This window comes from Astyanax mexicanus, chromosome 22 (genome assembly GCF_023375975.1).
Source record: "Astyanax mexicanus isolate ESR-SI-001 chromosome 22, AstMex3_surface, whole genome shotgun sequence".
Taxonomy (NCBI): Eukaryota; Metazoa; Chordata; class Actinopteri; order Characiformes; family Acestrorhamphidae; genus Astyanax; species Astyanax mexicanus.
The window spans coordinates 1,221,159-1,709,322 of NC_064429.1; the positions used below are offsets into that span (position 1 = coordinate 1,221,159).

At 38.9% G+C, this 488,164-nt stretch overlaps 13 protein-coding genes across 23 annotated transcripts; 6 read left to right on the forward strand and 7 right to left on the reverse strand.

Moving 5' to 3' along the window:
* The first annotated feature begins 22,614 nt into the window (after positions 1–22,614).
* inpp5jb (inositol polyphosphate-5-phosphatase Jb) lies at positions 22,615–72,382 on the forward strand. 2 transcript variants are annotated; one of them, XM_049470475.1, is made up of 13 exons: positions 22,615–22,926; positions 49,580–50,108; positions 54,291–54,398; positions 57,264–57,372; positions 61,272–61,388; positions 63,498–63,673; positions 63,892–64,003; positions 64,638–64,747; positions 66,083–66,284; positions 66,381–66,518; positions 67,560–67,643; positions 67,737–67,841; positions 68,450–72,382. In XM_049470475.1, the coding sequence occupies exons 2-13, from the start codon at positions 49,585–49,587 to the stop codon at positions 68,756–68,758; spliced, it is 2,094 nt and encodes a 697-aa protein (XP_049326432.1). In that variant the 5' UTR covers positions 22,615–22,926; positions 49,580–49,584; the 3' UTR covers positions 68,759–72,382. The 2 variants fall into 2 exon arrangements, with proteins under 2 accessions (XP_049326432.1, XP_049326431.1); XM_049470474.1 differs by having other exon boundaries at positions 49,583–50,108.
* An 8,015-nt stretch (positions 72,383–80,397) lies between these two features.
* mat2ab (methionine adenosyltransferase II, alpha b) lies at positions 80,398–85,904 on the forward strand. Its single transcript, XM_007236173.4, has 9 exons — positions 80,398–80,606; positions 82,390–82,467; positions 82,568–82,690; positions 82,859–82,971; positions 83,059–83,202; positions 83,499–83,717; positions 83,861–84,043; positions 84,170–84,303; positions 84,986–85,904. The coding sequence occupies exons 1-9, from the start codon at positions 80,501–80,503 to the stop codon at positions 85,086–85,088; spliced, it is 1,203 nt and encodes a 400-aa protein (XP_007236235.3). The 5' UTR covers positions 80,398–80,500; the 3' UTR covers positions 85,089–85,904.
* Positions 85,905–97,389: 11,485 nt separating this feature from the next.
* Positions 97,390–107,514, reverse strand: c22h2orf68 (chromosome 22 C2orf68 homolog). The gene is made up of 4 exons (XM_049470704.1): positions 107,311–107,514; positions 105,228–105,343; positions 102,857–103,002; positions 97,390–98,864 (listed from the first exon to the last, which is right to left on the reverse strand). Exons 1-4 carry the CDS (start codon positions 107,418–107,420, stop codon positions 98,742–98,744), a joined length of 495 nt encoding a protein of 164 aa, XP_049326661.1. The 5' UTR covers positions 107,421–107,514; the 3' UTR covers positions 97,390–98,741.
* Positions 107,515–108,541: 1,027 nt separating this feature from the next.
* Positions 108,542–118,497, forward strand: usp39 (ubiquitin specific peptidase 39). The gene is made up of 13 exons (XM_049470459.1): positions 108,542–108,700; positions 109,255–109,318; positions 109,422–109,516; positions 109,839–109,975; positions 110,849–111,001; positions 111,674–111,899; positions 112,067–112,141; positions 112,291–112,358; positions 113,359–113,547; positions 115,072–115,214; positions 115,724–115,859; positions 115,978–116,064; positions 117,812–118,497. The coding sequence occupies exons 1-13, from the start codon at positions 108,652–108,654 to the stop codon at positions 117,860–117,862; spliced, it is 1,473 nt and encodes a 490-aa protein (XP_049326416.1). The 5' UTR covers positions 108,542–108,651; the 3' UTR covers positions 117,863–118,497.
* Positions 118,498–118,762: 265 nt separating this feature from the next.
* sftpbb (surfactant protein Bb) lies at positions 118,763–129,517 on the reverse strand. Its single transcript, XM_007236175.4, has 10 exons — positions 129,361–129,517; positions 127,059–127,117; positions 124,878–124,952; positions 123,273–123,398; positions 123,018–123,158; positions 121,062–121,142; positions 120,464–120,647; positions 120,217–120,359; positions 119,536–119,616; positions 118,763–118,995 (listed from the first exon to the last, which is right to left on the reverse strand). The coding sequence occupies exons 1-10, from the start codon at positions 129,413–129,415 to the stop codon at positions 118,969–118,971; spliced, it is 972 nt and encodes a 323-aa protein (XP_007236237.1). The 5' UTR covers positions 129,416–129,517; the 3' UTR covers positions 118,763–118,968.
* Positions 129,518–134,829: 5,312 nt separating this feature from the next.
* On the forward strand, positions 134,830–139,024 carry spaw (southpaw). Its single transcript, XM_007236194.4, has 3 exons — positions 134,830–135,260; positions 137,063–137,877; positions 138,606–139,024. Exons 1-3 carry the CDS (start codon positions 134,972–134,974, stop codon positions 138,756–138,758), a joined length of 1,257 nt encoding a protein of 418 aa, XP_007236256.4. The 5' UTR covers positions 134,830–134,971; the 3' UTR covers positions 138,759–139,024.
* Positions 139,025–142,479: 3,455 nt separating this feature from the next.
* Positions 142,480–288,179, reverse strand: ank1a (ankyrin 1, erythrocytic a). Of its 7 annotated transcripts, none has more exons than XM_049470732.1 (45): positions 287,910–288,179; positions 226,587–226,679; positions 203,756–203,857; positions 199,739–199,837; positions 197,672–197,770; positions 197,438–197,536; positions 196,001–196,186; positions 195,524–195,622; positions 195,354–195,452; positions 194,450–194,548; positions 194,143–194,340; positions 193,944–194,042; positions 193,453–193,551; positions 192,527–192,625; positions 191,706–191,903; positions 191,215–191,313; positions 188,960–189,058; positions 187,869–188,066; positions 184,640–184,738; positions 184,262–184,360; positions 184,078–184,176; positions 183,848–183,940; positions 183,557–183,629; positions 183,374–183,394; positions 178,385–178,481; positions 178,075–178,153; positions 177,442–177,557; positions 177,114–177,338; positions 176,873–177,027; positions 175,621–175,832; positions 173,976–174,180; positions 172,984–173,080; positions 171,600–171,828; positions 168,354–168,482; positions 168,133–168,252; positions 167,927–168,011; positions 167,474–167,548; positions 167,095–167,226; positions 165,105–165,260; positions 158,167–158,830; positions 156,765–157,104; positions 151,880–151,963; positions 150,325–150,465; positions 148,857–148,936; positions 142,480–147,561 (listed from the first exon to the last, which is right to left on the reverse strand). In XM_049470732.1, the coding sequence occupies exons 1-44, from the start codon at positions 288,033–288,035 to the stop codon at positions 148,862–148,864; spliced, it is 6,090 nt and encodes a 2,029-aa protein (XP_049326689.1). In that variant the 5' UTR covers positions 288,036–288,179; the 3' UTR covers positions 142,480–147,561; positions 148,857–148,861. The 7 variants fall into 7 exon arrangements, with proteins under 7 accessions (XP_049326689.1, XP_049326690.1, XP_049326691.1 ...); XM_049470733.1 differs by having other exon boundaries at positions 158,167–158,239; positions 287,910–288,177; XM_049470734.1 differs by lacking the exon at positions 226,587–226,679 and having other exon boundaries at positions 287,910–288,178.
* A 40,402-nt stretch (positions 288,180–328,581) lies between these two features.
* ebf2 (EBF transcription factor 2) lies at positions 328,582–360,774 on the reverse strand. 3 transcript variants are annotated; one of them, XM_022666432.2, is made up of 16 exons: positions 360,205–360,774; positions 358,806–358,962; positions 357,334–357,391; positions 356,037–356,092; positions 355,869–355,942; positions 354,350–354,418; positions 336,408–336,489; positions 334,197–334,338; positions 333,077–333,207; positions 332,587–332,713; positions 332,366–332,454; positions 332,205–332,270; positions 331,620–331,797; positions 331,247–331,429; positions 330,727–330,894; positions 328,582–330,294 (listed from the first exon to the last, which is right to left on the reverse strand). In XM_022666432.2, exons 1-16 carry the CDS (start codon positions 360,330–360,332, stop codon positions 330,263–330,265), a joined length of 1,740 nt encoding a protein of 579 aa, XP_022522153.1. In that variant the 5' UTR covers positions 360,333–360,774; the 3' UTR covers positions 328,582–330,262. The 3 variants fall into 3 exon arrangements, with proteins under 3 accessions (XP_022522153.1, XP_022522152.1, XP_022522151.1); XM_022666431.2 differs by having other exon boundaries at positions 331,250–331,429; positions 357,334–357,397; positions 360,205–360,773; XM_022666430.2 differs by having other exon boundaries at positions 357,334–357,397; positions 360,205–360,771.
* A 37,129-nt stretch (positions 360,775–397,903) lies between these two features.
* Positions 397,904–424,001, reverse strand: dguok (deoxyguanosine kinase). The gene is made up of 8 exons (XM_022666435.2): positions 423,873–424,001; positions 423,592–423,755; positions 423,392–423,501; positions 402,533–402,729; positions 402,054–402,201; positions 400,286–400,401; positions 399,984–400,083; positions 397,904–398,659 (listed from the first exon to the last, which is right to left on the reverse strand). Exons 2-8 carry the CDS (start codon positions 423,722–423,724, stop codon positions 398,633–398,635), a joined length of 831 nt encoding a protein of 276 aa, XP_022522156.1. The 5' UTR covers positions 423,725–423,755; positions 423,873–424,001; the 3' UTR covers positions 397,904–398,632.
* Positions 424,002–428,754: 4,753 nt separating this feature from the next.
* mob1a (MOB kinase activator 1A) lies at positions 428,755–434,626 on the reverse strand. Its single transcript, XM_007239683.4, has 6 exons — positions 434,397–434,626; positions 432,889–433,055; positions 432,572–432,665; positions 432,118–432,251; positions 430,937–431,100; positions 428,755–430,807 (listed from the first exon to the last, which is right to left on the reverse strand). The coding sequence occupies exons 1-6, from the start codon at positions 434,408–434,410 to the stop codon at positions 430,730–430,732; spliced, it is 651 nt and encodes a 216-aa protein (XP_007239745.1). The 5' UTR covers positions 434,411–434,626; the 3' UTR covers positions 428,755–430,729.
* Positions 434,627–435,404: 778 nt separating this feature from the next.
* Positions 435,405–459,244, forward strand: mthfd2 (methylenetetrahydrofolate dehydrogenase (NADP+ dependent) 2, methenyltetrahydrofolate cyclohydrolase). The gene is made up of 8 exons (XM_022666429.2): positions 435,405–435,650; positions 452,238–452,422; positions 453,023–453,145; positions 453,842–453,994; positions 454,144–454,251; positions 455,608–455,700; positions 456,946–457,071; positions 458,271–459,244. The coding sequence occupies exons 1-8, from the start codon at positions 435,571–435,573 to the stop codon at positions 458,414–458,416; spliced, it is 1,014 nt and encodes a 337-aa protein (XP_022522150.1). The 5' UTR covers positions 435,405–435,570; the 3' UTR covers positions 458,417–459,244.
* A 13,095-nt stretch (positions 459,245–472,339) lies between these two features.
* Positions 472,340–479,610, reverse strand: LOC111196661 (uncharacterized). 2 transcript variants are annotated; one of them, XM_049470772.1, is made up of 9 exons: positions 479,527–479,610; positions 478,307–478,396; positions 477,672–477,796; positions 476,993–477,439; positions 476,344–476,575; positions 476,006–476,265; positions 475,757–475,904; positions 475,301–475,410; positions 472,340–473,259 (listed from the first exon to the last, which is right to left on the reverse strand). In XM_049470772.1, the coding sequence occupies exons 2-9, from the start codon at positions 478,353–478,355 to the stop codon at positions 472,948–472,950; spliced, it is 1,683 nt and encodes a 560-aa protein (XP_049326729.1). In that variant the 5' UTR covers positions 478,356–478,396; positions 479,527–479,610; the 3' UTR covers positions 472,340–472,947. The 2 variants fall into 2 exon arrangements, with proteins under 2 accessions (XP_049326729.1, XP_049326728.1); XM_049470771.1 differs by lacking the exon at positions 479,527–479,610 and adding an exon at positions 478,783–478,958.
* LOC111197139 (uncharacterized) lies at positions 478,980–483,240 on the forward strand. The gene is made up of 3 exons (XM_049470770.1): positions 478,980–479,681; positions 480,111–480,212; positions 480,551–483,240. Exons 1-3 carry the CDS (start codon positions 479,151–479,153, stop codon positions 482,693–482,695), a joined length of 2,778 nt encoding a protein of 925 aa, XP_049326727.1. The 5' UTR covers positions 478,980–479,150; the 3' UTR covers positions 482,696–483,240.
* The last annotated feature ends 4,924 nt before the right edge of the window (positions 483,241–488,164 follow it).

A 488,164-nucleotide genomic window follows, 5' to 3' on the forward strand; every position in this document is an offset into this window, starting at 1 on the left:
TTCAGAAACCACCTATTTCCAGATTCAGAAATCACCCCCTCCCAGCTTCAAAAATCACCTACTTCCAGATTCAGAAATCACCAACTCCCAGCTTCAGAAGTCACCAACTTCCAGCTTCAGAAATCACCAACATCCAGCTTCAGAAACCACATACTTCCAGATTCAGAAATTATCCACTTCCAGCTTCAGAAACCACATACTTCCAGATTCAGAAATCACCAACTCCCAGCTTCAGAAACCACCTACTTCCAGATTCAAAAATCATCCACTTCCAGCTTCAGAAATCACCAACTTCCAGCTTCAGAAGTCACCAACTCCCAGCTTCAGAAACCACCTACTTCCAGCTTCAGAAACCACCAACTTCCAGCTTCAGAAATCACCCCCTCCCAGCTTCAGAAATCACCAACTTCCATCTTCAGAATCATCCACTTCCAGCTTCAGAAATCACCAACTTCCAGCTTCAGAAACCACCTACTTCCAGCTTCAGAAATCACCAACTTCCAGCTTCAGAAGTCACCAACTCCCAGCTTCAGAAATCACCAACTTCTACCTTCAGAAACCACCTACTTCCAGATTCAGAAATCACCCCCTCCCAGCTTCAGAAATCCCCTACTTCCAGATTCAGAAATCATCCACTTCCAGCTTTAGAAATCACCAACTCCTAGCTTCAGAAGTCACCAACTCCCAGCTTCAGAAATCACCAACTTCCAGCTTCAGAAATCACCAACTCCCAGCTTCAGAAGTCACCAACTTCCAGCTTCAGAAATCACCAACATTCAGCTTCAGAAACCACATACTTCCAGATTCAGAAATTATCCACTTCCAGCTTCAGAAATCACCAACTTCCAGCTTCAGAAATCACCAACTTCCAGCTTCAGAAATCACCAACTTCCAGCTTCAGAAGTCACCAACTCCCAGCTTCAGAAATCACCAACTTCTACCTTCAGAAACCACCTACTTCCAGATTCAGAAATCACCCCCTCCCAGCTTCAGAAATCCCCTACTTCCAGATTCAGAAATCATCCACTTCCAGCTTTAGAAATCACCAACTCCTAGCTTCAGAAGCCACCAACTCCCAGCTTCAGAAATCACCAACTTCCAGCTTCAGAAATCACCAACTCCCAGCTTCAGAAGTCACCAACTTCCAGCTTCAGAAATCACCAACATCCAGCTTCAGAAACCACATACTTCCAGATTCAGACATTATCCACTTCCAGCTTCAGAAATCACCAACTTCCAGCTTCAGAAACCACATACTTCCAGATTCAGAAATCACCAACTTCCAGCTTCAGAAGTCACCAACTCCCAGCTTCAGAAGTCACCACCTTCCAGCTTCAGAAATCACCAACTTCCAGCTTCAGAAACCACCTACTTCCAGCTTCAGAAATCACCAACTTCCAGCTTCAGAAGTCACCAACTTCAAGCTTCAGAAATCAACAACTTCCAGCTTCAGAAATCGCCAACTTCTACCTTCAGAAACCACCTACTTCCAGATTCAGAAATCATCCACTCCCAGCTCCAGAAATCACCAACTTCCAGCTTCAGAAATCACCCCCTCCCAGCTTCAGAAATCACTAACTTCTACCTTCAGAAACCACCTAATTCCAGATTCAGAAATCACCCCCTCCCAGCTTCAGAAATCACCTACTTCCAGATTCAGAAATCACCAACTCCCAGCTTCAGAAGTCACCAACTTCCAGCTTCAGAAATCACCAACATCCAGCTTCAGAAACCACATACTTCCAGATTCAGAAATTATCCACTTCCAGCTTCAGAAACCACATACTTCCAGATTCAGAAATCACCAACTTCCAGCTTCAGAAACCACCTACTTCCAGCTTCAGAAATCACCAACTTCCAGCTTCAGAAGTCACCTACTTCCAGCTTCAGAAATCACTAACTTCCAGCTTCAGAAATCAACAACTTCCAGCTTCAGAAACCACATACTTCCAGATTCAGAAATCACCAACTTCCAGCTTCAGAAGTCACCAACTCCCAGCTTCAGAAGTCACCACCTTCCAGCTTCAGAAATCACCAACTTCCAGCTTCAGAAACCACCTACTTCCAGCTTCAGAAATCACCAACTTCCAGCTTCAGAAGTCACCAACTTCAAGCTTCAGAAATCAACAACTTCCAGCTTCAGAAATCGCCAACTTCTACCTTCAGAAACCACCTACTTCCAGATTCAGAAATCATCCACTCCCAGCTCCAGAAATCACCAACTTCCAGCTTCAGAAATCACCCCCTCCCAGCTTCAGAAATCACTAACTTCTACCTTCAGAAACCACCTACTTCCAGATTCAGAAATCACCCCCTCCCAGCTTCAGAAATCACCTACTTCCAGATTCAGAAATCACCAACTCCCAGCTTCAGAAGTCACCAACTTCCAGCTTCAGAAATCACCAACATCCAGCTTCAGAAACCACATACTTCCAGATTCAGAAATTATCCACTTCCAGCTTCAGAAACCACATACTTCCAGATTCAGAAATCACCAACTTCCAGCTTCAGAAATCACCAACTTCCTGCTTCAGAAATCACCAACTTCTACCTTCAGAAACCACCTACTTCCAGATTCAGAAATCATCCACTCCCAGCTCCAGAAATCACCAACTTCCAGCTTCAGAAATCACCCCCTCCCAGCTTCAGAAATCACCTACTTCCAGCTTCAGAAATCACCAACTTCTACCTTCAGAAACCACCTACTTCCAGATTCAGAAATCACCCCCTCCCAGCTTCAGAAATCACCTACTTCCAGATTCAGAAATCACCAACTCCCAGCTTCAGAAGTCACCAACTTCCAGCTTCAGAAATCACCAACATCCAGCTTCAGAAACCATATACTTCCAGATTCAGAAATTATCCACTTCCAGCTTCAGAAACCACATACTTCCAGATTCAGAAATCACCAACTTCCAGCTTCAGAAATCACCAACTTCCTGCTTCAGAAATCACCAACTTCTACCTTCAGAAACCACCTACTTCCAGATTCAGAAATCATCCACTCCCAGCTCCAGAAATCACCAACTTCCAGCTTCAGAAATCACCCCCTCCCAGCTTCAGAAATCACCTACTTCCAGCTTCAGAAATCACCAACTTCTACCTTCAGAAACCACCTACTTCCAGATTCAGAAATCACCCCCTCCCAGCTTCAGAAATCACCCACTTCCAGATTCAGAAATCACCCCCTCCCAGCTTCAGAAATCACCCACTTCCAGATTCAGAAATCACCAACTCCCAGTTTCAGAAGTCACCAACTTCCAGCTTCAGAAATCACCAACATCCAGCTTCAGAAACCACATAATTCCAGATTCAGAAATTATCCACTTCCAGCTTCAGAAACCACATACTTCCAGATTCAGAAATCACCAACTTCCAGCTTCAGAAATCACCAACTTCCTGCTTCAGAAATCACCAACTTCTACCTTCAGAAACCACCAACTTCTACCTTCAGAAACCACCTACTTCCAGCTTCAGAAATCACCAACTCCCAGCTTCAGAAGTCACCAACTTCCAGCTTCAGAAACCACCTACTTCCAGCTTCAGAAATCACCAACTTCCAGCTTCAGAAATCACCAACTTCTACCTTCAGAAACCACCTACTTCCAGATTCAGAAATCACCCCCTCCCAGCTTCAGAAATCCCCTACTTCCAGATTCAGAAATCATCCACTTCCAGCTTTAGAAATCACCAACTCCTAGCTTCAGAAATCACCAACTTCCAGCTTCAGAAATCACCAACTCCCAGCTTCAGAAGTCACCAACTTCCAGCTTCAGAAATCACCAACATCCAGCTTCAGAAACCACATACTTCCAGATTCAGAAATTATCCACTTCCAGCTTCAGAAATCACCAACTTCCAGCTTCAGAAATCACCAACTTCCAGCTTCAGAAATCACCAACTTCCAGCTTCAGAAGTCACCAACTCCCAGCTTCAGAAATCACCAACTTCTACCTTCAGAAACCACCTACTTCCAGATTCAGAAATCACCCCCTCCCAGCTTCAGAAATCCCCTACTTCCAGATTCAGAAATCATCCACTTCCAGCTTTAGAAATCACCAACTCCTAGCTTCAGAAGTCACCAACTCCCAGCTTCAGAAATCACCAACTCCCAGCTTCAGAAATCACCAACTTCCAGCTTCAGAAATCACCAACTCCCAGCTTCAGAAGTCACCAACTTCCAGCTTCAGAAACCACATACTTCCAGATTCAGACATTATCCACTTCCAGCTTCAGAAATCACCAACTTCCAGCTTCAGAAACCACATACTTCCAGATTCAGAAATCACCAACTTCCAGCTTCAGAAGTCACCAACTCCCAGCTTCAGAAGTCACCACCTTCCAGCTTCAGAAATCACCAACTTCCAGCTTCAGAAACCACCTACTTCCAGCTTCAGAAATCACCAACTTCCAGCTTCAGAAGTCACCAACTTCAAGCTTCAGAAATCAACAACTTCCAGCTTCAGAAATCGCCAACTTCTACCTTCAGAAACCACCTACTTCCAGATTCAGAAATCATCCACTCCCAGCTCCAGAAATCACCAACTTCCAGCTTCAGAAATCACCCCCTCCCAGCTTCAGAAATCACTAACTTCTACCTTCAGAAACCACCTAATTCCAGATTCAGAAATCACCCCCTCCCAGCTTCAGAAATCACCTACTTCCAGATTCAGAAATCACCAACTCCCAGCTTCAGAAGTCACCAACTTCCAGCTTCAGAAATCACCAACATCCAGCTTCAGAAACCACATACTTCCAGATTCAGAAATTATCCACTTTCAGCTTCAGAAACCACATACTTCCAGATTCAGAAATCACCAACTTCCAGCTTCAGAAACCACCTACTTCCAGCTTCAGAAATCACTAACTTCCAGCTTCAGAAGTCACCTACTTCCAGCTTCAGAAATCACTAACTTCCAGCTTCAGAAATCAACAACTTCCAGCTTCAGAAACCACATACTTCCAGATTCAGAAATCACCAACTTCCAGCTTCAGAAGTCACCAACTCCCAGCTTCAGAAGTCACCACCTTCCAGCTTCAGAAATCACCAACTTCCAGCTTCAGAAGTCACCAACTTCAAGCTTCAGAAATCAACAACTTCCAGCTTCAGAAATCGCCAACTTCTACCTTCAGAAACCACCTACTTCCAGATTCAGAAATCATCCACTCCCAGCTCCAGAAATCACCAACTTCCAGCTTCAGAAATCACCCCATCCCAGCTTCAGAAATCACTAACTTCTACCTTCAGAAACCACCTACTTCCAGATTCAGAAATCACCCCCTCCCAGCTTCAGAAATCACCTACTTCCAGATTCAGAAATCACCAACTCCCAGCTTCAGAAGTCACCAACTTCCAGCTTCAGAAATCACCAACATCCAGCTTCAGAAACCACATACTTCCAGATTCAGAAATTATCCACTTCCAGCTTCAGAAACCACATACTTCCAGATTCAGAAATCACCAACTTCCAGCTTCAGAAATCACCAACTTCCTGCTTCAGAAATCACCAACTTCTACCTTCAGAAACCACCTACTTCCAGATTCAGAAATCATCCACTCCCAGCTCCAGAAATCACCAACTTCCAGCTTCAGAAATCACCCCCTCCCAGCTTCAGAAATCACCTACTTCCAGCTTCAGAAATCACCAATTTCTACCTTCAGAAACCACCTACTTCCAGATTCAGAAATCACCCCCTCCCAGCTTCAGAAATCACCTACTTCCAGATTCAGAAATCACCAACTCCCAGCTTCAGAAGTCACCAACTTCCAGCTTCAGAAATCACCAACATCCAGCTTCAGAAACCACATACTTCCAGATTCAGAAATTATCCACTTCCAGCTTCAGAAACCACATACTTCCAGATTCAGAAATCACCAACTTCCAGCTTCAGAAATCACCAACTTCCTGCTTCAGAAATCACCAACTTCTACCTTCAGAAACCACCTACTTCCAGATTCAGAAATCATCCACTCCCAGCTCCAGAAATCACCAACTTCCAGCTTCAGAAATCACCCCCTCCCAGCTTCAGAAATCACCTACTTCCAGCTTCAGAAATCACCAACTTCTACCTTCAGAAACCACCTACTTCCAGATTCAGAAATCACCCCCTCCCAGTTTCAGAAGTCACCAACTTCCAGCTTCAGAAATCACCAACATCCAGCTTCAGAAACCACATAATTCCAGATTCAGAAATTATCCACTTCCAGCTTCAGAAACCACATACTTCCAGATTCAGAAATCACCAACTTCCAGCTTCAGAAATCACCAACTCCCAGCTTCAGAAGTCACCAACTTCCAGCTTCAGAAATCACCAACATCCAGCTTCAGAAACCACATACTTCCAGATTCAGAAATTATCCACTTCCAGCTTCAGAAACCACATACTTCCAGATTCAGAAATCACCAACATCCAGCTTCAGAAACCACATACTTCCAGATTCAGAAATTATCCACTTCCAGCTTCAGAAACCACATACTTCCAGATTCAGAAATCACCAACTTCCAGCTTCAGAAATCACCAACTTCCTGCTTCAGAAATCACCAACTTCTACCTTCAGAAACCACCTACTTCCAGATTCAGAAATCATCCACTCCCAGCTCCAGAAATCACCAACTTCCAGCTTCAGAAATCACCCCTCCCAGCTTCAGAAATCACCTACTTCCAGCTTCAGAAATCACCAACTTCTACCTTCAGAAACCACCTACTTCCAGATTCAGAAATCACCCCCTCCCAGCTTCAGAAATCACCTACTTCCAGATTCAGAAATCACCAACTCCCAGCTTCAGAAGTCACCAACTTCCAGCTTCAGAAATCACCAACATCCAGCTTCAGAAACCACATACTTCCAGATTCAGAAATTATCCACTTCCAGCTTCAGAAACCACATACTTCCAGATTCAGAAATCACCAACTTCCAGCTTCAGAAATCAACAACTTCCTGCTTCAGAAATCACCAACTTCTACCTTCAGAAACCACCTACTTCCAGATTCAGAAATCATCCACTCCCAGCTCCAGAAATCACCAACTTCCAGCTTCAGAAATCACCCCCTCCCAGCTTCAGAAATCACCTACTTCCAGATTCAGAAATCATTCACTTCCAGCTTTAGAAATCACCAACTCCCAGCTTCAGAAATCACCAACTCCCAGCTTCAGAAACCACATACTTCCAGATTCAGAAATCATCCACTTCCAGCTTCAGAAATCACCAACTCCCTGCTTCAGAAACCACATACTTCCAGATTCAGAAATCATCCACTTCCAGCTTCAGAAGTCACCAACTTCCAGCTTCAGAAATCACCAACTTCCAGCTTCAGAAGTCACCTACTTCCAGCTTCAGAAATCACCAACTTCAAGCTTCAGAAGTCACCAACTCCCAGCTTCAGAAATCACCAACTTCCAGCTTCAGAAATCACCAACTTCTACCTTCAGAAACCACCTACTTCCAGATTCAGAAATCACCCCCTCCCAGCTTCAGAAATCACCTACTTCCAGATTCAGAAATCACCAACTCCCAGCTTCAGAAGACACCAACTTCCAGCTTCAGAAATCAACAACATCCAGCTTCAGAAACCACATACTTCCAGATTCAGAAATCATCCACTCCCAGCTCCAGAAATCACCAACTTCCAGCTTCAGAAATCACCCCCTCCCAGCTTCAGAAATCACCCCCTCCCAGCTTCAGAAATCACCTACTTCCAGATTCAGAAATCATCCACTTCCAGCTTCAGAAATCACCAACTCCCAGCTTCAGAAACCACATACTTCCAGATTCAGAAATCACCATCTCACGTCTTGGCCTCGTCTCGTGTCTCTGTGTGTCTTCCCCACGTGACCTGTGCTCCCCTGTGTCTCCCGTCTCAGTACTTTTCCACCTGTGTCTCATTTGTAGCTCCGCCCCTTCCCCAGGTGTTTCGAATTATAGTGTGTTTCCTGTTTCTTTAAATAGCCCTCCTCTGCCACTTTGTCTCGGTCGGTCTTTGCACCTTCCCCTGTTGTTTCGTCTCTCTCTGTGTTTCATAGTTTCTCAGTGTTTCATAGCCTCTGTTCTTCACGTCGTAGTTTCTATGGTTATCACTTGTTCATGTTTCTAGTTTCTTGTTTATTTCCGTCTTCCTTGGCTCCTTGTAGATACCCCTGCTTTGTGTTTATTAGTTTATTCCCTTGTATATATTTCCCTAGCCCTGTTAGTTTATTTCTAGTATATCTTGTTTGTTTCGGTTTATGTTATTTTGTTTCACTGTTTATTTTGGTTATTGGTTTATTATCTTTGTTACGCATTTTCTTGTTTCTTTGTTTATTTGTTATTTATTTATTAAATCATTCATTTTTCCCTTACCTGCCTGGGTATTCCGTGACATACCAACTTCCAGCTTCAGAAGTCACCAACTCCAAGCTTCAGAAATCACCAACTCCCAGCTTCAGAAGTCACCAACTTCCAGCTTCAGAAATCACCAACTTCCAGCTTCAGAAACCACATACTTCCAGATTCAGAAATCACCCCCTCCCAGCTTCAGAAATCACCTACTTCCAGATTCAGAAATCATCCACTTCCAGCTTTAGAAATCACCAACTCCCAGCTTCAGAAGTCACCAACTTCCAGCTTCAGAAGTCACCAACTCCAAGCTTCAGAAATCACCAACTCCCAGCTTCAGAAGTCACCAACTTCCAGCGTCAGAAATCACCAACTTCCAGCTTCAGAAACCACATACTTCCAGATTCAGAAATCACCCCCTCCCAGCTTCAGAAATCACCTACTTCCAGATTCAGAAATCATCCACTTCCAGCTTTAGAAATCACCAACTCCCAGCTTCAGAAGTCACCAACTTCCAGCTTCAGAAACCACATACTTCCAGATTCAGAAATCACCAACTTCCAGCTTCAGAAATCACCAACTTCCTGCTTCAGAAATCACCAACTTCTACCTTCAGAAACCACCTACTTCCAGATTCAGAAATCATCCACTCCCAGCTCCAGAAATCACCAACTTCCAGCTTCAGAAATCACCCCCTCCCAGCTTCAGAAATCACCTACTTCCAGCTTCAGAAATCACCAACTTCTACCTTCAGAAACCACCTACTTCCAGATTCAGAAATCACCCCCTCCCAGCTTCAGAAATCACCTACTTCCAGATTCAGAAATCACCAACTCCCAGCTTCAGAAGTCACCAACTTCCAGCTTCAGAAATCACCAACATCCAGCTTCAGAAACCACATACTTCCAGATTCAGAAATTATCCACTTCCAGCTTCAGAAACCACATACTTCCAGATTCAGAAATCACCAACTTCCAGCTTCAGAAATCACCAACTTCCTGCTTCAGAAATCACCAACTTCTACCTTCAGAAACCACCTACTTCCAGATTCAGAAATCATCCACTCCCAGCTCCAGAAATCACCAACTTCCAGCTTCAGAAATCACCCCCTCCCAGCTTCAGAAATCACCTACTTCCAGATTCAGAAATCATCCACTTCCAGCTTTAGAAATCACCAACTCCCAGCTTCAGAAGTCACCAACTTCCAGCTTCAGAAATCACCAACTCCCAGCTTCAGAAGTCACCAACTTCCAGCTTCAGAAATCACCAACATCCAGCTTCAGAAACCACATACTTCCAGATTCAGAAATTATCCACTTCCAGCTTCAGAAACCACATACTTCCAGATTCAGAAATCACCAACTTCCAGCTTCAGAAATCACCAACTTCCAGCTTCAGAAATCACCAACTCCCAGCTTCAGAAGTCACCAACTTCCAGCTTCAGAAGTCACCAACTTACTTACTTCCAACATACTTCCAGATTCAGAAATCATCCACTCCCAGCTCCAGAAATCACCAACTTCCAGCTTCAGAAATCACCCCCTCCCAGCTTCAGAAATCACCCCCTCCCAGCTTCAGAAATCACCTACTTCCAGATTCAGAAATCATCCACTTCCAGCTTCAGAAATCACCAACTCCCAGCTTCAGAAACCACATACTTCCAGATTCAGAAAACACCATCTCACGTCTTGGCCTCGTCTCGTGTCTCTGTGTGTCTTCCCCACGTGACCTGTGCTCCCCTGTGTCTCCCGTCTCAGTACTTTTCCACCTGTGTCTCATTTGTAGCTCCACCCCTTCCCCAGGTGTTTCGAATTATAGTGTGTTTCCTGTTTCTTTAAATAGCCCTCCTCTGCCACTTTGTCTCGGTCGGTCTTTGCACCTTCCCCTGTTGTTTCGTCTCTCTCTGTGTTTCATAGTTTCTCAGTGTTTCATAGCCTCTGTTCTTCACGTCGTAGTTTCTATGGTTATCACTTGTTCATGTTTCTAGTTTCTTGTTTATTTCCGTCTTCCTTGGCTCCTTGTAGATACCCCTGCTTTGTGTTTATTAGTTTATTCCCTTGTATATATTTCCCTAGCCCTGTTAGTTTATTTCTAGTATATCTTGTTTGTTTCGATTTATGTTATTTTGTTTCACTGTTTATTTTGGTTATTGGTTTATTATCTTTGTTACGCATTTTCTTGTTTCTTTGTTTATTTGTTATTTATTTATTAAATCATTCATTTTTCCCTTACCTGCCTGGGTATTCCGTGACATACCAACTTCCAGCTTCAGAAGTCACCAACTCCAAGCTTCAGAAATCACCAACTCCCAGCTTCAGAAGTCACCAACTTCCAGCGTCAGAAATCACCAACTTCCAGCTTCAGAAACCACATACTTCCAGATTCAGAAATCACCCCCTCCCAGCTTCAGAAATCACCTACTTCCAGATTCAGAAATCATCCACTTCCAGCTTTAGAAATCACCAACTCCCAGCTTCAGAAGTCACCAACTCCCAGCTTCAGAAATCACCAACTTCCAGCTTCAGAAATCACCAACTCCCAGCTTCAGAAGTCACCAACTTCCAGCTTCAGAAATCACCAACATCCAGCTTAAGAAACCACATACTTCCAGATTCAGAAATTATCCACTTCCAGCTTCAGAAATCACCAACTTCCAGCTTCAGAAATCACCAACTTCCAGCTTCAGAAATCACCAACTTCCAGCTTCAGAAATCACCAACTTCCAGCTTCAGAAACCACATACTTCCAGATTCAGAAATCACCAACTTCCAGCTTCAGAAATCACCAACTTCCTGCTTCAGAAATCACCAACTTCTACCTTCAGAAACCACCTACTTCCAGATTCAGAAATCATCCACTCCCAGCTCCAGAAATCACCAACTTCCAGCTTCAGAAATCACCCCCTCCCAGCTTCAGAAATCACCTACTTCCAGCTTCAGAAATCACCAACTTCTACCTTCAGAAACCACCTACTTCCAGATTCAGAAATCACCCCCTCCCAGCTTCAGAAATCACCTACTTCCAGATTCAGAAATCACCAACTCCCAGCTTCAGAAGTCACCAACTTCCAGCTTCAGAAATCACCAACATCCAGCTTCAGAAACCACATACTTCCAGATTCAGAAATTATCCACTTCCAGCTTCAGAAACCACATACTTCCAGATTCAGAAATCACCAACTTCCTGCTTCAGAAATCACCAACTTCTACCTTCAGAAACCACCTACTTCCAGATTCAGAAATCATCCACTCCCAGCTCCAGAAATCACCAACTTCCAGCTTCAGAAATCACCCCCTCCCAGCTTCAGAAATCACCTACTTCCAGCTTCAGAAATCACCAACTTCTACCTTCAGAAACCACCTACTTCCAGATTCAGAAATCACCCCCTCCCAGCTTCAGAAATCACCTACTTCCAGATTCAGAAATCACCAACTCCCAGCTTCAGAAATCACCAACTCCCAGCTTCAGAAACCACATACTTCCAGCTTCAGAAATCACCAACTTCCAGCTTCAGAAGTCACCAACTTCCTGCTTCAGAAATCACCAACTTCAAGCTTCAGAAGTCACCAACTCCCAGCTTCAGAAATCACCAACTTCCTGCTTCAGAAATCACCAACTTCCAGCTTCAGAAGTCACCAACTTCCTGCTTCAGAAATCACCAACTTCAAGCTTCAGAAGTCACCAACTCCCAGCTTCAGAAATCACCAACTTCCTGCTTCAGAAATCACCAACTCCCAGCTTCAGAAACCACATACTTCCAGCTTCAGAAATCACCAACTTCCAGCTTCAGAAGTCACCTACTTCCAGCTTCAGAAATCACCAACTTCAAGCTTCAGAAGTCACCAACTCCCAGCTTCAGAAATCACCAACTTCCTGCTTCAGAAATCACCAACTTCTACCTTCAGAAACCACCTACTTCCAGATTCAGAAATCATCCACTCCCAGCTCCAGAAATCACCAACTTCCAGCTTCAGAAATCACCCCCTCCCAGCTTCAGAAATCCCCTACTTCCAGATTCAGAAATCATTCACTTCCAGCTTTAGAAATCACCAACTTCCAGCTTCAGAAATCACCCCCTCCCAGCTTCAGAAATCACCTACTTCCAGATTCAGAAATCATTCACTTCCAGCTTCAGAAATTACCAACTCCCAGCTTCAGAAACCACATACTTCCAGATTCAGAAATCATCGACTTCCAGCTTCAGAAGTCACCAACTTCCAGCTTCAGAAACCACCTACTGCCAGCTTCAGAAATCACCAACTTCCAGCTTCAGAAGTCACCTACTTCCAGCTTCAGAAATCACCAACTTCAAGCTTCAGAAGTCACCAACTCCCAGCTTCAGAAATCACCAACTTCCAGCTTCAGAAATCACCAACTTCTACCTTCAGAAACCAACTACTTCCAGATTCAGAAATCACCCCCTCCCAGCTTCAGAAATCACCTACTTCCAGATTCAGAAATCACCAACTCCCAGCTTCAGAAGACACCAACTTCCAGCTTCAGAAATCAACAACATCCAGCTTCAGAAACCACATACTTCCAGATTCAGAAATTATCCACTTCCAGCTTCAGAAACCACATACTTCCAGATTCAGAAATCACCAACTTCCAGCTTCAGAAGTCACCAACTCCCAGCTTCAGAAATCACCAACTTCCAGCTTCAGAAATCACCAACTCCCAGCTTCAGAAGTCACCAACTTCCAGCTTCAGAAGTCACCAACTTACTTACTTCCAACATACTTCCAGATTCAGAAATCATCCACTCCCAGCTCCAGAAATCACCAACTTCCAGCTTCAGAAATCACCCCCTCCCAGCTTCAGAAATCACCCCCTCCCAGCTTCAGAAATCACCTACTTCCAGATTCAGAAATCATCCACTTCCAGCTTCAGAAATCACCAACTCCCAGCTTCAGAAACCACATACTTCCAGATTCAGAAATCACCATCTCACGTCTTGGCCTCGTCTCGTGTCTCTGTGTGTCTTCCCCACGTGACCTGTGCTCCCCTGTGTCTCCCGTCTCAGTACTTTTCCACCTGTGTCTCATTTGTAGCTCCGCCCCTTCCCCAGGTGTTTCGAATTATAGTGTGTTTCCTGTTTCTTTAAATAGCCCTCCTCTGCCACTTTGTCTCGGTCGGTCTTTGCACCTTCCCCTGTTGTTTTGTCTCTCTCTGTGTTTCATAGTTTCTCAGTGTTTCATAGCCTCTGTTCTTCACGTCGTAGTTTCTATGGTTATCACTTGTTCATGTTTCTAGTTTCTTGTTTATTTCCGTCTTCCTTGGCTCCTTGTAGATACCCCTGCTTTGTGTTTATTAGTTTATTCCCTTGTATATATTTCCCTAGCCCTGTTAGTTTATTTCTAGTATATCTTGTTTGTTTCGGTTTATGTTATTTTGTTTCACTGTTTATTTTGGTTATTGGTTTATTATCTTTGTTACGCATTTTCTTGTTTCTTTGTTTATTTGTTATTTATTTATTAAATCATTCATTTTTCCCTTACCTGCCTGGGTATTCCGTGACATACCAACTTCCAGCTTCAGAAGTCACCAACTCCAAGCTTCAGAAATCACCAACTCCCAGCTTCAGAAGTCACCAACTTCCAGCTTCAGAAATCACCAACATCCAGCTTCAGAAACCACATACTTCCAGATTCAGAAATTATCCACTTCCAGCTTCAGAAATCACCAACTTCCAGCTTCAGAAATCACCAACTTCCAGCTTCAGAAATCACCAACTTCCAGCTTCAGAAACCACATACTTCCAGATTCAGAAATCATCCACTTCCAGCTTCAGAAATCACCAACTTCCAGCTTCAGAAATCACCAACTCCCAGCTTCAGAAATCACCCACTTCCAGCTTCAGAAATCACCAACTTCCAGCTTCAGAAATCACCAACTTCCAGCTTCAGAAATCACCAACTCCCAGCTTCAGAAATCACCAACTCCCAGCTTTAGAAGTCACCAACTTCCAGCTTCAGAAGTCACCAACTCCCAGCTTCAGAAATCACCCACTTCCAGCTTCAGAAATCACCAACTTCCAGCTTCAGAAATCACCAACTTCCAGCTTCAGAAATCACCAACTCCCAGCTTTAGAAGTCACCAACTTCCAGCTTCAGAATTCACCAACTTCCAGCTTCAGAAATCACCAACTCCCAGCTTCAGATATCACCAACTCCCAGCTTCAGAAATCACCAACTCCCAGCTTTAGAAGTCACCAACTTCCAGCTTCAGAATTCACCAACTTCCAGCTTCAGAAATCACCAACTCCCAGCTTCAGATATCACCAACTCCCAGCTTCAGAAATCACCAACTCCCAGCTTCAGAATTCACCAACTTCCAGCTTCAGAAACCACCAACTCCCAGCTTCAGAATTCACCAACTTCCAGCTTCAGAAATCACCAACTTCCAGCTTCAGAAATCACCAACTCCCAGCTTCAGATATCACCAACTCCCAGCTTCAGAAATCACCAACTCCCAGCTTCAGAAATCACCAACTCCCAGCTTCAGAAATCACCAACTCCCAGCTTCAGAAATCACCCACTTCCAGCTTCAGAAATCACCTACTTCCAGATTCAGAAATCACCAACTCCCAGCTTCAGAAATCACCCACTTCCAGCTTCAGAAATCACCAACTCCCAGCTTCAGAAATCACCAACTCCCAGCTTCAGAAATCACCAACTCCCAGCTTCAGATATCACCAACTCCCAGCTTCAGAAATCACCCACTTCCAGCTTCAGAAATCACCTACTTCCAGATTCAGAAATCACCAACTCCCAGCTTCAGAAATCACCCACTTCCAGCTTCAGAAATCACCCCCTCCCAGCTTCAGAAATCACCTACTTCCAGATTCAGAAACCACCAACTCCCAGCTTCAGAAATCACCTACTTTCAGCTTCAGAAATCACCAACTTTCAGCTTCAGAAATCATCAACCCACACCCCCTCCCCTCCCCAGTTGAAAGATCAGTGTAATACATTAATGTTTGAGCTAAGATGCTTTTGGGAAACTCAACCCAGAAGGAAGAATACTGCTGTAAAATAAAAGACTGACTAAAAACACAAGGTTTTGACTTAACAGTTGATTGAAAATGATTATGGTGATGCTTGCAGTTTGTGTACCCTGTAGAATTTTCTACATTTAAACTTAATCAGGTTTTTCATATATAGTCCTAAAAGTAGGTCAACCAAATAAAACAAATAAGAAAAATGAAGGTACTAATTTGTTTATTAAATTTTGATAAAGATTCATTGTCCAATTAGTGCTACACAAGTGGAACAATATTCCATTCTCTAAACTCAAGCAGGTTCTTACCAACATTTGGGCCACTCTCTTAAAACATCTCCCTTTTCTTGTTTTTTTCAGATCTCATCTTAACCTACAATTTTTTACATTTTTTAAAAATAAAACTCCAAGCTGAAAAAGTATATTATATAAAACTATAATCTTCCTTTGAAACCTCTCCTGTAGACATCGGTTAGATTTGATGAGCCTTTGTAAATGTGTTTTAGCTGATTTAGCTGTATTACTAAATGCCATGACACAAAAATCTTTATTCATTAATTTGTCCGTTTTGAGTTTATTCTCTAAAATATAAATTTTGGAACATGCAGATATGTCTGTCTTGCCTCTTTCCCACAGCAAAAGTTAGATGAAAAAATCCAGAATCTGCATGCTATTCACTGCCACAGTATGTACCTCATTAATTTTCCAAAGAGGTCTGCTAGATCCCCTGCTATTCAGGAAGACTCATGCGGTGTCAGGGATGGGCTAGTTCCTTAGTTACTGCTGATAATCTCAGAATGAAACTGGACATTTCAATCACTTCTGCTCACAGTATGAAACATTTCACACACTCTGCAATGTGGACAAAAAATCTGAAACGGTCTATTGAGCTATTTAATTCAGCACAATTATTTCACACATCATTAATTAGTTTACCTCTTTTAACTAAAAGGGGCTTTGGACATCTATTTCACACAGCTTAAACGTGAGTTTTATTGTGGGGACTGAAAATTATGGTCAATAATTAAGCAATAACCCAAGTTAATTTAGTTCTCTAAATCCAAGTTAAGGTGGGTCCAAACATGTCATATTCACAATGTTGTTGTTTTTCTAAACCACGGAATTGTCCATAGCTTTGCTCTTATATTGATGAATCTCACTGTCTTGGCAAACTGAACAAAATTAAACAAAAATAAATAAAATAAGAATGTCAGAATATTATTATAAGGAGTTATAATGTTATAATAAAGTTATAATATTATTCAAAGGAGTTATAAGGAGTAATTTCAAAATGATTGGTAAATGAAGCACAATGTTTAGATCTGTTGCCAGTCTCAGTTCAGATTTTGGGTAATTTTTCTCTTAACCAGCTGTTTTTTGTCTGTTGTTTCTTGATCTGATATGTTACTTGTTGTGTGGTTTGTCCTGTGTTACCCTGTATCTGTTTTGATGATCTAACTAAATATTTTTTAGCCCTCTTTATCTGAATTTTTTTTTTTAGAATAAAATCATTCAATGAATAGCCTATTCATAGCACCACATTATGGAATAAATTCAATACAGTAGTAAATTAATGAGAAGAAAATCCTGCTGGCTGCTGCTGGGGTTTTGTACGTGAGTCTATAATATATACAGTCAATGGTTATAACCCAATACCTGGTTGTCTCCTCCATTAGTGCTTATGAACCTCAGCAGGAAAAAAAACAAAATGTAATTATCCTTGCCACAGTGTAAAGCTTTATTTTAGAAAAGTATAAACAATGTGCAATGTATTTTTTCTGTGTTTCCTTGTGCTGATGTTAAAAATGCTGTTTATTGTCTAATATTTCTGCTGTTGTATAAATTCAGAACTATTTTTGAACTCAGAGGCCTCACACATCCTCACAGTCATGACTTATAAGACTTGTTCCTGAATTGCAGTTGTGTCGCCATATCTCTTCAGCTGCAGCAGGAGAGCAGGGTCCAGGGTTATGTGCATCAGAGTGTGAAATGTTGCCTTGAGAGGACGCTAGTCCTCGCTGACCACTGGCTATTTCAAGGTTACATAATAATCAACCAAACAAGTGAAATGTAATATTACATACACACACACACATTTCTGAGTTACTTGTGAACACAGTGTAGGGTTGGACACTGAGAACTTTCCTTATCTTAAGGGGAATCTGCTGAACTGAATGTTATTGTTTAGTGTGTTCAAGTCCTGCTTTCATTTCATTGGTAAAGTTTCTGTTCAGCATTTACTTAGCATCAGTCAGCTTTACACATTTACCACATTTCCTTTTTTTACAGAGCCAGACAATAGTGTCAAATGCCAACTATGCTCTTTGCACTAATGAAACCATTCTTCCCGTTCTTAAGACAGTCTTAGATTATCAGACTAACCAGACTAACCAGAACCTCTTAGTGATGTACTGAACAATAGCAAAGGCTTTATGAATCTTCTGCAGGGCATGTTTCCCAGGGAAAAAAACACTGAAACTGGAAGATGAAGTGTCTGATTTAAGCTGCAGGATAATAACTCTACTTATTTTTTCATACATATTGTAATCACTTATTATGATGTATTAACATCATATTCAGTTGCACAGCATTATGTTGCACATCCACTTTGCACATTTTGCATTTTGCAGTTAACTCTAATTTCTATATTGCACACTACTATTAAATTCTTAATTAGTGTATATTTCAGTACCACACTCCTGACTTTTGTCAGGACCCTATATTTTACATATTTTATCTATTTGTCTAATTGTTTCATGTGTAGGAGGGACAGACTTTAAACATAAAAGTTGTCAGCAAGGCCATACTAATTTCTTATCACGAAAATATATATTATTAGGATTTCTTAATAAAAAAAATTGAAGACATGATATGTGCACAATTACTTACACAATAGACTTAATATTTTAAGTCAATTGTTTGGTATAATGGTATTACGTATAGCATTACACATTAGGCAACCCTAAACTACTTTAATGAATACTCTTTAATGATTTTTCTGAATGCAGAAAAAAACAGAGTTAACTGCAAATGATTGTATTAATGATGGCATATCAGAAAATGAAATCAGTCAAAATATGAATTTATCTATTTAATTATCGAATTAATTGCTCTGTGTTCAGTTCTGGCCCAGGAACAGATCCTCTCTAGTGGCCTTGTTCACTATGTATCATATAATGGAATCATGGGAAAATCCTGGGTCAAATTCCAAATTAAGTCGCTTTCCACTTTTAGTATTTTCAATTAGACCAGATTATGTAGAATGCAGTTCTAACATTGTGTGCCAACAGGTTTACCCTCTTATCTGCTGAAAAGATACTTAAAATAAAGTAAAACACATGTCATCTGTGTGTTAGATCGTGTGTCTGATCTGAGTCTAAATGTCTGTACTTCTTCCTCTTAGGAACTCCTAAATTTCATTTACAGTTTTTTAAAAGGAAGGCAGTGGGGCTGGGTTTGTTGGGAGCTCAGCTTCCCTAAACCTGTGATCCTATAATCGCCTCTGGGGAAAATCTAACTGTCTACACAGAACTGTATTCCCACAGTCTGACACTGCCCTTATTGTACTGTCTGAACATCATCATGTGGGCTGGATGTCATTCAAAGGTCATGCCGAGGTAAATTTTAAAGGACCAATATGCTTTTTGTCCCCAGACAAAAATCCACAGCTTCATATTTAGCTACACTTCCCTCCTCCTGTCTCCTGCTGCTGCTGCATCTGTTAGCACTGTGGCTGAGGCTGCCTGTTAGCATTGCAGCTAACCTGGTTCAACTTTCCTAAGCCCGGCTACTGTGTACAGTACAGAGTCTGTTAGTACAGAGGCTCTAAATCTGCCTGCTATCTGTTATCATGTTGGTTAACCTGCTTCACCCTTGCTGAGCCCAGCTTCTGATTCTGTTAGCACTGTGGCTTTAATCCTGCTGGCCGACTGTTAGCATTGAAAATAAACTACCTTTTTGTTCTTAATATAGATGTTAAAACATCATTAAATTGACAAAGAAGGGGTATAAAAACACAAAGAAAGCAGAGGACAGTATGGCATGATTTGATCCATTATCTAGGAATGTTAGAAGTGGATTAGTTACAGACTGAGATATCTGTGTGAGACAGCTTCTTTGTTCCCACACCACTATTTAGAATATGTTCTCAGTAATAGTATTATTCGATATTTAAATGCATTAAATTTCAGAAAGTATTATAATTTACCTTTAAATTATTTGTCTGTTGCTCCTATCCAGAGCAACTATGTAAATAATTTTTAATAGTTCTACACAGGTAGGTTATTATAGTAGTGTAGTAGTAGTGATTTGCCCAGGTACACTTACTGGTGTGCTTGCATGGCTATAGAATTTAACCCCAGTCAGCTCAGTGAACAGGTACAGAAGTCTCAGCAAAATATTAAGTTAGAGATACCACAATGTTTTTCCAGGCAAGTTTTTTTTAAATTATTATGTTTAACACAATTCAAAATCATGTCAAAAATCAAAAATACATATAGTTAAAACTATACATGTAGTTTTATCCGATTTCCGTTATAATTTTTTTGTCAGTGAGTCTATATGCTTTAGTTTTAGTCACTAGCAGTCACTTCCCAGACTTACCACTTCCCAAATGAAACATGCTGATACTGGGAATTACTAGTCACAGTTGCCATACGATCTCGGCAGGGCATTGTTGCCAGACGCGTGCCCAAAGTGTGTAAACCCCCGCTTGTCACACACACATGGCCACGCAAATCCATAATCTGTGCCTATACAAACTTTTACATCAACAATAAACAGATTGAATGAGCAGGTCACTTTCCTCTGCTGAGAAGTGTTGGACACATCCAGGAAGCTGTCTTTTGATGGTTCTAGCCACACCAGGTGTATTTTTCCTGTTGTTACATTAGCCTAAATCAAGCTGCGCTGTGTACAGTTGGCAACTCACCTACAGATATGTAAAATAGAGCCTCATGAGATAAAAATCAAGCATGTCTGTTATGTTACATAAATTGTCAGGTGAGGGTAGAAGTACTTTAGGGATGAGCTTCTGAGTAAAAGTGAATAACACAGTCTTATGACAATTTGAATATAAATGAGCTGCTGCCCTTTAGAGCACTCGAGCAGCAATGATTCAGTTTGCTATCTGCACAGTGAGTGACTAGAGAAATGTCTCCCAATCCAAGACAGTCACACTTATTCAATGTTTGAAAACGCTGCACTGGTGTTTTGACTGTAAAATAATTAAAACATAAAAACGTAGGCCGTATCAGTTCATTACCAATTTCCTATTGCATCAAATGCCAACTGTTGCACATGATTTCACAAGATATTGCTAAATATATTATGAGCCAACCATGAGTTCCCCTCAAGTCTAAATTACCAGTGTGTATTTTGTCATTTCTGTAAATTTAGCCTATTAATAAACAAAACTAAACGGGTGGCTGGATGTTTTGGTGAAATTGGCTGGATGTTTTGGTGAGATTGGCAGGATGTTTTGGTGAGATTGGCAGGTTGTTTTGGTGAGGTTGGCTGGATGTTTTGGTGAGGTTGGCTGGATGTTTTGGTGAGGTTGGCAGGATGTTTTGGTGAGGTTGGCTGGATGTTTTGGTGAGGTTGGCTGGATGTTTTGGTGAGGTTGGCAGGATGTTTTGTTGAGGTTGGCTGAATCTTTTGGTGAAGTTGGCTGGATGTTTTGGTGAGGTTGGCTGGATGTTTTAGTGAGGTTAGCAGGATGTTTTGGTGAGGTTGGCAGGATGTTTTGGTGAGGTTGGCTGGATGTTTTAGTGTGATTGGCAGGTTGTTTTGGTGAGGTTGGCAGGATGTTTTGGTGAGGTTGGCTGGATGTTTTAGTGAGGTTAGCAGGATGTTTTGGTGAGGTTGGCTAGATGTATTGTGAGATTGGCAGGATGTTTGGGTGAGGTTGGCACTATGCTTTAGGAAGGTTGGCTGAATATTTTGGTGAGGTTGGCAGGATGTTTTAGTGAGATTAGCAGGATGTATTGGTGAGGTTGGCTGAATGTTTTGGTGAAGTTGGCTGGATGTTTTAGTGTGATTGGCAGGTTGTTTTGATGAGGTTAGCAGGATGTTTTGGTGAGATTGGCAAGGTGTTTTAGTGAAGTTGGCTGGATGTTTTGGTGAGGTTGGCTGGATGTTTTAGTAAGATTGGCAGGATGTTTTGGTGAGGCTGGCAGGATGTTTTGATGAGGTTAGCAGGATGTTTTGGTGAGATTGGCAAGGTGTTTTGGTGAAGTTGACTGGATGTTTTGGTAAGGTTGGCTAAATGTTTTGGTGAGGATGACTGAATGTTTTGGTAACGTTGGCTGAAAGTTTTGGTGAAGTTGGCTGGGTGTTTTGGTGAGATTGGCAGGATGTTTTAGTGAGGTTGGCTGAATGTTTTGGTGAAGTTGGCCGGATGTTTGGTAAGGTTGGCAGAATATTTTGGTCAAGGATGTTTTGGTGAGGTTGGCTAAATGTTTTGGTGAGGTTGGCTGGATGTTTTAGTGTGGTTGGCTAGATGAATTGGGGAGGTTTAAATAATCACCACCTCAATGGAAGTAAAGCTGAGACTTCATGTATTTGGAACAAGTTTTACTGTTAATGTTAATCTAACAGTAGATTTCTGTTTTTATGTTTTTTTAATAGTTATTGCTGGCAGCAGTGCTGAAAAATATGTAGCTGGTTGATAAGCTTAGATTTTGACCAGCATCATGTTTGTTTATATTTGAATTTGTTGATTCAACCAGCACGACCCACATCACCAACCTATTAAAACAGCACGATCAGCATCACCACGGTGCTGGAGCAGCTAGACTGCTTGAATAGCATGACTATTAAGACAAGACCCAACTGGTTGACCACAATGATCAGCACCATCACCAGGGTAATAAACCAGCATGACCAGCAGAATGACTAAGACAGTCGACCAGCATGATCAAAATCATCACCAAGCATCACCAAACTGGTTGACCAGCAAAACCAAAAATTCAAATGCAACCAATTTTATGATCAAAGACGAGCTTGGACACTCTGAAAGCAGACACCACTAAAAAACAGTCTTGAGCTGGGTTTTCAGCGGGGTGTTGGGGTTCTGGTTCTGCTGGGTGCAGCGCGGCGCAGCGAGGCTGATCAGCTATAGAATTATTCTATATATTATATCAGAGAATAGAGCTGAGTGATGATTGCTCGGTTGAAGGTGAGCGGGCTGTGGGTAGATGTTAGGAGCTGCTGTGTGGAGCGCGCTGTTTGATGGGGGGGGGGGGGGGGGGATTTGTAGATGAGCACGTGACCCAGCAGCAGCGAGTCTGCGCTGAGCGCGGCGGTGACGGAGGCCGGGGGCTGGAGCTCAGTGTTGACATCGCGGAGGAAGAAGCGCTGCGGAGGAGCCGCGGTACTGCTGCTGCTGCTGCTGCTGCTGCTGAAGGACAGAGACGGTCCTGAGTCCGGTCCAGCGCGGGGAGAGAGAGAGAGATACAGCAGTGGAGGAGCTGAAGAGCAGAGGATGGGGTCTTCTCTCCTGTAGGATCTTCACTGCTCCTCCACTCCAGGCTGCTGAAGAGGAACAGCGCTGTAAAATTCCGCGGATTTCCAGATACGAGGATCCTTCTCCGCCTTCACACCGCGGAAATCGGTAAGAACCAGGTTCAGCAGAATGCCTCACTTAATTACCGTTTACCGGGCGATACAGCCGCCTACAGCCCAGTGCTCTCCTAACACTGGATACACTGGACTCAGTCAGACCTGCCATTACAGCTTTCCTCACCTTCAGATTCAGGATTTAATGTCATATTGAAGCTCGACAAGCACATCACACACACCAGGACTGGACGATATAATAACATTTATATCACAATATATATGGTAATGCATACAGTGTACTTTCGATATAGATATAAATAGTATAAAATCCCGTGCATGTGCTTTACTTAATCACACAGCGACAGAGCTGAGTGATATGATAAAATACTATATCATGATATTTAAAGACATTTTCACGATACACAGACAAAAATCTGCTATTCAAATCCTCTCTCATGTACAAGAACACTAAATTACATCAGTTCTTGCTGCTCATCATGCAGTTACACAGGATTTATACAGTTCGGTCATTTTTCTTAAAGATGATATCCTCAATATGCTTAGAAAAACATATTGTATTCATCACAATGCATCACAAGTATCGTTATATTGCCCAGCTCTAAAACAAATATATACAGACCAAAAATAAGTACTAAGCTAGGCACATTCATTTCACAGTTCACATAGTAGCTCATATACTCATATTTAAATAATCATAAAAAACCGTTGGTGCACAAAACTAACATGGGTATTATGACAAAATATAGATCAAAATATAGAATAATTTTTTAATCAATGAGAAAAGTGCACACCTGAAAGCCTACTAAAATGCATCACTACAATAACCTTAATTAAACCCAAATTTAATCATATAAATGTCAACGTTTTTCAAGAAGAGACAGTTTAGAAAGTGTACACAGCTAAGGTATTTTTTTTTGGCAAAGGGGTAACCTTCATTGGTATGAATCTGATCTAAGTATCTTCTAAAATCAAATAGTTCCATAATTCCCACAGTGAAGTAATGATACATTTGAAGTGATTATTGAATGTTGCAAAATTATTTTTTTTTTGCAGGACCTTCAATCCATCTGGAATGTCATTAACAACTAAGAAAATAACTAAGGAAATTTGCTAGCAATATAGTCAAGAATACTATTACCATAGTCTCCCATTAAATAATATCAAATAATCAAACACGTTTTAAACCCAGCCTTTTAGGAATGTTAATTTAAAACGATGTAACAGGTGTATTAGTGGGGTATGTTTATATACTAATTTGTAATTGAATAAAAAACCTGCTTATTAAATTAAACAGTAACATCATATAAAATGGCCCTCATTGGTCTTTACTGTACAATAACAGAACAAACATCAAAGCAAACTGAAATTTCATTGCTTGGAGCAAGATATTTGATAAGTGAATATTATATGGACCAATATTCTACTATTCGCTTTATTTTTAAAAGTGAAAAGTGCTACTTTAATTATAATTATAAGCAGTAAGCTTATAGTAACTGAGATAATCACTTAACTGTACAATTGTATTGGGCAGAAAAGCGTCTTAGATATATCACAATATTTCATACACTGAGAAAAAAAGCTGCAACAGCAGACTATAACGAATTCCAGTGTCAGTCGAGAACAGAAAGCTGAGGCTGCAGTATGCACACACAGAACTGGAAAAATTGCAGCAGGGTTGAAAAATCTTCATTTCTGCTGAGGCACACTGACAATAGGGTAAGAATTAAGGGCAAACAGCATAAATCCATTGTGGTGGTGTAATGTATATCAGTGTAAAGAATGTTTTTGGCACTTTTGGCTTCTTAATGACAATCATTCATTGCTTGAAAGCCACAATCTATATCATGAACAAAATTTACCCATCTTTTAATATCTTCTTCCAGCATGATAATAACACTAAACAAAAAAAGCAAACTGTTTTCACTGGAAAGACTACAGTGTTCTTCCCAGTCACAGAAAATAAACCTAATAGAACAGCAGAAAAACAGAATTTGGGGATGTTCTAGAAAGAGAGTTTCAGTGTGATAGTCCTCTTAAATAATCTGCAGAAACTGTGTGATGCAGTCATGTCAGCATTAACCAGAATCTCAAAGCAATGTTCCAACATCATGTGGAATTCATCCCTTGTAGAATTAAAGATGGAATTAGTAAAATTGGGCGTGAGGGAATTAGTTATTATTTAATTATTAAAATATATGCGTGAGTGTACACCATTGTACCTGAGGGGCTGATGCATTTGGGCTGGGCACTGTTGTATTATTTTGGATTAAGTGTTGTCTGGGGGTGAATGTTGCATATTGTGGTGTAGCTGGACTGATCACACTTGCTGTGTGCTGCTACTATGTTTGATAAGAGGGCTCTCTGTGCAGTAGCCAACTTGAGTGAGACAATTATGCATTTACATAAGTGCTTTCTCGATTCCTCAGGTGCAGCCAGAGGCCAGTGTATTGTAGACAGTTCCTACAGTCTAATGTCTACCTTTGCAATCCTGTAAAAAGACATGCCAGACAGCCTGTGTCTGCATGTGACAAAAGAATTCAACGAGGCCTAGTCATACTCTAAAAACAGGGACAAGGAAAACTCCTGAAGGTCATCTTGTAGGATTTAAGCATGTGTGTGTGTGTGTGTGTGTGTGTGTGTGTGGTAAGCCACTTTATCAGAGCGCAGTGTTCATATGTATGTGTGGCATGTTCTGAGAGCTTGAGTCTTACTCTCTGTATGCTGCAAGACAGCTGTCTAGCTAATGCTCAAAAAGCCTTCAAAACAAAATCACATGCCAGTTTGTATTATGTTTTGGTGAATGCTTTTTAAAATTCTCACTGGACATCCGGTAGTGCACTGTCTTTGGCCAATAATATTTTAGAAAACTTGCTACACTTTCTTTTTAACTGAATTTGGCTTTTATTTATATCACTTATCACAGTAGATCTGCAAATGCTAATTTAATCTAATTTATGTGGTCTTTTTTTTACTGTTGTACAGTAAATCAACTTTATGAATCAAGTTTTAGGTTTTCTGATCTGCTGCCAAAGTCAAATAGTAATATAGATCAGCATGTTAAATCAGCACATTCTGTTCCCTATGATGTTCTTGTTAGGGATGTCTTGATCTAATCCAGTTGATCAGTACTAAAAGTGATCCTAGCATTTTTAATACTGACATTTCTACGAACACATTGTGCTACTCTCCTGTGACATCCTCTGTTCATAAAAAAAGAAAACTACTTCAGACAGTGAGTGCTTATTTGTGGTGAACAAAATTGTATTTGACACGTTGACTCTCCATTCCTCCTTAAACAGGGCAACATTACTGTAGCTGTGTCCCAAAGTGTAGAGCATGCTAGGTGGGCTGCATTTCTCAGCTGCTTTGTCACTGGCTGTTGTAAATAAATTTAAGGATCCTTCGTAAACAGTCTAGGAATGCGGGCAAGTGATTTGAAGTGATTTAAAAGACGCAACTAAAGTATCCCTCGCTGCCCTTACTTACCCACAATTTACTCTGCACCTTCAAAATGAGGGGGATAAAGAAAAACTAAACCACCAAAAATTGTCGTAATGGCAGGAAATTACAACTCTGATGCAAAGTGAAAAAAAGAAGATGCACACAAGTTTTGCATGTGGCCTGCATCACAGAGCCTCATTAGACTATTTCAAATGTGTGAACAACAGGTGTCTGAGAAGAAGTCTTTATAGGATAGTCCTACCTCGACTCCAGCCATTCTGTACATTTTAAAAGTACAGAAAAGTAATTTTAGCTTAACTCTTAGCTCTTTAGCTCTTATTGTCTTATTGAGCAGTATTGTAAATGTGTGTAGCACCCACTCCCACCCTGTTCTTATTCTTGAATTACACCTGGTGAGAAACAAAACTATTGTGGTAATGTTCTGCTCTAGCAGCTGGAGAACTGTACTTCTTTCTGTGGTTCTAAACCAGCACTGGACAGAACTAAGCTCATGCAAGCTTATTTGTGAATGATTTTTCTCAAGCGTTTTAAAAGAGAGTGAAGCTGAATCAGGTCAGGTAGGTCAGTCAGACTGGGTTATAAGATGTTAAACTCAAAGTAACATGTAATAAAACATTTGAGAAAGAAATGCTGTAAAAAAATGAATATGTTTAGAATGTCTCATGAAAATAAAGTTCACTTAAAATAAAGGTGATTTTTTTCCAATGCTTGTAAACCTTAATTAACAGCACATTGTACCTAGATGAATGGTGGGTCTGTATTATTTATAAAAACATTCAGGCCAAAATCCGTAGTTGGAACGGATTAGGGCCCGAGTTCTTGTTGGATACGCTGTGTTTTCCCCTTTACAGTTAGGTCAATAAATATTTGGACTATGGCTTTCTGTACTTTATGTACTTTATCTTTAGGATGTGGGCTCTGCATAGCACCATACTGGATTTGAAATGAAAAAAACTGAGATGTAATTTAACTGTAGACTTTTAGTTTTTATTTAAGGGGTTAAACCAAAATATCCACTAAAACATTTAGAAACAATAGACCACAAAATCTCGTCATTTCAGGGGCTTAAAAGTAATTGGACAAATTAACTTTTCCAATAATAAAATGTTCATTTTTTATATTTAATTGAGAATCCTTTGCAGGCAATGACTGCCTAAAATCTGTAACCCAAGAACATCAACAAACACTGGTTTTCCTCTTATGCTCCTTAAAGCTTTGCCAGGCCTTTACTGTAGTGTCTTCAGTTGTTGCTTCCTTGTAGCAGCCATGACATTGCTGGTTTGTGAGGTTCAGATCTGCTTATTGACTCGGCTACTGCAGAATATTCCATTGTTTATGTTATAACTTAACAAGAATGTGAATTCTCAGCTGTGTCAGGAAACTGTGAAAATATCTACACTATCCACACTGATCTGATTTAGCTTAGATTTATCTCATTTTCTGGCTTTGTAAACTCAGCGTCTCTGCTGAAGCAAATAAGCAGTGCATGGTTGAAGACGTAATGATAAGCAGAAATAGTTCTCATTAGCTTTGCAGCCCTGTGAGCGAGGGTCGATAAGATTTCATTAGAAGTCAATCAAGCTGAATTTGTCAGTTTGAATGTCAAAGTCTATTCTTTTCTTTTTTACATTCTTCTAAGAAATATAAGAAATGAAATATTGGAAACGCATTACTGAATGAGTTGATTGTGAGGTGTGGATGAACAGTGAGTGTTTTGAATAAGGTCAATGACTCAAATGGCCAGAGGCCAAATCTGCCACTGATACAACCCCTGGCAAAAAGTATGGAATCACCAGTCTTGGATGAGCACTCCTTCAGACATTTCATTCTGTAAAACAAACTCTGATCAAAAACATGATACAATAATAAGGTCATTCCAAAGTGCAACTTGTTGGCTTTCAGGAACACTCAAAGAAATGAAGAAAAAACATTGTGGAAGTCAGTGAATGTTACTTTTATTGACCAACCACAGGGAAAAAAATATGGAATCACTCAATTCTGAGGAAAAAAGTATGGAGTCACTCAAATTGAAGGTAGAAAATAAGGACACACCCAGTCAATTTCCTTTCCCTAAATGGACACCTGCCTCAGATTAGATCTGCTCGTTAGTCTGCAGTTAAAAACACCTGCAGTCATGACACCTTGGAGGGCTGCTGGACGAATTAGAGTGGCAAGAACCATGGCTCCAACAAGAGAAATGTCTCTTGAAACAAAAGAGAGGATTGTGAAACTTCTTGAAGAAGGTAACTCTTCACGCATGGTTGCTAAAGATGTGGGCTGTTCACAGTCAGCTGTATCCAAGATATGGACCAAATACAAACAGCATGGAATGGTTGTTAAAGCCAAGCGTACTGGTAGACCGAGAAAGACATCAAAGCGTCAAGACAAGCAACTTAAGGCCATTTGTCTTGAAAACCGAAAAAGTACAACTAAACAGATGAAGCATAAATGGGAAGAAGCTGGAGCCAATGTATGTGACCGAACCGTAAGAAATCGCCTAAAGGAAATGGGATTTCAATACAGGAAAGCTAAAAGAAAACCATCATTGACACCTAAACATAAAAGAACAAGACTGCAGTGGGCTAAGGAGAGGCAATCATGGACTGTGGATGACTGGATGAAAGTTATCTTCAGTGATGAGTCAAGAATCTGCATTGGACAAGGACCAAGGACAAGGACCAGGATGCTGGAACTTTTGTTTGGTGCCGTTCCAGTGAGATTTATGAAGAGGCCTGCCTGAAGAAAACAACCAAATTTCCACAGTCCTTGATGATATGGGGCTGCATGTCAGGCAAAGGCACTGGGGAGATGACTGTGGTTAATTCTTCTATCAATGCACAAGTTTACATTGACATTTTGGACAGTTTTCTCATCCCTTCAATTGAACAGATGTTTGGAGATAATGAAATAATTTTCCAAGATGACAATGCATTGTGCCATAGGGCAAAAACAGTGAAGGCATTCCTTGGAGAAAGACACATTCAGTCGATGTCATGGCCTGCAAATAGTCCAGATCTCAACCCAATTGAAAACCTGTGGTGGAAATTGAAAAAAATGGTCCACAAGAAGGCTCCGACCTGCAAAGCTGATCTGGCAACTGCTATCAAAGAGAGTTGGCACCAAATTGATGCAGAATACTGTTTGTCACTCATCAAGTCCATGCCTCAGAGACTGAAAGCCGTTATAAAAGCCAAAGGTGGTGCAACTAAATACTAGTGATGTATTTTGAATCATCTTTTGTTTATCTGTTTTTCATGATTCCATACTTTTTTCCTCAGAATTGAGTGATTCCATATTTTTTCCCCTGTGGTTGGTCAATAAAAGTAACATTCACTGACTTCCACAATGTTTTTTCTTCATTTCTTTGAGTGTTCCTGAAAGCCAACAAGTTGCACTTTGGAATGACCTTATTATTGTATCATGTTTTTGATCAGAACTTGTTTTACAGAATGAAATGTCTGAAGGAGTGCTCATCCAAGACTGGTGATTCCATACTTTTTGCCAGGGGTTGTATCATTCAGAATTCTGGTCTGTGACTAGATTAAGCTGTGTCAGTTCTGATAAGTGATAGTTGTAGTAACAGCTCAATTTATAATAACCACATCACTACAGCCTGAACTTAATGCATACCTTTATATACAGTAGGGTTTACATCACTCTGAGCAGAGATACGAGTTGCCGCTGTGTTTCATGGTCTAGTCTGTGTTTATTTTTGTCTCTCTCCCCGGCCTGGTCATTTGTTCCCCTTAGTCCTCTGCTCTCTGTGCTCTGGAGTAAGATGTGCAGTTAATAGATGCACCCAACTGTGTGGCTGACAGTAGCCATCATGAGTGAGGCGACATAATGCTGCAGACAGCCAGAGCAGAGGCCTGGCAGATAGACACAGAACAGCACATACCATCAGTAAAGCTGTGAACCTGGGGAAGAAGAATACAGAGACAGCAACTGAGACCAGGAAGAGGTTTTGAGTTGAGAAAGAAACAAGGAATAACTGGATATTTGTTTAATTTGTGTTTTATATGTATGTAGTAAAGAAGGTTTTTGGAGCAGATTGTGCTTTGTTTGTGATCACAATTTTATTGTGTTTTACATGTGACGGTTACAAACATTGTTAGATATGTCTGCAGGTAGAGCTGGGCATGGAAATGTTGTATTTTATTATATTATTGTAATAGATTTTGTTATTGTGGTACACAATATGCTTTTCTGACCATTCCATGAATATTGTCAGTTCTCAAAGGCTACTAATGACGTAACCATTCTTTACAGAGAGTGTAATAATTTTGATTTGAATAGATTTTTTTGTTTTATAGGAAAGTATTTTAATAACAGTTTTTAAACCCCCAAGGATTCTAAATTTGAAATGTATTGTAATGTAATGCAATGTTCATATACAATAAAACACAAACATTTCCCCCTTAAACTGCTCAAAAGACCACAGCAAAAAACTTACTCCAGAATCACCTCTTTTAAACCAATAACATCAAAGCTTATAAAAAAGGGAAAATGATTGCAGTTTCCAAAACAACCACAAGGCCCAATAATATTAACTTAATTTACATAGAATTAAAACAGAGCATAACAGTCAGTCACACCCATACCTTAGAATATTTAAACCATGCTGAATGATTCACATAACACCAAAGTTTAGCATATTTATTGAGTGTTCTGAGGTTCTTTAAAGGTGCAAAATGTTAATATGAAGTTGTGAAAAGGTGTTTTAAGCAGAGAATGAAGTTAGAGTTGGCAAAAACTCAAATGTGGAAGTATTCAGGTAAAAGTGACTGTCCATATTTTCGGGATAACAGCTGTTTTTAGCAGGATTAAAGCTGGTAAGTCACATTGCTAACAGATAGATAGAAATACATAGATACTTTATTGAGCTAGTGCTCATTTTTGTCTGCTAAAGAAATGTGTGAAATTACATGGATTGTTTTTAAATATAATAATGTAATATTTTTAGCTTATCGCTCAGGCCTTCTGATAGTAAACAATAATTGTTGGTTCTGCTTTGTTAAGCTGACCAGTAATTATGCCAGACAAACTGATGTTTTGAAAGCTAGATATTCAAAAATTAGAATTTCATAGGTGAGCATTGTGAGGTAATCCCTGTAGTAAATCCCTGTAGTATCCTCTTTTGCAGAGTCAGGGAAAAGTGAAAAGTTGAGTCATCATTTAAGAGACAGAAACGAGGCGACAGTGGATTACTGATATGGAATAATTTAGCTGAAATATCTAACCTAGCAGAGTGAGCTTTGAGTGCATTGTTGTGTGTGGATGTGAAAACTTGCAGAGCAACAAAGATGCGTCACTGCGTCAAACCACTCAACACCAATATCGGCTTATCTCTTCTGCACAACCAAAAGATGCAATGGTGACGAGCGTCAGGCATGTCTGAAAATGCTGCGCTTCAGGTATTAAGAGTGTGCTCAAAAGGAGAATATATTTTAGGCTATATTTTTAGGTGTAGGTTCTCAGGCTCCTGAAGATTTTTAAATCTTAGTCACTGTTTAAAATACTGTAAAACAGCTTTTGTTCCTACCTTACAGAGTTACCTAGCATGGGAGACATACTTTTGAATGATGGTCTGAGCACTGGAGGCTCAGTGTTTCCACCAAGAATAATGTGTTTGGTAGCTTGTATGCTTTTAGTCTGTCTAGTTTTGCTTTTACATTGCAGTTTAATAAACATAATAAAGACGTTGCATCACCTTCATGGGCTGGGTTTCCATATGTTTGACATTAATTGGTTTGTAGAAGGGTGTGTGTTGGATGGCAGTATGTTTTTAATTTGGTCAGGGGCCTGTTTAGGTGTTATGCTGAATTCTGCCTTCCAGCCAGTATCTAATTTCTTCCAGTACACAGACATCACACAGCAGAATGAGTTTAACTTTGTTTCTGTTTATAAATTTAGGTTAAAGTACAGTTACAGTAGATGCATACTGCTGTGTGACACACCTGCACGAAAAGGTTCTTTGCCTTCTTCTGTTGTTTAATTGGACAATATAACCTGCCTCAATTTCATGCAATTGGTCCAAAAAAATATGAATACAAACAAAAAGTGACAAAAAACAGAGACAATAAAGCAGACCATAGTTCAGTTGATCTGGACTGAGACCATCCCTGTTGTTCGAAGCAAGTTTTGGTCATTTTTGATCATGGTTTGTGCTACTTGTCAGACCTGTTATTTTGATTCAGACTAAACAGAAATATCAAGAGTCCATTCACTCTGTTAGACCATAAGCTGCTCAGTTTTATAGATGTAAGGACTGAAGCTCTTACGTTTGTTAGTTGTCCTATAGTTACTTTATACTAGGATGACTATCATGCACAGGGATACTAGAATCAGACAGGCCTTTACAGTAGATTTGACTGATATTTTATTTAGCAGTATTGATGTGTATGTTGTACTTCTGAAGAGATGAATCTTTAGGTACTGATGAACTGCTGTGTGTGTAAATTATACACGGATTGTTGTGCTTTTTCATGCTGGTGATATGTACTGACCACCTAAAGAGTGCACGCATGTGTGGCTCCCACACATTTGCACCAAATAATGCAAGCTAAATTTAGTCCTATGTAGATGACAGGCTTGGAGTTGGGATTGTGAAGGGTCATTTGCTTCCCCCTTATCTGTGTGGACAGCTGCTCCTGGCTCGGCCAGGGCTGCAGAACCAAATGTGAAGATATTATGTGTTAGAGGAGTGAAGTGATTTTCAGTAATGTAAAACAAATGTGAAGACAGCTGCCTTACAAGAGGACACAGACATAGATAGACAGTGACAAAGGACAATTATTTTGTAGAGGTTTTATCCCAGAAATGGCTTTTTTATAACAACCAATTTAATTGTCATTAAATTCTATTCTACCAATTTAAGGAAATAGGACCCTGTCTTACACCCTGTGGAATGTGCCTAGTGATGCTCAGTGCTATCTTACACCCTGAGAACAGTCTATTGTCACGCCTTTGCCTGCGTCATTTTAAACGCAGCGGATGCTGTTGTGTGTGGTGGTCTGGAAGTGAGGTGTGTTGGTCTTGTTGCTGTCTTGGTGGGGAAAACATAGGTACACCCTTTTAACCCTGACAACAGTCAACATTCAGACCTTCATTGCTATCTCAACACACCTTCTTGTTACACACATACAAGGATGCCCAGAAGCACTAACCCAAATTACATCAACAATACAAAGAATACTAAATAAAATGACCTCCTTACAAACCTTCACAGTGTGAATGAACAGATCAGTTTCTTCTATTGAGAAGTGCAGTTGAGTTACACTCAAAACACCTCCATGATTATTTAAAAGAATAAAAAACATGCCTTTTGTTCATTTTGAGCAGAACAAGGCTCGAAATGCATCCTAATGATACCAAAGACACAGTGACAGGCTGCATTGTGTGCAATTCACACACCGCCTATAGATCACTAAAATAGGACCTATAGTTTATGCTTATATTTATTCACACTGATTTTTGTCATTCTTAACCCAAACATGAACCCATCTCAATTGAGTTAGTCTGGCGATAAAGCTGCCCTACCTTTACTTTCTCAGTCTCCAACAGCATGTTCATGTAAGGGCACATAACAGTCCTGTCTAAAAATAAAATCCACATTTTACCGAACTGCTGCCATGTGTATTTAATCTGTTTTCCAATAATAAAACATAATTGCTTAATAAATGGCCAATCATTATTTCAGTATTGGCAGTAAACCATTAACAGTAAGTGACAGGGTTGAAAAAAGGGTGGCTGATTGGCTGTTGATTGATATATTTCGCCTGTAACACTTATATGTTCATACATGAGCTGAAATGCTGTGTTTGCTGCTACATTTTTAAGCACAAAAGTAATATGAATAAATAATGTTTGCATATTTATAAACAAGGATTAAGGGCCCTATCTTACACCCTGCGCAAGGCGCGTCACAATGCTTATTGCAATCTTACACCCAGTGTTTTTTCATGCTGTATTGCTAAAATAGGGCCATACCTCTTTTATCATTTGTACTTTTACCAGTAATGAAACTACATCATTAGTGATATGTAAATGCAACTGTCACACAAAAAACCCAGCAGGATATTTTAATGTGTAAGCTTTGTGGTAAGATGCAGATACACTATATTGCCAGCAGTATTCGATTGACTTGCATTGTGTTTGGTAACGTAAGGCTTCGATGGAGCTGTTCAGCCATGGAAATGCAATTCAATGAAGCTGTCTACACTCTACTGTTCATGAGATAACCTGAAGCCACATGAAGTTTGAAGGTGTGTATTGATGTAGTGACTCTGCAGAAAGTTGGTGAACTCTGTGCACTATGCTCCACAGCACTATGCTCTTGACTCTGTTATTTTACACTGAAGGAGCACAGAGTCGCTGTTGTTCCTTCTTCCACTGTGTTATAATATCACTGTTGACTGTGGAATATTTAGTAGTGAGGAAATTTCAGGACTGGACTTGTACTGGTGTCTCACTGTTCTGAAATCATGTGCAATATCAATAACATCAGATTAACCAATATGTATTTAAATTTAATTTTGACCTATTTTGATTAGTTATTATAACACATATTACAAGTGCCAACTTCCACCAACCTGACTTTGGTGTGAATAAGATTTCACATTAAACTGATTTTAATGAATGATTTTAGAAATCAATCAAAATCATGAAATGTAACACTAACTTAGAATAGCATAAACCAGCCACAATCAAAATCATCAGCAAATTAAGGTACGTATTCCAGAAGCTTAACACAAACAGTTTAGGTACACTGGAAAAATGAACTCTTACTATAATTTACTGATATTGTTTGTGTACTCATAGTTATATGAGTACACTATCATAGTTATCATAGAATATCATAGTTTATCTGTGGCTGTGTTTTATCAAACAGTACATCTTCTTTTATTAGAATGTGTTTTTTGTTTATGTAGAATTTGTTAGTCCTTTTTGACACATGAACAAGTGAAGTATTAGTTATCAGTATGCATGAGCTCATTATCATGTACATTTTGATTAGCAATTAATAGGCTCATTTGTAAAAAAAAAAAAAATACAGCATTGGTAAAGAGAGAGCGTTATGCTGAAAATTGCAACTTCATGAGCAGGACTTTTTTGTTAGGCAAAACATCACATCAGTACTGCCAACTTTATAAATCACAGAATATCATTTATATAATCTGTTTCATTTTTTTCCACTATATTACATTTTATTAGCTGATATTGTCTGTTAGTAAAATCTGAATCTTTATAAAACATAATGCTGCTTTCAGCCTGATACTAGCCTAGACTGCCCTACATTTATAAGTGCTCTGAATTGGTCAACAAGTGTGAAAGGAATTAAAGCACACAGTGAAAACTGAAAAATGGAGAAGAAAGAACAGAACAGAAAGAGAATATTTCTTATTTGAACTCTTTATCTGCACAGACCTGGCTGGCTCTGTTCTTCTTCACGGTTTGTCATTTTCCCCTACAATTGGAACACTGGCTTGATAAGCTGTGTTTAAACTGATAAGACTGTTACTCCCAGCCTGGCTGACTTGATAAGCCAAATTTAGCAGCCTGATGTCCACAAGAGATGGGAGATGTGCCGTCCGAAATATTAAACAAGTGTTTCTGTGGGATTTCTGCTTTTAGTTTTGCTTTTACAGGTGTGCTGTTTTACCCATAGAAATATAAGGGTTTAAGTGACCAGTGCCAGCACTTAGAGTGAGTGGCAGAAATAAGGAATCTTACAAGGATGTTCTTTATTATTTTAGTCAATTCAGTCTTTGATTTTTGTATACAGCTTTTCTTTTAGGTTATCTGCTTTTCGGCTTTTATTATTATTTATTATTATTTATGTTGTCCAAAATGGCAGATTAGGGATATTATGTACTGGTAACAGTTAACTGTTTTACCATCTAAATTAATGGCTGATGTGATAACAGATGGATGGTGCTGTGCTGGTTAGATTAGTAGGATCTGGTGTTTGATAACAGGTGGATGGTGCTGTGCTGGTTAGATTAGTAGGTGCTGGGGTTTGATAACAGATGGATGGAGCTGTGCTGGTTAGATTTGTAGGTTCTGGGGTTTGATAACAGATGGATGGTGCTGTGCTGGTTAGATTAGTAGGTGCTGGGGTTTGATAACAGATGGATGGTGCTGTGCTGGTTAGATTAGTAGGTTCTGGGGTTTGATAACAGATGGATGGTGCTCTGCTGGTTAGATTAGTAGGTTCTGGGGTTTGATAACAGATGGATGGTGCTCTGCTGGTTAGATTTGTAGGTTCTGGGGTTTGATAACAGATGGATGGTGCTCTGCTGGTTAGATTAGTAGGTTGTGGGGTTTGATAACAGATGGATGGTGCTCTGCTGGTTAGATTTGTAGGTTCTGGGGTTTGATAACAGATGGATGGTGCTCTGCTGGTTAGATTTGTAGGTTCTGGGGTTTGATAACAGATGGATGGTGCTCTGCTGGTTAGATTAGTAGGTTGTGGGGTTTAATAACAGATGGATGGTGCTGTGCTGGTTAGATTAGTAGGTTCTGGGGTTTGATAACAGATGGATGGCGCTGTGCTGGTTAGATTAGTAGGTTCTGGGGTTTGATAACAGATGGATGGTGCTGTGCTGGTTAGATTAGTAGGTTCTGGGGTTTGATAACAGATGGATGGTGCTGTGCTGGTTAGATTAGTAGGATCTGGGGTTTGATAACAGATGGATGGTGCTGTGCTGGTTAGATTAGTAGGTTCTGGGGTTTGATAACAGATGGATAGTGCTCTGCTGGTTAGATTAGTAGGTTCTGGGGTTTGATAACAGATGGATGGTGCTGTGCTGGTTAGATTAGTAGGTTCTGGGGTTTGATAACAGATGGATGGTGCTGTGCTGGTTAGATTAGTAGGTTCTGGGGTTTGATAACAGATGGATAGTGCTCTGCTGGTTAGATTAGTAGGTTCTGGGGTTTGATAACAGATGGATGGTGCTGTGCTGGTTAGATTAGTAGGTTCTGGGGTTTGATAACAGATGGATGGTGCTGTGCTGGTTAGATTTGTAGGTTCTGGGGTTTGATAACAGATGGATGGTGCTGTGCTGGTTAGATTAGTAGGTTCTGGGGTTTGATAACAGATTGATAGTGCTCTGCTGGTTAGATTAGTAGGTTCTGGGGTTTGATAACAGATGGATGGTGCTGTGCTGGTTAGATTAGTATGTTCTGGGGTTTGATAACAGATGGATGGTGCTGTGCTGGTTAGATTTGTAGGTGCTGGGGTTTGATAACAGATGGATGGTGCTGTGCTGGTTAGATTAGTAGGTTCTGGGGTTTGATAACAGATGGATAGTGCTCTGCTGGTTAGATTAGTAGGTTCTGGGGTTTGATAACAGATGGATGGTGCTGTGCTGGTTAGATTAGTAGGTTCTGGGGTTTGATAACAGATGGATAGTGCTCTGCTGGTTAGATTAGTAGGGTCTGGGGTTTGATAACAGATGGATGGTGCTGTGCTGGTTAGATTAGTAGGTTCTGGGGTTTGATAACAGATGGATAGTGCTCTGCTGGTTAGATTAGTAGGTTCTGGGGTTTGATAACAGATGGATGGTGCTGTGCTGGTTAGATTAGTAGGTTCTGGGGTTTGATAACAGATGGATGGTGCTGTGCTGGTTAGATTTGTAGGTTCTGGGGTTTGATAACAGATGGATAGTGCTCTGCTGGTTAGATTAGTAGGTTCTGGGGTTTGATAACAGATGGATAGTGCTCTGCTGGTTAGATTTGTAGGTGCTGGGGTTTGATAACAGATGGATGGAGCTGTGCTGGTTAGATTAGTAGGTTCTGGGGTTTGATAACAGATGGATAGTGCTCTGCTGGTTAGATTTGTAGGTTCTGGTGTTTGATAACAGATGGATGGTGCTGTGCTGGTTAGATTAGTAGGTTCTGGGGTTTGATAACAGATGGATGGTGCTGTGCTGGTTAGATTAGTAGGTTCTGGGGTTTGATAACAGATTGATAGTGCTCTGCTGGTTAGATTAGTAGGTTCTGGGGTTTGATAACAGATGGATGGTGCTGTGCTGGTTAGATTAGTATGTTCTGGGGTTTGATAACAGATGGATGGTGCTGTGCTGGTTAGATTAGTAGGTTCTGGGGTTTGATAACAGATGGATGGTGCTGTGCTGGTTAGATTAGTAGGTGCTGGGGTTTGATAACAGATGGATGGTGCTGTGCTGGTTAGATTAGTAGGTGCTGGGGTTTGATAACAGATGGATAGTGCTCTGCTGGTTAGATTTGTAGGTGCTGGGGTTTGATAACAGATGGATGGTGCTGTGCTGGTTAGATTAGTAGGTGCTGGGGTTTGATAACAGATGGATGGTGCTGTGCTGGTTAGATTAGTAGGTTCTGGGGTTTGATAACAGATGGATGGTGCTCTGCTGGTTAGATTAGTAGGTTCTGGGGTTTGATAACAGATGGATGGTGCTCTGCTGGTTAGATTAGTAGGTTCTGGGGTTTAATAACAGATGGATGGTGCTGTGCTGGTTAGATTAGTAGGTTCTGGGGTTTGATAACAGATGGATGGCGCTGTGCTGGTTAGATTAGTAGGTTCTGGGGTTTGATAACAGATGGATGGTGCTGTGCTGGTTAGATTAGTAGGTTCTGGGGTTTGATAACAGATGGATGGTGCTGTGCTGGTTAGATTAGTAGGATCTGGGGTTTGATAACAGATGGATGGTGCTGTGCTGGTTAGATTAGTAGGTTCTGGGGTTTGATAACAGATGGATAGTGCTCTGCTGGTTAGATTAGTAGGTTCTGGGGTTTGATAACAGATGGATGGTGCTGTGCTGGTTAGATTAGTAGGTTCTGGGGTTTGATAACAGATGGATGGTGCTGTGCTGGTTAGATTAGTAGGTTCTGGGGTTTGATAACAGATGGATAGTGCTCTGCTGGTTAGATTAGTAGGTTCTGGGGTTTGATAACAGATGGATGGTGCTGTGCTGGTTAGATTAGTAGGTTCTGGGGTTTGATAACAGATGGATGGTGCTGTGCTGGTTAGATTTGTAGGTTCTGGGGTTTGATAACAGATGGATGGTGCTGTGCTGGTTAGATTAGTAGGATCTGGGGTTTGATAACAGATGGATGGTGCTGTGCTGGTTAGATTAGTAGGTTCTGGGGTTTGATAACAGATGGATAGTGCTCTGCTGGTTAGATTAGTAGGTTCTGGGGTTTGATAACAGATGGATGGTGCTGTGCTGGTTAGATTAGTAGGTTCTGGGGTTTGATAACAGATGGATGGTGCTGTGCTGGTTAGATTAGTAGGTTCTGGGGTTTGATAACAGATGGATAGTGCTCTGCTGGTTAGATTAGTAGGTTCTGGGGTTTGATAACAGATGGATGGTGCTGTGCTGGTTAGATTAGTAGGTTCTGGGGTTTGATAACAGATGGATGGTGCTGTGCTGGTTAGATTTGTAGGTTCTGGGGTTTGATAACAGATGGATGGTGCTGTGCTGGTTAGATTAGTAGGTTCTGGGGTTTGATAACAGATTGATAGTGCTCTGCTGGTTAGATTAGTAGGTTCTGGGGTTTGATAACAGATGGATGGTGCTGTGCTGGTTAGATTAGTATGTTCTGGGGTTTGATAACAGATGGATGGTGCTGTGCTGGTTAGATGTGTAGGTGCTGGGGTTTGATAACAGATGGATGGTGCTGTGCTGGTTAGATTAGTAGGTTCTGGGGTTTGATAACAGATGGATAGTGCTCTGCTGGTTAGATTAGTAGGTTCTGGGGTTTGATAACAGATGGATGGTGCTGTGCTGGTTAGATTAGTAGGTTCTGGGGTTTGATAACAGATGGATAGTGCTCTGCTGGTTAGATTAGTAGGATCTGGGGTTTGATAACAGATGGATGGTGCTGTGCTGGTTAGATTAGTAGGTTCTGGGGTTTGATAACAGATGGATAGTGCTCTGCTGGTTAGATTAGTAGGTTCTGGGGTTTGATAACAGATGGATGGTGCTGTGCTGGTTAGATTAGTAGGTTCTGGGGTTTGATAACAGATGGATGGTGCTGTGCTGGTTAGATTTGTAGGTTCTGGGGTTTGATAACAGATGGATAGTGCTCTGCTGGTTAGATTAGTAGGTTCTGGGGTTTGATAACAGATGGATAGTGCTCTGCTGGTTAGATTTGTAGGTGCTGGGGTTTGATAACAGATGGATGGAGCTGTGCTGGTTAGATTAGTAGGTTCTGGGGTTTGATAACAGATGGATAGTGCTCTGCTGGTTAGATTTGTAGGTTCTGGTGTTTGATAACAGATGGATGGTGCTGTGCTGGTTAGATTAGTAGGTTCTGGGGTTTGATAACAGATGGATGGTGCTGTGCTGGTTAGATTAGTAGGTTCTGGGGTTTGATAACAGATTGATAGTGCTCTGCTGGTTAGATTAGTAGGTTCTGGGGTTTGATAACAGATGGATGGTGCTGTGCTGGTTAGATTAGTATGTTCTGGGGTTTGATAACAGATGGATGGTGCTGTGCTGGTTAGATTAGTAGGTTCTGGGGTTTGATAACAGATGGATGGTGCTGTGCTGGTTAGATTAGTAGGTGCTGGGGTTTGATAACAGATGGATGGTGCTGTGCTGGTTAGATTAGTAGGTTCTGGGGTTTGATAACAGATGGATAGTGCTCTGCTGGTTAGATTTGTAGGTGCTGGGGTTTGATAACAGATGGATGGCGCTGTGCTGGTTAGATTAGTAGGTTCTGGGGTTTGATAACAGATGGATGGTGCTGTGCTGGTTAGATTAGTAGGTTCTGGGGTTTGATAACAGATGGATGGTGCTGTGCTGGTTAGATTAGTATGCTCTGGGGTTTGATAACAGATGGATGGTGCTGTGCTGGTTAGATTAGTATGTTCTGGGTAGGGCTGGACCCGAATATTCGGGTATTCGGATATTCGTTCGTTGAGTAGGTATTCGGTTTTTAATTTTGGTATTCGGATATTCGTTTTTTTTTCTCCTTTCCAGAGTTCCACCTCACTCTAACCACTTCTGTTTTCGCGGGTCCCGTCAGAATATCTTGCGCGCGGGACAGAACTGAACTGTTATTGGCTGGAGCGGGAGTTTAATCCAGACGATGCGGGAGCAAATTAATAAATAGTTAAGAAAACTGTAATAATTGTAAAAAAAAAAAAAACCTAAAGAAAACTCTCAACGCGCAGGATGGACCGACACACACACGCACACACCGATGGTGTTTGGACTGGGGTAAGGAACGGGACCGCACTATTCAGCGCTGCTGTTTTAATAAATATATAAGTAAATTTGAAGCATTAAATGTAGTTTATTTAATTTATATTAGGAACGTGGGGCGGGAGCGGCAGAAATGTGTATGTGGCGGGCGGGCGCGGGATTAAAAGAAGCAATTTTTTTGCGGCGCGGTAACGAGACAGAAACGCGGGAGCGTGGAAGAGTGGGTTTAAAAATCAGTCTCGCGCAGACCTCTATTATACATGATAAAAAAAAATGCAGGCTCTTCGAAACTGATTTATATAATAAAACGTAAGGGGTAATGTGGCAACAGTAGGGGCTAAATCGGTTACAAAAGCCTGGCCTACAAAAATGATGTCTGAACGAATTTCCTCTTATCTAATATAATTTAAAATGGTTTAAAAATATAAAATAATTTCTAAGCAAACGAAATATTTAATATTGAGCTTATAGCCCAAGTGCAAAAATACAAAATCAGTAATACGGCTATGCCCTGCACAATGCTTAAACCGAAATAGACCAAGTACAATAACGTCATTAACAATGCCTTTCCTCTACTCTAATATAATTTAACATGGTTTAAAATATAAAATAATTTCTAAACAAACAAAATATTTAATATTGAGCTTATAGCCCAAGTGCAAAAATACAAAATCAGTAATATGCCCTGCACAATCCTTTAACCGAAATAGACCAAGTACAGTTTACAATGACTGTCCTCTAATATAATTAACAATGTTTAAGAATATAAAATACTTCCTGAACAAACGTTTCTTTTGTTTGTTTTTTTAAGCAAATAGCCTAAGTGTGAAAACACAAACAGCAATTTACTGGGCTGGCTTGCGTAGTGGAGAAACCGTGCAGCAGCAGCCTCCTAGCCTGCTTACGCAGCGGATAAGCCGCGTGTGGGGCAGCAGAAATTCCGGGATGAAAACACAAAGAAATCTGGGCTAAAAACACAGAAAAAATATGGGGGATAAAAACACCAAAAATCCGGGGTGAATATGTCTCGTCGGTCAGAGCAAATTGAACATTTTTCAGTGGATTAAAGGGGCCGTGATTTGCTTTTTTTTTTTTTTTTTTTTTTTTTACCTCTTTTTTTAAAAACGAATATTCGAATATTCGCTTCGAATCAGTGCCGAATATCCCGAGCTCAAAAAACGCTATTCGGGCCAGCCCTAGTTCTGGGGTTTGATAACACATGGATGGCGCTGTGCTGGTTAGATTAGTAGGTGCTGGGGTTTGATAACAGATGGATGGTGCTGTGCTGGTTAGATTAGTAGGTGCTGGGGTTTGATAACAGATGGATGGAGCTGTGCTGGTTAGATTAGTATGTTCTGTGGTTTGATAACAGATGGATGGTGCTGTGCTGGTTAGATTAGTATGTTCTGGGGTTTGATAACAGATGGATGGAGCTGTGCTGGTTAGATTAGTAGGTTCTGGGGTTTGATAACAGATGGATGGTGCTGTGCTGGTTAGATTAGTAGGTTCTGGGGTTTGATAACAGATGGATGGTGCTGTGCTGGTTAGATTAGTAGGTTCTGGGGTTTGATAACAGATGGATGGTGCTGTGCTGGTTAGATTAGTATGTTCTGGGGTTTGATAACACATGGATGGCGCTGTGCTGGTTAGATTAGTAGGTGCTGGGGTTTGATAACAGATGGATGGTGCTGTGCTGGTTAGATTAGTAGGTTCTGGGGGTTGATAACAGATGGACGGTGCTGTGCTGGTTAGATTAGTAGGCTCTGGGGTTTGATAACAGATGGCTGGTGCTGTGCTGGTTAGATTAGTAGGTTCTGGGGTTTGATAACAGATGGATGGTGCTGTGCTGGTTAGATTAGTAGGTTCTGGGGTTTGATAACAGATGGATGGTGCTGTGCTGGTTAGATTAGTAGGTTCTGGGGTTTGATAACAGATGGATGGTGCTGTGCTGGTTAGATTAGTAGGTTCTGGGGTTTGATAACAGATGCATGGTGCTGTGCTGGTTAGATTAGTAGGTTCTGGGGTTTGATAACAGATGGATGGCGCTGTGCTGGTTAGATTAGTAGGATCTGGGGTTTGATAACAGATGGATGGAGCTGTGCTGGTTAGATTAGTAGGTGCTGGGGTTTGATAACAGATGGATGGTGCTGTGCTGGTTAGATTAGTAAGTTCTGGGGTTTGATAACAGATGTTTGGTGCTGTGCTGGTTAGATTAGTAGGTTCTGGGGTTTGATAACAGATGGATGGTGCTGTGCTGGTTAGATTAGTATGTTCTGGGGTTTGATAACAGATGGATGGTGCTGTGCTGGTTAGATTAGTAGGTTCTGGGGTTTGATAACAGATGGATGGCGCTGTGCTGGTTAGATTACTAGGATCAGGGGTTTGATAACAGATGGATGGAGCTGTGCTGGTTAGATTAGTCGGTGCTGGGGTTTGATAACAGATGGATGGTGCTGTGCTGGTTAGATTAGTAGGTTCTGGGGTTTGATAACAGATGGATGGTGCTGTGCTGGTTAGATTAGTAGGTTCTGAGGTTTGATAACAGATGGATGGTGCTGTGCTGGTTAGATTAGTAGGTTCTGGGGTTTGATAACAGATGGATGGTGCTGTGCTGGTTAGATTAGTAGGTGCTGGGGTTTGATAACAGATGGATGGTGCTGTGCTGGTTAGATTAGTAGGTTCTGGGGTTTGATAACAGATGGATGGTGCTGTGCTGGTTAGATTAGTAGGTTCTGAGGTTTGATAACAGATGGATGGTGCTGTGCTGGTTAGATTAGTAGGTTCTGGGGTTTGATAACAGATGGATGGTGCTGTGCTGGTTAGATTAGTAGGTGCTGGGGTTTTATAACAGATGGATGGTGCTGTGCTGGTTAGATTAGTAGGTTCTGGGGTTTGATAACACATGGATGGCGCTGTGCTGGTTAGATTAGTATGTTCTGGGGTTTGATAACACATGGACGGTGCTGTGCTGGTTAGATTAGTAGGTGCTGGGGTTTGATAACAGATGGATGGTGCTGTGCTGGTTAGATGAGTAGGTGCTGGGGTTTGATAACAGATGGATGGTGCTGTGCTGGTTAGATTAGTAGGTTCTGGGGTTTGATAACACATGGATGGCGCTGTGCTGGTTAGATTAGTAGGTGCTGGGGATTGATAACAGATGGATGGTGCTGTGCTGGTTAGATTAGTAGGTTCTGGGGTTTGATAACAGATGGATGGCGCTGTGCTGGTTAGATTAGTATGTTCTGGGGTTTGATAACACATGGATGGCGCTGTGCTGGTTAGATTAGTAGGTGCTGGGGTTTGATAACAGATGGATGGTGCTGTGCTGGTTAGATTAGTAGGTTCTGGGGTTTGATAACACATGGATGGCGCTGTGCTGGTTAGATTAGTAGGTGCTGGGGTTTGATAACAGATGGATGGTGCTCTGCTGGTTAGATTAGTAGGTTCTGGGGTTTGATAACAGATGGATGGTGCTGTGCTGGTTAGATTAGTATGTTCTGGGGTTTGATAACACATGGATGGCGCTGTGCTGGTTAGATTAGTAGGTGCTGGGGTTTGATAACAGATGGATGGCGCTGTGCTGGTTAGATTAGTAGGTTCTGGGGTTTGATAACAGATGGATGGTGCTGTGCTGGTTAGATTAGTAGGTTCTGGGGTTTGATAACAGATGGATGGTGCTGTGCTGGTTAGATTAGTAGGTTCTGGGGTTTGATAACAGATGGATGGTGCTGTGCTGGTTAGATTAGTAGGTGCTGGGGTTTGATAACAGATGGATGGTGCTGTGCTGGTTAGATTAGTATGTTCTGGGGTTTGATAACACATGGATGGCGCTGTGCTGGTTAGATTAGTAGGTTCTGGGGTTTGATAACAGATGGATGGAGCTGTGCTGGTTAGATTAGTAGGTTCTGGGGTTTGATAACAGATGGATGGTGCTGTGCTGGTTAGATTAGTATGTTCTGTGGTTTGATAACAGATGGATGGTGCTGTGCTGGTTAGATTAGTATGTTCTGGGGTTTGATAACACACGGACGGTGCTGTGCTGGTTAGATTAGTAGGTTCTGGGGTTTGATAACAGATGGATGGTGCTGTGCTGGTTAGATTAGTAGGTTCTGGGGTTTGATAACAGATGGATGGTGCTGTGCTGGTTAGATTAGTAGGTTCTGGGGTTTGATAACAGATGGATGGAGCTGTGCTGGTTAGATTAGTAGGTTCTGGGGTTTGATAACAGATGGATGGTGCTGTGCTGGTTAGATTAGTATGTTCTGTGGTTTGATAACACATGGATGGCGCTGTGCTGGTTAGATTAGTAGGTGCTGGGGTTTGATAACAGATGGATGGCGCTGTGCTGGTTAGATTAGTAGGTTCTGGGGTTTGATAACAGATGGATGGTGCTGTGCTGGTTAGATTAGTAGGTTCTGGGGTTTGATAACAGATGGATGGTGCTGTGCTGGTTAGATTAGTAGGTTCTGGGGTTTGATAACAGATGGATGGTGCTGTGCTGGTTAGATTAGTAGGTGCTGGGGTTTGATAACAGATGGATGGTGCTGTGCTGGTTAGATTAGTATGTTCTGGGGTTTGATAACACATGGATGGCGCTGTGCTGGTTAGATTAGTAGGTTCTGGGGTTTGATAACAGATGGATGGTGCTGTGCTGGTTAGATTAGTATGTTCTGTGGTTTGATAACAGATGGATGGTGCTGTGCTGGTTAGATTAGTAGGTTCTGGGGTTTGATAACAGATGGATGGTGCTGTGCTGGTTAGATTAGTAGGTTCTGGGGTTTGATAACAGATGGATGGTGCTGTGCTGGTTAGATTAGTAGGTTCTGGGGTTTGATAACAGATGGATGGAGCTGTGCTGGTTAGATTAGTAGGTTCTGGGGTTTGATAACAGATGGATGGTGCTGTGCTGGTTAGATTAGTATGTTCTGTGGTTTGATAACAGATGGATGGTGCTGTGCTGGTTAGATTAGTATGTTCTGGGGTTTGATAACACACGGACGGTGCTGTGCTGGTTAGATTAGTAGGTGCTGGGGTTTGATAACAGATGGATGGTGCTGTGCTGGTTAGATTAGTATGTTCTGGGGTTTGATAACACACGGACGGTGCTGTGCTGGTTAGATTAGTAGGTGCTGGGGTTTGATAGCAGATGGATGGTGCTGTGCTGGTTAGATTAGTAGGTGCTGGGGTTTGATAACAGATGGATGGTGCTGTGCTGGTTAGATTAGTAGGTTCTGGGGTTTTATAACAGATGGATGGTGCTGTGCTGGTTAGATTAGTAGGTTCTGGGGTTTGATAACAGATGGATGGAGCTGTGCTGGTTAGATTAGTAGGTTCTGGGGTTTGATAACAGATGGATGGTGCTGTGCTGGTTAGATTAGTATGTTCTGGGGTTTGATAACACATGGACAGTGCTGTGCTGGTTAGATTAGTAGGTGCTGGGGTTTTATAACAGATGGATGGTGCTGTGCTGGTTAGATTAGTAGGTTCTGGGGTTTGATAACAGATGGATGGAGCTGTGCTGGTTAGATTAGTAGGTTCTGGGGTTTGATAACAGATGGATGGAGCTGTGCTGGTTAGATTAGTAGGTACTGGGGTTTGATAACAGATGGATGGTGCTGTGCTGGTTAGATTAGTAGGTTCTGGGGTTTGATAACAGATGGATGGTGCTGTGCTGGTTAGATTAGTAGGTTCTGGGGTTTGATAACAGATGGATGGAGCTGTGCTGGTTAGATTTGTAGGTTCTGGGGTTTGATAACAGATGGATAGTGGTCTGCTGGTTAGATTAGTAGGTTCTGGGGTTTGATAACAGATGGATGGTGCTGTGCTGGTTAGATTAGTAGGTTCTGGGGTTTGATAACAGGTGGATAGTGCTGTGCTGGTTAGATTAGTAGGTTCTGGGGTTTGATAACAAATGGATGGTGCTGTGCTGGTTAGATTAGTAGGTCCTGGGGTTTGATGGTTTGATGGTTATTTTAGTTATTAATGTCAGAACACTGGAATGCAGCTCAAAATTTCCTAACAGACAAACTCAGCAGTAAGAATTGGAGCGTGTTAGCTGGTATGGTACATTTTTCTAAGATTAATTGATGGCTTATGTTTGATATCAGAATGATGTTACTATGCTGGTTAGATGTAGGAAGTTCTACTTTTTGATATATTTTTGATATATTTATAATCTCTGTATATTACACTGCTCTTCAGTTTGGTTGGATCAGGAGTGTTGGTCACTGATTTTTAAAATGTTCTAATTCTTGGTAATTTTGTGTGTAAATCTCGTTTATTGCATGCTTATATCTGAATTTTATTTTGTCCCACAATTCTGCAATTCTGTGTTTTTCACATTGTGGAAATCATAAGACCCTTTGTGTATCAGAGTGCTGCTGTGTACAATGTCAGGAGTGAGGGAGAGAGCTGTCAGCAGCCAGCAAACAGCTGATAAACAGAAGGTTTATGGTTGTTTTGTTATTTAACTTAAGACTCCTTATAATTTATTATGCTTAGTATGAGTTTAGTTTTCCAGCTAAAACATATTAGCTGTACAGGGCAAGCTAATGTAGCTACTATTAGCTACTTGATTTAATTTAGCCTTAGCATTTGTTTGTTTCCCAAGACTGTCAGCCATTCTTTGTGCAAATTTCGCTTATCCTTGACTTTAATAGTCCTACTTATGTAAGTTCATGACTAAAATTGCACTACAGAGGTAGCTAAATGTGTACCTAGAATAGTGCTGCTGAGGTGGCTAAGCTAGCTAACCCTAGCTAAATGTATGACTAAAAACATGTATAATAAATACCTGTTGAAAGCTGTGTTTGGTAGTCACCCTTCGGTCAAAAGTTTAATTTTATTTGTTTGTGACAAAAGTTAAATTTAAGAAATACATGTGTGTCTCTTGGTTTTAGCTTGTCATTGATCCTTTGAATTTGCATGTTCTACCTTGTCCCTCTCTCAGTGGTCTTGATAAACAGTTAGAAATGCTAAAGTGACACACATGTGCGTACGCATTTGCATCACATTTTGCCTATTCAAACATCCTGGAAGGACACTGTGTCCTCTGAATATGAGTAGCTAAATGTAGTGTGGAGAACCACAGCTGGTACTCTGAGAGCAGTAAGACAGGACTGAAGACACTTGCTGTTGTTCTGTCATTCTCTAAGACTCCTTAAGGGGTTTCCAGCCATTGGGGACACGGTGAGTCAATTAGATAAAAAACATGAGAAAATACCTCCTAGAGATTTTGACATTCACCACTTAGAGGGGAATAGACATAGTTGTGATGACTCACAGTAAACCCAGCTGTGTTGACTGAAAACTTTGGAAGCAGTAAACAGTATTTTGTTGCATAGAGGCTTCAAAACACTATTTGTTGTTTCAGTACTGATTCAGTACTTACACAGAGACATTGTAAATACATGCTAAAATCTTAATATATTTGCTGAGATGCGACTAATGACAGTCTAAATACACTGTTTGTTAGCATATATAGCCTAGCATCTCCCATTCTGAACTAAAGCAGCAAACTTTGTATGTTAACGTCTTGACTTGGCAGGTAATAAATAATACATTTGGTTAATCAATAAAAGTGATCAATAATGTTAATTCATTTTTTTGTCAAGCAAAAAATCCCCTAATCATTTCAGATTATAAGAGTTATATATATATATATTATATTATATATAGACCATCATTTTGTTGATTTATTACATAGACTAAGATGACACATAATGTTAGATTGCAAAGTGCCTTAGATTTCTTTTAAATGGGGTGACAGGAATGGATATTTGCAACAAAAAACTATTCTGACCATAAAAAGCAATTGATTTAATATATGTGTGTGTGTGTCTCTGCATCTGTCTTCATCTAAACCCTTACTTATTTTAAACTAAACAGCCATATTCCTTTAAAAAATAAATACCTGAATGGGTGGAATATGCAGTTATTTTTAATACAGGCTGACTTTAATATCAACTGTTTTTTTTCAGTGACATCCCCTAGAGCTGATGATAAGCATACAGTAAATGTGTTTTTCCTCAGCAGGAATGGAGCAACAAAGCCAAACCCAGCCTGATATTCCTGCATCATCAGCAGAACAAGCTGCTCTCAAAGACGACCCTGCTGCTGTTTCTGCCTCAGAGAATTCTGTCTCTACACCCAACACACCTCCAACAGCTCCAGCCAGGCCGCGGAGGCCACAGAGGACTCCTCGAGTGGAAGGATCCATTGATGTGACCGAGCCCAAACCTCCAGAGTCTCCAAAACCAAGCCAGGAGAAACCCGGGTCACCTGCTCCGAGTGCTTCAAGTGCTCCCAGCAAACCGAGCCGGCCCTCCGGTCCAGCACACCCGGACCACGCTGGCACATCTCACGGCCCGCCCTTTTTGGCTGGACACAAAGTAGGTGGGCATGGCGTTGGGGCCAGAAGCCACATCTCAATGAGAGCAGCCTCGCTTCCTCAAGCTCCGTCCTACAAACCGCCGTCCCTGGACTCCGGTCCTCACCCTCACAGGGCGCTCTCTGTGGCCGGAACAGCTGATACTGAGCCTCAGATTGTGGAAGATTTCAGGTAATTTCATGTAATATGATCTCACTCCTATTATTATTACTATTACTGGCTACAACCCTACAACATGAAACCAAAGAACACTCCAAACAGCAGTTACTGTAGGGTATCAGTCAGACGAAAACAGAAAGATCATAGTCACTAGAAGGCTTGTAAAGATAAAATAAATATGAAATATACACTGCCTGGCCAAAAAAAAGTCACCACCAAAATAAAGATTACACAAACTTCTAAATCTTGTGACCTCTGCAATGTCACAAGATTTATTTTTCAATCCAGTGTTTTATTCATTTTTCATCAAGATCTTGCATTGAGAATGGTAGAGTCTGACCTCAGAATGCCAGAATCAGAATCAGAATTGCCCTTATTGTCACATGGTCACAAGTACCAGCGAAATTAGCCATCAACCCATCCATACAATAACATACAAGGGGGAAACAGGACAGGACAGGAAGACAGGGTAAGCCACAGAGTGTGAGCACACGCAGCCATCATTTCTTCAGTTAAAGGAATATAAGGGGAAAGAAGAGGGGAAAACACATACCCCTAGAACAGGGGTGTCAAAACTTTTTTTGTTGGGGGCCAGAAGGAGAAATATATTTGAAGTCACGGCCACAGACTCTGTAATAAAACAAATAATGAAATATACCACTTTAAATAATACATTTTCCTGATTACTTTAATTGACACACCATTTTACTTGACTTGCTATCTTTATCTATCTTTGACAGTGTTGTGTAAACTAAGATTTTTCAAACTGATGTTTAATTTTATGATGTCTCTTAATATTAAACTCCTTAATTACAGCAACTTTTAGACTCTTTGGCCCGTTTTTCCGCTCTACAACTGAGCACTCTCTCCGCTTTTAGACTCTTTGGCCCTTTTTCTGAGGTACAACTTCACTCTCTCCGCTTTTAGACTTTTAGACTTTTAGACTCTTTGGCCCTTTTTCTGAGGTACAACTTCACTCTCTCCTCTTTTAGACTTTTAGACTCTTTGGCCCGTTTCTGACACCTAGCGTTCAAACTTTAAATCTCACATTATAAATACCTGCTTAACAGCGGGCCAACTTTCATTCTGTTTCTACAATAACTCGCGGGCCGCTAAAAAAAAGGCCGTCGTTTGGACACCCCTGCCCTAGACTGTGTCCTAAAGAGGAACTTTAAAAAACCTCTGCACATGAGCACATACAATACACACATTTTGGGATGTTCTCCAGCACATCCCAAAGATTCTCAATGGCGTAAAGGTCTGGACTCTGTGGTGAATAATCCATGTGTGGAAATGATGATCTCAGGCTCCCTGATGATCTTTTTTTTTAGCCAGGCAGTGTAAATAATGCTGTAAAATATAGGTAAATTCTGAAGGAGTATCTGACTGAGGACTGAAATTATTATTTAATATGATCTATATATATTTTATTTTACATGTTACATGTTTAAGGCTAGTACCTGAACACACAGTGCTGAAGCATTAACAGAGTTAGAGGTTCTAAGTGTCAGTTTTGATTATGTTTTGATTGATAGCCTAGCCTTAGTAACATGTAAGGATTTGGGGGCCTTGTTTTGAAAATCAGCCATTTTAAAAGTTCACGGTCTCTTTTATGGAATAATAATAATTACAGAAGACACAAGTGTAGCCCTTATATTATAATACATATTGATTAATATTATCCAATATGGTTTCTATCTGTACCTATAGAAACCTATCATTAAATAATTATTTGCATTAAATATAAATATATAAATGAATTAGATCATATTTCTATTGTTATGTCACATTTTCTTTCCCTCTATTTAACAAGTTTTGTTAAGAGCTATACAGTCATATGAAAAAGTTTGTGCACCCCTATTAATCTTAATCATTTTTAGGTCTAAATATTTCAGTTTGATATATCTAATAACTGATGGACACAGTAATATTTCAGGATTGAAATGAGGTTTATTGTACTAACAGAAAATGTGCAATATGCATTAAACCAAAATTTAACTGGTGCAAAAGTATGGGCACCCTTATCATTTTATTGATTTGAATACTCCTAACTACTTTTTACTGACTTACTGAAGCACAAAATTGGTTTGGTAACCTCACTGAGCTTTGAACTTCATAGCCAGGTGTATCCAATCATGAGAAAAGGTATTTAAGGTGGCCAATTGCAAGTTGTTCTCCTATTTGAATCTCCTCTGAAGAGTGGCATCATGGGCTCATCAAAACAACTCTCAAATGATCTAAAAACAAAGATTGTTCAACATAGTTGTTCAGGGGAAGGATACAAAAAGGACAATCCACAGACCACCTCCAAAGAGCTGCAGCATCATCTTGCTGCAGATGGTGTCACTGTGCATCGGTCAACAAAGTGATGCAAAAGAAGCCATTTCTGCAAGCCCGCCACAAACAGAGTCGCCTGAGGTGTGCTTTTGCACTCTGTTTGTGGCGTGCTTGCAGAAATGTCTTCTTTCACATCACTCTCCCATACAGCTTCTCCTTGTGTAAAGTGCGCTGTATTGTTGAGCGATGCACAGTGACACCATCTGCAGCAAGATGATGCTGCAGCTCTTTGGAGGTGGTCTGTGGATTGTCCTTTTTGTATCCTTCCCCTGAACAACTATGTTGAACAATCTTTGTTTTTAGATCATTTGAGAGTTGTTTTGATGAGCCCATGATGCCACTCTTCAGAGGAGATTCAAATAGAAGAACAACTTGCAATTGTCCACCTTAAATACCTTTTCTCATGATTGGATACACCTGGCTATGAAGTTCAAAGCTCAATGAGGTTACCAAACCAATTTTGTGCTTCAGAATTTTGTGCTTAAAAATAATTAAGATTAATAGGGGTGCCCAAACTTTTTCATATGACTGTATATAGAAAGTTATCCATTTTAGAGGAAAAAAAAAACACACAACCATGAAAATATTCGGCTAAACATTGAGACATTTCTTTGAGTCCCCATGTTTCTGCATAGAATTATAGCTTATACTCACGTACCCTTGAATAACTATTGTTTAAATGTATGCATTAGTCCAAATGTACAGCGGAAAAGATTACACCTAATTATAGGCTGTACACTACAATTGAATTAATTGCACATGTGCATACTTGGGTTGGTACTTAGAACAATATAGATTTTAAGTGAGGATAAAACAGTCAAATGCTGATTTTGAGCCAAACCAAGACACTTGCATACAGGAGGTTTGCTGTGTTCGAGAGTAAAATCGATTGTTACAAGCGTGAAAATTAGAAGAGTGCCAGTGTGTCAGTTTACCAATATTGTCTAACCAATAAATGTTAACAGTGTTGCCTGCTTTTTATAATTGTATAGTTTTTTTTAATCATCAGGGAGTTTCAAGCATTGTGGCAAAAATCTTTATTTAATTAATTGTACTAAATCTTCTCTTTCGCCCAAGTTTGATCAAGAGCCCTGCAATAGCCATCATCAATTAGGAATTGTATTATGCCTCGCTGGTTGTGTACAACTACTAAATAACATTTAGCTAATTTAGTAACAAATGAACGGAGTGATATCAGGGCTTTTGTCTAGATTGATGTAGGAATTAATTCCTTAAATCAGAAGATGGGAGACATTACAGCCATTAGATCACATTAGTAATCATAAGTAACCATATGTTCGTTCAGAACCCTGTTAAACTGCTAGTTACCTTTTACACAGTGGTAAGCTTGGCACTTCTTTTTTTAAGGCACAGCATCTCAATCTGTAGAACAAGCTGCCTTCTGTAAACCAAGCCGTGTCTCAGAGGAGCTATTAGCCCTGCTGCTAATGGGAGATATTTATGGATGCTCCTCTGCCTCCTCTCAGCTCTTTTCTCCTCTCTCCGCCTCTCTTTCATGTGTGTGCATCTCTTTTCAACCCTTTGTTTCCTGCTCTCCAGAGGAGTCTCTAAGGATGCAAGGCCTTCTCGTACTGTTGATTAATCATTATGTTAAATGGCTGAGAGTGTGCGGTAGTAAAATAATGGAACAAAACTACTGGCTTTTAAAAGGGAACCTTAATCATCTCAACAGGGTTAGCTGAAAGGATGCACTGATGGAATTTTATAAGAGAGAGTGCTGTAGATGATATACGCACCCTTGCATACACAGATGCACAGAGACTGCACTGTTTATTGTCTCCTGTCACATTAAACAGCTTATTGCTGGTTTTGAATTGCATCCCACTTCGTCAACAGAGTACATATTATCACATGGAATGTGGGCTCAGCTGTGCCTCCAGATGACATCACTTCCTTGTTGGGACTGAACGTAGGCGATGGAAATACAGACATGTACATCGTAGGGTAAGTGTCTTCTCTCTCCACGTTTTGACCTGAGAAGTTAACAGCTGTACATATAGCACAGTCACCTTTTGTCACCACAAAATTAAATGTATTTTATTGAGGTTTATTTTTCTCCATTCATCTTCCCATCAACTCTGACCAACTTCCTTGTGTTCCTTCCTTGGGATTGTGTGTTCAGTGTTACTTAACTGCCACACATAGCTCTTTGCATTTAGGCCAAAATGTTCAAATTTGGTCTCATCTGACCACAGCATCTTCTTTGTTGCATTTTCTTCAACGTGCAAACGGCACTACTTATACCTGTTTTCTTATGGTTTTCTTCTTGCCACTATTTCAATAATGGCAGATTTGTGAGTGCACGGCTAGCTGTCCTGTGGACAGGTTCTCCCACCTGAGTGGTGGATTTCTGCAGCTCATCTAGAGTGACCATGGGCCTCCTGGCTGCTTCTCTGCCCAGCTCTCTTCTTAATTGATCTGTCAGTTTGGGTGGACAGCCATGTTTCGGTAGGTTTGCAGTTGTTTTTTTTTTTTTGTTGTTGTTTTTTTTACCAATTTCGGATGATGGATTGAACAGTGGTCATTAGGATGCTTAAAGTTTGGGGTGTGTTTTTATAACCTAACCCTGCTTTTAACTTTTCCACAACTTTATATCTGACCTGTCTGGTGAGTTTCTTGGTCATGATGCTCTTTGTTCACTTCACAGAACAGGTTATATTTATATATAATTATAATTATACTGAGACTAAATTGCACACAGCTATACAATTAATTTAGGAGTTTCAGAGTAAATGGGGCTGCATTCTTTTTTACACATCACACTTTTCATATTTTCATTTGATTAAAATGATGAAAATCATGTATCATTTTTGTTCTTCTTCCCAATTATGTGTGTAACCATTTGTCTATCACAAAAGTTTTTGGTTGTCAGGTGACAAAATGTGAAAAGTTCAGGGGATATGATTACTTTTGCAAGCCTCTGTACAATATAAAAAGTGCTTAAACGTGATGTATTAAATTTACTGGATATCCTTACCATAAAAACAAACCAATTGGGTTGTAAATGCCAATACAATTGCACAGTATTTGGCTTTATTTGAAAATATAAAGTAAAATAATCTCGTTGCGGACCAATAGGAGAGTACCCCCAAATATGATGTGTGTTTTATTAGTTTTAGGCTGTTTATACAACCTTTTGGTAATGTGACATTTGAGATTTCTCTACACAGTTCCTGTTTCTAATCTAAACCACACACACAAAAGAGCAATGCATTAAGTGAGGTTCTGTTTCCAGCTTTACCAGCATCACAGGAGCAAGTCAAGCTTCACAGAATTCAGGAACAAAGTTAAAAAAAAATCATGGATTCAAACCAAAGAAGTAGTTGTTTGTATCCATGATATTCTTCAGCTTCGTCTTTAAGTATTTATTTCTCTGTGAGACTGCAGCCATGCTGTCCTCTGGAGGCATTCAGGCATTTTTAAAAGAATGTTTGTATTGTCTTCTAATTTAGTTTGAACCAAGAATTTACCCGGAATATTTATGAGGTATGTTACCTCACTATGTTACCACTGAAACTGCTGTATGCTTCTTCTAAATTTTTTATCTTTTCATTACTGCCTTTTTTCCTATTTAATCACATAATAGTCTGATCTAGCTGTTTAGTATTGGATCTGTAATTATACATAATGTATATCTATTTTTTTCCCTTTTCTCTTACTAATTTTAAATGCCAGTTACCCCACCCATTCATTAGAACACCCTTTTTCATAGGAGAGTAAAGATAAGCACATGCTGCCTCCAACACGTGTAGTCATCACAGGGTATCTAGTGCACTCAGAGAAAAGCGCAGCAACCCAGCTGTAATCCATTAGCTAACAGACGTCTGTGCTGATCAGAATTAACTTGGGAGTGATTCGCGCCATCCACCCACCCAGAGAGAGCATGATCAATTATGCTCTCTGACTTCAGCTGCTGAGGGCAAGCAGCATAAAGTTGGATTCAAACCAACAATCATTGGATCATAGTGGATGCATCAAATTTAAATACCACACTGTAAAGTGATCCAAAATAAACTGAGATTCAGTGCGATCACATGGCTGTAAAGCTGCTTTTGTCACATATGTTGTAAAAAACACTATACAGATCCATTTGATTTGATTTGCTTTGTTTTGAGTTTGCACACTACCAGGCACATGACATTTCTATGTCAAATATAATAAAAATGATCAGACTCAACTTCTGATTGGACATGAATCAATCAATCAATCAATCAACCTTTATTTTAACTCGGATGTACATTGAGGGCAGCCCTCATTTTCAATGTAGCCGAGCATCTGTCTGAAGGTGGTTAGATATTAAAAGTTTAAAATGATTGAGTGACTCCAGTGAGCTGAGTTTTAGAGTGTCCTGTAGTGAGTTCCAGCTCACTGCTGTTCTGTAGCTAAAAGCAGATTTTCCCAGTTCACTAAAAACTTTTGGAACCTGGCAGCTGATCCAACCACTTGAGCGAGTCTGATAATTACTGTTTTTTACATGAATAAGTCCTGATAATGTCTATTAAAGATAAAGTGCTGTATCTGGTGTAAACGAGCATAGGTTGTTATACAGTATCTGTGTGTTCTTTCATGTTATACTGTCTATAAAGTGCTTCTGTTACATAATCTATGTATGTAAACAGTCTTGCATCAGCAGATGACTCATGCTGTGTTCAGAATGTGGCTTGGTCACACAATCCTGTGTGAATCCTTCATGTTTAGTTCACACACAGCAAGGTTTGCATGCCTTGTCTACAGCATTGCTGTTAGTTCACTTGTCTTTTTCAATAAGCCTCTTTTGCTCCCCTGTTCCTTTTTGCCTTCTTCTGACAGCTTACAGGAAGTGAACTCTATGATCAACAAACGACTCAAAGATGTTCTCTTCACGGACCAGTGGAGCGAGGTCTTCATGGATACGCTCAGCCGCTTTGGATACGTGTTGGTCAGTATTTCAGTATATTTCTGATGCTTTGCAGTTTTTAGAGTCTTGTATGACTGTATCTAAATGCTAAAAATTATAATCAGAAACTAGAAATAAAACTGTGCCTAATAAAAGTTGCATTTTAGGCCAAAACAAATCCCCATGCTGTTAAAACTGTCATTATTTCCAATAATGACGCACAGTGACATCATAATTTACTTAGAAAAAATATATATATAAAATAATTCACCACAGATTGCTGTAAAAATGCTCCCCCTTCTGTCCTATAAAATGTCTCTCAGAGGCTACTGTGTGTATTGGACCACATGATATAAGATCGCATCTTTGGACTAAGAGAAACAGGATGGTTGTTTTAATGAAATGTTCCCAATCTTGGTGGTCAGTCATCCAGACACCATTGCTTTCATTTGGAGTGATGTCATGATAGAGAAACCTGACCTGTGACAGACTAAATCATATTCTAAACCATATTGTCTTTGGCAAAGAATCCAGGTTCCTGTTTGGTATCTGACGATGGTTGAATTTGAGTATGGAAGCCTTGTGCTGAGTACTTCAATCCTGCCTTTGTTTTGCACTCTCTCAACTGTTGGTGATGATCTGGGGAGCCATCGCATACGACAGTAGCGATACGATGGACACTAACTGCTCAGTGATGTGGGCAGAACATGCTTTAACCACATTGCAGGGGTTTTAACTAACATTTTTAGCAGCATATATCCATCCATCCATCCATCCATCCATCCATCCATCCATCTACAGGCACAGCTTCAATATTGGTGGTTAAAGGTGCTGCAGGATGTCATACGGATACCTGTATGCCTCCATACCCATCAGTATCTTGTATCCAGGCTTGAGGCGCCCAAAAGGAGCCTTTTTATATCATTAACAAATCCTTTCAGTCTAATAATGTATTCAGTCACATATACCATAACTCTTTCTTGGTGCATTTGTTCTTGTCAATGTGTGTTTTACACAGTTTTACAAGTTTAAAAAACACTTTTTGATTCTTTTAATTAATTGATCACTTTGTATTATTGTTTTGGGGCAGGTAATTTTCCAAATCAATGCAAAATATATTTTTTTGTTTAAAAAGGAAATCACAATAAACTATTCATTTTGTAATTCATTTCCAGCTTGAATTTAAAACCTGGGGAGACAAAAGTCTCCTAGCTGAAGAATCAGCCAAAAATGAAGATACTTGTTCCACAATTAGACCAAATCTCATAGGCAGGAAAAAGTAGGTTTGAGCGATCCTTGGGGAGGCAGGCAATTTGAGATCAGCACGCTGATCCACACATGATGCAACACACACCATTACTGAAATGCTCACCCCCTACCCTACACGCACTTACACACACAAATTACCCTGGGCTGGCATCATCACTTTTCTATTGTGGATTGCTAATATTGTTTGACAGCCTTCAGTATTAATCCTAGTCTTTATTCAGCAGCTGTATGTGCACAGCAGTACACTGAGTGCATACGTGTGTGTGTGTGTGTGTGTGTGTGTGTGTGTACGAGTCGGCACGCGTACATTTATGAATGTGAGTGCACACACATACACACACCACCATACACACACACACTTACAAAGTCCAGTTTAGGGCTCGGCAGGGCGTATTACGCAACATGATGATGATGATGCACAGTCATTGATTCTCTCTTTCTCTTGCTCTCTCTCTCTCTCTCTCTCTCTCTCTTTCTTTCTACTACTATAGGGCATTTCAAGCAATTTCAAGCAAAGAAAGAAGTGTGTGTGTGTGTGTGAGTGTGTGTGTGTGTAAGAGGGAGCAATTTGCCTTTTAGAGAGACTATGTCTTTGCCCCTGGGATTGTGGGATTGTGTGTGTATCTATATGTGTGTGTGTGTGTGTGTGTGTGTGTGCATGCACGTGCTTCATGCTAAGTAGTTTGCAATGCCGTCATGCCTGCAAGCAGAATACAAATGTGAGAGGAATTAATGGGAAGAAATTCTAAATATCTTCTGTTTTTAGCATGTAAATGTTTAGAGAGGGAGAGAGAGAGAGAGAGGGATGGACAGAATAAAAGTGCAGCTCTTCAGTGTTCATGAGTATTCTAGAATTAGGCAGCATTTGCATAAACAGGCCTTTGAAAAGTAGGCTGCATATATTTGCTTATGTAAAACCACCCTTGAATGAAAGTGATTTTAATGCTCCAGGCAATATACAGTAGTAGACACAAGTGAACATTATATTTACAACCCAAACCACTGGGATAATATGAAATATACTGTATAACTGTAAAAAAAGAATAAAAAGTGTTTTTACACTTGACTTTTTGTAATTTGTCTTTTATTTGATTGCAGACAGTATGTGCAGCATGTGTTTTTGCATTGTCCTGTTGAAAAATGCATGCACATCCCTTGAAAAGATGTTGTGAAGGCAGCTGCCATCCCAGAAATGAAAATTACCGTTACCAAGAAAAGGTTGATAAGGTTGATACTAATGGAATACTAATAGAGACCTTTTCTCACACAATTGTTACAAACTGAAGATCCTCAGCCCACCTTTACTCTTTAAAACTCGGACTTGTGTAGTTACTGCTCTTGTTCTAAATCATAATTATAATGTCCTCTTAAATGACCAGTTTAAAATCACATTATTATGTAGTTTTTTATCTTAAAACTAGCTCAATAATGCCCTTTACCAAAGTTTTTGTGAATGTGTTGCAGGACTGAAATGCAGGAATGGATGTATTAAATTGATTGAAGATGAGCAGACAGATCACAAACAAATCTGTCTGCAATCAAATAAAAGTCAAAGTAAATATAAGAAACAGTGTGTGTAGCATGCACACCTTTACCTGCCCTTGTTTAAAGAAGTTTCAAGTGTTTTGTTGACATTTAAAGTGAAATTTTAAGAGTCATTCTAAGCATTTGCAGCATTTGTTTAATTCTGGAGTGCAATTTTTAGAGTAATGCAGACTCTGGAGTGGTGGTGCACTGTGCAGTGATAGTTACAACTTTTAAAGTAATAACTCATGTGGATGAGAGAATTTAGAACAGTCCTCACTGTCACAGTCCCCTGACCAAAGCATTATAGACAATCTGTGGATAGATTTCAGAAGATGTTAAGAGGTGGAAAATAATGGTTTCCTCACAAAATATTGATACTTCAGGGGTGTAGTCACTTCTGTTGCCGGTGGTTTAAACATGACTATATATTGAGTTATTTTGAGGGAAGAATAATGTACACTGTTATATAAGCTGCACACAGACCATATTTCATTCATATGTGTCATTTTGTCAGATTTTGCCATAAAAATATATATTTAAATATCTGCAGAAATGTAACAGATGAACTCACTTTTGTGATACACTGTAAAATTGTTCAGAAAAGTGCAGTTAACTGGAAAACTACAAATACATGAAAGATATGTCATCATTTGATAAATAGGAGTGTGTTTAAATCCTAAAGCTCTTCTAAAGGAAGGCATGTATTTCAAGTTCTAATCAGTCTTTCATTAAAATAAATCAGAACTGAACAAGTTCTGTTAGAGGGCACACAAGCATTCAAACAACTTTTTTTCCTATTAATTTGTTTCTTATTTATGCACAGTTATTATTCCTGATTAAGTGTGTTGCTTCTGGAAGATAAGGCAGAGAGAGTGCAGACATGGTCTTTCTGTGGACTTTATTTGCTAATTCCTTATATTTAATTTCAGTAACTTCAGTAGAATTTGCATATGCAACACATTATCTCAACCAATAAACAAGCCAAACAAACCATGTCACATAAACCTTCAGACTCAAGCAAGCGTAATTAGCAGATATCAATTATTCAGCACATTATGCAAAATCATGCATTATGGAAGAAACCCATGACTAGGTTTAACCGCTTGTGTTTTATTTATTTGGGTTTATTTTCCCTCTGTTTACAGGTTACGTCTCAGAGAATGCAGGGGGTGCTACTGCTGATCTTTGCCAAGTATTACCACCTGCCTTTTATCAGAGGAGTACAGACAGAGAACACCCGCACTGGGTTGGGTGGAATCTGGGTAAGTCCTCTTTGATTATTTTTTCAAAAATAATGAAATTAAAAAAGATTTTAAATTCTAACACGGCAGAAATGTGTACTCTATCAAAGAACTGAAGTTTCTTTATCTGGTACAACATGGCCATGATACTACTGAAAGGTTCATTTCATGTGTTCATTTTTTCAACTTTTGTAAACATAAGCACATAGTCAATGCCAAATAATTGTCTTTTGGTTAAAAGTCATCTCACAATTATTTTAGCTGCTTTAACCGCTGTTCACTTAAAACTTAAGACTGTTAAATTGCATGATGACAAAATAACAAGTGAACACATACAGTGTGCCCCTTTTGACCACAAATGTATGAGTTGTGAAGAATTTTGTACATCCAGTGCTAAGCCAATAATTAGAAAATAATTTGTAATACACGTAGTAGGTCCAGAGGCATGTCCTGCAGTGTACTATTGAATTATTTTTTTAACTGAAAAGTAAAACATTGTTAAAACAATCAAAGTTGAAGTGAATGCTTTTCATAATTCGCTCCCTGGATCACAGTTAAATTGCCTGTAGCACTGACAGCACGGCACAGCTCTGATTTGAAATACTGTCACCGATAGTTTTTCTTCAACAAACCGATGGCTTTTTTGTTCAGCACTCATGTAGAGAACATCTGAAATATTCATTATGTGCTGAGCAGCTTGCTCTAATGATCTACCTTTCCATTTAAAAAAATAACGAAATAGTCAATAATGTGGTTTTGGAAATGATACATGCATTCAGATACTATAGCAAGAGTACTTGCAGCAATGTCTGGTTTAAGTGCTGTACATAATGATTTATAACTGATTTTAATTAATATGGCACTTAGAACAGATATTTGTGCATTATATATTTATGAAAATTATACCAGCATTTCTGACTTACACTGTTGTGAAACATTATTCCAAATTGATAGTAACTCAGTCCAAGGAATAGTTGGAATGGAATAAACCTTATATGTGTAAATATAAAAATTATATTAATGAGACAGTATAACAGTACAATTACAGGTTCTGGGGAAAAACTGTACAAATGATGGAAAGGCTCACAGGTTCCGAAGGGGAAATGAAAACCGCTATGCTTTTTTTTACATACCAGCATATTGTGTAGAACAGCACTGCTAAATCAGCAGATACAGCTCGCCAGTTAGCAAAACAAGTTAACGCACTGAAGTCACTGTAGCTCAGCCCCGTGGAGTCAAACGCTCCGTCCTGTCTGGAGAGAAATGAGAACACACTGCTGTTTCTTGCAATATGATTGTCTTTGTTCAAGTAAAATAGAAAAAAACAACAGCAAATACCAATTATTTACTCAGAAAGAGAGAAATGGAATTATTGAGTGCAGAATCATTTATTCAGCACAAGTGATAAAACTCTGATATGAGGTGAGAAAAAATCAAGAGCAATAACACAGTAATACAGTAAATTGAATATAATATAACTGGAGAAAGAAGCGAATATTGGCTGATTTTAATACTGCAATGCCCTGTGTAATAGAGCTTTTGAGTAATATCTCTTTTGGATTCTTAAATATTAAGTATTTAGTTTTTTTTTTAGAATGTTAATGAAACTATTTAAAATATTTAGTTTTGTAAAGGAAGCTGTGTTAAAGGTCTCTTTTTAAAATCTATCGTTTACATTCTTCAGCTGTTTTTCTGCAAGTGAAGCTAATGAAAGAATCTAAAAATTTGAAAGAATGAAAGAATTTAATAAATCAAACTAGAATAACTACTTTTACTCTAGTAGTATTTACTTCTATCATCAGTGAACTTGCGCATGCTCCAGTGTGATGAAAGTATTGGTTTATGAATATATGACTCAGTACTAATGCTTGTGATATGAAGTAGAGATGCACCAAATTATTGGCAACCAAAATTATTCACCAGAATAAGTGGAAAACACAATCAATTGAAAATATTCAGTGTTCAATAAATATTTTTACATTAAAGATTTGTTATCAAATTTCTTTGAAAAGCAAGACACAAATACAGTTAGACTATGCCATAACAGGACTTTCATTTTAGTGCATCTCTACCACACCTTCCATCCCACCCACTCTCCCTAATCAGCACTTGTGATGCTCTCTCTGGCAGGGCAATAAGGGCGGTGTGAGTGCTCGCATGAATGTGTTTGGCCACTCGATCTGTTTCTTAAACTGCCACCTGCCTGCACACATGGAGAACTCAGATCAGCGCATGGAAGATTTTGAGAGCATTCTGCAGCAGCAGCAGTTTGAAGGCCAGGCTGCGATGGGAGTCCTGGATCATGAGTGAGTTACACATGCAGATACACACAAACACCTCTTCCACGATTACCCTGTGGCTCTATTATGTAAATGTGTATCTTTATATAGGCTATAATGGTAAATTTGATCTGGCTGATTAGTTTTAATAAACAATAGCAGCAATATTCTTCTGCATTGTTTGATGTTACAATAGTTTTATAAGGCTTCAGAAGATAAAATTGTCTACATTTTGTTATTTACAGTGTTGTTTTCTGGTTTGGAGACCTCAATTTTCGCATTGAAGACTTGGAGATGCAAGTAATCAAAACAGCTATTGACAATAACAAACTCCCTCTGCTATGGGAAAAAGACCAGGTAAGAAATATTCAGTTAAAATAAGGAAATAACTGAAGTACCGTATTTTAAAGAGTGTAAGGTGCACCGTATTTTAAGTGAACTCTCAGTAAAAAAGTTTCAGTAACTGAAACTCCTGTATAACGCTGTACTTCAACGGAATGATTTTAATGCTCCTTAATATCTGACTGGTAAAAATTCAATCATAAGGTGCACCGTATTATAAGGCGCCTTATAGTGTGGAAAATATGGTAATTGAGTACAGAAAAGCATAAGTATTGGGCTTGTTGTATATAGTCGATATATAATCTATTATGTCTCTTGTGTTTTTCCAACCTCTGGAGGACTGGCTATTTTTCAATGTTAGATTTGTTGTTAGGACATAAACTAAACAATATTGACAGAGCAATGCATATTAAAGCATATATAGTACTCTGTTTTATTGAATGTTGGTCTAATTTATGAATCTTTATTTATCTATTAATAGTAATAAAAAAAAAACAGTCCCTATGAAACCCATTTTTAGTATTAATTCTGAAACTTCTATTTTGTCAGTTGCTGTCAGTGCTTACTGTAGATTGTTGCGTAAATGAAAGTAATTTGCATGAACCAGTATTTGTTTACACATTTATTGGTCTTTTCTCCTTGTTCGCAGCTGAACTTGGCCAAAGACAGTGAAACCGTACTGGAAGGCTTTGAGGAAGGGCCACTCAAATTCCCTCCAACCTACAAGTTTGATGTGGGGACAGACACATATGACACCAGGTACGGCTAATAAATGAAGGTGTCTGAAGCCGCAGTTGTTGTGCATTAAAGTGACCCTAACCTTCATAAATGCTGTCCTTACTGAGACTTTAATCCTAGCCTCTCAAACTGGTCACAAACACTCAGTGACATAGAGTGAGCACACATGCATGGAGTGGTGGGCGGCCATGGCGACTAGGGATCTCATCTGACACCTTGCTCAAGGCTCATCGTGATGCTCAGTGCTATCCTACACCCTGCCAACAGTCTATATTTATGCCTTTACTTTATGCCCAAAACACTCCAATGATTAATTAAGAGAACTAGTACATGCCTTTTGTGCATTTCGAGGCACGTAAAGTGTCCTTTTCCCGCTGCTGTGATAGCATAGACACAAAGCTGCACGTTGATGCCTAGCCTAAAGAAAAAATGCTAAAAGATACTGCTATTTTTTATTTTTTTATTTTTATTCTCATTTTTTTGTTGCATTTTTTAAATGATTAGTGTGCAGTCAACTACATATGTGAGTAGTGTGTAGGCCTAAAATTAAATGTTAATTCATGTTTTTTGTTTAATATGTTTGATAATATAGTGTATTAAAATCAGCAGTGTGTACTGCAGGTATATACTGAAAGCTGTATGCTAGTCACACTCTCTGATTTATATTCTGTTGCTAAGCATCTACTTTCCTCTTCTCCACAAAAAGGCAAAATCAAACTATTTTTATTTTCCTTTCCTAGTGAGTCTGACGAAAACTGCATAGCAACACATAATTATCCTCCTAGCAACACCATAGCAACTACATAGCATCACCTTAGCAATGAAATCATACTTTAGAAACCAATGTTTTAATATTTTTGCTTTAAAGTTAAAAATAATTTGTAAAAAATCTGTTGATGTATCGAAACAAATATAAAACAAAAACATATTATATCTTAATACTCTCATACATTTTGATGAACAGTGTCGTTGTGCTTACATGCATTCAATAATCTGATCTCAGTGGGTCAATGTATATAAAAAGCCTTTTTTAAGAATGGTGTGCGTCTATGGGACAATTGGCTGGTTGCAATACAGATATCCTATAGATTACCTGACTTTTGTGAATCCAGAGTTTTCTTATTGCCCATTATTGTTTACCCAAGTACATGTAAACACATGTGAACACATTGACACAATTAGATTTCTTCAGTTATCAAATGATAAAGTAAATAGAAACACAATCACTGTTAGATCTTAGTAGTTTATAGTTTAGTGCTGTACTGTTAGAACCTAGTAGAATAGATTTATTTGCGCTGGTTTGTAAAAGGGCTTGTTGCCCTTTTTATGCAATTCTGTTTTTATATTTTTTTCTAGTGGAAAAAAACGTAAGCCAGCATGGACCGACCGCATTCTTTGGCGTTTAAGGCCAATGGCACCGCCAAGCAACAACATGTCCAAGCGCAGCTCAGTGTCAGGACTGACCAGTGGCACCCGGGTGACCCAGCACTTTTACCGTAGCCACATGGAGTACACCGTCAGTGACCACAAGCCTGTTTCCTCTATTTTCACCCTGCAGGTGCACACACATTACACATTTATTTGGAAAGCTCTTTTTGTCAGAACATTTGCATTTTTAGGTCTTTAATATGAAATGCTGCAATTATCTTTACAGTTTCCATATAAGGTGGATGTTCCATTGGTAACAATTATTGTCGAAGATGAATGGAGAGAAATAGCCGACGCTGTGGCCAAATTCAAGATAACACCCAACTACGCCCGAAGTTCATGGGACTGGATTGGACTTTACAAGGTACGTTCTCTATTTTTATATTGTAGGCGTTACTGTGCGTTTTCTTAACATCAGATTGTTTAAGTCTGAATCCTCCAAAGGCGTAGTAGTGGGGACCTTTAAGGGGAACACATTTGCTAAATTGAATCAAAGCAAAGACTTATTATTATTATTATTATTATTATTATTGACATGTCAGTTCTGTTTTATACTTACATTTTCTCCACTCTTTTTGGGTTCTGTGATTTTGTCTATTGAAAGCACTTCTTACGGTGGGTCCTATGCCAATAGAATCCTCTCTGAAATGTTTTACATTACAGGGATAAAAGTATTGAGACACCTACACGCTACACCTACACATGTAGAAGCTATTAAAATCTCACCATTCTAACTTAACAGACATTAATATGGAATTGGAACCCTATGCAGCTCTAACAGCAGCTTTGGTGCTTTGCAGTTATACATTCAGTAGAGACTTGGTTAAAGATTTATTTTATTTTTATATTCAATTCAATTCATTTTTATTTATACAGCGCTTTTTACAACAGAAGTTCAAAGCAGCTTTACAGAGAAAAACAGGCCCACGACTCTTATGAGCAGCACCACAGAGATGCCGACAACAGAGCCAAAGAAAAAACTCCTGAGCGCTCACACCATGCTCTGTATCTTTGTAACTACCTGACTAAGTTTCTGTGTGTTTTTTTAACCCTTTCAATTTTTTAATAATACCACTCACAGCTTATGGTTGAATATCTGGAAAGGAAGAACTTTCAGCAGCTCACTTGTTGCAGTGATGCCAGTCTATTAGAGTATCCCACTGGAGTTTAGTTAGCTCTTTAGCTCCACCCATTATTTCACTAATGTTTGTAAAAGCAAAAAAAGACTTAATTTTATACATCTGTGGAAATGGGCCATAAATAAAACACCTGAATACCGACTTCTGTCCCTGGTTTGAATGGACGATTTTTATAGGGGTTTACTGATAACAAAGGGAAATGCTATCTTAATAATGTAGACAGAACAAATGAATACTGTCCTTTAATGATGGGGTTGTTTTTTTAGGTTGGATTTAAACATCATAAAGACTACGTGGGCTACACCTGGGCCAAACAGGAGGAGTCAGATTTCCTAAGACAGGAACACCAAGTAAAAGATATATTTTTCCTGAGGATATCATAATGAAAATCATACATTTAGTAATATTTGATTGAGTTATATATATTTCTTTCACCCCTCTAGGTTACCTTTTCAGAGGAGGAGTTGCCAAAGGAGCCTGGGGACTTTATCCTGGGTTATTACAGCAACAATATGAGCTCTATAGTGGGTGTTACAGAGCCATTCCAGGTAACTGTCCATAATCTGATTGAGGCTACTAACCTGAGCTCTTTTAAGCTCCTTTAAGGTCAGTTTATGACATTAATGTGTGTACCCTATGCGTAACTGTGTACCTTATGCTATAGCCTAGCTCTAGTCTGACTAGAAATGTAACTACACAGTGTGGTGACTGTCCACAACAGCTGTGTTTTTTTTCCCCTGAATTTCGTCCCCAGAATATTGTATTCCTATCTTTCGCATTTACTCCTTGTCTGCAAAATACTGCATCGGCAGTGAAATCGCAGAGTGATGTAGACAGACTAACGCACAAGTATAAACGCTCACACTAGCGGAGGAAAAGTCCTTATAGGCAAGTCTGTTCACTCTGTGGCCATCTTTGAAACATTGTCTGACAGTTATCTCTGGTCATTCGAGACAGCTGATAAAAACCTTATGAACAGATTTCTGCATCAAGTGGAACTTGTCCCTGATCCTCCCCTCTGATAGGCTGTTTACGCTGAAGTGTAGTAGTCAAAGCTCATTTTATAAGATTTGGTTTACTGTAAATGTTTTTTGCATTACGATTTGATAGAACAGTCTTTATCTAATTTGTTGTGTTTAATTTACTCCTTTCCAAGATTCAACTGCCCTCCACCAGTCTATCTGGTCTCAGTCCATCTGACAGCTCAGACTTCACCTCTGAGGATGAGGTCAGACAGGCTGACTCACGGGACTCCAGTCCTGTACGAGGCAAGCGCAGCAGCAGCAGTAGCCGGAGCCCCACTCCCACCGGAGGGGAGGCGGGACGTTCCAGCAAACCCCGCTGCAGAGACGCCTCGCCGCATTCCACCTCCACCGCAAAAGACGACAGCAACGCCAAACCCAGCGACTCCTCCCATACCCGAGATGACGAAGCTAACTCAGGGAAGAACACCAGCATGCCCTAGACGAGCACATGGTTCAGAATGATGAATATAAATTAAAAGAAGGGGATAACAGGATTCTCTCGGGGGGGGGTTGTGACGTCTTTGTGCATTTGCTGTAGTGTGAAGTCGTTCATTATGTGGAGCCGTTGTCTTACATGTTGCAGTGTTGCAGGGCAGAGAAAGGCCTTTAGAGAATAGCCCCTCTGCAGCTCTACAGAGAGAGGGGTGAGTGCCTGTTTTGCAGTAACCTGAAGTCACACCATATGCACATTCTTCACATCTCAGCAAGTTCACAATAATTCTGGGACCTTCTCAGTAAGCAGTAGAAAAGCAAGAGGTACACAAGCACATGCGAGATTCAAAATATTATATTGTGATTTAATCTATTTGTATTTTTGATGCTCTAAAAGCATTTATAGTTGCAGACAAATTAAAGTCTTTGCCAAGATTCAGAAAAACTGCCAGTTGCCAATTTGCCAATTTGGAAAACAACCAACTAGACTACTGACTACTGCAAAAGCGTGATCGGTGCTTTTGTTTCAGCGAGTGTTTGCTTTTGCAGAAGGGTATTAGGACATGAACAGGGCAGTGTTCTTGTATTTAAAGCATGGTCAGTGCATTCTACCAGTGTGCAGGTTAGCTATATGATTTGGGATGTAGATTTGTTTCATTTCTGTCAGGTCCATCCACTGCATAAATATACATGCTCCTTTACATTTCCTTACATCTAATATATAATTAAATAAGGCTGTAATTGAACAAAGTAATATTAATATTTAAAATATGAAGTAGATTTTTGTCATATACTGTCAGATTTTCGATCGTTTATTCTTGTCGTAAAAATTTTACCATAATATCAGTTTCCTGCAAGGTTACTGCTGTGCTGTGTTACAGTGTTGTTGTTACAGTCCTTTTTAACCTGCCTGAAAACCTCAAAGTCTCACTCTTTCCCTTTTCTTGATCTTTCCAGGCAGCCAGAAATGTTCTGGCATACACCACCAGTGATGCACCCCACAGTGTTTCACTCCTTATTAGCAGTTTGACTGTAGTTCAGCTTGATATAAAGGTAAAAAAAAGAAGCTAAGCTAAAGGGAGCCTCTGGGTGGCATCTGAATAAGAAAAAAAAAGAGGGTAGGAGGAAAGAGGGAGGCGTAAGCCGATGAACAGGATCGTCCACTTGATAAACGTGTTAACAGTGTACATTTTTCACAAAGCCGAAGTTCAGCCTCTCCATATCAGAGGCGTAGAGAGCGTTCTGTAAAAGTTTTTGTGGTTCTCGATCTGTACTTTTAGTCTGTATCACTACTGTAACTGTGGTAGGAATACTAGGATGTTCTCTGTCGTCTGGAGTTTTCTAGGATTTGTTCTCTGTGGTGAAGATCTCTCCTCTTCTCCCTCCTTCTCCTGCCTTGCCGGTTCTGTTGATTAGTAATCACAGTGCTGTCTCCAGTAGCAATATGTCGGAGTAGTAGCCAGTGAGTCTCCAGTGCACCATTTAGAGCGTTTCGTACCATGTCTACTTAGCTGTGTGACACAGTGTGTTATCTCACTGTTCTGTGATGGTGAGAGAGAGTGTGTTTGTGTATTTGATCGTGTACATGTGTTTGCATGGCCATATGTCATGATACGGTGATATATTGTGCTGTCAAACTCCTTTTAACACTGCAGCGAGGTGAGAAAAAAGCTGGTTTTACCATTGATTAAGGGCCAATACAATCAACAGGATTAAGGTGCTGTTTTATGTAGTTTTATTTATTTTTTGCCTTTTCAATGTTACTATCAAATGGAAATGCAACATAAGAAAAATCATTTGTAAGATCTAAACCTTTACCGAGGTCATTTTGCTTATCTTGCTAAAGTATGGGCAGCTCAAATTCAAAATTTGCTGGAATCAAATATGGATTCACAAATGTTTTATGTATTTTGTTGAATAACGCAGCAAATCACAGGTGTTTAGCACAATCCTCAGTCTAACAGTTCCACTGAGACTGTCTTTTCAAATGACCTTAACAAGCTTAGTTCCAACGTCCATTTTAGATAGGATGTTGTTGATAGGATGCTGATTAAGGACAACTCAGGACGTCTGCAATTTTTTTGCAACTCTTACGGCACAGGATTCTGTTCCACAAAAGGGCACACAGCAGAAACAGGCATGCTTACTTTCTTACTCCTTTGTTAGTCTAAAGAAATCTTTCAAATACTGGAAACTAAAGAGCCCTAAATCACATCTCAGTAGAAGATTTGAGAGCATTTATACAGACTGCAGGTCCTAATACGTGTTTTTTAGTTGGTCGGGACTTCTTGGTTCTAGTTTAGACAAAATTACTGGTTAAATAGACATAGCAAAAAATGTAATATTACAGCCCATCTAAAGTTTGTGTATAGAATGTCTTGGTGACAATTTATATATGTATAGTCTTATCTTGTGTAAAATAGTTCTTTGATTTTATATTTGGAGTGTCTTCTGAAATGGACCCATTTTGATCTCAGTGTAGACAGTGGCCTGTTTTTGTTTTCTGAATTTCAAATTCAGATTTACTGAGATTTTGTGTCTTGTGATAAAACAGCAAACCATTCTCATGGCCATCCACAGACCAGGGAGAACTGATAGTCAGAGACTAGCATATAGCTGTTATATTGGTTTGTTTTGAGTAGGGTTGGGAATTGAGTTTAATACAGAGAAGAAATGGTGTTTTATTCAAAAACGTGCATTATGGTATTTTTTAGGATTATGGTACGGTTCTGTGGTATATCATGGTATTTTTTTTTTTGGCATGGCTGGGACTTTATATAGGTTTGTAGCTTATTCATGTATCAAGAGACATACATATAGAATACAGAGAATATAATACATTTAAATTTTATTATGTAAATAATGAAGGCTTTAAAAACTGCATGGTTTGCTTGGCCCCACAAAGTAATACTATATATACTTACTATGTGCACACTGCACAATAGTTAAAAACAGTATATAATATATGCAAAAATAATCTGTAACCTTGCTGTCCTCTAAAACAAAGTGTTTACAGAATTACAGAAATCAATTCTAAGTCCCGTTACAAGAAAATGGGGAACCAAGGCCAGTTCAGAAACCTCTGCCTTTAATATAATGGTATATTGAGTTTGCGTTTTAGTGCTTTATACAATGTTCAGTGGAAAGAACATAATATTCATGCATATTGGTAAGGAATGTTATTGTTGAAATAATGTAGAGATTATTAATGGAAATTATGTGTATATGAAATTGATGTAAAGTATAGATGACAATCAATGCCAAAAAATAGAGGATATTGTATGTATATTATGTGTACTGATTTATTTTTTCATTGCAGTAGATCTACTGTATTTAAAGTGTCATTCTGCTGGCCAGTGTCTTGAAAGCATTATAAAGAGAAAGTTTCAACTTTTATTGTTCACTTTAAAATTTTACTTTTGCATTTTCTTAAAACGGATTCAAAGCATGTCTTTTTTGTTTTTAGTTTATTTCCAATTGATCTAATTTCAGTTGTATGCTTTATTGTAGTTTAAAATTTTAAATATTTATTTAATCAACTTACTGAGAGTGTCTTGGGAAGGGAGCCATCTGGCCACTGTTATTGTCCAAACACTGTTGTCCTAAAGAAAATAAATTCCTGTGAAATTGGACTAGTAGTCTTCTGCTCTTTGTATTTTTTGTATTAAACATGTTTACAGCTTGACCTCAGTTCCACATAATCTCCACAGGAACGTTTGGATTTTACATAGTTGCATATTAAAAAGAAGTCCTACTGGATGTTGGTTGAGTTGGCCAAAATCAATTAACATTAGTTAACAAGTTAACATTATAATGAGCATGTTTGCAGCATACAGTACATATCAATGTACTGCTGAAAATCAGCATACATTCTTCTGTTTATAAAACTGTATTTAAAATACACAGTCCAGTCAGAATATTATGACTACCTTCTTGTCTCTACATATGTTGACATTTTAATAGCTCCACTGATCATGTAGTCCTGTACCTATTTCTCTGTACACTTTTTAATCCTCATTTCACGGAGTGCTTGAGGGGGACCACCACAGAGCAGCTTTTGTTATTTGGGTGGTGGATCATTATTCTCAGCACTGCAGTGATTAGCACTGATTAGCATGGTGGTGGTGTATGAGGTGTTAGTGTGTGTTGTGCTGATGATATGAGTGGATCAGATACAGTGCAGCAGTGCTGCTGGAGTTTTTAAACACTGTGTTTAATCACTCACTGTCTGCTCTTTTTAAACCCCTCAGTGTCGGAAATATCCGGCCAACAGCATCAATCCTGTGAGCACTAATGAAGGACTAAAAGATGACCATCATTGTAATCTGTTCAGCAACAGATTCAGAGCTTAAGTCTCTGACTTGACTGTATCTACAGGGTGGAGCAGATGTAGGTAGGAGTGGAGGACAGTGAGTGAAGAACACAGTGTTTAAAAACTCCAGCAGCTCTAAAAAATGTTCCTAAGTTTAAAACTCAGTATCAGCTGTACCCTGATTGGTGTGCAGCTTTGTGCTTGTATTGTTTTTACACGTTAGATTTTTATGAACCAACAATAACCAACATATTCTGCATAATGTAGTGAAAGTGAGAAGTGAGATATTTAAATTACATTTGCTTCTTTACTGTCCACCACTGGAAACTAGCCTTCATGCTCCTCTTGGTTAACCCAACTCTCCCACTGAAAGCACCGCCCAGTATTTTTAATGTGAAATCTATTTCAGTTTGGTTATCTAACGTCTTCTTATCTGCCTCGTCCTGGTCAGGATTAAGGTGGGTCCGGAAGGTAAACCTTTTAGACAGGATGCCAGTCCACCATGTGCACTCTTAGGGGTTAATGTAGCACAGCCAATTCACCTACCACATTTTTTGGAGAATGGAAGGAACACAGAGTCACTGGAAAAGGTTTACTCTAAGTATGTCTAGATTTGTCTCATATGTTTTATTCAAAGATCTGAAACAATTAAGTATTACAAATATGCAAAAACAGAAGAATTCACAGTGGATACAAGAATGTTGAACATAGTCCTCACTACAATCACCAGTGAAATGAAATGAAAAGATAATGCACCACAATGCTCATTTTCAAAGAACCTTTTAGCATGCTCTGTACAATTACTCACCAAAAACTTACAGACTGGGAGGAGAAAATGAACTGATCTCCCAAATCAGTGTTTTTAAGTGACACACACACACCTCAGCGAGGTGCTCAGAACGGCGGGGGACTACATCAAGAGACACACACTAAAAGCCCCACAGTCTTCTTAAAAGATGATTTACAATCTGTAATTAGACCCCAAAAGAGAGGTGCATGTAAGATGGCCCAATACTCTTGGAGAAGATACCCCTCCTCTCAAGGACTTTCCACTGGGGAGAACGTCTGAGTACCTCATAGAGGCATATCTAACATCCCCACAGCAATCTTTCGTCAAGGAGTACAATGAAGGCCTTTTCGTAGGGCAGACCCAGATTCTGATCAGACTAGACTGATAATCAATTACATATCTGCTAAAACAGAACTACAGAATGCAGCAATCCATGGTAAGTTATGAATTTGTCAATAAAGTTATCTGACATGTTGAATATTGTACTGTAGAACGTATTCTTTTTTTAATTATTATTCAGTTCAATTCAGTTTTATGTGCTGTTATGTTCCAGGATCATTCCTTATTAATGTGTTTTGTTGGTATAATTGTTAATGTTTAAATTCAGATTCATGCTACACAGATATTTCTAAATGCATGAGGCACGTGTGATGAATCACCACCACTGGTGCCCACTAGAGGGACACAACATAAAACAGAACTTTAGAGCCAGTCGTGGGAACCATGAGCATTACACACAAGCACATTTTTCCTTATTATAACACACGTGCTTCAAATGATAAAATGCTTGATGTTAACAGATAAGAGGAGTATAATCTGTAAAATCTGTAAAACCATTCATTTGACTCATAAAAGTCTAATTTCAAAACAAAATGTGGGCCTTATTACTGTTTGAATTAATTACATTAATATTTAACACTGTTCAATAGATTCATATTTGGTTATTGATTTATTTTTTATTTTTGTTTTATTTTTTACTCACCAAGTACCTGCTCACTAGAGAATATGGCCGAAGTATGTTTAATCACAGAATATTTTTTTAATTTTAGTATAATATAATTCTGATATCAATATGTACGGTAAGATTTAAAAGCTATGAATGAACACGTCTGAACATACAAACTTAAAAAAAAAATCCTGAAAGCATCATTATAAACAACATCAGTGACATAAGCTGTAAATAATGTATATTAAGATATAAAAAAATTACCTTTATCAAAACATTATCAAATAACTTTTATAACAAAGGTAATGTAAATATAAATAGCACTTTGTAAATGAGGATAGTAATGATCCGGCAGTGTCTGACTAGAACTGCCTGTGCAAACAGACAAGCAAGTTTTCTTTAGCTTTCATGTGATAAAAAAAGTCATTAAATATGGTACTATTTACTGTCCTGTTTTTTTCTGGCTTGTCAGCACACATACATAGATATTCATTTAACCGTAATCCACTGGATACCAACTTCAGTGTTTTTGAATATGCATAGACTTTCCAAGGTCACCAGATCTCCTCTCACCAATACTGTCAAATGCAACTAAAAAATAACTGGACTCTCATAATTCCAATGTATAAATTATTTATCTTTATACACACCACTACCATGAGACTTTAAAGAGAAAAAAAACAACATGATTACAAACAGTAGGATAGAAGTACAGGTTGTGGAGACCCTCTGCTCTGCATGAAATAGTATTTATCCTGCTCCCAAAAAACCTGCCTTAACATATCGGCTCTGTAGCTTTCTCTTATCACCCTAAAGTGGATGTGCGTTAAAGCAGGAACATTTAAAAATAGAGGACAGGGTCTCCACAACCAGAGATAGCCTAAACTATAAATATAAAATATAAAAGCTATGAAAAATAGTTTTAAAAGTTACTTTGATAAAAAATAGTCTGTGTGTTTTACACATGGCAAGGCAAATGTAACAGGCACAGTGCAGACCGTAGATAAGGCACGTACTGATGAGGTTTAAGATCTGAGTGCTGAAATTTTTGCTGACAGCTATTTGCTATGTGTTGCCAAGTTCCTGGCGTAATACAAGCAAGGTCTTAATGATCTTTCATCCTGCATATTGTGTAATCATGTGCACGTCATGTAATAAAATTCATTACAATCATTATGACGAGGGCAGATGACTTATCTTTCTGTGGACCGAAGCCCGCTGTCTATGTTTATATTATATTTAGAGCGTATTATAGAAGTGGGACTCCTACATATCTGAAAAACACTGTGTTATATAACCGTGTGTAATTATGTAATAACGACTGTTGGGAGGATTTATAATAAAAACATCCGCTGTCCAGTCTTCCATTATCACCCTGAGAAAGACGTGGTGTGTTTTTGTGTGTGGCCATGTGTACATTTGCTCTGGTGCCGTTCTGATGCAATACTTGGCTGGAGTTGGGAGGTGTGGTGCCATTGTGTTGGCGACTCATTCTCCAAATGTGCTGGCTCACCATGATGCTGTAGAAGACTTTATATTAATGCTGAGCAATCCAATTTTGGTCAAGTCTTTTTTTTTTTTGGTGTGTAATATTGGCTAACTACCCTGCTTTCTGATTTTCAGCAGTCATTCTTTTTCATGAAAAGCATTTCTGTCTTCTCCTATATTTAAAGTCATGCTTTGTTTTTTTAATTTGGGTTGCCTTTATCTAAGGTGTTAAACATTATCCAAAAGACTGCCTGAACCAGCAAATTAGACCTATTTTTATGGTATGCAGATGCAGCATTCTGCCAGCAAATATCGATATTTTTGCATAGAAATAAAAGTTGCCACAAAAATAATGTTAGATTACTATTTCCTCCTGCTGATTGAAGAGCTATTCTGTTTCTACTGACATGGCTGGCCCACTAGCCTATTGACCTGCTGCTTTCACACTAGTGATAATAATTCTTGAACATAGTTCTGGTAACATCAGAACTAATTAATTAACTTTTCATGAACCAATATAATATAGTCCTGCTGTTTAAAAGCAATGAGATAATTACAATAAGCAGTGAGAACTTTCATATCATAACAGTTTATACTTGTTTTTCAAGCTTGATAAAATAAGTTTTATGAATGTCTGACCTTTTTTGTGTGTATATGTGTATATATGGAAATGCTGATGTATATCAGGCATTTATTCAGCTTTACAGCACATCAAGCACCAGAGGGGATCCATGACCTTCCCCTTTGCTAGCGTCATAATCCTACACGAGTAAAGGCCTGATCTGAAAGAAGCCAAAGTCGACTGAACGACAGTCATTAAGTGCTTTGTGTGTATGCAGGCCACTGACAACATTGCTGCTATGTCCTATCTACAACTGCAGCGTCAGTCCATTTACAGATGCTTTATCAGAGCAAACTGAGGTCTAACAGGACGGAAAAAGGGCTATAATTTCCTTGTCTCTGCTATCTTGATTATTAGAGGTCACGCTAAAGCCAGACTCTACCTGAGTCCAAAGCACTTGGGAAAATAGATAAAGAGCACAGTCGCAGAAGAAAGCTCCGGGGCTACAAATGCTATTTCTTACGTAACTCTATTCAGGTTTACACAGAGAGTTCCATCCAGGCTGATTCACTGTAACTATCCATTTTGATTTAATCAGAAGCATGGACAGTTCTTTTAGCAAAGAACAGATCATACCTGAAATGGATACAGGTACACTAGGTACAGAAATGGTTGCAGGGCTTAACAGGTTACACTGCCTGCTCTGAGGCCAAATACACCATTAGACTGGAAATGAATTAGCAGGAACAGTAACGGTAGGTCTGTGCACTGGAAAGAGCTTCACAAAATGATACGTATCATCATCATACAGGAGTTAAGGTTTAATGTATATAGCAATATATTTCAATACTGTAAGCATATATATATATATACTTGTATACTTTATTGCAATCGTTTAAATTTTAATTCAATTTAATTAAGTTCAAATTGAACAAAAACTCATTTATTATCATTGAAAAAATCTAAGTAAAAGAAGAGTTACATTTTTATGCAATCATAGCAGAATCTTATGAACCATTTAAACAAACCATTGTCCATCTTGACATCGTATACTGTGTTTATGAAAATCAGTAGAGTACTGAAAAAACAAAATATTTCAATACTTTGATATATTGATATTTACATGCACCCCAAAAGAACTGAGCTATTTTGTGTCCAGCATGCATTAGAAAAATGTTACTTTATATTTACTTGATTGAAACTTGTTTCAACCACTATATATTACATAAACACAGCATTATACAGAGATTACTATATTTTCTTATTTAAGTAGTCTTGTATAAATAAAAAAGAGAAGATGTGTGATGGTTAAACCTGTGCTTTGGTTAGTCAATGACAACAAATGGTGCTTAAATGTCTGTGGTGTGAACTTATAGGATGATTTTGAAAACATGAGCTTGACTTGTTCACTTGTTCACAACAATGGGTCCACAACAGTTTACCATACTGTATTTGTTTAATGTTAACAGACTGTGTGATATGGTGGGTCCCCACACCAATCACCAACTATCCTGAAAGACAATTTTTAATATTCAATTAGGCAGGTTACCCCTGCTACTTACCGGCTTCCTTATGGAGTGGCAGCGCGCGGGTCACCCAGCTTTTATACCCTTAATGGGGTGGGAAGAAACCTTTGGTGCCGGGGGGGTTCCAGATTACCTGTGGGGGAAAAAGCAAAATTGTTAATTAAATGTGTATATATATGTGTGTATTATACTTACCTGTCCTATAAGTCCTAGTATGTCGTATGAGTGAAGATAACCGGTTATGTGTATATTTGTTATATGTGTAATTGTTGGTAGCTGTCTCACCCATGTACTCTTTTGGTTTAGCCCGGGGGGTATTTAAGGGGTATAGGGTGAGCATTACGGGAGGAGAGGTAGATTGAGTTCTCTGAGACGGACATGTTTGCTGGAGCTAAAAATCTTAAGAACTCTATTAAGGACTGGGTTAGCGTTCTTACCCTTAAGTCTTAACTAGTGGTAGCATTATCCACTTATCTCTGCCTACTCCTACAAATAAGTGTATATAGTGTATTGTATTCTTTTTTGTTTTTTTTTTGTTAATAAACGTAAGTCAGCTGGACAGTTTACAACTGCCCAAAGCGCCTCCTTTTGCCTTTACGTCGCTATTCAACAGCGGTACCTCCTGACCACACCACCCACACTACCACAGACTGCTAAAGCTGTTACCAATCATTAATGTTGGTATGAAAGAACAATCATCTGTATCAGTAACTAATTGTAAAAAGAGGCAAAAACACTTAACACTAACCTTTTACCTCTTTTTTTTAAATTAATGTAGCCTCCAGTTCCCCTTGTACACAAGCACTGGGGGTTGTGTATGGTGAAGTGGGGGATTGCTAGTGTTCTAGGGTGCTCCAAATATACTAGATTTTAAAAAGTGTAATGACAAATAACGAAATTACACAACAAAAGACAACACTAACAATTAGTCACAATAGTATCCTAATTTAATTTTATCCACAAATTTTATATATTTTTTTCTGTAATTAGCTGTGTTCTTTATGGCTGTAATTCTAAGTAATAAAAAGTCTAGCTCAGCATATCAATAAATTAATTGTGACTATTAAAAATGTTAATTAAAGTTTTGCTGATTGCAGTTTTGACTAGTAGCAATGTGTATTTTGGATGTGTGTATTTTTTGATAGTATAATTTCAGATATAATTTCTACAGTTTGTGGTTTGACTACTACTACTATTGTTATTATTATTATTATTCTTTTATTTTATAGATTTTAAGCTACAGTTTTACAAGAACAAATTGGAGCGTACATATCTGTCATGTTTAATGGTAAAAATAATTATAGACCTAAGCAACTGGAGTTGTTACTAGTAAAACTGCAGTATCATGCTCGCTTATCTTTAATTACTAGTTAATCAATGATAACTTGTGAGTAATGAAAATTGCATTAAGGGCATGGAATCCCGGCAGTATGTCCAGTCAGAATGAATTAAGGCATCTTCAGGTTTAAAATTACTACTAATATAAGTTAACCCTTATGTTGTGTTTGTGTTTCCGGGTTAGTTTGACCTGGTGCATGTTTAATTATCCAAAAGATGTTGGATAACTTATTTCTAGAGCACATTCTAGTTTTTTATTTATTTATTTATTTTTTTTACAAAATTATTTAAAAAATAAACAAATAAGATCTAAGAATTTATTTAGGTAACAGGACAGAGTGTTGAGTTTCAGCTCCTCAATTTTACAGGGGGTGGTTGCAAATATGTGAGATAAACCATTTTCATATTATATGTGGATTACACTAATTAAAGCAAGCAGAAGAAGTTTCATACTGAAAAAATACTTTTTAACTATTTTTCCTAGATCTTCAAACTTCAAAATGGTTCAATTTGACCCGTAATATAATAGGAGGGTTAATATTAAAATGTATTAGAATAAACAGACTGGTGGTAACCCTAGTGGCAAGATGATTCAGGAATGTCATTACCCTCCTAAACCCGTCCTCCTCCACACTAAATCCCCGCCCCTCTCAGAAGCCCCGCCCCCTCCACAGGCGGCGGGAAGCGGGGTATAAAGGGGTGGCGTGAGCAGATCCCTGAGAACCGGCCCGGCGCGCGAGTCTTACTGAGGAGAAGAGCCGCAGACCGCGGGAAACAGAGCCGCAGACATGATGAACGGAGAGATGAACGGACAGATGAACGGCTTCCACAACGCGCTGATCGACGAGGACTGCTTCCTCTTCACCTCCGAGTCCGTTGGAGAGGGACACCCAGGTACAGACCCCCCTCCGCTCCGCGCACAACCACGTGCCCCTCTAGCGGCACGTGTACAGTAACTAGCCTAGGAGGGTAATCCAGGTCCAGACAGTAAAAATCCAACCCAGGGTTTTGTACCAACTGCCTGTGCGGCTCTGATGAATAAACTAACTGCAGCAGAGTTGGTAGAAAACCCTGGGTCGGATTTTTACTTTCTGGACTTTGGTTACCCACCTCTAGCCTACAGTAATGAGACATGCGGAGTGTAACTAGCCCCGATAATTTAGCCCAAACTGGAGAAATAATCCGGCGGGTTTAATCCCGTCGTTAGTGTAGTTGTGTAATAATAGAATTATGTAGAGCCTGTATTCGGTCCGTGTCTCACGTTCAGCAGAGGTTTATAGCTGTAAACCCCTGTTTCACTGCGGCTAACAGCAGGGCCTGCAGTCTGGTAGTAGTGAAGGGCATGACCAGCCTTCTTCCTCACATCATCAGCACTGACTGTTCAGTTTATACTGAGATTTCTTCATACAATTACAGTGACACAAACTCTAACTCAGATTTTACTAGTAAAAACTACAATTCAACATCTCTGTAATGCAGTTTTTACTGATATCAACTGTAAGATATTTAATAAAAGTATCAGATCTACTGATTACCATAATAAAGTCTTTCTAATTAAATAATTCCCAGAAAAAAATAGCTTAATGTCATTTTGACTAGTGGTATGTTACCAGTGATTTACAGCTCTGAATCGTTTTTTATTTTGCTATTTATAGGTATATATTTGAGTAAAATGAACATTTCGCCCAAATTCCAAATATAAATATTGTCATTGCATTTATTTGCAGATAATGAGAAATGGCTGAAATAACACAAAAATGCAGAGCTTTCAGACCTCAAAAAAATGCAATGAAAACAAGTTCATATTAATGAAGTTTTAAGAGTTCAGAAATCAGTATTTGGTGTAATAATCCTGGTTTTTATCACAGTCCACCAGTCTTACACACTGCTTTTGGATAACTTTATGCCACTACTGGTGCAAAAACTCAAGCAGTTCAGCATGATTGATGGCTTGTGATCATCCATCTTCCTCTTGATTATATTGCGGAGGTTTTTAATTCGGTAAAATCATAGAAACTTATCATTTTTAAGTGATCTCTTTTTTCAGCGCTGTATATGGGATTTCACTGTTTCTGGAACAGTTACTGATCGCTGTAATGTAATAATCCCCACTGATATTCTCACTAGTGAAACGTTTGCACATCTATAAATGATTTATAACACCATTTCAGGATATCTCAAATTTCAAGTTTTCACTAGTTATAACCCGGCATTTGGATATGTTGTAGATTGTAGTTGTAGATATCCATTTTAGATAAATCCGTAATTTAGTAATACAATTAGATAAAACTATATTAACATTACAATATTATTGATATCTGAGACTACAGGTTTACTAGTTAGAATTACAATATAAAAACAATTATTTATTACATATCTGTAACAGAAGTTTTTTCTATTAAAATGTAATTATATTTATAAATATAAATCGCTGGTAGCATTACATTACATAAATTACATTATGGATATGCTGTCCGAGTAATATGACAAGTCCCACTTTATAGACCTGTAGATATGATATCACTAAAAGTATGTCATACTTGATATTGGAAATGTAAGTTTCTACATTCATTAGTATTGTTTACTGGTAATAGTCATATAAAGCCATTAAAAATGTAAGTTCTCATTCTAGGTGTTGTTAGCTAAAGATTGACATCTACTCTTGTTTTGTTTACAGACAAGATTTGTGACCAAATTAGTGATGCTGTGCTCGATGCTCATCTTAAGCAAGACCCGGATGCCAAAGTAGCATGTGGTAAATAAAATTGATCAAATGTGACTTGAAACTGTTCTCTGTTCTTTGGTGTGTTTTTATTGTAAGCACTCCTTTTCCCCTCATATTGTTTTTCCTCCAGAAACAGTAGCTAAGACTGGAATGATCCTCCTGGCTGGAGAAGTGACCTCTCGTGCCACTGTGGACTACCAGAAGGTCGTCCGTGACACTATTAGGCACATTGGATATGATGATTCCACAAAAGGTGGGTGTTTTAGTACCCAGTAATACACAAGTACAGTGCACTTTGTTCTTTATTACAGTCATCAATCAAAAATGATTTCATAATTTGGTCAGTACATGCTGTGACCAACAGTTAAAGGATAAGATTAAAACCATTCCATTAAATGATTTATGGATTTTTAACCCATAGGCTTTGATTACAAGACCTGCAACGTGCTGGTAGCTTTGGAGCAGCAGTCTCCAGACATTGCCCAAGGGGTGCACCTGGACCGTAACGAGGAGGACGTTGGTGCAGGGGACCAGGTCAGTTCTTGCTGTAAATCACTACTGAAGCATGCAGCTCAGAATATGTAGGTTTCTTATGGTCTTGAATGCTGTGCTGTTCCTCAGGGTCTGATGTTTGGCTATGCCACCGATGAGACAGAAGAGTGCATGCCCCTCACCATCGTCCTCGCCCACAAGCTCAATGCCAAGATGGCTGAATTGCGCCGCAATGGTGTTCTGCCCTGGCTACGACCAGACTCCAAGACGCAGGTAAGCTCAGTTCAAGCTAACAGTTCTAACAGTAACTTTCTGCTGGTGTTTTAAATGGTGATGTATTAGTAATCCTGCATGATTCCTACCACACCTAGTAAGAATAAATAAATTAAGGACCAAAAGACTGAGGAACACCTGAATTTGAATCTTCCACACAGAATCTTGTGCTTAAAGCAGTGATATGTTCTGCTTTAAACAGCATTAATGAAGGGAAATAATTGTGTGGACAGTGCATACTTTCTGGACTCCCTCATAAACAACATATTAACCTTCCTTTCTGCTGATCCATTCAGGTGACAGTGCAGTACAGACAAGACCGTGGAGCAATGCTGCCAGTGCGTGTGCACACCATAGTCGTCTCAGTCCAGCACGATGAGGACATTTGCCTGGATGAAATGCGAGATGCTCTGAAAGAGAAAGTGGTCAAAGCTGTCGTCCCCTGTGTCTACCTGGATGATGACACTATCTACCATCTGCAGCCAAGTGGCCGTTTTGTAATTGGGGGTCCTCAGGTACGTTTAATTATTTATTACATAAGTTTAGGCATCCATTTTTTAAACATTAACCCTAGGATCTATTTCATTTAACATTTTTAGGAATTAAGTATTATTTGTATAAATGGCACAAAAAAAGGAAAAATCCTTTCTGCTTGCAGGGCGATGCTGGATTAACAGGTCGTAAAATTATTGTCGACACCTATGGAGGCTGGGGAGCCCATGGTGGAGGAGCTTTCTCTGGGAAAGACTACACCAAAGTGGACCGCTCCGCCGCCTATGCTGCCCGCTGGGTGGCCAAATCCCTGGTCAAAGCAGAGCTGTGCAGACGCGTACTCGTGCAGGTATGTAGTTTTATATATGTAGTCAGTGTGCAGTAATGAACAGTTATCGTTTACTGTGGTTGTTGAATGAGTTGGCATATATGTAAAGGCTTTTCTTGATGCATAACCTGAGCTTTATTTAAACAGGTATCCTATGCTATTGGAGTGGCTCATCCTCTGTCCATCTCAATCTTTCACTACGGCACATCCCAGAAGAGTGAGAGGGAACTGCTAGACATTGTTAGAAAAAACTTTGACCTTCGTCCAGGAGTTATAGTGAGGTAAAAAACCCACCACACAACATGCAACCTGAAATATCCATGTTCCTCAGCTGCTTGCAGATCTCAACATTGTAGCTGAATCCTTCTATATAGTGCACATTTTTGAGTTCATATAATCTACAAAGTTTAAGACAGGAACAGGAGTTTAGCTGCTTCCCTTGTCTGGGTGCATTTCCTCAACCTTGATTGCTGAGATGTTTATTTTTTTGTGTCTCTAATACAACATAATACCATATCTGATTGGCTCCACATCTGATTGGTTTGAATATAATTACATTGATCTAATTATGAATTAATTTATAAAATGAACAGAATCTACACTTCATTTTATATATTCCAATACTAAATCAGTATCCTACCGGTAAGTTGTATAACTATTAATTGATTAATGGTGTAGTAATGAAACCTATTAATCAGTGGTAATTAACTATTGGTGTGCTGGTTATTGGTCCATGGTTAAATGTTCTTTTGTGTGCTATTTGACACACAGCCTGTGAATGGCTTGCTAGTTAGTCACGGTCATTAGATTGGCTTTCTGCTTCGGCTCTTCAGAGAACAGGTAAGAAGCCCTTTCCTTGCTGCTGGCTGGCTTTGATTTGTGCTCTAGATCTGTCTGTTCAGTGGTTGTGCTCATTGCTCTAGTACTTGACGGTTGCTAAATCCACTGACCTGTGTGTTCTAGGGACCTGCAGCTGAGGAAGCCCATTTATCAGAGGACGGCCGCCTACGGCCACTTTGGCCGCGACTCCTTCTCTTGGGAGATTCCTAAAAAGCTTCAGTACTAAACTTTTTCCCCTAGGCCTGCTGACGTAGCCTACAGAGAAGTCTGCATGGTACGAAGGGAGGAAAAGTTCACCCAGACTTACTTGTGCAGTCCATATCCTATTATCTTTCAACCTTTAACAGGGGCAAGAATTTGGCTTGAAATAAGCAGAAAAGCCAATCTACAAGACTTAAATGTAACAGGTGAACTGTAGCTTTTAATCAGTGAACTGTCAGTTATGCATTTCGTAATGACATGATGCATGCACTCATTCAACTGGACTAAACCATTAATGAAACTAATAATGAAATCACTGCTTTCCTGGCCAGCTCTTTAGGGTTGGAATCCATATCAGTATATGAATACTGTTTCAGCATTATTTATTTGTGCTTATACACTTTATATATATATATATATATATTTAAAGAGGCTGTACTTTGTAGAGCAGCTATATGTGAAGACAGCGTTTTAGTTTGTAACTAAGTTTCCAGTGGTCTTTGGTGGTTCCAAAGTGTACTACAGAAAAACTTTGGATTTCAGCCACACTGAGGCCACTGGCTGCTGTAAGAGGTATGTAGTGCCATATTTGGGTTCTTGGTGCTCATTCTCTCAATGACATCCACTTTCTTTACAACTTCTGATCTTGCCTCTTACTTGGAAAGATTGCAAATTTGGCTGGTGTGGTACAGAGAAACCAGCTTTGTTTACATGCAATCATGCTCTCTTTCTCTCTAGCTCGTTCTCCTTCTCTCTCTCTCTCTCTCTCTCTCTCTCTCTTTAGTAAGTTTTATTTCATTTTTACTTTTTTAACAATAAAATGTATTTTTATTCTTACAAATTGTCAGTTTATTATTCATTTTAACATTTAGTACATAAACATTTTTTAAAATACAACAGAGTACAAGTACAATAAAAAAATGACAAAGGTGTTAATCTCATCTTTCCACAATATATATTGAAGACAAGTGGGTTTAAAACTGTTGCAGATTGGCATAAAAATGATTTTAACAGTGTACACTGCTGTAAATGTAGGGACGCATTTCAATACTCAAAAAAAAACTTCAGCAGCAGTTAATAAGAAATGTTGGTTTTCTGCACACAGTTAAACAGATGTGTCCTAATTAAACCAATCGAGGACATATCTCTCATGAACAAAATGTTGTGCACACGTTATGCCCCCCAAAAAGAATGCATTTCTTGATGTGGCACAGTTTTATTTAAACTCTGGGAGACAAAGTCCAAAATCACATTCATTTATGTAATAAAAATGATCAATGGCATGCTTAATCTGGAATCCAGTGTTACCGATTTCACTGTTCGTGTTATGACAGAATTTAGGCCTGTGTGGATGTTGCTTTCAGATCATCAAACTAATTTAAATATTAGACAAAGACAACACAAGCAAACACAAACAATGCAGTTTTTAAATGGAGGAAAAAAAAGTGTTTGCCCCCCGTTAATATGTAATTATACTGTAGTTATTATACCAGAGTTCATTTTCTCTAGCCACACCCAGGCCTGATTACTGCCTCACCTGTTCTCAATCACAAAACCACTCCAAATATTTTATAAAATCTAAAACTCTCCATTTTTGCGTGGTCTCTTATTTTTATATTATGTGTTCTGAGATGCTATAGTCAATACAATCCCTGAACTGCGGCCCAGACCTGCCTACAATAACTACATTCATACTGCACACCTAGGAGTACCTTGCTTTCTTCTGATATAGGAAAGAACTGTGCCAATATCAGCAATGAGGGATCTGCTGAAATTAGACACTGAAAATGAGAGAACTGCACATCAGTGAGGCGGTAGAAGCTCTAGACCTGACGTTACTTTTGAGAGACTCTTTGCTGTCTCTTGTTTAGTTATTGTTTCTGACTACTGTTGATTTTTAGATGATAAGAGTTTAACAGGTCACAGAACAATTATGAGCAGCACCACAGAGATGCTAATTATTAAATCCTTAGGAGGAACCAAGACTCAGTCAGAGGAACCCACCCCCCTCGGGTTGACACGTTCAGTACAAACAAATAACAGAACAAAACAACAGTACAGAGAAATAATGTGAGCTATAGGTAATTTAACAGGTACTAAGTTATGACTCAGCGGGCAGTGGAGAGCCAGGCTGGACAACATCAGGAACGGGGTATCTCGATACTGGTAACTGAGATAGATAGAGAACACAGGAAGGCAGAGAGATGGAATTAGTTTTAACTGGATTTATGTAAAACAAAAGATATAAAACATTATCAGTGTGTGATTATAATGACTGCGGCAGATCTGAATAAAACAGCCTAACTAAAGGCAGAGAGCCAGAAGGTAACATAGACACGGAGGCTCCCTGAAACACATGGAATTTGACTGGAAGCCAGTGCAGGGTTGATAGGACTGGGTTTATTTAAGTTACTGCAGGAACATCCTGACAGCGCATTACAATAATCTAGCCTTGAGGTAATGAAGGCATGTTTTTAGCTGCTGAACCAGGTGTAATGTCGGACAGATTTACCATTAAATCTGATCATTTATTTCTAGCAGCTTTGGGGCCTAATAGGAGAACTTCTGTTTTATCACTATTTAATAGGAGGAAGTTGTGCAACATCCATGATTTTACATCTTCTACACAATCCTCAATTTTCTTTAATCTCACTCTGTCGTCAGGTTTGGCTGACTGCATCAAGTGTGCAGGTTGTGCTGTTTGAAGAGGAGATAATTTTCTCTAGTTCTAGCTGTGGAAGTGGGTTAAAGACTTCCAACCTAACTTCAGTAACAGGGTTTTGTTCTAGATCAGCCAGACCAGATGACAGAGAGGATGTAATATTTATCTGTTTAATTTTATCCTGAAAGTTTTCAATTTTACTCTCGAAGAAGACCATAAAATCGTTGCTGGTGTGAATGGCTGGAATCTGAGGTTCAGTACCTGCCTGTTTTTTAGTCAGTTTGGAAATAACACTAAAGAGAACTCTAGGATTATTTTTATTAATCTCGATCTGTGAGGTCAGATATGCTGAGCGGGTTTTAATTAGTTCTTTTCTATATTTAACAAGACTGTCTTTCCACGCAGAGTGAAACACTTCCAGTTTAGTTGATCGATATTTACGTTCTAAATTTGGTACTAACTGCTTTAAGGTACGAGTTTGATCATTGTACCACGGTGCGAGCTTTTTCTGTCTCTCTATTTTGTGTTTAAGGGGTGCTACAACATCTAAGGTAGAGCGAAAGGTATTTTATAAACCTTCAGTTAGTTTGTCTAGTTCTACTGGGTCTATAGGAGAGTACATTAGAGTTGATGAATCAGGAAGCTTATCGGTAAATTGTTGGGCTGTAAAAGGCGTTAATGAACGTTTCATAGAGTAGCTAGTGGGATGTACGTATATTATGACTGAGATGTAGTTTAAATGTTCTGAAATTGCGGAGGTTTGAGAACGAATATTCAGGTTATCTATGCTCACACCCAGGGTCAAAACTAAATCCAGAGTATGATTACAGTAATGAGTAGGTCCTGTTATATTTTGAATAATACCAACTGAGTCTAAAATCGATGTGAATGCCTTTTTTAATGGATCATCCAATTTTTTGAAATGAATGTTGAAGTCTCCAACTATAATCACTTTATCACTACTTACTGCTAAATCTGTGACAAAATCACTAAATTCTTTTAAAAATTCTAAATAGGGCCCTGGTGCTCTGTAGATATTAATTAAGGAAAATGCATTCTTTTTGTAACTGGATTAATTATACTGGTGTAAAGAAGCTCAAAAGAAGAAAAAAATATCGTAGAGGCGATCACAAATTACCAAAACGTGCTTTACTTCTGCAGTGGAGCTGTGAGGCTTAGTAAACTTAATCACCACTTATCATCATATGAACTTCATGACCAAATTATCACATATTTCTCTCATAATCAGTAGTGATGTCAAGCAATTTCAAACAGACACTACCAGAAATCAACTACACAGAGAGGGACATTTCACAAAACATATATTAAAGAAAATAATCTTTAATAGTATGACTGGATTGATTTAAGCCTGTGATCTGATTTTTGACAGCACATAAATGTGAACTTTGCAAGGAGCCATATTTAGGAGTACAGTTCCACACTGTCACTGTACCACCCAGACACCAAAATAATCCACGAGATCAAATATCTACTGAACTGAGTCTCTGACATTCATTTCTGAACCTCAGGGGCGTTACAGAGGGACACTCCCACCACACACCTATCAGTTACATGTATTTTTAACTTGCATCATACAGTCATGTGTACAGTAGCAAGTGGGAACACGCGGTTGGTTATGTAACAGTTCCATAGCACATAATTAACCCTTTAATCCCCGGAGTTTATTCTTCAGCTGAATAACTCAAAATGATCTAATTTGACGTGCTGTTTTAAAGAAACCTAATAAAACAGAAGATTCACAGTAGTTGTGGCAGGAAACAGAGGTAAAATATTTTGAAATATATATTTTTGTAACCCATTCACGATGTAGGGCATTGTAAAGCCAAAATAGTTTCCAAAGACAAAATATATATTTTTCTTAATTTCACCATCAATAGCATTACATTTAAAACACCCCCTGGGTTCCATTAAATCTTCTGTGAAGAAGTGTATGTAGGTAACTAAGATACCAAATAACACTGAGAATGATTTCATTTACATCTCAATAACTAACTAAATAATACATTAATAGTGGACCAGTGTAAGTCCCTTAACATAGAAAATTCCCTCTATATTCCATAAATAAAAGGGGGTTTAAGACGTTTGCGTTTGCTGTCCAACCCAGACAATGTTGTGGTTTCTGAAACCCTTTAGTAATCCCACTGTGAAACACAGCATTTGCTGGCCTTGACAATCAGCACCAGCCGGGCTGTTCACACACTGCTGAATGTTGCATCATGAACAGGGCTACGGATGTGTAGAACCCAAAGAAGGTAAAATGAACTGGAAGCTCTATTTGATTAATTATTATAGTAGAACAAACTCACATACTGAATGTGCACAAAAACACAGAATAAATAGAATACCAATTAAAAGTAAAAGTTGAAGTATGATTTTTGAGTTACAGATGAACCTGACGCTGATGTTGTTTGTAAATAATGGTTTATCCTGCAGCATTGTCTGCAAAATCAAAGAAATTAAATTATAGTCTCAGCTTTTTACTTAAACAACTACTACTAATATACTGAGTTTATATTTTTAAACCATTTCTGTTTATGTGGGATGGTTTTAAGTTATTTTCTGGAATTAAGAGACTGGTGGTAAAGTCATACAGTCAATACAGTTTTCTCGTAATATAGTTTACCTGGAATATTCAGCTCAGTCTGTCCCTCACAGGACTGATTCCCACAGTCTAGCACATTTACAGCAGCAGCCTGAGATTAGCTGCCTGATTAAAAGCTGTGTGATAAAAACAGTTAAATGGTAAAGTAATACGACTGTATATCTCTGAAAACATAGAGCATACAATAACAATGTTTTTTCTAAAGTACTAAATTTCTTTCCAAGGAAGAACAAGCAGCTTCAGTTTTGTTGATTTTTAGTTTACTGTATAATTCAAACAAACTATCTCTTACAGTTTATTATTAATATTTCTTCATGAATAAATCAATAAAAAGTCTCCAAAATGACTTTATTTGCCTTGTTTTGGAGATACATGTTTTGTATTGGACAGAGATGTTAAACTTTATTATTGCCGCCTCTTACTCCAGACCTACTCTCCAGTTTTATACAGTTGTGCTCAAAATAATAGCAGTGTCTTTTAAAAAATGAGTAAATGTCAAAATTCTTCTAACAAATTGTACTTTAATGAACATAAATGCATTGGGGACATAGCACATTCTATTCCAAAGCAGGACAATTGGGAAAAGTAATTAAAACTCAAATAATAATAATGATATTTCACAGAAAGTCAGAAATGTAATGTTCAAAAAAATAGCAGCGTTGACATATTTTCTTGGAAACTCAAAAATGTACTGCACAAACTAATAAATTCTTGATAAGTCAACTTGGCTGAGTTTCCTAAACTAATATTTTGTTGCAAAACCACGGTTTCTGATAACTGCTTCACATCTGTGGTGCATGGAGTCAACCAATTTCTGGCAACGGTCAACAGGTATTGCAGCCCAGGCCAATTGTACTATATTCCACAATTCCCCTGCATTTCTTGGTTTTGCCTCATGCACTGCATTTTTTATGTCAGCCCACAAGTTTTCTATGGGATTAAGGTCCGGGGATTGTGCTGGCCACTCCATCAGTTGAATCATGTTCATCTGGAACCATGCTTTTGCTCGCTTGCTGGTATGTTTTGGGTCATTATCTTGTTGAAAGGTCCACCTCAAAGGCATTTCCTCTTCAGCATATGGCAGCATGACTTCTTCCAATATCCTGATGTACTCAAATTGATCCATGATCCCTGGTATGCGATAAATAGGACCAACACTGTAGTAGGAGAAACATCCCCATATCATGATGCTTCCACCACCATGCTTAACCGTCTTCACTGAGTACTGTGACTTGTATTCTGTGTTTGCAGGACGTCTGACGTACTGTCTGTGACCCTTGGACCCAAAAAGAAGAACCTTGCTTTCATCAGTCCACAAAATGTTACGCCATTTCTTCTCAGGCCACTCAATGTGTTCTTTAGCAAATTCCAACCGCTTCTGCACATGTCTTTTATTTAACAGTGGGACTTTGCGGGGGCTTCTTGCTGGTAGGTTGATTTCACCAAGACGTCTTCTGATTGTACCAGTACTCACAGTCAACTGCAGGTCTTCCTTGATCCTCTTGGAGCTGATCATTGGCTGAGCCTTTACCAGTTTGGCTATTCTCCTATCCATTCGAGGAGTTGTTTTTCTTTTTCTTCTGCGTTTTTCTGTTTTTTCTTCCCATTTCAAAGCATTGGAGATCATTTTATCTGAACAGCCAATCACTTTCTGTACTTCTTTATAGGTTTTCCCCTCTTTTATTAGTTTCTTGATTAAAAAACGCTCGTCTTTAGAACAGTGTCTTGAACGACCCATTTTTCTTGTTTTTTCAGTACAAATGCACAGCCAGCATGTTAGTTGCCTTGCTCCTTAAATAAGGATCACCTGTTAACACCCTTTTTTCCCAGAATGCCCTCCCTAATTGACGGCCTCCCAAATTGAACTCACCACTGCTGTTTATTTGAACACACCCCTTTCAGTTAATCATTCAATTTCACAGAATCTGCAGTATGCATGGGTGGCCTGTTGGGTTTGTTAGTTTTCTATGTCCTTATTATACCCTCCAAAAACTTACTTGTGGTGTAGAGGTTGAAATTTTAACAAAAACGGTGATTTATCTCGCTGCTCTTGAGGCACTGCTATTATTTTGAGCACTACTGTATAAAGTAAATTTGCATTAACTGTAAGTCTGTCTGGGTGTGTTTAAGCAGATGATAAGTTCAGAGAAAATATGCAGTGTGCTGTTCTTAAAGATTATTCTAATCAACTAGACTAACCATCCTGAACATCTGCAGACACATGACCTTCTAACGTACCAGAGACACAACAAATCACACTAATGTACATTTCAGATTGCTACCTGCTTCTGTCTCATCTTTTCTGTCTCTGTTTCAAAAGACAGGATCAAATATTCCTTTAAGACTATTTGAAAGCTCTATACTACTTCTACTTAAAAGATAATTCCATGCTAACATAGGCATCATCAAAATCTGCCAGGTTGAGAGGAAGAAACGTGAGAGCAATGACTGGATGGATACACAGTAGAAAAATGTATAAATAAATATAAATGAGCCTTATGTTACATAGATACAGAGCCCCTAAGGTGACATCATGTTAAAAATATGTAACGGCATAATGCTTGGCCACAACTTATTAAGGTGTGGGAACGAGATCCTAATGCATGGCCAAGACTTATCAAGAAATGAGATATTTAAGTTGTTGCCAGAGAATAATAAAACTTGCTTTTATTGTAAATTAATGCCCATAGTAAAAAAAAAAACGAAATATTACAGCAAATCTCCAATCCAGGATAATCTTTAGTAAGAAAATAAAGAGAGAATTGGTTTATTTTTAATCTCAAAATTAATTATGGTGATATTTTGGAGTCTCTTGTAGTAAGCCACGGCATAATTCTGAGTAAAAGACACTTAATTCTCATACTACAAGCTGATTGGCTCTGATGCAGACAGTATGCAGACCCGTTTACCTCCTCAGACAGTGATATTTTGCACAGCCCCTGAGAGTTGCTTGCTTTGTAGCTGTGAAACAAAAGGAATTTTTGGTCACACCTTAATGGCAACGATTTAATTAACTTGTACCCACGCCTTAATTAGTCATGGCCATGCCTTTATTATCTTGTTCTCATACATTTGGATCTAATTTGCCTTAATTATCTCGTTCCTATGCATCAGGTTGTCATTCCCACACCTTAATAAGTCGTGGCCATGCCTTAGGATCTTATTCCCTTATTATTATCCATCATTTTTTAAACATTATAGTACCTTAGGGTCTTTGTACATAGAAGTACTTTTAATGTATTAAATTTAATTACTCACCAGATATTAATGTTAGAACTATTGCTAGATAATTCAATAGAATTATCAAGAAATGTTTTAATAATGCTGTAACATAATGCAATAACACATTTCCATTATTATTTAAAATACAGTATTTTTTAACATCTGTTCATAGCATTGGCACTGTCCTCAGTTCAGTGCATTTAGGCTCAGTAGAAAGGGCAGAACATGTAGCCTACTGTACTCTGACAACGTCAGGTCGTGATCACATACACCACAGGCTCTGGCTTTATTCAGTTCATATCGCTGCTGTCCAATCAAAAACAAGTGTCTCCATTGTTGTCGATTTTTAGATTACTACATAATTTCAACAAAAAAAAAAATGTCCCATTACACTGAGTCAAAATGTCTTAATGAACAAACCAAAAGAATTTATCCAAAATGACCTGAAATAAACTAATTGATTACATTGACTTCCATTGAAAGTTTAGAAGGTTTAATCTTTTCTGTAAAGTTGCTGTTTCAGAGATAATAGTTTTTCATTGGACAGTGCTTATGTCAATACTGGAATTATAAAAATATATCATGATGTAAATTAGCATAGCAGAAGAACAGGGATCACAGAAGCCACAGGTTGATTGCAAAAACCCAAAACTGCAACTCGGCCTTCATATGAAAATGAAAAATGACACAAATCTGAAAAAGATTTTGTTGTGATACCAGCAAGACTGTTATTCCAATATTGTTTTATAAACAAACATTATTTTTTGATGTTTTTTTAGTGGTGGTAATAATAAAAAAAATAAAAATATTGCAAATAAAAAGTATTTCATATCTCTCAATATTCTGAGAAGGATCATGATAATCCATATTTCAGTATAAGTAATCTAATAGTAATCTACTCGAAAGTACACACCACTAATACATCACCAGGCCCTGTAAAAAGTTAAGTTTTGGCAGTTGTTTAATTTGCGTTAAAAAGTAAGGTGTTAATTGATCCAGATTAATCACGTGTGTTAATCCAGGAATGCTGACTGCACTAGTATTTTATCAAGTTTTTCTCTGATCAAGAACATTTGCATGAGGTGCAGAGTGTACAGTGTGGCACTGCTGCTTGATCTAACTGTAACACAGACAGAACCGTATCTGACCCTGACCTTTGATTGATTTATTTCTCTAAAAGCCGTGCTCAGCACCAGCGGTTAGTGTGGCTTTTACTTGGGGAGGTGTGGCCCATAGCAGAATGCTTGAGGAGAGCATGAGTTCTATAGGTGTAGGTACTGTAGAATTGTTAGTTATATAACAGTATAATGTTAAAGGTTTAAAATATGAACAATAAAATACCTTATATTCATTTTTAATGTGCAATCCCCTGTGATAATCTCTGTGTGTTGTTTATTAAACGGATACCTGCTTCTGTAACAGGATGACAATTCAGTGTTTTGGATTCACAATGTTCTTACCCCTCTGACCTGTATGCTAATGAAGGCATGGAGAAGAACTGCCTCAGAGAAAGCCTGGAGGACCACTGTGCACATGGTAGGCTGTGTGACTGCCAGATTTCAGATTAAGGGTTTCAGCCATCCAATCAGCATGCTCAGATGCTATGTGGGTGGAGCCACTGTGCATGGGAATATGGGAATTTGATCTTTGGGTTGCTCCCACAGGGAAGATCACTTGAGGAGGGGATGGGATACTGAGGGTGAGCTGGGAATTCATTCACAGATTAAGAATTGCGGTCTGTTTTACAGAAGCCTGAAACTAATGTACAATAATAGACTGGTGGCCTCACACAGCTGTATTTTTCATTTTTCCGAAATTCTTGGGACACAGTATTTATCTATATAACTAAACTAAAATCACAGTGCTTACATATATTTGCTGTAGAATATCTAAACCTTTTTAACACAGTATAAATACTCAGTTGGGTGTGGAATAAAAACACATGATTTATCCAGTTCTTCTAAATGGAAATGTTGGCTCAACTCTCACCTTGTGTTTTCTTAAATCTATCAGACCTGATCTGACTCAGGTTCATTCACAGGTCTTTCAGCCAGGTGAGCTGCACTAGGGAAATGAATTACATAACCCTAAAAGCATAACACACCCAGAAATGGGTCAAAGCACCACATAACCAAATACAACAGTGTCTGACTCATTAAGACCAGTAAATGCTGCCCCCTGGTGTATGACCTTCATACTGTTCCTATTGCTACATTGCTATTATTTTTAACCACATAAATAACGCGGATACATTCATTGAAACAGAATTAAATCAAGTTTATGAGAATGTATTGTGTTTGCTTTAAAAAACAAACTATCCCGAAAACAATCAAGTAATTTAAATGAAAAAGTCTGTTCTTGTTACAGTCACTGAATCTATGTCTCAGTTTAGTTTAGTTTAGTCTGTTACCATTTGGAAAGGGCATGTCTGGCTCAGGAGACTTTATTAATATTTGATTATTAGTTTGGTTATTATCTCCTTTAAATAATGCTTAAAGAGCCACTAAACCCTAAACCATATTTGTTTCCATTATTAGCTGAATTGTGTTCCTTTGAAGTAATGAAACACAGCAGTCCTGCTTAAAATTTGTAGAAACATTTCCTAACCTAAAAAAGGCTTTTATTGTGGTAATTTTTTCGCCTCTGCAGGGTCCACACAGGTTCAACTTCTGCTATAGACGTGGATGATGTGTCCGTGTACTTTGGTGTACATCATCACAATCAATCAGTAATACTGCCCCTGAGAGCTGATTGGCCCTAAACCCATACATCAACCAGTGCCCCACCCAAACTACCCTCCCATTTTTTTTTCAAATGATGCACCCATCATGCCTAGATCTTACTGTACAAGCCTGTGGGGACAGCGCTATGATCTGGGGTTTCTGCACTTGGTTTGCAGGTCTAGGTTCAGTAGCAGTATGTGCCGAAGAAATTAGGTCAGCTGACTACCTGAATATACTGAATACAGACCAGATTATTCCAAATATTATAGTGTGTGACCTTTTTTTGGCCAGGCAGTGTATGTCCAGCACCATGGTATGAGAAACACCCCCATATCTTGATTATTGTCTGACATACAGTATGCAACACCTACACCCAAAAATAACTATTCAGGCGTCAATAGTCTACTAAATGTTGTTACATTCCTCTTTGGTCCAGTGTTCCTTGAAAAATCTGAATTTACTTTTTTTTTTAACAACAGGATGGTGCAGGAAGCTTTTGCGGGTAACTTGGCTTCACTTATTTATCCTCTAATTGTTTCAGTACTAACTATTGCCTCATCTTATTTAAAATTTCTAAAGCTGTTATCATTGGTAATCATTTGGCCGTTCTTCGATCCTTCCCCACTTCCTTACACATCTTTATGGTTTTGGGTGCCATTTCATAGCATTTCAGATCATTTTAGCTGAGCAGACTATAATTTGCTGCACTTCTCTTTAATCATTTTTTTTATAAGTTTTTAATCAAAGTAAGTTCTTTATCAGAAGGAAATGACCTACAACCAACTATTCCCCCCATCCTGTCTTAAATAGGGGTAATAAATTGACAACTTTTATTCCACGGAATCAATGACTACACCAATTAAACTCTTTACTGCTATTATCCTGATCAGACTAATGTGTGGCATGCATTTCCTTAATTTCCCTCTATATCTCTATTACACCAGTTCTACCAAACAACAGTGATTAATCAGGTTAATGATGTGGGCTGATACTTTCTCTTCTTCACAAAGAGCATTACCACACATGCTCTCACCAAGCTGCATCATGTCGCATGAAGCGGCCATTCATTAAAACATGTCAACTGATGTTTTTAATCTAGAGTCTTAGAGTAATCTTTAATCTCAGAGTAACAGTAACATACAATCACAAGCAGTTTTTTTGGCATACTTTACTTTATCCCTAATCACAGAGAACATGGTTACAAAAATAAAATTTTCTTCAACTGAAAGAAGGCATGACAAGAACAAAACTAAACATCCAGAAATACGAGACCATCATTAACAATAAATAGACCTTTAACAAGATCTGAGATGTAACCTGTCTTATAAAAATAACAAAATATAATGATATATTTAGTGAAAGAGATGTATGTCAGTTACGGGACAAGACAACCAATTAATCAGTCTTCAATCAGCCTGAACCATTTGTGTTATTCTGATATTAGCACATTAAAGGAATATATATATATATTTTTTTAACATATTTTTAATCTTTACTGCATTTAAGCTAAAAAAAAAAAAAAAAAAAAAAAAAGCAAAACATAGCTGATCACCAATCACTAGCTCAAAACTAAAGAAACAAACTTTGACATTACCTGATTGGTTGAAACTTGTGAAGATTCCACTTTCCACAGTAATATTACTTTTAAGGTGAAAAATCAGTGTGTGTTTATTGACCCATAGTTACTATGATTTAAAAGACATTTAAATGGTTTCTTTTTGCATCTGATCCAGAGCTAAACATTATAAAGACTTCGTAACACTTTACTGTAGAGGTCCATAATATAGGCTAAATGACTCCCACATAAGCCTTTTATACAGCAAATAACTTATATAAACAAATATAAAAGCAGTACAACCAGTGCCTGTTGTCATAAATTTAGTTTATATATTATAATATTGGTGAATAAATTCCAGAACATTTGGACATTTGAAGCTTGTTTGAAGGAACCTTTATAAATGTTTATGTAAGTTTATATTAGTTAGGAAAAGCTGTACTGGTCATGTTTCCTAATGTCTGGTGCCCTACAGTAAAGCGTTACCAGGCTGGCATGTCCGCTGTCCAATAAACTGTACAAAACGATGAAACCTTTTCACATCAGCAGTCTCTGCATAAGAACACGCTCTCCTTCCAGACGCATTCTGCAGGCAGCTGGTTGAGATGTGACCGCTGACCTGAGTGCTAATGATAATTCAGACAGTCACTGACTGTTTTGAGAGTGTTTGCATCACGTCACTTGTACCATACTAGCAACAGATTACAACTCATCTCATGTAAGATATGGGATTATCTCTACATTACAGATGGAGGTGTCCATCTTCATTGTACAACATCCTTGTTTCCTCTGCCTCACACCGTTAGCTGAAGTCAGGCTCAGTGGTGTGAATGCTTCTCAGACTTCAACAGTCCTAATTTCCATCTATCCACCATGGCTTCCCCTTCGAAACCTCAGCGTTTGTCACGGCGCTTATCCATTTCTTGTCTGATTCGTGCCAACAGTGCTGCCCTCATGGCAGCATCCAGCACGTTCTTTTCCTCCACCCTTTCAACCACGTTTTCTGGCTCATCCTCCTGAAAAAGAACAGGTCAATACAAATTAATTAACAGGAAAAGGATGAAAAGGTTGATGGTGGTGAATAATTCTTTGTCTGGCTAAAGGCACTTTGAAAATTTAAAAAACATTTCTTCACCGTATTTAGAACTTGATGGCAGCAACACATCTTAAAATGTTGGGATTGGGCAACTACAGGCTGGAAAAATAAATGGTGCTAAAAAAAACTGCTTAAATAGGAACTATATACAACTAATTCACAGGACTGGATCCAAATCAGCAAAACACTGCACCTGTTAGAGCCAATATTTACATTTTGGTAAATTATTTGTTTCTATTAAAGGACCAATATGTAACTAATTTTCGGTGGTAAATGATAAAATAATCAGGATGTATCATCAGATTTTAAGGAAACATGTTGAGTGAAAGTACTGGCAGCTCTTGTCAGCAGGGCTTCAGCAGTACGTTCCTATTTTAAGTTTTCACTCCGTCCTGGAGTTTTGTGTCAGTTTTGTCCTCTGTCTCCTCCTGCTGCTCGTTCCCCAACACTTACCCCACCCCTGAGGTTGCCAGTACTCACACTAAACTACAGCAATCGATGCTGCAGCAAAGGAGCTAACTAGCAGGGCTGCTTCAGTTAAACCTCAGCTGCTACACAGAAAAAAAGCCTCAGCATGTCTCAAAACAGATCAGTGACCAAAGCAGGAACATAACAAGAGTAAATACTAGCAGTGAGTTTGAACAGTGGAGACTTAGATCTTAAAAAGACTACAAGACCCAGAGCTGCTACTTTTCTCCTGAACAGGTAAGCTAACTGGTTAGCTAATTCAGTCAGGTACTTTATCACCACCACTAGAATGACTTACTAGGGACTGGTGTTTAAAGTCATTTAAAAATTGAATGTTCACATTCATATTAGTGATATGTGTGCAGCTGCCTGGGATAAAAAGGCAGAGGGTCTCTGAGAGAGAGAGAGACCGTTAGATTAGCAAGGCTAGCTACAGTGATCTGAATGCGCTGGATAACACAGTCGTGCTACACATCCTAACGTGAACTGAGCTCAATAACAACGGAGGAGCAGCCGTGTCACATCTGATTAATACCTCGGCAGTGATGAGTACTCCAAAATATACTCCAGAAACCGATAGTTATATAGTGACTCAGTTTAGCTCTCAATGTGTTTATATATTGAGTGATTTGTTACGGCCAAAGCAATTTATAGTAAACTTTACTTATGGTCATTCCTAGCTATTTAGTTGTTTATTTATATGTCTGTCGTGCAACATACAGTCAATATAACACTAGATACAAGTTTTAGAAGAGTCCCTTTCCATTATCTGTCTCTCCTACCAGCTCTGGGGTGTTCACTGGATTGTGTAGATTCAACCTGGCTTAACTTGGCAACCCGAGGTAGCATCGTGGCTGGGAAGGGGTGGGCGGAGCAGACTACATGTGTGATGTTTTGAAATTGGACCGCTCCAGCTATTTCACACGCTTGCTCTCTTTTTCTACAGAATGAACCTTTAAATGTGTAAAGTGTATTAATAAATACACTTCATATAAATGTTTAATTTAATGTACTAGCTGAAAGTTGAGTTATGCCAAGCTCAAACTACACATCATTTTTGTCCCTCACGATGTTCAGAACGTCAGATTAAGCAGTTATCTTCGTTTTGTGTCATTCTCGGGGGACTGGCAACACTCAAACAGAAGCCCTTTGCATGATGGTGCTTAGAAATAAAAAAAGAGGAAAAAGTTCCTGGGTGACCCAAATGGACATCACATGTTTTGTGGGACTGTTACTCCAGAGAGAACTTAAGGTATGGTAAAGATGTAGCTACTTAGGTTGCGGTGCCTGTAAACAGAATATTTCATGGATGAAGTAGATTATTAGATGATTATTAGATTATTCTTCTGTTTCTCTGGTCCAGTAAACTGCAGGAGCACCGTCCCGCTTTCTTTTCACCATGTTTACATCTGTGCGCCTCAGAACGCTCTGTCTTCCTATTGGTCAGTGTCAGGGAGCAGGTCGCGGAGCAGCATGTCAAACTAGACGTTAACATACAAAAAATTCTAACATGCTAGTCTTTCCGTCAGACGCTCCGACGGCGTCGCTCACTTCAAATTACTGATCTTTGACTGTGTCACACTAGACGGACATTTGACGCTCGCGACACTGAAATTCAGATCCGACGCACGCAATTTGTTGGCGCCAACAAAATCGGGTCAAAATCATGTAGTCTGATCCGGGCATTAGATACGCAATGTACTAATGGATGACTGAAAGACCATAAAAATGTTGAACTATATTGGAAGGTTGAAGACTTTGACCTAAAAACCATGACTAACGCTGGCTCCCACAAACCACTGACACACCCTAATTTCAGTGAAGGGCAAGAAAAAAGAGCTGTCTAAAGATGTCAGGGACAAAATTGTTGACATACACAAGGTTGGAACGGACTACAAAGCCATAAGTAAGAAGCTGGATGAGAAGGTGACAACTGTTGGTGAAATTATTTGGAAGTGAAAGAAGTACAACATTTCCGTCAGTCGACCGAGGCCTGGAGCTCCATGCAAGATATTACCTTGTGGAGTCTCATTGATCATGAGAAAGGTTAAAAATCAGCCAATAACTACACGGGAGGAGCTGATAATGATCTCAAGGCAGCTGGGACCACAGTCTCCAAAAAAACATTGATAATACACTGAGACGTAATGGTTTAAAATCCTGCAGTGCACGCAAGGTTCCTCTACACAAGAAGGCTCACGTCCAAGCCCGCCTCAACTTCGCCAATGAACATATTAAACTAGAAGAAATGTCTGACTGCTGTGTTTGCCAACAAGGGTTTTGCTACCAAGTATTAAATGATGTTTTACTAAGGGGTCAAATAATTATTTCCTTCAATGAAATTCTAATTAAATTTTATTTCTCATTTCATATCATTTTCTTAGTTTTTCTTTTAATATTTAATGTGTCCTTGTTAAAATAAAGCTGGAATAAAATTATGAGACGTTTCATTTATTTTTTGTATGAACATGTTAAAGTCAGTGGGAGATCAAATACTTATTTCCTTCACTTTAGTGCAAAGTTGGTGAGCCGGATAACTTGATTTGTGATAAACTGCGATGGTGTACTTTTGTTACTGTAGATGTCCAACATCTGTGGCCTAGTATTACCAACCTGGCTACAGTTGCCATTCCATCTTAAAACAGAAGGAGTTTCCATTTTGCCAACATTTATGCACCAATCAAATACAAAATTATATAACTTTGCAGATAATAAATAATTAGTCTAAATTGACATTATTACCAAAGCCTAGCACTGACACAAACCAACTACAGAAAATTCTGGGTCCAAGCTCTTCGGAAGAGCCACCTATCAGCTCGCCCAGTTGGAATACTTGAAATGAATTTCAAAGCACTGAACAGTGAATTAAGATACATGGATAGATACACAAAAGTACCATTTTAGAAAGAAGGAAGAAGATGTGCATCACCACCCTGGTGCAGTACTGCCATTGCCTAAAAACTGAAATTTATATTATTTACTTTATTTAAAAAAACGATTTATGCAACAGGGCGGCACGGTGGCGCAGTGGGTAGCACTTCCGCCTCACAGCAAGACGGCCTGGGTTCGATTCCCGGCTGGGGCGACCCTGGTCTTTCTGTGTGGAGTTTGCACGTTCTCCCCGTGTCTGCGTGGGTTTCCTCCGGGTTCTCCGGTTTCCTCCCACAGGCCAAAGACGGCACGTTCAGGCTAATTGGAACTTGATTGAAATTGCCCCTTAGGTGTGAGTGTGTGAGTGAATGTGTCTGTGTGTCTGTCTGTGTCTGTCTGCCCTGCGATGGATTGGCGGCCTGTCCAGGGTGTATCCTGCCTTCCGCCCGATGCCTGCTGGGATAGGCTCCAGCCCCCCCCCGCGACCCTTCACGGATAAAGCGGTTGACAATGAGATGAGATGAGATGAGATTTATGCAACAGACGTTTGACAGATCTGGAGGTTCTGCGTACCTTGTAGACTATAAATGAGGTTACATGGCCACTATCAGCTTGATAGTCAAGCCAGAACAGCTCACTGCCTGTGCTCTCCTGCTCTGTGCTGGAACTGCTCTCATTCCATTCCTCTGCTTCTACACCAGCCCCCGGCTCAGAGCCATCTGAAAGAGAGCGTTCACAAACACACAATATTACAGACAACCTCTTTAAAACAACGTTTCTGTGCAATGGTATAATTACATTCTTGGAGATAGGACAAAAAAACATACATTAAAAAAATAAAAGTACAATACAACTACAATACTGCAATATAAATGAATAAATTAAACATTATATTTTGTGTATATTTTAAAGTTTTATACATTCAGTAGAAACAAATCTAATAATCTAAAAATGTGTCTATTCTTTTTTGTCTATCTTTAGTGTAAAATAACATTAGTGTATTAAAATTAAATACACTGCTCAAAAAAAATAAAGGGAACACTCAAATAACACATCCTAGATCTGAATGAATGAAATATTCTCATTGAATACTTTGTTCTGTACAAAGTTGAATGTGCTGACAACAAAATCACACAAAAATCATCAATGGAAATCAAATTTATTAACCAATGGAGGCCTGGATTTGGAGCCACACACAAAATTAAAGTGAAAAAACACACTACAGGCTGATCCAACTTTAATGTAATGTCCTTAAAACAAGTCAAAATGAGGCTCAGTATTGTGTGTGGCCTCCACGTGCCTGTATGACCTCCCTACAACGCCTGGGCATGCTCCTGATGAGGTGGCGGATGGTCTCCTGAGGGATCTCCTCCCAGACCTGGACTAAAGCATCCGCCATCTCCTGGACAGTCTGTGGTGCAACGTGACGTTGGTGGATGGAGCGAGACATGATGTCCCAGATGTGCTCAATCGGATTCAGGTCTGGGGAACGGGCGGGCCAGTCCATAGCTTCAATGCCTTCATCTTGCAGGAACTGCTGACACACTCCAGCCACATGAGGTCTAGCATTGTCCTGCATTAGGAGGAACCCAGGGCCAACCGCACCAGCATACGGTCTCACAGGGGGTCTGAGGATCTCATCTCGGTACCTAATGGCAGTCAGGCTACCTCTGGTGAGCACATGGAGGGCTGTGCGGCCCTCCAAAGAAATGCCACCCCACACCATTACTGACCCACTGCCAAACCGGTCATGCTGAAGGATGTTGCAGGCAGCAGACCGCTCTCCATGGCGTCTCCAGACTCTGTCACGTCTGTCATGTGCTCAGTGTGAACCTGCTTTCATCTGTGAAGAGCACAAGGCGCCAGTGGCGAATTTGCCAATCCTGGTGTTCTCTGGCAAATGCCAAGCGTCCTGTGTTGGGCTGTGAGCACAACCCCCATCTGTGGATGTCGGGCCCTCATACCATCCTCATGGAGTCGGTTTCTAACCGTTTGTGCAGACACATGCACATTTGTGGCCTGCTGGAGGTCATTTTGCAGGGCTCTGGCAGTGCTCCTCCTGTTCCTTCTTGCACAAAGGCGGAGGTAGCGGTCCTGCTGCTGGGTTGTTGCCCTCCTACGGCCTCCTCCACGTCTCCTGGTGTACTGGCCTGTCCCCTGGTAGCGCCTCCAGCCTCTGGACACTACGCTGACAGAAACAGCAAACCTTCTTGCCACAGCTCGCATTGATGTGCCATCCTGGATGAGCTGCACTACCTGAGCCACTTGTGTGGGTTGTAGAGTCCGTCTCATGCTACCACGAGTGTGAAAGCACCACCAACATTCAAAACTGACCAAAACATCAGCCAGACAGCATAGGTTCTGAGAAGTGGTCTGTGGTCCCCACCTGCAGAACCACTCCTTTATTGAGTATGTCTTGCTAATTGCCAATAATTTCCACCTGTTGTCTATTCCATTTGCACAACAGCAGGTGAAATTGATTGTCAATCAGTGTTGCTTCCTAAGTGGACAGTTTAATTTCACAGAAGTTTGATTTACTTGGAGTTATATTGTGTTTGAGTGTTCCCTTTATTTTTTTGAGCAGTGTATAACAAAAATAAAAATCTGCAGCAAAATGAACGTGCAGAATATTAAGTGCATACTATTATATATCAATATTATATATATTTTTAATATATGCAAACATAAACAAATAAAACAAATAAAAGTAAATACTCTAATTAAGAAGCAGTGTTCACAGTTCTGTTTAATAACCTCTTTTTCTGTTTCAGATAAATCCAGTTTCCAGTTTTATAAGACACACTTAATAATAAATCTGATAATAAATAATTATCAGATACCGGAATTTTCATGACAAACCGCACACGCTCCTAACAATGTATCTGAACCAAAATAAAAAGAGAGAAATGATGCATCAGTAAACGCTTAGGGGTTGAGCTCTTACTCCGGAGGCGGGGGTGGTAGACCTCTCGGTCGGGTCTCCGGGGGCGACGCGGGGCGGTGGTGTGTCTGCGCTTCTGTTGCTCTTTAGCCTGTTTCACCTCCTTATCATAATCATCCCTTTAAAAACACACAAACATTACAACCTGTAAGTGAGGCAGTGTTGAGGTGAGGCAGTGTTAGTGAGTCAGTGTTAGTGAGTCAGTGTTAGTGAGTCAGTGTTACAGTGAGGCAGTCTTAGGGTGAGGCAGTCTTAGGGTGAGGCAGTGTTAGGGTGAGGCAGTGTTAGGGTGAGGCAGTGTTAGGGTGAGGCAGTGTAGGGTGAGGCAGTGTAGGGTGAGGCAGTGTAGGGTGAGGCAGTGTAGGGTGAGGCAATTGTTGGGGTGAGGCAATTGTTGGGGTGAGGCAATTGTTGGGGTGAGGCAATTGTTGGGGTGAGGCAATTGTTGGGGTGAGGCAATTGTTGGGTGAGTCATTGTTAGGGTGAGGCAGTGTTAGTGAGTCATTGTTAGTGTGAGGCAGTGTTGGGGTGAGGCAGTGAAGGGTGAAGCAGTGAAGGGTGAAGCAGTGTTGGGTGAAGCAGTGTTGGGTGAAGCAGTGTTGGGTGAGGCAGTGTTGGGTGAGGCAGTGTTGGGTGAGGCAGTGTAGGGTGAGGCAGTGTAGGGTGAGGCAGTGTAGGGTGAGTCATTGTTAGGGTGAGGCAGTGTTAGGGTGAGGCAGTGTTAGGGTGAGGCAGTGTTAGGGTGAGGCAGTGTTAGGGTGAGGCAGTGTTAGGGTGAGGCATTGTTAGGGTGAGGCATTGTTAGGGTGAGGCAGCGTTGGGTGAGGCAGCGTTGGGTGAGGCAGCGTTGGGTGAGTCATTGTTAGGGTGAGGCAGTGTTGGGTGAGGCAGTGTAGGGTGAGGCAGCGTTGGGTGAGGCAGCGTTGGGTGAGGCAGCGTTGGGTGAGTCATTGTTAGGGTGAGGCAGTGTTGGGGTGAGGCAGTGTAGGGTGAGGCAGTGTAGGGTGAGGCAGTGTAGGGTGAGGCAGTGTTGGGGTGAGGCAGTGTAGGGTGAGGCAGTGTTGGGGTGAGGCAGTGTTTGGGTGAGGCAGTGTAGGGTGAGGCAGTGTAGGGTGAGGCAGTGTTGGGTGAGGCAGTGTTGGGTGAGGCAGTGTTGGGGTGAGGCAGTGTTGGGGTGAGGCAGTGTTGGGGTGAGGCAGTGTTGGGGTGAGGCAGTGTAGGGTGAGGCAGTGTAGGGTGAGGCAGTGTAGGGTGAGGCAGTGTAGGGTGAGTCATTGTTAGGGTGAGGCAGTGTAGGGTGAGGCAGTGTAGGGTGAGGCAGTGTTGGGTGAGGCAGTGTAGGGTGAGGCAGTGTAGGGTGAGGCAGTGTTGGGGTGAGGCAGTGTTGGGGTGAGGCAGTGTTAGTATCAGCAGCTGTTTAAAGCTCTCAGTACAGGATCCTACGGTGGCCGAGAAAGCCCAGCGCAGTGCAAATTGAAAAGCGCTGCAAAAGCACAAAACACATCAATCAAAATTACAACACAGGCGCAGCAAATAGAAAAACGCGCTGCAAATAGAACCACAACACAACGGAAGTGAGTCACAACACAACGGAATTTTCCCGGGAGACCTTAAAAGATGCTGTACCAGCTGTATACAAAGGACAGTAAGTGGCAAACAAGCTTCTGAAAAGTAAGTTATGTTTATTACCTGTGATTACCACGGTTGTGTGCATATTATTAAAAGTTCTGCTTCACAAAACGCCTTGTTTGCCACTTATTGTCCTTTGTACACATAGTGAAGTCCGAGACGTTACTGAAGACGCAGCTTAGCTGGTACAGTATCTTTTAAGGTCCCCCGGGAAAATTCCGTTGTGTTGTGACTCACTTCCGTTGTGTTGTGGTTCTATTTGCAGCGCGTTTTTCTAGTTGCAGCGCGTGTTTCTAGTTGCTGCGCCTGTGTTGTAATTTTGATGGATGTGTTTTGTGCTTTTGCAGCGCTTTTCAAGTTGCACTGCGTTGGGCTTTCTCGGCCACCGTAAGGATCAGTAGCGGCGGCTCGCTGCGCTGCGCTAGCGGACTGTTAGCCTGGCAGCTCCGACTCTTACCTCGCGATCTGATTCCTCCGGATGTGATGCAGGAACCCGTGGCTCATGTCTAAGCGGCCCCCGGGTTTATATTTGAGAGCTTCCCCCTCAGCATCCTGCAGAACCTCCATAATTTAAAGATTAAGCGGAGAACACGCGCGCATTCCCCCCACACACAGACCTCTCACTGCCTGCATCCTCTTCTTCCTGTAGCGCTGAGGCGGACTGAGCTCTGTTCAGCGCTGCTGCCGCCTACTGTTCAACAGCCCCCCCCCCCCCCCCCGCATACTCAGCGCCCTCTAACTATATCTATATATATATATCTATATATATATATATATATATATATATATATATATATATATATATATATATATATATATATATATATATATATGAATTATTCATTATATATAAATTATTAAAACAATGTTATATTAAACAAACACTATAGTATAGTAACCTGAGGGCTAGATTGCGCAGGTGGTGCGCATTAGTCTTAGTCTTTTTCTGCTATAAGGCTGATAACAAAACTCATTTACTAAATAATAACAGTGAAGGAGGCGTCTTACCCTCTGCGTTCATTTTTTATCTCGCCTAATCTGAAAACAATGTGAATGAACCTTCCAGATCTCGAATCATATAAATAGACACTTTAGGACTTGTGGAAAGAATTACCTCAAAAGACTAATTTATCATTTTTAGAACAGTAGAACAGCAACAACATAACAGCAGCACAGTGTGAGCAACAGGTCAAGAGAAACACAAGCGTTTGAACATTACAAAGAATAAGTTAAGGGGTGCATAAAGGATGCAAAAAAGTATGTGGGTGATGGTTTTAACATTTAAAATGAACATTGGAATGCAATCCAATGGTTCAGTTTAAAATGTGAAACTCATATATTATATAGATGTATTACACATCCATAAGTGTTTATTATTATTTTTTTTATTGTTGATGATTATGGCTTACTGCCAATGAAACACCCAAAATCAGTGTTTCATAAAATTTAATATTACATAAAACCAATTGGTACTATATGACAATATTGCTTTTAAGAAAATATTTATAGTATTCACATGGGAGAAAAGTTATGTTATTTTTGAATAAAAGGCTGTGCGGTAAAAGATACGTATTTGTATATATTGGATTTTGCTGCCCACTTTTTAAATAAATCAGTTTTAACTGTATCAGAATCAGGATTATTTTTACAGTGCTGATCGGTGGGTTGTTTCCGGTGGGGTGTGAGAGTAGTTCCGGCGGGGCGCGCGGGGGCTGCTGGGAGTTTGTGTTTAGTTTGAGCAGTCCGTGCTCTGACCCCTCATAGGATTTAAACTCCGCGGGCTTAATTAAACAGCGCTATGGCTGGAGTGAAGCGGGAGCGGGATGCTGAGGATGAGGAGGAGGAAGGTAAAGTAGAGGAACCTCTAAAGGCAGAACCGCTTTACTTTACAAACAGTAGCAGCAGAACACACCGCCTAGCTGAGCTAACCGCTAACCGGCAGGCTAACCAGCAGTGCACGCGCCTCCTGCACACCTTCTGAGCGGCTTTAATCTAATTCAGTTTTTTTATTAAAACCAACATCAGTGAGACTGATATTACAGGATTTTCCTTTTACTGTTAAATCCAGAATTACAGATAATCCACCAACATCTTCATTTAGCTATAAAGCTAGTTCTCTAGCTAACATAGCTAATTAGCTAGCTAACTAGTTGGTCACCAAAGCATGTAAACAAGTGGCTGTTACTTTTCTACTGATCCTAAACTAAAGCATGTAACCTAGGTTAGCTAGCGTTAGTCAACTAACTAACTAGCCTTTCACCAGCATATGTGTGTAAAACATCTGAATATCTGAAGCTTTGCTGGGGACATGGTGGGGGTGGTGGTGGACATTGTGGTGGGGTGGTGGTGTTTGTGGGAGTAATTTTTTTTCATAAGAATTTTATCAATGCCTGATTTTCAGAGGTCCGGGGGAAAGTTCCAGACAGAAGGAGCCGCCACTGTCCATACCTTGACACAATCAACAGGTTGGGATAGAGGATGTATTAATTGGCATAAATTGTGTTAATTTCTATATGAAGTAAAAGGAGGGTACGGTTCTAAGCAATTTCGTTTTTCTTTATTATTTAGGAGCGTTTTGGATTTTGACTTCGAAAAGCTGTGCTCAATCTCTCTCTCTCACATAAATGTTTATGCCTGTCTGATCTGTGGAAAGTATTTCCAAGGTAAGTCATTTTTTTTTTGAGACAATGAAGTTTTTGTTATGGAGCGTAAAATACAGAACGTTTTGTTGTTAATCTTTGTAAATTTAGTGTGAAATGAGTGTTTGGCCCATTTCAGTTTTAATTCTTCATCTTGCCATGTCTGAGGTGGATGGTTTGGCTGCTGGTTTATAGAAAAGCCTACAAGGCACAGTGGTCAAAACAGCAGCATCTAACTCTTTAACGCAAGTGTCAATTAAAGCCACTTGCAGTGGTCCAAAACTCGGATCATTAGATGTAAAATAGTGTGTGTGTGTGTGTGTGTGTGTGTGTGTGTGTGTTATAGGGAGGGGCCTGAAGTCCCATGCATACACCCACAGTGTTCAGTTCACACATCATGTCTTTCTAAATCTGCATACACTGAAGTTCTACTGTCTACCAGACAATTACGAGATCATTGATTCATCGCTGGAGGACATCACAGTGAGTTGAGATTAAGGGTGCTTTCACATCTACCTTGTTTGGTTCTGAACATTGGACTATTCAGTTTGGACAGAAGCAAAATAGCAGATGCTTCAAAGCCTACTCCAACAGACCAGTATTTGCTTTGACAAAAAGAGGTTTGGATCAACTAAACATAAACCTGAATCTGGTTCAGGCAGCAACAGAAGAAGGAAAAAAACACCTGAAATCTGACTCCCCTTCACGTGTGGGTGCGTCATACAGCAGTATGGGCACAAGAGTTTATGCTGGTGATTCCTGTATCTGTAGACTAACCTTTATTTATAGACAGAAATAAAAGGAAGCTGAAGGAAATCTGTGATAATTTTGCTGTGTGACACACCTTCATGTGAAAGAGTCAAATTGATTATTTCTCTTTTTGATATCACACTGACACACTCTAGCAAGCCTTACCACCTAATTACTTCTTTAAAAAAAAAAACCTACATATATTAACCATTAACAATCTGGAAATCCGAGATATACATATATAGTTCGATACATTAATCTGTTGCAAGGTTGCAAAAAAGTAGTAAATTATTTTTCTTTATTTAATTTTTTAAAGCTGTCTTCAAAAGAGGAGTCCCATTAACTAAAATTCTAGTTCATGTGACTCCTCTTTTGAAGACAGCTTTAAAATATTAAATAAAGAAAAATAATTACTGATTTTGTCAATTGTAAGAAATGTAAGCTTAAAGATGGAATTATGCTTAATGACCATGTTAGCGTAGAGGGCGTGTATCGCATACCTGTACTGTGGCTTTTTTGGCATAATTTTCTCAGTAATTGTTATTTTTGTTTAGTTTATTTCTGTATATTTCTATCAGAATATTAATGAAGTGTTTCTGTCTTCAGTATGTTCTGAAGCCAACGTTTACCAAACAGCACATCTCCAGTTTGGACAAGCAGGGCAAACTGTACAGGGCTTACGATGGCACAACTTACCTGCCTGGCATTGTGGGACTCAACAACATCAAGGCTAATGACTACGCCAACGTAGTTCTACAGGTATTACCTTCCAATATTCAGTCTTGTTAGCACATCTGAGATGAAGGGTGCCGATCGTTCATTAACATAAATGTTTATTTATTATAATGAAGGTCAAATGTTCAGGTAGTTTTTACTATCAAACACTACTGTAATGTACTGTAGAAGATACCACATGTCTTGGCCCAGTAATGATCAGTTACTTTGCTAGATGTGATTTGAGTACAGTGTCCTCTGGAAGCATTGACAAATGAAGGACAGGAAGGACTTGTTTGTTTACACTGAAAACATTTAGATTTGAGCCTTTTTTGCTTGCATTGCAGTATATTGATTGTCTGAAATATCTATTGCAATGTTACGAAATACATAAATACATTCTATTTCATCAGAAGAAAATTCATTCAACTTTTGTCATATTACTATTGCACATAGATATGTTTATGCAATAAGTTATGTTTTGCACATAAAATCTGCCTCTGGTAGGCACGCCATGGAACGTTAGGTCAGTGCACATTTTCCTTTGTATCAAACTGACAGACACTCACAGTTTCAGACAGTTTCACTAGACTCCTAAAATCATTCTGCTGATTCGATCATGAATTCCATCATCAATAAAGATGTTTGATGCTGATCCAGAAGCAGCCAGAAAAGGAAGTTACTCTGTTTACGTCATACTCCTGTTTTTCCTCAAAGGCCCTGTCCAATGTGCCGCCCCTGCGAAACTACTTTTTAGAGGAGGAGAACTATCATGGAATCCGCCGGCCGCCTGGTGACATCATGTTTCTTCTAGTGCAGCGCTTTGGGGAGCTCATGCGCAAGCTGTGGAACCCACGTAACTTCAAAGCTCATGTTTCTCCACATGAAATGCTGCAGGCGGTCGTGCTGTGCAGCAAGAAAACTTTCCAAATCACCAAGCAAGGTACAGTACAGACAGACTGATATTTAGTACAGGTGTGTGACCCCAAGCTTTTAAGTGATAATGAATAAGAGATGAAGAAAAAATTATGAATAAATTAGTGGAGAAGTTTCATATTTTATGTAGTGCAATTATTTTGAACTACATGTCCTACTTGGTTTGCCCTGTAGGAGATGCTGTGGACTTTCTTTCATGGTTCCTAAATGCATTGCATGGAGCCTTAGGTGGAACTAAGAAAAAGTCATGTAAGTTTCAGATTCTGTTTATTTGCTGTTTTGTGCGTTCCTTTACATTTACACATTAAATATAAAAAAAAGTGTATTTATGCAACAATGAATGCAAACATTGAATGTTTTCTTATTGTTTTATATGCTGTACTATTTGGTACTTGCAGCTATTGTTACAAAAGCGTTCCAGGGATCGATGCGCATTTTCTCAAAGAAGCTTCCTCACCCAGATTTGGTATGTCGCAAATGAGCATTTTATATTTAAATAATTTGACTTTTGAGCAGTAAAGGGTTCTTTTGATAAGAAACTCAAATTTGCCATAAAATGCGATCTGAGCTTCATCTAAGTCAAGGGTATTATTAGATATGTGCCTAAAAAAATATTTTGATTTTCCTTTATAAATCATTGGTTGTTCAGATCAGCAATTTCAGTTAAAATAAAATTAAGTTTATAGGAATTTTCAGGTGAATAAATTTGTGCACCCTGACAGAAAAATTACATCAATTAGGAATCCTCTTTTTGTAGAAATAACAGCCTCTAAACGTTTCCTATAGCTTCCAATGAGAGTCTGGCTTTTAGCTAAAGGGTTTTTTGGATCATTGTTCTTTACAAAACATCTCCTGATCAGTCAGGTTTGATTGTTTCTGATCATGAACAGCCCCCTTTAAATCTCACCACAGATTTTCAATAATATTCAGGTCTGAGGACTGAGAACCATGCACAGTGACCCCATCTGTAGCATGATGATGATGTAGGTGTTTGGAGCTGGTCTGTAGGATGACTGTCTGTTCTCACCATTCTTCTCCTCTGATTATCTGAGATTTTTCTTGTTCTGCCACTTCAGGTCTTAACTAGAACTGTGTCTGTTATCTTCCATTTCCTCACTCTGTTTCTTCAAAGAAAAAAAAATCATTGAAAAAATGTCAGGGGTGCCCAAATTCTTTTTCACCACTTTATATACTGTTGATACCCATGATACCCCATAACGGAATATCAAACTAAATATACTGATTCATACTATGTATTGTGAAAGTGGCTTTTAAATGTTGTTGTCTTTTGTTATATATGCCAGCTTTACAGAACAACAAAATCATTAACCTGTTGTGTAATGGTTCACTGAATACTTTATTTTTTTGGTTTCTAGATATTTTGTTTCTGGAATGTAAACATAATCAGCCTAACTAGTCCACACTAACATCTAGTGCACTGCTTGAATCTGTCCTCTACACTGCAGCCTGCTGAGGAGAAAGAGGCTCTGCTGCAGAAGGAAGAGTATCAGGAAAAGATGTTGGAGTCCACCTTTCTGTACCTCACCCTCGACCTCCCTACAGCACCTCTGTACAAAGATGAGAAGGAGCAGCTGATCATCCCTCAGGTCCCTCTCTTCAACATCCTGGGAAAGTTTAATGGCAACACAGAGAAGGTACCAGCTATGATCTCTTGGGGTGTTTTCTTTCCTGCACTTAGGACTGATTCTTGTTTGGGAGATGGGTTTATTATTGTTGATTTGTTTTTAGGCACAAGAACTCCATTAGAGCCATGAACTGATCTCGTGCTTCACTTTTCTGCACCTTTTATTATTATTTTGCTTAAATACAAACACTCAAGCGGTGGGAACTGGTGGAGTTTTTTTTATTCAGGCCAGTGTGATGTGGACTTTCTTTGCCAGTACACACTCCCACCACACACAGCTAAGCTTATTACAGTACCCTCTCTATAGCCCCTTAAAAAAACATCTTTCCCACTTGACCAAACGTTTCTAAATTACAGAGATAGTGTTCTCAGGTCTGTTAGAAAAGGCTAGTGTGAAAATCCTAACCCTTACAGCCAGTTTACACTTGGCATTAACATACATCACTTAAGCCCCATTTAAAAGGTGATCAGAGACTAATATGATCATGTTATTACAGTAGTGTGATCACAAAAGTGTCTCAGTGTGTCCTTACAGTAAAGCATAGTACACATTAACTGCGCTACTGATGAACCATACATTATAAACACAAGACCACACCATCCTCACAGGTTAGCTGAGCAGACAGTAACAAGACTGAATAAAGGTGATGCATGTGACTGGTGCTCAAACAAAACTAGGTGTCTCCTCCTGGGCTGAGAACTGGCATACTCTTAGTAACTGATGCGGATATAATTTTAAAAAATAGGCGCTCACAGGAGATGCAAGGTGTGAACGACTGTTTTGGCAATCGTTAGTGATCAGATTACTCAGAACATGTTTATGCCAGGTGTGAACAGGGCCATCATGTTCCAGCCGTGAATTATAAAATGGGAATTCCATGTTTTTCCCAATTCTGCATTAGATGTGAACATTCAGTCAGTAGGTTAATATAACATACACTCTACTGACACTTGCCGAGTCAGTGGGGTGGCCATAGGTAAAATATGTCCCAAGCTTGTAATGTGTCTAAAACACCAATTTGGTTGTAAATATTTGTGCCTGAAATGTGAAATCTGATATTTTTTGATTTCATGATTTTTTTTTTTTTTTTTTTTTTCTTTTGCAAGTATTGTCCCACCGGTCGGATTGGGTGTAGCTTGTCCCTGAATAGCACAGTCCCACCAGAGGGATTTGACAGTTCAGTGTAGAATATTCAATTTCTGTTCAGTTTTAATCTTATTAATCTACCTGATGATAGTCTTGCCTTTGTTTGTTTTGAGATTAGATTCAGATCAGAAACCTCCTGCCTTTTTGAAGGTCTTAAATCCATCTCACATTGTGTCCCTGCTGTTTTAAACAAACATGTACATAAATGAGTCTGCAATGCACAGCTGATATTAAAGCAATCTAACAGACTTATGTAGACCAAAAAGCCGTTAACTTTACCAACAAGGTGTGAATGTCCTCATGTATTCAAACATTCAGTTTCCATGTGATGAGAGAGGAAATGATTTTTGCTCATGTGGAACCTTGTTCTCTCATTTTCTGCCACAGGAGTACAAAACATACAAAGAAAACTTCCTCAAAAGGTTCCAGTTAACCAAACTTCCTCCGTACCTCATCTTCTGCATCAAACGATTCACCAAGAACAACTTCTTTGTTGAAAAGAACCCCACCATTGTGAACTTTCCTATTACGTGAGTGTCCTTTTAATTGATTATCATGTGGGTGGGGATTACTATAGGTCAATCAAACCATCCAAAGAGTTGGGTAACACTTTATTTTTTCAAAGGCTGCACTGAATATTTGGCAAGAAAAATTTAATATGAAAGACAAAATACTTTATGAGCAATGACTATACCCCATTCCTTCTTCCCAGGCAGCTCTGGTCAAGTGAATTCATCATTTATATATCATTGCTGAAGAAAATTCATTATGAGAATAGAGTACTAAAGTAAATGTGTTTAGAATAGCAGTGCTGAGGTAAAAGCATGTTTAGAAGGGCAGCTGTGAGTTTTGTCAGTGCAGTTCCCCTTTTATTCCTAAGAATTTTTGTGTTTATCTCTCAGTAAAATCATGTACTATAAACTATATTTGATCGTGATCTATGTGTTTGTCTGTTTCTGTAACCGTACATGTATGTGCTTTTACTTGTTTTATTATTTAATAGTGTTATTAAACTCTTACTTTATGTCAACCTTTGCAGGAATGTTGACCTACGTGAATATCTCACAGAAGAAGCCCAGGCTACAGAGAAGAGCACAACCTATGACCTGGTGGCCAATGTGGTGCATGATGGAAAACCTACAGAAGGAGCATACAGAATTCATGTCCTGCACCATGTGAGTGATTTGTTAATCTCTTGATCACAAGGTCCATGCTAATAACTGGTGTGAGTTTTGGATGCAGCAGATGTTGAGTGGCTTTTGATACAGCTGTGTTTGTTTACATGTTTTATAGGGAACAGGGAAGTGGTATGAACTTCAGGACCTGCAGGTGATTGACATTTTGCCGCAGATGATCACACTGTCAGAGGCCTATATACAGGTTAGTCTCAACATGATTCTGATACATTCAGAAACTGTAAAGGGTGTCTATAGGTCCTCACGCTTGAAAGAATCAGCCTGGAACTGCTTGGGGGGTGTTATATAGCTACAGTATTTATATATTTAAACAGGACTATAGTTACTGCTTACCTCGTATCACTTGCTGAATAAACGATTCTGGACTCAGGACCTTTTCTGGGCTCGTCTGTGGGATAAAGTGCTGTTCTCAGGCAGGATGGTGCGAGGGACGAGTGTTTAGGCTCCATAGCGCTAAGCTACTGGCAACTCCAGTGTGTTAACTTGTTATGCTAACTGGCTAGTGTTAGCTAGCGAGCGGTCCCAGTGTGTTCCTTGGCGGTGATGTTCCGCACAGGGCTCTGCAGCCCCTCTAGCGGTATCTAAGTTCCCCTACGGTGTACTTAGTGCTGGGTGGTATACCAGTTTATTCAGGGGGAATTTAAACCGGTATGCTTTTCTCTCACACCGCTAGAGGCGCTGCGGAGCTCCGTGCGGAACAGAACCTTCAAAGAAGAACCCGCCTCGTGAGCTTGGTCTAACTCCGTCCTGCCTGGAAAGAACACTGTTTATGAGTGTTTTTCCCCAGTAAAATGGAGCAGTAACTATAGCCATTTTAAATATATTAATACTGTAGCTTAAAGGATTATTTGAATATATTTTTGACTAATGACTCTAATGGCTTCAGGAATAACATATAGTAAATTTATATTAAACTTGTGTCTGAATTGTGCATTAGAGCATTTGAGATATATCTCTTTGAATACTTAAACAGTAAGTATTTTATGTCCATTTATAGTGTTTATGGAACTATTCAAAATTTTAAGACATTAATTTTGTAATAAAAAAACCCAACTATTTTTAGATAATGGCAGCATTCTGCCTTGTAGAACTTCACATTTGTTTTACTAATTTTTATGAAGCTTCAAGGTTATTGTGTAAATTTTTTTTTTTATATTTGCAGTTTTTATGCATGCACTAAATATTCTGCAGTACCAAGTACCTTCATTTTTTGTGTGGACATTTTGGTTTGGTGTCCATTCTTACACAAAATACAGTACGTGTGCAAAAACAAAAAACAAAACCACATTTCAGTGTGAGTTCCGCCCAGACACTTTAACTGTAAGACGTTAGCAAGTTAGAAACATGCCACACTAAACCTGCCTGTTACTGACTGGCATTTTGTTGTTGTGATGGGGTTTTCTTTTATTTATATATATATATATATATATAAATATTTGGCATCATTTCACACAGTCCACTGTTTTAAGCCATCCATACAAATTGAACTTTAAATGTCACTTAATCAGATTGAAAAAGAAATAAATAATTTAAAACACATTTAATGTAATGGCACCAAACCCTTTTGACTTTACAGTTCACATTTGTTAACCAAGTGATTGTGGCTGTAATGGCACAACCATAAATACTGTGAACAGCCATTCAGCCTGTAGCAGTTAAGCCAGTTGTTGGAATAATGAAGAATTCCACTGCAGACAGTCTGTAGCAGAGTTAATAGAGTGGATGTGGAGAAGAATTAAACTGTCATTTCTGGGCCTGTTAGAAAGAAAATGGAAAAAACTAAATAAAAAAAAAGTTTTTTTTGGAATTCTCATATATTTCAGTTCCGACTACTTTATGAAAGAATCACTATGTGGAACCCACTGAGGAGAGATGTCATTTTATTTATTGTAATTTGGTAAAGATGAAATGACTGCACTGTTGTTTTTTAGATCTGGAAGAGGAAAGAAACTGACGATGGAAACAGCCACACTGGGGCGTGATTAATGTTTAAAGTTTAGCGTGTTTTCAGACTCGGAGCAGAATGTGTATACCAGAACATTGGACCACTTTCCAGACCAGACTTAAAGACCTTTTCACACAATGTCTGATTTTTACAGTCTGAACAAAATCACATCAAGTTAAAAAAAAGTGTATAAATTGAGGTTGAAAGCCTGTTAAACCTGTTGTTGGATGTTCAAACTTGTTCAGCAGTAGAGCTCTGTTCAGGCTCAGGGTTAAAGACCAAACAATTGAAAAGATTCATCTCACAGTAGCAGAAGTTAAACGCTTACTTGAAGATCAGTACACTGGCTATAAAAACGTGCTGTAGAGAAAATATATTCCAAGTTAGCAGAGGAACTGAAAGGATGGACATTAATGAAAGCTGTTGTGCAGCACCCATGTTTACTGAGCTCAGAAGGCAAAAACTTAGTTTGAGTTGGTGTGAATGTTTCACTATGTTAAATACTGCATATTTTTTTACGTCCTGAAAATTTGTGCTTTGTGTGAAAGGGCCTTAAGTCTGTCAAAGTTCATTCTAACCTTCATGCTGTTTTTTTTCTTTTCAAAATGTATGTGACTATTGTGGAATTTTAATAGCAAAAAACTCTCTTGTTTATTAAACATTTTAAGAACCGTTTAAGTGTGGACAATGTTTCAGTAGAGACTGATCTGTTAGTATGTCAATTCTTTTATTTACATTTCACCAAAATTACATTACAGGCTGATGTTTTACTAGTGATAAGAAAATCAAAGCATTTAGCTTCATGTTGGGCTTCTGCTTCAAGTTATGTTAATTTGTCCCAAATTGAGCAGCTTTCACAGTCTGTTTTGAAAATGTAAAGCACAGGTGTATGAAAATATAATTATGAATACAAGTTTCTAATAAAACACATGATTGCTTTGGAGGGTCTTTAATCAGAGTTTAATTAAAAAATCAGTCAATTTTTTTTTAATATATAAAAAAAGTAATTGTGATTATGATTGGCATGATAAAGTTTTCATACATCTTAATACACTGTTTCAATGTTAACCAGATTGCAAATTGAAAAAAAAAATGAAACAAAAACAAATTGCTCAGTGCTCTGTTCCTTCAGGTTCCATCTTCTTATTCTTGTCCCACACAGAAGAACTTCTAAATTAAAAGAAGACATGACTATATTAAAATTTAAAGAAAAACTGAATGCAATATAAGGTCATATTCAAATCTTTATATTTAATATACTGCAAAATAAATGGTTTACATACTATTATTATAATGAAAATCATTTTACAGCAATGCACACTGATTAATAGGTTTAATATTATTCTTCTATTTGGTCTTTTGGGACATCTTTTGGACAAAAGATTAGTTTACCACAAGTTAATTTTCTTTTTCTGTAAAACAGTATACAGTAACTATATTTGGGAAAAAAATCATTCCAATCCCATGTAACTTTTTAATATAAATCGTGTTTATCAGTCATGGTGAAAAACAGGAACAGCTCATTTGTTTCCTTTTCTCATTTTTAGTTTATTTTAAAAAGTAGCTTTTGGTTAACACCTCTTGCAAAACAGAAGCATAAGTGTACAGACTTGGCTTCCTGTTATCTATCGAATGGAGAATTTTAATGTTACACCTCTAGCATTGTATGAGAATCAGTAAAAAGTGAAGATTTGGGTTGATTTTGGTTACCTGGCATGTGCTTACAGCTGCTTCTTGTTTGCTCAGAATCCTCGTGAGTGTCACTCCGTGGCGCTGAACGAATAACTCGCACTGGGAAAACATGAAGCGTTAAACTGGTCAAAAGTCAGAGTCAACATCATGAAAACTAATTAAACTACACATGCACAAGAGGATATTTTTCTGTAATTCTAGACCACTGCACTACTTCTAGTTGCTGAATATTCTTGAAAAATGTAAGCAGTATATTATCCTCATAGCTAACACAGCAGACAACAAATGCTTTGGTTGATCATATGTTGGGTTGTGGGAATTTGTGTATTTTTAAATAAATATATATATATATTTATTATAATTTTTTCTTCAATTTGGAAGACCTGTTCATATGAACTCATTTTATCACTAGATGAAGACTAGCATGTGTCCTCTTTTACACAAGTTAATTCACATGTGCTGACCAACACAACTTTACACTAGGAGTGATGAGGGGAAAGCATGGCCAACTGTACTCTCTCAGACTCCGGCCGCTGATGGCATGCAGTTTGACCCGGGATTTGAACCGTTAATCCCTGGATCATAAATGTCAGCTCTGACCACTGAACCATTTTAAGCCTCCTGTATCTATTCATTTGGACTGTAATGAGTAACTGGTTTAGGTTCTAAAAGACACAGTGGCAGTGTTGAGACTGTTACCCCTGGAAGAGCGTTGGGGTGGAGGAAGCACGTCTTCCAGAGTGCAGAGGACGTCTGAAGCTCAGTAGCATTCTGGCCTATGCGGATCTGAGTCAGGATCACCAGGGTTCTACAGAACTGGCAGTCAGAAGGCATGTAAGGCACTGCAAAAGGAAAAGTAGTGTATGGATGAGTTTTACACAGCAGAGCATTGAGAATCTTCGTTAAGATCTATCTGAAGAGTATATAGATGCACTGCTCTACTTACCCATATCAGACCTCTCCTGCATGAGACACAAGTGCAGCAGAGCACAGATGGTATGTGGCGTGGCGGAGGTGAGCAGGAAGTCCAGGATCTGCTTGCCGTATGTTTCCAGGAAGCTGTTGCACTGGTCTTTGTAGTGATCAGGTAAGTGGTTGCAGATAGTCTCCAGGGCCTTCACTATGCTTTCCTGTGACGGAGTTCAGATAATCACATTTCAGTATAACTGCATTTTTAGTGGTATTGACTACTGTCAGTGTTCTCACATACTACAGTGCTGCAGAGAGATCCCACATATTAAATTGTTTTTCAGTTCAGTCTAATTAAGGCATTTTTGCACCGTGACTGAATTATGGCCTAAAATGTGCCCAATTCCATGGGTTCACTGGTGGGTTTGGATATTAAAGAAAAGAGCCATATTCTATACACACACATGTATTTTAACTGTAACTGATATGATCAATACATGCAAATGATTCTGATGGCCACCCAGTATTTTGCATATTATCAAAACTGTTGTTTCTTTGCATACATTTGACTTTTCAAAACCGAAATGTAGGTGTTATGTCTTTGAGCTTGAGTTTTTGAGATGTGCATATCTTACTTCAGTTCTCTCCTTTGGCAGCATGTTTTCCAGTTTTCTGATGATAAACAGACAGAATGTGCACTGAGGAGTGATCTGTACCTGTGATTGCAGAAAAAATGGGATTAAATCTTAAAAAGGGAAAGTCAAAGCAGCATTATCCAAATGCTTATCTAAAGAAACACAAAATAAGCACAAGGGGTGTATTTTTATGTTAATTTGTTAGACCTAAGTTAATTTGTTAGACTGACTTATTAAAAAACATTATTTTGCAATCAATCAAGCAGTATAAAATGATGCTGATTTCAGGCACAGTTCATTTAAGAGAACTCAAGATTCCAATCTGAAAGAAGCTCTAGGAAGTGATAGGTGTTCAGGATGGATTGTGTATTAGGGATGCACCTACCTGCTCAAATGCTTGACAAATAAAAATACCAAACAGTTTAAACTGAACAATGACTCATTATTTTTTAGTCTTATTTCATTGCGTTCTCTAATAGAGAGACAGGGGGCCTCCCCCGGCCCCTGGCAGTGCTCAGAACACTGCTTTACACAGTGCAGGAAGTAAAAGACATCTTGTTCATTTATTTTTTTCAATAAAGCTTCTTGCTACATCTTCAGAGACTGACTGTTTCTCAGCTGAAGTATACCAGGAGCACGGGGCCAGGATAGTACTGTTAACTGAGCAGTAGCATTTGTATGTTTGCCTTTCTGTGTAAATTTCACTCTCCTGTGACTTGAGTTACTCTGCTGAGCTCCATCTACACTGCTTATCCAAAAAAAGTCTCCACCTAAATTTAAGTAAGTAAATGACCTGGGGTTACTGCAGTTGGTCTGCAGGTTTAGGTTCAGCAACAGTATGTGCTGAAAGAATGAGGTCAGCTGACTCTACCTGAATATACTGAATATAGAGCAGATTATTCCATCAATGTTTTTTTTCTTCCCTGATGAACACAGAGCATATTCCAAGATAACAATATCAGGATTGATGGTGCTGGAATAGTGAAAGAGTTCAGGGTTCAGGGAGCATGAGATCTTTATTTTCACACATGGATTGAGAGAGAGTTCACCACAGAGTCCAGATCTTAACCTCATTGAGAATCTTTGGGATGAGCTGGATGGAGAAGAGCTGCTTTGTGCAGCGGTTGGTCAGACTCTACCATCATCAATGCTGCTGCAAGATCTTGCTGACAAATTAACTCTGGATTGAAATAAATCTTGTGACATTGCAGAAGCTTATTGGAAGAATGCCACAGTGAATGTGAGCTGCAATCAAAGCTAAAGGCGCTCCAACCAAATACTAGATTGTGTGACCTTTTTTTTGACCAGGCAGTGTATGATTAAAATTGAACTCCTGAAGTAAATGTGTGACTAGAATGCCACTGCTGCAGTAAAATCATGATTAGAATAACACTACTGTGGTAATGGTATTTGTGTTGTCTGTCTGATCGGTCCTTTTTTCTTAAAAGGTGTGTTCAATAATATTTTTGTAATTGCATCTTCTTTGAAAAATAAGTTTAGGCTATTTAATTGAGTTAAAGTTAAAATTTTGCTTTTCAACAAATTCGCCCAAAACATTTCTTGGTTTGGGTTTTGGTTTTCAACTATAAAAAAATGGGTGCCTCTCTCTTGTTTAGAGCAGTGGTTCCCAATTGTTGTAAACCCACTGTCATACACATGCATGTTTCCCTTGATTAACATTTTCACTCAAACACAGTAATGATTTGTTCATAAGTTATTTATTTGCCTCATTTAATGGACCTGATTGAATTGATTTAGCTAAGACTGAAACATGAACACAGGTGGACGGATAAATAAATAAATTCTACCTCAAAATTTGTTCTTGGTCATTTTTTGCTCTAGTTCTGCTTAAACTGGATCACCTGATCCAAGGAATCAGAACTGTTTAATTTTAAGTGTGTGAGGTTTGTGGTGGAACACAGGACAGTCCTGGTAAACAGGAATACGCTAGCATACCTCAGGACTAGTCTGTGTTGAGGGCTGCGCTTGGATAAAGCCATCTGCCTCCAGGCTGACGTGAAGCATCTCTGGTGCTTTGCTTTCTGGCTGGACAGTACACAGTCCAAGCACCTTGCAAATGTCACCTTCCCTATGCACCTGTTTCCCAAAACAGACTGTATTAGATGTTGCAATGACAAAAACAACATATAAATGTAATGTATAAAATACTAGTTATAATACTGTTCTATAATATGTGTTTATACAACTTACAGTGAATGAAAGCAAAGCTTTTATGACAACTGGCAGGTAAAGTTCCACTTTTTTCATACATTCATTTGCAGCTTTTGCCCCCGGAAGACGACGACAAAGCTCATTTAGAGACTCTTTGATCAGTTCCTAAAAAAAAAGAAAGTTCTATTAGACTATAGCTGTGATTCAGGTTCAAGAATCTACCTGAGACCTATTGTTCTGCACATTTTAGTGTTTTTACTGCTCCAAGCAGTAAACCTCAACTAAACCTACAGAGCGGTGGCCCTTCAGGACCATGGTCAGAGTACATGACTGACAGGACAACATGAAGGAGATTAGAGAGGCAGTAAGACCTGATGGACCCAAGGTAAATAAAACAAATCACATAGACCCATATTTTGCCCACAGTAGAACATAGAACACATATCAGATGCTGAAAGTAAAACAGTTTACATTTTAGGAAAAACATTAACTTCTTTTTTAAAAAGCTGGTCAGGGGCATGTATTTCCCTCTTCTTTTAACAGCAGCCTGTAAAACGACTGGGAAGAGAGGAGATCAGTAGTGACCAGTTGAGGTTTAAGGGAGGAGTGTTGTCCTATTTCTGTCTGATTCGTATGGCTCTTTTTGGCAGATTTTTGGTTTTAGGAACATTGGTGAAAGGCAATAGGTTATGATGGATGCAGTGAATGGGTTAGCGCTGTCCTGCTGAAAATATTTAAGGCATTACCTGAATGGAGCATATGTTGTTCTAAAACCTTTACGCGGTATATTGTTCACCATTTATAGTGCCATAGGCACAGGCTTTTGAACTGTGCTCTGATAACAAGCTGGATGGCTGCAGGGTCGGCACCTTTTTTGCCTCTGCCCCATCTTTAATATACAGTGCCTCCATACATTTCTGAATGACTTAATATTTTTCATGAAATAGTTAAATGTTTCTAGAAGTGTTCTAATGTGATTAAAATATGGGTCTATTAGATTTGCAAATCATTGCATTCTGTTTTGTATTTTACATTTTTCTCAGTTTTGCTGGAAGTTGTATAAACAGTTTACTACATGTACCAGCAGTTTGTATATTTATTAGTATGCTGATATATAAAATGACATCTAAATAGCTTGATGTAGGGCTTCCACTGAGTGTTATTTTACTGATTTGGGTTTGCAGGTCAAATAAAGCAATGGAGGACTGTGTTTTTGTGTTTTGTTTGTGTTTTGTTTTTTACCATTATCATACACTTCCTACAAATCCAAGTAAATCACAGTACTGACTATTGTTTGCTACAATTCTGTTTACATGCACTCTGTATGCATCATTCGCCTATATATGATCTAATTTAGGACTTTAGTCTGACAGACAAGCTGTAGCATCCAAAAAGTTCTCCCAGGCTTATAACCACTGCTCTGTTCTGAACAACATGTGAAAGTAACACCACAATTGTTCCACTTCCCTAAAGCTTCAAATATATTCAACTGTAGCTTTCAGTTCTGCAAACTACAACTTTAGTCTTCTGCAGTGTAGTGTTATTTACGCATGAAATAGTGCTGCTCCCTCTCTATTAAATATGTTTTTGTGGGTTCAATTAGAGTTCAATTAAAACACACACACACACATCATTTATACTCACCTGTGTGTTTGGTTTGGAGAGCATGTCTAAAAACAGCTCCATGATCTGGGTACATTCAGCGCACATGTTTTTAGTCTAAAGAGAGGAGGTAATTATTAGTTAGTTGAAACAAAGTCTGGAATTAACATTAAACATTATTAAATGTGCTGGAAAGAAAGGGGGAATGGTGCTTTCTGTTTGACTTCCATTTCAATAATGCAGGAGCAGCTAGAGTTAGGATTTTTACAGAAGGATTCTTATTGGTTCAGGCTAATGTGCTTGACTGGCCTTGGAACTTAAATACCAGTCTGCCACAAGAGGGCAATACTAAGCTGTAGGATACTGGAGTAAACTAACATTGGAGTATTTAGTTGTCTGCTACGTACAGTATATTGTAATAAATGTCACTAGAAAACGATCCAACATGATATAATATAAATAATAAACTCTGTTTATCCAAGACTGGAATACATTAAATGAAACTGGGCAGATCTAATGTGCCTCTAAAGTGTCAGAAATGAGAACAGTGCTATTTGTTATTATGTTAAAACAATATATAAGCAGTCATAGGGAACACAAGATTAGGTTACCCACTGCATACACTAAACACAATCATAATTAGGCTAAGGAAGCATCTCATCATGTTTTTGCACTGTAATATCACAATATTCTGATGCAGTGTTACACTCTTACACTGAGCTGCTGCGTGGGTCGATGAGAACGTGGAAGCTTGAACATACTGCTTTACCTCAATGTCTAACCCACCAGCAGCAGCATGTGACTGAAGGAATGTTTAAAATAACTTTCACAACCCCTTTCATGATAAGGCAAATAATGCAGAACTGTTGCCACACCTTACCAGCATCGTTTTCAGCTCCTCATTTTTAACTGACACTGGTTGCTTGTTTTTTCAACATTTTTTTTTCATCAGTTTATATATCTTGTATAGGTAAATAAGTAGTGCTGCTCATGCAAAAGAAGAAGTGAAACCCTTTAGCTTTCCACTCTCTAAGAGCTAAGATCATTTTAGTATGCGTTTAGTCATGTGTTAAAAATCGGTTCCTTTTTTCTTAAAATGTATTTACAGCTGCTTATAAAAACAAATTAAATACCACTGAACCTCATTTGGGGTGTTGGATTTGGAATAAACTACTCAGTAGCCAAGTATAAGATATAGTAGACATTACAGTACAGTATTTATCATGTAGTGAAAAATGAGTGTAAAACTGATAGAAATGCAGCAATGCACTGAACTTATGTACTTGGTTCATGATTTGACATATTGCCTATTTTTGAAAAAAATCTTCTGATTTTTAAAAGCGTTGACTGTATTGGGGTTGGGAAGTATAGCGAATTACCAGGGATGGGGATTTGCGTAAGATGCAGATAGTCCAGAGTTTATGAATTCTGAATTATTTTAAAACTGATACAATATAAAGTCACAGATCAATGCTAACCATACACTAGATAACTCTGAAAAGACCCTGAAAAGACTTTTACCACACTAAAGTCTGAAACCCTCTCACATCTAAAGACGAATCACTGTTTACTCACAGGCTCAGATTTTGCAAAGAGTGGGGATCTTGCAGGGTCACTATTTTACAAAGACTGAAACTAGATTCTTTCTGAGATTTTTTTATTTTTTATTATTATTATAAATTGGAAGACGTCAAAGTGACACTCTAGCTCACTCACAGCTCCACCTTACACTGAACGATCGAGATGTAACTCAACTCTAGCAAGACTCTCGTGATTTTATCCTGACTGTGAAATCACTTGAAAATCGTTTGGTGTAAAATCGGTGAACTTTTACCGCATTCTTTTAATCGGTCATGACAGCTAAATATTAAATGGCTGGCTGGTGAAGTTACAAATGTTTCCAATTACTAATACATATTAATCAAGCACACCACAGCACACACTCAGGTCTGTCTGCCTGAACTTATAAACAGCTGCTGGATGGACACAAAGCTGAAAGTGTGAACTGTTGATCAGAGCTGGCTGTTAAAAATTGTGTTTAAACAATACTGCTGACGTAGACTTATAATGAAATTTTGGAACACAACAGGTTTGGCCTATGTACAGATCCACACTGTATCGCTGTGTTTTAGGGGTGATTAAATCATTTCCCCTTGTTTTAGGTTATTTTAAATATCTCAGTTATTTCTCTGTCAAACAGCAGAAACAACACAAACCAGTTACCATTGAAAGGCTGGAAGTTTTCAGCGGTGGAGAGTACGGCTCTATGATCCTTGAGTTTCCTGTAAAGAAAAAGACACATTATGTGAAGTGAGTGTTAGAGCATTAGAGCTTTTTATTAATTTTAGTTTGTATTAAAATAATGTTATACATGAACAGATATATTGAGGGGCAGGGAACTCTCAAAGAGCATGAGGACAAACACTAAGAAGAACCAAAACTTGAAAGAGGAACCCAGGCACTCCTGAACAGCCTTATTAGTTGTGGTATACAGGTGATACAGGTGCAGTGCCAGTTAAGAAACTGAGATTAAACAGAAGCACTTGGATCAAACAACAGCAACCTCTATGAGATTAGCCTATAAACAGTGCAATATACCTGTCAGAAAATGATTCAGGAACAAAACAGGTGAACTTACAAGTCATATCAACATACATCAGAAAATATATCTCTAAAACACAGAAGCCTATTTATAAGGTTGGACGTTAACAGTATAGACACACTTAGACCCAGTTCTGTTACTCATTTGTTTCAGAGGGTTTGAATTTCTCCCACAAAGACTTGGAACAAAACAGGGAAAAAAACAGGAATTTTAGCTAGCCAGTTACTGAGACATACTACTTGTTATTTTTATGCTTTTTATGAAAAAGGGACATTCTGCACTGAAAGTACAAGTAAACCAATATGGTTATCCTATTTTTTTATAACAAAGAACACACTTTATTTGTGGATTTCCTTCTATGATATGGAAATAATTAACACAATTTAAAACAAATATGTGGAAGTCCACCTTAAATACCTTAAACAACAGAATTTCTTATTTCTTGCAGCAGCTTGAGTAGATTATCTTGCAAAAGCAAGTTTAATATTTAATGATCCTTTGACCTTTTTAAATTTTAAAATCCATTTGAGAAACCATTTTAGGAGCCATATATATATAGTCCCCAGTCTCAGTCCTGGAGGCTCACTGTCCAGCACATTTTAGGGTTTTTCCAGTATTTCTGACTCCACTCTTTACCTGTTCAATTCTTAGTAAATGGAAGTTTGTATGTAAACACAGGGAAATAAATGTGCAGGATAATGGGCCTATAAGGCCAGTTAGTGGTCATTGTATTAAAACAGAGTTGCTTAAAAATCCAACCCACCAACATCATATTTCTTGTGCAGTATGATTGTCTTGTTATGTAACTGCTGTAAACCAGCTGGCACACAGCTAACCTTCAACGCTTTAATGTTAAATGTTTCTGCAAACGTTGAAATTTTATTGTTGAATTACTGGGATATGTTCATGTTAGTTTTACTGTGTTTTTGATATTAGATGTTGAATCAGATTGGTAGTGGTGGAATCTCTTTATACTCAGATTTACTGCAGTGATGTAAGTTTATTGTTAACACACTGTTAATCATAGCATTTTCTAGTTTCAGCTACTTGTAGTAATTAAAACTTTTTGTTTGTAGTTTCTACTTCTCAGAGATACAAAAATAGTAAATTATTTCATAATGTCATATAGTTTTTCCCCTCTTTCATACAATTTTGAGCATTCCAAATGTGAGCTGTGGTTTATTAAAGGTTGAACGTGCTGTGTTGAAACAATGTTGCCATATTAACGTTCAGTCACTTTTTAAAATCAACATTGAATCCAGCGTTGATTCAAACATGATATCAACATTGATTCAACGTTGAAATACAAACTGGAAATGTTGCCCTGAGGGTAAGTAAATACATGAAAACAAAATAACCACAAACATGTCTACTAACAATAAAACAGGGCAACACCATGTCGTAAAGAGTTATGATTATTTTTATGTCACTGATATATATATATATATATATATATATATATATATATATATATATAATGCATTTACACATAAATAATTGAAAACCACAGTCCTCCTAGCTAAGTAAAACCAATAGATAATATTGAGATCAGCATATAAGGTTATGATCACACACATTATATATATATAAGTGGATAATGTAATTGTTGTGACAGGCCTAACTATAAGGCTTAGACTGTAAAACAACTGTAAATTGGATCAACCTAAGCATCCGATTCATTAAGGCGCACATTTAAAAACCTATTCAGCTGTAATAAAAAAGCCTAAATAAAATAATATAGCCGTATTAATGAATATAATATATTATTCTCTCTATAAATGCTGCAGTGTTTACAGGGCGCGCTCTGTTTCGTTATTGGAGTCACGTGCAGGCATCAGTAGCGCCTTCACGGAAACGCTGCCGGACTTTGTCCCCGATTACAGAGTAACGGCGGACACGGCGGGGTCCGCGCGCTCAGCTTACCTGAGGGCAGGAGAGTCGCTACCGCGAGCAGACAGAGCGCAGCTCCCGCAGACATGCTGTCAGTCCCGCTCACCGCAGTGCTTCTGAGATCAGTCCGCGCTCAGAGCTGCACTGCAGTTACACACCCTGATTACTGACACCACTGACCCAGGAGGAGCAGGGGGCGGGGCACTGCCGCTTTCAGCCAATCGGATTGCGGCCTCAAGTACTTCTGTGAGTAAGCCCCGCCTACCGCAGTGGGATTGGATGTTAAAAAAATTACCTAAGATTTTTTAATTAAAAACAAAAACTGTATCATGAAACCCTTTATATAGCTTAAGGAGCCTTAGTGTATTAAAAATACATATTTTACAGGACATATCAGTTACATGCCTGCTGTGTATATTTATGTAAAATCCCATTTGTAAAAAAGAATTGGGTGAATCTCCCAATAGCAAATAATAAACCAACTAACCAAAGACTTAAAGAAAAGGAACGTTTGATTGACCCCGCCCCTGAAACAATGTGAACCTCAAATATCCATTTATATTTTTCTTTCAACACAAAATAAAACATAATGGGCCCTATTTTAGCGAATTATAGGTGAGCTGTCAACCGTGCACCTTGCAGCTTGATTTAATGTCCTTGCTCTATAACAATGCCTTGCAAAAGGCATGTACTAATTCTCTTAATTAATCAGTGGTGTGTTTTAGACAGAACATAAAATAAATCAATCAGTGCGTCACTTGCCATTCCCTTTAAGAGCCAGGTTTGCTCTTATTTTGGCGGATTGGTATTTTAACAGCAGGCTACTTCTGCGCTTCTCAGCAGAGGAAACTGACCCGCGTCACGCTGTGCGCGTGCATGAGCAGGTCATTTACGGAAACGGCAATCTTATTATATTCAGTATTCTTATTCTTCAGTAAAGTTGAGTTTGTACACTGCTCATGTCCTTGGCTGTGTCTAGAAACCCCAAAACTGCCTCCTTTTTCCTACTGATCCTCCTTCTCTTCAGTGTGACCTGGAAACTGATTTTGTGACACCATTTTGCCGCCTGTTCGAATACTGGAGGAGACAAAAGAAGCTGCTTTAGATCCTCCTTAAAGAGGCTTCCAATGGAGGATACACCACAGTATCCTACCAAGAAAAAGTTTTTGGAGTTGGAGATTTTGGAGTGACATCACTGTGGCCACGCCCACAAAGCACCTGGGCACACATTTTTTTATCAAATTAATTCCTTATTAATTTTTTTTTTATTGTGTATGCGCAGAAATAATAAAACCTTTAAAAAAGACTGTAGTCAAGGTTCAAATCAGTCCGTGGCGCACATGTGTTTTCCATTACCAAGACAACAATATGATTTGTAAGATAGGGCCCAATGTAATTTATGTGCCACCTTTTATGTTTTTGTACATTAAATAAAATAAGTACATGTTAAGTAAAACAAGCAGTAATTGTGTGTGTTGTGTGTGTGAGTGTGTGTGTGTGTGTGTGTGTGTGTGTGTGTGTGTGTGTTTATTTACTCACTGACAAAATATGATGCACCCGGCTTGCTACAAAAATCGGTTATGTCTCAGGGAGAGTTTTGCCACAAGAGGGCATAACAAGAAACATGAACTGCTATGAACTGGAAGTGTGTCATCTTTAGTGGTGAAGGTTCTGTTTGGGACCCAATGGCAGTAAGTTTTGAGTATGGAGTCCTTGTGGTAAGAGTTTCAAATCTGCCTTTGCTGTAGTGCCACAACTGCTGGTGTAATGATCTGGAGAGTCACTGGAAGAAACAGCCACCACAATAGTGACTAAAATAGTGATATTTGCAGGACATCCTGCAGCCACATGTGTTGCCTGACATTCTACATCAGGATAATGCTCACCCCCACGCAGGAAGTTTTTCCCAGGAAATATCCACCAGATTGCAACAATTGTTTGGTCTGCCTGGTTGCCATATTTATTGCCAATTTAGCAATTATGCGACCAGCTGGGACACCAGCTTTAGCAACCTCTGATCATCCACATGCTCATCTGCAGAAAAAGTTGCTACAGGATGCCATACAAAACCGTATTTTGCACTCATCAATCTAAGCAAAACATTGTATGTATATATTTTTGTTTAGCATGTGGTCAGGAAGCATGTGCTAAACGAATAGGAAATGGTAGGAGATGGCATAATGCCCTGTATCTCTTTTAGTAACAGAGCAAAAATGCAATAAATTAGATATTTATTTGTATAGTGCATTTTTCAATTAATATTCTTGCAAAACAGCTTTACAAAAATGCAGTGAACCACAAATCATGAAACACAAAACCTCAGTTGAGCAAGCCAGAGGTGAGAGTGACAAACTCATTCAAAGCTGGAGAAAGAAGTCTTTTGAGGAATTAAGACTAACGAGCAAGGTCATATTTTCCTCTGGTAGTTTTAAAGTTTTATGTTGCACTGTGGTCACTCTTGCACTTTATGTTGTTCTTCTGCTTGTTGTTTCATGTTGCACCATGGTTCCGGAGGAACGTAATTTAACTACACTGTGTACCTGTACTCAGATGTAATGACAATAAAAGCCTCTTGACTTGACTTGACTTGGTAAAAAAATGCTTATTTTACTATAGGTCATTGATTTAAACGTTAGATTTAAATGATTAATTATTGAAACATTATTGTGATAGTCAGAACAATGAAAAAATGAGAGCAGCAGTTAAAGTCCAAATCAACATTGTCTGTGATGGAGGGTGGCAACTGCCTGAGGCAGGTAGCCGTATAAGCATGCAGTGAAAGACTCTTACTACTGGTCTTTTTACAGTGTCAGGTTGTAGGGGGATGCACAGTCTCGCAAAAAGGGGGAATGCCGCGAATGCGCTGCACTAGAGGGGGCGCCAAATCAATGCCGTAAAGTTATTTCTAGTCGGTATTTTCTGAAAGAGTTGTTTGTTCATGTATGATAATACACAGGGGCGTGGCCTGGCCTGGGCTTCCAGCCGCCCCGAATGATTTCGCTCAGATCAGCTGCATTATTAGTGAGGAGACAGGCCGCTGTCCGCTGTGAATGGAAAATCTCTTGACGCAATTCACGGAGCCAGTTCAAGGATAAACTTCCGCCTCTCAGGACAAACAGCCAATCAGCTTTCTGGTTTTGCAGAACAGGGTGGGCTAGTAGGGAAGCCCCCGCCCCAGCCCCCCTAGCACCTTGCTAGGGAGGATTTTTCAGGGTTTTTGAGCGGTTTTTTTGCTCCTGGTTTCAGCGCTTGTGTTAAAACATATCTGCATATGCCGCGATTTTTCTAAAAGAAAGGTAACTGAACTAACCATGTACACTGTGATGATATGTTTCTGATTGCTGGTTAAAAAGACTCATCTCTGAATCAAAACACACAGATCCTGATCATGAAATGTACCTGATCAGCCAATAACTATTTTATTTTCAAATGAATACTATGTTTTTATTAATGTAGGATTGCAGAATTACTGTAAGATATAATTAACGAAAATGTATTTAGCTAACCAGTTAGCTATAAGCTGGATGTTGTGGATAGCCAGAATTTAGTGCTATACTTAGTTTAAATTTGTTTGTAACCCTGGTCTCTGCCCTGAAATTGTATGTTTTCCACCAGATCCAACTGATCAGCTAATAAACTAATATAGTTAACATTACATACTCAGACAACGCCCCTGATAATACACATAAAAAAAAACAAAAGCAAGCATTAATCAGGCATGTTTTTTTTTCCGTCGTGGCGCACCTGCAGGACAGGTGCAGTATTTACAATATAACGGATCATAACAAGTAAGTAAATAGATGGTGAATCATAAAACTAATAAGTTATAGAACAGGGGTGCCAACGCTGTTTTTATATTACATAACTGATATTCTGCATCTAGAAATTTTAGGGCGGGCGCCGATAGTATGTTTTCATACACTTCAAAAAGTATGTAGTTGCACCCCTGGGTGGGCAGTCCTTAACTCTGTAGCTTTGTAGTGTACAGACAATGTGAACAGATTATCTGAGTGTGGGCTAATATATGCAGCAGCACTGACTATAACTAATAGAACATAACATAGATACATATATAACATAGACATAAAAGCATCTTAATTTTCTAAAAACTTAAAAATGTCAGAATAGCAATCGGTGATCCTAATAATTATGATGGTTAATAGGAGATAATAATAGAACACTTATACAATCTTTAGAAAAAAAGTATTTTTTGTAAAACATAACTTACTTTAAAAAATAAGAAATGTAACCAAAAAATAAATGAAACAAAAAAAAATCCCAAACTAAGAATCAAAAGTAAATGCAGTAAATAGCAAAACAAATACAAAATAGGCTGTCCTCACACCTGGCCCACCCCTAGTACAGATTTTAACTGGAATCCTGTGCAGTGCTGATAGAATTGGGCTGCATTTTGAACTAACCTAAGTTTACTTATGCTGCCAATCTTTTAAAGGTATAAAAAAACCTTGTTCTACTTGTATTGTATTTTGGAATAAATTATTATGGCCAACTTTTGAACCAGGTCTAACATTTCACAGCACACAGTTTCCTTTAATAATGCTGTATCATAGGCTTTTGCTGATATGCAGAGTTGTGTAAAGTCTTTGTAATAGTGAAATTAATGTTATGTTTTCTAATTATTTTTGCAGCATGTATAATGTAAATAATAACCATCCTTAAATAGATCCTTGCTGGATTCTATATCTCACTTTTGTATAATTGGAAGATTCATCATTTATCAGATGACCTAATAACTTTCAGCTATAGATAGGATAAAAACATCTTAGGGTTATTTGTGTGATTTCTACCTTGCTTCTAGTATATGAATATGTTAACAAAATAAAACGAAAACAAACAGATTAATGTGGTAGTAGAAGTTCTAATGAGTGCATTCATCCGATGCACACATATATGAACCCATAATGCCATAATAAAGTGTTAGAGCACCACCCCTAACATCATCTAACATCCTGACCCCACGCACTCACAGCAATGGTCCAAAATATCATATAAGGTTATTTTATTTATTTCAGTAGAGAGTTACCCCAGCAAAAGCAGAATGCAACCTTTCACCTTACCTGATTTCGAAAAACCCATGAATAATTTAATGTCCATATCGTGTTCTTGTCCTATATGTTTTAACATACTAAGCCTATTTATTGTTTATTTTCATACAAACTGACCCGACCTGTAAAGCCATGCGATAATTATGAAATCTACCCAGAAAATAAGCTCTAGCTGGTTCTGCTGTGCCTCAAAATATCTTAGTGATCGTACGAGTTTGTTGCAATATTTGAGGCGTTTTGTCTTTGGGTGGCCTGGAATGAAAGGAAGTGCATGTTGTACAATGGCAATAGGAGCTTCGCGCCTTGTGCATATAAAAGCCAGGCGGTTTCGAGAGACACTGAACTTGACAGCTCTGCTCTGGTTCGTCCTCAGATGTGCCTGAAGGATCAGAGGGATTCTTCAGGGTCTGCAGGATGACAGGGGTCATCAAAGGCCAGCTGGATGCTTTAAAAGCCCTGTCCACGGCCCGGGCTACACTGCAGACCAACTGAGCGCAACCGAGAGCGGCTACGTGCGCGTTTATAGAAAGCTGGGACGCTTGAATATATATATCTACAGTCCAGCTCTGAGAAAAGTGATGCTGCTTGTAAGGATGGGCTCGGCGGCACTGCTGTGCGCTCTGCTATTGACTCTGGCGGATCGTGTCTGCATGGGGATGCAGCACAAGATAAGACCACCCGCATGGTTCCCTAAAGCTACAGGTGAAGGCTATAACGCTGCAGTTCACCAGTCCAGCAGGTACCCACTGTACATGATGCAGCTCTACCGAGACTACAAGTCTGTGGACGCGGGAAGGAGCAGCACCCTAAGAGATGCCAGACCAACTCTCCATCAGTCCGACTCCGTGCTCAGCCTAGTCGCTAAAGGTAGGAACGAGACTCATTACGCTAATATTTATTAATAAAGAAGGCCGAGTATGTGCTACAGTTTGATAGGTTGATTGATTATCTTATTAGCGTGTTTGTTTATTTTAGTTTAGGCTAAACAGAGGCCCAGCAGTTTATTAGGAAAAGCATATTAGGAAAAAGTGTCATCATCAATGAAATATGTTTTATATTTACATATGTGTGAGACGGGTTTAATTATTCTAGAAGAATAATATAAGTTAAAATAGTCAAAACATTATAATAACACCCCTCTTAACAAAGAACGTCCCCGTAATTTTAGATTTTGGTTCGCCTACGATTATTTTTGAGGACCCATTTCATAACGTTATGGAGACGTTCTAGTTTCGTTACAAAGTTTAATGAAAATTATCAAAAGTTATCAAGTTTGTTAAAGGACGCCTTCAGTTTTATTTCGCATGTATTTAAACTAAGGTCATAGAATGTTTTCTGAGTGAATGTAATTATCCACTTAAAAAAGAAAAGTATAGGACGAACTGTTTTTACCATGCAAATTCACTTAAAGATTTAAATTAACTTAAATTTACGGGAATGTTTGGGAAACGGTTATAGAGATAATCTTTTAACCAAGAATATAGAATATAGTAAATCTAACAAATTGAAATAAAGCAAACGATAAACTTCCTTCCACAGACTTAAGGTCAGCTAAATATTTAACACGTTTCAACATCAAGCATACTTGTCTACCATGTTCGAAAGTGAAAATGAACACATGAACAGTGTTAGATGTTCAGGCTGGTGCCCTGACACAGGAGTCACTGGCAGGCCGTATCATTCAGTCTTCATTATCGGACGCGTGTTATCGCCTGCTGTCTGATCCTCCCCTTTTACAACTCAACAGTGTCAGTGCTTATTCGACTTTAAAGAGTTTCTCCGTTTTATGTGCGCGAGTGTGTGTATTAGCCCATCAGACGTCTGTTACAATGGGAGGTTCAATACACATCCCCCTCTTTTTCCACTTTCTCCACAGAGGCCTTGGTCTGTTGACATTTGGCTTTACTCTGGCAAAACCTGTAGAGCATTAAGTGAATGTTTATTGCATGATCTCGGTTTCTGTGACCACCCTCATTCACCTTAATGGTTTAATAGACCTGCCCAAGCTCCGCCCACTAATGTCTTCGGTCAGCTACTGCTCCACCACCTTATACAAGTAAATCCCATTACTGTGAAATTATAGCATTCGTTTGTGTAATATTCATCAAAGATATGTTTGTGGAAATGTATTCAGGGACTTTAAGTTGCAATCATTGTTGGAACAAATTTACAACTACATACGTACAACTTCCCTTAAATTGTAGAGAGGTAATGCCAATAGAATAGGGTGCATTGAAACAAATAAACATGCGTTTGCAAAGGGATAAAGGAACCGTTATCAGATTGTGGAGCAGTCATATAGAAACTGTGGGTATTTCAATGATAATGCTCCATCCAATAGTTTTGGCATTAACTTGTGTGGTGATCACGGCATTGTCGCTAAACACACTCAAATACTAATAGCAATGCTGTTTTTTTCACATTTCAGTTTACATTATGTGTAATTTTATTGCATGGACATGTACTTTTAAAATATGCGCAGTTATTACAAATTTATTTCATTCATTGTTTAAAAATTAATTTAAAGCCCATTATATAGCACCTAGTTCATCCATCTGTGGAAACAGCTGTAAATAATCTAATTTACATCAGTTTGAATTACTATTTTATCAAGTTGATTGTACACAGTTGTGAATAAGACTAATTTGTTTGTTTGTTTTATTCACCAGACTGTCATCAGGTTGGGGAGAGATGGGCTGTCACTTTTGACATGTCCTCTCTTTTGTCCAGTGAAGACATTCAGCTCTGTGAGCTTCGCATCCGCCTCCCCGCCTTCTCCTCAACCAAACGGGCTGTTGTTGATCTCTACCACTCCAGGGAAGATGCCTGCGAGCCGGGAGACGAGTCCTGCCCTGAGCGGCGCCTCTTTCTAGGCAGCATCAAACCGTCGGTGGGCGCTGCTGTCTCCTCTTCATCCTGGCGGGTTTTTAACGTGACCGCTCTGCTCACGCACTGGCTGCGCAGAGGAGGCGGGGAGGACCGCTCTCTGCCCAGAGAGATTTTATCACACAGACAAGATAAAGACACTACAGAGGGCAGTGGAGAATACGCCGCCGATCCTTTACCTGCAAGGATGCGCAAAATACGTCATCCCACAGCAAACAGGATCATGGTAGTAGTGTTTTCGAAGAGCACGCGGGCTCGCGATCACCTGCGCGCCCCGACTCTCATCCGCACAGTGGAGCTCTCCAAATACGTGCTCCTGCAGCGCGCCGGTGACGTCACCCCGAACCGTCGGCACAAGCGGAACCGCATAGATATGGATCACTATCGGCCGATGCATGGTGAGGGCGTGGCCAATTCCTCTGCAGAGTCTGCGCAGAGACCGCTGTGCAGAAAAGTGGACATGTGGGTGGATTTTGACCAGATCGGTTGGAATGAATGGATCGTGCACCCAAAACGCTACAACGCGTTCCGCTGCGAGGGGGCGTGTCCCATTCCGCTGGACGAATCTTTCAAACCCACCAATCACGCCTACATGCAGGTAAGGCACCTGTAGGCTTTCAAGTAACGACGGATGAGTTTAGTTTTGGTCTGTTAGTAGTTCCTGATTCATTTATCTGCCTATATAATATGCTTATCAAGGACACACGTTAATGTGCAGAACATGTGATCTCTACGACTAAAATCTGATTTGTAAAAACAAAATTTAGTGTAATCTAGTGGGTGTTCTGTGGAATTTCTGTTTTGGAACAATGTATATGTCAGGTGTGGGTTTCATAAAAGCTCCTTAGCACAAATATCCTTTTATTAATTATTTACTATATGACAAAAAAGAAATCTGGATGTCTTCTAGGATAAGTCATTATAGGATAGTCATTATACCTATAAAAATCACAATTACCTTAAACAACTTAAACTTAATTACAGGGAACTTGAACTTAATTTTTTACTACTAATCACAGGTGTCATTTTAGTCTAAATAAGCTTTCCATGCTTACAGATTTCTACACGAATATATTCTAAAAACGAATTCCTGATCCTCTTATACTAAATAAATGCTCGTTATTAAAAGGATACAAAAGATTTTACTACTGAATTAAAAGATAAAACAGCTTTCCATTCTGGGGACAATTTAACGGCATGCCGCGCTTATCTGATAGTTTTGGATAGTAAGTGTCTGTATTTGTATCTTGATGACTGTTATATGCTGAAATGTAAAAAATATTCCCATATCATTTAAATGATGTGACTTTTGATGTTTTGTAACAGAGTCTGCTGAAGCTCTATCACCCGGAGAGGGTCACCTGTCCGTCCTGCGTACCCACCCGTCTCAGCTCGCTCTCTATGCTATATTATGAGGGGGATGATGTGGTTCTGCGCCACCATGAGGACATGGTTGTAGAGGAGTGTGGCTGTCACTGAGAGGAGCGGGAGACTTGTGTTAGTCCCTCTAAACCCCCGCCCGACCCCGGATGCTCTTGCTTTTCTCATGTTACTATTCCTGCTATCATCATCATCATGTCGCACGTTTTAAGAAACGATTACCTTTATGTTAAGCGATAATTTTCTCCGACCAGATATATTTAATATTTAAATATAACCTATAATTTTAAACGTTTATTTTACTGAATTTTCAATAATTTGTAATTTTTGTACAAAATGTATATATTATGTTCAATACAAATATGTATTTTAAATACAAAATGTGTATATTGTAATACATTAAATGTTTTAAAGCATGTTATGTTATATTAAAGAAATTGTATATTTTGTATGGTTTGTTTAAAAAAATAAAGATAGAAGATATTTTTTGGTGATTTTATTCTGATGGGTAGTTATAATTACAGTTTCTAAAACGACGTGAATTTCTGTCTGTTAATGTCAGCCATTTAAAAAAATATTTTCAAATGGCGAAGGAAAACACAGTACCATTGCAAAGTATAAGCGCATTCCTCAGAAAACATTATAACTACAAACAAGTTTCAGACACAAGTTCTCCGTAGCTGTATAACTGGCTGACGTTGTTTGCCATTACAAAGAGTAGAAACAAAATCGACAAATGTCGTAAACTAAAACGCAAAAAGGACTGTCCCACACAAGCAGTATTAGGGTTTTATCAGGTATCCATGAGACATTATTAATAAGTCTTTGCACGGCGTGTCTCTCTGTTTCAATGTTTATATGCGTTACATTAAAATTTCAATTTGAATCTTTTTAAAAATATATATTCTTTGTTCTCCTGGTTCAGCACGTTTCTCTTATACAGTAGTTCAGTCTGGTTTGTTTTCAACATTTGTCTATTTATTTAAAATGTGATGACCCAAACAAATTTCAATATTTTTAAGTTTGCCAATGGTTATAGAAAAATGATCAGGCTTCTTGGGCCATTCTATTTCTATTTCAGAAAGACGTTCTTTTTCTTTTTACTAATCTCATTTTGAGCAATTACTTTTAGTGTAAATGAAGACAGGCTGCAGACAAAATGACTGAGCATTTTAAGACCAAAGAAGTCTGAGGAGCCATTAGTTAATTGGTGTAAGTGTGTGGGTAGGTGTGTGTTTAGCGGAGGGGCAGTTCTGGGGTGTTATAGCATTTGAAGAATGGGTGGCATTGCAGGTGTGCAAGTCGTCACATTGAAGAAAGGGGTAACTACAGCAGTTGGGTGGTCTGGGGTTTGGTTGTTGTTGACGGAGACAAACAGAAGCCACTTTGTAAATTGTACACACCACATGTGGCGCTAAATCCTGCTAATTAGGTCAAATCTACTTAATAACATCCTCATCTCTATTGCTATTACGTTTTTTTTTATTCCTAACACACTAAAATCATATACGAAGCACAATTATTTTAACTGACAAACAGAGGATATAAGCTCTTCTCAAGCCTCCAAAACTCTAAACAAATTTTTTGTTTTACACCGTTTTGCAATTCAAAACAGCACTTTATAAACACATTGAAACACACTAAAATCTAATATAAAGTCACAGAACACTGTACATACACACACAAGTTGCAGTCACAAATCAGTGTAAGATATGCACAGCAGATATTATTAACAGACAGATTAACAGTTTTACTGTTGGCTCTGTCACCCAGATATTTAGACTGTAAATATATGTGCTTTGCATATCTTGCATTGATTTGTGACTGCAGCTTGTGTGTATCCCTGTGTATCTGCAAATAGAATAGAATTTTCTACAAATTGAATTATTTTAGTATTGTGGTTGTATAAGGTTGTATAAGGTTGATTACAGATGAGAGAACTTTTCATTATGCACAACAGCGTGTAGTTGGTTAGACAGAAATTTGGTAATATGAAAGAAGTGTGTGTTGTTTAGTGCAAAAGTTTGATAATGATAAGGCTATATGTATGTTTTATTTGCAGTGCTTTATGTGGATTTATGTGGTGTTTTGCAATTTGGGATTGTGGTTGTGTAAATTGTATTAGTCATAGTTTACAAAATTTTGTTTCAGCAATTGACAAAAACTCTAAATGCAGTGTTGGTGTGGAGTGCTATGATTCCAGAGAACACAGTTCCACTGCTCCCATATCAGTATTACATTACATTACATTACATTACATTTGGCAGACGCTTTTGTCCAAAGCGACTTACAATAATAAAGTACAAAAGTAATAGAAGTTAAAGGTGAAAACATCCTTAGACAGGGCTTAAAGGAGGTCAAAGGACAATAATGGGATAGATGAGTGAAGGAGGGGAAGAAGGAAATGACGTTAGAAGTAGTTAGTGTGTTAGGAGAGTAAGAGCTCTGTCTTCAGGAGTTTATTAAAGATAGTGAGAGATTCTCCTGATCTGGTAGTAGAAGGTAGTTAGTTAGAGGTGTTAGGAGAGTAAGTGCTCTTTGAAGAGCTCTGTCTTCAGGAGTTTATTAAAGATAGTGAGAGATTCTCCTGATCTGGTAGTAGAAGGTAGTTAGTTAGAGGTGTTAGGAGAGTAAGTGCTCTTTGAAGAGCTCTGTCTTCAGGAGTTTATTAAAGATAGTGAGAGATTCTCCTGATCTGGTAGTAGAAGGTAGTTAGTTAGAGGTGTTAGGAGAGTAAGTGCTCTTTGAAGAGCTCTGTCTTCAGGAGTTTATTAAAGATAGTGAGAGATTCTCCTGATCTGGTAGTAGAAGGTAGTTTGTTAGAGGTGTTAGGAGAGTAAGTGCTCTGTCTTCAGGAGTTTATTAAAGGTAGTGAGAGATTCTCCTGATCTGGTAGTAGAAGGTAGTTAGTTAGAGGTGTTAGGAGAGTAAGTGCTCTTTGAAGAGCTCTGTGTTCAGGAGTCTATTAAAGATAGTGAGAGATTCTCCTGATCTGGTAGTGGAAGGTAGTTTGTTCCACCATTGGGGAACTCTGTATGAGAACAGTCTGGATTGCTTTGTGTGAATGTTTGGCAAAGCGAGGCGACGTTCATTAAGCAGTATGGTTGGTCCTTGCTCCTGCTGGGATAAAAAACTCCTAGTAAAAGCTCAGAGCATCTCACGCAGCCCACAGACAAGTGTGTCTATACTGACATTAAGCAGGGCACCAACAGGTTAATGTTCATGTTTTTGGGTCTTCTTCTGTGAGTAAAACTTCTCTACAGTCACTAGAAATGCTATGTGTGCATGAGCTCATCACCAGCTTGGAGTGGGTGAATAGATTAGATAGAATGAAATAGATGCATTAGATTGTGTGTCCTCAAACATTTGAAAATATAATTTATGCAGTGTAATTTTACACTTCTTAAGTGATTTAACTGTATGCTGTTTAAGTGTGAGGAGATCATATTTTCAAAACCCTGCAAGGATTTAGCCCATTGTTAATGTTATGATGACAGTCTTAATGCTTGGACATTTCAGACAGAAGGTTTCATTTGTGATTCTCTAAAGTAAGGTTAATGTTTTAAACAATGGTAAAATATGCTCTGATTGGTTGTTTTCAAGTAAAGCCAGCAGCAAGACAAGCATAATATTTAGGCCTGAAGTTGAAAGTCAGATATCTTTACTATAAACCTAAATACCTTAATTAAAATATGTACATTAAACTACCTGTAGTTTCTAAACCAAACTGTAAATTATTTAAATTATATTTAAGTAATAAGTGTTTTATATGCAGAGTGTGTCAGCAATGTATCAAAAAATAGAAATAACAACTTGAGGCTGTTGTGTGAGTATTCATTTCTTTATTAATCCTGTAAATGTTTATATTTTTCAGCTGGTGTACAGGGTAAGATCATCTATACATATATCTCAGGTCAGATCATGTCTGATCCAGAACTGTGTATAGGTTCATTCAGTTTCATTATTTTCCCCTCTCCATAGCAAAAAATAAATACATAAATAAAACAATATCAATTGAAGAACCCTCAAGCCCTCTTTTACCTTCCAGGTTGCAGGCATACCCCAGAAGTTTCAGTTGCTAAGATGCTATAGGTACATCCATAACAGAAATCTAATCCCCAGTAGTAGGTAATAAATCCCCATTAGCAATTGCAAAGCATTCTAATTAAATATATATGGATATATTTTTATATATATTTCTCTTTATATATTAAAAACATTTTTTCTGTGCATGTGCGCAGATTGCATTCCTTTTCATAAATAATACACTATTGCATTACTGGTTTCAATCCATTCTCTAGAAGTTAGGAGTATAAGTATCTGTCTAGTTTTTGCAACATTTAATCATTTTGCATGTAATCTGATTAATCACTGCTTTGACATCAATCAACCCACTGTGCGTTTTTTTTGGAACCCCCAGTCTCTTTACACTGACTTTATTTAACCATCACTTAACGCTTTGGGCCTCAGATTTAGGAAGAAGACATGTAGGGCTAGAAGGAGGACCGACTTTGAATGATGTCCAGATCCCCAAGTCTTTTCCCAACATTCATCAACATAAACATGTTCATTTCTGTTCGCAGCAGAAATAGCAATAATTGAACAAATTAATCAGTAAAAGTAGAGCACATGAGCATAAATGATGTTGTTATTAAGCAAACAACAGTTGCATTTGGTGACCTAGAAGAGTTTTGGTCGTCATCATTATAGTTTTACTGTTGTGCCGATTTGACATTTTAACAGCATCTACCACAGTAGTGTTCTGTGTCCAGTAAAGCCCAATTTTGCAAAAAGACAATATAAATAATCTCAGAAAACGGCAGCGATAATTGTACACATTGCTGGATCAGGGCCATGTTCTTTAACATAAAAAGGAAAAAATACTCAAAGATCAAAAATCATAGTTCAAAGAGTACAAGGCGTAAATGTTGTTTTAGAGCATATAATGAAAATATCACTAACATACTTTCAGAATTGAGAAAAGATTGTTTTTGATAAAATAAATGTGCACAATTTAGAGCAGTCATTTTATAAATGGGATTTTTATTTGTTGTCAGGAATTTGTGCCTTATTGTAGGTTTGGTATTTTGGTGTTCAGAATACACTTTACATATCTGATGGATTTATACTGAGCTACTGAAGATACTCTTCGTTTTTTCCTATTATTGGGTTTCATTTAATACATGGTGGAATATTTATCTGGAAATTTGTTGTGTCTAAGAAGTCCTACATTATTTTTTTCATGAAATTGCTTCTTTTGATCCTCTTGCTCGTCACTGACCTTCCCCTCACTATAATGCATTTATTACTCCCAAAACTTAACTTTACTATTGATAATGTCAGTGTTGTTTTAGGGAGGGTTTGTGATGCGTAGGAAGTTTTGTGGTAAATAGACTATAAATTTTACGCAGACATATAGGCTCACACTCTTCCAACTCTATATAATTATAACTCTAAAAATGATAAATTTGCCAATTCAGTTTCAGCGTACATCTAAGGCGTAAGGTACAGTGCTATAGGCAAAGTATAGGTAATATGTTCTGACATCATGTCTCTTTGTGGGTAATGCTACATTTTCAAGTACCACACAATTCTGGGTTATTTGCATAATTCTGATATGTGTCTTATGTTAAATTTCTGGACGCTGTTTCGGCACTAGGGTTTGATGGAGTATGATGTGGTAATGAGTAAGGACAATTGATTTAGGGGTTTACAGTAAAATATCGTTCTTTGGAAACCTCTTAATTTTGACACTAAACTTTATGAGCTTTATAGCGAACCCTTAACATTAATAACTAATATCTTTGTGGATGACTGGATCCTGCATTTAATGCTTGTTTTGAGCTTTTTTTTCACAAGTATTTAGGTTTTTCCAGGTAAAATAGCTAATCTAGGATAAGATCCCTTTCTTATTTACTGACATGTCTTTAATAGAATTATCAGGACCTTTTAGATAATGATGCTAAAAAACAAGATGGTTAGCTAATTTATAATGAATCATAGGATAGTCCTACCAAACCTCTGATCGTCTGTTTAAAAAATCTTAAACAAATGTAATGTCTTTTATTAGCTGTAAATGTCTGTGCTAAATGTCTGTGGTTGGCCAAAAATAGCTGAATGCTAACATAGTGTTAGAATTCCCGTTGAGATGCTAACAGAAATCAGCAGATTTTTGATCTCAGTTTCTTGCAGCATGTCCACATCTATAGCCCAAATTAAAGGCATAGCTTTAAAAGTCACAACGTGACCAGTAGGTAGAATCACATTCAGTTCTGAGAAGCTTCATGAATACTGTTTCTGATTGGGTTCTCCAGTCGCTAAAGCCAGTTATCAGAACTGAGCAGCACAGGAATATGGACTGTTTGAAAATAAGCATATGTGATATTGTACTTACATCATGTCTTTATTGTTGAAATGATCACCCTTTAGAGGTGAAACTTTACTAGCTACAGTCTACTGGATTACTTCATGCCTCAAAGGGCCTGTACAATTCATGTAGTTTCTATAGTTTCTATAAAAACAATATATGCATGTAATTCATCCCACCATGCAAATCTTCAAATTTGTACTATATTTCTATGATTCTAAATCATATAAATCATATTAAATATTGCATTTACTGAGTGACTGAAGCAATTTTGAAGTGATTCATAAGTAACTGATAAAATAAATGTGTGTTTTTGGCTGAATGATTCTCTGATGTAAAGGAAGCTGATATGAAATAACCCCACTGTGTTTTCAGAGGGTGGAGAAGTGAAAAGACTATTGCTACATTTAAAATGACACATTAAGTGCTGAGCTAGTAAGAACTATCTCATTACGGGAGCGATGTGAGGTCTGTATATTGGTAAATTTAGCTGGGACAGTGCTACAGTCTAGTCACAGTGTTTAGTGGCTAAGTGTCTTTGCCTAACTCTGGAAAGAAAAGAAATGGCACTGAAAGGACTGAGTTACATTACACACATCAACTTGTACACGAACCTGTTAGATTTTGTCACAAGATACACTTCACTTTGTTGATTTGCTACTAAACATACCGTAAATTCCCAGTGAGAACTGGCATGCTTGATATTTATCTACGCCTCACTGCTGCAAAATCAGTGGGTCTTTAATATTCCCCCTGTACCATGTTTCATTTTGTTTTATCTGTGTTTATCTGTTTAAAAAAGTGAAATAACATACAATGTATAATTACCTAAAGTATGAAACTGGTACATGGAGAGACAGACACTGGATCGTCTCATTTCAAGTCTGATGTTTCCATATAGTTTTCAATCGTTTTGTACACTTCCCCTCTGCTACTTATTCATGTTCTAACACAAAACAGTAATATAGCAGTCACAATCAGACTCAATATAATGTCCCTTCGTGCACACGGGTAACCATAAGGTGAACAGATCTTTATCAAAACACCTGTGAACTGATGTGTGAGTTCTTATCCAATCTGGTGCAATTCACATTACTCCCTTTGCTGGGAGAGTAACTCATGTCACGTCTGCATATTGCCAGTGTTAAATATAAAAATATGAAATATGAAAGATGAAAGAAGAGCCTAAAAACAGCCTCCTGTATCTATTCATATTGCCTTCAGCTTATAGGACACAGCATCTTTTGTAGGACAACAAAACCTGAGCTACTGATCTGGTTTACAATGGAAGACTTGGTTGCTACATATGCACCGGACAGGAGTGTTCATTTGCTTGAAACGTTGAGTGTGTGTGCATGTACGTATACACACATATGTGAGTGTTTGTGCGTGTGTTCATTCATGCCCAGAGGTCAGCTGGTGAATCTAGGCCATTTGCAATGATAATAAAGAATTCCTTCACAAATCTCATAACATATCCAGTATGGATCTTCAAGAAAGGCAACAGAAGCAGTAATAGTAAGCAGCGGTCCATCCAAAAATAAATATCTATAACAATAATAATTAAGCAATCCCCTCTACTCTTTATCCTCGGGGCGGGACAGCAATGGGAAATTAAACAGGGCGAAAACATTCAGAGAGAAAAAACAACAGAGAGACCTCATGTGCACCGCATGGACATTTAAAACACACGAGCAGGACATTATTCCCAAAATCTGACAACTAACTCTGATTCTGACATTATTATTACAGCATAATAGTATATGCTTATAAACCAAACAGGAAGATGGGAAGAGAAGGTATCAGGATATCAGCAGCATCCTCATCGCATTTCATTAGGATTCATTTAGTTTTAGTTTTTTTTGCTTTAACATAAACCACACCCACAGACACAACGAACATTCATGTAGTATTAGAGTGCATATACTGCAGTATGTACAGTACCAAGTGCTAGAGTGTGATAATATTCACAGGTTGAGCGTTCTAGATTAGAATGAGCTACAACACATTTGTATTGGAAGACTCGAATTGGTAAGAGCTGGAGGGAGAGCGGCTGCTCGCTCGGACTGTGTGTGTGTGTGTGTGTGTGTGTGTGTGTGTGTGTTAGCTTTTGCATATCCTCTGTAAACCTCGGTTCTTTCTGAAATGCAACATTCTGGGCTGACATCCTGCTCCTGCTGGCCCCACACTGCGGGAGGGGGGTTACTCCCGTCCCCTTCACGCCCTCGCTCCGTTGCTGTCTGTGGTGTAGGTAAAGGCAGGCCATGCGACAGCACTCTCGCATGCTGATACAGAAGATTACAGGAAGCACTTTTTGGATGCTTTTTTTTTCTAGGTTTAGTTTTGGTTTTATATGAAATCATGCCTCTAGCCTAGTGTTTATTTTAGATTTGTTTTAAAAAGAAGTCATAAAATCCGTCTCTCCATACTGCTGTCCACTGTCTGCTTTCCAACTCGCTCAGGTTTCCGCTTTCCTTTGGTGCCTGTGGCTCATCATGTGTCTATGAGAGAAGGTTTAGGTGTGGGAGACAAGTCCTAGAATAAAGAGAGAAACAACACGATGTTCAGATGTGGAGGAAGAATAAACAAATCGACAGAGAATGCAAAAATCTGGTAGATCCTTAGTTAAAAAAGTAAAGTTTTAGATTTTGTATTATTAACACACTTCTATATTCAGATTATTTATTGGATGTAGGATTTATTACATGTGACATGATTTTTCAACCTTGTTGAGTATCCATAGCGTGGAGGTCAAAGAGCAATACTTACTATTCAAAACCATCTGCCAACAAACAAGTGTCTTCTGTAATTTATATGTGATGCTGATGATGATAAAATAAGAGGAAATCTTTGTTTTGATGAACAAACACAATTAATAGGTTCTGGAAAAATCTTAAGAATTCCCAAAACTACCATAAAATAATATTCCCAACAACCAGGACACAGATTCTTTAATATTACAGTAATATTATTGCTTTTAGAGGCATGAAACTCTTATGATGTTCCATTCACCACCACCAGTCTGACTCAAGAATATTTAAATATAATTTAATATAAAAAAAAACATGCTGGTAATCACATATTTTTCTTGGTCATTTTGCAATCATCAAATGATGTCATAAGCGTATGCTTTTATTACCTCAGATTAATTACTTTTGTATGAACAGCAGTGTTAGAACAGAACAGCTAGAAAAGGCCATCAATAATCTTTGCTATTTTTTGTATTTGTTGTTTAATTTGTATTAAAAAACAAACAATAAATCAGTATATATCAGTCAGTATATACACGGATGAAGCCTAACATTATGACCACCTCCTTGTTTGAGCTCCACTGAGCATATAGGACACTTTGTAGTTCTATAATTACAGGCTGTAGTCCTGTATCGGTTTCTCTGTAAACGTTATTATTATCCCCCTCCTTTCAGCCTGTTCTACAATACTCAGAACCTACAGGAGAGAAAAGCACCACAGAGCAGATAATAGTACTATTTGGGTGGTGGGTCATTATTCTCAGCACTGCAGTGATTAGCACTGATTAGCATGGTGGCGGTGTATGAAGTGTTAGTGTGTGGTGGTACGAGTGGATCGAATGCAGCAGCAGTGCTGCTGGAGTTTTTAAACACTGTGTCCTGAGCATTAAAGAACAGGAGGAATGGAGGGTAATAAAATATGGAGAAAAACAGATAGAAACTGCATAATCAGTGCAGAAAGAAGTTGGTGGTAATAATATCATGCTTGATCAGTGTAAAGCACGATTCAAATTCAAACAGCTCTTTAATCCCCGTGGGTAGCAGGATTAAATCAGCACACAGCGGGCCTTTAGCCTATACCTTGCTCACTGCTTTACTCTCCGCAGAGTGGCACATTTCACTATCTGAGCCCCACCCTTCTTCACATCCACAACCTCCGACTACAGCAGCCAGCAGCGAGGAGGAGGAGGTGTGGGGAGGAGCAGCAGATGGAACAGTCCAGAAGTGAGGGAGGGGGCAGGGAATAAGGGGGGATAAAGGTGGAATAGATAGGAGGGTGAAGGAGGGTAAGAGGTGGAAAGAAAGAGAAAGGGAAAGAAAGAAAGAGAGAGAATAGTGTCAGGAAAAGGTGAGACACAAAAGCAAAAGAGTGATATAATGACACAAAAGGCAGGTGGGGGTGAGTGAGGGAGAGAAATAGAGGAGTTGCAGTCCGGCGTTAGATGAATGGGATGTGGAGGAGAGGGAGAGACAGAAGGGAGAAGCATCAGAAATGCCTGCGTGTAAAAGAGAGGAGTACTGCACGCAGAAGGACAACCACATTCACATTTTAGACCAGAGAGAGTTTTAATGGAATAGAGTGCATACAGGGAAAGATCACCACAGTAAAAGACTAAATCATGAACAAGAGGGTTTAACAAAAGTTAACGAGGACTAACTGAACACAGACAAGAAGGAACCAGTAAAGCCTGACAACCCAAACCACTGTACAGTCTCACAAAGCCAATCAGAACAGCTCAATCGTTTATAAACACCATAAAGTGACCATAATCTGAAAACAGTGCCTCTTAGGGCTGGGCGATATGGTGAAAATTCTGCATCATGATATTTAAAGAAAAATCACAATGCACAATATTTTATCATCACATTTTCACATGCAGACAAAATACTACAGTTGATTAAATACAGTGATTTTTATTCAAAATACCCTGTACTGTATCCAATTACTAATTCTGCTCAAATGTGCAGTTCTTTAAACATTGATGAAATCCACAATATACTCAAAGACGTGTATCATTTATCACGATATGATAAAATATTGTCATATCACCCAGCTCAAGTAGTTCTATGCTATCATTATCTCAAAGTCTCTGTTCTTTGTAGAGCAGTATTAATGGGCAGTTTTGAGTGTGATACCTGCATTGCACCTATTGCAATCGTACCAACACACAACATAAGAGCAACAAAATCCCGATCAAATGGCTGAATTTGGTTCCTCCTTTGGGGAAAGAATGAAACTGAGGCAATGTAAAGATGAAGAAAGGTGCATGCTGGTCAAAAAAAAACATGATGCACTAGTGGAGGTTGGGAAGATCCAGGTAATCAAATTCACCATAATAAACTGCTTTAGAGCTTAAATAAAATCTACAGTTTAGTCATTTTAACACATTGGCGTACACTCCGGATAATCTCTGTTAATCTGCTAACACCACCCATATCCACAGCATGTACTGCACTCACTGCACTTCCACTAGTGAGAGCTACAGTACAAGGCACTCAAGCTTAGATCAATCTGCACGACCCAGATCCGGCGTGCTCAGAGACCCACCATGCTTTCTCGCCCCAGGACAGCGTAGCTCACGAACTGCTCAGAGTCATCCAGATCATCCAGTTCCTGCGGCAGTCCCTCAATAATGAGCTCCTGACCCCCCTCCTCATCCTTTCCCCTCCGAACCACCTTCCTCACGATCTACAGCAGAGGATGGCCAGGCCATGGGGTCAGAGATGAGACAGAGGGAGCAAATGAGAAGAATGGAGAATTAAAATAAAGTAGAATGATGTGAAAAACACAAGAAACGAATGTGAGAGAATAATAAAGTTTAGACACGTTGAGTGGGATGCTTGATGTAACAGAAATTAGATAAAAGATGTGCAGCGAGAAATGAGAGCATAAAGGGGCGATAAAAATATGATGGAATGGTCGACAAGTGAATGTGAGCACCTCTGCTTTCCCATTTCACCAACTTTTTCACCAAACGTCTGAGTTCTTTTGTGTTGCTCTCAGCCTCTACATTTCTCAGTTTTATTTCTGAGATGTATTAAGCTGAAAAGCTCACAGAATATAGGCTATTGGACGTACAATCCGTTGGGACGCTTTGTAAAATGTAAATATGTGCAAATGAAATCAGAATGCAATGATTTACATATCTCTTTGACCCATTTTTAATCCAGCATGTCTTAGATATTGAAAGTGAGACATTTTACCATTTCAGGAAAAACATTAACTCATTTAAAACTTGATGGCAGCAATGTCTAAATACTTAAATATTTCTATTTAAGTATAGACAATGCTAAACCACATGCTGCTTTCACGCTACAGATCAGAATTCCTGCAATTTAGACCTTTAACCACACTGTAAAATATAACATTACTCATTTCAGTACTCCATAATAGCCATTTCATAATAGCCTAATGATTTAGAAATAGAATAGAAATAGAACTTGGGCATCATGAAGCTAAAAATCTGTCCAAAACTCCAGCAATCCAGTCTCCTCACTTCACAGATGTTTACAGACTGGAGCTGCTACACAGTGGTATCTCTTTTTTGAGCTCTAAATGAGTTAATGTTTTTCAGGAAATGGCAAAACGTTTCATTTTCAACATCCAATATGTGTTTCAAATATGGGTCTATGTATATGTTTGATTTGCAAATAATTGCATTATGTTTCATGTTTACTTACACTTATTTACACAGACTCCAAACTTGGAATTAAAGTTATGCAGGTTATGTCAGATTGCTGAATGACAACATTGCTGCCAGCATAGCTTCATGACTGTTTTTGCAATCTTTAATCTTTGCAAAATATCTTTGATGCTTCAGTTGCAAAGAGAAAGAGGCAAATACACCAAAACAGACATACATGACAATTGCATTGTAAATTACGTCACATAATAAAGTGTAGAGTAAGGTAGCATTTAATGCACTTTCACAGTGCATCAGTATGCTATGAAACCATCACCTCATCACTAGAGATCAAAATGATTATTGCTGCAGTAATCATTTTTCCTGAGTCTGAGGGCAGTTATCTGATTTGACCAGATAATGAGTGGTCAGGTGACTTGGCTGCAAGCAACAAGCAGTACAAAGCATGAGGAAGCTGACCTTTTTGGTGACGATGTTGCCATGCTCATCTGTAAACTGCTCCTCCCTCACTTGCTCTCCAGGAAGATCCTTGGCCTCATCGCCCTATGTAATATATGACAATGTAAAGGCAGTGTACAAAGCCTAAAGATAGGAAACGCTTTTGGAAGCAAGAACAAAAAAGACAGAAAAGCTGCTGAAACATTAGCAAGCAAACCCAGCTTAGCTGAATGACATGCAGAAGGCTGTTAAAAACACTGATAAGAGCAGCTTATTAATATATTAATCATCATTAATGTTTGTCTGTTTAACCAGTTCATAAACAGCTGGTAGATGACATCACAGCTATTTAAAGATACAGAACAGTCAGAAATGCCTAAATCGTTAACAACTGGGAGAAAAACAAGAGTTTAAGAGTTTAAAATCTTCCTAAAACCGTTTTTATATCCGAGAGACAGCTGTATAGAGGAAACAGCTGTATAGAGGAAAAGTATCAGGAAAATGCTGCAGGAAAATGAAATCTATATGTGCAGACACTTACTTGACCTATGTTCTAGGTATGGTTGAGATATTTATTAAAAGTGAGTTTACATCCTTTCCACCTACAACACTTTTGCAAATCACCCAAAACATTTTGGTGACATCGGTTGACATCTGCATAAAAATGGACTAACCATAAGCCTCTCTAAATGGGTTACAAAAAATTCAATGTTTAGTAAAAATGTAGAGGTAATTAAGATCATGATGTTTATTTTATAAGTAAGTCTTAAGAAATAAAGTGAGTTGAGATGTTGTTACATGCCTAATCAAATGGAGTCTGATGTTTCCTAGCTAAATTATTTTGGTTAGCAGAGCACTCTCTGAACTCTACAATTAGCATTCTAAGAAAGTTTAATCTGTCTAATTCTCTGGATATTCGTATGGAATATTTTAAACATTCTGTTAACACTGCTGCAATGTAACGTGTGTCAATGTTTAAATTTTTTTTTGTTTTGGGGAAACATTTATCTAGTTAGGAAGTTAATGAGAGAAATGTTGTAATATAAAATTGTTACGCCAAACAAAAAAAAATATGTCACATGTTTTTAAAACGTTCCTGGGATATTATTTCTGCAACGGTATAGGCTAACCTTCCTGAAACATTTTTAAAAAATAGCTTTTATTTTTAAAAATTAATAGCTGTTCCATAAAACTAGTTGACGGTTACCTTTATATGTTTTTGCCAACCAGACTGATATCCTAGTGGGTTGGGTGTTATTAATTAGCTGAAACATTAGCTATAATTTGACTAGCTTAAATATTTATCTGCACTAGCTTGTGCTAAAATTACTTAGCATTTATTTAGCTTTAGCTTTCCTATTTTCTGATTTACATTTTATATGACTGTGCAGGGACAGTGACTGTACTGTGTACTGTGACTAGTTCATGTTAATGACATTAGTTTGGATGTCTTGGATGGCTGGTAATTACCAGTGTTCAGTCAAAGAGGAACTATTCGTTATCTAAGAAGCTACATAACCAGTGTCTGATTTACTTTAAGGATATTTTCTCATCTTCAATGAAAGTAAAGCAAAACATGACATGTTACATGTGTTAAACTATACGTATACATATTTTATTAGGTTTTGAAATAGGACTAAATACTGTATGACTGTAAACAGTGTTCCCTGCTGTTTGTTATTGGTAAACACACTTGAAAAGTTGCCTTCCTTTAATTTTAATCTCAATGTCAAAGTAAAAAAAAAATGATATTTCCCTTTAACATGAAGTATTATACTGTAGACACATGCTTCGATACATTAGCAAAATGAACATATGTTCCCTGGAAAAAAGTTACTTGTATTTCAGGTTTTTAAATCTTTAAACTTTTTTACATACACAGATTAAAAGATTAAAACAGAATGTACAGAACAAAAACCTTATCAGTTTTACCAAAATATAATGTTGACCCCACTCACAGGTACAGTAGGTACAGTAAGAGTACACCAATCTACTCAAAAGTCCTTGTGATCTGTAGACATTCCATATTTAGCACTCTACATATTGTACCCTTTCAGGCACAAACTAAACATTTCTTACAGTTTTGTCTTACAAGTTTTTCTTGCTTGGGTGCCGTACAGATGGGTTTATGTCCACTGGGCTGGTCAAAACATCAGTGTTAGCAGGACCAGACCAATCTCTGCAGAACAACTACAGTTTTCCTGGGTGCTACATTTAAAATGTCCCCAGAAAACAGTCAACTATTTCCTCTATAAACACTGCAAAGTGAGAAAAAAGTAGATTTCCTACAGTGACCACCATGCCTCTAAGGGTCCAAAGGATTTTCAGCCAAATACACTACTGTCCATTAGGTCAATGTCATGTGTTACCACCCTGTCTGGACCCCACCACATTTTATAATCCATGTTAGCTTTTTTGTGTGAAGTATTCCCTTAAAAAGACTATATGAAAACAGTCCATCACTAACACTGTCCTCTACTTCATTTATTTGACACCCCACCCTCCCCCACACTAAAACAGGGGTACCTTCAGAATAACTCTGCGTCGAACTACACGGGTAGTGACGTTTTCCTCTTCGTCTGGCACGCTCTCGTCCTCCCCCAGCTCCCGATCCAGTTGCGCATGAATGTAAGTGAGTGCGGATCTCACAGAGCCACTAGCAATGTGCAGCACATTCTGGCAGCTGATCACCAGAAACGCCAACACAACAAAACTGAACAGCAACTCTGTGACTAGGGCCCACATTGTGCCTCACTCTCACACACTCACTCTCAGGCGCAATCACACATGCAGCTCTTCAAGTCCCTAGGTTTTACACAGCTCCACCAACAGATTAGACTCAAGAGATGGCACAGTCTTCCTCGAACTTTTCCGATTTCTCATTCCAGATCCTGAGAGCAGTGCAGGAGTATGAGCTGTCCTCAGTTAGGCTCCATTCCCCCTCTCCCACCCAGTGCTCCTGCTGTCCTGTTGGCTTTTCTGAGCTCAGCTGGGTGTGGGAAGTCGAGGACCAAATGTCACAAAACACATGTCGCCGTGGTTGGCTCTCTCTCTCTCTTACTCTGTCTGTCTCTCTCTTTCTCGTTGGTTGCTTCCAAATAGACCCCCTCTCTCTCCCAGCCTGCTGTCGCCCATGTGATCCTCAAGCTTTAAATACTTTTGGCTGGACCATGGCTCTGAAGTGAGTGGACGACGCAAGCTGAAATAATATATCAAATATCAAATCTCTTTCTGACACCAGATTTAGTGGTGTACCGTACTGTACATGACTGAAACAAAAAGAACCATGCCAGTACCGAAGAAGAACATTGGCTATTTGATACAAATGAGTCATAGAAACTTTGAAACTGTAATGGAGATCATTCTAAATGCAATCCACAGTCCTCTCTGCCTCAATGTGCAAAACTAAACACAAGCGTGCCTAAACTGTTTACACAATTACACAGTGTTAAATACAATTATTTCTACTGTCATGTATCATTAGGCTACTTATCCACTAAGGCCTAGGGTCATTGTAGTCTGTACTCTTACTGCCCACGCATTCTCCTCCAAATATAACTCATACAGTCCCTCCCCCCACAGCAAAACCCAGCAGCAGCAGCAGCCTGGGCACCCGCCCGGGATAGAGAGGGAGAGAGACAGGTGCTATATCTGGCACCAGCTGCTACTTATGTCCTTCTTGGGTTGTGTGAATGTGTGTGTGTGTGTGTGTTTGTGAATGTTTGCAGGTACTGATCAGCTACAAACACTGTGTGTGTAATGTGGAGCAGTTTTAGCCTGATATCAGTGAAAGTAAAGGTTTTTGAATGTACCATGGAGGAATTGTTCAACAAAACGATCAGCACTAAACTGAGAGACAGTTGTGGTCTGAAGGTTAGAGAAGCTGCCTTTAATCCCCTAACACAACAGGTCTGAAGTGCCCTTGAGCAAGGCGCCTAAACCCCACTGCTCTCTGAAACTCATCTTAAGATCAATCAACTCAAACACATAAAATATATTATAATACAATTTGTATTTGCTAATTTCCCCCTGGAAGTAGCACTCATGTCTTTGTGTGCTGCATCGCAGGCAAAACCCACTTAAAGAAGCACCTAAAGAAGTGACTAACACTTAGGCTGGGTTTGTGAGTGAGTTCAAATAGCACTTTAGTTACAAAGGTTTTGGGAAACGCAAAGAATTTTGCTTTTGGGAAATTCCTAATGTTAATGAGTGGTTTGTAGTTTTCTTTTAGTAAGAATATAAATATACAGCTTTGGAAAAAGAGACCCCTTGATGAGTTTCTTTGATTTTATCAAATTGAAAACATTTTGAATATAATCAAGAGGAAGATGGATGATCACAAACCATCAAACCAAACTGAACTGCTTGAATTTTGTGCACCAGGAGTAAAGCAGCATAAAGTTATCCAAAATCAGTGTGTAAGACTGGTGGAGGAGAACATGATGCCAAGATGCATGAAAACTGTGTTTTAAACCCAAGGTTATTCCACCAAATATTGATTTCTGAACTCCTAAAACTTTATGAATATGAACTTGTTTTCTTTGCATTATTTGAGGTCTGAAAGTCCTAGATATGTTTGGTTATTTTATACATTTTAATTTTTCTGTAAATAAATGATCTAAATGAGAATATTTTTATTTGGAATTTGGGAGAAATGTTGTCTGTAGTTTATAGAATAAAACAACAATGTTCATTTTACTCAAACATAAACCTATAAATAGCAAAATCAGAGAAACTGATTCAGAAACTGAAGTGGTCTCTTAATTATTTCCAGAGCTGTGTGCAACAAAATATGCATTTGTAAAAATGAAGGCCTGCACCATTATAGCTTATCATCTACACTGGTGCATTATTATTCACACAGTGAATGTGTTTAACCTTTCTTCAATCAATGCCAGGTTCTTACCTGTCCTCTAAGACGCATCTCCTCCCATCCTCGGAGTTCAGGTACTCTATGGGGGAAGCCTAAGCCCTTCTCGAAAGGCTGGGTTCCTCGAAAGTGCCCCCTCAGGATCTCAGAGTGCCCCATATCACGCACCGGCTGGAGCAAGGCTTCCTGGGACAAATGGGATTGACTTGGATCTCCATCCACTGCTGCCCGCACTGATGACATCATGGACTCCATAGCCTGCCTGGGACTGGGGGACTGAGAGCTTCCTACCCAGTTCTGAATGGGATCTTGCACAGAGTGCCATCCTGGACCAGACTGATCCTGAAGGTAGGAGAGGAAAGATCCTCCACTTGACCTAAAAATGGAAATTAATAGAAGAAATAGATAATAGTGAATGTTTGAAATTTAAATGAATAATTTAAGCTTTTCTATTTTTGTAACCTTTGAATAAATAATTGGTAGCATTTTAAGGTGCAGTAAGTAACTATCAATAGGTAAATATAATGTAACAATTAAAAATTACATAGTATATGTACAGCAGCTCTACAATGCAACAGTTATTTAGACTTAAGAAGGCAATTACTGTATGTAATACTTAGGCCCAATATTTTGTTTGACATAATATTTTAATGTACAATACACACACAACACTTAACATTCTGTCATTTCTGTCAAATCAACATTATATAAGGTGTTGCACACTATGTCTGGCCATGCTCTAACACGTGTAGTTGTCCCCAGAACTTATTAATGAACTGTATAATAACTGTATAATAATTTTATACAATAATACATTTTATAGTCCTTAGACCAGCCTACTGTATAAAGTAGAACCTGCAGTTTACTAAAGCAGTTTAGCACTATACTTTCTCTAGCACTTTGTCTTCCTACAAATCCACAAATTGAAATAGTGAAATACATAAAATTGTAAAAAAAATTATAATTATAAATTATAAAAACTTTAATTTACTTTTTTTTTATCAAGTTGACAGAACAAATAAATAAAGATCTGAGTAATGAAACATTTAGGTCAGGGTAGAGTAGGGTACTCTATTGCACAGCATGGTGCTTTCACTCAGTCTATGCCATAGACAATGTGTAGTGCATGTGTGTCTGCATGTGTGACTCAATGCAGATGTATAAACCATCCTTTAGCAGCTTCACAGGTAGTTAGTAAAAAAGTAGTTAGTAGTTAAATTGTACTGCAACATATTTACTTATTACTATGTACTTACTGCATCATAAAAGTGCTAAAAACAATGAAGGATTGTGAGTTTACAGCTAAGATGTAGCCTATTTTCTGGAGAAAATAAAACATATAAAACAACAGAATCCAGCTGTCTACATTTACACGATATTATAGCACAAAATGAACAGAAATTGAAAGGCTCAAAAAGTCATAACCTTGTCAGCTTACCTGTCACCATTGCGATCAGCCACTCGGCTAAGCCCAGGTGACTCACTCATTCGAGCATAAACCCTCTGCTGCCCTGAAATGAGAGACAAGCCTTCCTCTAAGCCTGTGCCATCTCCTCCTCCTCCCAACCCACCATTGGCTCCTCCAGAACCGCTACCGCCTGCGTCAACCGCAGGCCTCTCGGCCTTCTCGTCCGTCTCCAACCCTTGACCTCTGTCCAGCCCATTGATGTTGACCCCTCCGCTCGTACTGGGGGTGGCAGCAGTGCTGTGCTCTGCTGAGTCTGCCCCGATGGACTGGTCCTCCAGGAGCTCAATGGAGCCACTCAACCCCCCCGTGCCCGCCAAACCCCTGGGTGTGCGTCCTCCGCCCGGCGTCACGCACCCCGGCCTCCCCAGGCTTCCGTAGAGCAGGCCCTCAGAGTCGTCCGCGTTGCTGCACTCCAGCGAGGAGTCCTCTACGGCCACCAGCGAGGGGCTGTTGCCCGAGGGCCACACCTGCACCTCGGACATCTCCATGAGCGTGTCCTCCTCCGTAGTGGCGATGGGGGCGCACTCCATGCTCGACACTTCCTGCCAGTAGGGCTCGTGGCCCAGCGGCGAGGGCAGGCTGTACTGCATGGAGGCCGGCGAGAGCAGCTCCTCCTGCACCACCAGCCCATAACCTGGAGCGACACAGAGAGAGGCACACTGACACCACAGGCCCCCCCGCCGCACCCCAACCCCCCACCACCACCCGTTCCATCTCCTCCTTATGGCCCCGGGAGGGATGTGCTCTGGACAGGGAAAGGGAAGGGGTCACAAGGTAGGACGAGGTGAGGACGACCTGGGGTCATGGGAGGGAGGGGAGGGGAGGAGGGGGGAGGAAAGGTTCTTGCAAGCCAGAGCAGCCGCAGCGGTAGTGCAGGCAGCGGGGGCAGTGGCGAATACACAACACGGGGGTCTGTAGAGTACTGGCACTGCGCCGCTGGCTGACCCTTACAGGTAGAAGGACATACTAGCGCCCCACCAGTGTAAAAAAAGAGATATAGCTCTTCTGTTACCAACCAGGAAACAAAGACATCCCTACTGACCTTTCACCTCTCACCACCCACTCACACACGTCTGTGCAAATGCTTTCATGCTTCCATTCTCAGACTCATATCATTTTTTGTTAATATCAGGCTGGAGAGCATGCATGCAGGCAATCATATACTTACACTCAGACCCTCATTTTTCCACTCAGTGCTTTAATACCGGGCACATACAGCACACCTGTTGACCATTACTGTCATCTTTATTCTTTTCTTTTTGCCTGATTTTTCTTTCAGGGAAATTTTGAAAAATGTTGCCAACCGTAAAAATGACTGCAAATAAACGGCAAAATCCTCAGTGTTGTCCATTTTCACTCCTCCCCACCTCCACCAATGAATGGATGAAATAATAACAGAAATCATTCTACAAACTGTAAGATTTAACCCTCTTCTTTTATCATCCAATTAACCAATTTTACCATTTTTATCACTGGGGTCAATTTGACCCAGCATTTAAAACTTTCAGAAAATGATTATAATTTAACATCTGATCAAAGTTTATGCATCAGGTAATTCATGTGTCATTGTTGAACTGTCAGTATTAGTAAGTCTTACATTTCTACAATGGTGTATGATGTTGGGATTGCTCCTAAAGCAGATGGAAGTTTTTTGAAGATTATAAAATTGCATGTCATCACCACAAATGTGTGTATAATAAAAATATATATAAGCATCTGCTATGTTAGCATCCTCGAGACATGGCAAAATCCTCATTTCTGGATTCAAATGAAAGTAAGAGTGACTTCTTGATTATTAAGCACATTAAATACTAAACGACCGCTGAAGCTTTCCTCAGCTCCTGCAGACAAGTGCAGGAGGAGGCGTTTTGTGTATTGTGTGAAACAACACTTCTGCTGATTAAAGCAATGGACCTTTTCGGCTATATCCCTCGACCTGTTTTACAGCCCTGTGATGATAAGGCTTTTCCCTCTACACACCAGAAGGTTTCGTTTACCACATGGCCCTGGAATGTGAGTTCAGTGGAAGGATAGGCTTTTCTTTATGGTTGAATGTCTTGTCACTGTTGCTGTTATTTCACAGTATTGTGTACACTGCAAAACTCTTTGTATCAAAATCATTCTATGACAATCTGGCAGTGATGAAAAAGATTTTTTTACATATTTTACAATTCACAACATGTTTAAATAGTAGATTACTACTAAATTCATAAAAATGTTACATGTCTTTAATACGATTTCAAAGAAATTAGCCAAAACTACTATCAGAAATTTGTAATACATTTTTGGCTAAAACTGATAATTGATAGTAATGAAGGTAAATGTATGGTCAGAAAAAGAACGAATACATTCACATTCTTTCCAGAGCATTTCTGCTTTCCCAATCACTTAGACACACACACACATGTCGCTGCTAAAGTGTTTTCTTTGGTGCAATCATTTTATTTTGGATTTGGTTTGTGCTGCTGTGTATCCACAGTCAGATCATGAGTGTAACACAATATGTCACCAGCTTGGAATACGCTGAGTGTGCAAGGGATATTAGAGACACCAGCTGGTCACAACTCAGCTTCAAAAGATGTGACACCACTGATACCAGCACTGAAGAAAGGGCAAAGGGTGCAGTGTGCTTTTCTGTGTTCCAAAGTGTTCGTGTTGTTTTCTCTAAGCTCAGTGAGCCTCAGTCAGAAAAGTCCTGACAGAAAGTCTGGATCCGATTAGAGCTGCAACCAATGCTTATGTTGGTAGTCGACTAATCTGATGATTATTTTTCCGATTCAATCCCAGCTTCCTGTGAGCATGGCTCCTGTACCAATGCACAGTTCACCTCACCTGCTCAGGTCTGCACACCTGTGAATGTCATCCTTTTGTCAAATCTCTGCATTTATATAACATTAAAAGTTCCCATAGCAAATTAAAATAATTACTGATGAAACTTGAATATATAACTTATGATAGCTTAATCAAATGTATTGGTGTCTACATGTAAATCACTGAGTGATTGTGTGGATACATTGTGTGTTTGTATACATGTATGCAAGGGGTGTAACAAAAAAAGTGATTATTGCTAAAAATACTGTACCTGTATCAGATTTGTTCTGTACATGGGTGTGGCCTAAGCCTGGGGTTTCTATTCATGCAGCATTTCACTTTTCTTGCATGTTTAGAATGTATTATCTGTTGATTCTCAATAGTCTCGATATATTTGGTTACATCTCTGATGAATGCTGTATGTAGGGCCGAGGTGCTATGCTGTCTGGTGGGATGCATGCATACATATATAGAGGAACACACACACACACACACACACATAAAAAACAACAAAATTCATATGTAAATGCACTGAAAAGCATTAAGGAACGAACAACACACTGGCAAAAGGGATTTGACATAAATAACAGAACAGACACTAAAACAAAAACACATCAGCTAATGAATCAGTTGTGAATAAACCTATTAAAGTTCTATTTCAAAGAATAGAAAAACACATGGACATCATGACGACTCTGACTAGCAATGCATCAATCATAGACAAGAGGCAGATATGATGAAAGCAGCTTTAACAACATTCAGTTTAAGGTGATACAAAGACCAAAAAGCTTTAAAGAAATGAACAACACCTTTTTTCACCCGAACAAAGTAACAGGAGCTCTGCTAAGGCTTTTAGTGTTTACTCATACCATGCTGGGCAAGCTCAGCCTCACATGCAAGACATACAGAGTGCAGGATTGCAGATTATTTGAAGGGTATTTTCATGTGAATTTTGTGACCTGCACGCACACAAAGTAGACACAAAGACAAAGTCTTGACTGTGATAGAACACTGTTATAAATGCTTATGTACGGGACTTTACTGTACTGATTTAACTGTTTGCATTCTCTGTCTGGCCCTGGCCTTAGTCCATCTACCACCTACACTATAAGGGTGCCTTTTAAAAATAAAGGTGCTGTAAATGATTATTAGAGCTATATGCCAACCGTTCATGAACCTTTTAAGAGTATACAATAATACTCATAATCACAACGCAATGCTGCCGGGCCTCATAAACTATATGATGTCAACAATTATTAACATGTTTATATTATCTCATGTGGGCTTTAGCTGGGCTTACATGGACTAGACGGGTTCCAGGTAAGTATAGGATCTGAGGGGTTTTATGTGCATGTTTACAGGGACCCCTACTGCCTTCCCAACTTGGCCCTATCATTACAGCTCACCTTAATCTCAAACAATCTGCTCAGTTTGAATAGAAGTGAATAATTGTGACTTGCGGTCTGTTTTAAACAGCTTTCCATCTGAAGAAAGGAAAAGACATATAATAAAACTAGATATGACTGGGCTCCCTCTGTGTTCTTTTATATTATTCAATACGTGTCTGTTAGGACCAAGCAAGATAGGACCCATGTTTAACTCCTCATGGTCCCGTCACTGACCCTAATGGGGCCCCTCAACTGACATTCATTTGGAACCCATGGAACCCATTAGGGGTTCATTTGGAACCCTCATTTAAGAATGTGGCAGAGTGTAGCTAACAAACTGTGCAGTGATAGATGGGCTACAGTCAATCAAACTACAATTAGTGCACCTTCATAGCAGAATATATTTATATATACACACTATGTCTGCATACATTCTTTACATAAGCATTTATTGAGATGCTGGATGCTGTAAATGTGGCATTAGTTCAAAACCCTTCAAGCAAAATGATAAACAAGACCACTGATCATCATTCATGCTCTACTGTCTTCCTCATGCACATTCAGTATAAGTGAAAAGTCACAACAGCAGCAGGCCTCATGTGCATGCATACAGGCATCAGGGTAGAAGGACAGGAGAGATCAGGGGATTGTGAAGGTGGAAGGAGACAGAAGAGAAAGACAGAAGGAAAGAGGAAAGGGAAAAGAGAGACAGAAGGGGAATAGAAGACAAAGACAGAAGGTGACAGGGTGAGTCAGAAACACCTCCCTCCTGCAGGGGGTGCTGAAAACACAGCTAGTGAGGAGGGAATTGATCGTTTATCACAAAAAAGATCAGTCAGAAAGGTGGCGTGTTTTTGTGGGGGGGGAAAGGAAGAGGGTCTAAAGATAAAGAGATGAGGGCCAGAGGTCAACATGATGTCTGTATGAGGTCAAAGGTTGGAGAGGTGTGGAGGAGGAGGAGTAGGAGGAGGAGGAAGAGGCTGGGCTGTAGAAGACATGTTCAGAGAACACAGAGACAGGGGTCAAAGGGAAGAGGGGTGGCACTTCGTCTAGACTGGTAGTAAACATTTAATTGGTGCGTCGTTAAATTGGGAACGGTTCGTCTTCTTAAAGCAACATCTTTTGTTGATTTCTGGTAAACGCAATCAGTTCATAGGTGTAAACTATTGACATATTGATTTTTTTGGTATAATTCTAAACTTGGCTGTTATGTGAAGCGTTCAGCAAAGTTTATCTAGAAATTACAAAGCAGAAACATGATAAAACACTCCTTGAAATGCACTCATCTGACCTCTCTGAGAATGGCCTGGGTGTGGTCTTAATATTATAAAGCGTGACTGAGAACATTTTGTTTATGTTTCAGTGGTGGTGCACACACCGTGAGAGAGAGAAACTTAGCTTTTTACTCTACTCACTGTTATGAAGCACTGCAGTTGAGCAATCAGCTGCTAAACTTAACCATAAAGCAGAAGAGAAGACTGCACGTGAGGCAGCTGCTCTCGCGACTTAAACTTTAACTCTCCAGGTTTAGGTTTAGGTTTAGTTCGGCAGGTTGAGCGTGGGGCCATGTCAGCATACTGATGCGTAATGGGTGTGCTAAAGTAAACCTGACCCACTCTTAGGAATGCCCTTTCTACACTGAGAGGAACGTGATACTCATAAAACATAACAGACTTTTATTAAGTAAAACTTTTATAGTGTAAAACTAAGTACTTGTCAGATGTTATAAGTACGTTTATCTTTGTCTGGGCATTGTGTAAATCTTCCCCTGTTTATAAATGCATCAGGAGGCATTTTAAAGAGAAGGACAATACTGTTTTTGTCAATAATGTCAAATGGTCCCATATTTTCCCAAATACACATATGTAAATCATCACAGACATATTTAGGATCTGAAGTTTGATTCTTCAGTTTTGCACTGGAGCTACGAGTCTAATGTAGTTAACATATAATTAAGGCTTATACTTCAACAGTAAGCATGATGTAAGCAGATATGAGGGGTATAAGCTTCTATTAAGTGACTACATTATTCAACTTTAGATTTCAACACCTTCACTGATGACCTACATCTGCTAAAATCTGCTAATGGGAAAACTGGGTTATTATTAAACTTCAGATTATTTCTGCTGAATAGACACCTCTCTGGCGAGAATGTGTAAATACACAGAGCGTGTGAAAGAGCACTTTTAATGCATATTATTGTAAATAAACTGCTGGTGAAATTCTGTTTTTAGTATATTGTTTTATTCTTTTTTTATGTATATAAAATACTGTAGAAATGTAGAAATCAGTTAGATCCAGCAAACCTTTTAGAATGAATATATTAGACTTTGCTCGCATGATCTTGACAGGAATTTGACACAATTAATTACAACATTTTGTCCCCTCCCCACTCAGGAACACTACTGCTGATCGGGAACACTGCATTAAGGTAAACAAAGGTCATACACTCATACTGACAATGGAAGTTGATCAGCATCCAACTGGTGAGCAGTCTATAGGGATGTCTTTGGTCCTAGTCCTGGCTACAGTAGATGTAATTAACAGTGAAAGTACTCAGCCAGGTTATAAGGCATCAGCAGTTACAACAGAGGGAACACAGCAGCTGTTAGCTAGAGGAGAACAGAAGCCTAGACTTGGGGGAAAGGACTCACAGAGGACAGGGGAACAGGGCATTATGGAGGGACAAGGGACTGAAGAATCTCTCACCATTTGTCATGCCAGGAGACAGGTGGTCTCGCTCATTGTGTCTACGGCTTGAAGTTTCATGGCCTCCTTGCTGACCTGCCTGCTGCCCCTGTCCTTCCAGCATGTTCACAATGTCCATCCTATCAATGCTCTTCAAAGCCATGTACAGGCTTTCCACTGCAGCAGTTAAAAGAGAGTACAGAAACACAGAGAGCACAGACAGAGGGACAGAACAGCAGGACAGACAAGATACAAACAATCAAAATCAAAACAACTGTAACAAAACAGGAAATGAACGATTCTATATTAAACTTTATTAAAGTTTGGTGGAAATAGTGATTAATCAGAATTGTTTACAGCAGTCATTATAGGTACCAGATTGCTCTAACAGCTGCCTCACCAAAATCACACTTATGTTGACCAGAAAAACAGTTTTTTGACATTTGTACATGTCTGGAGATTATCATGCATAATTATGTTGTTGTTTCTGCACTCATTATGCAAATTTTAAGCTCCACCGAGCATATAATAGTATGCTCTGTGGTTAATAGCTGCTCTGTGTTTAATATATATATATATATATATATATATATATACACACACACACACACACAGGTATTTAGTATATTATTATTTAACTTCCAATACTGACAGTATAATATAGGGACAGTAAAGAAGTAATCTCTGTATAGAGTGATCTCTGTAGCTCCAAAGAGTGAGCCCTAGGAACACAGAATAAAGGTAACTTGCTCTTACAGCCTGCAACACTGAAGCCTGACAATCAACACGTATATTATTTTAATGCACGCCCAGGATAGGGTAGCTTTGGGCAACAGACAAGACAAAGATGGTGAGTAAGGTAGAGGCCACACCCAATATGCAAATAAATGGTGCCAGGAGCCTTATGGGAAAGCGGTATGAACCAACACTGTAGAAAGAGCACTGACATGTGTAGTGAGTTGGTTCAAATCACATTTTTTCATTGGCTCAACAAACATCTTTAAGTTTTCAGGTTGAAGTTCTCTGAACTCATGTTATTGAGTGGTTCTGGCCGGTAGGTTCACTCACCTTGGTAATATTAGTTCTCCTGACTAAAACACACAATTACTTTTTAGAGTGTAAGTGTCTTTACAAGTGTCTTTTTAAAAACACCACATCAAATCAAACACGTTTCTTTAAACCTCCTAATGATTATTTAGCAAAGCAACAAACTGTTAAAAACACTATTTTCCAGTTAGGCCAACTAGTCCATTACAAACCATGACACTTGTGGCATCTGTTGTTTTTCTGTTAGTGTTGTACTGCAATTATGGGGCTAAAATAGCTATAGCTATAGTTATATCATAGTACAATATACCACCTAATAACTTTGTGCCTGAATACTCACACACTTGTATAAAAACACTATAAATTGTAATCTCAAATATAAGAAATGAGTAAGTTGCAGTAGCTTCAAAAGCGCTGATACACATTTCAGCTGTTTTTCAGTCTCAGATCAGATTATTAGCAGCTCATATTAACACGTTTGGAGCAAAAGCTTTCAATATCTATTCTACATTATCCCCATATCCCAATAGCCCAAAACCCTGAACTCTAAACATGTCTGAGAGACTGGATAACTGCATGGGGTTAAGAGGATGTGGTATGCCATCTTAACCCTTTAATGTTTTGCTTAAATTTTTTGGTAGAACACATTTTGTGTCACTGTATGTTATTGAAGAAAGTGCTAACAGAGCCTCATTGTACCATCTCTACCAATCAGCAGAGGAGTTTAAACTAAAAAAGTCCAGTAGAGGTATAACATAAGATAGTTTTAATAGGTTTTGATACAGGGTATTTATTAATATTAATGTATATGTGATAACTGTGGTCTTTTAATTAACAAAAACCTGAATTATTATTGGGCCAAAAAAACAATACAAATACAAAAAGAAAAAAAAATCTGTTGTTCTTTTTGTTGGTGAGGATTTGAAAGGGTTAATGTAATTTTTACAGTTGGTGGGGAACTTACTCTTGGCCCTCTTTCCCTCTCGGCTAGCCCACAGGTTGAGCAGCACCGAGCTTTGCTCCAGGAGTGAATTGGGATTTTCCACGCGAATCTTGTTAATGTCATCCACACTGAACTGAAGTTCTCGAGCTAGCTCTGTGTAGGGATTGGAGACAACACTGTATGAAACCTTTACTTTCACACTCATATTATGATCCTCTTCATATAATTATTTATATGTATTAACAGGTACATTTCTTCTATATATGCGTACGTATGTTCTAAAACGAAAAATGAAAAGAAATGTTTTAGTCAAAATGATTTTTATCTACCTCTTTGTCTTAACAAGACATACCTGGATAAACATTAATGCAAACAGACTCACACACACTTCTTCACTCACCTGCCCAGCTCAGTCCCAGCTGTTCAGCTATTAAAGCCATCTTTAACTCTGTCCGCTCCATGGCGCTCATTGTTGCTGTGAAATTTAAACCATCCTTGTCTCAGTCTTTTCAAACTTTCCGATGATAAACTCAAATTCATTTCTTAAAGCTCAATCAATTAACGGCAATATTATATAGGAATGGACATAAAGCATTTAACCAATGAGTTACCAGGTACTCCGACATCGCTAGCTCACTTAATTAGTGCTAACAAGTTAAACAGCAACCCTGCAGTGTCACAGTCTTTAAACCTTGCTGTTACACAGTTCAGCTTCTATGATGATGTTGTAGTCCATAAATCATGAAATGAAGTTTATAGGATTTACAGAAAGTGTGCAATATTTCTTTAAACTGAATTGGACACACTGTAGATGTAAGCTTTGTATCAGAGGTATATGTAGGATGGCTCTTACCCATGCTTGGTTCATTGAGAGCACTGTATCTCTCTCTTAGGGCCAAAGGGGTCAGTGTCCTCCTTCTGTCTTCACCCCCTACGATCTGATATAGGATGTGAAGAACGATGTTTATAGCAAGTATTCAAGCAAGTGCACGTCCTGTATCTTATAGCTGATAGGGTGATGAAAGTGTACAGAACTATGGGCTGATTCGGTTGGATTACCTTTATGCACGGTGGCATAGTGATATTAAGGTTGCAGAGTACTTGCTGGCTATCCTCATACTTGGTGGATTTACGCAAAAAGGACAAGAAACCGGATGGGTCTTTACTGCTGTCTCTTACCTGCATAAGAGACAAAACATATCAGCAACTGTAGTCAGGGCCTTCACAGAATTAAAAGTTACCTGTGTAAAGTTACTGTTAATGTATTGAATTGCATGTACCTTCACAGAGACAGGAAGTCTGTTGTCTCTAAAGGCCTGAAAGCTAAAACAGCGGGGCTGCTGAGTGGCCTTCCGCATGGGAACCAGATTACCAGAACACTCCAGATGTAAAGGCATGCCCTCCATCACCTGAGAGCAAAGTGACATCATGCCATTAAAATTAAATACAGTCTAACAAAATCATCTTTATCTTTATTACAATTCTCAAGATTTTTCCAAATGCTCATCATCTTATTTCTTTGCATATTTTGTATTGTAAACACAATTTTAGAAATACTCAGCATGTTACTGCATTGCCAGTTAAATCAATTAGTATTAGGACAGTGACCTTTTTGCCATTTTGCCTCTGTATAAGCCCACAGCAGATTTGTAAGGAAGCAATGTGACAGAAGTGACTGATAATTGAAATTGCCTTAATCATTTTACAATTACATTCATTTTACATTTCCAAGGCTCAAATGTGGATTAGACATTCGACTGATACGCAATTGCATTCAGTAGCTTATTATTATGAGGCGGGATGATCACTGTAAAAGTCTTAGCAAGGACACCTTAATGAATGTAATTACCAAAGATTTCATCCAATATAAAGCCACTGGAAACACTTAAGAATGAAAAATTCAAACTAGACTATTGAAAATATGACTGCTGATAGAAGTTGGACAATGTCGGAAGTTATCACTCATAGAACTATATTTTCTGCATAAATTCCATTAAATTTCTGCAAAACTGATGGGATGGTGCTTCACAGCACAGATAGATAATCACCCAAATCATACAGTAAAAATAAATCTGATAAAAAATAGATGTTGAGATGAGTCAGTCACCTGTACAGTGTATCACACAATTTCTGCAGATATTTAAGTATATTTTTTCATGGAAAAACACTGACTAAATGACACTTTGAAACAATGAAAAGTAGTCTGTGTGAAGCTTATATAACAGTGTACATTTACACTTCCCTCAAAATGTCTAAAACACCTGCAACAAAGTGAGTACACCCCTTAGTGAAAGTTCTTGAAGTGTCAATATTTTGTGTGGCCACCATTATTTTCCATCACTGCCTTAACTCTCCTGGGCATGGAGTTTACCAGAGCTTCTCAGGTTCCACTGGAATGCTTTTCCACTCCTCCATGACGACATCACAGAGCTGGCGGATATTCAAAACTTGGCGCTTCTTCACCTTCCGCTTGAGGATGCCCCAAAGATGTGCTTATTGGGTTTAGATCTGGAGAGGTGCTTGGCCAGTCCATCACCTTTTCCCTCAGCCTCTTCAATAAAGCATTGCTCGTCTTAGAGGTGTGTTTGGGGTCATTATCATGCTGGAACTCTGCCCTGCGACCCAGTTTCCAGAGGGAGTGGTTCATGCTCTGCTTCAGTATTTCACAGTACATATTGGAGTTCATGTCTCCCTCAATGAAATTTAACTCCTCAACACCTGCTGCACTCATGCAGACCCAGATCATGGCATTACCATCACCATGCTTGACTGTAGGCATGACACACTTATCTTTGTACTGCTCATCGGATTGCCACTATACAATGTCTTCAGCAAACTGTTTGCGGGCTTTCTTATGTACAGACTACAGAAGAGGCCCTCCTTCTGGGGTGACAGACATGCAGACCGATTTGATGTAGTGTGCGGCCAATGGTCTCAGCACTGACAGGCTGACCCCCCACCTCTTTAATCTCTGCAGCAATGCTGACAGCACTCCTGCACCTATCTTTTAATGACAGCATTTGGATGTGAGGCTGAGCACATGCACTCAGCTTTCTTGGACAACCAACGCGAGGTTTGTTCTGAGTGAACACTGGATAATCTTGGGTAATCCTGGATAATCTGGATAATGTAGCGCAATTCCTCTTTTAAGATCTTTAGAGAGTTTTTTGCCATGAGGTGCCATGTTGGAACTTTCAGTGACCAGTGTGAGAGCTGTACTACAAAACTGAACACACCTGCTCCCTATGCACACCTGAGACCTAGTAACACTAACAAATCACATGATATTTTGGAGGAAAAATGACAAGCAGTGCTCAATTTGCACATTTAGAGGTGTAGTCTTTTAGTGGTGTACTCACTTTTGTTGTGTTAAGACATTAACAGCCGTTATTGAGTTATTTTAAGGGAATAATAAACTTAATAAACATAATAAACACTGTTATGTAAGCTGCACAAAGATTTTGCAATATTAACCTGCAGAAGAATGATAGGAGGAGATGAAAATGAAAACAAGAAACAATGATCTTATGTCTAAAACATATCACATTACTTTTAAAACCTGATTCAGCCACTGCTATTGTATAGACATGTATGAATATGAAACTCAAGGGATGGGAGAAAATCAGCTATGTAGCCTTAAGAAAACCAGTGACGATTTCCTTATGCTTTATTATTCCTGCTTATTATCAATACTTATACAGTCTATAGAAATTATGACCAGGAGAATTCACAGTGTTATAAAAGCAAAGGGGGCACTTCCCGGCATTAGTCACTTCTTCTCTGATAAAGGACGACATTAGTGACCTGAGAGGTTCTGTGCCAGTGCTTACAAATACAGACCCAGACTAGGACTGGCTCAGTAGACAGGATGGTTATTTGGATTGATTGAATTTAATACAGCTACAGGTAAAATGTTAAAATAGAGCACAGAGAAAACATAACTACTGGTTTAAAAAAACATAAAAAGTTAGCTAACATGGAAAAAAATAAAGGTAATGTAAATAATTAAATGCTTAAATAAAAGACTGGCACTGATGTTGAGGCAAAAGGAAAAAATGTATTAGAAAATAAATAATGCAGATGAAACAATTATCTAATGGGTACCTAATACACTGACAACACAGTAAATATGCAGTTACATATGCATTTCAGGTCGGTACTAAATTTGTAAACACTGTGTCAGTTTCTCTGACAGTGATTAAACCTAATCCTATCAAATCAAATCAAATAAAAGAAAAAAAGCTTTACAGAAATAGGTATTATATATTCTAATATATTCAATGGAAATCATTCAAATTGCTGTGTAGTTATGTTATTAATATAAGTCCCCGTGCACAGTAAATTCACCAGTGTTAAATCAACACTTTTAGTGTTAAATTAACACTGTTAGTGTTATAAATCAACACTGAGAGTGTTGATTTTACACTAACAGTGTTGATTTAACACTGGTGAATTTACTGTGTGTGAGAAACTGCACAGTTTAAGACATCTGATTAACAATAAGACACTGTATTAAAGTCTCTGACCTCGATGTCTCGGCTGCGGGCCACTTCAGTGAAGTTCTCGTGCTGCTCGAGGGTCTTGTCCATCTTGTCGTCAGTCATACAGTAGCAGCGTAATCTGCCTTCCCGCACCTCATTCATCTTGGCAAACACCACAAATTTGGCCATGTATGGCACTGCTGACAGCTCACGATACAGCAGGTTGGCGAATGAAACTGCTTCAGCGGTTCGAGGACAGTCTGCCAGCCAGAAACTGTGGAAAGACAACAAGCAACGTGAGAATAAGCTGTGAAAAGTGTTAACAGTACTTTTCCAGAGATGTGCTGAACAGTGGACAGTATGACATCAATGTAATTGGTTACTGTACTTTAGTAGGTATTGTATCATTGTTTTATATTTACTTTGAGGTATTTCCATTTTGAGTATAATTTTACTTTACACAAACAATTTTCCTTTAAAATAGTTACATTTTTTAGGGGCAGGGTCAAAGAGGTGGTATGAGTAACCACTGTGCGGTGACTGTTTCACTGAATTTTTAGTTTTTTGGTATCATTTACTTGCCCTGTATAAGTTTTTACGCTAGATAAGAAAACCCTCGCTAAAAAAAAACACTTTCATTTCTTTAATGGGAGCAAACTGGGAGATTTCTCTTTTTATTTTGATTTATATGCTCAAAAACATCCTAATCATATCTGAAAACCACTTGGCTGGTCGATTTATCAGTGTTAGCAGGGCCAGATACAATATTTTATTGTTAGCATAATGTTATGCTCTAGGCAACCACAATTTTAATTCCCTTTTATAGGTGTGTTATCAAATGCATTTTTTTTAGCTTTATTAATATTTTAAAATTAATATATTTGTTTATTTATTTCTAATGTTTATCCCATTTTCTCTCATTACTCATTAAGACTCCCCCTATTACAAGTGATGCCCCACCAACAGCAGGGTGAACACTAGCTTAATATTTATAACATGTTATTTACAATCACAAACCATCCTGCATCGTCTGTTCAGCTCCACCAAAAAACAGGCAAACCCAGCTTTGCAGAAAAACTACAGTTCTTACATCACTTCCTGTATGCAAATTTTAAACTGTCTCCAGAAAACAGATTCTCATGTACAGATTCTTTCTTTAAACTGGAATTACAGGAAGGTTTCAAACAGTGGCATCAAAGGGTTAAACAAGAGTCTTGTCATAAAAATGATAATATGGCCCATACATAAATTAATAATGGTATTTTGCAGTACTTGTGTTTTTTACTGAAGTGAAGGTCTAAAGGGAGGAGTTTTACGTTTACTGCAGTAATTTTCCACCTTCACTATCTCTACTATCTCTCAAATATGTGCTTTGTGTATTTCATCCTCTACTGGTGCAGAGAGATTTGAACCCCTGTTATGTACTTACCGTGCAGAAACATTGGTGGTGAAGTTGGCACAGTCATGGGCATAAATAAGCTTGGTGGTGCCAGTTATATCTTCCCACTGGGCTGGGGCAGTACCGCCTAAGACAGGAGCAGATGGGGCTGAAGTTAAGGGATGTAGTAAAGTGAAGCAATATGACAACACATTCTGTCATATTCTATATTCAGTAGGGTTAACTAAAACCCCATACAGTGGCATGCACAAGTGTAGACAGCATGCTCAAAGCTACTGTGAACAGTTAAGTATGAAGTAAGAAAATGAACTCCATGAAGCAACAGCGCTCTCAGATAACTTAATTACATTACGATATGGTTATGACCAATAGCAGTCATCCGAATCCAACAGCAGCTTACTAGCACTCGAAAATAACTGACATCCATCTAAAGCGTATAAGACCTTCATTAAAGAGTCATCAGAAAACAGCCTTTCCTCTGTCCTATAAAATAAGTGTTTGACATTTCCATGTGAAATAATCTACAAAAAAGTTACCTCACATAAAATGTGTCATCTTCAATTTTATGCCTTTAAGAAACAGAATCTTCTTTTACAAACATTGTGAATCGGTTTTAAACTGTGAATTAATTCTCCTTAGTAGGTTTATAATTACGTAGATTTAGTAAAATGTTATTAAAAAGGAATAAAAAGCAGTTGTAATTTAAAAGTTGAGCAATAGTAGCTCAATCAATTAGCTGTGCCTCAATAATATTTTTTATTATTTTAATTTGTTGACTTTATTTCGTGTGGAACGTATAAATATACAATTTACTTTTTCTTCAAAATGGGAAAATCTTCATTATAATCACAGCATCATCTTTACCATCATGCATATTTCAAAGTATGCATAAATTAAAATGAAAATAAATTAAAAGTATGCATCATTAAAATGATAACAGTATAATTTGTGATTTAGATTTTTTCAGCATGCTTCTGATTAAACGAGCAGAACTAGGAGCTCCTCTCAGGACACTCTTGTACCGATGACGCTGCACAGCAGGCGGAGGCTGGTGGTGTCCCCCTCGCCAGCGTCTCGTGGGCTTTCTCTCCAGGACGGAGGCAGTGGGATGCGCAGGCCGATGGGCCGGTGGAACTTGCGGCGCCTCGGCTCCACAGTCACCACGGGGCTGAAGGTGGCCTGGTTACCCAGCAGCTTGGCCACTAGCTCATCAGGGACTGGCTGGGCCTGGGCACCAGGAATGGAGGCAAAGGGGTGAGGGTGTAGCAGCATGGCATGTTGGAGGTGTGAAATAAATACAAATAGAGAAAAATATTGGGGGAAAAAGAAATGAATGAGAAAACGCAGAATAAAGCAGAAAGACAGAAATGTGGCATTTACCGAAGGAAGACAGACAAGGAATTAGTGTGAAATATATGCAGCAAAAGAAAGGGAGAAAATGTTAAAGGAGAAGACAGGATGAAGCAGAGGGACAAAAGAGAAGACATCAATATGTTAATGTTATCAGTAATGATGGCAAATTGAGATCAACACAGAATAGCAAGCAAGACGCATAATCTGGTCAGACAGGAATATTTATTATTGTAAAATAAAAGTGTTACAAAAAGCTTTCATTAAATCAAAGTATCGGTATTCAAAAGTATTTTATTCAAAACAAATACATTCTGAAAGTGTTAAGACCCTGTTTTATTATAAAGCTTTTAAATTGAGAATATATATGTTATTATTGTATATATTTACAAAGAACAATATAAATCTTGCATTTTATTTCAAACTCTATTTCATTTCATTAAGTATTTGTTGAATAGAATGTTCAGCAGGTGTTAAAGATTAAGAAAACATATCTCTAAAAAAGTGCTCAGAGAATATAATGCTAGAATAAAGTAATCTAAACTTTGGTATGAGCCTGTGGTTACAGTAGCATAAGAACACAACCCAGTGCAGGCTTATAGGTCACAAACAATGACTGCAAATATGTTAATGTCAATCTCTTTTACAGCACAGCATTTATGTTTTGAAGCATCAGTCATTTCAAAAGCTCAGTTCTAGTTATAATAAAGGCCCATTGTTCATCATACAGCCTGGTTCAGTCTCCCTGCACTTACTCTTACTTTCACCAACTTCCCACAAATCCTACAAATCACATTAACATTCACACACATATCCTCTCTACCAGTCCAGCACAGTTCAGCATGGGAAACTCATTCAAGTATTAATTCAATATGCATCATTTTCTTCTTCAATTTTAAGCCAAAATCCAGAAACTGCATTCTTTACAGGCCTCAAACAGAATTTGCATGGATTTTATCATTAATTAGCAGAAAATTAAACAATTAAAAGGTTGAAAGCCATTTCTTCCAGTTGTTTTGACCTCCTCTTCTAACTAACCCAGTTAACTTTCTTCCTCAAAATTCAGCGAGCACACCAGAAACACCAGTGTAACCCCTGCACAAAACCAGCCTGATGACACTCACAATGGGGTTCCTTCAGTTTCACAGGGATAAAGGTTAATCTGATATTAAATGATATTTAATCAACTCAAGTATGATTTTATTTGCACGGAATGACAGGAAGCAACTGCAGCGGCAGCTTAAATTCTCAGGCAGGAACTGCAAATCAAGGCGACCTTCGTCCTCCCTCTTCCTCCTTCTCATCCTCCCAGCTCACCTGCAGTCCCAGACGAACACGCTTGGTGACGGCCGTCTCAGGAAAGCTGGCCTGAACCGTGGGCAGAAGTTTGCTGGTCAGGTGACCCCCGTCTGGGCCAATCAGTTCACTCTCTTGCTGGATGCGCGAGACCACAGCGAAGTAGAGGGGAAAGTCAGTGGAGATGATGCGTCTGATTCTCTTCTTCCCGAGCTCCTCCTGACTCTCTAAGTCTGAATAAGAGAGCGTTCAATAACAAGTTAAAACATGATCTGGCGCTCTGGTTTATGACACAATTATGCAAACTGTGGAAACTGGGTTTCTGACTGTTATTTGGTATTGATTGAGTGCAGTTTCTCTACTGAAACCAAAGAGTGAAAATAAGAAATGCACAACCAGAGGTGTTTATCCAAAAAATGGTAAAAATAATGCTTTAATGAAAAGTGAAAATAAAGAACAATTTATACCGATCAATGACTATTGCAGTATCTACGACAGTATTATTTTCAGCAGCAACAGCAAATTCATGATAACTATAGCACTACTGAGGTAAATTTATGATGTGTAGGGCACTAATGAAGTAAATCTATGATTAGTATAGTACTACTGAGGTAACTTTAGTCATAATATAGAAAATCTATGATTAGAATGACTAAATTTTTGTTGAGTACAACTGCTGAATTCATGATTAGCATAGGACTACTGAGATAAATTTATGATTTGCATGTCTACTGAGGAAAATCCATGATTAATATAGCACTACTGAGGTAAAATTATGATTATTAAGGCACTACTAAAGTAAACTGATTAAAATAGCACTAGTAATGTAAATTAGTGACTAAAATAGCACTACTAGGGTATTATTAAAAAGCACGACTGAGGTGAATGTATTGTTTGTAATGGTTTGTCTGTTGGTTGGTTAAAAGGGAAATGTTCAATAAATATTTTTCCATTGTGGTTAATTAATCTTTAATGTTTTTTTTATGGTGAGGAAAGAAGTGATAAAAATGATGGAAGTCTGTTATAAAGCATGTTATTTATATGATATATCCTTTTTATTTCTGTGCATCCCTAGTAAAAATGAATCATGCTGCATGAATAATTTGAGGGTAATTTCAGTTTATTTATTTTGTGTACTTTATAAAATGATACATAAAAACTAATTTAATCAGTGAATCAATAACAAAAAGTTTGGAATCTTTCTGTTTTACATCAAGGTAATGTAAAAGACTGGATAAGCTGATTTAAATGAGCATCATACATAAGCACATACCTTCATCCATGCCATTCAGAATGGTCTCCAACACCTCATCTCCGTAGCGATTGCGATGCTCTTTCCAAACAGAACCATTTTCACTCCTTAACACCACCAGCTCTCTGTCTCCCCGGCCCAGTGCGGCGAAATGAGGGATTTCCACAATCACTGGCCTGATGAGAAAGCAAACACCAAGAGTTTCTTTAAGATTTTATAAGTTTAGTTTAAAGAGTTACTTACAATCAGATGCAGTACATACCCCAAGAACTGCATTCCAGCAGGACCCAGGGAGATGATTCGGCTCGCCAGGCCCTCACCCTCCACCAGAGGGGGTGGAGTGGAGAGTTTCTGGGGCTTGACCAGGCGGCACGTGATGCGCGTGGGGGCGGCACAGGTCCGGGGTGGGATGATAACCCGCAGACCGTTGTGTCGGCTGCCTCTCATGGAGCCGCCTCTAGCGTCCACCATAAAACTAACCAAGAAACTGCAGAGATAAGAGAAATCAGCTCATTACTGTGATCCCCGGTATGAATCTGAGGTATGACTTTAATTTATTTACAGTTCTGAATCGTCCGCTCTTCACTTACCCAGTGTGGATGGGGCTGGCCACTGGGCTGACGTTATCAGACGTCTCTGTGGCTGGACTGCTGGGAATCAGAGAGTCTTCATCGTACTCTTTGGGCATGGGGATGGGTGTGTACTGCTGTATGGGTGAATGAGAAGAAAAAAGGGACAATAAGACAACAATAGAGAGTGCACCACACTATCCCGTACTTCTAACACTCACTCCAAGGCTTATTATTATATTATTCTACAGGTCAGTTGATTGAGGCTATTCTTCAGTTATAGAAGTGTGCAATGACACTTTCAATCCACTAGTAGACCAATGTCCAGTTAAGTGGTCAAGTAAACACTGGTGGTTAAGGCTTGCATGTCTTAATATAGTGTATATGTCCAGAATTCCATTCCATAATGTACATTTTAAATTAAATGCAACTAATACACTATATAAATAGCCACAGTCACCACGTTACCATGGATTACATATCTTTACCATGGGAAATAATTTCTGTTGGTTAATTTTACACTTCAGCAAATGTTTCAATAATATGCAATAATCTTATTTTAGGTTTTTTATGCATATGTAGTCGACATACTTAAAATATATTCTGTTATATATATATATATATATATATATATATATATATATATATAATTACCTGCTCCATTTCTTGCTCTTTCAGCATGACCGTTTCAGGGGAGACACAAGGGATCCTCGGAAGAGCGGGTGAATAGTTTCTGTTGAGGAAAGCAGAAACAACCAGTAAGTAAACTATGATCAATTATTTCAAATGGGATTACTAACTTTTCCCCAAGGCTTTCCAGCTTGACTGATATTCAAGACCACTGTCCTGAAGTCCTGTGATTTCAGCATAGGTAACTCTGCTGTAATTCTTATCCTCTGCTGTATTATCTCTCCCCACATTACATTTTCATATCCAATAACTTTACTGCAGCCCTCTCTCATACTCTAGCACTGGCTTGTAGGAAAGGAAATCCTCATCATGGTCCTTCATGTCGTCCATCTTCAAGTACCTGGCACCTTCTGTCCCCAGAAGCTCCTCGCCTGCCGCAGGGGGAGGGAGGGAGGAAAAGAAAGGAGAGAAAACACAGTTAGAGAAGTGGAGTGATACAGGGGAGATGAGAGAAATGAAGTGTATCATCACCAGCACTGCTAAACTGGATTAGCTTTAAAAAAAAGGAGATTCAGTAATGTAATCTATGGGAATTGGGCTAAATCATACTGTATAAAGCATGTGTTTAACATCTCCAAATTATCAAATTCATTTTAATTACTCCAAATTAATGACACATGGCACATCTTTGCGAAATCATATACACTGGAAATTCATACTGGGTTAGAATATATATATATATATGAGAATAAAATATATATTATCATGTTAATATAATTGCAGTATATCTACAAAACTAATCCAGCTTTAACAGGGATTTAGACATGTACATGGAGGTGAGAATGAAACACACAGGGATTTGTAGACAGTGAGAACACAAATACAAATTCACAACACACTGACTACATACACCGTTATAAATACATTAATGAAAGCATTAAAATCTTCTCACAACTGTTAGCTGATGCTTATGTACCATATATATCTAAATTGCCCCGTTTAGAAGATATTGATATGATAGAGAAGTTGTGATAGACTCAATTCCACTAAAATGATTTGAACTCCAATAATTAAGTTCTGCCCACGTGTCATAAATGAGGCCTTAATGCAGGACAACAGTGAAATGTTTTGTGAAGCTATTATCTCAAACTATTATCCTGACAGTGAATGTTCCACCTCATGCACACAGTTCACTCCGCAGTAATGTTGCAATGCTGATAGCACAGAATCTCATCATACAGCAAACTGCTCACATTCCTCCACAATAACAGTGTTTTCAGGGTTTACCCTGTTTTTGTTACAGTCTTAGGCTCAAATAAGTTTTTTTATTAGTGGTGTTAATGACCAGATTAATTATGACACTATTCCATAGTTAACTGCGATGTAAACAATCACACTTGCTTTCTTAAGACACAAGTTTTATAGTGGATATTGAAATGTAAATAAAAGAATGAATGCAAGAAATGTAAAATGCAAATATATGAATAATACTGGTGTTAATTAAAATACTAGTCTATACGTATGTTTGAGTGGAGATAAAGCCAACGTGGGGCGCTGGAATAAAGAATGTATGATAATTTGGACAGAGGACACTTTTTTCCTTTATTATAAACATCTCAGCTTGGTTGTAAGGATTTCTGAATTTAAGCTTAATTTGCTGAATATAAAAGAGCACTTTTACACCTGTAGTTGGTTTCTTTGGTCCAGATCAGTTGAATTTGATGAGTTTGTTTATTAGAAGCGTTTTCTCCCTCTATTTGGTTTAGTTTCACACAGCCACACAGCACCAATACACCACACAAGCACATCGTATCCTCTGATTGGTCAGAGCTGTCTGGCACAGGAGCAAGAAAGTAAATAAAGCTATAAGATTCTGTGTATCTGTGCAGTGTAAAGCTGCTTTAACACTGAAAATTTGCAGATGTCTGCGCATCTGTGAGCAGTGAACGCTGCACATGCCGCGCTCTTATATGTAAACAGTATGGAGCAGCAGAGACAGTGTTTGTATATAGCAGTATATTATCTTGCTAATACCAGTACATCAGATTAAACTGCACCTTATCAGAAATTAAAAAGAAGTATATATATATAATAGCTGAGTTGGATCGAGACCAGAGCCTGTTTTTACTACAAGTGACCCGCCTGAGAAAAAAAAAATGCACGTTGGGCGGGGTGTGCAAATTGGGGGCAAATTTTGTGGCATAATTAACTTGTGTTGAAAAAAAATAATAATGCATTACTGATTCTAAATTAATTGCATGTGTTAACACTAATTTTTATACTTTTTTTCTTTAGCACGACAGGCTTTGTTGTTGGATTAATGTTAAAATCCAGTTTCTCCAGAACCACAATGCAACATAAAACAACAAAGCAAGACAACATAAAGTAAAAAGTGTGCAACAGACAAGAGATGCAGCAGAGACTAATGCTTAAGGCTGGCTATGACAGAAGCAGGAAGGCCTAGAACAAACCTAAACATGGCATCATTACTGCAATTGCTAAGTAGCCAGTTTAACATATTGATAGTTAGCATTAACAAACCTTTACTTTTGTACCTGCCACATTTTATGTATAATTTACCCACCATTATTTTTCATTTAAGCAAAAACTAAATCTGAAATATTTTCCCTGTAGAGACTATATGACCTAATCAGAAAAATGTTTCTGTAAGCTGCTGTATTCAACTATCAGCAATGAACAGAATGAATCATTTACATTACATTTACATTTTCGGTATTTAGCAGACGCCCTTATCCAGAGCGACTTACAACAGTGCTTCAAAGTTACTTAAGATATCCAAAGCTAGTTTGTAGACTAGGATCAAGAGATACGCAGAGCTTAATCATGTTAAGAACCCTAGGAACCTTTTTTTTATTTTATTTTATTTTTTATTTATTATTAGTTTAGGAACTCTTTGAAAAGATGTGTCTTCAGTCGACGTTTGAAGACCGTGAGTGACTCTGCTGTTCTGACATCCAGTGGAAGTTCATTCCACCACCTTGGTGCAGCACAGAGAAGAGTCTGGATGTCTTTTTTCTGTGTGTTTTGAGTGATGGAGGTTCGAGCCGAGCCGTACTGGAAGCTCTAAGAGCTCTTGGTGCAGATCTGGCTTTGACCATCGCCATCAGGTATGAAGGTGCTGGTCCGTTTTTTGCCTTGTAGGCCAGCGTCAGGGTTTTGAATCGGATGCGGGCGGCAACAGGAAGCCAGTGGAGGGAACGCAGTCGTGCTGCCGCGTTCTGAATTAATTGTAGTGGTTTGGTGGCTCGCAGTGGAAGACCAGCGTTCAGGTGATGGTAAAAAGTGAAAACTACAGGTAAAGGCTGAAGAGTTATTGTGTCACACAACAGCACAAATGTAGTGAAAAAGATTCCAATATAAAACATTTATTTTAAGTTTAATTACATAAGAGCCACTTTTAAAAATAAGCCGCACACAGTGTACTGTATCTGACTGCGCAGTGTCAGTGTGTCTGGAAGATCAGCCATGTAGATACACATGCAAATACACTCTTTACCATGAATAAAACAGCAGCAATCTCCACAGCAGTCCAAACGGGAACTCCATCTACTGATGTAATTCACTCAAATGATCTAACAAACTGGCACATGTAACATTTGATTTTGCAGACGGCTGCAAACCATGCTGCACACTTACCTGAGCTCAACCCAAGCTAGTTACATACAATCCATTGCTGTTTGTGCAAAGCAAATCCATGACGAAGCTTAACTTCTGCCTGGTAATAACTGTGCTTCACGTAAACAGGCTTTTTGTTGAGTGCTGGAGCCGGGAGCATGGCAGCGCATGTGTCCTGACCACTTAATACAGGGAAAAGTCTGTTCAACATTAGTTGATGATGCCTTCTAAATTTAGACCAGCGGTGACAAGTTGTCGGTTAACTACACCAGAGACTAAATATATCATGACTGATTACACCATACAGCTCAGTTTACACATCACACACCGTTTTCACGCTCCAGGTTACTAGGTCTGTTTATTGTGGACCTGGATGACTGATCAGCCGTGAAGAGTCAAAGACTAATTCATGAAAAATTCAAACTGAAGAAAAACTGAGACATGAATTTCAACAAAACTATATACTTACATTTTCATTCATGGTCATGACACCATTTCTAAAATCTGCTATACACTGCCTGCCCCCCCAAAAAACTGGATTTAAGTAATTAAATGATGGAGGTTGTTTCTGCAGTTGGTCTGCAGGTTTGGGTTCAGCAACAGTATGTGCTGAAAGAATGAGGTCAGCTGACTCTACCTGAATATACTGAATATAGAGCAGATTATTCCAGCAATGGATTATTTCTTCCCTGATGAACACGGAGCATATTCCAAGATAACAATGTTAGGATTGATGGGGCTGGAATAGTGAAAGAGTTCAGGGTTCAGGGAGCATGAGATCATCATTTTCACACATGGATTGAGAGAGAGTTCACCACCAGATCTTAACCTCACTGAGAATCTTTGAGATGTGCTGGAGAAGGATTTGTGCAGTGGTCAGACTCTATCAGCATCTACCAATAAAATATTAGGTGTGACCTTTTTTGGTGGGACTTTATTTTTTAGCCAGGCAGTGTATTTATGCACTTCATCTTTTCTAACACATCGAGCCACAACATGAACACACATCAGCTAGAAGATGTCTGGACGCCATCTCGCTGGTATTAAACCATCTGTTTTTTTAGGCATACACAGACAGAGAACTCTAACAATACTGAGCTTAAATCCAGCTTCCTTTATCAGATTTCTTAATGTTATTTTTAGACATTACTCTAATACAAGAGGCTAAAGTATGCTGTTTACACCTAATGTCTCTGTGAATACTGTTACTGTTGTAATCAGATTATAAACAGATTTTTCTGTGCACGTACTCATGCCCTGTGTTTTGTCGTGTTAATACATGTTTATACAAGACCATTACAATTAATCTTCTGTAATATCAGCATGATAAGACCCAAAATCACCAACAGAAAAAACATGGTCTATTTCAGAAAGGCTTAAATGGTGACTAACGGCAAAACAGTGCTGGTATATCTAGAGCATTACTGGGGAAGAGAGCAGATTAGTGACAGAGAAGGTTAGATCAGTAGTAGAGGTCAGGTAAAGGGGAAAGGTTAGACACATACAAGGAAAGAGGCGTTATTGACGTGACTATTAATGGACACATGCTGGTGGTACACCCATCACCACTGTCACAAGAGTGAGAATGTGAGTGAGAACAAGTTTGTTATGTCAGACTTAGTGCTCAAAATGGCATAACAGTTAATGGATACTGCACACAGAGGATAGAGAGGATAGACAGTCATACCTAGGGTTAGCTGTGCAACTCCTAGGAAAAGCAAGAGGAGCATTTTAAGAATTTACATTCTTTAAAAACTGCCCTACAGTTAGCTTTTCTTGTCCTTAAATAATACTTGGTAATAGAAAACTGGAAATAAAATCATGAAATGATGATTTTGAATGAAATTGAATTAATGAAAAGCACATCTACCTTCATCCTCAGAAACATCCAGAATCTCATCCACTGTCTCAGGGAAACTCATCCGATGTTTTTCAGTGGTGGTCTAACAAGCAGATATTGAAACAAACAGTGTCAAACAGAACATGCACATTTCACTCTGAGGAAAACTCATTTTCTTACAGCAATATTTCAGAATGAACTGAAATTTCAAGAGTAGAACTGTTAACACAAGTCTATTTATTCATTCAGAGGTGTCTGAAAACTACTAGTGAACATTACTGTAACTGTGTGACTAAATGAAGCATCTTTACTGTGACTCACCATGGTAACTGTTTCCTCTGTTACCAGCTTGAGGACATCGATAACTGAGATGTATCCAAGCCTCTTAGCAATGGCCAGAGCAGAGGTTCCATTCTAGGGGAGAAAATGGTGCCATTCCTTAATATAAATCTCAAAAGTACATTTAGTAAATCCGATTCTGTGGTTATTTTTACTTTACAGGGCTAATCTTTTTAAGTTAATTTATTATGATAAAAAGTTTCAGTTCTCACAGTAGTAATTTCGTTGGGTTGTGCGCCGTGTTTCAGAAGCAGCGTGACGATGTCAGTGTGGCCCTGCTGAGCCGCCTGGTGAAGAGGTGTATATCCCGCCTATGTGTGAAAGAAAGTTAATACTCAACATCCCATTAAAATGATAACAGACAATAAAACACAGATGCTTCATATTTCTGCTTACCCTTGTCTTGCCGTTAACATTGGCCTGCTGCTGTAAAAGGAACTTGACCATTTTAATGTTGCCATAATGACAGGCCACGTGAAGCGGAGTGTAGCCCATCTGAAAGCAGGTGAGATTACAGCATATTAAACATTGTTGGGGTTGAACATGTTTTAGTGTTCATGCTCTAACATTATCGGTTTATGCACAGTGCTACTTGATTACAGTTTATTTACGAGTTATAAACCTTTATAACGTTAAAATGTGATCTGGCAAACTTCTATAACTGCTGCATGAAAAGGAACTGGATCCCACTTGTATAGATTTATCCTCCTGCCAGACCACTGAATCAAATTATAGGCTGCCAAAGTCCTTGGCATCGCTGGTATGAAATCTTACCCGAGTGGCAGCATACACAGATGCACCTTGCTTCACCAGAATGTCAGCAATGCCCACGTGACCCTCCTGCGCAACAAGGTGAAGTGGGGTCAGGCCACTCTGAGGGGAGAATACAGAAATATAGAATTATTTGTCTTTAATCATTGATCCAGACATTGACCACGAGACTGCTTGAATGTTTGTAACTGAGGCGAGTTTTAGAGAGAAGGGAGGTTAAAGTGCAGGGTTTATACAGCGATGAGGAGAAGAAGATCATGGTGTAGTCCATTTCCCACAATTCAGTTAGCATAACCTTGCACATACTTGCCAAACTAATGTAATTTAAATATGCCACAAAGCTTAAATCAAGGTTTTAGTTCATTAACAACAGCGACCAAAGTCAACAAGTTCTACTGTTTGGGCCTCTTTTCCACTGTAGTCTAAATGGTGCTGAATGCTGCAATATGTGGGCAAAGTGGGCATCTAACTTTTTGCATTGATGGCATCCAGCTGTTTTTTTTATATATATTTTTTTTTCCTACATTGTAAATTAATAGTGAAGTCATCCAGACTATGAAGGAACACATAAGGAATGTAGTTATCTTCAGATTTCCTCTGTTTTGGATTGACTGACCTTTAGTTCTTAAAGTATTTTATTTCTTTACCTGCAAAGAAACCAGATCTATGAAAAATTTCAATCTGGATTTAGGCCTTATCATAGCACTGAGACAGCTTTAGTTAGAATAACAAACGATCTACTTACAGCTGCCGACCAAGGCTGTGTTTCCCTACTGGTACTTCTGGATCTGAGCGCAGCCTTTGATACAATAGATCATACTCTCCTTTTAGAAAGACTAGAGAACATGGTCGGTGTAACCGGAACTGCCTTAGCATGGTTTAAATCATACTTAACCGATCGCTATCAGTTTGTGAGGATAAATGATATGTCTTCCAGTTATACCAAGGTAAGATATGGAATTCCACAAGGCTCTATATTAGGACCGTTATTATTTACATTATATATGCTCCCACTGGGCAAAGTTATTAGAAAACACAATGTGAATTTTCATTGTTATGCGGATGACACGCAGCTCTTCATATCAGCCAAACCTGATGACAGAGTGAGATTAAAGAAAATCGAGGATTGTGTAGAAGATGTAAAATCATGGATGTCGCACAACTTCCTCCTATTAAATAGTGATAAAACAGAAGTTCTCCTATTAGGCCCCAAAGCTGCTAGAAATAAATTATCAGACTTAATGCTAAATCTGGCTGACTTCTCAGCCACCCCTGGTTCAGCAGCTAAAAACCTTGGAGTTATCATAGATTCAGATCTAGCATTTGATAAACACATATCTAATGTTACTAGAACAGCTTTTCTACACCTCCGTAACATCGCCAAGCTAAGAAATGCCCTGTCACTGCATGACGCAGAAAAATTAGTACATGCCTTTATTACCTCAAGGCTAGATTATTGTAATGCGCTACTGTCTGGATAGTCCTGCAGTAACTTAAATAAACTTCAGCTAGTTCAAAATGCTGCAGCCAGGGTCCTTACTAAAACTAGAAAATTTGACCATATTAGTCCAGTCCTGTCAGCACTGCACTGGATTCCAGTAAAATTCCACATAGACTATAAAATTCTCCTGTTAACGTATAAAGCCCTACACGGACTCGCTCCTGAGTATTTACAAGACCTCATCTCCTGTTATGAACCACCGCGATTACTCAGATCTCAGGGTGCTGGTTTATTAGTAGTGCCTAAAATTCAGAGGAGCTCTGCAGGAGGAAGAGCTTTCTCTTATAAAGCGCCTCAACTCTGGAATAATCTCCCCGAATATGTTCGGGACTCAGACACAGTCTCAATCTTTAAGTCTAGACTAAAAACTTACTTGTTTAGTTTAGCTTTTGGTAATTAATGTTTTTCCCTTTAGATAAGGCTGCAGATTCAGGGGTTCATGGACAGAGGGAATTGTGGGTAAACTGAGATGCTGGTGCTGCTGTTCTCCCACTGCACACGGTCACTCAGGTTTGTGGACGGTGGAGTGGGTGGATGCTGGTGTTTCAGGGTGCCTCCATGTCTATGTTACCTTCTGGCTCTCTGCCTTTAGTTAGGCTGTTTTATTCAGTTCTGCCGGAGTCATTAGCCACACTCTGATAATGTTTTATATTCTCTGTTTTACATAAATCCAGTCAAAACTAATTCCATCTCTCTGCTTTCCTCCGAGTTACTGACTGCCCACCTGTCTGACCCGATACCGATGTTGGACCCTCAGGCTCTCACGTCTCCTGTCCGGCCAGACTGATGGAAGTTTCTGAAGTCAGCTCTTCTCCACCACCACCACAGATCAGCTGCTCATCATCCATCTCACTCTCCACTACTGATTACATCCAAGCCATTAGTGGCGCTATTACACTCCTGAATATATAAAACCTATATGGATGTATAAAAGACTTTTTAAATTTCTATTTAAAAGCCGTTTGACCAGTGGTAGGATGGTCCCCCCTTTAATGTGAGTCTTGGTCCTCCCAAGGTTTCTTCCTCCTCCTGCAGCTCTGAGGGAGTTTTTCACTGGGGGTTCTGTATTCTGTATTTTCTATGTGTAATGTTTTGCCTGATTCTTTGTCCTGTAATCATGTTTCTGTAAAGCTGCTTTGTGCCAACACCTGTTGTAAAAAGCGCTATACAAATAAATTTGATTTGATTTGATTTGACTTTGTTGAGTAGAGCTCAGTAGATCCTGCCATAATATGAATTAGAAAATTACTCAAATATTCACTATTCACTGTATACCAACTCTACCTCTTCACTAATTTACAACTGATGCTCTCAAACACATTAAGAGACAAGAAATTCAAGTAATTAACTCTTGATGAGTTCAGCACAGCTGTTAACTGAAAGCCTGAATTCCAGGAGACTCTACCTCATAAAACTGACTGATAAAATGTGCGAAATGAAGCTTTAGCATTTCCTGTCACAGTCAATCAATAATACCACCCTCCTGCTGGGTCTCACTGCAGAGGCACACTGCTGCTGCTGCAGCTCGGCCAATCAGCTCTCCCTCCTGCCTCGCTTCTAAACCCATACATCATCCAGTGCTCCTCCCAAACTACCCCTCCCATTTTTTCTTTTTTCAAATTGGAGCGGAGGGTGGAGTCAGTTAAAATCAGAGGGTTTAATCATAAATGGCTTTATGTGAATCTATTAGATATACTTTCATTTTTAGAAAAGCAGAGGAACTCTACTTGCCTTGTTTCCCAGGTTGACATTGGCCTGTTTGGAAATGAGCAGGGAGACCATGTCTGCTCGACCCTCCTGAGCAGCTAAGTGCAGGGGCGTGACCCCTTGCAGTGACTCAGCGTTGGCTGAGGCGCCGTACTGCAGCAGGCTACTGGCAACCTCCACCTGGTTCTGCTTTGAAGCAATATGGAGAGGTGTGTATCCGTTCTAGAGAGAACCAGATCATCACCAGTGTCAATATACTTTTACAGCTTTACAAGAATCCAGTAATAGGACAAGGATATGGTAAAAAAAAAAGGAATACATTTTTGTTCAAGTTAAATTTCACTATAGAAATTGATTAATTGATGCATCGCTTTGTCATTATATGAAGGCAATTAATCTAAGGTAAGATAATAAGGCAAAAATGTCATTTACACATTTTTTCTTTACTTCAAATATAGAAGTAAAGAATATTTAAGTAACAGTGGCTGATGTTTGCTTTGGAGTTATGGGGTAAATGAAATTAATGTAGACATTTATAAGTATCCACGACTTAACACAAAACACTGGCTTTACACCAATGCCTGAAACTAACTCAAGTAATAAAATAAAAAAATGTATATATTTATGTGGTTTCAGATAGTTATGGTCTGTTAAATAACTGTAATCTGATGAAGCTTATGCTTCCTTTTTTTAGAACTGTCACTGATGCCGCATCACTGGGTAGCTGGAGAAAAGCGCAGCGACCCAGCTCTGATACATCAGCGAACAGATGCCTGTGCTGACCAACATCATAAATAGCTTACCTAGAGGGAGCAGGACAAATTGTGCTCTCTCACACTGTCAATGGCATGCAGCATTATCCAGGAATCAAACCAGCATTCGAGGATTCATTATCTATTACTTTTAGTTAGCTCTTATTAAATCTCACTCACTCACAGTATTATTAAATCAATTAAATATATAATCTTATACACTAATGTAAAGATTCCTTTAACCAAGCTACAGAACTATATTATCATTTTATCACTTTCTCTAACCTTTTTAAAGAGTGTATTTCATTCATTTACTAAACCCTGCTAACTAGGTGGTTCACCCCTGTAAAGTGAGCTACTCACTCTTGCTGCACTGTGTGGTGATCCTCCCTTGCTAACCAATAAGTTAACCACATCCAGGTTGTTATGATGGACAGCAACATGCAGTGGTGTTAGCCCATTCTAAAAGAGAAAAACAAAAAGTAAAGGTCAATTCAGAACATTTGTTAATATATTGATACTGATATGTCTGAAAGTGTTGTTTTTTATGGGAGTGCAGCATTGGGCTATGGAGCTGGTAAGCTGTATTAAGTGGAGAGTCATGGAGTTAAATACAGTTAAATACATTTGGAATGAGCTGGAGTAGGATTTATGAAGTAACTTTATCTAACTAATTCACTTCTGTATGAATGACCTTAAATCATAAGTCTGGAAAAGGAAAGAAAATGCAAATATAATGCATTGGTTAATATATATCCTACATTTCAGGCCGGCAACACATTACAAAAACATTGGGATAGTAAAGCATTTACCACTTTCACATCTTTATTTAGTATTTGTATCTCATTTAAAAGGCCAACATTGCCCAAGATTTGGCATGTTAAACGCAGGAAGGAATGTATATTAACAAATTAAATAAAGCTTCCATTCAAACCGTTAATTATCTTGAGTTTATACTGCAATAAAATAAAAGTCAAAATAATCATTTTCCAAACTGTCCAAGCCTTTAAAAAAAAATATATATATATATATTTTAATAAAAAATAATGTATTTACAACAATTCAGTAACTAGCCAATGTACACTGCTCAAAAAAATAAAGGGAACACTCAAATAACACAATAAAACTCCAAGTAAATCAAACTTCTGTGAAATTAAACTGTCCACTTAGGAAGCAACACTGATTGACAATCAATTTCACCTGCTGTTGTGCAAATGGAATAGACAACAGGTGGAAATTATTGGCAATTAGCAAGACACACTCAATAAAGGAGTGGTTCTGCAGGTGGGGACCACAGACCACTTCTCAGAACCTATGCTGTCTGGCTGATGTTTTGGTCAGTTTTGAATGTTGGTGGTGCTTTCACACTCGTGGTAGCATGAGACGGACTCTACAACCCACACAAGTGGCTCAGGTAGTGCAGCTCATCCAGGATGGCACATCAATGCGAGCTGTGGCAAGAAGGTTTGCTGTGTCTGTCAGCGTAGTGTCCAGAGGCTGGAGGCGCTACCAGGAGACAGGCCAGTACACCAGGAGACGTGGAGGAGGCCGTAGGAGGGCAACAACCCAGCAGCAGGACCGCTACCTCCGCCTTTGTGCAAGAAGGAACAGGAGGAGCACTGCCAGAGCCCTGCAAAATGACCTCCAGCAGGCCACAAATGTGCATGTGTCTGCACAAACGGTTAGAAACCGACTCCATGAGGATGGTATGAGGGCCCGACGTCCACAGATGGGGGTTGTGCTCACAGCCCAACACCGTGCAGGACGCTTGGCATTTGCCAGAGAACACCAGGATTGGCAAATTCGCCACTGGCGCCTTGTGCTCTTCACAGATGAAAGCAGGTTCACACTGAGCACATGACAGACGTGACAGAGTCTGGAGACGCCGTGGAGAGCGGTCTGCTGCCTGCAACATCCTTCAGCATGACCGGTTTGGCAGTGGGTCAGTAATGGTGTGGGGTGGCATTTCTTTGGAGGGCCGCACAGCCCTCCATGTGCTCACCAGAGGTAGCCTGACTGCCATTAGGTGAAGGCATTGAAGCTATGGACTGGCCCGCCCGTTCCCCAGACCTGAATCCGATTGAGCACATCTGGGACATCATGTCTCGCTCCATCCACCAACGTCACGTTGCACCACAGACTGTCCAGGAGTTGGCGGATGCTTTAGTCCAGGTCTGGGAGGAGATCCCTCAGGAGACCATCCGCCACCTCATCAGGAGCATGCCCAGGCGTTGTAGGGAGGTCATACAGGCACGTGGAGGCCACACACAATACTGAGCCTCATTTTGACTTGTTTTAAGGACATTACATTAAAGTTGGATCAGCCTGTAGTGTGTTTTTTCACTTTAATTTTGTGTGTGGCTCCAAATCCAGGCCTCCATTGGTTAATAAATTTGATTTCCATTGATGATTTTTGTGTGATTTTGTTGTCAGCACATTCAACTTTGTACAGAACAAAGTATTCAATGAGAATATTTCATTCATTCAGATCTAGGATGTGTTATTTGAGTGTTCCCTTTATTTTTTTGAGCAGTGTATATCAGAATAAATATATTTACAAAACATTTAAAGCCCTTGCCCAGTAATATTTCTTTATTTCTATGCATGTGAATACACACCTTTCCTGCTGCATTAGGGTTTGCCCCTCTCTCAAGAAGCAGCTCTGCCACATCCACCTTCCCATATTTTGCTGCTACATGGAGGGGAGTGAAGCCTTTCTGCAAAGTTTAAATGCAAAATATTCAACATAAACAAATGAAATGTTCAGGCATTAAATGTACAGTTCAGCTGCCCATTATTTTTGCATCGTATACAATGGCGATAAGATTCTATTAATTCTTTAAAATAGCATTCTATTTGTACATAGTAACATATGGAAACTGTCATATCACAATCTTTATTAAATTCTGCTTTTATTTAATCATAAATGGACCAGTTAAAATGGTCCAGAATGATGTGGAATAAAAGCTTATATATGAATTAAAGTTTAATCTCTTGTTATGTCTTGTTATGACAGAGACAGTGTCTTTCTGTGTTGTTATTTGAACAATTTTACTTGCGTAACTGAGTTGTGAGTATAAAAGGAGACAGACTGAAGGCTGAACTGCACCTTGGTCATCTTGGTCTGCTGGGCGTTCATATCGAGCAGGATACGGACAGTCTGAGTGTGTCCCTCCCGGGCAGCAATGTGCAGTGGGGTGTGTCCAGCCGTGGTGGTGGAGTTGGGATTGGCCTTGTGCTCCAGCAGCAGCTTCACCAGCTCTTTGTGACCCATGCGGGCAGCGCAGTGTAACGATGTCTGGTCATCCTTACAGACACATGCAGTCATTAATCAACTTGTCTAACTTCTTCACTACGTGGCATAGACCTCCATATCTAGCAGTATTCATTACTGATCTCACTCTCCTACTAAAACAGACAAATCTAAGTTGCAATATAGACTCAATATCTTATTTTTATTACTTATTTGCACCAGCTATTTAGAACTGAAATGATAAGAAAGAAGGAGGACTAGTATCTGTTCATAATCTCTTCACAAACTGTCAGTTTACCTGCTGAAAGGTACACGTTGTACAGGGCTAAGATAGTAACATTAGCTGAGCTAATTTAGCTTTAGCAGTTGTTTATTTATCAAAAGACTGTTTGTCTTTCTCTGTGTAAATTTCACTTGTGACTTGAGTAGCACTGCTCTGGTACATGATTAGAATAGGACTGCTGAGGTAGATTTATGATAAAATAGCACTGCTGCATCATTGCTAAAGAAAATTCATTAATTGTAACATAAGCTAGCCTATCTTTAGCATTATTTTATAAAATGGTAAAAGAAAAAAGTGGCAAGTGCCACAAAATAAAAACCATGAATGTCTGATTAAGCCAAAAATATTTTACCTGAAAGTAAACACCACCTGTGTGGGTGGCAGACATATTTACCTTGGCTTTGGCATCTACTGGAGCTGCATTTTGTAGGAGAAACTCTGCAACTTCACAGTGACCTGCTCGAGATGCCATGTGCAGAGGTGTTTCCACTTTCTATAAACATACAGACAAAACTGTGAACAACATATATTTATCCCTGAAACAGCATCTTAACATGATTATGGATTTTTGTCATTTGGCTCCTAAATTAGGACAATCAAAGTCTCTTCACCTGAAACTGTATAATGAATAGATGCATTATCCTTTTATAGCAAAGCCCCATGCCAGTGTATACTGACGGCTACAGTGTTTTTACTCTTATTGTGAGAGTGATTCTGTGTAATGCTTCCCTCAGTGGAGTGTCCTACACCATCTATTCACTGCTTGTGGGACATTCTCAATGCATTTTCATTGCACTGCTCCATCCATCATCCGAATGGACAAGCATCCGAAAGGTGGCCTCACACTCTGGCTTATACATGGGCATGTCCCTGATCGTACACTCCATAACTGCTCTTAGTGAAAAACTTACTCTAATTTTCACAAGTCAGGGTACAGAATAAAAATCCTTCTGTGTTTGATGTAGCAGCAGCCTCAATGGAATTAAAGAGGTGTCTGTAGGGATTATGTGAAGCTCGCTGATAGCTCCTGTGATGCTGGCACAGATGAAACTGAAACTTCATGTAAAGCAAAGCATACATGCACTTCAGTTTAGGAGCGTGAACTGTTCAAACGAATGTCAGATATGGGTCATATTAAAAAAATAATGTGTGAAAAGCTTTAAAAACATTATCAGCCTAAGACTGGTATATGAGGCAACGTGAGGTTAGATTTTGTGACGATACAGTGGACTATTATCAGAGCTTTTAATAACATCATCTGATAAACACATACTATAATACTCTGGATGTGTTTTACCACAGAGTGTGATTTGGACTCACCACATTTGATGCATTTGGGGAAGCTCCCTTCTGCAGCAAGATCTTCACTATGTTGAGATGACCCATAAAGGAGGCGACATGAAGTGGGGTGAGCCCTGACTACAAACATTCACAGAAAATGCCTGGTTAAATACTGAAGAAAAGTATTTTAGTTTGTTATATATGTAAGTGTACCTCAAGCCCAATAGTACTACAGCTCTTTTTTATGGATCAATAGGTGCCTGCTGGTACACCTAATGACTAGTGTTGCCTTTGCGGATGATGAAAGTAATGAAACCAGCAATCCAAGCAACAGTTTATATAATAAACAATATTAAATTCATTTGGATTAAAGAAATGTTATCTTATCAGTGATGTTGTTGGATAAAGTGGATAAAACAAAATACATTTACCTCACTGTACAACCGTAATTTCTTACTATAGAAATGCAACAGTGAATATGTCAATGTTGTATTTCTAATGAGAATTCCTCATGTTCTGTTTTTTTTTACCTCTGTTACAGCTTCCAGGGATGCTGAGTGTTTTAGGAGGAGGTCCATCACTCGGAGGTGATTCTTCTTACAGGCTATGTGTAGAGGAGTGAAGCCATTCTAAATGTACCAACAGAGAGGGTTAGATCAGTAAAGCATGTACAGTCTGACAGAACAAATCCTCCATATTTGCAGTGTAAGCAGGTGCAGGTAAACTGACCAGGGCTCGGGTGTTGGGTTTGGCTCCTTTGTCCAGCAGCACTTTGGCCATGCGGTGGTGCCCACAGTGTGCTGCTACATGTAGTGGGGTCAGGTGGTCCAGTGTGATGTCATCAATCTCTGCATTATACTGCAAGAGCTGTCGCACACAGTCCATGTGATCCCCCTGAGCCGCCATGTGGATCGGGGAGAGACCGTTCTGTAAAGCGGGATAGACAGTAAATGGAGAGTAAACATACACAAAGTCACGCCTCACAGTAAAGATACAGGTTTTTAAAAAGGTAAAAGAATAGGATCTGTGTGTTTACTTTAGTCTTGGCTTGGATGGGAGCTCCTTGGTCCAGCAGGATCTCGATAATCCTGACATGCCCATTTCTGGCAGCACAGTGAAGTGGGGTCAGCTCATCCTACAAGCATAATTCATTTAGAATCCAAATACATTTACAGTAACAGTAAATACACAATTACAGTATTCCCTCCCAAGACCTGCAATTTATTTTTTCCAATATACTGGACATAATTCTGGGACCTATATGTCAAGGACTTTTGTTGGTCAGTTTGAATTTTAATGAATAATTTCCAACGAGGCCTTAATTGTGAGAGCCTGAGACCAATAACCAATGTCTGTGTAAGTGGAAATATGATTTAAGAAAATGTAATTTTTTTTAACCTGTATTTTTATTGTCTTTTAACATACAAAAATCAAACAAACAAAAAAAACAACAGAGAAGGCAGATCAGGCATTTGACAAGGGTCTTCAAATGGACATTTAAATGCTGTACATATATTTTTATTTAGTAGACAAATAAATAAAGGCAATCATGTGAAGACACAAAACACATGGAGGTCTAAAATGCAAATTTCAATTTATGAATCAATGAATCTCCAGTATGTTTCAAATCTTTTAGTCTTAATGAAAAGGTCATTTTCTCCATGACATAAATCTCCTGAACAATTTCAACCCAATCACTAAGAGGTTATTGCGTTTTTACTACCCGCTAATAGTATTTGTAACAAATACCTATCTTGGTTTCTAAATTCAGCTGGTACAAAACAAATTACATTTTCAATGTTTTTTTTTATGAATATGAATATATATATAAATACAATATATATTCTGACAAACAAAACAAAAAGGATATGAAACATTCTTAAAATAAGCTATATATTATCAGACAGTCACCACTTTTTACACATATATTTATTGTATACCTTAGTCTTAGCATCAATTGTTGCTCCTCGGTCCAGCAGAAGTCTAACCATGATCACGTTCCCCCTCCTGGAGGCGATGTGGAGAGGTGTGATCCCGTTCTGAAACACAGACACCTTTCAGCACTGAGCAAAAACAGACGGGAGTACAGGGGAGAGTTAACGGAAGATACCTTGGGGGTGAAGTTCACATTAGCTCCTCTGTTCAGCAGCAGCTGGGCCACATTTAGGTTCTCATAGTGTGCTGCTATATGGAGCGGCGTGAAGCCCGTCTGCAAAGAGTCACAGCAGATTAAAGAGAGTTATAAAACTGCTGTTATAAATGGAACAAGAACAAACGTTCTTTAAAGTGATATGTGATGCATTAGTAGACAGGAAGAGTGGAAAGCTATAAGAATTAGCCAAGGACACTTAGATATACAAACACTACATAATGAAAATAACTTGGCCAGACTTAGATGCTACATTCAATATATTGATACTGTACACAATGTATGGCAATATTTATATTCACTTTTTTTTACAGAAATGCCAGTTTAAACTATGAGATCTAAACTATCCTTTGATCAGACTTGAAACAAAAAAAATAACTGAATGAATATCTGCATGTAAACTATTCGATTTAAATCAATATTGTGTTTTACACGTACCTTGCTGAGTACATCAGGGTTGGGATCGTTTTGTAGAAGCACGGCGGCAGTGCGGGTGTCATCGTTGCGTGCTGCTATGTGCAGCGCAGGGAGGCGGACCTTTCCTTTGGTACCGTAGTTAATGAGCAAGGCAACTACGTTCTCATGACCCTGCTGAAGAGCCACGGCTAGTGGGGTAAAGCCGTCCTGAGAGAGAGTAAAAGATACCACAGATAACCATATAACCCATCTCTTTATTCATTTGACCCACACTATTGCCACAGAATCTCTGAGCTACAGTACATTGTGTTCTGTTATTATTGTCATATTTGATTTACCACTGTTAATTAAAGTACTATATCAGGGAGGGTTCATCAGCAATGCCAGCTAATCATATTCATAAAATAATAGGTGTGTAGATAGGTGTGTAGATGCAGGTGATGTAAGCAAGGCGGTGCGTTATCTCTGTGTCTCCATGTTTTCCAAGTTAACTTTTGCTGTTCTATTGGTAAAATACTGTCCTTCCAGACTGTCATGGACTAACATCAAATGCCAGATCACGTTTGGAGTGCTATCGTACACCCTGTGCAAGGGGGCGTTGCAATGCTCATTGCTAACTTACACCCTGTCGACAGTCTTTTTTCACGCCTGCGCTGTTAAAATAGAGCCAGAGTTTACGGATATATTCACACCGATGGGCGTGGTGGACTGGAAGTGATGTGTGTTCAGGTGGGTCAGTGTCCTCTGCTGAAACGTGAAAAAGCACCACGCTGTTAAGATACCAACGCACCAAAGATAGAGCGCACCTGACAACTGGCACACTATTTGGTTCATTTTAGATTACTCACAAAACACACCCGTAATTAATTAATTAGTTCATGTCTTTTTTGGGTTTCGAGTCACGCAAGCCGTATTTTTTGTGCCATCAGGATACCAAAGACACACCAACACACCCTAATTCCAGCTATAGACCCCGTGGTCATTATTTTAAGCAGTGTAAAAGCACACTCTCGTGTACTATTCCAACAGGACAATGCTTGTCTGAACACTGCTGCCATCTAAAGAGCTTTTCTTGAAGACACAGATGCATCGCCAGATCTGTCCATGAATGAAAATGCCTGGGATGCTATTAAACACACTATCAATCCTATCAACACTTCAACAGCCCTACCGTGAAATCTGCAGGAATTGCATGAGAATATTGGAGCTGCATGGGATGAATTATCACAGGACTTCATTAGGAACCTCTACAGTTCCATGCTGTTACTCATATGTTACACATTATATCTGTATGTGTATCTCAACAAATATTGCCCAAATCAGTTATTAATAATTTATTGTTCCTGGTAATCTTCATCTTCTTTCTGAACAGCATTTGAATCCAACACTTTCTTTTGGGTGTAAATGTGTTTCTGAGGATCAGTGTACTTTAAACGGGTCACCAGCAGACGGCTTTACCTCGGTTGGAATGCTCTGATTAGCTCCGTTCTCTAAGAGGAACTTCACGACCTCTAAGTGATTCTCTTGTGCTGCCATGTAGAGGGGGGTGAAGCCCTTCTGTTATAGACAAACACATAAAGAAATAAAGAGAATTGAAGGTTATGCACAACGAAGAAAACTATTATCAGTTATTCAGCACTGAAAACATAGTAATGTGGATAAATGTTAAAACTGGCTGTGTGTGACTCTAACCTGGGACTGAGCATTGACATTAGCTCCATAGTTAACCAGCTCAGTGACCACTTGCTCTTGTCCGGCCAGTGCAGCAATGTGGAGGGCAGTGTTGCCTTTCTACAGAGGAACAGAGACAGAGCCATCTCAAAAACCAGAAAACACAGTAATTCATTATAATTATATATTACAATATGGAATTCTTCAGTAAGGGTATTATGACAATATTTACATCATCTGTCACTAAATGACACTTATTACAGGGCACACTACATGACTTGGTAAAAAAAAATTCTGACATTTGTAGGTATGACAAATGTGGCGTGGTAGAAATAATATATATATTAGGAAATATATTGTGATCTACACCGCATTCCAAATTATTATGCAAATTGGATTAATTAAAGAAAGATGTTCCACATTATTATGCAGGCCACAGGTTTTAAGCAACATGGGAAAGAAAAAGAATCTCTCTCTTTAGATATTTCAAGAAAACTGAAGCGTGATCATCGTAGTGTGAAGAGATTTGTGTCTGATTCAGAGCACAGACGGGTTTGTGCAGATAAAGGTAAAATGAGGAAGGTTTCTGCCAGGCAAGTTCATCAGATTAAGAGAGCAGCTGCAAAAATGCCATTACAAACCAGCAAACAGGTATTTGAAGCTGCTGGTGCTGCTGGAGTCTCGTGAACCTCAGGCTGTAGGATCCTTCAAAGACTTGCTGTGGTGAATAAAGCTACTATTCAGCCCCTAACCAGAGCTCACAAGCAGAAACAGCTGCAGTGAACCCAGACATACACAAAGACTCATTTCCAAACAGTCTTGTTTACTGATGAGTGTCGAGCAGCTCTGAATGGTCCAGATGGATGGAGTAGTGGATGGTTGGATGGCCACCATGTTCCAACAAGGCTGCGACGTCAGCATGGAGGGGGCGGAGTCATGTTTTGTGCCGGACTCATGGGGAGAGAGCTGGTAGCCCCTTTAGGGTTCCTGAAGCAAAGTATATAGAGTTTCTGACCACTTTCTTCAATGGTACAAAAAAAGAACCTTCCGAAGATAAATCGTCTTCATGCAGGACAATGCACCATCTCATGCTGCAGAGAACACCTCTGTGTGATTGGCTGCTAGGGGCAGAAAAGGAGAGAAACTCATGATGTGGCTCCATCTTCCCCTGACCTCCTGAACCCTAAAGAGAACCTTTGGAGTATCATCAAGCTAAAGATCTATGAGGGTGGAGGCAGTTCACATCAGAACAGCAGCTCTGGGAGGCGATTCTGACATCATGCAAAGAAATTCAAGCAGAAACTCTTCAAAAACTCACAAGTTCAATAGATGCAAACGTTCTGAAGGAGATATTGAAGAAAAGAAGGGTTCCTATGTTAACATGTAACTTGGCCTGTTAGGATGTTTTTGATTGAAATAACCTTTGTGGACCTCCTAATGCTGCAAATTCAACAATTGAGCATTTTTAATGTTTTGAAACTCTGCTGTGCATAATAATTTTTTTTTTTTGAAGAATATACTGTTATCATCGGGAGGTTTGTTCAATAAAATTTAATTTATAGTCTAACGGGAGATGATTTTATTATAATGATTGTCTTTTGTATCGACCATTTAGGAAAATCAGGAAAATTATAATTTGCATAATAATTTGGAACGCAGTGTAAATGTTTGGCCCTTTCTTTAAGACGACCAATCCCGTATCACTTACAGACATCAGACCTGTGTGAAGGTGATAAGATATGTATCAAAATGCAGGGATTACAAGCCAGTATGTCATGTTACTGTAAGCAAGGCAACATATTGTGATTGTTTAAACTGAATTTTAGAAAATCTCTATCCACATCATTATGTATTTAAAATCATAACGACATAAAATGAGCCACTATCTGACACCAATGTATTATATAACTGTTATAACAGTTGAAAAGCAATACTGTGTTTTTGAAAAGTGATAGAGTATTGCAAAAAATATATATTTCAATATATCAGTATTTTCTTTCAAACCGATTAGTCATCAGGTACAAGGGTTGTAATAAATATCATTTACAGTAAACGTGCGATTTGTGGCCCCAGTCGAAGCTTCTCTACCTTTGTAGTGGTCTCAAGTACGATGCCATTGTGCAGTAGTTCCAGCACCATTTTAACATGGCCTTCTTTGGAGGCCAGATGTAGCCCATTGAGTCCATTCTGTGAAGAGGAGAAAGAACAGAGAGGACCTCACACTGGAGGTTCTGTTACGTGTGCTCAGGTTTCCTAGAACACTAGACGACTCCCGGGACTCTGCTGCAATTTTCTGTGACAACAACGCTTTAGAGAAAAGCAGCCTCGGGTTCTCCACTGCACAGCTCTGCCAGATCATGTGACATGTCAAAAATGACAGTGATGTTGAGAGAGTGATGGTGATGGCACTAGGATGAAATGGGGATGGCAGGTCGGTGGTCTCTCCGCTGGGAAGAATACAAGCCGTGTGGGATAGGTCTAACCTCACACAGCCTTCCTTCATCCACACAGGACATGTGAGGTTGGACCTTTCTCACATCGCTAATATTATCCCCCTCTCTGAGTCTGGAGACCACTCACCCCATCAAAAACAATGTTAGAAAAGACTGAAGGAAAAAACACAAAAAGAAAGAAGACCAGAAGAAAAGAAAGGATGAGGAGATGGAAGAGAGACATGGATTATCCACCACAGACACTGAACGGAATGGTCATACAGGCTCAAAAACACAGCAAACAATGTTTTCAACCCAAATATATATTTATTCTGGCATTACCAGCAAAATATTACTTCATGAAACTGCCTTTAGCACATGTTATGCTTGACTAGAAAACTCAAGTTTGGGTGCGTTTAAGGGCTAAAAGATTGCGAAGAGGTTCAACTTTACCTTAACTTTACTTTAAATTCATTTTTAACACTTTAAACCCCCTAATGTTGAAGTTATTAAGAAAAAAGTGATCATATCTTTTTATTCTGTTGCTATTGAGAAAGTTTTATAATCGACTATGTTGTATATTACACATGAAAAAATTGCTCCCAGACTGTAGAACTGAGCATGAGGAAATCCATAAAATCAGTAAAATCCATGATAAATGTACAATTTATGTTACTGAAAAATATAGCGTGTGATGTGTGCTATATTGGCCTGCCGTAACACTAAACTCACTAAACACTAATCTCATTATCTTTAGTGACACAGTAGGCTGCGGTGCACACCCCTGACTTTCAGCAGCTGTAGTGGATACATGAAACCAGTAGGGGTCTCTAGAGAGCAGGAGTTATTTTGGTAGAACACAATGACTATTTTAACAACATTAGATCATGTTATCAAACCTACGATTATTACCATCATCATTCCTTTCTGTTAATAACTACCTCTAATTTCATACTTTGACTGTATTTCATTAGATTCTATATATTATGTGTAAATCTGTTTTTTGTTGATATACTGTTCATACATGTTCTGTGAGTTTATTATAATTAGTCTTCAATAATTGGGCAACTCTCATTGTACCTGCAGTTCTGAGTGGTTGCACAGCTGATTGTTTGATAGACTAATAATCCAATAACTGGTGCTGCATTGAGCACATGTGCTGCTATAATCTGTGAGCTGCATACTGATGCAGTCTACTGTAAATGCTGCATAGTGGAGCACATGGCATATCACTTAATCTTCCGCATGATTCATATTCATAATGCTGAAGTGACCAGTTAATCAAAGAACATTACTGCAGGTGAAATCTTGATAACCAGCATTGTTTTGAATTTACTGTCATATTATTATTTCATTAAAGATAAATAATGATCTCTTAGTGTTTATCAGGATATTGCTGCTATGTTAATGGGTTTAGTGGTCCAGGCTGCGTTCAGAGAGCCGTGTGGGCTGTCAGTCATGGAGCTGTCAGGCTGTGCAGCTCACTGTACAGCTTAAGCACGTGATTAATGACTTTACTGTACATTTTCAGCCCAGCTTCTAAGCTCTTCAGATTTGTGCTGACCCACCAAAGAGACTTACACGTTACAGTAAAGAAGAGGCACACACACACACACACACACACACACACACACACACACACATCTTCCCTTGGACAATGTAAGCACACAATGCCCCACCAGTTCCTATATAACTGTCTGAAGTCAATTTAATTGTTGTTTAATTAATTAGTCAGTCTTATCAGCTCTATTAGAAATTGTTATAATGAATAGCACTTCTCCGCTATTGCAAAGTCTACTGTACATTAAGGTGCATTGTGCACATCTCCAGCATTGCATCCCTCTCTCTCTCACACTCACACACACACACCCTCGTTTCCCCTGGCACGTCTCAGTGATGGTGCATATCTGGACAGCAGTGATAAAACATACCCTCACAGCCTCACACCCACTCTTCATGTTATCACACTCCAGTTTCAAGGGGCTCCTGATGATGCAAAAGGGGGGAAACTCCCTGTTCAGCAGCTGACTGCTTACACCAGAGGAATCAGCGTGTTCATACCAAAAAGCTTAAGGCTAAGGGCTAATGCTCAGACTTATTGCAGAGAGTTTTCGGTACTGTATTTGGCCGAGAGCCACAGACATTGACAGGAAAGGGCCATCAGTCCAACTAGTTTGGGGCCATGAACCAACTTGAAGTGACATCACAGAATAGGAATTATAATAGAAAATATGAATATGGCTACATGGAAACATACAGGGCTATGGGCGATGAAGGGTCAGACATAGAATACGTTTCTTTATGGCCATTATACAGACCAATTATTATTAACAATTATATAATTATATTCTAACAATACCAGAGTAAAGCAGTATAAAACTCTAGTGTAACTGTCAAGATTTAGCCAAGTTGCCGTACAATACATCAGACAATTCCATCCCATAAGCCTCTGTATGTGTGGTGTCTGTATAGTGTATATACAGTATAGTGTTCAAGGCTAAGATTAGCACTAACTGAACAAATGGTTTTAATGCTGAACACGATCAGCACTCGGCCACTGCACTGCAGGATCTGCCCACAAGTGCTTGTTTATTAAAAACGCACCGATCTTTAAACCGCAGATATCGTCTGCTGTAAGTCTGACTCCACCTCAAACAGCCTGTGAGAGGAACAGCGGTGTGAGTTTCCTCCGGAGCTCCAGAGCAGTAGAGAAAGATGGCTGAGTGAAAGTGAGTGTGACTCAGATGACTCAGACCTGGCCAGCGCTGGATATCCCATTTGCAAAACGGAGCTTGAATATCAGAGAGGCTTTATGTCTTGGCAGTAACAGTCATATCCATTCACATGCCTGTGACTCAGCGCTGATTTACGCCGCTGCATTCCTCAGGTCTTTAATTCACTGGTTTCAGGATCAGGATTTCAGTATTCCACTACCGCACTCTCAGCCGTGCAGCACACTGAAATATTTAGCAGCAGGTAGAGTGAGAATGTGCAGCACTATGGAGACATATCTGGAGCTGAGGAATATTATAAACCTGAGAAACCAGTGACTGGTGGGAAGTATTATACATCTGAGAACTAAATATCATAATACATGTGAACTGCAATAATACTGAAAGTTGAGTTGTGTTTTTTTTATACGAATAAGAAATATAATTATACAGCTCAAAAAAAACGTAAGAGACCACATGAAAATGATGAGTTTCTTTGATTTTACCAAATTAAAAACCTCTGGAATATAATCAAGAGGAAGATGGATGATCACAAACCATCAAACCACCAAACTGAACTGCTTGAATTTTTGCACCAGGAGTAAAGCAGCATAAAGTTATCCAAAAGCAGTGTGTAAGACTGGTGGAGGAGAACATGATGCCAAGATGCATGAAAACTGTGACTAAAAAACAGGGTTAATCCACCAATATAAGATCTGCATCTTTCTTGTTATTTCAGCCATTTAGAATAAACCAACAATGTTCATTTTACTCAAACATAAACCTATAAACAGCAAAATCTCAGAAACTGATTCAGAAACTGAAGTGCTCTCTTAATTATTTGTAAGCTGTATGTTATCATTATTATGATGAGGAAATTATGAATATCATAGGAATCATATAGAACATTAAATAAACCCAATTCAAACACCCAATCAGTAGGATGGCTGTGTGGCTCTCACCTGATTGGCTGTGTTGATGTCTATGCCATTTTTGATGTGGTCCAGAGCCTTGTCCAGGTTACCTGACCGGGCAGCACGTAGGAAACTGGTGGCAGCATCAGCCTGAGACACAAATAAAGACATACAGACAGGCAGCGGGAGAGAGAGTGAGATTACTTACATATCTAATGTGATAATTAAGGGATCACATTCTACTCTCTCTCTCTCTCTCTCTCTCTCTTTCTCTCACACACACACACAGATAATTTATATGGACAATCCATATACAGAAATTTGACATATTCTGTGGTAGAACATTTAAAATGTGGTGTCCCAATACATAACATCTAGTGTTCACAAAAAATACAACAAATCAAAAAATAAGACATAAAAATAACCAAACAAAAAGAAACAAACAAACAGTAACCAAAATGAATAATAAATTAGAATAGAACACCGCAGTTAAGACATGTGATCATCTCCATTTATCACATCAGGACGGCGTGTTAAACATGACAGCGGTGCACCAACACAACACAGGATGCTTTCAGAACGACTTGATGCTTTTCTGAAAGACTATGGCGAAGACACCACACAGAAAATCACATAAATTAAAGATGTTACAGCCAGTAAACAAACAATACCACACTGGAAAGGTCTGGGTGCTACTTACAGTATCTCCAGCGTATCCCACACTGACTCGTAGCAACAGCATAGTTTTTGGTAAACGTGATTATAACACATAATGCATTTCAGATGATCACTATAAGTTAAGCAAGTATATATATATACATTATTTGAACCAATCAAAGTTTTTTTTTTAAATCAGGCACAATAATAATGGTATCACACCACACTCTGCATTCTGAAAGAAAAAGGACATTAGTAGGTGGAACTGTGGGCTCAGCTGGTCAGGACCTGTTTAAATGGGTCATTGGTACAAAAAACACCTTGGAAGTTAAACTGCACAGAAAAACATTATATAAAATAACAGAATGTGTACATGTTAATTTCCCTAATACAGATATATCAATTTACTGTTTTTCCCATTTCATTCACATGATCACCTGTCTTGTGTGGATCCAATGGACAATATTAAAAAGTCAATCCACCTTCTAAAGGAGAAAGTCCACCAGTGTTTCACTGTTGACATGTAAAGAGTCATTCAGAGTGATTTGTTTTTTTTTTCTAATGAAACTAGGGATGCATTCAATATTTAGCAACCCGAGTTAATCAACTAAAAACAGCAAGTAAAAAATACAAATAATTTATAGCAAACAATGTTGTGCCTAATTTCATTGTGTTGTGTATCATTTTTACATTTAGAAAAGCATGCCAAAATACATTTAGGATATTTTATTAATGATCTTTAGCCACTTGTTTAGTTTTGTTTGATTTCTGTTATAAATGATCATTTCAATGAATCCCTATTCAAAACCTATTCAAATCAATTTTTGAACATGTCTCAGGCATCAGGCAATAACGTGTCTAATATCTGTCTGTTTCCCATCCCCACTACAGTTTAAAACTAAACCACCAAAGCACTCTGAATGGCCTTGTATAATCCTAAAGCATTAAACTGAGCAGAAATATTAAACATTTAACTTCTGTTTTTTTTTAAATCTCTCTCTACAGTTTGACATCAGCGGGTGAATAGGAACATAAGCAGGCCTGCACCAGAGCCAGACCCAGCAAAAAGAGAGAGAGAGAGAGGGAGAGAGAGAGAGAGGGAGAGAGAGAGATAGGGGGAGAGAGAGAGAGAATAGGGTGAGAGAGTGGATTAAAGAGGAGCCTGAAGCAGCAAATCTTGTGGAGAGGTTTCCCTCGGACAGATTTAAGGACTTCTGTAGGCTTGAGGAAGTGAACGTTTGCCATGCACTCCCTACAGCAACAAACACCGCACACACACACACACACACTTACATTCTACAGATCAAAGAGAAGAGCTAAGACCCTGGCTTTGTGTGTGTGTGGGGGCTCTTGTCACCAGCACTGTGTGCTCTATTGGAATATGCATGAATGTGCAGAATAATGGGCGTGAGCACTGTATCAGCGGCAGATCAGCTGCCCTGCTCTGGAGATCCTGTCTGAAGCCCCTGAGCCCTCAGACCTCAGGATTATGTAAATACGAATTAATCTCGATACAAACCAGCCTGATTATTTTAGCTTATTTCAATTTCACACCACGACCATTTCTAATTATGCAATTGTACTCTCACCTGCCCTTTTCTAACCTGGATTAGTGAAATCTGGAGTCTCTAAGGCCTGATCTGAGTGTGATATATAGACTCCAACAAGTAAAGCTGTGTTTACTACAAGTAGGTCACTCACGATAATTTTTTTTTTTGGTTGATATTTTGTCCCAATATACAATATTATTGTAATTTTATTGTATTATTGTAGATTTAATGAAAATCTGGTTACTTCTAAAGAGCAGTGAAAGATCACACAGTGGAACTGAAATAGACATAAAACCACAGTTTTCAGGTTCATGTGTAAGGTACACTGATCCTAAATTGATCCAATCTACAACTATACAGTAGTGTAGAGAACAAACTGCATCCGGATAGTGAATATTCACATTCACACTTAACAAGGCCAATACAGATAACTTCACTTTAACACAGCTGAAGAGCACCAGTCCACTGTGTTCAGTAAACTGTAAAACCACTTCTAATGTTTTACACCCCATTGCATTTTCTGTTCCACCCACTTTTTACACTTTTATACTGGAAAAACCTTCAGCTGCTTCAGAGACTAATATTTTAGGCAATTAGTACATTTATAAACAATTTTTACACATTTATTCACTCTTTCTCTGTATAATGTCTGAAATAGTTGCTGCTATACACATAATATAATGCTGCAACATGTATTTTAAGCAATTAGAGATTTAAAAAGATAAAACATGATGACAATACACAAGCACACTTAGCATGTGCACACACACAAACGGCAACGAAGCAAGATCTTGCATAGTGACACTTAATGATTGCTAACTGCTAGACCATGTAGAAAAAGAACAAATATAAAAAAATAAACTACAAAATCAAATTCTCCGTAAGCAATTAACCAAATAACTATGGACGAATTAGACTTGATTTATTACAGTATACAAAACCCATCATCTTAAATGTCTTAAAAGTCCAACAGTTTGAAGTTAAACACAGAATAACATGTTTTGCATGGGTTTTAAGGCATGTTGGGTTTATTTACGTCAGGGTGAGGGTGTGTGGCTGCAGAAGATAAGGCTGCATCGACTCTCTAGTAGACCACACCTTCTTGTGCATACAATTTCTGCACATATCCAGTGCACTAGGAGAGTCTCCTAAAGATTTAAAGTCAATTCAGAATCGTTCATCTTATTATTTCTAAATTAACATATTCCTCAAATTTTAAAAGCTGAACTTCATGCCATTTTGTTTGATTACTTTTGAGGGATATATATAAAAAACAATAATATTACTATTACTACTACTATAATAATAATAATAATAATAATAATAATAATAATAATAATAATAATGCCTTTAACAATATACCAGCCTCAATACTAAAATAAATCTAACTCAGACACCCCCCACCCCAACCTTTCAGGGCTAGACCACCATAAAACTCACTCAGTTTGCTCATAGCTACTAATATAAAATGCATTACTATCAAGGTGGACTAGATTGTTAAAAACAATTGGATCTAGACAGTGAAAATCTATGCTATGAAATACTACACTTGAAAAGTGAATATGTGTCTTATAAAAAAATATATATATATATATATACATATACATATACATATATAAACACCCTGAGTGGTAAGACTGGTTTCTGTGTATAAGATCATGACTTTTTAATGCTCTAAAAATAAAACAGATTTAAGGAAATTCTGTTAATCTTTGCCTCTCGTCTTAACCTTCTTACTAAGTGCTCTCACAATCCTCCTCTACAGAGCATATTACTCTACTAATCCCTCGTACTCTGGCATGTTCACTCCTTCCTCTCTCTCTTTCTTTTCCCCCTTTCTCTCTCTCTCTCTCTCTCTCTGTCACTCTCTCTCTCCCCTCCCATCTCTCAGTGCACCAGTGCTGCGGCAGACAGGATGACATCATCACCGAGGAGGTACACTGCAGTGTGTGTGTGTGTGTGGTGAGAGTGTGTGTATCTGTGTAAGTGTGAGCGCTGTGGTCTGTGTGTGTCTGAGGGCATGCCTGTGTGAAATGTGCATAGAGTTTATACCTGCGTAGATAGATAGATAAATAGATGGATAGATAGATAGATAGATAGATAGATAGATAGATAGATAGATAGATAGATAGATAGATAGATAGATAGATAGATAGATAGATAGATAGATAGATAGATAGATAGATAAAAGAACATAAGGTTCTTAAACACGTTCTGTTATATCTAAATGGAAAGCACATAAGACACATAAGACACATAAGACACATATCTGTTCCTGTTTGTGAAAATAGCATGGATCCATATACATCTATTCGGACTGAATGAATTAATACTGGAACTCCAGCACTCTTGCCCTGGTCTCAGTGTATCAGTACTGTAGACAGTCTCTGGGGTTCTCTTGCATGAACCTGGAGTGCATCTATGTATTTTGTACTAACTGCAATAAAAATGAATTCTCAGCCCCTCCCTCTCCTGCAGGCCTGTCTCCGAGTCCACTCTTCCCCACTCATTTCCATCTCCTCTCTCACTGGGTGGAGCTCTGCAGAGCAGACCTGTCTACTTAAATCCACTATACCGTTTGCAACATGTACGCAAGACCCTGCAAATGTGCAACAACAAAGAGCAAGCAGCGCGCTTACTAGAAGATCTGCGAGGAAACTAGTCTCGATATTTAATCTTTAGCCTTTAGACCATTTTTAGAGTGTCTGTAGTGTCTGGGAAGGCTGCAGCACCACCCTGCAGATGCTGCTATCTTATTTGTGTGTGGCGGCAGATTGCTTACATCTCTCAGCTAGTCAGTTTAGTTACAGACAAGCTAATACAAAAACTGTATTTAAAGTTTTTTTTATTTATATAAAGAGTCCTCAGTAAGAAACAATGCATCACTTAAAATTACATTTAACATAATCTTGAAAGAAATCTTACAAACTGTCTGTCCGAATATAAGTACATAATAAATGAACCATTAATACCCTAATAATAATTATCTTAATAATAGTAATTAGTAGTAGTATATTTTTAGCTCTATTCCATAAATCACTTCACACTTGAGGACTGTTTTTGGTTGAAGCTTACAAATATGTGTAACTTTATACAACAAACATTTACATTTTAATTCATTTTTTAAGGTTTATGTTCTGATTTTACCAAAGTGTTATCTCAAGTGTTTTATGTGTGTAGTTTTAACCCTCCTGTTATGTTCATTTGTCAGGAACAGCAATGGTGTTCCTTACCTCTAACATCTAATGGTTCAATTAGGATAATTCACTTGTTTTTTATTTTAAAAAAAACAAGTTCAGTTGTTTCACTACTTTATTACATATAAAACTCAATAGTTTTAGATAACATGGAAACATAACAGAAATTTTGTTTTAGTTTTTGCAGGGGGTGGTTGCACATATGTGAGTTAAACCATTTTCATATTATATGTGGATTACAGTAATTAAAGCAAGCAGAAGAAGTTTCATACTGAAAAAAATACTTGTAACTATTTTTTTTACTTTAAAAGGGCTCAATGTGGTTTGTGACATAACAGGAGGGTAAAACTAGGGTTTTAAAAACACATTTTTGTTTAAGATAAATAAATCCTTCGCATGTGTAAGAATATTAAATGATTGTCCAAAAAAAAAAAATGAATGATGGAATAATTCAGTTTATTTAAGGGAGAATATATGATCAGAATTTCTACAGGCCTTGCTAACTGACCTGGATCAATTTAGTCTCCTTATACTCTTTACCCTTATCATGGTGAGAATCATTCTGCATTTATAAAGGAGCTTCAGAGCTTCAGTCTCTTTCCACAGCAACCCAGAAGCATTTAAAGCACAAATATGCTAACCTGTGTAATGTGTGCTGTTCACAGGCCACAGACAGCTACACTTCTTTTGTGCTTATTTAGTATACACTGCACTTAACAAAAGCCCATTTACCTCACTTCACTTAATTAAAAAACTGTCTTTGTAAAAGTGTAATTATAAAGGAAACGCTATATTCCATAACCTAAATCAAATATAATCGTATAATAATCAAAGTAAAACAGAATTTCTCTAAAATGACAACTTAGCATAGTGTATAGTATGTATTTGGAAGTTTGCACAGTATCGTACATAGGAAAACACCCAGAGATTAAATTCAATTATGAATGAATGTTTCTTTTCCTATATTAGATTATTCTTTTTTTTGATTCTCTAAAGCATTGTTGTAAATATAACATTCTGAACGTTAAAAATGCCTTCAAATGACGTGTTCTAGGCAGATTAAAGGTAAATATGTCAATATCCTATAACAATAAAAAAAAGTGATGTGAATGCACAGCGGTGCACATGTTGAATTGAAGATGTTATAGTTGTAAAATCTGTTGTAATAAGTTGTAACAGCTGTATGTTTGGCCTGAGCTGTTAGTTGTCTGCCAGATGAACTAATGCTTATTAAACATAAACCAAACAAGTTGTAACTTAGTTCAAACGGAAAAAAGGAAACATTCTACTCACTCCCCAAGTAACCATCTTGGACGGCATGCCTGTTCACCTGCCTCCTGCACCTCTCGATTTCTGGCTCTTGGCTTCTTTCTTACACCGTTGCTGTGATACACTGACTATTTGGGTGCAGGAGACTGGGTACTGGGCTGATGGTCCCCCCAGTACACACACACACACACACACACACACACACACACACACACACTTGAGTAAGCAGCACTTGTAAGGGGGTAGGTGGGTGGGGCTGAGGGTGATGAGGCCAAGGAGTTTATCTCCAGTGGAATGCTGTGGGTATCAACACAAACACATTTTTCGCCCAAATTGTGATAACGGCTAGCGTCGCCTTCTTTCCATTCTCATCTCGATCCTTTTCTTGCTCTCTCACTCTTTCTCACTGTCTCTCCTCCTTTTTTCTCTCGCTCTGGAGCCTATTCCCTAGTGTCTCCCAAAATCTCCACAGCCCTTCTATATGCATTCTGACAAGCAAAGGACCTGCTTTGAATGCCGTGGAGAAAGTGTCTGTGGGAAAAAAGAGAAAGTAGTTTGTGTGTGTGTGTGTGCTCTTTCTGAGGGTTCTGCACGCTTTCAGTCTGCACTGGGACTTACAGTGACAAAGCTCACAGCGGGGAGGGTTTTGGAGGGGGCTTCAGTCATACCAAGCCTGATGACAATGGCCCAGACGAGGATAGGGAGGGAGGGTGTGTTTCAGCAGTGTGTGTGTGTGTGTGTGAGGGGGGGGGCCCAGCCTCTTTTAATAAAAGCTCCAGCACTCCCCGCCTGAAAAGGCCCCTCACTCTCTCCTCTCCAGGCCAACGCTGGGAAAAGCACATCCCTGCCAAAGGCATGTGCCCAAATAAACGTGCTTTAGATGAGAGGAGAAGGAACGCAGTGGAGGAGTGCGGATCAGTCAGGCCGGATTGTGGGAAGAATGAAAGTGTATCCATGAAGAAATCAAACAGAGAGAGACATTTCAGGCGGCGAGCGTCAGAAGCAGTCATGATGAATGAAGGTCATGGAATGACAGTAAAAAGTCTTTGGGAATGGCCATTGCTTTTAACTGTGGAGACACAGCCAATCATAAACCACCTCAACCGGAATCTTGCATTTCCCTTTGGATATGTTTTAATATTGATAGAAATCATCTTCAATCATTTTTTAGTGTATAACTGACAATCTGCCTTTCAAATTTGACACATTTTAGTCTTTTTTAAATAAATACAGTAGGTATAAGTGCAATGCTTTGTGTGAATACTTAAATAATAAACATGTGCTATATTTCGGCCACTTAACACCCTTTATTTATTAGTCAGAAACAGAGCTGTGAGTTTCCTCCCCAGTCTGAAACACTGTGGATGTGCACATTCTTTACCAGCAGAAAAGTGTAGCTGATGCTCTTTCTGAAACATGCCAAGCCTCATTCTGCTACATGCTTTTGAGACTCCAGACATGCTGCATTACCGCCCAATGTTTTGGTCCAAAGTGCCAAAAGGGGGCGGAGGTGTAATGTGCCACTATTCTGGTGAAGAATGTAGGCTAAGAGACAAAAACACACAACAGCTAGTAAGCTAGCCTGCATGTGTTTTTTAAATCACTTGTACAAAGCTCGAGAAGAGTTCAAAAATGAATACATAAATGTCATGACAATCATGACTTTCCTAATTATTTAAATCAGTTCAGAGTCAAAACGCACCACAAATTTGATTAAATATATCTTACCAAGCTACATCTTAATACAAAGCCATTGACTTTACCATTAACAGTATTTTTTTCTCACGTTAACACTGAACTAACAGAAGTGTTCCTGTCAGAATTTTGATTGGATATCTGACGGTTAATTATTTCAATTTTCTGTCACAGAGGTTTAAAAACACTCCAGAAATGCAACCGGTTCTAGTCAATCATGAGTTGGTGGTGGATCAGTGATACAGGGATACTGATAGCAGGGAGTCTAAATTCCAGCTGTGTTTAATGGTGAATGTGGTTGTCTTTGTCCTTGATCACAACAGGAGTTCAAGGAATCCTTGGTCTTGAAACCTGACCTTGGTTTTTCTTCATTGGAACACTAATTTAATAAGTCACGATTTGTATATATGTTTCTTTGATCAAGCATGTATAAGTTTGCCAGTTCAAAAATAAATCCTATTACCATCACATTCATTTTCATTATGGATGTATTTAAACCTCTAAACTCTAAGCTGCAGATTTCTTGTGAATAAGTAACACTGCATTGCCTTTAAATTTTCCAACACCATTAATTCACACCAGCGCTCAACACTTCTGTGTGTACAGAACTGTTCATCCGATTTGTAATATTGGTAACAGTGGTATGGTTGTCCTTTATAAATCATTGGATGTTCGATCAGCAATTTTAGTTATATAAATATATGATATAGTTATATATATAATATATCATATAGCAGATGAACACAGTGGTTTTTGAGAAGTTTAAAGGATTTTACAGAAAGTGTGCAGTAATTCTTTAAACTAAATTAAGCAGGTGCATAAATTTGGGCACCCTAACAAAAAAAAAATACATCAATATTTAGTACATCCTCCTTTTGCAGAAATAACAACCTCTAAACGCTTCCTACAGCTTCCAATGAGAGTCAGGCTTCTGGGTGAAGGTATTTTGGATCATTCTTCCTTACAGAACATTTTCAGTTCAGTCAGGTTTGATGGTTTCTGTTCATCTGCTATATTACATATTTAACTGAAATTGCTGATCCAAACAACCAATGATTTATAAAGGAAAATCAGGGGTGCCCAAATATTGTTATACCACTGTAATGACATTATGATAATCACATATCAATAAGTAATAAGTTCATATGCTTGAATGCATTATCTATTATTCTATACATCTTAACAAATATGAGTAATACAAATAAGAATATGTGAAAATACATGAATTATACAATAATTATTTTTTGGTTATCAGGTCTCATGAATATGGTAAGTCCTAGCCTCTTCAATTACTGTCTGACAATAAAGACAGTCCAGCTGTAACAGGGAGGAGAAATCAGAACTGGTATAACATTCAGTATATTTATTAATAGATTAACAAATAAAACACTGATGTATTGACCCTTAGGTCTTCCTCAGCGAGCTCACAGTGTGCCAGAATGAAACCAACATGTTTTATCTGTGAGTCTAGTAATTATACTGGATACTTTACAATTTTCACCTTACAGTAATCCCCAAATCTTCAGCCCCTAAATCTGTTCGGTAATAATTATAAATACAGTGTATCACAAAGGTGAGTCCCCCCCCCCCCCCTTACATTTCTGCAGATATTAAAATATATATTTTCATGGGACAACATTGATAAAATGACACTTTGACAGAATGAAATATCTTCTCTCAAAATAACTCAATATACAGCCTTGTCTAAACAACCGGCAACAAAAGTGAGACTACACCCCTTAGTGAAAGTTCTTGAAGTGTCAATATTTTGTGTGGCCACCATTATTTTCCATCACTGCCTTAACTCTCCTGGGCATGGAGTTTACCAGAGCTTCTCAGGTTCCACTGGAATGCTTTTCCACTCCTCCATGACGACATGAGACTTTGCGCTCCTTCAACTTCCAGTTTCCAGAGGGAGGGGTTCATGCTCTGCTTCAGTATTTCACAGTACATATTGGAGTTCATGTCTCCCTCAATGAAATTTAACTCCTCAACACCTGCTGCACTCATGCAGACCCAGATCATGGCATTACCATCACCGTGCTTGACTGTAGGCATGACACACTTATCTTTGTACTCCTCACCTTATGGGCCCCACACATGCTAGAGACCATCTGAACCAAACAAATGTATCTTTGTCTCATCAGACAATAGGACATGGTTACAGTAATCCAAGTCCTTTGTCTTCAGCAAACTGTTATATTGTGTACAGACTTTAGAAGAGGCCTCCTTCTGGGATGATAGTAATGCAGACCCATTTGATGTAGTGTGTGGCGTATGGTCTGTAGCAATTCTGACAGCACTCCTACACCTATCTTTTAAAGACGTGAGGCTGAGCACATGCACGCCGCTTCTTTGGACGACAAACGCGAGGTCTGTTCTGAGTGAACCCTGCTCTTTTAAAACGCTGGATAATCTTGGGCACTGTGCTGCAGCTCAGTTTCTGGGTGTTGCCAATCTTCTTGTAGCCTTGGTCATCTTTATGTAGCGCAATTCCTCTTTTAAGATCTTTAGAGAGTCCTTTGCCATGAGGTGCCATGTTGGAACGTTCAGTGAGCAGTATGAGAGAGTGTGAGAGCTGTACATGACACTTTGGAGGGAAAATGACAAGCAGTGCTCAATTTGGACCTTTAGGGGTGTAGTTTCTAAGGGGTGTAGTCTCACTTTTGTTGCCAGGGGTTTGGACACTAATGGCTGTATACTGAGTTATTCTGAGGAAAGACACGGTTATATAAGATGCAAATAGACTAGTTTTCAATGTGTCAAAGTGTCATTAAGTCAGTGTTTTCCCATAAAAAAATATACTTGCAGAAATGTGAGGGGTGTACTCACTTTTGTGACACATTGTATATGTGCAAAATGTTATTACGTAACTATAAATTTACTTTGATATTTGAGATCAGAAAGGTTCATCTTCCTACAAATATAATAATATTGCTAAAGACAATATTGAAGACTAGCTATTAGCCATTCCCAGTGATTGAATAAATATTGTCTGTAAAGCACAGTACAGAGTATTTCATATATCCACTGTACTGAAGTATGGATTCACAGTGCAGGGTAGTATGGAGTATGCAGTACAGTTGTAGTATCTGCAGTATCTACAGCACACTGTTGTCCACTGCATGATTCTCAGCCTTTAAAAACAAGAGCTTACTTATCATGCAGCAGATAACTGGTATTTTAGAGCGCCTCCTGGTGGCTGTTCTGTGTAGTGCAGTATATGCAGCAGTACAGCAGTGGTGTGGGCCAGCCACGTGAGGTCTGCTGCAACAGTGACACCCGCCATCACCCCTCCTTCCCTCTAATCAAATTCCAGCCATAGGGAAGTTTCTGGCAAATAAGCAACCATAGAGACGGTCTGGGGTGTTATTCTCCCTCTACACTCTTATCTTTATGCAAATGGCCTTGGATGAAAGGGAAGAGAGCAAATGTGCTAATCTGATATATCTGTTTTCTCACTTACTACAGACCCTTTTGCTGTAATGACCTGCTGCAACTAGGATGCACAGTCAGGCACCAGCTTCTCACAGCACTCTGTCAAATAACAGAATCTTAACCTATTCCTCATGACCATACAGCGTCCAGTTTCTGGGGCTTTTGGTCGTAGATGTGTATGGAGACCCTCAGTGCTTAGTAAATTATTTTAAGCACACCTGATTAAACTAATAAAGCTCTTGAGACAACAGCTGATTTGGTTTTTTTATGAGGGAATTAATTGTAAGACAGTGGAAGTCATTAAAAGTGAAATTTAATGGATTTAATGCACCATCATTCTTAATCACCCTAAATAACTTTATTTATGTCTCAGTGATTGGATTAGGTTCCTTTTAAATGACTGGTAAAACTGCACATAAAGTTCCAGTGGAGCAGTGGTGGCTCAGTGGTTAGAGCATCAGGCTGTAGGTTTGATACCCAGGCCTGGAATGGTCCTGCTACTGCTGCTTTCTTTGAGCAAGGAGCTGCAGTGATGGCTGTCCACTACTCCACTGTCAGGTCTTGTCTTTGTCTAGAGCAAATATAGATTCCTTAATCTGTTCATTTCAGGGTGGATTTATACAGCTTCTGGGAAGCACAACAGGCAACAGACTTCTCATGGTGACACCCATAAGGAAATGCAAATAATGTGTTTATAATTTTCTCCATTATCTCTTATATAGGGTTTATTAGGTTTGCTAGATTTGGTAAAGGAGTAAAAATGCAATATAATATTTTAGTGCTTTAGGTTTTAAAAATGTATCAGTATTTTAATATGTGATAATGCTAACAAAATGTAATGGGTATTTAGCCCGCTTTTACAGAGATATGTAGATTATCATAAAGCATTTCTGTTTTCTTCTGTCATTCTTCTTCTCTGCCTTTCTGATATTTTTCTTGTCCTGCCACTTCTGGGCTTAACAAGAACTGTCCCTGTGCTCTTCCATTTCCTTACTATGTTCCTCACAGTGGAAACTGACAGGTTAAATCTCTGAGACAACTTTTTGTATCCTTCCCCTGAACAACTATGTTGAACAATCTTTGTTTTTAGATCATTTGAGAGTTGTTTTGATGAGCCCATGATGCCGCTCTTCAGAGGAGATTCAAATAGGAGAACAACTTGTCCACCTTAAATACCTTTTCTCATGATTGGATACACCTGGCTATGAAGTTCAAAGCTCAATGAGGTTACCAAACCAATGTTGTGCTTCAGTAAGTCAGTAAAAAGTAGTTAGGAGTATTCAAATCAATAAAATGATAAGGGTGCCCATACTTTTGCACCGGTCAAATTTTGGTTTAATGCATATTGCACATTTTCTGTTAGTACAATAAACCTCATTTCAATCCTGAAATATTACTGTGTCCATCAGTTATTAGATATATCAAACTGAAATATTTAGACCTAAAAATGATTAAGATTAATAGGGGTGCACAAACTTTTTCATATGACTGTATTATACGGAACAATATTAACAAAACACTGCAATGAGAACTAGACATGCTAATCTAACTGCCCTTCTGATTTACAGTCTCAGTTTCCCAGATGGGGATTAATCCTATTCATAATCTACATTTTCCTTTCAATGGAAAATGCTGCGTAGTCTTAAATGCTGCGTAGACTAAGCTTAATCCCTATTTGGGAAACAGCCCCAATGTTTGCTATTGAGAATCAAGAGAGATTAATTTTGTAAATTTGTGAAAGGTCACACTGTTATTTTATACAGGTTGTTGTTTTTTATCATGTAATTAAACTTTATGTTAGCATGGCAGCAAATTCACTGAGTCATTTCCAAATGTAATTTTCCAGTTGAATTAGCTGCTACAGCATAGTTCATCTTGGCTAAAGCATTTAAAACTCTGCAACACACAACCCAGTAACACTCTGAATACTGCCTGCGCCACAGTTTATCATTTAGTTAAATGGGGGTTTGGTATGCTGAATAATACTAATGGCTGTCAGATTAATATGGCACAGCTTTAACGTTACTGTGAAAAGTTTATAGTGTAAAAGATTACCTGCTGATCCATCTGAAGCATAAAGATAAATATGACACTACATGCTCAGTAATCAGTAAGAGTCCACTTATCTCAGTGATTTGGGATTGGGATAATTGGGACATTTTGGTTTGGTCTATCCTTTCTTAGAAATGCAGTAACTCAGTGATGTTTTTAGGCTGTCTTGTCTCTTTTGAGATTTATCCACAGATTGTCGGTTAAAGACAGTAAGGGCCTTGATAAATCCTTCAGCTTGCCTCTCTCTTTGTAGACCACTGTGGATTAAGATCATTACCCTGCTGTAGTGGACATCAATACCTTCATCTTCATTTTTTTTACTGATGGTCTGATGTAGGCTTCAGGAATTGTTGACAACCAGTGAAAGGTTTAACATCTCATTAATGCAGGTATTAAACCGTTTAAAAGATGTTGTTTCCATTATATGCATTTATCATAAGATTCTTCCTACTTTCTCTAAACATATTGTGGTGTGTCTCTTAACGAATTCTTACAAAAGTCAAATTTATCTTCACTGTTCCCTTTAACTGGCCCTTTTAATATTACAAATTGCAGAAACAGCTACCTTAAAAAACTCCTTATAGCCTTCTTCTGATTTGTCTGAATCAAATATTTTCATTTTGAGAGTGCTATGCAGTTGTTACCTTTACTAACAATGACTAAAAATTGTTGACCTAACAAGCTATTTAAATTGTGAAAGTTAGTGGCCTCTGATTAGTCCAGCAGACTAACACAGACTAGCTATGATGTGAGAATTGTTGTTTACCATCCTGGGTCATGCTGTTTGGTATCAGCAACCGGAGTCTGAGAGAGCACAATTGGCCTTGCTGTCTTTGGGTGGGCAGACTGAGCTGTTTCCAACATCACTTCTTTTGTAATGTTAGTCGGCAGTTTAAAGAGGTGGAGGTCTGACTTCACATGTACACAGAGAAGATATATGCTAATTAACAGCTCCCTAGTGCATTCCAAAACCATTACTAGTGATAGAGAGATTAGGGGGAATAAGATTAAATACAAATTAAATACAAATTCAATACAAGTTGTTGCACTTTTATATTCATCTTCTACCTTCTTAATTACACTATACACTGTATACACATATTTTGCTCATGTAGATATTAAGGCTCTTTTTAATACATAGCGCCTTTTTCAGAGCTATTGTTTGGCTCTGCAAATGTCCCTTGCAGTAAACAATTGATTTCAATTGAAAAAGGCAAACTGTACATAATTTTATTACACCGCCTGAATAATTCTTATTAAAATGCACAGAGATATGGAACAGCTGAACTGTATTCCCTGAAGGGATGAAGAAGTATCACATATCTTTGGGATGAGCTGGAGTGTACTGACCATCCAATATCAGAAAGTGATCCCACTAATGCTCCTGTGGCTGAATACAGTCAAATCCTCACAGCTCACACTCCAACATTTAACTGAAATCCTCCCCAGAGGAGCAGAGGCTGTAACTGCAGCAGAGAGAACCACACATGCTTCACACCCTCAGTAAACATCACTACTGTGGTGGAAATATTCTTCATTTGTCATGTTCTTCTATATTCTCCTGAAGGCCGGTGGTGAGGTGGGGGTGGATGCGTGCTGTTCTTCAGTTGTTAAAAGGGTGGGGGAGGGTGGGGGGTTGCCGTTGTTCACCGACGTGTGTTTCAGAACTTTCGAATTGGAAACACTCTGGCTGAAACTCGCTGAGGTGCGTGTGTCACATGCTCAAAGCGTGAGACTTGAGAACACTGTTCAAACAAATGATGTTGCAGCAATGTTACCAGAACGTTTACAAATAATAAATTAAATACAAATAAATAAATAAATAAATGATTTTAAAACTATCCAGGAAACTTGACAGATTGAACATTGTAAGAATGATAAATAGAAAGTTCAGGAAACGCTCTACTGGCCAAAAAGTGTTAGCTAGGCCTGACAAGATTTTAATGAGGCTTCTGTTGTGGGGGCGTGGCCAACCACTGCAGCTTTCACATTCTAAGTGGCAGCAATGGAGGCAAGCAATCAATAATTGCAATCTTCAAAACAATTAAATTATTATTCTTTAAATGTACAATAAACTCTTTAGATTTATTTCAACCACAATACTTTGATTTTTAAATTAAAATCTATTTAATGTTAAACTATGAAACACCTGGAGTCTCCTGCTGGGATCAGGTTTGTAAACTGGTATAAACATGTTCTGTTTAATCATTTTGTGCAACAATCTTCCCTACATATTTAATTCATAAAAACACGTTTGCCTTATTTTTCTACATGAAAGCCTGTGGAGCTCACTATGCACCAGACGTCTGTAGAGTATAAAACTAGTTATATGATAATAAGATAGACAGTGTCTATATATGTAAAACTGCTGAGAACTGAAGTTTCTAGTTGTAAGCAGAGCTCTATCTGCACAGCCTTATATCATCCACCTGCACAGAGTGAAGAGTCAGTAGTGGAGGGGAAGTATCTGAGGCTGCTGTATTAATGCAGTAATAACACATTTGGATGATACATTATTAACAGCACTCATTATTTAACACTGTGACACATTGACCTTCTTTCATTCTTTGAAACATTTGTGCAGAAGCTTCTCACACTTCATAGGTTGATATGCTGGAATCCAAATTTAATCTAACTTTAAAATGTATTGGGTTTGATGCCTTTTTTTGACACCGTACTCTGACAAAAAATCATTTAAAAAATGTGTAAAACGTATCATCACTGCTTTCTCAAATAGCTTTAGGGCTCTTTGCTAATTTCATATGATCCTCATGATATGAATGTAATTTTATTTTGAACTTGCACTTCAAAATTCAGCTATTTGTATTTATATTATTATGTAATATATTATATCTATATTATTTATAATTATTCAACATATTAATTCCCACTCACACTTACTGAAAAAGATATATATAAGATATAAGACTGATAAAGATAAGATACACCCGGAAGAACCGCGATATTTCGGTGCGCGTGCTAACAGAGAAACGAACGCTCTGCCGCTGTACACGGTGACAGTATATATTAACTGGACCAAGCCATCCCGCTTGTTTCAACGGAGCCAGGTGAGGCCAATCGTGTCACTTCCTGGTCGGCTTCTCGTGGGGCGTTAACTGGGAAAGTGAGAGATTGCGCAGGCGCCAGCATGACGCGAATCTTCCGCGTGCCGTTCAAACAACCGAACTGTTTATAGGAGCTGCACAGAAATATTCACTCCACAGTGAGAAAACTTTTATTGAATGAACAGCAGATATAGACTAGAATTACTGATAACCAATATTAGTCCATGGATTTACTGAAGAATAGTCATAGTTTGTCTGTATAACAAGCATTTAGAAACTCTGTAATGATAATAATAAATGTGTAATATAAACTATAGTTCTATCTATACATTATAATTCTCATGGCCTATCTTACTTCTATTTACTACTATCTTACTATCTACAATGTATTATCACTGTTAGTATTATATTTGCATAATAGGAGGTTACTTTGACCCTGTTCGACAGCAATCGGCTCTGTACCTTTAAATTATAACGAGCAACTTCTCCAAACATTACAGCACGGTATTTTGGGGCGTATTTTTCACGTCATTGTTACCATAGTTGTATAAAAACGTTATTTTCTAAAGCAATGAACAGATTATTAATCTTTTGGATCAAATGACAGAAAATCTGTTCTTTGTAAAAAAAGAACATGGGCCGAGTCATAATTGAAAACGGCTTGGAAATACATTTATTATTGGTTCAAAAACACCCCGAAATGAATGGAAGTGAATGGACAGCTTCGCTCAAATGGTCTTCTCATCCGTCAGCAGCACGTTTTGGAAGGGAAAAGCTGGGGGCCTGAATGCAGCCCCGCAGTCAAGCAACTCGGCCACATGGCCATGGGGAGGGGCTGCTGAGCGCGTGCTGCTGAAGTCACGTGAAGATCCTCACTCTCAGCACAGAGTTAGAGTAGCATCCCTAGTAGTTAGTCATATTTAGTAGCTAACAATAAATATGTCTCCTTTTTTATATTTTATATACATTGTCTAAAATACCAAAAAATAGTTTCCACCTGGATTTAAGTTAGCTAATGATGTGTGGTTGATGCTGCAGTTGGTCTGCAGGTCTAGGTTCAGCAACAGTATGTGCTGAAAGAATGAGGTCAGCTGACTACCTGAATATACTGAATATAGACCAGATTATTCCATCAATGGATTTTTTCTTCCCAGATACGGGCATAATCCAAGATAACAATATCAGGATTGATGGTGCTGGAATAGTGAAAGAGTTCAGGGAGCATGAGATCATCATTTTCACACATGGATTCCAGATCTTAACCTCATTGAGAATCTTTGGGATGTTCTGGATGGAGAAGAGCTGCTTTGTGCAGTGGTCAGACTCTACCATCATCAATGCTGCTGCAAGATCTTGGTGAAAAATGAATGCAACACTGGACTGAAATAAATCTTGTGACATTGCAGAAGCTTATTGAAAGAATGCCACAGTAAATGTGAGCTGCAATCAAAGCTAAAGGCGCTCCAACCAAATACTAGATTGTGTGACCTTTTTTTTTGAGGCAACTTTTTTGGGGGGCAGGCAGTGTATTAAATAAATGCCCAAGGGAATATAGTCCTTATCGATAAGACTACACACTGATGGTGAGTTAGTGGTGGGGAACACACCCAATAGGTTTATTAAGTTTTCTTACTTTTATGTTTTTAGGGCAATCAGTTTCCCAAATTCTAATAGGATATACAAGCACAGGATTAGGGCCAGATTTAGCACTGGCTCTGGTACAGATCTTGAGCTGGCCCAGACATAATGAGGGTTTTTTATTTGGACCAGTTTGAATAAGTTTTAGTGCAGATCAGTGGATCAGTTCCAGTATTGGGCTGTTGTGCAAAAAGACTGATATGGGGACAGCCTTCTTGGATTCTAAACTCAGGGTTGGTGAGGCTTTCCCAGCTTTCCCTTGAGGAAATCTGAGCTGTAGGAGCGTTTAAAGAACAAACCAATCTCAAACAGAAAGCAGCAAAAGTCTACATTCTACTTGTAGAAGAAGAAGAGAAAGATTGTAAAGAGAGCAGAGCAGATTATGGACATACTTTCATTTCCTCAGGCAGAGACCTACACCTACTCCACTGCTCCTCACTCTGTACCTGATGAGGGATTCTGCCTCAACCCAATGCACCCAAATGACTAAATAGAAGAGTCTTTTCAAACTCTCCATGTCCTGATTGACTCAAAACAAAGAACACGATGAGGGACCCGGCTGAGTGCACTGGGACAGGCCTAAATTAAAGATAAAACACTTTAGTGAGAGGATATTTTATTTCTTATGTCTAGATCAAAAATATGATAGACCAAATTTTTATTTTATCCCATTTTCTCCCCAATTTACAAGGCCTCTGATATGTGTGAAGTCAGACTCCTCCTTTTTTTGAACTGCTACTGATGCTGCATTGCCGAGTAGCATCACAGCATGCTCGAGGAAAGCGCAGCGACTCGGTTCTGATACATCAGCTCACAGACGCCTTGTGCTGATTAATATCACCCTTTGGAGAGATGAGGGGAGAGAGACTACCCAACTACCCACCCAGAGAGAGCAAGGCCAATTGTGCTCTCTCAGGGCTCTGGCAGCTGATGGCAAGCTACATGAATGGGATTCTAACCAGCGATCTCCTGATCATAGTGGCAGTGCTTTAGTCCGCTGGACCACTTGAGCCTAAATTTAATCAACCAAGACAAGATGTTCAGGTTTCAAAATGTGTTCCTTTAGCTGGAGTGTAATTTCTATTGTACTGCTTTAAAAAAGTGTTACCTTTGTATTTTTTTAAACATGAATTTACAAAAAAAAACTGTAATATTAAATAAAAACAGATTTATAAAAAGTCAAGTCATGCCAATAAAAGCAAATTCTGTTTTTTGTAATAAGCTTCCTGAGAGTTAATATCAACTCATTTGGAGTGGATATGTGTGACCATTGAATACACTCTATAACAGAGTAAAGTAACTCTTTTCTGGGCCTTTTAACTCAGGAGTTTAGGAGTTAAATCTGAACTGTTGTGGGAGTTAAAATACTTACCCCATCTAGAGTAAAATACAGCTCTCAGCTGGAGTGCATTTTACCATAAACTCCTTCACAGTGTTAACAATTATTGCAAAAAATATAAACATTGTAAGATTTTAAAACCTGGAATATTTAGGAGTGAAAATGACAACAAAAAAGCAAACAACAATTATATTAAATATAATGAAACATGGAAGGAGCCCTGGTGGACAAGACTTCACACTGATGGTGAGCTGGGATTGGGGGTCACGCCCATTAGAGAGTTCAGTCACGCTCTGCAACACCTTGGAATAAACTCTGAAATAAACTCTACACAACTTGTAGTTTAACTCAAGTTGAATTTAACACTTTCACACATTTTTGTTAAACTTCAGATTTCTAAACTCCAGAAATTTGCTGTGTAGATCTGCTACTTTATATATATATGTAACCACTTATTGTACATTATATATTTTTATTCATTTGACGTTACTTACAGAATTGTCTTTGGTAAATTCCTGCTTTAAAGTCAAATACTGTCCATGTAAACATCAGGGAGTACACATTTTCTATACGACAACCAGTTTAACATATTTACACAATGTCTCAGTCTTCACACAGCTGCTTTAAAGTTTAATATATCTAATATATATGTGGTTTCTGCTGCAGCACCATGCTGTTGTCTACACAGTCAAATCCCTCAGTGATAAACAGTCCACAGAGTTGGTGTTATTATTCCGAGTTAAAATTCAACTCTGTCTAACAGGCTCCACATCTTGAATCTGCCTTACTCTCAGCATGCTCTGCAGTTAGCATTGTTCTTTCTTTGGGGATATTATGTATGTGTGTGTCTTATATGTGTTTGTAAGTAAATGGGATTTAGTTGTGGTGGTTTCCTTGATGGTATTGGATTGGATGGTAAATAAGTGTCTTATGGTGTTATTTTCTGCTTTTTTGACCGTTTTTGATAGTCTCTCTTGTTCTAAACAAAGCTGATAAAGGATAAAAGGCAATTTATTCTGTGGTATAGCTCACATTTTATTATGTTTTATAGATACTCTGGTATATAGTTTCGGGTGAAGTTTAGAAAATATACAAAAGTAAATTCAAACGACCTAAAAAGACTTGCTTTACACTGTGGGGTAAAAAGTGTTAACACTGATAAGAGTTACACAGAGTTAATATATGACTCCATATGGTGTTGTTAAAATTGTTGGACCATATGTTTTCTAAGACAGGGTTTAATTCAGCTCTTTAAGAGTTAATTTAATGGTCTACCTTTTATTGTGAACTGTATCTCTACATTTACATTTACAATGGCTGTGAGGCAGGTGTGTGAGGAATTTAGCAGGCATTCAGTTTTGCAGTGTGAAGATCAAACAACAAAATGCATCATTCCGTCAGTCTGCAATAAACAGAATTGTTCTGAGTGTTTTGAAATAGGGCATAGTGCACTGTAACTTAACAACTCTGATTTCCAGCATTCAATGATAATGATGCTTATTAATGAGTCTGCACTGTGCCCCCTGTGTTTAATATATAACAGTATATAATGGTAAAGTAGTGTTAGATCTCTTTGGGGTACTATATTTCTTTACAGTCAATGGATGATCTCTGAACTGCAAATGAATACAAAGAATAAGGTCATTTTTAAAACAGTAGCATCAGGTATAAGCATCAGGTAACTTTCTGTAATTTAGTTTTTTTTTTATCAATGCCTTGTATGTCTTGTTCCAAACATTACAAATATTTTTGATTTAGTAAATTCCTCAGCATTTCATTTCTAACCACTCAGAATGATTTTGTTTGTATCTTGCCCATTTAATTATGCCAGGAAGAAATCAGTGCATTTTCTGTTAACCTCGCAGCATCAGTGTAAAAGTAAAGAAGCAAACTTTATACAGCAAACATTCCTCGGCTGATCGACTACACAGAAACAGAGTGTAGTCTGAGTTTCTGTGTTAAACTATATATTCATACCTGTTTCATAAAGTCCCACTAAATTCTTAGATTATTTAGCTGATTAGAAGATCCTCATAGGAAGATTCCACACTTACCAGAGCTGTTCACTGACAGAACACAACAAATTCACTCACAGGAGAAAGACTAAAGATCAACACCAGAACACAACAGACACACACACACACACAGTATGGAATGAAAACCCACAAACACAACTAAACACCAAGGTGGAACATCTAAATCAACTGAACCCCACACACTCAGATTCAGCTCACTCTAAGCACAAACACAACATGGATGAATATGGTGAGTGGATGAACAACAACACACATCAGTGCATGCAGTGATGTTTAGAATCAAATGTACTCGCACAAAACAGTATGAGTGAGCGGTACATTACAATGTGTCAGCGTAATCAGAGAAGAGTAGATTTTAATTATGAAGAACCCACAGGAAAAATAGGAATTGCTCTATAGATTCTTAATGTTCTTTATGTTATGCTAGTTAAGTCATCCCTTTAGTGTTAAAGTAAGGAATCTAAAGGTTATGTTTAATATTTTGCCCGTGGACTCTTTTTTTAAATGCTGTGTGAGTACACTTCTCTTAAAATCCAAAATAAAAACACACTCACGTCACGAAAACCAAAACTGAAACCGTAACAAAATCAGACAACTGAGTTTGTTTCCGAAAAATACCACCAAGTGAAACTGACGAGAAAATGACACGAAAATTAAAGTGTCTGGCTTAAAAACCACGACCACATCTACGGTTAGTAAGATCAGCCAGCCCGCTAGCACAACAGCAACACTGAACTGTTAAAGAAAACCACGGCTACATACAGAACTGTACAAAAAAAGCAACAGAAAAGGTGCAGATGAAAAAAAACAAAATAAAAAATCCACTAACAACCACAAAAAGCGTATCTAGAGACAGATACACAATGGGCATAGATATATGTGTATATAGAGAAATATACAGAGAAAAAGGAGAAAAATAGATGTACGTGTTGCAGATATTTACTGTTTCATCAAAGTGCCACACTCCCTGGCCATCCGGCAGCTCAGAGCTCACACTATTGTCCTGATCGATTAGCCAGCGGTGAACGGCATGGGCCTAAAAAGGACACACGACATAAAAACAGGAGGGCCGTTAAGTCTTAAAAGGTTAGAGGGACAAAAGAGAGGGAAAGAAGGGAGAAGGCCTGTCTGAATGATTCAAATTTAGTATTCCAGCTTACTTCCTACTTTAGAGATCAGGTCTGTGAGAAAGGCTGGCACAACAGTCATTTCTGATACTGCTGAACATGTTTCCTATACTAAAACAGTACTGTGCATTAATGTCTGGCTGTAAGAGGTGATCTAATGAAGAACTGACCCATCCATGCTCCACACATTAATTTATTTTCACATTTTAGTTTATTAGTAATTAGTAATATAATGGTAATCGTATATAACACTCTCAACCCGCAATTCTCATATCAGCCAGTAGCACCTCTAGGTTTCCTGTTGCTACCCATTCTACCTATCGTGGGATTCCAGCTCAGTCATTGTTTCTTTGAAAATCAAGGGTGAGTTTATTCTGCTTTTGTTGGAGTACCTGCTTTTTGTGTAAGTATTTATCTTTATTCAGATCAAGATGCTGAACACACCCCACCTCACCACCAACTCACTTAACTTCCCAACTCCACGCAAAAGTTCTCCATGGAACACGGTTCCACTGCTCCATAGATCAATACTGGGGGATTTGCTCATATAATATAGCTGCACTGTAAAAAATACTGTGGAATCCACAGTAGTACACTGTGTTCCTGCACAATTAACTACTGTAAATACTTTTACAGTATTATACTCTGAATGCAGCCAAAACCACAGTAGTAATTAACTTGAAAATGATAAAATCACAATAATAATCCTACTACTGTAGAAAATTACAGTAATACACTGTAATAATCCAATAATGTACAATCAAAAGGGGGCAGTAGCCATTTGAATCCATTTTGGATTTAACCCACCAACAACCTGAAGAAGAAGAAGAAGAAGTTTGAAAAGTGGAGCAGCACTGAATCCACCATTCCATGTCAGTATCATATAGCACAATGCTGTCGCTTGACTAAATTGTCGCTTGACTAAAGCTTTGACTTGCCCTGAGAGCCTCTTATTAACATGATGTGCTTAATAAACCAGTTTGGTGATTCTGTATATTAACTTTCATTTTCATTTCTGTTTGGTTTCTTGTCAGAATGAATCCTGACTCCAGCAAGTGCAGTGAAAGTTCAAGACAATCCAGAAAACTGGAAGAACTGTAAAGCGGAAGACAACAGATATGAACCCATGTGTCATTTCTTTCACAAGTACTGCAGAGTTTGACCTGCAAAACAATTAGATTGTTTTTACAGTAACTTACTGTTAAGTTTCTGCCGGTTAGTTACTGTGATTTTATTTCACAGTAAGTTACTTGTCAATGAGCTGAGCTGAGTCAAGTTAAACTGAACTGAGCTAAGATGAGTTAAGTTGAGTTAAACTGAGTTAAGTTAAGTAGAGTACAGTAGAGTTGAGTTAAGTTGGGTTGAGTTGAACTGTGTTGAGCTGAGCTGAGTTGAGCTAAGCTGAGTAGAGCTGAGTTGAGTTGGGAGGAACTGAACTGAGTTGAGTTGAGTTGGACTGAGCTGTGTTGTGCTGAACTGATCTGAGTTATTCTTTGTTGTGCTGAGTTGAATTGTGCAGTAAAATGTATCATTAGGGTAAAAAAAACTGCCCCATATTCCACAAAGCACACAGTGTGTGGTAAGCGTGGACAGGTCAATATAAAGATTCAGGTGCAATAGCTAACCCCCAGCACCCCAACCCTAACCCCACACATCTGCGCTCATTCACATTACATTTACATCAGTCATATCCTGTGAGTTTGTAGTGAGGAAGAGAGCATGGAACCTACAGGAAAAGAGGAGGGAAAAGCAGAGAGAGAAGGAAGAGAAGCATTAACATGAGAAACAGGGTCACAGTGAAAGTGAAAGAGAAGAACTGCAGCAGAGAAAAAGGAACAAAGAAGGGAGAGAGCATCGCTTTCTTATTCCAGCCACTGTCGTCCTCCTCCTTCACGCTGCAATTGAGATGAAAGGTTAGTCTTTAGGTGGTTGACAGAAACATGTTTTGGACATCGCTGTCCGGCGAGAGTGTGAAGAGACTGCGTGAGTCGAGCTCTGGAGACTAATGTGATCAATAACAAATCCCAGCTCCTTTCAGATATCAACTCACTGAGCAATGAACTGTGCCAGACTGATCTAGCCCACTCAGTGTGCACAGTCTTTACAATTACTGAATTAGAAATACCACATTTACTAGCAAACAAGAAACAATCCGAATCAAATGTCTCCTTTAAAGCATAAACAGAAATACTACAATGAGGTTAAAAACATGAAAACAGTGTGCTCTCATACACACAAAACAACCATTCAATAAATAACCAGTGCAAAAAAGAATTGTTTTATTAGAAATGTATGTAGTAAATGAATCACAAATGAAAAAATATAATCGACTGACTGTTCATGTTCAGCAAATGAATAAATGCTAAAGCAAACAATGGAAAGAAACCCCTCATTCACTTTACATTGAATGCATCATTTTATGAACAGAATTACATTGAAATATGCCTGAAAACAACAATCCTGAACGTGACACCTCTGCTAGTAAAACACATTTTTTTAAATCGATGTTCAGAAATCTTGGTTCATGTAATAAATGTACCAGGGTGTGAAGCACAGAAGTCCCAGTAGTTACTGAATATTCAATAATAAGTCTTTGTGAGTGTTAAGGGGTTAAACAATCCAGTAAAACCACAGTCATTACATATATTTTATATCTTAGATATAAAAATAAGAATGCTAAAAAATTTGCATAGAGTGCAACAGCAAAACATAAATGAATAAATACATAAATAATAAAATACAAAACAAAAAAAACACACCAGACTGTGCCCAACACTATCAGACAGCACTGTCCTCAGGAACCCTCAGTATGACTCAACTACTAATATTAATGACACAATAGAGTGGCCTGTGCTGCTGACTGCATATACAAACACACAGAACAATAACGGTCAACCAGGACAACAGGACATCTGCTCTTTCTGTTGTGTGCACAGTATTAAAAGCAAAACGACAAGAAAGGATGACAGAGAAGGAGAAAGAGAAAAAGAGAGAGAGAGGGAGTATGTTTTGTCTGTGTGTGTGAGAGAGAGAGAGAGAGAAAGCTGCAGAGAGACAGATTGTGTCCCGCTGTGGTGTTTGGGATGATTTGTAAAGCGTGTCAGATTTTGAATATAACTGGATTACAGATTAGCCAGGCAGAAGCTGTGGGTGAAAGAAGCAGGGGGTCACTAGGCGTGTGTTTGTGTGTGTACGTGTGTGGGGGGGGGGTAAGGGACTACACGCAGGTGCTGATCCATCGGCGGAAAGAAAGGCTTGATTACTTTTCCGTTTGTGTGGAAAATGTATAACAGAACACAAATATCTGCAACAGGCGCTGGAGCTCGATACGCAAGACTGGAGCCTCCCACACCAGAGCCTGCATAGCCTGCAGAAAAACCCAGCCTGCAGAAAAAAGGCCTATTTTCTATAATTACTCTTGGTAACTGAATCAACACTCTTGTCAAGGAGTCTTTAGCACTGCTTTTCTAACCACTGATAACCTCAACAAAGGTGTTAACATGAAAGGCGCCGTATCTCGCCCCTCGCGTTTTCTTTGCCGTCCCCTGAGAAGTCTGCAGCTCGGCTTTGAAGAACGACCACTGCAGTGCAGGCAGCTGGAGAAAAGAAAGGAGCGTACTCAGGATTCCCATTAAGAGTCCAGTTTATTAGCTACACCTGACTTGTGCTGAGGTACGGACTGTTCTCAACACAGAAAGCATCCAAAAAGTTACACACCAAGACAGTTGGTTGTATAGTTGGTCACTATACAACTGTTTTTATGTCAAATACAACCTACCAAATATAAGAAGACACTGACAATTTAAGTAATTTAAACTGAAAGATGTATGGGGATTGCTTTTGATGGACAGGAGTAAAAATATGAACACGTGGCTGCTGTCGACTCAATGCCTCATTCAATTTGTCCCTGGATACAGTTTAACAGTTTAAGTCCTTTGAATTCTACATTTAATAACATCTCAGTACGTCCCCAGCTTGCAGACACTTCTAGCCAACACCAACACAATCAAATATACCCGCCATCAACACTTCTACATCCTCAGCATTGATTAAAAAAACTCTTTTTCTAATAAAATTGGCTCTGCATGCAAGTTGTAAATATGTCCCTGTAAAATCACAGTAAAATACTGGCTACCAGTTGCAATACTTTCACAGTAAAACACAGAAATAACAGCTTTATATTATGAAATCACAACGACAATACTCAAGTCTATAATAACATTATAATAAATTACTGCACTGTACTAATTCACTGTAAATCAACCGTAAAATACTGCCATTTATTTGGATAAATAACTTACTTGCTAACAGGGATATCTTCTGCTGGACTGTTGTTGTTTTTTTTATTACTTAGTCACTGTCTAACCATACACTCGGAAATTTAACTTGTGCTTTTGTTTAGCAACTAACAAACCAGCCAGGTTTCCCTCTGCCAGCCTGTTTACACATTATATGGGAACAACATTTCAGCACAGTGTTATTGCACTGCACACTTCACCGCAAAGAAAGCAATAACTTGCTCTTATAGTCCACAACACTACAACTAGATCTTCAACCAATACAAGAATGTTAATGCTAAATGCTAGAGGTGCTTGCATTATGCATGTGGTAGGCACGCTGTGGCATGCTGACTCCCATTGGTTTCAATTGTTTCTCCAGTGGCAGAAAGTGCAGAAAATAGTGTATTTTCACGCCACGGATGAGAGACTGCAAAGCACCTCACGTGCAGTATGCATGCACCTGAACGGAAGATAGCCCAGGTGACAAGATTACACATTAATGGTGAATGAGAGTTAAGAGGGACACACCCCTTATGCACTGTTTTGATATGATTGTGAGGTCAGGGGCCAATAAGAGAAGGTTAATGCTGCAGACCAGAGACCTCGAGACATGAAATCATGTTTTGCATCAACCAATTAAATTCTTGCTCTCATTTTGCATTGACCAACTGCAGAGAAGAATGACCTATCCATCAATTTTGCATCAGCCAATCTCAATGTTGTTAGATTATTTAACACGTAAATTTGACCCAGGTTCTTTTACCCGGTAGTTGTGATCGAGGACATTTAAGGCATTACTGCGTACATGAGAACTATGCAACGTCTTTTTTCAAATTCTTCAAACCACTAGCTGATGCACAAAATGACAGAGAGCTACTTCACACTTTTGATCGGTCAATGCAAGAAATGATTGACAATTAAGCTCTGTTGTACAATTGGCTGATGCATAAAATGATTGACAGTAATCCCTTCCATTCACCACACCCATTGGTTCTCTGGCCTGCAGTTACATGTACTACAATAAGAAAGATGTAGATTTTGTGTAATGTATTAAGAAATGTCAGAATTATTTTAGTGGGTCTTGTCTGTTCAATTTAAGTAACAACCCCATCCTGCACTCCTGCACACAACAAAGGTAAATAGTCATATCCTATAATGCTGTGCTGCAATATTATACTTCAGTGATAAAGTAATTTGATGCTTTATTACATACCTTGGTGTAGGGTAAATTTACAGTAAAACGCTGAATAAGCAGTAAACTAAAATAAAATAAAAAAGCTCTAGTCTGCCACACCTAAACCACACTATACCATATGTTAGCGTTAGCATGTGCTAAATGGCAAAACATGAGCAGTTCATGCTTAACTGTGATAGAAGAAGCACAACATTCATTTTTTCAAAGTACTTACAGGTGCATCTCAAAAATTTGAACATATTTGAAAAGTTACTTTATTTCAAAAAATCAAATTGTGAAACACAATGCTTTTTTGTTCGTGTTGACGTTAAAAACCCGATGTGAACTTGCAATTATGCAAGAGTTCGCTATCAGCCAAACACGAGCACCCACATCTAAGACTGACAGTTCCTCCTTCTTCTACCAGGCAGTCAGACTCCTCAACACAAAGAGACAGAGCTGACCCCCCCCCCACCCCCACCTCACACCCAACACACTCACACAGAACCGAACTAACCCCCCCCCCCACCACCCTTTACACACACAAGACTTTACTACACACACACACTCAGCACACAAAGAGCTCTATACACAATAGCTCTATTCCTATCAGCAAAATTTGCGGCTTCATTCTATAGAACTATAAACTCTCTACCTCAGTAACTGCTGTAATCATGTACTATATGTATCTTCACTACAATTTTCATTGTACTAAATCGGTACTGCACTGTCCTGTCTGTTAAACTGTCTCTTCTTTTGTATTTATTGTAGTGTTATAGTTTTATGTTGCACTTTTGCACTTTTTTGTTTGTTGTTCTATGTTGCACCATGGTTCCGGAGGAACATAATTTCACTACACTGTGTTCCTGTACTCAGATATAATGACAATAAAAGACTCTTGACTCTTGATTTGAGATGACATGGATCTCCACACCACCGATGAATTCTGCTGGCTAATCCTGCTGTGTACTTTCTGAAGCTCTCAACCCACAGACTGAAATGGCATTTTTTCTCTTGGTCTCGTGGGTGGGGCTCTGGTGGTGCCAGAGTGGTTCTGTGCAGATTTTTTTTGTGACATTGCAATGAGGGAGCATCCAAACAGCTCACAGAAGCATATGATTCCTGACACCTTTCTCAACTCTTTCAGCTGATTCACAGAAAATGATGGATGCATTTTTTTCTTTGGAAATGAAAATGCTGTACTTAATATGGGGCAGTTGCTTAAATTGGAACTATTTTAAATAAGCCATAATACCAATAAACCAGAGTTAGAAAAAGTACCGTATTTTTCGGACTATAAGGCGCACCGTATTATAAGACGTACTATCAAAGAACGCCTATTTTCTGCTATTTTTCCATACATAGGGCGCATCGCATTATAAGGCGCGTTAAGTGACACTAGAAAGGGTGCCTATATCAAAGTGAACAGGGGTGGCGCCATGTTTCCCTTCCCCCACCGGGGGTGGTCGCTTGCCGGTGGAGCGTCTCAGTATACAAATCTAGCTATTTCAAAGTCAAACGAGTGCTGGATATTAATCTACACAGATTCCTCTCCTGAAAACTGTTTATTTGGGTGAGTAACGTGCTTCAGTTTATTTACAGTAAGCTTAGATTTCCAGATGTCCACTAAGGCTTGCTGCACCAGCGTTAGCATAGCTATCCGCTAGCACGCTAGCTAGTCCCCTAAACTAGTAAAGTTAACCCAAACTTAAACGACAGTGTTACACTGAGTAATCCTGCGTGTTCTGGTAAGACAGTGAGATATTAGCTAGCGATTCGTCCCCCGTAGCTTGTTTTAACACGCTAAACAAGCAGATTACAGGCTGATAAAACTCACCTCTGAGAGAGTTAGCACTTAGCATCTAGCTAATGCTAGCCAGGCAAAGCAGCACAGACTTACAGGCCGATAACTCACCTCTGAACGGTGAACGCTTAGCGATTAGCATCTAACTCTAATAATACTGCTCCAGCAGTATTAAAAGTACTAAATTTAGAAAATACTGATCTCTGAACAGTGAAAAAGCTAGCTAGCTAAGCGGTTAGCATCTAGCTAATGCTATTGCTGCTCTGCACGGAGTGTGTGTTTACTGCTCCTTACACCTGACGGGTAAAATTTAGATAATACTGATCTCTGAACAGTGAATAAGCTAGCTAATGCTATTTGCTGCTCCAGCCTCGGAGCTGCACGGCTCTGGACTCTGTATAGCACTGAAACTCTGTATAACGCTGCACGAAGTGTGTGTTTACTGCTCCTTACAACCTGACGAGTAAAATTTAGATAATACTGATCTCAGTGAATAAGCTAGCTAGCTTAGCGGTTAGCATCTAGCTAATGCTATTGCTGCTCAGCCTCGGAGCTGCACGGCTCTGGACTCTGTATAGCACTGAAACTCTGTATAACGCTGCACGGAGTGTGTGTTTACTGCTCCTTACAACCTGACGAGTAAAATCCATACAAAAGGCGCACCGTATTATAAGACGCACTGTCAATTTTTGTGAAAATTAAAAGTTTTTAAGTGCGCCTTATAGTCCGAAAAATACGGTACTGAAAAATTTTAATTAAGTAAAAGTACCATTCCTTTGCTTAAATTCTACTCAAGTAAAAGTAAAAGTACCCATCTAAAATTCTACTCGAGTAAAAGTAAAAGTACTCAATTTAAAATGTACTTTGAGTAAAAGTTACATAGTTACTTTATTTGATGTAAAAAAGTACAACAAATCATAAATTAATGAAGTATTATTCCACATAATAATTTAGACCTTTCAGACAGTATTTGTTCAGACCACCCCATAAAACATTTTCAAGAACAAGTGGTATAGGTTTCTATCATCCATTTTGTTTTTTACTGTTAAAAGTTTATGGTAATATATGTGACTATAAACTGTATTTTTATAGTTTTACAGTTAAAACTATATTATTATTTTTTAACTTGCCATTGCTCTGCTTTAACTGCTATTAATATGTTTTTTTTAACATTCAAGCAGACTGTTTAATGTTCCCAATAAAAACTATCATTAAAAACATGAAAATATACAAAGAGAATGTTGGTCGGCGCATGCGCAGTGTAAAGAAGCACATATCGATGGGTAGCATAACTCGACAGAACACCGGTTCCCCCGAGCCACGTACACAGACCTCAGGCTACACAGCTGATTTACACGTCTCTCCCGCTAACCGTAATAAACACTGCTAGGAAAAGTTTAGCTGCGCTGCCATGGAGAACAAAACTCAACGCAAACTATGTGTGATAAAATCAGCAGTACATAAACACAGCGAACGTTATGAGGCATTTCTCTCACCACCAAGACTTTCAGAAAGGTAAACTCTGTTTGTGGACGCAGGTTAAGCTCGTAACATAGCGCAGCTCCATTAGCTAGGTTAACTAGCTAACTAGTGTTGCCACCTTTAAGAATTTAAAATAAGAGACACCAACCACCGCTCCTCTGGGCCATGTCCACCACAGGCCCAACACCTGTGGGGCGGGGCACCCGCAGCAGTGGTATATTTTAATTTGTGCTGGTGTTTTTATTGAAGGGGAAATTAAAAAAAAAAATTCATCAAACTTAAAGCTTGAAATGCTTTATTAGCTTTGAACACTTTCTTTTATAAAGTGCAGTTAATTAAATCTTAATTGAAATATGTTTGTGTGCAACAACAAACATAATATAAACTAGAAAAGGCAAAGTTCGTGAACAAACTTTAAGTTGGCTTGTCAAATAGTTACTAAGTTGTGTAGTGTGTGTGTGGTGTGGAGTGTGTGGGGTGTGGAGTGGGTTGTGGAGTGTGTGTGGTGTGGAGTGTTTGGAATGTGGTGTGGTGTATGTGTGGGGTGAGTTTTGTGTATCAGGTGTGGAGTATGTGTGGTGTGGAGTGTGTGTGGTGTGGTGTGTAGAGTGTGGTGTGTGTGGAGTGTGTGGAGTGCATGGGGTGTGGAGTGTGTAAAGGGTGGGGGGGGTGTGGTTTGGAGTGAGGTGTGTGTGGAGTGTGTGGTGTGTGTGTGTGGTGTGGGGTGTGTAGTGTGTATGGGGTCTGGAGCGTGTGTGTGGTGTGGGCTTTAGAGTGTGTGGTGTGAGGAGTGTATGTGGTGTGCGCAGTGTGTGTGGTGTGTCCACATGGTTGCTAAGTGGTTGCTTGGCAGTTGCTAACATTTTCAAGGTGGTTGCTAAGGTGTTGCTAAGTGGTTGCTAGGCTGTTGCAATAATTTCTAAAGTGGTTGCTAAGTGGTTGCTAGGCAGATAATAACATATTCCAGTTGCTAACATATTCCACATGGTTGCTAAGTGGTTGTGGTGTGGGCTGTAGAGAGTGTGTGGCGTGGAATGTGTGGGGTGGGGTAAGGAATGTGTGTGGTGTGGAGTGTGTGTGGTGTGTGTGTGGTGTGTAGAGTGTGTGATGTGATGTTGGGGTTGTGTGGGGTGGGGTGTGGAGTGTGTGTGGTGTGTAGAGTGTGTGGTGTAGGGTGTGTGTGGGTTGGGGTGTGGAGTGTGTGTGGTGTGGTGTATGTGTGGTGGAGTGTGGGTGTGGTGTGGTGAGTGTGGGGTGTGTGTCATATATGGAGTGTGTGTTGTGTGGAGGGTGTGGGGTGTGGACTGTGTGTGTGGTGTGGAGTGTAGACTGTGTGTGGGGTGTGGTGAGGAGTGTGTGTGGTGTGTAGAGTGTGTGATGTGATGTTGGGGTTGTGTGGGGTGGGGTGTGGAGTGTGTGTGGTGTGTAGAGTGTGTGGTGTAGGGTGTGTGTGGGGTGGGGTGTGGAGTGTTTGTGGTGTGGAGTATGTGTGGTGGACTGTGGGTGTGGTGAGTGTGGGGTGTGTGTGTCAGATGTGGAGTGTGTGTGGTGTGGAGTGTGTGGGGTGTGGATTGTGTGTGGTGTGGACTGTGTGTGGATTGTGGACTGTGTTTGGGGTGTGGACTGTGTATGGAGTGTGGACTTTGTGTGGGGTTTGGACTGTGTGGAGTGTGGTCTGTGTGTGGGGTGTGGAGTGTGGAGGGTGTGGTGTTGGGTGTGGAGTGTGTAGTGTGGGTTGTTGTGTGTGTGTGTGGAGTGGGGTGTGTGTGGAATGTGTGTGAATGTGTGGTCTGTGGAGTGTGTGTGGTGTGGTATGTGTGGCGTGTGGAGGGTGTGTGGTGTGTGTAGTGTGGACTGTGTGTGGGGTGTGTAGTGTGTTGTGTGGAGTGTTTGTGGGTTGTGGACTGTGTGTGGTGTGTGGAATGTGTGTGGAGTGTGTTGTGGTGTGGGGTGTGGACTCTGTGGAGTGTGTGGGGTGTGGACTCTGTGGAGTGTGTGGGGTGTGGAGTGTGGACTGTGTGTGGGATGTGGAGTGTGGACTGTGTGTGGTGTGGAGTGTGTGGGCTGTGGGTTTTGGTGTATGTGGTGTGTGGATGTCGTGTAGGGTGTGTGTGGGTTGGGGTGTGGAGTGTGTGTGGTGTATGTGTGGTGGAGTGTGGGTGTGGTGTGGTGAGTGTGGGGTGTGTGTCATATATGGAGTGTGTGTTGTGTGGAGGGTGTGGGGTGTGGACTGTGTGTGTGGTGTGGAGTGTAGACTGTGTGTGGGGTGTGGTGTGGAGTGTGTGTGGTGTGTAGAGTGTGTGATGTGATGTTGGGGTTGTGTGGGGTGGGGTGTGGAGTGTGTGTGGTGTGTAGAGTGTGTGGTGTAGGGTGTGTGTGGGGTGGGGTGTGGAGTGTTTGTGGTGTGGAGTATGTGTGGTGGAGTGTGGGTGTGGTGTGGGGTGTGTGTGTCAGATGTGGAGTGTGTGTGGTGTGGAGTGTGTGGGGTGTGGATTGTGTGTGGTGTGGACTGTGTGTGGATTGTGGACTGTGTTTGGGGTGTGGACTGTGTATGGAGTGTGGACTTTGTGTGGGGTTTGGACTGTGTGGAGTGTGGTCTGTGTGTGGGGTGTGGAGTGTGGAGGGTGTGGTGTTGGGTGTCGAGTGTGCAGTGTGGGTTGTTGTGTGTGTGTGTGTGGAGTGGAGTGTGTGTGGAATGTGTGTGGATGTGTCGTCTGTGGAGTGTGTGTGGTGTGGTATGTGTGGCGTGTGGAGGGTGTGTGGTGTGTGTAGTGTGGACTGTGTGTGGGGTGTGTAGTGTGTGGTGTGGAGTGTTTGTGGGTTGTGGACTGTGTGTGGTGTGTGGAATGTGTGTGGAGTGTGTTGTGGTGTGGGGTGTGGACTCTGTGGAGTGTGTGGGGTGTGGAGTGTGGACTGTGTGTGGGATGTGGAGTGTGGACTGTGTGTGGTGTGGAGTGTGTGGGCTGTGGGTTTTGGTGTGTGTGGTGTGTGGATGTTGTGTAGGGTGTGTGTGGGTTGGGGTGTGGAGTGTGTGTGGTGTGGTGTATGTGTGGTGGAGTGTGGGTGTGGTGTGGTGAGTGTGGGGTGTGTGTCATATATGGAGTGTGTGTTGTGTGGAGGGTGTGGGGTGTAGACTGTGTGTGTGGTCTGGAGTGTAGACTGTGTGTGTGGTGTGGAGTGTGTGTGGTGTGAAGGGTGTGTTGTGTGTAGAGGGTGTGGTGTGGTGTAGGGTGTGTGTGGGGTGGAGTGTGTGGTGTATGTGTGGTGGAGTGTGGGTGTGTGTGTCAGATGTGGAGTGTGTGTTGTGGGGAGTGTGTGGGGCGTGGAGTGTGGGGTGTGGAATGTATGTGGTGTGTGGACTGTGTGTGGAGTGTGCACTGTGTGTGGGATGTGGACTGTGCGTGGAGTGTGGACTGTGTGTGGGGTGTGGACTGTGTGGGGTGTGTGGAGTGTGGACTGTGTGTGAGGTGTAAAGTGTGTGGTGTGGAGTGTAGACTGTGTGTGGGGTGTGGTGTGGACTGTGTGTGGGGTGTGGTGTGGAGTGTGTGGGCTGTGGGGTGTGTGGGGTGTGGAGTGTGTAATGTGGTTTGTGGTGTGTGTGGTGTGGAGTGTGTGTGGTGTGTGGTCTGTGGAGAGTGTGTGGTGTGCGGTATGTGTGGTGTGTGGAGGGAGTGTGTGGTGTGGAGTGTGGACTGTGTGTGGAGTGTGTTGTGGGGTGTGTAGTGTGGGTTGTGGTGTTTGTGTGGTTTGGAGTGTGAGTGGTGTGTGGAGTGTGTGTGGTGTGTGGAGAGTGTGTGGTGTGGAGTGCGTGTAGAGTGTGTGTGGTGTGGAGTGTGGACTGTGTGTTTGGTTTGGAGTGTGTGTAGAGTGTGTGTGGTGTGGAGTGTGTGGTGTGGAGTGTGTGTGATGTGGAGTGTGTGTGATGTGGATTGTGTGTGGTGTGGAGTGTATGTAGTGTGGGGAGTGGACTGTGTGTTGTGTGGGGTGTGAGGTGGAGTGTGTGTGGTGTGGGGTATGTGTGATGTGGAGTGTGTGTGGTATGTGTGGTTTGAAGTGTGTGTGGTGTGGTGTATGTGTGGTGTGTGTGTGTGTGTGTGGTGTGGGGTATGTGTGATGTGGAGTGTATGTGGTGTGGGGTATGTGTAATGTGGAGTGTGTGTGGTGTGGGGTGTGAAGTGTGTGGTGTGGGGTATGTGTGGTTTGAAGTGTGTGTGGTGTGGTATATGTGTGTGGACTCTGTGGATTGTGTGGGGTGTGGAGTGTGGACTGTGTGTGGGATGTGGAGTGTGGACTGTGTGTGGTGTGGAGTGTGTGGGCTGTGGGTTTTGGTGTGTGTGGTGTGTGGATGTTGTGTAGGGTGTGTGTGGGTTGGGGTGTGGAGTGTGTGTGGTGTGGTGTATGTGTGGTGGAGTGTGGGTGTGGTGTGGTGAGTGAATGTACACACATACATTTTTAGAACTCCAATTAAGTCTGTTTTGCATAAACAACACTCAACTATTTTGAGTTAGTTGAACATTTGTGGGAACATATATACATTCAAACTGAGATCTTTAAGTTGAACCAACTTATAATAACTGAGTTTATTATTTTGCCATTAACAGCTTCTTTTCCATTGGCTTATGTCACAATTTATTTGCATACTGGTTGTGAGCCTGATTTTCTGACATAAGCCATCAGTGTGTAGTGATTACCCTTAGGCTACCCTAGGTAAACATAGCGTATACATTATAGTTGCCTGCATATCCTTAATGTTCTAGTTTGTAAAAAAGGTTTTCTTTTTTTCTGAGCTGTTATTTGTCTTGTACTGTCTGCATTTTCTTTCTCTGTCTAGTCTTTTATACATATTTTAGCAATTCATAAACTCAATTAGCTCAGTTTCAATCAACATTGCTTAAAATATTTGAGGCAACAAATGACTACTAATGGATTAAGTAAATGTAACTTATCCAGTGTAGGTTGTAATGTATGAGCAGGTGAGGTTAAATAGTGTTTGAGAAGTTGAGTCTGGAGGACAGAGGCCACTGTGCTAGCTGGGCCAGAGAGAGTTGTTGCTTTTCACTATTAATCCATTGCTCATCCATCATCATGCGCAATATTGCAACTCCAGCACTGAGGTTTGGGATTGCCAGTGGCACAGTGCCTGTAATCTCTAGAGACACAAAAGCATCTCTCTCTCTCTCTCTCTCTCTCTCTCTCTCTCTCTCTCTCTCTTTTTCTCTCTCTCTTTTTCTCTCTCTCTCTCTCTCTCTCTCCCTCTCTCTCTGGCACAGTGGCAGAGGCGATTCATTCAGGAGATATTTTTAAAATGTAGTTCCCCACACAAGGAGAGCACACGAGCCTGTATTATCTGAGCTGCAAAAAAAAAAGGTTACAAGATTACATAATCAGACGCTCCTCCTGTAGAAACTGGAGGTCAGAAATAAGTGAAGTACTCCTTTAATGCTGATGTGTTTGTCTTTGGAGTTAGATAAAAGTTACAGCTAAAAATAACCCTAAAGTTTGGTCTAGACTACAACAAGGTCTCCACTCTCCAGAATTATCTGCAGGGACCTTTAAAGAAAGAGAAACATGGTCAGCAGCACCTGGGTCTGCAGAGGACAGTAGCAGTACATTTGCTCCTGAACCTCCCTGCACCACTTCAATGACTCCCTCCTTAACATTTCTCTCTCTTGCTCCCTCTCTCTCTCCCTCTTTCAATGTTTAGCTAGCATCTTGCACAGTTACACAGTCACTACTGTGTTCAGACAAAACTTAACATTTCAACAACCTCTCTTCTCAATACAAGATAACTAAGAAAAGGTCAAGCTGAGGTCATCGCTTCATGAAGACAAACAAATCCAGCTCTGAAGTGGTGGTGCACTTTTCTATTGTGCAGCAACATTCTCACAAATATGGCCTTCATAAAGTGACAAACTTTCCTTCACCACAAAATTCAGCACCAGACGTTTTAAAGGTCTCATTCCATCGTTTTTTCATTCCTGTTAAAATGTCTAGTTGTGGTCTCTAGTATGAATAAATGCCACGTAAGCCGTTTTTGTGAAAAAAAAAGTGCTCTGGTGTTTCTATTTAGCCCTGCTTTAGATCACTAAATTGCAGGTCTCTGAAGAAACGCAGGTTTTGGCTCTTTCTCATCAATATTAATAATATCAATAATAATATCTGACAAGGTAGATAATTATTTAACTGTTGTAAAACTGATTCTAAACTGGAGGAGTTAACATTTGAATTCAACATGTGTACAGGAATGTGTCTGTTAACTTCATTGCAACAACCTGGTAACCATCAGCTGCCTCAAGTTTTTCCATAAGAAAAGAATGAAACATCTGACATATTCAAATCAAGCTTTAAGGGGACACTAAACCCCTTGATTTTAGCCACAATCAGCTCAAATTTAAAAATGCAAAAAAATGGGAGTGGTAGTTTGGGAGGGGCACTGGGTGATGTATGGGTTTAGAGGCAGAGCAGGAGGGAGAGCTGATTGGCTGAACTGCAGCAGCAGCAGTGTGCCTCTGATAACGGTGAGATGCAGATGGTTGGAGGTCAGCAAGGGGGCGGTATTATTAATTGATTGATCTGCATATTGTGATAGATCTGCGTACAAAAGTTTTTAAAGGTTAGGTAATGTTTATAACATTAGTATGTTTCAATACTTCAAATAAACACACTTCAGCTATAGGTTTTAGTGGCTTTTTATCAGGGGATTGGCAATGCACACCACACACACACACACACACACACACCAATGTTTATCAAACACCATTTTTTTACACCAGCATTTTACAAGCTGAAAGATTCAGAAAACTACATGCAGACTGTTGCACAAATATAACCTGGATTATGTCATTTCTCCACTTCACTAAAGTTCCACAGTGCAATAGCTGGTGTGATTTTTAGTGGAGCGTTAAAATGATTCTGAAGTTATTTTAAGGTAAATATTCTATATATTGTTGCTGTAAGGTAGATAATAAGGACCCAGTGATTAAAGACTGGTTTTTAAGAGATAAACTGAGAGATAAATAAAAAAATAAAATTCTGAGGAGTGCAGTGCCTCTGCAGATCAAGCATTGATAAATATTCATTAGCAGTAACTGCCAGCACCCTGCAAACCACTGCATCAGCAAGCAGCAAAGAGGCTCTGACAACTCACAGGTGGACATTATAGGTTGAGTAGAGAAAGAAAGTGAGAGAAAAAGAGAACTATAAGAGAAGGGAAAAAGACATTTTAAAGTCATTATATCAATAAAACATGCAAAATTGATTTTATAGGTTTTATTGTAACTGATGCAACAAAAAAGCCAATGGTTTTCTGCATTTGTTGGATTTATTTTCCACAATATGCCCAACAGCTTAATCTGACCTCATCTTTTATTTAGTGTTCCATGTGCCTCCGACACGGTCACCACAAACCAACTTAAACAGCCACCACCCTGTACCACACATATCACACAACCACTACAGCTAAACCAATAAAAATGAGCTAAATACTGACTGTTAGAGACAGCTAACCCCATCAGCTTTTAAAGAATAATGTTGTTTAAGTTGCCACCAACCCACGACAACCAACTACCAAAAGTAGTAAAGGATTTACTCTCGGTATATAAGACAATCATCCAAACCTTGTCATGGTTGACTTTCCCTCCCTTCACAACCTGTGGCCAAACAATGACTGAACACTGCTGCTGAGCATGCTCACATTACACTGTAAAAGTTGTTTGAACTCAAATAAATTAATCCTGTTTCACAGAAAATTAGATCTTTCTAAACATTAATCAACTATTGAGTTAGCTGAACATTTCTGGGCACATACACATATTCTGCTGCCATTGGCCACCTCTTTTCTACTGGCTTTAAACACAGTCAGACTGTGCACAGTTGCCTGGTTATTCTGTGTTATAAGTTAACTTTACTTATTTTTAAGTTTTGTTTATTTAATGTTTACTATTACTGTCTAATGAACATAAAATACAGTTTTATTTACTTAGTCTAGTTGAGTTGTATTGACTTTAAACAGCATAGTAACTCTATATTGTCAGCAATGTCTATTACTAATGATCATATAAATACTGATTCCTGGCATCCTTTGTTTGCAAAATAGGTGTTTATCTCCAACACTAATTCACCATCAGTGTGTAGATTTCTCGATAAGACTGGCTGCTGATAGTGAGTTAGGGTGCAAGACACACACATTGTGGGAACAAGTCATGACAGGGACCAACAAACTGATTCATGAGTTAATATAGCGCTACATTAAGTAAACTCTACTAAGATACAGCAGCTATAAGATATACTTCAATTAGTGAGTGTTACACAGTTGTGAATTAGCATGTACTCTGAGTAATTTACCAGACTCAGACGTTTCTGAATTTGAAGAGCAAGTTCAAGACATTGTGCAAAAAGAGGTATAAATGAAACAGCGAACCATCATAAAAAATCAAAGTAAATTTAAAAACGTGAATCTCAGTCCCAAATTGCATGAAGTGCACTTTTTACATGGGGATGATGTTCTGGGATCTAATTCCCTTTAGAAATACATAACCATGCCCTTTTCCCTCAGTGTATAAATGCTCCTTATGCTGAGGGATTTTAGGCTCAGAGAGGAAGCTCAAGTTTAGTTGTGATTTTACTGATACTTTTATTACACATTTTGTCACCTTACAACCACAAATGAGATTTTAAGTGATAATCAAACACAAAGTAATGCATCATTGTAAAAGCCCCCTTTACTCTAAAACCCCAGTGCAATAAAACTGCTCTCAGAAGTCACTGAATTAGTTAATCCAGCTGTCCAGTATGAATACAGCTGTTCTGTGAAGGCCTCAGTGGTTTGTTAGAGAACACTAGTGAGCAAACAGCATCATGAAGACCAAGACATACCACGACATACGTCATCAAGATGGCGCCGAGCATGGCTGCCGTGTTGCGAGCTCCCACTTATTTTAGCAGTTTTTCTTTGTTTTTGTGTTTGCTTGTTACTCTTTTTGCACTGAATGTTACTGGCATCGTCACATATGACCGACAAACACTCCTGGGAATCAGATCGTCGATCACTCACCGCAAACCGGACTTTGAGTTCCACAACGCTGATCCTTTGTTCCCTAACATCGGAGAGGCTCCATTCACCTGGGTCGCCCGGCCACGCACGCGACGCAGACGCCGGAAAAGAGGCAAGCGAGCCGGTGTGCTCGTCAGGCTGAGACGCCGCGCTCACCGTCCGCCTCTTCCCACCTTGTTGCTGGCTAATGTGCAGTCCTTGGACAACAAGCTGTGCGAGCTCCACGCACGGATCGCTTTCCAGCGGGAGATGCGTGACTGCAGCGTGATCTGCCTCACAGAGACCTGGCTATCCGCGGACATACCCGACCACGCCATAGAACCCGCGGGGTTCTCTCTGCACCGCGCCGACAGATCCAAAGAGCTCTCTGGGAAAAGTAAGGGAGGTGGTGTATGTTTCCTGATCAACAATGCTTGGTGTGATCGGAGGAATGTACATTTCATCGAGTCTTTCTGCTCGCCGGAGCTGGAATATCTGATCATCTCCTGCCGGCCGGTGTGGCTACCTCGTGAGATTACAGGACTGTGTTTAGCGGCAGTGTACATACACCCGCGTGCGGACGCGGAATTCGCACTCGGGAAGCTACACGAGACCATCAACAAGCAGATGACCGCGCGCCCGGAGGCTGCACTCATTGTTGCAGGGGACTTTAACCGGACAAACTTTAAAACTTTTTGTCCAGCACTGTTTCAGCACATTACATGCTTCACGCAGAAAACCCAGACGCTTGATCACTGCTACTCTAACATCCGAGGAGCCTACAAAGCCCTCCCCCGACCCCCGTTCGGCAAATCAGATCACTCCTCCATCCTGCTTCTGCCCACCTACAGGCAGAGGCTGAAACGAGAACCGCCCACCACCAAGGAGGTACGCCGCTGGTCTGACCAATCGGAAGCTATGCTTCAGGACTGTTTTGATCACGTGGACTGGGAGATGTTCCGTGATTCGTCAAGCAGCATCGACGAGTACGCAGACACAGTCACCGCCTTCATTCGCAAGTGCGTGGATGACGTAGTGCCCCTCAGATCAGTGCGCGTCTTCCCCAATCAGAAGCCCTGGCTGAACGGTGACGTCCGTTCCGCTCTCAGCGCACGCAGCGCCGCTTTCAGATCTGGAAATACGGAGGAGTACAAACGAGCCAGCTACGCTCTCCGTAGGACCATAAAAGCGGCCAAACGTGGGTACAGAGAGAAAGTGGAAGCACAGTTCAACACAGCCAACACCCAGAGCTTGTGGCAGGGTCTGAACATTATCACTGACTACAAGAGAAGCTCTCACACTCTGACCAGCACCAACGCTGAGCTGCCAGAGGAGCTGAACCGCTTCTACACTCGATTCGAGGCAGATCACGCTGCGCTCCCAGAGTGCGCCCCGCCCACCGCTGCGCTCCCAGAGTGTGCCCCGCCCACCGCTGCGCTCCCAGAGTGCGCCCCGCCCACCGCTGATCCCATCCCACCCTCCGTCTCTGAAGCTGACGTGCGCAGAGCTTTTCAGCGGATAAATCCACGCAAGTCAGCTGGTCCGGATGGCATTCCCGGGAGAGTGCTTAAAGCCTGCTATAGAGAACTGGCAGCAGTCTACACGGACATTTATAATACATCACTCTCTCTCTCTGTTGTGCCAGCTTGCTTTAAACTGGCCACCATTGTGCCAGTTCCAAAGACTGCCCACACCACCTGTCTGAATGACTGGCGACCTGTTGCCCTAACCTCCATCATAAGCAAATGCTTTGAGAGGCTGGTTAGGGATATCATCTGTTCCTCACTGCCTGCCACCCTGGACCCACTGCAGTTTGCATACAGGCAGAACAGATCCACTGACGATGCGATCGCCCTGACCCTGCACACTGCCCTCTCTCACCTGGACAAGAAGGACACGTATGTGAGAATGCTGTTTGTGGACTACAGTTCAGCATTCAACACCATCGTTCCCTCGAGGCTCGACATCAAGCTCCGGGATCTGGGTCTGAACAGCACACTGTGCAGCTGGATCCTGAACTTCCTGTCAGACCGACAGCAGGTGGTGAGGATGGGCAACATCACATCCTCCTCACTGACCCTCAACATCGGAGCGCCCCAGGGCTGTGTGCTCAGCCCGCTCCTGTACTCCCTGTACACCCACGACTGCACAGCCAGACACAGCTCCAATGTCATCATCAAATTTGCTGACGACACAACAATTGTTGGCCTGATCTCAAACAACGACGAATCGGCCTACAGAGAGGAGGTTAACATCCTGGAAAACTGGTGCCAGGAGAATAACCTCTCTCTAAACGTCAGCAAGACCAAGGAGCTGATCGTGGACTTCAGGAAGCAGGAGAAAGCATACTCGTCGATCTCCATCAACGGGACTGCGGTGGAGAGGGTCAGCAGCTTCAAGTTTCTGGGTGTTCACATCAGCGAGGATCTGACATGGACAGAACACACCACACGGGTGGTGAAGAAGGCACAACAACGCCTGTACTTCCTCAGACGGCTGAGGAGGTTTGGTCTGAACCCCAGCATCCTCAGGACTTTCTACACCTGCACTGTGGAAAGCATTCTGACGGGCAGCATCACCACCTGGTATGGGAACTGTACTGCTCTGGAGCGGAAATCCCTGCAGAGGGTTGTGCGCACAGCGCAGTACATCACTGGGGTTCAGCTCCCAAACCTTTTGGATTTATACACCAACCGCTGCCTGAGGAAATCCAAAAAGATCATGAAGGACCCGTTCCATCCAAGCCATTCCCTGTTCTCACAGCTGCCGAGTGGAAGGAGGCTCAGAAGCTTGAAGACCAGAACCAGCCGGTTCCGAGACAGCTTCTTCCCCCAAGCAACCAGGCTGTGGAATAGCCAGTAGAACGGTGTTCTGCCCAACCCACCCCACTGACACCCATACAAACTCTGCACCCTGCACTTTACTTTACACTGCATCTATCAGACTTTTCCATATTATACAGCATTCTGCCCCCTGCACTCCCCACTCAACTCATTCCTTACCTGCACTTACTCATAGCTATACTGTGACATACTGACTACTTCCACACTATCCATATCTACATCTGTGCATATCTGTTCTGTGCAATATTTGTCTATAGTGTAAGTTATCATGTTTATTGTAATTAAGTGTATTGTAAATAGTGTTTATACTGTAAGTTATCTGTATGTCCTATTTTTATATATTTTATATTATTTTATTACTCTCTTGTAAATATTATTCTTTGCACATTGGTGGGAATCTGCACCCAAGTTTTTCACTCACATGTACACCTGTACTCTGTGACGTGACAATAAAAATCTTGAATCTTGAATCTTGAATCTTGAACTCACCAGAGATGTCAGAGATAAAGCTCTGAGCATCCCAATGAGCACTGTACAATCCATTATCCAGAAATAAAAAAAGTATTCTACACCTGCAAACCTACCAAGTCATGGCCATTCAGCCAAACTGACAGATCAAGTAAGTAGAGCACTGGTCAGAGAAGCAGCCAAGAGGCCCATGGTCACTCTGGAGGAGCTGCAGAAATCCACCACTCAGGTAGGAGAATCTTTATACAGGACAACTATCATAAGTTATGCACTCCACAAATCCGGCCTTTGTCAAGAATAAATCCATTGGTAAAAGAAACATATGAATTGCAGTTGCAGCAAACATGTGGTAGAAGGTTATGTGTTCAGATGAGACCAATGTTGAACTCCCTGGCATAAATGCAAAGCGTGGAGAAAAAGTAACACTGCTCATCACCCTGAACACACCATTTCCACTGTGAAACATGGTGGCGGCAGCATCATGCTGTAGAGATGTTTCTCTTCAGCAGGGACAGGGAAGCTGGTCAGAGTTAATGAGAAGATGGATGGAGCTAAATACAGGGGAATCCTGAAAGAAAACCTGTTGAAGGCAACAAAAGACTTTAGACAAACCCCAAAGCACTTACAGTTGTAATTGCAGTGAATGGTGGCTCTACTAAGTATTGATATAAGGGGGCTGAATACTAAATGTCACACTTTTCAGATTTTTATTTGATAAAACTTTTGAAAACCGGGTATAATTTTCATTCCACTTCACACCTAAGCAATCCTTTGTGTTTGTCTATCACTTAAAATATCAATAAAATACATTTAAGTTTGTGGTTTTAAGGTTACAAAATGTGGAAATATTTAAGGGATATGAATACTTTTGCAAGCTTCTGTATGTTGCCAAGATATTAAAATTATATTCATATAACACTGAGCATAGTTTTAGGTTCGTAGGACCTCCTTGTTAATAATATCTCTAGAAAATACAATTTGAATAAATTGAAATAAATTGGGGTAAGAATAGCACTCACTTGGCAGCATGCACAATGTTTAAATCTCTTCAGTGCACATTACAGTGATATGCACTTAACCTTTTGACAGAACAGTTATTATGCATTTAACAATTAATTACTCAAATAGGCAGTTTTGTATCATGCCCCTAATTTCCCTGCCAACCAAAGTGTGTTTTTACTGCAGTAGATAATCCTGGGATCTTAGAGCCTACACCATCAAGACCTAACACTAGACCGTGTTTTATCTAAAGTAGCCTTGGGGTAATGTCTACACACTGATGGTAAGTGTCAGAGACTGGAAGGACACACCCAGTATGGAAACAGACAGTGCCAATAGCCAATAGAAAAGAAGCGGTCAATTGCAACATATTAAACTCAGTTATTATGAGTTGATTCAACTCTATGATCTCTGTTTAAATGTACACTACCACTCAAAAGTTAAGGATCACTTGCAAATTTCCCTCTTTTTAAAAGAAAAACATTTTTTTTCATGCAATTCACAAGCAATAATGTCCATTTCACAACTCATTTAAGTGTATCAGATGATTTTTTAAGAGTAAAAATGTTTGTATTAAAGCCTATTTTTGTTTAAAGGCTTATTTTGCATATAGTCCTATTATTAACAATTCTCAGTCCTCTGCCTGAATCTCCTGGTATGGCCGCAAATCCAAGTTAAGGATGTTATTGGACTACTTGGTTGTTAGAACTTCATGGCCATACCTCACACTGGCCAATTGGAAGATTGGAAAAAGGTGTAGTGGACAGATGAGTCCATGTTTGAGGTCTTTGGATCAAACAGAAGAACATTTGTGAGGGCCAATGAAAAGATGCATGACCAACGCTTAATGCCATCTGTCAAGCATGGTGGAGGTAGCGTGACGGTCTGGGGATGCTTTGGAGGTGGTAAAATAGGAGATTTATACAGAGTGGAAGGGCTATGAACACTAACGAGCAGTTGACTGTATGGTACGGAGGAAGACTGCATCAAGGCCAATACATCACACCAGATTACCTCCAAAAGTTGTCAGCTAGAATGCCTTGAGTCTGCCAAGCAAATTGTGTAGTACACAGTCATCATTTTCATTAAAATCAATATTTTTTACTCTGACAATGTCTGCATGTCCGGTTTATTTGCTTTATTTCATAATCTTAAGTGTGTTTCCATTGAAACCAAGAAAATTTCACTGTGATCCCAAACTTTTGAGCGGTAGTGTATATCCAATACTTAAATAAACAGTGACATCAAAGTTAAGTTGAATTAATATCGACTCTTAATATAGAGGATGCAGTAATTAAAACAATCTTACATTAGTAGTTTTTTCTCTAAATCATTATTTCACATAAATTAGCTATAGAGTAAACAGTACTGAGAGCACAGCCAACACAGGGTTACTGCATCAGCTCAGAAAATGATGCTTTTTCTTACAGCCTACAACACAGAGACCAAGCATTTAATCATGAAATACAGTACGAGCTACAAGCTTAGGTAAGCCTGGGGGGGATGACTACACACTGATGGTGAGTGTCAGAAACTGGATGACACACCCAGTATGCAAAGAGGTTGTGCCAGAAGCCAATGGAAAAGAAGCTGCCAACGGCAACAGAATAAACTCAGAGATCAAACAACTGATTGGTTTACAGTGTGTGGCCAGAAATGTTCACCTAACTCACAATAGTTCAGCAATGTTTAGAATTTAGAATTTAGAGTTATGCGTTCACAGTATGGGGAATAAAGTCTTTAAGCTAATTAGCTAATTCACACTGTTTAACTCACGCTATCCGAATTATACTTCAGTCAATGTATTTTAGTAGATTTAGTTAAAATAATGTAGTATCATATTAAAGCATAGTTTCCTATTGCATAATGGGTGTGTGTCCCGCCACTAGCTCACCATTAGTCTTGCAGTCATGCAGTCTTGGTCACCAGGGTGACTTCATGCCGGATATGAGTTTTCTTTTGTTTGTTTTTTTCCTTCTTGCTCATGTACTGAATAGTTGCTGTTGGCCTTATATTGTGATAGTACTATCTTGATGACTAATACACCTGTTTTATTGGCTTTTGGAACAATCTCTTTTCATATTGGGAGTGTCTCCTCTTTACTCACCATCAGTGTGTAGTCTTTCCCCACACTCTCTTAACTTATGTGTTCACTCATGCAACCAAATGTTTATGTAGCACTGTCATCCAAAAGTGATCCAAATGAACATGTCAGTGGTGCATGGTACAGACTGGATGCAAGAAAACAGACGGAGGTGGTGGGTAGTCATGAGAGGAAGTTCCTCAGTCAATTGATGGGGTTTATCAATGACAGACAGAGACAACCTCAGCCCCGCCCAACTCCCTTTATTCTGCCAGACTATTTTTATCTGTAACCACAGCATTAGCATAATTAGCATAAACTGGCCAAAGAATAGACAGTCACAAAGGAACAAATGTGGCATTTGTAACCGATCTTCATTGTCTTTTAATTTTTTTTAGAAGCGAGTGCATTGTGAATGTGAGAGATTCATAAATTCTTATTCAGACCAGTTCTTTTGTGCCAGAATCAGGGCCATTAGCCTGATGCGCACACACCCATGCATGCACACACACGAGACATACAAGGATTTTCTGATGATGTGTGTGTGGCTCCACACTGCAGCTATTTTGGTGTGCTGCAGTCAGCTAAACTGCATGCAGCGTTCATCTGTGTGCTCACACACACAACACCCAATCCTCCTGCACACAGTGCAGAGCAGAAGAAATGGATATTACTGACTTTGAGTAGCAATTTTTCCTAAAATAAGCCAATAATAATTTAAAACTTCTAACCAAACAGTATATAGCCCTTAATACAGAACTTCTTAGGCCCTTCTGTTAAATCAACAAATACATGAGCTGCCAATTTAAATACAGCACGCCTAAATCTATTAAAGTGCATTTCCATCATATGTCTATGCTAAAATATAACCTATAGCTGCTGTCAGGGTCTACCTAACAACAATTTAGACCAACCTGGGGGAATGACTACACATTAAAGGTGAGTAAAGAGGTGTGGTGAGGATGAAAACATACGCAATATCAAGGCTGCATTTTCAATGTGTATTGAGAACTAGCCATGTGAAAATGGAGCATATACATAGTACATAGCAGGGAATGTGGCCAAACTATCTTCCATCATTATCATATGGATAAATAATCACCCTGTAATTTAAGATACTTATTTATTTCTACACTAAATAATGGTAATAAACTATCCTGAACAGAATTGTTTAGAATTGACATGCACTGCCTATATTCTAGTATTTGGAGACAGGTAAGAAATGTGTCTGCACTGCTGATGGGAAATGGCTCCCTCTTTCTTGTTCAAGGGCTCCCTCTATTTTCCATGTTAGAGCAATGACAAAGGGAGCTGTCCACAGTCCTGAAAGCCAGATCAGTTCAGGCTGTAAATCCCACCCACAAAACACTGCAGTAACCAAATAAACCCACAGTATTCATAAAACTCATAACAGATATTATACAGTCTACAGAGACCCAACTGGCAACTGAGGGACTATTTAACAGACAATGATCTCTCACAATCTCAGCAAGTCAAAATGCATTACCAGTTTACTTCAGTAAGCCAACTGATCTCTACTCCTACTGATCTGTACATCATCAGTGCAACAGTGGAAAGACTGCACAGCTGTTAAAGAGCCACTAAACCCAAAATCCTATTTTTTATTATTAGCTAAAATGTTTTCCTTTAACCTAATAAAACCAGTCCTGCTTAAAACTTTTATAAACATTTCCTGACCTTTAAAAAACACTTTTATTGTGGTAATTTCTGCCTCTGCATCGCCCTCTCAGGTTCAAATGTGCTGTAGGCGAGGATGATATGTCCGTGTACTTTGGTACACAGACAAATCACAATATCAGTCAGTCAATAACAACCACTTTCTGATGTCCAACCATCTGTGTCTCACGGCTATCAGAGGCACACTGCTGCTGCTGCTGCAGCTCAGCCAATCAGCTCTCCCTCCTGCTTCACCTTAAAACCCATAAATCACCCAAAAACTATGGGCAAAGAAAGGCCATGTTACTCTGTATTATAAATAAAAACACTGAATAAGCAAAGATCATTCATACTGAATAACTAATAAATGAAATATTAAAAATATATAATAATAATCCCTAGAAAACACATTGATGATGAGTAAGGGTTGGAGTCGAGCCCATTATGCAGATGAATGGTGTCAGAAGCCGATAGAACATATGGGTTAAAAGATCAACTCCTAAAATAGTGTAACTTTAACTGTGTCCTAAACTCGATTTGATGTTCACACAAACACTCAAAATGTGTTGATTGAACTAACGGAGATTTGTTGTTGGCTGCATGATATGGGTAACCCTAAACTCTTTGGGTTGTCAGGTGATTTTTCTAAAACATCTAAGAGATTCAGCATTATTTTATATATTATATAAAATTCATTTTAGAATGACTATGGCTTGACAGCATTTTAAAGCAATACAGGTTTAATCCAATGATAACCGTAACATCCCAAAACCTCACTGGAGTTCCAAACTCCTGACCATACTCTGCAGATATCATGTGATGTGACCCTTTAAGTAGGAAGTGCTGAGTAAGTTTAAGTACAGGACAGGAAGTACTCTGTCAGTGAGTTCAGCTGACCCTGTGAATTAATTATAAAGAACACAGCATAAATGTGCAGTACCTGGTTCCTCTCCTCTCTTTCTGAAGCAAATTCTCTGAAATATTTATGTCAGTCAAGTCCCAGCCTGTGCATCCTCAGGGACCCATTCTGATTCAGCTGACCACATTAGCAGCGCTTGCCTAATGATTCATACTTTACTGTACATTTGCACAGCAATAATGTGAGGCTTTACAGCTGTATCAAGGTTCATGTGCCTTACCTGTCTAAACCTGTGCTCACATCTTCTTCTCACAGCTTCTTTTTAAATCTGAAGTTTTTGCTGTTTTCAACTAGCTAGAAAAAAACACCTGCAATGGTTTTGATTTGAGATATATATATATATATATATATATTTTTTTTTTTTTTTTTTTGAGACAAACTAAAACAGTCACACAGCAAATTCTTCTTTTTGGAATAAACTGCCTTTCTGGCAGTATATGTGTGAGCATCAAATAGACTCTAGATCAGAGTTAAAAAAAACACTATTAATCCAGCTAAACTTAAACTATTGTTAAAACACTTACCATATTTTTTGCACTATAAGGTGCACCAGAACCTAAGGCGCATTATTTTTAAAGTCATTCGCGTGCTGGATGTAAATCTACACAGATTTCTCTCCTGAGAACTGTTTATTTGGGTGAGTAAAGCGCTTTAATTTTTTTTACAGTAAGCTTAGATTCCCGAATTTATTCAGCTCTAAGGCTAGCCAGACAGCGCTACACTGAAGAACTCTGAGTGCTCCAGTAAGCCAGGGTGATATTAGTTAGTGGTTTGTCCCACATAGCTTGTTTTACCATGGTAAATGAGAATAATACAATTCAATATACTCACGTCTGAACGGCAAAAGAGCTAACTAGCCCTTAGTTTGGTTAGCAGGTAATGCTAACGCTGCTTCAACAGTTCTAGCCAGGGTTAGCAGAAGGCTTCAGTCCGATATACTCAACTCTAAAGAGCAAAAGAGCTAACTAGCCTTTAGTGCAGTTAGCAGATAATGGTTATGCTGCTCTAGCAGTGCTAGCTGGGGTTAGCAGAAGACTACAGTCCAATATACTAACCTCTGAACAACAAAAGAGCTACCTAGCATTTAGCACAGTTAGCAGGTCCTGCTAATGCTGCTCCAGCAGTGCCTGCAGCAGGCTACAGTCTGACAAACTCGCCTCTGAATGGTGAAAAAGTTAGTGCTTAGCACAGTTAGCAGGTAATGCTAATACTGCTCCAGTCAAACAAACAAACAAAAACCTACCCCTACCCCCAAGGGAAGATAACTGCCCCCAATGGGCAAGACTACACACTGATGGTCAGTGAGAGCTGGTAGACATGCCCATTAAGTAAATAATAATGTCAGGAACCAATAGGAACAAGGCTATTTTTGTGTGATGTACTAGAGAATGTAAAATGGACTTCACCACGTTCTCCAACACCTTGAACAAATAAATAAAATCAGAAATGCTACCCCACCAAAGACTATCTCTGAACTCAAGCTATAGGCTAACTTAAAGAATAAACTGTGCAAATCCAGAAATGTTCTGTGCAGCTTTACATTCATTTAAAAGTTCATTTTGTGAATATTTGATCTAAATAATGCTTAAAGTAAAAATGGAAGTATCATAATAGTACAGTTATAGTAATATGGAATTATCTGTGTCTTTCTGACACACTTGCTGACTGAATAGGCTTTTTGGCTACAGTATTGTACACAGAAATCTGTGTAGATTAACATCCAGTGCTAGTTTGATTTGTCTGACTCATCTGAAATGTTTTTTTAAGAATTACACTCAGCCCCACAGTGGTGAGACCTGCAAATTAGAATGAAAACAAGGTAACACCCCCTTTTCCTTACTAGTGTCGTATAAAATGCACTTTATAATTCAGTGTGCCATATGTATGAAAATATCTGGAAATATATGTTTATTGACAGTGTGCCTTATAATCCAGTGCAGAAAATATGGTAATGTTCCTTATGCACTGTATTTACTTGCACATATTTAGATGTTTGCAGTAATAGTTTCAAATTTAAACTAAATAATTATGAAGTATTTACAGGTGTTTTAGAAGTACCTAAACTCACATGTCAGTAAAGTATAATAAAAAGCATTGGTACAACATACAACATTTGTTCCACTTGTTTTTGAGTCCACTAGTTTGCATGCTTTCTTAAAGTAAGGCTAACTAATTAGCTTGTACTTATAGGTGTACCTACACATACAAAAAATATTGAAAGTAGACAACATTTCCCTTTAATGGAATTACATTTGCTACATAAGGGAAGTAAAACATGCTGAACCTTTCGCACAGGTTCACAAGCAAACCTGGATGGATAAATAATTAAATAAATAAACAGCTAAACGGTAAAGGATACTTATAAAAATAGCTGCAACAGACTGGACAGCATTTGGCACAAATGGAGCATGAAAGACTCATGGGCAGCTTTCAGAACTTTGCCATGCAGTCTGTCATAGATGTGTCTATAACCTCTATCCCTAAAAAACTTTAAAGCTTTCCAATTTATGAAATTTTCAAGCTAAAGGAATGCAGTGCTGTGCTCTGAACACAGTTCCTTTCACTGTGGCGTGGTTAAATGTCTTTCTCCTGCAATCCTGATATAGACTAAAGCTAATCGACTTCTAGACACACTAACCATACACTACACGACTTCTAGACACACTAACCATACACTACACGACTTCTAGACACACTAACCATACACTACACGACTTCTAGACACACTAACCAAACACTACACGACTTCTAGACACACTAACCATACACTACACGACTTCTAGACACACTAACCATACACTACACGACTTCTAGACACACTAACCATACACTACACGACTTCTAGACACACTAACCATACACTACACGACTTCTAAATACACTAACCAAACACTACACGACTTCTAGACACACTAACCATACACTACACGACTTCTAAATACACTAACCAAACACTACACGACTTCTAGACACACTAACCATACACTACACGACTTCTAGACACACTAACCATACACTACACGACTTCTAGACACACTAATAATATGGTTAGTGTAGTGTATGGTTGGTGTATTTAGAAGTTGTGTAGTGTATGGTTAGTGTAGTGTATGGTTAGTGTATTTAGAAGTCGTGTAGAGTATGGTTAGTGTATTTAGAAGTCGTGTAGTGTATGGTTAGTGTATTTAGAAGTCGTGTAGTGTATGGTTAGTGTATTTAGAAGTCGTGTAGTGTATGGTTAGTGTATTTAGAAGTTGTGTAGTGTATGGTTAGTGTATCTAGAAGTCGTGTAGTGTATGGTTAGTGTATTTAGAAGTCATGTAGTGCATGGTTAGTGTATCTAGAAGTCGTGTAGAGTATGGTTGGTGTATCTAGAAGTCGTGTAGAGTATGGTTAGTGTATTTAGAAGTCGTGTAGTGTATGGTTAGTGTATCTAGAAGTTGTGTAGTGTATGGTTAGTGTATCTAGAAGTTGTGTAGTGTATGGTTAGTGTAGTGTATGGTTAGTGTATTTAGAAGTCGTGTAGTGTATGGTTGGTGTATCTAGAAGTCGTGTAGAGTATGGTTAGTGTATTTAGAAGTCGTGTAGTGTATGGTTAGTGTATCTAGAAGTTGTGTAGTGTATGGTTAGTGTATCTAGAAGTCGTGTAGAGTATGGTTAGTGTATTTAGAAGTCGTGTAGTGTATGGTTAGTGTATCTAGAAGTTGTGTAGTGTATGGTTAGTGTATCTAGAAGTTGTGTAGTGTATGGTTAGTGTATCTAGAAGTTGTGTAGTGTATGGTTAGTGTATCTAGAAGTCGTGTAGTGTATGGTTAGTGTATCTAGAAGTCGTGTAGTGTATGGTTAGTGTATTTAGAAGTCATGTAGTGCATGGTTAGTGTATCTAGAAGTCGTGTAGAGTATGGTTAGTGTATTTAGAAGTCGTGTAGTGTATGGTTAGTGTATCTAGAAGTTGTGTAGTGTATGGTTAGTGTATCTAGAAGTCGTGTAGTGTATGGTTAGTGTATCTAGAAGTCGTGTAGTGTATGGTTAGTGTATTTAGAAGTCGTGTAGTGTATGGTTAGTGTATTTAGAAGTTGTGTAGTGTATGGTTATTGTATCTAGAAGTTGTGTAGTGTATGGTTAGTGTATTTAGAAGTCGTGTAGTGTATGGTTAGTGTATCTAGAAGTTGTGTAGTGTATGGTTAGTGTATTTAGAAGTCGTGTAGTGTATGGTTAGTGTATCTAGAAGTTGTGTAGTGTATGGTTAGTGTATTTAGAAGTCGTGTAGTGTATGGTTAGTGTATCTAGAAGTTGTGTAGTGTATGGTTAGTGTATTTAGAAGTTGTGTAGTGTATGGTTGGTGTATTTAGAAGTCGTGTAGTGTATGGTTAGTGTATTTAGAAGTCGTGTAGTGTATGGTTGGTGTATTTAGAAGTTGTGTAGTGTATGGTTGGTGTATTTAGAAGTCGTGTAATGTATGGTTAGTGTATCTAGAAGTTGTGTAGTGTATGGTTAGTGTATTTAGAAGTTGTGTAGTGTATGGTTGGTGTATTTAGAAGTCGTGTAGTGTATGGTTAGTGTACCTAGAAGTTGTGTAGTGTATGGTTAGTGTATTTAGAAGTCGTGTAGTGTATGGTTGGTGTATTTAGAAGTCGTGTAGTGTATGGTTAGTGTATTTAGAAGTCGTGTAGTGTATGGTTAGTGTATTTAGAAGTCGTGTAGTGTATGGTTAGTGTATTTAGAAGTCGTGTAGTGTATGGTTGGTGTATTTAGAAGTCGTGTAGTGTATGGTTGGTGTATTTAGAAGTCGTGTAGTGTATGGTTAGTGTATTTAGAAGTCGTGTAGTGTATGGTTGGTGTATTTAGAAGTCGTGTAGTGTATAGTTGGTGTATTTAGAAGTCGTGTAGTGTATGGTTAGTGTGTCTAGAAGTCGTGTAGTGTATGGTTGGTGTATTTAGAAGTCGTGTAGTGTATGGTTAGTGTATTTAGAAGTCGTGTAGTGTATGGTTGGTGTATTTAGAAGTCGTGTAGTGTATGGTTAGTGTGTCTAGAAGTTGTGTAGTGTATGGTTGGCGTATCTAGAAGTCGTGTAGTGTATGGTTGGTGTATTTAGAAGTTGTGTAGTGTATGGTTGGTGTATTTAGAAGTCGTGTAGTGTATGGTTAGTGTGTCTAGAAGTTGTGTAGTGTATGGTTGGTGTATTTAGAAGTCGTGTAGTGTATGGTTGGCGTATCTAGAAGTCGTGTAGTGTATGGTTGGTGTATTTAGAAGTTGTGTAGTGTATGGTTGGTGTATTTAGAAGTCGTGTAGTGTATGGTTAGTGTGTCTAGAAGTTGTGTAGTGTATGGTTGGTGTATTTAGAAGTCGTGTAGTGTATGGTTAGTGTGTCTAGAAGTTGTGTAGTGTATGGTTAGTGTATTTAGAAGTTGTGTAGTGTATGGTTGGTGTATTTAGAAGTCGTGTAGTGTATGGTTAGTGTATTTAGAAGTCGTGTAGTGTATGGTTGGTGTATTTAGAAGTTGTGTAGTGTATGGTTGGTGTATTTAGAAGTCGTGTAATGTATGGTTAGTGTATCTAGAAGTTGTGTAGTGTATGGTTAGTGTATTTAGAAGTTGTGTAGTGTATGGTTGGTGTATTTAGAAGTCGTGTAGTGTATGGTTAGTGTACCTAGAAGTTGTGTAGTGTATGGTTAGTGTATTTAGAAGTCGTGTAGTGTATGGTTGGTGTATTTAGAAGTCGTGTAGTGTATGGTTAGTGTATTTAGAAGTCGTGTAGTGTATGGTTAGTGTATTTAGAAGTCGTGTAGTGTATGGTTAGTGTATTTAGAAGTCGTGTAGTGTATGGTTGGTGTATTTAGAAGTCGTGTAGTGTATGGTTGGTGTATTTAGAAGTCGTGTAGTGTATGGTTAGTGTATTTAGAAGTCGTGTAGTGTATGGTTGGTGTATTTAGAAGTCGTGTAGTGTATAGTTGGTGTATTTAGAAGTCGTGTAGTGTATGGTTAGTGTGTCTAGAAGTCGTGTAGTGTATGGTTGGTGTATTTAGAAGTCGTGTAGTGTATGGTTAGTGTATTTAGAAGTCGTGTAGTGTATGGTTGGTGTATTTAGAAGTCGTGTAGTGTATGGTTAGTGTGTCTAGAAGTTGTGTAGTGTATGGTTGGCGTATCTAGAAGTCGTGTAGTGTATGGTTGGTGTATTTAGAAGTTGTGTAGTGTATGGTTGGTGTATTTAGAAGTCGTGTAGTGTATGGTTAGTGTGTCTAGAAGTTGTGTAGTGTATGGTTGGTGTATTTAGAAGTCGTGTAGTGTATGGTTAGTGTGTCTAGAAGTCGTGTAGTGTATGGTTGGTGTATTTAGAAGTCGTGTAGTGTATGGTTAGTGTATTTAGAAGTCATGTAGTGTATGGTTAGTGTATTTAGAAGTCGTGTAGTATATGGTTAGTGTGTCTAGAAGTTGTGTAGTGTATGGTTGGCGTATCTAGAAGTCGTGTAGTGTATGGTTGGTGTATTTAGAAGTCGTGTAGTGTATGGTTAGTGTGTCTAGAAGTTGTGTAGTGTATGGTTGGTGTATTTAGAAGTCGTGTAGTGTATGGTTAGTGTGTCTAGAAGTTGTGTAGTGTATGGTTGGTGTATTTAGAAGTCGTGTAGTGTATGGTTAGTGTGTCTAGAAGTTGTGTAGTGTATGGTTGGTGTATTTAGAAGTCGTGTAGTGTATGGTTAGTGTGTCTAGAAGTTGTGTAGTGTATGGTTGGCGTATCTAGAAGTCGTGTAGTGTATGGTTGGTGTGTCTAGAAGTCGTCTAGTGTGTCTGCGACAGTGAAATCATTTGAAAATCGTTTGGTGTAAGGTCAGCATAAGCAGATAAGCAGAAACAGAAGATGATAATGAAATCCTGCAGATGTTTCAGAAGCACTGAACTCATTCACTCTGATATTCATGAAACCAGTTTTTGTTTTGTGACAGGGTGCATTCAACATCTAGTAGTTAGATATTTAGTAAATTGTGGAGATATAGTAACACAGATGGTCAACAATATTCCAATTATTATGTAACATACAAGCAATAAGTGGTCTTAATGGATCCAAAAAGTGCCAAAAAATGATTTCAAATGAATAACCTGTGTCTCTCTCAACAACTACAGTCAACTACAGCCTCAGCTTTCTGTTCTTGGTTGATGGAAGTGTGATCCTGTAAGGCTGCAGTTGTTGTAATCTGTCAACCTCAAGATAGGATGCGTTGCTGCAGTGTTATTTGCGGTTGTATTTCTTTGACCTCTCATTAACAAAGTTTTTCTGTCTGTGGAAATGCTGCTTACTGGATGCTTTTCTTTAAATAGTAGGAAACTCCAGAGACTGTAGTGCATAAAAATGTCCAATCAGCAGTTACAGAAATACACTTCATCCTCCTGGGATCCTCCTTAATATATGTTTTTTACATTTTCAGAATAGTGTTGAAAAGAAATGTTACAGTAAAAAAGGAGGAGGGGAGGGGTGGTCTCTGACATCTTTACCTGTCAGGAACAGCAAGGGTCCAGATGCTATAAGACCTAAATCAATGACTGGGCCTATGCCAGACTTTCACCTCAAATCAAAGACTTTTTATTTAAATGTCTTTTCTGAAACAATGTGTAAATTGGAGTCTTTAGCAGTTTAATTTCCAACCCAAGTAGAGAAGTGTGACTGGGAGATGGTGGTGGGCTGGTTCAGAGGCCACAACCCACACAGAGTTCAGAGATGTATTACACAGTTCACATAAGAACATACTGACTGAAAAACGTCCTTTTTTCATGCTTGTCTCTAGAGTCTTCTGTTAGAATCAATCTGAACACTGTTGATGTGCTCTGAAATATTTTTATATGCCTGCTTCACAATTCTGAATAAAATTCTCTCTGCCTCACTTCGCCTTTTGCTTCCTAAAGTATGAAAACTGTGGAAATGGAAGGTAGGAGCTAGATGCTTTTAAGTTACAGTAAATTGAAAGGTGACAGTACTTTAATTATTATTATATACTTTATAATATTGGTACATGACATGACATTAATTAAGGGATTCATTAAGGATGAACTCATCAGTAAGTAAGGATGAATTAAGCAGGAACAAACATTTTAATAACTGCAAGGTTAAATTCCTGTTTTTTTGTTAGTTTATTATTTTTTTGTTCGTTGAGGCACAAGCTCTTACTCTGGTTTTACTTCTATTCTAATGGGAATGCTACAGAAACTCATAGATATATTTGGCAGTATTTCATCAGTAATAAAGAGGGAACTGCTCATGACTTTACTTTAGGGTCCACAAACATGAAATATTACTCATGAAGTATCAGTAATAAATGCTTAACATATAATGCATTTACAATCACTTTCAGTCATGTTTATATAACTTATTAATTATTACAAATACACTGGGAAAATAACATAATACACTCATATATAAAAACAAGTTAAAGGATGTGCTATTTTACCTTTTACCAATGTAACAGCCTCAGATGTTTTGTTGCTTTTATAAATAAATAGGACATAACAATAAAACAATAAAGAGTATTAAACTCTCTGTCACACGGAGCTCTTTTGATACCGGCACCAGGCGCCGATACACCACTAACACTAACAGTTAATGCCATACATACTTTTCATGTTGAGCTACTGCTAATTTCCAGCTAACCAACTCTGTGGGTGCACACACATTGTTTGTAGCAATAGTTTAACAAAAGTACCACAATATAGTAGAATAATCACACACACACAGGTTTTCAATGTTTTTAATAACTTATCTTAGCGTGGTGAGGGGGAGCCACGTTCGTTTGTTTGTTTGTCTGTCTTTTCTCTCCTGCAGCACTTCCAGGTGACCAAAGGACCAGAACTCTGGAAGCCAGCTGGCTTTGTAGTGCCTGCCTCGTTATGATCCATGATCTCATCCAATTGCTGTTAATTAAGAGTAAATTAAGGGTTGTGAAGAGACTAGGGTTTTGTAATGTGAACGGATGTGTTGTATGTAATATGTGTAACAATTTGACTATTTGTAAATCTTGCCATTGTTTTGTAAATTGGGAGATTAATGGGGTTTTGTAGGTCTGCAGCTGTTTAGGGTTAATTGTAGGGGAGGGGCTAGTTGGTATTTAAGCCCTTAGAATGGGGGGTTGGGGGGCCATTTTGCAACGGCAGTTTGGGTTGTAGTTCTGAGCTGTGCAGTTTGTTTTTCAGACTGGGAAGTTTGTACTTTATGTTAGTTATATGTTTGTTTTCCTTTTGTTAGTTTCATTGGCCTATATTATTTGTAGCACTTTGAAATTTCAACTTTATTTTTGTTAATTTTTGTTTTGCTCATTTGCTCACTTTTGGCACACTCGGACTGTAAATAAACACCTTCCTTGCTTGGAGTTGCAACTTTTGGCTGTGTCATCATTTTGTCACGGAACCCACGTGACACTCTCCTACCAACTAATCTTCTTGAAATTAGCAGTAAGTCATCTACAGGTATGTACCTACTGTAGTAATAGAAGTGGCAGCATTCTGGAGAAGATGACAGGATGGACATGCAGGTGTCTGTGTTGTATACTCAAAAATATTAGTGTATTTTTGTATGTATGATTTTAAATGTTATCATTCTATAAAATATGAAAGGATGAAACCATAACAAAAACATTAAAAAACAAAGCATGTGCATTAAGAAGACAGATGTTTTACAGAATTATATGAGGAAGGGAATGTGGGATGTCAAATGGAAACCACATGCTTAATTAGCATATTAATTACTAGATTATTCATATAGTGTACAAAGCCTTCATTACCCTCAAATTCACTCATTCATACACACATTAGTTAATGGTGAGGAATTTAACCTTGCAGTTATTAATATGTTTGTTCCTGCTTAATTCATCCTTACTTACTGATGAGTTCATCCTTAATGAATCCCTAATTAATGTCATGTACCCTTATTATAAAGTGTTACCAGCTATGGTTTATTTAGCACTTACAAAGATGTAATGTGAGCATGCTCAGTAATAATATTTATTCTCCTGCTCCAGACAGGACTGTGGAGCTGAGGAGCTGAGAGAGAGCACAAGAATCATTTCTTTTTTTCAGTTAAATGTGGTGCTCTTTAGGGTAATGAGTAAATGCCCTCAAAATATTCCTATTGGCTCCTGATGTTTCCACCATCAATGTGTCATTCACCAGTGGATGCCATTTGTTAGGATTGATTGTGTAATGGTCTTATTTATGAACTTGTTTGGTTTCTGTGCTGCAGAGAGTATTTATTCATTCCTTGCTGATAAGACATATACAATTGTTTCAGCGCCGCTCTGCACCTTGTTTTCTAAATTATAAAACATGGGTAAAACAGAATGTGGTATGAAAGGGTTAAAATTAGAACACACTGGGTCTAATAATTAATTTTCTTTCTCAAAAGAAGTTTCTTAACTAAGTATTTTTAACCATTTTAAACCACTTCTTTTGTTAAAATTGTTCTTCGTAGTAGGAACAGAATGTACTGTCTTCCATTTTTAACCAGTTTCCATACTTTAGAAAGCACAGAGCTGAGTAAGGATGATTTTATTCAAAAAGGGTTGGGAATCATAGAGCATCTCACAATCAAAATATTATCATGATACATCACCCATGATACTGTGCTTCTGCAATACGCAATTAATCACACAGCAGTTCTGTACAATACTTCACAGCATCTGTGTTACTGAAGAGGATAAAATACTCCTAAATAACCAAATACTAGGAATTCTGGATTTATTGGTTTCATACAGTATAATGACCAATATTCATCACTACAGGTTTACATAAAGATTTTAATCAAGGTAGACCGGTTTTAATAAAGGTAGACTGGTGTTAATAAAGGTAGACTGGTTAAAATAAAGATAGACTGGTGTTAATAAAGGTAGACTGGTGTTAATAAAGGTAGACTGGTTTTAATAAAGGTAGACTGGTGTTAATAAAGGTAGAGTGGGTTTAATAAAGAAAGACTGGTTTTAATAAAGGTAGACTGGTTTAAATAAAGGTAGACTGGTGTTAATAAAGGTAGACTGGTGTTAATAAAGGTAGACTGGGTTTATTATGGGTAGACTGGTTTAAATAAAGGTAGACTGGTGTTAATAAAGGTAGACTGGTTAAAATAAAGATAGACTGGTGTTAATAAAGGTAGACTGGTTTTAATAAAGGTAGACTGGTGTTAATAAAGGTAGACTGCGTTTAATAAAGGTAGACTGGTTTTAATAAAGGTAAACTGGTGTTAATAAAGGTAGACTGGTGTTAATAAAGGTAGACTGGTTTAACTAAAGGTAGACTGGTGTTAATAAAGGTAGACTGGTGTTAATAAAGGTAGACTGGTTTTAATAAAGGTTAACTGGTGTTAATAAAGGTAGACTGGTGTTAATAAAGGTAGACTGGTTTAAATAAAGGTAGACTGGTGTTAATAAAGGTAGACTGGTATTAATAAAGGTAGACTGGTTTAAATAAAGGTAGACTGGTGTTTATAAAGGTAGACTGGTTTTTAATAAAGGTAGACTGGTTTTAATAAAGGTAGACTGGGTTTAATATAGGTATACTGGTTTAAATAAAGGTAGACTGGTTTTTAATAAAGGTAGACTGGTTTTAATAAAGGTAGACCGGTTTAAATAAAGGTAGACCGGTTTTAATCAAGGTAGACCGGTTTTAATAAAAGTAGACTGGTTTAAATAAAGGTAGACTGGTTTTAATAAAGGTAGACTGGTTAAAATAAAGGCAGACTGGTTTTAATAAAGGTAGACTGGTTTTAATAAAGGTAAACTGGTGTTAATAAAGGTAGACTGGTTTTAATAAAGGCAGACTGGTTTTAATAAAGGTAGACTGGTTTTAATAAAGGTAAACTGGTGTTAATAAAGGTAGACTGGTGTTAATAAAGGTAGACTGGTGTTAATATAGGTAGACTGGTGTTAATAAAGGTAGACTGGTGTTAATAAAGGTAGACTGGTGTTAATAAAGGTAGACTGGTGTTAATATAGGTAGACTGGTGTTAATAAAGGTAGACTGGTGTTAATATAGGTAGACTGGTGTTAATAAAGGTAGACTGGTTTTAATAAAGGTAGACTGGTGTTAATTGTGTTAATAAAGGTAGACTGGTGTTAATAAAGGTAGACTGGTTTTAATAAAGGTAGACTGGTGTTAATAAAGGTAGACTGGTGTTAATATAGGTAGACTGGTGTTAATAAAGGTAGACTGGTGTTAATATAGGTAGACTGGTGTTAATAAAGGTAGACTGGTTTTAATAAAGGTAGACTGGTGTTAATTGTGTTAATAAAGGTAGACTGGTGTTAATAAAGGTAGACTGGTTTTAATAAAGGTAGACTGGTTTTAATAAAGGTAGACTGGTGTTAATAAAGGTAGACTGGTGTTAATAAAGGTAGACTGGTTTTTAATAAAGGTAGAGTAGTTTTAATAAAGGTAGACCGGTTTAAATAAAGGTAGACCGGTTTTAATAAAGGTAGACTGGTTTTAATAAAGGTAGACTGGTGTTAATAAAGGTAGACTGGTTTTAATAAAGGTAGACCGGGTTTAATATAGGTAGACTGGTTTAAATAAAGGAAGACTGGTTTTAATAAAGGTAGACTGGTTTTAATAAAGGTAGACTGGTTTTAATAAAGGTAGACTGGGTTTCATATAGGTAGACTGGTTTAAATAAAGGTAGACTGGTTTTAATAAAGGGTGGACTGGTTTAAATAAAGGTAGACTGGTTTAAATAAAGGTAGACTGGTGTTAATAAAGGTGGACTGGTGTTAATAAAGGTAGACTGGTTTAAATAAAGGTAGACTGGTGTTAATAAAGGTAGACTGGTTTTTAATAAAGGTAGACTGGTGTTAATAAAGGTAGACTGGTTTTTAATAAAGGTAGACTGGTTTAAATAAAGGTAGACCGGTTTTAATAAAGGTAGACTCGTTTTAATAAAGGTAGACTGGTGTTAATAAAGGTAGACTGGTTTTAATAAAGGTAGACTGGGTTTAATATAGGTAGACTGGTTTAAATAAAGGTAGACTGGTGTTAATAAAGGTAGACTGGTTTTTAATAAAGGTAGACTGGTGTTAATAAAGGTAGACTGGTTTTTAATAAAGGTAGACTGGCTTAAATAAAGGTAGACCGGTTTTAATAAAGGTAGACTCGTTTTAATAAAGGTAGACTGGTGTTAATAAAGGTAGACTGGTTTTAATAAAGGTAGACTGGGTTTAATATAGGTAGACTGGTTTAAATAAAGGTAGACTGGTGTTAATAAAGGTAGACTGGTTTTAATAAAGGTAGACAGGTTTTAATAAAGGTAGACTGGTTTTCATATAGGTAGACTGGTTTAAATAAAGGTAGACTGGTTTTAATAAAGGGTGGATCGGTTTAAATAAAGGTAGACTGGTTTAAATAAAGGTAGACTGGTTTTAATAAACGCAGAATGGTTTTAATAAAGGTAGACTGGTTTTAATAAAGGTAAACTGGTTTTAATATAGGTGGACTGGTTTAAATAAAGGTAGACTGGTTTTAATAAAGGTAGACTGGTGTTAATAAAGGTAGACTGGTGTTAATAAAGGTAGACTGGTTTAAATAAAGGTAGACTGGTGTAAATAAAGGTAGACTGGTTTTTAATAAAGGTAGACTGGTTTTAATAAAGGTAGACTGGTGTTAATAAAGGTAGATTGATTTAAATAAAGGTAAACTGGTTTAAATAAAGGTAGACTGGTGTTAATAAAGGTAGACTGGGTTTAATAAAGAAAGACTGGTTTTAATAAAGGTAGACTGGTTTTAATAAAGATAGACTGGGTTTAATAAAAGCAGACTGGTTTTAATAAAGGTAGACTGGTTTTAATAAAGGTAAACTGGGTTTAATATAGGTGGACTGGTTTTAATAAAGGTAGACTGGTTTTAATAAAGGCAGACTGGTTTTAATAAAGGCAGACTGGTTTTAATAAAGGTATACTGGTTTTAATAAAGGTAGACTGGGTTTAATATAGGTAGACTGGTTTAAATAAAGGTAGACTGGTTTTAATAAAGGTAGACTGGTTTTAATAAAAGTAGACTGGTTTTAATAAAGGTAGACTGGTGTTAATAAAGGTAGACTGGTTTAAATAAAGGTAGACTGGTGTTAATAAAGGTAGACTGGTTTTAATAAAGGTAGACTGGGTTTAATATAGGTAGACTGGTTTTAATAAAGGTAGACTGTTTTTAATAAAGGTAGATTGGTTTAAATACAGATAGACTGGGTATTATTAACGGTAGACTGGTTTTAGTAAAGGTAGACTGGTGTTAATAAAGGTAGATTGATTTAAATAAAGGTAAACTGGTTTAAATAAAGGTAGACTGGTGTTAATAAAGGTAGATTGATTTAAATAAAGGTAAACTGGTTTAAATAAAGGTAGACTGGTGTTAATAAAATTAGACTGGTTTTTAATAAAGGTAAACTGGTTTAAATAAAGGTAGACTGGTTTAAATAAAGATAGACTGGGTTTAATAAAAGTAGACTGGTTTTAATAAAGGTAGACTGGTTTTAATAAAGATAGACTGGGTTTAATAAAAGTAGACTGGTTTTAATAAAGGTAGACTGGTTTTAATAAAGATAGACTGGTTTTAATAAAGGTAGACTGGTTTAAATAAAGATAGATTGGGTTTAATAAAAGTAGACTGGTTTTAATAAAGGTACACTGGTGTTAATAAAGGTAGATTGATTTAAATAAAGGTAAACTGGTTTAAATAAAGGTAGACTGGTGTTAATAAAGGTAGACTGGTTTTAATAAAGGTAGACTGGTTTAAATAAAGATAGACTGGGTTTAATAAAAGTAGACTGGTTTTAATAAAGGTAGACTGGTTTAATAAAAGTAGACTGGTTTAAATAAAGGTAGACTGGTTTAAATAAAGATAGACTGGGTTTAATAAAAGTAGACTGGTTTAATAAAGATAGACTGGGTTTAATAAAAGTAGACTGGTTTAATAAAGATAGACTGGGTTTAATAAAAGTAGACTGGTTTTAATAAAGGTAGACTGGTTTTAATAAAGGTAGACTGGTTTAATAAAGATAGACTGGGTTTAATAAAAGTAGACTGGTTTAATAAAGATAGACTGGGTTTAATAAAAGTAGACTGGTTTAATAAAGATAGACTGGGTTTAATAAAAGTAGACTGGTTTTAATAAAGGTAGACTGGTTTAATAAAGGTAGACTGGTTTAAATAAAGATAGACTGGGTTTAATAAAAGTAGACTGGTTTTAAAAAGGTAGACTGGTTTAATAAAGGTAGACTGGTTTAAATAAAGATAGACTGGGTTTAATAAAAGTAGACTGGTTTTAATAAAGGTAGACTGGTTTAATAAAGATAGACTGGGTTTAATAAAAGTAGACTGGTTTAATAAAGATAGACTGGGTTTAATAAAAGTAGACTGGTTTAATAAAGATAGACTGGGTTTAATAAAAGTAGACTGGTTTAATAAAGATAGACTGGGTTTAATAAAAGTAGACTGGTGTTAATAAAGATAGACTGGGTTTAATAAAAGTAGACTGGTTTTAATAAAGGTAGACTGGTTTAATAAAAGTAGACTGGTTTTAATAAAGGTAGACTGGTTTAATAAAGATAGACTGGGTTTAATAAAAATAGACTGGTTTTAATAAAGGTAGACTGGTTTAATAAAGATAGACTGGGTTTAATAAAAGTAGACTGGTTTTAATAATAAGTGTTTCTTATTTCCATTTGTTTGTTCTTTTTTTGGTTAACTGAACAAAATTAACAAATTATAAACAACAAAACACACACTGACTGTAGCTCATGGGGTCATGTGGTCATACACACCTGAGGATGATGAATGTAAGTTAGCACTGGCTCAGCTGGAGCATTAATCCTGGTGAGCACTGTGCATTAATACATATCTTCCTGATGTATTACTGAAGATCAAAAGGTTACTCATACCCCTTACTTTCTGCTGACATAATCCTGCAGACCCCTCTGGAATGCAGTGCTGAGCTTTACACACACACACACACACACACACACACATATGTGCGGCTAAAAATACATTGTGTGACATTGAGATAAATCTGAGGGAAAATAAGCTGTGTGTAATGCCATGATTCTCAGAAGCAGACAGCTATGTGTGTGTGTGTGTGTGTGTGTGTGGGTTGGGTGGTTTTGGGTGGTTTGTGACCTTGTGTTTAACAGTATTATTGATGCTGCTGGAGTTTTAAAACACTCATAACTGCCCACCAACAAACAACCCAACCAACAGCATCCTGTAGATCCCATTACCAGTAATAAAAGACTAAAGGAAACAAAACACAAACTCTGCAGCTAACTGAGCAGGTGAGTGTGTAATAGAGTGGAGGACAGTGTGTGAACACAGTGTTTAAAAGCTCCAGCAGCACTGTTGTATCTAAAGCTTCATACCACATCACCACCAGGCCAGTGTAGATAGCAGCTGATCTGTGGGGTAATATATCCAGGGAGCTCCTGACTCCTGTCTGTATTTAGAACTAAAGTTTTCTATATGATCAGTGGAGCTGGAAAAATGGCAGTGCAATGGACAATGAGTTGGTTATAATGTTTGGGTGTGAGTGTGTATTGGTTATATAATAGTTTAGAAGAACTATAACTTGTCATTTTTGCTATGTTGTAGTTTTGTATAGTCATAGTTACAGTATTTACTGTAAGAAACCACTGCGTTTTCTAATTTTAATTTTCTAACTCTAATTCTAAGATTTCTAAAGAATAAAGTTTTATGGGGACATTTCAAAAGTAGTATACAGGAAGTGATAAGAAATGTAGTTTTTTTTTTTTTTTTTTTTGCAAATATGGTTGACTTGGACATTTTAAGTGTATTTATATTTTATTGTACATCTTTTTTATAATAATTTAAGCACATGAACAAACTGTCCAGAGTGCACAGTGACTATCAAAAGAAAACACTTCAGAAATGACCTTTAACCCTGCACCAATCACACTTCCAGATCGACTTTAGTTTAATGATTGGTGATGTTTTTATATCAGAATATTTCAACAACAAAAAAAAACATGTCTGACAGGGTAAAAGGTGGTACATCACCTTTAATCTGGAACATGCAGGTACTGCTCTATCAAACACTGCATTATTTAATAGTGATGAACTTTACTAACAGACTGAAGACAGAAGCCAACTTTCCCCTGATGTCAGTCTCTCCTGCATTAGCCTCTGCTGCAGACTCACGAGAAATAATGATGACTAAATCAAATATATAGATCACTTTCTGTTTCAGGATCATTACTTCACCACACAGGCCTGTCAGAATGCTCTTCCTCCCCCTCTCTCTCTTCTTTCACACCAAATGAGTAAAGAAATCTATAACTGCATGAATAATGGAAGATGCTACACAAGAGTGCAGATCAGTTTTTGATCACTGATTCGGATAGGGGTAAATGGGGAAAGGGGGTTTTGTGTGTGTGTGTGTGTGTGTGTACATTCGCATACAATATGTGTGTTTATCCAACTAGTATTTCCGGTTTATTACAAATTTTACATTTAATTTCTTAAATGAAACAAATGCTTCTTATTATCAATCCTATCGAAGCATAAAGGAAAACATCAGACAGACACTATAGTGTGTTTTATTATTAGTACTAATATTCTGCAGTACATTAATGTGTATCATATTTTCTATTGTGTATGTTTAGTGTGTAGTAGAACAAAAACTGCTGCTTGGTAAATCTTCTATTGCTAATAACTCTCGATGCTCTTTAAAAAGCACTGAACCATTTGGAGGAGAGTGGAGGAGGGAAAACAGTGAAGAAGACCAGCTCAGACAGAGATAAAGTAGATCACATTTCAGCAACTCAGCAGAACACTGAACCATAAAGATGCAGCAGCAGCGAAGTGTGTGCATGATGGGGGTAGTGCGTGAAGTATGAAGAAAATCATGTTCTTTACCATATGCTGAGTCTCTAAAAGGGGGCCATGAATTGAAGCCCACTGCAGACAAACATACCCCAAAGGTTTGTACACTGTCACTGGCCAGTTACTATGATGCTATGCACTAGACCATACCATCTACATTGTAGACTGGAGACAATCTCAGGATTGGTAGATCACTTCATTTCACTTCACACACAATGTACAGTTTCTGCTCAGCTCAACAACTAAAACATCCAACTGTAGAAAACATCCAGCAGTGTTGTGTTTGGGAAACGTGTACAGCGAAAACTTAATTAAAGACTGAATGAAAAGATCTGGAATAAAACATTTACAGCTCTGGAAAAAATAAGAGAACACTTGATGAATGTGTATAATACATTCTGTGATACATAAACAGCTATAATTCATTTAAAGGTTCTTCTTGTTCAAATCTTTTAGAAAAGGTGTCCTTAATGGAACCAAAAATGTTTAATAAAAGTAAAATGTTTTTTTCTATAGCATCATATTTATTATTTTAGAAAAGATGTACAATTTGGACACAGACCATGTCTCTGCTGACCAAGTACATTTAGAATTAAAATAAGAGGTTAGGTTCTTTACCAATTTTTTTTTTATTATGACTATAAATAGGTAAACTGTTATTAAGCACCCAACTACCCAACTACCCAACATCTACTATCTATATAGCAGCAGTGAAATCAGAGGTTGATCTCAGCTGATACCGCATACTTACAGCTCACAGAAGTGTTTGGCGAGTGAAACCAATTGCAACACAAAATAAGAAACCCTCAAATGGCTACGCATTAGCTTCATGGTAGGTAAATCCAATGATTCTGACAACGACCAAAATAAAGCTTAAGAGCAACTACGAGTGAGCCAGTGGAGTCCTACGTGCCCCACTGCAAACACACGTCCTCACAGTTTCTGAATGTCCATAACATCAGTCACCACAGTATATTGTTGTAGTTTATTGTCAGAATTCTGTATGGATATATGCTACACTGTGCTCTATATAAGTTAAAGGTTAAACGGAATGAAAGCGAGGGTAGAGGTCGAGAGAGGGGGGAAGCAGGAAGTGAAAGATCGCTTTGATGGAAGAGGCTGTGATACGCAGTATGGATTACCTATGGCAGTAGAAAAGCCTGAGTCTGCATTCTTTCAGTCAGTCTGGGGATGCAAATCATACAAAAGCCAATCAATGCTTTCTCTCCCCCACCCTGCCTTCCTCTGTTCAAAATCACAGTATAGCATGAACCCTGAAACCCTGAAACACCCTGAAGCATTCTCATGTGTGCATACAGACCTGAACCTGAAGATCCAAAGCATTTACCCAGAAGTATTACGTACAAACAATCTTCTACAGTAAAAATTCATACTTTAGTCTGTCAGTAATAGACTGCAACCAAATAAACATCATTATGAAGTATAAATAATATTACTTGACTCATTTCATAATATTCTAATGATGTACCGTATTTTAGGGTGCACTTAAAATATTAGAATTTTCCCAAAAATCCCCCAAAGAGGTGAGTATTATTAGCCTGAAGTCTGCTTCTAACCCCAGCTAGCACTGCTGGAGCAGCATTAGAATCAGCCAGCTGTGAGACCTGCTGAATTAGAAGGGAAACATGGTGACACCTCTGTTCCTAAAAAAAAGTGCCGCTTAAAATGTGCCTTATAATCTGGTGCACCTTATGTATAAAATAAACAAGTAAAGCTGTAATTTTGTATGAAAGACTTCTGCAAACTTTTACTTCCTTTATCTTAGTAAATTTTACATTATAGCACATTATAGTATCATTTATTCGCATAATAGTTGTGTCCTCGGCCACTAATTCATTATCAGTGTGCAGCCTTGCCCACCATGTCTACTACCTTTTAAACTTTGCAGTGGTTGAATGCCTGCCTATTGTGTTGCTGATCATATGCACTAGGTACTGAATCCTTTACTATGTTTTCACTTCATGCTGACTTAGAACTGCAATACAAGAAATCTGAGCTGATTAATAATTTCATATAATGGCAAAAAGAGAGAAAACACTACCCGTGCCCAAACAAGCAATAGCTGTATAGTATGCAAATCTGTTTGCAATCATTTTACATATTTCTTTTTTTTTATGGACTACCCAAGAGACAGCAGCCCATAGTAACAAGACTACATGCTAACGGGGAGTTAGTGGTGGAAGGGCAAATAATGTCAGAAAGCAATATTCATATTAACTCATGGTAATAATGTTTTTTCTAATAGGTAAAATGAACATTCTGAATTTTACAATGTAAAACTTTGTGCTTCCCCTTCTTCTTAAATGACTTTCTTTCAGATATCTTTTAGATCACACAATACTGCTGATTTTTAGGTGCACTCTCATGCTCCATAACTTATGTTGTATGACCTCCCAAAGGTGTTCTATTACATTTAGAGCCGGTGACTGGGAAGGCAAGTGAATGAACCCTGAATGCATGCTGCATTATCATGCTGGTCATAGCCATTAGAAAATGGGTAAATTGTGTGAAAGATGCACAGACAGCAACTATACTCAAATTGTCGATAGCATTCGAGAGATGATTGATTGGTAACATGTAATTTTTTAAATGTACATTTTTAACAACAAATTCCAATACATCACAAGTCTACTACAGAAATAAGCATTGTTCAAATGATTTAAAATTAAATTACTTTCTGAATTACACCAATAAATATGATTTTTTTTTAAAAAGCCATGTCATTTATTCATCTATCGCAATGATTTTAGGCCGCATGCCACCAATCACATATTTAAGCTTTCAAGTACCCCCTAGAAGCCTTTTCACATGAACACACGAACAGACGTATGGAAAAGTTTGGGCATACCTGATCATTTTCATGATTTTCCTTTTTAAATCATTCGTTGTTTGGATCTGCATTTTCAGTTAAATATATAATATAACAGATGAACATGATATTTGAGAAATGAAATGAAGTTTATAGGATTTCCAGAAACTGCATAATTCTTTAAACTAAATTAGGCAGTTGCATACATTTGGCCACCCTTGTTGTTGTTGTTGTTGTTGTTTTTTTTTTTTATAAGTTTAGCATTAATTATTGCAACACAAAATTTGTTGCAAACACTTCACTGCTCCCCAGAGTAAAATCTGGTGGTGGTGCATCATGCTGTGGGGCTGTGTGTTCAGTGCAGGTACTGGAATCTTGTTAAATGGATTTCAGTCAATATCAGCAGATTATTGAGAACAATGTAGAAGAATCAGTGAGAAAGTTGAAGTTAAAGCGCCGGGGCTGGATCCTTCAACAAGACAACGACCCTAAACACTAAACTCTAAAGCTTTCATGCAGAGGAACAAGTACAACGTTCTGGAATGATCATCTCAGTCCCCAGACCTGAATATAATTAAAATCTGTGGTGTGATTTAAAGATCAGAAACCATCAAACCTGACTGAACTGAGTTTTATGAAGAATGATCCAAGATACCTTCAACCAGGAGCCAGACTCTCATTGGAAGCTATAGGAAGCGTTTAGAGTCTGTGATTTCTGTAAAAGGAGGATCTACTACATACTGATGTATTTTTTTGTTGGGGCCCAAATTTATGCACCCGCTTAATTTAGTTTAAAGAACTATTCCACACTTTCTGTAAATCCTATAAACTTCATTTCACTTACAATATCATTTCACAATATGATCCGTCTGCTATATGATACATTTAACTGAAATTACCAATCCGAACAACCAAGAAAATAATGAAAATGATCAGGGTTGCCCAAACTTTTTCATACCACTGTACCAAACACATGCTTATACATATCTTGTTTTTCACCTGTTTTGTCTACTTTTGCAGTCTATAAGTTATTATAAATATTATAAATTGATTATTGATTTAGGTTAATACAGTATTCCCTCTGAGAATCTTAGATGGATTAAAAGGAAAACAACAAGAGTACCAAGCAGTTAACTGCAGTATTAAAAAAACTTATTTATCTATTATCTGTAGTGCAGAAACTTGGTGAACTGTTGGTTAGTGTTGGGTTGTGGTTGTGGCGTTCCACAGGGTTTTACTCTAGGGCCAATGAAACTGATGTTAGTCATTATAAAACTGTAGTTCTGAGAGTGTAGGACTGAAGTGAAGCTTACATACAGTCCTTAATATTTTAAAGCAAGCAGAATGTTTTTCTAAAGTCATCTACTGTGCTGCCTTGGAATGCTTTAAATACCACCAGTGGTACCTGTACCACAGTTTGCCAACCACAGCTCTATAGCATCTCCCTGTATTTATGTGCTGCACTGCTGCCACATGATTGGTTTATTAGATATTTGCATACATATGTAAAAGTAAATGTGTTCCTAATATTATGGTGCATGTGACATCTAGAACTGAACTGAATCTAGAACCCTCAGACAGTGTTTAACATACAAAAGATATCTGACGGTCCACGTAGCTCCATGACCACAGAGCGTTAGCTATAGCGTAATGCTATATTCAGTGTAATGCACACTGGGCATTGTGATTTTGAGTGCACGCAAGGAAGACAGGAAGGCTAATGATAGCTGTTGCTGTACCAGCTGTTGACTCTTTAGCCTGAGTGAGTCAGCTGACAACCTCCTGCCAGCCTGCCAGAGCAAGGGCACTGGGGCACAGGCCCAAGCCTGTACCATGCAGCTCTTCCTGCAGCCCAAATATAATACAGAGGAATCACTGTTAAATATCACTTTCTGATTCATCAAAATTTCACCTGCAAAGTAATACAGTGATGCAGTCTGAGATAGAGACACAAATCTCTCACACACGCACACACACTGACGGAAAACGAAACAGATATTCATCAAGTTGCATCTCCTCTCCAGTTCCAGCAGGATTCCCCTCTGTGAGGCAGCAGTGTGTCTGACGTAACTGTGCGCCTAGCGTTGATCAAAAGCAGTGTGAGGTGCTGAGCTATCACCAGGACCATCTGGAGCCCGAGCAGTTCCCACTCTTACAAACGGACACAGTAGATTTGCAGGGATGGAACTGGTTCGGTTACCTTGGTAAGAGAGGTGAGCAAACAAGAAAGAGATAGAGCCTCAGCTGCTGATTTTAGCAACAATACAGAGAATATTCAATGAGAGATTATTTACTAAACTTTATTATAATCATTTAGAATTTGCTACATTTGCAGATTTTACAGAAATAGATACTTGATTTAGCATCTAACCAATCGCTGAATGTTTTCCTGAGCATCTTGAGTAATCAACCGTACTTTGGTGTCTATTCACATACTCCAAAAGAAATACAGGCTAATCTTCCAGCAAGCCACATAAAGCATTCACCAATATGAATAAGACCCAAACAGCCAAACAACACCATCAATAAGAGCTGAACACACATTGCATGGTTGTCACCTGAGCTAATAAATAAGCTCATTAAAAAAAAAAGAAAATAAGACTTCTAAACTAAGGGGTGGTGATTGGCGTATGGAAGACTGTAATACGCAGTTTGGCAGGTTCAGTACAGTTTGTTCAGTTTAGTGGCTCATCCTGATGGGGACAGATCAGTTTCAGTGCAGACACAGCGGATGCTGTAGAAAATGCTGTGTTTGCCTAAAAGGGATCTATTACACTGCATCATGCACTACACCACATTTACAGCAGACCCCTCTTGCACTTTACTGTAATTTATAAACACAGTGCATTCTGGTAGATATCATACACTGTAAACAAATCCTGTATATGTTTTTATAGTAAATTTAAAACGATTTAACAAATACCATTATAAAGCTGTAGAACGCAATGCATATTGGGATGCCTTATGAAACACCCGCTACCCGAATATGTAACAGTGATATCTGAGAGAAATGGATAACTTGATTTACAACATTTCTCAGGAATGTATTGCTTTGTATTGAGATTAAACACGAGAAAAATCTACCACCTGCAGAAGCTTCCTACATTTTACCCATTAATATACTAGAAACGTATATTAAACTCCTAATAGTGTGTGGTTAACCATCATTTTACAGTCCTTCCCTGGGATTTAGAAATCTCAGATGTTGGAATAATATTGTATTTTTTTTGTGCTAAAAGAAATCTGAAATACTCTGTAATTAATTTAAGGCATATATAATCGTATAGTACTATGCTGTAATCTTTCTCCACAGTGAACTACTGTAATTTGAACTTTTTACAGTGTAGAGAGTAGTGTGCCACCTATAACATCTGTTTTTCAGTCTCTTTTAATTGGCTTTCTTTTTTTCATCTACAACTTTTCTACAGATGTTTATTTTAACATCTCACCCCTATTTCCCTAAGGGGAAAATGCATTATGATTCCTGAATTTAAATGCTTTGAATTTCTGCACCCTATAACCACTGCTATAAACAATTTGGAGGAATGACACAAAATGACTTATGTGATGCTCTCAGGATGTTCAGGATGTGTCAGTTAGGAACTTCTCTTCACATCTTTTAAGGCTCTGTGACACATTCCTCACCGTGGGCTCTTTTGGATTAAGTCAGGGTTACTCTACGCAACTTTTGCACTGGATTTTGTGCTGGTTACATCTAGTTTTTATCAGCTGGAATCGACAGTTTAGGAAGTTAGGGAGAGAATCAAGTACTGTGTGAGGAGACTTCCATTAATGGTTTAGACCAGACATCATAGTTAAGGATCTGTTTAAGGATACTTTTGGTGAATAAATGTGTTTTTTAGCTGACACTTTACAAAGTAGTGAGAGAGCACCATCTACGCACCCAGAGACAGCATGATCAATTCTGCTCTCTCTCAGACTCTGGCTGTTAATGACGCATTTATTAGGCAGCCTTAAATCATGCAGTAGCTATGTTCTGGCTGTAGAACACATCCAGATAACCTTTACAAACCACTGTTCTGTTTCATTTCTATTAGCACATCCTAGGTAACGATTTTTTTTTTGCTGATAAATCTGTCGAATTTACTTTCACACGTTATTTAGCACATGGGATTTAGCTTCTATTCTGTCATTTCATTAGTGAGAAACACACATTTATTTGGTATTTTTAATTTCCTGCATGCAACCTCTCTTTCTGTTTCCCCACATTTCTGCGACCTTAAGCTGCATTTGCTATAAAAATGATTGATGGCTGAATCCCACAGCCAGTCTCAGCTTTAATACTTGGCTCTGCTTATTTCCTATGATGTTTTGCTGCAGCACAGAATCAGGAGGACAGGAAAGGTTGCAGGCAGTGAAGTCTTCCACAGGACCAGCTGAATCGCCCACATCACCAACGACCCCTCTCCAGATCATAATGTCTGCATGCGTACTAATAAACAAGACCTACATGAAGATCATGTCAAACATTTTCACAGATTGTATAGTGTCCTGATGAAGTCTGGATATTTAATTTAAAGAGGGTCCTCTTTCAGTGGCCCTAAAAATGCTTTACGTATGTTTGCTCTAAATTTATACCAAAATCTGACCAGAGAAATGGAGAATAATTCCCATGTAGCATTAAAGCAATGAAATGTTTTTTTTTTTTTTCAGTTCCAGTGAGTGTAAGATGTCTGGAAGTAGATAGATTTACACTGAAGCAAATATAACTGTACATTTTGGAGTAGAGTACTGAACTAGCCTCTTATAAACAGTTAAAATAGATGTTGGGTGGAGTCAAACCTATGGGTATCTGTTACCATGGCAACTGTAAGAAATCCTCTTCTTAATTTGCTGGAGTTAAACAATGCTGCATTAAGCAGCTCTAATATAAAGATTTGACTTCAGTTTATAATCTCTAATCATGCTCGCAAGCTGACCTCACTCAAAAATATGCTAATCCTCCCTCTCCTTCAATACAAATAAACAGACCCCGCCAGATGAGACTACTGGGTTAAATCTGTTCCTCTGTGGATGGGGTAAATTGGAATAGACTAATGTAAGTGGGACATTAACAAGACTCAGCATTCTCCTGAAAAAAATGACTGATCTAGAAACAGAATAAAATTTCTATGCTTTAAGAGAGGTCCTAAACAATCAATAACAAAATCACATTAATCATTAATCTATCATATAACAAAACCTTAACAGAAGAGCTGAGGGCATTTACTTCATTGTGTTCTTAGACAGCATGAAGCCACTCTTTACAGCAAAAAAAATCATGTTTTACATAAAATGTCCAAACATTACTCTACTATTTTGAGTTAGCTAAACATTTGTGGGCACATTTACATTCAAACATATAATAACAGAGTTTAGTGTTGCATTTGGCAGCTTCTTTTCCATTGGCTTTTGGCACAATCTATTTGCATACTGGGTGTGTCCCCCAGTTTCTGACACTCACCATCAGTGTGTAGTGATTCCCCCCTGGCTACCTTAGTAAAACTTGTAAATCATATATTCTGATCATTATCATGATTTTTTTGTGCTATTTTGGGTTACCTGACCTGAAAGTTGTTATTAACAAGCATTGTTATAAAAGTCATGTAGCTATGTGATTGCATGTAGCAACAACATAGCTACCACATGGAATATTATAACAACTAGCACACAACCTTTTAGCAACACCACTTAGGAGCAACACAGCAACTAACGTGGGTACTATAGCACAACCTATTAGCCGTTCAGCAACTTAAATAGCAACCATAAGTGACATCATAGCAACCAGTTAGCAATACCAGAGCAACTACATGAGATTCCATGATAACCACCTGGCAACCACTTAGCAACACTGTAGCTGCTACATTAGCTATGCAACTACTCTGTGTTTTCTTCATAAAATGCATTTTTAAGATATTTTTCATCATTATTATGGTTGAACAATGCAAAGTAAACCAATGTTAATATCGAAAAATACACCAGCAGATGGGTTGAAACACCTACACCTCTAGTAGTCAGACTTTTGGCATGTCAGTGTACACTGTTATCCGATTTATATTCGTCTTGCTTTTCTTCTGTTTTTTTCCTGTATTTTTTGTAGCAGTTTCGTCTCATAGGAATAAATTGAGTGCAAAGATTGCGGCACAATGTACAAATGTAAAAATGATACAAATACACAGTTGAATATAACACCCAGCAACCAACGTTAGGGACCACAACAACCATTTGGCAACAATATAGCAATATACCACCTGAGACACAACCAAAAACATGGCAACTGCCTTAAATGCCACAGTAATCATCTTTCCACACTATTGCAACATGTAGAATCCACTTAACAACCAACTGAGATACCAAAGCGACCATTTAGCAGCATCATAGCAACCGCTTTGCAACATCATTAGTGCAGCCACAGAATAAAATCATTGTTAAATGATAAGGTCTAGAGATTCCTAAAATTTGAGGAAAGATGTTTTTTTCTTAAATGATAGAATTAGGATTTAAGAGCTCACAATACTTTTACACAATTTATCTTTCAAATAATTATCTTAATCTTACTCTCTCTCTCTCTTCCACACACATTCACATTCACTCAACTAAATGTTCTGAATTGCAAAGTTCAAGTGAGCCCTATAGCAGGCTATAAAAATGAGTGAGTTTTATGGGCCGTGTTCTGCTGAGTCATTCATACACAGGGGTCCCTCAGGGCCACAGACAGAGTGACAGAGTAACAATATCAGAAAATAAAACAGCAGCCTACTGCACACCTGACTGACAGATGAGCAGAGACAGCCATGAATAGCTGCACCAGTGAGGTGGAAATGAATCTAACTTCATTAAGCCAGACCCAGTCTAAACAGAAAACGAATGGATGGCCTGATGCTGACTCTGCACCTCCGGTTCAAAAATAATTGTGAAAAAATTAAGAGCTAATCATTTATCATTGCTTTAATTAAACATATTTAAACTTAAACTTATTTGTGATCTCCCAATCTTTTAAATAACCAATTATGAAACATTTGACACTGTAACAAGTGAATTAGCTAAAAAGGGTAAAACAGTAGTTGATTATTAGAGGGTTACACTGTAAAAAACAAAACTTGTTTTTCCTTAATAAGATTTTAAGGAAATTGTGAATTGCACTGTAATCTATAGCAAACAAATTCCTTCAACTAACATTACTAAGTACTGCTCAAAGAAAAAAAGGGACCGCTAAAATAACATCCTAGATCTCAACTAATAAAATATTCCAGTTAAATATCTTTATTTATTACATAGTGGATTGCGTATTATCATATAGTGGTCTGGATTTGGAATCATAGTCAAAGTGGTCTGACAAAATGCAAAAGTGACCAAAACATGAGCTAGAAAGGATGAGAAAGGGTCTGTGGTCTCCACCTGCAGAACCACATATTTATAGGGGTTGTCTTGCTAATTGCCTCTCATTTCTACCTGTTGTCTGTTCCATTTGCACAACAGCAGGAAAATTGATTCACAATCAGTGTTGCTTCCTAACTGAACAGGTTGATTTCATAGAAGTGCGGTTGACTTAGTGTTCCCTTTATTGTTTAGAGCAGTGTATGTTGTTAATAGTTGGTGTAGCTAAATATTTGTTTTGGCAAAATTTACAAATTTTAGTTGAACCCTAGTTTTGGCCAAGCCAACTACTCTGCACATGCTCAGTTTGACTCTTTAGTTAAACAGGGTTTACTGAGCAATTCTGCAGGGGTTTTCACCTGCTCAAGCATATTGGGCATGTCTCTCACTCACCATCAGTGTGTAGTCATTCTCCACAGGCTGCCTTCCCTGTGTTGAAGGCTAAAAGAGCAAGTTTCTATGTTTTGTGTTGCTCTTAAGTTGTATGTGATGATGGCTGGGTCCAGCTGGTCAAAAAGTCTCAGTTGCTAACTTAAATTGGCAAAAAATCTAGTGTTTTAGTTGATCTTAAAAGATGGTCAGCAGAATATAGAACTTTTCATATAACCTAAACGAGGCCAACTAACAACGCAAAGTACATTTTAAGATGACTATCTGTTAAATTATTATCTGATTTCTAGTTGGCACAACTGCCTAAAAGTTTGAGCTAGCCTCAAAACTCAAAAACCTAGTGCAGTAAGGTGCCTTGAAATTTTGAGTTTTCTCAACCTTTTCTCATTTTTACAGTGTAGAAATGCAGTAAACATGCTCTCTACCTACTAATGATGCCCACAGGAAGAGACATTTAACAGCAGGTTCTAATTCTACTCAAATGAATAAAATGATTAAGTGTTCAGCCACACTTCATCAACCACAAAATACATTTCTAAATTATTATTCTTTATTTTATTTAAGGAAAGCTACAAAATTGAATTGTTACTGATTCAACACATTCTGAAAAAACTTCAGCTTTTACAAATCCCACGAGACCAGGTAAATGTGCCAGGCCTAGACATTAAAACTCATCCCAGGATTTTGTTCCAACTGCCTAGATGGTTTAACTACAGCTAAATCAGGGCCATCCAAGCAGCTGGAACAAAATCCTGGGATGAATTTTAATGTCTGGACCTGGATTATCCAGCTCTTTTTCTACAATTAAAACAAAGCAAAAACTATTAACTATTATTATTAAAATAACGCTGTGACCTTTTTTCAAGATGCCTCTCATGCCGTAAAAATCTCAACCCTACTCAGAATCTGTATCAGAAAGCAATTTTAGACATAAAAACAAAAATGTGGTGCATGTTATAGTAGGGCCTCAAATGAGCACATGTTTAAACTGAATTTAAGTTCTGCAGAGTGGACAAAAACAGGAAATAAATTTTCTTTTTACCATTTCATTATGGGTGTTGAATAAGTGTTCCTGATGAAAACTATTCAATAAGAAACATTAGGGGCCTTGGCATACAGTTAAACTCATTACAAAAAAAATGTAATGATTATTGTCCAATTTGGTCTGTGCCTTTGCTTGCCTTTGTAAATGAGACACAAGTAATGAATCATTAGATTTAATCCTAAAATGCTCCTATAGAATACGTCAACATGTACAATGTATGCTTATGTGTTAGTGCTGTGAAAAAGCATTGCTTGTCACTGGACAGAAGTCTTCATTTAAACATTATGACAGCAGCTCTTTACTACTGGTAACTGAGGGATAATAAACTTCTTAAAGAAAATTATTTTTTTTCAATACTGAAACAAAAAAGCTTTTGTAACGCCAGACAGAGTGGAGCGACGCTTGCAGAGTAAAATGAACAAACAGGTTTATTTACAGGCTGAAAACCAGATGGTACAGATGTTAGAGCCAAACAAACAATAATCTCACCAGAAACCAGAGCCGTAGTCGTATTAACAGTCCGTGTTCGAAACCAAAAGACAACCAAGCATTAAATCCAAAAGGGGCAAAACAAGAGACATAAACCGATAAACCAGAAAAGAGAGTCGTAACGAGAAGGCAATAGAAGAACACATGAGAAACGCTTAGTATGCAACCAAAGTCGACAATACCTCGCGAAGATAGAATACATAATGCAGCCTTAAATACAAAATACATTATGAGCATAACCCGGAACTTCCTCAGATCACAGGTGAATCTGAGCGTCGGAGCGTAACGTGATTGGGCGAAGGAGAGCGACTGACGGTGACGTCAAAAATCATAGGATTCTGGGAAACGGAGTCCGGTAGTGTGGAAGGAGACTCAGGCTGCGTAACAGCTTTATTAATAATCCCTCTAAATTTCCTGTGTGTCTGGCCCAAGAAACCAAAATGATCACTGACAAGAAGTGATGAAGGGGGAACAACAACACTTCAATCATGTTTCAATTTCTGTTGTTTTTACAGTCCATTTTTTGTGTTTTGTGAAAAAAAAATTCTGATGAGGCAATCAGTAAAAACGATTTCTTTATGTATGTGTAAATAAATAATGGAAAGATTTATGTCAAAGCCAAAAAGAAATATGTTTCTGTGAATGTTTTATATTTTTTTTTGTAGAGAAATATACTCAGACATGAAAAGAGCTGTTCCTGTTTGAAGGGACATCCATGGCAAACATGACTGTGTGCATTGGTATTAAATACTGTTCAGCATGTTCCCGAGTGGCACAACTGTCTAAGCGCTGGCCTCATTTAATCTTAACATGTTATACAGCAAGGCTGTAAGTGTCTCGCTTCTAGGTTACAGATTATAATTAGGCCCTGGTAACAGAGCCACCACAGTAACATCCTTCAGTGACAGTAAAATACCTTTGCATGAAAACTACTGCTTTCACTCAGTGCTGCAGATTTTAGCTCTATTTTACGCTGTAACAGTGCAAACAGTGCATGCATTTATCATATATAACAACTTAGACTCTTCAGCTCTTGTTCAACCTAAGATAAGCTAAGCAGCTAAAAAGCAAAGAAGAGTTTATGTACAATTAGAAATGACATTATTTACTAGATTAAATCCATTTTAAGGACAATTTTAAAAGAATAGTATCACATTTTTTATTTTAAAAAAGTATATAAATGGTTCCTTTATATACGTATCTACTATATCTCTCTTTAAAGGGTCCTGTGGAATAATTATTTGAGTTTTTCAGTTTTATTTAAAATGAGCACTGTCTTATAGTAATGTCCCCTACCTGTCTTCTTTTTGGACAAATGTGACTTTTGCTGGGTAAACTGAGATGGAAGGTGCAATTGACTGCTATGCAAATTTAAATCTATCAATGAAATAATGCTAATGGCTCCAGTGTAGTGCTACTTATTAGCGCTGAATTAGCCAAAACTGTAGATTATATCTAAGAAAATGGGGACAATAACTAATAACCACAAATTCTTGAACTAATTTACATTTACCCAGTGTATTTCCAGTACAACTACATTCAGCACAAAGTAACAATGATATGAACTTATTTTAGAGACAACAGCAGTAGAGGAAAATAGACAGTGAATGGGTTTTGCTCAAGGGAGACACAAAGCCATAACTCCTCATCTAACAGTATATAAATCATGCTCTTAAGAAGACAGGAAGTGATAAAGAGAAGCAAGCTGCTGTCTCAGCACCCGACCAATAGGAACAAAGAAAGAACAGGGCCTGCGCTGGCTTAATGCTGTATTTAACTATATCTGTACATTCTGTATTTAAATAGCCATGCAACCCCTGAAAATATATTAAAAAACATACTTTAATGACAAGTTTATAGAAGTAAGCAATTTCAGAAGTAAGTGATTTATATGAAGTCAAACTACATAGAATCTGTAAGTAAGTTCTATTCTCACAATTTCTAATATTACAGTGTTAAACATTGTTTGCTGTGAATTCTCACAAATGTACAGTTGCGAGGAGGTGGACAAAAGCATTAACCAAGTCATTATCATGTTTATTAGAACATAAAGTCTGAGATATTTTTATTTAGAACATCACTACACCTCTAAATGTTTGAATGTATTCAGACTGTACCCACTGCTGACAAAGGTGTGCAAATATGCACACACAGCTTGTCTAGTACCTGTAGAGGAGTTCTTCCAACAGAATGCAACTCTCCTGAACTGATAAATATGAACATATTGGCACCATGCTAACTGCCTTCCCAAGACAGTAGAGACAGTTCCTTCAACTAAAGCAGGACAAACTTTTTTTTACAACCCTTGACTTTAAAAGAAACAATAATCGAGCAGGTGTCCTAATATGTTATTATTATAATATATGTGTAACATAGGTCATGGAATACAAAGGTGTCAGTAAAAACCTTTAAATATCATTAAAAAAGTATATATAATATAAAAAAAATATTTTAGATACTTTTTATCTAGATTAGATGCTTTAATTACCTGTGTAAATTATTAAAAGTAAAAAATCAGTCATGGAGACAATTTGAAATAAACACAGATATATTTATATTTAGTCTGGGCTAATTATAATAGTTTCATCTCGCCTTAATTATCTACGTGTGTCATGGCTTCTATACGTGTAAAGCATGTTAAGAAATATAATAAAAAACTTTTCTTTAACTTGAGTCTATACATGGTACCCATGTTTACCTGTAACATTTAGAATCTCAACACGGGCAAACCAGTGCACAAAAATATAAAATGCAAAGCCCAGTAATTAATAACTGGCTAAATAAAATATGTGTGTTTTACTGAAATTAAATATAGAATAAAAAAAATTAAGATGCATGGCGCAGTAAAAAACGTGTAGTTAATACATCATCTAAAATACTGAGACCACCATATGCTAGATCTAGTGTAGCATTCACCACAGTTAATCCACCAAAAACAGCACTAACTGTCACTGGGGAAGTAGCACCTGGGGTATATCTTCAATACTTTTAGTTAAGGAACATATCTGTACTGTTTCTTTCTAACTGTATATCCTTCTAACCTCATTTTAAAGGACACAGTTAAAGCTGAAGGATCATGTTGTACCTTTGAGGGAACATTTGCACTGTTTGTACTTTGATGACAAAAATGAACAAAAAAAATCCCTGTACAGTACCCTTTTACTGACAATACAGACAGACAGACAATTAGATAGATAGATAGATAGATAGATAGATAGATAGATAGATAGATAGATAGATAGATAGATAGATAGATAGATAGATAGATTAGCAGTCCATCAAATGGCTAGTCAGACAGTCCATGGAGACTGATAGATCTGCAGATCAGATAGATCTGCTATCAGTTAGGCAGACACACTGGAAAACATGATAATGCAACACATGAAGGACATATCTGTAAACTTATGAATGCTAAAACAAAAGCAGCACAACATTTCAGTCTCTTGGTTTGTCTTACACATATTCAGAATTCAGATCATCAACACACCCCTGAAATCTGCTGTGCTTGGTTTTACCCAACAAATGCAGCAGAATCAGAGTAACTGGGAGAAGGGGCAAGGGGAGGTAAAAAGATGGAAAGAAAGATACAGAGAGAGATGTTTAGATAAAATATTGAGATAGAGAGAGATATAGAGAGAGATATTTAGATAAAAGATTGAAATACAGAGACAGATATAGAAAGTGATATTTAGATAAAATAAAGACACAGAAAGAGATATAAATAGAGATATTTGGATAAAAGATTGAGATACAGAGATATAGAGAGGAATACTCAGATAAAAGAGAGAGATACACAACAAGAGAGAGAGATACAAAGAGAAATACAGAAAGAGGGAGAGATACACTAAGAGAGATCAGTGGATATCCCACTGCATACACACACACACACACACACACACACACACTGCCACCCTGCTGTAATAGAACACTCTGCAGTGTTTTCCAGGGGAGCAGGGGGATCACCCCTCTACAGAAGCATGCTGAATATGAGCAGCGGCACAAACCATGCAAGAATACAATATATGATCTCATTAATCAGATTTAATTCATATTCATATATTTAGAGGGGATCTAAACTAATTGCCTTATATATGCCCTGGCTCGTGACCTACGCTTTTGAACACTCTGAGACTGTGATACCGCTCTGTGAGCTGAACAGTGATGCTCGCAGCGCTATGCTAAATACTGCATGCTGCACTTTTTCTCCGGGCGCCTCACGTGCGCTAGAGTGTGTTATTGCAGCAGGTGCGATTTTTCTCCCGCGCGCCGCCGCCGCTGTCCCAACCAGCACCTTGACTTCATGCAGAGCAGTGGGGGTGGAGGGGCTCTGTCTCTCCCCTCATTTACCTACCGCTCTTCCCTTCATACCCCCCCCCCCCCTCCACCACTCCCCCCTACCCCGTACCTTGCGTTTCTTGTCCCGCGAGCGGCTCCTCTTCCTCGACTTCTCCTCCTCCTTCTCCTTCCTTTCCTGCTCCGCGAGAGCCTCTAAATCCTTGTTTTTGCGCAGGTGTTTCGCGGCTTGTGCCATGGCGCCGCTTCGGCCAGCTCGCGGCTGCTCGCGCTGCTACAGGGAGGCTCGCGGTGCAGTGCTGCTGCTGCTCTAATGCTGGTGAAGGTTTCAGCTACCGGAGAGCCTGCGCAGCTTTTACGCAGCGCCGGAATGAGCCTGCTCACCGTCTCCCTCCCCTCCTTCCTCTCTCTCCCGCTCTCTCTCTCTCTCTGTGCTCCCTCGCTGTGCTCTCTCTCTCTCTCTCTCTGTTCTCTCTCTCTCTCTCTCTCTCTCTCTCTGTGCTCTCTCCCTCTCTCTCTTTGTGCTCCCACTCTCTCTCTCTCTCTGTGCTCTCTTTCTCTCTCCCTCTCTCTCTGTGCCCTTTCTCTCTCTCTGCCTCTCTGTGCTCTTTCTCTCTCTCTGTGCTCTCTTTCTCTCTGTGCTCTCTCTCTTAATACTAATAATAATTTACAATACAATGAAAGAAGAATGTGGATACTTTATAAATGTGTAATAATAAGCAATAAATCATTAACATTAAATATTAGTTATAATTTATATTGTGTGGTTAAGTCCACGCTGGTTGTCCCTCATGTTGTGACAGTCTGTAACATATCTCTCTCTCTCTGTGTGCTCTCTCTAGCAAATCAATTCAATTCAATTCAAGGTGATTTATTGGCATGACAAATAGTGCTACATTTGTGCTGCCAAAGCCTGAGTTACACAGTTTTAACAGTAAAGTAAAAGTGGAAGAGTAGTAAACTGATTAACAATTTCAGAACAGAACAGAACAGATTCTACATTTTAAAACAATGCAAATTATTTATAAAATATAAAATAAAAATAAAATAATAATAAAAAAAGCATAATATAATTCATGTAGGTAATGAAACAAATTACCCAAAATTGTTTGTGTCTCTCTGTGCTCTCTCTCTCTCTCTCTCTCTCTGCTCCCTTTCTCTTTCTCTCTCTCTCTCTCTCAATTCAATTCAAATCAAATTGGCTTTATTAGCACGACTGTTTTAAAAAAAACAATGTTGCCAAAGCACACAAATATCAAAACCGAACCTATAGTGAAACATATATTACATAAACATCAATTAATTAAAAAAAAAAATATATATAGTGATTATAATGATCAAGTATAATAATATTAACAGTTGTTTATTAGGGGAGTTACTCACTGTCCTTCAGGCGGTGACAAGTTGCCATATATTTGGCAGCGAGAGGTGCTGTTTTTCCTTCACCAAGAAATATTTTTGCTAATTCACATTCGCTCAGGGTTTTTAGGGTTGGGTGGGTATTTTTTGGGTGAAATTATTTCTAATAAGGTTATATTTTGTACAGTGCAGGAGGAAGTGCAGTTCTGTCTCGACCTCACCGCTCTCACAGTGACCACACACTCGTTCCTCTCTGGGCTGCAGGACTGTTTATACCTGCCGGTCTCTACGGCCAGGCTGTGGTCACTGAGCCGGTACTTGGTCAGGATCTGTCTCTGCTGTGGATCTCTGACGGTGTAGAGATACTCTGCTAATTCATACGGTCTGTTTAGGGCCCGATAGCATTGTGATTTGGACTGGGTTCTGGTGTGGTTGTCCCAGTGTTGTAGATAGTCTGATTTGGTCTGTTTGATGATTGGGTGGACTCTGATTGGACTTTGGTCAGCAGTGCTGGACTGAGGCTGTGGTGTGTTAGGGGTCAGTGGGTTAGTTAATCTCAGAACCAGCTGACAGAGGGGACTGGGTTTAGGGCTGAGCTCTTGGGTTTTTAGTGCTTTATACTGCAGGGTTTTCTCATTACTACATTTCAAATGGTTCCAAAATTTTAAAGCTTTTTTTTTAATTGCTATGATAAGTGGAAATTGGCCTAATTCTGCCCTGCATGCGTTTGTTGGTGTTTTTCTTTGAACTTTTAGTATATTCCTGCAGAATTCAGCATGCAGGGTCTCTGTGGGATGCTTGTCCCATCTAGTATAGTCGAGTTTACTGAGTGGTCCCCAAACCTCACTTTCTCTCTCTGTGCTCTCTCTCTCTTTCTGTTTCAGAGATTAAGTTCTGAGATTAAGAGTGTACAAGAGAACAGAATAGAACACATTCTCTATTTTAAAACAATGCGAACAAGAACAACATAATAATTATCATTTAATGAAATTATAAGCTCTGAACAGTTGAACCAGTGACTCGATTTTAAAGTCTTCATTTTCACCCTGGAATTTCATGCAAAGAGGCAGAGTGCATTTAGGCCACGCCCACAGCGTGGAGAAAACCAGTTTTTTCCACTGACTAGTATTGCACAGTTTTTTTTACAATACAAACAGGCCAGAAGCTGCTGTGTGGCAGGATTCCCAAAAATAAGATAAAATAACCTGACAAAAAGAGATAAGAAGGCCGGATTGTGTGTCTTTGCTAAAGCTGATTATCAACAGACTCACCAGAGCTCCTGAGACACAGGAACCATATGAGAACCAGCGATCCATGGCCTGATGTGAAAAGCGGACATTTTGTGTCCGGAAGGGTCTAAAAGTTAGCAAATTCTTTCTCTATATTTATTAAAATGGTATCCAATTCCCAGATGTAATACTAGTTTACTAGTTTATTAAACTTTTTGTTTTAGATTCCTGTCCCATATGTCATGTCCCTACCCTCCCTTTACTGTTTAATCAATAATTGCAGGAGTGAGTACTAATTACTTGTCTGCATCCTAATTATTGTTAGTCTCTCAAAATTAAGTGTTGCTACTTCACACACTGAGAGTGCAAATTAATGCTCTCAGGAACCAATAAGGAAGGTTGGACATTTGTCCAACTTGGAAGTTTGTAAATGTACTAAAATAACTCTAGAAATTCAATCAACACATATTTCAAATTAAAACAACCTCTTTTCAGACTACACACTATCTTCCCTAAATGAAGGCAGCTCCCATCCTCATCCTCACTTCCAATTCAGCACACATTATTTTTAGTCTTTTGAAATGTTATCCTGCTCTCAGTGTGTGTCAATACACAAATCAACAGGTAGCGAACAAGTTAAGAAATGACAGAAGCTGGAGTAAAGTTGACTGTCTTTACTGTTGTCTTGTCTTCATTCATAACGTTTTTTTGTAAAACTGAAACATACAAAGAAAATGCTTAATCAGACACTGTTTATGTTATATGAAAATAAATACAAACATTTCCCTCCCACAGTGCTAAATAATCTGTAGCAAGATAATAGAAAGAAAATAAACTTACAAGCAATGATGTCCAAGGCACAAACAAAGCTGAAACCTAACAGCTGAGACCACAGCAAAACACTGCTCTTTTACAGCAAACAAAAAGGCTGACCTACCAAAATCACCTGACCCTTTATAACCAAAGTCATCAGAGTTTACAAAAAAGGGAAAATGACTGTAGTTTTTAAAACAACCACAAGAGGGAGCCAATGACCACAACACTGACTAAATTTACATAGAAATTTTAACAGAGCACAACAAATGTTACTCAACTTCAGCTCATTCTGCGTAACTGATGGAGTTAAATTAGTGCCAAAACTACGCAAATAAAGAAAATGTATTCTGTAAATATGATACTACTTGCAAACAAACACAACACGTTTTACAACTACAAAACTCGACTATCTAACACACACGGTGTGTTTTACAAACACAAAACCTGATGGTTGTAAATATATACGTAAGTTTCAAATAAATACACAGCTGTTTTACATTACATTACATTGCTCTTTATAAACAATGATAACACATTTTACAAATGCAAAAAGCAATAAATAACAAGTAAAACATGATTTTCTATCATTATCGTGTCATGATTCGCGAACACGCACAGCTCATTTGTAAATCACGTGACTTTTGGCACACTTTCAGCCGTCGCAAACTCGTGTTGAGATTTTCTCACAAATACACCCCAACTCTACAAATGCATCGCCCCAGAACAGCAGGTGGCGCTGTGGGACACTTTACAAGAGGGGGCTTCGCGGCAAAGCAAGCTCTGATGTCCAGCGCCCCCCAGAGCTTTAATTTACCCTGATTAGAGTGTTTAATACATCTATAATAATCACAACTAGGCCTGGACAATATTTCAATATCGGTATTTATCGCGATAAGAAATGTTTCAATAACGGTGATATCATTTTTGTGATTTATCGATATGTATTATTTACAGACAGGCGTTTTTTAGCGGCGTCAGTTCACTGCAGCCCTGAACATAGCCGGGCTACGTCAGTGTGTGATGACGCAATCATACAGGCACGTAGCCAGCTAGGCTAGGCTAGGCTAGGCTAGGCTAGACCTGGGTCGCCTCCTCTCCACACCGCACCTAAAATCCGCCCGCGATGAAGCGAAACCGACCCTAACCGAGCGGATCTCCGCTCCGCACCTAAAACCTCCCACAATGAAACGAAACCGACTCTAACCCGCTCGTTTTCATCGCAGGACATTTTAGATGAAGATTGAGCGGATAGTTGAGGGAGGCAGGTCTATCAAAGGTCTGATAAACTTCAGACTTCAGCTTGCTCCAAATTGTTCTGGAGAGTGGAGCCGACCAGCAACAGTAATACATCCGTTCCTCCACCTCAAGCAGTTTCACTACACACAATATCTTCCTTATTCTGGCTAAAACACTTTTGTAGTTTATGTTGTATCTAAGTTATTTATAGTTTATATAGGTTTGTTTATTTGACAGGGATATCATGTTCCCTTTATACATATGAAGGCTTTTTCTATTCCCTATTCTGGTTGAAGCACTTTTGTTTTGATCTGTTTAATATGTTTACAAAAGAATAAGAAGCTCTGCCTCTGTTGTAATGTAAAGTTATTTATATTGGTAATTTGTATATAGGTTATAGGTTTATGTTTGACAGGGATGTCATGTTTTTATTTTGATACATGCAAATAAAAGTGAGCATTGATTTATTCTGATCATTTTTTATTTATAAAGTATTATACAGTTTTTTGTGAGAGGAGGCTTTAAAGACTTCAATTTAAAATTTCAGACATTAGTGTACATTGCAGGGATTCTTAGCAGTTTTTCTGAGGCCTTCAAAGTATTTATATCGATATCGAAATTATATCGTATCGACCGAAATTAAGGAATATATCGTGATATAAATTTTGGCCATATCATCCAGCACTAATCACAACCCTACCATTTTATACCCGATTTATACACGGTTTGGTTTGTTACAAACAGCAGAGATGTAATTATGATATAGGACGCTGTTACACATTACAAATATGAGCTTTCATGCTGAAATACTTTGTATTATGTTCTTTAACAAAAAAGAAAAAAATATTAATTAGTGTTTAAATTACCCAGCTCTTTTACAATAACCACACCTTTTTGAATAGAGCTGAATAACGTTATTAAAAACGAATTCTGTGTGGATATAAACATTGTACAATATAAGCAGAGGTTACACTAGCTGCTGCATTTAAATAATGGAGGTAGAATTACAGTATATTAGAAAAAAACGTGATTGAAAGTTGTCTGTTTTGCCATTGAAACCTATGGGGATGGGTGGAGTTACACAGCTTTCTGCAGCCGAACAGCAGGGGGCGCCCGACCTGTGGTGGCTTCACTTTTAAGAGACGATGCCCTGTCCAGCTATACACATGGTTTATGGTGTAAATAATCCAAAATTGGACCTGTTGGTTAATATATTGCTTATTCTGGCCAAATCTTTTATACATAAGTGTAAATTTATTAAAAAAAAAAAACCATCTTTACATGCTACTATAATGAAATTCAACTGTACACAAAGTCCCTAAAATTGATGAAAGATCTACACGAACTACTGACAAATAACCCCACTAAGGAAGTAACCTATTTGTATTCATTTTATTATTATTATATATTTGTTGTCCTATATATTTTTATTTTTTTATTTTTTATATATATTTTTTTATTATTATTTTTTTTAAGCCAGTTTGATATTGAATGTTTGCTCTGGAAGATTGTTTCTACAGTTTATGATTTACAAGTCAATGTTCTATTGATGTAATAGGTGTCTTAAGGCACATTACTGTTTCATGACTTTATAATGGTAATGCCTTACAGTGGTGTACATTTGAAGTTTTCTCTCTCTCTCTCTCTCTCTCTCTCTCTCTCTCTCTGTCTCTCTCTATGCAGGCTTTCTTTCTGATGCTGTCTCGTTACTCCTGTCCTTCAGACCTCTTTGGTGGGGTGTGCGTAGCTGTAGTTAAATGAGTGGGCAGGGACGTGCACAGGAATCTTGAAGGGCTCTAACCTGAAGAAAGTTTCCCAACACACAATGAGCAGGCTTATTCTATTTGTGTGAATAACATGAAATGTTTAATATTAATACAGACATGTAGAAAAAAAAATAAAGACAAGCTGTAACCTAGATATAACTATTAATATCCTAATAATAATAGAATAATAATAAATAATATAATAATATGTCAATTAGGCATATTTGTAGCAGTAAGGTATTTTAATGTTCTTCCCTGACTCTAATTAATTTAAGTTATATACCTGATTTGATATTTTTCCGTACAATCCCTGCTAAAGTTTTAGGTGAAGGAGACCTAAAGAAGGTCAGTGCATGTTTCTGGAAAAACAAAAAAGTGGGCGTGATATCCTCCATCGGCACAACCCTAGTTGAAATATGAAATCATATTTGCCTATATTATTTTTTCCCCTCCCTTTGGAAGGGCAATATCAGCCAAGGACGGCAAAAGGGCAGTTGCCCAAGCACATTGGGCCATAGAGTCTGGACGTCACTGTGAGTGGGTGTAATATTGCAGTAGTGAATTTACATTTTTTTTTTTACATTACATTACATTACATTACATTTGGCAGACGCTTTTGTCCAAAGCGACAATATTGAAGTGCAAATAATAGAAGAGGTTAAGTACAAAAATAATAGAAGTTAAAAATAAAGCATCTATAGATAGGGCCTTAAGGAGGTCAGAGGGAAATAATGGGATAGAGGAGTAGAGAAGAGGAAGAAGGAGATGAGGTTAGAATTAGTTAGTTAGTTAGAGGTGTTAGGAGAGTAAGTGCTCTTTGAAGAGCTCTGTCTTCAGGAGTTTATTAAAGATAGTGAGAGATTCTCCTGATCTGGTAGTAGAAGGTAGTTAGTTAGAGGTGTTAGGAGAGTAAGTGCTCTTTGAAGAGCTCTGTCTTCAGGAGTTTATTAAAGATAGTGAGAGATTCTCCTGATCTGGTAGTAGAAGGTAGTTAGTTAGAGGTGTTAGGAGAGTAAGTGCTCTTTGAAGAGCTCTGTCTTCAGGAGTTTCTTAAAGATAGTGAGAGATTCTCCTGATCTGGTAGTGGAAGGTAGTTTGTTAGAGGTGTTAGGAGAGTAAGTGCTCTTTGAAGAGCTCTGTCTTCAGGAGTTTATTAAAGATAGCGAGAGATTCTCCTGATCTGGTAGTGGAAGGTAGTTTGTTCCACCATTGGGGAACTCTGTATGAGAACAGTCTGGATTGCTTTGTGTGAGTGTTTGGTAAAGCGAGGCGACGTTCATTGGAGGAGCGCAGCGGCCGGGAGGTAGCGTAAGCCTTCAGGAGCGAGTGCAGGTAGGAAGTAGCCTGTACTGTCATCACCTTGTAGGCGATTGTAAGAGTTTTGAATTTGATGCATCAACTGGTAGCCAGTGGAGCTCAATGAACAGCGGGGTGACATGTGCCCGTTTTGGCTGGTTGAAGACCAGACGTGTTGCTGCGTTCTGAATCATCTGGAGTGGTTTTACTACACAGGCCGGGAGGCCAGTTAGCAGGGCATTGCAGTAGTCGAGGCGTGAGATGACGACTGCTTGCACCAGGAGTTGGGTGGCCTGTTGCATCAGAAACGGTCGAATTTTTCGGATGTTGTAAAGCGCAAAGCGGCAGGACCGAGCAACTGAGGCCACATGGTGCGTGAAGAGAAGCTGGTCATCAACCAGAACACCCAGGTTCCTAGCAACCTTTGTCGGTGAGAGAGAGAGAGAGTCGATGGTTATGGCAAAGTTGTGTTGAATAGAAGGTTTTGCTGGTATGACCGGAAGTTCAGTCTTTGAGAGGTTTAGTTGGTTTAGTTGAATCTGTGCTCAGTGAGGAGAGAGAGAATCTGTTGTGGAGGTCAGTTCACACAGGGTGATGCAGGAGCAGTGAGTAGTTTTCTGATCAAAGGAAGGCAGACGGGTCCTGCCTCAGTGATATCTGTTGTACTGCTGCATCTGTCCTCCACCCAGGACTCTCTCTCTCTCTCTTTCTCTCTCTCTCACTTCTCTCCCAGATTCAGTGATCAGGATTCATGAAGTCTGAGTGCAGAGTGTAGTTATGGGAGCACTGCTTCCTGTGGACAGTAGAGTGCAGTAACTGTGCTGTGTTTAGGGGGTTTTGTTTGTATGTATGTGTATGTGTGTGTGTGTGTGTGTGTGTGTGTGTGTGTGTGTTTGTGTGTGTGTTCAGAACCCTTTACAATAGAGTGTTTCTTTAAGACACTGGTTGGAACGAGAAAGTTAAAGAAGGAGATTCAACTATGCTATTTAGGGTATTTTCTACAGTCACTAAGTTAGTTAGTAACTAGGTTAACTAGCAGGCTAGATAACACATGGGGTTTTAATACAAAGGTGATTAGCTAGCTACCTTCCATGTTGTGCACATAACCTTCAATCCAGTTGCTGTAGTTTTTTAGTAAAACAGCCGGGGAATCTTCTCTTTTTCGACTGCTTTTACCGTTAATTCAGGGAGGTGTGTGAGGTTAATTTCGCTGCCCTGGAGTTTCTGGTTTAAGAGCGTACCCCCCAGCCTTGCTTTTATTCTAACATGGGAGTGGAGTTAATAAGGTGCATTGACTCCTGGCTTAATTTATTTGTATAATAATTGTGTCCCCCAACCCTCATCTATATTTTATGTACTGGTTGACTGCACAGCCACAGTATTGTATCCTGTATGAGCAAGTTACCATCTTCCTAATTTTAAAATAAGTTTTCATGGTGGGATACCATGTGATGGTAGTATCAGATGGCAGTAGAGAAGCTATTTTCTCCTCTATTACAAAACAAAAACACAAGCTAAATGTCCCAGAACAAAAGTATTACTGAATGAGTATTAAGAAACATCACTTATAGATAATGAGATACCTACATAATATCTGCCTAAATGAATCACTTATGAATCACTGATAAAATGTGAAAGCACTAATGGACATTGTTTTAAACAGAAGACTATTGTACTATGTTGGCCACACCTCCATAACTGAGACCACAATGGAAAAAACAGGATGTCCAGGAGGATTCAAACAGATTTGGTGCTTAACCACAGCTATGTTACTAGAGTAGCTCAAAGTAACTGAAGTCTCTGGAGAACATGTACAATGTCTTGAACAAGTAATCAAACCTTTTGAAATCTTCTCACGTTACACCCACTAACTTGTATTTTATTGGGATTTTGTGTGAGAGACCATGCTTCTAATAGGTTTATCCCCCGGATTGTCCTGTATTTAGCTCCATCTAACTTTTTACGTATAATATACATTAGCATTGTAAAAAGGTTTGTGGGTGTACATATTCTAGGCACTGTAAACTGTGTTTAAAATAAAACTTTAATACCGAAACAGTGTCTTATGTAACACTATATTTTTCATGTATTCTCATTGACTCCTTGTTATTTCATGTTTGTTCTCTGGTTACTGTGCTGTATATTAAATGCGTAGTAGTGAATAGTGCATAGATTAATCAAAGAACTATTTTAAAGACAATGTCAGAGAAGCATAATGTGATGCTGTTTGTTCATTATATGATAACATATCCTTGTTTTGCTTATCACTGTATCTGGCCTGCCCCACTCTGAAACTCTCTCATCAGCTTTTCTCTGCATGGAGTTCTTTTCAGGGCATCCAAGAGAGAGGAAGCTTCTTTTGTCTTGCAGTTTGCTGTGCGAGAAGCAAATAGAACCTGCACCTTCTTCTGTCTTACTGCTACATTCATCCCCAGGGTTCTATCTGTCTCTGTGTGTTACAGTCTCCTTCCTCTGCAATGCTGCTGATGCAGGCAAAAAAAAACAATAACATCTCTCTTTCTCTCTCTCTCTCTCGATCTATCTCACTGTTTTAGAAACAGAGAATAAGGGAGATAGCAGAAATAAAAAACTAAAGGGGTCTAAATGATGAATGAATAAGAACCAGAGTGAGTGCATCCAGATACAGAAGAAGGCAGAGACTGATGTGTGAATGTACTTGATCCACCATGTTATTGTATGTTATTGCAGCGTGGTGAGTATTAAGGCATGCTATTAAAATGAAATAATGATTAAAATGTATTAAATTGACTTAGCCCAGAAGAAATAAAATCAAAATTATTTGTAAAGCTCTTTTTACAACAGGTGTTGGCACAAAGCAGCTTTACAGAAACATGATCACAGGACAAAGAATCAGGCAAAACATTAAACATAGAAAATACAGAATACAGAACCCCCAGTGAAAAACTCCCTCAGAGCTGCAGGAGGAGGAAGAAACCTTGGGAGGACCAAGACGCACATTTAAGACTCACATCCTACCACTGATCAAACAGCTTTTACATTAAAATTTATTTAAAAAAAGTATTTTATACATCCACATAGGTTTTATATATTCAGGAGTATAGCAGCACCACTAATGGCTTGGATGTTATCAGTAGTGGAGAGTGAGATGGATGATGAGCAGCTGATCTGTGGTGGTGGATGGAGAAGAGCTGATTTCAGAAACTTCCATCAGTCTGGCCGGACAGGAGACGCGAGAGCCTGAGGGTCCAACATCGGTATCGGGTCAGACAGGTGGGCAGTCAGTAACTCGTAGGAGCAGAGAGATGGAATTAGTTTTTACTGAATTTATGTAAAACAGAGAATATTAAAACATTATCAGAGTGTGGCAAATGACTCCGGCAGAACTGAATAAAACAGCCTAACTAAAGGCAGAGAGCCAGAAGGTAACATAGACATGGAGGCTCCCTGAAACACCGGCATCCACCCACTCCACCATCCACAAACCTGAGTGACCTTGTGCAGTGGGAGAATGACAGCATCAGCATCTCAGTTTACCCACAATTCCCTCTGTCCATGAACCCCTGGATCTGCAGCCTTATCTAAAGGAAAACATTAATTACCAAAAGCTAAACTAAACAAGTCAGTTTTTAGTCTAGACTTAAAGATTGAAGGAAAGGTTATTCCAGAGTTAGGGAGCTTTATAAGAGAAAGCTCTTCCTCCTGCAGAGCTCCTCTGAATTTTAGGAACTACTAATAAACCAGCAGCCTTTGATCTAAGTAATCGCAGTGGTTCATAATAGGAGATAGGAGGTCCTGTAAATACTCAGGAGCGAGCCCGTGTAGGGTTTTATACGTTGTGATGTGAGGAGGCGGGGGAGTTGTGGGTCTGCCCCACGCCGGAGCGCAAAGCCATGCCTGTCTCAGCTGGGACAGGCATATAAACCGAGCCTCAGCCCTCACTCAAGGGGAGGAACAAACACTAAGTTATCTCTACAGACTCTAGAGCCCAATTGTGCCGAATTATGCTTTGAGTTGTTTTTGGGTGTGGTGGAGGGCATTTTCTGAGCCGAATAAAAGGTATGATTTGAGTTCATTTACTCCCCGTGTCTATGTTATCTGTATGCTTCCTCCTTCCGGGTCACAGTGGTCACGCCCCTAACCCCAGAGGCTTACCACAGTGGTGGAGAATGCGGAAAACGCCCCATTTGGGCGGGGTCCAGTGACCCGGTAGGAAGGAAGCTGCGGAGCGCAGCATGACACAGGGTGGTATTGGGCTCAAATCGTGCCTTTGTTTTTGTTTTGCCTTTTTTTTTCCTAAACAAACAAACAAAAAAAAATCCTCTCGGGAGGAAAACGGGGAGGCCCGCCCCCGGCTACTCACCGCCGCTCTGGTGTGACGCCGGGGATTTCCCCTTCGCCTCCCTACTCCTCGAGCCAGAGCCCACCCCCAGCTACTCTCCACTGCTCTGCAGCGGTGACGCGGGGGATTTCCCCTTCACTTCTCTACTCCCGGAGTGTCTCCACCAGCGCTGGGAGGACGCCAGCGAGAGGCGGCTGCAGCAGCAGTGGACGCTGCGCCCCGAACTCGGCTGGTGTGAGTGGTGTCCGAAGCCCAAACCCTGAGAGGCGGACTGCTCTCACACCGGCCCGGACTTCTGCTGCTGCTGCGTCTTCTCGGAGGAGGAGGACGAGCTCTGCGCCTCTCCGCCCAGGCCAAGGTCCGACTCCGCCCGCCTCTCCTGCAAAACTCTTCGGCGGCCGAGTCAGAGTCGTGGAGGGGGGAGAACGGCCCCGACAAGAGCAGGGCTGATAGGACTGGAATAATATGCTAAAATTTTCTAGTTTTAGTAAGGACCCTGGCTGCAGCATTTTGAACTAGCTGAAGTTCTGCACTTCTGTGTTATATGTATTTGTATGGCAAACTTTGTATATGACAGGACTTAATGCGCACTTCCTCAATGCAGCAACTCAAGCAGAATACTGCATACCACTCTAGGATGTCTGGGTAAAAAGCTGTGTGAATATTCATTGATCTTCTTTGACTGAATAAAATTATTCCATGCATATGCCCTCTAGTGATGCTCTATAGATCAATGTTTCACTATCAGTATCCACACTCTGGCTAACTACATCATCTTAAAAAAGGAGGTGCAAACAGAAGGAAGTGGCGGATTGTAATGCTATTCAGAAGAAAAATAAAGTTTACCAGAAGCAATAAACGATTCATATGGCATTTCTTTTTTAGCTACACATACAGAAGTAGTAGTGTAAGGCATGGAGTTGTACAGGGGTTGGACAATGAAACTGAAACACCTGGATTTAGAGCACAATAATTTATTGTGGTGACGGACAGTTCTGGTGGAAACAGGAGAGTTGAGGTGCACATTGAATTCTGCGTGATTTGATCAGCCGTGGTTTTATGTTTTTTGGATACAATCCGGGTTAGCACCCGAACATCCCTTTCAGACAGCTTCCTCTTACAGCGTCCACAGTTAATCCTGTTGGATGTTGTCGGTCCTTCTTGGTGGTATGCTGACATTACCCTGGATACCGTGGCTCTTGATGCATCACAAAGACTTGCTGTCTTGGTCACAGATGCTCCAGCAAGACGTGCACCAACAATTTGTCCTCTTTTGAACTCTGGTTTGTCCCCCATTATGTTGTGTGCATCGTAATATTTAGAGCAGAACTGTGCTCTTACCCTGCTAATTGAACCTTCACACTCTGCTTTTACTGGTGCAATGTGCAATTAATGAAGATTGAACACCAGGCTCCTCCAATTTAGCCATGAAACCTAAAATCCCACACTAAAATTACAGGTGTTTCAGTTTCATTGTCCAACTCCTGTAGCATTTTAATTGTGTTCTGTGATAATCCATCACATGCAAACTGAATATTTTGCAACAGAGTACATATTCACTAGCATCCCACACATTGTCAATCGGGTATACTGTAGGTCTAATAATTTAGCTGTCCATGGCAAGCAATCTTTGTCTTTAGGGAAAGCTCTGGGAGCAGCATTGTTCTGTTGGAACAGTGCACAATATGTGCCTTTAGAAAAGTTATGTCCACTGTTTGCAGGAAATTTGGGTTGTAACACTGTAACATTGGGTTGTCAAAGGGCCTGTAATGAAGGTCAAATATGATCTGGCATTATACAACATTGCATCACACCATGAAACTAGGCCATCTAGACATGTGACGCATGACATCAAACATTCATGGTGACACTAACCACAAAATAGCATTGCTGTATGTTTCATAATCTTATTTTTTATTTGATGTTGCAGAATACACCTGTTTTTCCTGTATAGGTCTTTTTATAACAGATATTGTCCCACAGTAGCTTCATGAAGATCTGCATAGGGACCCCTAATGAGCACTGCACTGAAAGTTTACAGTATAAACACCATAAGAACTGTAAGGAAGACTCAGTGAATGCTATCCACTAATCATTAACTCTGGATAATAGAGTACATTTTTATAATTCTTAGGACCAATTAACACTGTGACACTAACATTCCTGAGTCATTAATCCGTTAAAAAACTTGTAGTTAATACTGCTTAGCTAAAAACAATAGTCAGTCAAAAGCAGCCAGAAAAAGTTTTGAGCAAGGACTGGCACCTAAAATTGCACAGAATACTTCAGTTTAAACAATTATACGCTATGTTCAGTAAGCTTACAAGTGCAGTGTGTGACGTGAATAGGATTATTGGCCTTGATTCATTCAGCTGAATATAGTGGCAGATTTGGAACCTGAACAATCATTCAGTGCTAATTAATCTTCTCTCCACCAGGTAAAGAGTGCCCTGGAGGATCATTCTCATTATCTCAGCTAATTCAGTCCTGCACACTATGAGAAAAGGACCAAATGAGCTTTGCCTTTGAAGAAGTATTTTTGGAATAAATACTCTATTAACTGTCACATTTCTTCATAAGGTCACCAAAACACATTTACTTACTCAGGGAGTGCAAATATTTACACATGGTCAAATTACATTTATTGCAGATATTTAAAAAATAAAAACATCTCATCAAACATTACAAATAAATCTCCATTTATTAATGTTATTTCATCATTTAAAATGCAGTGGAAGTCAGCTCTGGACTGCTGGAATGTTTAAAGTCATGATGGACAATCCTTGTCCAGTACCCAACCCTGAATGAAATAATGGTTTATTCTGCAGTAACATAAAAACCATTGGCACAGCAAAAATAAAATTAATGAAGCTAAAGTCCAAAGTTTACCAGTTCCATATTCAGTTGACAGATAATAAATGTGCTGCAAAGTGATTGTAATATTACTGTTATTTCTGTCTTTTCACTACACTCTCTTTACTCTGGTTTAACTGTGTTGCTTTCCAGTTATGTAATAGTTACAAAATAAGAAGTTTATTCAGAAACCTGGAGAATTGTTCAGCGCTGTCAGTTAACTAGTTTCAAAAAGATGCTTAAAAACTTTTTATTCGTTTTACAGAACTGAAGCTCAGTTCAGTTAGTTTTTTACACAAACCAAAGCCTTTAAAGACTCCGATTGCTTTGAAAGGTAGACCGGGTGGAAAAGTGGTGGGGTACATGCCCATTATGCAAATAAATAATGCCACTATCCAATAGGTATGGGTGCTACATTATTTAAGTAAAATCTACTAATATACAGCAACTAAAATATACTAGAGTAAGTGAATTACATTTTGCAGTCTTTTAAAGACCTGACAGGTTTTTTTAGTTGTATACTTTAAAATATTAAACAACTCATACTACTCCCTAAACATTACTATTAATTATTTATTGCTGAAATGTTGTGACTGAACATGCAAGAGAATGTTTTAATGAAGCAGCCATGAAATTATGATCAGCTTCCCCAGTGAATAAGAAAGACACTTACATCACAATTCTTTAGTACTTTGTCTACATTTTAAATTGCACATGCTGTTAGCGCCATCTGCTGTTCCCTAGTATTTTGAGTAATGTAATGTTTGATTCATTTCTGAATAATTAAACTGTGGTTGGAAGTGCTCCTCAATGCTTATGACTATAGAAGCATTGCAGTGATTTTCTAATAAGGTATAATCTGCCTTTTAACATGTATACTCTATACCTCACTTACACATTGTAAAGTACACTGGCATTTATTTAGATTACAGATACACTTTTATGTGTGAGTTAAGTTTAGAGGTAAATTTAGCCAATCAACACAACATATCAAACTAAATTTACATAAAGAAACATTGATGAAGTTACATTATTGTCTATTCTGAACTACATTGATGTGATGTATAGATTTGCATTTGCAAATAACCCTTATCTTTATCCCCTGTGGTTGGAGGCTCTTTGGTTGGTCACTTCAGCTACAGTGCAGCAGGAAGCTGGAATTTATTACAGTAATCGCTAAAGATCAGCCAGCTGCTGTCCCTCAATCTTTTCAAACAACCTACAAACAAATTAAAACAAATGCTTAACTATAACCCCTGACTGCACTGGTTTAAGTCACCTTAATTCATTTTTAACTTATATTGTATAACTTATGTTTGTATTACTGCACATTTTGTATAATATTATTATACAGTTATAGTATTGTACTATAGTAGCAATATTATTAACTATTTTTGCCAATTTCTCCATTACAGATTCAATTATTTTTTATTTGTTGGTTTAATTTGAATTTATTAATGATTTAAAATGAATAACTAATAAAAAAAGTTTTATATATTTTATGTTTCATTACTTATTATCGCACCTGTTCTTAATGTATATAATTAATTCCGCTGTTGCTGCTGTTCTGCTGAATAAAGACAGTTGGCCTAGAATAAAAAACTAACATGTAATTTCCTCTTTTGGCCAGTAGATGGATTACTTTCAGCAGTAAACAGCTCGTTTATGGTCTGGCTTGGTTTAAGAAGAGAGTACACTACCATGAATTCAATTTCAGCAAACACGAGATTCCTCTAAGTAACATCCAAGTAAAGTTGGAAAATAAAAACGCAATCAGTGCCTGGTTATCTTTAAGAAATTTTCAGAATTTTAATCTTCAAGAATTTTCAGCTTGCAGATTGAAAGGACAGTTCAGTGGACCTGTGGATCTGGAATACCAGCAAAAACATATAATTTGCAGGATGTTGATAAAACAAGCCATCATTGGCGTAGGAACCGGGGGGATGGGTGGGACATGTCCCACCCAATATTAGAAACAGGTGGATTTGTCCCCCCCAAAAATGATATCAGTTCGCTCAGGTCAGCTGTACTATTAATGAGGAGACCGACCGGACCAATCACGGAGCCGGTTCAGGTATTAAGTCCCGCCTCTCAGCACAAACAGCCAATCAGCTTGCACAAACTGCAGCTGTGTGAGTGAGTTAGCTTAACTTTGGAATTAGATAGATTGGAAGTCAACGTTAAAGAAAAAATAAACTATATACGTAATGTTCAACTTGCCCTGTACCTGATCAGCTAATCACTGTTTCATATTTAAACTGTCTTTATTAATTTAGGATTACAGGACTTACTGTGAGCAATAATGAACAAAAATTCATTTAGTTAACTAGTTATCTAGAAGCCAGATGTAGTGGATAGTCAGAATTTAGTACAGTACTTTATGTTTGTAGTTTAAAGCAGTTTCTTAACCCTGATCACTGCCCCAAAATTGTGTTTTCCACCTGATCCAGCTGATCAGCTAATAAACAGTCATTTACTGAGTTTACTGAGTTTAATCATGTATATCCAGCAGTGCATTAGACACATCATACCACCACTTACTTTATTAAATGTCTTTAAAGCAGAGAAAGCTCTAGAATATGTAGAACAGTGTTAATATGCAGTAGAATATGTAAGAACAGGGTTCACAGTAAGGCCACATGTCCTGACGTTTATAATTAAAATCTTTATGAAACGTAAAGTTACATTCTTTTACATAAAAGGACACCAATCTTTAGAAGAGCTCTTAATAGAAAAATAAAAGTGTAGGATTTTTTTTAAAGAGTGGAGAAAATGTAAATATACAACAGAATTGACATGCCAATACATGATTATAATAATAATAATAATAATAATAATAATAATAATAATAATAATAATAATAATAATAATAATAACCAAATCTGTTATATTATTTTAAATATTAGGTGATAACTGATTATTTTTGTCAGATGTATATGTATATGCATAATTTTTTCTTACAACAGTAAATGTAATGTGAAGTAACATGTTTAGGTTGTAAAATCACCTTGTTAACTAATAAAAAACAAAATACAGAAAAATATATATTATTTGTGATTAAAAGTAATTTCCACAAATGTTGTTCTAAGAAACTATAGGGTGGGCTTGGGTTCATATTGGCAAATGTGTCCCCCCCAATATCAAACCTGCTCCTACGCCCTTGCAAGCCATTGAAAACCAACATATGACTGTCAGGAACCTGCAGCAGCTGACCATGTAGCAGAGTGAAGAGGGAGGTGCACTGTTCCACTGTGCTGTTAGCTCATATATATATAATGTCAATAAAAGGGATGATCTGAGGAAGCCTAAGGCCTCCATGCACAATGCTAAACATCAAGTACAGGGTTATAAAAACGGCTCCAGCACTGCGCAGTGAGGGAGCAGTGGAACTACATTCTCTGAAGTAATAGAGAGGTTTTAAGTGCATTTGGGCATACTGGTGTATACTTTAAAAACAACACTGTAAGTAACAGTAACTTGCTGACAGCAATTAACTACTAAGATAATGTAGTATTTTACAGAATTTCAGTTCCTATAAAATGTGTTTGTTTATATTTTTTATTATAGTAATAATAACAGTACAGTAATTATTTTCACAATAATAGGCTGCTCTATTTTTACCAGATCAAATATTAGACTAATTTAAATGCCACTACTGCATTTTTTTAATATTGCAAATTACTAACAGTTAATTATTGAATTCTGTAAAATGTAAACACTGTGTTTAGCTAGCTAGCATGTATCTAGGTAGCTAGCCAGCAACATACTCAATTATCCAGTAATATTACTTCTACACCAAGCGGATAAGGTTATCAACTAAAATGTCAACAGATAAAAAAATATTTACAGAAATTTAATGTACACATTGTTTGTTTTAATAGTGCACATTATATAAGAGATTTTACCGCACAGTTGAAGGAGGACACCATCTTCCTAGCGAGGTAAACAGAACTTTATTTGACCAACTCTTGGGCTCACAACTACATCCATATAAGCACGCTTAGATATCACAACAACCGTTCTAGTGTGTTGCTCTGCAGAAGGAAGGGATGCACAAGATAGTGCGTAAGTATTGTATTAAACACTATTGTAAATACATTATGTTACACATTACACTGTAAAAAATCTACACTCACCAACTTAAAACTTTCTAGGAAATGTAAGTTCTGTGAGATGCATATTTCTGCCGATAACCCTAGAATTTTGATCCAATTAAAGAAAATAGTCAATGAATATTATTTGTAAACCAAAAAAAGTTGGTCCAACTACATATTTTGTATTGTTAGCTACATTTGTTTAGTTCAGCTAATTATTAAGCAGTATTAAAGTTGACCAATTTTATGCTGCATCAATTAAGAGGAGTTATATAACTTTATTTTGGGAGTTTGATCCACGCCCTTACTCCTCCCACTCTCTGACCTATATAAACCGTCACTTCCTCTCTACCTGCATGTCAAACAACCTCGCATCCACCTCCTCCCCATCTTCCTCCTCCACTTATTTCTCCCTTTCTCTTCCTGTTTCTCTTTGGCTTCAGTACGCTTTTCCAAGGAGGCTGCCCTGAACTCCTGCCCAATCATCTGAGTTCGCCCCCTTCTCTTTTTCTTCTCTTTCAGTCAAGGGCGTGGGGAAATACTAGCAAAATGTAAACTATACTGAATGTAATTAAACACTGAAACACTGATTTTTATAGTTAACAGGGATAAATCATCTACTACACTGTAAAAATGAAAAAGTTGACAACTCAAAATTTCAAGGCAACTTACTGCAATAAATTTGTGAGGCCAACTTTTAAGTTAAAAAAAAAAAGAAAACAGACAGTTAAGCCAACTAAAAACCTTTAGTTCAGATAAGTTTAGTTCGTCGTCTCTATCATTCAGTATAAGGTTTCTGCAGTATAAATTTTGTCAGTCGGGTTTGCGTCCTGGCATTATAAAATCACCCGTGTTTAATATTATCGCAAGTCTTGAGAGTCGGCTCACGCAAATACTGACGTGAACAATTTCAACAACCAATAGGAGAGCTACGGTAAGCCGCAAGGCGAGAATATTTTACAGTTTGCACTTAATAGGTCTTATATGCTTCTTACTTTAATATGTACTGTATTTTAAACACATATAGCACTTTAAAGTCATTATAATTAAACTTATTTTATTTTGCACAGTTATTGATTTGTGCAGTTATTTTTGATAAAAACAAGTTTAATAAATACACATTTTGCAAGAAAGTTCTTATTGCATTAAGGCAACTGTACAGCTGTGAAACTGTGATTCTTTGATATAGGTTGTAGTAAAAAGGGGGGGGGGAGCTTATAGGCAGAGTTGAACATAAAATGTATTTGATAAAAAAAATATCAAGAACTAACAGAGTGGCAAAAAAAATAAACTGTTGATGGGGACAAAAGTTGAGTCTCTGATAAATCACAGTATTGATATACACATTATTTGTAATTTAATATGTAATATGTATTGTATGTAAACTCCACCAGAAGCATGATGTTAAAGAATCTCAGAAAGAATCTAGTTGCAGTCTTGCAGTTAGTGATCCCCAGTCTTAGCAAAATCTTAGCCTGCGACTAAAAAGTCTCGTCTTTAGATGTGAGAGGGTGTCAGACTTTAGTCTGTTTAAAGTCTTTTCAGAGTCTTTTCAAAATCATGTAGTGTACAGTATAACTTGTGTCATCCACATGTTTTACATAAATCAAATTACATAATTAGCAAAAAAACTTTTTTTTTTCATGTCAATTACGTAAGTTTGAAGTAATGCAAATAAGACAAGCTAGACCCAGCCAGCATAAAAGATACAGACTAAAAACCACTAGCTTTACGTTAGCATGCTAAGGTGACCGACTACTATCTAAAAGACTGGCTTCAGACTGACTGTCTTTCTCTGCATTTCAGGTACTCATCATTTAACTTATTATAACTTTCTATGTCTATGTACAGTTATGGAAGATCTAAAGTTTCTGTCTGCATGATTATAAAAAAAAACTATTATTAGTTGGAAAAAAATACCAAAGACAAAAATCCTGGTCAAAATGACCCTACTCTGATTCACAGGAGAAATATGTTTACTGTAGAATTCACCCTGCACTAATGAATGAATAAAACATGCTGTATAAAGGTTTTACAGCCATGTTCATTGTGCATTAATACTGTGAAAACTACAGAACATGGTTACATTGCTGACACTAAAACTAATCATCAAACATCAGGTCCTACATCAGAAACTGCTTAAATGACTAAATGCAAAAAAAAATCAAACAAAGTTCCAACAGAAGGCCCTCCAAGAGTGTAGATAATGTTACAAGAGAGGGAGGAGTATCATCAGTATCACTGTACTTATTTACGGGTAAAGTATGTCCATGTTATATCAGTACAGCAGGGGGCAGCAAACAGTCGAGACTGATTTTTCATATGTTCAAAAGGTGCTGCAAAAGGGCTACTTTAAATGTCAAAAACAAACAAACAATTTTTTTATGTCATACACTTCAACCCCCTCACTAATAAAAACCTCTATAATCTAGAATTTTAAAAATGTTTTTGGACGTCTCTTCCAGTTACTGTGTCCTGCTACTTGAAATTACACTGAACAATTATCTTGTTCAAATCAAGATTTTTTAAGGTTTTTGTTCAGTCAACTTGATTAAAATAGTTATTAAAACTTTTGTATTTTGGATACAACAGATGTGAAACAGATGTGCACATTTAGTCAAGTTTAGACAAGTTTGTCAATATAATTCTTCTATATTTTTTTGGAGAAGGTAAACATTAAGCTATTTTCAGAATGCCTAATGCCAGGGCTGAGCTAAAGGTATTCAGCCCCCAGTATTGAGCTGTGTGGTCAGGGAGGTGGAGTAATGATTAAACATCCTGATTTCACAAATTCTCATGTCAATAAGAGCAATCAAATCCTCACAGCAATGCTTCAGAATCTAGCAGAGAGCCTTCCTGAACAGTAGAGATGGTTACTCCAACAAACTCAGGATACACTCTTATTTAATATCTACAGTTTCAGAAGTTACATATACTTTACTACTGACAGAGTTCTTGGATGTTTACAAGACTGTGGCACTTTGGCACAGAAACCAAGAATAATAATGATCAAAGTAAATTGAATGCAAATATGGTGAATTCCATCAGAGATAAACAGAATGAAGGAGTGTTAGATTGATGAACCTCCACCATGTAAGCACATACAAATCCTCATAAACACACACACACATCAACAGAGGCAGCAGGTGCTCCTTCTTGGGCTTTAATTACATGATCTCTGATTCATCTAATTGATATGCTAATGAGGATGTAATTAATGCATGAGAGAAAACATCCGCACCCCTATTAATTAATGGATTTATTTGATCATATATGTCCTGCATATTAAATTACAGACAACACTCAGAAGTGGGGTAGATATTTTTGTAGATGGGTTTAAACAGTGTTTGGGGCTTTATTTTAGTTGGTTTATTAACAGAAAGGAAGTAATTGCAAGCTTCAACATGTTTTTGATCATGTGCTTCCTCCAAGTCCTGAATAATGTGTGGCCAGCTTGCCTTTCAGAAACTGAAATATGGATAGAATACAGACACAGTCCATGAAGAGAATCATTTAGCCATGTAGCGGTGTACAAATCTCACACAAATAAAGCATGTCTATTTGGAACAAACGTTTTTTGTTAGATAAACCAGCCGTTAATTTATCATTTAGCATACTTTATGTTTTGCTTGCCGATTGCTTTGGAACTTTTTCTGGGTTCTGGTTTTGTGGCTGACTGCTGGATACCCTGGGCTTTGCTTTTTGAACATGTTTCTCCACACTTTTTTCTCCACACTGACTTTAGACTACCTATGACCAATGAGCGCCAACCCATGCAATGAGTTCAAGCTTCCACAACGCTCTTAGATTGAAGACATTTCCCAAGCATTCACTGCTTTGTTGTGAGATTAAACTCCTAGCAAAAACACATCTACCACATGCAGAAGCATACCTGTCAAGTTTTAGATTTAAAAATAAGGGATATTTTCCTCTGTCCGCTTAAAGCCGTCCCACCAGCCCAACGAAGGTTCAGTATTCCTTACATTTTAAGACAGGTTTACATAAAATCTAAAATAACCACATGTGAACCACTTACACACTACAATTAGATTATCAGAATCTGAAATGTTGTGGACATTCCTACATATGTCATTCTTTTAATACAGCCAAATTACCCTTTTTTTAGATATTTAAAATATTTCATGTATTTTTGGCATAAATGCACTCTTTTATATGATGTATTTTTTTAATTTATTTAATGGATTTAAAATTTAACAAAGGGTGCACAAATTCTGCAAAATGACTGTAGGTGACCTAAAAATAGTATCATGAGCTTTTACTAAAAGGACACGGACCACATATATTCCATCAGTAAAAATTAGTCCTAATGGGTCTACACAATTAATCATTTTTAATTAATACTTCTTCCTTTTGATCACTCCACCCCTGATCAGTTCAGTTCATTTCGGTCCTCTCCACGTTTCTAGTTAAACTGAGTCACAAGCTGTAATTTTTTTTATTTTAAAGGTTTAATCTGTGTGTTTTATTTCGGAGACGAGTATTTTTAAACAGCTGTCAGAAATATCTCATCACAGTTTACATGATTAGCCAACCGTTACCTTTCTTTTAGAAAAATCTCTGAATATCCAGATCTGTTTTATATGGAAGCCCATTTCCGCCACCTGAAGAAAAAAAAAACGTCCTCAACTAAGTCATAATTATGAGATAGAAAAGTCATAATTATGGGATAGTAAGTCATAATTATGGGATAGTAAGTCATAATTATGAGATAAAAAAGTCATAATTATGAGATAGTAAGTCATATATATGAGATAAAAAGTCATCTCATAATTATGACTTTCTATCTCATAATTATGACTTAGTATCTCATAATTATGACTTTGTATCTCATAATTATGACTTAGTTGAGGACGTTTTTTTTCTTCAGGTGGCGGAAATGGGCTTCCATAGTTTTAACATCAGCAGCTCCGACTAGCTGCCTGAACTCACAGCGACAAGGGGCTTCACCACACTGACTCTCCTATGCAAGCTGATTGGCTGTTTCTCCTGAAAGGCGGGACTTTCTCCTTGAACAGGCTCCACGATTGGTTAAGAGACACAGCGCGGTCAGTGCCCTGTCTCCTCAATAATATATATTTTTTAATCTTAATATAATACGGGAAATTTACGGGAAAATACTAATACGGGAGGACGGCGGGTAAAATACGGTAGTTTCCCGGCCAAAACGGGAGACTTGACAGGTATGCAGAAGATTTCTAAATGTTTCCCAGCTATAAACTTTAAATTGTGCTTTCACTTTGTCTACATAGAGTTTAATATTAGTATGTTTTACAACATCTTTTCCTACTTTCTATCCTTAATTTGCTTAATTTGCTCACAATCAGTATGAAGCCTTGCCTAGCAGGGATACCTTTCCATTTGTTTCCAGTTTTGTTTGATATGATACTTGACTGCCTGGCTGCAGTGTTATAGACCATATGATCAAGGCTGCTAATTAACAGTGAAGATCTTCTGTGATCTCTGCAGTATTAGTTAGACCTACAATCCTTTTCTTCTATCCCCCTCATGAAAACTTGACATGACTTTTTATACATACAGCTAATAGGATGCTTCTCCACACCTTAGAATTATAAAAACTTCATCATTGAAAATGAGTGAGCCTAAGCTGTTCATAACTAACACCAAGAGTTAGAACTCATTTAAAATGTGTATCATGCATGAAAGCAACAAGTAAAGTATACAGAATTAGGGCCCTGTATTGCATGTGCTTTTACTTTTGTCTTTGTGCTCGTCCTTGTAATCTAATTACAATGGAATTACTGCAGCAAACTCTGCAATATTAATTCTTATAGTGTCTTGCGGATTTAGAGACCTCTCAGGAGAGAATACAAAATAGTACTTTTAAAACATGCATTGTGGTGTGGTCCTTTTTAAGAGCAAATTAATCTCTTCGGTTCTGTTTCTGAGATTCTTGGAGTTTATGATGTTTGTATAAACGAGCTCTCCATGTTCACAGGAGCTTGTGTATCAGCATCATTATCAGCACTGCAGCTGCTCATTTAAAATATGTTGTCCCCTCCACAATTAAATGTATTATTGCTTTCAATTTAACACATTTTAAGGAATGCTGCTTTAAATGTAATATTACACAAACTTACAGCACATTTGACACATATATTCAGCAGGATGTTTCTCTACACTCTTGGAAGAGAGATCTCAATCTTGGTCTTATTTCTCCTACAGAACTCTGCAGACCCTTTTAAGTACTTTTATCTAACTGTAACTTGGACATCACTTTTTTGTGGCTAATAATGGTTTACATTTTGAATTGCAAAGCAGTGTTTTATGTTTTTAGTGGACAGAAGTTAATGGCCAGTTTACACCTACATCCTAAGCAGTTTTTCTGAGTACTTCTTAATGATGTTTTAAATAGTACACAGTAACTTTACCAGTGTTAAATCAACACCCTTTAGTGTTGAATTAACACCATGGCTGATGCTTGTCAACACGCACATTGTTAATTTAACACTGGTAAAATTACTGTGTGCATTGAAAGAAGGCTGGATTTAAGTGATGTGTCCTAATGTTTTATTCTTGTTTGATATTTTTAAGGATTCTTTTATTTTCATTGGTGCAAATCTGGTCTTTATGTTGACAAACAGTAAAATCAAACTCGTGACTAAAAACTATACAATGCAAGCATTGTGCTGCTTTAAAAAAAGGGCCTGTTTATATGATAGGCCATTTCTAGATATTAAATTAAAATCAAAATCAAATCAGATTTAGAATGTATGAAAATACAGTTTATTAAACACAGAAGTGAACTAAGTACAAGTCTACATTCCATTAGTAAATAAAAACATTACATTAGAGAGGGTAACGTATATGATTTTACTTTGACCAACCGTAGCAATGGGTTAGTCCACAATAACTGTGATCACAAGTAAAGTAAACATATCATAATCAAAATATGCATTTTCTTTTACTCTGGTGCTTTGTTTGTCAATTATTTATATATGTACACACAACCTCAAATCAGAAACTGCTGGGAAAGAATGGGAAAAAAACAGTACTTCCTACATTTACTTCTCACTACATTTAAAAATGTTTTTGTGTACTCTTCGTGACAGACCCTGGCTTTTGGGATGTGTTCTTTAAAATAGTCCTTTTTAATTTTTCATCACGAGTCCATTTGATCAAAAAGCATCAGGATTACTGATTTGTCTGATCACAATACATGTTTTAATTGGGTTTACTGGATCCATTATCCCAGATGCCTCTAAGCCCTAATAAGTTGATGGCCCTTCTGGACATGGTTAACAAAAGGCTTCTGTTTTGCACAGTAAAGTTTGGAGTGGGATTGTAAGTGCTTGATAAAGGTTTGTAAAGTAATCTCTTGGCCATATGGTTCTATCAGCTATTGTGGAATGAGTTTTTGAGAGAGGAATCAGAGATCACAGGTCTTCAGATTAGGCTTGTGCCCTTACCCTCGGGCTCGGGCACTGACACTACTGTCAATTCCTTAAATCTTGGAACATTTTTTAAGACTCGTTTTTCAAACGTTTACTGGCAAACTGCCCAAAATCTCAGTGCTCTGTGAAAACTGCTTTTGTACCAAAGCATGTTTACAACCAGACACCTAAAATTAGAACTAAAAAATCTTTATCTGAGTAAAAACACTAAAAAAGATTATTAAATCAGTATTATAAGAATTAATTCCTTATTTTTTATTTGCTTTTATTTGTTTGTTAATCTGCTTAAATCGTTTAACTATGTCTAACAAGCATCAATATTTGCCAAGGGATACTGTCATTAAAACATAGTTTAGAATTAAGTTAAATTTTCTTGTAAAACTCTGCAACAATACAAACATAAGAAATTCCAGATATTTAAACAATATTAAATAGTATATATGTATATGGGTGGTTGACATATTTGGCAAAAAAATGTTCTCAAAAAATCTCAAAATTAAGTCACAGAAATCAATTGGTTATATATATATATATATATATATATTATTGTGATAATGTAATAATGTAAGTCAATTAATCCTGAGTCCTTATAGTTACTATATAAAATTATAACATTGTTCACATGCAAATATGTTACCTTTTGCGTTATTTTTCATTATCTACACACATAGGAAGACGTTTAATTGAATTCTTCTAGTATACTTCAAATTATTTTGGAAATATCTTTTTATAAAAGTGCCAAAATTCTTGTAACCTTTGCTTTTTTTTTATTTAGAATGTCACACCATATGACATGGTGCCACGCCATATGACGAATCACACAACACCACACAACAATCTGTAGGCAAAAATCTGTATTAGCTGCATTTAGCAAACAAACAAACTTGGTTTGGAAAGTGACTGAAATCATTTTCAGTTACAGCAGAATTAAAAATTGTTGAAGCACAAGTAATTTCTGCTCAACGTAGTAAAGAACGTTTATAAGACATGAACTAATCCACTTACTGTATTCATTAGATGTTGCTTTTTTATGTTAATCTGTTGAATGTTAGCTACAGGAATTAATAATCTTTAGTAAATCATTAAACTTTTTTATGCTTAATGCATCATTTCTTTAGAAAACGAGAATAAGCAAAACAATGATTGATCAAAAAGCTGTTGAGGTATTCTTAAAACAGTGTGCCAGTAAACATTGTAACACATTTGGCTTCTACTTAAAGAAACAAACAGAAGAACCACGTGTTTATAATATTTACCTTTCCTGGTTTTGTGCTGAAACTGGATGTTCAGGTGAGCTAGAGTGAACTGCAACTGGGTCAGACTCAGAATCAACTGAATCTGAGTTAGTAAATCTGCATGAATAAGTGTTGCTGTATAAATATTACATTTGTAAATAATATACTATAAAAATGTGTTAAACAAATTAAAATCTTAATTATTAGCTATAGCATGTATCTAAGAGCATTATTTATGTATTTAAATGCAGTTTATATCATATAGTGTGATAAAATAGTCATATGGTATGACAAGAAAACCCTGTCACCCCGTATGACATTATGTCACACCATATGATGTTTCATGTACTTAGCATGAAATTTAGCAATGCGTCTTTATATATAAAATGTTAATCCCACAAATGCTCGATAAGATCATAAAAACAGCACTTTCTGAATAATATTATCACAGACATGTTTTTCTGTAATTTACATATATTTGACACACTGGACCAAAATAAAGCCACATCATGTCAACCACTCGTTTTGTATTTTTGCAGGGATTATTTTTGTAGCAGTGATAAACACTGTAAAGCAAAGGATGATGTCAGTGCCTGTGTTGCCTTATAGGGAGGCTCTGGGAAAATGTGCTGAATTAGCTTTTAGACAGAATTAATTGTGGCTCTAGCAGTACTCCTGAAACCAGATACTACCTTCTAGGTTTTAAGAAGCAGACATAGACTCTATATCAGGTGTGCTCATTCCTGATATCACCCTGGAGATTTCAGATCTAGCACACCTAGAGTGTTCTCATGTCCCTGAAGGCCTAAATTACCTGGATCAGGTGTGTGAGATTCTGCCAGGTGGTATATTTCAAGGACCAGAAATGAATGCTCTATATGAATTCTTCTATACTGATTCTATTTTAGTCTATGCTTGTCGTGCTAAACCTATAGTAGAATCAGATTTATTAATGAATTAATTTATTTATTATTTTAAGCTAATTTATTTCTCATTTCATCCCATTTAGTAAGAGTGATGTCTATCACTAGTAATGCCCCCAACAGTGTAGTGAATACACCTGTATGGAATAAGAAATGCAATATATTGCTGTTATAACATAAATAAAGCAACATGTGCTTCATATTTTAAATTAGCTGATGCTTTTATATTGTATTTGCTAACAAAATAAGCTAATAGGCAGTTTTAAAGACCATTTATAGACATATTTAAACACTGAATGAAAGATAATTTGATAGGTGTAATTGTTGCAAAGTAAACATGTGGAGTGTGGAGAAATATAGTCATCCAGTGTTAAATGATAAATTGATATGCTGTACAATATGTGAAAGATGGTTTTATGATGTTCCTCTCTGGCTGCGGATCAGTTTTGTGTCAGTTTTGTGTCAAGTAATCATTTCATAAGATTTGTTCATTTCTAAATGAGCCTTTAGGATATTGATCATAAACATGTGTCAAATATGTGACTATCAGACTCCCCCACCCCAAAACACACACACACACACACACAGTGTACATATGACACAATGAGCAGAGCTAATAACATTACATGAAGCCAGGCGCTATTAAGTTGGTTAAGTGAGAAAGCCCTTGCATAACGTATCACAGACTGGAGGCTAGTCAGTAGCTACAGAGTGATTGATGGCCTAACAGAAGCCAGGTCAATTAGCTGGTGGCTTTTCCTCCATTCGTACGGTTGGGAGGCTGGGGGGGGGGGGGGGGGGGGGACCCGCTGCTGCAGCTGTCAAACAGTATGCCTTTAATTTATCACCCAGCCAGTCGCCTCCTCACCTTAGCATAGACTTCACTTCCAAATGAGATGCTGTTCACAAATGTAAAGCTGTAACTGTACATTGCTGTAGATAGAGATTAAACACTGAGACGTTTAAGTGTTTTATTGCTTTATAAACATCAGCGTAGGATAAACATTTTCAGTGTTAGCATTATTAAGATTTTCCACCAAAGACTGAGCGGTTAAAATTTTTTAACATAATGAAAAATATTAGTCTCAGAATTGTGGTAAAGGATAATACATCACTTCTAACTTATTAATTCAGCTACTTTTATCGTCACCCATTGCTGACACAGATGTGAAATTGCACACATCTTGTCTATCCCCTGTAGAGTAAAGTATAAAGTACTGCCAATAGAATAGGACCATCTGGAGCAGATAAACATGAACCAATTAGCCACATGCCTAATGGCAGGCGTGGGCTATAGAGTTATTAAGCTCATCACTACTGAGCTGTGAAGCAGTGGACCTGTGTGTTCACACTCTCACAGTGTTCTCTGGAAGAATGATGATGATCCACCCAATACTTTAAGGATCAGTTGGGGTGGTGACCACCCAACACCCTGACCCCACTAATACTCTTCTTACTGAATGACTTCTATTAAACAAAAGCAGGATAAACTCTTTTTAATACCATTGATTTCAGGAGAAACTGTGAATGAACCGGTCTCCCAGTACCTTTACCCATATGTTACAAAAATACAACAAGTCAGATTCAAGCAAGGTTGAAAAGCAAGCAGTATATCTCAAAATTGATCTTCAAAGTAACAAACAAATAAGAGAAAACATTTTTTAACTTTTTTGAAGCAGTAAACGAAAATTAAAATCACAGTTACATGTTAAAAAATGTAAAATGAATTTTAATGTTAAAGACCAGCAAGATCATGAAAAATAAATCATTATATACAACATAATTCATATTCATTAGTAGGTAGGTTACATGATAAAACCTGCTGAGATGATTTTATTTTACTGGAGGTTCCTCTGTGTTTACTGAGCTGGGTAAAATTGCTTTTAGTTATAGTGCAGCAGTGAGCTAAAACTTGACTCGCTCATTTCTCCTAGGGTTTTTACATTTTAATTTCTAATCATTTTACTTCTATTTGCAATTAGTTTTAGTTTAACAGCTTTTTATAATTTATTTTCTTAACCTTTTCCTTTTATCTCTATGTATTTATATATTATTACTAATACATTATATATATATATATATATATATATATATATATATAGAGAGAGAGAGAGAGAGAGAATATATAGTATTCTCTTTCTTTTTATTTTTTTATTGTTTTCATATTATTTTCATTTACATTGTTGCTGCTCATTATTTTATAATATTATTTTACAATATGTTGTTCTTTTTTATTTTCCTGTGGCTCTCAGCTGAGCTAAAATATGATTATTATTTAACTTTGCAAATTTGATTTGCAGTAAGTGAGTTACTATATTTTTTACAACATATTTACCAACACATAAAAAAAAACTGACAAAAAAAAACATGAAAACAATTTTCAGACCTCTATGCCATGTTTGACTTTTGAATAATGTCTGCTAGATGATTAGTGTCACCTAAAACTGAGTAAGTTATCTGTTTAACTGTCTTTAACTGTTATTCACAGAGTCTGGCTTACAGATCAGCTCTGACAGTCTGATTCAGGCACTTATTTAAAAAAATCACATTTTTAAACCATGTTATTAGTGAAGAAGATGAGACAGATTCAGTAACATCTGGATTAAATAAGGTCATCATGGTTTTCTCCACACAAAAAAACAACTTCTTAAACAATGCGACCCCTTTCAGAATTGATCAGGGTTTATCTGGTACAGGGGTTCTTCAAGAGCTAGTAAGTGCAGTTCAGTAAACCATCTAAATGCCTAGTTGGTGGATAAATGGTAAACTGGCTCTTTAGAACATCATATAAGTGTTGTAAAGGAGCTGCAGTAAGGGCTTTCATTGTTATGACACAGCAATTTTGCCACTGGTAAATAATCATTTACAAATGTAACAATCCTATTAATAGTGTTGATTTCCCTGTGTTTGGTAGAAAGGTGCACAGAAGCATGTTTATGATGTTTCCTTTTTGGACAATAATGGCAGGAAATGTTGCTTCAAATGAATTAAGTTCAAACGTAATGCTAATTCATTTAAATAAAGTAAACAACACCCAGAATAATCTCCACACTGTGTACTGGTCAAAGGAAAAGAAAAACATTTAAAATCTTATTTAAAAATCTCTCTCTCTCTCTTTCTCTCTCTCACTCTCTAACATTTTTGTTTTGTTTTGGGAAATGTCCCATGAGACTGCTCCCTGTCAGTTCCATCTGCCACCCCACTCTACTGACACCCAGGGGAGTGGGGAAGGGTGTGTGAGTCTCCAGGAGCTAGAATGGACCACAATAAAGGACTTAGTGATTGGACCGAAAGTGTGGCCAAAGGGCTTGAGCTCACAAATAAATATATTCCCCCCCAAGGCATTACCTCAAAACCCTTACTGAAATTCTTAGAGCTTTACAAATGCATACAGTCAAACACACACACATACACACACACAGGCTCCACTGGCCGTATTAACTAAGAAGACATGTAGGTAATTGAGGTTATTAACTCACATATCCCTAGAGAAACAGGAGCTGCCTGTTTCCCTTTACTCTATCTGTGTATCTCTTATTTATTCTAAAATTGCACCCTGCATATTGCAGAATGTGACAAACATCCTACAGTATTTTATTAATGCAAACGTTTATTGGGTCAGGAAATAAGTCCTTGTGCTTCTGAACTGAAATCTGGCAGTGTTCAAATGACACCACAGATCACTCTGCCAAATAAACATCAACAAAATCACGCCTTGGAATCATTTAGAAAAGCAACATATGGCTGCTGCACCTCCAGGCAGAAGGATGTATTAGACTGATGAGTGCCGAGGCGCTGACAACAAAGCCGAATTTAACTTGTCAAATTAGTAGAAAGAGGAAGAGGGGGAGGGAGAGAGAGAGAGAGAGAGGGAGAGAGAGAGATGACAGAGAGGGAAGAGGAAAATTGAGTCAGAGGCAACAGCTTGGATTTTCATGGCAAATGCCACTTGAAGGTGACAAAAGAAGTCAGACTCTGTTAGCAGTGGCTCTTTTTATTTTACATGCTGTGTAAAATATTTTGTTATAAAGATTTTAAAACAACTTTGTTTTACGATATATTATTTTTTTCCCCTCCCTCGGAAGGGCAATATCAGCCAAGGATGTCAAAAGGGCAGTTGCCCAAGCACATTGGGCCATAACATCTGCACGTCACGTTTATTAGGTGTGTCCTACAGCTGGTTAGTTGTACAGACACCAGAAACATTAACACTGTTAATGTTAAATTTACAATGTGCATGATATTTTTAACTCTTTCCATGACAGTGATGATTTAACACTGTTAAATCTGCTGTATACTCACAGATTGGGTTTAATTAGGTTACTATTTATCTGTATTGAGGCATATATTTGTGTTTTTTGAATAAAGGGTATTAGAAAAGAGAAAAGAAAGCTTTTGTTAAAATAAATGTCATTACAGTCCAGTTAAAGTTGTTGTGGGTATCTGATTGCCTTAACCAACAATTAATTAGTATTAGTAAGTTGGATGTGGGATGATCACCACCTCACTCCGTCCCTAACTCATCCCATAAGTAATGGATGGAGCACCATCGTACTAGAGAACATAGTTTTTCCACTGCTCCACAGCACAATGCTGGGGGCTTTATACCTTCCAGCCCACACCTGGTAATGGTTTAATGTTTATCTAATCCAGAGAGTCTTATTCTATTGGCAACATTTTTCTACATGGACTAGATAAGCTGTGTGTGTGTGTGTTTATTTGCACATCTGTGTCAGCAATAGCTGCAAAATAAAGTAGAGGAATGGGCTCATGAAAAGGACTACCCTTTCACACACTCCAAGACAGAGCATTACATTCATAATATCTTATTTACTGATCTACACAAATGACATCAAATCATCATCTTTTTCACCTGCTGTACGAAATATTTACAAGATATTTGTGGATTAAAGCACATGTGTCAAACACAAGGCCCGCGGGCCAAATGTGGCCCGCCACGTCTTTTTATGTGGCCCGCGAGAGCTTGTAAGATCTTAGTGTCTATAATAAATAAGTCAGAAGCGTTCTTTGACCAAAAATACATTTCCCACAATGCTTGTCGATTGTATTACCCGCAAAGTTACGGCTTACTGCCACTACACGGCAGTGTAGTCATTGATGTGGAAACCCTGCCGGAGGGAAGGTGTAACTTCGCGGGTGGAATTGAGACATATAAATGTTTATCCCATAATGTCCAGAAAAAGAGAAGTTGATGCAGACGGACGGCTGTGCTTCAAGGCGAAAGACCGGTATGCCTTTTGTGTTACGAAGAGTGTTACTGACCAAAATAAACGCTTTTTAGGAGAGATATAAGTTCTGTGTAAACATTTATAAGACAATAGCTGACAAAATCTGTTTTAATGACGTTAATAAACATCACTGTGACAGCGCTAGTCACAGTTTCACCTCAGCAAAGGACGAGGAGGTGAATCACTTATCTAACCAGCCTGTACTGATTTCTGCTCCAATAACCCTTTCAATAACCTCCAATAGCCTTTAATAGTCTTCAGTAGCCTTCAACAGTCTAACCTTGCAGCCGTGGTGTGTCCACTAAACTCCGTAGTTATAAACATCCTGAGGTTAGCAGCGCGATAACTGACCTGTTTATAATGTAATCCCAGCAGTGACTCATGCTCTAAACGGCTGCTGTTAGCTGATTGGGCTGAAAGATGAACTGTAGAGAGCTGTATTATTCGGTTACAAAAATCTTTCATACACAGAAGAACTTAAAAATTGTAAAAACGCTCCAGACTGGCTGAGCTGAGCCCTGTAGCCCGTGGCTGGGCTGTAGCTCTGACTCAGTAAAGACTGCGGACTTGTGGTGCTGCTGCTGCAGCTCCCACTAGTGGTTGGATGAGGAACTGCTAAATCTGAGGAAATGCTATGTTCTTAACAGCTCACAATTTTTGATTTTATATTTATTAAGCCTTATTTCAGTTAATAATTTCTAAGTTAATATAACTTGATGTCATTTCTATTCACTTGAATAGTTTGGTTCTTGATTGATGGAGTTTTTGGATTTCATGACATGACAAATTAAAAGGATTTATGTTAATAGAGCAACAAGCAAACATTTTTTCCATGCAACTGTAATATTTGATTGAATAAATAATATATTGAGAGTTATTTAACATTAAGGAGTAATTACATTCATTTACATATATTACATTTGGTTACATTTTATTACATTTATAAGTTACATCTGGCCCTCAGAGGACAGCCAATATGCCAATGTGGCCCTCGGCCAAAATGAGTTTGACACCCCTGGATTAAAGGATCTAGAATCTTATCTACGCTTCTTCAGGTTAAAGGTTTTAGTAGTGGGAGTGAAAGAGACGCCCTCAGCTTGAGCGAAATGGATACAGAGGATCCGCTCAAGCGTACCAGAGACTACGTCCTAAGCCAAAACAGTGAATCTCTGTCTGTTACTAACATTCCTAACACGAAGATTCCCCAGCGCATCAGGGCACAGATTCTTCTGGAGCACCCTCCATCCAAGAACAGTACAATGCCCTGCCTGCCCATCATCCAGATGCCTTATCCAGCATTGTTCCTCAAGGCCCTGCACATCAGCAAGTTCAATACACAGATACCCACGTGCAAGCTACCATGCTAACAAATCTTCAGACTTCCAACCACACAGCTCCCAGCCCAGGTATGGCTAGAACTTTAAGTCTGCTCCTAGGTTGAATGCCTGTGCAGCCCCTTTTCAACCAATGTGTGTTAGCCAGAACCCCACAAACAACGTGATCAGCACTACTCAGCAAGCAATTCTCTTTATAAAATCAGAGAGAACAGACATGTCAGAGTTTGCAAGGTTCATGATTCGTTGTGAGCTGGACTAACAAGCTATGATGACCAACCTGAAAACTACAGAGGCTGGAAATGTGCCTTCAGATCCACAACTAGTGATCTCGGCATTACTGCAACTGAAGAACTAGACTTGCTAATCCGGTGGCTTGGACCACAGTCTTCAGAATGGGTAAAAAGACTTAGATCTGTCCACAACAACAATCCAGCAGCAGGCCTCACAGCTGCTTGGGATAGACTGGTGAAAACTTATGGCAGTCCTGAAGCTATAGAGAATGCTCCGTTCAAACGGTTGCAAGGTTTTCCGAAAATATCAGCTAAAGAAATCAGACACTCTATTAACTGGCGAAATCAGACACTCGCCTACCTGGTCTCAGATATCTAGACACTATTCGTGGGATAAACCGAATAGTTTCCAAGCTGCCATACAATATTCAGGAAAAGTGGACTTCAGTTTGGTCAAAATACAAAAGAGAGAATCCAGTCCCCTTTCATCCATTTTCTTACTTCTGTGAGTTTATCAGTAACATTGAAGAATCCAAGAACGACCCAAGATTCTCTTATGGTGAACACAGCTGTCCTGGTTTGCCCCCTACTAAGTATGACAGCCCACAGTCTAACTAAAGAGACCGCAGAGGTCCAGTGTCAGTAAAAAAGACTGGCATTCATCCTCCACCTACGTCAGCTCCAGGAGAAACCAGCTGCAAGAACAACCAAGGTGAAAAGATTGAAAACTCTAATCGCATGTGTTCTATTCACAAGAAGCCACATCCTCTCGAGAAGCGCATCGCTTCAGGAAGAAACCACTCCAAGAACGCAAGGAGCTTCAAAAATGTTGCACTTTTACAGAACATGTCAATAAAAACTGTAAAATCACTACTTAGTGCATAGAGTGTTAAAGTGAGGACCACGTACAAGCTCTTCATCCATCCCAGCCTAGTGCTATGCCAGCAAAGGGTTCCTCTACCCTAACAAGGCAAGGCGGGGAGAACACAGATCAAACCACAAGTACTACTGCAATATCTTCTTCATGTACAGAAGTCTGCGGAGAAGACTATAGCCAATGAAATACCAGCCCCTGACAAAAACGCAGAGATCCTACTTCTGCTGGGTAGAGACATTCTCAGAGTACACAAGATACGCCAGCAAATGAATGGACCGCATGATGCACCATTTGCACAGCTCCTTGATTTAGGATGGGTTATCATAGGCAACGTCTGTATAGACAGGATGAAAAGGCCTACCAAAGTTTCATCATTTAAGACACACATCTTACCAAATGGTCGCAGCACTTATTTTCAGCCATATACACATCACTACCGGGTGAAAGAGAAGCTAAGCAACAGTAACTGGCTATCTAACCACCAAGATGACACAAACACTTTCCTGCCCTGTGATGACACTCTTGGATTAACAGTATTTAATACAACCAGTGATGACAACAAGCTGGCACCTGCAAGAGAAGATCAAGAGTTTCTCAAACTCATGGACAAGGAATTCATTCAAGATGATTCCAACAGCTGGGTAGGGTCTTAACCCTTCCGCTCTCCAAGAACAAAACTACCAAACAATCTGCAGCAAGCAACTGGTAGATTTTCTTCTCTAACACATTCTCTGAAGAGGAAACCGGAAATGGAGAAGCACTTCATTAGTTTCATGCAGAAGATATTTGAAAGAGAACCTGCATCACCCTCGCAAACCTGATCAAATCAGGGTTGTGTTTGATTCTAGCGCTCAGTACAAAGGAGTATCCCTTAACAACCTGCTCCTCACTGGTCCTAACCTAAACAACAGCCTCATAGGAGTCCTAATATGCTTCAGACAAGAACCTGTTGCAGTGATAGCCGACATCCAGCAAATGTTCTCAGGTTTCTATAGCACAAGGACAACAATGTCAACAACAAGGTCATAGAATACCGGATCAAGGTGCATGTGTTTGGCAACAGCTAATCTTCCGCTGTAGCAATGTGTGGGCTGAGAAAGACAGCTCATGAAGGTGAGAAAGAGTATGGATCTGACGCTTGTCAATTTGTTAAGAATTTCTACGTAGATGATCTTAAGTCCTTATCTACAAGTGAAGCGGTGATTGATCTCCTCACCAGGACAAAAGAAATGTTGTCTGTAGCTAACTTATCATCCGGTGCATCCAAGAAAAGGTGTATCATCAGGAGATAGACAGCATCTCAAAGGACATCAGTCTATCCAAGAACAGTACACTTTACAAACTAAACCAGGTAATCGGTCAGGACAAATTACTGAGAGTGCGTGTCCGCATACAGAAATCTGACTTGTGCAGTAAGGAGCAGAACCCTGTCATCATTCCAGGTAGACATCATATTGCTATTCTGCTGATCCAACATCATCACGAGAAAGTACAGCACCAAGGCAGACAGTTTACTGAAGGTGCTACCTGGTCAGCCGGTTTATGGATAGTTGGAATGAATAGATTCATCTCCCCTGTGCTCCATAAATGTGTCAAGTGTCACAAGTTAAGGGGAAGACACCAACCGCAGCAAATGGCAAACCTTCCATCAGACCGTTTAAGTACTGATTCACCTTCTGCTTATGTTGGGGTGGATGTCTTTGGCCCGTGGTCAGTTGTTCCTCGTAGAACTCGTAGTGGAGCTGCCAACAGCAAGCGGTGGGCTGTGCTGTTCACTTGTCTCAGCAGTAATTGAATCTATGGATTAATCTTTTTTATCAATGCCCTAGGTATGTGACTATAAATATTTTACATTTAAAAAATTGTTTTAGAAATCGGGTCATAAAACATCTGAATGGTTAAATTATAGTTTGAACAGAGCTGTAGACGTAAAAACACAGCTTTTAAATATGCTGGTTTTATCTCCAGTACTAACCCAGCACACCTACTGTAGCTACATTCTATAAATGAGCTCAAAAACACACATTTATACACTGTCCTGTAAAGCATGCTCTCATGATGTACTTAAAGACTTCATGTGTTAAAGTAAGAAACTTTACACAGACTTCTGGGTTAATTGCGTCACTTATTGTTATATTTTCGCTACATCTTTTTCCTTTCTGACCTGTTCCTGCTGTCAGGACTCGCTATATGTTTTTCCACTGTGGGACTAAACACATGATCTGATCTTAATGAGTGAGTTAATCTGTACCAGTAACATTAACTTTACAAACAGCAGTGGTGGGTTTTAGTACACAGCAAAGTTAAACACACCATGAAACAACATTAGCATTAAAACGCTGATCTCTGCATGGAGATCTGAGTGACTCTTGTCTGCAGAAGCTGAAAGATTAGTGGTGTTTTTACCAATGATGGTCGCCCAGCATGGTTTTCATACATTGTCTTGTTTTTTCGCGATGTTAAAGGAGAAATATATTGCCCTTCCTTGTTCTCACTGCTGCTGACACTGTTCAGTTAACTTCCAGTCGAGCCACGCAAATAACGACAATTTAGGTGAGTCTGTCCTACCGGGTTTGTATCTGACCGCTGCAAAAGAGACAGGGACTGATTGGTTGACTACCCCGCTTGTCCCGCCTTTCCACCTCCGCTAAAGTAGTAGTGATTGGATCTCTTCCTAACTGGTCCCTATTTTTCACAAAACTAAATCAGTTCTGATTGTATTTCCTCCCTGCCAAACATTTTCATCTCATTTTTATTTGTTGATGAAAATGTCAGTTAATTTAGTCTTAAATTATTTTTTAATGCTGTTTTTATTTAGTTATGGTCTCGTTTTTGTCTTGAAAAAAGCTTTGTTGATGAAAACTATGACGAAAATTATTCATCAACAAAATTAACACTGCACTTGTAGACTTTTTGTCAAGTTTTGACTTAGTGTTCATTGTTGTTAATTGTAGATGTTTATTTTCTTGTTTTCGCAAGGTATTATTTAATGATTGTTGTGAAATTTAAAGGTTTCAGATGGGGAGTGTCATGTTACACTATCTGTTTTATTTTCTGATCTGCATCTGTGAAACTGTGTTTGTCCCTTCTATCTCCCTGTATCCCTTCTTAGTAGCACCTCCCTTCTTCATTGTAATGGATTCTCCATTTGAGTCTGTTCAGCTCTCTGCAAATCATCATCTTTTTCACCTGCTGTACGAAATATTTACAAGATTTTTGTGGATTAAAGCATCTAGAATCTTATCTACACTTCTTTAGTTGAGTTGAACACTGTCTGGTAGATTTCTTGATGTGAGTACTGGTGTGAACTCAAACTTCAGGGACAGTTTCATAGCCTCACACTTACAGTCAGAATAGATATAGGGAATTGTGCTAAACTGTTAGCTAAGCTAATCATGGTCATATGTGCCAATAGTCACACTCTGGGCAGGTGCATACATTGATTTGAATACTTTTAGGATTAATTATGGGAACACAAAATTAGTTTGGTAAGCTCACTGACTCTTGAACTGCATTTACAGGTGAAGTTTCCACTGTAAGGAACAGAGTGAGAAAATGGAAGATCACAGACACAGTTTTAGTTAAGAGCTGAAGTGGCAGAACAAGAAAAATCTCAGATAATCAGAGGAGAAGAATGATGAGAACAGACATAGTCATCCTACAGAGCAGCTCCAAACACCTACATCATCATCATGCTACAGATGGGGCCGCTGTGCATCATTCAGCTATTCAGAACACTTTACACAAGGAAAGGCTGTATGGAAGAGTAATGCAGATGAAAATAAAATTGAGTTACTTGGAGGGTGGTTATTTATGCATGGAGGAAAAATAAAAGCATTTCAAGACAAAAACTTGCTCCCCACAGTGGTTTCATCATGCTGTGGGGCTGTGTGTTCAGTGCAGGTACTGGGAATATGTTAAAGTTGAGGGTCTCATGGATTCCAGTCAATATCAGCAGAATCAGTGAGAAAGTTGAAGTTAAAGCGCCGGGGCTGGATACTTCAACAAGACAACGACCCTAAACACTGAACTCTAAAGCTTTCATGCAGAGGAACAAGTACAACATTCTGGAATGATCATCTCAGTCCCCAGACCTGAATATAGTTAAAATCTGTGGTGTGATTTAAAGCGTGCTGTTCATGATCAGAAACCATCAAACCTGACTGAACTGGAGATGATTTATAAAGAAGAATCCTATCAACTCCTATAAATGTCATTTCACCTCTTAAATATCACTGTGTCCATCTGCTATATGATATATTTAACTAAAATTACTGGGCCAAACAACCAATGATTTATAAAGAAAATCATGAAAATTATCAGGTGTGCCTGTTTATATTGCTTGTTGACTATGAACCCAAAACAGAACCCATTCCATCAGAGTTAATAACTGTCTATATGTCTTTCAAGCTTCATTATTTGTTATCATTACTTCTAAGCATGTCTATACTTGAAAAAGGAAGCTAAATACAAAATTAAACCTGGTTCATCTAAACTTTTAAATAGCATTTTCAGTAAATTAGTGAGTCATTTAATTTTACATTTTTATTGGCTTTGTTGAAATCATGATAAGGAATCATAAATCAATAATTACTTATTGTTGAAGCATAATCATTTACTGCATAGTTACAGAGTAGTTGTGCAGGGAGAAAGTGTAACATTGCTGAGGAACATTTCTGGGGTACAATGACTGAAACAGTTTCATGTACATACAGTGGTGACCAAAATTAGAGAACAATACATACACTATTTAAAAGACTTCGGCAGTACGTCAGCAGTTCCTCACACTGCTCTGGTTTTGTTTGTCTTTTATGGATGAACAGTATATTTCAGGCTTTGTTCGTGAATTAGTATACAGTAAATCCTCAATATTTTACAACTTCTCCTAGTCTTAATCTGAACAACCTGCTGTCCCTGGGTTTTAGTATCTGTAATGATCCTTTTACTGATGATAAAGTGGTAAAAAAAAGTGCCAGAAAAATATATTTGTCAGATGACGAAGCACCCATAATTATGAAGTATATCAAAAGCACAGCAATTTTTAAAATTAAACATTTTTGTTCTTATTTTGTAATATAGAATATATTTATAGTATGCAATATGATTCAGCTGCCTTGCTTCTTGTCATGTTAGGATAACTTTGAATTAGAATTTGAAGTTGTTCTCTAATTTCGATCTCTACTGTATCACAGTTCATTTCCTACTGAATGTACTACATTAGGAGCTTGCATGCTTACTGTATATAAGGCTCATAACTCCAAAAAGACAAACAAGAAATGTTTTCTTGTTTGTCTTTTTGGAGTAGCAGTACACAATGCCACGCTGTAAATTGTTTAAAAAAATACTCACTACATTTCTTTTCTCTCACAAAAAGAACTCATAATTTATCCAGGTAACATTTGGGGTTTAAAAATGACACACAAACAACATTTATTATAAAATTGTAACATAGCAACAAATACAACATAGTAGAGGTTCAAAACAGTTACAAATAGAATAAAAAAAACTTGCTTATATTATTACTTAACCTAAAAATAATAACTTATATAGCATTTTTTATTAAATAAGTCAATATATGAGGTCATCAGTTCACAACCGTGGGAGGTACAAAGTATAAGTTCCCTTATTTCTGAGCTACAAAATAAAATACATTTTTCCATGTTTATAAATGGAATGTTCAGTATGGCATTGCAATAAGTCTTTGTGAACAAGGTTTCTGGCTTCTGAAAACCCTTGAAAAAGCTTTGGACAGTCCTCTCAGAGATCTGCTAGCACCCTGCTTACTGGAATGTGCTGAGAGTCCATTTAGCTCATGACTCAGAATCTGTTCAAGCATAAAAAACAGTCTTGACTGAATGGCTGATAAAGCCTCTCTGGACTAAGAGGAAGTTATGAATAAAATGTAGAAGGTGTCCTTTCTTCTGTATGTCTTTAAAAGGACAACATTTCGCCCAGGTTGTCCTCTTGTCACATTCACATCACCACATTCTTCTCCTTATCTCTAATGATGGACAGATCCCACTGCTTGCCATCATTTTCACTTTACAATATTCAGTCTCTGGAGCTTCTTGTCCACTTGCAGTTTCTTTATTTGGAATGTTGATGAGTGTGTTACAGGAGTCGTTAGAAGGCTGAGACTTCACTAGTCTCAGCATATCCACTCAACATCAGCTGATTGTGAAGGTCTTGTTGGCTGGTGAGGCCTTGTTTTCTACATGGGTGGGACTACAAGACCGGCCATTGCTAAAAAAGAAGATAGAAACCTTTATTATTAAAAAGTCAACATAAAGAGGTTCACAGCATTTCATCTGGATTATACACAATACAAACCAATACATACACTGCCTGGCCAAAAAAGTCTCCACCTGGATTTAAGTAAGTAAATGATGTGGGTTTGATGCTGCAGTTGGTCAGGTCTAGATTCAGCAACAGTATAAGTCCAGATCTTAACCCCATTGAGAATCTTTGGGATGTGCTGGATAAGGATTGCGCAGAGGTCAGACTCACTAGAATAATAAATCTTGTGACGTTGCAGAAGCTTATTGAAACAATGCCACAGTGAATGTGTGCAGCAATCAAAACTAAAGGCGATCCAACCAAGCGTTTTTTGGGCAGGCAGTGTATTTAGCATGTATTTAGGCAGTCTTCAAAAGATTCAACAGCACAGCTAGTTACCTCTGAAGCTGTTGCCTCCTGAGGTTGGGCAGGCAGGTGAGGGTGAACCCTGTGGCCTTAGGACAGGAGCAAATGCACTCTTCTGTTTAGCAGTGGAAGGAAAAGATGAGAAGGGCAGGAGAGAGGAAGAAGAGCTGGAGCCGGGAATAGTAGGACTGGATGGCATAACTGGAAAGCAGAAAAGCGGAGTGGAAAGATTAAGATTTTTTTCTCTGAAGGTCATATAATATATACACAATATTATTTGTAAAATGACATGAGAGAGGGTATTAAATAGATCAGATTATACAACAATTGCCAAGAGAGTGAAAGTTATTATTATTACCCTGTTAAATGCTGGTATTAAAACAGAATTTACAGTAACAGGAGCCATTTAGCATCAATGCTCGCTTTGCAAACAGTAAACAGTTCAGTTTCCAGTTGAATCATGTTAACTGCCCCCCATAAGCTTTCATTTGCTTCATGTTAGCCATATAAAAAGTTTAAAAAGTGAATTACAAAGCAAGCAAAGAACACTCACTACCATAAGGAGAGCTGTTTGGGGAAACACTGCTAAAGCCAGGGGAGCCGGGTACGCCCAGACTGCTCATGGGAACAGCTCCATATCCTCCACTCATGCCTCCTCCAGACCCATAGCTGGACTGCTGAGGGGTGGAGGCAGATGGGTATCCACGTGGAGACAAACTGGAGTTACGCATGTAACCTTTGCAGGAATAGATAGATTATGTAAGTACACAGGAATATTAAAATAAGGCTTTTTAAGTTAGTGTGCATCACAACACTCTTGTTCATCTGTGATTCCATTTTATAAAATTGTATCATTTTGAATGGCTTATTTGTAACTGTGGTATTGTCCACATTACTACGGGTGAGTGTTGGTGGGATTCACTCACTTTGGCCACTGGTTTGTCCTGGTTCTCCAATGCTGACCCCCAGCTGGGAGGGGTAGGAGCTTAGTCCCATGACACTGCCATGCACCGGGGAGCTGGGCAGAGCTTGCAGCTGGCTGTGGGGCCGTGGCACGCTGTACAAGGCTTCTGCAATATCCGCCGCCCTCTTCAGCAACATGTCCTACAGAAAAAAGGCCCCAAGAAAGTTCAGCAACATGTCTTCACAGTGGGTCAAAGGTTTTAATTAGTTTATATTGAAGGTGATGATTACAATAATTTACCCCACTAGCTAACAAACTGCATGCCTAAATCATGACAATCATTTTCCTCACACTACACTTATGTTTGAGTTACATGATGAAACTTTGTGTGTTTTCAGCAGTGGTGTGCAGTAAGGCCCTTCTAACCCTGGGGTGACAATAGGTGGGGGGGGGGGGTTGCAGAAGGGGTACCCACTATATTAACTGCACGCCACTGGTTTTCAGTTACTGTATGACCTGATCTAAAGAAAGATATACTAAACAACCCAATGAGAGACGCATTTCCAACATTCTGAATGACTTTTTTGTAGCTCTCTGTTAAGATTACCTGGTTACTGTGGGTGTTTCCATAAACTGCTTCAACTAGGTCTGCTGCTCGTTTCAGCAACATCTCCTAAACAAAAAAACAAAAACAGAATTTAAAATCTGCACATGCTAAAGTGTGTGGGTGTAATGTATATGTTCTGGTAGCATGGCAGGAGTTCTGACCTTTGCCAATCTTTCAGGATCTCCAGGATGTCTTGGAATGACCTTTTGAAGCCTCTGGAAGCCATAGTCTATGGTTGGTTCATTCAGTGCTGAGGGTAAATTAAAAGTTAGTTGACTTCAAGTGTGAAATTATACATTTCAGAAACACTGCCTCAAACATTTCTCCACATAAAATCATCATAAGAAATAAAGAATATTTCTCTAAGTATTTGTGTATATACCTGTATAAATGAATCGTCCCGGGGCTCCTTTACAGAACTGTTTTGATTTGTAGGACAGTGTGACTTCTACAACTCCTGGAATGTGTCTTGGGGGTGTCTGAACTCGAATAGCATGAGGAGTGATTAACTGTTAAAGGAAAGATATTATTAGATATAATTAGCATCTAAAAACAGCTGGACAAAAACACTGAAAATTGTTTAGTTGGCTCTACATGAAATGAGTATATCACATCAACATAATTATGTCGTAATTAAAGTAATATATAATTAATAAAATGCTTTATTTGGCAGTTCTGAGATTCCTGCAAAGTTTGGGGATTTTCCTGCTCGAGTGCACCTAATTCAGCTCACCCGTTAAAAGCCAGGTTTTTAATACTCTGAACCCACTGTACTGATGATACAGTACTGACTAAAATGTTAAACCTGCACCTGCAATAAAATAGAAGCTGCATGTATATAGTTCTAAAAGTGTTCTTATATCAGTACTAACCTCACTCCACACCAGCATGCTTCCAAACACCACCTGCAGACCATCAAAGAAATTCTCCCCAATAATGATCACCATAGCGCCCCCTGTGGTCCAGCCTTCACTGGGGCTAATAGCTTTGATGCATGGAGTCGCTGTTTACACAGAAAAGGACACAGAGAAAAAGTACATTGTTTAATATGTGCACATTTAAACTAACATCAACCAATTTAATCTTATAGCACTGGAACTTAGCATGAGATATTCTGGTTTGATTTCTATTATCAATGAACATCTATTTTCTGTCTATTTTCATACATAAGGAACACCAGATTAAAAAGCGCATTTTAAGTGACAATACATTTTTTTTTTTCAGAGTCAAACGAGTGCTGGATGTTAATCTACACAAATTTCTCTCCTGAAAACTGTAAATTGCTTCCATTAATTCAAAGTAAGCCAATATTTTGGAAATCTAGCAGTTAGCAGCGCTTACCGCTAGTAACCGCCACTCGACAGCGATACACTGAGAACCTTGAGAGTTTCGGTAATCCAGGGCACTATCAGCTAGTGGTTCGTCCCACGTAGCTTGTTTTAACACAGTAAACAAGCAGACTACAGTGTGATATACTACCCTCTGAACAATAAAAGTGCTGGTGCTGCGGTTAGTAGCTAATGATGCTCCAGCAGTGCTTGCCAGGGTTAGCACCAGGGTACAGGCTGATACTAGTCACCTCTGAACGGTAAAAGAGCTAGCTAGCCCTTAGCAGCTAATGCTTATACTGCTCCAGCCTCTGTGCTGAAACTTCACTGAAACATGTGTGTAACTCTGTACTTCAGCAGAGTGGCTTTACTGCTCCTTAATAGCTGACTGGTAAAATTCATACATAAGAAAAACCAGATTATAAGGCTCACTGTCGATTTTTGGGAAAATTAAAGGATGTTAAGTGTGTCTTACAGTATGAAAAATATGGTAAACTTTCCTCTGATATACTCATTTTAAAGTCCTGTTCTGCTTTATTCATCATTCTGGATGTTTTTGTTAGAGACCCCTATATGATCTGTGATCTAAAACCTTTGAAGGAACTCTAAATATAAATGTGATAGTGAAGGAAGTTGTATGAAATGCTGGTTGAGTTAATCTCACCATATTCCATGGGGTTCTCCAGGGTCTCGCCTGGCTCCAGTCTTCGTGCTCGGCGGCCATGCTTGGAGTTGTTGTGGACAAACATGTTATCGGACACAGCAAGAACATGACCTTCTACGCTAACAGTGCTAGAGAGGACCACCTGAGGGAGAAAGAAAGAAGGATTTAAGAGTGGAAAAAGCATTATTAATCACCCACTGATATACGGTTCTCCTCTACATGTGTCGTGTTTTTATATTTTGTTCCTTTCTGTAATTTGTCTACTCATTTATTCCACTCTCAGTATTTATTCTTCAGTAGGATTCTCTCTGTCTGTCCTCTCTCTCTCTCTCTGTTCTGAAATATATATATCAGTAAGCAGGTCTTTGTGAAAAGAAAGTGGATGTAAGGAAGAAAAATTACAGATACAAGATGGGAATGTTTACATAAAGTAATAGAAACAGTGTGCTAGTGGTATTGATGAAATTCAGACTCATGATACATTAGGACAGCCTCTATGAGAGTATCATGTCATCACTGTAAGTGATGATATTTCATTTTGCATAATAAATACATCAAGCTAATCAATTTTTTTTTACCGTTTTTGTTTCAGAGATAAAACAATCTATTTGCATAATAGGTGTCCCCCCCCCCCCCCCCCCCAGTTTTTGACACTCCATCAGTGTGTAGTCATTGCCCCAGGCTACCTTAGGTAAACTTGTCAATTACACATATTATTAAATCCTATACTGTCTGGCATGTAGGCTGTAAGAGCAAGATGTGTGCTATAATGTTCACTCTATAGTATGTGCTTTCTCATTCTAATTTTCTTTGGTTTTTTCAAATGTATATTTTTTTAGATTAAAACAAAAAGAAGACTAAATACAAATCTATCTTGTTCACCTCTAGAATAAAGTAGTAGAATTATTGTTAAGTAAGTGAAACTTAAATTACTCATTAAAACCTACTTATTTGTATAAGTTTTATTTTATTTGTATAATATTTGTATAATATTTTATTTGTATAATAAAATATTTGTATAACATACAAAATTGAGTAACTGTAAATAATTTTGTTTATGTAATCAGTTTCATCATTTTTTTTTAGTTAATTGAATTTATTAGGTTTTACAGTGCACTAAAGCTACTGTGTATCTCTGCATGCTGGATATATAATGTGAAAGAAAGGTCAAAGTGAGAGTGAGGAAAAACGAGGAGAGGGATGAGAGAGGAGGTCAAAAAGGAGCTGAAGCAGAGGGATGCCGGGCAGATGTTTGACACAGCTAGCTGCTAATGGGTGGCAAAGTGGGAGCGCACTATATGTTCGCTGAATAAATAACTGTAAATTCAGCAGCAGGCTTCTGTGCACGGATGGTTAGAGGTGTGGGAGCTGCATGGAAGTCGTTTCTCAGCGTGTGTCAGAAAGAAAAGAGTTAAAACAAACATGGAGGAAGGGGAGAAGAAGGGAAAGAAGCTGGGGAGGGCAAGAGGAAGAAATGTCAGATCTCAAGGGGGGGGGGGCTCCGGTAGTGAAAGACGGGCAGGAGGAAGTGAGGCGGGAGGGTCCCTGGTGAGCACTTCCTGGGTCACAGAACCTGACCTTCCCCATCTGGAGCCAATCACTCAAATCTTGACAACTTCCTGAAACACCTCGGCTGATTTCCTGCGATCTCTGCTTCTCCCAGTCCACTCCCTCCTCCCTTCTCTCCGCTTCTTCTCTATTTTTTTTATCCATTCTTTACACTGTGAGCTATACAGATGCCCTTTTCCATAAGTGTGAGAATACTTACTTTGGGTCAGCTGCTTGTTAGTAGAGCTATGTGTTGTTTGGGGATCAGGTACTAGCGTAACAGACTGTCTGTGTCACGACAGCGAGTAGACCAGTACACCAAACCAGATATATCCAGTCAGCAGGTCATCAAAGCCTCTGACCATATTTCATCAATTAAAAAGCAGCAGATCTTTTTATTCTCTCTCAAAGTGTAGTATTAAATAAGTGTGGACAGCCGTGTACATGGCTTATGAATTAGTTATTCAATTATGTAGGCAGACTTATAAAAGGAAAATCACAAAAAAAAAATACCATGTTGGGAATGACTGATTAGACAGTGGCCTCATCTCATATGTGACTACATTTCAAATAAAGAGATTCGTTTTTAACAGTGCATGTGCTTTGTGTTCACAGCTCCCCTAACCGTGCTTTCATATACAAACACTCCACTTTGTTTTGTACCTGGAATCTTCTCATGTCTCTTGGGTTCCCTGCAGTCTTCAGACAATTTTGGTTACACTTGAGGAAGAACTTCAAGAAAAATCTGTGGGGATCAGAAGACAAAGGCAAATCACTTTTTTGTTTGTTTGTTTGTTTAAGATCTGGTCAGTAGAAAAGCTTCAACGAAAGCTTGTCAGTGGCTGCATAACTGTTTTATAGTCCATGGATTTATCATCAAATATTTTTATAATTGTGATGATAAAAAAGGAGATTTCATGCAATGCTGCTAAAAGTCCAACACTGAGATGTGACTGAACTAGATATGAAAAAATGCTCAAAACAGCAGTGCAGGCCCAGCGGACATCAATATCCCACAATGCAATGCCTCAATGTCCCATGGGGCAAGGCAGTGAGTCTGTGGCAGACAGAAAGCGAGAAAGGGAGGCATGCATATCTACAGCATATCATATTCATTTTGAAATGTTCTATAATGATTGTGTGCGACAATGTGTTCTTAGGTGTGAATTTGTGTGTGTGTGTGTGTGTGTGTGTGTGTGTGTGTGTGTGTGTGTGTGTGTGTTCATGTGTGAATTTGTGTGTGCTCCACTGAGGAAGACAGAGGTTGCACTTGGGGGAGATGTATGGGATGGAATTGTGAGATGGAGAGAAGGGAGGTAGATGAGGAGGAAGATGGGAAGAGCTGGGGAGACTTCAAATCCCAGGAGTGTATCGTCCAGCAATATGGGACCGCTGCTATGGCAACCCAGCTCTGGCGCAATCCCCAGTGTAAAGGAAGGAGGGACAGAAGAGTGAAAACGCCACTGAAAACTAATATTTCCTCAGAAGAGAGAGAGACAGTGACAGACACAGAGAGAGAGAGATAGAGTACAGCATTTACTCAGTTTTTCTAATCTAAATTCAAAAATCAAAATCGAAAGCCTTAACACTTATTTTTAGTTTCAGGCATTACAGATTTACTATTTATCTAATTTGATAATTATGATAACAAACTAAGATGATGCAAAATGGTTGTAATAAAATATTTTATTACTTTTCCCTATTCTCAGATAGAGTTACTGAATATAGAGTAATGAGCTCATGTTGTGACAACACTGATGGTGGTTCATAAGCATGTTCCTGCAGGACCTCCTACCCTGCACATTTTAGTGGTTTCCTGCTTTAACACCCTGCCTTGAGCTCAGGAAGGGATTGTTAATTAGATGATTAGCTGGATCAGGCAGGAGGTTATGAAACCACTGCTGCAGGAGAACGTTTGTATGTTTGTACCACAGGGAACACAAAGCACTAGCACACACATTAGCACAGGTTCTCAAATATTTTTAACCACATAGAGCCTAGGAAGAATCTAAAACTACCACTGTGAGATACTGGTGTGGACCTTGCTCACTTTTCCAAACTGCAAATTATGGTTTCTGGTCAATACTGATCTATCTCAGAAAGCTTAAGGACAGGTAAATACCAGGAGTAAGAAGACATTGTAGTGAACCACAGCTTCTACAGGGCATTCCCTTGAAGCATAGTAATTCAATCAAGTATTCAGCCAAGAAATTCTAATGCAGAAACTTTTGAGAATCGAGCTCCACGGGGTCCTGCTGTAGGGCCTATAAATCTAACAGTAATAATTATTGAACTGAGAAAAATGTAAAGAACTTAAGTATGGGCTTGTATATAGGGATTTATTGTGTTAAACACTAAGAAAAAACGAACTTTTAAAAATTACAAATTAAAACTTAGATATATCCTTAATACTTTTGTGCATTCTGTAAACTTTATAAGTTAATTTGCTGTACCACCTTTGAATGCCTTATATACCGCAGTTGGAGCACAACTGTACTACTACTAAACATGGGGGACCAGCAATAATAACAAATTAAAGCAAGATTTTGTGGCTGTCTGTTATTCCTCTCCATCATGAACAGCACTGACAGCACTCAAGACCTGACTAAAAATGAACGATTAGTTCCAAAACCAGAATCACATGCTTCTTAGTATGAGCTATTTAAAAGCAAAGAACAATCAATATTGTTGTTGGCAGAGAGTGGTTATAATTTATCTTTTAGAGCTAAAAACCCTTGCTCTTTCAACTTCGCTGCTCTCTCTCTCTCCAACACACACACCTTCCCAAGACATCCACAACAGGCCACTTGTCATTGACAGCAGTGCATTAACTTATTTATGACTTTAATAACAATTTAATGGATTAAATTGATTAACATGCATTTTTTCTAAGATTCTAAAAGTGGCTTTGTAGGGTTATAATGCATAGTACAGTAGAGTACCTCAGTACCTCAGGAAACCACACCCTCCACAGGCCTAGTCTTTAACATGTAATATGAACTTGAACACACTGCTAGTGTTTTACTTTTTAATTTCTTGCCAATTAGTTTAGCTTTAAACTTACAATCATCAAAACCCCTGTTCTCCTATAAAGCTACCATTTTAAAGTGATGTTTTAATACCACTGTAAGCTATAGGTCAGTGATTCCTATCCCTGGCCCTGTACTGCATACAATGCAGGTAAATAATGGATAACGTTGTTCGGAAATTCGGTGCTTAGTTGTTTGCATCCAAAGAGCACATGGACCATTATTTGAGCCACAGCACCTTCCAGTTTTATTTCTCAAAGCACCTAAAACTACATAGAGAAACCTGTAAAAACTGCCTGTGTATGAATATAGTGCTTGACTATATGGGTGGATGTAAGTGTAGTATATATCTCGTAGAAATATTAGATTATTATAATTTGCTAATATTGAAATAAAACCATAACCAAACTAATTAAAGATGTATTAACATACCGAGTACATTTTAAATCTCTTTATGTGTACTCCCATTTTGTATTTTATTATAAATTAAAGGGTGCTCAGTGTTTTGGTATGCATAAATAAATGCATCGACCACATAATTGTGTTTAAGAAAAGAAGTGGAATATTGCGGCTCCCAGAATCCTGGCGTTCGTCCGCAGATCAAAATGAATAAAACTGGGCTCCAGTGCAGCACAGAACTTCCTGAGTCAAAGCACCAGTCAGAAGTAGCTGCCTGCAGTTTCACACAACTTTAGTGACTCAAACTGTCTATCCCAGTTCCTCTCTCCTATCCTCTACATGGCATCTCATCCTGCAGTGCTCACCCTCCACGCACTTGGTCAACTTTTCACCCCTTAAAGAGTCAGCAGCGCACAGCTGCGAACAGCCAAAATTAAAGCTCGATGGCCGTGCACACATTAGCATGCATTAGTCATTTCCCCCTCCCTACCCACTTAGCATGCAAATCTCCCAGCCTCAACGCCTCACGCCTTCTGCCACGCAGCCATTCGCTGCATTATAATTAGAGCCATCTTGCATAATTAATTAGGACTCCTGGACACCCCCTCCCTTATTGCCACACAACACAACCCATCTCGATTGTGCTGTGGGGGAAAGTTTAATATCAACAACGTTTGTTTTGTGTTGTTGTGATATTTGAGTTAACAGACGGGGATTAGAGACAGTAATGATAGAGAGTTGATAGGTGTCAGAAAGAAAGTGTGTGTGAATTACTAACTGCCACTGACTAACTTGGATTGCAGCTAATTAGGTTTTAATTTGTTGTCAGGGAACTAAATGGATTTAAACAGTATTCCTCAATAGTTATCCCTTTATGACACTGATCAAACCGCTGAGTTATAAAAATCAGATACAGGCCTTTTCAGACTTTCATTTTGAATAAAGGCACAATGTTGCAGACCTGAATTTACTGGCCCCATTCTGAGCTGCAGATGTCATTTGGCACTTGGGTGTATTAATCTATAATGTCAGGCAACCGTTGATTCCCTTTGCACCTCTAGGAACGATTGTTAGAAAACAAAAGTCTTAAGCCAAGGGATCAGTTTCCACAGTTGCTCAGAGGGAGTCTCTAGCCAGGCCTCTGAAAGGGCTTTATCTGCATCTGCTTCACTTCTCAAGACTGAACACGAGCCTCTCAGCATGGGGTTGCCTTCTAAGGGTGACAACTTGCTTAACTTTGAAAAAAAAATGGCCCCAGTGGTCCCCTGAAAACAGGGCAACATGCAAAATTGCAACATATGGGACAGGATCAACTGCCAGCACTGGCACCTAATGGCCAGTGTTTCAGGAGAACACAGTGTGCAGTCTGTTCATAAGTGGAAAAATACAGGGATTTTCTGTAAACAAATAATGCTTTGAATTCATTTAATTTAAGTGTGCAAGTTCTTTCCACGTGTTTAAAATATATTATCTCAGATACTGTCTTTGCCAAAAGAAGATAGCTGAAGCTAAGAGGCAAATGACTAGGCAAAATAACTGCTTCTTATACATACTTTGCAAATGGGCCATTTTAAAATCTTAGGCACATTAACTTTACTTTACACACTTTACTATAAGTTATATAATTATTTTAAAACTCCTACTCAATTTGCACAGCACTATGTTGGCCTTGCATTCTTTCTTTAGGTAATTTTATTTTATTTGTGAATGTAATTAAAGCATTTTACTATTAGTTGTAATGTGAATGTGACAAAAAAAACTTTAAATAGATTTAATCAAATGCATGTGCTGATTTAGTACTTTCTAAAATGATGTATACTATTCACATTAATGCAGTTAATGCATTGCAGTTTTCATTGTGTGAAGGATGGAGTGATGAGCATTCTTAAGGCACCCTGGGAAATTCCCTGATTCATTTTTTATAAAAATGAACATGGTTTGAAGGAAATTTGTATAGCATGATTTCATCTGTTGAACAGGCAAGCCTTTGTGAAACAGATTTTTGGTAATGTTCAAAAGGAAAAGAAAAGTAGGTAAATATCACTAAATATGCACCTTTTTTGGTGGAACTTTATAATATGATTTAATTTGACAGACAATTTTTTAAAATAATAATAAAATATAATTTATCAAATCAATACAGAATGTGCCTCACTACAGAAACTTAGAGAACAACTGCAGTGAAAATATTGCATGGGAGTAATCTTTACAAAATTATATTTTGATGCACCGCAAATCAAATAAACTGAAAATACGATTAAAAACGTAAAAAAGGAACTAAATAGAACTGGTGATATCACAAAAAGCAAACAGAGAGAGGGAGAAAGAGAGAGAGAGATTCGGGGTCATCACTCATCAGAATACCTTTCCTATACCCCCCCCCCCCCCCCCACCCCCCATACAAAAACAAAACAGTGTCATGACATGGAGGGAGAGGGGGAAAGGAAAATTAGGAAACCAGATGTGCGGCATTAAAACATATTGACATGCTGAAAAGCTTCCCCGACAGCACTGATACACTGGGAACTGTAAGCCGCGCGCACACACACATACACACACACACACACAATGTATGGAAATGTGAACATGTGTGTGGGTCTAAAGCAGAATGTGTAATGAACTATAAGGTAATGTGTTTTAAGCATTGCAGCAGTTTACAGCCTGACAGTTCTTCTGCTTCTCTTTTTGTTTGTGTGTATATCAGACCTACCACACTATACCCTAAACTACACCCCCACAGTGGAGAAACATAAATGTTTAACATGTATGATCATTTATTTTGTGTATGTTTAGCACACTGTCTAAATAATTCTGAATGAATAGAGCAAAAAAAATGATGCAAATGTATTTAAAGTAAATGTATTTGCACTTGCAATGAGAATAACAAGGCTGTAATTTATCTTAATGAATTACACTAATATTTTGTGGAGAAAGTGGGGACGGTGTAGATTATGTTTCAGTCATTACATTGTGTTTGTAGTTAAGTTATATCAATTAAAATGTGACGAGATGTTATGATGGACTGAATATGCTGAAGAGTTACTGCCTTGCTTCTGTCTATTAAGAATGTAACTCTACAAACTCATGGTATCAGTTATTGTGTAACTTATATATGATATCAATAAGACAGGACTAACTCTGGGTTTCTGGCATTATTAACATGCTGTATTTATGATTTATTATTTGAGTTTGCACATGCATCAAGTACTCTGTACAGCACATTCTGTCTCTTTAAGGTTTATGGATGAGTGCAGAGAGAAGGATGACTTTCTCTCTTTCCCCAGACAGAGGAGAGTCATAGGTGAGTGGTGTGTGCTCCGGGTGGTTTGGGGAGCAGTACTGGGGGGTGCAGTAATAAATATTCTTAGCTCCCAGTGTCCCCTGGCAGACTGGGGCTAGACTGGTCATGGGGGTTAACACCCCGCACAACTGACCTCTGACCCCGCTAACAGGGCATACGAAGCAGGGTGGCTAAAGTGATACCCCCGATGCCACATACCATCCCGGGACCTTTCACACCCGGCTCCGCCAGCAATCCAAATGAAAACAACCGCCAGTCTTTTCCTAGGACTCTCACCTTTCCAGCCCCCAGTCCGTCTCCTAAGCCCTGTAAGAACCTTAATGAAAGTTCTTGTGGGCCAAACAAGCACAGGGAATGACAAACGAGTCCCGGCTAACCTCGGTTTAGTGTTACCTTGCTCTCTCTGGAGCAATTTGTTTATAGTATTTGCTATTCTCATCCATTATCCATGTGACTGGAGAAAATGTATAAATGAAACTTACAGAGTTTTTCAGTATTACCCATTAACAATTTGTTAAAAAGGTCTTTCCAAAATGTCCAAATTTAAATTGTTTACACCATTTATCAATTTTACAGGGCAATAAAATCACAATATAGTCTACACTGTAAATAATAAAGATGGCAAAAGGCGTTTCCTAAAGCAATGCCATAAAAGACACATAGAGAACCTGTAAATGAGATGAAAGTTTGGTAAAAGCTTTTTCTAGAACTATCCATGCCAGGAATCATTTAGAAACATACAGTTAGATACATTACTTTGACAACAACAGATTCTTTGAATAAATTGCACTAAACTGTTCACTCAAATTTTAGCTAGACAGATATAGTGGCTTGCAAAAGTATTCACGCTCCTTGACCTTTTTCACATTTTGTCACCTTACAACCACAAACATATGTATGTCAATAAATGTATTTTATTGAGATTTTAAGTGATCGACCAACATGAAGTATCACATAATTGTAAAGTGGAACGAAAATGATACATAGATTAAAAAAAATAATATCAATTAAAAATCTGAAAAGTGTGATGTGCAAAAGTATCAGTACTTTGTAAAGCCACCTTTATTGCAAGTACAGCTGTAAGTCTTTTGGGGTATATCTCTACCAGCCTTGCACATCTAGAGACTGAGATTTTTGCCCATTCTTCTTTACAAACCAGATCAAGCTCAGCCAGGTTGGATGGAGAGCATCTGTGAGGAGCTGTTTTTTTATGTCTGGCCACAAAAGCTCAGTGGGATTTTGGTCTGGACTGCCCTTTATTTAAACCATTCCACTGAAGCTCTGGCTGTATGTTTAGAGTCATTGTCATCTTTTCATTATCTCTGACCACTTCCCTGCTGAAAAAAAGAATATCTACAACATGATGCTGCCACCACCATGTTTAAATTTTGGGATGATGTGTTCAGGATGATGAGCAGTGTTACTTTTTCTGACACACAAAGCACTTTGTATTTAGCTGAACTTTTGTCTCATCTGACCACAGCACTTTCTTCCACATGTTTGCTGTACAAAAAGCACTTCTTATGTCTTTCTTTCACAATGGGTTTCCTTTTGTCACTCTTTCATAAAGGCCAGATTTGTGGACTGCACGACTTATAGTGGTCCTGTATACAGATGCTCCCACCTGAGCTGTGAATTTCTGCAGCTCCTTCGGAGTGACCGTGGGCCTCCTGGCTGCTTCTTTGACCAGTGCTCTACTTGTACAATCTGTCAGTTTGGGTGGATGGCCATGTCTTGGTAGGTTTGCAGGTGTAGAATACTTTTTCCATTTTTTAATGATTGATTGAACAGTGGTCATTAGGATGCTTAAAGTTTGGGATATGTTTTTATAACCTAACCGCTTTAAACTGTCTGGTGAGTTCCTTGGTCTTCATGATGCTGTTTGTTCACTAGTGTTCTCTTAAGGACCACTGAGGTGTTCACAGAACAGCTGTATTTATACTGAGACTAAATTACACAGAGCTGCACTCTATTAACTTATTTAATGACTTCTAAATGCAATTGACTGCACTGGATTTTATTTAGGGTGTTCAGAGTAAAGGGGGCTGAATACTTTTGCACATCACACTTTTCAGATAATTTAAAACAATGATTTAATTTCATTTCACTTCAAGTATGTGATACTTTGTGTTGGTTTATCACATAAAGCTTTATAAAATACATTTAAGTTTGTGGTTGTAAGGTGACAAAATGTCAAAAAGTATAAGGGGTATGAATACTTTTGCAAGCCACTGTACATATATAGATAGATAGAAAGAATAATCATCATGCATGGCGTTGCATGGACAATTTTGTTTATTTAAGTATTTATGTATTTGTGTATCCTTATTCGTTTAATATTTTTCACAGAACTGTCCAAAATAAGAACTATTTAAGAACCTTTTTTATTTTCTGTTATCTGTATCTATTTTTATGTAATAGTGCTCCTAATTTTTACACAAACATAAGACCACCTATCATTGAAGATTCATTAAAACTTGATTTATATTCTTACTGCTGACCAAAATCTGCATTAACACTGCATCAAGAGTTTAAGAGAAGAAACTCAAACGTATGTCAGAGTGAACAAGACACATCTGAATACACCTTCAGCTCTGTGGGGGAACAAAGCCTGGACTATCTGTGAGAATCAGTGAGCGGCAGGCAGGAGAAAAGAGAGAGGAGAGATGTCTGCTTAATTAGCCAGTAATGATAGGATCTGACAAACAACATCTGTTTCCAGATAGAGAAGGGGAGGGGGAGGGGGATGCGAGAGGAGAGAGAGACACCAGGATGCCAATAGTCACTAAACTGAAAGTGTCAAAGCGAGAATAGCTTGACGGAACGTATATGAGGAAGAAGAGGGCAAAGAGGGAAAGGAGGAGGAGGCCATGCCAGGATGGAAAACAAGAAGATACATGAAGAAAGAATAAATCAGATCTAGTTATCCGCTACAGTGTTTCCAGTCTGGGGCTGTTTAGTTTTTTTTTTATGTTACTTAAATGTCATTTCATAATTAATTATGTAGCAGTTATATATGGATTCATTACAAGTACATTTTAAATTTGTGTTTATAACTCTAAATATATCTATCTATCTATCTATCTATCTATCTATCTATCTGTCTATCTATCTATCTATCTGTCTATCTATCTATCTATCTATCTATCTATCTATCTATCTATCTATCTATCTATCTATCTATCTATCTATCTATCTATCTATCAACCCTTCTTCTACTTAGAAACAAAAAAGTACGAGTGGCAGCATGCCTTTATCACTAGCTGTAATGGTAACTTTAAAGTATTTAAGAATAAAGGATAGACAGACACAGACAGAAGAGGAAAGATAGATGTATAGAAGCTGGGGGTGAAGAGAAAGAAGGATGTGAGGGAATGTGTGAAGATATGGGGTATGGAATCACTCAAAGGTCTGGGGTGCTGTAATTTACTGTCCGTAGCTAATCCATAGCAAATGTACGGAGCCGAAGACAGGAGTGAAGAAGGGAAGAGAGTAGAGGTATGGAGTCAGGGGGTGGGGGGTGGGGGGGTAGGAAGGAGTGAAACAGAGAGACTGGCAGAGCTCACAGCAGGCCTGCTGAGAAGCTGTCAGCAAGCCCATCAACTCTGCCCTCCATCCTGACGGATTCATCACACACACACACACACACACACACACACCATTTTACCTAACCGTTTAATCTCACACCAGGTATGCACTAAGCTGTGATATGATGTGACATAATTTGGACCAAAGCACAACCGACCGCTGGCTAATAGAGTGTTAATACCTGTATTTTGTTAGCAGTGTCACATATGAAAGATTTAGCCATACTGTAAGATTATATGCATTATTTCCATAAAAATGTTTTGTGCATTTTGCACTGGCAACTATGATCTTTCAATTGCATAAAACATAAAACCTCATATCCCTGTCTTATCTTTATACAGTAAATGTGTGTTAAATCCACAATGATTGTGTTAAATTAACACTGTGAGAGTTAAAACATGACACTCAGCATTAATTTAACAAAATCTGTGCTGGTTAACCGTGTGGGCTTCTACTTTTTCCACAATTAAGTCATTTTCAATTTCCACCCATTAATTAGTTTGTGTTTCCTCTGAATCATATGATGTAAGCAAACTGCACCTTTTTTAAGTGCTGCTACAATACATGAAAAGATTAGAGGAAAACATTAACTGTCAGTTATGTTACCTAAGCTATTAGCCTCCCACAGTGAGGTTAAAGAAGAAAAGCTATCCTAACCACCCAGACAGAGATTGAGATCAATACATAGATATGCTAATTTTCCTTCTTACATTTAATACGCTTAACATTTGCAGCAGTGTTTGACTCAGTTGAATTAGGGCAACAGTGCCAGCTCTCTCACAGTGCGATGCATCAATGCAACTGCAATGCAAAAAAAAAAAAAGGGAAAAGATTTAACGTGTAACTGATTAAACCTTCCCCTGGATCAAATCTCTAGATTGCTGTCAAGCAGACACACAAACAAACAAACCAATGGGGCCGGCCTAGCACCAGGGAGCACCATTAAATCATTAGTGAAATTTTAGACAGCTTAGCATTGCTCCCCACATAAACACAGGTTCAGAAACACACAAACTGAGCTAATACTGGCAGCTCCAGTTTCTAAACAGGATCCAGCGTGCTATTATATCAACATTTCTAATGCAAATAAACAAAAACCCCACAGATTCTGACTGCTGTGCATTGTTAGTATACTATCAAACCTTACAAACCATACAACTTTTAATCTTTTTGGTAACATTTTATAATAAGGGTACATTAATTAACAATTCATACCACAGAATATATCAACTAATTGACACCAATTTTTAATCACTGTAGTTTTTGAATCAGTCTTAAGTTAATAAAGCCTCCAAAGTAAACACTGTTCTAATCTGTTTGTCTCACAGATGTGTGTGGAATTAAGGAGCCCTACAGGGAGGCTGCAAATTTACTATTTACTTTAACTCACCATAAACTCTGCATTATTCTAATGACTGATTGACATCAGGGATGTGATGCACCCTGTACTGTCACTGCAACCGCTTTATCTATACATGCAGTCTAATCTTTAAGTGTGAACATTGTAAAATGTCAAAATATGATTTTCCCTGTTCTCTATAATTAAATCATATAAAAAGCATGTTCTCACAAATAAAAGCTAAACATATTTTAAAAAACAAAAAAGAAAATCTGCAATCATGAAATACAGCCAGAGGAACTCTAAGGAGAACCGATAGTAATAGATTTTTTTACCTTTAATAATAGGTAGCCAAACTTTAAACTCTCTAAAAACATAACCATATTTTAATACTATATTGAACATATTTTAATATTGTTCTTTTTTTAAGTTTAGAGAAAAAACTCAAAAAATCAAGCTTGTTATTTATTACTGTTTATGTAAACATGAACATCTGTACTTTAATAGCACAGTGTTGTCCAAAATAAATTATAAATAATTAAACAACTTCACTGCTCTCTCATTCTCACTGTTATATTCTCATGGGAGCAAATGTCCTTTGTACACGTATGTGTGTGTGTGTGTGTGTGTGTGTTGTGCATCTGTATGTTTTGGTGTGTGAGTGGGGACTGTGTGTGGGTTCTATAGTTCCAGTCCAATTCTTAATTTCACACCAGTAAAAAAGACAACAAAAGACAACTTACAAACAATGATTTATGTGCGAAATGTGGCAGAAGATGTTTACATCTGTTTCGGGAGTGGTTTAAATTTAACACACATTTTATCACAAGCTGTAAAGGGCATTCTGATACCTTAGATTCTGCCACTAGGAATTATTCAGAGCAGCTAAAGCTGGGATGCGACTATTAAGCTTCTTCAGAACCTACTGCAGTCACCCACAGTCACCATATAATTCATTTCCAATTTTACCCCATTTTCTACCCAGTTTAGAAGGCCAATTACTCAATTGCAATTCTGCTACTCCATCACTACTAATGCCCCCAACGATAGATTGAGAACAAGTATGCACCTCCTACGACATTTGTGAAGTCAGTCACCACCTCTATTCCAACTGCCATTGATGATCAATATGCTACACAAGGAAAATTACGGATCTCCAGCTCTCCATCTAACAGATGCCTAGGCTGACCAGCATCACACTGGGAGTTGTATGGGGAGGAAAAACCATCAACAAATCGACCCTGAGAGAGTTAGAACAATTGTGCTCTCTCTTTGACTCCAGCTGCTGATAGCAAAGCAGCATGGTCTGGGGTTCAAACCAGTGATCCTCAGATCATAGTGACAGTGACTTTGTCTAATGAACCACTTTCCCACACAGTTAATCACAGTTCATTTATGCATTTTGAAATCATAAATGAAATCATCATTTAAACAGTGTTTTTTTATATTTACTCAGGTTATCTTTGTCTGATATTAAAGTTTGTTTAATATTCTGAAAAATGTAAGTATGACAAAAATGCAAAAATCAAAAGAAATCTGTAATACTTTTCTCACGCCACTGTATGTTACAACTAGAATTTACTAAATTTATTTCAAGAGAGATCCAAATCTCTTGTCTGATAAATCCCAGTGAATGCTTTGGTAGTTATTTGCCTAATGCTACAGACACACTACAGTACACTGCCACCACGATTCCTGCCACAAGAAAAAAGCAAAGAAGCTAGACACATTCAGAGTTCTAGATGAAAGCAGTGAAGCACAGTAAGCTTTACTATATCACACACATGCCTGCAAGATGCACAAATGGAGGGCAACATGAAGCTACCTCAGAACCTTTAACAGAAATGTTTCTCCCAGGGTCATCTGAGAGGTCTTCCTGCTAACGGAACCAAAGCTCTTTGGGACCCAGGTGAAGATGTGTTTGAGGAACATAAGAGCTGTACAGTATGTTACAACTGGAACTAAATAAAAAACAAAGCTCTAATACAGCAATATTAGTGCTAAAGTTACCTGAAGGGGCATAATGCCTCTTTAACTTCTGGTGTTTTCCCAACTGCTTTCAAACAAGCACATGTGACACCATTGCTTAAAAAGCCTTCTCTCAACCCCGCCCAGGTTGATAACTACAGACCGGTCTCACTACTACCCTTTTTCTCTAAAACACTAGAAAGAGCAGCTTTAAATCAGGTCTCTGGCTTCCTCTCCCAGAATGACCTCCTGGACCAGAACCAATCAGGATTCAAAAAAGGACACTCTACCGAGATGGCTCTGTTGTCTGTGACTGAAGCGTTGAAAACTGCTAGAGCTGCAGGTCAGTCCTCAGTGCTCATTCTGCTGGACCTCTCGGCCGCCTTCGACACGGTCAACCACGACTTCCTCCTAACTATACTTTCAAACATGGGGATCTCAGACAATGTGCTGTCATGGTTTAGATCATACCTCACTGGGCGCTCGTTCAAGGTGTCATGGCAAGGACAGCTGTCCTCAGCCCACTCCCTATCCACTGGGGTTCCCCAGGGTTCTGTACTGGGTCCCCTTCTCTTCTCAAAAATCAACTGCCTCTCTTGGTCAGGTTATCCACTCACATGGCTTTTCCTACCATTGCTTTGCTGATGACACCCAGCTATACCTGTCATTCTCACCTGAAGATCACTCAATCTCTGCACGGATATCGCAGTGTCTCTCTGACATATCCTCTTGGATGAAGGAGCATCACCTTCAATTAAATCTCTCAAAGACTGAACTTCTGGTCATACCAGCAAAACCATCTTTTCAACACAACTTCTCTATAAGCATCGACTCTCTCTCTCTCACCGACAAAGGTTGCTAGGAACCTGGGTGTTCTGGTTGATGACCAACTCTCCTTCACGCACCATGTGGCCTCGGTTGCTCGATCCTGCCGCTTCACGATTTATAACATCAGGAAAATTAGACCGTTTCTGACGCAACAGGCCACCCAACTCCTGGTACAAGCAGTCGTCATCTCACGCCTCGACTACTGCAATGCCCTGCTAACTGGCCTCCCGGCCTGCGTAGTAAAACCACTACAGATGATCCAGAATGCAGCAGCACGTCTGGTCTTCAACCAACCAAAACGGGCACATTTCACCCCACTGCTCACTGAGCTCCACTGGCTACCAGTTGATGCTCGCATCAAATTCAAAACTCGCCTACAAGGTGATGACAGAACAGCTCCTTCCTACCTGCACTCACTACTGAAGTCTTACGCTACCTCCCGGCCGCTGCGCTCCTCCAATGAACGTCGCCTCGCTTTACCAAACACTCACACAAAGCAATCCAGACTGTTCTCATACAGAGTTCCGCAATGGTGGAACAAACTACCTTCCATTACCAGATCAGGAGAATCTCTCACTATCTTTAAGAAACTCCTGAAGACTGAGCTCTTCAAAGAGCTCTTACTCTCCTAACACCTCTAACTAACTACCTTCTACTACCAGATCAGGAGAATCTCTCACTATCTTTAATAAACTCCTGAAGACTGAGCTCTTCAAAGAGCACTTACTCTCCTAACACCTCTAACACACTAACTACTTCTAACCCCATTTCCTTCTTCCCCTCCTTCACTTCTCTATCCCTTTATTTCCCTTCGACCTCCTTTAAGCCCTGTCTAAAAATGGGTTATCTTAATTCCTATTACTTTTGTACTTCATTATTGTAAGTCGCTTTGGACACAAGCGTTCGCCAAATGTAATGTAATGTAATGCATAATATTTAATATACAACATGCCTTTAATGGCAATAAAATTCTAAAGCTAATTTTAATTACTATAGTTTGGAAAGAGTTGTAAAACTTTTGAACAGGAACAAAAACACTGCACCCTCCAATTGTACAACACAGAGTAAATTTTACCAGTGTCAAATGTTATACATACACAATTATTAATACCATTATGGGTAAAACTTTACAATAAGGGTCACAGTACTTACAACAGTAATAAATACTGTTACGTGGTTCATTAATGTCTGACACTAGTTCGACGTTACTGAATGTTAATGCCTAAGAATGTTGTAAATAATAATTAATTGGATATTGAACTAGTTAAGAAAATTGTAAGGTAATTATGTTATAATGTGTTTACTAGTGTTGACCTTCTGTCATAAATACAGTTTGTTTATGTACCTGTATTGTAAACTGTTTCTAATTATTTATATAGCACAATTTCTGAAGGTTTAAAGCTTTTAGTCATTAGTTTTCCATTACGAACTCACATCTTTCTAAATAATGTCTGTGTTTCAGCTGGGTGTCTTCAGAGCTCAAGTAAAGCAGGCAAACCAGCCTGTGAGCCCTTCCCTCAGAACCTTGTGAAACCATCTGTGGTTTAGCATTTGGGGGAAGGGGTGGGGAGTTATTGATGAGGCTGGGGTACTCCTATCGATTCTTGTGTTTTGTTGGAGCACTACCTTGTTAAGGGAGACCCCGCCGGAAAGCGCAATCAATTAGAGAGATATTGCAGTGCATTGATCTCTCTCATCCTCCCTCTACTCAAGCTTTGCCATGGCTACCCCTTCGTTTTCTACACGTCCATATATTGATCACGGTGTGGCACTGACCTGCTAATCCTCAAGCCCACACAACTGTACCTCAACTGCTCACTAGAGATCATTGGAAGAGATGACCAAACAACTGCTGAGCATTTGCAGTTAGCTTTATTGGTATGCAGCAGTAAAAGCCAAAGTAAAGTAGGCAATTACTTATTTATTCCTTTATTTCTGTCATTTTATTACCCTGTGAAACCTAAGAATGACTTTTGTCAGACTTGGTTCCATTCAAAGTGTTTGAATTGTAACCTAGGCTGATCAAATAAATCATTTGTTCAACTAAATATACCAGTTTAGAGTGTAACAGACAATGAGCCAACACCTACATTTAAGAAAATGGGATGCTTATGCCATGTGTTGCTCATTAGTATAACATATCTTCATACTAAGCAGTTCTCCACTGAACTGAAGACTAGATCCTGATCCAGCAGAGAATTAGTGATCAATCACTGATCAATAAATTGGTAGATTGATTATACAGATCTATCAGTCAATTATCATTTCCATGGGACAAATGCAGGCTAAGATGTGCTTGACTTAAGGGTGTCCTCTATTGACAGGACTGATCAACAAACCAATGAGAAAATATAAAGAGCCTCATGAAGTAGTGAAAGGCTCCATCAGCAGCTGGCTAGGAGCACCTATAAAACCAACATGTTCATGGATGCCTGCACTTGAAATGTGGCACATACACTGTGCAAGCTCTATGTAACATCAATCAGACCTAAGCATTAACAAAAGTAGAAACTCATAAACTTGATAAGCACATTAAAGTTCAGAAAATCTACAGAAAATGTAACTTAGTGTTTTGGCCTGATGACAATTTGAATTTAAGCTCCAATTTAGCGCAAGCCTGAGCAGTGGTAAGCAGTGATTGCAGCATCCATTAGATCAGCTGTGTGGGTCATAAAGTGGCAAAAGGCATGCCGCTTCAGGGATCAGATGGGATCTCTTCTCTCTCCTTTCACTAATAACTGGATTAGTAGAGAAAGGAGTGAATAGCAGATTGTGAAGAGGGGGAGGAGAGTAAAATACAAGGCAGGCCCCAAACAATATGGAGGCAGATTAAAAAAGAGGGGGGCTGTGGGTGGACACATTGGGGATTCCAATTCCCGTGAGCATTTGAGAGGTGATGAGGCTGACTAATTATGACAATATTAGTTGGGGAAAAGGTGGGAAGGCGGGGGCGCTGAGAGAGACTGTGTCTCAGTCTATATCATATATTCTAGTGTGTGCTGCTCTAATAGCAATATGACCTCCAATTAATCAATGTTAATGTTTCCAGGACCTAAACACTATGCAGGCAAAAACAATAAACTTACTATGTAAACAAGGCTTCATAAACACAGAAGCACTTTAGTTTAAACATTAAACATTAACCTGCATTTGAAGCACAATACGTGTTCAGTAACACTTGAGACTGTATATCAATACTTACCTGGAAGTCCTAAAAAATTGGTTTATTTAATGATGCCACAAAGCATAGATTAACCTAATGTAACTAAAAAGGCACTTCCCCTGAGAAGAGAAGGGATATCAGGCAACACATCAGTTCAACAAGTCACTCAAGTGCAGCCTAGCTACAGTAAAAGGCTGTGAGGACCAAAATAGCCAGCAGAAACCTTCATTTTATGGAGCCCCTGAGTCAAGTTTTTTTTTTTTTTTTAAGAAGTGAGAGGATGGAGGGAAGACAGAGTGAAAGAAGAGGGAAGGGTCAGACAGAGGGAGAGAGAGGGAGAGACAGTCACACCGTAAAAGAGAAAAACAGCTGTCGAGCTCAGGAATTCTGGGAAAATCCAAAAGACAACAGGCCATTTTTTTCCATTTTGAGAAAGCTTGAGCAGATCCTCTGAGACGCACTGTAAACAGCATCGACTCAGGAAAAGAGAGAGAGAGAGAGATTGAGACAAAGAGAAATTACTTGTGAACTTGTTAGACTGACTCTTCTTTTGCGATAGATGGAGGGGCCAGTGTGTAAGAAGTCATATATAAGCACTGGGGATTAGCAGTAAAATCTTTTGGGACTTAGATTAATAAGACAGAAAGAAAAGAACAGAGATGGAAAAACAGCACACAGTCAGTGTTGGTACACATACAAAATATGTATGTTGGTCTATTTGCAAAATAGCAACTAACAAAGACCAGAAATAATGGCTCTGAGATAATAAGAAATAAATAAGTCAGAGCAAGTTCAGGAGAGAAAGGGGTTTAGTTAGTTAAGTTTTTTCAGGTGTTGTAGGTATGTTATACTCTAAATGCAGCACAAGTGAATTTGCTTTCTGCATGAATCCCAACAGAGCTGCTGTGTGATGACTGATGGACAAGGATCTTTGGATCAATAGCTCCAAGGACAACATTTTAGGTGTGTTGTGGTCTGTTGTGATCCTACCTGTCGATGATAACAGGATCTGATGGCGTCTCATTGCGATTGCCACAACTCTTTTTCTCACAGCAGCGGCTGTGTGTGGACAAGAAACATAGAGCAACTTTAAGTATAAGACATATAGGTAAAGCATGACACAAAATAAAAATGCACTTTTCTGGCTTTCATATTGAAATCGTACTTAGGGTATGTTTTCAGCCAATAATCAAATATATTTCACAGATCATTTTGGGGGGCAAAAGTAATACATGACTTAAACACAAATACACATAATACATCATTTATTTCAGTGCCTTATACTGACACACTGCTTTACTTAATAACTGTACACTATAAAACAAAACACATTTATATAAGCACTACACACACACACACACACACACACACACAGACACATACATACACAACAGACAACACACACGACAGCATCAAGCCTCTCTTGTCTGTGGACACCCCACACTCCTCCGTCCAGCCCTGTGCTCCGCCCCTACTGCATAACAAAAGTGCCCCCCACCCCTGGCCATCTGCCCCTCTGCTGTCCCATCGAACCCCCCTCCCCCCCAAACTCCCCCTCTCTCAGACTGAGCCACTCCCCAGCTGTGCCGTTTGCCCTCAACACCCCCCACCTTCCCCCGGCCCGGCTCTGTTATTAGCCAGCTGTGAACCCCACTCGGGCATCTGCTGGCCGCACAATGGAGGCGAAGCCGATTTTGACTCCCCTTCTGCCCTCCCCTATCGTGTCCCTGGGCCTGAGGTCACCGCACCGCACGCCCCTATGCCTCCCCCACCCAGTCTGTCTGCTGTGATGGTGGTGTGCTTGCTGTCTATCTGTCTCAGAGTCCCAGTCTCAGAGTCTTCGATCACGCAGGTGTCTCTGTTTGCCCTAATGCTTAGATAGTGGGTTTAAGGATGGGTTAAGGGCTGATTCATATATTGCCACTGATACCAATCATAAGGGACAAAACAATGTGTTAAGCAATATTTTACAAAATACTCAAGAAAGTGTTCAGTATTTTTTCAGTTCTTAATCTAGAAATGGGTGCTTTATTTGTCAAGTTTTGAAGTTATGCTGTCCACATGATACATTACATGGACAAAAGTTGGGGATCACACCCCTTAAATACTAATTTCAGGTGTTTCTTTCAGTCCCATTGCCACAGGTGTATCATGTCGGCTGCCTGTACAAACACTGGAGAAAGAATGGGTGGAGCTAAATGGCACCACTGCAACAAGTCAGCAGGTGAAATTTCTCATTGAAAAGTGGAAGCTTTTAGCAGCTGCAGTAACTTAGCTGCAAAGTCGGGATCAACTCCATTTGCATGCCTATAGTTTCAGAATGGGTTGTCATAAAATATCCTGTTGGTGTAATGTGTGGCTGTCTAAATATTAATATAGTATATATCAGCTGGGGTTGGGATGTAGTTTGTCTCCTTCACTTTCTGTGTTTTAGTGTACATTACTGCAGAACATTTTCTTTTATTGACTTAATGATGGCAGTATGTGTTGATGTAGCAGTGTGTTTTACCTGCACATGACTTCATGGGTAAGCAGGACACGGCACATCTCAGGATTCTTGTTTTGTCCCTCATATGATATGGGCTGAAACAAACATAGAAAAGATAAATAGTTGTAATATGTAGTTCACATAACACACTATCTAAGAATTTGTCTAAAATTTGTCCTTAAAATGTACCTGTTTAGTGACAGAGTCAACAAGACGGGCATAAAGGTCTTGTTCTGTCCTCACACCTGTCAACAGACACACACGTTTGAATTCAGAACACCATTTTAATATGAATTTATTAATTTATATACAACTATCTAAGCAAATCACAGAAAGGGCATTTCATTTAGATATGTAGATATAACCACTGTATGGTTATATTTCTCTGTGATGATAATCCATGTGGATGTGTAGTGCATTTCTACATGGACAACATAGAAAACACTTTTACATGGTGTTGCTTTCTTAAATAAAGATAAGTAATTAAAGTAAAATAAAGATTCTCTAATTCTCATTATTTGTGACAATAGAAATGCAATGATCAGTATAACCCTTTCCATTGAAGCTGAAGTTTAGACTACTCTCAGATTTTATCCACTATTTATAGGCTTTTGCACAGACTGGAGTAACAGGAGCTCGAGTCAACACTTTCCTTAATAAAAACAAATGAGAATGTCCACTAATTCTAAGTAAGAGTTACAATATATGTGCATTTCTGAATAATACCTACTTTATTGGTGTTTTATTTTCCTCACAAATTAACTTTATTAATGTATTCATCATCTACCTAAAGTTAAAACATTGGGGGCCACAGTATAGCTAGAGGGGGAGTATCTGGAGAGAGGAAGTGTATGTGTGGGTGTGTGTATGAGTGTGTAAATGTGTGTGTATTAGTGTATCTCACTGTGGGCATCTTTCATCTACTCTCCCATGGGTTCTGTAGTGATGGCACAGAAGAGGAAGTGAGGACCCATGGGAGCTCACATCTTCATATGCCTCTTGTTTTTGTTGTGTATTGCCACTGGGAGGTTCACGCATCACAGAGACTCATTTGCCCGTACAGCAAGCAAATAAGAACAAGTTTCAAAAAACAACTGAAAAATACTATGATGAGCTATAGCTGCTGTAAAATCAACTCATGCTAGCAGTGGAAAACTGACTGTTTTAGGATGCCTCTAAAAAGTGATATTCCAGGAAAATGGTGGATACTTCACATTGTTAAAATAATGGGTTCTAAATAATGTTTAGAATGTAAAATATTATTTTTGGGAAGGAAGAACTTTTATTTTGCATGGAACCTTTACATTACAAATTCTTTACACATTATACGGTTCTTCAAACTCACTTTTATAAAGTTTGTCATCTTTAAGACTGTGCAGGAGCTATATATAACTATAGGAAACTTTGTTCATATTCAGACTTTACAGTTGACCAAAATATTTTAGATGAGTTAAAGGTGTAAGAAGAAAAAGAGCAACAGACATACCATTACTGTATAGAAGCTGGAGCTTGTAGTGGGTACCGTTGTTGGTTTTTTCTCCCGTCTGCTCCTTGGAATAAAAATAAAAACAGACAGACACAAAACAATGCATTTTCTGGTGAAATAAAAGTTCTGCAACATAAAAGAAAAAGTTTATGTAATTTTATTTTTTTTACAGGATGCACTACTTACTAACCATCCTGGCTATCATGGCTAACCATAAAATGTTTGTTCAAAGTTATGATTTAGATAAAAAACCAACAAGAACTAAGCTCTCAGAAATTGCCCAATAAAGGCAATTTCTTGGCAATTCATTACTAGGTCTTTAAACCTTTGAGTCCAGAACATTTGAATCAAAGAAACAATGATAGAAAATAGCTTAAACAAGTATGCATTAGTTCACATCAGCAGCAGCTGATAGCTGATATACATTTACACCAACATTTTAATTTAAAAATAATGGTAAATACAACAAACACAAAAAATCAAATATATTGTAGCTCAGTGGATAAGTGCTTAGGTTTGCAGATGTGCGTGTGTTTGTGGTTCTTTGAAAAAGAGGGGGAAGAGGCAGAGATGGGGCACTACCAAAAACTTAAAAGAAATGAGACATGGTTGCCCTTAAAAGAGAAACTCCAGTCTTACTTGAGGCCTATAAACCAACCCCCTTTTCAGTTTCTCCTGCTTTTCCAACTTCTCTCTTGTTAACTGGCCTCCAGAGAATGCACTGAGGCCCAATACCCCAAGGAGGGATGAAGAGAGAGAGCGAGAGAAAGAAAGATGCAAAGAGAGAAGCCTCTATCATATCACTGCCCCACTCTTTACAGCAGAATTAAAACAATATAGCCACAATTTGCAAAACATGTTTAAACAGGGAGTGTGTGCTGGTGCAATCAACTATAGCATGCAGTAGCCTTATTTTTCCTCATTTAAATAAAACATGTAAACTTGTCCTTTACATCAAAACAAAGTCAGTACCCATAAAACCTACAGGATTATAAAATACCACCTGTCTTAAAATTAAATGATTGTAATCAATGTATTAATTACATGTTTCTAGAACCCACTACTGACATGCTGGTGTACTTTATCTATCCTTTGTGGTTATGCTGATTCCATTCAGAACCACAAGCTTTTACCCTTAGCCCGAGTTTAACCACAAAACACAACCATAACTCACTTACATTAATAACTCTCTTTTTCTTTTTCTTTCTCTTTTGATTTCACAATACTTTACTTTAAGGGACAATACAAATATATGGATCATTTTAATAATACCATTAATAATTCCACTAAATAATTTATTTTGAAAAGTTTTTAAAACAGAACAAAAAGAGAACATGATCGTGGCAAGCATATATTTGACTTATTATTAAATATACCTCTTTCTTTTCTTTTAAATGATTTGGTATTAAATAAAAATATATTATTATTAAATATGGAAAATATGCACTGCTGTGCATTATGTGTAAACATACCTTCTCATGCTCCACAAAGTCAACAAAGGCTGTTCTCTCTATTTCCACTGGCTGTCCGTGCCGGTCGTAGAGGGCCAACACAAAATGGAAGAAGTTGGACTTGCGCAGGTTGGAGGGGGGCTGTTTCTCAAAGTGGGCACGGGACAGGGCTACTCCACTGTGGACAGAAGAATTCAGAGAGTTAGATTAATTTAAATGTGAAACGTAACGGCAAATATGTTCGGCTACATTGTAAATGAGGGCCACCCTCAATGTACTCCGAGTTTAAATAAAGGTTGATTGAAATATACAGCATTAATTTCACTCACATTTATTTTTGCCAACTTGTATTTATTCTTCTTCCTCTTAATAACAATAATAATAATAATAATAATAATAATAATAATAATAATAATAATAATAATAATAATATGTGAGATATGAGCTTGTGAACAGATGTTAAAATTCTTAGAATTATTATTAAAAGGAATTATGGTTGATTTTTGACTCGGTGTGTGGTTTTCATAATTGTACCATTTATATATATATACGTATAACGAACTAGACCAGTCACTCTATACTGGCGTGATAAATTCTCGAACACATTTATTATATTTATTTTATATACAAAATAAGTAACGAACTATTTAAAAAAAAATACAAATGAAGTATTTTTTAATATTTCGAATACATATATTTAAATTTATTGACTTCTCCTTTTAATCATGATGAATTCTAAAACAAATAAATTATTTTTATAATAATAATAATAATAATAATTATTATTATTATTATTATTATTATTATTATTATTATTATTATTATTATTATTATTATTATTATTATTATTGGTGTGGCATTGCTTGTTTTGGTCACTGTAAACCTTAAAGCCAGGTAAAATTAGAAAAACTTTATTTATGAGTTGTAAAACAATGTTTGTCCATTATTGAGTTGTGGTGGAACAGCTCAGTTTGGGCTTTATTATGATTAACAGGACTACTGTCAGGGCAGTAAGGACCGTCCAGCCGCCTCTATGGGATTTTAGGGTCACGGCCAGCCAAACTCCAGACCTGTTGATGCTCGTTTTGCTAAGAGAGGAAGCTCCGGGCTTAGTGCATTTAGGAACTGATCTCCGTTACAAAAAACGACTAAAGTGGTAGAAGTCATGCGTCAGTAACCATCTCTTATATTGTTTTTTTTTACATGCAATAACAGCGCTAAATTATGTTTATAATTATGCTATCGTTTTGTGAGGAGACGTGATGCATCATTTCTCGTGTAAAGCATGGAGCAGACAGTTTATCACAATGTTCCGCTGTGAGGGAACAGGACAGCTGTTCAGCTTAGTCGTGACTGATAAATTCTGCAAGATTAGATGACTTGCTTTAATTGAAATCATGCCAGGTGTACCAGGTCTTACCTCTGTGCTGCTACGTTTGCATCCACAACACCGACATTCCGCACCCACGACCGGACCGAATCCATCTCTTCCCCAAAACTTCTCTCTTTTACACAGGCAACTTCTCCGGGTTCCTGCGCTCCGAACATTTAGGCAAAATCACGCCTTGAAGACAAGATCCGCTCACCTGCGCGAAAACGGCCACACGAGGAACACGAAATATTCCAAAAGCGTCCAGCGATCAGACTCTTCGCGACAAGTAGCAATGGTGATGGAGTTATTAATCGATTTTAATCTATGGCTCTTGATAATTTCGAAGCATTGAATATCTTCCCTAGCTGTTCATCAGGGCAGGTTCATCCGGCTTTGGGACGCAAGCATTTCTTAAAGGAAAGTTAGAAAGTGCGCTTAAAAAGGGAGAAATATAAACACTACACAACAAGCTCCTATAATAAATAAGAAAGCTACTCGCTCTGCATCCATTCACAAGAAGCCTCCAGAGTGAGTGCTCACAGCGCTGATTACATAGTCCCACACTGAAAGGTGAGGATGCAGGGAGTCACAAAGCGTTTGCAAACGAGTAGGGGGTCTTCCCACCCGTATTGCGACAAGTCCCTCCCACAGAGTTTGGATTTGCCGCGCACGCTGTGCTGTGATTGGCTACTAATTCATACTAACGCAGAGTTCAGCGTTCCAAAGTTTGCCGATGCATTATTTGTTTAACACCAGTATTCTGTCTAGCCACGCCCCTCTGAGAAAAAAATTGTGTGAATTCATATTCGAAGCTAAAACATAAGTATGAAATGCTATCCAATCCTGGCGCAGAAGGCGGAGCTTGACGGAATATGGGTGGGGAAACAACAATTGGATTGATAAAGTAATGATGCTGCAAGACATCTGTGAAACATGAATGAGCTGCGCGAAAAAAGAAGAACTGGACAATGTTTGTATATACAGTTTCGATTAGCATTGTTTTTCTTTCAATGGACATAATCCTGCTTTTAGAAGGGCATTAAACAGAAATTCAGAGCCTGCACATTATATTATATTAAACTCAAAAGCCGCATGGTTGTAGCAAAAGACAACAGTTCCAGCAAACATGGTATCATGGCATTATGTTGTGTCAACCTTTTATTTAAATAAACAACGATGTTAAAAAAAATAGATAAAAGTATTTAGAATGTTGTGTCTGCTGGGTACCACTTTTAACAAACAAAAATAGTTTAGGTGATAGAGACAAATATTAAGATTATAATATTGCAAGAGAACGAAGGACGAATTTCTTGACCATTTGGTGTGAAATAATCTTTCATGTTTTCTACTCAAGTCTATTATGTCAAGTCTTGCACGGAATTAAAAATATTTTATTTTTTCTATTTTGTAACGATTGTGAAATGTTAGGAAATCAATGCGCCTCAATTCGCAATTGATGCTGGATCTGTGTGATCGAGCATGGCTTTATTCTAAAGCCCGATGTCTGACAGACTGACAGCTGCAGGCGTGCGCGCAGCAGGCAGGCAAAACAATAAGATTTCTCCAAACTTTTTTGCATTTCCGCTTTTTTCTCCTTTCGTTGTGAAAAGGGGAGGCCTTTCCATCTTCTCTTGCTCCTGGCTAGGGTCATTGTCTGTGCGTGGGGCTCAAACGTCTAAACAATGAGTGTGCCCCCCCCTACACGCACACATACACGCACACCTCCACCCGGCTTCCACCAGCCATCTGCCAGCGCGCCACGGACTCAGCTGTTCGCCCAATTATGCAGACTGTCGCGGAATCCATATACACACACGCGCGCACGCACACACACACTGGCCCACGAACGTATTAGGTAACTCCCACACTGCTCTTACCAGAGCATAGGCCGGCATATTTTTCTGCTATGCAATCATAAGTGCGGTTTAAAACTGACTTTCAGTTCAAATGATTGTATCTGTTTATTTTTTACCATCATTAATTTAACATGCACACACGTCTCTTCCTGTCATTGTTGAGGTGTTTTTTGTAAATCGCTTTACTACATCATCTACATCATCTTCAACCCGTTTAAAAAACACACATTTGAAAATAGAGCTCCCATTTTAGTTTTAGAAATAAAACTTGATATTATATGAACTCATATTTCCTGTATGTTTAAAGTATATTATAACTTTAATTGTGCAACGTGCAGGCCCTATGCTTGTATTATAATATAATTTTTTAGCAACAGGTGTCTGGCTGAGAACGAAAAAAAAAAAAAAAACGAAGATAACTGGCTGTGGAATGTTATTCATTCATTTAACTATTATTCGGCTTATTTTCCACTTAATCTTTTACCAGGGCCGCGGTAGGCTCAGACCCTACCCAGAATTATTTGACGCATGGAAAAAAATAAATAAATGTAAAGTATGGAAAATGTAAACAAAATATTTAAAAGTACTATTAATTCAGGGCAGCGATATTTTTTATGCGTTTTCAGATCATATTGGTATTATTTGTTCATCTTACATTTTGGGTTGTCATCGTAATCATTTCTGTTTAAATGTTCCACATATTCTCTACTGGGGACAGTTTAGGACAGCAGACAGGCCAGTTTTTGTATTTGTGCCTTTGGAAGGAATTCCTTTTTCATATCTTCTGGAAAAGATTCCAGGACGTGCCTGAAATGGTGTATGAAAAGCAGCATGTGTTGCTCTAAAATCGTAATATATTTTTTGCATTAATAATGTGCAAACAATCCATAACAACCGACTTGTTGCTGATAACAGTCTGGGCGGGTGTTTTCCATAAAAAAACCCTCTCGATGCCTCCGAGTTTAAAGAATCCATCTCATTTTCTGGACATAAGGCTTCTGTTTACAGAAAGGTTTTAAGTGGTAAAATGTAAGCCCATATTGTAGTGCTAGATGTAAAAAGTAATTATATCAGTGCGTCTGAGGAATAGATCACGCGCTGTACTGCTTAGGTTTTTGTCTACTCTATACGCACAGAACTTTCGATCAAACTCTTAAATTGTTTAATGATATTATGCACTGTAAAAAGGGAATATATCCCTTAATTTAATAATGTCCTCATGCATTGATTTTGACGGACTGGATGTTCTCTTACTATCTTTGTTTTTCAAAGTCTCAGACTTTTGTGTATTTCTCCTTATACCAAATAACGAATCATATCATATCCTTATCTAGTTTTTCTCATTACTACCTCTAACGTGCCCCGTCACAACTTTGTGAAATGTGTTGCAGGCCTGACATGCAGAGAGAAAGTATACTAAACACATTATATGAAGTAAAACATGCAACATTCCAAATTCTTTATGATTTAGGGTTGTAAATTATATAATAAAGAAAATGTAATATAATATACCATGTACCATGGTAAAAAAAAATAATCCACAATACATGGCATTAAAACTCTCTTGCTGGCTACAGAGGATGATGCAAATTTAAATGCTCTATTTACTGCTGTCTTTGAAATAACTTCTCTCCAAGTCCAACTAAGCCCACTGCCGTCCAGCCTCTGGATGAGGGCAAAAGGCCATGCTCTGTTAGAGCAGAAGAACAAAGACCTATCGTGTGCCACCGCACATTGCTCCTCCCTGCACTTGTTCCCTTAGGGAATTCAGAGCAAACGATGCTGATTGAGGGTGTGTGTGTGTGTGTGTGTGTGGGGGGGGGGGGCGAAGGGTTATTCTTTTATAAGCTGCTAAACTCCGCCTTAAACGATTTGATTGGCTAGAATTATCGCGTCTGCTGTGGTAGGAATAGCTAATCGATCATTTTCCGAAAAGTAAGCGCTTTTGAGTAAGAACTTTAGCGGAGGGGGCGGGGCTGATCAGAGTGCGGGTGGAAATAAAAAAACACGCTTAACGCACCTCAGGTGAAGCGACCAATAGACACAACAGATGCTGCCCACGCCAAATCATCGCCCTGGAAAAAATATATAAAAATATACTATCGTTTGTGTAAGCTGCGAGAACATATTATGAACCAACGTTTAATTGAATGTGGTACATTTTCCACTGTTACCAGAGTGTTGGTGATAAATGTCTTATACAAAACATAAGCAACACGAGCAAGCAGAACATTGGTACCTTTAGCCACAGTATCATACAACCGCAATGCATTAGACATGTAGACAGAGAGAGAGAGAGGGATGCAAGAGACAGAGAGAAAGATGCAGCACGTGGAGAGAGAGATGTAACGCTGTTTCCCTGGTTTCTTGCGTGCTGCGCCCTCTACTGCTTGCTCTATGAAAAAATAAAACCTTAGTTTATCGTTATGTTTAATCTTAAAACCGTGTCTAAGTCTTAATATTATTACGACCAAAAACACATTAAAATTAATTATTTATTCTGACATATAGAAAGACATATAACGAACATTTAAAATCCATAATTTGTACTTCTTATTTTTATGTTAATGATATTTTCAGAAACGAATATTGTACTGTAAAACCGACATATATATTATCACTTACCCCTTGTAGGAATAAACAAGAGCCATATTGGCAAGAAATGTAAGTCATGCCAAAAACATAGATAGTGCCATTACATTAAGGTGAGCATGTATAGGGCTTTATATGTTAGTAGTAGTAGCATTTTAAAATCAATGAAAACGTTGACTGAAAGCCAATGCACCAGATACCACTGTTGAGAGTACATCCCTCACCCCTTAGAGAGAGTATAAAAACACAGCTAACAGACACCTCTAACTTCACAACAATGCAAATTTAAGTCATGCAACATATTTGTGTGGCCCCTAGTGGTGAGTGGTTTATTTTTTGTAACAGTGTGTACTATTTGCACCCAGGTATAAGGAACAGTGTGTACTATCTGCACTCTGGTGTTAGTAACAGTGTGTACTATCTGCACTCTGGTGTTAGTAACAGTGTGTACTATCTGCACTCTAGTGTAACAGTGTGTACTATCTGCACTCTGGTGTTAGTAACAGTGTGTACTATCTGCACTCTGGTGTTAGTAACAGTGTGTACTATCTGCACTCTGGTGTTAGTAACAGTGTGTACTATCTGCACTCTGGTGTTAGTAACAGTGTGTACTATCTGCACTCTGGTGTAACAGTGTGTACTATCTGCACTCTGGTGTTAGTAACAGTGTGTACTATCTGCACTCTGGTGTGAGTAACAGTGTGTACTATCTGCACTCTGGTGTTAGTAACAGTGTGTACTATCTGCACTCTGGTGTGAGTAACAGTGTGTACTATCTGCACTCTGGTGTTAGTAACAGTGTGTACTATCTGCACTCTGGTGTTAGTAACAGTGTGTACTATCTGCACTCTGGTGTTAGTAACAGTGTGTACTATCTGCACTCTGGTGTTAGTAACAGTGTGTACTATCTGCACTCTGGTGTAACAGTGTGTACTATCTGCACTCTGGTGTTAGTAACAGTGTGTACTATCTGCACTCTGGTGTGAGTAACAGTGTGTACTATCTGCACTCTGGTGTTAGTAACAGTGTGTAATATCTGCACTCTGGTGTAAGTAACAGTGTGTACTATCTGCAGGGGCGTAGCAGCAAATTCTGGGCCCTGTACACCCTCTATGTTAATGGGCCCCTATCCATGCCAGTAAACAAAGGAAAGTGAGCGAAAAAAAAATCAGGATTTTCATGGGCCCCTCTCCCTACTCGGGCCCTGGGTAGTCAGGTCCACTTTTCCCCCCACTACCACGCCCATGACTATCTGCACTCTGGTGTTAGTAACAGTGTGTAATATCTGCACTCTGGTGTAAGTAACAGTGTGTAATATCTGCACTCTGGTGTGAGTAACAGTGTGTACTATCTGCACTCTGGTGTTAGTAACAGTGTGTAATATCTGCACTCTGGTGTAAGTAACAGTGTGTAATATCTGCACTCTGGTGTGAGTAACAGTGTGTACTATCTGCACTCTGGTGTTAGTAACAGTGTGTACTATCTGCACTCTGGTGTAACAGTGTGTACTATCTGCACTCTGGTGTTAGTAACAGTGTGTACTATCTGCACTCTGGTGTTAGTAACAGTGTGTACTATCTGCACTCTGGTGTTAGTAACAGTGTGTACTATCTGCACTCTGGTGTTAGTAACAGTGTGTACTATCTGCACTCTGGTGTTAGTAACAGTGTGTACTATCTGCACTCTGGTGTTAGTAACAGTGTGTACTATCTGCACTCTGGTGTTAGTAACAGTGTGTACTATCTGCACTCTGGTGTTAGTAACAGTGTGTACTATCTGCACTCTGGTGTGAGTAACAGTGTGTACTATCTGCACTCTGGTGTGAGTAACAGTGTGTACTATCTGCACTCTGGTGTTAGTAACAGTGTGTACTATCTGCACTCTGGTGTAACAGTGTGTACTATCTGCACTCTGGTGTTAGTAACAGTGTGTACTATCTGCACTCTGGTGTTAGTAACAGTGTGTACTATCTGCACTCTGGTGTTAGTAACAGTGTGTACTATCTGCACTCTGGTGTAACAGTGTGTACTATCTGCACTCTGGTGTTAGTAACAGTGTGTACTATCTGCACTCTGGTGTGAGTAACAGTGTGTACTATCTGCACTCTGGTGTAACAGTGTGTACTATCTGCACTCTGGTGTAACAGTGTGTACTATCTGCACTCTGGTGTTAGTAACAGTGTGTACTATCTGCACTCTGGTGTTAGTAACAGTGTGTAATATCTGCACTCTGGTGTTAGTAACAGTGTGTACTATCTGCACTCTGGTGTTAGTAACAATGTGTACTATCTGCACTCTGGTGTGAGTAACAGTGTGTACTATCTGCACTCTGGTGTTAGTAACAGTGTGTACTATCTGCACTCTGGTGTAACAGTGTGTACTATCTGCACTCTGGTGTGAGTAACAGTGTGTACTATCAGCACTCTGATGTAACAGTGTGTACTATCTGCACGCTGGTGTTAGTAACAGTGTGTACTATCTGCACTCTGGTGTAACAGTGTGTACTATCTGCACTCTGGTGTTAGTAACAGTGTGTACTATCTGCACTCTGGTGTGAGTAACAGTGTGTACTATCTGCACTCTGGTGTGAGTAACAGTGTGTACTATCTGCACTCTGGTGTGAGTAACAGTGTGTACTATCTGCACTCTGGTGTGAGTAACAGTGTGTACTATCTGCACTCTGGTGTAACAGTGTGTACTATCTGCACTCTGGTGTAACAGTGTGTACTATCTGCACTCTGGTGTGAGTAACAGTGTGTACTATCTGCACTCTGGTGTTAGTAACAGTGTGTAATATCTGCACTCTGGTGTTAGTAACAGTGTGTACTATCTGCACTCTGGTGTTAGTAACAGTGTGTACTATCTGCACTCTGGTGTTAGTAACAGTGTGTACTATCAGTGTGTAACAGTGTGTACTATCTGCACTCTGGTGTGAGTAACAGTGTGTACTATCTGCACTCTGCTGTTAGTAACAGTGTGTACTATCTGCACTCTGGTGTAACAGTGTGTACTATCTGAACTCTGGTGTTCGTAACAGTGTGTACTATCTGCACTCTGCTGTTAGTAATAGTGTGTACTATCTGCACTCTGGTGTTAGTAACAGTGTGTACTATCTGCACTCTGGTGTAACAGTGTGTACTATCTGCACTCTGGTGTTAGTAACAGTGTGTACTATCTGCACTCTGGTGTGAGTAACAGTGTGTACTATCTGCACTCTGGTGTAACAGTGTGTACTATCTGCACTCTGGTGTTAGTAACAGTGTGTAATATCTGCACTCTGGTGTAACAGTGTGTACTATCTGCACTCTGGTGTTAGTAACAGTGTGTACTATCTGCACTCTGGTGTTAGTAACAGTGTGTAATATCTGCACTCTGGTGTTAGTAACAGTGTGTACTATCTGCACTCTGGTGTTAGTAACAATGTGTACTATCTGCACTCTGGTGTGAGTAACAGTGTGTACTATCTGCACTCTGGTGTTAGTAACAGTGTGTACTATCTGCACTCTGGTGTTAGTAACAGTGTGTACTATCTGCACTCTGGTGTGAGTAACAGTGTGTACTATCAGCACTCTGATGTAACAGTGTGTACTATCTGCACGCTGGTGTTAGTAACAGTGTGTACTATCTGCACTCTGGTGTAACAGTGTGTACTATCTGCACTCTGGTGTTAGTAACAGTGTGTACTATCTGCACTCTGGTGTGAGTAACAGTGTGTACTATCTGCACCCTGGTGTGAGTAACAGTGTGTACTATCTGCACTCTGGTGTGAGAAACAGTGTGTACTATCTGCACTCTGGTGTGAGTAACAGTGTGTACTATCTGCACTCTGGTGTGAGTAACAGTGTGTACTATCTGCACTCTGGTGTAACAGTGTGTACTATCTGCACTCTGGTGTTAGTAACAGTGTGTACTATCTGCACTCTGGTGTAACAGTGTGTACTATCTGCACTCTGGTGTTAGTAACAGTGTGTACTATCTGCACTCTGGTGTAACAGTGTGTACTATCTGCACTCTGGTGTTAGTAACAGTGTGTACTATCTGCACTCTGGTGTAACAGTGTGTACTATCTGCACTCTGGTGTTAGTAACAGTGTGTACTATCTGCACTCTGGTGTTCGTAACAGTGTGTACTATCTGCACTCTGGTGTGAGTAACAGTGTGTACTATCTGCACTCTGGTGTTAGTAACAGTGTGTACTATCTGCACTCTGGTGTTAGTAACAGTGTGTACTATCTGCACTCTGGTGTTAGTAACAGTGTGTACTATCTGCACTCTGGTGTTAGTAATAGTGTGTACTATCTGCACTCTGGTGTTAGTAACAGTGTGTACTATCTGCACTCTGGTGTAAAAGTGTGTACTATCTGCACTCTGGTGTTAGTAACAGTGTGTACTATCTGCACTCTGGTGTAACAGTGTGTACTATCTGCACTCTGGTGTTAGTAACAGTGTGTACTATCTGCACTCTGGTGTAACAGTGTGTACTATCTGCACTCTGGTGTCAGTAACAGTGTGTACTATCTGCACTCTGGTGTGAGTAACAGTGTGTACTATCTGCACTCTGATGTTAGTAACAGTGTGTACTATCTGCACTCTGCTGTTAGTAACAGTGTGTACTATCTGCACTCTGGTGTTAGTAACAGTGTGTACTATCTGCACTCTGGTGTTAGTAACAGTGTGTACTATCTGCACTCTGGTGTTAGTAACAGTGTGTACTATCTGCACTCTGGTGCTAGTAACAGTGTGTACTATCTGCATTCTGGTGTAACAGTGTGTACTATCTGCACTCTGGTGTTAGTAACAGTGTGTACTATCTGCACTCTGGTGTTAGTAACAGTGTACTATCTGCACTCTGGTGTAACAGTGTGTACTATCTGCACTCTGGTGTTAGTAACAGTGTGTACTATCTGCACTCTGGTGTTAGTAACAGTGTGTACTATCTGCACTCTGGTGTTAGTAACAGTGTACTATCTGCACTCTGGTGTAACAGTGTGTACTATCTGCACTCTGGTGTTAGTAACAGTGTGTACTATCTGCACTCTGGTGTTAGTAACAGAGTACTATCTGCACTCTGGTGTAACAGTGTGTACTATCTACACTCTGGTGTTAGTAACAGTGTGTAATATCTGCACTCTGGTGTTAGTAACTGTATTATCTGCACTCTGGTGTAAGTAACAGTGTGTACTATCTGCACTCTGGTGTAAAAGTGTGTACTATCTGCACTCTGGTGTTAGTAACAGTGTGTACTATCTGCACTCTGGTGTAACAGTGTGTACTATCTGCACTCTGGTGTTAGTAACAGTGTGTACTATCTGCACTCTGGTGTTAGTAACAGTGTGTACTATCTGCACTCTGGTGTGAGTAACAGTGTGTACTATCTGCACTCTGGTGTTAGTAACAGTGTGTACTATCTGCACTCTGGTGTGAGTAACAGTGTGTACTATCTGCACTCTGGTGTGAGTAACAGTGTGTACTATCTGCACTCTGGTGTTAGTAACAGTTTGTACTATCTGCACTCTGGTGTTAGTAACAGTGTGTACTATCTGCACTCTGGTGTGAGTAACAGTGTGTACTATCTGCACTCTGGTGTTAGTAACAGTGTGTATTATCTGCACTCTGGTGTAACAGTGTGTACTATCTGCACTCTGGTGTTAGTAACAGTGTGTACTATCTGCACTCTGCTGTTAGTAACAGTGTGTACTATCTGCACTCTGATGTTAGTAACAGTGTGTACTATCTGCACTCTGATGTTAGTAACAGTGTGTACTATCTGCACTCTGGTGTAAAAGTGTGTACTATCTGCACTCTGGTGTTAGTAACAGTGTGTACTATCTGCACTCTGATGTTAGTAACAGTGTGTACTATCTGCACTCTGGTGTAAAAGTGTGTACTATCTGCACTCTGGTGTTAGTAACAGTGTGTACTATCTGCACTCTGGTGTGAGTAACAGTGTGTACTATCTGCACTCTGGTGTAACAGTGTGTACTATCTGCACTCTGGTGTAACAGTGTGTACTATCTGCACTCTGGTGTTAGTAACAGTGTGTACTATCTGCACTCTGGTGTTAGTAACAGTGTGTACTATCTGCACTCTGGTGTTAGTAACAGTGTGTACTATCTGCACTCCGGTGTGAGTAACAGTGTGTACTATCTGCACTCTGGTGTTAGTAACAGTGTGTACTATCTGCACTCTGGTGTTAGTAACAGTGTGTACTATCTGCACTCTGGTGTTAGTAACAGTGTACTATCTGCACTCTGGTGTTAGTAACAGTGTACTATCTGCACTCTGGTGTTAGTAACAGTGTGTACTATCTGCACTCTGGTGTTAGTAACAGTGTGTACTATCTGCACTCTGGTGTTAGTAACAGTGTGTACTATCTGCACTCTGGTGTTAGTAACAGTGTGTACTATCTGCACTCTGGTGTTAGTAACAGTGTGTACTATCTGCACTCTGGTGTTAGTAACAGTGTGTACTATCTGCACTCTGGTGTTAGTAACAGTGTGTACTATCTGCACTCTGGTGTTAGTAACAGTGTGTACTATCTGCACTCTGGTGTTAGTAACAGTGTGTACTATCTGCATTCTGGTGTAACAGTGTGTACTATCTGCACTCTGGTGTTAGTAACAGTGTGTACTATCTGCACTCTGGTGTTAGTAACAGTGTACTATCTGCACTCTGGTGTAACAGTGTGTACTATCTGCACTCTGGTGTTAGTAACAGTGTGTACTATCTGCACTCTGGTGTTAGTAACAGTGTGTACTATCTGCACTCTGGTGTTAGTAACAGTGTACTATCTGCACTCTGGTGTAACAGTGTGTACTATCTGCACTCTGGTGTTAGTAACAGTGTGTACTATCTGCACTCTGGTGTTAGTAACAGAGTACTATCTGCACTCTGGTGTAACAGTGTGTACTATCTACACTCTGGTGTTAGTAACAGTGTGTAATATCTGCACTCTGGTGTTAGTAACTGTATTATCTGCACTCTGGTGTAAGTAACAGTGTGTACTATCTGCACTCTGGTGTAAAAGTGTGTACTATCTGCACTCTGGTGTTAGTAACAGTGTGTACTATCTGCACTCTGGTGTAACAGTGTGTACTATCTGCACTCTGGTGTTAGTAACAGTGTGTACTATCTGCACTCTGGTGTTAGTAACAGTGTGTACTATCTGCACTCTGGTGTGAGTAACAGTGTGTACTATCTGCACTCTGGTGTTAGTAACAGTGTGTACTATCTGCACTCTGGTGTGAGTAACAGTGTGTACTATCTGCACTCTGGTGTGAGTAACAGTGTGTACTATCTGCACTCTGGTGTTAGTAACAGTTTGTACTATCTGCACTCTGGTGTTAGTAACAGTGTGTACTATCTGCACTCTGGTGTGAGTAACAGTGTGTACTATCTGCACTCTGGTGTTAGTAACAGTGTGTATTATCTGCACTCTGGTGTAACAGTGTGTACTATCTGCACTCTGGTGTTAGTAACAGTGTGTACTATCTGCACTCTGCTGTTAGTAACAGTGTGTACTATCTGCACTCTGATGTTAGTAACAGTGTGTAATATCTGCACTCTGATGTTAGTAACAGTGTGTACTATCTGCACTCTGCTGTTAGTAACAGTGTGTACTATCTGCACTCTGATGTTAGTAACAGTGTGTACTATCTGCACTCTGCTGTTAGTAACAGTGTGTACTATCTGCACTCTGGTGTAACAGTGTGTACTATCTGAACTCTGGTGTTAGTAACAGTGTGTACTATCTGCACTCTGGTGTTAGTAACAGTGTGTACTATCTGCACTCTGGTGTTAGTAACAGTGTGTACTGTCTGCACTCTGGTGTTAGTAACAGTGTGTAATATCTGCACTCTGGTGTTAGTAACAGTGTGTACTATCTGCACTCTGGTGTTAGTAACTGTGTGTACTATCTGCACTCTGGTGTGAGTAACAGTGTGTACTATCTGCACTCTGGTGTAAGTAACAGTGTGTACTATCTGCACTCTGGTGTAACAGTGTGTACTATCTGCACTCTGGTGTAACAGTATGTACTATCTGCACTCTGGTGTTAGTAACAGTGTGTACTATCTGCACTCTGGTGTGAGTAACAGTGTGTACTATCTGCACTCTGGTGTAAGTAACAGTGTGTACTATCTGCATTCTGGCGTAACAGTGTGTACTATCTGCACTCTGGTGTAAGTAACAGTGTGTACTATCTGCACTCTGGTGTGAGTAACAGTGTGTACTATCTGCATTCTGGCGTAACAGTGTGTACTATCTGCACTCTGGTGTAACAGTATGTACTATCTGCACTCTGGTGTTAGTAACAGTGTGTACTATCTGCACTCTGGTGTGAGTAACAGTGTGTACTATCTGCACTCTGGTGTAACAGTGTGTACTATCTGCATTCTGGTGTAACAGTATGTACTATCTGCACTCTGGTGTGAGTAACAGTGTGTACTATCTGCACTCTGGTGTGAGTAACAGTGTTTACTATCTGCATTCTGGTGTAACAGTGTGTACTATCTGCACTCTGGTGTTAGTAACAGTGTGTACTATCTGCACTCTGGTGTAAAAGTGTGTAATATCTGCACTCTGGTGTTAGTAACAGTGTGTAATATCTGCACTCTGGTGTTAGTAACAGTGTGTAATATCTGCACTCTGGTGTTAGTAACAGTGTGTACTATCTGCACTCTGGTGTTAGTAACAGTGTGTACTATCTGCACTCTGGTGTTAGTAACAGTGTGTACTATCTGCACTCTGGTGTTAGTAACAGTGTGTACTATCTGCACTCTGGTGTTAGTAACAGTGTGTAATATCTGCACTCTGGTGTTAGTAACAGTGTGTACTATCTGCACTCTGGTGTTAGTAACAGTGTGTACTATCTGCACTCTGGTGTGAGTAACTGTGTACTATCTGCACTCTGGTGTTAGTAACAGTGTGTACTATCTGCACTCTGGTGTGAGTAACAGTGTGTACTATCTGCACTCTGGTGTAACAGTGTGTACTATCTGCACTCTGGTGTTAGTAACAGTGTGTACTATCTGCACTCTGGTGTAACAGTGTGTACTATCTGCACTCTGGTGTTAGTAACAGTGTGTACTATCTGCACTCTGGTGTTAGTAACAGTGTGTACTGTCTGCACTCTGGTGTGAGTAACAGTGTGTAATATCTGCACTCTGGTGTTAGTAACAGTGTGTACTATCTGCACTCTGGTGTTAGTAACTGTGTGTACTATCTGCACTCTGGTGTGAGTAACAGTGTGTACTATCTGCACTCTGTTGTAAGTAACAGTGTGTACTATCTGCACTCTGGTGTAACAGTGTGTACTATCTGCACTCTGGTGTAACAGTATGTACTATCTGCACTCTGGTGTTAGTAACAGTGTGTACTATCTGCACTCTGGTGTGAGTAACAGTGTGTACTATCTGCATTCTGGCGTAACAGTGTGTACTATCTGCACTCTGGTGTAAGTAACAGTGTGTACTATCTGCACTCTGGTGTGAGTAACAGTGTGTACTATCTGCATTCTGGCGTAACAGTGTGTACTATCTGCACTCTGGTGTAAGTAACAGTGTGTACTATCTGCACTCTGGTGTGAGTAACAGTGTGTACTATCTGCATTCTGGCGTAACAGTGTGTACTATCTGCACTCTGGTGTAACAGTATGTACTATCTGCACTCTGGTGTTAGTAACAGTGTGTACTATCTGCACTCTGGTGTGAGTAACAGTGTGTACTATCTGCACTCTGGTGTAACAGTGTGTACTATCTGCATTCTGGTGTAACAGTATGTACTATCTGCACTCTGGTGTGAGTAACAGTGTGTACTATCTGCACTCTGGTGTGAGTAACAGTGTGTACTATCTGCATTCTGGTGTAACAGTGTGTACTATCTGCACTCTGGTGTTAGTAACAGTGTGTACTATCTGCACTCTGGTGTAAAAGTGTGTAATATCTGCACTCTGGTGTTAGTAACAGTGTGTAATATCTGCACTCTGGTGTTAGTAACAGTGTGTAATATCTGCACTCTGGTGTTAGTAACAGTGTGTACTATCTGCACTCTGGTGTAAGTAACAGTGTGTAATATCTGCACTCTGGTGTTAGTAACAGTGTGTACTATCTGCACTCTGGTGTTAGTAACAGTGTGTACTATCTGCACTCTGGTGTTAGTAACAGTGTGTAATATCTGCACTCTGGTGTTAGTAACAGTGTGTACTATCTGCACTCTGGTGTGAGTAACTGTGTACTATCTGCACTCTGGTGTTAGTAACAGTGTGTACTATCTGCACTCTGGTGTGAGTAACAGTGTGTACTATCTGCATTCTGGTGTAACAGTATGTACTATCTGCACTCTGGTGTGAGTAACAGTGTGTACTATCTGCACTCTGGTGTGAGTAACAGTGTTTACTATCTGCATTCTGGTGTAACAGTGTGTACTATCTGCACTCTGGTGTTAGTAACAGTGTGTACTATCTGCACTCTGGTGTAAAAGTGTGTAATATCTGCACTCTGGTGTTAGTAACAGTGTGTAATATCTGCACTCTGGTGTTAGTAACAGTGTGTAATATCTGCACTCTGGTGTTAGTAACAGTGTGTACTATCTGCACTCTGGTGTTAGTAACAGTGTGTACTATCTGCACTCTGGTGTTAGTAACAGTGTGTACTATCTGCACTCTGGTGTTAGTAACAGTGTGTAATATCTGCACTCTGGTGTTAGTAACAGTGTGTACTATCTGCACTCTGGTGTTAGTAACAGTGTGTACTATCTGCACTCTGGTGTGAGTAACTGTGTACTATCTGCACTCTGGTGTTAGTAACAGTGTGTACTATCTGCACTCTGGTGTGAGTAACAGTGTGTACTATCTGCACTCTGGTGTAACAGTGTGTACTATCTGCACTCTGGTGTTAGTAACAGTGTGTACTATCTGCACTCTGGTGTAACAGTGTGTACTATCTGCACTCTGTTGTTAGTAACAGTGTGTACTATCTGCACTCTGGTGTTAGTAACAGTGTGTACTGTCTGCACTCTGGTGTGAGTAACAGTGTGTAATATCTGCACTCTGGTGTTAGTAACAGTGTGTACTATCTGCACTCTGGTGTTAGTAACTGTGTGTACTATCTGCACTCTGGTGTGAGTAACAGTGTGTACTATCTGCACTCTGGTGTAAGTAACAGTGTGTACTATCTGCACTCTGGTGTAACAGTGTGTACTATCTGCACTCTGGTGTAACAGTATGTACTATCTGCACTCTGGTGTTAGTAACAGTGTGTACTATCTGCACTCTGGTGTGAGTAACAGTGTGTACTATCTGCATTCTGGCGTAACAGTGTGTACTATCTGCACTCTGGTGTAAGTAACAGTGTGTACTATCTGCACTCTGGTGTGAGTAACAGTGTGTACTATCTGCATTCTGGCGTAACAGTGTGTACTATCTGCACTCTGGTGTAAGTAACAGTGTGTACTATCTGCACTCTGGTGTGAGTAACAGTGTGTACTATCTGCATTCTGGCGTAACAGTGTGTACTATCTGCACTCTGGTGTAACAGTATGTACTATCTGCACTCTGGTGTTAGTAACAGTGTGTACTATCTGCACTCTGGTGTGAGTAACAGTGTGTACTATCTGCACTCTGGTGTAACAGTGTGTACTATCTGCATTCTGGTGTAACAGTATGTACTATCTGCACTCTGGTGTGAGTAACAGTGTGTACTATCTGCACTCTGGTGTGAGTAACAGTGTGTACTATCTGCATTCTGGTGTAACAGTGTGTACTATCTGCACTCTGGTGTTAGTAACAGTGTGTACTATCTGCACTCTGGTGTAAAAGTGTGTAATATCTGCACTCTGGTGTTAGTAACAGTGTGTAATATCTGCACTCTGGTGTTAGTAACAGTGTGTAATATCTGCACTCTGGTGTTAGTAACAGTGTGTACTATCTGCACTCTGGTGTAAGTAACAGTGTGTAATATCTGCACTCTGGTGTTAGTAACAGTGTGTACTATCTGCACTCTGGTGTTAGTAACAGTGTGTACTATCTGCACTCTGGTGTTAGTAACAGTGTGTAATATCTGCACTCTGGTGTTAGTAACAGTGTGTACTATCTGCACTCTGGTGTTAGTAACAGTGTGTACTATCTGCACTCTGGTGTGAGTAACTGTGTACTATCTGCACTCTGGTGTTAGTAACAGTGTGTACTATCTGCACTCTGGTGTGAGTAACAGTGTGTACTATCTGCACTCTGGTGTAACAGTGTGTACTATCTGCACTCTGGTGTTAGTAACAGTGTGTACTATCTGCACTCTGGTGTAACAGTGTGTACTATCTGCACTCTGGTGTTAGTAACAGTGTGTACTATCTGCACTCTGGTGTTAGTAACAGTGTGTACTATCTGCACTCTGGTGTTAGTAACAGTGTGTACTGTCTGCACTCTGGTGTGAGTAACAGTGTGTAATATCTGCACTCTGGTGTTAGTAACAGTGTGTACTATCTGCACTCTGGTGTTAGTAACTGTGTGTACTATCTGCACTCTGGTGTAACAGTGTGTACTATCTGCACTCTGGTGTAACAGTATGTACTATCTGCACTCTGGTGTTAGTAACAGTGTGTACTATCTGCACTCTGGTGTGAGTAACAGTGTGTACTATCTGCATTCTGGCGTAACAGTGTGTACTATCTGCACTCTGGTGTAAGTAACAGTGTGTACTATCTGCACTCTGGTGTAAGTAACAGTGTGTACTATCTGCACTCTGGTGTAAGTAACAGTGTGTACTATCTGCATTCTGGCGTAACAGTGTGTACTATCTGCACTCTGGTGTAAGTAACAGTGTGTACTATCTGCACTCTGGTGTGAGTAACAGTGTATACTATCTGCATTCTGGCGTAACAGTGTGTACTATCTGCACTCTGGTGTTAGTAACAGTGTGTACTATCTGCACTCTGGTGTAACAGTATGTACTATCTGCACTCTGGTGTTAGTAACAGTGTGTACTATCTGCACTCTGGTGTGAGTAACAGTGTGTACTATCTGCACTCTGGTGTAACAGTGTGTACTATCTGCATTCTGGTGTAACAGTATGTACTATCTGCACTCTGGTGTTAGTAACAGTGTGTACTATCTGCACTCTGGTGTTAGTAACAGTGTGTACTATCTGCACTCTGGTGTTAGTAACAGTGTGTAATATCTGCACTCTGGTGTTAGTAACAGTGTGTACTATCTGCACTCTGGTGTTAGTAACAGTGTGTACTATCTGCACTCTGGTGTGAGTAACTGTGTACTATCTGCACTCTGGTGTTAGTAACAGTGTGTACTATCTGCACTCTGGTGTGAGTAACAGTGTGTACTATCTGCACTCTGGTGTGAGTAACAGTGTGTACTATCTGCACTCTGGTGTAACAGTGTGTACTATCTGCACTCTGGTGTAACAGTGTGTACTATCTGCACTCTGGTGTGAGTAACAGTGTGTACTATCTGCACTCTGGTGTTAGTAACAGTGTGTACTATCTGCACTCTGGTGTAACAGTGTGTACTATCTGCACTCTGGTGTTAGTAACAGTGTGTACTATCTGCACTCTGGTGTTAGTAACAGTGTGTACTGTCTGCACTCTGGTGTGAGTAACAGTGTGTAATATCTGCACTCTGGTGTTAGTAACAGTGTGTACTATCTGCACTCTGGTGTTAGTAACTGTGTGTACTATCTGCACTCTGGTGTAACAGTGTGTACTATCTGCACTCTGGTGTAACAGTATGTACTATCTGCACTCTGGTGTTAGTAACAGTGTGTACTATCTGCACTCTGGTGTGAGTAACAGTGTGTACTATCTGCACTCTGGCGTAACAGTGTGTACTATCTGCACTCTGGTGTAAGTAACAGTGTGTACTATCTGCACTCTGGTGTGAGTAACAGTGTGTACTATCTGCATTCTGGCGTAACAGTGTGTACTATCTGCACTCTGGTGTTAGTAACAGTGTGTACTATCTGCACTCTGGTGTAACAGTATGTACTATCTGCACTCTGGTGTTAGTAACAGTGTGTACTATCTGCACTCTGGTGTGAGTAACAGTGTGTACTATCTGCACTCTGGTGTAACAGTGTGTACTATCTGCATTCTGGTGTAACAGTATGTACTATCTGCACTCTGGTGTGAGTAACAGTGTGTACTATCTGCACTCTGGTGTGAGTAACAGTGTGTACTATCTGCATTCTGGTGTAACAGTGTGTACTATCTGCACTCTGGTGTTAGTAACAGTGTGTACTATCTGCACTCTGGTGTGAGTAACAGTGTGTACTATCTGCATTCTGGCGTAACAGTGTGTACTATCTGCACTCTGGTGTTAGTAACAGTGTGTACTATCTGCACTCTGGTGTAACAGTATGTACTATCTGCACTCTGGTGTTAGTAACAGTGTGTACTATCTGCACTCTGGTGTGAGTAACAGTGTGTACTATCTGCACTCTGGTGTAACAGTGTGTACTATCTGCATTCTGGTGTAACAGTATGTACTATCTGCACTCTGGTGTGAGTAACAGTGTGTACTATCTGCACTCTGGTGTGAGTAACAGTGTGTACTATCTGCATTCTGGTGTAACAGTGTGTACTATCTGCACTCTGGTGTTAGTAACAGTGTGTACTATCTGCACTCTGGTGTAAAAGTGTGTAATATCTGCACTCTGGTGTTAGTAACAGTGTGTAATATCTGCACTCTGGTGTTAGTAACAGTGTGTAATATCTGCACTCTGGTGTTAGTAACAGTGTGTACTATCTGCACTCTGGTGTTAGTAACAGTGTGTAATATCTGCACTCTGGTGTTAGTAACAGTGTGTACTATCTGCACTCTGGTGTTAGTAACAGTGTGTACTATCTGCACTCTGGTGTTAGTAACAGTGTGTAATATCTGCACTCTGGTGTTAGTAACAGTGTGTACTATCTGCACTCTGGTGTTAGTAACAGTGTGTACTATCTGCACTCTGGTGTTAGTAACAGTGTGTACTATCTGCACTCTGGTGTTAGTAACAGTGTGTAATATCTGCACTCTGGTGTTAGTAACAGTGTGTACTATCTGCACTCTGGTGTGAGTAACAGTGTGTACCATCTGCACTCTGGTGTAAGTAACAGTGTGTACTATCTGCACTCTGGTGTTAGTAACAGTGTGTAATATCTGCACTCTGGTGTTAGTAACAGTGTGTACTATCTGCACTCTGGTGTTAGTAACAGTGTGTACTATCTGCACTCTGGTGTTAGTAACAGTGTGTAATATCTGCACTCTGGTGTTAGTAACAGTGTGTACTATCTGCACTCTGGTGTGAGTAACAGTGTGTACCATCTGCACTCTGGTGTAAGTAACAGTGTGTACTATCTGCACTCTGGTGTTAGTAACAGTGTGTAATATCTGCACTCTGGTGTTAGTAACAGTGTGTACTATCTGCACTCTGGTGTTAGTAACAGTGTGTACTATCTGCACTCTGGTGTTAGTAACAGTGTGTACTATCTGCACTCTGGTGTGAGTAACAGTGTGTACTATCTGCACTCTGGTGTTAGTAACAGTGTGTAATATCTGCACTCTGGTGTTAGTAACAGTGTGTACTATCTGCACTCTGGTGTTAGTAACAGTGTGTACTATCTGCACTCTGGTGTTAGTAACAGTGTGTACTATCTGCACTCTGGTGTTAGTAACAGTGTGTAATATCTGCACTCTGGTGTTAGTAACAGTGTGTACTATCTGCACTCTGGTGTGAGTAACAGTGTGTACCATCTGCACTCTGGTGTAAGTAACAGTGTGTACTATCTGCACTCTGGTGTAACAGTGTGTACTATCTGCACTCTGGTGTAAGTAACAGTGTGTACTATCTGCATTCTGGCGTAACAGTGTGTACTATCTGCACTCTGGTGTTAGTAACAGTGTGTACTATCTGCACTCTGGTGTTAGTAACAGTGTGTACTATCTGCACTCTGGTGTTAGTAACAGTGTGTACTATCTGCACTCTGGTGTTAGTAACAGTGTGTACTATCTGCACTCTGGTGTTAGTAACAGTGTGTACTATCTGCACTCTGGTGTTAGTAACAGTGTGTAATATCTGCACTCTGGTGTTAGTAACAGTGTGTACTATCTGCACTCTGGTGTTAGTAACAGTGTGTACTATCTGCACTCTGGTGTAAGTAACAGTGTGTACTATCTGCACTCTGGTGTAAGTAACAGTGTGTACTATCTGCACTCTGGTGTAAGTAACAGTGTGTACTATCTGCACTCTGGTGTGAGAAACAGTGTGTACTATCTGCACTCTGGTGTGAGTAACAGTGTGTACTATCTGCACTCTGGTGTAAGTAACAGTGTGTACTATCTGCACTCTGGTGTAAGTAACAGTGTGTACTATCTGCATTCTGGCGTAACAGTGTGTACTATCTGCACTCTGGCGTAACAGTGTGTACTATCTGCACTCTGGTGTTAGTAACAGTGTGTACTATCTGCACTCTGGTGTGAGTAACAGTGTGTACTATCTGCACTCTGGTGTAACAGTGTGTACTATCTGCACTCTGGTGTTAGTAACAGTGTGTAATATCTGCACTCTGGTGTTAGTAACAGTGTGTACTATCTGCACTCTGGTGTTAGTAACAGTGTGTACTATCTGCACTCTGGTGTTAGTAACAGTGTGTAATATCTGCACTCTGGTGTAACAGTGTGTACTATCTGCACTCTGGTGTTAGTAACAGTGTGTAATATCTGCACTCTGGTGTTAGTAACAGTGTGTACTATCTGCACTCTGGTGTTAGTAACAGTGTGTAATATCTGCACTCTGGTGTAACAGTGTGTACTATCTGCACTCTGGTGTTAGTAACAGTGTGTACTATCTGCACTCTGGTGTTAGTAACAGTGTGTAATATCTGCACTCTGGTGTTAGTAACAGTGTGTACTATCTGCACTCTGGTGTAAGTAACAGTGTGTACTATCTGCACTCTGGTGAAACAGTGTGTACTATCTGTACTCTGGTGTAAGTAACAGTGTGTACTATCTGCATTCTGGCGTAACAGTGTGTACTATCTGCACTCTGGTGTAACAGTGTGTACTATCTGCACTCTGGTGTGAGTAACAGTGTGTACTATCTGCACTCTGGTGTTAGTAACAGTGTGTACTATCTGCACTCTGGTGTTAGTAACAGTGTGTACTATCTGCACTCTGGTGTTAGTAACAGTGTGTACTATCTGCACTCTGGTGTTAGTAACAGTGTGTACTATCTGCACTCTGGTGTGAGTAACAGTGTGTACTATCTGCACTCTGGTGTAACAGTGTGTACTATCTGCATTCTGGTGTAACAGTGTGTACTATCTGCATTCTGGTGTGAGTAACAGTGTGTACTATCTGCACTCTGGTGTAACAGTGTGTACTATCTGCATTCTGGTGTGAGTAACAGTGTGTACTATCTGCACTCTGGTGTGAGTAACAGTGTGTAATATCTGCATTCTGGTGTAACAGTGTGTAATATCTGCACTCTGGTGTTAGTAACAGTGTGTACTATCTGCACTCTGGTGTTAGTAACAGTGTGTAATATCTGCACTCTGGTGTGAGTAACAGTGTGTAATATCTGCACTCTGGTGTTAGTAACAGTGTGTAATATCTGCACTCTGGTGTTAGTAACAGTGTGTACTATCTGCACTCTGGTGTTATTAACAGTGTGTACTATCTGCACTCTGGTGTTAGTAACAGTGTGTATTATCTGCACTCTGGTGTTAGTAACAGTGTGTAATATCTGCACTCTGGTGTTAGTAACAGTGTGTAATATCTGCACTCTGGTGTTAGTAACAGTGTGTAATATCTGCACTCTGGTGTTAGTAACAGTGTGTACTATCTGCACTCTGGTGTTAGTAACAGTGTGTAATATCTGCACTCTGGTGTTAGTAACAGTGTGTACTATCTGCACTCTGGTGTTAGTAACAGTGTGTACTATCTGCACTCTGGTGTTAGTAACAGTGTGTAATATCTGCACTCTGGTGTTAGTAACAGTGTGTAATATCTGCACTCTGGTGTTAGTAACAGTGTGTACTATCTGCACTCTGGTGTTAGTAACAGTGTGTACTATCTGCACTCTGGTGTTAGTAACAGTGTGTACTATCTGCACTCTGGTGTTAGTAACAGTGTGTAATATCTGCACTCTGGTGTTAGTAACAGTGTGTACTATCTGCACTCTGGTGTTAGTAACAGTGTGTACTATCTGCACTCTGGTGTTAGTAACAGTGTGTACTATCTGCACTCTGGTGTTAGTAACAGTGTGTACTATCTGCACTCTGGTGTAAGTAACAGTGTGTACTATCTGCACTCTGGTGTAAGTAACAGTGTGTACTATCTGCACTCTGGTGTAAGTAACAGTGTGTACTATCTGCACTCTGGTGTAAGTAACAGTGTGTACTATCTGCACTCTGGTGTGAGAAACAGTGTGTACTATCTGCACTCTGGTGTGAGTAACAGTGTGTACTATCTGCACTCTTGTGTAAGTAACAGTGTGTACTATCTGCACTCTGGTGTAAGTAACAGTGTGTACTATCTGCATTCTGGCGTAACAGTGTGTACTATCTGCACTCTGGTGTAACAGTGTGTACTATCTGTACTCTGGTGTAAGTAACAGTGTGTACTATCTGCATTCTGGCGTAACAGTGTGTACTATCTGCACTCTGGTGTAACAGTGTGTACTATCTGCACTCTGGTGTGAGTAACAGTGTGTACTATCTGCACTCTGGTGTTAGTAACAGTGTGTACTATCTGCACTCTGGTGTTAGTAACATTGTGTACTATCTGCACTCTGGTGTTAGTAACAGTGTGTACTATCTGCACTCTGGTGTTAGTAACAGTGTGTACTATCTGCACTCTGGTGTGAGTAACAGTGTGTACTATCTGCACTCTGGTGTAACAGTGTGTACTATCTGCATTCTGGTGTAACAGTGTGTACTATCTGCATTCTGGTGTGAGTAACAGTGTGTACTATCTGCACTCTGGTGTAACAGTGTGTACTATCTGCATTCTGGTGTGAGTAACAGTGTGTACTATCTGCACTCTGGTGTGAGTAACAGTGTGTAATATCTGCATTCTGGTGTAACAGTGTGTAATATCTGCACTCTGGTGTTAGTAACAGTGTGTACTATCTGCACTCTGGTGTTAGTAACAGTGTGTAATATCTGCACTCTGGTGTTAGTAACAGTGTGTAATATCTGCACTCTGGTGTTAGTAACAGTGTGTACTATCTGCACTCTGGTGTTATTAACAGTGTGTACTATCTGCACTCTGGTGTTAGTAACAGTGTGTATTATCTGCACTCTGGTGTTAGTAACAGTGTGTAATATCTGCACTCTGGTGTTAGTAACAGTGTGTACTATCTGCACTCTGGTGTTATTAACAGTGTGTACTATCTGCACTCTGGTGTTAGTAACAGTGTGTACTATCTGCACTCTGGTGTTAGTAACAGTGTGTACTATCTGCACTCTGGTGTTAGTAACAGTGTGTACTATCTGCACTCTGGTGTTAGTAACAGTGTGTACTATCTGCACTCTGGTGTTAGTAACAGTGTGTACTATCTGCACTCTGGTGTTAGTAACAGTGTGTAATATCTGCACTCTGGTGTTAGTAACAGTGTGTAATATCTGCACTCTGGTGTTAGTAACAGTGTGTACTATCTGCACTCTGGTGTAAGTAACAGTGTGTACTATCTGCACTCTGGTGTAAGTAACAGTGTGTACTATCTGCACTCTGGTGTAAGTAACAGTGTGTACTATCTGCACTCTGGTGTGAGAAACAGTGTGTACTATCTGCACTCTGGTGTGAGTAACAGTGTGTACTATCTGCACTCTGGTGTAAGTAACAGTGTGTACTATCTGCACTCTGGTGTAAGTAACAGTGTGTACTATCTGCATTCTGGCGTAACAGTGTGTACTATCTGCACTCTGGGCGTAACAGTGTGTACTATCTGCACTCTGGTGTTAGTAACAGTGTGTACTATCTGCACTCTGGTGTGAGTAACAGTGTGTACTATCTGCACTCTGGTGTAACAGTGTGTACTATCTGCACTCTGGTGTTAGTAACAGTGTGTAATATCTGCACTCTGGTGTTAGTAACAGTGTGTACTATCTGCACTCTGGTGTTAGTAACAGTGTGTACTATCTGCACTCTGGTGTTAGTAACAGTGTGTACTATCTGCACTCTGGTGTTAGTAACAGTGTGTACTATCTGCACTCTGGTGTGAGTAACAGTGTGTACTATCTGCACTCTGGTGTAAGTAACAGTGTGTAATATCTGCACTCTGGTGTTAGTAACAGTGTGTACTATCTGCATTCTGGCGTAACAGTGTGTACTATCTGCACTCTGGTGTAACAGTGTGTACTATCTGCACTCTGGTGTTAGTAACAGTGTGTACTATCTGCACTCTGGTGTGAGTAACAGTGTGTACTATCTGCACTCTGGTGTTAGTAACAGTGTGTACTATCTGCACTCTGGTGTTAGTAACAGTGTGTACTATCTGCACTCTGGTGTTAGTAACAGTGTGTACTATCTGCACTCTGGTGTTAGTAACAGTGTGTACTATCTGCACTCTGGTGTTAGTAACAGTGTGTACTATCTGCACTCTGGTGTTAGTAACAGTGTGTACTATCTGCACTCTGGTGTTAGTAACAGTGTGTACTATCTGCACTCTGGTGTGAGTAACAGTGTGTACTATCTGCACTCTGGTGTGAGTAACAGTGTGTACTATCTGCACTCTGGTGTTAGTAACAGTGTGTACTATCTGCACTCTGGTGTGAGTAACAGTGTGTACTATCTGCACTCTGGTGTAACAGTGTGTACTATCTGCACTCTGGTGTTAGTAACAGTGTGTAATATCTGCACTCTGGTGTTAGTAACAGTGTGTACTATCTGCACTCTGGTGTTAGTAACAGTGTGTACTATCTGCACTCTGGTGTTAGTAACAGTGTGTACTATCTGCACTCTGGTGTTAGTAACAGTGTGTACTATCTGCACTCTGGTGTGAGTAACAGTGTGTACTATCTGCACTCTGGTGTAAGTAACAGTGTGTAATATCTGCACTCTGGTGTTAGTAACAGTGTGTACTATCTGCATTCTGGCGTAACAGTGTGTACTATCTGCACTCTGGTGTAACAGTGTGTACTATCTGCACTCTGGTGTTAGTAACAGTGTGTACTATCTGCACTCTGGTGTGAGTAACAGTGTGTACTATCTGCACTCTGGTGTTAGTAACAGTGTGTACTATCTGCACTCTGGTGTAAGTAACAGTGTGTACTATCTGCACTCTGGTGTTAGTAACAGTGTGTACTATCTGCATTCTGGCGTAACAGTGTGTACTATCTGCACTCTGGTCGTAACAGTGTGTACTATCTGCACTCTGGTGTTAGTAACAGTGTGTACTATCTGCACTCTGGTGTGAGTAACAGTGTGTACTATCTGCACTCTGGTGTAACAGTGTGTACTATCTGCACTCTGGTGTTAGTAACAGTGTGTAATATCTGCACTCTGGTGTTAGTAACAGTGTGTACTATCTGCACTCTGGTGTTAGTAACAGTGTGTACTATCTGCACTCTGGTGTTAGTAACAGTGTGTACTATCTGCACTCTGGTGTTAGTAACAGTGTGTACTATCTGCACTCTGGTGTGAGTAACAGTGTGTACTATCTGCACTCTGGTGTAAGTAACAGTGTGTAATATCTGCACTCTGGTGTTAGTAACAGTGTGTACTATCTGCATTCTGGTCGTAACAGTGTGTACTATCTGCACTCTGGTGTAACAGTGTGTACTATCTGCACTCTGGTGTTAGTAACAGTGTGTACTATCTGCACTCTGGTGTGAGTAACAGTGTGTACTATCTGCACTCTGGTGTTAGTAACAGTGTGTACTATCTGCACTCTGGTGTTAGTAACAGTGTGTACTATCTGCACTCTGGTGTTAGTAACAGTGTGTACTATCTGCACTCTGGTGTTAGTAACAGTGTGTACTATCTGCACTCTGGTGTTAGTAACAGTGTGTACTATCTGCACTCTGGTGTTAGTAACAGTGTGTACTATCTGCACTCTGGTGTTAGTAACAGTGTGTACTATCTGCACTCTGGTGTGAGTAACAGTGTGTACTATCTGCACTCTGGTGTGAGTAACAGTGTGTACTATCTGCACTCTGGTGTTAGTAACAGTGTGTACTATCTGCACTCTGGTGTGAGTAACAGTGTGTACTATCTGCACTCTGGTGTAACAGTGTGTACTATCTGCACTCTGGTGTTAGTAACAGTGTGTAATATCTGCACTCTGGTGTTAGTAACAGTGTGTACTATCTGCACTCTGGTGTTAGTAACAGTGTGTACTATCTGCACTCTGGTGTTAGTAACAGTGTGTACTATCTGCACTCTGGTGTTAGTAACAGTGTGTACTATCTGCACTCTGGTGTGAGTAACAGTGTGTACTATCTGCACTCTGGTGTAAGTAACAGTGTGTAATATCTGCACTCTGGTGTTAGTAACAGTGTGTACTATCTGCATTCTGGCGTAACAGTGTGTACTATCTGCACTCTGGTGTAACAGTGTGTACTATCTGCACTCTGGTGTTAGTAACAGTGTGTACTATCTGCACTCTGGTGTGAGTAACAGTGTGTACTATCTGCACTCTGGTGTTAGTAACAGTGTGTACTATCTGCACTCTGGTGTTAGTAACAGTGTGTACTATCTGCACTCTGGTGTTAGTAACAGTGTGTACTATCTGCACTCTGGTGTTAGTAACAGTGTGTACTATCTGCACTCTGGTGTTAGTAACAGTGTGTACTATCTGCACTCTGGTGTTAGTAACAGTGTGTACTATCTGCACTCTGGTGTTAGTAACAGTGTGTACTATCTGCACTCTGGTGTGAGTAACAGTGTGTACTATCTGCACTCTGGTGTGAGTAACAGTGTGTACTATCTGCACTCTGGTGTTAGTAACAGTGTGTAATATCTGCACTCTGGTGTTAGTAACAGTGTGTACTATCTGCACTCTGGTGTTAGTAACAGTGTGTACTATCTGCACTCTGGTGTTAGTAACAGTGTGTACTATCTGCACTCTGGTGTGAGTAACAGTGTGTACTATCTGCACTCTGGTGTAACAGTGTGTACTATCTGCATTCTGGTGTAACAGTGTGTACTATCTGCATTCTGATGTGAGTAACAGTGTGTACTATCTGCACTCTGGTGTAACAGTGTGTACTATCTGCATTCTGGTGTGAGTAACAGTGTGTACTATCTGCACTCTGGTGTGAGTAACAGTGTGTACTATCTGCATTCTGGTGTAACAGTGTGTAATATCTGCACTCTGGTGTTAGTAACAGTGTGTACTATCTGCACTCTGGTGTTAGTAACAGTGTGTAATATCTGCACTCTGGTGTAACAGTGTGTACTATCTGCACTCTGGTGTTAGTAACAGTGTGTACTATCTGCACTCTGGTGTGAGTAACAGTGTGTACTATCTGCACTCTGGTGTTAGTAACAGTGTGTACTATCTGCACTCTGGTGTTAGTAACAGTGTGTACTATCTGCACTCTGGTGTTAGTAACAGTGTGTACTATCTGCACTCTGGTGTTAGTAACAGTGTGTACTATCTGCACTCTGGTGTTAGTAACAGTGTGTACTATCTGCACTCTGGTGTTAGTAACAGTGTGTACTATCTGCACTCTGGTGTGAGTAACAGTGTGTACTATCTGCACTCTGGTGTAAGTAACAGTGTGTACTATCTGCACTCTGGTGTTAGTAACAGTGTGTACTATCTGCACTCTGGTGTTAGTAACAGTGTGTACTATCTGCACTCTGGTGTTAGTAACAGTGTGTACTATCTGCACTCTGGTGTGAGTAACAGTGTGTACTATCTGCACTCTGGTGTAAGTAACAGTGTGTACTATCTGCATTCTGGCGTAACAGTGTGTACTATCTGCACTCTGGCGTAACAGTGTGTACTATCTGCACTCTGGTGTTAGTAACAGTGTGTACTATCTGCACTCTGGTGTGAGTAACAGTGTGTACTATCTGCACTCTGGTGTAAGTAACAGTGTGTACTATCTGCATTCTGGCGTAACAGTGTGTACTATCTGCACTCTGGCGTAACAGTGTGTACTATCTGCACTCTGGTGTTAGTAACAGTGTGTACTATCTGCACTCTGGTGTTAGTAACAATGTGTACTATCTGCACTCTGGTGTTAGTAACAGTGTGTACTATCTGCACTCTGGTGTTAGTAACAGTGTGTACTATCTGCACTCTGGTGTAAGTAACAGTGTGTACTATCTGCATTCTGGCGTAACAGTGTGTACTATCTGCACTCTGGCGTAACAGTGTGTACTATCTGCACTCTGGTGTTAGTAACAGTGTGTACTATCTGCACTCTGGTGTTAGTAACAATGTGTACTATCTGCACTCTGGTGTTAGTAACAGTGTGTACTATCTGCACTCTGGTGTTAGTAACAGTGTGTACTATCTGCACTCTGGTGTGAGTAACAGTGTGTACTATCTGCACTCTGGTGTTAGTAACAGTGTGTACTATCTGCACTCTGGTGTGAGTAACAGTGTGTACTATCTGCACTCTGGTGTTAGTAACAGTGTGTACTATCTGCACTCTGGTGTGAGTAACAGTGTGTACTATCTGCACTCTGGTGTTAGTAACAGTGTGTAATATCTGCACTCTGGTGTTAGTAACAGTGTGTAATATCTGCACTCTGGTGTTAGTAACAGTGTGTAATATCTGCACTCTGGTGTTAGTAACAGTGTGTAATATCTGCACTCTGGTGTTAATAACAGTGTGTACTATCTGCACTCTGGTGTGAGTAACTGTGTACTATCTGCACTCTGGTGTAAGTAACAGTGTGTAATATCTGCACTCTGGTGTGAGTAACAGTGTGTACTATCTGCACTCTGGTGTTAGTAACAGTGTGTACTATCTGCACTCTGGTGTTAGTAACAGTGTGTACTATCTGCACTCTGGTGTTAGTAACAGTGTGTACTATCTGCACTCTGGTGTTAGTAACAGTGTGTACTATCTGCACTCTGGTGTTAGTAACAGTGTGTACTATCTGCACTCTTGTGTGAGTAACAGTGTGTAATATCTGCACTCTGGTGTTAGTAACAGTGTGTACTATCTGCACTCTGGTGTTAGTAACAGTGTGTACTATCTGCACTCTGGTGTGAGTAACAGTGTGTACTATCTGCACTCTGGTGTAACAGTGTGTACTATCTGCACTCTGGTGTTAGTAACAGTGTGTACTATCTGCACTCTGATGTTAGTAACAGTGTGTAATATCTGCACTCTGGTGTAACAGTGTGTAATATCTGCACTCTGGTGTTAGTAACAGTGTGTACTATCTGCACTCTGGTGTTAGTAACAGTGTGTACTATCTGCACTCTGGTGTTAGTAACAGTGTGTACTATCTGCACTCTGGTGTTAGTAACAGTGTGTACTATCTGCACTCTGGTGTTATTAACAGTGTGTACTATCTGCACTCTGGTGTTATTAACAGTGTGTACTATCTGCACTCTGGTGTTAGTAACAGTGTGTACTATCTGCACTCTGGTGTTAGTAACAGTGTGTACTATCTGCACTCTGGTGTTAGTAACAGTGTGTACTATCTGCACTCTGGTGTAAGTAACAGTGTGTACTATCTGCACTCTGGTGTTAGTAACAGTGTGTACTATCTGCACTCTGGTGTTAGTAACAGTGTGTACTATCTGCACTCTGGTGTTAGTAACAGTGTGTACTATCTGCACTCTGGTGTTAGTAATAGTGTGTACTATCTGCACGCTGGTGTAACAGTGTGTACTATCTGCACTCTGGTGTTAGTAACAGTGTGTACTATCTGCACTCTGGTGTTAGTAATAGTGTGTACTATCTGCACGCTGGTGTAACAGTATGTACTATCTGCACTCTGGTGTGAGTAACAGTGTGTAATATCTGCACTCTGGTGTTAGTAACAGTGTGTACTATCTGCACTCTGGTGTAAGTAACAGTGTGTACTATCTGCACTCTGGTGTTAGTAACAGTGTGTACTATCTGCACTCTGGTGTTAGTAACAGTGTGTACTATCTGCACTCTGGTGTAACAGTGTGTACTATCTGCACTCTGGTGTTAGTAACAGTGTGTAATATCTGCACTCTGGTGTTAGTAACAGTGTGTACTATCTGCACTCTGGTGTTAGTAACAGTGTGTACTATCTGCACTCTGGTGTTAGTAACAGTGTGTACTATCTGCACTCTGGTGTTATTAACAGTGTGTACTATCTGCACTCTGGTGTTAGTAACAGTGTGTACTATCTGCACTCTGGTGTTAGTAACAGTGTGTACTATCTGCACTCTGGTGTTAGTAACAGTGTGTACTATCTGCACTCTGGTGTAAGTAACAGTGTGTACTATCTGCACTCTGGTGTTAGTAACAGTGTGTACTATCTGCACTCTGGTGTTAGTAACAGTGTGTACTATCTGCACTCTGGTGTTAGTAATAGTGTGTACTATCTGCACGCTGGTGTAACAGTGTGTACTATCTGCACTCTGGTGTTAGTAACAGTGTGTACTATCTGCACTCTGGTGTTAGTAATAGTGTGTACTATCTGCACGCTGGTGTAACAGTATGTACTATCTGCACTCTGGTGTGAGTAACAGTGTGTAATATCTGCACTCTGGTGTGAGTAACAGTGTGTACTATCTGCACTCTGGTGTAACAGTGTGTACTATCTGCACTCTGGTGTTAGTAACAGTGTGTAATATCTGCACTCTGGTGTTAGTAACAGTGTGTACTATCTGCACTCTGGTGTAACAGTGTGTACTATCTGCACTCTGGTGTAACAGTGTGTACTATCTGCACTCTGGTGTTAGTAATAGTGTGTACTATCTGCACTCTGGTGTTAGTAACAGTGTGTAATATCTGCACTCTGGTGTTAGTAACAGTGTGTACTATCTGCACTCTGGTGTTATTAACAGTGTGTACTATCTGCACTCTGGTGTGAGTAACAGTGTGTACTATCTGCACTCTGGTGTTAGTAATAGTGTGTACTATCTGCACTCTGGTGTTAGTAACAGTGTGTACTATCTGCACTCTGGTGTTAGTAACAGTGTGTAATATCTGCACTCTGGTGTTAGTAACAGTGTGTACTATCTGCACTCTGGTGTTAGTAACAGTGTGTACTATCTGCACTCTGGTGTGAGTAACAGTGTGTACTATCTGCACTCTGGTGTTAGTAATAGTGTGTACTATCTGCACTCTGGTGTTAGTAACAGTGTGTAATATCTGCACTCTGGTGTGAGTAACAGTGTGTAATATCTGCACTCTGGTGTAACAGTGTGTACTATCTGCACTCTGGTGTTAGTAATAGTGTGTACTATCTGCACTCTGGTGTTAGTAACAGTGTGTAATATCTGCACTCTGGTGTTAGTAACAGTGTGTAATATCTGCACTCTGGTGTTAGTAACAGTGTGTAATATCTGCACTCTGGTGTTAGTAACAGTGTGTAATATCTGCACTCTGGTGTTAGTAACAGTGTGTACTATCTGCACTCTGGTGTTAGTAACAGTGTGTACTATCTGCACTCTGGTGTAACAGTGTGTAATATCTGCACTCTGGTGTGAGTAACAGTGTGTACTATCTGCACTCTGGTGTAACAGTGTGTACTATCTGCACTCTGGTGTAACAGTGTGTACTATCTGCACTCTGGTGTGAGTAACAGTGTGTACTATCTGCACTCTGGTGTAACAGTGTGTACTATCTGCACTCTGGTGTTAGTAACAGTGTGTACTATCTGCACTCTGGTGTAACAGTGTGTACTATCTGCACTCTGGTGTTAGTAATAGTGTGTACTATCTGCACTCTGGTGTTAGTAACAGTGTGTACTATCTGCACTCTGGTGTTAGTAACAGTGTGTACTATCTGCACTCTGGTGTAACAGTGTGTACTATCTGCACTCTGGTGTTAGTAATAGTGTGTACTATCTGCACTCTGGTGTTAGTAACAGTGTGTACTATCTGCACTCTGGTGTTAGTAACAGTGTGTACTATCTGCACTCTGGTGTAACAGTGTGTACTATCTGCACTCTGGTGTTAGTAATAGTGTGTACTATCTGCACTCTGGTGTTAGTAACAGTGTGTAATATCTGCACTCTGGTGTTAGTAACAGTGTGTACTATCTGCACTCTGGTGTTAGTAACAGTGTGTACTATCTGCACTCTGGTGTTAGTAACAGTGTGTACTATCTGCACTCTGGTGTTAGTAACAGTGTGTACTATCTGCACTCTGGTGTGAGTAACAGTGTGTACTATCTGCACTCTGGTGTAAGTAACAGTGTGTACTATCTGCACTCTGGTGTTAGTAACAGTGTGTACTATCTGCACTCTGGTGTTAGTAACAGTGTGTACTATCTGCACTCTGGTGTTAGTAACAGTGTGTACTATCTGCACTCTGGTGTGAGTAACAGTGTGTACTATCTGCACTCTGGTGTAACAGTGTGTACTATCTGCACTCTGGTGTTAGTAACAGTGTGTACTATCTGCACTCTGGTGTGAGTAACAGTGTGTACTATCTGCACTCTGGTGTTAGTAATAGTGTGTACTATCTGCACGCTGGTGTAACAGTATGTACTATCTGCACTCTGGTGTGAGTAACAGTGTGTAATATCTGCACTCTGGTGTTAGTAACAGTGTGTACTATCTGCACTCTGGTGTAAGTAACAGTGTGTACTATCTGCACTCTGGTGTTAGTAACAGTGTGTACTATCTGCACTCTGGTGTTAGTAACAGTGTGTACTATCTGCACTCTGGTGTAACAGTGTGTACTATCTGCACTCTGGTGTTAGTAACAGTGTGTAATATCTGCACTCTGGTGTTAGTAACAGTGTGTACTATCTGCACTCTGGTGTTAGTAACAGTGTGTACTATCTGCACTCTGGTGTTAGTAACAGTGTGTACTATCTGCACTCTGGTGTTATTAACAGTGTGTACTATCTGCACTCTGGTGTTAGTAACAGTGTGTACTATCTGCACTCTGGTGTTAGTAACAGTGTGTACTATCTGCACTCTGGTGTTAGTAACAGTGTGTACTATCTGCACTCTGGTGTAAGTAACAGTGTGTACTATCTGCACTCTGGTGTTAGTAATAGTGTGTACTATCTGCACGCTGGTGTAACAGTGTGTACTATCTGCACTCTGGTGTTAGTAACAGTGTGTACTATCTGCACTCTGGTGTTAGTAATAGTGTGTACTATCTGCACGCTGGTGTAACAGTATGTACTATCTGCACTCTGGTGTGAGTAACAGTGTGTAATATCTGCACTCTGGTGTGAGTAACAGTGTGTACTATCTGCACTCTGGTGTAACAGTGTGTACTATCTGCACTCTGGTGTTAGTAACAGTGTGTAATATCTGCACTCTGGTGTTAGTAACAGTGTGTACTATCTGCACTCTGGTGTAACAGTGTGTACTATCTGCACTCTGGTGTAACAGTGTGTACTATCTGCACTCTGGTGTTAGTAATAGTGTGTACTATCTGCACTCTGGTGTTAGTAACAGTGTGTAATATCTGCACTCTGGTGTTAGTAACAGTGTGTACTATCTGCACTCTGGTGTTATTAACAGTGTGTACTATCTGCACTCTGGTGTGAGTAACAGTGTGTACTATCTGCACTCTGGTGTTAGTAATAGTGTGTACTATCTGCACTCTGGTGTTAGTAACAGTGTGTACTATCTGCACTCTGGTGTTAGTAACAGTGTGTAATATCTGCACTCTGGTGTTAGTAACAGTGTGTACTATCTGCACTCTGGTGTTAGTAACAGTGTGTACTATCTGCACTCTGGTGTGAGTAACAGTGTGTACTATCTGCACTCTGGTGTTAGTAATAGTGTGTACTATCTGCACTCTGGTGTTAGTAACAGTGTGTACTATCTGCACTCTGGTGTGAGTAACAGTGTGTACTATCTGCACTCTGGTGTAACAGTGTGTAATATCTGCACTCTGGTGTTAGTAACAGTGTGTACTATCTGCACTCTGGTGTGAGTAACAGTGTGTACTATCTGCACTCTGGTGTAACAGTGTGTAATATCTGCACTCTGGTGTTAGTAACAGTGTGTACTATCTGCACGCTGGTGTTAGTAACAGTGTGTACTATCTGCACTCTGGTGTTAGTAACAGTGTGTAATATCTGCACTCTGGTGTAACAGTGTGTAATATCTGCACTCTGGTGTTAGTAACAGTGTGTACTATCTGCACGCTGGTGTTAGTAACAGTGTGTACTATCTGCACTCTGGTGTTAGTAACAGTGTGTACTATCTGCACTCTGGTGTGAGTAACAGTGTGTACTATCTGCACTCTGGTGTAACAGTGTGTAATATCTGCACTCTGGTGTGAGTAACAGTGTGTACTATCTGCACTCTGGTGTAACAGTGTGTACTATCTGCACTCTGGTGTAACAGTGTGTACTATCTGCACTCTGGTGTGAGTAACAGTGTGTACTATCTGCACTCTGGTGTGAGTAACAGTGTGTACTATCTGCACTCTGGTGTTAGTAACAGTGTGTACTATCTGCACTCTGGTGTAACAGTGTGTACTATCTGCACTCTGGTGTTAGTAACAGTGTGTACTATCTGCACTCTGGTGTTAGTAACAGTGTGTACTATCTGCACTCTGGTGTTAGTAACAGTGTGTACTATCTGCACTCTGGTGTAACAGTGTGTACTATCTGCACTCTGGTGTTAGTAATAGTGTGTACTATCTGCACTCTGGTGTTAGTAACAGTGTGTACTATCTGCACTCTGGTGTTAGTAACAGTGTGTACTATCTGCACTCTGGTGTAACAGTGTGTACTATCTGCACTCTGGTGTTAGTAATAGTGTGTACTATCTGCACTCTGGTGTAACAGTGTGTACTATCTGCACTCTGGTGTTAGTAACAGTGTGTACTATCTGCACTCTGGTGTTAGTAACAGTGTGTACTATCTGCACTCTGGTGTTAGTAACAGTGTGTACTATCTGCACTCTGGTGTTAGTAACAGTGTGTACTATCTGCACTCTGGTGTAACAGTGTGTACTATCTGCACTCTGGTGTGAGTAACAGTGTGTACTATCTGCACTCTGGTGTTAGTAACAGTGTGTACTATCTGCACTCTGGTGTTAGTAACAGTGTGTAATATCTGCACTCTGGTGTTAGTAACAGTGTGTACTATCTGCACTCTGGTGTTAGTAACAGTGTGTACTATCTGCACTCTGGTGTTAGTAACAGTGTGTACTATCTGCACTCTGGTGTTAGTAACAGTGTGTACTATCTGCACTCTGGTGTTAGTAACAGTGTGTACTATCTGCACTCTGGTGTTAGTAACAGTGTGTACTATCTGCACTCTGGTGTTAGTAATAGTGTGTACTATCTGCACTCTGGTGTTAGTAACAGTGTGTACTATTTGTCAGTGGCGTGCAGTGAATATAGTGGTTACCCCTTCTGTAACCCCCCAGTGAAGGTAAGGTTCTGGTGTTTAATGGTTGTCAAAATGTTCTGCATGCAATTGTTTCTGTCTGTTTAGTTCTGGGTAGGCTCGCCACTCCTTCACAGAGAAATCAGGCGATCCAAGTTCACAGATACATGGAAGAAGTTTCACGTTCTGGTGTCGTGGGTGATTCCACTGTCCAATAAACCTGACCTGTATTTTAAACAGGGATTAACTTGTGTTTTTGTGCCAAATTGACCATTCAGTGTTCACAGTAATCACACACAATCAGAGATTCCAATAGATAAACCAAATTAGGTGATTTACAATAACCCATATAATTTCACATTACAAAATTAAATATGCAAAACTATATTAATTCAGCACAATTACAATATTAACGTTCTCCAATCGTTTCAATAAAACTCAATAAAACAGCAATATAACCACTCTGATATGGAACATAGCTTCCAACTAAATAACTATATGAAAATGGACGGCGGGCGCCCTCTAGTGGACTCCGAGTCTAATAGCTTCCGCCATTTTTGTTTTGTTTGACTGCAGCAGTCAAACCCGAGGTGCTGTCATCTAAACTCAACCAAGCTTACCTTAACAAAACAGTTTTTCTTTCAATATAAAACAATAACTTTGCAGCTGTTTTTGCTTATACCTTAACTCAATTACGTTTTAACATTAAATCACAGATTAAATATGTTTGTTCTTCGCTAAATATTACAGACTGTTTGGTTATATCTGTACTGATTTCATAACTGAAGATTTCCTTACCAAAGGAAATCTTGTCTTCTATGACAACTATGGAGAGGAGGTGTAGGCTTTCTTCAAGCTGAACAGTATTCTAGTGCTTTATTTTAAGTGCTTTATTCCACTTTTAGAGTTTAAGTTTCTAGCTTATAATTCAGTGCATCTTCTCCCTGTGACTGCAGGGGGAAAAGGAATTGAATCTCACAGTGCTAAGACTGCACTCTGCGCAGTTGGAGGGAATCTTTATGTATTTTTTATATTCAGGTATATATATGGAGGTAAATGTATTAATTAATATAATATTAATTAATATTTATCATTTATCACTGGGTTACAGCAGCTTCAAGGGGCTTAAGATTTGCAAATGTTAAGTCTTGGCAAAACCTGTTAAATTTGAATTGGCTGGTTGCAGTCACAAATCTGAATTCATCAGTTTGTGTTTAATTTTTCTTACAACACACAAAAATGATGCAGCATGCCAAGTTTCAGCTTGATGAGACTTATTGATGCTTAGATATGGATACATTAACTTAATTTTATATTGCTCTCTATTGACATAAATGTATCAAAATAGAAAATTGATTTCAATAATGGTCCACTGAAGTTTCTGCAAAATTGAAAAATTTTCATGATTTTTTTTTACTATTTAAGGAAATTATGCACCGAATTGGTACTATTCATTTGAATATTTTATGTTGACATAGAAATGTTTTATAATTATGGACCCTCTAGAAAATCCTGACACTGGTTTGCAAAATTTAGTTTTAAATATTATGTAAATTTTCTGTGGAGCCAAATGTTCCAAACTGTAAATTAGTTTTCATTGAGTGGCCCGCATTGTCTGCACACATCACAGTTTAAATGTTAGAGGGTTAAATGTCTATCAGGCTGAGGTTAAACATTTGAATAGGGCTGAGGTTACTAGCAGTTGACCACATGTTCGACTGAGACAATATATCTTCTGGCCTTTTTGTTTAAAATGAGTACTAGAAGACGGAAGAAGAAAACCCCTAATTACCATTATAGTCTATTAAACATTACCCAAACTCCTATATTAATACTGAATTGTTCACACGCACTGCAATTAATTTTACTTAATAGACAGAACGGAAAATTAGAGTTTAAAAAGTTCAAGTTTAATACCATAGGCATTTATTTGAAACCAGCAAGAGGTTATACAGAAACAACTTTCTATATAAAACCATTTGAATTTGCCTTACACAGACATACTGTGTAGAACTTAGAGAAAAAAAACATTTGTACCAAAACCGAAAGATTTGAAAAACATTTTCAGTGAAGAATGTCTTACAGATCTAGTTCAAGACTAGGTTGCTTTTGGGTCCTAAAAGCCATAAAACCTCATATTCTTAGAGAACATCTAATACACAGCCAAAAGAGAACATACATTCACTGCAGGGTTTAAAATGAATAAATATTCAAAAGTCAACACAACACATGCAGGGCATAACACGCAACATTCACCTTCAAAACATCCAGAAAAAACTATTACAGTATGCCCTCAGGTTTATCACATTTTGTAATTGTTTACCATTCAGGCAGCAAATTTAGAGATAAATGAGTAGTTTGTGTTAACAACCCAAAAGCAGAGATACGATGATCTTAAACACTAACATATAGAACTTTATTTCCTTTCTGGAATGGCAGAATGCAAAACAGAAACTCAACAAATAAATAAAAACTGATAAATTGAGTCATTTGTTGGTCCAGAGAAGAACATTTTCATCTCACTTTGTGTTGGCAGGAGCAGATTCAAAGTGTTAGTCCATTACAGAGTTTATCCTGATAGCTAAAGCTTTTGGTGTTTGGTCCTGTTTCATAGCATTTATAACTCCTTGAGGAAAGTCGTAACCTGTAGGCAAAAAAAGCAGAAAAAATATTTGGAACTAAATCCAAAGTTCTGCAAAGTAGTGTAGACTCTTGTATTGAATTTGGACATGAGAAAATTGAGATGAGAGACAAAGTACCTGTACTAGATTCTTCTCATTTAAACCAAAACCAGAGAATTTTAGGTTGTTCTTTTACATTGCCTGGACATTCATGCATTATTATGAATGTGTCATATTCAGATTAACTATTGCCTACTTCTAACTTTTTTTGCAGAGGGTGGGGGGGCTGTCCACTTGTGATGCCAACAGGAGACTGTGATCATGATTCAGTACAAAAGCTGTAGCATTAATGGTCTTTGAGGAGAAAAGACAACAGAGGATCCAGTTTGTAACAAATGTTAAAATGTTCAAAAACAATGGCTGTGATTGAAATATCTCCCTAATCCTTGCGCTATATAGGGAGAGACTATGTAGTTCACCATGTAGTTTTATAAGTAACACCATTGGCGTAGGAACCGGGGGGATGGGTGGGACATGAGCTAATCACTATTTATTTTCAAACTGTGTTTATTAATTTAGTATTACAGGAGTTACTGTGAGCTATAATGAACAACAATTCATTTAGCTAACTAGTTATCTAGAAGCTGGATGTAGTGGATAGGCAGAATGTAGTACAGTACTTTATGTTTGTAGTTTAAAGCAGTTTCTTAACCCTGATCACTGCCCTTAAATTGTGTTTTCCACCTGATCCAGCTGATCAGCTAATAAACAGTCATTTACTGAGTTTACCTGTTAAATCCTTTAGCCCCCTATAGAGCCTACATTAATCATATATCCAGCAGTGTATTAGACACATCATACCACCACTTTATTTAGTGCATTTAAAGCAGAGGAAGCTCTAAAATATGCAGAACAGTGTTAATATGCAGTAGAATATGTAAGAACTGGGTTGAGAAACACTGCTGTAACGTGACTTCTGTTCATTTGTATTTCACAGTAAGACCACATGTCCTGACGTTTATAAAAATCTCTATGAAACTTAAAGTTACATTCTTTTACATAAAAGGACACCATCTTAAAAAGAGCTTTTAATAGAAAAAAAATAAAAGCGCAGTCCTGCTGATGGAAAATTAAATAAAAAGTGTTTGTTAGTTATTGTGATTCTATTCCTTTTCTTTGGTTTTTGTGTCATATCATACAGTGCACAAAACACACACACACACACAAACAATACTAACATGCAGATACAATCATTTAAATATTGCTTTTTGTAACTAGTGATATTTAAAATATTATTTTAAATATTTTATTTAAGATCATGTTGGAACACACAAACACAAAGGGTACCTGCTTAATAAGTGCGGACTGAACTTCAGGATCTTTCTCAAACTCCAGGCTCGCATCCAATACCAACACTGGAAGATTTTTCAGGTGATCAAAATGAACTCTACAGTGAAATAGAATAAAGGGAAAAATCTTTACAAACCCAGGAAGAGGCTGAAGTGTCCAGAAGACACGGGAAGAACACACCACACCAATTTCACTGCCCCAGACCCCTGAAACTGTGCGACACACACACCACCAGCACCGCTGCCCCCCAAACAAACCCTTTAGGATCATTTAGCAGGTTATAAAAACAGAATACTTACGCTGTAGATTTGTTGATGAGCCAGTTGTCATGCTGTCTATGCAGCGTTTCGAGGTAGTCCAACTGAATCCCCTGCTCTTCCTCCCGGCCCCGGCGACCCAGCCTCTCCAAGCAGGTCTACAGGACAAAATCACAGTATCATCCTGAACTAGGGGAGGGTGATGCACTCTAAAAAATATCAATATTTTACATAAATATTCTTGGCAATATAATTAAATGACAAAATATATACATTTCAAAAATATAATACTGAAACAAAATAAAGGTTACTGTTTTATTTCTTATAGTATAATAATCTTAAACATTTTGCAGAAACAAAAATTCTGTTTTTTGGTCTTTTTAGTCTGATTTTGGACAATCAACAATATAACAAAACTAATAATGTAACAATAATGCAATGTAGCAAAAAGCTACAAAAAAAAGAACACACCACATATATTGTGTACGATTAAGCTAATATTCACAAGCTAAGCTTGAAAGAATACATGTGAAAGAATCATAATAAAAAAAGCTCTAAACATGGATTGTGCATGTTTTATTAAATTATAGGGACCCCATGGCCTGTAGGTAGTAAAAGTGATTGCAACCAGGTGAACAATGATTTGACCCTCTGAATGACCAGGACACGACTGAAGTGGACTAGAGCAAAGTTCTAAGCACCAACTGCTTTCTGGGCACCACTGCTACTAGCGTGTGTACGTGTGTGTTTACTGCACGAATAGGTTAAAGGTTCTCTACAATGCTAGACTCAAGATAAAAAAAAAAAAAACAGGTGCCTCTGTAAATAGAGATGACATGCATGATGTGTGGAGACTACATCTAGCCTACTGTGTGTGTGTATGTGTGTATGTGTATGTGTATGTGTGTGTGTGTGTGTGTGTGTGTGTGTGTGTGTGTACATAAATGTGTGTATGGCATAGAAATGTGCATTCCTGTAAAAATGACTTAAGGGAAAAAAAATAACTTGAGGTGCTTTATGCAACCAGGCACTAGATTGTGACACACTGGGTTATCAGGAAAGGTCAAATTTCTGTGTGCTTGTCACAAACATTGACTGTGTATAGCATCGTCTCTTAAAAGTGAAGCCACCACAGGTCGGGCGCCCCCTGCTGTTCGGCTGCAGAAAGCTGTGTAACCCCACCCATCCCCATAGGTTTCAATGTTAAAACAGAACAACTTTCAATCATGTTTTTTTCTAATATACTGTAATTCTACCTCCTTTATTTAAATGCAGCAGCTAGTGTAACCTCTGCTTATATTGTACAATGTTTATATCCCCACAGAATTCGTTTTAAAAACGTTATTCAGCTCTATTCAAAACAGGTGTGGTTATTGTAAAAGGGCTGGGGTGAGATCAATAACTGCATGGGTGGGACCAATAACAGACCGTCAGCCTGTGACCTACTGTGTATAGCTCTGTGGAGGCAGCCTTAAGGGGCGGGTTTATTTAAATGAGTAGGCTCCCTTCTCTGGTCTCTACTGCGCAGACTCGGGTTTCAGGATCGACAACATGACACTTTTAAAGATTTTGGCTTAATTTTTATTGAATGAATGGGAACGGCGACACGGCGTCCATCTTTTTTACAGTCTCTGGTCACAAATGCCAATTCATTTAACAAAATCAACTATGTCCACCTTGCAGGAGCCTTGTGTATATGTATAAAAATATAAGATGAATTTATTAAAAATTAAAAATGACTAAAAAGAAACACTTTTATTAGAGACAGCACTTGCATGTCTCCTGAGGTTTACATGGATAAAAGTATCACCTGTGGAGATGCTCTGAGGTAGACGATCCCTTCCAGATGTACTTTTGAACCAAACTGCTCAACAAGGAAGGAATGCCAGTCCTGATACACTGCCCACTCTGTTGAATTTATACAGTCAAGCTCAAACATATTTTGAGCAAAAATGTATCTAAAAACAAACAAACATATGAGTCAGGAAGGGAAAACAGAAATTATAATAAATTACTAGCTAATCAAATCCTAATAAAGTGTGAATATTTTGTTTGTATTTGAACAGAAACAAAATCTGAAAACAAAGTCTGATATTTCACACACAACTCCAGAAATGAACTGGACAAAAATACTGGCAGCCTTAATTTAGTACACACTTTTATAATAACTGAACAAAAATCTGATTTCAGTCACTGCCTGTAACATGAATGACTTTTGAATATGATATTTTGTCAGTATGATACAATCTGAACACAGACCGATGCATTAATCTCTCCCTGTGTGATCACCTGTCGCTGTAGATGGAGCGTTCATACACCTGTACAGCTGGTTCTGTGGACTGCAGTAAGCTGGCAGGTGGTGGCTGCAGCTGGGTCCGCAGGCGGCTCATGCAGGAGAATGTCTGGAAAGTGTAAGACCAGCGCTTGGGGTCCTGGTACATCATCTGTAGCAGGTTGCTTGCCGTTTGCTTGGGAGACAGCACTGACTGCATGGTGAAAGTGGGAAAAGAACAAGAATGTAAAGTCCTATTGTAATTAAAACAACCACCTAGTGGTTGGTAAACATCTACACTAGGGCTGCAACTACTTACTTTTTTGGTAGACTATGATTATTTTTATCGTGACCTATTGTGACCTGCGTAAATGACTATCGCCCCGTTGCACTGATCCCAATTGTGATGAAGTACTTTGAGAGAATAGTCATGGGTCACATCCAAAAGCCCACTCTAGACATGCTACAGTTAGCAAACTGTCAGAACTAATTCACCAACACTGCAGTCAACACTGCCATTTACACAGCCTTCACACATCTGAAGAGTAAGGACACGTCATTCCAGGTCATTCCAACCAAACTGGCAGAACAGCTCCACACACTCGGACTGACACTCACCCTCTGCAACGGGGTGCTGAACTACCTGACAGGCAGAACCCAGTCAGTTAGAATTGGCAGCCGCACATCCAATACAAGACATTTTAGCACCGCGCCCTCCCAGGGCGATGTGCTGAGCCCTCTACTGTATACATTCTTCAGGTATAACTACTCCCAGAGTGACAGCAGTATCATTAAGTATGCTGATGATACTACAGTGATTGGACTGATCACTGGTGGGGACAAGATATCGTACAGGAGGGGGGTGGCTAAGCTGGTGAACTGGTGTGAGGACAACAATCCTTCCTTGAATACAGACAAGACTAAAAAATTGATTGTTGATCCAAGAAGGGGGGCAGGAGCTACACACACCTCTGTACATAGGTGAGACAGGTGGGTGTAGCCTGGTATAAAAAATATAATAAAATGTGTTTATTGTTCATATTTTATAGGAAAATTCAAATAAAAGTTTGTGTTCCTTTGTAGTTCCTTTAAGAGCACAGTTCCCCCGCAGAGATAGTTTGGAATATACTAGCTGAACATGTCCTTTGTGTCAAACAGCTGTGAGTAGCCAATAGTGGTCCTCTAGGGGTGGAGTTTGGAGAGATTGAGGAGTGAGTAAGAGAGAGGGAGAGTGAGGGGGAGACTGAGACGGAGGAGAGAAGGGGAGTTCTGTGAATTTGTGGAGAGTTTTATGTTGTTTTGTTTCTATAAAAAATGAGTTTGTGTTTAGTGATCAACTGACAGTAAACTAGTTTAAAATAGAAGACCACAGTGAACACACTTTGCTGTGTGTGTGTGTACTGTGCTGAGTCTGCTACATCTGCTGGCTGTAGCTCCAAGTGTGGAGGACTGCTCTACCCTGCTTCATGGAGGAGGATCCTTCGGCTGGTTTGCTGTTTCTGTCGTGAGTGGAGGGGGACTGCTTCTGATCTGACCATTTACACCAAGTTCAGGAGGTATTTTTATTTCTTTGGCTCTAAGAGTGAAGAGGCCACTTTAAGTTTATTCAGTCACTATGCACACAAACAAACGTGCGCTTGTGTGAAAGTTTGGGCCCACATTTCTATAATTTATATATATATATATATACACACACACGTGTATTATGGCAAGCCAAACAGGAAATATATAATAAAAGCTGATATATATATATATATATATATATATATATATATATATATATATATATATATATAATGAAAGTCGATATATATATAATAAACTCTGATATATATATATATAATGAAAGCCGATATATATATATAATGAAAGCCGATTTATATAATGAAAGCCGATATATATATATATAATAAACTCTGATATATATATATATAATGAAAGCTGAGATATATATATATATAATGAAAGCCGATATATATATATATAATGAAAGCAGATATATATATATAATGAAAGCCGATATATATAATGAACTCTGATATATATATATATATATATATATATATATATATATATATAATGAAAGCCGATATATATATAATGAAAGTGATATATACAGGTGCTGGTCAACGAATTAGAATAATTTGAAATAGTGCAATCATGAAATTCTTTGAATGCATTTTTGTGCAAAAAGCAAATCAGGTGTTCACCGCACCTGTCCTACTCGTTAGACTAATCACAGAACTCGTTACCTGGAAAAAAATTTGCTCAGCTGAGCTTTCCAAAAGGCCCATTTAGGCCATTTAACTGTGACACTGTTGTTTTATTGAATTAGAATAATGGAGAAACCGTTTCATTGAATTAGAATAATTTTTATTATAATTACAATCATCACTTTCTCAGTATTTTGTGGCTGCCCCCTTGGCTTGTATGACTGCCTGAAGTCTCCGCGGCATCGATTTGACCAGCTTGTCGCAGTTTCCGCACTCACAGCTTCCCAGGCAGTGGCGATGTTCTGCTTCAGTTGGTCCAGCGTAGTAGGCTTTCTGTCGCGAATTTTCCGCTTGACGATGGCCCAAAGGTTTTCAATGACATTGAGGTCAGGCGAGTTGGCCGGCCATGCCAAAACTTCAAGCTGTTTTTTAGTGAACCAATCTTTGGTCGACTTTGCCGCATGAGCCGGTGCAAGATCCTGTTGAAATATGAAGTCTTCTTCGCCGAACTGTTCCTCAACAGTCGGAATCAGGAACGTTTCCAGAACATCTTGATATACGGCAGCATTGACAGTCTTCTTGAGGAAGCAGAGTTTCCCTACACCTCGAGCGGACATGCATCCCCAGACCATAACGCTCTGGGGAAACTTGACGGATCTTTTCACGCACTCGTGGTTGTAGGTTTCGCCACCACGACGCCAGACACGAGGACCTTGGTCACCGAAGGAGATGCAGAAGCGTGATTCGTCACTGAAGACCACTTTCTGCCAGTCTTCAGCAGTCCACTCGCCGTGTTCTTTGGCCCACTTCAGCTGTTTCTCCATTTGTTTCTTGTTCAGCATCGGTTTTACTGCTGGAACGCGAGATTTGAAGCCGAGTTCGCGCAGACGACGGTAAGTGTTTGATCTGGAGACGTCAGCGCCGGTCTGCTTGTTCCACAAGTCGGTGAGCTCGGAAGTGGACTTGAACCGGTTGCTGACTGTGATCTTTCTCAGCTGCTTGTTGTCGCGAGCAGAAGTTTTTCGGACGCCGGAACAGTTGGTGCGCTTGCTGCAGTTTTTCTTGAGAGCTTTGCAGACGGAAGACTGGCTGATGCCGAGCTGCTCAGCAATTTGGCGAAGGGCTTGAATTTGAGCCACTATTCCGGTTGAGGGGTCGCGCTGCTTACCCATGATTGATTTTACAACTTAGAAATTCTACTCAACCCTGACTTTATACTGCACAGTGAACACTCTTCACAGAAAACAAAAAATCAAGCATTTATTCTAATTCAATGAAACGGTTTCTCCATTATTCTAATTCAATAAAACAACAGTGTCACAGTTAAATGGCCTAAATGGGCCTTTTGGAAAGCTCAGCTGAGCAAATTTTTTCCAGGTAACGAGTTCTGTGATTAGTCTAACGAGTAGGACAGGTGCGGTGAACACCTGATTTGCTTTCTGCACAAAAAATGCATTCAAAGAATTTCATTATGCATATATATGCATATATATATATATATATAATGAAAGCGATATATATTGTGGCGTGAGGAGGCGGGGGAATCGTGGGTCCGCCCCACGCCGGAGCGCACAGCCCAATGTGTCCCAGCTGGCTCGCATCCGGACTGATTAAGCAGCCGGCTGGGACAGGTATAAAACTCAGCCTCAGCTCACTGAAGGGGAACTTACACTGGGGAGCTGAGGGCTGAGGCTGCACGGACGCTAAAACCTTAAAAACTAAACTAAAAGTAGTTCTACAGACTCTAGAGCCCCATTGGGCTGGGCTATGTTTGTTTAAGTTATTTTGGGTGTGGTGGAGGGCAGTTAAAAGCCGAATAAAGGTATACTTTGAGTTTCATTTAATCCCCGTGTCTGTGTATCTCTGTGTGCTTCCTCCTTCCGGGTCACAGTGGTCACGCCCCCCTACCCCAGGGGCCTACCACAATATATAATGAACTCTGATATATATAATGAAAGCCGATATATATATATATATAATGAACTCTGATATATATATATATAATGAAAGCCAATATATATATAATGAAAGCGATATATATATAATGAAAGCTGATATATATATAATAAAAGCGATATATATATAATGAAAGCTGATATATATATAATAAAAGCGATATATATATAATGAAAGCCGATATATATATAATGAACTCTGATATATATATATATATATATAATGAAAGCTGATATATAATAAAAGCGATATATATATATAATGAAAGCTGATATATATATAATAAAAGCGATATATATATAATGAAAGCCGATATATATATAATGAACTCTGATATATATATATATATATATATATATAATGAAAGCTGATATATATATATATAATAAAAGCGATATATATATAATGAAAGCCGATATATATATATATATATATAATGAACTCTGATATATATATATATATATATAATGAAAGCTGATATATATATATATAATAAAAGCGATATATATATAATGAAAGCCGATATATATAATGAAAGCGATATATATATAATGAAAGCGATATATTTATATATAATAAAAGCGATATATAATGAACTCTGATATATATATATAATGAAAGCTGATATATATATATAATAAAAGCGATATATATATAATGAAAGCCGATATATATAATGAAAGTGATATATATATAATGAAAGCGATATATATATATAATGAACTCTGATATATATATATATATATATATATATATATATATATATAATAAACACTGATATATATATAATGAAAGCTGTTAAGACCCTTTAAGAGGTAAACGGGTGGTCCGCACAGTCAGCCTGAGAGACTGAAGGTGGCGTTGTGGTTCAGCCGCAGCTCCTCGCGCAGGGAGAGGCCGACCACCGGCAGGCAGCGCGGCGCATTCTCTCCACGGAGGAGCGGCGCGACCGGCCTCGGACTGGCTTTAAAGTGTCAGGGGGCGAAGGGGGCAAACAAGCTCCGGCCCGCGAGCTGCTTTCTCCGAGCCGGGGACGGTTTACCAGCGTTCATTATATATATATATATATATATATATATATATATATATATATATATATATATATATATATATATATATATCGGCTTTCATTATATATATATATATATATATATATATATATATATATTTATATATATTTATATATATATATATATATATATATATATATATATATATATATATATATATCGCTTTCATTATATATATATATCGCTTTCATTATATATCTCGGCTTTCATTATATATATCGCTTTCATTATATATATATCGGCTTTCATTATATATCGGCTTTCATTATATATATATATATATATATATATATATATATATATATATATATATATATATATATATATATATATATATATATATATATATCAGCTTTCATTATATACAGTGAGTCCAAGAAGTATTTGATCCCTTGCTGATTTTCTTCGTTGGCCCACTAATAAAGACATGATCATTCTATACGTTTAATGGTAGATGTATTCTTACATGGAGAGACAGAATATTAAAAAGAAAATCCAGAAAATAAATCTAAGGAATATATATTAATTGATTTGTATTTCATGGAGTGAAATAAGTATTTGATCCCTTAGTATTCATTAGCAGTTATGGCTTTTACAGACCAGTTAGACACTCCCAATCAACTTGTTACCTGACCTGAAGCCACCTGTTCTCACTAATCACTTGTGTGAAAAACACCTGTCCACAGAATCAGACAGATCACACAGATTTCAAGTCTCCAACATGGGTAAAACCAAAGAGCTGTCACAGGACCTCAGAGTCAGAATTGTTGACCTTCACAAAGCTGGAATGGGCTACAAAAAGATTAGTAAGGTGTTGGATATGAAAGTAACAACTATTGGTGCAATTATCAGAAAGTTTAAAGAGTATAACATGACAATCAACAGACCTCGGCCCGGTGCTCCAAAGAAGATTTCGCCTCGTGGGGTGGCAATGATGCTGAGAACGGTCAGAAATCGTCCTGCAACCACTCGGCAGGAGTTAGCAAATGACCTGAAGGCAGCTGGGACCACAGTTTGCAAGGAAACAATTGGCAACATTTTGAGCAACAATGGATTCACATCCTGCAGTGCCCAAAAGGTACCCCTGCTGAAGAGAGCACATGTGGAGGCGCGCCTCAAGTATGCCAATGATCATTTGAAAGATGAACCAAGTTATTGGGAGAAGGTTTTGTGGTCAGACGAGACCAAAATTGAACTTTTTGGCCTCAACTCCACCCGCCATGTGTGGAGGAAGAAAAATGCTGCCTATGACCCCAAGAACACTGTGCCCACCGTCAAGCATGGAGGTGGAAGCATAATGTTTTGGGGGTGTTTCTCTGCCAAGGGTACAGGGCTACTTCACCGCATCACTGGGAAGATGGATGGAGCCATGTACCGCACAATCCTGTGGGACAACCTCCTCCCCTCTGCCAGGGATCTGAAAATGGGCCGTGGTTGGGTCTTCCAACATGATAACGACCCTAAACATACAGCAAAGGCAACAAAGGATTGGCTCAAGAAAAATCACATTAAGGTCATGGAGTGGCCCAGCCAGTCGCCAGACCTCAATCCGATCGAAAATCTATGGAGGGAGCTGAAGGTCAGAGTTGCCAAGCGACAGCCCACCAACCTTCATGATTTAGAGAGGATCTGCAAAGAAGAGTGGGCCAAAATTCCCCCTGGTGTGTGTGCTAAACTTGTGGTTAACTACAACAAACGTCTCACCGCTGTGCTTGCAAACAAAGGCTTTGCCACTAAGTATTGAGTGTGTTTGGCAAGAGGGATCAAATACTTATTTTCCTCATTGAAATACAAATTAATTAAAATATATTCTTTAAAATTATATTCTGGATTTTTGTCCTGATATTCTGTCTCTCCATGTTAGAATATATCTACCATTAAAAGTGCAGAAGGATAGTGTCTTTATTAGTGGGCAAACAAAGAAAATCAGCAAGGGATCAAATACTTCTTGGACTCACTGTATATATCAGCTTTCATTATATATATATCTGCTTTCATTATATATATATCGCTTTCATTATATATATATCGCTTTCATTATATATATATCGGCTTTCATTATATATATATATATATATATATATATATATATATATATATATATATATATATATCACTTTTATTATATATATATATCAGCTTTCATTATATATATATCGGCTTTCATTATATATATATATATATATATATATATATATATATATATATATATATATATATATATATCGCTTTCATTATATATATATCGCTTTCATTATATATATGTCGGCTTTCATTATATATATATATCTGCTTTCATTATATATATATATATATATATCTCGCTTTCATTATATATATATCGGCTTTCATTATATATATATATCGGCTTTCATTATATATATATATATATATCGGCTTTCATTATATATATATATATATATCGGCTTTCATTATATATATATATATCACTTTTATTATATATATATATCAGCTTTCATTATATATATATATCGGCTTTCATTATATATATATATATATATATATATATATATATCGCTTTCATTATATATATATCGCTTTCATTACATATATATCGCTTTCATTACATACAGTTGTGGTCAAAAGTTTACATACACTTGTAAAAAAACATAATGTTATGGCTGTCTTGAGTTTTCAATAAGTTCTACAACTCTTATTTTTCTGTGATAGAGTGATCGGAACACATACATGTTTGTCACAAAAAACAGTCATAAAATTTGGTTCTTTCATAAATTTATTATGGGTCTGCTGAAAATGTCACCAAATCTGCTGGGTCAAAAATATACATACAGCAACAAAATTTGTCAATTTTGGTGATGTAGCGAGTTGTGTCAATCAAATTAGCTTCATGTCATGGCCTCTTCACTTCTTGTAAGTGCTTCTGATTGACTACAGCTGTTGACTTCTCATGAGCCCATTTAAATAGGGCTCATTTGACCCAGTGATTAGACTCAGCTACAAAAGCTACAATGGGAAAGTCAAAGGAACTCAGTGTGGATCTGAAAAAGTGAATTATTGACTTGAACAAGTCAGGGAAGTCACTTGGAGCCATTTCAAAGCAGCTACAGGTCCCAAGAGCAACTGTGCAGACAATTATACGCAAGTATAAAGTGCATGGAACAGTTGTGTCACTGCCACGATCAGGAAGAAAACGCAAGCTATCACATGCTGCCGAGAGGAGATTGGTCAGGATGGTCAAGAGTCAACCAAGAATCACCAAGAAGCAGGTCTGCAAGGATTTGGAAGCTGATGGAACACAGGTGTCAGTCTCCACAGTCAAGCGTGTTTTACATCGCCATGGACTGAGAGGCTGCCGTGCAAGAAAGAAGCCCTTGCTCCAGAAAAGGCACCTTAAGACTCGGCTGAAGTTTGCTGCTGATCACATGGACAAAGATAAAACCTTCTGGAGGAAAGTTCTCTGGTCAGACGAAACAAAAATTGAGCTGTTTGGCCACAACACCCAGCAATATGTTTGGAGGAGAAAAGGTGAGGCCTTTAATCCCAGGAACACCATGCCTACTGTCAAGCATGGTGGTGGTAGTATTATGCTCTGGGGATGTTTTGCTGCCAGTGGAACTGGTTCTTTGCAGAAAGTAAATGGGATAATGAAGAAGGAGGATTACCTCCAAATTCTGCAGGAAAACTTAAAACCATCAGCCCGAAGGTTGGGTCTTGGGCGCAGTTGGGTGTTCCAACAAGACAATGACCCAAAACACACATCAAAAGTGGTAAAGGAATGGCTAAACCAGGCTAGAATTAAGGTTTTAGAATGGCCTTCCCAAAGTCCTGACTTAAACCCCATTGAGAACATGTGGACAGTGCTAAAGAAACGGGTTCATGCAAGAAAACCATCACATTTAGCTGAACTGCACCAATTCTGTCAAGAAGAGTGGTCAAACATTCGACCTGAAGCTTGCCAGGAGCTTGTGGATGGCTACCAAAAGCGCCTAGTTGCCGTGAAAATGGCCAAGGGACATGTAACCAAATACTAATGTTGCTGTATGTATATTTTTGACCCAGCAGATTTGGTGACATTTTCAGCAGACCCATAATAAATTTATGAAAGAACCAAATTTTATGACTGTTTTTTGTGACAAACATGTATGTGTTCCGATCACTCTATCACAGAAAAATAAGAGTTGTAGAACTTATTGAAAACTCAAGACAGCCATAACATTATGTTTTTTTACAAGTGTATGTAAACTTTTGACCACAACTGTATATATCGCTTTCATTATATATATATATATATATATATATATATATATATATATATATATATATATATATATATATATCACTTATTATATATATATATATCAGCTTTCATTATATATATATCAGCTTTCATTATATATATATCGGCTTTCATTATATATTTATCGGCTTTCATTCTATATATCGGCTTTCATTATATATATATATATATATATATATATATATATATATATATATATATATATATATATATATATATCGCTTTCATTATATATATATCGCTTTCATTATATATATATCGGCTTTCATTATATATATATATCACTTTTATTATATATATATATCAGCTTTCATTATATATATATCAGCTTTCATTATATATATATCGGCTTTCATTATATATTTATCGGCTTTCATTATATATATCGGCATATATATATATATATATATATATATATATATATATATATATATATATATCGCTTTCATTATATATATATCGGCTTTCATTATATATATATATATCGGCTTTCATTATATATATATATCGGCTTTCATTATATATATATATATATATATATATCACTTTTATTATATATATATCAGCTTTCATTATAATAAACAAAAACTTCATACGTCAGTACAAAGAGTGCAAGTGAAACAGGAAAATGATGTGAAAAACTGAAAGTCAGAACCTGAAGCATGAAATAAAAGAACTAAAGTCTATGGTGTCTGCAGTAGTGACCAAGCCTGCTCTGTCCATGGAAAGGAGTTTGGAATGGAACACGTCACCCCACGACTCACGAGTTCATGGCTTTGCAAAAACAAGTGAAACGACTACAACAGAAGCTTGATAATAGAACAATTGAGCCTGGTTCTTTAGCTTTAGTCTCAAGAGTAGAAGCCTCAAAGCCAGCATCCTGTTCTCCCCAAGAAGCACCCAAAGGCACAGAGCAGCATTTCTGCTATCATTGTGGTGAAGATGGCCATTTCGTAGCTAAATGTAAAAACTCAGAGAATTAGGCAAAAGTTATCAGAAAGCTTATTCATGCTCTGAGGTCAGTCAAAGGCAGGCATCATACCAATGAAGCTACAAGTGACGTTAACTGTGCTGTGAAGAAAAGTGCCGTTTCCAGAGACAAGTCTTCTCTCATTCCTGAAGATCTAGTCGGTCCAGCTAGCATTATGCCACTGAAGGTGAATGGACACCCCTGTAATTCACTGCTTGACAGTTCACAAGTAACCATCATCTTTGAGCCCTGGTACCAAAAGTTCTTACCAGATATTCCTGTTCATTCTGTTTCTGGTCTGGCTCTCTGGGGTATAAGAGTCCAGTAAAGGTCTTGGGGGGGAAAAAAAGACTGTAACTATCCTTGCTCTTAGCCCCAAAACTTTAGATCAGACCCCTGTCATTGTAGGAACCAATGTTAGCTGTGTTTGACAACTTGTGAAACAGTGCGGAGAAAACGGCATTGATTGCCCACACCCTTGGCATAGAGCTGTATGACAAGGATGTGCAGAGATGCCCCGAAGATACCACAGTATCTGTGAAAAAGGAAGAGAATGTAGTCAGCTATGTAAAATGGCTAGGCCCAGGTCTTTTGATTCTGCCTCCTGAGTGTGACTCTGTTGCTACATGCAAAGTTGAGCTGAAGCACAGAGTGGATTAAAAAATTCTAATGGTGGATGACTCTCTCACAGCTCTGCTTCCAGCAGGTGTGTTGTTACAGCCCATGGTGGTCCCAAGTCGTGCTCTAAACCTAAACAGTTTCCGAGTCTCAGTTAAGAATGAGTCTTTGAAAGAAACGGCCATAACAGTAGGTATAGTAAATCAGACACGTGCACCTTACTCAAATCAGTCGCAACCATTCCGTCTGATGAAGTTGTTTCACCTGAATTCAATGCCAGTCTGATCAATTTGCCTGAATCACCTTCGTAAGAAACTGTCTGAACGAGCAAGTGTTTTCTCTCTACAAGAGTGGAATGTTGGATTAGCCAAAGGAGTTGAACATAACATTCGGCTGTCAGATTCCCGTCCCGTAGCCCCTATGCCTCCCTGATTGTGGTCGTGAGGAAGAAAAAATGGGACTGTCAGAATGTGTATTGATTACAGACTGCACACTATGCCATGTTTTGAAGATGCTCTGAATGCTTTGTCAGGGAGTAAGTGGTTCCCTGTACTTGACGATGCGAAGTGGCAATTATCAAATAGCCATGGCAGAGGACAACAAGGAAAAAACAGCCTTTATCTGCCCTCTAGGATTCTACCAGATAGAAAGAATGCCGCAAGGGATTATGGGAGCCCCTGCTACTTTCCAAAGGTTGATGGAGAAGGCAGTTGGAGACATGAACTTTAATGAAGTTCTGGTATACCCAGACGATTTAATTGTGTTGGGCGGTCTCTTGAAGAGCATGAAGAGAGGCTGCTTAAGGTCCTTGATCGACTGCAAGAAGTTGGACTAAAGCTCTCTCTTGACAAGTGTCAAATCTGTTTGCCAAAAGTAAAATACTTGGGGCATATCGTGTCGGCTAATGTCTCACCTGATCCATCAAAAATTGAGCCAGTCACCAGTTGGCCCCAGCCCAGTAACTTGAAGACTCTGCCATTTTTTCTTAGGCTTCTGTGGCCATTACAGAAGATTTGTTGCTAATTACTCTGCTATTGTCTGGCCCTTGACAGAGCTCACAAAAGGGTTATGCCCCTACTCAGAAAGGCAAAAAGCACAAAGACCAGGACAAAGTGTACTGGAAAGATTTGAATCCATTTGGCGAGAGATGGGACCAGTCTTGCACAGATGCATTCCAGCAAATCATTCACTGTCTCACACATGCACCTGTGTTGGCCTTTTGCGGATCCCCAAAAACCATACATTCTGCATGTGGATGCTAGTTTAAAGGGGCTAGAGTTTTTGGCCTTAAAGTGGGCTGTTGTCGATAAGCTACATGATTACTTGTATGGTGCAATGTTCACAGTACGCACAGACAATAACCCTTTGACCTTCGTGCTCACGACTGGGAAACTTAATGCTGATTCCAGCACGCATGAAGCGAGAGATAGGGAAGTTGGTCATGAAAGATGGACTACTCCACCATGTGAGCCAACGATCTTCTGGAGAGGAAGTTGTTCAGCTCCTATTGCCACAGGAGTTTCGTGAGAAAGTGCTAAAAGCCATGCACGACAACATGGGACACCTTGGACTGGAGAGAACCATCAACTCTTTTAAGAGCAGATTCTTTTGGCCAAAAATGTCAAAAGGTGCAGAGGAGTACATAAAAAACTGTGGGCAGTGTGTCACACCAAAATCACCCTGTCATAGAGCTTCTTCCTTACATCAGATTGCGAGCAGTGGGCCTATGGATCTCGTGTGCATTGATTTCCTGTCCATAGAACCAGACTATAAAACACATGAATAGTGTGTTAGTAATAACTGACCACTTCACACGCTATGCACATGCATTTGCAACGAAAAGCCAGAAAGCTCATGTAGTCCCCAAGACCCTTGTGGACAAATATTTTGTGAACTAGGGCCTTCCAGCTCGGATCCATTCGGATCAGAAAGGAGATTTTAAGAGCCGTTTCATCAAAGAACTCTTAAACCTAATGGGAATCTGTAGGTCAAGGACCAGTCTGTATCATCCACAGGGTGATCCTCAGCCGGAGCGGTTCAAGAGGACTTCACTGTCCATGCTGGGGACCCTGAGTCAAGAGCAAAAACGACATTGGGCCAGCATGTGGGACACGTGGTTCATGCCTATAACAGCACAAAGTGTGATGTCACTGAGTACTCCCCATTAGTGCTGGGCGATATGGGAAAAATCATATATCACAATATGGATTTTTTTATACCACGATATACAATGTTTTCAGTTATTCTTTAAAACATATGACAAAATAATATTATTGCTTACTTACTTATTATATTTATTTATAAATAAATTAACAAACACGAAAATGAGGGTATTCAATCTTTAATTTCAGTTTGTTTTAGTTTTTTATTAGTTTCAGTTAAGGAGAACTTTCACTTTCTGTTTTCCTTATTTAGTTCATTTTCGTTAACAATAATACTTGGTTACTTAGCTATATGGTGATTATCATGCCATAGCTTTATATAAAATAAAAATAGTATTAAAAAACAGATGGCTACATCACAGACTATTTCCTGAAGCCTGGACCCGGGTCCGAGCAGAAAAATAAAAGTATCCTGCCATTTAAAAGAATGAAAAATTAATAACAATAATAATACAGTTCTGCATACTAGAGTTTATATTGTCTGCCCGAACCCGAGCCTGAACGAGAAGCCAGAGTGACCCGATGCCCGAATTAGGGCCAGCGAGAATCCTCACTGCTTTCCTGGCGCGCTGTCGGGTTCGGCTGAAGAAAACGGTCTGTGACGTGATGTAGAACTATTTTCAATGTAACAAATCACACTGTGATTTTTGTGCTGATCAAAAAGTTACAGCTCATCTGCGTTCAAAAAGCTCCGCAGGTGGATTAATGCATATAAATCGTGTGCGTTTTCCTACAGGACAAACCATTCAAACATACGGATGAGCTCTCCACACCGTTTGAATAATCACACAGTGTCTGTCTGGCTTAAAATTACGAAGGCGTTTTAGGGCCATACAAAAAATAAATAAAAACAGTTAATTTTGAGACTACAGTCGTAATATTATGAGAATAAAGTCGTAATATTACGAGTATAAAGTCGTAATATTACGAGAATAAAGTCGTAGTATTTTAAGAGAAATGTGGTTCTAACTGCGTGGGTTGCCGTTTAAGAGCGGAGCACTGAAAGGGGCATTTTCCGCTCATTATCTGTTACAGGGCTAATCGCCATGTATCTATTTATTATCTACATTTATAACCTGCAGATTATTAATGTAGTGTTACAGTTAGATAATACAGTGTCTAGATTTTCCCATGGTGGCATAGTCGAGCCTTCGGCACCCCTGCCGTGAGAAGCCTGGGGTGGGGAGGGCGTGCGCTGCTGCTCATGCATTTTGGTTTTGGTTTTTGTGACCAAAGGAACAGAAATACAGTAAATTCCAGTCATGAATAAAGGAAATAAACATTTTACTAATGCAGGATGTGTATTATAAACTATGTCAAGATCAAATATACTGTGTGAAGTATACGTGATAAGCACGTCAAGTATCTCAACAATGTGGAATTGTGTTTAAAACAGAAAAAGAGATATGAAATAGGAAAATAACCAACTAAACTAAGCTAAAAATGTTAAAAGAATCTAACGAATTCTAAAAAAGCAAAACGAAAGTGTGAACAAATAGGTACAAAAATAAAAATTAGTTATATTAAAAAAACATAAAAGTAAATAAATTGTGTCTGGGCAACAACACCAAACAAAGAAATAACAACAAAAAAAAGAAATGAACAAAAACAACAATTTAAGAACCAAAAAAGTTGTACTAATCTCAAAGCAGTAACTTAACAGACAGAATATAAAGCTTTACCAGTGCTATGAGACGTAACACCTATAAGACACAAGGAGCAGCGGCAGCGTGACTGTTCTAGTGAAATAATTAAAATTAAAATTATTATATGGCTGTAAAACCTAATACCGCCATATAATCTGACAATGTATGACGGTATGAAAAACTTCAGTACCGCCCAACCCTAATTTGCATGTATAATTGATAATAATTGATAATTGATTAAATTACTGTTGAAACGATAGGGAAACACTTTTCTATCGTCCCCACGATATATATATATATATATATATATATAAAGTCATATCGCACAGCACTACTCCCCATATTTTCTCGTCTTTGGGCGAGAGGCAAGACTTCCAGTTGACTTGTGCTTTGGGACATCCACAGATGGCATAGATGGTGACGGTCATTCCCGTTATGTTGCAAAGCTCAAGGAAGACTTACAAAAAGCCTTTAAGCTTGCCTCTGATGCGTCGGATAAAAGACACAAATGAAACAAGAAAACTATGATCAGCAAGTGAGATTCGTCTACTAGAAGTTGGCGACCGAGTACTGCTAAAAAAACTTAAGACTGAGAGGGAAACATTAGCTGGCGTGCAAGTGGAACCCAATCCCCTATGTTGTGGTGGGAAAAATGCCCAACCTTCCAACCTTCAAGATCAAGTCTGAGAATGGTAGAGGTAAAGTGAAAACTATTCACAGGGACCATCTGCTACCTATCGTTCAGTGTGTAAGAATCCCAACCCTAGCTGCCCAAGACAATCAACCAGTGGGTAAACCCAGAATAGAAGAGCACACTTCAGACGGATGCTGAATACTGTCCTGCTTCAAAAGGTCATTGTCTCCCAAGGATAAATGCAACTGTGCCAGCAGACACTGTGCAACCTGACAATGACACTTCTCCTAGTGTGGAAGAAAGTACTGTTGATGACTGCTCATCAGCTGATGACAACTCTGAGCAAGAGTTTCAAAGAATGAGTGAGCTAGAGTCTGATCGAGATGTTAATGCTCCTAGTGATTTAACAGTCTTAGAGCATGACCCAGAAGGAGAAGCGGACATGAATCTAGCTGAAAAGACAAACCAGGTTGAAACTAGACCAAAGATATTGACAAACTCACATATGATCAGCCACAGAAAATGTTCCTGTTCCTTTAAGAGCAGAGCTAGATTGAAATGTACTAGATGAACATGTGCTTTGTGTCAGCATGTTAGATTTACTTTTAAGTGGATGAGAAACACTTCAAGTATTTAGTATAATTCACAAGATGTATTTTCACTCTAATAAATCTTATAAGATTAACAGCTGTCAGTGAAACGGAATTAAAATTATAAGCAATCTAAATTTCATTTTTGAAGTAAGTGTATCTTGTCCCAGCGTTGAAAGTAACGTCACAAGGTCGGTTCCCGAACGCCTAACTAACAAACTATTAGCCTACACTAGTTCCTCAATGGAAAATAAAAGCCAAACCAAAAATCAATGCCAAGAGAGCCACTTTTGTAGGGTGAAGAATGAGAGAAAGATTCACTTTCATATCTTGCCTCTTATGCGGACAGCTGTTTTTCGGCTGTGGCTAGCGGTGCTGAAGCGCGAGAGTTAGTAGCGAGCACTTTCTAGACGAGGACTACAACCCCTGGCAAAAAGTATGGAATCACCAGTCTTGGATGAGCACTCCTTCAGACATTTCATTCTGTAAAACAAACTCTGATCAAAAACATGATACAATAATAAGGTCATTCCAAAGTGCAACTTGTTGGCTTTCAGGAACACTCAAAGAAATGAAGAAAAAACATTGTGGAAGTCAGTGAATGTTACTTTTATTGACCAACCACAGGGAAAAAAATATGGAATCACTCAATTCTGAGGAAAAAAGTATGGAATCACTCAAATTGAAGGTAGAAAATAAGGACACACCCAGTCAATTTCCTTTCCCTAAATGGACACCTGCCTCAGATTAGATCTGCTCGTTAGTCTGCAGTTAAAAACACCTGCAGTCATGACACCTTGGAGGGCTGCTGGACGAATTAGAGTGGCAAAAACCATGGCTCCAACAAGAGAAATGTCTCTTGAAACAAAAGAGAGGATTGTGAAACTTCTTGAAGAAGGTAACTCTTCACGCATGATTGCTAAAGATGTGGGCTGTTCACAGTCAGCTGTATCCAAGATATGGACCAAATACAAATAGCATGGAATGGTTGTTAAAGCCAAGCGTACTGGTAGACCGAGAAAGACATCAAAGCGTCAAGACAAGCAACTTAAGGCCATTTGTCTTGAAAACCGAAAAAGTACAACTAAACAGATGAAGCATAAATGGGAAGAAGCTGGAGCCAATGTATGTGACCGAACCGTAAGAAATCGCCTAAAGGAAATGGGATTTCAATACAGGAAAGCTAAAAGAAAACCATCATTGACACCTAAACATAAAAGAACAAGACTGCAGTGGGCTAAGGAGAGGCAATCATGGACTGTGGATGACTGGATGAAAGTTATCTTCAGTGATGAGTCAAGAATCTGCATTGGACAAGGTGATGATGCTGGAACTTTTGTTTGGTGCCGTTCCAGTGAGATTTACGAAGAGGCCTGTCTGAAGAAAACAACCAAATTTCCACAGTCCTTGATGATATGGGGCTGCATGTCAGGCAAAGGCACTGGGGAGATGACTGTGGTTAATTCTTCTATCAATGCACAAGTTTACATTGACATTTTGGACAGTTTTCTCATCCCTTCAATTGAACAGATGTTTGGAGATAATGAAATAATTGTCCAAGATGACAATGCATCGTGCCATAGGGCAAAAACAGTGAAGGCATTCCTTGGAGAAAGACACATTCAGTCGATGTCATGGCCTGCAAATAGTCCAGATCTCAACCCAATTGAAAACCTGTGGTGGAAATTGAAAAAAATGGTCCACAAGAAGGCTCCGACCTGCAAAGCTGATCTGGCAACTGCTATCAAAGAGAGTTGGCACCAAATTGATGCAGAATACTGTTTGTCACTCATCAAGTCCATGCCTCAGAGACTGAAAGCCGTTATAAAAGCCAAAGGTGGTGCAACTAAATACTAGTGATGTATTTTGAATCATCTTTTGTTTATCTGTTTTTCATGATTCCATACTTTTTTCCTCAGAATTGAGTGATTCCATATTTTTTTCCCTGTGGTTGGTCAATAAAAGTAACATTCACTGACTTCCACAATGTTTTTTCTTCATTTCTTTGAGTGTTCCTGAAAGCCAACAAGTTGCACTTTGGAATGACCTTATTATTGTATCATGTTTTTGATCAGAGTTTGTTTTACAGAATGAAATGTCTGAAGGAGTGCTCATCCAAGACTGGTGATTCCATACTTTTTGCCAGGGGTTGTATGTGGAGGAGAGGGGTTTGAGTCAGGAGCATTAGTGCCGGACAAATAAGCTGAAGTCTGAGGCTTTTTTCTCCACTTTTATTTTTTCCTCTGAACAGCTGTGATGCACAGACCCTCCCACTGAGGGTACTATTAAGCAGCAACTGTGAGGAAGGAACAAGGAACGAGCCAAACGACGCAATCACCCAGCAGAACACAGAGAGGTACCGACAGTCTAGATAAGCTGACAGACAAGATAACATAGCTAGCGTTAGCTACGTATCTTACCATAGCTAGCCAACGCTAGCTAACTAGCTAACGCTAACTAGATGAAGCTAGCAACCCAGCAAGCCTTCTAACTTCCAAACTGAACGGTTTATCAACCAAAGAGCGCCTGGGTGTTTCAATATCCACTTAAATCATGTAAGTTTCATTCAGTCTTAATGAACTCTGGACTTTACATGCTAAATACCTAAATGTATATAAAGAAGCTAATTAACTGGATGGGAGTAACGTTACCTGCTGTTGACGGGCTGCAGGCTTCCTGCACGGACCGAATAGACACCTCCAAAACGTCTCTCTCTCAGAAAAGCATCTGAAACATTCTGCTCAGGTTTCTGCAGGAAAGATCTCTAGTAAATGCTCCACGTTAGCCTAGTTCAGCTTCGTCTTCATCCATAATCTCCACAAACAACAAGCTCTTTTCCCTAACCCTGACCACTAGCTATGTCTCTGGGCTCTTTAACCAACCAACCTCGTGACGTCACCAGTGCTGCACTGACAAAATGGTGGCGCACTAGCGCAAATGTAATAAACATAAATATATTATAATTTAGTGTGTAAACATTTTATATAAAAAATCCCCCCCCCCCCCAAATAAATTCCATTAAATTTAATCCCTAAGAAAACTTGTACAAACTTAAATGTTTCATGTCCTCTTTAAGCTCATTGGCCAAACTTTAAGCTGTAACTAGCCAATAGTGGTCCTCCAGGGGTGGAGTTTGGAGAGATTGAGGAGTGAGTAAGAGAGAGGGAGAGTGAGGGGGAGACTGAGACGGAGGAGAGAAGGGGAGTTCTGTGAATTTGTGGAGAGTTTTATGTTGTTTTGTTTCTATAAAAAATGAGTTTGTGTTTAGTGATCAACTGACAGTAAACTAGTTTAAAATAGAAGACCACAGTGAACACACTTTGCTGTGTGTGTGTGTACTGTGCTGAGTCTGCTACATCTGCTGGCTGTAGCTCCAAGTGTGGAGGACTGCTCTACCCTGCTTCATGGAGGAGGATCCTTCGGCTGGTTTGCTGTTTCTGTCGTGAGTGGAGGGGGACTGCTTCTGATCTGACCATTTACACCAAGTTCAGGAGGTATTTTTATTTCTTTGGCTCCAAGAGTGAAGAACTGAACACTGTTTGATTGTTATTACAAAAGGGAACTCTCTCATTCAGGTTATTTGTAATATTATATCCTGTTATTATTATTTTATATTCAATTATTCAATTATTAAAATATTAATTTTATATTAAATAAAATGCATTTTTGTTTAAATTTCGAGGGATAAGTTTAATTTATGCTAGTAGACCCATTACTCCATCATCGCTGATAATTATTCAGATTAAAGCTAGACTTTAAAGTACAATAAAGCAGTTTGACATTTGTCAAGAGTTTAAAAAAGAACCCACATCCCCTTGTTTTAGAAACCTTCGTTAAGAGACATGGTGAAATGGAAGCAATTGCGCTACGTGAAGAATGTGAAATACATTCCTTGGCATTCACCTCACACAACCCACACCACATTGTCAGGAGTGGTTGTGTTTCTGAGAAGGCTGAGGAAATTTGGCATGTCACCCAAAATTCTTACTAGCTCTGTTATGGTCTGGTAACCTCTCAGGACAGGAAGGCACACCAGCATGTGTTCAAGACTGCACAGTCCATTTCCAGAGTGTTCTTCCCCTCACTGCAGGACATTTACAAGTCCATGGTCATCAGAAGGGCCCACGGCATTATCAGGGACAGTACACACCCTCAACACAGCCTTTTCACGCACCTACCACTGGGCTGACGCTACATGAGTGCTTCCACTCTGAACTGGTTGAACTCTGACAGGCACCTGAGCCCACTACACATTGCTGCTACAGTTCTACAAAAAATATTTACTGTTTAAACACTGACTTGTATATCTCCCGTGGTGAGTTACATTACTGCAGAGAGCTGCTAAGGTGAGTTAAAACAGGATTGACTCCTTCATTAACATTACTAACACTAGATAAAATAATGTTAACTGGAAAGTATTAGGGAGATACTGTACTCTGTCCACTCCATTAAATTTAAGTCACATGTTTTAGTAACAACAGACCTTAATAAAACAACATTGCTGATTATTTGGACTTATTGCTGCAGCCCTAATCTACACAAGAGGTTAAGTAAAGATGAATGGAATCTATTGGTTTGTTTAAAAAAATGGTTGTTTCAGTTGTGAGAACTAACTTTTTATTGCCCCAACACGTCTCCCTGATCCAGTGCATCAAGAAATCCTCTTTAAACATTTAATGAGTTGTATCATATAGGTATCTTAAGGGAACAGAGACTGTAGGCAAACTAATGATCTTACTTGGGAAGTTGCTGCCTCAACATTCTGCCATTTGCTGACAGGTTCAGGTGTGACTTCCCAGTTTTGTCCTGCATTCTTCAGTACCTTAGCAAACGTTGACTTCCCCACCGCTGGAGTTTCCCATAGAGGAAACAGAATGGACTTTAGACAGTGTACTATTTCATATTATCAATTAATCACAAATCAGTGAAAATTCCTACCTATGTTCCCTTCGATTGAGAGTCTCTTCACATGAGTAGCTCCATCCATCTGCTCTATTACATTACAGGGGGGCGCGTGTGAAATCAGACGCCTGGTGAGGTGCAGTGCTGCTGTTACAGTGTTAAATCTCATTATAACACTGCACACTGCTCTACCCCTGAATCTGCACCAAAAGAGAAACACATCCTCACAGTAAACCCTCACACACACACACACAGCTGTTTAATGTAGAAAAGTCATAGTTTAAATTAGATCTGATTCATTAAGAATAGCAACTCACACTTAGCTCTGGGACACGCCGCCGCCTCCCGCGTGCAGTCGCACGTATTGACACTTTGCAGGTCACGTGCCGCCCCATAGCCGGTTTATAATGGTGAGCCTGCTCACTTTCTATCAAACCGCTAGAAGGAGCCCGCGAGGGAGTCTTCAATGAATGCGGGTAAATGGAGCTAACCGGCTAAAAAGTAAGAATAGTAGCTACCTACTTTTTCAGGGTATTCATTTAATATACGTATAATAATTTATACGGTAAAATAATCATTTCCCCAAACAAGCAAAAATTACCTACCTGGGTGATTCTCATGAAGCTGCAGGGAACATGTCCAGGACAATTTTTTTAAAATCAATACTTAATTCATAAAAACTCTGATATTGTGTGTAAAGCAAATAGGGAGTGCTGTATGGATCAATTGTTTTCATCATCATATAAAATTATTTTTATATAAATTAAATAAAAAATATATGGAAATTCTCATTACCGTTATGTGTCCATATCCCTTCTTTCTAATTTTAAGTTAAACCATATAAAAATTACTAAGCATATAAAATAAATAAAATAGGGTACAGTCATTTAAAATATCTATATTATACATAATATAAATATTTTTTGTGTTGAACAAAAAAATGTACTTGATTTTAAACAAAATATCTGTGTCCGAACTAATTTTTTCTCATTACCATTTTATGGTTTCACCCCCCTATAAAAAGTACACTGTGCCTTTAAATTGATCAGCTATCCCATGATGCATTACTTCAGAGACAAGCTTCGAAATGGAGATAAGGTCAGTTGGTCACTCTTCTCTCCCTTTGAGAAATCTGTGTTATATTGATAAAACTGTCCTGAGTTACACTGTCGATTATCATTACCGTTATGGTTTAATACTCATTACTTTAAAAAAATATAAAAATAAATTATTGCATGAATATTATCACAATATAAGGCTTTGACATCTGGCAAAGTTATAGGTTGTTGACATTGTTATATATATAACAATGTCATTGATGTTTTTACTCTTTTGATTAGTCTAATGATTATATTCATTTTTTGAAGACTGACAGAGATTGAACGCAAGAAGACAGCAGCCAAGGCTAGAGTTTCTTTGTCATATGTTTCATTGAAATTTGCTTGTTTTTCTGGTTCCATGTTTTGTTACACAATTGCCTTAACTAAGTTTCATTACCGTTATGGATCTAAAATGTTAAATTTTTAAAAATGTTTCACATCTTATCATAACTTTTCTTCATTTTATTATAGTATATCCCTCACCTATTGTCCACATGAGTTTTTAATCAAACATATTCTAAATTCATTTCCATAAATTAAAAAATTAAAATATATATTACAAATGTTGTATCGGTAATGAGAGTTGCTTAACTATAATTATTTAAAAAAAACAAGATCAAAGTAATTGTCAAGGACTGTGCTGTTAAGTTGATGGGATATGTTGTGGAAATATGAAATTAATCATCAAAAAATAATTTTATCCATTGATCTAGCTTCTTCATTTACTGTAACGGTAATGAGAATTATTCTGGATCATATAAACTTCAAATGATAATAAAATTCTATTTTTAAAAAATTATATGAAAAAATAATCAATATAGTAAAATACACATTCTATTTTAGCTTCTCAACTTGAAAAAATGCTGCAATGAGGTGAAAAACTTTTTTATGTTAATGTGAAGGTCTTCATGAGAATCACCCACCTGTTTCGTTTTGCTATATTAAACGCTGCATTGCTGCTACTGTGAGCTGATTGGTTGGTGAGCTGATGCTGGAATTACAGCATACCTGTCAAGTTTTAGATTTAAAAATAAGGGATATTTTCCTCTGTCCACTTAAAGCCGTCCCACCAGCCCAACGAAGGTTCAGTATCCCTTACATTTTAAGACAGGTTTACAAAAAATCTAAAATAACCACATGTGAACCACTTACACACTACAATTAGATTATCAGAATCTGAAATGTTGTGGACATTCCTACATATGTCATTCTTTTAATTTAGCCAAATTACCCTTTTTTTAGATATTTAAAATATTTCATGTATTTTTGGCATAAATGCACTCTTTTATATGATATATTTTTTTTAATTTATTTAATGGATTTAAAATTTAACAAAGGGTGCACAAATTCTGCAAAATGACTGTAGGTGACCTAAAAATAGTATCATGAGCTTTTACTAAAAGGACATGGACCACATATATTCCATCAGTAAAAATTAGTCCTAATGGGTCTACACAATTAATAATTTTTAATTAATACTTCTTCCTTTTGATCACTCCACCCCTGATCAGTTCAGTTCATTTCGGTCCTCTCCACGTTTCTAGTTAAACTGAGTCACAAGCTGTAATTATTTTTATTTTAAAGGTTTAATCTGTGTGTTTTATTTCGGAGACGAGTATTTTTAAACAGCTATCAGAAATATATCATCACAGTTTACATGATTAGCCAACCGTTACCTTTCTTTTAGAAAAATCTCTGAATATCCAGATCTGTTTTAACATCAGCAGCTCCGACTAGCTGCCTGAACTCACAGCGACAAGGGGCTTCACCACACTGACCTTCCTTTGCAAGCTGATTGGCTGTTTCTCCTGAAAGGCGGGACTTTCTCCTTGAACCGGCTCCACGATTGGTTAAGAGACACAGCGCGGTCAGTGCCCTGTCTCCTCAATAATATATATTTTTTAATGTTAATATAATACGGGACATTTACGGGAAAATACTAATACGGGAGGACGGCGGGAAAGAGGAGTAAAATACGGTAGTTTCCCGGCCAAAACGGGAGACTTGACAGGTATGAATTACAGCCAGATCACTGGAGTTTTTGTCTGCGGTGCTGAACATTTTATATTGTTATATGTTTAAATAAGTAGTACATTTTTCAGTATTAAAATGATTAAACATTCACATTTACATTAATCATAAACTTTGATTTTGAACTCAATCGGAAGCGCCCTCTGGTGGTCATACAAACATGGATAATACTATTAAGTGGGTATTCTCCTCTGTAGAGACTCTCTGGCCGCACTACAGCAGCCTACAGGGGACGCCACTGTGTGCGCCTGATTTAAAACCAGCCCGGTGTTCTGTCGAATTGTGCTACCCATCGATGTGTGCTTCTTACCACTAGTGCGCATGCGTGAACCCAAATTTTCTTTGTTCATGTGTTTTACTGGTAATTCTGTTTTACTTGAGTGTATTAAACAACCGATGTTAAACAACCGCTCATTGTTTTGGAGTGTTTTAAATGTGTAAGTGACAGCTGATAGTAAAACTTATAATATAACAGTTAAATACATAAATACAAGGAAAATACAATACTAATTACCCCACTTCCCTTCATTTTACCCTGATATATTAATTCAGGCTTCCCACTATTCAACCCATTCACTTCAGCAGGGAGCATTTTCATATTTGGCGTTTATTTATGGTATTTTTACGTTTAAATATAACTACACTGGGGTAGCACGGTTTGACAGGGGAGGGGAGCACAACTCGTCAGAACACCGGCTCTCGCTGTTTCACTATCGAGCACTGTGAGCACATTAATATCAATCCGACACCCACCACTGCGCAGTACCAGCGCAGCATCAGCTAAACAACCTGATAAAAGCATTAACTAGATACAGAAGTTTATTTAAATTATGCGCACTGTCTGTGTTTACACGACGCTGAACGACATGAAAACGGCAGGGATATTAGAATTACAGCACGAACATCCCTAAATACAACAAAATTAACAAAAAACTCCCCACAGAGCGGAAGACCGGGAGTGCAGGATTTGCGTGGCTCTATTACGCAACAGGGCACCACTCTACATTTTACATTCAAAATAAAAGTCCCATATATTGCAATTATATTTATATTACAATGTATGACAATATATTCCTGTATTATATCACTCCAAATCTAGTCAATTAAAAAAACTTTTTGTACTCAAGCAGTCAATATTTTAATGAACTATTTTTGCAGTAATACTATTCAGGAATAGTATATCTTCCTGTATTATATTACTGTAAAACAAGTCAGTTAAAAAAACTGACTGTGTGAGTAAAGAAGGGCCCACAGTACACAGATGAGCCCGTCACTATAACCAGCTCTACACAACACTGCGCTAATGCTCTTGTTATGAAATACATCTAAAACATCTGCATTTCTCTGAAAAGGCAAATTGTAATTTATAGACATTCTTTATTTACTTATTCCCTCTCTGTACTGATTTTATTACTTTATTATTTAGAATAGCTAAGAATGTCCCTCTACAGTACCATTTGCCCTCATTTGGATGTCTGTTATTATTATCTGTCAGGTCTGTCTTGTACATGTTTTGAAAAGTAGGCTTTTTTAGGGTAAAATTCTCATTTCCACAATGTGTCCAAGTCAAAATTTCATTTTTTTAATGAAATGTTAATATAAAAAAACACAACTAAAATGCACACCATACTTTAAACACTTAATAAACATGAAATATTTGACATTTGTCAGTCAAAGCATTACAATTAATAAGGGAAATACATGTGTCCAATTCCAATTTGATCATCCTCTGCAACAACTTTCAATCATTCACAAGGAACTGAAAGTTTCAACACATTTTGGAAGCAAGGGGAAATACTAACTGTGACACTTAAAATATCTAGAAGATAATCAGATCCTCTCATTTCTCTAGATAAAAGTTAAAAGTTTAACACACTGTCGCACATGACGTTCTGCTTCTCTTTTTTTTACTGAAATTGTTTTTTCATTACAAATAAATTATCAGATAGTCATATCTTAGGAATTGTATTACACAAATTACCACAAAAAATGTATACTGATTTTAGAGCAATGCAATACGGAAGGCAGGCATCTCCTGCACTGTATGTTCCAGAAAGTAAAACAGTGACAGAGTGCAATACTTTTTATTTAACAACTGAATGACACATGAAAAAGGAGGAACTTAAGGCACAAAGCTCCGCTCAGATGCAGTTTAAGAATAAATGCATGCTATTAGTAGTTTAAGCACTAGAGGGTAAGTATACAAACTTGCTCTCATAATTGCAAAATAAAAGGCAAGATATAATGGACAATTCACCAGAAAAATGCACCAGATTGTTATGGAAATTAATGGACCCAAGTCACAGATGTCCCTTCTTTATTAAAAAAAACTGGTGCTAAAAAATATCTTGAAATGGCAAACTGGGATGGATTTCCCGAAAGCATATCAAAACTAAGCTAACTGGTAAATGTAAAAGCAAGCATTACAGTGCAAACTCGTCACCAGTTAAGATTATATTAACACTGAGATGCTTTTGGACAAACATTTTAACTTTTGGCTACTTCTATTCATCTTGCAAATGCTATAAACATACAAAAGTTTAGCACTTAAAGAGTTTTACCAAAATGGGAAAATATTCCCGGTATAAAAATATATACATTTACTCAATCTTAAATGTGACTTGTACTATACAGTAACAGCATACATTATTTAAGATCATTTAGAACAATTCACCTCTATTCAAACATTTACTGTTGTGTGACACTAACACACATATAGCTACAATCCAAAAAATGAAATCGTTAGCTGGCGATAAAAGCAGTGTACAAAAAAATCACTTTCTAAATAAAAAAAACATATTTCTAAACTTGAATTAGGCGACTGCATTCAATATTGCATTTTGCATGAATATACAAAATTTTGGTTTAAAACAACGATACTGTCCGATGAAGAGTAAAATAAGAATTACTTCAATAAAAGTAAAATAAGCAGACTGTAACTGACATGAAAAAGAAATACTGTATGATATTCTAAAATTTAATAGAACAAAACTGACCAACAAGCAAAACAGTGGTTTTTTTTTAAACAAGTATTTCTGAGTAATGAACATTTACCAATGACCAATGATCTACAGTTGCAAGAAAAAGTATGTAAACCCTTTGGGATTACTTGGATTTCTGCATAAATTGGTCAATAAATGTGTTCTGATCTTCATCTAAGTCACAATAGACAAACACAGTCTGCTTAAACTAATACCACACACAAATAGTTATCTTTACAGGACGACCACACCTAGGGAGTAGCAACAGTGCTGAACTTCTCCATTTGTATACCGTTTGTCTTACCGTTGACATATGAACATCAAGGCTTTTAGAGATACTTTTATAACACTTTCCTAGCTTCATGCAAGTCAACAATTCTTGAACGTAGGTCTTCTGAGAACTCTTTTGTGCGAGGCATGATTCACATCAAGCAATGATTCTTAAAAACAGCAAACTCAAAACTGCTGTGTGTTTTTTATAGGGCAGGGCAGCTTTAACCAACACATCCAATCATCACATTGACTGAACTCCAGGTTGGCACCAATTAGCTTTTAGAAAAGTAATTACCCTTGTGGTTCATTTTTTTTCACCTTGCACTGTGAATGTTAACATGTTGTGTTCAATAAAACCATGCAAACATATATTTTTTTGTGTGGTGTTAGTTTAAGCAGACTGTGTTTGTCTATTGTTGTGATGAAGATCAGAACGCATTAAGTGACCAATTTATGCAGAAATCCAGGTAATCCCAAAGGGTTCACATACTGTACACTTACAGTGAAATGTGCACAGTTATAGCAGTTTTTGATATTAAAACAACTTCATTTCCATTTAAAAACAAAAACATTATAAAAAGGTATATTTTGCTTAACTGCTTTTATGAAGGAGTTTCACAAAATATATCTAAGCTTTTAATCTTCATTCACAAATGGTCCCTAAACATTTATTTAACAGACAGCAACATGGTAACCTCAAACCCCCCCTCCAACAAAGGAAACAAAGGTAAAATTTTGTTGATAAAAGTGCTTTGAGGCACAAATGATTCAGTGATGAGTAGATTTTTTTTATCTATCCTTGGTACCCAACTTGTCAATAAGGTCCTGCAGGGGAGCCAGCTCTCTGCGATCAATCAGGTTAAATTCCTTTCACAAAAAAACAAGGAGCAAAAGAAACAGGAGAGATGATTTTTCCTTGTCATACAACTACAAAAATGTATTTACATTTGCGCACACAAAAATTAAGATGCTTATGCCTTGTGCGTGTCATCTCACCTGCACAAAGAAGATAAAATGCTTGAAGGAAGTGTTGAGATGGGCCTCTTCCTGCAGTTGCATGACAGAATCAAAGTGCTGGTGGTAAATATGGGCATAGACTCTGAACAGGCGTTTGAGAATGGTCTTTGCCACAGACATGAAGTTTTTGGGGAAAGGAACACCTAAAAAAACAATGTTATCACAATTACTAGAGTATGGCCTCATTGGTGTCTCAGATTTTGTGTATCCTTTAAAATATTAAATAAAACAAATTATAAAATTTGCCCATTTATTTATCACAGATATTACAGACCTGCGGGTGGCAAAAGTATATGAACCACTAGGATTAGCAGATAATTTGAAAGGAGAGTCAGGTATTTTTGATCAATGCAGTGACAAACAGGTGCAAGTTGGGTCTATCAAAATCTGATCTTCACAACCCGTTTGTGGAAGTAAAAGTGTATCATGGCAAGAACAAAGGAGGAGCTCAAAAAAATTAAGTCTCATTAGACTGAAAATGGTTGCAGAACCATCTCTAAAAAGATTGGACTCCAGAGAGAGATTGCTGGCAGTGTCCTTTGGGTCTGTTTTGCTCCATCTGGGCCAGGACAGCTTGCAATCGTTGAAAGAAGATACATTTTGAATTATATCACCAATTCTAAAGGGTTCCCAAACCTTTAATGTTATATGTATATGGTAGTGCTGTCAAACACAGCTGCTGCTGTGCATGGCAAGATTTCTATTCTGCCTGGATTAATCCATACATTTTCTGCAGTACTACACTAGGGTTCATTTGAGCTTCTGTGTTTGTACTTCCTTATGTTCAATGCTAAAGCTTACTCAGCACTAATTTATAAAGCATCACAACTACACTGAGATATTATAATAATTTAAAAAGACTCTATTCTGCCAGGCACTACACACCACACTTATTTTTGTCTCCCTCTTACGATACAGGGAAGTATCAGCATTTTAGCCTTTTATTTTTTACTCATGATTAATAAAAAAAATACTGTTGTGATTAATACATTATATTTTAAGGGACTGACAACTCCAATATAAATATAATTCCAATCTTACATTCTTCAAATTAATTTAAGTTATGACTAAGTTTTTTTGTGATTGACACCACTAGTATATACTTATATGGAATAAGCATCATTCTAACAAATGTTTTCTGGATTAAAAACAATACAAACCAATCTTTGAAGGGAAGATTGTTTCATCATCCAACTGATCCTGAACCCAGGTCATCAGATAATCAATGTATTTTGGAGCAGAACATTTGATTGGTTTCTTAATGTTGGTACCATCAGCCCAGTGGTACTCATACCTGTACAAACATAAAACTCGAATGTTGGATGTTTGGACACACATTTTAACATCCAGTTTTGATTAATTTATCACATCAAGAATGATTAACAGTGATGCAAAGGCCTATACAGATACACCAGTAACATCACGTCATGTTGGGAACCTGACACTAAAAATCCTGTTTTCATAAATTACTGACGAGAACATATTTATTTACTTAGGGCTTGTTGATAAACATTATGTGATTATATGATTATAAAGAACATATTATATATGCACACAGACCTAGTGGACCAAAACAACAAAGCAAAACAGAACCCTTAAATGATTTTCTTTTACCTGGGCCCTGCAGACATAACAGAGCAGCTGGTCTCAGTGCAGAATTCAGTAATGGTGCCATAAAGCATGTTGATCTGGTTAAAGAAGTCCACAGCTTTTATATGTAAAAAACAAACAAACAATAGTGTCATCAATATGCAGGATCCTTTTGCTATATCATGACAGCCTCTGTATCTCTTTCTAGACAGAGAGCTAGACTGATTTATACATTGCACATTGTACATAACTGAATGTGTTTATAGAAATTGTTCTTCAGGTGTCTCTGACAGATTAACTCTCACTCATGCAGATATAGAGACTTATTATTATAGACTTACTATTTACGGCTATCCATTCATTAAGATCCTCTCCCTCTGGTAGCATAACAGCAGCTCGAAGGTTGCCACTTCCTAAAGTGGCTTCAGCATGCTTCAAGAGTTCGTACTGGTGAGAGCCCTCTGGAATGTTCTTCTTTGGTTTGAATGTCTTTGAAGACCGACTTGCACTAAAGCGAAAGCAGTAAGATTTTTTTTCAACATTTTTAATGTTTTAAACATGTTGCTGATCCCCCCCAAAGCAAATCCTCTTGTGTCATTGTCACATAACACATATAACCATTGGAATCTTCCCGCAGAAATGCTGCATTATTTCTTTCTATATTTCATGCTAAAACACTTCCATATCTATATTCTAGTTCGAGACTGTGGTTTTACTAGGTCTGCTACGTTGGAGCACAAAGCTAGAGGAAATCCCCTTTGGCAGCATTAATAATGTCATAGGTTAATAAGAAATTAAAGACAGTATTTGTATCCGGCACAGCTAGTGTTAATATTAAAACACCCCGCTGTGCCAGGAATTTAGACGTATAAAGACGACAACAACCAGTAATTAGTCAATCATCACAGAGACGATGCGGTATGACTAAATAATGACTGTTTCCTGTTTCTTCATACATCTCAGTTCTTGCAACAACATGGCGACAACTGTCAGCAATGCACTTTTATTAATGCTGTAACAGCCAATAGCAGCAGGCAGACAGACAGATATGCTGAAGTGTAGAGGCATATTAAGCATAACTGCTCAAGTCCAAAAATATGTTTTAAACTTATTAGATATATTAGATATTTTAATAGATCTTTAAACTAAATCATTAATGAATATTTACTACTAAAAAAATTAGTTTACACCTTAATCAACCTTACTACAAGACAGTTATCAAAAACAGTCTACTTTCCAGCAAAGATTAATATGGGAACCAGCCAAATACTAACTAGAACACATTCCTTAAATCTTATCGTTAATTTCCTCATTGTATCGAAATTGTTTGTGTAAAATTCACACTGATGTTTTGTTTTCTAATAATGTGCTCGATACAGACATTTCAACACACTAATGAAGAACGATATATAGATCAGTGAATACAGGGAAAGGGACAACACTAACACTTTAGGAGACAATAACACAGGCTTAGAATCAGCCATTGTTTAACCAAACTTCTTTTTAAAAACTTATTTCAGCTAAAAAGAAAGAACTTTATGAGAGGAACTGTTTATAGGTTCAGCTTTGTGAGCTAAAGCTAGCTAAATAGACAAACCTAACCTACATATTTTAATTCATACATACTAGCCAGCTAAAGCTAGCCTAGCTAACCGAACTAGCCCCCTCCTCGCTATTCTTGCTATTAGATAGTTAACTATTAGCTGACGAATATGAAACACTCATCAGTTCTTTAAATAAAACACAAAACTACTTAAAGCCGTGTTAGCTAAAGTGAGCAGCATATCCCCAGCAGACGAACTCACAGAGGGACCAGCGCTAAACCCAGGCGGAGCGCTACAGTACTTACAATAAGAAACTCATTTCCGTTAACTTTCTTCAACTTTCAGTCCCGTCGCTGGCTGAGGAATTACTCCGATAAAATACGGTGTGTGGTTCAGGGGTAAGCTCTTCACTGAAGCGCTGTTTAAGGCATTAAAGTGTGGATTTAAAGTATTTGTAGGAGTTTGAAAAGCGCAAAGACTGACGAGAAGAGAAACTGCTGAAACAGGAAGTGTGTGTATCTAAAAACAGCGCAGCAGCTGCGCAGCGGAAGAGATGCAGTGCAGTGCACTACCCCCACTGTATACATCGCACACCACCCCCACTGTATACAGCACCCCACTTTATACATCACACATTACTCCCGCTGTATACAGCACCCCACTTTATACATCACACATTACCCCAATTGTATACATCACACATTGCCCCCAATGAATACATTACATATTACCCCCGCTGTATGATATAGGAATTAGTTGGCAGGTGGGCAGGCTCTCATCCGACTCTGAGAGAACTACGCATAGACATCATATACATAGACAATGTATCGACTTACAAACAGCAGAGATATAGTTATGATACAGGACACATTACACATTACAAATACACGCTTTCATGCTGAAATACTTTATATTATGCTTTTAAACAAAGACATAGCATATTAATAAGGTTTATAAAAATTTTTTTTATTTATATAAACATTTATACACACACACAACTTTACCATAAAATATTAAATATTAAAGTCCTTGAGAGATGTATTTTTTGCCATCATTTTTGTGTGACTCCATTCATTTTATATTTTAAAAAATATATATGCACATAAATACACACATCGCCTCTGATCTATATATATATATAATGTGTGTATTTATGTGTATATATGTATATATATATATACAATTAATTTATAAACCTTATTAATATGCTATTATCTACGTATAAGATATCTATGGAACTACGCTCGTCGACGTCAGTAGGCGGAGCTGCCCGGTGTAGGAACCCCTCCTTCTTTGTGACGTACAGGAGCATATGTTAAAACGACGTACCCGGGTCGCTCTGACCGGTGAAGGTGTCCGGCTCGCTGGTCTCAGTCATTCACCGCACCGCTCTGTCTGTCTGTTTATTTATACTTATTTATTCTATATGTATCTTAATTAATGTATATATATTAGAACTGACGTCTCCTAGGCTACACCATGGCCACGCTGAGAGCGCTGCGGAAGCTGTGCCAGCACGCTCACCATCAGACCTGCAGTCTCCATCTGTCCGCTTCACGGTACGTAGCTCAGAGTTACTGTTAGCTCAGCACTGTGTGTGATAATACAGCGCAGCGCTGTGTCCGAGCCCCACTTTTCTATATGGTTCCAGAGAAAGCCAAGTTTAGCTTTACAGCCGCGCTGACTGAGCCGGGGTGTTCTATCGAGTTGTGCTCCCCATCGATATGTGCTACTTAGCGGTTCTGCTCATGCGCAAAACTCTGTTTTCATGTTCTTTTCTTAGAGGTGGGTAACCCAGGTCCAGAAAATAAAACATCCGACGCAGGGTTTTGTATTAAATGCCTTGGCGGCTCTGCCGAAGCTAAGCCGTTCAGGCAGTTGGTACACAAGCCTGGGATGGAATTTTACTTTCTGGACTTGGCTTACACACTTCTACGCCTTTACTTAATCCTGATACCCTGATACAGCGATTTAGGCTATTTAAATTTCATACCGACACTTTTACTGCCAGCATGTTCTAATATTTTTTATTTGTACAGTTAAACATACTCTAGGGTGGCACGGTTTGACAGGGTAGCAGAATTCGACAGAACACTAGGTTTGTGTATGTGAGTGATAATTAGCTGTTTCCAGCAGTAATAAACCTGCAGACAGGAGTTAGTAGAGTTAGTTAGGTGCTGTTGGTGTTCGGGTTGTCGGCATTAGGTAATAAATGTATTAAACCCGGGAGCGGACAGCGCTGAGGAGCCACGGCGCGCGCCCTCCCGCGGTGTGCCGGTAGTGCTCGCGCACTTGTGGCTGATGAAATCCTGCGGGGCGCTTGCAGTAAGGAGGTCCGCGCTGTGCTGTTGCCCTCAAGCCGCGTCTAGGATTTACGAGCTGTGCGCAAATGCACAAACTCCAATTTACTAACGACAAACTCGACAACCTCAGACTTCCCGAGCTGGAGGCGTGTCAGTACAAAAACAGCTGATTTAGGAGAAATTGCAGTTTATTTTTACTCTTTATCCCCACATTAATAAATCAGATAAATGCATGCTACTAATGTTATACTTTTATACTACTGGATAAATGTCTCTCTCATCTGAAGCACATACAGTAACTTACACTCACATCTCACTTCAAATACATGATTTCTAGGTAGAGTTGAAGGTGTGTGTGTGTGTGTGTGTCTGTGTGTGTGTGTGTCTGTGTGTGTCTGTGTAAAATGAGCTGTGTGGCTATTTAAATGTGAGTTACGTGTTATTAAAGGCCTGCAGCAGACCCTGCTGTCTCTGATTTAGACTGACTGGCTCAAGCGCGTGGTTTATGCACATGACCTTATTAGTAATGTTCAGAAACAACCCGGCTCCCATTAACGGGCTACTTTTTACTTACTTACTACTTTGGTAGCATTCTTTTGTAGCATAAAAATAGGTTCTGATAATGATTACTGGTTATGTTGTAAAGTAATTATGTAATCCTCTTGATTACTTAAAAAAAGTAACATACTCTGATCCATTGACAAAACAAGTTTCAGCACAAGTTCCTCTAAGGCCACAGAAAGATTAATGACTGGTGGGAGCTTGTCACTTGGCAGTGTCTCCCTCAAGCAAGTGAATTGCCCTGGTGATTCAGAAAAACGAAGCACTCAACTAGCATAAAGTGTCCAGTGTTTTTTTTTTTTTTGTAAAAACAAAAACTTTTGCAGCAGTACTGTTTAGAAAAAGTGTTAACAAAAGTCCACTATGAAATAATTATCCACCACTGAGAGAACTATTATATGCTGCTACATGAAGAGGCCTCTTACATCATGCCAAATGGCTCATTACTTTTCAATGTGGCCTCTTATGTAAGCAAAATCTCATTCAAAACTGTTAACAATCTGAACCTGTGATATCCTTTCACTGGAATTGCTGGAAGGATTTAGCTTGAGAGCTGCCATTACAAGAAGTTCGCATGTAACATGCTACCATCTCTTCTATGTTTAGTCCATCTCTATAGCAGATCTCCAAAGAGACCTAGATTAAATTACCTTAACCTTAGTTTCCACAATTTCCTTAGAACTTGGCTGAGTGTGATAAGATCTGACAGCCATAAATCGTACACTTTGACCGGTGTTCTGTTGATTTGAGCCATCTTGTCAAACCGTACTTCCCTAGTGTAAACCAAGGTGTTACTTACACAAGGTAGCTAACACTAACTAGTGCTGTAAACAAAGTGAGCAGAGCTATTAGTGCCTCCTTAGCTATAGGTCTTAATGCTGTAGACCTGGTTTAGCTTCGCCTGTGGGCGGCCCTGAGCCGAGGTGGGCGAGGCCATGAACTTGCTGGTTGATGTAGACACCCTAACATCTCTGATTAACTCGTATTTCTGAGGATTTTCTTTTACTAGCTATTGTAGACAAGAGAGGCTAAGAATCAGTTTCATGTGCAGCATGCATATACATATCAGAGAGACCTATAATATTTTGCAAAGAACAAGAAAAAATTCTGTTTGTGTTCTTGTTGAAGGCGGTCGCATTTTCTTTCTCCTCCCTTCCCCTTATCGCTCCTGCTTGGCTTCTCTTGTCTCGTCTGGCACTGATATTCCTTAAAAGACTCTTTTCACACTGCTCTTCAGACCAAAAGAAATGGATATAATTAAAGGGTCTCTAATTGCAATTGAGTAGCCTGGGTTCGGAGGAACCTGCTTGTCCAGATTTGCAGTTTGCTATGCAAGGGACGCGTGGGAGACGTGGCGGACCGTGTGCCTGGCGACTCCATTGAGGACATCGAAGATGTCTACCTTTTTGGCACAATGATCACAGGGTTCTTACTGATTGGATTAGGCATTGCCCTGGTCTATCGTAAAATTGAAAGTGTGGGGACAGCTGTCAAAGGCCCCCAAAAGCTGCCCGAAATGATTGATGTGGTGCGCAGAGCTGTTGGCATTCAGACTGTGACTTTTAACCGCAACATTTAAAACATCTCGGAGAAGCAAACGGCTTTGCAAAGGAACGTGGAGAAAATTGAGACCATGGTGGACAATAGCGAGTGAGCGCCCTAAACTGGTCAACGGTCACTCACCTAAACATCTAAAGTCTAATCTGCTTTCGGCTCCCACCTTATCAGCACTCGGCCTTATGGATGATGGGGAACATTCCTTCAAAGAACACTGTGACTTGACTCTCTCCCTGTTTACCTAAGTTTGCTGGATGTGTCTCTGACTGGGAGCTGATCAAGGGTGTCTCCATGGCAAACTGATTGTTGCCAGGCAGTGCGACTTTCCCACGCCTTCATTACTTGTTATTTTGTGTGTATTGTATGTGCTCATGTGCTGAGGTTTTTTGATGTTCCTCTTTAGGGCACAGTCTAGGGGTATGTGTTTTCCCCTCTTCTTTCCCCTTATATTCCTTTATTATTATTATTTTTTTTATTATTTTTTTATTGTCATACAGAATCATACATGTCATTATGGGACATTTAAATCTTTGTGTGTGTATGTACGCATACACATACATCAAAAACAGACAATAGTCAAACATTTCTGTAAGTCCCCATACTTAAAACTTTTTTTTCTTTTTTTTTTTTCTTTTTTCTTCCCCTTCCCTCCTTCCCCTTCCCCCTCCTATTCTCCCCCTCCCACCCTCAAACAACAGAAAGAACAAAAAAAAAAAAAACAAATAGTGCCCACAATATCAAAACTATATACATACAGGGGGTGATCTTATCTGTACAGAGATATATTTAGTTTGTGAATATGAAGTCAGGTCTAAGGGGTGTGACATATTTGACCCATTTTTTCCAGTCTGAGAGGAATTGTCTCACTGTAAGATTAACAAAAGCAGTTATCTTCTCCATTTCATATATATCCATTATAATATCCATCCATGCATTTATAGTAGGACACTCCTGTGATAGCCACTTCCTAGTAAGAGTTTTCTTGGCAGCCACCAGCAATATGTTCATTAGATATTTATCCCTTTTCTCCCACTTTTGGGGTATGAGCCCAAAATATAAAGTCTTACTTTCTAAGGAAATTTCACATTCAAATATCTCTTGTAGGGCTTCATGTATCCTCTTCCAGTAGTCCTTAATACCGGGGCAGTCCCAGAATATATGGTAATGTGTAGCATTTAAATTTCCACAGTTCCTCCAGCACACTGGGGGGTTATTATCATAATGGGCCTTCTGAGAGGGTGTAACAAAATATCTTATCAGGTTTTTCCAACCAAACTCTCTCCAATACAGGGACCTAGTGCACTTCCATTGATATCTCCATATTGTTTTCCATTCTTCATCTGATATAGTTATCCCTCCTTCCCTCTCCCATTTACTTTTAATATATAGAGTTGAATGTGGTTTTAAATCTGATAGGGCTCCATACAAACACGAAATAATTCTGCCACCGGTATCTGCATTATATGCTTTCCTGAACAAATCCATTAGACCTGCACTCAACTCAGTTATATTTTGTGCCTTTGTTTTAATAAAGTTTCGCATCTGTAAGTATCGATAAAAATCTTGTTTTTCTAACGAATATTTTTTTTTAAACTTTTCAAAACTAGGTAGTGCTCCTTCTTCCAGGATTGTACACAGTGCTGTTATTCCCTTGGTTGTCCAGTCCTTAAATCTGGAGTCCAGTTTGTTTGGGGTAAAGTTAGAATCATATGCACACCATTTAAGAATTGCAATGTCTCCCTCTAAGTTATATTCTTTTATAATCCTTTTCCACACTTTAAGGGTCCATTTCACCCATGGATTCTCAATGGTATTTATATAGTCTTGTAGTTTGTCATCTGCTAGGATTGTCTGTATGGGGATGGGGATGACTTTTTCTTCAATATTCTTCCAGTGTGCATTATATATTGGGTTGCACCAATATATAACAGCCCTCATTTGTGCTGCAAGGTAATAATCTCTCAAAGAGGGTAGACCCCAGCCCCCCTTTTCTTTAATTAGTTGTAAGGTTTTAAGGCGAACCCTAGGTCTTTTTCCTTGCCAAATATATCTCGATATCATTTTATCCCATTCATCAAATTGGTTTTGGTTAATTTCTATAGGTAAGGTTTGGAATAAATATAATAATCTCGGTAGTACATTCATTTTAATGGATTCAATCCTTGAACTAAAACTAAAAAAAGGAATTAGATTCCATCTTGTGATGTCCTCTTTAATTCTTTCATTAATAGGCTGATAATTATATTCTGATAATTTTGCAAGATCTTTTGGTATTGTAATCCCTAGATATTTCAGAAATCCTGTGTGCCATGTCAGAGGGTACCTATTTGTAATTGTTTCTGGTGGGTTATAATTATATGAGAGTAGCTGAGTTTTGCTTACATTAATTTTATATCCTGAAAGTTGACCATATAGTTCAAACGACCGCATCAGGTGGGGTAAAGAATGTGTTGGCTGTGCTAGGTATACGAGGATATCATCGGCATTGTTACGAATAACATAAACTTGTTGTTTTGTTTGTTGTTGTTTTTATTGCCCTCTGGCTATACACAGCATATTTGACAGCCGGTTAAACTGTAAATAAAAATGAAATTACAATATTTAGAATAACCCTACAAATAAACACATATTTAGAAGCTTTCACAACAAACTCTCCGAATAAGACACATTCAAAGTTTTGTTAAATTAATCACATATAACTCTGGGATTTAAATACAACAAATAAACACTTTGCAATCTCCAAGCATTACATTTCCCAGCAAAATAAACCGTCAGTAAACTTAGCTTTATACTTTATCAAAAACAATTCGCTCACAAATCTTCAGTTAAACTCTAAGCAAAAAAACAACAATACCTCAGATTACACAATAAGACCATGTTAGTGATCTAAACACAAATTAAACTAAATTTGTGCATTTCACCGAACAGTACTTCACTGTTGTACAAACATTGTAGTTTACATCTTCAGAACAACAAAAGTCTGTCTACCCATTAAACAAGTGATTAACATTAAATCAGATAAACTTACCACGCTGGGGCAATGTAGTTTAGGTTTTCAAGCGACAGGTTTAAGCTTTGTTAGGTTAGTTTTCTTTGTGTGTCTCTCTGATGCTGAGAAGGCTATATTGCCTCCTTCCCCCTTAATGCACAGAAAAATGTAAAAGAAATGTAATAAAGTGTGGAGCCCTCTAGAGGAAAGGAGTGATACCAACATCCCGGCCCCGATGACCTCAACAGATGGTCATCCAAGTAAAATTGGTGAACGACTACTTAATGATACAGAAATAAATGCACTTTAGAGAAATAACTGTTAAAACAAACATATAATCAACAACTATTGTAACAGTCTCACGAGAAGTAAAAGCTGAGAGTCTGTAGAGCTTACTTATCCATATACCCTTCCAGCAAACATAACTTGTGGATAGGTCGAGTGTAAATGCCTGTTTCTGTCTTTACTTGTACTGAGCGTACCAGTCCATCAGCTCCTACATTGACATCAATGACCAATCCAAGGGGCCACTGACTACGAGGAGTAGATTCATGCAGAACTAGCACTAGATCACCTACTTGATAGTTTCTGGAATGGTAGGTCCACTTTTGCCTTTGCTGTAGGCTAGGTAAATATTCCTTTATCCACCTAGCCCAGAACACATCTGCCAAGTACTGGACCTGGCGCCAGCGTCGACGGTATAGATCCTGCTTCACGAAGTGACCAGGGGGTAGAGAACATTCGGGTCTTAACAGAAGCAAATCATTGGGAGTCAGAGGCTGACCATCTCTTGGGTCCTCCGACAGCTTTGTTAGTGGTCGACCATTGACAATTTTCTCAATGATGCAGAAGAGCGTCATTAATCCTTCATCGTCCAAAGTCTGCTGTCCTGTAAGGCCCATGAGAATAGAACGCACTGTACGGATTTGCCTCTCCCATACACCTCCCATGTGTGAGGCTGCTGGGGGGTTGAACTTCCATTGTGTTTCTCTTTGGAGTAGATGCTCTTCAATCCTTTGTTGATTCCATTCGTCCAGTGCCTTTTGTAGTTCATGATGGGCACCGACGAAATTTGATCCGTTGTCTGAGCGTATCAATCGAGGCGTTCCCCTACGAGCCATGAAACGCTGGAGTGCGTTTATGAAAGAATCTGTATCCAAACTGTGCGCTACCTCTAAATGAATGGCCCTGGTAGTTAGACACGTGAACAGGCAACCATACCTCTTCACCTCACTGCGTCCCCTCTTGATGTTAATGGGACCGAAGTAATCCACTCCAACACTGGTGAAAGGTGGTTGACTTGGAGTCACACGGTCAGCTGGCAGGTCGGCCATGTATTGTGTACTGACTGGAGCTCTGTGCCTCTTACATGGTATGCACTGTGCTAGAACTCGTTTCACTGTGCTGCGTCCTCTGACTATCCAGAAGGATTGCCTAATCTCTGAGAGGACCCTCTCAGCTCCTGAATGACCTGTAAGTTTGTGGAAGTGCCATATGATGAGTTCACTGACATGATGCTTCTGTGGCAAGATCACTGGGTGTTTTGCTGCTTCGGGTATTGGAGCATGGGTGAGTCTGCCTCCGACTCGAAGTAGCCCATCACCGAGGCGTACTGGTGCTAGCTTCCTCAAGTTGTCATCCTTCAGTTGTTTGGTGATCTGGGAGCGTTGAACATAGTCAATGATGGAACTCTCTGCACGCTTCAGGTCATTAAGCGTTATCGATGCGCATAGTTTGGTTTTCGTCTTCTTCAAAAGAATATCCTTTGCACGTAAGATCAATGCAATAGCTCGCTTGAGTTTGTACCAGGAGGAATACTTCTGAATGAAACAATCAACTGCTGAATTAGTGGTGACCTTAGATGAGATTGTGTATGTCTGACTTGATTTCTTTACTTCAGCTTCTGGAGGTAAGTTGCCTAGTTCCGGCTGGAGAGGCCAAAACTCCTCTTTCTGCCATAGGAAAGCAGGGCCCTTGTACCAGCGCTCTTTGCTTCCAAGTTCTTCAGCTGATAATCCTCTAGAAACATCATCTGCAGGGTTGTCTTCTGTGCAGACGTATTTCCATTGCGAGGCTTCTGAGACTTCACGGATCTGTGAGATTCTATTAGCGACAAAGGTTTGATACCTTTTATCTTCATTTCTGGTATAATGCAGCACAATGGTGCTATCAGTCCAGAAGACGGAGTCCAGTAGGGGTAGCTCAAAGCTTTGGTGGATTTTCTGGTCAAGCTGCACTGCTACCACTGCTGCTGCCAGCTCTAGTCTTGGGATAGTGGTTGTTTTGACTGGAGCCAGCCTGTTCTTGGACATGATGATGTTACAGTATATGTTATCATGGCTAACAAGCCGGAGATAGGAGACGGCACCGTATCCCAACTCAGACGCATCGCTGAAGTGATGCAGCTGCATGGTGACTGAAGGTACAGTATAGACTGTTGGTCTGAGACATCGAGGAATTTGTAACTTGCAGAGTCTTGGCAGGTCATCCAACCACCGGCCCCATTGCTCAGCAATCTCGCTAGGAATGGGTTCGTCCCAGCCTAGCTTCATACGACACAGTGACTGGAATAATGCCTTTCCTCGTAAAATGAATGGGCCAACTAAACCCAAGGGGTCATAAACTGAGCTTATTGTGCTTAACATGCCTCTTTTGGTGTTGGGTTTGTCTTTAACATTTACACTGAATGTGAAGCAGTCACCTTTTATGTCCCATAACACGCCCAGAGCTCTCTCCATGCATGGATCTCGATCCAGATCTAACGACGGTGAGCGTTTTGCATGTTCCTGCTCTGGGATAGACTTCAGGACCTCTGCAGAATTGCTTGTCCATTTGGTCAAGTGAAACCCTCCTTGTCTGAGTAGATCAGTCAGCTGCGCTGCTAGCTGGATGGCTTGTTGAGGTGAGTCAGAAGATTTCAAACAATCATCCACGTAAAAATTCCTTTCTACAGTGGAGACGGTGTCTGCATCATACAAATGTGCATGGTCGGATGCACATTTTCTTAAAGCAAAACTTGCTGCACTTGGAGACCACACTCCGCCAAAGAGGTGAGATGTCATACGGTAGGTAACTACCTCATTCTTTTGGTCATGTTCCTTCCACCACAGGAAACGCAGAACGTCTCTGTGGTCTGGTGTTACATAAATCTGGTTGAACATGCCTTCGATGTCTGCCATCATAGCAACAGGACCTTGCCTGAATCGGATCAGCACAGTTATTAATTTGTTTGTTAGGTCTGGTCCCTGATGGACAACATCATTGAGCGATACTCCATCGTACTTAGCTGCACAATCAAAGACGACTCGTACCTTGTCCGGCTTACGAGGATGAATTACCGGATGATGCGGGAGGTACCATACTTTCCCTTCATTGTGATCAGAAAATGAAGCGGGAACTGCTTCTGCATAGCCATTGCTGATGGTTGACTTCATAGCATCCACGTACTTAATTTGCAAGTCTGCATTCTTTGCCAGTCTACGTCCCAGGAGTCGCAGTCTGTGTGCAGCTAAGTTGACATTGTTTGGTAGTGCCACTGCTTTGTTCTTAAAGGGTATGTCTAAGACGTAATGTGAGCCATCTTTAGAGACTGAATTCTCCCATTGTTTAATCACCCTTTGGTCATTGATTGATAGACTGTCCCTTTGGGGGGTGTCATCGAGTTTCCAGAACCTCTCCACCTGCATTAGCAGACTGTGATCTGACTTGAGGAAGTAGGCTTTGACATTCTTGCCGCCTTCCTTGTAGTCAATTGGTCCATTTATGGCCCAACCAAGCACTGTCCTTGTGGCATATGGATCATTATCCCCACCTACACGATATTCTTCAGCTCTGAGAAGGCGGGGGGCATCCTGACCAATGACGAGGTGCACATCATCAGAGTTAACACTGGGGATAGGAATGTCCGCTAAGTGATCCCATCTGGCAACCTCATCAGGTGTGGCAAGGCAGCTGAGGCCTATGTTTAACTTACTTAGGGTTCTCACACCATTGAGCGTATACATGTTGCCATCATGAAGAGAGTCTATCTCAAGGTTCACACATAGAGAAAGTAAGCCTTCTTGACTGCCTCCCACCGTATCAAGATCCAGCCTTGCAGGTTTGCCTTTGAGCTTGAGTTTCTTTGTGAGTTCTTCTGACACTAAACTTGTGTTGGCTCCAGGATCAAGCAATGCATATGTGACAGAACTGATGTTGCCAGCCTTGCCTCTAACAATCACAGGAACAATAGGTAAGCAAACTTTACCCTTTCCAGCACCAGCAAAACCACAAGTGACGTTAGGTGGTTGGGTAGGTTGCGTTCGTTGAGTCGTTTTATTGTCACTAGTGGCATTCTGACTTGCTCCTGTATTTTGCTTGTTAGTGTGGCTTGGGTGTAGCCATTTGTTATGTTTCTGACCACAGCCAGGTACATTGCATACCCAATTTCGTGTGCATACCTCAGCACTATGACCCATCATGAAACAGTTTTGGCACAGGTGTTTCTCCTGGACAAACATGAGGCGCTCTGGCACAGTTAGTGATCGGAAAGCTGGGCACTGGTTCAAGAAGTGGAGCTCTGAACACTTTAGGCATTTTGAATTAGCTGGCCGTTTGGTGGGTGAAGACCTGTTCTCTTGAACTGCAGCTGCCTTAACATTTGCAGAGTAACTTGGGCGAGATTTCTTTGAGCCTTTGGTGGATAACATTACATTGCTTGGTTTCTCCTGCTTCTTGTAACTCACTATGCCACCAAAGACTGGGTCAGATCTCTTCTCAGCCTCTGTCTCAACAAAGTTGACAACGTCCTCCAGTTTAGGTAGACGTCCTCCCTTAGTGATTTCATAGTTTATGTTTAGCCATTTGGACCTGAGATCTGGTGGCAGTTTGCTGATGATTTCAACTAGTGTGCGGCCACCACTGAGCTCTTCCTCACATTTCATAGCAGAAAGCGTATCCTTGCAGCCTCTCAGTTGGTCTGCGAAATCTCTGAGTTGCACATTGTCTTTTATCTCTTTAAAGTTCAAAACTTTCTCAACCCAAGCCTGGGAGATGGTATGAGGATTTCCAAATCTTGTTCTTAGTCGTTCAAGTGCTTCCTTGAAGCCTGCACTGGGATCAGGATTGTATAAGCAGTGACTTATAGCATCTTGAGCCTTTCCTTCAGTGTACTGGTGTAGACGAGTTAACTTTTCTTCTGCAGCAACAGATTCTTTGTCCACCACTGTGGTGAAAAGCCTTATGAACCTCCAGTACTGAAGGGGGTCACCATTGAACTTTATGAGGTTATTTGGTGGAAGCCTCAGGGAGTCTACTTGGGCCTGATACTGCTGCCTTGATAATTCAAGCAGTTGTGAGATTGAATCTTCTGATACTGGTGACAGTGATAGTCGTGTTGTTGGTGGGCTCTTGCCAGCTTTAGGTGTAGAATATAGATCTGTTGTTACAGCTTGCATCTTTTGTTGATTGCGTATTATCTGTGCATCAAGCTCGGCCTTGTGATGCATTCGCTGGAGTTCCAGTTCAAACTCCTCTTTGTTGCGTTGAAGTAACAGCTCAAAGTTTTCTTGTTCTTTCTTTCGCAAGGCACGTAAGTTTTTTAGCTCAGCTGACACAAGGTCATCATCCTCCGTGTCATCTGGATGATCTTGATTTATGGTGTCCAGTTTACCAGCAATTAACTGATCATCAAATTCACCAGGAGTGTTTACTTCTTGCAGCCAGGCTAGAGCGTCGTGCCGCACATCATGAACACTCCTCAAGATGACCGTCTCATAGGCTTCTGACTCTTCTTTGTCAGTGTCATCAGTGAGCCTATCATGATAAAGCCTGTGTGCTTCTCGGAGTTGAGTGACAGCTAGGTTGAGGCTCTCCAGTACTGCCTTTAACCCTTCAGGCTCATTTTCTCTTATTTTTACATTTGCAGCTGTTATCATTTTAGTTACTGCTGCTTTAGCTTGTCCTCGCCTTCTCCTCAGTGTTGCGAGGTCTTCTTCTCCCTCAGACTCTTGTGGGTTAGACATGTCGCCTTCGTGTTTAACTTTATGTTACGAATAACATAAACTTGTTGTTTTGTTTGTTGTTGTTTTTATTGCCCTCTGGCTATACACAGCATATTTGACAGCCGGTTAAACTGTAAATAAAAATGAAATTACAATATTTAGAATAACCCTACAAATAAACACATATTTAGAAGCTTTCACAACAAACTCTCCGAATAAGACACATTCAAAGTTTTGTTAAATTAATCACATATAACTCTGGGATTTAAATACAACAAATAAACACTTTGCAATCTCCAAGCATTACATTTCCCAGCAAAATAAACCGTCAGTAAACTTAGCTTTATACTTTATCAAAAACAATTCGCTCACAAATCTTCAGTTAAACTCTAAGCAAAAAAACAACAATACCTCAGATTACACAATAAGACCATGTTAGTGATCTAAACACAAATTAAACTAAATTTGTGCATTTCACCGAACAGTACTTCACTGTTGTACAAACATTGTAGTTTACATCTTCAGAACAACAAAAGTCTGTCTACCCATTAAACAAGTGATTAACATTAAATCAGATAAACTTACCACGCTGGGGCAATGTAGTTTAGGTTTTCAAGCGACAGGTTTAAGCTTTGTTAGGTTAGTTTTCTTTGTGTGTCTCTCTGATGCTGAGAAGGCTATATTGCCTCCTTCCCCCTTAATGCACAGAAAAATGTAAAAGAAATGTAATAAAGTGTGGAGCCCTCTAGAGGAAAGGAGTGATACCAACAGGCATAGCAAGCTAGTTTATGTTCTACCCCTTTAATTGTAATTCCAATAATGTCCTCCTTTTGTCTAATGAATTGGGCCAGTGGCTCCAAGTATAGAGCAAACAACTGGGGTGACCACGCACATCCCTGTCTAGAACCCCTTTCTATTGTAAAGCTATTTGATAAATGTCCGTTGATCTTAATCCTGGCTACTGGGTTATTATAGAGGGCCTGTATAGTTGTAATAATTGTTTCGTGTAGGCCAAATCTGTGTAGAACTCTATAAAGAAAAATCCAGTTAACTGAATCGAATGCCTTTTCAGCATCAACACTCATCACTATGGCTTTTATGTTGTTTTTTTGTATATGGTCTATGACATGTAGGGATCTTCGTATATTGTCTTGTGTTTGACGTTGTTTTACAAAGCCAGTCTGATCATTATGAATTAATCTGGGTAGAAACTCCTCTAGTTGTTTAGCCATAATAGAAGTAAAGAGTCTATAATCTACATTTAGAACAGATATTGGTCTGTATGACCCACACTCTGTATTATCCTTGCCTTCCTTTAATATAGCTGAAATTACTGCTTCCTTCCAGCTAGGTGGTGTTTGTGCCTCTTTCAAAACCCAGTTCAGTGTAGGAAGCATAACCGGAATCAGTTCTTTACGGAATTCCTTGTACCATTCCGCTGTGAAACCATCCAGTCCTGGTGATTTGTTTAATTTGAGTTTACTGATTGCCGCATTTAGTTCGTCTTCAGTTATGTCGTTAATAAGCACTTCGTTTTGTTCATCATTTAAAGTAGGTAACTCCAATGAGTTCAAAAAAGCATCGATCTGGGTCACACTTCCCCCTGGAATTTTTGAATATAGCGTTTTATAAAATGTTTCAAAGGCATCTTGGATTTCAGTTAGCTTGTGTTTTATTTTCTTCGTTCTTGGATCCTTAATTTTATGTACTGTATTTTCTGCTATCTTTTTTTTCAATTTCCAAGCCAATATTTTCATTGATTTAGACCCGCTTTCATAATATCTCTGTTTTAGAAATTTTAGTTTTGTTTTAATTTCTTGTGTAGTCAAGCTATTAATTTCATATCTAATGTTCCTAATTTCCTCAAATATGTTTTGTGCCCTGCATGACTTGTGTTTTTTTTCTAATTCCTTCAGTTTCCTTTGCAACTCCTCCATTCTCTGGTTCTTTATTTTTTTCTTATAAGTTGTTGTTGCTATAATTTTACCCCGTAGAACTGCCTTTAGGGTATCCCATAATATAGGCGGGGAAACCTCCCCGTTATCATTAAATTCCAAATAGTTTGTAATTTCTGTTTTAATTTGTTCCTTAAAGCAAGGGTCCTTAAGTAAACTTGAATTTAGTCTCCAAATTGTATTCTTTTGCCGAGTACCAAGGTCAACGTACAGATATATAGGCGCATGGTCACTTAGGTCTATCGCTCCAATTCCACAGGAGTGTATATTATCTTTGTCTGTTGCAAATGTAATAAAATAGTCTATCCGTGTGTAATGGGAATGAGGAGCAGAATAATATGTATAATCCCGTCTGTTCGGAAATAGTTCTCTCCATACGTCTATTAAACCAACCTCCTTAAAAAGAGTGTTTATTTTCTTATGTAGTGTCTTTGGTTCATTGGTTTTTCCACTAGAAGAATCCAACTTAGGTTGTAGGTGTGTATTTAAGTCTCCTCCGCATATTAAAATTCCTTCTGTTTTCGTTACCATAATATTAGTAATCTTCTGGAAGAAACTAAAGTCACTTCCTGGTGGTGCATAAATATTTAGTAAGGTGACTGGTTGTCCCTCTACCTTTCCCTGTACTAAAATAAATCTGCCCTCTTTATCCCCCATTTCCATTTTTTTCTCAAAATGTAACTTACTTGATATAAGAATAGCAACTCCTCTCCTATGTCCAGATTTATATGAGGAGAAAAATAAATGTGTAAAGCCCATCCCCCTTAATTTTCCATGTTCCTTATCATTTAAGTGAGTTTCTTGTAGATACACTACATGGGCTTGTTCTTTCTTCATTTTAGATATAATTTTCTTCCGTTTAATAGGGTTTAGCAGCCCATTTACATTGAAAGAAATAATCTTTACCTTATTACTAGCCATATGTGTTTACAGACTGGTGGCCAATTATACTCACAGACATAGAACTTGGTTGATCCACCCCCTGAATAAAAAGAGAAAAAGCAAACAAAAAGAGAACCAATAACAGTGAAACTCGAACATGAACTTGAGTCTGGTTCCAAGGCTGGGGTCTCAAATAATAGACCCTATATGGGGCTGGGAAAAACATCCAGCCGTGGGGGAAAGCCTCTACCATCTGTGTGTAGAGGGCCCCCACCGAAGCAGTCCCAACAAAAAGAGAAAAAAAACTGTCCATTAACTCCCATGTATTCCTCCCATGTATTTTTACGATATTAGTAGGGGAAATTATATCAGAAATTATATTATATCAGAAAGCAATATAATGGCTTACTGTACGTAGGGAATGTAGCATATTATGCATGGCAATGACAGGACAGCGTCATATATACATATTTGTGCGCTATATTTTAGCTTGTCCGCATTGTCCAAGTCAATGGACTCGTATTTACTCGCCCAAAGCAGGTGAAGTCTGCCTTCTGAAGGTTCGTAACCTCTCTCGGATATTGCTCTCTCGCTCCTCCACCTGCCTCTGCTTTCTCAGTTCTCCCATAGTTACCCACGCAGAGCGGGAGAGCTGCTCGGTCAGGCTCTCTCTTGATGTAATCACGTTGACAGGGAATCCTCTGTCCTTCATATCTTTAGTCGCTTCCTCCACTGTGTGATATAGTTGCGTCCCGTCCTCGTAAAATACTCGCAGTTTCGCAGGAAACGGGGTTTGGTAGCGTATGCTTTTCTGCTTTAGCACTCGCTTTGCCTCGGAGTATTCCCTGCGTTTCTGTAGTACTGCTGGAGGATAGTCCTGGTCAAAGTATATTGGTCTCCCTTTCCAAAGCACTCTTTTCTGGCCCCATGCCTTGCGAAGGATTTCTTCCTTGGTTTTGTAGCGGAGAAATTTGATTATTATTGACCGCGGCTTATCCTCGTTGCTCCCGGAGGATCTCGGAGCGAGGGAGCGGTGTGCTCTCTCAATCTCCAGCTGGGTGCTCGTGGGTAGCTCCAGCGTTTGCCGTAGTAAAGTCTCGATAAACTCCACCATAGACGGTCCCTCCTCTCCTTCTGCGACATTATATATCCTCAGATTCTCTCGCCGAGACCTGCCTTCCTGATCGAGCAGTTTGCTCTCTTGCTGGGTCACTACTTTTATCAGTTTGTCCAGAACTTGTTCGACATTTTGTACGCGACTCTCCGTCTTTTCAATCCGTGCCTCTGCCTGAGCTATTTTACGGTTGATATTGTTAAGCTCCGACTTGATATCAAATAACTGCTGGTTCGCATCTTTGCGAAAGTCCCGTATCTCCTCCAGAACTCTCGCCAAGCTAGCTGCCTCGTGTACTTGAGGATTAGCATTAGCTTCGTTACCTTGTGCTTGTGTGGAGCTGTTTTCTGCATTTTCCTCGTTTGTCGGCTCCTCTGTAGTGCTTTTTTTGTTCACGTCCCTTTTCCCCATTCTTGCCCCACTTAGTAATATAAACTTGCAATTATTTTAGCTGATTTAAAGGGGCGAAATGCTAGTTTTTCGGAGGAGCCGAGATCTTAGGCTGCCATTCAGGTGGATGACGTCACCGGAACCCCCTTATATTCCTTTAACTGAAGAAATGATGGCTGCGTGTGCTCACACTCTGTGGCTTACCCTGTCTTCCTGTCCTGTCCTGTTTCCCCCTTGTATGTTATTGTATGGATGGGTTGATGGCTAATTTTGCTGGTTCTTGTGACCATGTGACAAATGCAATTCTGAAAAATTGAAAGCGGAATGAGACCTTTCACATCTAATAATGTCCATTACAGTGGTGGTTAGTCACATGTAGCTCTCTAACCATATCTTTGACTTTTCTGCCCTCAGACAAGATGCAGTGGTTATCTCAGGCAGGAAGATGGCCCGTCAGATCCGTGAAGAGGCACGTGCTGATGTAGAAAAGTGGGTTTCGGCTGGCAACCGGCGACCTCACCTGAGTGTGGTGTTAGTGGGGGACAATGCTGCAAGCCATTCTTATGTCCTGAACAAGACTCGTGCTGCAGCTGATGTTGGTAAGATCATGTTTTCATGAGCTGGAACCCCTTTTTCCACCTGTTTCTCTTTTTTTGCTTTTTAGTGGTATGAAGCTGAGGTGGGAATAGTAAATGTTTTAGTAAAAGACATTATTTCTATAAAATTATGCCTTCATTTGAAAAAGAAAATGCCAAAATTAACATAAACCATTAAATGACCAGTGTAAGTAAACATTCAATGAACTCATGATATGTAGAGTCTATCTAGTTCGTGAGGACATTGTCAAACTGCATAATAATAAGCCTGTCTATTTTGCAGAAGGGTGTAGCTTTTTTTTCCTCCTCTGCTGCAATCTATTTGAGTGTGCACATGACCTATCTCACATATGCACACACTGGGATAGGCACAGGCAGACATACTGTTAACATGGATAAGGGGAGGTCTGTGAAACACCCACAGATGCAATTCTTTTCCTTTGGAACTGATCGGTCAAGACCAGCACAAACACTGTGATTTCTTCATTTGGTCAGTTTGGTTTTAAAGCCCAGGGTTAATTTAAAAACACTAATTTTCCTTTATTTATTATATGTAAATCTTTGCACAGCAGTGCTCAGCAAACAGTGTTTGTGTGTTTGTAGGCATCAGTAGTGAGACCATATTAAAACCATCTTCAATAGCTGAGGAAGAGCTGCTGGAGCTGATTGACAAACTCAACTCTGACCACAGAGTAGATGGTCTTCTGGTACAGCTGCCATTACCTGGTGAGTGACTCAGTTTAATTACATATTTATTATGACTAACACCACTAATTATATTATTTTGAGAGTAAACAGATTACTTTTATAACAGTATATCGTCGCTGTCCTATGAAAAACACTTATCTCCATTTTTGTCGATTTTTAGTTTACTACGTAATTTGAACAGACAAACTGTCCCTTACACTGTGCCAAAATTTCTTGTTGATCGGACCAATAAAAACTCTTTAAAATGACCTGAAATAATCTCTTTTTACATTGACTTCCATTAAAGGTTTAGAAGGTTTTTTCTCTCTCCTGTAAAGTTGCTGTTTTGGAGATGAGTGTTTTTCATTGGACAGCGACGATATATAAAATGGAAAGATTTTTTTCAAAACAGTAACAATTTCTAAAAAGATCAATTAAAAAAGGCAAATCTTGGAGACCAAAGACTGTCAAGTTCATAAAAGTAGTTATTTTAACAATGGTCAAAGTAGATTTACAGAGGTTTGTACCTGTTGAAGTTTTTTTTTTTGCTCTTCATAATTTTCAGGTTGGCTCTACTTAGTATAGTTACTATACTATAGTTAGTATAGTTATAGTTAGTATATATGCGGTTAGTTTTAAACAATGTATACTGGATTTGTAATCCAGTAAACACTGGATCAATGTTATTGAGTTCTCTGGTCAGAATGTTTTTAAAGCTTCCCCCTCTCCCTGCAGAGCACATTGATGAACGGCGTGTCTGTAACGCAGTCTGCCCAGATAAAGATGTTGATGGCTTCCATGTGGTTAATGTTGGTCGTATGTGTTTGGATCAGACCACTATGTTGCCTGCTACACCTTGGGGAGTATGGGAGATCATTAAGCGCACAGGTAGGTGAAACTGATTTGTGCCTGTGGTAATCTTCTTATTTAAGTGTGCAGGACTTGCTAGTGTATGTGTGTGTGTGTGTGAGAGAATGTAATTAAGTTATTGATAGTTTAATCTTTAATCCTATCTGCTTGTCTTTTTTTTTTTATAGGTATTCCTACACTGGGTAAGAATGTAGTGGTTGCTGGTCGGTCTAAAAATGTGGGTATGCCAATTGCTATGCTGCTACACACAGATGGTAGACATGAAAGGCCAGGAGGTAAGTTAGATCTATTGGTGATGCAAGGCAGAAAGTAAAATGTTAAAAAAAAAAAGTAAATTAATACAGTGGCGTGAAAAAGTTTTTGTTCCCCTACATATTTTTGTTTTTGCTTTTTTGGCATACTGATATTTTTCGGATTGTCAAACTAACTTTAATATCAGACAAAGATAACCGGATTTTATTTATTAAAGAAAAAAACTATCCAAAAGAAAAAGTGAAAAAGTGTTTGTCCCCTAAACCTAATAACTTGGTTATTCCACTCTTTGTGGCAACAACTGCAATCAACAAATCTTTCAGACTGGAAACGAATCTTTCAGATCTCTGTGGAGGAATTTTGTTTCACTCTTCTTTACAGAATTGTTTTTTAATTTAATCACATTGGAGGGTTTTCCAGCATTAACAGCTTGTTTAAGATCATCCCACAACATCTAAGTTTGACCTGGCCACTCCAAAAACTTCATTTTATTTCTTAAGTTATTCAGAGGTGAATTTGTTTGTGTGCTTTGGATCATTGTCCTGCTGCAGAACCCAAGTACTCCTGAGCTTGAGGTGACAAACAGATGGCTGGATATTCTCCTTCAGGAATGTCTGGTAAACAGCAGAATTCCCTGGTTCCATCTCAGTATCGGGACACACACCACTTTTATCACATCAATCCAAAGAATCTTTTTCTAAAGCCCTGGGAATCATCAAGATGTTTTTTGATAAATGTGAGATGAGCCGTTGTGTTCTTTTTGTTCAGCAGTGTTTTTTGCCACTCCTGGGAAGGTTCACCAGTGTTCCATGTTTTCTCCATTTGTGAACAATAGCTCTCTCTTACCTCTTTTCCACCAACAAAGTGCTGGTGCCGGAGCCAGTTCCTGCGAACCTGTTAAGAACCGCCCCGTGTTTCCACTGCTTTAAGGAGTCACTTACTGGAATGTGGGCGTAAACAGAAGTCGGGGGGCAATTTGAAAACAACATGGCAGAACCCGAGCTCTTTTTGCAACTTTTGCTGCTGTCCTCGGTGGACCACTGTTGATTAATTTACCATTCATTTAGCTGCTTCTGCTGCTCTTACCTGTTAATGGCGGTGAGGTTTGTAAACAACCATTCGGGAACTTGGCACCAGCACTGGCACCATGCCGGTGGAAAAGCGCCTTCTGTGGTCCACTGGAGTAACAAAGCATCATTTAATTGTATTTACTCAGGTTATATTTGTCTGATATTAAAGTTTTGTTTGATAATCTGAAAAAAAACATGGGGCTTGCCAGTGTATGTAAATTATACAGTTTCTGCTAATGGTTTTCTGTTCTCTGATTATGTATTGGATGTAATTCTTTTTTTATTCATATTTTAATTTTTGTGCTTTAGGTGATGCCACTGTAACCATTTCTCACCGTTACACTCCAAAGGAGCAGCTTCGCCAGCACACACAAATTGCTGACATCATTGTTGCAGCTGCAGGTGACAATGCAGATACTTTCAGCATTTTTGATTAAAAACATTTCGATTTAATGGGTGAACAACTATCCTCCAGTAACACTGATTAAAGTGTTGTCAAGCAATATCTAATTCAGAGGTCCCCAACCTTTTGCAACTTACAGCTTACTTAACTAATTAGCTTTCCACGACCCCCCAGAATATTTTATTTGCTGTTTAAAACAAAATACAGCACAACAATCAACTTCATACTTTTTGTAGTTTACATTAAGCCTAGTTCTAGGTGTTAACTGCTGTATTTTCTTCTTTTTAATTTATGCTTTCTTTTTCCCTTATCTCAGTCAAAGAAAAGTGGCTGTTTCATATGTAGATGGTGCAGTTTTAGGGTATTTTGTTGCCAAAGACTGTGTTTTTAACCATTTATCCATGCAACCAAATATCAGGTTTCAAATAGCATGTTGTTTTGCAAGTAAATTAGGTAAAAGTAACATTTTCTGACATGTTTATACTTTGCTAAATACATGCCTTATGATTAATCGCATTTATAACTTTTTGCTAAAAAAAAGGCAGTTAAACTGTACAATTTAATATAGAAGCAAATTAATTGATGAATAACTGGTACAGACTTAAAAGCTCCATGTAATAAAGATCAGTCAGTAACAGATTCTCTAAATACTGTATATCTCCTACAACACTAGACCCATTTATTATAGCTGCACATTTATTCTCCTAAAAATAAATAAAAATATTAGAGAAGACGTTGCACATGCCAGATGTTGTTTTCAGAATATTCTAGACAACTTAAATGTCTTAATAAGTAACTACACTAATAGCTACATTAATAGCTGAAATATGTTGCTTTGTAATAATATACCAGCCCTCCTTAAAATTAGATGCAAATATTAACAGAATTTTAATATTTTACCATTTTTAGATCAAAATTTTGATTTAGTCCAAATTAGTAAAAAATAAACAAAAACTTCAAAAAAAAGTAAAATAAAGTCCAAATAAAGTAAACTAGATGTTCTTTATTATTTTTTTTTATATCTTTATTTTATATTTGAATTAATATAATTTGCTCTTAGAGGACTTTTATTATGGTTAATCACTGTTGTTTGATGTATGATGTCCTACAACAATGAATACATTCCCTTACACTAATGTAACAGTGTATTCTGTCAGGTTGTTGATGTGATAACTTATTGAGTATTTCACACACAGTTACTTTGCAAATTCCTCTGATCTTGCGATCTCTGACCTTTCATGCAGGTATTCCCAACCTCATTACAGCAGATATGATAAAGGAAGGCGCAGCTGTTATTGACGTGGGAATCAACAGAATACAAGATCCACTGACTGGAAAAAACAAACTTGTTGGTGATGTGGACTTTGAAGGTAAAGATGGACTGTAATCCAAATTACTATCTTGGGAGAGATTTGATCAGCCAGCACCATTCTCACTACTTAAATATATTTAAAATTGACCCCCATTTTAAGCATTTATTTAAGCCTTTGTGGCTTATTTTTTTTTACAAAAAAAGTAGCTGACCTGTTGCTGCTGCAAGACCATTGCACTTCAGAGTAAAAAACTTAAGAGTTGATCAGGGTAGCTGTAGCATGAATGGAAATGACATCAAAATACTCACTTTGTTTGAATTCTTTTACTAAAAGGACATTTTGGCACTTAGGATTCTAATTTATTTGGTTCAGATCTTTAATCTTTGGTTCAGAGTTCACAGCATCTATTTTTTTATTTGACCATAATACACACATTTTCACCATGTAATGGTCCATCCCAGAATCTTTTAAGCCCAGAGAAGTGGACCATATTGTAAAGAAGTGGGTGGAAACGGTGAATATAAGGCTTCTGATGTGTACAGTAAAGGTGTAAGTGGTATTAGTGAATATAGTAACTCTGTATTGTAGAGCTTGTTGACGATAAAGGTTAGTTAAGTAATCTCTTGTTTATGTGGTTCTATCAGCTATTGTTAAATGAGGGATCGAAGATCAGTTTTTCAGCTTAGACCTGTACCTTTACCCTTTACACATTGAAATTCTTCACGAATGATTCATTCATGATTTTAGGAAGGAATCTGCAAATCTCTCCAAAACATGAAATATCTTGTTCATACTGTCTGCAGTGAAATAAATGTCAGGGTAAATATAATAAACAGTTTTTTTTTCCTGATTTGGGGTTGTACTTCAAATTGTAACTTTTTAGGCATGAGGTCAAATATGCAAAATGTCATGATGACAATATACAATCATCACCAGAGAAGATACTCATACTTTAAGCACTCATTGCATACAAGAAATTTGCTTCACAATGAAAGATGACTGTTTTAATGTTCCCAGCATTGCGGTGTCCTATGCTTATGGTTACCTGAAAGGAGAAAAAACCTGCAACGTGATAAAACAAAATATATGCATATACCCTCAAATCTAATTCTAGAATGTATATTTTATTGGTGTCTAATTGATTTTGATTGCATTGTGAATCAAATGGGGCATATACACATAAAATATGTATTCGCAAACATAAAGGAGGGCCTTGTATTTAAAACTGAACCTTAACCTTTCTGTCCTTTCTTTAGGTGTACGAAAGAAGGCCAGCTATATCACTCCAGTCCCAGGTGGAGTTGGACCCATGACTGTTGCCATGTTAATGAAAAACACCATTAAGGCAGCAAAAAATCTTCTGACTCCTGCAGAGCGGGTGCGCATGGTAGCGTCCTCCTAACGCCCACAGCACAGCCACCCTCTCCTGAAGTTTCACATTCCATACTCCCAGCTCCCAAATGGGAATGCAATAGCTTTAAGTTCTATTTTGGTTACCTTTTGTAGCTCACAATATAGGTCAACTTAGTTCTGAAAAATGAATGTTTTGGAAATGCTAAGGTTTTGGCAAAGTGAACACTGATCAGCCATAACATTAGTACCACCTACTTGTTTCTATACTCTTTATTTATTTTTTATTATAATCTTATTTTTAACGAACCCACTTACCATTAATGTGTGTCTAAGAGAGGGGCAGTGAGCAGACATGGCACACACTTGTACCAGTGCAACACACACTAGATAGTGTCCGTTATGGTATATGGAGCTAATAAAATGGATAATGGGTTTGGGAACAAGGATGTGGTGTATTCACCATGAAAATGACAAACTTTTATAATGTATCTAGATAATGTGCCTCAAAGTAAATACATATATAAATAATAAATTGTACCATTTGCATAAAGATTTGTTTTGATGTTACAACTTGTTTTTCAGCTTCTGTTTATGCTTTAATAGACTTTGATAGGAAGATGTTTCTTTGTCTATTCAAATGCAAGCATTTTTATTTATTTTTGGAGTTAATGTAACAATGTTTTGTGCACAGAGATTCACATCAATTTTAGAATTTGTACTTTCATTTTGTACATAAATGTCCAATCAATAATGTGCATAATCTAAGTGTACAGATATACAAACAGGTATTTGCTATTTGCTGCATGAGAGAGTGGGGGTTTACGCACACAGGTGACATTTTTGTTCAAGAAATAAAGCTTTAAGTTTACATCACAAATGCTTTTTGTTTGTGTAGTTGTGCTGTTTGGTGCTCTGGTGTTTTTTTTTATGTACTGTCGTTCTAAAAACTCACTCAAATTATTTATAAATTTCCATTTTCCAAGGAAAATTAATCAATATGCTTGCCTTTCAGTATTCCACAAAATGAGCTTTCAGGGATGCCAGCCATTTAAAAAACAGTCCAAAAACGGAAATAAATGTAACCCTGTTAAAACTGAACAAACACAGGACCCACAATGCTTTTCATGGGTTTATTCTGACTGCTGCCTCTTAAATGGGTTCTTGTCAACATTAAAGTTTTTCAACCTAAATGTTGACAAGAATAGTGTGTCACAAACTATTCCTGGTAATATAAGAAAACAAACAAATAAAAGATAAATCTAGGACAAATACGGTAACGGTTATTTCTCTTATTTTACTGGATAGCTTGTATATTTCACTCAAAAGAACCTCTGTCCATTCAAGTTTTTTATGCATGTGAAGCACAGCTGCTATACGGAACCCCCACACTTGGTCCAATCTACAGCCACCTTATGTTATCTCATCTTATTTCAGTACAAAAAGGGCGGAGTCAGCAGAGGAGTCGGCTGTATTATGTAGTATGTGTAGTATTATGTAGTTTATAGATATATAAAAATAAAGATATTATAAATATTATTTATGTGTTATATCATTTATATTGTTTAGTTTATATATATAGTATGTTTATGTTGTTATATGTTTTTAGTTTATAGACATAAATACTTATATTATATAATATATAATATATATTATATATATATTTATTTACATAAACTAAATAATATATATATATATATCTGTGTATGTATTAATGTATTATTTAGTTTATTTATAAGTATTGTTTAATTTATATATATAGTATTTATGCATCTATAAACTACATAATATATATATATATATATATATATATATATATATATATATATATATATATATATAAACAATACTAAAAGAGAATTTGTTCTCTTTTTTATTTTTTATTTGTTTATGTTCAGTTGCACCCGTTCACATTTAAAATATTTAAGTAACTGCACAGTTAATTAACCTGGACTTAATTAATTTGGTATTTTGTGGTCTAGTTTCTCAGCTCTGACTTTAGTTGTGGCGGGTAGAATCTCAAACAGGAAATACTCCGTAGGGTAGACTGTCCCATTGTTCAGTTTTACTGTTCAGTATAAAACCTTCTGAAGAGCGAGAGACAACAACAGACGACACCACACACCAGCTTTACTTTAGAACTCTGAACTCCCCTTTATTAGGTCCCCCCAGTTCAACCCTTGACTGAACAATGGTTCCTGCCTATGCAATTAACCTAATACTACACCCCCCTTTCTGAGATAAAAGTGTTCCATTCCTCCTTCTAGGATAACTTTACTAAACAGACTGTTCCACAACATGTGAAGATCTTGTCTTTTACTTTACTACTAACAGTTAGTAATTCTGTTCTGAACTCAACAATTAAACAGAAAAATAACAGGTCATTCTTTTTTTTTTCTCTGTTTTTTTTTTTTTTACATGCCATAATATTCACATTCACATTTTGAGTCTTTTCTTCTTTCTTTTTTTTTAGAAGGGTTGGGGTAGACTACCCATCCCTTCTGCTGAGTGTGGGGATTATTCTGCCCCAGGCTCACTCAGCCTTTGATCTATCTTCCACTAAGTGCAAACAAAGTCCTTCAAGTAACCAGGGACCTTTTTCTCTCTGACTGGATACCGGCGCACTGGATTTTGGATCAGCGGCTGCTGTCCATCTCTGCTATTTTGTGAGTTAAGCGGCCGTGCAGACTCTGATGTGGTGTGTTCATCAGATGATGTGTCAGGCAGGCTTGTTGTGTGTTTAGGTGCCACTGGTGTTGGAGAGAGATGGAACCTGTTTCTCCGTAGGATGCCCTCTGGTGTCTCCACTAGGTAAGATCTGGGTGTGGCAGCAGTAGACACCACTGTGCCCCGCTCTGCAGTGTCCTTTATCCACACGTGTCTGCCTGGGTCGAGGTGTTTCAAGTGGTGTGTCTTATGTCTGCGGTCGTAATTGCGTTTTTGCTTTTGTCTGTATATCTTTTCTGTTATCTTCAGCTTTTCCATGTCCACACACCCTGGCTTGAGTTGAGATGGAATGACAGGAACAGGTGTTCTTATCTTCCTGCCCATGAGAAGCTCAGTGGGACTGTATCCATTGGCCAGTGGGGCAGCACGATAAGCCATGAGTGCAAGATATGGATCTGCTGACTTTTTCAGTAGATTTTTGATTGTTCTTACCGCTCTCTCTGCCTCCCCGTTGCTCTGCGGAAAGCGAGGACTAGATGTCACATGAGCAAAGCCCCAGTCCTTCGCGAAGTGTCGGAAGCACTCAGATGAAAACTGTGGCCCATTGTCCGAGCGCACCACTTCTGGGATTCCGTGACGTGCGAAGATTGATTTGAAGTGCTGGATTGTTGCTTCTGAAGTTGTTGTTGACATCTTGGCAACTTCAAAGAATCTAGAAAAATAGTCCACAACAATTAAGTAGTGCTGGTTGTTATACTGGAACATATCTGCTCCTACTGTGGACCATGGTCTCGTTGGAAACAATGTAGGCAGCATTGGTTCTTTCAAGTTTGTTCTCTCGCGAGCACATGTGTCACAGTTCTCTATCAGCTGTTGCAATTCTTTACTAAGGCCAGGCCACCACACTGATTGTTTGGCTCTCTCTCTGCATTTCGTTAGCCCTAGATGTCCCTCATGCAGCTTGTTAAGTATATCTACACGGAGTGATACTGGAATGACAATTCTTTCTCCTCTAAGCAGCACTCCATTTTGCACTGTGAATTCACCCGAGAAGGGCAGATAGGGTTGAATCTCCCTTTTGACAGAAAATCTGTCAGGCCACCCATCTACACAGTGTTTCTTAAGTTGACATAGTGTAGGATCACTGTCTTGATGTGTCCGGATTTCTTGCAGCCTGTGCTCTGTAGCTGGAAGACTTGCCATGACCGTGTCAACGTATAGGTCTATTTCTTCCTGCTGTAGCTCATCTTCAGTGTAGCTCACAGGGGCCCTAGAAAGTACATCTGCAGTGGCAATATTCTTGCCAGCCACATGTGATATTGTGTATGAGAACCTCAACAGTCTCATTCGGAGACGTTGTATTCTAGGTGGTAGAGCATCTTGCATCTTTGAGCCTAACAGTGGGACCAATGGTTTGTGGTCTGTCTCTATGTGGAAAATCTTCCCTATGAGAAACTCTGCAAACCTCTCACATGCCCATGTTGTCGCCAACGCCTCCTTCTCTATCTGGGCATACCTTTGCTCAGTAGAGGTCAGAGCCCGTGATGCATATGCTACTGGTTTCCATGCTGTGTCTGGTTGTTTTTGGAGGAGAACAGCACCTAGCCCATATGATGAAGCATCTGCAGAGACGAGTGTTTCAGCATTAGTGGCATATAATGCCAGTCCAGGTGGCGTTGTTAGCTCTTCTTTGATGCTATTAAAGGCCTCCTGCTGTTGGGACCCCCATGCCCACATATTTGACTTCTTCAACAGGTCTCTAAGTGGACGGGTCTTCTCGGCCAGATGTGGTAGAAATTTCCCCAGATGATTTATCATCCCCAGTAGTCCTCTCACCTCACTAATGTTTTCAGGTTCTCTCATGGCTTTCACTGCCTTCACTTTTTCCGGGTCTGCACTCACCCCAGAAGCCTCAATAATTTGCCCCAGGAACTTGATTCGGTTCTTGGAGAGCTCACACTTTTCATTAAGTGTGACCCCAGCCTCCTGAAGTCGTGACAGTGTTGCACGTAGCCTTTCATCATGCTGCTGTTGTGTAGCTCCCCAGATGAGCACATCATCCATCTGACACAGAACCCCCTCCAACCCCTCAAGGAGTTGTGTCATACGCTTCTGAGTGCTCAGGAGCAGAGGAAATTCCGAAGCACAAGCGGTTATAGCAATACCGTCCAAATGGGGTTATGAACGTGGTAAGTAGGGAGGACTCTTTGGAAAGTGGAATCTGCCAGAAACCTGAATTTGCGTCAAGCTTTGAAAACACTCTGGCTCCAGCCAGCTGTCCTAGTGTATGTTCTACTGAGGGAAGCGGGTGTCTCTCCCTCAAGACAGATTTGTTCAGTTCTGTGAGATCTGTGCAAATTCTCACCTTGCCTGTTTGCTTAGGTACAACCACCATAGGTGCACACCATTCAGTAGGCTGTTACACTTTGGAGATGACTCCTTGTTGCTCCATGCAATTGAGTTCTTCTTTAACTCTAGGCATAAGGGGAAGTGAAATGCGTCTAGGGGTGGACAGAGAGAAGGGTTTAGCACCAGGCTTCAATACAATTTTGTACTCTCCCTGCATCTTTCCTAGACCACTAAACAGCTTTGGAAATTCAGATTTTACTGCTTCCTCACTATCTAGGTTGACTTCATCCAACCTAGCAACTAACTGCAGTGCTGTGACAGCTGGACGGCCTAATAGTGCTGTGGCCAGATCCCTTACGACGTAGACATCCTGTTTAATGCTCTTTTGTCCTTTCTGCAGTGTGGCTGTGAATTTTCCCTTTATTGATAGTGCTGTGCCTCCTGGACCCTTGAGGACTTTTGATGACTTTACCAGTCTGCTAAGCTGGTCAGGACTGCACAATCTCTCAGGTATTGCTGTTACATCCGCACCCGTGTCTATTTTGCACAAAACATTGTAGCAATCCATTTTTATTTCTGTCATCCATGGACCTTCGTTCGTTTCAGCCATAAGTGAGCCAAGAAATGCAACCTCATCCTCAACATCTTCAGTAAGTAATGCAATGTTCACTTGACTGGACTTTCTGGCACGACAAGCTCTGGCATTATGTCCCTTCTTTTTGCAATGGTTACACACTGCTTCTCTAGCTGGACATTGCTGCAGGCTGTGTCCTTTTATATCACCACACCTTGTACACGGTGAAGGTTTGGTATACCTTTTCTGTGCCGCCCTCATACCTGACTGGGATGACTGTAGCTTGACTGGTGTGTTTTTAACACCACCTCGCTGCTTGAGCTGCATGCTGTCGAGCTGCGTGTTTAGTGTGTCGCCTTTGAAATTTTTCTTAAGCACTTCTTGTTGCTTTTTCACTTGCTCACTCTGTCGAACTCTGGTACTGTCGAACTCTGGTAACAGCTTTGACGAGTGTTAATTCAGGGTCCATTTGTAGTTGTTCTGACAGTTTTGTGTCTCTTAGCCCAACTACTAGCCTGTCTCTCACCATTTCGTCATGTAGCTCTCCATATCCACAATGCTCGGCCAGACAATGCAACGCAGTAATAAAACAATCAACTGACTCACCCAGCTCCTGTTGCCTCTGGTTAAACTTGGCTCTTTCAAAAATAACATTCCTCCGGGTTATAAAGTGAGCATCCAACCTGTTTTTGACCTCGTTGAAATCGCTCGCTTCAGCGGGACTCAGGTGCAGAGAGGTCAGAATATCCTCCGCCTCTTCTCCCATCGCTTAAATCAGCGCGTTCACCTGGTTTTCGTCCGCTTGCGTTTCCAGACCTGAAGCTATCCGAAACCTCTCGAAGCGTTTTATCCACTTGGGCCAGTCCTCAGCCTTAAACGTGAATTTATCCGGTGGTGGGACTTGGAACAGGCTCATGCTGCCGCGCTGTAATGCTGAACCGCTTGGATATGGCCCCCCAAACTCGCGGGTCTCAAATGGCGATTATAGGGGTCCAAGCACCCACCGTGCGGTAACCCAGTTTTTGTCCGTTTTGTTTTATTTACTTCGCCAGTGGTATTGAAACACAAAACGTTGGAGAACTTACTCCTATCCCACTTCTGACACCATGTTCAGTTTTACTGCTCAGTATAAAACCTTCTGAAGAGCGAGAGACAACAACAGACGACACCACACACCAGCTTTACTTTAGAACTCTGAACTCCCCTTTATTAGGTCCCCCCAGTTCAACCCTTGACTGAACAATGGTTCCTGCCTATGCAATTAACCTAATACTACACCATTTCAGTAGAGCCGCTGCAGCCTACCCATATCCTTCGAAGGACACACCTTCGTAGACAGCGTCCTTCGAAGGATGCAGCCCCTGAATTGAGACACACTGTGGCTGTATTCGAATGGCATACTACATACTACTCACGTACTAAATCTGCCTAAAGCTAGTATGCAGTACGCAGTATGCGACCAAACTGAGGATCTGTAGTGCACTACAGGTACCCGGATGGTGTACTACTCCGCTCCGATTTCGCAGTGTGCATGGAGAGCTATCTTCGTGGTGTACTGCATCCCAACATGCATTGCGACTGGCTTCTCCAGCTCGCTTCAGAAAAAAACAAGATGGAGGCGAGTGCGAGAGAATTATGGAAATATATATATTTTTAAATTAAGGGAATTGTTTTGGAAAGTATTGGCTCACCGCTGTCGAGACCCTCCGCGGCCGGGACCCTCCGCGGCCGGGACCCTCCGCTGCCCCGGCCGAGCGCTCTCCGCGGCCGGGACCCTCCGCTGCCCCGGCCGAGCGCTCTCCGCGGCCGGGACCCTCCGCTGTGTGCTGCCTTGATGTAGTAAATAATTCCCTCAGTTTTAATAAATTATTCTGTTATTTTAATAAATAATTCCCTCAGTTTTAATAAATAATTCCCTTAGTTTTAATAAATCGTTCTCTTTATTTAATAAATAATTCCCTCAGTTTTAATAAATCTGTTACTTTCATAAATAATTCCAATAAATCGTTCTGTTAATTTAATAAATAATTCCCTTCATTTAATACATCTGTTACTTTAATAAATAATTCCCTCAGTTTTAATACATATTTTTCTTTTAAATAAGGGAATGATTTGAATACAAATTAATAAAATTGTTTCACTTGTGCAACGTGTCTCATTTCTTTTATTGTTGAGATTGTGTAAATATGAATGAGAGTTTGTTTAAATGTGTTCTTCTTGTTGGTATTTACATCAATCTACTAAAATAAATAGGAAAACATATTTAACTGGAACATACTTGGGTTTGGGGGCTGCTGCTAAATGTTTATTAGAATTGGGTTAACTGCACTTACATTAAACTCTAAAATAAAAGCAGCAATTGCTGTTCTGGACAGTATGCAGATCTCATTAGTCTTAATAATGAAAAGGTAGGACATTTTTCATGTTCTTTCTGTTTACAACTCACCCTTAGGAATTCGGAGCACTACAGAGCACTGACTGGTGTGTCACAGCAGGACCGCGTAGGGTACTACAATCAAAAGTGTTGCAGTACCGAATACTACATACTGGGCAGTGTGTAGTATGCAGTACATACAAGTGCAGTATGCAGTACGCAGTATAGTAGTATGCCATTCCGAATACAGCTGACACCATATCTGCAGGGGCGTAATGGAAGTGTCAAAATAAAAGCTTAAGACAGAAGGAACGGTCTAATATGTATTTTTTCATTTGACACTGTTTTACTCTCATTCAGTGTGGGCATTCCTTTTGCTAATATTATATTTTTTACTCTTACTTTTTAAGGTTAACTGACCGTTTTAAAATCTGTTATTTCACTTGTTTTAGTGCTTTTTAAAACATTCTGATCCACAGCATAGAGGCTACAAAACTCAAACTATGCAGCCTTTCAACACACCTTTAACCTAAACAGACAAACCAATTTGGGTAGTGGCTCCCTGATGCCCGCGAGTCACATATAATCTCCCGGAATTCAGAACCAGTGCCCCAAACACAGGCCACAGACTTTTATTCTCTAATCGCGTGTAGGAAGGAGAGAGAGAAAACAGAGAGGGTTCTGATTGGCCTGTTCTCTGCAAAGAGTCTGTGAGACCTTTGGAGATCCTTTGGTGTGTTTCCATTTTTTTTTTTTGTTTGTTTTTGACTGTTTGCTATTTTATCAGCCATTGCTCATCATTCTCATGTAATAGAGCTAACGTTACCTCCATCTCCTCAAAGTCCCTGTGTTATCCTAACTTTACTAACGTTACTACCTGTTTATATGCTACACATGCCCGCACAGTCTGGCCCTCGGTTTCTCCGTCACAAGCCTGCTCTCCCGGTCTACTGCTGCTGTCTTCACCTACGGAGGACGCGGAGGCTACAGCAGCGAACATGGCTGTGATTTTGTTCCTCCATACTGACTCTTCTCTTAACACGCAATGTCATATTTAATATCTGTCTGTTCAGACATCCCAAGTTGCAAAAGTTGATTTCAGGGAGGTTACCCTACCACCACCAACAAAAAAAAGCCTTTATTTGACAAAAAATGACAGTTACAATATAGCAAAAAAATGGAAAACAACATTTGATATCATATTACAATAATTATTAATATTGCCTCCGCCATGATCTGCTTTCTCTCACTGACTGAACAAATTCCGGGAGGGGTGAAAAACACTGCCCGCCCACACTAAAAACCGATTGGCTGTCTCACAGACTCTTTGCAGAGAACAGGCCAATCAGAACCCTCTCTGTTTTCTCTCTCTCCTTCCCACACGCGATTAGAGAATAAAAGTCTGTGGCCTGTGTGCGCGTTTGGGGCACTGGTTCTGAATTCCGGGAGATTATACGTGACTCGCGGGCATCAGGGAGCCACTACCCAAATGCGGGAGACTCCCGCAGCTTCAGGGAGACTTGGTTTGTCTGGTCTGTTTATGAATAATTATAGGTTCAATAGAGACACCCAATATGCCCTGTGAACCGTTTTACTGTAGGGTGTACGGGTCCTGAATTAGAGCCAAAAGAGTGTGTTACAGTTTAAATCTGCTTGTTTTACGCTGCAGGGAGAGCTGAGGAGTCTCCTGACACACACCCGACCCCCTCCATCGCTTAGCCCACACTCTTACCATCAAAATGCCTCCAAACTTAAGAAAATCCATCAATCCAGTCGGCAGTAATCCTTATTTATATCCAACCAGTGCTTGAAAAAATTTGAGGCAGATTTTTTTTTATATAAACTTTAACGCTTTATTAAACACATATTATTGGACTCTCCACAAGTCCACGCATATCTATGGCAAGCCAACTAAGCCAAAACGTGTGGGAAAGAAACGCCTCCACGAGTGAAAATATCACGTGTCCACACGTAAAAAAATTACTTGTACAGGCGGTAAATCTGTTCGTGTATACACATCTTGGCATCTAACATCCAATCAGTAAACGGGCCTATGCATACATTTCCATTGTAATAAGGCAGCCTGACAACAAATAATGTCATGCAGCGTATTGTATTCCATATTCACAAGACACTTACGTGGGTTACAACGCAGTGTCAACATACGGTGACGTAGCCCCATACATACTCATACACACTCTGCACGTAAGGTCCACGTAACTGAAACGTTGTAATCATGTGACTATGATGTACCCCCTATCTATCTCTGTACAGGTAAAAAAAAGCATGTGATGAACAGACGGCATAAATTTATGCCTCTACATGTAAAAAGATAACGTCTTTAGCTGTCAACATGTGATTTTTTTTACGCATTAATTCATAAAATTGCCTCTGAATCATTTAATATTAGAGTGAAAAGCCTTCAAATGTGAGTATGTAATTTCAGGCGGAAATTCGTAAAAATAGGCTTGGAGCTTAAGAGGTTAACATACGCGCTTAACACTGAACATACCACACAGAGAAAAGGTGTAAAACCGGTGTGCTTTCGCTTGTAAACACTTGGGGTTAGACTGGCAAGCCCACACTTTCTTCTTCACACACACACAATGCAAAGTATATAGATTTGAGGAGAAGGGCGTAACTAATTTACGATACAGAGAAACCTGGAATGGAGTGGAATAGAATGGTGTGTCACAATGCACTTTACATGTAACTTACTATGTTTGGGGCAGTCAAACAAAATCCCGGACGATTTTGAAATCCATTTTTTATAATAATAATAATAATAATAATAATACATTTTATTTTTTTAGCGCTTTTCAGGATACTCAAAGACGCTTTACATTGCATTAAAAAAAAACACAATATGAAAATACATAGTAAAATAATCAACATCATCATCATCATCATCAACATCATCAATACCATACAATAGAAATCAAATAGAGCAAAACAATCAATGCATAAAAGATAGAAAATTAAAAATTTAATTTAATGAGTTAAAAACAGATGAAGAAAAAGGGAGGAGAGGAGAGGAGAGGAAAAAAGAAGAGGCACACAGAAATGTTGCATCATGCGTTGAACGCAGATCTGAAAAGGTGAGTTTTGAGGAGAGATTTAAAAGTGGGAAGATCAGAGCAGTCGCGGATGTGTTTTGGGAGAGAGTTCCACAGGGAGGGGGCAGCTATGGAAAACGCTCTGTCGCCCCAGGTCCGGTGCTTGGTTCTACCAATGGAGAGTAGATTGGCGTCAGATGATCGAAGTGAACGGGAAAGGAGTATGATAATGAAGCAGGTCAGTGAGGTAGGGAGGGGCCTGATTATGGAGAGCTTTGTGAGTAAATAAAAGAATTTTGAATTGAATACGATGAGTGACAGGGAGCCAGTGGAGGTGTTGGAGGACAGGTGTAATGTGGTCGCGGGAGGGAGAACGAGTGAGGAGACGTGCAGCGCAGTTCTGAATATATTGAAGTTTATTTAAGATTTTGTTAGATGTGCCGTAAAGAATGCTGTTGCAGTAGTCAATTTTAGATGTAATGAAAGCGTGGATCAGGGTTTCAGCGGAGGAAAAGGAAAGTGATGGCGAAGGCGTGCAATGTTTTTTAGATGAAAAAAAGCAGATTTTGTGATTTGATTTACATGATTGACAAATGAAAGATTACTGTCAAAAATGACTCCAAGATTACGGATGTTTGAGGAAGGAGACAATGTAGAGTTGTCAATCGTGAGCTGGAAGTTTGTTGTGTTTTTTGTCAGGGATTTCGGACCGATAATAATCATGTCAGATTTATCAAAGTTGGTTTTCATCCAGGATTTTATTTCAGTGAGGCAATTTGTCAGAACAGAAAGAGATGCAGTAGTGATGGATTTGGTAGAAATGTAAAGCTGGACATCATCAGCGTAGCAATGGAAATGAAGGCCATGCTGACGAATGATGTTACCGAGAGGAAGCATGTAAAGTATAAATAGTAGTGGACCAAGCACCGAGCCTTGGGGAACACCTTGGGATAGTGGAGCAGTAGCAGAACTGCAGTTGTTAATATTAACAAACTGTTGGCGGTTTGTGAGGTATGACCTTAGCCAACAGAGGGCAGTTCCTGTGATATTGAGTGAAGATTTGAGGCGTGAAAGAAGAACAGAGTGGTTAATGGTGTCGAAAGCTGCAGTAAGATTGAGGAGGATGAGAATACTAATATGTCCTGAGTCAGAGGAAAGAAGAAGGTCATTTGTCACTTTGATAAGGGCTGATTCAGTGCTATGTTTGGGACGGAAACCAGGTCCAGGAACGACAGGAGGGATGGACAGTGAGCTGTAAATGGTCTCGACTTTTGTTTGAAAAAATGAAAGGAAAGAATTGCATTTATCAACTGTAAAGGAATTGGAGATGTTATCCATTGGTTTGAGAAGTTTGTTTATTGTGGAGAAGAGAGCTTTAGGGTTAGACGAATCAGCATGAATAAGATCAGAGTAGTAATTGGATCGGGCTGTATTTAGGGCATCTTTATAAAGTTTAAGGTGATCAGAGTATGCCTGGTGGTGCACTGTTAGGCCAGTATTCCTGTAAAGTCGTTCAAGCTTTTTTCTTGTTTTTTGTATAATTTTAAAGGTCTCTCTGAGTTGATGCTGCATATGAAACTCTTCCTCAGCCTCCCTTGTCTGCAGTAGTTAGTAAAAGAAAATCCTAAAAAAACGAGCTGATCAGAGAGACGTTAAGCTGTCTACGTCAACCAGTGTACATGGCTTCGCCCATCTCAGCTCCAGACCACCCACAGGCCCCGGACTGGAGCAGAACCGACACTGTCTCGTTAGCTAAGAAGGAGCTAACAGTTCTGTTTCTGCTTCTGTTAACTTTCTTGTGTAAGTATCGCGTTTGCATCAGATTTTATGATATAGAGCGTACTCTGGTGAAAGCGTGTGGAGGGGCATCAAGTGCATCACGGACTACTAATCCAACGTTGCACAAAGCTCCAAAGACCCATCCCTGCCTCTCAACAAGTTCTACGCTTGCTTTGAGAATCCTGACACCCCCCCAGCACCAGACTCCCACACTCAGAGGTAAGGAGGTGAGGAGGATCAACACCGGAAAGCTGCTGGACCGGACAACATCCCCAGACGGGTGCTAAGAGACTGCGCACACCAGCTCTCGGACGTCCTGGCCGACATTTTCAACGAGTCCCTCATCCAGGCAGCTGTCCCCACTTGCCCAAAGACCGCCACCATCATCCCGGTCCACAAGAGCTCCGCAGTGACAGGTCTGAATGACTACCAGCCAGTAGCCCTCACTCCGATAGTCACAAAATGCTTTAAAAGACTGGTTCAGACCCACATCAAAGCCACCATCACCGTCACTGTGGATCCACACCAGTCCGCATACAGGAAAAATCACACTGCCCTCACCCACCTGGAGCAGAAGGATTCCTACGTTCGGATGCTCTTTGTGGACTTCACATCTGCTTTCAACACCATGATTCCTCAGACACTGATAACCAAACTCTCCTCACTTGGACTGAGCTCTTCCCTGTGCAACTGGGTCCTACACTGCAAAAAATCAGGGTCAAAAAATAAGAAAAATAAAAACAAAATAAGAAAACAATGCTTGAATCAAGCAAAATTATCTGCCAGTATAGTGAGAAAATTTAGCTTGTTAAGAATTCTTGAAACAAGAAAAAAAATCTTGCAATGTAAATTATCTTGTAATCTCAAAAAACAGTAATAATTAACCAATTTAAGACATTATGACTAGATTTAAGCAAGACTTGCTTGATTAAATATCATAAAAAATGTCCAAAAAGTCCAAAACTAGCATATTATTCTTGTTTTAGTAATGTTCATAAAACCATTTGGTCAAAAAATATCTTAAAATAAGAATCCTTTAATAATTTATTTCTCTTAAATATCTTAAAATAAGAATCATTTAATAAATTATTTTTCTTAATTTAAGACTGTAATTCTTATATTAAGTAATTTGTCATAATGTTGTACTCTACTTGAAAAATTGTAAAAACAACCACATCCAGTCATTCCACCTTTTTTTTATTTATTATTATTTCCAGAGACATGAAATACATGCTTACAAAAATAGTTCCAATGAGGCTACATAGAACTTACTGAGAAACAAGTGTGAAAGTATGCTGGGTGGTGGCAACTCAACCTTGGTATGAAACGTAAAACAAATAGATACATTTCTCTTTTAGCTTAGATAAACAAAAGTAAACCACGTTCATGGTAAGGTGTTTTATTCTTAATAGTTAAACTAATCAAAACTTCCTTATGCACATGCCTCAGAGAAATAGCATTTTTATGAACTAGAGTATCTAATGCAGTTTTTTAACATGAAACTTAAACTGGTTAAATAACCAGTTATATTACTTAAACATGAAACTTGGTAAATAACCAGTTCTGTTAGTACAACATGAAACTTGGTAAATAACCAGTTATTTTATTCAAACATCAACCAAAGTCATCCTGCACCACAGGATGGATAGGGTTGTATAAACCCAATTTAACTGAATTGTCTGACTACACCAAATAATGATATCAGTAGTATAAATCAAATCACTATTTGTTACACCCCTACTGATAATGATAGCGACTGCTGCATGGCCATAGGGCACTTTTCACTACTCCCCAATGAACTTTTTCCACTCTGACAAAGTTTTTTTGTAGGATGAAGTTGCATCCCGATCATGAATGGCATCCTGCAGAACTTCTGTCTGAAGTATTGACAGGAGTGTTGCGATGCACTTTGGATAGGTCAGATGAAATGTGTAGTAGTATGCTAAAAGATAGAGCACACCTGTGTCAATGTTTTCTTTTGGAAAAGTTGTCACAGGTGTAGACCCAATGGCCAGCATGCAGTTGCTATCACAAATGATCAGAACTGGACTGAAGACTGGTCTTCTCTGAAGGTAGGTGGTTGGGTTTTCTGTGGGCTGTAACAAAGAAAATCAATATGAGTATGGAATAATGCTGAAAAATTAATTTAAATCAAAAGTTTGAATCTAAATTTGGTTTGTAATTTTTATGAAGTTTAGAACACAAATTGTAATTAAACTACATTTTAGGAGAAATCTGAAACTTGATGAGGAAATTAAATTTATATGGAATTTACTGTTAGAATAGAGCACACAACCATGGCCCTCCACACAAGGGCTTAATTCACTACTCATGTAAGACAATCTTTATTATATAATTTGCAGACCACAAGCAAAACATATTTCAGAAGGCATTCCCTAGCTCAGTTTTGTCTTAGAATTCATATACTAGTGCTGGGCGATAAAACGATATCGATAGTTATCGAGGAAACTATATATCGCGATAAGTCGGGGCGAGAAATTCGATAAACTAAATTTTCTATTTCCCGTTTAAGTAGCGTTGTGAAAAGGCGCAGCACGAGATCAGGCAGCACGCTGAACTGCTGCTCAGCCCAGTACAACCCCTCCCCTCCCCTCTCCACCATCCCCCTCCGCCCCACCCCCCGAGCCCCTCCACTCTGAACTCCTCACATAGCGGCTCCTTCTCTCCCATTTACTGGATAAACTTCATTTATACTATTCAGCGGCGCTACACTGGAAAACTCACCTTTTAAATATGAGGCATGCGTCTCCAAGATATTTAGAGAGGTGAGCTTGTTCAGATTTCTGAAGGCAGGTAAACGCTGCTCTGTTTGCTGCTAGTTAGATTAGCTTGTCTCCAGTTTAAAGTTAGCGATGTTTAGGTGTAAAAGGGATCTGTGCAATCTGTCATCATTAGCTAAGATGCTTTCACTGCTTTTTACATTCTAATAAACTAATGGGTAACGCACGTTAGCCGTGTTAATCCACGTTTCGTGTAAATTAAGGTTAACTTCAGCACGAGTGAGGGGTTAGTATATAAACACACAGAAAGGAAGCACTTTCCATCTTTTTTCCTAACTCTCACTGTTTCTGTTAGAAAACCCTGAGGGCAGCATTCTCCTCTGTCTTTGTGTTTTATAGTTTTTAACAGATAGAGAGTCTGTTATGCTGGATATTTTACTAAATACAGAAGATTATATAATCTGTCTAGCTGTATTTGAACTGAGCTAAACATTGCTGTTACTGAACTGGAGTTTTAAATACACTTAAGTAATGTAAGTCTAGTCTACTGAAAGCCAGTAATGTTAGTATAAATCTGTACTGCAGTAGAAGTGGATCATTTCAGAAACTTGACTTTATTCCTCCCACCTCCATTATAGGCCACTTTTTTTTTTAAATATTTAAATGTTAGCTTAATTTAAATGAAAAAAAAACTAAAGGCTCTTATTTAAAAAAAACATAAGCAGTAAATTATCTAAAATTACAACAAATAGAAAATAGAAAAACAGTAAAACATATGTAATACATACTTTTTATATGACCAAAATTAAACTAGACTGAAATCTGACTAAAACTAATAATATCCGATAGACTAAAATGTAACTAAAACTATTATACATTTTAGTGAAAAGACTAAGACTGTATCAAAATCACCTGTCAAAATGAACACTGTGATATACTCTTGTATTTTGCTTTATGTAGTTGCCTGCATTCAGGGAGGGGAATGATCTTTTGATTAAATATAATTTTATAAAAATAAATAAAGTGTTATTGCAATTTAAATTAAACAGACATATAATGTAAAGGGTCTTACATATTTTTTAGTTTATATATTTGTCCCCTTTTTAAAATTAATTTAAAAGCTGTACCCACCTGGCAAGATGTTAACATCCTAGTGTCTGTCCACAAGGCTCTGAGCCTGCTAGTGATTTTGTCCATAACTCCCTTATTCTGTCACTTCTGAGTAAAAATAGAAACCTTTAAGTGTAACAGAAAGTGATTTGATTTATATCGTGATACATATCGATATCGGCTGATATGAAAAACTAAATCGTGATAAGATTTTTTTCCATATCGCCCAGCCCTATCATATACATTTCAAATTTGAGGGCTAAGCCATTTCCTATACATTTCTTACCTCAAGAACATGCACCACTGCCTCACTTGCATGTCCCAACTTCTTAGGTAGGGCCATGGGTGAAGGGAACATCTCAGGCAGAGCCTTCATCATAGCTACAGAGCGTGTCACTGTTCCAAACAAAAGTAGATGAATTGTTTAGTATATTTTTTGTGTTAGCCATTTGATTCCTTTGTGTTTAAATCAGTGTGATATTTTGCACAAAAAGCTGGATCCAATTCAACTGGGGAGCAGGGTAGTGTGTAATTGGTATTAATGAATTTACATCTTAATATTCGCACATCATTTCATTTAAACATCAAGCTCAAGTGTAGGATAGTGGATGCCTAATATGTTCTGGAGTAGCACAACACAGTTCTGGATCTGTTTTCATTTCTAGCAACATGAAGCTCTGCAGCTCATGATGTATAAGCTTAAGTGTTTTAAGCGGTTGGAATTTCCTGAAAGGTTTCTTACCTTTGTCTTGTGTTGTTGGTGGTCTCAGAACCTTTTTAAAAACTCCATAGAACTGAGCTTTGCCATAAAAGCTCTCCCAGCGGGTCTTCAGGTCAGCAATAAAGTCAGGGTTAGATCTGTCAAGAATGCGGCGAAGTTCATCCATAACCTGTTCCAAATAAACAAGAACACAAACACACACAGAAAGATTTAGCACAACATGTTCAAATTCTAGTTAGGTGCATACAACAAATAAATACATTTGCTTACATGATCTACTTCTCTGAAACAGGGGTATGCTTGCAGTATGTTAGCTGGTCTGTCCTGGTCTCTCAAAGTGTCAGAGTTGATGAAGGCTCTGCGAGCATCAAACTCAAGGTCAAGCAGCTGGGCAACTGCCTCCTTGTTAGGTTTCTGCCTTTTATACATCTCTTGCAGGGTACGGTAATGCCTTGCTTGACTTTGCTGACTATCAGTGCCAGAATGAACTCCTAGATCTTCAGCAGCTTTTCCACTCTGGTCAACAATTTCTGTTTTTAAAAACAAAGGAGTCAGTTTTTTGTTCAAATACAATCTATAATAAAAAATATATAACACATCACACTTACCAGCAGGTGAATTCATGCCATCCAAAGATGATGCGCTGCTTCTTGTTCTGTCTAAGATTACAGTTGATGCCGTGCTTCCTGGTGACTCTGAGATGGATGTGCTTGAATCACCATCAGCACACTCAAAATTCAGCCGTCTTCGTTTCCTCCGTCTTTGTGGTGTAGGTCCCTGTCGCTTTTTTGGTGTCTTTATGTTGTGGAGTCTTTTCAGTAATTGTTTGAAAAGCAATTCCTGTATGTGAAAGACATTGAAGTAATGCACTCATTTAATTTTACTATTTACAACTAAACATTTAGACTGCACAATTTGTTTTAATCTTGGGACACTTATTTTGTATATCATGAATTCTAGATCCTAACTAGTACAAATTGTGTTTAAAAAAAAAAAGCTATACAATTAATCAATAATTTAGCCAGCACGATGGAATACTTCATGACAGCAGAATTAAATTACACTGAAATTACACAGATTTTTACCTTATTGCCCAGAACCTATTCAAAATATGTATCTTTAATCTATATAAATAGAATTTATAGAAGTTTTCATTAACAATCACGGATGGTGTACTGTGTCTTTGATCACTGAAACTTAAAAATGGCTTTTGAGACATTAATGAAAAGGTGATTCACAAATGGAACAAACACTTACCCAAGTGTGTTTGCAGTTCACAGAGTTATCACGAAGCATTGGATAATACTCCACAAGCCGCTTTGCCATAGCCTGGACATCATTTTTGGATGGATACATGAATTCAGTAGTAGTTGCTCTGATGATGGACACCATGTTGGTCACCGTGTTCCTCACTAATCGGCAGCGAAGTTCTTTTGAAAGAGTGCATCCACGTTCTTGGCCAACACGCTGCATTTCAAAATACTGCTTTCTAAAATGTTCCAGCTCACTGTCAGTATACACAACATACTCAGGGTTGGGGAGCTGAAGGGTTCTCTGAGAGCCCAATGTCTCTTGCACATCAGGTTGGGGAGGTGTAGGATCACTGGACCGAGGAGTTTCTGAAACACAGGGGTTGACTTGTACAGTGGCCAGCCCTCTGCCATTCGAACCATTCTCTTGATTAGGAGATGCTGTCTGCTGCCCCTGCCAATAAACATTTAGCTAATATTACAATTCATAAACTAAAACATTAGCAGCATTACTTGGCTGGTAATCACAAGTTACTATAGCTGTAAACTTCACATCACACAGTGATGAAACAATTAAGAGAAGATTATGTATTGGAATAATTATGATTTTGTTTAAAATTATTTGTTACAACTGATTGAATCCTGATGATGATGTGCAGTGTAGGCTGACTTAAATTACTGTTTACCTCTTGATCTGTGTGAAACAGGTTCCATATTGCTTTTCTCCTAAGAAAATGTTCAGGTCCAGGGAAAAGATCACGGATATCTTCACGGGACAGAGTTGGTAACAAGGCTTCACTGATGTTTGCAGCTAAAAACAAAAATATAAAAAAATATATTTTTAAACTTACCATTAAAATCCCCTGAATATAATTTTTTACATGTGTATTACTTGCAGCGCTACAGAATGTGCATCAACAGATTAAAAAAAAATAATAATAAATAATAATAAATAATAATAATAATAATAATAATAATAATAATAATAAATAAAGATAAAACTCAGTACAGGATTCATATATAAGCCTAATTCCCAAGTTTTATCTTTTGGGGTCTTAATATAATTATTTTAGATACATCATACTATATGCTTTTAGATAAATCATACTATATAATGCATACATTCTAATTAATATTAATTATGGGAGAGGAAAACAATATGCATGCAAAAATAAGCTTACTGTGAGTATTAGTAAGAAAAATATGATATAAGTTACACCCCTGCACAACTTTAAATATGAAAAAGCATGTACCACAGTTATTTACCACCACACATGGGCAGCAGCACATGCAATTTAACTTAATGTTAATTATATTTTACCTTGCAAAGTAGCCGCTGACACTGCGTCCAGTTTTTCCATCACTGACATCTGGGAGATGTATCCAGATAACTACTGTCCCCAAGGGTGTCCTAGCAAAAAAGTCAGATTCTTTTTTAGCTAGCTGGCTCACAAAGATAGCGTTAGCAGAGCTAGGAGAGCTAGGTTAACTAACTAGTTAGCCAACGCTAGCTATTTTCATAGCTAACGGTACACAGAAAAAAACATAGGTAACTACTAGCTAATCTAGCTAGCTAAGCTAGCGGTTAGCTAACGGTACACTAAACATTAGGTAACGTTAGCTAACTACTAGCTAATCAAGCTAGCTAACGGCTAGCTGGCTGAGTGAGGTAAGCACTTAAGCTGGATGCATCTAGTTTACCGCAAATGTAAAAATAAATATACTATTAAAGTAACAGTGCTTTTTGGTTACATCATAGAAGCTAATATAATTAACTAATGTAGCTATATACTGTACCTTAGAACTTTAAGTTAGCATTACCCTCCGAACCCGTCTGTTAACTGAGGTTCCCGCTTTCTCGGAGGACGAAGGGCGCTACTTATCCGCAGTACTACGTCCGTCGTGTCTACATCCGCTGTTAAAATAATTGGCTATAAAATGTATTATTTATTTAAAATAAAACATAAGCCAATTATAGTAGTATTAGAAACTAAAGCCCTTGTTTTTTGTTGTATCCACTTAAAACATTAACGTTACATACTTTATACGGTTTACAACGTACCACTCTTTCCTACTGATGTAACCTTCCGCCACTACAACAATCCTTTTCGCGGTCTGCTGTGGGGTCGAGGGTTGTGTTATGAGGGTTGTATTTACACAGTAAAATGATTTGGCGCTGCTTCATCTGCTGCCTTTTTGTGGCAGTGACATTAAGAGCATTGCTGAACCACATTAATACCGTACACAGCCGTAGTCCGAATTTCCGTGTCATCTGTGGCATTGACGGCTGCACTCAGGAATACAGAGTGTACAACTCTTTTTACTACCACGTCAGACGGAGCCATGCCTCGCATCTTCTCAGCCGCAAATGTATGAGGCACAGTGGAGACCGAACGGCGGATAAAGCCACGGAGGACAGTGCGGGGCCGTGTACATCTAGATATGTTCCAATGCAACCGAGGGAAAGATGTTTCGAGAATTTTGATGTACCTAGCATTCAGTCAGCACTTGAGGCACGCGAACCCACCACAGCAAGCATACCTGGATGTGTTGTTAGTGATGCTGGCCGCTCGACCGCTGAACATGGCCGAGGTCACGCCGCTCCAGCCCCGGATGGCGCTCCGCCAGCTTCTACTGAAGACGCAACGCTTACAGTCCAGGAGGAACAGGACGAAGCATTACCTGAATCTTCACAAGTAAGTTACAGACATTTTTTTAGCTAGCAGAGTACCGGTGCAGCTTATTTGTTAATTTTGTCTAAGTTAAAAATTCGCCCGTAACTTTCAGCTGTCTCCACCAGTCTGCTTATTTGCTATTGAGTCGATTCTTTAATGAGTCGGTGTCGACTCAACCAATGACTGCACGTTGGCGTGCTTGGAATCGACTCACTGTTCTTTCAGAGTACTTCATTCAGGCGTTTATCCGACTGTTTGTGGGGTGCGCAAGTTTAATCACTCCTGTATCAGTTAATATTTTTCCTTGTTAAAGTGGATTTAACTGCCGTATTCAACATATATTCGAATCCCACCTGTGTCCTCGTGAAATAATTAAGATGTTGATATCAAATAAATGTGTTATTTATTAAATATTAAAGATGATTAAATAATGTCTGTTTTTATTTCTAGCTAGGAGAAAGTGCTATACATGAAGATACTAATGTGGATCTACTGAAGAAACATGCCACTGCCTTTGTGCTTTCTGCAAGAGAGAAACACCATCTATCACAGGTAAGTTAATATGTTGTTTATACTGTATGTACACACTGCAACTGGCTCTTGTCAGGCGATTGCTGTTAATTTGTTATAATTATGCAGTAATAAGTGTGAAAAGATGTGTGTTTAAGCTATTAGGTAGACTGAATTAATGATTGCTATTATGTTGAAAGGTACCAACCATACTGTTTTTCTGAACCAACTAAATTATGTTGTGTGGTTAATGTCAAGCATTACATAAACAAAATGAAGAAATCATGCAGTTACATTATGGACTGATTAATACAGGTACTGCATAACTTGAATAAGGTAAAGATACTGTTAATGAATAAGGCCTTTTTGCTTTCTCCCAGAGTGCAGTCAATGATATTGTAGCTGGAGTGCAGAACTACCAAGCTTCACTGCTGGACACTTTGAGGAATCAGATGACACGGGTATTTCAGAGACATCCAGAAGCTACAGATCAGCTGCTTAGTGAGTCATTGGACATTTTTAATAATTTTGAAGACCCATTTGCCAGAGTTTCAACTACATATATGCAAGACTCAGCTGTCAAGGAGCTGTTTGGGGTAGTGGAAGCACAAGAAATTGAGATTGCCCAGTCTGCATGCTATAAAGGACAAGGACCCGCTCGTGCTCTTGCTGTTAGATCTGAGTGCATTTACTACATACCTTTGATCAAAAGTTTGGAACAGTTACTTTCACATCCTGTTGTTCTATCCATGTTTGACAAAGGTGTAGAGACATGCAGGGCTGGATTTTTAAAGGACATAATTGATGGTGATATTTTGAAATCGCATCCATTGTTCTCTGTTAGACCCAATGCCCTACAGCTGATACTGTATACTGACGAAATAGAACTGTGTAATCCTCTGGGGTCACATGCCTCAAAAAACAAACTTCTAATGGTGTATTACACTTTAGGGAACATACATCCTAAATATAGGTCTAAGCTGGCTGCTATCCGTTTACTTGCTATTGCAAAAGCAACTGATATTGCTCAGTGTAGCATTGATGTGATACTGAATAGAATACAAGAAGATCTGAATTTGCTGTACAATGGTGTGAGGATCAAAACAGTGGCGGGTGAGAGAGTTGTATATGGAGCATTAGTCTCTTTTTGCGGTGACACCTTGGCTCAGCATGAGGTTACAGGGTTTAAAGAGGGAGTTGGATTTTCATTCTGCAAATGTAGACATTGCGAGTGCAGTTTTGAAGACATGCAGATTTACTTTGATGAGGACAGCTTTGTTCAACGGACATTAGGTTGGCACATCAGACAGTGTAATGAAATTGAGAGAGCCTCTACGGATTTCCTAAGAAACAGTTTGAAAACCACATACGGAATTAACAGGAAAAGCAAATTAGTAGACTTTCCATCATTTGATCTAATTAAGCAAACTCCGCAAGATATCATGCATGTAATACTTGAAGGAGTAGCTCCACTAGAAATAAAAAGTGTGTTGAAACATCTGGTCCTGTCAGGACAGCTTGACCTAGACACATTCAATAGTGCTGTACTAGGATATCCGTACTCAGTTGATGTCAGAGACAAGCCATGTCCCATAACTGTTACAACACTGTCATCAAATGACAACAAATTGAAGCAATCTTCTGGTCAAATGCTTGTCCTCCTCAAGATTTTACCATTTGTATTGGACAGTTGTGAAAGAAGTGAATACACTGAAGCTCTTACTGAATTAATACAAATAGTACAAATGTTGTTTGCACCAGTAATTTCTCTTGCAACCATATCAAACCTCAAATCACTTATCAATCAGCACTTAGTTAACATGAAGCAATTGTTTCCTGAGAACAAAATAACACCAAAGCAGCATTATCTGATTCACATTCCAGCACAGATTAAAGCTTTAGGTCCAATGGTGAGACATATGTGCATGAGATTTGAATCCAAACACTGCTTTTTCAAACAGTGGTCATCAAAATTAAATTTCAAGAATGTATGCAAGTCTCTAGTAAAGCACAACCAGATGTATGAAAGCTGTCAAAATGTCAGCAGCATGGACCACCCAATTTTTTCAAAAGAGGTGGTAATGGGACCAGTGTCTTGTGTGAGAGATGCACAATATGTACAGGGTAAACTGAAGGATTTTTTGGGTGTAGAAAAGGTGCACCATATTGTGTCTGTAAAATGGCTCGAGCTGAATGGCAATAAGTTTGTCTGCCAGAAGTCAGTGATTATTATTAATGAAGTTGAAGGTTCCCCTGTATTTGGACTTATAAAAGACATATTCATTGCAGATTCTTCATTGTATTGCTTTGAATGTCAAGTGTATGACACTGTAGCTTACAATCGTGGTTTTCTTTGCTATGAAATTGAAGTACCAAATCTTGCTCAGGCTACTGAGTTTGTTGATGCTGATAAGATTGTTGACTACACATCTTATTACACCATTAGCTTTAAGAACCACACTTACGTTCCTCTGAAATATTATCTCGGTGATGTAATTGGCTTACACAGATGCACTACTGAATAGTATAGAAGCAATTAAGTTATGAGAAACAAATTAAGGGAACAATTGAGTTTTTGAAATAGAGTAACTGTTCTGTCCTGTTGCATTCTTTGATTTATGCTTTTGATTTTTTATTATGTCAAGAATGCCTGTATGTGCTCAGGCATATGAAGTGGCTGGTCAATGTTTGTAATAAACATATACATTTTAAAATGTTCTGAAGATAAGACATGTGTTTATAGAATGTTTTTACCCTGTTGTACTAATGTTATTTGCTCTGTTTTTTTATAGAAGCTATGCACTCTGCCCCAATTGCAAACAAAATAATAAAATACTTTTCAGTCAAATATTGTCTTTAGTTTTTATTGGAAAATATGTTAAAACTTAAGTCTTGTATTTTTCGTCTCATACACGTTTTAAGAACATTGTATTCTTAAATTAAGTAAAGTTTTCTTGAATTTCTTATTTTATAGCGGAGGGCCTCAGACACTTTCAGTAATAACAGTAAAATTTCTTATTTCATTTTAGGAATTCCTTATAATTGGAAAAAAAATCTTAATAAGATAATCATAGAAAACTTTTCTGAAAACTAGAACATTTCTCTTACACATACAAATCTTGTCAAGTAAATTATTCTTAAATGAAAAAAAACAAGAACTATTATTGATTTTCAAGATTTTTTTGCTTGTTAAGATTTCATTTTTTGCAGTGTAGACTTCCTGACCAACAGGCCGCAGTCTGTGAGGATTCACAACATCTCCTCCCCCACCATAATCCTCAGCACTGGCTCCCCTCAGGGCTGTGTGCTGAGCCCCCTCCTGTTCACACTGCTCACATATGACTGCTAACCTCTCCATCCAGGCTGTCATATTGTGAAGTTTGCGGACGACACCGCAGTGGTTGGATGCATCACAAACAGAGATGAGTCAAGCTACAGGCAGAAGGTGGACCACCTGGAGGGTCAAAGAAGACGAAGGAGATGATTGTGGACCTCAGAAGGGGCCAGCATGCTCACCTCCCCTGTGGTGGAAGTGGTCGACAGCAACAGGTACTTGGGTGAGCAGCAACCTCACCTGGAACAACAACACTTCCACTCTGGTCAGGAAGGCACATCAGCGGCTCTACTTCCTCAGGAGGCTGAGACGAGCTGGACTCGGGAGCGCAGTCCTCACCTCCTTCTACAGATGTGTGGTGGAGAGCGGCGTGTGCTCCAGCATCAATGTGTGACATGGAAGCTGCTCTGCTGCAGACAGGAAAGCACTGCAGAGGGTGGTGAAGGCTGCACAGAGGATTGTTGGAATCAGCTTCCCCAACACCACGGACATGTACACCTCCAGATGCAGGAAAAGGGCCACCTGCATCAGGAAGGATCCCACCGCAATGAGACACTTTATCTTCTACTGCTCTAATTCCATATCATGCTGCTATAGCCAAATTGCACTCTGGACTTCATGTTGCTGCAACCTGCCTACTCTCCCTATTTATTTTTTTTGTGTATTTATCTTATCTATTTTGTTCTATTCTCTTCTATTGTTTTCTTTATTTTGTTATCTATTTTAGCTATTTTAACTCTTGGGTGTAAACTGGATCCTGAGATCACAATTTTGTTTCACCTCATGTACCACATGTGATGCGAATGACAATAAAATATACTTGAATCAATGAGCATCCTGATAGGCCTCTAAGTTGGCCAATAAGGTTTTAGTGTGGGAGAGACTTGCAGCGCGCAAAAGAGAGAAAGAGAGAGAGGTCAAGACGTGCGTAAAGTGTAATATCAATGCTGTGTCCAATAAACACAAACAAACACATTTTATTCCACAAAAATACTCTACAGTCTGTCTTTACTAGTTCTGTAGAATTTAAACACTGATTTCTATGTTACCCACGGAGAGTAAAATTACTGCAGAGAGCTGCTGAGGTGAGTTCAGGCCCGCAGTGGCTAATCGGAAGATTCGGGAGGATTCCCGATGGGCCGGCTCATATCAATCTCGAGTTTGCGCCGGTTGGACGGAAACAATAATTTTGACACTTATCTGTCACTTATCTAATCTTATTCTTGCATTCATTTCCATTCAACTTCGTATGCATTCTCTACTCATCTGACAGCACAGCCCCTACTTCACAGTAAATTAGATCAGTAGAACCATCTGAGGGAATTCTCCCCTCCCAAATGTTTGAGTTGGCTGCGTTGAGTGGTCTTTTCTGAAGCGATAAAATTAAATACAGCAACAGAAGCACACGAAGCGTCAGTCAACTGTGATGGAGGGTAAAAAGAGGTCAGGTGGAGCCAAAAAAGCCAAATTAAAAAAAGAAAGAATTTGGAAGAAGACGCTGCCAAATGTGCAAAATTAACAAGCTTGTTTTCCAGAGGACAGACTCCAGCTGCAGCCGGTAAACAGAGATATGAAATAATCTTGAATTGTCAGCTATTGCGCAACCTTTGCAATGTTGACTTAGCGTAGTTTATTTTGTAGAGCCCAATACACATCATTAACCTCTTAACACGCCCTGGTCCGCCGGCGGCCCAGAAATATGTCATAATTAATATCTGTCTGTGTTTATGAATAATTATAGACATGCCATTTTAAAGCTTAGAATCTCTGCTTTTCAGTTATCTAGCCTATTTAGCTGTATATCCTTTCAGAAAATAAACATTTAGGGCGAAATATGCCTTGTTTATTAGAATTATGATTCATAATTACCATATTTGCGTTTTTTTGTACGTATTATATTTAATCCAATGACGACATGTTATACATCATTTGAAACCGACTTAACCTCCAGATTACGGAACAGTAAACCTTTTTACTGTAGGATGTACGGTTCCTGAATTAGAGCCGTGCTTATAATTAGTTAATTAGTGCTTATACTTTTTACAGCAGCTTTAAAAACAGGCTCATTAATCAGCCAGGGTTACTTTAGGACACGCGTTCACACGCCCATCCCCCACCCCATGCTCACCTCACACTCCTGCCTCAAACACCGCTCCACACAACTGCAGATCCAACAAACCAGTCTCCAGTAATCCTCATTTATATCCAAACAGTGCTTGAAGAAATCTGGGGTGGGTTTCCCGAAAATGATCAATCTTAGCGAATAATGAACAAACTAACGAATGACTTGAGTAAAGAACGAGCCAGTTCTGCGAGTGTTTCCCAAAGAGCTTCGCAAAGTGAACATTAACGAACAAGGTTAAAGAGCGTCTTTGTTGACTCCTCCTCTGAGACATAATATACATATATGTACTTGGTATTTTAATCTCAGTTTCTTTATGAGGAAGAGTCATCTGGAATAGTTTTCTCAGCATCTTAAAGGAGTTCCTGGAGGTGCTAAACAATAGCTGCTTTGCACTGTGAAGCTCCAGCTCATCCCAAATCACCTCAAATCACCCTTTCAAGTGGGTTTAGTGAAGGGGATTGTGAAGGCTATGCACCGTTTTGTTTACTAGATAATTCCATATGCGTCAATTAATCGTTTTCATTTTCCCAAAAGCATGGAAATATAGTGTGTTGTGCTATAATTCCTGGCATGGTGGGAATTGTGTACAGGTGCGTGCACGCCACAGTAACAGCCTGATTACAGAATGCAGAGACTTGGACACTTTGCAGCTTTGCTGAGACCGTGAGCATCATCTGCAAGAATTCACTGATTGCATTCATTGCTCTACCATCGCTAATCTGGATTTTAATTATTTATTCGTGGGTTTGATTTGTCAATTCAAATATGCCCAGCTAGACTACAAACTACAGACATTAATATAATATAATATAATATAATATAATATAATATAATATAATATAATATAATATTGATTCAACCACAGAAATTGGCGGTCCCTGGTGTTTAAGGTGCTGAACTGCAAGTCGAGATACCCTAAAGGGTGTTCTGTTAATTTACCAACATATACTTGTACCTATATGCAATAAAAAGGCATTGTAAGAGCTAGCTGCTGTTTCATTTATTCAAATTCCTCCTCCATGGAAAAAGTGTGCCGGATTTGGGCATGAAACTCCTGGGCTGAAAAAGAGGCCCACTCCGGCCCTGGGTGAGTTTAAACAGGATTCACTCCTTCATTAACATTTCTAACATTAGATAAAGTAACGTTAGCTGGATAAGTAGTGGGGAGATATTGTACTCTGTCCTCTTAATTAACATTAGGTTAGATTTTATAGTTACTACAGACTTTATTTAAAAAAAAACTTTATTTTCTTAAAGAAAAACAATAATTTCAGGTAGTTTTCCCTTTGTAAAAAAAGTAAGAAATAAAGAAAAAAGTACATACAAGTATCCTAGAATCTCCTGAAAATAACATACAGCCTGTGTAACCATTTAGCTCTCCTTACCAGTAGGAAATACAAATAGATGGCATGGAAAACATAATCGCAACTAATCGAACAAATAATCGGCAGATTAGTCAACTACAAAAATAGTCATTAGTTGCAGCCCGCTGTACATCATCTGTAAACTTACACTGGGAATTCTGTCTGCCTCTAGTTGTGTATTCAGTCCTAGATCTTGGCAGATTAAGTTCTTTGACTGCCTTGGTTAATTCATTAATAGCCTTACCCTGCTCAGCTACTACCTAAATCTAAAGTTACTGTAGATTTTAGGTGTTAAATCAAGGACAGAGCACCAGGCCTCTGATATGCCTTTAGACATCACAACTCCGCTCCTAAAATCACCTTAATGCTCAGTCCTCCGAAGACCATGTAATAGCTTCATCTTTTACATCTATTAAAGTTGTGGTTTCTTCCTAACAAACTTACACAGTTTTCTAAGCTTCATCCCTTACTCCCTCAATAAACTGATCATGGATAGCTTCCCTGTTATTTGACACCGCACTTGAATATTGCTTCCGAATAGAGGTCTGTATTGTGAGTATGCATGAAGATCTTCACTTTCTGCTTGCTTTCAACCATATAAAGTATGTAGTAGTTGAGACACACTCCGCTGCACTGTTAAGTATATGAACAGGTCACTAGGCAGCTTGGATGTCTCCCCATCCTTAACCTCACTTCTTCTAAGGCTGCTCCTCTTAACCATGAGATAACATAATCTGACTGATCCTCTGGACCTTGGTCCCTGGCCCATAGTACCTTTTCTACCTCTTTAATAAACTCATCAACAGCCCTCCCATCCCCAATTCCAAGTCCCCAATAAAAGGCTGCTTGTGTCTTTCCTTAGGTACATAAACATATGACCTGGTTGTTCTATTACCCAAGTTGGCAATAGCGGCCATAGCCTCTCTATGTTTTCTACTAACCTCTTGAATTTGTTGCTAAATATCGACCATGTTGAAATCATCCTCAGCATCTTCATTTATAACAGAAGACTCTTCATCAACATCAGACATCTTTAAGTTTTCATGTACTATTGCCACTAGGGGTAAAGTTTCAGTCCATGCAGACTAAGGATATAATACAGCTTATAGGAGACAGTCTCTAATGTAGCTGGCATCTGCAATTAAGCTGAACCGCTTCTTCAAGCTGCTCT

Excerpts from the sequence above, each read along its gene's own strand:
- inpp5jb (XM_049470475.1), top strand. The coding sequence starts at position 49,585 with ATGGAGCAACAAAGCCAAACCCAGCCTGATATTCCTGCATCATCAGCA. Across the intron at positions 57,373-61,271 it reads GCCGCTTTGGATACGTGTTG|GTTACGTCTCAGAGAATGCA; the intron begins GTCAGTATTTCA and ends CTCTGTTTACAG. Across the intron at positions 67,644-67,736 it reads TCCTAAGACAGGAACACCAA|GTTACCTTTTCAGAGGAGGA; the intron begins GTAAAAGATATA and ends TCACCCCTCTAG.
- mat2ab (XM_007236173.4), top strand. The coding sequence starts at position 80,501 with ATGATGAACGGAGAGATGAACGGACAGATGAACGGCTTCCACAACGCG. Across the intron at positions 82,972-83,058 it reads ACGTTGGTGCAGGGGACCAG|GGTCTGATGTTTGGCTATGC; the intron begins GTCAGTTCTTGC and ends GCTGTTCCTCAG. Across the intron at positions 84,044-84,169 it reads GCAGACGCGTACTCGTGCAG|GTATCCTATGCTATTGGAGT; the intron begins GTATGTAGTTTT and ends TTATTTAAACAG.
- c22h2orf68 (XM_049470704.1), bottom strand. The coding sequence starts at position 107,420 with ATGGAGGTTCTGCAGGATGCTGAGGGGGAAGCTCTCAAATATAAACCC. Across the intron at positions 103,003-105,227 it reads CTACCACCCCCGCCTCCGGA|ATGGCTCTGAGCCGGGGGCT; the intron begins GTAAGAGCTCAA and ends GCTCTCTTTCAG. Across the intron at positions 98,865-102,856 it reads CCTCATTTATAGTCTACAAG|GAGGATGAGCCAGAAAACGT; the intron begins GTACGCAGAACC and ends GTTCTTTTTCAG.
- usp39 (XM_049470459.1), top strand. The coding sequence starts at position 108,652 with ATGGCTGGAGTGAAGCGGGAGCGGGATGCTGAGGATGAGGAGGAGGAA. Across the intron at positions 112,359-113,358 it reads AGCTTCCTCACCCAGATTTG|CCTGCTGAGGAGAAAGAGGC; the intron begins GTATGTCGCAAA and ends TCTACACTGCAG. Across the intron at positions 116,065-117,811 it reads TGTCAGAGGCCTATATACAG|ATCTGGAAGAGGAAAGAAAC; the intron begins GTTAGTCTCAAC and ends GTTGTTTTTTAG.
- sftpbb (XM_007236175.4), bottom strand. The coding sequence starts at position 129,415 with ATGTCTGCGGGAGCTGCGCTCTGTCTGCTCGCGGTAGCGACTCTCCTG. Across the intron at positions 120,360-120,463 it reads GCAGGAGAGGTCTGATATGG|TGCCTTACATGCCTTCTGAC; the intron begins GTAAGTAGAGCA and ends TTCCTTTTGCAG. Across the intron at positions 119,617-120,216 it reads ACCCCAACGCTCTTCCAGGG|TGCGAGTTATTCGTTCAGCG; the intron begins GTAACAGTCTCA and ends ATGTTTTCCCAG.
- spaw (XM_007236194.4), top strand. The coding sequence starts at position 134,972 with ATGCTGCTTGTAAGGATGGGCTCGGCGGCACTGCTGTGCGCTCTGCTA. Across the intron at positions 135,261-137,062 it reads GCTCAGCCTAGTCGCTAAAG|ACTGTCATCAGGTTGGGGAG; the intron begins GTAGGAACGAGA and ends TTTATTCACCAG. Across the intron at positions 137,878-138,605 it reads CCAATCACGCCTACATGCAG|AGTCTGCTGAAGCTCTATCA; the intron begins GTAAGGCACCTG and ends GTTTTGTAACAG.
- ank1a (XM_049470732.1), bottom strand. The coding sequence starts at position 288,035 with ATGGCACAAGCCGCGAAACACCTGCGCAAAAACAAGGATTTAGAGGCT. Across the intron at positions 189,059-191,214 it reads ACCCTAATGCAGCAGGAAAG|AATGGGCTAACACCACTGCA; the intron begins GTGTGTATTCAC and ends TTTCTCTTTTAG. Across the intron at positions 175,833-176,872 it reads TCTGAATGGCATGGATGAAG|ACTTAGAGAGTCAGGAGGAG; the intron begins GTATGTGCTTAT and ends TCTCTTATTCAG.
- ebf2 (XM_022666430.2), bottom strand. The coding sequence starts at position 360,332 with ATGTTCGGAGCGCAGGAACCCGGAGAAGTTGCCTGTGTAAAAGAGAGA. Across the intron at positions 356,093-357,333 it reads CCAGCTTCTATACAGTAATG|GTGTGAGGACAGAACAAGAC; the intron begins GTATGTCTGTTG and ends GTCTGTTGACAG. Across the intron at positions 336,490-354,349 it reads GATCCTGTTATCATCGACAG|ATTTTTCTTGAAGTTCTTCC; the intron begins GTAGGATCACAA and ends TGATCCCCACAG.
- dguok (XM_022666435.2), bottom strand. The coding sequence starts at position 423,724 with ATGAGATTTAACACTGTAACAGCAGCACTGCACCTCACCAGGCGTCTG. Across the intron at positions 402,202-402,532 it reads CGCTCCATCTACAGCGACAG|ATACATTTTTGCTCAAAATA; the intron begins GTGATCACACAG and ends GTTTGTTTTTAG. Across the intron at positions 398,660-399,983 it reads AGTCCGCACTTATTAAGCAG|GTTACGACTTTCCTCAAGGA; the intron begins GTACCCTTTGTG and ends TTTTGCCTACAG.
- mob1a (XM_007239683.4), bottom strand. Across the intron at positions 432,252-432,571 it reads GTTATGTCTGCAGGGCCCAG|GTATGAGTACCACTGGGCTG; the intron begins GTAAAAGAAAAT and ends ATGTTTGTACAG. Across the intron at positions 430,808-430,936 it reads ATTTTATCTTCTTTGTGCAG|GAATTTAACCTGATTGATCG; the intron begins GTGAGATGACAC and ends TTTTTGTGAAAG.
- mthfd2 (XM_022666429.2), top strand. The coding sequence starts at position 435,571 with ATGGCCACGCTGAGAGCGCTGCGGAAGCTGTGCCAGCACGCTCACCAT. Across the intron at positions 452,423-453,022 it reads TCGTGCTGCAGCTGATGTTG|GCATCAGTAGTGAGACCATA; the intron begins GTAAGATCATGT and ends GTGTGTTTGTAG. Across the intron at positions 454,252-455,607 it reads TAGACATGAAAGGCCAGGAG|GTGATGCCACTGTAACCATT; the intron begins GTAAGTTAGATC and ends TTTGTGCTTTAG.
- LOC111196661 (XM_049470772.1), bottom strand. The coding sequence starts at position 478,355 with ATGTCAGTGATGGAAAAACTGGACGCAGTGTCAGCGGCTACTTTGCAA. Across the intron at positions 477,440-477,671 it reads TGTTTCACACAGATCAAGAG|GGGCAGCAGACAGCATCTCC; the intron begins GTAAACAGTAAT and ends GTTTATTGGCAG. Across the intron at positions 476,266-476,343 it reads TGGCATGAATTCACCTGCTG|AAATTGTTGACCAGAGTGGA; the intron begins GTAAGTGTGATG and ends TTTTAAAAACAG.
- LOC111197139 (XM_049470770.1), top strand. The coding sequence starts at position 479,151 with ATGATTTGGCGCTGCTTCATCTGCTGCCTTTTTGTGGCAGTGACATTA. Across the intron at positions 479,682-480,110 it reads CATTACCTGAATCTTCACAA|CTAGGAGAAAGTGCTATACA; the intron begins GTAAGTTACAGA and ends TTTTATTTCTAG. Across the intron at positions 480,213-480,550 it reads AGAAACACCATCTATCACAG|AGTGCAGTCAATGATATTGT; the intron begins GTAAGTTAATAT and ends GCTTTCTCCCAG.